The 567500-nt window shown below is 38.5% G+C and overlaps 12 protein-coding genes, 1 long non-coding RNA gene, 1 other non-coding gene and 1 pseudogene across 19 annotated transcripts in view; 12 read left to right on the top strand and 3 right to left on the bottom strand.

Moving 5' to 3' along the window:
- piezo1 (piezo-type mechanosensitive ion channel component 1) overlaps positions 1–43721 on the top strand; it is a 101449-nt gene extending 57728 nt beyond the window's left edge. The window contains 50 exon segments of the mRNA XM_042501901.1: positions 1986–2157; positions 4038–4136; positions 4257–4329; positions 5004–5107; positions 6032–6111; positions 6318–6498; positions 6821–6926; positions 7927–8108; positions 8568–8716; positions 9947–10105; positions 10927–11033; positions 11427–11593; positions 11714–11890; positions 13524–13649; positions 15177–15231; positions 15234–15376; positions 15896–15979; positions 15982–16102; positions 16782–16886; positions 17474–17630; positions 17990–18236; positions 18711–18810; positions 19667–19832; positions 20632–20721; positions 21539–21621; positions 22664–22732; positions 22861–22955; positions 23957–24137; positions 25544–25618; positions 25732–25904; positions 26024–26130; positions 27369–27548; positions 27807–28065; positions 28666–28854; positions 29647–29850; positions 30021–30279; positions 32440–32575; positions 32792–32939; positions 34017–34169; positions 35326–35387; positions 35619–35777; positions 36331–36478; positions 37318–37506; positions 37648–37740; positions 39264–39436; positions 39582–39704; positions 39809–39888; positions 41436–41625; positions 42439–42580; positions 42838–43721. Of these exon segments, the coding sequence (XP_042357835.1) occupies positions 1986–2157; positions 4038–4136; positions 4257–4329; positions 5004–5107; positions 6032–6111; positions 6318–6498; positions 6821–6926; positions 7927–8108; positions 8568–8716; positions 9947–10105; positions 10927–11033; positions 11427–11593; positions 11714–11890; positions 13524–13649; positions 15177–15231; positions 15234–15376; positions 15896–15979; positions 15982–16102; positions 16782–16886; positions 17474–17630; positions 17990–18236; positions 18711–18810; positions 19667–19832; positions 20632–20721; positions 21539–21621; positions 22664–22732; positions 22861–22955; positions 23957–24137; positions 25544–25618; positions 25732–25904; positions 26024–26130; positions 27369–27548; positions 27807–28065; positions 28666–28854; positions 29647–29850; positions 30021–30279; positions 32440–32575; positions 32792–32939; positions 34017–34169; positions 35326–35387; positions 35619–35777; positions 36331–36478; positions 37318–37506; positions 37648–37740; positions 39264–39436; positions 39582–39704; positions 39809–39888; positions 41436–41625; positions 42439–42580; positions 42838–42966 (6949 nt within the window). The 3' untranslated portion in view covers positions 42967–43721.
- A 4216-nt stretch (positions 43722–47937) lies between these two features.
- tm9sf2 (transmembrane 9 superfamily member 2) lies at positions 47938–66149 on the top strand. The gene is made up of 17 exons (XM_042501900.1): positions 47938–48158; positions 49725–49792; positions 50606–50699; positions 53345–53472; positions 54213–54342; positions 55063–55187; positions 56050–56158; positions 57176–57255; positions 58654–58762; positions 59004–59136; positions 59859–59978; positions 60314–60371; positions 60522–60681; positions 61242–61393; positions 62590–62701; positions 63708–63879; positions 65606–66149. The coding sequence occupies exons 1-17, from the start codon at positions 48042–48044 to the stop codon at positions 65671–65673; spliced, it is 1935 nt and encodes a 644-aa protein (XP_042357834.1). The 5' UTR covers positions 47938–48041; the 3' UTR covers positions 65674–66149.
- Positions 66150–68613: 2464 nt separating this feature from the next.
- On the top strand, positions 68614–83153 carry zic2b (zic family member 2 (odd-paired homolog, Drosophila) b). Its single transcript, XM_042502809.1, has 2 exons — positions 68614–69313; positions 79246–83153. The coding sequence occupies exons 1-2, from the start codon at positions 68791–68793 to the stop codon at positions 79875–79877; spliced, it is 1155 nt and encodes a 384-aa protein (XP_042358743.1). The 5' UTR covers positions 68614–68790; the 3' UTR covers positions 79878–83153.
- A 10779-nt stretch (positions 83154–93932) lies between these two features.
- Positions 93933–117148, top strand: pcca (propionyl-CoA carboxylase subunit alpha). The gene is made up of 23 exons (XM_042502659.1): positions 93933–94016; positions 97187–97264; positions 97538–97585; positions 98258–98326; positions 99009–99122; positions 99418–99471; positions 100842–100973; positions 101420–101456; positions 103122–103200; positions 103331–103433; positions 104101–104195; positions 105688–105838; positions 106416–106559; positions 106885–106959; positions 108216–108284; positions 108442–108517; positions 108626–108839; positions 109059–109161; positions 110542–110640; positions 110940–110993; positions 111954–112094; positions 115748–115825; positions 116122–117148. Exons 1-23 carry the CDS (start codon positions 93963–93965, stop codon positions 116188–116190), a joined length of 2136 nt encoding a protein of 711 aa, XP_042358593.1. The 5' UTR covers positions 93933–93962; the 3' UTR covers positions 116191–117148.
- Positions 117149–122632: 5484 nt separating this feature from the next.
- Positions 122633–166865, top strand: vps8 (VPS8 subunit of CORVET complex). The gene is made up of 45 exons (XM_042502641.1): positions 122633–122739; positions 125190–125258; positions 125494–125627; positions 126822–126918; positions 127850–127882; positions 128943–128997; positions 139167–139291; positions 140908–140994; positions 141262–141329; positions 142032–142185; positions 142293–142352; positions 142944–143051; positions 143821–143901; positions 145102–145272; positions 146866–146940; positions 147891–147926; positions 148045–148135; positions 148224–148270; positions 148384–148473; positions 150005–150051; positions 150841–151063; positions 151320–151409; positions 151811–151862; positions 152015–152057; positions 152787–152808; positions 152905–153024; positions 153648–153719; positions 154159–154278; positions 154583–154639; positions 155088–155170; positions 155886–155970; positions 156275–156373; positions 157658–157747; positions 158753–158799; positions 158910–159054; positions 161367–161456; positions 161766–161939; positions 162051–162132; positions 163052–163134; positions 163751–163831; positions 164131–164300; positions 164621–164789; positions 164928–164981; positions 165443–165523; positions 166388–166865. The coding sequence occupies exons 1-45, from the start codon at positions 122668–122670 to the stop codon at positions 166511–166513; spliced, it is 4158 nt and encodes a 1385-aa protein (XP_042358575.1). The 5' UTR covers positions 122633–122667; the 3' UTR covers positions 166514–166865.
- LOC121954284 (bryoporin-like) lies at positions 132309–135396 on the bottom strand. Its single transcript, XM_042501670.1, has 3 exons — positions 135225–135396; positions 134105–134204; positions 132309–133946 (listed from the first exon to the last, which is right to left on the bottom strand). The coding sequence occupies exons 2-3, from the start codon at positions 134170–134172 to the stop codon at positions 133520–133522; spliced, it is 495 nt and encodes a 164-aa protein (XP_042357604.1). The 5' UTR covers positions 134173–134204; positions 135225–135396; the 3' UTR covers positions 132309–133519.
- A 41-nt stretch (positions 166866–166906) lies between the features above and the next one.
- Positions 166907–180929, bottom strand: LOC121954283 (cadherin-1-like). 3 transcript variants are annotated; one of them, XM_042501668.1, is made up of 12 exons: positions 180775–180929; positions 178805–178919; positions 177810–177898; positions 176572–176766; positions 175577–175717; positions 173783–173938; positions 172871–173015; positions 171668–171840; positions 169887–170015; positions 169060–169245; positions 168656–168839; positions 166907–167450 (listed from the first exon to the last, which is right to left on the bottom strand). In XM_042501668.1, the coding sequence occupies exons 1-11, from the start codon at positions 180823–180825 to the stop codon at positions 168660–168662; spliced, it is 1560 nt and encodes a 519-aa protein (XP_042357602.1). In that variant the 5' UTR covers positions 180826–180929; the 3' UTR covers positions 166907–167450; positions 168656–168659. The 3 variants fall into 3 exon arrangements, with proteins under 3 accessions (XP_042357602.1, XP_042357601.1, XP_042357603.1); XM_042501667.1 differs by having other exon boundaries at positions 168664–168839; XM_042501669.1 differs by having other exon boundaries at positions 168704–168839.
- Positions 180930–188630: 7701 nt separating this feature from the next.
- Positions 188631–192968, top strand: LOC121954776 (annotated as a pseudogene).
- Positions 192969–194685: 1717 nt separating this feature from the next.
- LOC121954231 lies at positions 194686–207074 on the top strand. The gene is made up of 8 exons (XR_006106556.1): positions 194686–194768; positions 196435–196521; positions 198194–198280; positions 199951–200037; positions 201713–201799; positions 203472–203558; positions 205232–205318; positions 206989–207074. It is a non-coding gene; the product is annotated as an uncharacterized LOC121954231 (long non-coding RNA).
- Positions 207075–208678: 1604 nt separating this feature from the next.
- si:dkey-187a12.4 lies at positions 208679–212781 on the top strand. Of its 3 annotated transcripts, XM_042502696.1 has the most exons (6): positions 208679–209014; positions 210572–210795; positions 210918–211077; positions 211924–212051; positions 212149–212200; positions 212569–212781. In XM_042502696.1, exons 1-5 carry the CDS (start codon positions 208756–208758, stop codon positions 212185–212187), a joined length of 810 nt encoding a protein of 269 aa, XP_042358630.1. In that variant the 5' UTR covers positions 208679–208755; the 3' UTR covers positions 212188–212200; positions 212569–212781. The 3 variants fall into 3 exon arrangements, 2 of the variants coding, with proteins under 2 accessions (XP_042358630.1, XP_042358629.1); XR_006106582.1 differs by having other exon boundaries at positions 211924–212200; XM_042502695.1 differs by lacking the exon at positions 212569–212781 and having other exon boundaries at positions 211924–212561.
- A 4377-nt stretch (positions 212782–217158) lies between these two features.
- LOC121954550 (ras and Rab interactor 2-like) lies at positions 217159–272476 on the top strand. Its single transcript, XM_042502125.1, has 12 exons — positions 217159–217381; positions 228549–228644; positions 237147–237247; positions 239111–239321; positions 240136–240247; positions 245298–245370; positions 248146–248237; positions 257546–259156; positions 268746–269054; positions 269144–269275; positions 269606–269769; positions 270696–272476. Exons 2-12 carry the CDS (start codon positions 228588–228590, stop codon positions 271164–271166), a joined length of 3333 nt encoding a protein of 1110 aa, XP_042358059.1. The 5' UTR covers positions 217159–217381; positions 228549–228587; the 3' UTR covers positions 271167–272476.
- A 13411-nt stretch (positions 272477–285887) lies between these two features.
- On the bottom strand, positions 285888–392222 carry slc24a3 (solute carrier family 24 member 3). Its single transcript, XM_042502174.1, is given in 18 exon segments — positions 285888–286515; positions 286671–286736; positions 293248–293360; positions 294090–294204; positions 294380–294546; positions 295354–295594; positions 297450–297610; positions 299416–299543; positions 299793–299846; positions 299968–299993; positions 300197–300271; positions 300912–300935; positions 300938–301017; positions 303307–303391; positions 303589–303663; positions 309550–309626; positions 354911–355036; positions 392036–392222. Coding segments are annotated over 18 exon segments (1950 nt in total). The 3' UTR covers positions 285888–286365.
- A 32076-nt stretch (positions 392223–424298) lies between these two features.
- On the top strand, positions 424299–462355 carry LOC121954775 (coiled-coil domain-containing protein 85A-like). Of its 2 annotated transcripts, XM_042502470.1 has the most exons (4): positions 424299–425001; positions 428920–429991; positions 460357–460414; positions 461792–462355. In XM_042502470.1, the coding sequence occupies exons 1-4, from the start codon at positions 424774–424776 to the stop codon at positions 461805–461807; spliced, it is 1374 nt and encodes a 457-aa protein (XP_042358404.1). In that variant the 5' UTR covers positions 424299–424773; the 3' UTR covers positions 461808–462355. The 2 variants fall into 2 exon arrangements, with proteins under 2 accessions (XP_042358404.1, XP_042358405.1); XM_042502471.1 differs by lacking the exon at positions 461792–462355 and having other exon boundaries at positions 428920–430002; positions 460357–460409.
- A 60094-nt stretch (positions 462356–522449) lies between these two features.
- Positions 522450–522560, top strand: trnal-caa. The gene is made up of 2 exons: positions 522450–522487; positions 522515–522560. It is a non-coding gene; the product is annotated as a tRNA-Leu (tRNA).
- Positions 522561–537314: 14754 nt separating this feature from the next.
- Positions 537315–547472, top strand: LOC121954472 (cationic amino acid transporter 2-like). Its single transcript, XM_042501980.1, is given in 14 exon segments — positions 537315–537487; positions 538379–538749; positions 539755–539910; positions 540015–540180; positions 541421–541563; positions 541794–542016; positions 542401–542537; positions 543792–543894; positions 544057–544181; positions 545551–545717; positions 546495–546603; positions 547112–547135; positions 547138–547181; positions 547183–547472. Coding segments are annotated over 14 exon segments (1821 nt in total). The 5' UTR covers positions 537315–537476; the 3' UTR covers positions 547225–547472.
- The last annotated feature ends 20028 nt before the right edge of the window (positions 547473–567500 follow it).

Here is a 567500-nt window from a genome sequence, read left to right as displayed (position 1 = left end):
TCTCTGTTTCTCTCCCATCTATCATCTGGCTCTTGCTAGATCTGTCAGTATACTCAGCTGTCAACACACTGTGTCTGCCTGTCTATATTTCTATAATTAAGATAATTTGTCTTCCTATTTATGACTTATAGAAATAGGAAAACCTTACACAGTGATCATTACGAAGTAATTATAAGTCAAAACAACTAAAGTGATAAAACCCTGAGGTGTGTCATATCTTTTTGTATTTTTTGAGTATTACTCATTGTTTAAACTGTACCATAACATTTACTTTAGGGCTACAAATAGCTGATCATTCCTAAAATTTTGTTTAATTGTATTTACTGTGTTGATTCTACATGTGTATTATTTTTCTAGTAAACAGACAAAATATTAGAACACTTGAAGTAGAAAAAATTAATTGAGACAACTAAAGTATAACCCATATCCCCAAAAAGTTGATACATAGTTGGGATATATCAACAACATCAAGAAACGCTCATCTGAGATGAACATCCACAGAGTGGAAAAAGTATGCTGTGGTCTGATGATTCCACATGTCAGATTGTTTTTGGAAATCTTGGACGCCCTGTCCTCTGGGCTAAAGAGGAAAAGGAACATGTAGATTGTTACCAGTGCAAAGTTTAAAAACAAGCGTCTGTGATAGCATGGGTAACTTGCACATCTTTAAAGGCACCATGAATGCTGAAATGTACATACAGGGTTTGGAGCAACATAGGCTGCCATCCAGATTACGTCTTTTTAAGAGACGTCGCTGCCTTTTCCATCGAAACAACGCCAAGCCAAATTCTGCATGTTACAACAGCGTGGCTTTGTAGTAAAAGAGTGCAACTACTAGACTGACCTGCCCGCAGTCTGGACCTGGTTTTCATTGAACATGTATGGCACATTATAAAGCACAAAATTGGACAACTAAGACCCAGACTGTTGGGCAACTAAAGTCGTATAACAAGCAAGAATGGGAAATAATTTCAGTTTCAAATCCTCAACAATTAGTGTCCTCAGTTCCCAAGTGCTTTCTGAGTGTTGTGAAATGAGACAGTGATGTAACCCAGTGGTAAACATGCCCATGGCCCAACATTTTTGGAATGTGTTGCAAGTGTCATATTTGGATATCCCATGTTTATTTCTATCCAAGATCAGCTAAAAAAAAAAAAAAAGAAAAAAAGGAAAAAAAAAAAGCCTTACCCCTATTTGTTGATTTCCTTAAACATAGACATTCTCTTGGTTGGCTGCAAATCAGTGTCTTGGTTGGTAACTCTCTTTGTAATATTTACAATAATAACAGTTACACTCAATGACTCAATGTAACAATCATTTCTCTTGCTTCAGTGATGATATATTATTTATGTGGTCTGGAAATCTGTAGTTCATTTTTCTATTTAAATTGATGCATTGAATCAATCTCTTTCTCAATGGAGAAGATCCTGGAGTTTTTCTCTGATGCTTTGGCTCATTTCTTGAAACAGAAAAAAACTCTCTGAAAGATCCAGGTGCATTTGCCTAAATAGCCTATATGGTTCAGTACAACACCATAGCTCAACTGCAAAAGGTCATATCTCACCCACAACAGTTAAGTGATGCTTCAGAACGGAATCATTTTCTCATAGTGAAAAGTCAATGCCCCTAAAATGAAAAGTATCTTTTGCTTTGTAAACAATGCTGGTCAATGTCTTTAGATATTTTGTCAGTAAGAGAGTGGATGCTGGAAATATCCCTCACATCCACATTTCACTCTTGGCCCATTTCTTAATTGACACTGAATGGTTTCTCTACCAGATTTTATTTTATTTATTTTTTTTTTATGACTGGACCCTCTAGAATGCAGATTGACAATTCCCCCTCATTCCACTTCCATTAAACCCTCCTAATCCTAAAGTTACAGCTGCTTGCTCAGCATGTCATTTAATAACTATCTCCTTTTGTTTTTATCCCTGCCCCTCCTCTGTCTCTCTAATAATCTCTCTCTCTCTGTCCCTGCACAGACTCTTTGGACTGAAGGACATCATCGTACCAGGAAACTGCTCCTCACCCTATGACCTGAACCTCAATGACAATCATGATTGGCCTGTTTACGTCAACCCAGGAATACTCTTCCTCCTCTATATTACCATAGCAACCGTTCTCAAGACAGGATGTCATGCAACACCTAACCAGGTACCTGATGCTTCTTCTTTATTGGGCCCCACTGAAATATGTCCGTGGCTGAGAGTATCAGAAAGTCATTCAGAAGAAAAAGTTGTCACTGAATGTTTGGATTGCATGATGGGCAAAATGGCACAGATGTATGGCAACATGCTGTGAGATCTTCTCTTCTGGATGGTTGGCTTACTGTGTATCTGTGTGTTCAGCCACTTACGACTACCATCACTTGCTCATGTATTTGATCACAATTCCTGACTGGCATCAAAATTTTGTCAGTTGTCAACTATTTTGGCAAAATATGAGGCGCACCAATCTTCACTTTTTGTTGAAGCCTGCCCAAATCAGACAGAGGGCTTTTTGCAACATGCTGCATCTTTTTTAAATTGCTGACAGGCAACACTGACTCATTTTTCCTGGGCTCAACCGCTATTTTACTGAGGAGCAAACTCATAGATCTTTACAATCTGCATAAAAAAGGGCAGCCAGGGGGCAGTTGCAGACTGGACACAGTCATTGCTACCACAGAAGGCCCGCTAATGTCAATAGAAAAACTACCAATGACCTTAGGTGCTTTTCTGCTCTGAGCTGAAGTTTTTTTCAACTTGTGGATTTCAGGTAAAAATATACAGTGAACAGAGTGGAAAAATGTGAAACTCTCAACAGTGCACAAGCCATGAGCATAAGACTTCACTCTCAGTGGAAATAACTATAAAAAACTGTCATAAGCTGCTAAAACGCACTCTGAATGAGGGTCAATGGCTGCATCTGTTAAGACAGCCTTTTACATCTGAAAATGCTGGCTTTTTTTGCAAAATTTAAAAAATCTCCAAGTGAGGGTGAAAAGATGTACCATTTTTGTCTTGGTACACTAACTTAGATATAGTATTGGCTCTGGTATTGAAAAAATCAAACTATACTTTAAGGTTCACATGTGTAAGTCTACAGAACACGTTAGTGTTTTTCACATAATTAAAAATATTCCTGGTAATAAATGTTTTATGTTGTTTTTTTCCCTTACTTTTACCTATTTATGAGAGGAAGAGACTTGACAAACTTATCAAGAAGGCCAGCTCTGTCCTGGGGTGCCCCTTAGACTCAGTGCAGGTGGTGGGAGAAAGGAGGATGATGGCTAAGCTGTCATCCATGCTGGAGAACAACTCCCACCCCATGCATGACACCCTGACTGCACTGGAAAGCTCCTTCAGTGACAGACTGCTTCACCCCAAGTGTGTGAAGGAGCGTTACCGCAGGTCCTTCCTCCCTGCTGCAGTCAGACTGTACAACCAGCACTGCTCCCAGTAGACCACACACAACAATAACTGACTCCACTTGTACAGCTTAATACCACAAGTGCAATTTCACTTTCACTCATGCAACTGTAAACATTCTTTATTTAACTGTTGAGTTTCTCGGCGTTGTAAATACTGTATATATTGTTTGTTTATGTCGTCCTCTGTGCTTTATTTCCTTCATCTTTATCCTGCACATTCCTTGTTTTTGTACTTATTTATTAATATAGTTTATATAATCTGTCCCTTTGCTGCTGCAATGTTGGAAATTTCTCCATTGTGGGCGTAATAAAGGATTATCTTATCTTATCTTATCTTATCTTATCTTATCTTATCTTATCTTACACCCCTGATTTTCAGTGCAAATGTTTTCTGTTGGGCAGATACAGTGAGCTGTCAGTCCAAATGCAGCTACCTGCTGAGTCCAGTGGTGATGATTGGAACAGATGTGCATTTAATAGTAATGAATGATTAAAAAAAAGCTATGAAGATTCTGCAACCGATCAAAACTTTTACATAATGATTGTAGCATTCATTTCATCTTTAAAAACAGCTGTCAGTAAAGATGTGTTTCCTCTCACACACTGTATTTGGGTTCAGCAGGAGGAGGAGAAGAAGCAGCAAGAGAAAGGAGATGAGGAAGAGATGGTGGCGTTAAAGTCATTGAATCAACCAAAAGAGGACTATGAAGATGACACACAGGTTAATATTCATGTATTTCTGTTCTTCTGAATCAAACTGTGTTCACATAGTCACTATATAATCCAGATGTGTAAGTGTTATATGTGTGTGTGTGTGTGTGTGTGTGTTCTCCTGTTGTAGCTCATGCTGCTGTCTATGGGCACAGAGGGCAGCAGAGGAGGAACTGCAGCTGGAGAGACGGAGCCAGATCTGGGTATCAGTTCTCCATTTTTATCAAAAATAATCTTTGTTACCAAAACAGCATGTGTAACAACATTAAAACAGCAGGAAATATCTTCTGGATTTCAAAATAAATTTGACAATCCGGAGGAAGTCATTTGTGACATAGTAGTCAGAATGACAATGGTTACTATAAATGACCCATTCAGCTCAGACTCACCACTTAATTACATATATCAAAATATGAAAGCGTACATTTCATGTAATTTTACTTGCTCATGTTAATGCACAACAATCAGATTTAGATTGAAAACAACTATTATACACATCCCATGTCTAAAAAGGATCAGGAAGAAGATAAAAACAAATATAAACAAAAGAAATAATCAGTTACTGTAACTTAAGAAGAACTTAGAAAAATCTAGAGCCGTATACCATAAGTCACCCTTAACAATTGGATAGATTCTATACGGTGACTTCATATAGTCTAATTATTTTGTCTTTATACGTCCATTATAATTACCTATCATAGAAATAATGCCCAAAATTATGAAACCAAGAGCCAAACTGTAATAAACTGGTTCATTTCAACAGTCAAAATGACTTGTCAGATATGATGATGTAGGACCCATAACATCTCTTGATGATCTTCCTCGGTTGGTATGTTCTTAATGTTCTGCACACTGACGTGATTGTTGTGTTTGGCAGGTGTCAGTGGCCCCACTGGCCCCCGACAGAGCGAGAGCCCGTTCTTCCTGCTGGGGAAGGTGGTCATGCAGCAGAGCTATGTCTGTGCTCTCATCGCCATGATGGTAATTATCACAATAAACCATGAGTCTGTACATTTCAAAATGACACATTACCATAAAATACTGGCATGTTGGTCAAGCTCCAGCACTTGCACATTAGCTGCAAGAGGAAATTGTACTGTACTTTGCAAACTATGAAATATTTTCATTGCATAGTGGTGAAAAAAAATGTACATTATCAGAAAGACATTTTGTCCCTTTCTCAGCAATTTATTTTAGTTAATGGGAGAAGTATTATGCTAATAATTAAATTACAGCAAAATATTTGTTTCTCTAAGAAATCTACAATAGTTTCACATTCTTTTCTTGGTTAAATCTAAAATCTAAAGATGTCTGATCAAACAATTTCTTCAAACAATTCTATTGTTTATTTATAATGAAATCACAAAAAAAGATTTTACTAACTTGTGAAAATAATTTATTTTCATAAAAAATGAAGGTGACAGGATGCCTAGTCATGTTCATTTATATCTGTACAGCTGCATTTTTTTAATTAGGCAATGCAATCTGTTATATGGGTTTTGTTTTAGTCACAGTTTTAACAGTGAAAAAAAAAAACCCTGTAAAATACCATCATTACCAAAAGGCCTGCTGATTTCTTAAAGGGGCACTTAATGACCGAATGGGGGCAATTTCAGGAACACCTGAACATTTTTTAATATTATTATGAAAATAGAATATGAATGATAAAAATGACTTGTTCTGTCAAAAAATAAGTTGAAAACAAACATTTTTTTTTATTTTGTGTCTTTTAAACACTTATTACACTCAGTAAAGTTAGCAGTCAAAGAAAATGGTATAAAATGAGGAGACTTACTATTGTACTGTTACGTGTGTAAATATTTGGTTAATTTCTAATAAGACCATAGAATCAGATTATTTAGCAGAATCACTCACTCACTCGCTATTATATTTTTCATTTTCCAGGTTTGGAGCATCACGTACCACAGCTGGCTGACCTTTGTGCTGCTGCTGTGGGCGTGTCTCATCTGGATCCTGCGGGCCAGGTATCTGCAGAACAAATAAGGAATCTTTAAATGTCTTCAAATGTTTGACTTGATGCTTTTGAATGTGTTAATTGACTCCTGCTGAAACTGATTGTGTTGGGTCAGTGGTTGCTCTCGTTAAACTAAAGAGTGGATTTTGTAGAAAGTGAAAGTGATGTGTTTTTTAGGGTTTTGACCTGAGTTCAGTTGTATGTCTCTGCTTGCAGGCGGCACGCAGCCACACTGTGCTCTCCGTTCATCCTGCTGTACGGCCTGGCTCTGTGCTGCCTGCAGTACGTCTGGGCCATGGAGCTGCAGCCTGAACTGCCCACCACAGTGGGCACCATGAGCCTCAGACAGCTGGGACTGGACAGAGCCAAGTACCCCTGCCTCAGACTGGGAGCTATGGTAAGATGACACAACAGATACTTGGGTGACTCAATTATGAAGCTGTGACCTATCGTGAGACTCTGTATGATATTTTTCATCACCTGATTTTCCAAGTTCATCAACAGAAAACACTTCTAACACTTACACGGCTCAGCATCAGGTTTTATGTTGTTGTAGCTCATTTAAATCAGCTCAGCTGTGGCTGGATGGGTCATTTTATTGGATCGAGAAGTCTTTCCCAGTCCAGTGAACTGAGTTCCTAATCTCCATGTTTTGTTTTTTTTTTTGGGCGTTTTTCCATCTCTCCCTCTTTTTTTTTTGTCCCCCTCTTTCTCTACAGCTCCTGTTCACTTTAACCTTCTGGCTGTTGGTACGTCAGTCTGTGAAAGAAAACTTTAGCAGGAAAAGGAAAATGGCCACACCACTACAGGAAGTCACTACAGGAGGTCAGATATCTTTAACACAAACACACACACACATACACACACACACAGAGGTTGACATTTGCTATAGTGGCTTTTGTTATGTGGAAGTGCAGAGAGACATGTTGCCAAAGGGGGTGGGGCCCCATCCCAACAAGAGGACCGCTCCTGTCATGCGCCCTTTTTACACAGAGATTGCACTATAGGACTGCTATGAAGTCCTCTAATTAGGCCTCCTTTGGATTTTTACACAGAAGCAAATAATGTGTGATAAAGTGTGTGATTATAGCTAGCATGCTGGCATTACAGAATCAAAAGATGTGTGACAGGCATGACATCTCACACAACAGTGTCAGCGTCTAGTGCAACCTAACATATGCTTCTGCAGCGCTTTTTTTACAATAACTCGGCATAACATGTCAATAACAATCATTAACCTTCTCTGTGCCATTTCTAAGACACTTTTACTACAATGACAGTGTAATCAAACTACGCCTTTTCCATCATATCAAGAGTCACATCAAATGGACCAACATGATAAAGTAATATTTTAGTAGTTAATATTATTTGTAACATTGTGTTAAATGAATAATTTCCTCATTCAACTCAATGGAAAGCTTTTTATTTTTATACTGTATAGTGCAGCCATTTGATTAGATTAAATTGTATAACTGTTCAAATACAGCCCAGTCTAGGTTTCTATTAATTTGTAAGAGGTTAAGCACATTTGGAGCTTCTGATAGGCTTTACAGAGCATCACAAAGGGGCCACTTTACGCACACATGGACACACACACACACACACACACACACACACACACACACACACACACACACACACACAGACAAAACTACATACATGCATTGTAGCCATGCAAACGTGATTCTGTTGACAATAAATCTCACAGCCAGCTTTGTGTGTCCCTGTCGACAGTCCTTCTTACCATGTTCAGTATCCACCTGATGACTTTGTCTTTTACATCCTACCATCACTGTCTGACCCCTCTCCCTCTCCTCCTCCTCAGAAGAGGGAGCAGGTAATGAGTCGGTGCTGAAGGTTTTGGGAGGCATGGTGATGAGCTGTTACGCCAAGTACTGGATCTATGTGTGCGGAGGGATGTTTATCATGGTCTCCTTTGCTGGAAAACTTGTTGGATACAAAATCATCTACATGCTGCTGTTCCTGCTCTGCCTCTGTCTCTATCAGGTAGGAGCAGACCTTGGTCTGTGACCAAATGTTGAGTTGTGACAGTTTTGTTTTAAACACCCAGGCACCTCTTCAAACTGGTGTGACTTAATAAACGTATGTACATACATATGTATATTTAGAAATAGACATTAAAGCTCTGAAACCTGAGCAAAATGGCTTGATACCTTTCAAAAACATGGGAAGAAGGCAATGGGCAACAAAAGAAGAAATGACCCAACAATGATCAGTAAAGAGAACAAGAAAATTACCTGAAAATGTATAATAAAAAGAAAAAAGAAAGAAAAAAACACACAAGGGTATGACCTGGAAAAAGTTCTTTAAAATTTATTTAAAAAATCTGTAACATAATTTTGAATGTAAATTTATGAGAATTATATGTTTCATATTCCCTAGCTTTTTATTATTATTATTTTTTAAAAAATCTGTTACACTGAGTGACTTGTTCTTCTCTTCCAGGTGTATTACTCTCTGTGGAGGCGCCTATTGAAGATCTTCTGGTGGCTGGTTGTGGCCTACACGATGCTGGTGCTCATCTCCATCTACACTTACCAGTTTGAAGACTTCCCTGGATATTGGAGAAACTTTACTGGTTTCACAGAAGAACAGTACGTTCCTGTCTTTCGCTGTCCTGCTGATACATCTGCGTCTCACCTCCAGCTGTCCACTGCTTCTGCTGTCATTAATTTGTAGTATGAGATTCTTAAGTAAATAGAAATTTCTGTTATTTGACCCTTATGGCCCGCTATAACACATCACTCACAAAATGTGTGTTTCAAAATCATGGTTTAAAAAATATTTTACATTCAATATACTTTAAATATACAACATGCTAAGTAGATTATTATTATTTTATTATTACAGCCTGGCATAATTCAGTGATTTGTAGTAGAAGTTTTTTTTTTTTTTTTTTTTTGCAGTGTCAGATACTCACACTCATACTGCTCTGCACACAAAATGCACTTTTCAAAATCAGGCTATAAAAATAGTTACACATTAATATGATTTTTTTACTTTCATTGATTTTTTTTTTGAACCAACATCAGTGCTGATCATAAATATCAAATATTCATTAATTTTCACAATTTTAACCCTTTAAAAAAAACTTTTTTTTTACAATGCCACTATGTTTTTAGATTTTCAAAAGGCCACAAAAAATACATGACTGTTATTATACTACATGCAAAGTAGACTTTTTGTCATCATAGTCTGGGATATGTCAATGATTAACAGCAACATTGATTATGACAGAGCACCTCGTGGAAATAGCATGTAATTTCTTCATATGCCAAATATGGTAAAAATGACATCATCAGGTAGAAAATAGTCAAAATAACAAATTCCAAGGCAAAAGTCCAGAATAACACCCAGAAATAATACAATGCACGTTTTTATGTGTTGGTGGCTTTGGGATCAAAAATGCAAGTTTGAATGGGTTTCAGTGGAACATTTTTTGCACTTCAGTTCTTCATCAGTCTGAATGTAGCAATTTAGTTTCCACAGTGTATTTTAGACTCATTGTAGGAGCTGAACTGGAAATTCCAAGATTAAACAAATATACACAGTCTTGCCAAGATGTATGCCATATGATCAAAAAATGAAGAATGAAAAGTATGGAAAATATGCCAAACAGTCCCTAAGAGTTAAACGTTACAGCTCGCTAAAAGACAGTGTTAGATGCTCATGGCCTATATACCCCAAAATACATCACTACAAAGCAAATGAAGGTAATTTGTTTAGTTCTTATTCTTATTGTTTAGGAATAACAATAGTAGAGGTTTAAAACAGAACTAATGAAGGTGTCATGGTGCCCCTCTGTCGTCCTCTGTCATCTTCAGGCTGGCAGCGATCGGTCTGGAGACGTTTGCTCTGTCCGAACTCTTCAGCAGCATCCTGATCCCCGGCTTCTTCCTGCTGGCCTGTATTCTGCAGCTGCACTACTTCCACAAACCCTTCATGAGAATCACTGACCTGGAGCATGTGACACCCATACACAAGTAACACCACTTGCACACTCTTACTACTCATGTCCTATTGAAAAGAAGATGTTTCGTACTGCTGGCCAGTGTTGTTTTGAGGCACAATGAAAGTGAAGTGTGAGTGTTTTCATTGCATCCTCTGGCATGCGACCCTTTGTCTGTGTGAAGACAAATATTTGGGTGGGGTCTGTACAGAGATATGGAGCATAGAGGACTGTTGGACATCTGTATTATTAGTTCAGGAGAATTGGGAGGACAGCCACATTTTTTTTTAGAAATGTAAATATAGGCCAGCAGAAATCCAAACACACACCCCCTTTTATGATATCACTCTGCTGACCACTACAATTCACAAGCTACTGTTTCAGTTCAATTTTACATCATGTTTAGGGTTAACTCATCAATCCAAGTCGCATTTGATGTACACTATATGGACAAAAGTATTGAGCAACACCTCTTAATCACTGAATTCAGGTGTTTCATTCAGTCCCATTGCCACAGGGGTATAAATCTGGATGAATGGGCAAAAATTCCCACAGACACACTCCAAAAACTTGTAGAAAGCCTTCCCAGAAGAGTTGAAGTTGTTAAAACTGCAAAGAAGGGACCAACTCCATATTAATGCCTGTGGATATAGGATTGGATGTAATAAAAGCTCCTGTAGGTGGCCCAATACTTTTGTCCATATAGTGTATGTATGTATGTGTCCTGTCCTGTATGTCTATCTAACTGTCTGTGTCTATCTATAGTTAGTATATAGCTGTACACACACACACACACACACACACACACATATATATATATTGGATATATGATGTAATTAGAGAATGTTCCTGCAGGAAGAAGAGCATTGAGAGGACAGAGCAGACCGTCTCTGCTGATGAGGGAACCACCTTTGAAGAGGAAGACCTGGGGACCAACATCGATGAGGAGTCTGAGGATGAAGGTGAGAAAAAACAACAACAAAAGTAAAACTTTTTATTATAGTTTATATTAAAGACACATTTTCACAATAACATTGTTTATTGACGAACAAAGTAGTAATTATATTGTTCCCATATGTATGATTTCAAACTACCTACTGACAGCATTCTGAAACTGTGTATTCTGGAGAGTTTTATTTACTGTGTGTACATTCAGGGTGTCATCAGAATAGTCAGCAACTGTACTGTTTTCGTTTTATTGATGGTTTTGGGTTTCTCTGTGAGTACACTCATTTAAACTCACAAAACACAAGTTTCTTAAAATCTCATAAACTGATCTCTGTTTTTCTGTTTCTCCCGCCTCCCCTTCATCCTCTTCCTCTCTGTCCATCTATTGTCTCTCTTCCATGGCTCAGAGGAGCTGGTGCCCAGTAAGTGGGGTCTGGTGATGGACAGGTTACTGGTTCTGTCCAGAAGATTCTCAGACATTCTCACCAAAATCCAAGTGTTTCTCTGGAGGCTTCTGGAGCTCCACATCCTCAAGATGGTGGCCTTCTTCTCTGTGTGGGTTTCACTCCAAGAGGTAAAGATGAGGGGTGTGTGTGTGTGTGTGTACAGCAAATCAGACACCAATATGATCATGAAGCTCTCAAATGTGCTCATTTTGAGTGGGTGCCTTTGACCTAAATGTGTGTGTCTGCAGCCGTCCGTGATGAACCTGTTCCTGGTGGTGCTGTGGTCTCTGGCGATGCCGTACGGCCGCTTCAGGCCCATGGCGTCCTGTCTGTCCACAGTGTGGGTGTGTGCCATCATCGTGTGTAAGATGCTCTACCAGCTCAGTGTGGTCAACCCTGCTGAGTACTCCAGTAACTGTAGCTTGGTAAGACACACACTCACACACAATCTGCATCAATAATGTCTGTGACAACAGGCATGACGTAATATTTCATTTATAACAATATATTGTCTTAGAGGATGAAGGAACTACAAAGACATTAAAAACATTAAAGCCACTAACAGGTGAAGTGAATAATATTGATTATTTTGTTACAGAGAGAGAGGGAGCTAAGCCATCCTGTAATTTAGGCCTCTGTAGTATTTCTAACCATATTCTTGGGCTCTTATAGCTCCATATGAATGAAATGAAAGCCTTATCAATAGATTTGAAAAAAGATTTTGGAATTTGGTCAGTAAATATATATATATATATATATATATATATATACATACAGTGCCCTCCCAGCAGGACAATGCACTACGCCACACCACATAAACTGTTCAGGAATGGCCAGAGGAATGTGACAAAGAGCTCAAGGCATTGACCTGGCCTCCAAATTCCCCAGATCCCAATCTGATGGAACATCCATGGGACGTAGACCAGATGTTCTGTGTCCGTGCCTTGACAGACCAGAACCAAGTCCGATCCAAGGTTAGGATCTGATCTGTTGAGGCATGGACACTGGACCTCCTGGCGTGTCCTGTAGTGTCTGGCACCAGGGCATTGGTGGTGGATCTGGTTCTGGTTCTGTGGGTTGTGAGGTGGGGAAGCTGGAATGTCCCACAGACACCTGATGATTCATTACCAATAATACAAAGTTAGCTTCAGTTTAAGTAAACAATAGTACTGTAAAATCTCTGTGAGTGCACAACTTAGTTGTTGATGGCAAGTGCAGGAAAATAGTGCATCCTCAGAGTGCCATCAGGCCAATGAGACTGATTTTAAAGTGAAATTGTGGAATAGGCTAAAGCACTTCATTCAATTATGCCACCTACTGGTGCAAGATTGCAATAGCCTGTACACAATTTTTATTACTTTAATATAAAGACATTTTTTTAGTTATTTGTCAAGTCATTACATTATTGGGTTTTGCTTTATTTGTGATCTGGTTAAGTGCAAACATTATGACATTTTCAGGAAATTATTAAATTCTTAGGTAAATTTTGACCTTTGCTGCAGCAATGTTTTGCGACTCTGCATGTTGCAACATCTTTGTTGCTAAGCGTAAGAAAATGCAAGTGTGTGTGAGAGAGAGAGAGAGAGAGAGAGGAAAAAAAAAAAAGAGAGAGAGAGAGAGAGAGAGAGAGAGAGAGAGAGAGAGTAATTTTAAGGAAAAAAGTCATATCTGAAACCCAGAGCTCTCAGCATCAGATCCAAGGAATGTTTGTGTCATTGATATCACTCATCACTCAATCATAAGCTATCTATAAGTCTCACACAGTCATATTATACCATCACAAGGATGTGTTTAACACACTGTTTCTACTGTTTGTCCAAGCTGACAGCTCTGCACCAGATATGATAAAATAAAGAACAGAACTGAGGCAGCGGTGCTTTTTCAGTATCCTGACTATTGTTCACCTCTTTCGCTGTTTTTCCCTCCATGAGCAGGGACGGCCGGCGTTGTAGAGTAACACGACTTGAAAGGATGGTGATGTGATCCTGTAGAAGCTGGAGTGATACTTTTTGTGATTGTCCAACTTCTGAATTAGTTCCTGTCTTCTTTTGATCACAGCCACTAACAAATGCAACCAACCTGCTGCCAGAGGAGATGATGAACTCCTCTCTGTATAAGAACCCAGTGGATCCAGCCAAATGGTTTGGCATCAGGAAAGATGCCACTGTACTGGGATACAGCAAGGTAGAGTCAATATACAGCATTTTCCCTCAGCGAATGGTGTGACTCCAATCGGAATATAAGGTTTATGATGATTTGGAAATTAAAGTGCTTCATAAAGACAATGTACTGTTTGTGTAATGTAAAGAAAAAAAGGCCTTTCTGGGTATTTCTTAAGATTATTTTGTGGCTTTTTTTGGCTTTATTAGACATGCAGCTAAAGGGCCCAGGTTGGAATCAAATCCCAGGCTGCTGCTATTTTCTTTGTCTTTTAACGCTTTAAAACCTGGGTCAACATCACCTTACTGTGCTGTGTTTAGATGCCTTCCAGAAGAATTGAAATCTATGGACCCTGCGTATAATGATGTGACTTCTTTTGAAAACATGAGAAAAGCAATTTGAAAACTGAAAAAAACTGAAAAAAAAACTAAAAGGTGACAAGAAAATGACTTGAAAATTAGCTGTGGGGAAATTATTAGATATTATAAAAAAGAAGAAGAAAAAATAAAAAAATGTCCGGAAAACTATATTTTAATTCTTATAATTATATATTTGAAATCATGTTACAGAAAGATTCTTGTTTTATTTTATCTTTTCCCGAGTTAATTTTCATATTTCTTTTTGTTTTGTACTTTTCTTTTTGTGCTTATTTTCAGGTAATGTTTGTAACTAATTTATTGCTAATTTTTGAGGCCATTTCTTTCTAAGTTGCTCATTGCCTTCTTCCCAAATCAAGCCAATTTGCTCAGGTTTCAAAGGGTAATACCTGGGGTGCAGGATGTGTATTTTCTATATATGTAGCAGTGAACTGTAGTGTTTGTAGTAATTATTACTAGAGCAAAGGAGAGAGTCTGGTGATGCAGTATAAAGAGCATGAAGGCCTGTTTACATATGGATGTGTCCAACAAGCACCGGACTTTCATCCAGGAGACCAGTGTTTGTGTCCTGTTTGAAACCAAAAGTCACTTAAAAGTTATTCTGACAAAAACGTGTGACTTGTCACATCAGTCATGTGAGTCATTTCACAACAGTACAGATGAGTCAGAATTTGCACAGTTAAAAAAGAACTGTGCAAATTCTGACTCATCTGTACTGTTTTTGGAGAGAGCTGATGCCGTTTTTGAGCTGTTTTTAAATTTTAAAATGTGAAATAAATGTCATTTTTCAATGCTGTGAGCTGCACAAATGAAATTGAACTCATCTCCACTGCCTTGGTAGAGAGGCAGAAACATGTTTTATTTTTCTAAAACCTTGGTAAATAAAACCAAAAGTAGATGCTGCTACACATAAATGAGAAAATATTTTGTTCTGTATTCTAGGTGTATCAACCCTTCTAAAAACTGAAAAAAAACTCTGAACCACAATTAAGTTCAGCAGTGCCACAGACACAGTCAAGTTAGTACTCTTGAAATAATGAGGTTACGCATCCAGCTCTTAAGTTTTCTTTGCCTTGTTTCGTTGCTGTCTGCTGATCCAGTAAAGGTCTAATAAATTGAACTTATAATTGAATTAGTGTCCTGAATGTTTTTTTTTGTTGTTGTTTTTTTGCAGGACCATTTAATGGTGCTGATGCTGTTGGTGTTTGAGGCAACAGTGTATCGTCACCAGCTCACCACTACCGTCAGCTGCAGCGGTCTCCCCCCACCATCCCTGCTCTGTTTCCCGCCGCCACCAGGGACACTCTGGACCAGGGCCTCCTCCCCTGCTTCAAGTACCTGCTCAACTACACCTTCTACAAGTTTGGATTAGAGGTAACAGAGAGATATCACTTCATCACGCAGCAGGAAGTTAAAAAGGAAAATCTTGTAACTGCAGGAACTGCGATACTATGGGAGCAAATATTGCAATATGAAAAAAGTTTTCTATCGCAATCTTTTACATGTAATTCAAAAGAAGATAACTCAAAATGCATAGGCTGATGAATAGAGAAATTTCATGTTGAGACAGGTAGGAACAAAATAAAGGAAAAAAAACATTCATGTTATGTAATCAATTTCTCCCATCTTTCTTCAAATATATGTATGTGGTTTCTCACATTTCATATATTTCATTCATAAGATTTTTTTTTTCCATTTATGATCTTTTACATTATAATTTTATGACCAATTTCTTGTTATTTGTGTAATTATTGCTACCCTTATCATTAAAAAAAAAAAATCTTCCTTTTCACTTTCTTCAGGTATTTTTCTGAGAAGTAAACACTGGAGTTTTCACAAATAATTTAGATTTTACGTTTGTTTAAAACTCCAAACTGATCTTCTGTTGAAAAGATCTGCTTCCTGATGACGGTGAATGTGATTGGCCAGCGGATGAACTTCTTGGTGATCATCCATGGCTGCTGGTTGGTGGCCATCTCTTGGTGAGGCGGCGGCGAGCAGCTATAGCCAGGATCTGGCCCAAATATTGTCTCTTCCTGTCCATCTTCATGATCTACCAGTATCTCCTGTGTGTGGGCATACCACCCGCTCTCTGCAGAGGTGAGTCCTGATGTGCAGTGACGTTAACCCATGGTGTTAAACACCAGTATTTTTTAGCTGTTTTCAGACACCTCTAACAATCATTTAAACCTCTGAAACCTGAGATAGTTAGATTTCTTTCAAAAATACAGGGAAGAACATAATGACCCAAGAAATCTCCTACAAATGTCATGCACAATTAGTAAAAAATGACAAGTAAATTATCTTAAAATTCGAAATCCATTTTCAGTAGTTCCTAATAATAATAATAATAATAATAATAACATCATAATAATATTATTATTAATATAATAATAATAATAATGTTTCTTGCATGTCCCTTTTGTAGATACAAATGTTTTTAAGCTCCCCACACCCACAATCTCCCAACATACACCCTCATAAACTGCCACAAGCACACCCACTTCATTTGCTTGGACTTCTACAGAAAATACATTTAAAATATTTTATGAAATTAATACAAAGCTGAAACTTGAGTAATTATACTGAGTAAAAAGAAAGAGCAAAAAATGAATTTCACTGTGATGGCATTAATAATACCACAGCGTGTATTTTTTATGCCCCTTGTGGCATCAGATAGAACTCTGCTGAAGGTGAACTACTGTAGAATTGTAGAGAAACTGTGAAATAGAGTAAATACCTCTCTGTCTCTCCTGTATCGTCCTGTATCATCCTGTAGACTATCCGTGGAGGTGGAACACTCCAGTGTTGATGAACTCAGCTCTCATTAAGTGGATCTACCTGCCCGACTTCTACACTGTGCCCAACTCCAAAAACCTTATAGGTCAGTTTGTGTGTGTGTGTGTGTGTGTGTGTGTGTGTGTGTGTGTGTGTGTGTGTGTGTGTGTGTGTGTGCGCACATGCGTGTGGTTGTATATTTTGTGTGTGTGTGTGTTTGTGAATGAGGATGATGATGCTGCTGGTGCTGCTGCTGCTGATGATGATAATGATGCTGATGATAATGATGTTGATAATGATGATGCTGATGATGCTGATGATGATGATGATGATGTTGATGAAGATAATGATGATGTTGATGATGATGATGATGTTGATGATTATAATGATGATGATGATGATGATGATGATGATGCTGTTGCTGCTGCTGCTGATGATGTTGTTGATAATGATGATGATGATGATGATGATGATGATGGTGATGATGATGCTGATAATGTTGATGATGATGATGCTGCTGCTGCTAATAATGATGAGGATGAGGATGATGTTGATGCTGCTGCTGCTGCTGATGATGATGATAATGATGTTGATGATGATGATGCTGCTGCTGCTGATGATGATGATGATGACAGTGATGATGATGACAGTGATGATGATGATGACGTATGGTGTTGTTGTCTGTGTTCACAGCTGACTTCGTGCTGCTGATGTGTGCGTCCCAGCAGTGGAAGGTGTTTGAGTGTGAGCACACAGAGGAGTGGATGGTTCTGGCCGGAGAGAACAAGGACGACCCTGAACCCATGGATGGTCGCCTGTTTAACCCTGCACCCAACTTCATCAACTGCAGGTACATACAGCACATGTCCATCTGTCTGTCCTGCCTTCAGTCTGTCTGTCCTACCATCAGTTTGTCTGTCTGTCCTACCATCAGTTTGTCAGTCTGTCCTGCCATCAGTCTGTCTGTCCTACCATCAGTCTGTCAGTCTGTCCTACCATCAGTCTGGCTGTCTGATTTATCAGCTCCACATTTGAACGTCCTGTTTCCCTGCTGTCTTCATTTATTGAGCTTAAGTTTCTCTGCTTCAGAGAGACACATCAGTTGACTCTTATCAGGGTTCAAAGGGGAAAAAAATTAGGATCCTAAGACAGATTTACAAAATGTATGATATTGGGACCTGAAGTGTCTCTTTTCCTGTCCTCCTGCAGGAGTTACCTGGACATGGCTAAAGTTTTGGTGTTTCGTCACCTCTTCTGGTTCGTGCTGTCGGTGGTCTTCATCACCGGGGCCACAAGGATCTCAGTGTTTGGACTGGGCTACCTGCTGCTGGCCTGCTTTTTTTTCCTGTTGTTTGGGACGCGGCTGTTGGTCAAATCCTCCAGGACCCGCCTCATCCTCTGGGACTGTCTCATCATGTACAATGTGGCAGTTATCATATCTAAAAATATGCTATCAGTAAGTGTAAAGCTCATCATTTGGTGTTGTTTACAGCGTTTGGGGGTTTCTGTCTTCCTCTGACTTATTGTCTTGGTAATCAGTAAAATATGTTCCTAAAATAATAAGAAAATATGGTGCCAGCTACAGGAAACGACATCAGGTATCATCATGTGCTCTGACAAATTAGATATTGGCAGGTGATGAAATTTAGATGCCTTTTTAACTGTGGAGGCACACTGACAAAAATGATTGCACTGGTCTGTGCAGTAGTGATTATTTGAGCCATGAGTACTTTTATTATTTCTGTTGTTTGTGTGGTAACTTCAACCTGAAAGTACTGCAGTACCATTACATTAATGTGGAGAGACTTATGGTTATGGAGTCTGAAGAGAAATCTACTCACGTGCATGCACCTGAAAAAACACTGACCTGACCTGACAAACACTGACTTATGTATTTCTGTGTGTGTGTGTGTGTGTGTGTGTGTTTCAGATCCTGGCGTGTGTGTTTGTGTTTGAGATGCAGAAGGGTTTCTGTTGGGTGATTCAACTCTTCAGCCTGGTTTGCACGGTCAAAGGATACATGACCGTAAGTTAATAATAATAATAATAATAATAATAATAATAATACACCACAGCAATGGCCATATACACATTAGGAATAGCACCTATATACTGTATTTAACTCTTTGAAACCTAAGCAAAGGGTTTCATCCATTTCAAAAGCTGGAAGGAAAGCAATGAGCAACAAAAATTAGCAGGAAATTAGTAAAGAAGTTAAAGAAAATGACCTGAACTTAGCAAAAAAATCCCAAACAAATAAAAACAAAACTAAAACAAATACAAAAGAGAGCTCCTGGACCTGGGTTTTTTTTCTTTTTTTACCTAGACATTTTTCCCTAGCTTTCTTTTCTGTTTTTTTTCTTTGACATTTTCCTAGCTTTGGATTTTTCCCCCCCGAATCTACAAAATTTTGCAGTTCAATACATTTTTTTTTCACAAGATGGTCATTGCCTTTTCCCCATCTTTGTGAAGAAGAAATCTAACAAATTTGGTCAGGTTTCAAAGGGTTAAATACTTCAATTTACATCAATTGTATGTATGCAGAAAAAAAAGAAAAAAAAAACAGATGGCAATCCACATTTTAAAGTGTTAAACAACAGTGTTGTTTTATTACATTGTGTGTCATATTGTATATTTTTGGATGTTTGTTTTTTGAAGGACAAGCCATTCTGTATTATACAGTGCAAGAACTTACAAAGAAAATTAATATTAGATTATTATTACTCAATATTTGGTGGATGGTTTAAATTTGTAACTATAAATGCGCATTCAAGTGCTGATAGTCAGCAGAAGGTCGCACCTGACAGAAGCAGTAACAGTTTGTGTTCTGCAGAAAGCTTTTTATCTTGGTCTGTGTCACTGTGTGTTTCCTTTTTATCCTGACAGCGAAAGCAGTGAGTGACAAAACGTGCAGCCTCCCTGTAGAGGAGGCCGGGATCATCTGGGACGGTATCTGTTTCCTCTTCCTGCTGCTGCAGAGGAGGGTCTTTCTCAGTTACTACTTCCTGCATGTGATTGCCGAGCTGCAGGCTTCTGCCAAACAGGCCTCCAGGTAAGACACAACGAACGTGAACAAAGAGATCTTCATTACAAATATCAGTACAAAATTCATGTTTGCATAAGTGCATATTCACACTCGCATTAGATCTTCTTTGATTTAATCTTAACATTTCAAGAACAGGTACTGGTTGTGTTGATAGATCCCAAATGTATAGACTCATATAATTAACCGTTAGGGCCTGCTTTAATGTTACACACGCTCTGCACACAAAATACTTTTTGCAAAATCAAGCTATGAAAAAATATGAAACATTAGTGTTATGTTTTACTTAAATTTAGTTAATTTTTTAACAAACATCAGTACTAATCATAATTAGTTTTCAGAATTTAAACATCATGCCTTTAAATTCCAGGTTTCTGTCATGATGCCACTGTTGCCATGTTTTTAGAAGAATAAAAAACAAACACAAAAATATGCTTTTTTCAATGTACTTCATGCTAAGTAGACTTTTTTTTCATCATCACAGCCTGGGACATATTAGTGATTAGCAGGAACACTTATTTTTATACAGTATTATTTCTGTGCAGTGTCAAATACTCACATATTTATATACTCACCACTCTGCACACAAAAATGCACTTTTCAAAATTAGGCTAAAAAAATATCATTCATGAATATTATTTTCTACTTTAATGGAGTTAATACATATCAAATATTCATTAATCTTGAAATCTAAAAATTTTAACCCTTTAAATGTTAGGTTTTATCATGATGCCACTATGATTTTAGATTCCCCCCCCCTATTTTGGCTCCTTAGACAGTTGCATTGACAGCTGTTTCTTCCTTCCAGGGGGTTTGAGCTCTTCAGAGCCAGTATCGTGAAGAACATCAAGTTCCACCAACAAGCTGAGAAGAAATCACTGTCACAGCTCAAGAGATCGTAAGTGTTCACAGTATGATATTTGTTTTTGGGAGTAGTTTTGTAAAACTGCATCAGAGAACTAAATAGAAAGGGAAAGCTTGGTGAATTCATAAAAATGCAGTGTTGAACCTCTAGTGGTTCAGTGCAAGGTGATAGCAGGAGAAGGTGCTCAGGATGGAAAGGTTTGTCTGTGGGTCTGTGGGTCCATCCACCTCCTTGCCTTATTTTTTTTGGTTTTTGTACCAACATTTAGGATTCATTACGATGAATCCTCCAGAGCATCATGATGATGATTGCAAGGATTGCAACTACTATTGGATGTTTTGCCATGAAATTTAAAACAAAAGTTTTCACTTATCCAGTGAAATATCTACTTGATTAGACAAAAGTTCACACAGATATTCATGACTCAGATTGTGGATCCTTTTTTTTTTTTTTCACAAATTGCAGATCTTGTTTGAAGTTAACCTTTAGACATTATCTCATTGTGACGCCTAACTTTATACCTGCCTCGCTACATAACAAATACTACTTAAATTTATGAATTTCATGTTACACATGACCTAAATATACCATGGTAAACACCAGATAAATTATTATGTAATTTAAATTACATTAGCCCATTGAAAATATTATACATTAACTCCAAAAGAGTTCAAGTTCTTCTCTACTGTCTCCCCGTGTTTACTGCCCTTTTTTTGTGTTTTAATCTATTTAATTGTATTTAAAGATTTAAACAGTGCAAATACACAATCCATGCCTATTATCATGTAAGAATAAAAGACACATGACATACAATGCCCTAACTTTTTCCTGCCCTGTTGTCTTCTTTCAGGATGCAGAGAATTCGCTCCAAGCAGCAGAAATACAGAGAAGGACACAAATCAAGTGAAGATCCTGATGAGAGTCAGACTGCAGGTAGGACTCACTCCTTTACTGGCTGTGCTGTTAGAGAACTAAATGGTCAGCAAACACTTCTCTGGGCCTGCTGGAATGTCTGTCAAAAGTTTCATTTCTATTTGCTATATTAATAATTTGTATAATAAAAAATATACTTGGCGCCTGTGAACTGATACAGTATTGCCACGTGAAATATTCTGATACTATGTTGTATTGATGTTTTCCCCTACCCCAGCACCTTGTAACTTCGTCTTCGAAAGGTGCTGTATAGACAAAGTTATGTTATCATGTAAGGAGGAAATAGAAAATTATTATAGAAAGAAGCAGACAAAAAAAGTTAAATTTACAGACAATGAAAATCATAAAGCAAAAGAAATGGTCAAACACATGATGAGTTGGTTTACATTATAGGGTTGACCGATATTGGTTATTCGTAGAACTAATACTGATATAGATTATTAGTAGTTAATGAGACCGATAAGCAATATTTGGCACAGATATGCATTTGCAATAAAAATGAAAAGTAAGTCACTGAATTTTAATTAACTAGCTTCCTTTTTATTTTTGACCTATGCTCTAATTAACTAAACATATATGCATGAACCCACATACCCCAAATCAAATATCTACAAATTGTCATTATTATTTACAGAAAATAAAGAGGAAGATAAAGTAGGATAAAATAAATATTAAGTAACCAAATAAATAAACAGTGGCGCCAGTAAACAACTTGTGACTGTGAAACCTCCTCTTCATACCTGCACCTCGTGAAAATCATGTTTTTATACATTATTTTAAACTGGCTAATGTTTGGACATTTTTTTTAGATCCACATTAAAAGTGTTTCATAGTTGAACTCCACAGATTACTTACAATATGCCATATAAACTGCTGGAACAATGATGTTTCCATAAAACTGAACCATTTAATTTCAATGATCACATGGCCTTCACTCCAGTGTCACCCTCAGGTTATATTTCTGTTTCTAAAAATTAACAGAACCATCAGGTTTATCAAATGTAGCATTTCCTCCAATCTAAACCTCCTTTTTCCCTTCCAGAGAGCCAGAAAGACAAGAAAAGCTCCAAGAAGAAAAAGTGGTACCAGCCGTGGTTGGATCATGCTACAGGTAAGATAAGCAGGATGCCGATAGCTGAAACAGATACTGTTGAACTGAAGCAGTCTTTCTGAACTAACTTTACATTGTCTCCATATATTGAGGTAGAAGATATTGTAATGTGTTTCTTGTCCTCACAGTGCTCCACTCAGGAGAGTACTACCTGTTTGAATCAGACAGTGAGGATGAAGAGGAGTCTGAAGAACAGAAGCCTCAGAAACAAACTGCCAGTCAGGTCAGACACAACAATGGACTTACATCTAATACCAGTACATCCATGGACCATCCCTATGAGAGACAGTCTTTTATTGATATTTTGGTCATCAGACATGCCAAGTTACAGTTTACCAAGTCATTGCTGTGTTTACAGCAGCGTCTTAGGTAGCAAATGCAAAGGTTTTGTAGTGACCTTCTGGCTGTTTTTCCAGCAGGGATAGTGCCACGAAAAGTAGTTGTTTTCTACAAGACTTCCCTGTGTTTCCTAATAGGATAGAGGGGAAAAAAAGGCTTTCTTTATACTGAGACATTGCCACGTTTCCTGCCAGAAGAGTGGCACAAAAAGAGGCTATTTTACCTCCACGCCAGCAAAAGTAATGTCTGGAAGCATTATGCTTCTCTTTGTCAGTCCATCCGTTCTTCCCATGCTTGTGTAAGCGATATCTTAAGAGTGCCTTTAGGTAATTTCTTATTTTTAGCACAGACGTCTAATCAGACTCAAGAATGAACTAATTGGAAATTGGTGGCCGGAGGTCAAAGGTCACCTTCACTGTGACCTCACAAAACATGTATATGGCCATAATTCAAGAGTTCATACAGCAATTCTTAGAAAATTTCACATAAATGTCTATTTGGATAAAATGATAAAGTGATGAAATTTTATATTCAAAAGGTCAAAGATCTCTTCCCAGTTATGTAATAATAATCTGAAAAACCACTTTTCTGGCCATTATTGTACATCATAACTAAGGAACAAAAGCTGTACATTCACTACTTCTTAGCAGAAGGTCTCTCCTCTCTCCCCCTTTGTGCCACTGCCTGAGTGTCTGCATCTACCTGTACCAGCAAACAGCAAAATCTGGGGACATTTTGGTCCCCAGATTTTGCTGTACACTGCACAGAAGAAAAAAAGACTGTTGGACATGAAATAATGTCACCGATGACTTGAATCTCTGACTTTCAAGGGATAGTCCTACTAATTTTCATATTTTTTTGAGTTGTATTTGTTTTTCCCCTCAGTTGGCATACCAGGCGTGGGTGACCAGTGTGAAAGCAGCTTTGAGAGAACGTCAGAGACACCAGAGACAGTTGAAGAGGATTGAGAAGAAAGAGAAAGAGAAAGAGAAAGAGAAAGAGAAAGAGAAAGAGAAAGAGAGAGAACAAAGAGTGGATTCACAACAGGAGGCTTTTTCTGTGATAGGTGAGTCATTCTTATGTCCTTTTTTACTATCAGGGATGCTGGAGCAGGTGCTAAGACAGTAACAGAGCAGCAGTCGCTTCATTCTCTGAGTTTGATAAAAATTGTCACTAGGTTTGAATTCCACCAACATGTTTCCTGACAAATTAGAAGAGGCAAGACCTTGGACCATGTTCACACCAATATGGCTGAAAATTCTGCTGTCAGCAAAGGCACAGTCATCCTTGAACTTAAGTTTACATCACGGTACCCACCCAATTCAGCCGACCTGAGGGACCTGGAGGTAGAATAAGGGATTAGGAGGTCTGCGATATAGAAGAGGGGCAGCCCATTGAGGGCTTTATAGACAAACAGCAGAACCTTAAATTCAATTCTGCCTCGGACCAGAAAGCACTGCAGAGGGTGGTGAAATCTGCCCAACACTTCACCAGGACTCCCCAACGCTGAGGCTGTCAAACTCAAGCGATCAGAGTGCAGTGTCGTTGGGGACACCTCTAATCCCAGCCACAAAGTTTTTGCCCCTCTGTCCTCCAGGAAGCACTACAGAACTCTACGATCCAGGTACAGCTTCCTCTCCTCATCAGTCACATTGCTGAGCTCTGCATCACGATGATAGTCCCCCCTGTCATCCTCTACACACCTGGATATGGACCCCTCACAACCCCAGACCCAGTGACAGATCATTTACACTGAAGACTGTCTGTGCCTCACTGGCTGCTGGCTCAAACTTATAACACTGCCACACCACTGCACTGTGTGCTCTTATAGATATTTGCACTACTGTCCATGTTGTATACACTATATCACACCTATAGTGTATATATATTTGTACAGCTGCACTTGTTCTGCACTATATATTTTTCCTGTTTGCTGCACATGTTCATACCATTTTGTTACTGCTACTGTCAAACACCTGAGCAAATTAGTTTGATTTCTTTAAAAATATGGCTATAAAGGCAACAAGTAACTTGGCAAGACATGTCCCGAAAATTGCAAGAAATTGAAATGGATAATTAGACACACAGAGAGAAATTAAAACACACACACACACACACACACACACACACACACACACACACATATATATATATATAACCTTATAACCTTTTTTTAATCTAGATTAAACTAGATTAAAAAATTAGATATTATATTCTTATATTTATATTCTTAAAAGTTTATTACAATTAAAGTTTTTGAAGTTTTTCAAGCCATTTATTGTTTTTATCATTTTTCTTTTTCGGGAACTTTTCTCGTAATTTTCTAATAATTCCTGCTGCTGCAGTCACATTTTGTTGTCTCAGTACTCTGTACAATGACATTGAAGTTCAATCTAATGTGTGTGTGTGTGTGTGTGTGTGTGTGTGTGTGTGTGTGTGTGTTCGTGTGTTCGTGTGTTCGTGCGCATGTAGGTTGTGGAGACAATGACGTGTTTGAGGACCCCGTCCTTCAGGAGGAGGTGGAGGAGCCAGAGGAACAGGAGTCTGGTAGATTCAGATTGTCTTTGCTTCCCACATTTCAACATCAAATCCACAAACAGTCACAGTTTGCTTCTTTTACTGAATCATCTGCTTTTTCTCTCTTGGTCTGTGTGCTGCAGGTCACGGTGAGATGGTTCAAAGGATCTTGGACATCCTGCGCTTCTTATGGGCCATCTTTCTGGCCATGGTGGATGGCCTGACTCAGTGGCTCAACCTGCTGACTAAACAGTACAGAGAAACATCGACTGTTCTGTGCAACGAACGCTACTTCATCATACACAAGATACAGCAGGTGAACACAACACAGATTTTTACTGACCAAACACTAGATCTTTGGAATTGAACATTCAGGACAGGCCAACACAAACACACTCTGACATGTGTGTGTGTGTGTGTCCCTCTGATTGGCAGCAACATCCAACAGCAGACTCCACAGATGACCAGATATCTCAGGACAGTGAGATTCCCACACTGGAGACATGCTTGGATGAGACTGATGCAGACTCCACCAGATACAGGTTAGTGTGGAACAGAGTGTATTAAAGTGTATTAAAGGAGCCACATGTAACATCTGGGCATAATTTAAGTTCTTGAGAACCGTTTATCTGATCTATTTCACGCTTGGCTGGTGTATTGCAGGGGGCCAAAGGGTTGGCAGTGTCAAATTTGGTGCAATTTGGACATGAAATAAGTTCAATATTAATAAACTTTGAATAAACAAGTGAACAGTGCTCTTAAAACCGTGGTGGTCATGTGAAAGTAAGCAACTAATATGCCTATTTTGAGATAAATACCTCCTCTAAGTGTATGTCTCTGGGCTTTCTGGCCAAGTGAAGAGGCAGCTTATACGATACGATACGATACGATACGATACGATACGATACGATACGATACGATACGATATACTTGGGGATTACATAATTAATTAATTGTTTGCAATACCCAATTGAGAATTTTTTTGTGGAGTACATTTTTCAAGTCTGAATCTAGGGATTTGGGTGCCTCAGACAAATGCAGTGTTGCTTTACTTTTCACCCTTTCTCTAACTTTGAATGTTGCTATACTAGGTTATTTGTAGTTATGGAGGAAGTTTTTTCTGAAGTAAGCCTATTAATTGTTAAACTATTCATAAAACTATCATTATAGTAAAAATATTAATTCCACAAAATAAAAGTCCTGCATTTAAATGAAGAGTGAAACAGAGGCATTATCCGCATAATAGACCAACATTTATTCTCTGTTTCTGTGTTTGACATAATGCTGGACAGTTTAATTAACAATAATTCAGATCTTACTCACATTTTAATTAACAACATAACATTAAGATCTGCAACAAAACCAGTCAGAATAGCGACATAATTCAATATTTTCATATGGGACACAGGTGTGTTGCTCAGGACCCAAGGAATCACAATGTGAAGATGTTTGGAAATGTGATTCTTGTTAAAGCTGCTAGCATCAATACAACAGGCAAAGCAATGGGCCTCTTCTGAAAAGGCTTGGTTTGAATGGGCACTCTACTAGCTTCATGAAATGTACTGTGTTTCTAAAGAATGAATCCTCCATATTCTGGATGCATTATTCTCTGGCTATATCATCAGGACAAAATTAACATGTTTAGTGTAACCAATGCTCTTAATGAAAGATAATAGTGTGTCTGTTGTGCCCACCTGTTTCCTAGGCTGGCAGTAATGTGGTCTTTACATCCTCAGATTCTCAGTTTCTATTTGTATGTGTGCTTGAATCCCTCTCTCAGCTGCCTCGAGGTAGATAGCGGAGGTGTGACAGGCCGCTCTACCCCTCGGCCGAGGCTCAACAGCACGGGGAACCTGTTGAGTCCTGAACCCCCATCCAGCAGCATGGAGCTGTTACCAGCACCAAGCTGCAAACAACAACACAGACACTCCAGGACAGCCAGCGAGCTGCTGGGAGACAGGTACATACTGTGGACACTGGTGACTGGAGAGGGACAGTAATCAGTCCAGACAGTGGCTTCTGGTTTCATTTGATCACCTTGTAGTTTGTATCTAGCAACAGTGATACAACAATGTTTGCATCATAAATGTGTTAAAGAAAAACTGTAGTTTATTTCAACTTCTTGGCTCTGGTCATTGGTTCTGTCATAACTGGTGAAGAATATAATGAATGAATACAAATTGACCATTCTGACTTGCCCTTCTCTCTCTCTCTGCAGGCAGTTCTTCATCGAGGAGCTGGAACAGAGCAGAGAGTTCTACAACAACCAGAGCCGCCTGCTGAAGCTGCTGTTTGCCTTGTACAATCTGCTGGCAGCCAACTCCGAGCTAGTCTGCTATTTCATCATCGTGTTAAACAATGTGGTCAGTGCCTCGGTCATATCTCTGGTCCTCCCCATACTGGTGTTCCTGTGGGCTATGCTGTCTGTTCCAAGACCAACCAAGAGGTTCTGGATGACCGCTATAGTCTACACAGAGGTATGAACACTGACAGACACACACACTACAGAAACTTATAGGTTGTCTATAATATAGAGAATTTTGCTTAAAAAACAATATGCAAACTCACACAGAAGTCAGTCATCAGTTATGATTGCATTACAAGTGTATGATGATGCTTTTCTCTGAAATAATGACTCCAAGAGAAGTCCTGCCTGGTCTGATGATGGACACCATGTGTACTAGGGGTCGACAGATCTGTATCAGTGATTTATCGTAATGATCGCTGATAAAATATATTATGAAGTGTGTGTATTACACTCAACCAACACCAGGAAAGTCAGTCTGCAATACACACAAACAAAGTATCAACATAGGAGGAACTTTTACTTTGTAAAACCTAAGGAAGCCATTTTTTAAATTCAGTCATTTAAACAAAGCTTTGTGTTGGAATTTGTTGTTTTCCAAATTCTAAATTTCAACAGAAATGTTTTCATTTTTATTATAAATGCGTGGTTCCAAATATCGGTTATCAGTCTCTTTAAGTGCTAATAATCGGTCGACCCCTAATGTGTACTTTGGCCTTCTGTGTGCTCTTCTCTGCTCTTACTGTGGGCACTGATGTGCTGCTCTCTCCAGGTGATGGTGGTGGTGAAGTACCTTTTCCAGTTTGGATTCTTCCCGTGGAACAGTGTTTATGAGATGACTTTAAATGAAGACAAACCCTTCTTCCCACCTCGCATCCTGGGCCTGGAGAAGACCGACAACTACATCAGATACGACCTCCTTCAGCTGCTGGCTCTGTTCTTCCACAGATCTCTGCTCATGGTTCGTTAGTACTTGCAGTCATTACACAAGGCACATTTACAGGGAGCCGACTAATCTGATTAGAACAGGTTTAAAAGCCCAAACAGATTAGACATGATCCAAATAAACACCTCAGTCAGTGTAAACAGGCCCAAACCAATTTAAATTTCAACTGGGTGCAGAGGGGGCATTTAAAACTTTCCACAAATCGATCAAAAGAAAATTTGTATCATATTCACGATGAAGCTGATTCATCTCTGGCTGCGTTCTTTCTGCACTTGCTCTGTGTGCTTGCCATCTGTCAAGTTGCTATGCTCATAATTCATGATTTTAGATAGAATTTTGAAAATTATGCTTTTCATTCCACTTTATGTTTAATCTTATATCAGCTGTAACTAATGGACTTAATTTAATGAGTTGGTCATTTTTTGTTTTTCCCAATGACTTGTTTTTAAATTTGAAAATCAGTATGAATTTGATGGCCACACACATGATATTGAGCTTTTCAGCTAACAGTTCATTATAGCAAAATTGTGTTCAGACCATTATTCTTAATGTACCCATCTGAATAGCAAAACATAGATGGACATCTCGCAAAACGTTGCACAATCTTACGTATGTTATATAGTTACAAATAACTTGAGAAATGGTTTGGTAGACTTTTCCAAAACTTCCTCAAGGAGCAGGACAGGACTGCCCATGCTGTGAGAGGAGAGGAATGTTGAAGGAATCTCCCTGAAGTAATGCTCCAGTTCACTCAACTTCAGCCTCCCTTGTTTGTAATTTGTGTGTCCACTTTGTGTGTGTGTGCAGCGTTATGGTCTGTGGGACCACGAGGGCCCCCTGGAGGAAGAGAGCCCCTCGCCAGAGAGCGTCAATGATGAAGGAAAAACTAGAGAAGGAGGTGAGGGTGATAGGAAGAAGAAAGGAAGAGGAGAAGAGGAAGAGGAGGGCAGAGTGAGCTCAGCATCCACACTGGAAAACCTGGAAGCGACTGAAGTGGATCCACTTCTAAAGGTTGGTGCAAACACTTGATACTAGTTGCTTTTGATTATCTGACAATTTAATAACCACTTTTAAATAATGTGTTCTTGACCATAAAGCAGTGCTTTACTATCAGAAGACTTATTTTTGAAGATATTGGACTACTTTTTTGCTTGTTTTTATGAATTTTTTTATGGATTTAGGATCATGGGGACTATGTTGAACCAAGTACCAGTTCTGCTGCTGCAACCACACAACCTGCTGCAGCTGAACCAGCACCCACCGGCTCCAAAGATGGACAGGAACCTCCTTCAGAGCTGATGGTCATCTTGAGTCCTCCCAGCAGGCCCGGGGAGGAGAAGATGGAGGGAGACACTGAGCAGGTTATAGAGGAAGTCCCAAAGAAAAGCAGCAGCATCCGCTTCCGCAAGAAATCAAAACCCAAACGGCAGTTCAGCAAAGGTTTGTGGTTTCATTATGTTTGGACTGAGATGGTAGAGAATAATCACACTGGCTGCATTTCATTAAGGTGTACCATATTTAAGAACCTGGTAATGCACAAACAAACATGAAGACAGACTTTTCACTCCACTTTTATCCTTTTTCCACCAAATGAGCTCTGGTTCATGAACTGGTTCTGTTCAGGAGTCTTGGAGCCAGCCTACATTTCCACGAGCTTTGAGCCGACTCATTGCAGTCAAAGATGTGTCGTGAATGAAGGGCGTTGCTCAGTGAACAGCAGTAGTAAACAGCAAAAGCAAAATTGCAGATTACCTGCAGACTTTTGTTCTGTTATTACAGATATTTGCTTTTATCTAAAAAACATGCATAGAGCACCTATAAATGAGACCACCACACACTCTTTTTCTCCTGATGATGTCTCACTTAACTTCTCCATTGTTACCTTCTCCATCTTCTATTTCCAGCCTATAGAATATGACACACATGTCACTTCAGGTCCAGGGAAACCTGCTATTTTTTGGTTCCAGCTAAGAACCAACTTTGCGGGTTCGGAGCCAATTTATTCCTAATCGAAACACTCTAAATAGTTCAAAATTGGAAGCAGGAACCAGAACAGAACCAGTTTGTGTTTAGATTTTTAGATGTTGTTTAAACTGGTTATAATGAAACCTGCTGTTTTTGTTCCTCTTAAAAAGCGAAAAAGTTCCCTTAGAAAAGCTTTTATGTTCATATCTACAGTCTCTCTGTCACTGCCCAGGACTCTAACTGTTTTAACTATTGTCAAATTGTCCTTGAAAGTTCCAAATTAACAAGTTGATGAAGGTGAACTGCTGGTTCAACACAATACCTTTGAGTTGTCTCAAGGCTGCACATTTGCAGGACATGTCTCAAGGTGTCAGCCCAGGAACTGAGACAATATCTTCCCAGGTGAAAGCTCTCATTAGTATCAATAATGGCTGCAGGAAATGACATTATTTTCTTTTGCTCAAAAGTCACTGTGGCTTGAGGTTTTCCAAAGTTAAGACAATTTAGTTGTTAGGAAATTGCATTTTATCTGATGAAAGTTGACCATGGTATGCTGCAATTTACACTGAAATATAGATTTACAACCCTTTTTATGTCTATGACAGTAAAAAAAACACACACACACAGGTCAAGACTATATATATTTTACACTACAAATGCAAATATTCATCTCTGATAAGCTTGTGTGTAAAATAAGTCAGAAGTTATTTAAACTCTGGGATTCCAAGACAATGGTGCATGCACAGCAGTGTTTCTCTCGCATAGGCCTTACTATGGTGCAGCTTAAAATGATGCAAATTCAAGAATGACTTGCGAAATTGTTATTGCTCTGTACAAGTGTGAAACATTCTTTTTTTCTGATCTGCTTTCCTGCAGCTGTGAAGGGACTGTTTAAGTAGTGTTTAGAAACTCCTAATGCAAAGTAAGCATTTCACGCGACTGCTTTCACATTTAATACTGCGGGTGAGGAATGCAACAGAAGCAGCAGCCACAGTGAGCTGATAAAGAGTACGAACATTTCTGTAAACCTCCAACATGTCAAGGTGCCCTTTGTCACACTGACCTGTACAGTCCTGGCTCTGTGTGCACATTTTTCTGTGGTTGTTCACAGCATTGTTCAAAGTGTGCATCCCTTCTGTTATGTTGTTGTACTCACATGGTTGAATGCTCTCATTGTGAGTCACTTCGGATAAAGGCGTCAGCTGAATAAATATCATGCATATAGAAAAAAATAATGAAGGAAGGAAGGAGACAGGAATGAGGGAGCTGCCTGATGTATTTGCTGTTTGAACACAGGCAGGATTCCTGAAGCTAACACTGACAACACGCAAGCTGTTGTTGGTGGCTGCAGGAATCTCCATGACTGAATGTGTTTTCTGTTCCAATACCAATGTTAATTTTGGAAGGTTGAAGGAAAGCCCTGCTTTGAATTAAGGTCAATTCTGTGGTTTCTGGACTCCACTCAGCTGGTGTTTTCTGTTTATCTTGGTCATCTCTGAGCTGATGTGTCAGTTGGTCGACAAAAAACTGACATAGATGTGTAACAGACAATATGTTTTAGAAAAGTTTGTTAACTGGATATGCTGTTTATTCTTCCGTCGTGCTAATTCTTGGTTCTGGTTGCGTCTGTTCCAGTGGAGTCGACAGCTGAGAGTGCAGATCCTGCTGAGGAACCAGTGAAGAAGAAGAAGCAGAAAGGCAGGAGGGCAGAGGCAGCCAGTCAGAGGTTAATTGCTGTGGGAAATAAGATAAAACATGTCTGCATCTCTGGGTGAGTGGGGTATAGAAGCTATAGTGTCACCACAGTCACAGAACATTTATCAAAAATATTTCACGTTAATCACTTAATAATCTAGAATTCAAAAAACGATTTATTTAGTTGCAACCCTACGAGGGCACCAAAAACAGTATTGTATATTTCTGAAATGTCATCACTTTTTCCTAGTAATGCAGTGGTGTGATGAATGGCATTTTGTTTCCTCTGTAGTGTTCAGAGTGTGTATAAGCCGGTGCAGGGGTTCTTTGGGGGCATCCTCCACGCTGAGTATCGGGCTGCCACAGATGTCTACGCCCTCATGTTCCTTACCGATGTCATCGATTTCATCATCATCGTCTTTGGCTTTTGGGCTTTTGGGGTGAGACATGAGTCATTTTGTACTTTTTTTTTTAACTAATAATCAAACTATAATGAAAATGACATATACATATTTTCAAAATTAACACTAAATTCAAGTAAAAAAACATGAAATACTATTAAAAGTGAAAAGGCAGGGGTTGGCTTGGCCAGTCTTATTTAATATGCTGTGTAAAAACAAGACGTGGTATTGCTAACCGACAATTATCATGACAAATATCTCACTGATCCTACAGTCAACACTAATCTTCCAATAAACCGTTTGCAAGACAATAGGAGATCTATAATGTTTTCCTGCCCTTCAAGTAACAGTCGTGTGATATTTGCTTCAGTACACTATAAGAACAGTTATTCCTGGAACCACAACAGAAAATTAAAGATGAACATTTAATATCCAGCAGTTCACGCTGTAACAATTTTGCCTCAATCTGACTGTATACAAGGTGTTGAACTAATCTTGTTTTTTCTCATTATTCCTTTCAAGTAATTCTATTGTCCATATATACATATAACTCAGGTGACACATTGATTATGGTGCACAATAGCATTGTAAAACATTATGCACAAAAAAGCATGACATAACGTGACTGTCAGTATGTCTTGACACATACAGTAAATTTAACTTAATAGCCAAATAATCTGGCTGCTGCTGTGGATTGTGCTGCTGTGGTGGAAACGATACTATTATCTGTCTTGTCAAAGCCTATATTTAGTGGGCCAATTTTATTATGCAGCACTGTTATTTTAAAGGTGTTACATGAGAGATATGACTTGCTGGGAGCATATCAATTAATCAGATTTATATTATACATCACATTCACCTGATTCTTTTGCACATGGCACAGCAGCAGCAACATTAACAAAAACAGCAGATGCGTGAGGAAATAAATTTTTCCTGTAACAGAGATATGATGATGTGGTGGTATTACACTTGTAGTCTTTTTGATTGCAAAGTAAAAGCAAAGTTTTTTTCATTATTTGTTAGCAATATAATTTTTGATCATTAAGTAAATAAATGTGAGATGACATTTTATATTTGAAACTTAATATTCTAATCTGTTGCATCTGCCTCCTTCAGAAACACAGTGCAGCTGCTGACATCGCCTCCACCCTGTCAGAGGACCAGGTTCCTGAGGCCTTCCTGGTGATGCTGCTCATCCAGTTCAGCACCATGATCATCGACAGAGCCTTGTACCTGCGCAAAGCTGTCCTAGGAAAACTCATCTTCCAGGTTCAGTTCATAGTTTCACATAATTAACATCCATGTATCTGTCTTGTTCCGTGTTTCCTCTTAGAAGAAGTCAGGAGGCGGCAGACTGTGGCTCTGTATTTTTTTTTTTCTCTCATTCACTATCACAAACTCGTTTAGAATGAGTGTGACAAGTCGATTTTCATGCCTGTGTTTCAGCAGCCTTTGAAAATGCATTTCCTGAAAAGTTAAATCTGTCACATCATGTAACCTTATTAATGTCCAGATGGTAAACTAATGTTACAGGTGAAAATGAGGTGACTGGGAGAGGCCGAAAGTGTCCTGCAGTATTTGTTAGGATGACATATTTAGAGCTGCCTTACTATTTCCTTTTATAGCGTCTATACTGATGTGCATTTCTGCAAGTATTTGACTTTTTTGTTTTTCTTTCTTTATTTATTTATATAGTTTGTTTAATATGGACAATGAACATAGTACAACTTCCACCTTAACAGTTATAGTAAAAAAATGACAAAAAAGTAAATAGTAAAAGTAAACAATATTAGATGGAATTACAATATACAGTAAAGAAAAAAATAAATTAAACAATTAAAAAAGACATATCAATATTACACACAGTTATAACACTCAACTAAAAGACATTATAAAAGAGTTAAAAATGCTCACACCTCTGATTTTTCTTAAGCCAACCTTTAACACTTTCATTAAAAATCCTAATACTTTGTGTTAATGTTATTTCGGTTGGTAGCATGTTCCACATATCAGAGTCTTTTACAGAAAAGGCTGACAGCTCCATGCAAGTCAGTTTCACAGTTGCCGCTTGCTGTGCCCCTGCTGTTCCTACCACTATTTTGCCTGCTGATAAATTTGCCTAAAATATCTGGTGCTAAATTGTGAAGGCATTGAAAAACCAAGGAGGAGAATTTTGGAAAATTAACAAAACTGAGAAAATTGTACTGCTGTAGTATGTGACAGTAATGCAATCATAGGATTTTTTTTTATCCATTATGATTAACGCTTGGTTATACAAAGATGTAACATGACTAATTATAGTTAAAGAGCCTGGCTCCACACTGTAACACGACGAGAAATATTTGAAAAAAAAAGTCATTGCATGCATGTACAGTTGTGCAGCTTTGATTGTTATTCACCCTTCTTATCCCGCTCTTTCTTCCAGGTGATCCTTGTTTTTGGGATCCACCTGTGGATGTTCTTCATCCTGCCTGCTGTCACTGAAAGGTGAAGTCAGATTATAAGTATATAAGTATTTATTGTATTATTAGAGTATTCACAGTATTCACCAACAAACTAACTCACATAGAGTGACTTGCAATTTGGGCTACTTTGTAATATATAAAGGTGAAAATGTATCATTCTGATTTTATCATATACAATACCAGCTATTAGCTGAGTTTTCAACAAACTGCAAATAACTTTTAACAAGCTTTGTTCTTTCTTCTCTCTGTTCAGGAAGTTCAATCAGAACTTTGTGGCCCAGCTCTGGTACTTTGTCAAGTGTATTTACTTCGGCCTGTCAGCCTATCAGATCCGCTGTGGTTACCCCACTCGTATCCTCGGCAACTTCCTCACCAAGAAATACAACCACCTCAACCTGTTTCTCTTCCAAGGGTACGCACATAAAGCCAGTCTGCAGCTCTCTTTTGAGTAGATGTTCCAAGCTTCAGTCTAAATATGATTTATATTAATCAGTGGAAATAGTATATTTATCTATAGCGACAGAGTTAATAACTAGAAAATTTCCACCAACATTTTGGCTGGTACTTGCTCCAGAGCCAGGTGCTAACCACGTATTGACAGCAGTAAGTACATGTCTACACATTTACTACTAAGTAGTATGATGTTTAGCAGTGTCGAGAGAAATCTAAAAATGATACTGACAGCAGCAACAGAGAGTGACAAAGATGTTTAGGAATATTTCATATATGTGTGGAAGTGCGTGTGTAATATAAAAAATAAAAACAAAGGCCAATTAAGGGCCCCTTCCACCTGCCGTGGAGGCCCAATTGTAGACCTTCCTCCGGAGGGAGTGTGACGTGATAAATAGTAATAGGATTAGGCACCCTAATTATCATTTATTATTACTGAAGGAGAGAGTTTTAAAGCTGTAGTATGCAGTTTTCTGAAATGGCTGAATTTGAATGTTGTATTTGTTTGCGTATAGGTTTCGTCTGGTGCCGTTCCTGGTGGAGCTGCGAGCAGTGATGGACTGGGTTTGGACGGACACCACTCTGTCTCTGTCAAACTGGATGTGTGTGGAGGACATTTATGCCAACATCTTCATCATTAAATGCAGCCGTGAGACAGAGAAGGTATGACATGTATGAGTACTCTGATATGACAGCAGACCGTTTACTAAAGAGGACAAAAGAGCAGCTCCTGATGTGGTTGTTTATGAAAACATATTGTCTGCCAGTGTCTCAAATACAGTTCACCATAAAGCTCTATCGGTAACAAACTTTTGCACATTGTATCTGCTTTGATACTTCAAGGTGTAATGAACATTGCAGCCTCTAGGGACTCACTGATGGCGTTTTAAATTTTTAGTCTTGTTAATTACAAAGTAGTCAGATTTAATACAGATGTAGAGTGCATTTCAGTGTACCAGTGTACTGACATGATCTAAAAATTAGTTTTGGGGGGCTTTTAGATATAAAGTAATGTGTTATATTTATGATTCTCCTAATTATATATCAAAAACTATCTTACAGGAAAAAAAAAGAAAAAATATGTTATTTTGTTTATTTATATATTTTACTTTTTTTTAAAATTATTATTTTCTTCTACATTTTGATTAATTTCTTGTTAATTTTGGGCCACTTCTTGTTACGTTGCCTATCACCCTCTTCCCATGTTTCTGAAAGAAATCAAGCCAATTTGTCCAGGTTTCACAGCGTTAAGTAAGGTATTCCAACTTTTCCCAAATAGGCAGATGAACCCAGCAGAAACACATCATCTGCAATTCTTCACAGGGTCAAAGAAACATAAAAACCCAGTGCTAATTTCCTCTAAGTTATGGTTAGCATAAAAAGAAGAAAATACTCAACATTTAAAGGGAATATCTATATCTATATCTCTATCTATCTATCTATCTATCTATCTATCTATATATATATATATTATGTCTAAAAATAATATTTTCTGCTCACAGAAATACCCCCAGCCTAAAGGACAAAAGAAGAAGAAGATAGTGAAATACGGCATGGGTGGACTCATCATCTTCTTCCTGATCTGCATCATCTGGTTTCCCCTTCTGTTCATTTCACTGGTCAGATCAGTGGTGGGTGTGGTCAATCACCCCATCGATGTCACGGTGACAGTCAAGCTCGGAGGATATGAGGTAATCAACATATCAAATAACACCGTAGTAGATGTTACTCTATGTGTGTGTTTTATGGCAACTGTAGAACACAGTTAACACAGCTTGACACAGTATGTCCATAATCCACTGTTGTATTTGTATTGTATTTTTTCTGCCTAGTCCCTGTTCACCATGAGTGTGCAGCAGCAGTCCATCCAGCCTTTTACAGAGGCTGAATACGACCAGCTCACTAAAGAATTTGGAGACAATGCGGTACGTACTGATTTCACTTTGATTTACATGTCTATTACTATGAACTGCTACTACGATATGTGTTTTCTCGTCAGGCTTTTATGCCATTTTCAAATTTATTTAAACAGCTCTGTCATTCTGGAGTTTAAATAGATAGTGGGAAAGCCTGAAGGAGATGACAAAATATTTTGATGTCATTTGATACTTGTTGAATTCCTGCACTTCTATAAAGTAGCGTAGAACATGGATCTGGTGGTTCTGGAAGTAATAATTCACTCCGTAAATTTGTATTCAAAAGTTCAGTCTTAATGATTATGTCAAGCAAAGGAGGCTCCTGGACAAGCAATTGATACAACAGTGTTATGTTAATAGACATGAGTTCCAAGTTGAATTCCAAGAATCACTTTTGTTCCCATCAATTTAAATGACAATAAATACTAGTCATTGCTGTGGAGAACACACCAGCTAATGACAGACATCAAAGATTTTAGCTTACGTAGTTAACTTAAAATGATAGCCCATGCTTTACCCTATGTGTCTTTACTTTTACTTTGGAGTACCGCAAGGATCACTGCTTGGTCCCCTTTTCTTGTAAATATACACTACCTCCCTTGGTCCCCTTATGTGCTTAGATGGCCTTTCATACTGTCCTGGCACATTCACCCTCTCAGCATCAAAATGGATGGTGCAACACCACCTACAACTCCAAATGTTTCACTCAATTCAGTCAGCTGGATCCCTCTTGTGTCTTCAAAATCTCTTCTATTATACTCTATCTCTCAATTCTTATCTCTCAGATATATGTTGCCTTGTTCTGTCTTATTTATGCACCTGCAGCCTTGTGTCACTTGTGTCACTTGGAACATGAACTGAGTTATGCTGCATTTATGTTTGAAGGCTTTTCCTCAATCAACTGATCAACTGGGGGCTTGGATGCCCCCCCCCCCCCCAAACTATTTGCCAACTGAATAAATGTAATTGTTAATTTCCAATTCCAAGTATTTATAAAGAAGAAGGACAAAAAACCTTTGATCTCCCTTTACCTTGTCTTCAGTCAGCCCAAACATTTTCCAGACACTGATCACCATTTGTAGTTTAAACCTTTGAATCCTGAAACGACCTTGCTTTTCATGTGTTTTTTTTCAGACTTTTTTTTTTTCAGATTTTGCTTTTTTAAAAAATTTCTTGTACTTTCTCCTTATTTCTCACTAATTTTAGTTTCATTTCCTCTTTTGTTGCTCATTGCCCTTTTCCCATGTTTTTTTAAAAAATAAAGTGAATTTGCTCAGGTCTAAAACGTGAAAACATTCAATTATTTGCTTTTGCATTCTCAGCTCTCACATATGTTCAGTTGTAACATACAATAGTTGAAATCCCTGGCTCAAATATTGGGAAAAATTAACACGTGCAAGTGTGTGTGTGTGTGTGTGTGTGTGTGTGTGTGTGTGTGTGTGTGTGTGTGTGTGTGTGTGTGTCCTACCTGAGTTCCTTTCCCTCTGTGTACCTATTTTTTCATGCATAATTTTGTGTGTATGCGCATCTAGGTAGCCATGCAGTTCATCACTCTCTACAGTTATGAGGACATTGTGACGGCCATGATTGAAGGTAGTTCAGGATCAGTTTGGAGGATCAGTCCTCCCAGCAGACAGGAAGTCATTAAAGAGCTGCTTGGGAGTCCTGTAGACCTAACACTACGTCTAGCCTGGACCTTTCAAAGGTAAGGCTTTTGCTATCCCACTCACAAAATGGCATTATGCTATTGTAATATTACTGGGTGTATGTGATATATTTTTAATGTTTTTGACTCTAAAGACTGATTGTGTCTGTCTGTCTTTTTCTCTGAATGTTTGTGTCTCTGACAGGGACCTGGGTAAAGGAGGGACAGTGGAACACACATTTGATAAACACTCTATAGACCTGGAACCTGGGAACCCAGTCAGAGCAGATCTGGCCTCACTGCTGGTCGGCAACCGCACTGAGCCTGTGTAGGTTTTGCCTTCTTAAAGGATCTTTATGTAAATATTATTTATTGTGTTTTATTTAATACATGCAGTTGTATCTTACAGATGCTGTGTTGTCTCTTTCCCAGGCTTGTTCCTCATATGTTTCCTAACTACATCCGTGCCCCCAATGGAGCTGAGGCCAAACCTGTCAGTCAACTGTATAAAGGTCAGAGTTAACGGAGTTACTGTTAAAAAATGTATGCGAATGTCTGTAAGACTTTTCATGACTCCACATTAGTGATAGCTGTGCCTGGAGGCATTATGTTTTCTGGTTGTGCGTCTGTCCACCCGTCCAACCCATCCTGAACACAATATATCAAAGCCCTAAGAGATTTTTTTCAAATCTGGCACAAATGTTCAAATTAGCTCAAGAATGAACTGATCAGAATTTGGTGGTCGAAGGTCATAAGTCATTGTGAGCTCACAAAACATGTTTTTGGCTCCAACTCCAGAATTCATGCACTATTTATGACAACTTTTCACAAAAATGCCTATCAGGATAAAATAATAAACTGATGACATCTTATATCCAAAAAGGCAAAGGTTCACTTCATTGTGACATCATAATCTGGCCTTTTTTTCAACACCATATCAACTTAAGGAGAGACATTTGGTTTGACTTGGTGACACTAATCTTCAAACTGTGCTGATTGTAGAGATCTTCTGTGCTGCCACATGGAAAAATGGAAAAATGTTTTTATATTACTGACTAAAGTTGTTCAGTCCTTGCAATGTCTTTATAATGTTTGAGTCTATCCTCTTACTGATTTTTTTGGACTGAGTCACAGAGCACTTTGTGTCTGACAACAATACCACAATACTAGTATAATAATATATATAGTGCATTTTTAAAGCCATATTTAGATGAGAGCGGCCTTACTAAAAATGGAAATGTCTTTCCTTTGCATTTAAAAAAAAAATCTGCATTCATATGGTAACATTTTAGAACAATCCACCTGTACATGGATCTGAAAAAACAACCAAAAATGCTGTAGTGTGCATGCCGGACCAGTAGTTGGTGGTGTAACTTTGTAATGATACACCATAGAAGAACACCACGTGCATACGCAAGATGCAACGGTGAAGTCATCTTTCTCACAGGATCTGTGCATTGCCAGTTTCCACGGTGACAGAAGGACATGCATTTTCAAAAAAAAATTTTGCACTCTGGAACCTGGTTTCAAAAGTTTGCGTTTTCAGACCCCCAAATGCTGTTGTCATGTGAGCGAAAAGCCAAACAACAACAAAAATTTAAGGTTTCTTTCAAGAATCGTCGCTGTGTAAATAGCCCCTAAGTGTTTGCAGAAAGATAGGGCGTTTTGACTGCAAGTCAAACCATGCTGAAGTGATTTGCATTTTCATTACAAGTTTAAATGTGCCAAATTGTGCCAATTTGTGCCTGAAATAGATCATGTCAGGGTTTGACCAGCGTCAGGGTTAAAGCATGCCTGACCAACCCTGAGTGTGTTACAGTGATGTCATATTGGCTTTATCATCATTTAGGGAATATTCGGTGTCCAATTAATTAGTGATTCAGCTCCATGTTTAGTTTCGGCTGTCTATCGGGTATGCTGCTGCCACGACAAGACTACAGGCAAGCTAAGTCAGCGCATGTGTATGGAAAAAGGGCTAATAACATAGAAGTCAGCAGATATCAGCATTTATTCATCTGTAAGTTGTCTGTTTTAACACAGCTGATTGGTCGTCTTGTAGGTAATGAAGACGGTTACCTGAACATAACCCTGTCACTGATGAGTGACAGGTCACTGAATGGCAGTGGGAACCAGGAATGGTGGGACATTGCCATCGCCGGCTGTGCCTCCTCCTCGTGTGGAGTCCTACCGATGGTCATATTCAACGACAAAGTCAGTCCACCCAGCCTGGGCTTCCTGGCTGGATATGGGTAAGGATACTGATAGTTGATGGGTTACCATTGCGGATTTGTGCAAAACTAAGCAACATTTTTAAAATTTTGATAAAACACAACTGTGAGATGCCTGTGTGATGTCATGCATCTTCTTCTCTGGTGATAAAACTCCAAGAAGCATGGTGATTGATGTTCAAAACATTAGCAGGTTTATTTCTATTGCAGCCACCACACAAGCCGTCATTATTTCCAATCCAAGGCCACGAAGGCTTGTTATGTGAACGATAATGGAAAGACAAGCCCCTTATACGTGGGAGCGGCCACATATGAGGGATCTCTGGAAGGTGATAGTCCATGATTTCACAGAGGAATGGTGGATTCAAAACTTCCAGATGATCCGCTCAACTTTTGAAGAGTTATGTGATGCAATAACATCTCTTCTAGATCCTGCTGCATCATGAGGGACACATAGCGATAGCATGATGTGACCTAGAAAAGCCAAAAAAGGGTTTCCAATGCAGTTTTGCTAAATATGGCTTTTTTCAAATTGCCTGAAATACCACCTGATGCAAGTGTAACATTTTTTTGCGAAAAATGGAATTTTTTTGAAAATTGACACGTTTCCATTAAGCATAATATCTGCAATTTCAATTTGTACAGTTTTAACGTTAATGGAAACCCATCTGAGCTGTGATGTTGACTGCTGATGTTTGTACATTAAATATTTTCAAGCATAACAATTCTTATTTGTGAGTTGTTTTTTCTAGTATTTTTTTAATGTTAATTTTCTTTTCTTTTCTTTTCTTTTCTTTTCTTTTCTTTTCTTTTCTTTTCTTTTTCTCTCTCCAGGATCATGGGTCTGTATGTGTCTGTGGTCTTGGTCATTGGGAAGTTTGTACGAGGCTTCTTCAGTGAGATCTCTCACTCTATCATGTTCGAGGAACTGCCTTGTGTGGACCGCATCCTGAAGCTCTGCACAGACATCTTCCTGGTTCGTGCACATTAACACATACATTCTGTACATGCATTTATTGTACTTATGTAAGCACATATCAGAGATAGAGTCAAATAAATTTTCAAAACAGTTTTTGAACGGAGAATTATGGAATTTTTTTCCTCTGTCAAATTATTAGCATATACTTGTCTCAACAACTTGGAAATACGATTGTTTTCATATTGTTTGTAGTGTACTGAAAATGAATTTATTTGTAATTCCCTTTCACAAACTCATCTTTCTGTGTGTTTCAGGTGCGGGAAACAGGAGAGCTGGAACTGGAAGAGGAACTTTACTCCAAACTGATCTTCCTGTATCGATCTCCAGAGACTATGATCAAATGGACCAGGGACATGCACAGTCAAGACCAGGACAGATACTGACTGACTGACTTTGGTTGTATTAGAACACAGTGATATCTGAAGCACACTTCAAAGGTGTCCAGGGGACAGCATAATGGCCACTCCTCACCTGAGTGGACACTGCCTTAGAGGACACAAAGGAGACACATGAAAGGAGTTGTACACTAAAGAAATTCTGTATAAAACATCTCCTGTTGCATCTTCACAGCTGCCTCAGCACTTTGATCAAACCAGCTGACGCTATAGAATAGTACAGAATATTGGGAGTGCCACTGCAGTCCCACAGCTGGCGGGACGTATGGCAGCTCCATGTCTGGCCGGCAGGATTTAGACACAATATCCCTGGAAAGTAACGGTCAACGTGAATTAATGGTCAGAGGTCAAAGGTCAAACACGAGACGTTATTAACGACCTTTGTGAATTTGAGCCACCTGAGTGACTGTGGCTGACAGCAGGTGGAACCTCCTGCAGTGACTGGATCAGTATGCTGATTGATTTGAAAACACGCCATGCTGTCAATCAGACTTTGAGATGTTTCATTTCTTCTTGTGAAAGTAACGTGCATGTTGCAGCCGCGTTTAATTGACTTGACATCATGACCCGATGTTTCACAAAAAAGGTCTGATTTAGATTTAGGCCATTTTAGCTCATACTTCACTTGTCAGAAGTAGCCAAATTCTGAGTATGGACTTGTCAAAAACTTTCATTCCCACAACATTGGTTAACATTACTGACAAGTTGCAATAATGTTTTAAAGAAAAGATTTTAATCTAATGTTTGAAGAACCTTTTAAGGATGTTTCTCATTTCAAATAATGTTCACAAAAGGGTAAATGCTGACTAAGATGTAACATTATAACTGCAACATTCTGAGGATGTTTTGTTGAGAGGTAACTGATCATAAAACGTTCTTTTATACAAATGTTTGCACAATGTTACATGAGAACAAAGGAAGAATGTTTTCCAAGCAACATTCAGAACATGTTATTTAGGCCAGAGATTACACGGCATTTTTTAATCAAATGTGCCTGTAATGTGATATGTTAACAATGATAATAACATTTTTAACATTTTTATGATGTTATAGAGAATGTTACCCAAACTTTAACTTTAAGTTCTGGGAACTAAAAGAAAACTGAAAACATTGTAGCATTGTCAGAACGTTTTTAGAACCAAAAATCGCTAGCTGGGCTTTCAGCTTACAGTTACTACAAGCAAAGGAGTGGAAATGTACACGGCAGAAACACTAAGCATCCATGTTTAAAAAAGGTGTCACTATTCAGAACAGGTGATCTTAAAAACTCTTGAAGAAATCAAACTCATTGTCATACGAATAGCTGAGGTATACAAATCTACTTTTAGGACCTTTCGTAAAAAAGTGTCTCACATGACTACATTTGTATTGAGGTTTTTCTTTGTCCAAGATCTACAATGCATCCCATGTCTCGTTATTTATACACAAATACTGCTACGGTGTGAGAAGTGTCAAATTCTTTTCCTGGAAAATGCAAATTTGAGACCACGTGCAGGAAGCGGGATTTCTTTGCATTAAAAGACAACCATCTTTACCATTTAACTACTGAGCAAATCAGTTCTTACAGCCCTTAAGTGGACATTTGGGTTAAAATTAGTTTTGGCACAAGTTATCTTACAAATGCTGACTCTTTAACCCTTAGGGCCCCATTTAATATTACACAAACTCGTATCGCTCTGCGCACAAAATGCACGTTTCAAAATCAACCTTTAAACTATACTACACATAATACTATTTTCTACTTTTTATTGAGGTAATTTTTAACCAACATCAGTCCTAATCATGAATATCAAATATTCATTAATTTTTTCAGAATTTTAACTCTTTAAATGCCATGTTTTTGTCATGATGCCACTATGTTTTTAGATTTCAAAAAAAGCCTGGGATATGTGATAATCAATGATTATCAGCAACATTGATTTTTATGCATTATTATTTTTCTGTAGTGTCAAATACTCACACTCATACCGCTTTGCATTCAAAATACACTTTTCAAAATCAGTCTGTAAAAAATATGCATTTATATTTCCTGCTTTCATTGAGTTTATTTTTTAACCAACACCAGTCCTAACTGTTAGAATTGTAATCTTCGATCCAGTAATCTTTAATCGATACCACAAAAAATGAATTCTTTTCAGTATACTACATAGTAAGTAGTTTATAAGTAGAAGTTTGTAAGTAGATTAAACAAAAAACACAGTCTTGCCAAAAGGTATCCCATATGCATGAACAAAGTCAAAAAATGAAGAATGAAAAGCACATAAAATGCACCAAACAGTCGCTAAGAGTTCATCTTATAAAGTGTAGTTTCAGCTGTTTAATGTGTTTTTCTACTGTGTTTCCTTACATTTTCTCATCTTATCTTCGCTGACCATGCCTGCTCTTTTTCAACACTTTCCTGCAAATTCATCTCAGCGTTTTCAGCACCACTCATCACTGACAGCGCTCCCAGAGTACCTCTTCTATGCATTCACCATCTGTCTTTAGAGGCAGTAATGGGAGTTTTCAGACCCTCAGCTGGGATTTGTCTGGTTATTGGTGCTGCCTAACCACTTGTCAAACATCAAACTCAGTATTACTTTTTATAATCTCATGACTGTGTTAGTAACGATTGGCTGTGTGATGTTTGGATTGATTCCTCGTCAGGAAATGGACCACACGCACACCACAGATCGTTCCTTCATAGTGCTGGCATCAAGGTGCTATTTCCTGAATGTAATGATCAGTTTTAACTCCAGTTTCCTGTAATATGAAGCTCACACAGTGTTATACCCCCATGACGAGGTGACCAAGACACAACATGAATTAAACATTTATTTTCCCCAAGTCTCAGGTCGCCACAGAGACAGAACATTGCTGTGCGCACTGAACAAAAAAATAAACACAGCAAATTTATTTGTGCTCCCATTTTTCAAAGGTGTAAGGCTTTTTAATGCACTTAATAGATATATTTTTTGTCAAACTTTGGTTGCAATTTTTTTCAAATTAGTGTTAGTGAGCGCTTCTCCTTTTCCATCCAACTAACAGGTGTGACATATCAAGATGCAGCATCATTACAGGTTAGCCTTGGTCTCAATAAAAATCCGCTCTAAAATGTGCAGTTTGATCACACAACACGATGCCACAGATGCTGCAAGTTTTGAAGGAGGCATGCTAATTGTTAAATGTCCTCCAGAGCTGTTGCCTGCGAAGTGAAGTCAATTCAGTAAGACGTCTCCAATGTGGTTTACGTTGATTTGGCAGTAGATCCAACCAGCCTCTGAACGGGGCTTTGGCTGGGGCCCCTCTGTGTGGTAACTTTTTACTAATTTCTTGACACTTATTTTGTTCCATTGCAGATTTCTTTAAGGTCTCTATAGTGGACAAGTCGACACTCAGATTTCAAACACTAACATGAAGGACGGGAAATATAGTGAATATAGTAATATAGTAATTTTGACACATCTCTTTTGGTACAAAACATGTAAATCACTCTATTACTATGAATTTCAGAGGTATCCAGTCAATGCTCCTTTCATGTAACATACTAAAGTGGCATACATTTCTCAGTAAAATACATGAACGACCCAATACTATTAGAGTTTTTTGGGTGGTTTCATTTTTTTTTATTTTGATGTTGTGAATTTTTTTTTCTTTACCAGTTGTTACTTGCAGCAAAAAAGTATGCATGTGTATGATAACCCCCAAGTGACTAATCATGCACAGAAAATTTTGAAAAGCTTAGTGTGATAGATAGAACATTTTTGGAAACAAAGCAGTCAAAGAACACCATCTTGTGGCCATCAATTGGATGTTTCATCTCCATGTCTGTGTTGCAGTCTCTGGTAGAGAATGATGGAGTTGGTAAAAGGACAACAGATCAATCGGAGAGTAGCTCGTTCATCTTTGGCAGTAATGGCCTCCATGACAGGTCCACAGCACACCACAGATATAAGTAATATTCTGAGAAATCATCATATTCACATCACACCACTTATAAGTGACCTGAAATGATCCAGATGTTCAGGATGAGAATGAGTCATTCTCCTGTAAACACAGAGGCAAGAGAAGAAACTTGAGCAAATTGGTTTGAATATTTTCAAAAACATGGGAAAAAAAGGCAAGGCGGAGTGTGTTGCTCCCTGCCAACAAACTTGCTCAGGTTTCAATGGGTTAAACACCTAAGTTCCTTCATTCTGGGGAATTTTTGCATACATTTTTGTCCTTTAAAAGTCCTCTGTTTCTGTCTGTTTTATTGGGGGTGGATGGGGGAACAAATGCACATAATAGCCACCTTAGGGAAATGTGACCACTGTGTAGATGTCTCTGAAATCTACGCCTATATGCTTGGAGCATATAACAACATGGATACAGCATGTTATTTATTGTCAAATATTTGCATTTTTTGAGGTCTGTTGGCCTCTTGTGCTCAGATTATTAGATTATTATACTTTATCATGATCATTACACACAAAATTAATTACTGGGATTGATTCTTGTACAAATATTTCACAAAAATGATCATTGTCAAAGTCATAAAAATGTGTCTTTCATTTCTATCACTTCCAGAAATGAATTAAGTGCATTTAATTTCTGCAACAATCACACTTAAAACGGATATTTAAGTTATTGTTATTATTATTAAACTATTTCCATCACTTCCAGAAATTAATTTGTTATTTATTTATTATTATTATTTTATTAATTATTAATTATTATTTAATTATAAAAAAATGAGTAAAGCGCATTTAATATTTACAAATATATACTATAAGCTGAAGACGGTGGCCGGTGCGGAGATGTTGCGGTGGCTGCTTGGAGCCGCGCTGCTGGCTCGAGCGGCCGGGTTTTACCTCCCGGGTCTCGCGCCCGTGAGCTTCTGTGAGCCCGGTAATTATTATCCTTGATCCCATAATGCTCCGCTTCACTTACTGCAGGACTTCCGGCATGTGACGTGTCTGCCTGCTGCAGAACCGGATGCTTGTGGCTGTCGGTCTGCTGTGGGTGTCAGATGCGGTGTAAACTGCGAAGAGGAGCCAGTTAACGGTGTCTCATCTTGGCTGAAGACGGTGGCCGGTGCGGAGATGTTGCGGTGGCTGCTTGGAGCCGCGCTGCTGGCTCGAGCGGCCGGGTTTTACCTCCCGGGTCTCGCGCCCGTGAGCTTCTGTGAGCCCGGAAAAGACCAAGTTCCAGACTGTAAGGTAAACACTACATGTCCCACATCACCTGTGTAGTTGCCAGATGTTACAACCAAATAACTGAATAACCAGCATAAAGTACAACTACTACACATTTACACAGGAGGTATTTGAATGCAGCAGGCGGGCTCGTTCTTTGTAAACTGATATTATGTGTGAGTTAGCTAACGTTAGCAAAACAAACAGCACAGCGACGGTAACGGAGGCTGTGATAACAAGATAGCAAGCTAGCTGTAATGTGTTAGCTACTGTTAAATAGCTTTACCTCAAAGTAACTTCGCTAGTCTGGACGTCAAACTAATAACAAATACGAAACAAGATACTTGCCTGGTCTTTGCTATAAATTCAAACGCGTCTACAACAACTTCAAATGCACATAGCCAAAATATAATTGGAAAAATTAAGCTGATTAACTTTCATTTTCTAAGGAGTCTGGAAAGTGGTAGCTTATGTAACGGGATGCTTTTAGGGTCCCATGCTCCCCAGCTTAGTATCCTCATAACTTAGGGACTGTACTCTATTTGCAGAGTAAATATACTGTAGGTTGGCTGGGATGTGACTTCGGTATTTGTCATATCATGATAATATCATATCTAAATATGTAAAATATATACTATATATATGTAAAATCATTACCCTCCCTGGAAAATGCACGACCCTTCCTTCACAATGAATAACTTACTTCAGAGGATCTGGCTATGACAAATGGTGTGATTATGGAGATTTTTTTTCAAAGAAAACATGCCTTTCAAACCCACCTGCAAGTTTTCGGGTTCTGAGGGTATTTAAAATACATACAAAATACAACTATTTAAAATTGGTTGTTCCTCCTCTAAGCCAAAATCAAAAGTATAACCCTTGTTGGTGTTTGATCTAAGTTATCCTCAGCACAATCAGGGCGACATATTTGAATTTCTGCCAGCAAGTCTTTGCTTACTGAGGGGACAGATGGACTGGCACGGAGGGACATTCAAGAATCTTTGTACTCTCACGCTGAGTAGCCAGCCAATGATAACTATAGTGATGTCATGAGAAGATGTGTTGTAGTCAGGGCTTGGTTTGTCATTAATCAACACATACAAAACAAAAATCCTTTTTGTCTCAGAGGCTCCCAGAGAAGAACTCAAACACATTTTCTGTTTTCCCGGGGACGCTGAGACCCTGTTAATATCAAGCTGTGATGCTGATGCTGTAAAAATGAAGTATGCAAATAAACATCTCTTGAAATGCCACATTCACACAAACAAAAGCAAAATAGCCATCATTAACATAGACCTACCTGTTAGTCTTTCTGGCCGAATCAGTTACCTGGCAGTAGTCAGTAGTCAGTTACCTGGCGGTAGTCACATGATTAAAAAAATGTCTTTACTTACCCAAACTTATCCACATTGTTTCTGAAAAAGACACGCTGCTATTGAGTTTTTAAAATGTCATTTTAATATCCACACGTTAAGGTGTAAAAAACAAAAGCAACCAACCAAGAAACAATAACCTCATGAAAATGAATGTCTGATATGAGCATACTTGCAGTCTTCCTGATATGTATCTGTTTGCTTTGTTTCCTTCTAGTCGACCATTGAGCTATTTGTGAACAGGCTGGATTCAGTGGAGTCTGTTCTACCTTACGAATATACTGCGTAAGTGACAACATCCAGTTTCATACCATTTGTTTGCTTTATCTTTTTCGGATTTTTTGTCATTTCATCACTGTTTTTAATTCCTTCAGGCCGCACAGCCTGTTTCTCCATGCTTTATTTTTGTCTGAAAGCATTCAAGAAATAGTTGAAGTTTAAAGCTGATTTTTGAGTAGATGCAGAGTCTTTTTATCCATTAATTGCAAAAAGTGTAGCAGAGAACAGCATCCAATCTGTTGTAAGTAGCTAATTTATGTTTTTATCATGGATTATTCACGCCAGATTTAATGTAAATGAGATATAATAAATTCTGGTGATGAAAAATATTATTTTTCATGAGTAGATGTGAATGAGACCATGGTCCGTTTTTTAAATATAAAATTAAAAAGAAAAAATACACCACTACCTCAAAAGTGAAAGTTATTATGAACCTCCTCCCACCACCCTTTCCCCCCAACAACAAAAAAGATTCAAACACTGTTTTCTTCTGTTAGGTTATAACATGTTGGTTACATTTTATATGCACTATTTTTCTTTTCTAAAATGGTATTAGGATTTACAGAAATGGATGTCTATTTAACAGCAGTTGCTGGAAAACATTTCAGCATGATAAAAAGTTTCAACCCATGGACAAACAGTGCATCAGCAGCTGCCATGTTTCATTCTAGTGGGATGTAATTTCGGAGTTCTCTCCCTCATGAGGACGTGCGGCCCAGATAACAAGTTCCTGAATGCAGTGTGTACTTGGAAATAAAGGTGTTGTGCAGGTTGATACTTCCTCCCCGAACTTTGAATGTTCACCTCCTGTTTGTGCAGGTTTGACTTCTGCTCAGAGAAAACAATGAAACGACCATCAGAGAACCTGGGCCAGGTGCTTTTTGGGGAGAGGATCGAACCCTCACCATACAAGGTAAAACACAGCTACACACACACACACACACAAACTGACTCAGCCACACACTGTTAAGATGCAGTTGAATCAATTTAATAGGTTAATTATTATCATTAAAAAAGGAAAAAAGTACATTTGAGGGAATTTCTTCAAATTTAGCACGAACGTCCACTTAAACTAAGGGGTGAGCTAAATGGATTTTGGTGGTCAGAGGTTGAAGGTCACTGTGACCTGTCTGTCTTATTCTTGGAAATACGATGTCTCAATAACATTTTGAGGGAATAACTTCAAATTTAGTCGACGCAATAATGAGCTGATTAGATTTTAGTGGTCAAAGGTCACCATGACCTTGCATTGATGTCATTATTGTGGAGGTGAGATCTAAAGAACACCTTAAAGGAATTTGTTCAAATTTGACACGAACAATCACTTGGACTCAACAATGACCTGATTAGGTGGAGCAGGTGCCACATGTACAGAGGTTGTGTCCTCGCTGCAGTGTCCGCGGGTTCGAGTCTGGCCTCGGCCCTTTGCTGCATGTCATCCCTTCTCTCTCTCCCCCTTTCATGCTGTGTTTGTCCTATCAAAGAAAGGCAATGGAAAAGCCCTTAAAATATCTAAAAAAACCAAAACAAAACAAAACAATGACTTGATTAGAATTTGGTGCTCAAAGATGGTCAAGGTCACCGCGACCTTGCATCTGTCTCATTTTCATGAATGCAATATCTGACGTTAAGTTGAGTTTCCTCATATTTGGCACAACCGTCCACTTGGACTCAAGAATGAACTGATTGGATTCTGGTGGTCGAAGGTTAAAGGTCAAGGTCATGGTGATCACATACAACATGTTTTTGGCCATAACTCAAGGACCACCTTGAAACTGTGCTGATTGTAGTGATCTTTTGTGAAGCATGCATGTTTTCATAAACATGGATGTAAACTGAAAGTGCAGCGTGACAGGTGTGCAGAGCCTTACAGCCACAGGGCAGTATATCTAGTGTATTATTCTTTTTACTTTTAGTGTTATCAATTTCATATCAGAAAAGTTGCATTTCACTTCTATAGCCTTTTGTAACCTGTTGCCTTTTGGGAAAATGTTTGCTCAGTGTTGATACAGTGTAATACACAAGTATTTATAATAATAATTTTTATTATTATTATATTAATAAAATGTATTTGTATCACACCTTTCAGTCAAGAAATGCAGCCCAACTTGCTTTACAAGATAAAAACATAACATGCACCAAGCGCTTCACATAAAAAGACATGGAAGACATAAGACATAATAAAACCTGCAGGTCAAAATAAAATAAGACCAAAACAGGAAGCATAGAATGCAGCCTCACATAAAACCCACTTGAAAATACTTGTAAAAGTAAGATAAAATAAGCATAAGAATTGAATGCACAGAATGCACAACATAAGACGGAAAATAAAATGAATAAATAAAACCCGTAGACATTAAGATTAAAAATAGATTTAAAATCTTTCTTATTTTAATCATAAAAATAGATAGATAAATTACCAGCAGGCAATATGTAACCTTGGTCCTCAGCAAGAGGATTGTATTTGTCTTTGACACTTACAATACTGTCTGTTCAGAAGAAATGAAAAGAAGCAGATTGTTATGCATTAGTTATTTTCCTCACTGTACTGAACCTACACTGAACTATGACTCTTAAACCCAACCACCGCATCTGGGTACCCTTACACCATAAGTGAAGAAATTAATAATGTGGAAAGGAACTCACGAAAAACATAATGCTTAAAATATATTATTGCAAAACCAAAAGGTGAAGTGAAAAAAATTGCCTGTGCCTAAATTATGGTGCGCCAAAACAAAAAAGTTTAGCGCACAGTCCAGCTAATGCAAGAAGTTAATCTGGAGACCTGTGTTGAAGTTGGAGTTATATTTCAGTGTTCAGACTCTGCTTTTTTCTACATGTCTATAATACACAATAGATTCATGACAGCACAGAGCATTGATGGATGAAGAACCAGTGGAGCAGACACAACAGAGGCAAACATTGTTGGGATGTGTAATTCAGCTGGACAGCTGTGGGTGTGTCACATGCTCTGTATTTACTTTGATGAAGCTGAGAAGCCACAGAATATATAGATTTAATGGGAGTGTACTTAACTGACATTATGCTTGGATCATAATGACATTAACAAACAGTATGATGTTTCCCACTATGAGAAGATTATTGGTAAGCAGCAGGGATTAACAATCCATAAAATTCTGGGTTTAGTATGTTACAGTGGTGTTACAGTTTGGTACATTTTCGATACAGCAGAAAACTATAATAATTTTATTTTATTTTATTGTTTGATTGATTTTATTTTTTTCTCTTTCTTTTTTAATTGTACGAAAGTAACATATTTTCGGCTTGGTTTTTGTATGGTGGTGTGGCAGATGTTGACACGTTTAAGTCGGGCTCAATCAAATTCAGCGATTTCTCTCGAAACACATTTTAAGCAGCTGCCATTATGATGAACATTGCTGAATAAAACAGTGTAGTTGATGTCTATGTGCCATAATTTGTATTTGATTCTATGGGTTTTACAGTCATTGTATATTGTCTCATTGCACAGTGGAGAATGATGAACCCAGCAGTTTTAGAGCCTTAATGCAATCATACGATCTGTGTCCTGTGTGCCAGTTTGAGTTCAAGAAAGCTGCCATGTGTCAGAAGGTGTGCACCAGAACCTACGACACCAAAAACCCTGCAGACAAAGCCAAACTGGACTTCCTCAAGAAAGGCATGCTGCTCAACTACCAGCATCACTGGTATGTATCATTCACTGACATCATCACATAAAGTGAAGGAAAATACAGCCAAATGCACAGCAGCATGCACACACCAAAAACACATCACTGTGTGATGTGGAAATCAATCTTCACTTTGACTTCACTGGCACTTCTTCCAGCTCTAAGAAAGACAAAATATGCAGTTTAGGAACAAGTGACAGAACTAACAAACATTCAGTGTCAGAAACGCAGGACGATGTTGATCCATGTGATCCAGGTTTCGCAGGGGATTTGGTTATGTTTCCTGATTTGTCGCAAAAGATATCCTCAGGGACCGTCACAAATTTGAATATCCAATGCTGATGTCTGTTTTTACAGTTTGTGCTATGATAGATGATGTATTTTAGTTAGAAATCGTGGTTTTCAAACCAGCCCACTTAATATCAGTGCTGTATGGTGTCAGATGTGAGATGAGGAGATGGGCACAAATGTGGAAGTGAGAATCTATGTGGAACAAATAAAGGGATGTGTGTAATCAGATAGGTGTAGATTGCCACTGTGTGAGTAAATATGTCTGTAATGACTTATTTAATTAAAACATCCAGTAAATAAATGAAAAGATTTAAGTCAATGTTTATCCTTTTGTTAGTGGTGCAGAATTGGTCTGCAGTTTGTTTGGATTCAATCTTTCCCTTTGCACTGTGTAGATTGGTGAGCATCACAAGCTTTGTTTCTCTCTCTCTCTCTCTGTGTGTGTGTGTGTGTGTGTGTGTGTTTAGGATTGTGGATAACATGCCAGTCACCTGGTGCTACGACGTGGAAGATAGACAGAAGTTCTGCAATCCTGGTTTCCCCATTGGCTGTTACGTCACAGAAGGAGGTCGACCGAAAGATGCCTGCGTGGTCAATGTGAGTATCTTACACACGGACACACATAAAAACCTCTTTAACTATATACGTTAAGTTTTCATCAATCAGAAATATTCTTAAAAGATGAGTAACTCAACAAGTGCAGATCTGTATAAAATGATCAGTGAGCTCTGATACATCATCATCAGTGGGATGCAGACACTGTCTACTGTCACGTTAGCATTTTAAGGCCAGTATCCTGAGATTTGAGGCACATGGATAAAAAGCAACACTTTGTAATTAACTGAAGAGGTAAAGTAAGAGTACTTAAGAAAATGGGGAACTGAGTAAATGCTACCATACGTGAGAAAAACCAAAGGCAGGATAAAACCTATAGATAAAAGATAAAAATAAATATGTCATTGATAAATTATATAAATAAATAAAATTTTAAAATATTAAAAACAGTAAAATAATATAGCATCAAGTAAAAGAGACTAAAATGTATAACTGAATAGTCAATAGATAAATGAATAGGTACAATTTAAATAAATGCAAACTAAAAAGATAGATCTTGAGTTTTCTTTTAAAAATATCAACCCACTCTGCTGCCCTCAGGTCTTCAGACAGGCTGTTCCACAAACGTGGAGCATAGTAATAAAACAGATGCCTCACCGTGGGTTTTGGTGTTGACTTTTGGGACTTTTAAATAATATAATAACTGTAATAACACTTTGTTACCCTTGAGTTGAACCTTTTTGTCTTGGGTTTGTTTTTCAGTCTAACTTTAATGAAAAAGATGCTTTTTACATCTTTAACCACGTGGACATCACCATCCATTACCACATCGTCGAGCATGAACAGCTGGGAGCACGACTGGTTGCCGCCAAGATCGAACCCAAAAGGTGATAAATGACACTTGAGCTGACATGGAGCTCTCTGTGATAGGAGGCTGTCCTGAACCTGTGACTTTACACATTCTTCATCGACTTGCCATACCCTTCTGTCCTACTGATGCCACCTTTATAATGCATTTATTATTATACACTTCTTTGGTTGCATTTTTCGGCAACTCACACTGATTATAATGTCTCATTTGTTTGGCTGGAGATGTTATTTTTCCGGGTTGTCCATCTGTATGCACATCCATACGTATGCCCATCCCATACTCGTGAATGCATTATCTCAAAAACACCTTGTGGGAATTTCTTAAAATTTAGCACAGATGTCCACCTAGACTCAAGGATGAACTTGTTAGATTTTGGTCGTCAAATGTCAAAGTCAATATCAATCTCATTCTTGTGAATATAACATCTTGAGAATGCTTTGAGGGAATTTCTTCAGAAAACACAGACAATCACTTGGAGTCAAAGATGAACTGATAAGAATTTGTTTTTCAAAGGTCAGTGTCACCGTGACCTTGCTTCCATCTTATTCTCTTAGTATCTGATGAAAGCCTTGAGGAAGTTTACTCAATTTTTGGCTTGACTGGTGCAAACAACCGCATGGCTATAATTCTAGTTTTGGCCTTGTCAGAATGTAGATAGTTTCTTTTTTTTTTGTTGTTTACATTTTGGCCCACTGTAGAACTTCTTTTGGATGCAGACTCTCTGGTGCTGTCCACTGGTATGACAACCATGTAAACTAGTAGAATAGTGTGGTGTTAATTAGCGTTCTTGTAGTTTCTGCCTGTATTGTGATCAAATTAGATAACTGGTAGATTTCACTACTTTAATCAGTTGCTTCTGTCTCTCTTTCTTTGTCCAGCTATGAAAACCCCAAAGATAACCCTGACTGCTCTGGAGGCCCAAAATTCCTGAAAAACAAGCACACAGGAGTGTTTGAGATCCCATACACCTACTCTGTCTTCTTTGAGGTCAGTACAATAATATCGTGTCAGTGTTTTTTTAATGCTGTCCATGTTTTGTGAGACTAATGGAGCCCCAGGCTACAAATTGAAAATTGACTCTGGAATGGCTGGAATTTGTATAAAGAGAAAAATACGATCCAGCGCAAGTAATTATTTTGGTCAAAGACTTTTTACTGGAAGAAAAACATTTTTTTCCAGTGTGGATGCAAAGCGGTGCACAGAGCAGGGCAACTTTCATAGGTAGTTTCAGACTGAAGCACTTTTCACTGTCAGCACTCACGTTGTAGTGAGTACCAAATGTACTTGTGCCCATCTGTGGGCTTGTGGGTGTGTAGGTCTCAAATGAGGTGTTGACAGGTTCATTGTTTGCATATTGCTATTTTGAGGCAGTGTTGCGCCACTGACCAAGAAAAACCTGTTCTTAAGTCAGAATGTTGCAGTATTTTCTTGCCGTTTGAAGGATGCATTACATACGTCAATTTACAACCTGTGTATACTCTGCTTATTACACACACAGGGGCACAGGTATGGGTTGTGAGTTGGTGAAATAATGCATCATTAACCCTTTGAAATTAAAATAAGCTCTGGAAATTTGTCCAGATGTTAATAAATTATTTATTGAAAGTTATGTTATACATTTATTATTGATTTTAACCACTTTTTTAAAGCCACTTTTTAAAGTCTAATTTTCAGGTAATTGTGTTCTTTTTTCTTAATTTCTTGCTAAATATTGGTTAATTTTTCAAGTTGTTATTGCCTTCTTCCCATGCTTTTGAAAGAAACCATGGCTGTTTACTCAGGTATTAAAGGGTTAATGAGGAAAATATTCTCATTCTTTAATATGTAAATATAGCGGAGATCAGAGCAGAGATTCTCCCCATAAGAGAGATTCTGTGCAAATGAATGCAGAACGAGCAGCGTAACATCATTTATCACTTCAGAAAACCTTAAAGCACTGCAACTGCGTAAATCTAGGTGTGTGTGTGTGTGTGTGTGTGTGTGTGTGTGTGTGTGTGCTTGTAGGAAGACAAGAATATTCGCTGGGCATCTAGATGGGACTACATCCTGGAGTCCATGCCTCACACCAACATTCAGTGGTTCAGGTAAGACTCTAATGCACACACACGCGTGCGCACACACACACACACACACACACACACACACACACACATATATTAATATTGTGCCAGAATCTGTATCTTAAATGTAATTTGACCTAAATCATTGTTGACACAAATTTAAGAGGTGATCAGTTTGCTCATTAAGATTTGGGAGCACGCAGGGGCAGATTAAGGCTGGGCAGTGTATCGACTTTTTGAGGTAAATCAATATAATTTTAAACGAGATTTAGGATGAGACAGTAATGTTTGCATCAATATGGTTTGATTTTGTGTTACACAACCTGTTTCCTCTGTGAAACCGTGCCTGTGTTTGCATCTCTTCTTTCTCACACTCTCTGCGCAACCCACCCCCACACGTGCACAACTTCTCTTGTATCATAGAAGGAGACAGAGTGCTCTATGTTAATCGGTCAGTTATTCAGTGTCGATACAATGAATGTAAATACTGCAGCAGCATCAGTGCTGTAGTTTTGCAGGTCTTATATGTGAGTCAGAGATGCTGGTTTGTTTGAGATGAGAGTTTGTGTGTGAGGTGAATCAATAGCATTGCCTCATTCTACCTGGTAGTTGTAGTCTATCATGTGACAGCGAGATGACAGCTGGATGTGGGGATGCAGATGTGTTTATTGAAACAGTGACAATACAGACATTTTTATATATCAGATGTAACGTGGACAGTCTTTCACTCTCTCACTCTCTTTCTATGTTCAACCCACCAGACTACATTTAAATAAACTGTAATTTAATTCATAACTCCAAATGTCCCTCAGGTTCAGTATTAGTATATCCCTAATAATAATAATTGGTGTTTTTTTTTTAATTGTTTTTTATCTTTTTACTTACAGCTTTCAAATGCATGATTGGAAACCTGATTTAGTTATTTGAGCATCTGTTAATAAAAACAAATCATTGTAAAATAAATAAATAAATAAATAAATAATTTATCACTGCAAAACACACTTTATTCAAAGTTGAATGTGCAAAGTAAAACTCAAAAAAGCTGTCTTGGGTCATCTCTGCACTGTTCAAATAAACTCTTAATTCCCCCAGTAAGATGTGAAATGCAGGTGAGTTTAGTGAGTTGATAACGATTTTGGGGCTGTTTCAAGTTAAACAAAAAGGATCTTACTTTTTAACCAAAAGGTCTATCTATATCTGTCGGGATCCTTTCAGTAATGTTGTCAGATGCTGATGGAATGCTGATAACAGATCATTAATTACTCTTCCCATTAATCACTGTTACACAAATAAACATGCAGAAATAGGAACCAGGTTAAAAATGCTGAAGTTACCCTTTATGTAATGAGCCAGAGTGGTTAAGCAGCAATAACTTATTTGGCTGTGCTGTTTTGTTTTATTTTAAATTTTTTAATCACCCAGCATAATGAACTCGTTGGTGATCGTGTTGTTCCTGTCTGGAATGGTGGCCATGATCATGCTGAGGACTCTGCATAAAGATATCGCCAGATACAATCAGATGGACTCTGTGGTGAGTACCTGTCTGCATGGCTCAAAGAAACACTGCTGAGATGGAGCTCACGTCTGACAGTTTTTCAATAAGTTCTCAGTTATAGATGATTGATAGATGATCATTAACATCATATTTACTATCACAGGTAACATGAGCATACAAGGCACTCATGGCACCACTGGAATATGACACAATATCTGGTGCACATTAGGGGTCAAGCTGTGTTCTAATATTATCTGCTCATCTATCTTGTCCTCAGGAGGACGCTCAGGAGGAGTTTGGGTGGAAGTTGGTCCATGGAGATGTTTTCCGACCTCCCAGGAAGGGAATGCTGCTGTCTGTTTTCCTAGGCTCGGGAACCCAGATCTTCATCATGACCTTTGTCACCCTTTGTATGTCTTTTTTTATATCTTTATCTTCATGGTTGTGTAGTAGAATTAGTCAAGATGCAAACTGGTGCCTCCTTGTGGTGACAGTGCCTGATGTTTTGCTCTTGACATGCCACGAGCTGTCCTGTTTTTCTTTGTCCACACTTTATTTCCCTACTAAAAACAGAAGTCTTTCCACGGATCCACAAAAACAACTGAAAAAGCTGTAGTTTTCATGCCAGGCCAGTAGTTGGTGCTGTAACTTTGTAATGACACACCAAAGAAGAACACCGCATGCGAGTACGAAATGTGACCGTGACGTCACTGTTCTCACAGGACCCGTGTATTGCCAGTTTACACAGCAACAGAAGGGGTGCTGTGTACAAAAGATTACATTTTGGAACCTGGTTTCAGAAGTTCGGCCAGGCTGCAACAAAAGTTTAATGTTTCATGCAAAAACTGTTGCCGTGTAAACGGCACCTAAAAGATAAACTCAGTGAGCACTTTAGTTATGCTCTCAGGCTCCCTCTTCTGTTTTATGAAATGTTGTGTTTTGAGTTTCACCCAATTCAGTATTGTTCTGCACTTGAGAGCCATAAAACCCTTTAACATTAGCCAATATTTCAACTGATTTTCTGTATTAGCATAAGCCCAAAAGGTCCAGTATCAGTTTGCTCTATAGCTGCTTTTATTTATTCTAACTTCAAATGTATAAACTGTAATAATGTCATCTCTCTGCTCTCCAGTCTTTGCCTGTCTTGGCTTCCTGTCTCCAGCAAACCGTGGTGCTCTGATGACGTGCGCTGTTGTTCTCTGGGTTCTTCTGGGAACTCCTGCTGGATATGTGGCTGCTCGCCTCTACAAATGTAAGTGAGAAAGGAAACAGAAGTGTTTTTATGTTGGATGGAAAAAAAAGGATGAAAGGTATTGTGATTATTGCCATTCCATCCAACATAAAAACACTTCTGTTTCCTTTCTCACTTACTGCCATAATTTAGCTTTAAGTGTATATATATATAATATATATATATATATATATATATATATATATATATATATATATATATATATATATATATATGATATATATATATATATTATATATATATATAATATATAATATATATATATATATATTATATATATATTATGGGATCTGCAATGCCTTTTCCTTTCTCCTTATGTTTGTTTTAAAAATCAGCTTTCGGAGGAGAGAAGTGGAAGACCAACGTTCTGCTGACAGCCTTCCTCTGTCCCGGGTAAGACTGTTGGACCGGCTAATACACTGAACGTAATAATAAACACAAAGATACAGTGGAAGTTTCCTACATGAGAAAGACACAAACACTTGACTACACTCTCTAAATCTCTTACTTTCCCTCGTCTAACATCCTCTCCTCTCTGCTCAGGGTGGTGTTTGCAGATTTCTTTGTGATGAACTTGATCCTGTGGGGTGAAGGATCTTCAGCAGCCATGCCTTTTGGGACCCTGGTGGCCATATTGGCTCTGTGGTTCTGTATCTCAGTGCCACTTACCTTTATAGGAGCGTACTTTGGCTTCAAGAAGGCAGTAAGTGTATACAAACATCAACCATTCATACCTCATACATTGTGTCATTATTAGCATAAATCTGAAATTGAAATGTATTTTGAACATGTAAAAAAGGGACAGAATGAACATGGAAACATACACAAACATGCAGCCTGTTTTTGGGTGTAACCCTGAACTCTGTGTTCAGTCAGTTCTGAGTATGTTCACTCTGAGTTAAGCTCGTGCATGCTGACTGAAAAAAAGTCACCATCAAGTAATAAAATAACCACATGTGAAAAATAATACAAAACCACAGCAGGACTAATGTAGCTGCTGCAAGAGTCTGTAGCTCGGTCAAGTGTTGTCTGTGTTTTCTTCTGTGTTATCATGATGATCCAATATGTCCTCCCCAAACTTATTTAAGAAATGCAACAAGAAAGTGAAGATGATGTATCATGGTACACATTATGAAATGTAATTAATGTGTCTTTTTAAAATAGTTTTTATGAATGACTGTTTCAGGCGGGGCCTGTCTGAATCTTGTTTGACTCTCTGTCTCTCTCTCTCTCTCTCTCTCTTTCTGTCTCTGACTGTTTCAGGGTATTGAACACCCAGTGCGGACCAATCAGATCCCTCGTCAAGTCCCAGAGCAGTCGTTCTACACAAAGCCTTTCCCTGGTATCGTCATGGGAGGAATTCTGCCTTTTGGATGTATATTTATTCAGCTCTTCTTCATATTAAACTCCATCTGGTGAGAATGCATCCAAAATCATGATTCATAGAAAGTCAGAATGCATCTTGTAAACTCAGATTTTGTCACAAAATTTGCTAAGAATCAGTAAAGTAGCACTCACAGTCAGAGCTGTGGGGAGTCTTAAAATGGTGATCTCATTTGTTTCATACAGTTCTTCTGAAGTGTCTCAATTATTAACATTCGCCTGAAATTGTCGGTTTTTAGGTTATAGTGGGGCTAACTGCTGATACCTTTTTGTTTTTATCTATCTTCATCAAATTTTCCCAAATTGAGTAAATGGGAGGTTTAAGATAATGGACTGTAGTTTTATATTACTGAACAGATACACATTAACCCTTTAAAACCTAGTTAGACATCTTTTTCTGTGCTCACTCAGATGTCTCTCACCTGAGCAAATTAGTTTGATTAAAAAAAAAAAAAAAAACATGGGGGAAAAAGGCAATGACCAACTTGGCAAGAAATGTCCCACAAATTGTAAGAAATTTACAAAATGTGATGATGAAAATGGCCTCAAAATAACTTTAAATAATGGTGGAGGATTATTATAAAAATGACCAAAAACTAGGAAAAAAATGTCCAGAAAACTATTCATCATCTTTCTAATAATATATTTAATGTTATGTTACAGTTATGTTCTTTCTATGGGTCATTTTCTTGTTTGCTATTGTTTCGAACATTACTGGGGGAGGTATGTGCTTATTTTCAGGTAATTTTCTTGTATTTTTTTTGTGATTTCTTTCTAGTTTTCGGGCCATTTGTTGTTAAGTTGCTCATTACACTCTTTCCACTTTTATTAAAGAAATCAAACCAGATTGCTCAGGTTTTAAAGAATTAACAGATTGACTTGACCCCTCCGTCAACTATGACAGAGTGTATGAAAGCCCCACATGAATGATCTAATCTGACAGAACCAGAAATAAACAACATTTCAACAACATGTTCAATTCTTCAACCAGTTCAATTCCAGTCTGGGACCTTTGTTGCATGTCCTCCTCTCTTCTTCCTTTTCACGTCCGCCTCCTCACTGTCAAGCTGTCCAATAACGGCAGAGATGACAAAAGAAAAGAAAAGAAAGATACTGTTTCACAGCCAGTCAACAAATATGAAAACAGGCTGTCCGTGACATGTCTTCCCATGTAATGCACTGTATTTAGTGTCGTTTATCTAAGGACGTGTCTCTGTCTGTCCTCCAGGTCCCATCAGATGTACTACATGTTCGGGTTCCTCTTCCTTGTCTTCATTATCCTGGTCATCACCTGCTCTGAGGCCACCATCCTGCTCTGCTACTTCCACCTGTGTGCCGAGGTGAACAGCACATTCAGTGTTACACCTCAACATTATCAGCTTTATGTTGCAGGGATGATATTCACACTGATCCTTCTGTCATGAAGACCAGCTACGTTTATTTATAACACACATCTCAGCAGCAGGGTGAAAAAGAGACACAAGAAACACATCAGGAGAGGACATTTAAATACAATCAACAACTTAAAGAGCTAAAGAACAGAAAATAAAAACAAGCTTAAGTTAATGACAGGTATAAAATACAAAAATAAAAAGATACAGTGCAGTATAAGAAATGAATGAATGTTTGATTGAATAAAAGGCAGCAGTAAAGAGAAAAGTATTCAGCTTTGATTTAGTGCAATTACCCCCATGTGCATGGGTATATATATGGTGTATATATATTTATGATTATCGTTATTAGATAGTTAAAATCATTTAGCAGAATAATTATCAATTTTAAGATTTTTCAGAGTAGTTTAATTTTTGTTTTTATTTGCCATGCTCTCGTTTTTTTTTAAACAGATTTTCAGGTAATTTATGTGCAGTTTTTCTTTATTTCTTGCCATTTTTTGGGTAATTCCTTCTGAAAATGCTTATTGCCTTTTTTTCCCTTGTTTTTGTAAGAAATCAAGACAAATTGCCCTGGTTTTAAAGGATTAATCATAGTTTCAATAAATGATAATATCAAGAACTAAACTAAACATAAACATCTCTCTATAAATAAAACATATACAGGCCCTGCTACAGATTTAAGATTAACCCCTTTAGGCCCAGGAGCAGGACATTCAGACAGGGAGGTCTGAGACTGATGGGCAACAAACCAAAAGATGTCTTGACATGTTTGTATTAGTTTTTATTTCATTTTGCTCTGACTTCTGTGATCTGTAATTGATTTAACGCTCTCAGCTCACGGCTCTGGAAACCAGGCTCTGTATCGCTCTTTTAACCCCTTCTGTCAGTGCCTCGGTCTACAAAACTGTCTCTCTTCCCTTCCATCCCAACTGACGGTCTGTCCTCCTCACAGGACTACCATTGGCAGTGGCGCTCCTTCCTGACCAGCGGCTTCACTGCGGTCTATTTCCTGATCTACGCCATTCATTACTTCTTCTCTAAGCTGCAAATCACTGGACTGGCCAGCACCATCCTGTACTTTGGATACACCATGATCATGGCTCTCATCTTTTTCTTATTCACTGGTAGGTATTCAAAAATGGGAAGGGTGAGGCTTGATGTAGGTTTCTGGTTTGGATTGTCCTGACATCTTTCTCATGTGCATTGCCACAGATTTAATTATTTCTGGAGAAAAGACAGGAAGGAACCAAGGCACTTGTCTTTAGGAAAAATGTTAAAATGCCTTTATTTCACCAAAAGTTCTAAAAGTAGAACATGATAATAAATAAATAAATTCTTTGACATGTTCCAGCAGCCAGCCCTCTTCAGGAAGACAAAGACAAAACTGTGAAGACACAAACTTATACACAAATGGTAATTCAATCAAACAGTTGTAAGAATTCAGAAATCACTTTTGGGTCCTATAACCTTATACCTTACACTGGTTCGCATACATCAATTGTCCAATAAAGTTTTTGGATACAATTGAACTACCAGCTAACAGGTATTAAAACAAGCGAAGAAGAAATCTGACGGTCAGTTGCTTGTGAGGATGGCTGACATGGCGTACAAAGAGGTCTAAAGTTTAGCTACATTTTACCAAAGCTGAAGATAAGGAGGAAGAGAAATGCAGTTCATGTTGCAAAATAATGTCTTGCAAGGAGGGAACACAACATCCACAGCCAAACACATCAACACTGTGCATCACATTAAACCTGACGGGTTTAAAAAACTTCTTCAGCTCCGCCAGCTATTGCTGCAACTGCACAACCGGCACAGTCTTCATCACCATCATCACAGCAGCAGTGTAAGCACAGGCAAACTTTGTAGCAAGTCCTGTCAGTTAAAATAATCCAGTGTTGATATCTGAGTTGAAATCAGCCGGAGAAGAGCTAGTTAGCTAAATAAATGAGGTAGGTTTCATTATGATGTGTTCAAGGTTGGCTCAGTAAAATGACTGTTAAGCAAAGGTAAATTAAACTCTATCATGATGTGTTCAAATGCAACATTAAGAAAAACAAAATTTAGTTTTTGGGGAGAAAGCTGAATAATACAGTTGCTTTGGTGAGAAATGTGTGTTCCCAGCAATCCAAAAATGGATCGTAGAGATGGAATTATATCATGAGCTCTGATCATCCCGTAATATATCTTTAAAGCTACTGATGCAAAGATTTTTTTGAAGTAAATATTTAAATTAAAGTACAATTATTTATTTAAAAACATGACTGAAAGTGACAGTAGACATTAACCATTACTGATGTGTGAAAATGACAGAATTTCAGTTCTGTTGAAAATGTATTGTTACCTCGTCTCTCTATCAAATAATAAAAAAGTATCAGTAGTGGTTTGAATAAAGACATAAAGGAATCTCGCTAATGTTATCAGTATCAATAAAAATTAACGATCCACATCACTACTCTTTATTTGCTAAATTCTGTTTTTTTTACACAATTTCACATTTTTATTGAATTTAATTTATTTTTTTAACCCTTAATTCAGCATTTAGTGCATACACATAACCAAAAGAAAGCAATACCAATACAAAGTCAACAAAGCTACTTTAAAAAAGGCATTGAAAACAGATAAAGCGCAGATTACTTGGTATTAGTTTGTAGGTTTGGTTTTGTGTTATTAATTCTTTCGGCTTATGCCCACCCACATACTCTTTTTTTAACCCCTTTTTCTCTTTTCCTAAATTCTCTGCTTACCAACAAGTCTTTTTCACTTCATTAAGCAAACAGATGTTTAAATGTGTTTCTACACTTTAATCTAACATAGCTTTAATGAACTGTGTATTTTCTCTGTCCTCAGGCTCAATCGGCTTCTTTGCCTGTTTCTGGTTTGTCACCAAAATCTACAGTGTGGTCAAAGTGGACTGAAGGACCCAAACACACAACAGACTATTTATATGGCTAGAGGGTGTTTTTCTCCCATGAACCTCTGGAACATTGAGCACTGTCAAACTGAACTGAGCGACACAATCTGAACCTTCACCTCCTCTAGCAGAGGACTCTCTGCTTCTGACAGGCGGCTTTTTTCTTTGTTTGTGTGCCTATAAAATGTTTCCGTGTGAGCATGTGTACATTGGGTTGTAATTTTGAACATATGGTATCTATCTGCATATAATCTGAATGACATGAATCATAACTTTACAAAGCCTGCTTCCAGCATCTGACGCGTAGAGAGTCGGTTCATTCAATGCCACCTTACACGGTGCAGCGGCTTTCAGCTGTACCGACTGTCAGCTATCATGTCATTCATTTTAGGTTTCTTTCATGCTCCGTGCACTCTGTTTGCAGATGTAGTTTTGAATTGTAGACATACAAATAAAGCTGAGGGTCTGCTTCTTAACGGTTATATTCTCAAACTGTCATTTTGTGTGCAGCACATTACGTCTTAAAATATGTCCTCACCTTAGAATTATAAGGCTTTATCTGAGTGGTTTTGAGATATTCGTTTTGCAAAGTTTTGCATTCCAAATAGCAATAAATAATATTAACCCGTTTTTGTTTTCTAAATGAAAAGTTAGAAAATGCATAGAACTTAACCCTTTAACTCCCAGCTGAACCTATTTGCTCGAGCACATTTTAAGTCACTGTATCTTGATTAAAATTTTGTTGAATTCAACCTGATTAACCATTTGGTTGAGAAATGTTATGCAAAAAAAAGGTGTAGATGTCAATGTGTCTTTAAAGAGTCTGCCTTTGCTGTTCACCTCCTACAGGAATTTAGGAACAACAAAAAGACTCCAGACATGAAGGATCTGTGTGGTGAGTTTTTAAAGGTAGGCATATTGATTCAACATGTTACAGTTCCAGAGGTCTTAATGAACAGATTTCTGTAACTTAATACAAAATATGACGATCTTATAAGGGTCAAATAATTTTTTCAAAACATGCTCTACCAAACCGTCGATTTGGCCTTCTTTTGTAAAGGTAGAGAAGCTCAGCAAATGAAACTAAAATTGACTATTTGCTAAGATATAAATGAACTTTTGATCATTCATTGTTGTTAAACGATACATTTAATTTTAGCTATTTTATATATGGTGAAAAAATCAAAAGTATGATTTTTTTTTTTTTACTGTCAAAAACCATGTTTTACCAAATGGTTGAGTTGGCCTATTATGGTAAAAGTAGTGACGCTGAGACAAAAAGAATTACATTTAAAATACAAACTGGCAACAAACTGGATTCTGTGGAATTTTCTCACCAAACATGGAATAATATTGAAAAAAGAAACGTGTAATTACAAATATGGCTCCAAAAATACAGCCTATATTTTTTTTTTCATGATGTTGATTTTATGTTGATAATCTGATGTTCTCCATAATGTGACAAAGTGTCCCAGTTAGCAGGGAACGTTATCACAATATTGGTTAAAATTAGTTAAATCATAGAATGTTATTTTATAAAACGTTCCCACAATGTTACATGAGAACAAAGGAAGAGTGTTTTCAAACCAAAAAGCCTGAGATTACAGACCATTTCAATGAAAATGTAATGTGATATGTCAACAACAAATAATAAAAAAAAACATTTTAGAAACATTTTTGATGGTTATTTAGAATGTTTCACTAACTTTAACAAGAACACTCTGGGAAATAAATAAAAACTTGCCACTAAAATCATTTAAGTATTGCATTGGTTATATTAAACCAATCTCTGAACGTTTTAGAACCAAAAATTGCCAGCTGGGGTATCCCAGCTAGCAGGGAATGTTCCTATAACATTGGCTTATGTTATCTACAAGTTGCAAGAAAACATTTTAATCGAATGTTCAGAGAATGTTTAAAAGATGTTTATAATTTCAGTTAATGTCCCTGTAAGGCTTAATGCTGACTGAGATGTAATGTTATTACTGCAACATTCTGAGGATGTTTTGGTGATGTTGAGAGGTAACAGATCATAGAATGTTCTTTTCATAAAACATTCCCACAATGTTACATGAGAACAAAGGAAGAATGTTTTCAAAGCAACATTCAAAACATGTTATTGAACCTGAGATTAGAGACCATTTTTAAAAGAAAATGTAATGTAATGTGATAGCCTATGTTAACAAAAAAAAAAAAAAAAAAAAACATTTTTAACGTGCTTGATGGTTATAGAGAATGTTACACCTACTTTCAGAAGAGCATTCTGGGAACTAAATGAAAACTTGCCACTGAAAATGTAATGTGATAGCCTATTTTAAAAAAATATATCATTTTAAACACATTCACAGAGAATGTTAGCAAGATTTTTAGAGGAATATTCTTGGAACTAAAAGAAAGTTTGCTAAAACATGTATTGGTTGCATTGTACCATTCTCAGAACATTTTCAAAGTATCATTCAAAAACATGTTATTGAAACCTGAGATTACAGACCATTTTTTGTGAAATTGTAATGTAATGTGATAGCCTGTGTTTAAAAAACCAACCAAACAAAAAAAACCCAACATTTTTAACATTTTTGATGGTTATAGAAATGTTAGCCAGACTTTAAGCGGAACATTATTTGAACTAAAAGAAAGCTTGCTAAAACAGTACTAAAACATGTATTGATTGATTGTTGATTGTACCTTTTTCAGAGCGCTTTTGGAACCAAAAATTGATAAAAGGGGTATCACCGAAGGGGCATTTTTTTACTCAGGTTTTGTGTGCCATAACTTTGTGAGTCTGTTGGTTAAAAAATGAGAAAGGCAATGAAGAAAGAAGCGAGTGAGGAAAGGAGACAAGGACGCCCCGCTGCAGTGTTGGATCGCGGCCTGCTGTATTTCTTCGACTCCGTTCACCTCCATTCACACAGTAAATAAAAGCATGGAGGCTGTGACTCTCGGGATCTAACACCGAGCAGCGGGGGGTAAAGACACTGCCGCATGCGCGCTCCCTTTCACCAAAACACACAGGAAGGAAGCGGGACGGCGGAGAACGCTTTGCCAGTTGGATTGAACTCGTTTTCCGCGGCGGAGAGGACCGTAGTTGGAGAGAGGAGCGGGGCAGCCCGCCGCGCCGAGCATGAAGCGGACGGCTGGAGTGGCCAGGCACAATGGCCTCGTCTCTCCGCTGGGGAACAACAACTCCGGGGCTTCGAGCATCGTCTCCCCACCGCCGCCGAGAGCCACCGGTGTCTCCGCTTGTGCCGACAGCGGTGCCGGCGGTGGGATGGACGGCCTGCTGGATTTCTCCAAAGGCCCCGTCGTCAAAACCGAGCTGGTGTGTAAATGGATTGACCGAACTTCTTCGAGACAGAGGCTTGGGCGGACGGCGACATCCGTCTGCGACCAAACTTTCAGCTCCATGCACGAGCTGGTGGACCACGTCACCACCGAGCATGTAGCAGCGGGGCTCGAGACCCTCAGTCATGTCTGCATGTGGGACGAGTGTATGCGCGGCGGGAAGGCGTTCAAAGCCAAATACAAACTCATCAACCACATTCGCGTGCACACCGGGGAGAAGCCTTTTTCCTGCGCATTTCCCAACTGCGGCAAGATGTTCGCACGCTCCGAGAACCTCAAGATCCACACACGCACGCACACTGGTAGGGTTTCATGATTGTGTGAATTCACACACAGCTGTGATCCACTCATTATGGGGTGTACGTTGGTGACAGGGCAGCAGGATCCTCACTGAGAGGGGAATAAAGAGGTTAATAGAGATTGTTCCCAGTCTGCTAGGAATCCCCTCCATGTTTACGTAGGCTCAGTTCAGTACCATGCTCACATCCGGCCTTCGCTGCTCCCTTGTCTCCTAGAGGAGGAATCACGGGTCCAAGCTGCAGCTCAGGAGTCATGCAAGGTGACAGGAAGCAGGACAAAGCAGCTGGATGGGGAGAGAGAGGGGGGAAAGGACGAGTGCACAGTCAGATCGATTCGATGTGCAGAACAGACACGAGTGTGTTGAGACATGCACGTGGCTGTAGATATTTAAATACCCAGACTGCATAAAAACACAGTGAGGCAATCCCATCTGCCTGTTTTATGGCAACGCGTGCACTCCAAAGTAAACTCAGATGCAAGTTGTTTAAAAGTGACACCACATTTATGTCCACGAGACAGAGCTGCTGTCTACTTAGGCACCCTTTATCAAAGGTTCATAAGCTGTAATGGATTTTTTAATGGTTAATTAATAATTTACTAATGATCTATATATCAATTGTAGTCCAGTTTTAACACTCTTGGGTTGCCAGGTTGTGTAAGTTCATAGTTTTAGAAGATGGTGTGAGGAAAGAGAGTGCTGGTGATCTGCAACATCGCTCCCAGAATAGACCTCAACAATGTATTTATAGTGATGATATGCTGAGTATCCAAAACTCTAAAGCAGGGTTCCCTCAGTCATGTAAAACCTGAAAAAGTCATGGTATTAGTGAAAAATCATCAAAAGTGTTGGAAAGTATTATTATTATTACTATTATAGATATTAATAACTATAATATTTATAGCAGCCTTGACATTGGTGGATTAAACTGCTATCATAGTAGATAGGAATGGTTGTCAGAACTTTGAAAATAGAGATTTCAGGTCTATATTGTAGGCCTAGCCCATATTTTTATAGGCTATTTTAAAAAATATTTTTTCTGCAGCTTAATTTTTTAAGTAATGAAAATAATAATAATAATAATAATAATAATAATAATAGCCGGAGAGTAAACTGCTATCAAAGCAGATGGGAATGATTGTCAAAACTATGAAAATAAGACTTCAGGTCTGTATTGTAGGCCTAGCCTACATTTTCAGAGGCTTTCTTTCTTAAATTTGTACTGTAGATTTCTTTTTCTCTCTTTCTTACAAAAAGAAATATCATGGAATTTTTAAAAATCATCAAAAGATTTGGAAAATAATAATAATAATAATAATGATAATAGCCATGAAATTAGTGAGTAAACTGTTATCATAGCAGATAGGAGTGATTGTCAGAACTATGAAAATAAGACTTCAGGTCTATATTGTAGGCCTAGCCTGTATTTTTATAGGCTATAAAAAAAATCTTTAATTTTTGTTATATTTTCTTTTTTTAAAGTTATGAATATAATAACAATAATAATAGAACTAGCTGGCGAGTAAACCACTATCATAGTAGATGATTGTCAAAACTATGAAAATAAAGACTTCGGGTCTATATTGTAGGCCTAGCCTATATTTTTATCGGCTTTTTTTTCTTGTACTGTAATTTTCTTTTTCTCTCTTCTTGAAAAAAAAGAAAAATCATTGAAAGATTTGGAAATAATAATAATATTAATAATAATAATGATAGTAATAATAATAATAATAGTACTAATGGTAGTAATAGCCATGAAGTTGGTGAGTAAACTGTTATCATAACAGATGACAAATGATTGTCAGAACTATGAAACTAAGACTTTAGGTCTATTTTAGGCCTAGCCTTTATTTTTATAGGCATTTTTAAAAAATATTTTTTCTGTAAATTTTCTTATTCTTTCTTTTTTTAAGTTATGAATATAACAACAACAATAATAATAATAGCTGGAGAGTAAACTGCTAGATGGGAATGATTGTCAGAACTATGAAAATAAAGATTTCAGGTATATTTTGTAGGCCTAGCCTATATTTTTTATAGGCTTTATTTTATTTGTACCGTAATTTTATTATTATCTCTCTTTTAAAAAAATCATTGAAAGATTTGGAAAAATTATAATGTTAATAACATTAATAACAATAACAGTAATCATAATAATAGCCATGAAATTGTAAATTGTTATCATAGCAGATAGGACTGATTATCAAAACTATGAAAATAAGCCTTCAGGTCTATATTGTAGGACTAGTCTATATTTTTTATAGTCTATATTTTCATATTTCTACCGCAAGTGTCTTTTTATTTCTTTTTTTGAAAAAAAAAAGTTGTGAAATTAGTTGCCATGAAATTAGTATATATAACCTTTATTTAACCAGATAAAAACCCATTGAGATCAGAATCTCTTTTACAAGGGTGACCTGGCCTACTGAGTAAACTGCTATCATAGCAGATGGGAATGATCTTTAAAACTATGATAATAAGACTTCAGGTCTATATTGCAGGCTTAGCCTATAATTTTTATAGACTTTATTTTATTTGTATGGAAATTTTATTTTTGTCTCTTTCTTTAAAAAAAAAAAAAAAAAAAGAAAAGTCATGGAATTTGTAATAATCGTTGAAAGATATGGAAAATGATGATGTTAATAACAATAATAACAATAACAGTGATAATAATAATAGCCATGAAAGTAACTGAGTAAACTGTTATCATAACAGATGGGAATGATCTTTACAATTATGATATTAAGACTTCAGGTCTATGTTGCAGGCTTAGCCTATATTTTTTATAGACTATTTAATTAATATTATTTAGTGAAATTCAATGAAAGTTTTTGAAAAATTATGGAATTTGGAATTTTTCTTCCATTAATAACCTTCAAAAATAGCAAGTTTATTATCTGAAGCCATCGACCTAACGTAGCACTGATATACGTTGATATGTGTTTTGTTAACGTACGTTTCTTCATTTTGTCCTGGCATTCTGTCTCTCCATCCTTACATGCCAGCGATTATAGATTGATTCTGATATGTCTGAAAAATCCTGGGCTAAAAGAGCAACATCTTTTTGTATTATGGGTTCTTGAAAAGTCATGGAAAAGTTCTAAAATTTTGTCAATGAAAATTTGTGGGCACCCTGCTCAGGTTAACCACACAAAAACTGTGAATTAGCAACCTAACTGAGACTTAATGAATTATTTAAAGAACCCAACTGACCTAATTAACAAAAACTGACTGTAGCTGCTGGCTTATTAGAAAGTGAGAAACCTGATGAATTAAAACTCTGTCTAAAATGACAAAGCAAGTGCAGTGATGGAGGGGTTTAAAAATCAGCCGTGAGGATTTTCCACAACTTGTCAACCCAGAAGTTGTTCTTTTTTAATATGTTAAAGCAAATCTATAAAACAATATGAAATTGTGGTACAGTTACAATTTGAGCCCATTGTAAAGGCTGTCATGTTAGAGAGTGGTACTGTTTAGACTCATTTATATAGGTAATAATAATTTTAAAAAAGACTATTAGAAATACTTTTAAACAGGATAATGTACCTTTCAACAGCACCATCAAACTGCAGCCTCCCAAAATGACCATAAAGTTGATTCAGGTCCTCAATGAAAACAAAAGACAAAAGCTTAACAGTAGAACCTTCATGCAGGGAGGATTACTGAAGAGCTGTTCAGTTAGACTGCAAAGCATTACATTAAATGGAACTAAGAAACTGCCAGTGGAGTGTATGTTAAGGTAAACATATGAGATGTATGCACAAAAAGCTTAATATTTTATGAAACTTTTTTTTTTATAATTACTGTATTATTTTAAAAACAGACAAACAATCCCTATTATACCAACATCATACAGTGACCATTAGAATTAATCCAATGTAGATCCAGAGTGCAAGAATCCTACAGTGTTTATACACTTTACGATTGTACCCAGAGATAACCACACACTCACATAAATGTGATTTGAGATTATAAATGAGAAATTATCTTTACATTGAAATATGTAGAAATACTCCAGTTAAAGTTAAAGTGAAGCAACCAATGAACACCTAGAGAGAAAGAAGGAAAAATAAATTAAACAAGTTAAGTATAATTAAAACTAGAGCCTGACCAATATGGGATTTTTGAGACAGATACGGATTTTATAGTGGAAAAATTCACAATTACTTATATGGTGACTGATATAGTGAATTTTTGAGCTGGAATGAAAATAGATAATTTCTATGTGGATTGTGCACCGATTTTGCACCAATATGACTATGCAAAAATACTCAGAAGGCTGCTTTCTTAAACAAACAACTTTTATTTAACAATTTACTAATTGAACATTACCCACAAAAATAAAGAATAAATAAAAATAAAATAAACTTTAGTACTGTGTGTGTTCAGCATCAGTCTTCAATGAGCATTCAAATAAAGAATATAAAAATAAAATACACATCAGTACTGTATGCTATTTGCTGACCATTTGAATAAAGAATAAATACAATAAAATAAATAGGTAATTAAACATCAGTACTGTTCAGTATCATTCAGTTGCTGAACATTTCTAAACCACCTAAGCATCATTTTCTGCATCACGTGGTCTGTAAAAATAGTTTTCTTATTGGCTCATATCGGAAAAAATCTACGCCGAAGCTGATATGCTCTTATATGTCTGTGAGAGGCTCATATTGGCCCATAAAATCGGTTGACTTATAAATTGGTTGGGCTTTAATTAAAACAATAAGAAAAAAAATGATAAAGACCAGAGAGCTCAGATTTTGCCCCGTAAATGTTCTCTGTAATGTATGCAGATTGGCTTGATTTCTTTGATTTGAACACGAGGAAAAGGCAAAGAGCAACAAAAAAGAAATGACACAAAAAAAGTGGCAAGAAATTAGTACTACCAAATGAAGTAGAAGAAAATGATCTGAAAATAATTCTGAAAACAAAACAACAACAAAACAGGCAAAAACATTTCTGAAACGTTGCACAAACGACACAACTCTGCAAGTTGAGTATCATCGAAATTTCCCAATTTCACACTCGTGATTACGACTTTGAAGGGCCGTTCATGTGCTCAGAACTGGTAAATCCAATACATATGATATTCCTGAGGAGCACTCATCTATCAGCTGTAGCAGGCAAACAAACTTTTAACTCTAAAGCGTGCCGGGCCAGTATACTAACATTAATAACAATGCTACTCTATAACACCATTTTTCTATTAATTCACGTAGTAAATATCAATCTTTGGTCACATGTAAAGTGTAATATGGTATTAATGTTACCTGCTGTCTATGTAGAGTGACCTAGATTAAATATAAAAGTACAAGATATAAAAAACAGAATAATATATTAACAATATATGTAAACAGGAAACAGCTATCAACCTCTTGATTAAATGCTCTTAGCATTAAATTGAAAACCATCCTCTTTGTTCCCACTTTATGGCCTCAGAGCTCATAAACACAACAAAGTCAGAGGAAAGACTTCCCAACTCGGAAACTACGACTTTCTGACGTCACATGAATGCAGCATATGAGGAAAACGCAATAAACCAGGTGTCAGTACCAACAAAGCATCTCACAGATGGAGAGAAAGTGCTAATGGTTTAGCCCTCTGCTAACCTTAGCTAAAGGCTAAGTGCTGCGGTGAATTCAAGCTCATGTTTTACATACTTAGCCAGAGCCTCGAATCGCAGTTTGTCAGCTTTACAGGAGCAGACACTCAGCGAGTGGCTGAAGATGAACAGTGATGGGGGTTTGCAGGTCTCTTGTAAATGTATTTAACCCTTTAAAACCTGAGCAAATTGGTTAATTTCAGAAACATTGGAAAAAGAAAACAAACAACATAACAAACCATGGCCCAAAAGTTAGCAATACATTTGGAAAGTTACGAGAACATTTCCTGAAAATATGACAATAAAAAAAAAACAGTAAAGAAGAAAAATTAACAGAAAGTGGCCTGTAAACATGCATTTATTTTATAAGTTTGTTTTTTTTTTAGTAACATGATTTTAATGATAAAATTATAAATAAAGTTTCTAATTATAAATAAATTTCCCTATTTTTTTTAGAAGATTTTCTCATGATCCTAATCCTTGTGGGGTGTAACTGTCTTGTGACATTCTTACAGTACAGTATTTTTATGTTACATTTTACATTTTTACATTTTCTTACAATTTGTAGGATGTTACTCATGAAGTTGGTCATTGCCTTTTCTTTCCCATGTTATTAAAAAGAAAATTTGCTCAGGTTTCAAAGGGTCAAATAGCCTGTGAGAAGCATTTGAAGACAGCACAAGAAAACTGATGTTGATCCAGGTTTCAAAGGGTTAAGAGAGAGCCAGAGAGCAGCATACTCTGCTCCTGTTTGTAATCCCTCTCCCCTTCATTTTTTGCTTTTTGGGAAGCCAGATACAGATACTTCTCGGGTATGAAAAAGCTGTTTGGGCAAATGTATGGGTAAATTGTTACTTACACTGTATTTACTGCCACAGGACAGCTTTACTGCTAACCTTTGTGCTCTGATCGCAACACCTCTCTGCTCTGAGCGCAGCCGTCCACTGTCACTCTCAGGTGCTCAGCCACACTCTCACGCTGCTCTAATAATATCACAATCCTTTGCAGATAAAATAGATAAAAAGACGGTCGCTTCATGGTACGTGATCTGTCGTTTCTACACTTCCCGTTTAATATGTTCTGATAACGCTGCATAGTGTTACAAGAGACGGGGAGTCTGCTTCTCACGTGCATGAAGTTGAATGCAAATCACGGGCGTGCAGTGCGACTCATCGCCTCTGGCAACTCGCAGAAAACTATTACACTAACCATTGTCAATCTAAATTGAAGATAGATTTATTAAATTGCTTATTTCTTGCCTGAAATGCATTCTGGTGAACTGTTTTTGTTTAGTTTCAAAACAAGTCACCATGTTGGTCTGTTTTAAAATCGAGTGAAAGTGGCGCACCAATCAAGAATTCGATGCTGCAGAGCTGCGAGCCCTCGCGTTCAGCTGCAGCAGCAGGGTTTTTATTTATGTAAAGCATTTTCAAATTCTGCTGTTTTTTTTCTCTTTTTTTCAGAAAACTGTCTACCCCAGCTTTAACTGAGGCCGTCACACATTGCCATATTCCACCCCATGTTACATCATAGCAGTGATATTCTAAAAAGAAATCATTTTTGAAAACCTTTTTATATGCTGTCTTGTATGCAGCTCTCCTTTGTTGCCCTTAGTATTGTTTATATTATATAACTATATCTCCTTTTATAGCTTTTTTTCTTTTTAGATACACTCCCTTTTTTGTTATAGCTTCAGAATAGCACCCCCAATTTCTAAAATGAATTCCATTTCACTCTTTTTTTGTTTTTCAGTGACTTGCCGTTGAGTTTTAAAACGCAATTATACTAATGATGTCATATATATTCCTCTGTAAACAATTAACAACAAAGACAATATAATATAATCGTCATGATGAATACAGTCGCAAGCTGCGATTCTGGGTTTAAACCTGTTATGGTCACCAGAGAAGAAGCAAGTAGTTCTAATGTCCTAAAATTAAAACTGTAAGCAGCAGTGAGGAGGTTTCACAAAGCTGAAAAAAGTCTCTCTAGTGAGCACCAAGAAAGAGAAGGATCAATCACATATTGGTTATATTTCAGTATTTCTTTTACCTGTATTGTAAATATGTACTGTAATTAGGCAACTTTTGTGTGTTCTGTAATTGTCAGATCTTAATGTCATTTGTAAGAAGAAGCTTTAGAAAACTAATTGTGTATTCTTAAAATATTCAAAATATGTTCACCATAATTCATCCAAAAACAAATTGTTGTGACCAATGGACAGCAAGTGTTTTTTTTTGAACAATGCATATAATATAAACCTAAAAATAAAAGCTTTTGTTAGCTACACTCAATGATGGAAAAAACCAACAGTCCTCTCTGGAGAAGTTAGTGCACTTGACTGTAATTTCTGAAGTACACACTTGCATCAATAACACACTCAAAGTTCTGTTATTTGCACCCCTTTATTTGATGTCAACAAAGCTTGGAGTGTGTGTTCAGGACAAAGTGCTGGATGTCTCCTGTAAGTTTATTCAGGACTGCTCAAAGAAAACTTGAGTTATGAGCCAATATGTGATAGACCATGCCCAGATTTCACCAATCAGTATGAAACTTCAGATTTTGGACAACACGTTGCATGAGCACCAAAGTGGGTGAAATGCCATCCACCAGGTTCAGAGGTACAGATCATTGACATTGGTGTTCCCAATGAGTCAGGCTCAAAACGCTTTGGAAAGCCAACAATCAATAAGGATATCAAGATTTATGATTGGACGAGTGGTCAATGAGTTATGTCGACCTTCTGTCCAAGCCCCGCTATATGCAGTATTTTTAATTGACCAATCCATGATTTTCAAGTTATTTTTCCCAGTTATATTAAATTAATTAACCTGTTGTATACATTTGATACAGCCAATAATCCAAAAAGTAGATGACATTTTTAGAAAGCTTATGCAAATTACAAACAAAAAAAAAAGCCACATCATAGCGGCCTTTATTGTCCAAGAAGCTTTCTTATAAAGTAAATTGAGTTGGATATGGTTGTCAGATTTTAATTCAGTTGGACTCGCAGTGTGGGTGTGCCAGCCTTTTCAAAGTTTCTGCTTTTGTCTGTTAATCACAGTGTGACCATCAGGCCAATTGGGGTCATATTTCTATTATTTGCTGATCATTTCCAGTGAGGGGGTAAAGTATCGTGTTTGTAGCTTGTTCCAGCTCACAGCAAATTGAGCAATAGCATAAGATAGCAAATAACTCGAAATTTCACGCCCATTTCCTCTAGAAAATGCGTGTGAATGTTGACAGCTAAAACACATTGATAAAGCAATACTGGAAAACCTGGAAATGTGTGAAATGTAAACTGGCAGAATTGGAAACTGAACTGAAATGAATTAACCAAAAATCTAAGAGCTGAAATACAGATTTCCAAAAAATAATTTAGCAATAATTGTTTTATGTACTACTTACGTACATGGCATCCACTATTACATATCTCCAAATTGCTTGAAAATGTGGCAAACCCCCTTCTCCGCTCTTATTTTCTCCCTACTTTTACATTATTAATAAGTCTAGCTATCACCTCTTGCAAGGTATACCACTGTGTTTATGTTGGAACATGAAACGGTTCTTCATCCATAAGAATATTCCAATATAATCTCTTCATGAACACTCAGTGTGGTTCTCAAAGTGGAGTGCATTTTCTTTCAGTCCCATTCAGTACATCATATTGTTCAATCAGACAGCAATGTCACATTTGTAATTTGGGATTTTTTTATATTTAAAAAGTTGCAATGTACATTAATCAACATTTAAACAAATCTAAATACACCCAAGGTAGCTGGGGAGGTAACTTCCATCGGTAGTCCTTTGCTCTATGTTAAGAGGCATCCTAAAATAATAATACAAATATATACAGTATGTACAGTGGTTAAGACATTTGGCATTAAGATAAAAAGGCACACAATGTAGTTAGACATGTATAGGTCAAGAATATACAACACAATTTAACAATATGAGTGGATAAAATTCAAATAGCAGATGACTGACTTTACTTGGAATATCAACACTGTAAACCCCTTTGCTCTAAAACTGATATCTGAATAGTATTACAGTTCCATGGGTACGATACATTTACAGACAAAAAATTTCAAGAATCCATGAAATTTCCTTTTAGTCTGCTCCCTCCCAAACACTGTCACCTGAACACAGCCCCACATTAAATGAATAAAAGTTTCTTTCGGCTCAACACACACACACCAAGGCAAGCTGTACCCAGTGGCATTAAACAAATAGCAGATGTATGTATGGGAACAAAGTTTGCGTCCTTTCAACTGTACAATTGGGGCCCATTCCATAGTGTGATAATGCTAAGTGTGATGTTTGTGTTGCAGGTGAGAAGCCATTCCAGTGCGAGTTTTGCGAACGCCGCTTTGCCAACAGCAGCGACCGGAAGAAGCACTCGCAGGTCCACACGGCCTCAAAGCCCTACGACTGCAAGGCCCTGGGCTGCACCAAGTCCTACACCCACCCCAGCTCCCTGCGCAAACACATGAAGGTTCACGTCAAGTCGTCACCTACCTCTGAACCCCAGGACGTGTATGACTCCATCGCTCATCAACTCCAACAACCTCATCAGGCTCTCCTCGAGCCCCTCGACCTTAAAATTAACCGCCTCTCTCCGACACTTGCCAATAAAAACACTCATTTTCCTCTTCTGTCCAATCACGAATTGGATATCAGCTCAGCCAGCAAAGTTGACCATAAGCTGCTGCTGCGGAGTTCGTCTCCAATGGCAATGCCTCTGGATCTCTCTCTGTCAGGCTTGAAGAATCAGCTGGCCCAGAAGCAGCAGAGTGGTAGGACCCCGCGGAGGAGCCAGCGCTCAGTCAACCCAGCCTTACCTCAGTTATCTAACATTAAGGAGTGGTATGTCTGTACCAGGAGTACGGCGCCACACTTTCCTCTACTTCACCCAGACCACATCAAATCAGAACCTAGCGATGACGAGGAGTATGTCACGTAGGATGGAGGGACTGGTGAATTTGGACTTGAAGAACATATATTGTCAGACCCAGGTCAGGCCAGAGGATGCTCTGTGGAATCATAGTTGCTGTAAATTTCCAGAACCAGCACTTGTATGGTTCAGTGGCCCTTCTAAGATGGAGTTGGCTGTCTCAGATGGAGACTTTTTTTTACTCTGTCTCTAATTGAAAACTTGGCGATCATCACTATCTGTGGACCAATGGCTCAGTGTTGCCAGAGGGGACAAGACGAATTCCATCGTTATGGTTATCAAACAAAATGTTTGACAAAAAAACTGTTGTCCAATCAGTGTTAGCTAGCTAACCTGAACTAACATGGGGGATGACATTGTACAAATGGACCAGGGGATGTTGGGTACTGCTCTGCTTGCTGTTAAAGAATATGAAGAGAGTGTGTGTACGTGATGACCTCTCTAGGAAGACAGATTATTGACCAATTTATCTAAGAGCTCCACCTAGATAAAGCAATTTCAAGGGCTACATTGACACTTATGGAAAGTGGTTAATGTTAACCTGAGCTCACGATAGCACTGTACACATGGTAACACAGCAGGTCCAAAAATGGCAGGCACACAGGGTGAAGGTGAGTGTGTGTCTCTTCTAGCCTCAGTATGTTTTAAATAAATTAGTTTGTATGTCAGATAGTTGAAAAATTATTGGATGCAGCTGATTGTTAGCCTGGTAACACCACCCTCAACTCATGAGCTCAGCATTCTGTTATGCTGTCTGTATCAGTCTGGACTTGCTGCCGCCCCCAAATGCTTTCACTGGACGGGATTACTCACTTTGACAGATGAACTCCTTCAGCCAGTATCCTGTGGCTATTGCTTTTCCTGAAATTAGCCCTAGCCTCTACAACACAAACACATACATTGTTAAGTTAGATATTAACAGTAGATCTAAAAGTACAATGAACGTGTCAGCGTGTATGTTGTTGATAACAGTGCTCATGAGGTTTTCAGCCTATTTCAGCCTGTTTTCATTCAGCAACCAGCTGCCTCTGCACAGCCGAATACCAGCTTGTTGTATGTCTGAAGAATTTTTAACACCCATCTGCATACCATCTCGGTAGCGAAACATCAATGATGGATGTTGGATTTGTTTCAGGGAGCATCCAGTTGACAAACCATTGACACAGAGTCCGTTGACAAATAAAGCTTTTGCCAAATCCAGTCGGAAGAACAGCAAAACATGTGAATGCATACTCTTGTTGTTGTTTAATTGCAGTTATTGACTGTTTCTGTGTTTCCTCTACTAATGCTAAAGTTAGCGCTTGTTCCTTCGGAGGCCACCATTACCAGCTGCTTTTACACAGAGATGGAGCTATACGGCCGCAACAAAGTCCCCCCTTTATATCGCCCCTGCACTTTTACACAGAACCAACCGATGGTGGCATCAGTCTACCCCTCTGTGTGATTATACAATGCATCACGGCAGCCTGCAATAAATGGAGGCATGACACAAAAATATTTGAGAATCCACCTCTAGCTTGACATAAAACATATGCGTTGGCTGCGCTTTCTAAACAATAACAAAGGCATAACACGTCAATCACAATCATTTACTGTCTCAGTTATATGTCAGCTGATCTCGATCTCTGCTCAGAGGGTAAGGAGCTCTCAAATCTCATTGTTTTCCCAGTTCGTGGACATACACGGACACAAAAAGTGACCAGAAGCTATGCTAACGGCTACTTTTTAAATGTCCTGTGGTGGGTCGCAGGCATTAACATGTCATCAAAACATTACACCCTTGTCGCCCATGGTCAAGTCTTCCCGGCTTTACATTTTATACAGACCTTGTTTCAGGGATGTTGTTACCTCCGGTCGCAGCTGAGAGGCGAGAACCACTCTGTCCCCCCTTTCCACGATCGGACGTTATGTACAGAACAGCGGGGCGGCATAATGGCGTGATATTCCCACCTTGAACAGACAGTGTAAATGTGGCTACTGTTTTGCAAGCAGTGGCCTTTATGTTACGTCATCAACTACAACAAAGTCCCTGATTGGCTGCTTAGATTGTCAACTATGGTGTGGATCCCAGATTGGTCCAGATTGGCCCCGATTGGATATTAAGTTCTGGAAAGTGTTTTGGGTGTCAGCAAGTCCAGACTGATACAGGGAGCGAAACAGAATGTTGAGCTCACGTCATCGGGGGGGTCGTACCAGGCTAGCTGACTATGCTGTTGGAAAGGGGGTTTCTGATGCTGTTAGGTGATTCGACAAGCTTTATTTGAAGCAAACTGAGGCCTTTACTAACAAACCATTGGTAGTAACTTGTTCAAAAGTGTTTTATGTGTTTACAGTCTAATCCAACACAGTAGCCAGCAGTGAAGCTGCAGTCTGAAGACAGTGGGACTGATCCTTCTTTGTACTGATCATCAAGTGTCTCCTTAACCTCTTCAACTCTATGGACCTTTCAGTGGGTTAATCGCCTGCATCTGTTTACACTCCATGTACAATTAAGTCAAGACCCCAAGGTTTCCAAAATTACCATATATGTCATACACATATTCCTTTAACATGAAAATGTGTATTAAACGATACACACGACATCTTGTATTTTCCCTTTGATCAAATGGTGCAGCCATTAAACAGTGGCAAGTGGAAACAAACTGAATGTATTGTGTAAGATTTTGGTACAGCTTTGAAAAATGTCGCATTTATGTCTGAAGTTAAGAATGCATTGAGAACACAAGAAGTGAGTCATAGCAGTGTACATTATCCACCCACAAGTAGGTAATTTCAAGCTGGATTTGAACATGGGATGCAACAAAGCCTACCTGAGGAAGATTGTTTGTCGTACAGGTTTAAATGCTAATCAAAAGAAAATTATAGTCTGTTGCAACCTAGGTTGTACAACCCAAGTAAACCTTCAGTTTTCTCATATAAACTCTGGACAATATCCAGATGTACCTTTAACATGTAGCGCACAACACGAGATTGTCCGTGACGTGTCTGAAACGTTCTCACCTACTGAAAATACTCTATTTCATTTAGATGAAGGGTGGCACCCAGAGCGGGCAGGATGCAGGATGCGATGCGAAAAGTATGCTGCAGAAATTGCAGTGTTTTGTTTATGTAGATGGTTCATAATTTAGTCATAAAAAATCCAATTCGTGTACAAACAACCAAGTGACGTAATTTCTGTTGCCATTCCTTAAATTTGTCTGACAATTTCGCCCTTACAGAAAGAAGTTCTTGAATCTTGTCGTCTCTCTGGTTAGACATTCCTGTTAGAGTATTTGAATAAATGACCCATCGTCTTCACCCTCGGATGTTTTGTTCTTCCGGTTTTGCGCATGTATAATGAACGAATCATCATCAGCATGCCCATTCGCTCACTGGGAATTCTACATAGACATATAGGCTCAGTTGAGCGTTACACAGAACTGTACTTGGGAACTGGTAAAATAATTTAGTATGTCGTCCAACTGATTTGGACATTTGTGTTGTCACGTACAGCTCCTCTGTGTGATGACTAAATAAGTTCAGGGTTGCAGTGCATGTGTTAAAATGGCGTGAAGGTGAGCACATCTGAAATGCACAGGAGAACCGGGTGCACAACTACAGTAAGTACAGAGGGTCAAAGTTTAAGCAGGAAGTGCGTCTGTGAAATGCAAGCCTCCAGGAAGTGTGCCAGGCTCTGAAGCAAATTTTAAATATTGACAAAATTGGAAATACATTGTTCGGGTACGTCACATGATGCCCAAGGGCCTATTTTTGTGAGCATCAAAACCCCATGCGAAATGACTCATTTCACCATCTGGATTTAAGCCATCCAGCTTGATAATACTTGGAAAGTCTAAAAGAGCCACATGGGTATTGTTTTTTTGGCTGCCATTCAAGCTAGCGAAGCACTAAACTGGAAGTCAGTCACTCTGCCAGTGGAAGTTACTTGCTCGGGCACACTCGGCTGTGCTCGGCTGCCAGAAGTCTCTAGTGTACAAGCCTAATGGGCCCAGTAGAGATCTGGGAGATCTGGGTACTTCCATACTGCAAAAATCGAGTTTTATTTCCTTTATGTGCTACTGAGCAGCTCTCACAGGAATGAACAGGGCCCTGCCTCTGCGCTGTATCCAGATCTTCTTAATACATCCATGGTAAAGTGTGATGGACGGTCATAAGGGATAGTTTGGAAAATAATTTGAACGTTCACCTTTGTTTTCTTTTCCAAGTAAGTTCAGCTCACATGGGGGTTTGTTTAAATCCTTTCTTGTCACCTTGTTCCCAAGCTAGCAAATTGTTGTTTCCTCATACGAACTCCAGAAGAATTAGATCCGGACGGCTGCCCTTTCACTCATGTAGCACACAAGAAGAGATACTCCTGGTTAGATGCATTCTTACCTGATAAAAAATAGGTTTAGGTGAGGGATGCAGAAGGCAGGACATGACGCAAAATGTACACTGTGAAAATCAGTGTTCTATTTACATACCAGAGTTTTTTGCCGTTCCTTGAATTTTTTGATGATTTTGGCATTAGTCCTTACTGAGGTGCTGAGGCAAAGGTTCTCTAATATCATTATTTCTCCTGTTAGATATTTTCGTTGGCATCTTTTGTGAATGACCCATCGTAACCCTTTAGAAGTTTGTAGTCTTTAACATGCCAACTCTTCACATACAGGCTCATTTAGACATAACAGACTTTGGAGCTGTTAGGGTACAGTCCATTTACTGTCCAATCCAACAGAATCGAACATTTGTATTCACACATACAGCTCCATTGGGTAATGTCTTGGTAAATTCAGGATTGCAGTGTGACGGGGGGTTTAAGTGTGCACATTGACATCACTGAAAGGAATGGTGGACAAAACCACAAATAACCGTGGAATTTTCCTTTAAATGGTGTGAGTGACTTTAGAAATTTGAGTCTCAATTTCATTCAGGTTTACTAACAGCAAAACTATTGAGCTAGTAATCAATCTGGAAGTTAGGATTGGAGAGGGTACGTGGATATATATAAATGCAGAACAGAATTAAAAAGAAGTGAATAATATTAAAATATTACGAGTATGAGTACCCAGTTTATTAAGTTTGTATTATTCACAAGAATGTCACGGTGAAACCATGATTCGCACTGTCACCTTAGCTAAAGGTCCTGGACTTAAATCCCCCCTGCTGGGGCCTCTCTGTGTTGAGTTTACATGTTCTGTGCGTGTCTTTGTGTTTTTTTTTCTTCCAGCCTAGCACACACAGGTCTGATGAATTGCAAACTTTGAATTATTTGTAGTTGTAAATGTAAGTGTGAATGGTTGTCAGTCCATATTTGTTAGCCCTATGCTAGACTGGTAACCAATGCCTCTCACACAATGTAAACTGGGGTAGACTTCAGCTGTCTGTGACCCTGCACACGATAAGCTGCTACAGATAATGGATAGACGGTTATCCGTGGCATGCAACCGCAACTGAGAGCAATTAATGTGTTATTTAGGGTTAGGCAGGTAGGTCTAGGGGTTAAAAAAGGGTTAGAAAGTAAAGTACGTTAAAGCCTCTTAGAATCTCTCAGCTATTGATAACAAGTAACTGGTGTGTGAATGAAATCAGATTGCCGCTTTGATATTTTTTATCACGGTCTCTGGGTTTGTTTATGTCTTGACCTATAGAGTGATTAACTCATTAAAACCTGGATTGACGTCAGCTTTCCCGTGCTGCGATCAGACACCTCTCACAAGCTTTTAAATCTTTAAACCCAAAGCACATTGGTGTGACTTCTGTCAAAAGCGGAACTTGCAGGGCGTCGGTGGCTGAGTGGATAAAGCAGGCACCCCATTAATGAACACAGTGTCCTTGCTACAGCGGCCTCGGGTTGGACTCCCGCTCAAGGCCCTTTGCTGCATGTCGTCCCCACTCTCTCTCCCCCTTTCACGCTATAGATCTGTCCTCTCTAATAAAGGCTAAAATGCCCAAAAAAAAAATCTTAAAAAAAAAAAAAATGTAACTTGCCTTGAAATGTTTTACGAATTGCTAAAAACTGTTAAAGACAAGAAAATGGCCTTTTAATTATTATAATTATTATTTAATGCTGGGTCAACGAAAAAATAACAAATAAATGAGGAAAAAAATCAAGAAAACAATATTTCTAATTATTTTAATTAGATATTTAAAATAGGTTACAAAAATGAAAATAATTATTTATTTATTTATTTTTGTTTTATTTTATCACTTTTCAAGTCATTTCTTGTTTTTGTTCTTTTACTTTTTTGTGCTAAATTAAGGAAATTTTCTTGTAGATTTTAATTAATTTTTAAACAAATGTTTAAGTAATTTCTTCCCTTTTTTCCATGGTTTTTTGAGAAATCACGTAAATTTGCTCAGGGTTAAATTTGCCATATACTCAATAATTTTACCTCATAATGGGGCCAACATATCAAAGCTAAGAATCACTGAGTAGCACATCTTTGTGCTCTTTCTCTACAGTTTTTTTGAGTAAGGCTGGTCGACGCTGTATCACCTCAGATATCAGGTCCAGTTCAGGCACCCACTGAACCTCTTCAAAAAAAAAATTCATTAATTTAATGTAGCAGATAAAATGTAAGACGCAGTCAGCTACAATGAACTTAAGTCAAACAATCTTATCTTGTCCTCTTTATAATCCCAACTCTCCGATTTAGCAACACTAAGTTACAATTATGTGAGTAAATATGTGAATAAGAAATTGAATTAAAGCCAACCAACCTTCAGTTTCATGCTGCTGCTATTAACTAATGTTTGTGTTTTGAGTTAATACTCCGTTGTATCTTGAGTTGTGTAAATGGCACTCTGGAAACAGGTGAAGCTCACTGGGCTTCAAAAGCAAAAGGTTAAAGTTATTAAGGCCACATTAAGATGAAGAGGCCCTACTAAAAACTAAAAAGTCTTCTCTTTGTGTTTAAAAAAAAATATCTGTGTTCATATGATAACATTGTGAGAACAATCCTCGTGTACACGGATCCTCAAAAACAACCGAAAACGCTGTAGTATTCACGCCAGGCCAGTAGCTGGCGGTGTAACTTTGCAGGGACACACCACAGAAGAACACCACATGTGTGTGCAAAGTGCAGCCATGATGTCGCTGTTCTCACAGGGGTGGTATTTCAGAAGTTTGTGTTTTCAAGCCCCAAAACATGCCATTGTTGTGTGAGCAAAAGGCCAAATCGCAACAAAAGTTTAACATTACATGCAAGAACCATTGCTGTGTAAACAGGTGAAGAGGTCAAGAGACTTGGTGCAAATCAGAACAACTGGAAGGATTCATGTCCAGTGTGCCTGAGGAGCACTGAGCCACCTGAGCATGACAGCCAACCCACTGAAAATACTTTCCAACTGTATTATACAATCTGCGACTGCTCGTACTTACAGGCTTGCTGGAGGCTGATCACAGCTAAATTTTAGTTCGAAGCGGGGAACACCCTGGACAGGTCATCAGATTATCACAAGGATGAAACAGAAGACCCTTCCCCACTGGACAAAAACCTGTTAACATCCACTTTATTTAGTGGAAAAGGTTAAAATCTGCATTAATTCTTGGGAAGGATGTCTCTGCATTAGAAATGTTTACCAGCTTCAGCTCTGATGGGCTCTGTTTAGCAGTGATGTAAATATGACACCTGGTGAGATGCAATGGCCAAAAAATACTGTCTGTCTTTTGCCTAAACAGAATTCGAAAATACTTCAAAATTATTTATCACAGAATTTAAGAGACTGAATAAATAACAGATTTTTTTTTTAAAGAGGAAATAACCACTTTAACATTTTGACTGGCCTCCATGCTGTTTTCTACTGTTTACTCACCTGTTTTCTGGCACATCAAATGGGACACACTAACACAAAAACAAAAAAACAGACAGACATACTTGTCTACAGCAGAGCTGTGTGTATGACTCTGATCTACTAAAAGAGGGAAAGCAGTCTCGACTATTTTAGCAGGTTTTCTGACATTTAAAAAACAGGCATATACACCCAAATTTCAGTGGGAAAAAGGCATTAGAGACACACAACCATTCATGCTCACATTTACACCTGGGCAATTTAGAGTCATCAGTTAACCTCACCTGCGTGTCTTTGGGCTGTAGGAGGAAAAGCCAAAAAACCCAAACTCCACACATAAGGACCCATGTAGCCCCTTACCTTTAACAAAAAAAGGATAAGAACCCCATAGCCACCTTACTGTCTCTTCTGGAGCTTTCAGCTGCATTTACGCTGATTAAGACCATGAGATGTTCTGGGAAAAGCTAGCAAGTGGCCCATGAAATAAGACTTATTTTGTCATTCTACTGCACCACCAGTGAACTGTTGAGGTAATAACAATTAGGCTTGCTAGACAAATGCTTTCCTCAAGTCAAATTGAATTTATTCATATCCAGGTGCTAGGTTTAATGGCTGATTAATGTCAGGGATGAATCAGGTGTTTACTGCCTGCTCAGACTGTTTCTTGTAAAGTTAACATTGACTGATACCCATTTTTCACTAAGGATGCATCTTCAATGTGCACTTGCCAACACAGAACAAATGCATGTGAGATAATTTTTAACATGTGTCCATTTGTTTCACACTTTGAAATCTGAGTAAATTGGCTTGATTTCTTTCAAAAACATAGGAAAAATGCAATGAGCAATGAAAGAAGAAATTACTTAAAAATTAGCAAGAAATTAGTAAAAAGTACAGGAAAATCTGAAAATTAGGTTTAAATAAAAGAAAGAAAATAAAGTTTAAAAAACTTCCTGCAATAGGTGGTTAAACATTTATAATAATTCTGTGGCATCATTTTAAATATTTAATTTAGATAATTATGAATATAGGGGGCCCTTCTGTGTGGAGTTTGTATGTTCTCCCTGTGTCTGCGTAGGTTCTCTCCGGGGTCTCCGGCTTCCTCCCACAGTCCAAAGACATGCAGGTCAGGTTGATTGGTAACTCCAAATTGCCCTTAGGTGACTGTGAGCGTGAAAGGTTGTCTGTCTATGTGTGTCGGCCCTGTGATAGTCTTGCGACCTGTCCAGGGTGTACCCCGCTTTCTGCCCAATGACAGATGGGATTGGCTCCAACCCCTCTCCGACCCTTGCGAGGACAAAGCAGTTACGGGAAATGAATGAATGAATGAATGAATATAATTTCCCTAGCTTTTTTCCCCCTTTTTACCCCTAGATATTTTCCCTAGCTTTTTAAAACGAATTCCCTAAATCTACTAATTTCTTGCAATTCCTGGAACATTCCTTATCCAGTTGCGTTGCCATTTTCACATGTTTTTGAGTGTTCAAGGATTGAAATTCTTGTGAAAGGTGTTGGAGAGCTGCACAAGAAAAGTGATGTCAATCCACGTTTCAAAGGTTTATCAAGACATGAGACACCAGTCGGGCAAAGTGTTTCATAAACTAGCAGTGAGTTTTTGGAAGAGTGTCATGCATTTTGGTGTCAGACTCATAATGAAAAGGACTGACTTTATCCTTGAATTAAAAGACAGTTACAAACTTATTCAAGAGTTAGTATGTATTTTCACAAGTATATTCATTTATTGTTGTTTTTTAAAGTTATTGTTAAAAATGCGTTGTAGCCCACATTACTGGTTAGAGGCACTATAAAGTTTCATAAAGGTTACTTATGCACAGAGAGTAAAGTTGCATTTGTCCATGCAGGTCCACTGGTTTACAGCATGTCACATGCAGTCCTCACAGAGCAATACACAAGATCTATAATGAATTTGTCATTGATTTTTTTTTCTCATGCACATGAACGAGTAATTTATTAAATAAACCATTTAATTATTCATTACTTACTGTTAGTCTTTTATATCTAGCAGTTAGACGACATAAACTGTGTACATCCGCTTCTTTATGTCTATCCTTGTCCAGGCCTCTAGCCAGGACTTTAGAAATAAGTTGTTTATTTTTCTATTTTTTGGTGAATATGAATGTTTCTTGTTAATTTTGTGGCTAAATATCTTATTTATAAAAATGTAAAGGTCACAAAAAATTAAAAAAGCAAGTACAGGAACTGTTGTATTTTGTTACCACAGAAAATGCTGTTTATCTACAAAGAAAAAGGGTCCTCAGCCACAGAGTCCGCTATCTCGACACAGTAGCCCAGAATTGAGAAACCAAACACTTGAAGGTCGAATTATTGTTAGTCTGACAAAAACAGGACTTTTAAAATATAAATGTAAATATATTAGTCGGCTGCGGTTGCGGCTGTGCTGCTAAGTTTAGAAATGGAACCAGAGGGTGTTAAGACAAATTGGTGGAGGTTAAATATATCTCTGTTTCAGGACCCAGAATTTAATAAGTTGATAGATGGGGAACTTGATAATTTCTATCAGGTAAACATTGGGTCAGCAGATAAAATTGGGACAGTCTGGGAGGCCTCTAAGGCTTATATAAGGAGGAAAGTTATAACCTACTCCAGTAAAAAAAAAAGAGAGCGCAAATGCAAAGGGTTAAAAATCTTGAATCACAGCTCAAAGTATAAGAGAAAAAACTGTCTGAGAAGCATACTGATCCAATATTGATTGATTGCGATTTAAAGTTTCAAATTATTGACATATACAACAAGAAAGCTAAATACGCACTATTTAGACCAAAAAGCAATTTCTATGAAAGCGGGGAAAAATCAGGGAAACTTTTGGCAAGACAGTTACATAGGAGGGAAGCTAGCTATATCATTCCTGCTGTCACAAATGAGAAAGGGGAATTGCTGACAAAAACAAATAATATTAACAAGGTATTTGTACATTTTTATGCCCATCTCTATACATTTGAGGCTAATCCAGAAGTGAATGATTATGATTTTTTTTTTTTTCAAAGTTCAGTTTACCTGAAATGTTGATAGTTCAGTGGGATTATTTGGATAGTCCCATAACAGTGGCGGAGGTCAAGAATGCTATTTCTTTAATGAAGACTGGGAAATTGCCTGGTCTGGATGGTTTTCCATCAGAATATTATAAAAGGTATGTTGATAAAATAGCCACTATTTTAACAACTGTGTATGAAGAATCGTTCTCATCAGGAAAGTTACAGGAAGCATTTAACGTAGCTATGATTTCCCTAATTGTTAAAAAAGCTAAAAACCCTATTAAACCAGGAAGTTTTAGGCCAGTTAGCCTGATCAATGTGGACTGTAAGATTCTAACAAAGGTTCTTGCTATGAGGCTAGAAAGTATTTTACCACACTTAATACATTCAGACCAAGTCGGCTTCATAAAGGGAAGGTCATCCATGGATAATGTCAGACACTTATTGCACCTCATAAGGCTAAACTGCAATGAAAGCACCCCAGTAGCTGCCTTTTCATTAAATGCCCAAAAGGCATTTAATAGGGCGGAATGGGGCTTTTTGAGACATACTCTTAAAATATTTGGCTGCGGGTAGGGTTTTATCAACTGGGTAAGCACAATTTATTCAGATCCAAGAGCTGCAGCAGTAACAAATGGACTGATATTCTCTCTCTGCCTATCACATGAAACGAAACAAGGAGACACTTTAAGCCCCCAGCTTTTCACGCTTTTCTTGGAACCTCTGGCTGCTGCTATTAAGGTGGAATGTGATATTAAAGGGGTCTTGCTAAAGGGAAGGGAACACAAAATGTTCCTGTATGCGACATTTTGTCACTGATCAAGGAGCCTTTGATGTCCATCCCCTCTGTCCTATCTACAGTTGAATCCTTTTCAAAATCATCAGGATTTAAAATAAATTGGCAGAAACCTGAATGCATGCCTGTATAAAGGGGGTGCAACCAATTAACAGTAAACACATTTTAGTTTTAGATCCAGATGGGAATGAAGTATCTAGGTATTAGGTTATGTACAGATTTAGAAAATATAATATCTATTACTATGGCTCCTTTAACTCAAAACATTAAGGCAAATCTGGACAAATGGAAATTGCTAAACCTTACTTTGTAGGGAAAAATGAATATGATTAAGATGGATGGCGCTCCACAATTATCTATATTTCGCTGCTGTTAACAGTGACAATACCCAACATCATTTTTAAGCAATATTATTGTCTAATTAGAGAGTTTTGTGGCATGGAAAAATACCCAGGATTGGCTTGAATAAACTTTTGGCCTTAAGACATAGTGGTGGATTAGGTCTTCCAAACATGGAATTGGACAGTATAGCATTCGAAATTAATAAATTAGCAAAATTATGGGCAAATTACGAGTCTAAACTGGGGTGGGTTGAGATGGAGGGGGCGTTTGTGGATCCATTTGGGGTTGTGGAAGTGTTATCACCGAAAAATCTGGCAAAAACGACAGCAGGGGGAACTCAGATTTTATGACATTCTCAGTGGGCATGGGAAAAGGCCCACAAAATTTTGGGGATTTCACAGCACAAACAAAGTTACTCTTGCATGTGGGATAACCCCTCAATTTGCAAAGGAAAAATGCATTTTTGTGGGAGTCATGGTTGGAAAATGGTATACATGTTGTCAATGACCTTTACAGAGATGGCTCATTCATGTCTTTTGAGTTTAAGTTGACGGATAGAGCAGATTTTTGGAAAAATCCTACAGCTGAGGAGTAGTGTCTGTCTTGGGACTGAAAAGCTAAGAGCAATAGGAGAATAAGGTTCAAGAGTTTTTACACTCCCCCCATACTGGGGGCATCGGTGGCACGGTGGATGGAGCACGCGCCCCATATGCAGAGGCTGAGTCCTCGCCACAGTGGTCGTGGGTTTGGCTCCAGCCTCAGCCGTGCTGCATGTCGTCCCCTCTCTCTCCCTCTTTCACACATTCTCTGTCCTATCAAATAAAGGCCAAACAAGCCCAAGAAATATCTTAAAAAAACCTCCCCCCATATTTAACATTCAGCCTAAGTATTCTATAAGAAAATGTCCAACATTAAAACTAAAATGTATGGCAGGATGTGATCTCAGAAGTAGGCTGGGCTACAAGGGATGCGAGAAGTAAATTAATTCACTATAAAACTGTACAAAGTACATAGATATTATTATACACCCCTGAAACTGTTTAAAATGGGCCTTACCCAAGACAATAAATGTTGGAAATGTAATAATGAAGTGGATACTTTTACTCATGCTCAATGGGACTGTCCCTTGGTATTACCTTTTCGGAAGATGGTATGAAAAATCTTGAAGGGTGGCTCCAGCGACTTTTACCAGATTTACCACAATTGTGTCTATTAGGTGACAAATCTCTCAAACCACCGGGTCTCACTAAAGCAGAACCTGGATTGACAGTAACAGGTTTTACCATAGCAGCTCTGCTTATTTTGCACAACCGGAAGAGCCCACACAAGTCTTTGTGGCTCATATCAGAGAAGTTACACCTTAAAGGTGGTGGAGGGTATTGGGGTATACTGTATTGTGTATGCGTATATATGTATATGTGTGTGTGTGTGTGTGGGGGGGGGATTGCGGTGCCGAGCAGGTGTTCTGTAGCTAGCTGTTAAGATTTTTTCCTTTTCTTGTTTTTTGTTTTGTTTTGTTCTGTGGTTGTTTTCTGGTTTAACTTGTCTAAATTGGTCTGATTTTGTTTGATTTTTTGTTGTTTCTTTTGTCTGAGTGTGGATCCGTTTATTTCTATATAATTTATATTTGTGTATAAAGTATAATAGTCATTATGTTTTTAAAAATGCCAAAATAAATAATGCAAAAATAAATGAATAGAGACAAAAACAAAACGTTAGTCCGTTTGAAATTGTGCAAAAGTGCTATTCGTACAGGACTAGTATTACCTGGGAACCTAATGTAATTTAACTCATGTCTGTCTTTCATGCGGCGCATTCACACAGGATAAGCGATGTCTGTATTTTACACAAATTGACTGACATTATTCCCACAGTAAGATCAAAACCCCCGAAACAACCCCAATCACCAGCAAATTACAGAGACATGGCGCACATGGGACTAGTATTATCCTATGACCTCTGTTTTTGCCTGAAAAAAAAAACAAAACACTTTTATAACACTTTTTTAAAGTTGTATATAACTTTTTCAGGCGATAAATGAAGCCTTACAATAAAGTTGGGGGGGAAAAAACGTGCACGGGTGACGCCTCTCTCTCCACCACTCCGGTCTCTTTAAACCTACTACGTCATCACGTCAGCGTGAGTGGCTGACCGTCTCAGTTTGGCAACATGGCGACGCACTGGCTCTCTCCATCACTGAATAGGCTGCTGTTTTCTGTAAAGGTGAGCTGCTATCACAGTGACCGTGCACAGCGCGAGCTCGTTTATCTAACCGACAGCCGTGTGTTTCCTGTCAGCACGCGAACGACACAAACAACACATATAGTCCAAACCATGCTAACGACGAGCAGGACGGTCCTGAACGCTCTTGGTGGAAAAGCTCTAAAAAATAACACAAGAATGAAACTTTCTCTGAAGAGATAACAAGAGACAGAAACTTAGAGATGCGAAATTGTGAGGAAGTTTGTTGCCAGATTCTTGAGGAGTAAATGCTGTTGTTATCGTTTGTTTTATCAGAGAGGGAGTAAATGAAGTGACTTTGAGGTTGAGTCAGACAGACAGGCTGTGCTGCACACGGCTTCATAAAACAGTGTGTTCTGTTTCGATGGATAACCCTTCATGACATATTTATTTGATCCTCCACAAACGATTGTGATATTTGTCTGAGAAAAACATGTCTGGATCGCTTACAATGTACCCAGACTGTAACTGCAAAGTTTCTCTGAGGGGGTCCTCTAAAGGGTCTCATGCTTGACAGCATCAGCCCATTAGGGGGCCCCCGAGTAAACGTGATTGTTGGCCCCCACAGTGCCCACATGTCCTCTGGTTAACCCTTTGAAACTCGAGCAAATTGGTTTGATTTCTTCTGAAAACATGAGAGGGAAGGCGATGAGCAACCTGGCAAGACATGTCACAGAAATTGCAAGAAATTATTAAAGGATGACAAAAAAGACCTGGGAATTAGTTCAGAAGAAAGGGAAAACAAACAAACAAAAACCTGGTGAAAAATGTTATTATTACTATTATTAACTGTTATTATTATTAAAAATACTAATTTATAATAAAGTATACATTCGTGTATACACCTTTTCCAAGTAATTGGTAAGAACCTGTCAAGAAAATATCCCACAAATTTAAGAAATGTGTACATGGTGACAACATGACCTGAACAATAGTTAAAAAAAAAGAAAAGGAAAACAAACAAACAACCAAAAAATAAAACAGGAAAAAAAATGTTCAGGAAACTGTTATTATTATTATTATTATTAAAATATTAATTCAAGATTTTGTTATGTATACATTTGCATATATACATATATATGTATACATATATATGCATTTATGTTTACTTTTTCCAAGTAATTTTCTTGTTTGTGTTTTGTTTTTACTATTTACTATTATCAAAAACATAGCATGGCGTTTTTACTTCTGACACTGTGCCTGAGACGTGAGTCAATGGGTTGGAAATGAACTTTTTGTCCACCTGCCACTGTGGCTGGCAGATCCTAAAATCTACAAGCTCAATAGATTACCATTATTTTTTGGCTGGTGAATGAAAAAAATCTGGAAGCCATTTGCATATTTTACTAGCATTTGGCTGGTGATAATTTCCAGCCCTGGTTTGGGCATTTGATTTTCGGCATGCTAGATCAGAATCAGGGGTCTTTAACATTTTTTGAGGCCAACGACCCCTCGGCTGTCAGAGACAGGGCAGGGACCCCCAGTTACATATACTGTAGAAACCTGAGTAGCATAGCGTGTTAAAGTGGGAGGATGCAGGTTCAGTCTGGACCTCTATTTGCTTTTTCATGAGGTGAGCGAGTAAAATCAGCTTTCACAAGGATAAGTTGTTGGAAAAAGCAAAAGTGTATTTTCACTTTCAAAAAAATGAGCCAAAAGTACTTTGGCAGCCCCACTGCAGTTTCTCTCAAAGCACTACAAATATTTAAAAACAATTTGTTTTTCTGTACAAACCACTCTGCTTCTGTTTGTGTATAATATTTTTCCCTGGAGAAGGATCAGAGGGCCTCACTCACATAGTTGTTGTTTTGTTTACTCTTCCAGAATCTCATATTTCTTTCATTGTCACTTCAACATTATAGTGCGGAAGTGATCAGGTGTCGCAGTGCAACTTTTAGGGCCAGTTTTTGCATCCAATTTAGCTTTTTTCCACAGATTCAGACTTCCTCTTATTCTCTTGAAAAACCATGAAAAACTTTTTCTTGTATTGGGTTTCAGCTCTCCTGCTGGTCCAAACAGCCACTGATTGATATATCATTTATTTATAAAAACCCCAAAAAACAAAAATCAGTTATCATGCCTGCTTTTCTTGTCTAACGTTTTCTGTGATGGATATACGTATAACTGCAAGGAAAGATACAAGGATCTGCTGTCAGATTTCTGTGTAAGACCGTGGAAGTGGAAAAAAGATTGATATCAGTAATAGCAGACAGAATATATCTGAAATCCTAACACATAGTAGTGTGGTTTGTAAAATGATAAATTCTGAAGTTAAAGTCATAGTTCATATTTGTGGGGTTGTATGAGGTATTTTATCCATCGTCAGTATTTTACAGACAGTCGATGTTGGTTGTCTTCCAGCACTGAATGGGATTAAATTCAGACCTCAGATAATTGATCTCATGTGTAATTAATTATTGTAACAATGCATTTACATGTAACAGGGGTCGACCAATCCTGTTTTTTCAGGGCCGATACTGGTTATTAGTACTCAATGAGACCGATAATTGATATTTGGAACCAACATGCATTTACAAATAATAAATCTTACCGAGTTATTCATTGCCTCTTTTCGCCTTTTCAGAATTTGGAATATAGCAAACTCCAACACAAATCTTCATTTAAATGCCTCTAACAAATAAAACATTTTTATAAAGCTCAGTGAAAATTTAAATAAAAATGAAAAAAAAAATAGCTCTATGAGGTTTTACAAAGTAAAAGTTCCACCTGTGCTGACACTTTCTTTGCATGTATTTCAGACTGCCTTCCTTGCTGTTGGTTGAGTGTAATATGCACACTTTAATTAATTAATTTTATTGACGATCATTAAAATAAAATGCCGGCACAGATTATCGGCAAAATGCCAAAATTGGCTCTGATAATCAGTGGGGCCGATAATCTGTCGACCCCTGATATATATATCCATTAAAAATCCCAATCAAGTGTTTGTGACAGATGGGACCTGCAGGAAATAGAGGCAGTTTTTCTTGCAAATATTGTAGTTTAAAAACTCAGAATCAGAAATTAAGAGTTAATTACAGGCAAATGTTTACAACCCCCTAACACATACCACTTACAGCAACTCTTGTTGAATAAAAATGAATTCAACTGATATGGCAGCTTAATGTAGTGGATGTGTGTGTGTTTTGCAGTATGCCTCATTCCAGTCCAGGTGCTGTGCCGTGCACTGCAGAGCTCATTACTCCACCACATACAACTCCAGTGAAAAGGTAATGCATGGCTCCCTGCTCCTCCCTGTTCGACTGTAACCTAAAAGCAGCTGTTCACACTGAAGAAAAAGTCTGAATGTGATTCACAAGATGTGATTCATATTTGACATCAGTGAGAAATGATGTGATTTCTGATGCAGAATGCCTTGCTCAGGAGTTAGGGTGTAAAGAAAGTGTTTTTAAGTCTTCTTACTGGCAAACAGGTGGCGTGAGGAAAGTCCTTGTTGTGTCAATGATAAACACTGCTAATCTGTCTGCTGTTTCCCTCCACAGACCTTTGATAAGATCCTAATAGCCAACAGAGGAGAGATTGCTTGCAGGGTAAGACTGGCTGATACAGATATGTATGTAAATGAAAAACTGAAACTGCTTTTGGTTTACTGTTCAACGCATGAAGACATAAACTCACTGGAGCTTGACCTCAAACCACTGGAGGCCTTTTAACCACAAACTCTGCTTTACTGTATTTTTCCCTGGTTTTCTTAATACTCAATAGTACATATCCACCTGAAAGTTGCAATTTACCCCCAAATTAAAAATACATGTTTTTTTACTCTTACCTGTAGTGCTATTTATCAATTTACATTGTTATGGTGTGAGTTGCTGAGTGTTAGAGATATTTGCTGCAGTGATGTCTGCCTTCTGCCCAATAGAATGGAACTAGAAGGCACTGTGCTTGTGGCTATATATAAAGTGTGTATATAGTGTGTGTGTCTGTGTATATATATATACACACACACATATATAAAAAAATAGAATAGAAAGTTACATCTCTAGAATGAATAACGCATACACTCAGCAACTCACACCAAAACTATCTAGACTGATTAATAGCACTACAGGTAAGGAAAACTATGTGGACCTTTGATTAAAAAGTGAACTGTCCCTCTAAACCCACGGCAACCAGCACCTATCAAAGTAACTAACAGCGTTGTATTTGATGTTGTCCATAGCAGAAGGATTAGTGTTCATGTTGTGTGATTTTTCCATCAGGTGATGAAGACATGTCGCAAAATGGGCATCAAGACAGTAGCTGTTCACAGTGATGTCGACGCCAGCGCTGTGAGTCATCATCATTTTCATATCTTCATACGGGGTTAAAAATTAGGATCAATTACCAGGATTTCTGTGTATCTCCGGAAACTCTTGCTAAAATAAGCGCCTCCTCTTGTCTGGGTTTTTGTAGAGTTAAGATGAATAATCCTACTACAAAAACCTTCTCTAAACCTTATTACAACAAAAAATCATTTAGTTCAGTCTTTTTCTTGTGTAGCATGTATAGCATTTTTATAACATATTCTCGAGTTCCTGATGAAATTGAATGTGTTGTGTCACCTGTGGGGTTAATTATCTATAAGGTGAAGTTTTAGATTTCTTGTTTTGGTGTTTCCAGGATGCACAGACAGCTAGAGTCAGTGGTAACTATCTGCAATATTACTTTTACCTTTAAACATTACAATTAGACACTTTGTCTTTTATTTTCACTTATTTGATGTTCTACTGTTGTATTCTTTTTGCTACTGTATTTTTGGAGCAATCTGGCACAAGAATTTTCTTTGGGATTAGTGAAGTTCAATCGTATCGTATCGTATCGGCTCTTATCTTCTTATCTTATTCTATCTTATCTTATCTCTCGTTGTTGTGTTGTGTCATGTCGTATGGTAACTGTGTATCTGTGTATATCTTACTGTCTGCTGCTGAGGTGACATTTGCATTCACCTCTCCTGTATGTGTGTGTTTCTAGGTTCATGTAAAGATGGCTGATGAAGCAGTATGTGTTGGCCCCGCCCCTACCAGTAAGAGCTACCTGAACATGGACGCCATCATGGATGCCATCAGAACCACTGGAGCACAAGCTGTAAGCATTTCCATGGCTCTCATTACATGGTGGGACTGTGGTAGACGACATGCATGACATTCTGTGTACAAATGCTTTTCAAGATAATATGAAGGTCGTCTAAGCAGTAAATCATGCATGCTAGTACACCAGTATGCTAGAGTGTGTAAACTGGTGACTCTCTGCAGTCAGAGTTGAGATGTTGGTGCTACCAAATGGCTTCTTCATTGATGGAAAACACTCATGATTATAAAAGCTTGGTTTGAAATCTTCCGAAAGCAAATCAAATAAAGATGAACTTTTTTTCTCTGTAAAGGTTCATCCTGGCTACGGGTTTCTCTCTGAAAACAAAGTGTTTGCAAAGCGGCTGGTAAGTAATACATAAAATCAAAAACACCTATTTTCTCTAAACACACACTTATAGGAAATGGATTTTGAGCTATCTATCCATTTTTTTCTTATAATTTAGTGAATAAGCTTGCAGGTACTTTATTTTCTCAACTATTGAAGAGATAAATCATAAAAGCTACTTTATGTATCAGACAGTCTTTGGGTTTGTGTCGATTGTTGTGTGTTTGATTGGTTTCGTAATTTGTTTTGTTGTGTAGTGTGTGTGAATGTTATGGATGTGTATTTATGTAATTTCGTTCATGAAATGTTGTTAATAAAAATAACAGAGACCCCAGCAAGAGTAGCTGCTGTTTAATACAGAAGCTAATGGGGATCTTAGTAAACAAACACTTTATGACCATACATTTAGAATAAATTCCTGACAAACAAATGCTTAGATGGGAATTTACTTTCTTATTGTCAAAGGAGTACTTCACCCTGCAAAAATGCCTTTTGTATGTCAGTTAATCAACCTGTACTATGTTAAATTTGTTAAGAAAACTTTGTTTATCTCGCATACCTCCACGGTGAACAGGGAATCCCAAAAATTGTACTAATTAAAACCAGGAACTGAAGAAATGCAACCAAAAGTGAGGAAACACCAGAGGCAAAATAAAACCAATAAACAGAAAGTCAAAAAAAGAAGAGTAAATAAATAAGTAAGCAGATAAATAGATTAATAAATAACATAGCGATAATAAAATAGATAAATAAATATATAAATTAGTAAACAAGTAAAATACACAAACTGTAAAAAAGAGGTAAATTACAAGATGAAAACAAAGTAAAATAATGAATAAATATGTTAAAAATAACAATGATACAATGATTAAGTTGTAAAACTGTAGAACAGACTAAAATATATGAATAAAAATTCAGTAAATTAATAAAGTTCAATCAAAAGCCAAACTAAAAAGGCAGATCTTGAGTTTGCTTTTTATTATGGTTTAACAGCAGTAAAATTACATCAAAACATCTGTTTACAAAATCTCACACAACTTTTGCAGTGTAATTCAAGTCTCATGAATCCAGTCGTATGCTCAGTGCTTCCCGGCTGCATGCATTTTTGCAAAAACACCACGTAGCGTGCCTGGACAGGTATGTGCTTTCAAGCAGAGCTCATATGCACACACGTCAGACATGCTCAGTGCACGCTACTCATCGACAGAAATGTTTTATATTGTAACATTTTAGTGAAGATGCATGTTAGAGAAGGACTATTTCTAGAAATGACCTGACTCTAATTTTTCTGGCAATTACCATAGTAGATACTAAACCATGGACTGTAAATCACAGTTTTATGTTTCATAATTTTTAGTAACTTTCATGGTGTTGTTGTTTTGTTGCTAGGCAGCAGAGGACGTGGCGTTCATTGGCCCAGACACCCATGCTATCCAGGCTATGGGGGATAAAATTGAAAGCAAGCTGATTGCTAAGGCAGCTAAGGTCAACACTATCCCAGGATTTGATGGAGTCGTCGAGGTACGGCCACACACACGTGAATGGGCCACACACACACACGCACACACACGCACACACACACACACAGCAGTGTGCACAACAGTGCAGCAGAGGAATGTACTCTCTATTAGCCATGTTTTCTATTCATTCAATGATTAAATCAGCATTATTGTTTATGGTCAGTAATTGGCAATACAAAAAGTTATTGTGTCCTGTTCTTACAAATGTTGTCATTCAGATTATACACAAAAGAGTTTCAGAGTTTCGTTTTCACCTGAGTGATTCAATCAAAACACACTACAAAGTGACATTTTGTTCAGGGAGAGAACTGCTTCATATTTGAAAGCAGTCACACAAGCCTCGCCCGCAGTGTGGAGACAGTTCAAAGCTTGCATGAGACAGTTATTGTGTTGTTGTCAGTGACGTCTGGTTGATCATCAGTGACCATAAACTTCTCTCTGTGTCAGAATGTTGAGGACGCTGTGAAGATCGCACAGGAGATTGGTAAGTCATCACTTCTCCACACACTGAAAGTGTTAAGTGTGTGTGTGTGTGTGTGTGTGTGTGTGTGTGTGTGTGTGTGTGTGATCCATCTGACCACATACTCCGTTCTGTCTTTGAGCCAGACGAGGTGTTAAGTCATTATTACATTCATTTATTCATTCATTCAGTCATTATCTGTAACTGCTGTAAAGATTCATTATGTACTGATTTTCTCTTTACATACATTTGCAGTCCAAAATGAATTTTACACTCAGGGGACATAAATGTGAAGGCAGTTTGGGGATTTAACTGATTTTGCAGCTGTTGATATGTGCATCAGCATAATTGGCGAATGTAGCTTTATTACAAAAGAAAAGTTTGGTCTCTTGTATAAAGTTTTTGTGCATCTTCTGAGAACTTGGATTTAACCCTTTGAACCTAAAGCAAATTGTTGTGATAGGAGAAGGCAAAGAGCAACTTGGTAAGAAATGTTCAACAGAAAATTATTTTTTAAATTTATTTCTATTATTATTTTTTAAAAGCAAGAGAAAATGTCTAGGGAAAAAATAAAAACGGGAAATATCTTGGGGGAAAAAAGAGAAAAAAGGTAAAATGTCTAGGGAAAAAAGAAAAAGCTTGGGAAAATGTCAGCAGAAAACAAAAAAGCTAGAGAAGTGATTAAATAATTACATATTTAAAATTATGTTACAAAATCATTATATTTTTTATACACTTTTTCCAGGCCATGTCCGTTTGTGTGTTTGTCTGATTAACTGTATTCTTATTTTTATTAATAACTTTTTTCCTTTTAGTAATTTTCAGGTAATTTTTTTTTTACTTTTCACTTATTTCTTGCCAGTTTTGGGGTCCTTTCTTCATCCATTGTCTTTGCATTATTCTCATGTTTCTGAAAGAAATAAAGCCAGTTTGCTCAGGTTTCAAACCCACCCACGTCTGCACAGCCCTGCAGGGAAGGTGCAACTTTGTGTGAATTCAACTGAAGCACATGCTTTATCCCGTCTTACATTACTGTTTTTGTTCCCTTTTTTTAAAAATTTTTTTAACCATCATATATCCGTAATAGGCATCCTTTTTTTGTGACAAATTCAATGTTTTTGTCTCCTGACGCTTGGTCATTGTCAACTCTTTGGTTGTTTTAGCTGCACCGTTTTTTTTATTTTTTCCCCCTTGTTTTTTGTGGTACAAAAAAAACATAAAATGATGACCACATTGTTTTAATGATTATTTGGGGTCATGAAAAACTTAGTCAAACCTAAAATGAATATTCGGCTTGATTTCCACCTGGTTTATTTGCCATAGATGTTGCTTCTGTGGCCTTCACGCTAACTTTGCACCAGCCTTGTCAAGCTGAAGGACAGACTCCTGTTGTAGCAAAGTGCTCTTATTTTTTGTGATAAAGAAGCACATTTCCCAAACATTCTGTCACTAACAAAGCACATTTCTTATTAAAATTATTAAAATCCCTAAACTGCATTGGAATAAATGGCCCTTGAAAGTGCATGTAAAATGTTGAGTGCATCTGTATCTCTGTACAGACCTCTGTTTGCAGGTAGTGCAGCTGTCTGACAGTGTGGGAAGTATTTGTGGTCAGATGTGTGTGGTTAAATCATGGTGAAAATGTACCTGTACAGTTGCGTAAATGCTTCATCTTTGTGTTGTTGCTAGGTTACCCAGTGATGATCAAAGCATCAGCAGGAGGAGGAGGGAAAGGGATGAGGATTGCTTGGAACGATGAGGAGACAAGGTCTGTTTTTGTCACAACCTCAGTGTACACTGACTGACCATCCACTCGTTTTAACAACATTGTTCATAAAAACAATATGTGTGTGTGTGTGTGTGTGTCTGTGTGTGTGTTTGTGTGTTTACTCGAACAGGGAAGGCTTCCGGTTCTCGTCCCAGGAGGCAGCATCCAGTTTTGGAGACGACAGGCTGCTCATTGAGAAGTTCATAGACAACCCCAGACACATAGAGATCCAGGTATCACACGCAGGGGTCTGATGTCATTTCGTATTGACAATTTGTCAATTTAATTGTGATCGGGACATACAGTGAGAATTATTACAATTTATGATTTTATTATTATTATTATTATTGTTATTATTATTTTCAAAAACATGGGATGAAGGCAACGAGCTTAATATGAAATGACCCAAAAAATAGTGAAAAAAAGTAGTAGTAAAAAAAAAAGTTACAAGGAAATTACTTAAAAACAGCACACAAAGGAAAGTAAAAAACTAATTTAAAAAATAAACAAACAAAAAAGAAAGTAGGATAATTTATTTTTTATTTTTTTTGTCTGAAGTAATTTTAAATATATAATTAAGAGATTTATTAATATACTTTTTTTGGACATCTTTGCCCTGTTTTTTGATAACATCCCCCCCAGCTAAAATGTCCTTGTCACCTTTTACTTAAGAAACTTTAAGAAACCAAACCAATTTTCTCAGATTTTATACGTTTATATGCAAGTTTAAATGCGAGTTAAAGGCGTATTCAAGTGTTAATTGACACGAATGTCAATAATAGGTCATTGTAAAAATCAGTTATTTCAAAAAACTATTGAGCTATTGTGACAAAATAAATCACATAATACATTCCTATTGCATATGTTTAAGCAGAGAACACTTGCTTGTGCTTGTTGCAGGTGCTGGCTGATAAACATGGTAATGCTCTGTGGCTGAATGAGAGGGAGTGCTCCATCCAGAGGAGGAACCAGAAGGTGGTGGAAGAAGCTCCCAGGTTAGTGAGAAACTAAGTCTGTTCTTTGCATTTCTCAATGCGAATGCAGCTTATTCGGTTTTTGCACAAGAACGTGAGAAAAATCAGTGAGCAGCAGGACACATTGTCTACAGAAGCATAACTGCATCAAAGCTGACGCTATACTGTGCATTACTGCTAAACTTAATGCAAAGTATTGATGTTCCCTTACCTCAACAGCTTAGCTCTCATTGCAGACACCTGTAGTTTTTACCACATTTTTGAGTTGATAGTTCTCTTGATTCAGAACACAGTAAACTATAAGCACAGTTTAATTTGTGCAAGATGCAGTCATAAGACTTATTAGATGTGTAGGTGAGGTCAAAATTAAGTTTGAGTTCAAAGTATGGTGTGGTCCGAGCAAGGGGGCTGAAGGTAGGTGGTAGGATTTAGATAAGAGGTTAACAAGTTATTAATGTTTGTTTGTGTTACATTCTAGTGTTCTGGAAGGTATACAGTTCTAGAATGTCAATATTATAATTCAATTCTAGTGTTTTGTTAGTTCCAACTTTATATAGTTCTAGAATTTTATGGTTCTGAAGCAATACTTAGTGTTAAAGTTCTACAGTACGGTGATGCATTTGTAGATGGTTGTTAGTTTTAGAATGTTAGGCTTATAGAATGTTACACTTCTGTTAGGGTTTTAGAATTTAATGGTTGTATGTTATTCTGTAATCTTACAACAATACAGTTCTAGAATGTTACAATGTATTTGTAGAATATTAGTAGTTATAGTTCTAGGATGTTATGATCTAATTGTATAAAATTATAGTTCTAGAATGTAACAGTTCTACATTCTTAAAATCCAGTTGTAGAATGCTGCAGTTCTAGAATGTTGTGATGTAATTTTAGAATGTTACAGTTCTAGGTTGTTGCAATGTAATTATAGAATGTTGAAGTTCTAGAATATTATTATGTAATTGTAGAATATTATAAATTAGTTCTAGAATGTAACTATTGTAGTTCTAGATTGTTACAGCTCTAGATTGTTATGATGTAATTGTAGAATGCTACAGTTCTAGATTGCTATGATGTAATGATAGAACTTTGAAGTTCTAGACTATTGTAATGTAATTGCAGAATATCATAGTTCTAGAATATAACATTCTAGAATGTTACAGTTGTAGAATGTTATCATGAGATTGTAGAATTTTGCAGTTCTAGAATGTTATAGTTCTAGATTTTCATGATGCAGTTGCAGAATGTTGCAATTCTAGAATGTCATGATATAATTGTAGAATGCTACAGTTCTAGAATGAAATGATGAAATTGTAGAATATTGCAGTTCTGGAATGTCCCAATGTAATTTTGTAATTGCAGAATTGTATAGTTCTAGAATGTACCATTATATAATGTTATAGTGAGTTTTTAGTGTGTGTCTTAAAATGATAGATTTGTTGAATGTGTTTCTATTAGAAGCCCCATGTACACCACCAGAGGTGAGTCTGAGTGTCTTGTCTCGTGTCCTTTGCAGTACTTTCCTGGACCCGGCGACACGGCGGGCGATGGGGGAGCAGGCGGTGCAGCTGGCCAAAGCTGTGCAGTACTCTTCTGCTGGCACAGTGGAGTTCCTGGTGGACTCTAAAAAGAACTTCTACTTCCTGGAGATGAACACACGACTACAGGTCAGTGTAGGCTGTGCGTGTGGGTGCGAGCAGGTGGATGCAAGAGAGGGGCATGACTTGAAACAAGGTGGAGCTGGAATTTGGGTTAGGGTGCTCCAGAATAATCAGTTTTATTAGATTGTCGTGAATAACTTTCAGTGGGAAGTAAGCCAGAAAAATTTGCCACGACCCTGATGCTGTTATTCATCATCATTGTTATTCAATGTGTTCAATCTATAATACTCATTTTTTATACAGAATTAGTAAGTAATAGAAAGACAACTAATACTTTTATGTTTTGTGGCATTGTGTGGCTTTTATTGTAGAGACATTAGAGAGATGACAGTAATTGTAGTTAGACAGAGCAGTCCAGCAACATGCAACAAATGTTCCCAGCCGGACAGAGGATTTCAGCTCTCAGCCACATCTCATTGTCTATCAGTGCATCAAGTTTGAATAAACAATCTTTCACCGTCTGCATGACAAATGTGGCAGAAATACCTGGGCCAGTAAGGGTTCCTTAAGTTTCACGCTCAACAAGCACAACACTCATCTGAATATGGAAACTGTATCTCCTCTGTTTAACCTTTGACTCCAGGTCGAGCATCCAATCACAGAGTGCATTACTGGCCTGGACCTGGTGGAGCAGATGATCAGGGTTGCCAAGGGTTACAAGCTGCAGCACAATCAGGAAGATATCCCAATAAACGGCTGGGCCATTGAAAGCCGTGTCTACGCTGAGGTCAGTGTGTGTGTGCGTGCATGCGTGCGTGTTAGGTGTGTATACACAAATAGAAGTGTTTCCATTTTAAATATCAAACCCTTTCTGCTTACCCGACTGTTGTGAGTGAAACTTGATCTTTTTTTCGTATTAACAGTTTTATTAGTTTTTCACAGATTAAGAAGACAAATACAACATGTAACCCACAACAACATGAAAATAGCTGTAGACCATCCATCCAGACATTATTAAAAATAAATGAGTAAATAAATTTTAAGAAGACAGTAGGAAATTTGATCTTAAGTGTTTTCGTTTTCTTTATTTGTTCCTCTGTTTGCTCTGTTAGGACCCTTACAAGTCTTTTGGTCTTCCTTCCATCGGACGGCTATCTCAATACCAAGAGCCACTCAACCTCAGCAATGTAAGTGTGTGTGTGTGTGTGTGTGTGTGTGTGTGTGTGTGTGTGTTTGTGTGTGTGTGTTTGAAAAAGACATAAATCTAAGGCCTCATCCACAATAATACGTTTTCAGTTTTAAACATCTGTGTATACACAGGTGTTTCACCATTTAGAAAATAAACAAATGAACAGTTAAGTTTTTTGTTCTTCGCCACCTCTGCCCTGAGTGTGCTGTAAATAACTGAACAGACATATATTCCAATAGCAGTCCGAGTGAACAATCCAGCTCCAAAAATCTTTGTTGTGGCAGATAACAGAAACAGAACGAAAGTTTGCAGGTAAACAATGTAATTCATTATTTTGCTGCTACTGTTTTTCTGTTGTGCATTGTGCAGCATCCCCCGTTGATGTCACATCCTTGATTTTAAAAGTTTTATACAAAACTGGCAGAAACAAAGGCTTTTAATCACTCTCCTGGTCCAGCAACCTCTCCTCACGGCATGCTTATGACTCATGCCTTAGTGTGAAAGTTGCAAGTGCAATTTTAAAATATAGTTTGTTGTAAATGTATTTTAGTATCTGAATTATAGGGTTCTAGTGTGATACAGTTCTATAAGGTTGTGATGCAATTTTAAAATGTTACAGTATTTGTAATGATTCTGGAATGTAATGGTACAATTTAAGACAGTTAAGTTCTAAGTGTTTGTTTTTATCAGAATGCTAGTGTTCTAGAAGGCTACAGTAGAGTTTCATTAGTTACAGAATGTTACAGTTTTAGAGTTTTAGGGTTATACAATGTCATGATATAATTGTAGAATGTTAAAGTTCTACAGTACTGTGATGTTACGAAGCAATTGTAGAATGTGACAGTTCTAGAATATCATAATGCATCTGCAGAATTGAGTTAGTTCCAGATTGTTATGGTTCTAGAATGATGCAGTTCTAGAATGTTAGGATTCAAGAATGTTGTGATGCAACTGTACAATGTTGTTAGTTATAGAAGGTTAGGGTTCTAGATATTCATGGTTCTGGAATTTTGTAGCTTGAGAATGGAGTTACTTCTACAATGTTGGGGTTCTAGAATCGTATAGTTAAGGAATGTTGCAGAATGTTGTTGGCTCTAGAATTTCAGGGTTTTAGAATCTCTTGGATACTGTCATACATAGTTTCACCAGATTTATTTTTCAAATAATTTTCTTATCACTCTACTCAGTCTCCTGAGTGAATGGCAAGTGCGCTGCCAATATGAGCATTTTCTCGTCTGCTCCTCACTCTGTCAGGTCCGTGTGGACAGCGGCATCCAGGAAGGGAGTGACATCAGCATCTACTATGATCCCATGATCTCTAAGGTCAGTGATATGTTGGATATGCAATTGTTTTGTAGATAGTGTGATTCTTGTTTTTAGGAACAGATGGTCATCACGAAAAAAAAAGTAGATTACAAAACTCCAACATCCCATGAGTGGTTGTGGTTCTGCAGTAATCCCCTCTGGTATCTATTTTAAGTTGGTGACCTATGGAGCTACACGAGCTGAAGCCCTCGCCAGGATGGAGGACGCTCTGGATAACTATGTCATCAGAGGTACAGCGACAGACTTAAACAGTAATGTCAGTGAGGACACATGCTCAAATTTTAAATGGACATTAGCTCGTTTTTTACTATAATGGTGTTTGGGAATCTTCTCTCCAGGTGTGACACACAACATCCCCCTCCTGCGGGAAATCATCACACATCCCCGCTTTATCTCTGGTGACATCAGCACCAACTTCCTGCCAGAGGTTTACCCTGATGGCTTTAAGGGCCACCAGCTGGAGGCAGACGCTCGCAGGGAGCTGCTGGCCTCGGCTGCAGCGCTCTACATCACCGCTCAGCTCCGCTCACAGAAGGTCCTCGGGAACCTGAGGTGAGGAGGGCTCTTGTATGTTTAATGATGCAAGGGTTATTCAGCTGGATTTTACTCAAGAAGAAGATGCTCTGATGCATGGGCCCTGATGATATGCAATGCACGTGTGTGTGTGTGTGTGTGTGTGTGTGTGTGTGTGTGTGTGTGTGTGTGTGTGTGTGTGTGTGTCTGCGTGTCTGCGTGTCTGCGTGTCTGCGTGTCTGCGTGTGTGTTTTGCAGGGTGCCTTCCACTCCTATAGAAAGTAGCCACTGGGAGCTGCATGTGGAGCTGGAGGATGGAAGCCATAATGTGGAGGTCACCAAATCAGGAAATGTTTATATTGTGAGTATTTATGTGCATCCATCAACAAATGAAACATATTAATATCTATGAGTGACTGCAGCATTGTGTGTTACTCTAATTGAAAGATAAGAAAAGCATCAAAACCCAAGCACACATTCCAGAAGATAAAAGGAGATGAGTCAGCAGGAAATGGAATGATGTAACTATACTCCCTGTGTAGACTCACTACGATATGTCATTGGGTGCATTTCCAGCCACTTGCTTTTATTAATTTAACCATTGCAAATAAAAAACGTGAGTGGACATGCCAAACAATAAAAGAAACACAAAAAAAAAAGTAAAATCAAAATCTTACAAAAAAAAAAAATTGACACTTTGGTATCAATAAAAGGTAAATGCAAATAAGTGAAAAAGAAACAGATTCAGTACATTCAGTTATGACATACCATAATTGCACAGGAGATTGCAAATTCTCGCTGTAGTCTCTGGATGGCTTTTAACCCTTTGAAATCTGAGCAAATTGGCTTGATTCCTTTTAAAAACATGGGAAGAGGCCACAGGCAACAAAAGAAGTTATGGCCCAAAAATTATTAACAATAAAAGTGTGAAAATTTGTAAAATAGATAAATAAATAAATAACAAAGTTCTAAAAAAGGAGGCACAAGAAAATTTCCTGGTATAAAAGTGCATAAAAATAAGAATCATTTTTAACATAAATTTAAAAATGTAATTATGATAATGATATATATAGTTTTTCCCTAGCTTTTTCTTTTTTCTGTAGACATTTTCTTCAGCTTTTTGAAACTAATTTTCACAGTCTATTAGTTTCTTGCAATTTGTTATCCAAAAAAAAGTAACTGTAGTAATTTATCAAAAAAATTAGTAACTGTAAAAAAATCTGCATTTAAAAAATGCTTAAATAAATTAATAAATAATTGAATAAATAAATACAAGGGAATGACCCAGAAAAAGTGCTTAAAAATTATAGGAATTTTTTAACATAAATGTATATGTTATTATGATCATTATAAATATAGTTTTTCCCTTGCTTTTTCTTTTTTTTCCCCTTCCCCTAATTTTCCATACCTTTAAAAAAAAAAAAAAAACTTAGGTAGTTTCTTGCAATCTGTGTAAGATTTTTTACCAAGAAATTGAACCATTTTGTTTGGGGTTCAAAGGTTTAAAATACTTGTGAAAGTAACACAAGAAAAGTGATGTTGCTCAAGGTGTCAAAGGGTTAACAAGCTTATGTAGGCAAAAAAGGCTGTTACTGGAACTCTTCTAGTGGGTGGAAAGGCGCATAAATAGCACTTTTTTTTTTACTGCAAGTGTGAAAATTAATTTACATGTTTTGCTAAATTAAGATGGAAATGTTATGAGTGTGAGACACAACAGTATCGTCTGTGTTTGTCTGTGTAGGTGGAGGTGGATGGAGGGAAGGTTGAAGTCAGTGGACAGTGGAACCTAGCCTCCCCTCTGCTACCACTCACCATTAATGGCACAAACAGGATGCTACAGGTAACACACACACACTCACACACACACACAGGATCAGGTTGTTAAATATATCATAATATCATAAACTTTGTCACCTCACACACCTGCTGTTATTTTACAAGGTACAAGGTAGACTTATTTGTCATTTTTTAGATGCAGTTCAAAAAAATGAAATTAAAATGTGTCCCTAAATCCTGTTAGATCTTTTGGCGTGAGTAAGAGGTGAAAATACCAGCAGATTGAAAGTAAAAATCCTCAGTGTTTACAGAGTTGTAGAGACCACAGATGTGCTGCAGATGATATTTTGTCTTTTGTTTCAGTGTCTGTCCAAAGATGCTTCAGGAAGGATCATCCTGCAGTTCCTCGGCACATCGGTAAGGTTGCATATCTTCACTGTATTGTAATTATATAATCACACGCACATTATCACACAGGCTGCTGCCTCTGGGTCCTCATGTTATCTAAGCGGGCTATAGTGAGGAGTGCAATGTTAGCCCCCACACAGAGACCAGGCCACTTTCACCTCAGACAGTGGCTTCAAAGTGTGAAGAGAATCTCATTGCATAATGACTGAATTTGATTTATAAAACGACTTATCAATAGTACAAATACATATATACTTTTTTGATAAAAAAAAATTAAAACGAAGCTTAATTTTTGTTTACATTGAATATTAGATGTCAACTAATTATAACCAAGAAATCTAAAACAGACCTCCAAACAGGCCCATGAAGGCAAATATATGCTTAAAATGAGAATAGCTCCAAAGAAAAACACATGCACTTTGCCTACAGTAGTTTTTTGTTTTTTGTTTTTTTTTTTTTTACATTTTATTAATGTAGAATTAGGCAAATCCTTATTAATATGTAAAAACTGTCCATAAGATCCAGGGTTGTCATTTTATGCGAGAACTGAAATTCAAATTAAATGTTTGATGCCCCACCTGACAGTTACTCAATCAGACTTCACACAGCTTCCGCTATATGCAGATTTTTCACAATAATAGCTTAATAGTAATTTCATATTTTACATACTTGAACGTCAACAAATCTAGCTGAGTAAAGTGTAATGAAGAGAGCAATCACGCACACACAAGTAAAGATGGGCTAATTACAACTTGCACTTACCTGTATTTTCACTGATTTTCTATCTTCTTAATTGCGTTTGTTTTTATTGTGTAAACTGTTTATGGAGAGAACGGGGATAAATTCTGCCTTGCACTCGCCCAGACTTTGCCTTTAAGTAGTGACCATAGTCACTGTCAGAATGATCATATTGCAGTACTTGACATCAGACTCCTTCCTATGTTTTATACACTGTGTGTCTTTCTGCAGTTTAAGGTCCGCGTTCTGTCAAAGTTGGCTGCAGAACTTAATGCCTACATGCCAGAGAAAGTTCCAGAGGACACCAGCAGTATCCTGCGCTCACCCATGCCTGGCACAGTGGTGGCTGTGTCCGTCAAGCCTGGAGATACGGTAACACATCACCATATGTAGAGCGACACAATATACTGCAGACAAGATCTGCAGAAATTCTTACTTTACTGCCTGGTTAATCTTTATCACTTAGTTACATGTTACAGGAGAGACAAAGCAAACTAACACTCCCAGCTGCAGACTATATAACCACACTGTGTAACCTCTGTCCCCATACTTCACTGTGCTTTTGGTGTGGGTCTATTTTTCCTAGTTTAGTCCAGGTCCCTTAGTTCTAACGAAGGAAATAGGAATGCTACAGCAAATATACGGTATATATACGCTAGATATTTTAGTAGAGCTCGACTGATATGGGATTTTTGAGACCGAGACCAATTTTATAGTGGAAAAATTCCCAGATTACCGATATGGCGACCAATATAGTGAATTTTTGAGCTGGAATGAAAATACATCATTTCGGTGTGGATTGTGCGCTGATTTTGCACCGACTTTTGCAACTACTCAGAGTTCTCAAACAAACAACTTTTATTTAACAATTTACTTATTTAACATTGCACACAAACACAAATAAAGAATAACCATTCAAATAAAAAACATAAAAATAAAGTAGACATCTGTACTGCATGCTCTTTGCTGACCATTTAAATAAAGAATAAATACAATAGAATAAATAGCTAAATAAACATCAGTATTGTTCAGTATCAGTCAGTTGCTGAACATTTCTAAACCACCTAAGCATCATTTTCTGCATTATATGATTTGTTAAAATAATTGTCTTATCAGAAAAAAATATATGCCGATGCCAATATGCTCCGATATGTCTGTGAGCTGTAAGCTCTGTAAGCTCATATTGGCCAGTCATATTGGTTGACTGATAAATCGGTCCAGCTTTATATTTTAACCAACAGTGTGTTTCCAACATTAAGTTAACAGTCTGAATTTGACCCTTTTCTGTTTCAACAATAAACAAAGCAAGCTTTATGAAGACAGACCTAATCACTCAACATCAGTCAGTACGTTTACATGATGTTAGAAATAGTTGAATTATTGGTCTGTTGCTTTTGGTCGTTGGTAGTTGGTCTGATTAAAGGCATGAAGCATGAAAAAAATCTAGGCACTACTTGTGTTTTTAATTTTGGCTTAGGTGAGGGACATTCAACTTGACAAGGTAGTAATTTATATTGATTTTAGATATAAAAGTCCCTCTCCAGCCACCCTCCACCCCTGATAAACAAAGTACAGTCCCACAACACCTGCACTAAGCCAGGCCATGTGCTGCTGTGGGCGAGGCTGCAGCAAAACATACTTTAGCTGACTAAAAGGTTTAAGACAGTTTAAGTGAACAGTGTGTTTGAATATTGTCTCCTCTTCAACTTCCATTACAGCTGATGGAGGCAGCAGTAGAGAAGCAGTGGAGTAAAATAACTTTTTTTCTCAATGGAGTCTAGTTGTTTTTGTTTTGTTCTGTTTTTAAAAAAAAAAAAAAAAACGGCTGTTTTGGCAAGGAAAATGTTTATTTATATTTATATAATTTATTTGATTGGGACAATATGAATAAACATAGTACAACTTCCGCCTGTCAGAAACAAGCTGTAGTAAGATAGGATTCTAGCTAGTTTCTGACTCCTGTCCCTAGTTAGGCTTATAGTAAAGACAAAGAAGAAAAAAAGGAGAATATATAGATTTATAAATAATATAAATATAGCGTAGGCCACATTCAAACTGATATTGCCTTTTTTCTTTGGTGGCACGGTGGTTTTCTACTCTGAGGTTATTGTAAATAAACTGTTGTATTCATGATTCGGTCTATATCATAGACTATATGAATAATATGGGTCTATAGCTGAAAGAGGGCATATCTCCACCTGCTGTGGAGGAGTCAGATATACTTCCACAAATAGATGGATTCTCCCCCGCTGCTTGTATACTGGGACAAGCACCGTCATCCAATTAAATGGCCTAATGGAGCTTTAACTGTGGCTCCACTAAACTGTGCATGTAAAAGTACTGAGTAATGCTCTTGTTACTGAATGGGAACAGTTCCCTGCAGCCAGGTTAAAAAATCAGATGGAAGGGGTGCCCGGTGGCTCAGTGGATAGAGCGGATGCCCCATGTACAGGTGCTGTGTCCTCGCCGCAGCAGCCATGGGTTCATTTCCAGCCTCGGCCCTTTGCTGCATGTCACCCCCTCTCTTCTTCCGTCACGCTTACTGTCCTTTAATTAAAGGCATAAAACCACCCAAAAAATAATCTGAAACCAGAAGAGTGTGCTGTTATTGACATGGACATACAGTGTACAGCCTTTTTTCAAACTCAAAAAGCAATGTCCGAAAAAACTGACAATCAGCACACAATAATGTCCTTTTTAGATGCTTTCAATTCTGGGCCTATGACAGCCACACGACAAACGCATTTCAACCAACAGTCTTCAGCGGCGTTGTGAACGATAGGCGGAAACGACCCCTTATATACAGGAAGTGCTCTTACAAAATGAAACATATTCAACAATCAACACCATTTCAAAAACATCTCGCAAGGTGGGGCTCACAACCAGATAGACCATACAATCAATACAAATAAATACTAAAGCAAGGTCGCAAGATATGTATGTCTTTGGTCACTGCAGATTTAACAGGGTGTCACTTCACCGAGTAGACGAATCACACTCTGCCGTAACTTGTACAAGAAATGTATTCCTATAGGGTAAATAAATAAATAAGTATCTAGCTACAGAGTACATACAGTAAAATATATCAAATTACAGCCTAAATGGCAACAACCAGTGGCCGAAGACATACACACATAAAAAACATTTTTATATATAGAGAGACTTTATAATGGTTTCTCTTTTAGACTCCCATTGAGACACATTAAACGTCATACTACAAAAGAGTTTAGGATTCACTCAATTCTTATGATGTGTATGCTGTGGTAAAGATAACTGGGATGCTGTAGAGATTCACCAAACCATATAAACTATGTACAGTTGAGCTTCATCAAAATCAAAGTGTCCCTGCGGGACAAATAAGGTCATATAAAGCTACAGCATACATCCAGTTCAGGATATCAAAATAGTCTTAATGGCGTAATCTAGTGCCCCAAAAAGACATACACATCATAAAGACAAAAAATAGTTATTTAAAAAGATATAATTTTTCTTGCACACACGTGAACAAACAACAAAGTGGAATTTTCTGTATGGGCTTTAAGTCTCCTGTGGGCCTGCTATATGGTATCACAATTGTTTCCAATGTCCATGAGTGTGTATACTCTCAGCCACTGTATAACTGACTGGGGTGAATATCAAACCCAGAAAATGTGATCAGAATCAATAAATGATGCTTTGCTGTAACTCGTGCATATTATGTAGATAAATATAAAGCTACAGACCACATTCAGTTAAATCTTGCTGCTCTACCATGACGACAATGTTGACGCACGATCCAATGAGGCGTCTGTGTTTTTAACATATGTGTTTATTGTAGCATGCCCATGGTTTTTGGAGGGTCATATTTCGCTTTCACATATGAGCGGTATTTTCAGGTTTCAGGTACTTCTGCTCTATGTCGTGCATATGCTGCAATTACATACCTGAGGTGGTCGTAACTGACTTCTTGGTCATTCAACACTATCACACCATGGTTTGTCACACTCTGATTGTGCATGCTTGTGTGTCTGTGTGTGTGTGTGTAGGTTGCAGAGGGTCAAGAGATCTGTGTGATTGAAGCCATGAAGATGCAAAACAGTTTGACCGCCGTCAAGCAAGCAAAGGTAACAAAACAAAGCACTGACTTATTATCATCAGTAACACATGGTGTCAAGTTCATAGATTTTTAATGAGCGTGTTGCTAAGATCAGTGCGTCCTTACCAATGAATATAAAAAAGCAACAGCCAGTCAGTGCACAGAATACAGGCTGCCGCAGTTATTGACTGCAAATAGAGAAATAACATGGAGGTTGATTAGACATAAAACCAGATCAAGTGAAATAATAATGTTCTCTGGGGCCCTAAAATGTTTTCATGTTTTCATTTTTAACTGTGTATGTGCATCCTTCTTGTCCTCCAGGTGAAGAGTGTCCACTGTAAGCCCGGGGAGACGGTGGGAGAGGGAGACTTGTTGGTAGAGCTCGAATAAAACACAACCCATGACGTGTGACACCGTCAGCACGTGGATGAGCTGTGCACAGAGGAAGACTGCACTGGCAAACAGACTGGACAGTAACTGATTGATTTATTTGCCAGTGGTCAGTCCTCAGCAGAGTGTAGCTCCCCTGATGGTGACTGTGCTGAGCTGGGAGCTCAGCAGTGTCACAGCGTCTCCACACGTCACACTCATCCACGTAGCTCGATTAGATGCGGCTAACCTGAAGAACGCCACTTGTGAATCTTTCCGTTCTGCCTCTGTTTTGTGTGTTTTTCTAGAGCTGATTGTTAGTTTTTGTGAAAAGGTCAGTTCACCCACATTACAAAAAAAACTTTTCTCGTTTTGCCCCAATGCTGCCTTTCGGATAGTTTTGGTTTTATGTGCCAAGGTTTTGAGATATCCACATACTAATGTCTACAATGCCTGCTGCCAGTACAACACAGTGGATCTTTGGTTTAGAGGCTGCTAATGAGTTTTTAAAATGTCATTCTGTGAATGTCCATTCACCTTAATTGTATTGGAGGAGGAGGCAGAAATCTCAGACAAATATCCTAAAACCTCATCAGAGAAAACCATGACTACATAGCTCGATACCACTCTAGGAAAATAGGAAAATGTTCAAAAAATTCACAGAAGCACGCACATTCAGATGACAAAAAGGCAAAGTGCTGGACAAGATGTAATACAAGAGAAGAGTAAACAAAGTCCACACACTAGATTATGCTCCCACGAATATTCAGTATAGTTACCACTGAGGCAACATTTTAAACTATGTGCGTCTGATGAAGAGCATAAAACTCCAAACATCATCTCAGTGGTAATTATATGAAATATTCATGACAGTATAATCCTGTGTGCAGACTTTCAAGAAGGAAAATGTAATTTGGTTGAACTGACAGTTTAAAAGACACTCTACAAACAACCAATAAAGTGCTCCTTCTTTTCCACACACAGTGACTCTGACTGAACTGCTGTCTGGCTACAATCAGAAACCACAGATTAAACCGCATGAGATTCTGTCGCACATGGGCTGGACTCGAGCCCTGGACACATTATTGTGCATTGCCACCAGATCTGGCAACTGACAGAGGAGAAGCAGCCGGGTGGTGCATGCTGAGAGTGTTGCAGCGAGTTTAGAGGTGGGGTCGCAGTACATTGGCGGGTCTGTATTTGCATAGTATTGACCAGATTTCATTGAATGCAAATGAGCCTTTTTAGCTCGACGCGGATGACTCATGAAACCTGGAAAAAGCCAGGCAATTTAGTTTGAAAGGAAACAACATATAGCAGTGGCATTGCTTATTTCTTGCCTAAAATGTTTTCATTAATACATTTTGGTCGATTGTTTGAAGAGTAACCAAACCAAAACCCCGTTTTTTCGTTGAAAAGAAATATGTACTGGTATTAAGTTCTGTTATTGATTGATTTGAGTCCAACTTTAGACATCTGAGTGCAAAGTATTAATATTTAAGTATATTCTGATTATGTGTCACATTGTTCATGTGGAGAACCTGTTTATCAACGTAACATTTATGGAAATTTTGTTGAAAAGACAAACATGCTATGAAAAAAATATTTGTGGAGCCATATTTGTCATTACACACATTTATTTTTTCCATGAAGAAGAAGAATACAGTTTATTCCTCTTCTTTGGTGTAGAGCATAAACATAGATGCATACAAATAAGAAAAAAGAAAATAAAAGCAACTATTGCAAAAAGAAAGAAAGAGAACAAAAGAAACTAAAAGATGAAAAAAATATTTAGGCTTATTATTTATATGCATATCACATTAGTTTGACAGCTTCAGAAAATAAAGTGGCCCTTGTTGTCTTACATGGAAGGTTATCCCTGAAAGATTACTGTAACATTTTCATTGCACAAAGGAAAATTTCCAAAACAAATGAATTTTACCAACTTCATGGCATTAAAAAAAGAAAAAGAAAATTACAGTAAAATATAAAAAATAGATTTTTAAAAAAGTGGAATAACAGTATAATCTCCATTTTCCTGGATGCTATTTCTATTATTATTATGCTTCTCTTGTTATTATATTACTATAAACAATTCCTGTTTAGAGATTAAAACCAATTGTCTTTGTATGCAAAGCTGATGTGAAACCTCCCTGCCACAAAAAAAAAACAATGTTGATATACTGGGACATCTTAAAAAATTAGAATATCATGAAAAAGTTCATTTTTCTTTGTAATTTAATTAAAAGGGTAAACTTTCATACATTGTATATTCATTGCATATAAATTGAAATATTTCTAGCCTTTTTTTGTTTTAATTTTGATGATTGAGTTCATGGACTATAGCTCATGAAAATCTGAAATTCAGTATCTCAAAGTATTAGAACATTGTATTAGAATATTGTGTTTTTGGGTCGGGTGTTTCTCATCTTCCTCTTGACAATACCCCATAGATTCTTTATCAGGTTTCAGGTCAGGTGAGTTGGCTGGCCAATCAAGCACAGAAATATCATGGTCAGCAAGCCATTTGGAAGTAGTTTTTGCACTGTGGGCAGACGCCAAGTCCTGCTGGAAAAGAAATCTGCATCTCCATAAAGCCTGTCAGCAGGTGGAAGCATGAAGTGCTCTAAAATCTCTTAATGGACAGCTGCATTGACTTTGGACTTGGTAAAGGACCTTGATTTCCAAATGAAATGCAAACTTTACTTTAATCTGTAAAGAGGACTTTGGACCACTGAGCAGCAGTCCAGTTCTTCTTCTCCTTGGCCCAGGAAAGATGCCTCTGATGTTGTCTCCCGTTCAGGAGTGGCTTGACATTAAGAATGCGACTGTTGTAGCCCCTTTCCCGAAGACGTCTGTGTGTGGTGGCTCTTGATGCACGACACCAGCCTCAGTCCACTCCTTGTGATGCTCTCCCAAGTTCTTGAATCAACTTTTCTTGACAATCACCTCAAGCCTGCGGTCATCTCTGTTGCTTGTACCTTCTCCTACCACACTTTTCCCTTTTTCCCTTCCAGTCATCTTTCCATTAATATGCTTCCCATACAGCACTCTGCGAACAGCCAGCCTTTTCAGCAGTGACCCTCTGGGGCTTACCCCTTTTTGTGAACGGTGTCCATGATCGTCCTCTCGACAAGTGTCAAGTCAGCAGTCTTCCCCATGATTGTGGTTGCGTATACTGAACTAGACTTAGAGATACACAGTATTTTTACTGTTTGAATAGTAATTCACTCAAATCTGAAACGAAATATTCTAATATTTTGAAACATGTCTTCACATTTTTCTAACTGTAGGCCATAATCATCAAAATTAAAACAGAAAAATGCTTGAAGCATTTAAGTTTACATGTAATGAGTCCACAATATATCAAATTTTCACTTTCTTGACTTGACTAACTTTTTTCACACTATTTTTATTTTTTTAGATGCACCTGTATGTGTTCTTCTTGGTCAAAAAAAAAAAAAAAACATCAAAAGACCAAAGTGACACGTCATGAGGAGTTTTTTTTTTCACAAGCATTAAATTGACCTTCCTGTCAAGAAGTGAGCGAGCACTGCTCTTTACACTAAATCACAGATGTTAATGGATGAAAGCAGGAAAATACAAAATAATAAATATGATGAATTGATTCATAATAATGAAAATTCTGTTCTCTGCACGGATGTCTGTTGTTCCTTTTAGTTGCACTTTAACTCAAAGTTATGCAAATGAGCAGTTACAACCTGTAAGCAGAAAGTATGTATTTTAGGACTGTAGGATTAAATAATTGCAAATAAAGTTATAATATGTGAATTAATTTGTTCTATTAAATGAAAAATAAATCATTACATGACTTAATATTTATTAGATGAAAATCATAATGTTATGGAGCTAAAACATATCATTTTGAGAATAAATGTATTGCTATTTGTTCCTAATGTTTTAACATAGCATTTCATGGAAATTTGCATTGAAATTACAAAATGCTATGAATGATTATTTGTTGAGCCTTGTAAGTAATGACACACATTTAATTTTTTTTAGTGTAATTCTATGTTTGGTGAGAAAAATCCAGATTTTTGCCATGAAGAAGATGATTCCAGTTTACTTAAAAGGTTTTCTTAAAAAAAAAAAAAATAAATAAATAAAGCAACTATTGCAAAAAATGAAAAAGGTACAAAAGAAAATAACAATAAAATATGAAAAATACTATTAGCAGTATGTAGGCTTACTATTTATATGCATATTCGTGTTACATTAATTTGACAGCTTCAGAAAATAAACCTGCCCTTATTATATTACATGGAAGGTTATCCATGGAAGATTACTATAACAATTTCACCGCAAAAAACGACATTTCATAACCACTAATACTTCTTCTTCTCCTCCTCCTCCTTCTTCTTCTAAAAAAGGAAATATACGAAAGTATAGACTAGGCCTATAATATATCAACATAACATTTCATGGAAATGATAAAATATGAAATTACAGATGTATTTTTTCAGTATCATTTCATGTTTGGCAAGAGTCAAGCCCATATGTATACACACATATATATATATATATATATATATATATATATATATATATATATATATATATATATATATATATATATATATATATATATATATATATATACACACTGTGTTTCAAATTATTATGCATATACAATTATAATTAAACAAACATTTAATTGTGTAGTTATTCAAATACAGGTTTCAATTGCATTGCATCTCTTGTCAGTTTACATCACTGACATTAATCTCAGACAGGTTTGGTGATTAGTTTGCCAGGTGAGCTTAATTAAAGGGAAACTACTTCAGGAGGAGGTTGTTCTGCAGATAAAAAGCTTGAAGAAGTGCAGTATCTTGCAAAAGACATGAAAACACTGGATATTTCCTGAAAAATTAAGCGAGATCATCGTGCTGTGAAAAGATTTGTGTCTGATTCAGAGCGCAGACGGGTTTGTTCAGATAAAGGCGTAGTAAGGAAAGTATCTGTAAGGCAAATTCATTGTATTAAGAGTAGCAAACAGGTATTTGAAGCTGCTGGTGCCTCTGGAGTCCCAAGAGCCTCTCTATGCAGGATCCTCTCAGAGGCTCAAGGAGAAACGATTGCAGTGGGCTCAGAAATATATGAAGACTAATTTTCAAACTGTTTTATTCACTCACTTCCATGAGCACCCAATACTTGTACTACAATACAATACTTATACTACTTATTTTGTGACCTACATTTGATTGTGATCCACAGAGCAAACCAGTCAGCTCTCTTTTCTTCAATGTTTTATTCACTGATGAATGCCGTGCTACACTGAATGGTCCAGATGGATGGAGTTCTGGATGGTTGGTGGATGGTCACCATGTCCCCACAAAGCTGCACCATCAGCAAGGAGGTGTTGGAGTGATGTTTTGGGCTGGAATCATAGGAAGTGAGTTGGTAGGTCCCTTTAAGGTGCCTGAAGGTGTTAACGTGACCTCAGCAAAATATGTGGGGTTCCTAACTGCCCATTTCCTGCAGTGGTATAAAAAGAGGAACCGTGCCTTCTGGAGTAAAATCAGTTTCATACAAGACAACACACCATCCCATGCCACAAGAAATACCATTGAGGCCTTGGCCTTGGCTGCTATGGGCACAAAGGGAGACAAAATCATGATGTGGCCACAATCATCCCCTGACCTCATGCCCATTGAGAACCTGTGGAACATTCTTAAAAGGAATCTCTATGAGGGTGAATGGCAGTTTACTTCAAAACAGCAGCTCTCGGAGGCAATTCTGGCATCCTCGAAGGAAATACAGGCAGAAACTATCCATGTACTTACAAGTTCAATGGATGAGAGAGTTTTTAAGGTGATATCTACAAAGGGCTCCTATGTTAATATGTAACTTGATCTGCAAAGATCTTTTTGATTGAAATAGCTTTGATCTGAGAAGAATTACCTCCTGATATGAAAAAGTTACAACAGATCTCTGTTTTCAGTCCCTCAGAAACTTTGAAACTCTGTTTCGCTTAATAATTTGGAACACTGAATTTTAAGTTATTTTGCAAAAAAATGCCATTGTCATCATTGGTAACTTTGTTTAATAAAATCCCGATTATAATGTAATTGTTGAGGAATGACAAATCTTATTGACTGCCAATTATATAAACTATTTATGAAAAACGAACAAAACAGTGCATCCGTAATAATATGGAACAGAGTGTGTGTATACACACACACACATACACACACACACACACACACACACACACACACACATATATATATATATATAATATATATATATATATATATATAATATATATATATATACCTGTATCAACCTGTATCATCATATATTTTTGTTTTATTTTATCTGTATTTTTTATTTTGCAAAATTTACGGTATTTTTTCCAGCTACTTTGTACCTTATGTAGGTTTATTTTGAAAAGTTTAACCGGAAGGCGTCGTTAATGCGGTTCCTGTGAGAGGAGCAGAGGGACAGTGGAGCCCCACTGTGCAGGTAAACACAGAGATGTCGGACTCTCCGGATGCACGCAGCCTCCTCTCTGCTTCCTCACAGCTCAACCTGATGGAGGTGGACACGGTGAGAGTCTCTGTCCTTGCTTTTATGCCCCAAAAAACATGAATTAACTCTGCTGCAGCAGTCCGTTGTCCCGTCGTCGGTAAACCTCGGTGGTCTTTTCCTTACATTGTGCTGTGTACTTTCCTCAGCGGCCACAGGAAAACATTAACGGTTCCACTCATAACAAACTCAACATTAGCTCGCGACAGGTCCGAATGAAGCCCAGCTCACGCGGCTGGACTCTCCAGAACACGGTCAGTGTCGCGAGGAAGGCTGCTTGGAATTTTATAGTGAAAATGTTATGCTGTCGTCATATTATTTGTTCATTTTAGGCAGCGAAACACCTTACGGACACCGGCTTCAGCTAATGTTGCTAACAGAATGTGGAGTGTTCTTAATGTAGGTACACATTTCTGAACAGACTGGTCGACTCATGGATGTGTGACAGTGAAGTCGACTACACTGTGCTCAAGTCTTAACATTATCACGTGATGAAGTGTTGCAGCTCGTACTCAGCCTGTCAGCGAAACGTTTATTCTAACAAGAAATGTAAACACTAGCTGTGCCTTAACAATGTACTTAATAACGTGCTCTATGGCCCTTATTTTCAGAGCACTGATGGAAAAGGCAACATTTAACACCAGCTTGCAGTCCGTGGTGCGTTCACGTGCGGTCACTTCCCGTTCTGTTTCACCATACACGCCCAAAAAACAGGAGTAAACTGAATCACACGGCTGTCTGTAAAAAAATTAGAGGAGATTTTATGCCATGCAGGGGACATGATTCATGACATGTGTTAGTTGCAGGTGTGAGAGCATCAAGCTACCTGTAATAAGCAGCCAGACTGCAAGTTGAGGTGCTAACTGACCAACAGCTTTCCCAGCACCCTTTGCACTTAATGGTCCATCACCACAGATGTTTTCTCTCATGACTTGATTCTCTGAGGAGAACACATTCTGAAATATCAATCAATCAATCAATCAATCAAGCAATCAATTAAATAAAATCCACATAGCCTGCTGTGTGACTAGCATAGAGAATGGCCTGTCCTGCAAATGTTGCTTCTGTTATTGCCCTGACTGTGAGATAAAAGATAAGTGCCCTCATTTTTTGGTATTCAGATATAAATCAGATTTTTTTATTTAAATAATTCAAGGTCTGTGCATGGTAAACTTTGGGGACGGTTTGACGAATTGTATACACTTTTAATTTTTTGATAATTTTGGCTGTGTTCATGCATATGGTATACATTTTGGCTAGATCACATGTTTTTGTTAAATCTTCCGGCTCAGCTCCTACAATAAATCTAAAATACACTGTGTAAATAAAGTTGTTCTGTTCATACTGTTAAGTGCAAAAAATGCTTCACTGAAACCCATTCAAACTGCAGTTTTTGATCCAGCAGCCATCAATGCAAAAAAACATGCATTGTTTTATTTCTTGGTGTCATTCTCGGCTTTTGCCTTGGAACATGTCATTTTTGCTCAGTTTTACTACCTGATGATGTCACTTTTACCATATTTGTTATATGGAAAAAATACATGCTATTTCCACTAGGTGCACTGTCATAATCAGTGTTACTGCTAATTATTGACATATCCCAGACTGTCAGCATAAACATTTTTTTTTTGAGTTTTCTTTTTCAACTAAAACACAGTGGCATTGTGACAAAAACCTGGCATTTAAAGGGTTAACACTCTGAAAATTAATTAATATTTGATATTTATTTTTACTGTTCATTGCAAAAAAATAGCCACTGAAACCCATTCAAACTGCAGCTACTTTCACTGAGTTATTTTTTTGACCAACTTCAGTCTTAATCATAAATATCAAATATTCATTAATTTTCAGTGTTAACTCTTCTAAATGCCAGGTTTTTGTCATGATGCCACAGTGTTTTTAGATGAAAAAAACACAAAAAAAGAGAATAATTTCAATAACCTTCATGCAAAGTAGATTATTATTTTTTGATTATCACTGTAATATAGCAACATTGGCTGTGGCAGTGCACTTAGTGGAAATAGCATGTAATTTCTCTGGATGTCAAATATGGTAAAATGGAAATCAGCTGGAAAATAGTAAAAATGACAAATTCCAAGGCAAAAGCCCAGAATGACACCCAATACAATGCATGTTTTTATGCTTTGATTGCTGTGGGATCAAAAATTGTAGGTTGAATGGGTTTCAATCGAGCATTTTTGCACTTAACAGTCTGAATGTTACATTTTTGTTGTTTCCACAGTGTATTTTAGACTTACTGTAGGAGCCGAGCTGGAAATTCCAGAATTAAACAGAAATACACAATCATGACAAAATGTATGCCATATGCATGAAAACAGTCGAAATTATCGAAAAATGAAGAATGTAAAATGCGCCACACAGTCCTTAAGAGTTAAACTACAAAGAAAGCACAAAGAAACCATCTTCTCATTTATAACCCTCCACGTTTTTTGTGATACTTGTGTTCTCAGATCGATGATAAGGAGTTTGACATCCCCCAAGTGGACACACCTCCCACACTGGAGAGCATCCTCAATGAGGTACAAACAGACCTACACTCTGCTGCAGAGTGTCAACAGTGTGACAACAACACATTTTTTTGTGATTTTAATCCGCTGCTCCACATCTCTTTTACAGTATCTCTCAGTCTCTCTCTCTCTATCTCTGTAGTATACTTATGGATGTAGGGGAGCCTTACAGTGGAAGGGTATTTGTTTTGCTGTCCTTTGGGTGCGTTCTAGCTGAGCTTAGCTGTGTTGTTGTCCTGTGTCCCAGCAGCTGGAGGATGAGGAGGAACCATTCGTGCTGGAGGACACCTGCTTGTTAAACACAGACAACATGGATGCTCACTCCTGTGACACCTCCTCTCTGGCCAGCTCTGACAGCGGAGACCCAGCACACCTCAAACGGCAAGAACACACACACACACACACACACACACACACACACACACACACACACACACACACACACAACCACACACACTGGGTCCTTATTCTGTTCTTCTCATAAATGCCTCTCCTTGGATGGATAATAAGTCGTTATAAAGATGATAAACAGGAAATCCAGGCACTCCAAAACTGTAAAAAACGAGGAAGGAATCACATTAAAAAGTCTTGATTATTGTGGCTAAATCATGGAAAAAGTCAATATGTTATAATTTAATGATTTAGCCACTTTTAAAAAGGCTTTTCCCTAAAATAATAGATAGTCTATAGATTCACTTTCCTCCTTTCTACCAACTCCTGCTGTCAGTATGGACCGGGTGCTAACTTTTATGTGAGTGTTTCATTTGTTGCTGTTTGTGTAAAGAAACATGGTGAAGCATTATGAGCTCATTGTGTCTCAAGCTGAGATGGAGATTACTATTTGCAATTTTGTCCTCTCTCAACTATTGTTAGTTCCTCTTCACCTGTTTTAGCAAAACATCCCTGGATTGCTTACAAGTGGCCCAAAAGGCTTCTGCTAAACTTTTAACAAGATCATTGAAATGCTCTCATATGACTCCAATCTTAATTTATTTGAATTATCTCCCAATCAAATTCAAATTCAATTAAATGTTCTTGTGATCATATATAGAGTTGTGCGCGGTCAGACACCTATGTTCAGGAGAGATGCAGTCCTGTGTTGGTTCCTCTCCGCAGCATCAAATCTAAGAAGACTGTGCTTTGAGGCTCTAATGGAGCTCTTATAGAAATTGAATACAATTTAAATGACTTATTAATGTACCTAAAGAAAGAACATGCCAAGTACAAATAGTTTTAATTTGAAACAAAATAGAATCAGCAAGTCATTTTAATGTTAACATGCTGTGATGAAGTTAAAAATATATTTTATTTAGAACCTTTGTTTATGCTTGTGACTCCGTACAGATGCTGCTGCAGCGACCAAAGCAGCACAAGCATCAGCCAATACAAACTGAGTACACTAACACAGTCTTGACCACCCACCAAACAAACACAATCACTTATTATAAAGTACTTCTGATGCACACCACCTTGTCTTTGCACATACAGGATAATAAAATGGAAACTGTCTTCTGTGTGTGTGTGTGTCTCCCTTTGTTGACGTGCGTCTGTGCGTGGACATGAACATGTGTGAAGAAGGAGAAGGACAGTGGATCTAAATGCGACCGTCCATGGGTCTGTTCTTCGACACAGTTTGCTGAAGGGCATCTCTGCACAGATTGTCTCTGCTGCTGTAAGACACACAAACACACAGTGCACACACATGCACACAGTGTCAGGTGTGAAAGGGCCACAGAGGAGACAGCACATACACTGGTATTATTATCTAGGTGAAGCTCCACTTTGTATATACATCTTTGGATTGGATTTATTTTGAACGTGTTAAAAAAAAATAGAGAAATGATTATACAAACAAGCAGACAAACATAAAAAATAATGTTTACAGACAAATAAAAACATAAAGCAAAAGAAATGATCAAACACACGATTACTTGGTTTACATATTTGAAAAGGAGTGAGAAGTGCATACTTATTTAATCCCACCTCTTCTACATAAGTCGTTGGGTTTTAATTAAACCGTTTCCTTATTAATTTAAACCCATACTATAATTAATCGAACATATGCAATCCCACTGACAAATTTTCGTTATTGTTTACACAAAAAAGAGGAAGATGCACTAGGAAAAAAAAAAATGAAGTATCAAAATCAGTGACCCCTGTAAACAGCTGGTGATTGTCAGATTCTTTTCATCCCTGTATTTTGTGAAAATCATGCTTTTACACATTATTTCACACTGGTTTATATTTGGACATTGTTTTAGCTCCACATTAAAACTCTTCCATAGCTTGACTCCACAGATTGATATACAAAAACATACCTGGTCGTATGTGCATCTGTATAATCCACATGTGTGCACAAGTGTGACTCCAAACATATATGTCTGTGTGCACATCCTGTGGCTGCACATGCGTTGTGATTTTGTTTGGAAAGTAATTCTGTTTTCCTGCTTTGCTTGTTTTGTAGGCAGAGCGATTTTATTTTTATGCTTTATTGTTATGGAAGTTTGTCCTTCATGTATAGCGTGGGAATTGCACAACTGTTGCAGTAAACTAATGCATTTATTTATGTAAGTATAATAAAACCATTTGTATGTTTTCCTCAGGACAAAGTGGATGCCGGACTGCCAACAGCTATAGTGAGTATCATTTTATTCAACAATAAATTCATCTGGAAAAAGAGAGATGGTAGTAGTTTTAAGACAATTTATAAGTCACTCTATTACTCTTTTTATGACTTTCTATAGCTGATTATGTTTGATGCATTTTCACCAATTTAATAATTTCAAAGGTGTCCATAGATTAGAGACTTGAAATTGAAAATAAAATCATTACTTATACTTGCCTCTATCAACAGATGATAGCAGGAAAGAAAATACAGGCAGAGAGAGAGAGGTGTGACATGGAATCTTTGCTGGCATCAGTGCACATATGCATATGTTTAAATTGCTATGATGACTTCTATTCACTGCAGACATTATTATTGACCAGTTTCAGAAGGTTTTATACAATAATAATCTTCATTTATATAGCATTTTTCAAGCTTAAACACAAAGTACCTCCCAATTAAACATGCTTACAGAATAAAATAAATGTCAGAAACCATGCAGCCCCTCCCCTGCCCCCAATGACATAGCCAAAATTTAGAACATGAAAACACAAATAGTAAAATATGTACAAAAAACTGCAATTAGTAATTAGTAAATGAAATGTGAAGAAGAGAATCAACCTGATTTAAGCAGATAAAAAGTAAGATAAAAAAACAAAACACATGCAGATAATATGCTAACAAAATAAACAATGTTATATAAAACAGTTTGAATGCCAATAAAAGAATAAACTCTTGAATGTAAAACAGAAACGCAACTGTAGACAGTCTCTAGTGTGGAAACATTGAGAGAAATTTGAGGAGGAACAGGACGAAAATTTTAAGGGGTAAACATTTACGAGAGGATTCATAGTTTATAAAAATGCCATGTAGCTTAGCAAAAGAAAAGTTCATACTTTAGAGCAACCACTGTCAGTTTGAAGTCCACCCACAGGTGGGATTTTATTGCTTGGCCCTTGATTGTGAGTGCTGGTGGAGGCAGGAAGTTTGATATTATTTTATGGTGTTTTTTTTCTTATTTTGTCCATGTCTTGCCATGGTTTTCCTGACTCCTGGCTGTTTATTTCTAAGCTGTTCATTTTTGTGTGCAGACAGTGTCGGGTGTGATTGCTGTAGGAACGTCTCATGGTCTGGCTCTGGTCTTCGGTGAGTCTCAACTTCATCACACTCCTTATACACAAAGTGGTGTGAATGAAATTTAAACATCTGAAACTTTTTAGAATGCAAATACAAACAGTATAGCTACTGTTAGGCTAATTAAATGTACATATGTAGTTATTTTAGTAATAAATTTAGTAATACTTCATCCCCCAAATAATCATTTGTGTATGAATTACTCTTGTGTGACTGGTGAATTCAAACAAACAATTTAACCCTTTGAACCTAAGCACAATTTGCTTGATTTCTTTCAAAATCATGGCAATGAGCAACTTTACAAGAAATGACCCAAAAATTAGCAGCAAATTAGCAAAAAGTTACAAGAAATTACCAGAAAATGAACATATTAAGAAAAGAAAGAAAAAAAAACAAAAACAAAAAAAAAACAAGAAATTACCTGAAAATACTTTCTGGACATTTTTCCCCCTCTCTCTCTTTAAATTAAGTTTCAGCTTGTTTTCCTGTCACCTTATCAGTATCATGTAATTTTCCCATTGCCTTTTCCCATGTTTTTGAAGAAAATGAAACCTTATTGCTCAGGTTCAAAGGTTTTCAAGGAAATAACACCAAAGTCACACAATAACACAAATAAACCAACTGATCGAGGCAAAAGAGCAGCAGCTTCTGTGTTAAGTGAGGTAAAATAACTTTTTTTTGTCAATAAAGTCATTTGAGGGTGAAATATTAATTCAAAACGAGTTTACATGGGCTGCTATCAATTCCTTTAAAATACATTTTAGGGGATGTTCTGGTGCCACATATACAACATTCTGTGACCTCAATGTGTTTCATCATTCCAGCTTGGCACTTCTGCTGCAACTTACAAATCATATATAAATGCATGACATCCCCCAAATAATGAACAATTTCCACGAAAGGGTTCAGTAGATGTTATGTTCCTTTAAAAACATGATCCAACAGGTCAGATCCAATTTTTGTTTCACTTTTCTCTCTTGGAATAAATACATATTCTTCTATTTGTTGAAACCTGCCATGAAATGGTAACTATAACAAAGTTCATTTGCCTGACCAAAGATGAAAATCTTTCTCAAGTCATCATACACACACATTCACTAAGTCATACTGACTGTAGCTTTTGTGAACGCTCTGCTTCCCTCTACTGTCTGTCCATCTCACACACATCTGCAAACAGGCTCGCTGTCTCATTAGTGGATGTTAGGAAATTCATTAAAGTCCCCTCAGTGTTTTCACACCCATAGTTTGTTTGGTTTGGTTTGAGTCAGGGAACAGTTGGTTACAATGCTGCCTCAAGTTTGTTTTGTGTTTACATCGCAGCATTTACCAGCAGACAAATTTTGTGATGTGCAAGAAAACTGTTTCTTATTGGTCAGAATTTCCATGAAGGAAAGCTGCCAACAGTAAAGGAAGGAAGGAAGAACTAAGGAAGAGCAGGCGCTCATTAATCCTGTTAAACTGAGACATGCTTGTCATGTTAAGGAATTTTAGGGGTGTATTTTCTATTTTTTTTTCCTTATAATTTTGGGGTGTTTTAAAAAGAATTTTAATTCTCTTAATAATTTTGAATTTGGGGTGTTTTTTATTTTTTTATTTTTTAAATTATTTCGAGTCTTTTATATGTGTGTTTGTGTGTTTTTTTTATTATCTTAAGATTTTGGTGTATTTTGTTTGTTTTGTTTTGTTTTTTTAATTTTTCTGTATTTGGTACTTTTAGTTTTAATTTATTAAGTATAGTTGTAACTTGTAACAGAGTATTTTCACAGGGTGGTATTAGTGCTTTTACATAAATGACCCCTGAAACAAACTTAGATTGACTCTTCAACAAGGCCTCGGTGCGGTTATTTTGGTCTGCACCTGAGTGCTATCGCTGTGTTCATACCTGCCCAAATGAAATGCACTCAGGGGGTTAACGTTCCAGGGTTCACCCTAACCAAACTAAACTAGACAGGTGTGGAAAAGCCCTGAGAGAGTCCTGTTACATCAATCTGAGAACGAGTAAAAGAAGTGTGTGTCCTCCTGGCCCCCGGGAATGCTGCTCAGCCTCTCTTCCAATTATTTTCAGTGGCCACTCACAGTTTAGCAGCAAAAAATTCTCTTGCGGCCCAAAGGGCGTTTTCCCCACAGACACCGTTCTAAAAGAGACGTTTGTAAAACTGTTGACAGGACACCTCCAGCTGAAAACAAGATCAGTTATGACTCTTTGTATTCTGATTTTGATTCATGGATGTTTTATATTTGTAAAACTTTCCTCAAGCAGAGAAAAGTGATTTAAAAATTTGTGCTGTCATCACAATGTAAAGTCTATGAGCCAAACAAGAACTTGCAGGCAGGGCCCGCGGGAGAATTACTACTGTGCATATTCACTGGGCCGCATGCCTAGTTGGGCTGGGACACACTCTTTGAACCCCTGGGAGCTTTGGAGTATGACACATGCATAATGTATCTGGAGCTGCAGTGTTGGAGGGTTACAGCAGATAGCACTCAAAATAAAAGGATAGTGTCCACATAGAAGTTTTGGGTATGCTTGAATTGAGGGTTGCTGATATACGTTGGATGTTTGCATGTATAGAAAGCATTTGTTAATGGTCTTCTTTTACATATTAATTTATTCTAATATAGTGTGCCAGCTATGGAGCCTTTGGCAGCTGCTGTCCAGATTTCTCTGCGTGACTGTTGTACCTCAGTGCTGTGATGTAATATGAGACCATGGCTTCTCTTCTTTTTAAACCTCCTTGCACCTACAGCAGAAATAAATCTGGAAGCTTGAAACTTTTTTGGTGCAACTCCCTTGAACTGAAAAGTACCATTTTAGGGCCTGGTATGTAGTCATTATTATGCATCTGTGGTTTGCGGGTGCGCCAGTGTCCTGCCTCATTCATATTCAGAGTCATAGAGAGGGCATACAAATCATGTATGAACTTTTTAAATGTAAAACTTTTTAAATGTTGAGGACAGTCTAAATCTTGCTTGGACCTTTTTGCTACAACACGAATTATGTGCTGTCAGTTTTATAAGATGGAGGAAAAGTCATCAAACCTCTGACTGTAGAAAAAATTAGTACTGGATGATAAAATGACTGAGTTTCTGAAAATACCTGCACCACAGTGTTTATAACAAAACTGTCAGGGAGGAGTCATAGGCACCGATTATCAGAAACCTGGATAATGTTAGAATCTTAGACAATATGGCCCCAAAATGTCCAGAAACAGCTGCGTATCAACTAGATATCTATATATGCGCGAGAACTAACCAAATTTGTGATTATCATTTTCTTACAAAAAGGAAATGACTTGATAGACACATGAAAGTCTTGTGTTTTATTTTGAATAAGGCATCAACTTTTTAAAAATAACACCTTAAAATAACCAATATTTAGTATACAATCATATGCACTCCTAATTTAAATATATTGATTAATGAGTGCCACTTTAGGTTGTGACCAACTTTATCAGCTAATTGAAATATTGCATTTAAATGACTGTGATCATCTCATCTGTCTTAGAAGCCATCCACATCAAGCACTTTAACTGTAGCCATAACTACAACGATAACTGTGAGCATCCACACTGATGAACAACAGCGTGCTGTAAATAGCAGGGCCGATCACGCACTACACACTCCATGAAAATGGATGTTGACGAGCTGCTACTACTGTACGCTGCGAGGAGGCTGAGGAGAAACAAACAGAAAGCTAGAAGGATAACAGGAACTGGGAGAATCAAAACAGGAGCTGTCGTCTTTTGCAGACAAGTGTCATTCATCCTTTGGTCTGAGTCAACATCAGTTTGCTGACGTTGTGGCGATGGTAAAAGAGCACATCATTAAAGACAAAACCAACATCAGAGACCCCATCAGTGCCAGAGAGCGTTTGGCTGCATGGCTCAAGAAAAAAAATACTGTTTTGTGAAATCTGAGGCCCAATAATATTTCATATAGCAGGTAATAGCCGTGATTGAGTGATTATACCATTAAAGGTTATTCCTAAATCCTAAATGAGCGAGATAAGCTGCAGTTAAGAAGCCAATATTGTGAGCACTCCTTCAACTTTATTTTGTAAAAAAAAAAAAAAAAAAAAAGTCCCTAAAATTTACTGATGACACCCAAACTGAAGACTTCAGATTCAGAGGATTTGGATCTAAACTCAAAATTTGTTTTCGAGCCGATAAATCATCATATTAAGGTGATGTTTTTTATTTGACATAAGGGACTTTTTTTCTTTTACCTTCTTCTCCTAATAGCAGTCAACAGCACCATCTACTGGCCAGAATCTTCTGCAGTCAGGGAGAGCAATCAATTATTGATGACTATATTCATAGAAATAAAAACAAAAAGAAAACTGATTGGCTTATAGTTTTTCATGAAATTGCCTCTAGGCGTGATCCAAGCAATAGCATTTGCCACTTTCGTTGTCGTTATAGCTGTTGTGTGGACTCCACCATCCACTTGATTTGGAACCATTTTTAAAACGATCTCTTTATAGTTCTAGTTATCGTTCTTGGTGTGGATGGCCTCCACCAACAACAGTAGGATCTCAATACATGCTGTTGTCACTGACATCCACCCTCAGGACAGCTTCACCTGAGTCTGACATGGAGGCACTGACAATAACATAATCACCCTCATATGAAATGCAGGAGCCATCAGCCTTCATTCTCACAAAGTTATCTTGACTGCCATTATACATGATGTCATACAGGTTGTAGTCGCAGTCGTTCCCTCTGTCAAAGATCCCCACAGCAAACCAGTTGGAGTAGAGGTTTCGGTCATAGGGCACCGAGTACATGATGGCCATAATGTGGCTAAAGTCATTCATCTCATTATTGATAAGGTCATAGGTGAAGACGCCGACGGTGCCGGTCGCACTGCCGGTGGTCTTATTGAACAGAGCGGTGGCAGTGGAGCAGGGGCCCACCATGGGTGGCAGAGGGATCTCACAGCAGCCGCTCTCGGTGAACACCCTGAACACAGAGACACATATCGGACAGGGTACTACAAAATTCTTCTTTTTCAAATCATGCCGTAGATTTTACATTAGGATTTCCCATTATTGGATGTAAGAGTTTTGAATGTACTCTCTATACCTTCAGAAAAAGACAAGTACAAAAGCATGCATTACCTTGGGTTGGCGAGAGTGTAGTAGCTGGAGTTGTTGCTAATCTCAACAGAGCAGACGCGATGAGGCATTGTGATGAGGTGTGGAAGAGACTGGCTGTGAGCTAGAGACAAGAAAGAATAATTTCACTTAAACCTTTAGGGACTGTTTGGTGCATTTTAACGTGCTTTTCATTCTTTATTTGATCATTTTGGCTGTGTTCATGCATATGGCATACATTTTTGGCAAGATTGTGTATTTTTGTTTAATCTTGGAATTTCCAGCTCAGCTCCTACAATAAGTCTAAAATACGTTACAGTATTACATTTATACTGTTAAGAGCAAAAAATGCTCTACTGAAACCCATTCAAACTGACATTTTTGATCCAACAGCCATCAAAGCCCAAAAACATGCATTGTATTATTTCTGGGTGTCATTCTGAACTTTTGCCTTCTTTACTGCCTTTTGCCTATTTTGTACATGATGATCTCAATTTTTAACCATATTTGGCATATGGAGAAAATACATGCAATTTCCACTAAGTGCACTGTCACAGTCATTGTTGCTGCAAATCACTGACATATCCCAGACTGTCATTGTGTAAAAAGTTCTTTGTATGTAGAATATTAAAGATAAACCTTATTATTCTGTTTTTTTTTTCATCTATAAACATAGTAGCATCATTACAAAAACTTGGCATTTTAAGGGTTAAAATTCTGAAAATTAATGAATATTTGACAATTATGATTAGGACTGATGCTGGTTTAAAAAAAATAACTCAATGAAAGAAGAAAATTGTATTAATGTATAATATTTTGTAAAGATTGATTTTGAAAAGTGCATTTTGTGTGCAGAGCGATGTGAGTGTGTGTAATAGAAAAGCGGGCCTTAAGGGCCAAATATTGTAGAACTTTCCATTTATTTTAGAAATCTCATTCTCAAATGTTATATGTTAATTGAAATATGTTAACCTGACCAAACAGACAAGTGGTGCAGAAAAATTGCATACGGCTGGGAATAAAACAAAACATCTGCAAATAAATCTCATGAAACTTTAAAGAATATTAGCAGTGTCAGCCTGAACACTGAGATAGAATCAATAATGTCCTCTGTCTAAAAGTCACACATTATTGTAGTACTTACCTTTTTATGATTTTAAGATGATGTGTTAAAAAAGCCAAAGCCAGTTGTTGGAGCAGATGGTGCAGGTTTTAGGCAGGATGTGGGGAAGTCACATTGCACACGAGCTGCACACACACTGGCTTTTATTGACTCTGGTAATCTGGAGCTTTAGGCACCAGTTGACCCTCCTTATCTCCCGTCCAGTATCAGCTCCCCCCTCTGTTCCCGGACCTCGCCAACACCTTATCACCATAAAAGGATTGGATCACAGTGATTACATCAATGTGGGCTTTCATTTGGACCTTTTTTTTTAAAATGCATATCTATAATTTGCACAGGGCGTCCTCAGGAGGGTAAACTAGGTAACACTACAAAACAGCGTATGAGGAGGAGCAATCAGCAAATTAATTCACTGACCATGAAATGAGACTACTACTAAGTCAACAGTAGTTGCCCTAAGATAACAGTGAAAAGCAAGACTCAAGATAACTGCAAAAATATAATTTTATAGTTTAGGGCTTTACACACAGTCAATTTGAAATTTCATTTTCTAAGCCTAAGGAAGTTAAAAAATTGTACACAAAGGGCAGATAAAAGTTAAAATGTATTAAGTGATAATAGTAGCAGTGAGTCATAGTGGTAGCATGCAAAAACAATACCAATTCTTTAGGTAGGAACACCAGTAGCCATGGAGTCATCACTATTTACTTTGGCAGGGCACAGGTACTGAGGACCAATGTGTGTAATCAGGAAAACACACTGCAGGGGTGATAATAATTTTTAAAACAGTGTTTTAATGTTAAAGTACACTCTTAAAGCATTTTCTCTCTCTCTCTCTTTCAGTGTAAAGTCGTGCAGACACACACACACACACACACACACACACACACACACATGCATGCATGCATGCATGCACTACATGTACACTAGTCAGTTTCAGAATGCATACAGTATAAGAAAGACTGTGTTTGTAGTGTTATTTTTTTGATCCATTATGGTTAAGTAACTGTCCATGACAGTAGTAATCTGTACTGGTCTTTGATCAGGGCTCACTGAATGACTAAATATTGATACTAAAGGCCAACTCATAGTTTACGTATTGGTGTGTCCATAACGGGTTCGCTTTAGCCCACGTTACATGAATGTCGTCAGCATTCAGCCCATTTTTTGTTACCGTGAGGACTGTAGGGTAACACTCCATTCCAAAACATTGTGGTCAAGCCAGCTGCAGCTGCATCACCACGATGAAGTAAGTTTTAAGTTGGGTATTTGACAAACAATCACTCTAGATACAGCAGCATCTTCTTTGTTTCAGTTTTACTTGATCTGAGATGGTAAGCTTACCTCCCAGCTCTCCCATTTACTGCTTGAGGCTGACGCTGACCCTCAGTTACACTATGAATAAAACTGCGTGCAAATCCATGTGACTGCAGCTATCCATGGATGTTCAATGCTGAAAGTATGTCCAAGCCGTTACAGTGCAAATAACACCATGCATTAGTTAGCCAATCATGATCAACGACATAATATTTAAACCCTTGACCAATCTTCATAGCAACAATCTGCTGCGTAATAAATTAAAACTTGTTCCTTAAGTAAAAATACAGCCAAAATACTGCTGTGACCTGCAGGTTTGATAGAATCTATAGGCCACTCTCCACTGATAAACCACAGCCTCTTTGGCACACAGTCACAATGATTAAATATCAAGCCACTGCCAAATACATTAAAACTGAGTCACAGGTTTGCCTTAATATGAGAGGAAAACATATCAACGAATAATGCAGACAGTCACCTAGGACTCATAGTGTCCTGAGCAGAGAGTGATGCCATGTATGTTTGTGCATGTGTGTATCCAACTAGTAAGCTCATTAATGCCGCTTTGCATTGCGCTCATACTGTGGTTACTGTTGACCATAATTTAATAGTTATAGTAAGTTTCTCTGTTGTGATAATAAAACATAAAAAAGTCCACCCATCCACCCACCCATCATGAAAACTTTCAAACAATATCTGTGGTTATGAATGGTTCTTTTATTATTTTCAACACTTCATGCCAAAAACATCAAGCACTGGCAAAGTACAGCTCACTGCAGCAGTCACAGAACTCTTTTTACTGATTGACTGCAGGTTTTCTTTGGCTGCAATTTGCTACTAAAACTTAAACTAGCCCATCTTTTACTTTAAGCACAGAATCAAACAGCTGCAGGCTGCATCTCAGCACTTCTTGATGTGCTTTCGGCATTACTGCAGCTCAATATAATACATGGCAAGAGAATCTACAAACAATCTACAAACAATTTACTGCCCACATGAACCAACATGACATTTTTGACAAGTTCTAATCTGAGAAAAACAGCACTGAAACAGCTCTACTTATGGTGACAAATGATCTACTACTTGCTGCTGATGCTGGTGAAGGGTCTGCTCTGGTCCTACTTAACTGCTTTTGATATAGTTGATTGCAGTCCCTCTATCAATCTAAAAGACAATGTTGGAGTTACAGACAGTGCTCTCAAATAGCTCATCTCCTATCTCTCAAACAGACAGTTTATGCTCACTCTTGGTAACTTATCATCATCTACTGACATTATGCACTACGGCGTACCTCAAGGCTCTGTCCTAGGTCCTCTTCTATTCTTGATGTACATGATTCCTCTGAGCAGTTCAATATAAAAAAATTTCTTTCCATTGTTATGCTGATGACACTCACTTCTGTGCATCTATAAAACCAGGATCCCCCAACAGACTTACTGCTTTAGAGATAAAGTTCTAGATGTCACATAAAATCTTCCAACACAATGAAGAAAAATCTGAAATAATATTATTTGAGCCACTAGACACTTTAGTACTCTATGATACAGTTCCTAACTAAGCACATTCTCAAATGCTATGTATTTAGAAGTCACCTTTGATTCCAATTTAGCTTCAAACAATTATGTCAAAAATGTAGTCCCACCCTGTTTTATCATCTTTGAATGGTTTCAAAAGTGAGATCATTTCCATCATTCTCTAACTAGTAGAAAATTATTCATGCTTGTATTTTCTGGAGAATTGAGTACTGTAATTCACCCTTTACTTGCTTAAACTATAAAACACTCTCATGCTTTCTGAATGCACAAAATGCAGCAGTAAAACTGTTACCTGGATTGAACAAAAGAGATCACATTACTCTGATTTTTGAGATCCTGCATTGACTTCCTGTTAACTTATGCATAAATTAACATTTTTTTATTCGCATATTTTGTGAGGCACTTTAACACTGTTTTAAAAGGTGCGATTTGAAAAAAGTTTACAGTAACTGCAGTAACGGGAATGTGAAGAAGTCTGGTACAACCAACAAAACCCTGCCCTGACCTGCTTTCGCTGAAAGCAGAAGTTAGCTAAAAGAAAGCATGAGTAATTTTCAACAAGCATTTTAAACATAAAATATTTATGGCATGTAGGATTGTTAAAAATTCTGGGGATATTGTCAAAAGATGCAAAGAGCTGATGGTGTCCACAGATACAAAGTTGATACTGTGATGATGTTTGGGTTTGATGGGGGTTGAGGTGGGGCTGAGGTCTCAGCAGGGCTGACCCATGTCTCTTTATATTGCTGACATAACGATGCCTGGGCAGGAAAAGGTATGAACATCCCCGTCAGACAGTTCACTATGGATTAATATTCATTTGCATTCAGCCTGACTGACTCTGAGACGTCACCGCTATTGTTTATTTTTGATTTGTCCAATCTGCTTTGGTGCATGCTTTGTTTTTTTTGATTTGCTTGTTTGAAAGTGGCAGTTTTTATTGCATTTCCAGCTCTTCATTTGGTACCAGTGTCTTGTGTTTTGGTATCTGGTAGTGTGTGAAAACCCTGAATTGTGTTCTTTTTTTTTTAAATTCATTTTACCATCCACACATTTTCTAAGTCTGTACCCTTCTTCAGCAGCTAAATGTCCTCTTCATCTCCCTCTCCAGATAACAATCAGGCTCTGCGCCTCTGTCTGGGTACCAAGGCAACTGGAGCAGAGTTTGGAGCTGTCTCTGCCCTCAGCATCAACCACGACTGCTCACGACTTCTCTGCGGGTTCGCCAAAGGACAGGTATATACTGAGGCACACATTTATGTAATGACAGGTTTATTGACAGGGTGTTGTTTAGAGCTTACAATGTTCTAAAGGTTGGACACAGGACACTGAAAGTGCATCAGGCTAGTGTTGGACACAGTGTGGTTGTTTGTTCTTTGGCAGCTGGTCCTGATAAAGCTGAGAGGTGCTCTGAGAGAGTTGATAATTGTGACTGAAAATCTCAGGTCGTTACCCAAATTCCACAGTATGTTTGCATGCACAGTCAAAGGAGCTATGGTTACAGCTAGGCCATACAAGCACCAGGGGAGAATAGATTTAATGATGGAAGTATGTCCCCAAGCAATGCCCAGTATGGGCACTATGGAGCATGATAATTTGCGCTCACATATCAAGACCTGGAGCTGAATCGAACGCCCAAAATACATACCATATTTCATTGGTTTTTAGCTGAAAAAAAATATTTTGGGGGTTTAGTTACTCTATGATACAGTACCTACAACAGCTCTTTCTTTAGCAAAAGATTAGCAATGAAAAGGTCTATACAACTGTGTAGTAGAACTGTAATACAACTGCAGTGGCTACACATGCTGGCATACAATGTCTACTATTGAATGTCTATTAAAGTATATTAAAATGTGTTGATCAGGAAGGCTTGAGCCACATTCCTTTGGACATTTGGTAGAATGCTTGGTCATGAAAATAATTGACAACTGTAAAATCACAAATATTTTGACCCCTGTTTTCTGTAACAGACTCTGTGTCTTAGCTTTATTTCTTGTGTTTTTGTCAGGTGCCGGTTTTTGTCCAAGTGTGTTGCTGCTCATGTTGTGTGTATGTGTATGATATTGGTATCATCTTTGGCCCTGGTCAGACTTTGCAGCTGTAATTTGTAGAGGCACACAGTCTTACAGAATTGCATGAGCCCTTTCAAGTATGCTGAGTTTGCCTTGGATTAAACACAAAAATGCTCTCCTCACAGTTTTTGCAACAGTGGCATAATTGTGTGCATGTTAAGCCAAATATCATGAACTAAATATATCAATAAAGTTTCACTTTCAAGCAAGTAATAGTATATTAAAATTATCTGTGTCTTTAAAATTATTTTTCTGTTTATTTAAGGACTACTCATTTAAGCGCTGTGTGTGGTTTAAAATTTAACAGCAGGATTGTAAGTCATTTATCAATTTGCTTGGCTTTGGTGTAATACAGTTTCTGTCCACTGGGTGTCAGTAACCTACAATGGAACTGCATTGATACATGAAACGTAATTGCAGCCAGATGTGTTGCATGCTTAGAGGGAGCTTACAGTTTTTGACCTTATCAATGGTGTTTGCAGGTAGTGTGACAGGACCTTAAAATGTGATCAGGCTACTGAACTGTGGGACTGATGGATTTTCTACCTGGATGCAAGAAATTGTTAATAGTTGTAGAGTGATAAGTTTGCCAACTTCATAAACAAAAGTGTGTTTACTTTTTGTACTATAAATCCTGAATAATCTTTCTTGCTTTGTGTGTGTCTCTGTGTGTGTGTGTGTGTGTGTGTGTGTGTGTGTGTGGGTGTGGGTGTGGTTGTGGGTGTGGGTGGGTGTGTGTCTTTCTGTCTCTCTCTCTCTCTTTGTCCTCATGATTAGATTACAATGTGGGATCTAGCCAGTGGGAAGCTCCTGAGAACCATTACTGATGCCCACCCTCCAGGGACAGCTATACTGCATGTGAAGGTAGACACACTCACACATGCACGCACATGCGCGCACACACACACACACACACACGCACACATGCACACACACCTAGCCACCCCTTTTTTAGGAAAGCCTGGCTGTGTGTGGCTACAATCAACACTGTTTTTTCACCAAACACAACCATTAAAAAAAATAAACATCTTTAAAACACTGGTCTAAGACTGGTCTTACCCGAGACTGACCCCCGATCAGTTTGATCTGATTTCTAACCCTTGTTTAATGTCCCTGTTTTTGTGTCTCTAGTTCACAGATGACCCGACTCTTGCAGTGTGTAATGACAGCGGAGGATCTGTTTTTGAGCTGGCATTCAGGTGAATGACTGTAAAATAAATCTTTTAGTTTTAACGTGTCGCGCTGGTGACACCTGTGACTGGAGGGGGCTGTGATCCTGTTTCAAGATGGTGTCTAGTTTTCTTCTTGTAATTTTTTGATTAGTATCTCATTTCACTTCTGTCTGTTGCTGTATGGACTTTAACGTAAAGAACATTGGGTTTACCTTTGATAAAGTGTGCTTTAAAAAAATACAAAAATAGCCAAGATTAGTGCATTACTAGGCACAATGATTGTACTATGTTTTATTCAGAACATTTTTATAGTCCCACTTGTTTCTTCCCTTCACTTTGTTTCAGTTTTATGATTAAGTCCCTAACTCAGCAACAGTCCATTGTGACAACAGTCACATAATGATATCCCTATAATAAACAAAACAGTGTAAAGAAAAACGGCCAAATGCTACAAACAACTCGTTTGTTTAGTTCTAAGCACGTAGTTTTTCTGAAATCATGAGACAGTGATTTGCAGCCTAATTATTTATTTTTTTCACTCTACTCTGTCTTGCCTGTTACTAATAAATTCTGCATTTAGTAACAGCTGTGACAGATCCCATTGTGCAGCTTTTTCCCCTTACTTATTTTCTACCCTTGTTATTTCTGTATTCTGACTCTGTTCTTGTTTTGATTTTATTTGCTCCCCTCTTCCTCTCTGTTTCTGTCACTGGTGTCTGATATTTCCAGGAGGGTGATGGGGATGCGGTCCTGTGACTCTCGCTGTCTCTTCAGTGGTTCCAAAGGGGAGGTCTGCTGCATCGAACCATTACATGCTCCTCCAGACTTCAGAGACCATCCCATCACACACTACTCTCTGCTGGCTATGGCCTCTCTCACTAAGGTACATAAACACACACAGTTGTTTTTACTTTGCATCCTCCATCCTTTGCCTATCCACCCAACTGTGTGTAACTTTGTGATGTTTTTGTCTTGGTTTTCTCTCGCCAGATTCTGGTCATTGGACTGAAGCCTTCGCTGAAAGTCTGGATGACTTTTCCCTACAGTAAGGTCTGTGAAAGTGTCTGCTTGTTTATCTTGTTGGTAATATGTATGTCTGCCCAGATTTATTGATACAATGACATGTTTAATTTGGTGTTAACACTTGATTCTGTGCTCAGGTTATCAGTAAGTGTGAGTTCCTAAGCCCCCCTTTAAAGGACTCGTATATTAAACTGAATGGTTGATCTCATCTCTCTTATCAAAGGCTGTGGGTCACGTGCTAGCAATGGAACTGATTAGTAAAATGTGTCCAAGTTCTATTGATGTGCAGTATAAAAAGTAGGAAAGTATAGATAACTCCATAAAAATGTCTTAAACATGCCCTCCCCACCAACATGTCAAGGATAGTTCAACATGTCTGCTTTGAGAAAAGTATGTTGCTGATATTCACAAATCTCTGTGATGCTTATTAAAATGAATGTGAATAAATGCTCCTCTTGTCTTCTGTTTGTGCTGTTGTTTGTGTGTCTGGCTTAGTGGACATTTTCATTAGCACATGGATGCAGTGTTTCGGTCTTATTTTCACACAGCCATAAGCATTAATAACATTACTTTAAAGAGGTTAATTTCTGATGTGTGTGATGTCTTGTCTTTCACCAGTCTGATCCGTCCAGTGTCCCTCAGCTGGCGTGGCAGTTTGTTCCAGTTCAGAAGACGGTGAACCCGATCCTGGCGTTTTGTAAAGGAGACACAGTCCACTTCCTCCTGGTATCTGCTGTGCTACCTCTTAACTTCCAAATAGTAAAATTTGAGATGTACCGATTGATTGGCTGGTGACTGGAATCATGCGACTTCTAGTTTAATAGGGGAAAGAACTGTACACACGTTTGAATTTTTTCAAAAAGATACTGATTCATAAATGGTATTGTACAAAGTAAATAGATGAATAAATGCATAGTTTTTGATAGATAAGAAATAGTTGTCTCTCTATATTAGGCCTGCATATGCAGCATAGACCAAAATCATAGCAATCAATATAGTGCTTTTTATTAACCTACATAGTTTTGGTGTGAGCTGTAGAGATATTCTCTTCAGTGTAATGGAACTAGATGACACTCAGCTTGTGGTGCTCAAAACACCAAAAAAACCTTTAGGAAAATTAAACAGCAGTGTCTGTTTCTAGAAATCATGACATGGTTACTCAGGATAATCCACAGATCTTGGTGTAAGCAAGGTCATATAGAAAACGGTTTTCTGTTCACTGAACTACACGCCCCAAACAAATCACCATGCAGAAGGCAGACTAGTATACACAGCTGCAGTCTCTGTGCTTGTTGCATAGATTGACAAATGCACTGCGTTGTCTGTAGTTAGATTCATACAGAAAGGAGCCCACGTGCCTCCTTGTGTCACCTCTGGAAGATCGGCAGCTGCCCCGTACAATTAACATGCTAAGCTGCTTAAAAAATGTTTTCTGAGTAATGACCAGTGGGTGTCAGTTTGTTAAATATTTCTCTCTGTGCTGCTGTTTATTCAGGTGAAGAAGGAGGAGACGGGCACCATACATGTCATCAAACAAAAACAACTTCACCTCAGCTGTGACATCATAAGCCTGAGTGTAAGTATGTAAGGGGCTTTTTACATGGCAGCGGTTTCTTACGTGACACGTTTTAACTTTTTGTGGGTTGGCCTTTCGTTCACATGACAACAGCGTTTGAAGATGCAAACTTTTGAAACCAGGTTTCAGAGTGTAATCTTAAGAAAACACAGCCCCTTCTGTCACTGTGTAAACTGGCAATGCACAGAACCTGTTAGAACCGTGACGTCACGGCAGCTTTTTCGCTATACTCATGGCGTTCTTCCAGGCTGTGTCATAGATAGATAGATAAACTTCATTGTCTGTCCCAAATGGTGACAGAAATTCTCCTTTTGCAGGCTCAATACAGTTCGCACAGTTTGCATAACATCTTAAAAATGCATTTAAAAATAAATAGATAAACAAAATGAAATAAAATGAAATTAAAAGTCTCTATTTTATGTTGTTCGGAGTGGTTATTGCACAGGGAATTAAAGATTTCTTGTAGATATTCTTCCGGGCTGGTGGGACCTTGTAGCGTCTGACTGATGGCAGTAACTGGAAGGAGTGGTGGAGGGGGTGAGAGGGGGTTACAAAGTTACACCACCAACTACTGGCCTGGCAGGCATACTACAGTGTTTTCTGTTTTTTTTTTTTTATTTCAGATCCGTGTACACGAGGATCGTTCTCACAATGTTATATAACCACAGATTGTTTTAAACACGAAAATGAAAGGCTTTTTTGTTTTTTAGTAGGGCCGTTCTCATCTAAATGTGGCCTGAGACAAGTCATAGGCCACTTCTAATACTGCCCCCCCCCACCCCCCCCCATAAGTCTGCACTATCAGTGCAGTAGAGAGCTTGTGCTTCATCAGGAACATTTGATATTTTGGGCATGTGATTTAAAAGTTTGATTTTGTGCTTTTAAAGACATTGAAAGTCCTGTCACCATGTTCTCAGTCTACTATGATGCATAGTTTTATCTTAAACCGTGCTGGTTGCCTTCATTAAGCAACAAGCTGAATTTGCAAGGGAAGCTGCACTGACGGCGTTACAATAAGTGCACATTTTGTTTTTTGGTCCAACATCGAGTTGAGTTTCCTTTGTTTTCTTTTCCTTGATGCTTACCAGGAAGGGTTTTTTAGGGTTTTTTTTTACCTCAGGCATGCTCAATGTGTGAATAAAGACAGTTATCTCTGTTCACTGCATGACTTGTTCTCCCTCTGTCTCCATGTCTCTGCAGTGGATCAACAGTCGGACGCTGGTCCTGGTAGACAGCCATGAGAAGCTTCAGGTGGTGGACCGGCCCAGTCAGGAGATTTTGGAGACTCTGGACTTGGAACAGGTGCAGCTCGTCTATAACAGCCGACATTTCAAATCGCTGGCAACTGGAGGGAATGTCTCCCAGGCTCTGGTGAGGGATTATATGATGGGGAACAGGGTCAGAGTCAGACTTTGCATGTATTGGGTCAAGTTTAAGATGAGTCTTAACTTTATAACAATAGTGATAATGAATTGGATTCATTAGATGAGAAGTTATTGATCATAAATAAATGGCTCAGGTTTAAAACTCATTTGGGTAATTAGTCGCAGTTTTGAGGTTGTATTTGTTTACTGTTTATCAATTCAGACCATTGAAAAACACATGTACTTGGCATGTTGGGGATCTTTGATTCACTGTTAGAGCAGCTCAGATTATTATAGTGTGGATTCAAATGTAGCAGATTTGTGAGGTGAACATTCATTCTTTGGGCTCCATCATTGCTTCACAAAAATAGGTTTTGAGGGGCAGCCAAGAAACTCTCTTGGTAGCTTGGGCCCGCCATGTACAAGGGCTATGTCCTTGTCCAACCCAAAGTCCTTTGCTGCATCTCATCCCTTCTTTCTCCCCTTTCACGCTGAAGCTGTCCTAACAAGTATAGATATACTTGTTAGGACAGCTGGTTTTTAATTGTTAGATAACATTTTCCAAATTGGGCGTCGGTTGGCTCAGTGGTTAAAGCAGGCACCTCCTATAAATAACCTTTAAAACTTGAGAAAACTTGCTTGATTTCTTTTTAAAACATGGGAAGAAGGCAATGAGCAACTTCAGAAAAAATTCCCAATAGTTTGAAAAAAATTAATGAAAAGTACAAGAAAATTAATTGAAAATTAGCTTGTACACACGCGCACGCACACACACACACACACAGACACACAGAAAGTGAAAACAAATAAACAAAAATGTAAATGACACATATACAAGTGCTGAAAAAGTAATATTAATTCTGATGCATAATTTTAAATATATGATTTTAGATAATTATAGTTTTCTGGACAAATTTTATCAGTGGGTTTTTTTTTTTTACATTTCTAAATCAGCTAATTTCTTTCAATTTGCAGGACAATGTGCTCATTTCCTTTTTTTCTTTTTAAAATAATTCAATTTGAATTTGCTCAGGGCTCATAGGTTTAAATACTAGTGAAAGGCATCTGTAAGCAGCACAAAAAAATCTATCTAATCTAGGTTTCAAAGGGTTAAAACATTTTCGCCTAATGGTCTCTTTGAAGAAGTCATCCAACGTATATATAGACTCATACATAAGTAATCCCTCTCAATCACTCTCAGCGTGGCAGTGTATTCTATAAAACTGTAGCGAGAAGGTGCCAGACCTTTAGGCAGCCCCCCCGAAATGACAGTCAATGTGGGGTTGCTGTGTGGTTACAAACCGTAACCAACAATCTTGCATATCATACCTTTAAAACAACACTCTCATATGAAGTTCAGGTTTGTTTGCATCTATTCTTCCTCTTCATGCTGACCAACCCTTCCCTCCCACAGTTAACAATGGTACATAGAGTTCATAAACTGTTAACGAATGCATTCTGAAGTTCAGATGTGGCTAATAGGACGCTTTGTTAGTCTGAGTTAGTCAGGCTCTGGTGATAATGCTTTTAAAAAAGCATTTGAAATAGAGCTGTGTGTGTGTGTGTGTGTGTGTTATATAACAATGTTTATGTGTTTCAGGCTTTAGTAGGAGAGAAGGCCTGCTACCAATCAGTCTCCAGCTACGCAGGACAGATCATCTATTTGGGCACCAAGGTACTATGTCTGTGTGTGTGTGTGTGTGTGTGTGTGTGTGTGTGTGTGTGTGTGTGTGTGTGTGTGTGTGTGTGTGTGTGTATGTGGAGTACAGTGTGTATATGGAGGTGTTTCTCCAACTGTAATCGTTGGTAACTGCTATGAAAATTAAGTGCTTGCAGCAACTTGCAGTGGCAAAAACAGGTAGAATGCTGAACCCCCCCTGATATTAATGTTTCACTGTGACTTGCTGTATCCAGTAAAAAGACACCAATCTAATGTCTAAGCCCGAGTCAGACGAGGACCTGCTAAGATTCTGTGTGGAATTTAAAAATGTCTCTTGTTTTAGTCTTCAGTTGGGTTTTTAACAATACGTTCAGACCACAGGCCTTAGTGCTCAATTTTTTTCTAGATTGAGTTTTTTAATATAGCCGTGAGTGGCGCTGTCTGTGTTTTCACGCATTTACTCCACAGGCAGAAGAAGAAGCAAATCAGCATTATTTATGAAGTATTTTTATACAAAACAGGTGGTGCGTGAATAAGACAAAGGGCTTTGTCCGTCTCTACCTATGGCAATTCTCAATGCACATGTGCAATTTCAGAATGATTTGACAACCTATTGAAGAGAAAAATGGATGCAGACTGACAGATGAATGGAGTTTTCTATAGTTTATAAAAAGATGTCAATCTAGAGTGACGTAAAAGTTGCACTGAATTCTGATGCAGGTTGCGTGGCTCGTTCAGACTGAGGTCGCATTTTTAAAAAAATTAGATCTGTTTCTAATATAGAACCACATATTAAAGTGGCCCAAATCTGATTTGAAAAGATTCCATGTGATTGGTGTTGTTCACACTGACTTTTAACAACCACATGTGGGTCACATGGGGGGGGGGGGATCAGATTCATATCACTTGAGCCCGCAGTGTGAACGTAGTCTAATTTAACAGCATGTTGTTCTCTTGTCTTACAGTCTGCTCACATTATGACTCTAAGGAACTGGAGAGAGGTATGTGTGTGCATATTCTGCCTTTTTGGTAATTTCTTCTTTGTATTGAAATTATTTAGTTAAGGTTAGTGCTTGCTGTGCACCTGATCCGTGTTCCTCTCTGTGTCTGTGTGTGTAGCGGATCGACTGTCTGCTGAAGCAGGAGCATTTTGTCGAGGCTCTCTCTCTGGCCTGGTCCTTCCATGAGGGGACTGCTAAGGCTGTGGTTGGTGGGTATAAAGATATTTGAATTGAGAATTCTTCAAATAAAAATCAGTGATTACTATATGAGAGGAATGTGACGTGTGTTTATTCCAGGCCTGTTTGGAGATCCAATGAAAAGGAAGGGAGTGGTGAGTGACAAGGTAAGGACAGAGGCTGAATATTGTCTCTTGACTGTAAACATCAACATTTCTTTGCCCATATCTGAACTTGTAACACCTCCTGTGTGTGTGTGTGTGTGTGTGTGTGCACGCAGATGGTGGAGATCCTTTTCCAGTTTGCAGAGCATGCTTTGAAGAAGTGTCCAGAGCAAGGCAAAATCCAAGTGATGGAGCAACATTTCCACGTAAGTTAACACACCTTAAAAAACACACTTAACAGTGTCCAGTCTGCCTCTGTCTGTTGTTGAATCACTGAGTGGGTTTCCATTACAGATTTGGGCAAAATTTAAACAGTGTTTTTAAGATGTTGATAAAACACAACTGTGAGATGACTGCATTTCCACTGAGTGATGTTCTGCAACTTCTCCTCTGGTGAAAACATTCCAAGAAGCATGGTGATAGATATTCAAAACATCAGCAGCTTTATTTATATTGCAGCCACCATGCTAGCTGTCATTATTTCCAGTCCAAGACCACGTAGGGGTGTTATGCAAGTGATAATGGAAAGGCCAGCCTCCTATATGTGGGAGCAGCCACATAGAAGAGTTATGCAATGCAATAACAATAACAACTCTTGAAGTAACTCTTTTTTGTACATCATGTGACCTGTAAAAGCCAAAAAGTGTTTCCATTGCAATTTTGTGAAATATGACTTTTTTGAATTACATAAAATACCACCTCATGTGTGCGTAAAAACAGTTTTGCAATGAATGGAAGTTTAAATTTGCACAATTTTAGGGTAATGAACCCCCCTCCCCCTTCTGTGTCTCTCTCTCTCTTCAAATTCAATTTGGTTCTGTACGGTTCAATTAATTTCTATTTAATTCAATTCAATTCATTCATTTTATGTAAACGCTTGTCCTTGTAAGGGTTGCTGAGGGGCTGGAGACTATCCCAGTTACTGGGCGAGAGTTGGGGGTACACCCTGGACAGGTCGCCAGACTATCGCAGGGCTCAGTTCAGTTTAGTTTAGTTTAGTTTAGTTTAGTTTAGTTTAATTTAGCTCAGTTTAGTTCAATTCAATTCAATTCAAATCAATTCAATTCAGTGTTGCTTCATTGCACTGCAAAAACTGCCGATCTAACCAAGTGTAATAATCTTATATTTGGATTAAAAAATCTAGTTAGTCTTGTTTTAAGTATAAATGGATTATCTAGTGCACACAGTTTTACTGGTTTTAAGACATCTTAACAAGCAAAATTTGCTTACTGCACTGGCAGCCAAATTTGCTTCTTTTAAGTGCAGGTATGCTTAAATCTAGGGTGTTTGGCTTTAAATTTGACAGGCCATTTTTGCAGTGTGGCATGACCATTACAAAAATAGTGTTGCCAAAGCATTACATGTAACATTACACAAAACAGTCAATACATATAGAGATTGATACAGAACAAGCATTTTCATTTAATTGTATCTACATTTGTGACATGCAGAAACATTCTCCTGCCTGCTGTACTGTAGAGCTGTCTTCTCATAAAAGTATTCCAATAAGTGTTTCTTCTGGGAGGGTAAATGGTTTTTTCCAGAATAGTCATCTCTAATTTCTTTGTATTGTGTACATTTGGTAAGAGAATGAATTTCAGTTTGGTGGCCAGTATCAGTAGCCACTTGACAGTCACTCATTCTGTATTTAGTCAGGGTTTGTCTTTTTATGGGGTGTTCATATGAGTTAGATATTGGTTCAAGTAAAATTCTTCTTTGTCTCTGTATTGTGTTTAGGATGTGATTCCAGTCCTGGTAGAGCACTGTCTGCTGCTAAAGAGGCCGTAAGTACATATGCTTTCATAGTCACAGATATGCAAGCAGACTGCTAGAATTTAAAATAAAGGTCAGTGGGTCTGAACAAAGCTCAGCCACACAATGTGAATTTGGATGGATGCACCATTGTTATGACAAGTTTAAGGTCCCCTTTGTACCTGTACTTTTTTATTTTTTTTTTTTATTTTAGTGCAAACTATGACAAAAAAAGCCTGCAGTGTTGATATTTAGATCTCTACCATTTCATGTTTACACTGACCTCTTACACGAAAAACAAGAGGAGTAAACCACAGGGTTACTCATTGATTAGATGGTGTTATCCTTTTCCAGAATTAGATGGTGTTATCCTGCATTTTAAGTGTCATATAGACCCACAGGCTACACTCAGATCATATTTATGGACTTTATTGAACCTCCCTGGTGTCACAAAGAGCTCACCAGAAAAGGACTATTATAAGTGTTATTAGTAAAGACGACCACTCGACCTGCGACTGTGATTTTACTCTGACCCAAGTTTGATTGACAACTTTGACACCAACATAAACAGTGGGTCTCTGTCTCAGTCCACTTCCTAGTGAGCGTTAGTGCTTTTCATTGGTTGTGGGAGAGAGAGCACACCAGTTCAGTAGTTATGTGATTTTAGCATGAAATCAAAACATAAACTACTGTCTAATCTATTTTTGATGATGAACTGTCGAGGAAGTGATCTGTATATTTGTCAGCCCAGAAGAAGAAGCCCAGTATATGAAACCTAATGATAGCTAAGATAAACTGTGTGTTTGCGTGTGTGCACGCAGAGACCTGCTGTTCAACCAGCTCTATGCTCGGCTGGTGGAGAACATGGTTGCTAAGGGAGTCTTTTTGGAGTCCCTGGAGTCGTACATTATTGCTGATCGCCTCGGTCATCTCACCACGCCCATCATGAAGGACCTGCTGGCCCATTACCATGGCAACGGTATGATGGACAGCCTGGAGAGATGCATCGTCCATCTGGATGTGACCAGCCTGGACATACAGCAGGTGTGTGTGTGTGCGTGTTTATGTGTGTGTACAGTGAAGACTATGGAGAGCTAATAAAGCCATCTACAGCGGTCAGCAGCAAGCAGCCAAAATTAGTGACGACTCGCTAGAAAATAATGTAATTATTCACAACATTTCCACTGGTAACATTTTCACTAAAGGTCGTGTGTCTCTGTGTGTGTGCGTGCGTGCGTGCGTGCGTGCGTGCGTGCGTGCGTGCGTGCGTGCGTGCGTGCGTGCGTGCGTGTGTTTGAAGGTGGTTCAAGTTTGTTGGGAGAACCAACTCTATGATGCACTGATCTACGTTTTTAACAGCGGCATGAATGACTACATTACACCTATGGAGGTAAGTCCTTCATCAAAAGGTTTTTTTGTCCAATCAGAGTTGTTGGAGAGCTTTTGATAAATTATTTGTCTTGAAGGTCCAGTGTGTAGGATTTAGGGGGATATATTGGAAGTAATAGAATATATTATTCTATATTTATAACTACATTTTTATTAGTGTCTAGCCAGCTGAAATTAAGAATCGTAATGTTTTCGATACCTTAAAATGAGATGTTTATATATCTACAGAATGACTTATTTATCATTTTGTGTTTATTCTGTTGTAAAGAGGGATCCAGGTCTTTTTTTATGTTTACATTTTGTTAATTATTAAAAACTTTTGGTAAAAATGGTGAATCAGGACCTTGCGACTAATTAATAACATACACCAATATGTTTTTCTACTTCACATTTACATTTCAGAAACTCTTTGCAGTGATTGGCCCACCACTCAGAGCAGGGAGGAGCCTAACAGGTAAAGTCTTGAAAGCACAAATCCCAGAGTTCATAGCACCAACAATTTGAAGCAATAAGTAAGTCAAATAAGAATGTCAAATAAGTCAATAGTATTTCATGTTTGAAAAGCTCATTAAAATCTGTAACTCTGCTCTTTTTCTTCTCGGACAGATGAGGAAGTGGTGATGGGAAATAAACTGCTGGTGTACATAAGGTGAGTTCACACAGTTATTTTATTTAATGTTTGCCTGCAGCTGCCTCTACATGTTCACTGTTAAAGAGGAGTTACACATATAATGTGATAATGAGAGGAGGCAGTTAAGCTGTTCTATGGTGTAGTCAGCAAGCACCTCTGTACTCCAATTAAGACCACACATCTCCTTCCAAATGATTTAACACTTTGGTAGTTAAATAATTTAGTTGAATTGTTTCCAATAATATTAAATACAGTAACCATTCACACCTGTAAAATATTCATGAAGAATTTAGCAGCTGGAGGCTTTGGACATTATGCCGACAGTCTGTCTTCATTCCCAGCAAGAACAAAATACTCAAATTTAACAGCAGATTTGGTGCATTAGCAGAAAGTCACAAAAACTTTGCTCTCATGGCTTTCCTGGTATTATGATGATATTATGTTATGATATTATGTCAGATGAAACGTGTGTCTGCTGTTTAACAAAACTTATCCACTGTGTTTATGGGAAACGGTGGTGTGACAGCTAAAATTTGACCCAAAAAGTTTGGAGGTGAATCAGACTCATATAGCTGATATGATTGTCAGATACTTTTTGAAAATTAATTCCTTTTATCATCTAATATACTCAGTACTTATAAGAAATTTTCATGGCAGAATGTTGCTTGTTGATTTTCCAGTTATCGAAACATATATGTGTGTGTGTGTGTGTGTGTATGTGTGTGTCTTGTTGTTGTAATTGATTAGCCTAATAGCCACTGCTGGTGCCGTGAGTTTGGAGGCTTGTCATCAGGAATTACATCACTGTTTCTGTCATCTGAAGAAACGCAGTGGGCTAATGCTGTCTGTGTGTTGTTTGTGTCAGGTCTTTGACTTCCTTATCCGCCTGCATTCAGCGGATTCGTTAGAGGAGGAAGAGGTTTTCCCGTTTATTCGTACACTTCTCCACTTTGATACACGGGAGTTTCTCAACGTCCTTGCCATGGTGAGATTTCCTCATACATCAGCTCTCATCATGCTGATAAGTGTGTGGTCAGCATGTTGATAAGCTGGATGAATGTATCCATATCTTCATATAGCATGCCATTATTGTGAATCACTGCCATTTTAACACCCCCCTCACACTGAGTGGAAGGGTCACTTACAGTAACTTGACATCTGATATCGGTTTTTCAGGGTCGATACTGATTACTAGTCTTAATGAGACTGATAACTGATATTTGGAACTGATATACATTTACAATAAAAGTTAAAATCTTTCTGTCAACATGTAAAATTTGGAATATAACAAACTCCAACATAAAACTTTGTTTAAATGCTTCAAATTAAAAACTGAGACTATCAACATGATATATAGCAAGTTCCCAGCAACTTTTTTGTTTTTTTATAAAGCTTGAACTCCAAGAGAACGGGTCTACCATTACTACATGCATGATTCACTGCCAACTATTTCTGGCACCCATCTGTAATATATCATACGTCTTGAATTATTTTAATTCATTTTTTCATTTTAATTCTTGGAAAAAGTCACAGTCACCTCAGAAAGGTGATATTTGCTATTGATGGATCTTTTCTGTCATTTTAACTTTGTTTCTTCTTTTCCTGTAGACATTTGAAGATTTTAAGAATGACAAGCAGGCCCTGGAGTATCAGCAGAGGATAGTGGACATCTTACTTCAGGTAAAGTCACAAATATTATTCCATGTTCTGTTGTGTTTGTTTCACGTGAATGTTGATAGAGGAGACAAACACTGAGCATGAAGAGAGGCTTAGTAATCTTAGTCCTTTTTCGAGACAAAGAGATCCTACAGAACAATTTACTGCACAAACCTTCCTCAAAGCAAATCAGACAAAAAATGTCCACTAAATGTGACTTACAGTGACATGATGATGATTAAATTAACAAATATTTTATAAATATATCATGAGTACAAATATTACACAATATCCCAGTATTTTTCAAAGCCAACAACCCAACAGGAAAGCATTTCCTGACTTGAATGGCATACATGTCTGAACAGTAGCAGTCATTATAAAAAAAAGGTGCTATCAATATCTTTGACTACTACCACTACTGTTTCTTTGCTTTGGTCATACATCTGTCTCTCTGATTGTCTAGGTGATGGTGGACAACCCAGACTTTACTCCATCCCAGGTGGGCGGTCTCTTCACATTTCTGGCTCGGCAGTTGGCCAAACCAGACAACACACTTTTTGTGAACAGGAAGCTCTTTGATCAGGTAACCAATAAGATTCTATTCTATTCTATTCTATTCTATTCTATTCTATTCTATTCTATTCTATTCTAGATTATATTCTAGATTTATGTGACTTTTTATGTGTGTTTTGTGTGCTGTGAGGATTCTATTTTAGATTCTATTCTATTCTATTCTGCTCAGTTCTATTGTATACTAGATTCTGTTCTATTCTATTCTTTCTATTCTATTCTATTCTATTCTATTATATTATATTATATTATATTCTCTCTGCTTCATCCTTTGGATATATTTATGAGAAAAGCTGACACCCTCACTGTGTTTGCAGGTTCTTGAGTTCCTGTGTTGCCCGGACGATGACTCCAGACACACTGAGAGGCAGCAGGTGGGTGAAGCAACTTCCTGTTTCTGTGTACTGTGTAGCTGTTTGCTCTGGTGAGCAAGCTCGGTTTTACTGTGTTGCTTTTACTGCTGCTTTCACGTTTGATGATTTTCTTCAAAAGATGCTTGAGATAGCTTGTTGTGGGCCAGATAACGCAGAAGGACGATGCACCATACCACACTGCAAAAACTGCTCGTGAATGTCCCGACGAATGTGACAGGCAGAGCTGTTGTCATTAGGGGGTGTTCTTGGTGTGTAATGGTGTTTGGGTGGGTGAAGCAGGTAAAGTGGCGTCTACATGAATACCAGGACACAAGATTTCCCCTTTATGTATACTGTATGATAAACACACGCACTCTATTTATAAAGACAGACTCATGTCGTACCTTGACACTCGTGTCTGCAGTCTATGATTTGCTAGATGTCATCATATCATGTCACTGGTCTGTAGGTTCTGCTGGAGCTGCTGCAGGTCGGAGGTGTGGTCCAGTTTAATGAAGAACGGCTGTTGGCCCTGGCAGAGAAAGCCAAGTTGTGAGTAGCTGACCAAAGACTAGAACCAAAGACATTTGTGTTTCATAATTGTAAAATGTTTTATATCATCTTGTTCTTTTCCATATTTTCTATACATTTTTTTAAGAAGTTTAGTATTTTGTAACTCTTCAAGGTCATAAGCTCAAATCCTTGGTTCAGGTTATGCAAATCAGAGCTTATATATCCCCCGGCTGGTTTTCACAAAAATGAAAACAACTAAGAAATATGTACGACTCTTAGTGTTTCCCATCAATAACCAAGACTATAGCAGTCCGCCATAGTGTCAGTGGAGCCTGACTGTGAATTAGGATTGGTATTAAAATATATAAACCAGTAAACTATTTACTCTGCTGGGCCTAAAACTCTCTTACACTTACAAAAATCTGAAAATCTTCTCTTATCTATCTTTCTGATCAGCTGTGAAAGTATCAGCAGATCAGTTATCCACCCCGTGAGTGACATTCAGCTCTTATATTTCATTATCGACCCATCACGTCATTCCTTCAAACAGTCTTATCTCAAGTGAGCAGCTGGAGCTCAGTCCAGCAGTGCTGCTACTCGCCAGTTTCTGAGCTCATCTAGACATTTTGAACCTTCGTGTGAAAACATTGAAAACATTGAAACAGTGGAAATCAGTTTCAACTTCTATTGTTATTATTATCCCATTCTGTAGCCTCAGTAGCATATCTTTGTGTCTCCCTGTGTTTCCTTCCAGCTACCAAATCTGTGAATTTCTCTATGAGAAGAAGCATCTGTATGATAAGATCATTGACTGCTACCTGAGAGACCCCCTCAGAAAGGTACCACATATTTCCCATTCATCAAACATGTATTTGGCAGATAAATTTGAAATAGTGCATTTTTATGAATGTTAATTTGTGTGTGTTTGTGATTTTTGTCAGTGGGTTTTGATTGGCAGGCTTGCCAGGAAAGAGCAAGGAAGCTGGTCAAATTTTTGTTCCATTTCAAATGCAACAGGCAGCCTGGCTGTGTTTTCTGTACCTGCAAGTGTTCAGGAGGACCTCTATATATCTGAGTCCTGTTGACTATTGTAGTGTAACTAGCTGATTCAAATAAAGGGTTTAAAATGTGCGTGTGTCACAGGGGGAGATCTTCAGTTACATCCACAATCTGCTGTCCATGCCCGGCTACAGTCCTGAGGAGAAACAAGCCGTCAGCGACAAAGTTCTGCATCACATAAAGGTCAGATTATACTCAGGCGCATATAAAGATACTTATCACTTAAATTCTTGTGAGGGGGTCCTGCTCTTCAGCCATGTCCTGCAGCTCTTGGAGATCCTAAGGTACTCCAAAGCTGGACTGAAAATATAGTCAGGCATTTCAAGGATCCAGGAGGCATTGGGATGTTAAATTGATACTGCACATTAAAGCTGGAGTAGGTAGTTTAACCCTTAGGGACTATTTGTCATGTTTTACGTGCTTTTCATTCCTCATTTTTTTATAACTTTGGCTGTGTTTATGTATGTGGTATACATTTTGGCAAGATTGTGTAATTTTGTTTAATCTTGGAATTTCCAGCTCAGCTCCTATAATAAGTCTAAAATACACTGTTGAAACGAAATTGTTACATTCATAGTGTTAAGTGAAAAAATGCTCCATTGAAAGCTATTCAATCTGACATTTTTGATCCCACACCCATCAAAGCATAAAAACATGCATAGTATTATTTCTGGGTGTCATTCTGGGCTTTTGCCTTGGAATTTATCATTTTTTTCTATTTTTTACCTGTTGATGTCATTTTTACAATATTTGGTATATGGAGAAAATACATGCTATTTCCACTAGGAGCACTGTCACAATCAATGTTGCTGCAAATCACAGTCATATCCCAGGCTGTCATCATTTTTGTTTTTCAATATAAAAACATAGTGGCATCATGAGAAAAAACAGGCATTTAAAGGGTTGATATTCTGAAAATTTATGAATATTTGATATTTATGATTAGAACTGATGTTGGTTAAATAATCAACTCAATGAAAGTATTTTGTGTGCAGTGATACAGGTGTGTGTAATATTAAAGCAGGCCCTAAGAGTTAAAAAATGATATAAAACGTGTTTCAGAGATAGAGAGAAAATTTGTATAGTTTAGCCTGTTGCTAACTGGAGCTGAAAGCACATGCTGTGGCTTAAGTTCATGCACAGGAAGTGAGGCAGTAATTCTAGTTTGCATTTAATGAGTATATTAGTATGTAACTGGCATAGCTGTGTAGCACAGCACAGCCTCAGTGTTGAGCTGGCTGAAGGAGAAAGTGACAGGGCTGATCAGTCACTCATTCTATGAACAATCTCACGTGAGCCTGGATTTGTTTTGTGAAATTTTATTCTCAATGCAGTGATCTGTTTTTTAGATTTATATCAATCACACAGATGCAAGGACAAAGTTGAAAGAAGACATTATCTGGCTAACGACATGTATGTAAGTAATTGTGTTAGCATTAGCACATGAACTCACTAACGTGTTCACAGGAGCTGGTGGCCCTGGACCCCATAAAGTCAGCTGACCTCGTAATGTTTCACTTTGCTCAAGAGGTGCAGCAAATCATCTCTGAGCTTCAGGTAAGGCCAAATTAAATAATAATTTTATTCTCATATCTCCTTATCTGGTGTAATCAGAACTGACAATCTGAGTACCTGCACACACTACCAGCTACAAACTGTTACAGTAATACACACAACACATTTCTGCTGCAGAGGATTGTTTTTACTTTTACTGGAGCTAATATCATGTTTAAACCAACACTATACAGGAGAGGAAGCTATTCAGTGCCAAAAGTGTGAAAAATAATTTGTCAGATGCCTCTGAGAAAGACCATCAAGATTTTTAACCCTTTAACTCTTGTGCTGCGTTCACACACCTTACACACACTATTTGACCATGTGAAACCTGAGCACAATGGCTTGAATTCTTTTAAAAGCATGGAGAGGAAACCAGCAATGACCGACTTGGCAAATTCACAAATTGTAAGACGAGTAAAAGGCAACAAGAAAATTACCCTAAAATTAATTCATTCAAAAATATACTCCTCCAAAATAAGGAATAATGTCCAGTAAGCTATATCATATTTTTATACTTTCAATTATGTTACTGAAAAAATAAAATGCATTTAATAAATGCACTTTTTTGTTTTTGTTAATGTTTTTATTTTCAGCACGTTTTGGGTCATTTTCCTGTTTGTTTTTTAAATTCCCCCTTTTTTTTCTCCTACTTCTTTTTTTCTTGTTTTCTTGTAAATTTTAAACTATATTTTTTTGCTATTTTTTGTGCCATGTCTCACTAAATGGCTCATTGACTTCTCCACATGTTTTTGAAAGAAATCACTTCAGTTTTCTCAGGTTTCTAAAAATGAAAGCCCAGACACACCAAACCGTAATCAAAGAATTAGCTGCGATAAAACTCACGTCGCCCTCGTGTCGGCCAAAAAGTTGAGCATGAACACACTACAAAGAATACGGCCAAAGCGTTCTTCTGCGGTCCAGGAGGCATCTGGTCAACTGTCATGACTCTGGTCCAGTGTTAATGTTTCTCTATGAACCCATTTCTCTCTCTCTCTCTCTCTGTAGGATGACCAGCTGCTCTTTAAGTTCCTCAGCTGCCTCCTGGAGCCACGGTACAGTCTGATAACTCTGCTACTTCACTCCTGCATGTCCTCCCAATAATCCTCCCCCCCTCGTCTCCTCCTTTTCTTTCTCCTCACCTCTCCTCTGATGTGTTATCCAGGGAAGTCCATCACTCAGAAGCCGTCCTGCCTTTGGAACGTGACCTCCACGAGCTTCTGCTGGACTTACTGTGCCGCTTTGCCCCCGAGCAGCTCCTGAGCTTCCTGCAGACCTCCCAACACTACAGACTGGAGGAGGCCATACAAGTACTACCTGTTCTGCTTTCATTATTTTAATTGCATGTCTTTGTGTACAAGAGTTTAATACTTAACACTGAGTCCATACAGCAGGAACAGAAAGAGTAGTTTACCATATCCACCTTTCCATAGTGACAGTGTGAAGGGCCGCCTTGTCTCACTAGATTCCGTGCAGTTTCTGTACATATAGTTTCGTGCACCGTTAGAGAACAGAGGACGCTGTCAGCAGAAGGCTTCTTCACTAATGTCAAAAGACTAAAGAAAAGCTCAAAAGACTCCCAGTAATGGGTAGACAGTGACTAAAAGTATGCTTGACACTTGACATGTGTTTACATTCCATGTTAGCAGGAGTTAAAACACTCATCATGTATACAACTATATTCAATGACATATTTAGATCCTAAAGTCAACTGCTCTAGCAGGGCTGTATTCAGCTCTGACAAAACGTAGTGAAGAAACAGTGGACGTTGAACATTGAGTTATATTACGCAGACACACTGCCTTTTAATATCACCGGGTTTAATTCAGTTTGGTTCAAAGGACCTTTTTGGCATTGGAAACATATGTTTCTAATATCGAAGGCAAGTGTGAAATGTAAACAAATAGTGTAAATATGATATGTAATGGTGTACACATTTATTTATATAAATGTTGTTGCTGATTTGGTAACAAATCTGACGCACTCACCAAATGGGAGGAAACTTACCTCAAAACCCGTTGTATAATATTTCAAAGAAACGACTTTCAATCCAAAAACCAAGGAAAAACAGTGCAAAACGTGAATGTGCCCCAGTTTGACTAGCAGTATGCCCAGGGAACCTTAAAGTGACTTTTCACCCCCAAATTAAAAATGCATGTTTTCCCACCATATTGGTAACAGAAATGTCTGCCAATATAATGGAAGTAGATGGCACTCGGCTTGTGGTGATTAAAGCCCAAAAAAGAAAGAATCATCAGCAATGTGTCTTTCAATTAATCATGACCTGGTTATCCAAGATATTCAGCATTTTCATGTAGGAACTATTTTCTTTCTGCTAAACTATACCCACCAGCTCTAACACCCTGCAGAAGGAAGTGTGCATCTACTACCAGCTCACCTCGCACCTCTGAGCTAGCTAATGTTACAGCTCAGCCGAGGAGGACACCACTAAGCATCTCATGCTGTCAAGAGCCTTTTGTCCACATTAATGCACACTTTCTTCTGACTGGTGATACGGTTGGTGGGTGTACTATATATGTTTGTATTTTTGATTTACAGAGTGTGAGAGTGAACTGTCCCTTTAAAGGTCCAGTGTATAGGATTTCAGGACATCGATCAGCAGAATATGAAATATGTTTTCATTAGTTTATAATCACCTGAAACTAAGAATTGTTGTGTTTTTGTGCTATCTTGAATGAGCTGTTTATATCTATATACAGAGCAGCTCCTCTTGTTGTTTCTACAGTAGCCCACAACAGACAAACCAAACAATGGCTTTAGATAGGGTATTCCAAGTTTTTATGACATCCACCATAGTTCTCCTACACCAGGTGTGTCCAAAGTCGGACCAGACTGACTTTAAAATACCCGCTGCCTGTCTATCAAAATACACTGTATGATAAACACAGTATTGGTTAATCAAGCAAGATGACTTTTACCTGTTGTCCATTTACCTCACAATAGCAGGACTATCATACAGTTTGTAGACAAGCACCACATTGGAATGCAGGCATGACTAATGTCTTTTCATAAACAGACGGTAAACAAGCAAACAAATATTTACCTAAAGGCAGATATTTCCTGCAAGGTAGCAGACATTCGCCACGGCAAAGAAGAGTAAAGTCAACAGCGAGGGCTGGTGCTTTCAGAGTGGTGGGAAGTTGAATACTTTGTCACTTAAAGAGGAAACAGTTGCATTTGTCTCACTCGTATGTGATGTGTTTTTAATAACCCAAATGATGTGAGAAGCAGCTGGTATTTTCACTCTTTAATCTGGCCCCCATTCCAAAAAGTTGGGACACCCCTGTCCTATGCGCCTGGCGCACAGGAGAAGTTTCAGTTCTGCAACATCACTGAGGAAAAAAATATTCACTCAGAAAATTAAATAGCTGACAGATAAAGAAAAGGACTTTCACCATAGCATCAAAATATTTATACAATAAAAGGTGTATTGGTATAATGGAAATGTATCTGTTTAGGGATCTGCATCACACTGCGGATGGCTATTATTTTACTATCTGGACTGTGGTGATATGGCACCAGACGGGACCAGCTCACCTGTTCCTGCTCCTGTGACAGCATATGCTTGTGTCTGTTTTTGTGTCCACGTCTTTATCTGTAGATAACAGAGAAGTACCATCACAATGAGGCCACAGCCTACCTGCTGGAGAAGAAGGGAGATGTTCATGGAGCATTCGCTGTCTTGTTAGAGGTAGATACAAAACACCCACATGCTATGCGAATTTTCCATTAGATTTATAATGAAGCAATAATCCAACATTTACCAATTTTACACATGCATACAAGGGCTCGAACATAGTAGTGTGTAATACTCTTTATATCTGCATACTGGTATATCGGTGTGTGTATGGTGTTGTGAAGAAGGAGCATAAATTCATTTAAAATAAAAATGCTCAAGCACAAACTGTACTGAAACACAGCAATTAAATGTAATTCATTTCCATAATGCTCTTTTATGTTGCTGATATTTTAACAAAAATGTTTTAAACTTATTCTAAAGACACTGAAGGAAAAGCTGAGCATCCTCACTGCTGAGAGTGAGCCAGGAGACAGAGGACAGGGAGAAGAGGAGAGAGACAGAGAATTAACACTGACCAGAGTCAAGAATTCACTGAACGACATCATTGACTTGTGTCATCGGAGCTCTGACAGCCTCAACCAGCAACAAAGAGAGGTAAGAGTATCGTGTGTGTGTGTGCGTGTGCGCGTGCGCGTGCGTGCGTGCGTGCGTGCGTGTGTGGAGGTGTCACACTGTCTGCTCATTCGTTTCTTTTTTCCCCCACAGGTTCTGTGGTTCCCACTTCTGGAGACCATGATGGCTTCTCAAAAACTGGTGAAGGGTCTGAATGCCGAACACACATTTGAAGGTAAACACATACATGTGATTAAGCATGTCCCACATTATTCTGGGTTAAAGTCTTTTGTGTCATGAAACTTCTGTCGGTGCTTTATATTTAATATGTGCAGGTCTGTCTGTGCTTCTGGACAACACTGAAATGCATCCATCTTTTCATTTTGTTTTCTGTGTTAATTGATTTCAGTGTGACACGAAAGGCAAGGCAAGTTTATTAAAGTTGCACCTTTTGACAACAAGGTAGTTCAAAGAGCTTTACATGAATCATCATAAATATCAAGACAAAGTGCAAATAAAGACACTATGAAAGGACTTTTACAATTAAAAAGTATCATTAACATCATCAAAAAGCAAGATAAGAGAAAATAAAAAGCTAAAATAGAGTAAGACAGGTACGAAATACAAGGATAAAAGTGGCAGTGGGGTGAATAAATATTTGATTTAAGCAAAGACAGAAACAGATTTTCTTCTTCAGCCTTGATTTAAGAGAACAGAGGTTGCTGTGGATCAGCAGTTTTTCGGAAGTCTGTGTCAGATATGTGTTGCATAATAACTGAAAGCTGCTTCTCTATGTTTATTTTTTATCCTAGGAACAGAGAGTCTGTCCCAGAGGGAAACATTTTTTTACAATAAACTGCTGAATGTTTTAAAAACCAACAGCAGTATTTTGATATTGATTCTTTGACAGACAGGAAGTGACGTTGTAGTCGAATCCATACTAACCAAGACCAAGACTTGACGAGACCAAGACAAGACCAAAGTGGCCCAAAATCAGTTCATGCATTTGTAAGAATAACTGTGTGATAAGATTGTATTTTATGTATCGGTTATGCACCTTATTTTTTTTTATTTTTTCACCACCTACAACAGTGTGAATGTGATGGTAAAGCTATTGATGGAGATGATAATCAGGTTTGTGTGTGTCTCTGAAGTGCTTAAGGAGCTGACGATGAAGGTTCTCAACTCGATGAGCAGCTTTATTTCTCTGCCTGCCATCATCCAGCGAATACTGCAGGTGTGTATTTGTGTTTTGTGCCACCTTCTTAATCTTGCCTCTTGAGAGGGCTGAAACCCTGTTATTTATACTGATTTATTATTGTAATTTTTCTTCAGTAAATGACAATATTTTCCTAAATTCCTGTGAGGTGGTCCATCTCAGACACACGAAAGTTGCACCAATGATTGATGGTGCAGCTAAATTTTGTGCAAATGCTGCCCGAGAAAGATAATGTCACTTGACCTAATGGGGGCGCTGTAATCAAGGCCCAATAAAATCAGGTTTGCAAAGGCCACGCCCCTCACACCATAAGTGGGATGGAGTTGAAATTTGAAACTGGTCAGACTCAGTGTGGCCTGAAAGCCTCAAGAACCACTAAAGTCCACCTAACTAGGTTTGCCACCAATAGGATTTTTTTTGGAAACATGGAAGCCATATTTCCTCAGAAGGATTTAAGCTCTTTAGTTTTTAACCCAAGAGTCAAAGTGTTAAATATGTGTTCCTTAATTCTGGAGATGGACCATTAATTCTGGACAGAAGGGCAGCAGTTTGTGATAAATGGACGATGCCCTTTTTATTTCTGTATTTATGTGCTCATGATGTGTGAAGCTGTCTGCATGCTTGTGTCTGTCAGGATCCAGTCTACGGTAAAGGAAAGTTGGCAGAGATCCAAGGCCTCATTTTGGGAATGCTGGACACTTTTAACTATGAACAGGTGAAGAACTGTCTATATTATGAGTAAACAATAAAGTAGCACCTGAAGCACAGTTTAAATAATAAGGCTTTAAGATGTTTGACCCCTGATTTCCAATGCACTCCATCTTAGCTGTTAATATTGTCTGAGAATTTGGCTTATATTGTAAAATAAACATTTGTACTTTTGATCTGTGAAGAAAAACACTGTTGTTTGTCTATATTACAAACTCTTCATTCCCATATTTGAATATATTTATAAATGACATGCCACAAAACAAAACACGTTGGCCTATAATAATGCTGCGTTTTCTGTCTTAGACTTTACTTGAAACAACCACCAGTCTGTTGAACCATGACCTCCACTGGTCCCTCGCTCACCTGCGTGCTGCTGTCACAAGGGGACTCCACCCACGACAAGACCATTGTAACATCTGTCTCCAGCAGTACAAGAGAAGGCAGGACTCAGCTGAGGAGATCATTGTGTTCAGGTAACACACATTGTTTGAGCCCTGAGAAACAGTAAAGATACAAATGGGCTTTGGTCTCCTACATCTTTTCTTACATCTGTAGTTTCCTTTTTGACTTAACAACCTGCCAGTGTTCACAAAGTGGACTACAAACACAACACATGTCACATTTCCTCCTTCTGACTGTCTGATATGAAAAGTTTGTTTCTGTTTTAATGTGTCGCCTTGGTGTCTTTATTCGAGGTTATTGCCATTTCTTGAGCTATTTTAGAATTGTTTTGTCTAATTTTAAAAGAATGACATATTTACAGGTGATAATTTGTGTATACGTGTGTTGTCAGCTGCGGCCACCTGTACCACTTCCAGTGCCTGCAGCAGAAGGACTCTGGCTGGGGCCCTGCTTCAGAGCTGCAACAGCTGTGGAGCTGCTACAAGTGTTCATCCAGCCAAGGAGGAAGGGGCGGACCTTCAGCTGAGCAAAAACGAGGCCGCAGCACGTCCCTGGCACAGGTTTGTATTTGTTCCGAAAGATCGAGGCACATGAAGGAATTAATACACTTACTACTTACTTTTACTTATTACAGCAATACTGCTCAGGCTAATCACAGCAGCTAACAACAGATTCCTGTCCTTCTGCTTCACTCTCAGACTCGTGTTACATCAATGCATTATGACGCAGGAGCAGAGGCTCACAGGAAGAAGGTAACTTTTTATATACATCTATAAGTGAGACCACAGTGTAGACAGCTAGTGGCCCGCCATATTTGTCTCTGCTGGAGATTGTTCTTTTTTTTGTCTTCAGACTTCAAAGACTGATTCTGGTAGTTTTCAACTTGGAGAAAAGTTCAAGCAGCGTGCACATCCAGAAGTGATAAAAACTAGGTGCTGGACCAAGCAAAAATAGATAAGAAAGAATAAAAAAAGTCTGCACACTAGTGCATGCTCCCATAAAAATTTATTCCATTACCTCCACAGGTAAACATTAAGGTTCTTTAAACATTAGATTAAAATGTTATACCTATCTATCTATCTATCTATCTATATTTCTATCAATCTATCTACATACATTCGTCTTTGAAAATTGTTAACAAGGACAGAAATAAACTACCATTACCAGTGTTTCTGCTCTGTCTACATTCCTCTGGTTCTTTGTTGTGGTCCAGGTGTTTGTTGAGGCAACGTTGGACCTTCAGCAGGAACAGTCCTGGGATCAGCTACGTTCTTTATACCGAGGACCATCCAGGGTAGGAACTCTATCTGTGGCAGCTGAAGAACCCCCAATTTTTACATCACTTGGCGTAAAGAGAGCTAAACTCACTACAGAAAGCCTTTTTTTAAATGAACGAATAGATCTGTTTGCTTTTCTCAGGATGTCCTCAATGAGTGATACAGGTTCTGAGCTGAGGGAATATAAATGCAATGCCCTATACCTAATCTAGCGAAAAGAGAATATTTCCAACCTCAGATGAGCATTATAGATCAACTACAAAGTCAACAAATGCTGCTTTTTGAGAACCTAATGTGAATCCTCACTCTGTCGTACAGAATGACTTTGACTTATCTGAGATGCTATTTTCAACCAGTTATATAGTGAAGTGCTGACTGCAAAATTACAGCAACAGGCTGTCACAGGTATGCTCGACCCTGTTGATTGACATATGTGCAGGGTGTGTGAAAATGGTAATAATAATAGTTATGATTAAAAAAACAGCATTTCCAAAGTGTTATACAGTTAATGAAATTGCATAGTGGTGCACAACATAAAAGAGAAAGAAAAATGCAGTTTTTAAAAAGGGAACAGAACATCAGCAATATAAGAGATAGAAAAGGAAATAATTAAGTACAAGAAATAACAAACAACAAAATTCTAAAAACGCCAGCTTATATGTGTTATTTAAAAATACATACATATATGTGCTTTTTAAAAATGTGGCACAGACTCAGCTGACCTGACACAGACTGTATATACAATTCTAGCACTTACACTGGTAATTCATGAAATTTATTTAGTGTGTTTGTCTGTTTGTGTTTGAGCTTGTCTGGGAAATGAATAGAGCCTTGTACCACCTTTTCTAATTGTGTAATTTTCTTTTTTTTCTCTCTTCCAGTTGTCCATCCTCTCAGAACTCTCCCACGGCCACAGCAGTGACAAGACAGGGCTCCTAATCTCAGCCCAACCAGGAACAGAGAATTTCCAGCTCAAACTCTCTCCTCCACCTTTACTGGAGGAGTAACACCTTGACTGCATCCACCATGGCTGTAGATCAATGTTTCCTTTATTTTTGCAGACTTGAGTCAAGAGGGACAGGTTAAGGACAGAAGATTTTGGTTTCTTCTGACTCCCTTCATTCCCCTAACTATTCTCCATCAGTGCGTTTTAGTTGTGGGACATATGATTTAATATGATGTCTTTTAAAATCTTTATTTCCAAACAGTTTGATATTGACTTTATATAGTTGCTCTGAAGATAATACTAAATTCAGCTTTAATTTCATGCATTGTTTCTGTACTACAGCTGGCTGAACTCTACTGCTCTGATTTGCACGTTGCAGCTGGGATGTGAAAAGAAAAGAAAAAAATTCAAAATGAACAAAGTGTTTTTAATCAAGTGAAGTAACTACAGAAATGTTTTAACATTGCAATGCAAAATACAAAACAAGCAACAATACTAAACAAAAGCATCGTACCACACATTGCAAGCATTACACAAATGTCACCAGTACAACTGAAAGCATTGAGAAAAATGCTTAATGCAAAGAAAGTTAACCGAAAGCAAAGTTAGTATTTAGCCTACAACTAAAGAGCCATTTGAAATACTCACAGACTGCTTAACTATTCCAATTAAGGAAATAAAAAGCAAACTCATCCTCTGCCTTCTGAGCAGTGGCCACTAATCACACTACACTAAAAATTATAAACCATAATCCCCATGCACAGAAAGAAAATGATCAGTTATCAATTATCAGTTCATGCTTACATCAATCTAACATTCACAGCCATACCACAACCTATCCATGTTATCTGTTCTTTGGCATATTTACAGCACATACTCCCTTCCTCCGTAAATCACGTCAGCCAGTTTCATAATGAAGGTTCCGCAGTCATTGAAGCAGTTTTGGTTCTGCTCTCAGTTGCTAGACATGGGATCCTGTTGGGTTGTTGTCTCAGGTTCTGAGAAAGGAGCATAAAATCTTTTCAATTTACAGAACTTACAAAACAGATTTAAATATACAGCACACTCGAGTTGGAAAAGACAGCCCATTCTCATTCCGAAGATGTCATATACTGCTGCTTTTGCAGCGATTTTTGTGTAAGATCCAGATGCCAAAAGCCACATTTCATGTCAGCATGATACACTGCTAGATGGTGTCAGCTGAGAACAAAGCCAGACCGAACTGTTTGCACTGTTATTTTACGCCACTGGACAGACAGATGGCACCAGCCTCGACAGCATGATGACAAATGAGCATGGTCAGTTGAGAACAGAGCCAGACAAAAACTGTCGCGTTCACATGATACACCGCTGGACAGCATCAGGTTGAAACACTGCCAGTAACAATCAGACAGGAAACAGGAATCCAGGAAAGTACCTGAAGTGAACAAGTTGCCATTACTGCATTGCATTTGCATGCAAGTGTACAATTTTATACCTTTGCGTTACTATGAAATATGTATTTTCTTTAACTAGGGCAACCAAATTACCACAAAGTAAACATAATTTGGTTGGCTTCCTTGGGCTTGTGCTAACATTAGCTAGCACAGTAACTTAAAATAAAGTTACATTGCAGCACTTTATCTCTTGAATATATGTAATATGTAAATCTGAATAATGTTAAGATTGTCATCAATATAAAGTACCTTCATAGTAACTGGGGGTCACTGCCTAACGTTGTCAATCCAGATCCCTGTTGTCACCATAATGTTATAACGTTATTTTTGAATACTGTATTTACCTGCTGTCACTGTCACCAGGAAGCAGTCAGTTGCCACAGCAGTAATGTCGGCGCCGCTAGATGGTGCAGCGCACAAATTGGTCATCGGATTCGTCTGTGGGGTGGGTGGTAGATGGGTCCATCAACCCTGGACTTTAATGCGGGAGTCGCTTCACTTTCCATCTGAATATGATGTTTTTTTTCTGTACCTCACCATGTGATTTTTTTGCCTAAACTAATCATACGTGCCTTTGTTGCCTGATCCTAAGCATGTAGTGTTGATGCCCCAGTTTTGGCAGTGGCATCCCAGGATGTCAACAGCAGACACAAAAAGATACCTGAAGTGTAATACGTTGACGTGGAAGTCCACTAACAAAGCAGCAATATGTGACGACTTGGGATGAGAATGTGGTGTATCACCATACAAAATGTAACTCGGCTTACTGCATTACTTCATTGTCAGCAGCAACGTCATTCCGTTTTTACACGTACATTGGACTGGGTCTGGTGTTTTACTGACGTGCACATTCACCGTGGCAGTGGCAGTGGGTAGTGGAATAGCAAAAGGAATTTCATTCTCCACCGCAACCAACAGTGTGTGCTGTCTGCTCTTCTCAAAGTCAAGACCCTGGTTGCACGGAAGGAAAAGCACAACAGCACAATTTCACCAAAAGTATTACACAACTCGTACTGATGGACAACTAAAACTTCCTCTGTCACTTTTTCCAACTTAGATAATACATTATAGTGAGTGTTATGTAATAAACTGACAAAAACTAACAAAACTGAAAATATCATCTTAACTCTAATATTGTGTCTTATTAGAGAGTTCTTGGTTGACTTCCTACCTTGACAGTAAAAATAGTTCCCTCAGTTTTGTTAATTCCTGTTTTTACGGTGAAAAGTCCTCCAGGATCGCCATCGATTATCGTGAACTTGGCATTCCAGGCTAGGCAATGTGGCTCGTCACCATCGGTCACTGACATCGTAATGACCTCAGCGTTCACTTCATTTTCTGCAACTGTTGCCTCATACTGAGAGAGCGAGAACGATACGTGTTAATGTGAAATTATCAGAGAAAACAAGGACCAGAAAAAAGTTACTCTTGATAAATTTTTTTAACCTCGCCCTAAATTTCATTATCTGCATCATCATGCAGTTTAGTTCATTACTTCCCTGCCTAGCTATGGGATTCTTTGTTCGATGTCATCAGGCCAATTTGGGCAAAAAATTGCCTTCCAACATCAGTCTTTTTAGTGTAAGACTTGTCATGATGTGAAATTTATTGTTAAAGATAAAAGATTATTCAATCATCGTAAACTTCCAGAACCCAAACTGAGATTAAAGGCTACTTAAACTGCTAAATGAAAAGAAAAAGGAGCAGTCTTTATTGCTTACTTCTTACATTACCAAAAATGATTATGCTGTTGTTACATAAATTTGACCCTGGCAGTTGATACATTATTACCTTTTAAAGCCATTACTTAACAAAAAAAAAAAAGACAAAAGCACTGACTATAACTCTTATTACAGCCCCATGGACACTACTTCGAAGCTTGACAGATTTGCTATGTGAAGTTATGGTTGCTAAGCTCTGATTGAAAAACTGCTCTTAAAAAGGAGAAGATAGATTTGTAAAAAATAAGTATGTACTTACTTTGTTATATGTACTTACAAAGGAGTGAGTGAAGGCCGGAGCATTGTCATTGCTGTCTGTGACATTAAGGACTACTGTGGCTTGTCCAGTCAGCCCTTCTCCCGCCATGTCAGATGCTTGTATCACCAGAGTGTACGTTGGGTATTTCTGTCACAAGAGATACACTATGTTTAACTTGCCAGATGCTGTTTTTTTAAAAATGGGTAAACCCACAAAATGACTGTATTACCACTGTCACTTAACTTGGAGCAAGTCTGCCTTTCTGTCAGCTGGTGTGTGTGTGTGTGTGTGTGTGTGTGTATGTGTGTGTGTGTGTGTGTGTGTGTGTGTGTGTGTGTGTGTGTGTGCGCGTTTGCGCGTGTGTGCGTGCGTGTGCGTGTTGGTGTGGTGTGTCCGTGTGATGTCATGGACAGGCAGGAGGACAGGTAAACAGCAGGCAGCAGCAGGAGAAGAGTCTTTGAAAAATTTTCAGTGGTTTCTTTTTGTTAATTATCTCTTACTTATTAAGTTCCCCTTTCAAACACAGTTTAGATGTATTGAAATCAGTGATTTAGCTGCTTAGGAGGAGACGGACACTTATTAGTGACTGCACATCATTGCATCTCGCTGGTTAGGGAACTGAAATTACCACGTTCACCTGGATTTTGTGTTCCCATCAATGCAGATTGGAGCCGGAGGCAATAAAAACCTGTGTCTACTGCAAAGTCATTTGATCCGGGTGTGAATGCCGATTAATCACATTCCCATTGTATTAAAAAGCCAGATGTTAGCGGGTGTTAGTGTTTTTTTTTTCTGCAGTGGGAATGAGGCTTATGTGTAGCTATGTTGAAAGTGAATGTGTATGGGTTATGTTATAAAAAGGTGCTCTGGTCAATAAAAAGGATGTTTAGCTGTATGCAAGACCCTGTCTTCGTAACGCATTAGCAACTAAAAGCCAACTAAATAATAACCTCGCAGTCATTATTTCCAATCCAAGGCAAGGTAGGCCTGGCGAGCCTCTTATATGTGGGAGCAGCCACACATGAGGGATTTCTGGGAGGTTTGTAGTCCACAATTTCACAGAGGAATTGTGGATTCAAAAGTTCCAGATGATCTGCTAAACTTTTTAAGAGTTATGCGGCGCAATAACAGCTCTTATAACCCCTGCTGCGTCATACCAGAGGGAGCCAGCTCCTACCGACAAGCACATGGCCAAAAAAGTGTTTCTATTGCAAATTTGTGAAATATGGCTTTTTCAAATCACCTGAAATACCACCTCATATGAGCGTCAAAACTTATGTGCCCATTTTGGATGAGCCTGGCTTAAAAGAGGAGGGTTCCAGTTCAGTCTTTGCTTTCCTTGCAGAATTAACAGTGTGGTGCCAGTTTGGCTTATTCTCCTTTGCTTGGCAAGTTAGCTTGCAAACTTTGTGTTTGCTGAAGGGGCTAACTTGTCTTTTGTATTCAGTTTTAGAGAATTCAGTTTAGCAGGCCACATGTAGATCAGAGAGCTTAGGTGTGAAAGCAGGGGGATGGGCGTAGCAGCCCAGCTGCTGGCCATGGAGAGAAAGATCAAGACAAGGATCTGGCTGTGTTGACTTGGTGACATATCAGAGGGTCACATAGTGAACTAATCATGTTTGAAGTCAAGTCCTGTCGCTCTAAATACTGCCCTCAACTAAGATCAGTTGGAAGCAAGTGTGCTTTGGAGTTTGCCATCACTGATACAGAAAGAGTTAACACTGTGATACTTGTTTCTTACCCTTTGAGATGATTAATATTATTTAACCTTCTACTGAAATATGTTTCAGATGCTTCACCTCTCTGTCCAGGCCATCAGCATTTACTCTGATGACTCCAGAGACTGGGTTGATGTCAAACAGGAAGTTACTGGGCAACTGTGGCTTCTGGCTTCGTATACGGTAGCGGATATCTGAGTTGTCAGAACCTGGCTGGTCAAGATCTGTAGCCACAACCGTAATCACCTCAAAACCTGGAGAGAGGAAAGTCACAAGAGAAAACGAAGTACAGAGATTTCAGAGCACTTCATTCAAGTGATGATTTACAAAATAAAGCTGAGCCTGACAGGGCTAACAGAATGCTAGTTTTCTTTGCAACCTAAAATGCACCCATTTATGATGCCTAAACCCACCAGGTAAGACCATCCTGATGGCAACATTCTGTTTGACTATCTGTATCAGTCTGGACTGCATTAGGTGGAAATACTTGCTTTGACAGACAAACGTCTTGAGCCAATCCTGACGTTTACGCTGGCTTCTACTGCACAAATATGCTGTCAGTTAGACAGTTATGGTCTAAACAATATAATTTATTCATATTTACTATTCGTATGATCTTCGTTGATAAATCAAGCTTTTGCCAAATCCCGACAGCAAAATGTCAAAAACGTATTTTCCTCAGAGAAATGCTGCGAGTGCATCCTCTTGTTGTTGTTTAATTGTTATTATTGACTCTATTACCGGGTGGCACAGAGGTGTAGTGGTTAGCACTGTCATCTCAAAGCAAGATGGCCCCAAGTTCGAACCCAGGCTGGGTTGGGGTTCAGACCTTGGGTAGGGGAACCCTTCTGTGCAGAGTGTGCATGTTCTTTCAGTGTCAGGTGGGTTTTCTCCTGGTGCTGTGGCTTTCTTTCACATTCCAAAGACATTCAGCTCAGGTGACTATAAACTGCCCAGAGGTGTGAATGTGGGCATGTATGATTACATGACTGTCTGCTGATCTGTCCAAGGTGCACACATGATGTTTGGAACACAGGATCATCAAAGTGAAAAGACTATTTTGTGGGGGTGCAGGTTACATTGGAGAAAGTCCCATTCAGGTCCGGCAAATCTGCTGTGTAGTATTTTCCAAATGTGTTGGAGCAAGTTCTGGACTTGTATATTCTCTATATCAAACTATAAGGTCAAAGTTCTGTGCATCTATTTTGTCTTGTAAAAGTGAACAATATTGTTGAACTCTTAAAAGGCATCTTTTACAGGCTTAATGGAATGCAAGTACAGTACCTTTTGGTGAGGCCTCAGCAACTTCTCCTTGGTAGGTGTCTTGAGTGAAAATAGGTTTGTTGTCATTCAAGTCAATTACTGTCAGCACAATTTCCATTGGCTCCTCGACATTTACTGACCCATCTGCTACAGCATGTGCTACAAACTGCATACAACAAACACATTTGTATTAATACATGCAAAAAAAAAATCAATGTAGGTGCTTTAATGCAATATAACTAGCACTCACAAGGGTGATGGAACACAGTACAGCCACTGAATAGAATAGAATAGAATAGAATAGAATAGAATATTCCTTTATTGATCCCCCATTGGGGGAAATTCCAAATGTTACAGCAGCATGAAAAAAAAGTGAAATGTAACAAAGAAAATAACAATAACAAATAACAATAAATAAGTAATAAAATAAGTATGTACATAGAGGAAATAAGGTATGTATACATAATAATAAGTAAGTAATAGAATAGTATGTACACAAAAGATGGATTAGAGAATAGTACAAAAATTTGTTGTGCAAATTACTCTGGGATGAATTTTGGATGAACTGGTTTCACATTCAAAAATTACATTACAGGTGTTGGTAGTCTACCAAGATTGGCAGTGAAGAAGGCGATGTAAGTAAACAACCACAACCACAGTCACTGTTTTCTGAAGGAGCAAAGCACCAATAGGCTGAATGCTTGGTGTTAAAAGTATATATGTTGGATGAAGTATAACTTTAAAGACATGCTGAAAACTTGGCTAAATGTTCTTAAGAAACATGTGATTGTGCTTGTTGGTACAAAATTAATTGGGAGTAATTTGAAGCTCTTTCATGTTTATTTCTGATTTTAAACAAATTCTAGATAACTCCACCTGATCCTGAGAAGTGAACAAAGACTGTGTGTGTAAAACATAAGAGAGGATGCTTACCGTGTACCTGTCTTGTTCCTCTCTGTCCAGTGAGTCTCTGACATATAGAGAACCGGAATCTCTGTCCATGATGAAGAGGCCAATAGGAGCCTGATCAGCTCCTGGACCAGTGATGCTGTAATAGATCTTCTTTGTTTCATCCTCACTAGAGCGGATCTGGACAAAACACACCAGGCCTCAGTTATTCCTCCCTCGTATTGATTACAACAATAATTACAATATTGCTAAACAATTTTCACTTTAGTAAGGAATTAGTGCAGAGTAGGGATGGGGATTCTTACTTTTTTTTATATTGATACCATTATCAAGACTTTTTAATGATCCAAGTCTTAATCTATTGATACTTTTCTATTATTTGGTGGAAAGAGGAGGCCACAATACATTTTTAACAGAACTGGTTTTGCTTTATTGATTAGTGACACAAATTCAATATCTGATGAAGTATCGCCCCTTCTGACTGATGATGTTGATTAATGGACAGAAAAGTGTTTTTGCAGAACATTACGGTGTCACAGTTGACCTATGATTTCTTGGATATAAAATGTCTGCATCATTGTATCCTATAATGCATTTGTGTGAAATTTGAGTGTATGAATTTTTGAGTTATGGCCAAAACATGTTTTATGAGGTCACAATGATTTTGACATTTGACATTCGACCACCAGATTCTAATCATTTCATTGCTGAATGCAAGTGGATGTTTGTGCCAAATTTGATGAAACTCCCTTAAGGTCATCTTCAGATATTACATTCACAACAATGAGACGGATGCAAGGTCACAGTGACCTTGACCTTTGAACACCAATTTTAATCAGCTCATTGTTGAGTCCAAGTGAATGTTTGTGAGAAATATGAAGAAATTCCCTCAAGGAATTCTTGATATATCGTTTTCATAAGAATAAGGCAAATGCAAGGTCTCAGCAACCTTGACCTTTGACAGCCAAAATCTAATCAGTTAATCCTTAAATCCAATTTGTGCCAAATTTCTAGAAATTCCCTCAAGGTGGTCTTGAGATATCACTTTCACAAAGATGAGACAAATACAAGTTCAATGTGACCTTGACCACTGAACACCAAAATCTAATCAGTTCATTCTTAAGTTCACATGAACATTTGTGCCAAATTTGAAGAAATTACCTCAGCGTCTTCTTCAGATAATGTGTTTACGAGAGTGAGATGGATGCAAGGTCACAGTGAGCTTGACCTTTGCCCTATGGCCACCAAAGTTTAATAATTTAATCCTTGAGTCCATGTGAATGTTTGTGCCAAAATTGAAAAATTTCCTTAAAGGTGTTCTTAAAATGGTGTTTTCCAGAATAAGACAGGTGAGGTCACTGTGACCTTGACCTATGACCTCTAAAATCTAACAAGTTCATTCTTAAGTCCACACCAACATTTGTGCCAAATATGAAGGAATTCCCTCCACGTGTTCTTGAGACAACAAGTTTTCAAACATAAGATGGACGCAATAACCTTGAACCTAGACCTAAAACCACCAAAATCTAGTTATTTCATCCTTGACTCTAAGATGTTTGTTGATCTGAAGAAATTTCTTCAGGATGTCTTATTATGTGAATATTGTGTGAATGGGAATGGGTGGGCTGGCCAGACAGACAGAGGGACAACTTAAAAATTGAATGCCTCCAGCTGCGGCTATCACTGGCGCCACTGCATGAAAAAGTCTTTGCTCAGTGATTACAGTAGGAACCATCAACTTGTCATTTTCAGAAACAAATATATAACATATAGTTCAGTATCAAAGTCTCAGGGACAAGGGGTATAAGGCTCTCTTACTTGAGCTACTTTTTTGGGGTAGGGTCCTCTGTCATTCTCAACCAAAGAGAGGGGAGGAATAACAAAGTCTCTCTTCCTCCTCCTCAGCCCACCACCAGAAGTTGGCAACTCCCAAGTGGGCACCTGTGGCTCAGTCGCACTCTGGAAAAGTATTTGTAGCCAGTTAACAGCGATGAAAAACACTTGAAAAAACAAAACAAGATGGAAGCAGTGAGTCTTGGTGATTCTTACACAGCCAAAGAGGGGCATGGTTTATCAAGAAAAATGGGTCTTAGCCACAACAACTGTGCATTTTTTGAGAAAAGCATTACATTATAACATAGTTGGTGCGTACCATAATGTTTATTTTCAGATGGGGAGAGAAGTCAGATTTGACCTCTGGGGTCCATTAGAGGCTAAATCCAGTCATCACCATCTGATATGCAAACACGTACAACAACATAAAAACAAAGAATTATTATTTAACATTTTTAATTAATGTTTAATTGTTATTAAAAAAATCACAGTATAACAGCTGTCTAATCCAGTGTCCAAACTAAAATAAATGTATTAGCAAGAGGATGTCTAAAATGTGTTTTTAACATATTTTGACCTTGACCTCAACTTTTAAAACCTTTCCTTGAATTCTGGTGATCTTAAAACTGCCACCAAGTGAATGGGCATCCCCAGTTTAGTTGGAAATCTCAGATTTTTTCCACAGTGTCTAATTCCAAAATTAAACACGTTTGAACATCAGATGCTGAGGATTGGTGGCCATCTTGGATTTGACCTTTCACTGTCCTCAGAGGCCAAATCTGACTTCTCTTAACATCTGAAAATAAACATTATGGTATGTGCTATGTTAGAAATGGCATGCTTTTCTCAAAAAGTGCACAGTTGTTACAATATTGGGAGCTTATCCACTGTACTGTCTTTGCATGCAAAGGGTTTTCTTTAAATTACAATGAGGGTTGCAGCTTACCTTCAGACCCCTTTAAAAGTGTCTCTAATCTTACCTCTGTGTTATCACCAGAGTCAGCTTCGGTAAGGTGTTGCTGATGGTTGTGATCATGTGCAACATTTTGGCGGTGGTTCTCAATGTTTTGCCTATAGTACAATACTCTGACAGGGACACTGATTTTGCGACCTTTTGAGTCCCAGGAGGAGATGAGGAATTCCACGTATCCACGAATGTCAACCGGTCTGTTGACCTGGAGGAGCAAAAAACACTCAGAAGCAAAGGCCAACATTCTGGCAACCAATGGGTATTTGAGAAAGCTCTCTACATGACAAAATCCAACTCTGTGTACTTTGTGGCCAACAGGTTTTTGTTTTGAAATGAGAAAATCCAAATCAGTAAACAAGCTGTTTCCAAACTACCATTTATAAAAAGGACAAAAAATGGAAAACGATACATTTTCCATTTTCTGTTTTAATAATAAAAATCTGAAAACAAAATGTGATGTGCTCATAAATGGAAATCGGGAATCAACACACGTACTTATAAATCCTATGTCTCAATTTTGCGATGATTTTTTGTTGTTGTGACCTGGAAGTTCTTGTAAGCAGTGTAGGGCACATAGATGTTAGAAACATAGATATTGACCAGCGTTCTATGCTCACTGTGATGTGTCTGCACGGGGAGGTCAAGATCTGCTAGTAAACAAATACGTCTGTAATGAGAGATGCAGATTTCACCACAAAATTGACCGTAACTCACTAAATTCCTGACCATTTTTCATGACATTTGTTTCTTTGTAAACATTGGACAGTGGACATGATAGTGGTTACTGGTCTGAATTAATTTCAGTTAGACAATCTAAGCAGCTCTATGACAATGAAATGTAGTGTAAGTATAAAGTTAAATTAAAAATGAAGTTCCATGAAATTGAAAGCAGCAGAAAATACTCATGTAAAGTGCCAGTACCTCAAAATTCTACGAAAGTTTTGTATTTGAGTAAATGTGCTATGCTCCATTACTGGATGTTAATTTTTTATATGTTGGAGTCTGCATGTCCTAGTGTTGTGGCTACTCAGAAGTTTACTGTTTTGCATAGACAGACCCATAAACCACCTGAATTGTTGCTGAAAATTTACATTTTAACCCATTATTACGTCGTATTACCCAAGGATAGTTACTCGAATCCCCTAATAATTTTAACCTGTATTGGCTTAAAAGGATGTGTAAAAATTTTGGAGAGATAGGAATTAGAAACTGCAAATATGCCATCAAAGTCTGTTGAACTCGACTGACCTTGAGTATGCCGTCTGTCTGTACTGCGAAATGGCTGTCTTCACTATTGAAAACAAACCGTGTGCGGTCTGTGCAGTCGCTGAAACCAACTGGAATTGGACAGAAAAAATGATCATCCATTATAAATGCAGTACATACAGAGAAATAACTGCCAAGTCTTACGAACATAAAGTAAAGTACACCCTTCTGCAAAATTCATCAGCATTCAATGTAAGTCCTAAAGTATCATTTACTGCCTCTTGACACAGATCAAACCTCCTCCATCTCTTTCATCAGTCATATTTGACAGTCAGACCCTGGTTTGAGAAATCTGTGAACAACCGGCAACAATATAGTTTGCAGGGCATTTCTTGCCAAGATGGTCATTTCCTTTTTTTTCCCCCAAGTTATTGAAAGAGATCAAAGTAATTTGCTCAGGTTTCAAAGGGTCAGGTAGCTTGTGAAAGGTGTGTGAACCCAGCACAAGAAAACTGATGCTGATCCAGGTTTCAAATGGTTAATGTGGGGTTCTGTGGGGATTGACTCTGTTGTAGAGCCAGCCTCCTGTGGCCATTAGACGAACTGCAGTTTTTAGCAGTCTTGAATCAGTTTTGGCTTAATTTTCCAGCCAAAAAGGTTGCCACTTAGTCCATACTAATCTTGATGATTTTAATCAATTTCATTTAATTAATTAATTTTTAAGTAAATACAAATTTCGGTGATTCAGCACCCCCAACACACCGACTTCCCACAATGATATTATCATGGCTGAAATGGACTTACATTATAGTGCAATCTCAAAATAATTAATATATTATGATATTGAATATTTGAAATATTGTAACAATAAAAAGTGGTCTAGACCTGCTCTGTATGAAAAATATCATGGCATAACTGTTGCTGTGATTTAATGAAAATAAAACTAATGTGGTTAAGTTGAATGAATACAATGCAGTTCCCTTTAGGTGTATGTATTAGCATATGTTTCAGACAGCAGCTTTCTGGATTGTTCGTACCATCTCCCAGTCTCATGGAGCGCTTCAGGTGCTGTCTGGATACTGGGAAAATCAATATATCTGATTTGAATCCAGGCACACATGTTGACTCCTCAGCAACCACCAAAGCAGAATCCTAAGAGAGGAAAACAGTTTTTTAAATGAATCATAATCGAGATGTATGGAAAAGGTGCCATCAGTGGACTTAAAAAAAAAAAAAAAGAATCTTTTTTTTTGTTAAGGAAACTTAAAATGGCATTTGGGTGGTTAAAAAAAAGTATTGAACAGAAATCCTCCACTGAAGTGCAAAAAGTTAACCCTGTGCCTCACATGAAAAAGAAATTGAAATACTGCCAAACAAATATTACAGAATCATATTTTCTGCTTTCACTGAGTTTTTCTGCAAATAAAAATCAAACAATGTCATGAAATTATACTCAGTAACAATGATACAGCAGTTTTTCTGCCACACCATCCATATCACCATATCAGCACGCATTAGTGCTGTCCCCGACTAAGAGTGTACATAGCAGTTTCTGATTGGTCAAGTCTTACCTATAAAACAATCTGCCAAGTTCCTCTGCAACTGTGCAGCAGATTTGAAGAGCCCAATCAGTGTCACGGGACACACCAAAGCCTGCTTTGCTCCGTGCACATACAGTAAGAGCAGCAGCAGTCAGTCTCTGGCTGGCAGAACTCTGCACCGCGTCTTTGCTGTCTTTGTTTTTGCAGCACAACACCCCTACAGCACATTTTTGCCGATCCACTCCCTGCACTACTGATTGTAGATATCTCCCTCCTATTTGTGCACTATGTTTAATTACTTGGATAAATAATTTTGATTGATTATTCAATTTTTCCAATTTTACTATGAGTCTGTCTCTTTTTGCCCCTCCTGAGGTTGTGGCACCTATCATTGACTTACTGAATTTTGACATACCTGATAAAAAAAATTGTCTTTTTGACTTTGCATAAGAATCAGTTTTATAATAGGACTCTGTGTGTATAAGGTGTGTGAGTGGGTGCAGACAGACAGACTGGCAGATAGAATATAATGGTCCTGTTTTTTGGCAGTAATGTTCAGGTAACATTCATGCCAATTCATTTATACCATTTCTCCACCTTTTATTCTGTTACACACAGCCAGCTGTGTCTGGATTTGCAGCTGTAGTTTCAGCATTGGATCTGTTGTCTTCTCAGAATGAGGCAAATGTATTTTTTACAGCTCGTTGTATGAGCATTGACAGTGTGTGTGTGTGTGTGTGTATGTGTGCGTGTAAGTGTGCGCATGTTTGTGTTAATCAGAAAATTATTGATTGTGCGCCACTTGTGATTTTTCCTGGGAATGTCGCACAGACCCCGAGCTCATAATGCTGCAAACACAAAGGCTTTCATCAGTGGGTCCTTGGCTCAATCACCGTTATGTTCCAATGCTCACTGACCATTCTGAGAATGGTACAGTGCAACCAATGCAATGTTTTAGTAATGTTTCTCAGCAGCAAGAATGTTCTTAAAGTTAAGGTAAAATTCTCTTTAAACATAAAAAAATATATATTTATTTATTTTTTGTAACATATCAGATTACAATATGTATTGTAATCTCAGGCCTCAATAGCATGCATGTTGCTTGGAAATTATTCTTCCTTTGTTGTCATGTTACATTGTGGGAATGTTTTATTAAAGAACATTCTATGATCTGTCACCTCTCAACATCACCAAAACATCCTTAGAATGTTGCAGTTAGTTAGCATTTAACCTCATAGGAGCATTATTAAAAATGATAAATATCCTTAAAATGTTCTTTTAACACTAGATTAAAGTATTTTCATTAAAACATTATTGCAACTTGTAGGTAATGTTAGCCAGTGTTGTGGGAACATTCCCTGTTAGCCTGGTTACTACTTTTGGCAAGACATAGTAACTTGAACACTTATTTGAATGAAAATCTATGAGATTTTAGCTTTTGTTGCAATGACAGCAGGAAATCTCACCTGGAAAAAGATGATTAAAAGGCTCAAAACCACAAACCAGGCAGTCTCCATTTGTCTGATGTCTTCTCAGTATTTTGCAGAATAATTTCAATATTCCTCACAACAAAAGAAAAAAAAACAATCTGTTATTGCTTCTTGTCTTCTCTCCTGAAGGTAGATTCAGACTGAGCTCAGCTGAACGAGTTGCTGCAAGTACTTTAAGTACTTTCAGTGTGTGACATCAGCGTACAGGTGGATGTGTTTGATATTCCTTATATGTTCATACAGGTCGAACACACTTGAAGAGACAGACATCAGTAGTTTCTGTCACTCCCTATTAATTAATAATCAACAAATATCATCATCAGATCATAATCAATACAATGCCAGTCCTCTTATCAAAACCAGCTATAAGCTGTGTCTGAGCTAAGATATATTGCACAACTTTTTGTCCAGTGTCCACTGACAGTCACACTTCAAGTGCGTCATGAGAAAACACTTGGTGGGTCTTGTATAAGTCTAGACCTTGTTTTTAAGGGAAATCCTGCATTTTGTATCTTTACCTCGCATATAGAGAAAGTAAGGAAATATATTCACACTTGCCATTTCCATACCTATAGCCTAAAAATGCAACTCTGTATGTCCAAACTGTATATTTTCAGTTATTTCATTTTTAGTGTGCAGTTTGCATGTTATGTGGCCCATTACATGCTCAATTAAGTTTGACCGAACCATTCACCAAAGACATTTTGAAATAGATTTTTTTTTAACAAACCAGTGTAAAAACTCTATTTAAAAGTCAGTCATTTTTACTTTTAAGTTAAAATTACATACCAGCAACTTTAGTTAAACTCAAGTAGAATGTCAGCAAAGCATTAGTTACCTAACGGTCATTTTTTCTACCCTTGTTGACTATGTGACATGAGCTAAACTCGCTATTCAGAGATCAAGACTAATCATGTAGTGGGAGTACAGTGAACTTTTATGGTGTCACATTGTGCCTGATAATCATAATAATAATAAAACTAAAGAACAGTTGCCTAGATGGCATGGTGAATGGATGGCCTATTCAATCCAATGGAACTGCTTGCCAATTAACGTTTTGAGCTTCTGGATTTCCTTATGCAATATGTGGATCAATGAATATAAGCAAACTGAAACTTCCCTCACAGTTCAGAACATACATAACATGTGTCATACTTCTTGCGAACAGAATCCTAGGACTCATATATCCAAATGTATTTCGGATATACCCTGACCACAATTTTGAAAAGCAGAGGCAGTCACGCAAAAATGTTTAGTAACGTTTTCAGCGACAAGTTTTCTTTCAGGCCCCAGAATGTTCTAATCAAAGTTAGACTATCATTCTCTATAAACATCAAAAAAGTTAAACATGTTTCTTTTTTTAACATCTTGCTAAAAAACAGATACCAAGATGGCACCTAAAATGTTTTGTATTGTTAACATACAGTATCACATCATTTTTTTTATTGAAAAAAAAAGCTCTGTAATTTTAGGCCTCAGTTACATGTTCTGAATATTGCTTTAAAAAGGTTCTTCCTTCGTTCTCATGTAACATTGTGGGAACATTTTATAAAAGAATATTCTATGATCTGTCACCTCTCAACGTCAGCAAAACACCCTCAGAATGTTGCAGTTAAAATGTTAGTCAGCATTTAACCCTATAGGAACATAATTTGAAATGACAAACATCCTTAAAATGTTTTTTAACATTAGATTAAAATGTTTTCTTTAAAACATTATTGTAACTTGTAGGTAATGCTAGACCAATGTTGTGGGAATGTTTCCTGCTGGGTAGCTATCAAGCAGCCTTCCATCATGGTCCAAGAGAGATTGCCAAAATATGGAATGATACTGATGAGATTTCTCGAATGATGGTTATCTTGGAGTTTCGGTGCAGGATTTTTGTAGTATCACTCTGCGATTTTCTGCTGCAACTGCCAAGCAAACCCACTACGTCTTGAGCCACAGCTGGCCCTATAATAAACCCTAACCCAGAACCCAGATGCACTGCCAAAGTTATGTGCAAGTGAGGACAAGTAGAAGTCAGGTTTGTCTTTTCCAGCAAGTCTGAGACAATTCATCTTGGTGCCAAAAATTCTGCCAGTCTGTCTGATCACTATTATTATATAATTAGCCTCCCTGCTGACATCAGACAATTGTTGCCTTTAAATCTCACTTTGAAACTCATCTATTTGTGTTAACTTTCAGGTATTCCTTAGTAAATAGTTCTGTTTTTGTCTGGTTTTGTCATTGTGCAATCTCTTCCTGTAAAGGGTCATATTCCAAAGAAACTGTCTATGCACCTGCTGCCAGTAACCTTGCTGCGGGTCTTTCATTGTGCAATAATTACCCGTGAGGGGTTAGGGTTAGCGCCAAAGAATTTTCCCAAAACATTGTCAGATTTGATCGATGTTTTAACTGCCTTTCTTTAGTTTTCTCACGCTCAACCTCTACATTTCTGCCACAACAAGACCTGAAGCTATCTTGGCCCACAGCCCATGATGAAGCTCTGTGTTTGTTTTCTTTCTCTTATCAGTGTGGATGATGAGCTTTAGTTTTTCTCCCAGGTTGCTATGTCTGAGAGGAGGTTTAGGTGTGTTTGGAGACACCTGAAAGTGAGTACTTCTTATATGTCTATGTCTTCCTGATTGTCCAGTCTGTGATTTTCACATCTGTCCACATCTTGGGACAAAATGCTGCTGCAAAGCTCCTAACTAAATCCAACAGATGGTCTCGTATTACTCCAATTTCTACCTTGTTTGCATTGGCTTCCTGTTGATTTCAATATCCGTTTCGAAATTTTGTTGTTCACTTATGAAGCCTTACATGGCCAGGCCCCACAGTACGTAAATTACCTCTTATTTCCCTATACAACAACTGAAGTCATTACTGGAAAAGGCACAACACCACCAACAACAATTGTTCATCACGGGGGAGACTGAAGTGAGGTGGCACATACTTTGCCTATGTGAGAAACACTTGTCAGGTGCATCTCAGCTGCTTGTCAGCTGCAGAACATCTAGTGAAACAGTGGCTCGCCAATTTTTTCTGCATACTGCATGTGGCTGTCAGCAGAAAAAGGCCATGAAAATGGTGTTTTGATAATTATACTGACTCTATACCACCTTTCATTATCGTTTCAGTGTCTTTATTAAATATACCTGCTTCCCCGCCTCCGTTTTAAAATAAAAGTCCTCTGACAACGTCTGTTGACGGATCCAATAAGTTGTTGACACAAGGAATTTTATTTTGAAATATTTGTAGGACTGTGTTGTTGATGATGCAGGAGCTGCACAACTTCATAAATGAGTGGAATTTGTGATTATAAATGTTTAAATATAGTATTCATAGCAGCAAAAAACCCTGCAGAAGCGTCACAACAACAGTGCTAACAGCTTGAACACCGTGAGTGTGGAAGACGATGCATTTCGGCGAGGTTACCGTCACACACTGCTCAGGCGTGCAGTGTGTTGCAGGCAGAGATAACGGCTCACACTCTGATGTCAAAAACAAAGGAGGCAAATACTGTACAAATACAAATATAAAAATGTATGTATGGACAAAGTATGTGTGAACTAAGTGTTCCTTGGACACATTTCAAAACTGCTCCTTCCAGTTGGCAGCCCTTAAGCTTTGGAATAGTCTCTCAGCGATTTTGAGAAACAGTTTGTTTTACGTTATAATACTGTGTTTTTATCTCTCTCTACTGTGTTTTAGCTCTCACTATATATTTTATCTGGATTTTATTTCATTCTATTTAATTTTAATTTGTTTGTGAGGCACTTTGTGACTCGTGTCTGTGACACGTACGATAAACCAGAAGTTTGCTCTACCAGAGTTTTCTTCCATTGTTTCCCTGTTAAGTATTTTTTTTGTTTGTTTAAATTTCGGAGTGTTCTTCCAAGCATGTTGTTCTTCCACACCTGGCCGTGTCACAAAATGGATCAACATGTTCACAAGTTGTTGTTCGCTGTATACCTTCCAAACAATTCACAAAAAAACCAATTGTCTGGTTTTGTCATTGTGCAATCTCTTCCTGTAAAGGGTCATATTCCAAAGAAACTGTCTATGCACCTGCTGCCAGTAACCTTGCTGCGGGTCTTTCATTGTGCAATAATTACCCGTGAGGGGTTAGGGTTAGCTCCAAAGAATTTTCCCAAAACATTGTCAGATTTGATCGATGTTTTAACTGCCTTTCTTTAGTTTTCTCACGCTCAACCTCTACATTTCTGCCACAACAAGACCTGAAGCTATCTTGGCCCACAGCCCATGATGAAGCTCTGTGTTTGTTTTCTTTCTCTTATCAGTGTGGATGATGAGCTTTAGTTTTTCTCCCAGGTTGCTATGTCTGAGAGGAGGTTTAGGTGTGTTTGGAGACACCTGAAAGTGAGTACTTCTTATATGTCTATGTCTTCCTGATTGTCCAGTCTGTGATTTTCACATCTGTCCACATCTTGGGACAAAATGCTGCTGCAAAGCTCCTAACTAAATCCAACAGATGGTCTCGTATTACTCCAATTTCTACCTTGTTTGCATTGGCTTCCTGTTGATTTCAATATCCGTTTCGAAATTTTGTTGCTCACTTATGAAGCCCTACATGGCCAGGCCCCACAGTACGTAAATGACCTCTTATTTCCCTATACAACAACTGAAGTCATTACTAGAAAAGGCACAACACCACCAACAACAATTGTTCATCACGGGGGAGACTGAAGTGAGGTGGCACACACTTTGCCAGCTGTGCCAATTTGTGATTGTAAATATAGAAATACAGTATGCATAGCAGCAAACAGCCCTGCAGAAGCGTCACAACAACAGTGCTAACAGCATGAACACCGTGAGTGCGGAAGACGATGCATTTTGGCGAGGTTACCGTCACACGCTGCTCAGGCGTGCAGTGTGTTGCAGGCAGAGATAACGGCTCACACTCTGACGTCAAAAGCAAAGGAGGAGTTCTTCCGCACCTGGCCGTGTCACAAAATGGATCAACATCGGGCGTTCACAAGTTGTTGTTTGCTGTATACCTTCCAAACAATTCACAGAAAGAACAAAGAAAGAATGAAGAACAATCCTTAATGCAGGAGCCAAATCTTTGGCAAAAGCTGCAGTTTTCAATATTCAACTTGTCATTATGGAGATTGTTGTTGTTTCCTGTGGTCGTTTTGAAATTGTGTGCTGTATATAGAACAACCCTAGTTTGGACTTATTTGTTTGCATGCATTTGAACACAAAATATCGACTTAAAGTTATGTTAAGAAAATATTATACATCTAGCTGTAACTAAAATATAGACTAGCTCCATCATCTATAACAGTGAGCTACTGCCATGTGGTGAATCAATATTAAAAATCTAAAAATGCAGTATATGATAATATTGTGTAATTACAAATTTTCTGCAAAACAGATGCCTTTGCTTTGGAAATTAAATTATATTTTGTTTTATTAGTAAACCATGTAATCTCAGTAAAGTAGGAGTTTGAATGCAGGACTTTTGCTTCTAATAAATGTTATCACAGTGTTTTATTGGTAATTTTACTTAAACTGTAACAAACCTTGATGTTGTGGGGGTTTTGTGAGGTTTACAGTGTAATATAGGCTCCAAAAAGCATCACGATTTATGGTATTTTACTGTATTATGGAAAAACTGCACATTACTGGTAGAATTTTGCCATATTTTTACAACAGTTTATTACAGTGTAGCCTACAAACATTAGACAGATTTTTTATTTGATTTCATCGTTACTTGTTTTATACTAATAATGACTATACTTGTTGTAGCATCATTTATGAATAGTGCATGATATAATTTCATGAGTTTGAAGCACATCTTATCATCAGGGTGAAACTCCTTTATATAATACTAATTTCAGAATTGGTCCTTTTTACTATAGGGCTCTTTTTCTGTGGTTCTAATCAGAACCAGTTCTAATGACATTCTGACAGTATGTTCTATTACATCATAGAAAGTGGAACTGTGTCATTCTAACCCTGACAACTGGACGAGAATCACCCTCTAAACTTCTGAACCAAACAAATCCCTTTAAATCCATAAAATCAGTTGAATGTAACGTCTGAGTGATGTTCAGCTGATACAGGTAAAGTCATTTTGGTTTTTTTTTTCTCCAAGTTTCCATGGTCAAGTGAATCTGTAATTTACATCCACAAGTGTAAAGACAGGTAAAATATGTATGTATATATAAGTATTTGAGTGTGTATTTATGATTAAATTCTAAAAGATAAAAGAGGGCGAAGAAATAGGAGGCAGCTTGTAAATGGCCTCTAGGGCTGCAGCTGATGATTGTTTTCACTGCTGATTAACCTGTCAGTTATTTTCATCTTTCTAAACAGTATGGTGAACAGTATTCTGATTCTAACATATGATAATATTAAGTTTGGTCCTAGTTCCTGAATGACCACTGTTTTTTAAATTGAATTTTATTTCCCTAATGCTTTTGTGTCTTTTGATTTACTCCTTGGTTGCAGGGTTGCTTGTGGCTGTCTAATGATTTGATCCTTTTGGTTGCTGCTCATTCGGTTCGTTTCAGGTGTAGGATGTGAACATGGCCATGATCTGCCTTTTTTTTTTTTTTTTTTTAAACTTTTCTGATGTAATATTGAATAAAGTTCAAAATAGAAGAGGAAAAGCAATTCACACTCCATACCAGCTGGAGGCGGTAATGCACCAAAACGTTCTTTGCCAACCGCCCATAAATCTCGGAGAAGAAGACGAGCAAGAAGGCGAAGAAGAAGATGACGGAGGGAAGTTTAAAGTAGAAACCATGGTAGAAACGGATTCTTTCCGTCCTGAAAGCGTCAGCTAATAAAACGGTTGAAGTCGTCTTCAGGGAGAGAGACAGGCTGAGGTTTGTTCTGAAGGAGGGGAACAGATGTTTCTGCGGATCGTTTCTATCCGGACTGAAACAGGTAACACACGGGTAAGGATGTGTGTGTCACAGGCTAACTGTAGCTTCAGTGTTTACCGATATTTAGAGGGAAAAACATCACAAACAGTCCGACTAAAATCAAATAGAAACAAACTGAGCTAACATGAAGTAATATGCCACAGAGCCGTGTCAGTATTTAGTCACTAGAAACTCAGCAACTGAAAGCTAACGACAGCTGATAATTGTCATATTTATGGACATTAACGTTACCACGGTAACTAACCAAACCAACGTTATCTGTGTTCACGCTTTAACACGTTAAAGACTACAGTTAATGAATAAAGTGACTCTCTAACTTGTGCTACCTGTTAACTAACAGACTAAACTGTCAGCAGCTAACTATCATCTGGCCTCAGTTAACCTGTATAGTTTTTACACGTTTCTAACCCGTTTATCTATTTATCTGTTTTTCACAGCCAATACCAAAACCAATTATTAGTGATTAATTAGACCGCCAACTGATATTTGGAACCGATATGCATTTACAATAAAAAATCTTTCTGTCAATATTTAGAATTTGGAATACAACAAACTCCAACACAGAAGTTTGCTTAAATTCCTTCAGCAAATGTTTAATCAAAAGTGAAACGTTCAACATCATATACAGCAAATTCCCTGCAACTTTTTCCAAAAAAAGTCACTGGAAAAAAAAATATAGTTTAGCTATAGCTTAATTTTATCAGCAGTCATTAAAATAAATGCCAAATATCAGCCCTAATAGTCCAATCAATCAAGTCAATACTTTTTAAATTTTTTTTTAAATTTTCATACTTATCTAGTTGTTATAGTTTCATACTTTTCATTTAGGTCTAGGCTGTGGTTTAATGAAATAAACTGTTCTTATGTCACAAATGTTCGATCACAGCATTTTGAAAATCCAATCTTACTCTGTTGTTTCCTGTCAGGATGATGTCTTCTTCCGTCCTCTCCTCCCCCCCGCATCCTCCTCCCCCTGCGCCCCTCCCCCCTCTCATCCTCCCCCTCCCTGACTGGCTGTCCTGAGCTCGACCTTTCTGTCACGCTCAGTCCCGCTCCCAAGACCAGCCACACACACCTGAGGCCCCGCCCAACGATGACCAGTCAGCAAAGTGATAAATCACAGCTGAAGACAAGCCGCCAAGGACAGAGCGGAAGAAAGGGGAACACACAGGTGATGACATATCATATAACCCTGGTGTGTGTGTGTGTGTGTGTCTACAGCTGTTTATAAAGTCGTCTGACAGCTGATCCAGCTGCGATTTTTGTTTTTTGTTCATCTTTTTTTTCCCTTTTCAAATTCTTGTGGGTCATTTCTTCTTCTGTTGCTCATTGTATTCTTCCCATGCTAAGGAAAGAAACTGAGCCAATTTGCTTAGGTTTCAAAGGGTTATGGGTCCTCGAAAAGTCAGGAAAAGTTTTGGAATTTTTTGTCCATGAAATGGTGCCCTCACACCTCTCTCTTGTGTCTCACGCGGGAGGAGCTAAGATGCGAGTGAGGGAATCGCAGATGTGAAATAAAGGTATTGGGATGAATCTCATGTTTGTGGTTTCCTGCAGGTGTGTTCTGACGAGGGGATGGTCGTCACTGTAACACTGGAGCAGAGCAGAGGCGCTCCACCTCAGCAGCCAGTAAAAGGTCAGAGGAGGAGCAGAGGATGTTGCCATGGTAACCAGATGCCAACAGTTAGCAGTAGCTAGCCATATCTGGAAATTACCTCGGATGACGTTACATGATTCTTTAAGCTCTAACACACAATTAATCCGTAGGAACTTTTTGGTGAATTTAAACTTTTCAATTTGATCAATTTGGCTGTGTTTATGCATAAGGCATACATTTCGGCAAGATTGTATATTTTTGTTTCATCTTTGAATTTCCAGCTCAGCTCCTACAATAAGTCTAAAATACACTGTGGAAACTAAATTGTTAAATTCAGAGTGTTAAGTGAAAAAAATGCACCATGGAAAACCCATTCAAACTGCAGCAGTCAGCAAATCAGTGACACATTACAAGCTGTGATAGTCAGCAAAAAAGAACATCTACTTTGTTTGTAGTATATTGAAAATAATTCATGTTTGTGTTTTTTTTTTCATCTAAAAACATAGTGGCATCATGACAAAACCCTAGCATTTAAAGGGTTAAAACTCTGAAAATTAATGAATATTTTATATGTATAATTATGACTGATGTTGGTTAAAAAAAATAACTCAATGCAAGTAGAAAATAATATTAATGTAAAATATTTTTGAATGCTTGATTTTGAAAAGCGCATAAAAGGGTGATTCGAGTGTGTAATATTAAAGTGGGCCCTAAAGGTTCATAAAATGTATTCTGTCTGCAAACTGCCTGCCAACAACAGGACCATGTCTGAGTTTGTTTATTTCATCTGTAAATAATCAAACTTTCCTCTTCATTGAACTAAAGATTCTTGTAGTAAACTCAAAGTCCAAACAGTTTTTTCTCTTCCTCTCTTTCTGTAGGTGGAGGCACCACACAGTCGATGGATCCTCCTGCTGCTGTATCCAATCAGGATCCAGGCTGTTTGGGGAGGGCGGAGCTGAACACCACTCTGGCTCTGAAGGCGGAGCTTCAGTCACTGCAGGTTCACACTTTATCAGTCAGTACATTTACATGCACAGTTAAGTGGAGCTTCAGTTATAACATGATAGAGTGGTGAGGTGATGAAGTATTTTTGTAGGCCAACCAGGAAGTTAGCGTCGCACTGGTTCCCTCATCAAAAACCTTATGGGATTTTTGAATGGGATTTTCGATTATTGCCAAAAATAAACTATAAATAAGTTTGAGACTTACACGTTTTTTAGCATGATAATCTTCACAGATGAACACCACTTTTGTGTGTTTTGAAGCGTGAATGAAATCACCAGAAGCAAAAAGCTATTGTCAGGCTAAAACCCAACTACATCGTGGTCACACAACTACAAACACTGTAAAAACATGTTAAAACACAATTGAAAGATTTTATAAACAAATAAATCTACACGTTTGAGTGCGAGTCTGTACAGCTGTAAAAGTGGGTTTAATGAGTTTTCTTATTTAGCCACTTGTTAGCAACCGCCTTTTTAGAGATGAGTAAAAGTTAAAAAAATCATGTTTTGTTATGTAGGTATGTACCAGGTATGTTGCAGAACAAAATGTCTAAATATCTTTAGCCTGTGTTCACCACAGACCTTATTTAAGGCATTTTACCGAAAACCCATCTAAAAAACTTTGAGACTCTAAGACGAGGGAACCGGAAGAGCAAAAAGGCTGCCGGACTTCTGTGTTTTAGAACTCATTACATCACTCTATTAGGCCATTTAACAGTTTTTAACGGTCCTTGTCCCAGTATACAAGCAGCGGGGGAGAATCCATTTATTGACAGAAGAATGTCTGACTCCTCCACAGCAGGTGGAGATATGCCTCCTTTCAGATAGTTGTTAAAAACCTATATTATGTACTCAGTCTATGATTTAGACTGCATCACAATCATAAGTGTTTCGCAATAACTTCGGGTAGAAAACCGCCACATCATGTAAATATAATCAAACAGCACTGAGCAAACTCTGTCTGACAAAGGTGTTTACATGACCGAATAGCTTAACTTTCACTCACATTATCGAAGTGCGTTTGTCCGATTTTGAGATATTTGATTGAGTATGTTTTCAGTCGTACTAACATGTTTACATGTACAGTATTTTAAAAGTCCAGTTTTAGTCAGACTAACACAATTCACAGCTGAGCGGATTAACAAATGGTTCCCATGGCAACATGTCTGCTTTCCTGCAGGGGGCAGAGTTTAACTCCCAGAAAGCTGTTCGGGAGACTTTACTGAAGTCAGAGAGGACCAAACACCTGATTAACACCAGAGCTACTGAAGGTGACAAAGACACACACATACACACACAAAAGGGGTGATTCAGCTGTGCCATCATCATCAGAAACGGACATCGCTTTAGCTGATAGGTCAGAGGAAAGAGGACGAGTCATTTCTCTAAAAACTTCCTCTGTACCCCTATTCTTCACTCTATCTTCAGTAGGTTGGAGGGGACTAAGATGTAAGGAAAAGACACAAGTGAGGGTAACGAGGACACATTTAACCCTTGGGGACTGTTTTATGCATTGTATGTGCTTTTCTTTGATCGTTTTTTCTTCATTTTGGCTGTGTTCATGCATATGGCATACATTTGGCAAGATTGTTTGATTTTTGAATTTCCAGTTCAGCTCCTACAATAAGTCTAAAATACTCTGTGGAAACTAAATTGTTATATTCATACTGTTAAGGTAAAAATGTGCCATTGACACCCATTCAAACTGCAGTTTTGATTCCACAGCCATCAAAGCATAAAAACATGCATTTTTTTTTAACTACATTTGGCATATGGAAAAATACATGCTATTTCCACTAGGTGACACTTTTACAATCATTTTTACTGCCAATCTCTTTCTCTCTCTCTGTCTGTCTCTCTCTCTCTCTCTGCAGAAGTGAATGTCTCTCGCTCTCAGCTCCTCTTCAGCTCGCTGGTCTGTGTGGACGTGAAGGAGGATCAGCTGATCAGCCAAGTGCAGCAGCACAGGTTGCCGCTGCCCGCCCCGCTTCTTAGCCATGGCTCCAAGGCAGCAGAGGTGCCCTCCTCTCTGTTCTTCATGACCTCTGACCACCTCAGGCAGAAGCCCCTCCCACTGGAGGATGAGCCTGTCAACGAGAAGCCCCGCCCATCACCACGGCCGGCCAACTCCACCTTTGACCTCTACAGAAGAGGGAGATTCTGAGAGGTCACACCCTGACACACACACACACACACACACACACACAGGGACTGTGTGTGAAGTCATTGAATCATAATAATCATCTATTTTTTCAATTATTTATATAAACTGAAATCCCTTTTTATTCTTGTAAAAAGCTACATTTAGTTTTTCCAATAAAGTCTTCGTTAGCACATTAACTTTGTGATAATGTCATGACTGATGCTGAGCTGCAGGTGGTCCAATCAGAATGTTTTTTTGTAAATAAAGGACAAAACTGAGCGTAACTCAGCTGAAGTACAGAGGAATTACTGCTGAGAATCAGAACATGGTAAGAGTGCTGCAAGGATGTCGTTTATTTGTAGGCCGACATGAAAGTCAACATCACCCTGGTTTTAGAGCTTTGATTGGGCTCAAAAAAATCAGGCCCGACCCCAGTTTTTATTCAAGCCCAACTTGAGCCTGACTCACGGCAGCAGTTTGAGCCTGAGCCTGATTAAAAAAAATAATTTGTATTGTAGAAATAGGCCTATAGTATATTACATTTTGCATTTTATAAATATATTTTTTAAAAAAAATAAAATAAAGTATTTCGTCAAAGTAGGCTGCTCTCCTTGGTGTGATTAGTATGCACAGTACTACTCTTTGCTGCATGTTGTTTACATCTCCTCCATTGCTGCCACCCAATTCACCTTGCTCCCCCGTTCTCTCATTTTCCCTCTCTCTCTCTCTTCCTCCTCTTTATTCAGTCCGTTAAAACTCTTCTCAAAAGTGAGAAATAATAACTCGAAGTTGGGCCCAGCCAATCATCAAACTTTTACTCTGTCAAAAAGGCTATGGGATTTTTTTATTACAGTTTGGATAACTGAAAAAAAAAATTCAGCAAGCTAGTCTTTACAGACAAGCACCACTTTAATTATTTTTAAAGCCAAAATGCAAACACTAACTGCAAAATGGTAACATTAGGCCATAAATAAACTATACACCACAGTCGTGTGACTTCAACGTCACCACTATAACAAAATTGTAAAGTGATTTTCAGCGTGATGATGATCTGTAATTTAACTATTATGCTTAATTTATGTTACATCTAATTGTTAAGTTAACTGAAAGTGCAGCTATGTGTACTTAATTTTGTTAAGTTGTTGCAAATTAAAAATGACAAGTTTGTTGAAATCAGTCTTTCCAAGTTTGTTGAAATCAGTCTTTCCAAGTTATAGCAACTTCACTCAATTTAGTAGTCTTATTTAGCCAGCTATTACTAAATGTCTTTTAAGTTACATTAAGGCTTTAAAATTTATGGATGGTGTATTTACTGATGAATTTTGCCATAGAGCAAAATGTGAAAGTCTATCTTTGTCAAACTTCCCTGTATACCACTGCACAACTCACCACCATGGCAATGAGGGCCCCTGTTTTCCATGCAGATGTTATCTCCTCTATTTCTCTCCTCCGGCTGCTTTGGCTCTCCAACCATTTCATTATTGCTTATCTTCTTGGTGGCTGCTGCATGCATCCATCCATTTTCCACTCTGATTTTATTTACTTTAATTAATTGAACTCCTCTTGAACACTTTGCAGACCTGCATGGTGATTTCACTGTGCAGGCACCTTGCTTTGTCCTCTGCATTCCCCCACAATTCAGTTTTCCTTTTTTCATCTTCTACATCTTCTCACTCTTCTGTACACAGACCTCCAAATTCATAATCACGAGTGGGAAATAGGGAAAGTTCATTGAAACCTAAGTTGCAGAGTTGTGATGTTTGCATAATGTTTCAGGGCAGCAGAAATAGTGAAAGCATATGAACAGGCTGAACGATTGAAAGTAAGAAATCCTATGTTTTATTCCAAGTTGCTATCATTTACTTTTATGCAAATTTGCATATTTATATGCAACTGTTAGCTGCAGCAAGCAAGCTTTTAACTATAAAGCATACCATGCCAGTATTCTAACAGCGATAACAATTCTAGCCATTCTGATAGTTTTACCCATCAGAATGACCCACTCCACATGTAACTCTATTTGAACAGGTAGTAGTCCATTCTGATCGATATTTGTCTGTGACAAAATGACCAACTCATCACTGAACTCTAAGAGAGGTGGTTGACAATTTTGATAGGCATTTAGAATTCAAGTCAGTGCATGTGTTTGGGTAATTTTGATGCCAACTTTTTTACATTCATCTTAGAAAGAGGTACAAAAATGGAGTAACACTATTGCTTCTGCACTTTTTCAGTGATACATCTATCGAAGAGAGTACAGACAAGACAACCCCAAAGTGAAGCACTTATGAACACAATAATCATCAGTGTCTCCATTTGAGGTAATCTGGATGCTATTCCAATAACATCTATCTTCATCTACAGCATTTGTCGTGTTAACCCCTACAAAAAAAGTGCACTTACTGAATTCAAAGTCCAGTCCATCCTTGAGGTGGCCCAAAATAAGAGATTTGTAGTGTACGCTTCTTTTTTCATGAGGTTCTTCATAGTTTAGATGTTTCTCTCTGGTGTTGTCTGCGTGAGGTCTCCTGCAGAAGCTAAAGTGATGTCACTTGCACAAATTTGGCTGTCTTAAATACCCAAAGCAGCCAATTCTTCCCAACTCCACCTTCCTTTTAATGTAGTTTCAATGGTCTTGAGAATTGTAAGTAAACAATGGTGCTGTTTGGACTTCATAAGCAGACATTCATCATGGGTACTTAAATCTATGCATACCATTTGCAGTCGTTGAGTGGTCAATTAGACTTCAGAGAGCTTTATTGATGCACGTCATTGCCACCTGGTGGCCTCCAGTTGCTGCTCCATCAGCTGTACTTTGTAGCAATACAAAGAAGGCCACTTAGCACTGCAAATGTCCTCCAAAAAGTAGGCCAACAGGTAGCAGTTACTAGATTTACAGTCAAGTCAGTTCTCAAGTAAGGGAAATACAAACAGGAAAATGTGTCAGTGTTCTTAAACCAATAAAATGCCATCGAGAAGGGCTGACCTGGGAATGAAGCGGTCAGCAACACAACCCCAACAAGTAGCACTTACTGCAGTCAGAACTCAAGTCAGTGCTTGTGTTTGGGTAATGTTGGTGCCAACTTTGTTCATTGAGATACTGGTGTGTCAATGGTGAAACATTGACATTGTCGGCACTTGTGCGTTGTTCTCTCTGTTGAAGACTCATAATAAGACAACCCCAAAGGGAAGCACTTATGAACACAAAAGCCATCAGTGTCTCCATTGCAGTGATCTGAGAGAAAATATAGCTCAACCAGTTGATTTTGTCAATTAAAACTGCCCCAACAAGTAGCACTTACTGATTTGTCATTCAAGTCAATGCTCAAGTTAAGGAAATACTAATGACTCAGTAATGTTACAGTATTGCTCAACACACAATCTAGAATGGTTGTCCTGAGGGTGCCAGGGTCAGCAACACTACCCCAACAAAAAAGCACTTACTGCATTCACAGCTCAAGTCAGTGCTTCTGTTTGGGTAATGTTGATGCCAACTTTTAGCATGGAGACAGTCGTTCAAAAATGGTCGAAAATTGGACCTCATCTGTGTTTTTTTTTTTGAAGAAACCTCACAACTAAGACAACCCCAAAGTGAAGCACTTATGAGCAACAAATCATCAGTGTCTCTATTTGAGGTGATCTGAGGGTGAAAATATGGCTTCCAATTCATTCAGTTGCTTTTGTCACTTAAAACTGCCCCAACAAGTAGCACTTACTGATTTCTCATTCAAGTCAATGCTCGAGTTAGGGTAATACTAATGACTAACTTAAGATTTAACCATCTTTCAAATGGTAAAACATTCTAGAACAGTTTTCTTCTGGAAGAGAATTCTGAGGTCAGCAAAACTACCCCAACAAGTAGCACTTACTGCATTTAGAATTCAAGTCAGTGCATGTGTTTGGGTAATTTTGATGCCAACTTTTTTACATTCATCTTAGAAAGAGGTACAAAAATGGAGTAACACTATTGCTTCTGCACTTTTTCAGTGATACATCTATCGAAGAGAGTACAGACAAGACAACCCCAAAGTGAAGCACTTATGAACACAATAATCATCAGTGTCTCCATTTGAGGTAATCTGGATGCTATTCCAATAACATCTATCTTCATCTACAGCATTTGTCGTGTTAACCCCTACAAAAAAAGTGCACTTACTGAATTCAAAGTCCAGTCCATCCTTGAGGTGGCCCAAAATAAGAGATTTGTAGTGTACGCTTCTTTTTTCATGAGGTTCTTCATAGTTTAGATGTTTCTCTCTGGTGTTGTCTGCGTGAGGTCTCCTGCAGAAGCTAAAGTGATGTCACTTGCACAAATTTGGCTGTCTTAAATACCCAAAGCAGCCAATTCTTCCCAACTCCACCTTCCTTTTAATGTAGTTTCAATGGTCTTGAGAATTTGTAAGTAAACAATGGTGCTGTTTGGACTTCATAAGCAGACATTCATCATGGGTACTTAAATCTATGCATACCATTTGCAGTCGTTGAGTGGTCAATTAGACTTCAGAGAGCTTTATTGATGCACGTCATTGCCACCTGGTGGCCTCCAGTTGCTGCTCCATCAGCTGTACTTTGTAGCAATACAAAGAAGGCCACTTAGCACTGCAAATGTCCTCCAAAAAGTAGGCCAACAGGTAGCAGTTACTAGATTTACAGTCAAGTCAGTTCTCAAGTAAGGGAAATACAAACAGGAAAATGTGTCAGTGTTCTTAAACCAATAAAATGCCATCGAGAAGGGCTGACCTGGGAATGAAGCGGTCAGCAACACAACCCCAACAAGTAGCACTTACTGCAGTCAGAACTCAAGTCAGTGCTTGTGTTTGGGTAATGTTGGTGCCAACTTTGTTCATTGAGATACTGGTGTGTCAATGGTGAAACATTGACATTGTCGGCACTTGTGCGTGTTCTCTCTGTTGAAGACTCATAATAAGACAACCCCAAAGGGAAGCACTTATGAACACAAAAGCCATCAGTGTCTCCATTGCAGTGATCTGAGAGAAAATATAGCTCAACCAGTTGATTTTGTCAATTAAAACTGCCCCAACAAGTAGCACTTACTGATTTGTCATTCAAGTCAATGCTCAAGTTAAGGAAATACTAATGACTCAGTAATGTTACAGTATTGCTCAACACACAATCTAGAATGGTTGTCCTGAGGATGCCAGGGTCAGCAACACTACCCCAACAAAAAAAAGCACTTACTGCATTCACAGCTCAAGTCAGTGCTTCTGTTTGGGTAATGTTGATGCCAACTTTTAGCATGGAGACAGTCGTTCAAAAATGGTCGAAAATTGGACCTCATCTGTGTTTTTTTTTTGTTGAAGAAACCTCACAACTAAGACAACCCCAAAGTGAAGCACTTATGAGCAACAAATCATCAGTGTCTCTATTTGAGGTGATCTGAGGGTGAAAATATGGCTTCCAATTCATTCAGTTGCTTTTGTCACTTAAAACTGCCCCAACAAGTAGCACTTACTGATTTCTCATTCAAGTCAATGCTCGAGTTAGGGTAATACTAATGACTAACTTAAGATTTAACCATCTTTCAAATGGTAAAACATTCTAGAACAGTTTTCTTCTGGAAGAGAATTCTGAGGTCAGCAAAACTACCCCAACAAGTAGCACTTACTGCATTTAGAATTCAAGTCAGTGCATGTGTTTGGGTAATTTTGATGCCAACTTTTTTTTACATTCATCTTAGAAAGAGGTACAAAAATGGAGTAACACTATTGCTTCTGCACTTTTTCAGTGATACATCTATCGAAGAGAGTACAGACAAGACAACCCCAAAGTGAAGCACTTATGAACACAATAATCATCAGTGTCTCCATTTGAGGTAATCTGGATGCTATTCCAATAACATCTATCTTCATCTACAGCATTTGTCGTGTTAACCCCTACAAAAAAAAGTGCACTTACTGAATTCAAAGTCCAGTCCATCCTTGAGGTGGCCCAAAATAAGAGATTTGTAGTGTACGCTTCTTTTTTCATGAGGTTCTTCATAGTTTAGATGTTTCTCTCTGGTGTTGTCTGCGTGAGGTCTCCTGCAGAAGCTAAAGTGATGTCACTTGCACAAATTTGGCTGTCTTAAATACCCAAAGCAGCCAATTCTTCCCAACTCCACCTTCCTTTTAATGTAGTTTCAATGGTCTTGAGAATTGTAAGTAAACAATGGTGCTGTTTGGACTTCATAAGCAGACATTCATCATGGGTACTTAAATCTATGCATACCATTTGCAGTCGTTGAGTGGTCAATTAGACTTCAGAGAGCTTTATTGATGCACGTCATTGCCACCTGGTGGCCTCCAGTTGCTGCTCCATCAGCTGTACTTTGTAGCAATACAAAGAAGGCCACTTAGCACTGCAAATGTCCTCCAAAAAGTAGGCCAACAGGTAGCAGTTACTAGATTTACAGTCAAGTCAGTTCTCAAGTAAGGGAAATACAAACAGGAAAATGTGTCAGTGTTCTTAAACCAATAAAATGCCATCGAGAAGGGCTGACCTGGGAATGAAGCGGTCAGCAACACAACCCCAACAAGTAGCACTTACTGCAGTCAGAACTCAAGTCAGTGCTTGTGTTTGGGTAATGTTGGTGCCAACTTTGTTCATTGAGATACTGGTGTGTCAATGGTGAAACATTGACATTGTCGGCACTTGTGCGTTGTTCTCTCTGTTGAAGACTCATAATAAGACAACCCCAAAAGGGAAGCACTTATGAACACAAAAGCCATCAGTGTCTCCATTGCAGTGATCTGAGAGAAAATATAGCTCAACCAGTTGATTTTGTCAATTAAAACTGCCCCAACAAGTAGCACTTACTGATTTGTCATTCAAGTCAATGCTCAAGTTAAGGAAATACTAATGACTCAGTAATGTTACAGTATTGCTCAACACACAATCTAGAATGGTGTCCTGAGGATGCCAGGGTCAGCAACACTACCCCAACAAAAAAGCACTTACTGCATTCACAGCTCAAGTCAGTGCTTCTGTTTGGGTAATGTTGATGCCAACTTTTAGCATGGAGACAGTCGTTCAAAAATGGTCGAAAATTGGACCTCATCTGTGTTTTTTTTTGTTGAAGAAAAACCTCACAACTAAGACAACCCCAAAGTGAAGCACTTATGAGCAACAAATCATCAGTGTCTCTATTTGAGGTGATCTGAGGGTGAAAATATGGCTTCCAATTCATTCAGTTGCTTTTGTCACTTAAAACTGCCCCAACAAGTAGCACTTACTGATTTCTCATTCAAGTCAATGCTCGAGTTAGGGTAATACTAATGACTAACTTAAGATTTAACCATCTTTCAAATGGTAAAACATTCTAGAACAGTTTTCTTCTGGAAGAGAATTCTGAGGTCAGCAAAACTACCCCAACAAGTAGCACTTACTGCATTTAGAATTCAAGTCAGTGCATGTGTTTGGGTAATTTTGATGCCAACTTTTTTACATTCATCTTAGAAAGAGGTACAAAAATGGAGTAACACTATTGCTTCTGCACTTTTTCAGTGATACATCTATCGAAGAGAGTACAGACAAGACAACCCCAAAGTGAAGCACTTATGAACACAATAATCATCAGTGTCTCCATTTGAGGTAATCTGGATGCTATTCCAATAACATCTATCTTCATCTACAGCATTTGTCGTGTTAACCCCTACAAAAAAAGTGCACTTACTGAATTCAAAGTCCAGTCCATCCTTGAGGTGGCCCAAAATAAGAGATTTGTAGTGTACGCTTCTTTTTTCATGAGGTTCTTCATAGTTTAGATGTTTCTCTCTGGTGTTGTCTGCGTGAGGTCTCCTGCAGAAGCTAAAGTGATGTCACTTGCACAAATTTGGCTGTCTTAAATACCCAAAGCAGCCAATTCTTCCCAACTCCACCTTCCTTTTAATGTAGTTTCAATGGTCTTGAGAATTGTAAGTAAACAATGGTGCTGTTTGGACTTCATAAGCAGACATTCATCATGGGTACTTAAATCTATGCATACCATTTGCAGTCGTTGAGTGGTCAATTAGACTTCAGAGAGCTTTATTGATGCACGTCATTGCCACCTGGTGGCCTCCAGTTGCTGCTCCATCAGCTGTACTTTGTAGCAATACAAAGAAGGCCACTTAGCACTGCAAATGTCCTCCAAAAAGTAGGCCAACAGGTAGCAGTTACTAGATTTACAGTCAAGTCAGTTCTCAAGTAAGGGAAATACAAACAGGAAAATGTGTCAGTGTTCTTAAACCAATAAAATGCCATCGAGAAGGGCTGACCTGGGAATGAAGCGGTCAGCAACACAACCCCAACAAGTAGCACTTACTGCAGTCAGAACTCAAGTCAGTGCTTGTGTTTGGGTAATGTTGGTGCCAACTTTGTTCATTGAGATACTGGTGTGTCAATGGTGAAACATTGACATTGTCGGCACTTGTGCGTTGTTCTCTCTGTTGAAGAAGACTCATAATAAGACAACCCCAAAGGGAAGCACTTATGAACACAAAAGCCATCAGTGTCTCCATTGCAGTGATCTGAGAGAAAATATAGCTCAACCAGTTGATTTTGTCAATTAAAACTGCCCCAACAAGTAGCACTTACTGATTTGTCATTCAAGTCAATGCTCAAGTTAAGGAAATACTAATGACTCAGTAATGTTACAGTATTGCTCAACACACAATCTAGAATGGTTGTCCTGAGGATGCCAGGGTCAGCAACACTACCCCAACAAAAAAGCACTTACTGCATTCACAGCTCAAGTCAGTGCTTCTGTTTGGGTAATGTTGATGCCAACTTTTAGCATGGAGACAGTCGTTCAAAAATGGTCGAAAATTGGACCTCATCTCTGTGTTTTTTTTTGTTGAAGAAAAACCTCACAACTAAGACAACCCCAAAGTGAAGCACTTATGAGCAACAAATCATCAGTGTCTCTATTTGAGGTGATCTGAGGGTGAAAATATGGCTTCCAATTCATTCAGTTGCTTTTGTCACTTAAAACTGCCCCAACAAGTAGCACTTACTGATTTCTCATTCAAGTCAATGCTCGAGTTAGGGTAATACTAATGACTAACTTAAGATTTAACCATCTTTCAAATGGTAAAACATTCTAGAACAGTTTTCTTCTGGAAGAGAATTCTGAGGTCAGCAAAACTACCCCCAACAAGTAGCACTTACTGCATTTAGAATTCAAGTCAGTGCATGTGTTTGGGTAATTTTGATGCCAACTTTTTTACATTCATCTTAGAAAGAGGTACAAAAATGGAGTAACACTATTGCTTCTGCACTTTTTCAGTGATACATCTATCGAAGAGAGTACAGACAAGACAACCCCAAAGTGAAGCACTTATGAACACAATAATCATCAGTGTCTCCATTTGAGGTAATCTGGATGCTATTCCAATAACATCTATCTTCATCTACAGCATTTGTCGTGTTAACCCCTACAAAAAAAGTGCACTTACTGAATTCAAAGTCCAGTCCATCCTTGAGGTGGCCCAAAATAAGAGATTTGTAGTGTACGCTTCTTTTTTCATGAGGTTCTTCATAGTTTAGATGTTTCTCTCTGGTGTTGTCTGCGTGAGGTCTCCTGCAGAAGCTAAAGTGATGTCACTTGCACAAATTTGGCTGTCTTAAATACCCAAAGCAGCCAATTCTTCCACTCCACCTTCCTTTTAATGTAGTTTCAATGGTCTTGAGAATTGTAAGTAAACAATGGTGCTGTTTGGACTTCATAAGCAGACATTCATCATGGGTACTTAAATCTATGCATACCATTTGCAGTCGTTGAGTGGTCAATTAGACTTCAGAGAGCTTTATTGATGCACGTCATTGCCACCTGGTGGCCTCCAGTTGCTGCTCCATCAGCTGTACTTTGTAGCAATACAAAGAAGGCCACTTAGCACTGCAAATGTCCTCCAAAAAGTAGGCCAACAGGTAGCAGTTACTAGATTTACAGTCAAGTCAGTTCTCAAGTAAGGGAAATACAAACAGGAAAATGTGTCAGTGTTCTTAAACCAATAAAATGCCATCGAGAAGGGCTGACCTGGGAATGAAGCGGTCAGCAACACAACCCCAACAAGTAGCACTTACTGCAGTCAGAACTCAAGTCAGTGCTTGTGTTTGGGTAATGTTGGTGCCAACTTTGTTCATTGAGAGATACTGGTGTGTCAATGGTGAAACATTGACATTGTCGGCACTTGTGCGTTGTTCTCTCTGTTGAAGACTCATAATAAGACAACCCCAAAGGGAAGCACTTATGAACACAAAAGCCATCAGTGTCTCCATTGCAGTGATCTGAGAGAAAATATAGCTCAACCAGTTGATTTTGTCAATTAAAACTGCCCCAACAAGTAGCACTTACTGATTTGTCATTCAAGTCAATGCTCAAGTTAAGGAAATACTAATGACTCAGTAATGTTACAGTATTGCTCAACACACAATCTAGAATGGTTGTCCTGAGGATGCCAGGGTCAGCAACACTACCCCAACAAAAAAGCACTTACTGCATTCACAGCTCAAGTCAGTGCTTCTGTTTGGGTAATGTTGATGCCAACTTTTTTAGCATGGAGACAGTCGTTCAAAAATGGTCGAAAATTGGACCTCATCTGTGTTTTTTTTTTTTTGTTGAAGAAACCTCACAACTAAGACAACCCAAAGTGAAGCACTTATGAGCAACAAATCATCAGTGTCTCTATTTGAGGTGATCTGAGGGTGAAAATATGGCTTCCAATTCATTCAGTTGCTTTTGTCACTTAAAACTGCCCCAACAAGTAGCACTTACTGATTTCTCATTCAAGTCAATGCTCGAGTTAGGGTAATACTAATGACTAACTTAAGATTTAACCATCTTTCAAATGGTAAAACATTCTAGAACAGTTTTCTTCTGGAAGAGAATTCTGAGGTCAGCAAAACTACCCCAACAAGTAGCACTTACTGCATTTAGAATTCAAGTCAGTGCATGTGTTTGGGTAATTTTGATGCCAACTTTTTTACATTCATCTTAGAAAGAGGTACAAAAATGGAGTAACACTATTGCTTCTGCACTTTTTCAGTGATACATCTATCGAAGAGAGTACAGACAAGACAACCCCAAAGTGAAGCACTTATGAACACAATAATCATCAGTGTCTCCATTTGAGGTAATCTGGATGCCTATTCCAATAACATCTATCTTCATCTACAGCATTTGTCGTGTTAACCCCTACAAAAAAAGTGCACTTACTGAATTCAAAGTCCAGTCCATCCTTGAGGTGGCCCAAAATAAGAGATTTGTAGTGTACGCTTCTTTTTTCATGAGGTTCTTCATAGTTTAGATGTTTCTCTCTGGTGTTGTCTGCGTGAGGTCTCCTGCAGAAGCTAAAGTGATGTCACTTGCACAAATTTGGCTGTCTTAAATACCCAAAGCAGCCAATTCTTCCCAACTCCACCTTCCTTTTAATGTAGTTTCAATGGTCTTGAGAATTGTAAGTAAACAATGGTGCTGTTTGGACTTCATAAGCAGACATTCATCATGGGTACTTAAATCTATGCATACCATTTGCAGTCGTTGAGTGGTCAATTAGACTTCAGAGAGCTTTATTGATGCACGTCATTGCCACCTGGTGGCCTCCAGTTGCTGCTCCATCAGCTGTACTTTGTAGCAATACAAAGAAGCCACTTAGCACTGCAAATGTCCTCCAAAAAGTAGGCCAACAGGTAGCAGTTACTAGATTTACAGTCAAGTCAGTTCTCAAGTAAGGGAAATACAAACAGGAAAATGTGTCAGTGTTCTTAAACCAATAAAATGCCATCGAGAAGGGCTGACCTGGGAATGAAGCGGTCAGCAACACAACCCCAACAAGTAGCACTTACTGCAGTCAGAACTCAAGTCAGTGCTTGTGTTTGGGTAATGTTGGTGCCAACTTTGTTCATTGAGATACTGGTGTGTCAATGGTGAAACATTGACATTGTCGGCACTTGTGCGTTGTTCTCTCTGTTGAAGACTCATAATAAGACAACCCCAAAGGGAAGCACTTATGAACACAAAAGCCATCAGTGTCTCCATTGCAGTGATCTGAGAGAAAATATAGCTCAACCAGTTGATTTTGTCAATTAAAACTGCCCCAACAAGTAGCACTTACTGATTTGTCATTCAAGTCAATGCTCAAGTTAAGGAAATACTAATGACTCAGTAATGTTACAGTATTGCTCAACACACAATCTAGAATGGTTGTCCTGAGGATGCCAGGGTCAGCAACACTACCCCAACAAAAAAAAAGCACTTACTGCATTCACAGCTCAAGTCAGTGCTTCTGTTTGGGTAATGTTGATGCCAACTTTTTTAGCATGGAGACAGTCGTTCAAAAATGGTCGAAAATTGGACCTCATCTGTGTTTTTTTTTTGTTGAAGAAACCTCACAACTAAGACAACCCCAAAGTGAAGCACTTATGAGCAACAAATCATCAGTGTCTCTATTTGAGGTGATCTGAGGGTGAAAATATGGCTTCCAATTCATTCAGTTGCTTTTGTCACTTAAAACTGCCCCAACAAGTAGCACTTACTGATTTCTCATTCAAGTCAATGCTCGAGTTAGGGTAATACTAATGACTAACTTAAGATTTAACCATCTTTCAAATGGTAAAACATTCTAGAACAGTTTTCTTCTGGAAGAGAATTCTGAGGTCAGCAAAACTACCCCAACAAGTAGCACTTACTGCATTTAGAATTCAAGTCAGTGCATGTGTTTGGGTAATTTTGATGCCAACTTTTTTACATTCATCTTAGAAAGAGGTACAAAAATGGAGTAACACTATTGCTTCTGCACTTTTTCAGTGATACATCTATCGAAGAGAGTACAGACAAGACAACCCCAAAGTGAAGCACTTATGAACACAATAATCATCAGTGTCTCCATTTGAGGTAATCTGGATGCTATTCCAATAACATCTATCTTCATCTACAGCATTTGTCGTGTTAACCCCTACAAAAAAAGTGCACTTACTGAATTCAAAGTCCAGTCCATCCTTGAGGTGGCCCAAAATAAGAGATTTGTAGTGTACGCTTCTTTTTTCATGAGGTTCTTCATAGTTTAGATGTTTCTCTCTGGTGTTGTCTGCGTGAGGTCTCCTGCAGAAGCTAAAGTGATGTCACTTGCACAAATTTGGCTGTCTTAATACCCAAAGCAGCCAATTCTTCCCAACTCCACCTTCCTTTTAATGTAGTTTCAATGGTCTTGAGAATTGTAAGTAAACAATGGTGCTGTTTGGACTTCATAAGCAGACATTCATCATGGGTACTTAAATCTATGCATACCATTTGCAGTCGTTGAGTGGTCAATTAGACTTCAGAGAGCTTTATTGATGCACGTCATTGCCACCTGGTGGCCTCCAGTTGCTGCTCCATCAGCTGTACTTTGTAGCAATACAAAGAAGGCCACTTAGCACTGCAAATGTCCTCCAAAAAGTAGGCCAACAGGTAGCAGTTACTAGATTTACAGTCAAGTCAGTTCTCAAGTAAGGGAAATACAAACAGGAAAATGTGTCAGTGTTCTTAAACCAATAAAATGCCATCGAGAAGGGCTGACCTGGGAATGAAGCGGTCAGCAACACAACCCCAACAAGTAGCACTTACTGCAGTCAGAACTCAAGTCAGTGCTTGTGTTTGGGTAATGTTGGTGCCAACTTTGTTCATTGAGATACTGGTGTGTCAATGGTGAAACATTGACATTGTCGGCACTTGTGCGTTGTTCTCTCTGTTGAAGACTCATAATAAGACAACCCCAAAGGGAAGCACTTATGAACACAAAAGCCATCAGTGTCTCCATTGCAGTGATCTGAGAGAAAATATAGCTCAACCAGTTGATTTTGTCAATTAAAACTGCCCCAACAAGTAGCACTTACTGATTTGTCATTCAAGTCAATGCTCAAGTTAAGGAAATACTAATGACTCAGTAATGTTACAGTATTGCTCAACACACAATCTAGAATGGTTGTCCTGAGGATGCCAGGGTCAGCAACACTACCCCAACAAAAAAGCACTTACTGCATTCACAGCTCAAGTCAGTGCTTCTGTTTGGGTAATGTTGATGCCAACTTTTTTAGCATGGAGACAGTCGTTCAAAAATGGTCGAAAATTGGACCTCATCTGTGTTTTTTTTTTGTTGAAGAAACCTCAACAACTAAGACAACCCCAAAGTGAAGCACTTATGAGCAACAAATCATCAGTGTCTCTATTTGAGGTGATCTGAGGGTGAAAATATGGCTTCCAATTCATTCAGTTGCTTTTGTCACTTAAAACTGCCCCAACAAGTAGCACTTACTGATTTCTCATTCAAGTCAATGCTCGAGTTAGGGTAATACTAATGACTAACTTAAGATTTAACCATCTTTCAAATGGTAAAACATTCTAGAACAGTTTTCTTCTGGAAGAGAATTCTGAGGTCAGCAAAACTACCCCAACAAGTAGCACTTACTGCATTTAGAATTCAAGTCAGTGCATGTGTTTGGGTAATTTTGATGCCAACTTTTTTACATTCATCTTAGAAAGAGGTACAAAAATGGAGTAACACTATTGCTTCTGCACTTTTTCAGTGATACATCTATCGAAGAGAGTACAGACAAGACAACCCCAAAGTGAAGCACTTATGAACACAATAATCATCAGTGTCTCCATTTGAGGTAATCTGGATGCTATTCCAATAACATCTATCTTCATCTACAGCATTTGTCGTGTTAACCCCTACAAAAAAAGTGCACTTACTGAATTCAAAGTCCAGTCCATCCTTGAGGTGGCCCAAAATAAGAGATTTGTAGTGTACGCTTCTTTTTTCATGAGGTTCTTCATAGTTTAGATGTTTCTCTCTGGTGTTGTCTGCGTGAGGTCTCCTGCAGAAGCTAAAGTGATGTCACTTGCACAAATTTGGCTGTCTTAAATACCCAAAGCAGCCAATTCTTCCCAACTCCACCTTCCTTTTAATGTAGTTTCAATGGTCTTGAGAATTGTAAGTAAACAACGGTGCTGTTTGGACTTCATAAGCAGACATTCATCATGAGTACTTAAATCTATGCATACCATTTGCAGTCGTTGAGTGGTCAATTAGACTTCAGAGAGCTTTATTGATGCACGTCATTGCCACCTGGTGGCCTCCAGTTGCAACAGGTAGCAGTTACTAGATTTACAGTGAAGTTAATGGTCACGTAAGGAACCTACTAATGATTTTTAAAAAAAATTGTGTGCCCTTGATGATGTATTGGTTTTCGCTCCACTTTTCCAGTGTTATATCTGTTAAAGAATGTTAAGAACGAATGTTACCAACTACCGCTTTTAATGCTTAGTGGTGCATAGAAGTTGTTTTTATATACACATTTAATATTTGATAATAAACAACTAACACAACCATAACAGCTACACTGTATTTTATTCTAATCCATAATACTTATAGAATGTGGTTATACAAATATCATTTACAAGTATCAAAGTATACAGTGTGTACAATAAATCATTGCTTGTCAATAAGTTTACCCTTTGAAACTGGTCAAATGGGCTTAATTGAAATAAGGATAAATGAGCAATTTAAGAAGAAATGGCAAAAAAAAAAAAATTTAAAAGCAACAATTTAGTAAAAATATCAATATAGTTACTCAAAGAAAAAAATAAAACAAAAGAAGAACAAAACTCAACAAACAAAAAGGCTGGAAGGTAAAAAATAAAATAAAAAAATCAAGGATATGATCTTAAAAGGAACTTTTAAAAATATAAGTAAAATGGTAAACATAATTGTTTAATAAAGCTAGTTTAGTTGTAGATTTTTCATTAGCTATAAAAATAACAATTTTTCAAATTACAAATTCCTTGAAATTTACCAAACTGCTCATTTTCCTATTTGTTATTGTTTTTCTTGTTTTCTTCTTTTTATTTATTTATTTGCTATTTTGAAGGTATATCTCATGTAATTTTATAATAATTTTTGCTAAGTTTGGGGTATTTTCTTCCTAATTTGCTCATTGCCTCCGTCTAATGTTTCTGTAAGCGATAAAACCAAATTGCTCAGGTTTTAGAGGGTTAAAGTAGCCCAATTCTTTCATAAACTTGTTTAAAACAGCGGTCAGCTGCCGTGGATGTGTTGCTGTCTGTGGCCCTGCGCCGCTTGCCTTGTGGGAAATGTGGTTCAGCAGCAGCTCCCAATGTTCTCTTAACATTATGGTGACGTTTGTTCAACGTGATATCGTCCGCTGGAAATTTCGGTTGTATTTTTTTATCAACTTCCGCTGCTTCGAGGAGACAGCCAGGCAGGTTATCAAAGGGTTTAGAAAAGGTTTAGGGAACGTTTCGTCGCTTCACAGTTTGGAAAAACTTCAATGGAGGAAGTTAACGGAGATAACCGCGACGGTGTGCTACAGCGGAGAGTGGAGGATATCGTGAGTCAACATATGGCAGACATTGCTGTGGAAAGCCTCCGGCAGAGGCTGGCAGCTGTGACCGAGGAGGTGAAAAGTCTGGCCGAACATGTCTCCAGACGCTCCGGAGGGGAGGAGATGAAAGAGGAGTCGCAGCGAGGAGCCGTGAGCTTCGGCGTAGAGCCGCCGCTGTCCTCCGCCTGCAGCTCCACATCCACAGGTATACTGTTAGCTGGCAGCCGTTCACCTCCACCACAGCTCCCGCCACACGCGCGCGCGCACACACACACACACACACACACACACACACACACGCACAGAGAGAGCTACATTTGCTGGGACAGTTAAGAGTCTGTCTCTGGTCTATCAGGGAGACGGACGATAAAGTTAAGTAGCCATTAACCCTTTGAAGCTTAAGCAAATTGGTTTGATTTCTTTTTAAAAACATAGGATGAAGGCAGTGAGTAAATAACTCCAGTTTAGTGAGAAATTTGGAAAAAAGTGCAAGAAAATTAACTGAAAATTTGAAAAAAAGGAAAAAGAAATGACCTGTAGAAAAAGTGTTTAAAAATTATAATAATTTTGTAACTTGATTTTAAAGGTTTATTGTCTATTTTATTTTACTTTTTTTTTCACTAGCTTTTTTTAAAATAATTTTTAATTTTTTTTTTTTTTTTTAACTTCCCTTGACTTTTAAAAAACACTTATCTAAATCTGCTAATTTCTCGCAGCACCTGCCTGGAACAGTTTAAATTTGCCTGAATGGTCCACAATGAAGATGAATGATAAAGTTAACATAAGCCATTAACCCTTTGAAACCTGAGCACATTGGTCTGGTTTCTTTTTAAAGCACGAGAAGAGGGAAGTGAGTAACAAAAGAGAAAAAAAAGTCCCTAAAATTAGCAAATAAATTAGGTATGTACAACAAAATTACCTGAAAATTAGGGAAAAAAACATAAAAAAAAACCTACAGAAATGACCCAGAAAAAAGTGTTTAAAAATTATAATAATTTTGTAACGTGATGAACTTTTTCCATGAGCTTTTTTCTTTTACCCTAACATATGAAAAAATAATTTTTAAAAAGTTTTTAAGGCCGATTCCAATATTTAATTTTAAAGCCAATATCTGCCAATACCAAAGATCTGCCAGTATTATCATGCATCTCTAAAAACTTAATGATATTGTAGTAACATTAAACTTCATTCAACTTCTGCTCTTTGTCATGTCCTCAACTTTCCATTCTTCAGGTGACATATCGGTCATGCAAGTTTCACATGACATGGCGTTTTTCTTTCTGTATGCTGTCCATGGCACTAGCCAGATTAAATCACTGAATTTGAACCATAATCTGTCCCCTCATCCCATCCTTTCACACCAGTCAGGTTTCCATTAACCCTCTAATTGCGCAAGTTGAGCGGATCATCCGGAATCTTTGAATCTACAATTCCTCTGTGAAATCATGGATTATCACCTCCCAGAAATCCCTAATACTATAAGGGGCTTGTCTTTCCATTATCGCTCCTATAACACGTCTGTGGTCTTGGATTGGAAATAATGACGGCTAGTGTGGTGGCTGCAATAGATATAAAGCTAGTCATGTTTTGAACATCCATTACCATGGTTACTGGAATGTTATCACCAGAGGAGAAGTCACAGAACATCACTCAGTGCAAACGCACTCATCTCACAATTGTGTTTTATCTACAGTTTTTAGTTTTGTGCAAATCTGTAATGGAAACCTGCCTACTAAACGTCTCTCCGACTCGTTGTCTCTAGAGACGGCTGCTCAGCGGAAGATCATCGCCCTGCTGGTGGAGATCAAAGAGGAGCAGCAGAGGCAGTGGGTGGTGCTGAGGGACCTTCAGGCACAACTCCAGAGTCAGACCAGCTACGAGGAGGAGGATGTGGATGCTCTGGACTTGGATCTCCCCCTGATGACCCTGGAGCAGCTGGAGGAGATGGAGAGACAGCTGGATGATGAAGGAGTACAGAAGAGGATGGTAGTTACAGGAGTGTTTGTGTGTGATGAGATGTTTAAGGCTTCATGAACCTTGAGTTGTCAGCACGTGAATGCTTGGTGTGTGCTGTGAATCTGCTGATACCCTTTTTTTCCAATTTTAAGGTGTCTTATTTGTCGCGGATGGGCGGGGCCACGGTTGACGATGCAGTGAGACGTCTGATGCGGGCTGTGATTTCATTCGCTGTTGGTGCTGAGTTTAACTGGGTGGGCCGCGGGCAGAAGAGGAGCTTCGGGAAGACTCGCCTCCAAGGGGTCCTTTTCCGTAAGTACACCGCTACTTCGATCTACTAAAAGTAAGATGTGATAAACTTAATTGATCCCACACAAAGAGAGGGAAGTGTCACAGCAGCATAAGGAAGGAATATACTGTACATCTGTATAATGATGAGTCTGGCAATGTTCTCGTTCTTTTTTTTTTTTTTTCAAACATGTCCATGCTGCAGTTTTTTAAAAATTGTTTTCAGGTAATTTTTTTTGTCCTTTTTGCTTGCTAAGTTGTGGGTCATTTCTTCTTTTGTAAGAATGACGGTGCCCTGATGATTTTATTGCTGCAATTTTGCACAGAATTGTGACTTATCATGATTAGGTGGGGTGGGATATGATTTATCACGATTTATATCAAAGTCTGTCATTAATAATTTCATAATTTGTTCCATCTACCTGTCCAGAGACTATGGGTAGAAAATAACAATTTTGCTGAAACCTGGTAAAGTGCATCTCTCCTTGCTATAAATGTGTCAATAAAAAAATGAAAATGCAAAAAATGACAATATTTATTTAATTTCCATTTAATTTTACTCATTTTCATATTTATTTCTTTATGATTTTCCACTTTGCATATAAATTCCCCTATTTATTTAATTTAACATTTTCCATATTTATTTGTTCATTTTTAAATGTATTTATTTAATTGTGTATACATTTATTTATGTATTATTTTCCCTGTTTGCCTCCCTCTCCCTTTATTTCCTCAAAAATATTTACCTCTCTTTTTCCTTTTCCACAAGCATTTCCACCTCAGTGAGGAGTGCTGGCCTGTGAGCAATGTGGGTTTCAAAGAAATAACCCCGAGCTGTTTGAATGCTAATCTTCAGCTTCTCTTTTTTAGGTGCTCTGAAGCGAACACCAGTGGGTAAAGAGGCCACGCATCACCAGTTCGCCGGTGTGGTGAAGAAATGGCTGCGGTTTGCTCCGTTCAGACAGGGAGGGACCGGCCGGCGCTGCTACAACCCGCCTGTTGAGTTTTCTCATTCTGTTGAGTTTCGAAATTCTGAGGAAAAAGACAGTTTTGATCAAAGCTGCACACAATGACCCAATTTCTGTCTCTCATTAGGTATCTCCAGATACTGAAACAGGAGCGTTTCCACTCTGAATGATATCCACGGGTAAATATCCACGTGAAAAGAAAACACTGCATGAATAGGCTGCTGTTCTAAAAGCGATATTGGTATTTTTTCAAGACCCCTGCTCACTGTAAATAAACAGAGGGACACTTTCTGTTTCAGTGAGCTGTGTTCTAGAAATCAAGTCTGTCAGTGCTGTGCCTTTCATATAAAAATGTAAATATTTGATGAGAATGCAGGCTCTTTTTTTTTTTTTAGATATTCTCCAGTGCAGTGTTAGTTGTCTGTGAGAGGATATACTGTGTGTTAGGATGAAACCATCCACTGTATGAATCTTCCTTTATGTCAAAGCATTGTTTCACTTTATGTACACAAATAATATTTTCTCCCTTTTTTATTGTCTATTGCAGTTACTCTGTTGTAACTCCTCTGAGGGTTACTTAACCCATTGAAAGCTGGAGTGACATCACTTTTCTCGTGCTGCTTTCAGACGCCTTCCACAAGTATTTAAACCTTTGTGCCCTCCGCAGTTTCTTTCAGAAACATGGAAAAGGTCATTTAGCAACATGGTAAGAAAAGTTCTACAAGCTGCAAGAAATTAGTATATTTAGAAAATTATTTTAAAAAAGCTGTGAAAGACTTTTCTACTTTCTTGCAGATTTTTTGGGTAATTTCTTCTTTTGTTTCTTTTTGCCTTATTTATTTATTTTAAAGGAGTTAGGAAAAAACATTAAATGATGTTACAGATGTTACTTGTTAGTTTCAGTTTTTGTTTTTATGTTGTTTTAAAAATAATAAAATTCTGGTAATTTACTTTTTTTAACATATCTCTTGCCAATTTTTGGGCTATTTCTTCTTTTGTTGCTTGTTGCCTTATTTATTTATTTTTAAAAAGCTAAGGGAAAAACATCTAATTATCAAAATTACATATATAAACTTATGTTACATGATTACTATAATTTTTAAATGTGTTTTTCTAAGGCATGTATTTGTTTACTTTTTGTTTTACTTTTGTTTTCTTTAAAAAAAATACATTTCTACATGACAAACACAGCACTTGCTAATATCAGCACTGGATTGCTGGTTGTAGTATTACATTTTCTTTCTTCTACTTTTTGTATATTTCTTGCTCATTTTTGGGCCATTTATTCTTTTGTTGCTTGTTGCCTTACTTATTATTTTTTTTAAAGCTATGAAAAAAAACTATGTATTTAAATATCAAATTATTATAAATTTATTTTAAATGTATAAATGTGTTGACAGAATTATTATAATTCTAGGGCATTCTTCTTTTTTGTGACTTATTTCTTGCAAATGTTTGGTCTTTGTTGCTCATTGCCTTATTCCCATATTTCTGACAGAAGCTGAGCCCATTTGTTCAGGTTTCAAAGGGTTACACTACAGTACAAGTAATGTACTTTGCTCAGTGGAGGTTCACAGTTTATTCTGTAGGGGGCGACAAATTCAAAGCATTTGTCTAAAGGTGGTTAAGTGTTATTTTCTGTCATCCCTGTCATCTGTTGCCTTGAGATGAAACACTAACATCCGACACTGTTTGTAAATTTTTAATAAACTGAAGATGATATTTTCCAGACAAAATATTTGTTCCAGACAAGACTTTTTCCCCATGTTTTTTTTTTTTTTTTGTCTCAGTTGGATTTATTGGTGATTTTTTTTTTTAGAGAGAGATTTTGCTTCCAACTACACAGGTGAAAAGTGTTTCGAGTCACAACTTGGTTGTAGTATTCTGTTGCATTTTTTTCTAACTTTGATTAGATTATTTTTGTAAAGATTTGAGAAAAGGTAGTTCCTTTTCGAATAGCCTTGTAGCAATAAAGGCAAGTGGAAATATGCTGGAACTATCCCTTTATTCTGTTTTCTGTGAGTGAGTCACTCCTGAAAGACTTTGAGGCATGTTGTGCTGTAAGAAGGATGAGAGCTTATGTTGTGAGCAATTGGATTTAGAAAATTCTTTAAAATGATTTTTTAAAAGCTGGGGGAAACTGTGCAGAAAACTGCATTATAATAATCATACGTTTGTTTTTGTTTTAACTGATTAATTTTTTTTCTTTTTGTCTTTTTACTTTTAACATAATTTTTTGTTGTTTTTTTGGTAACCTTTTACACTTTTCTTGCTAGTTTTGGGGTTATTTCTTAAGTTGCTCATTGCCTTTTTTTAATTGCAAGAAACAAGTATATTTAGAATCTTTTTTTAAGGCTAGGAAAAAAATTCTAGAGCATATTTGGGATCATTATTATTATTAATATTATCATTTTAAAATCTTTTTTTTAAAAAAATGTATCCGTTTGGTGTTTGTTTATTTGTTTGGGTGTTGAATTCTCTTGTGCTCTTCATTGATTTTTTTTGCTAATTATGTCCATTATGGTTTGAGTTGTCCTTCTGTCCCATTCTTGTGAGCTTGATATCTCCCCGCCTGAGGGTTTAAACGGTGACGGCCATTATTGTTTTTTCAGTGTTGCTGATGATGATATTATGGATCGTAGATGGTGAGATCCATAATTTATTTATTTTTTGCTATTGTGCATTGAGAAACTTTCTTAAACTGTTGGACTGTTTATATGTTTGCCAACAAAGTTTTTCATAAAGTGACTATCCAATCGTGAACGACTGACCCTTCTGAGGATCCCTCTTATACTCATCATGACACTATCACCCGTCATCAGTTAACCTGCTGACCTGCAGAATGTTCCAAACAGGTGTTTTATTAACATTCCATAACTCTCTCGGTCTTTTGTTGGTCCTGTCACAACTTTTTGGGAACATTTTGCAGGCATCAAAATCAGAGTGCAGGCCTATTTTACAAAACCCCCCCCAAAAAAAACAAAACAAAAAAAACCCTTTATGGCTTGCTTAAATATTACACACACTCATATTGCTGGGTGCACAAAATGTGCAAAATGTAGATAGATATAATTTTCTACTTTCATTTAGTATTTTTTAACCATCATCAGTCCTAATTAAAAATATCAAATAGTCACTGATTTTTGGAATTTTAACCCCTGAAATGCCAGGTTTTTGTCATGATGCCAGTATGTTTTAAGATAAAAAAAAAACACACACACAAAAAATGATTAGTATTATTTTCAACATGCTAAGTAGATTATTCTTTTATGATGATCACAGACTGGGATATGTCAATGATAAGCTGCAACATTTATTTTTATACATTATTTTTTGGGCTGTGTCAAATACATCTCATAGTGCTCTGAACACAAAATGCGCTTTTCAGTATCAGGCTATTAAAATGTTGTACATTAATGTGATTTCTTTTACTTTTATTGAGTTTATTTTTTGTAACCAGCACTAGTCCTTATCGTAAATATCAAATATAAATAAATCCTCTGACTTTTAACCCTTTAAATGCCAGGTTTTTGTCATGATGCAACTATGTTTTTGGATGAAAAACAAAACAAACAAACTTATTTTCAATATACTACATACTAAGTAGAATTTTTAGTAGTAGATGATTAAGTAGATGATTAGCAGCAACACTGATTGTGACAATGCACCTAGTGGAAATGTATTTTCTTCTTATGCCACATATGGTAAAAATGAAATCATCAGGTGGAAAATAGTAAAAATGAAAAATTCCAAGACAAAAGCCCTGAATGACACCCAGAAATAATACAATGCATGGTTTTATGCTTTGGTGGCTGTGGGATCAAAAATTGCAGTTTGAATGGGTTTCAATTCACAATTTTTGTGCTTAACAATTTGGGTTCCACAGTGTATTTTAGATTTATTGTAGGAGCTGAGCTGGAAATTCCAAAATTAGACAAAAATACACAATCTTAACAAAATTTATGTCATATGCATGAACACAGCCAAAATGATAAAAAAAAATATGAAGAATGAAACACGTGTAAAAATGCTCCAAACAGTCCCTAAGGGTTAAACATCTTGTCTTTGTTCTGTATTCAGTTATATATAAGTCTTAAAAGATTTACAAATCATTGCATTTGTTTTTTAATTTTCATTTTGGGGGTCTTGTAAGAGTGATTCCATCTCTTAAGGCATTTTTGAAAAAGACATCTAAATATTGTTGTTTTGAACTGGAGGTAAACCCTAGAGCTATGTGGAGGGACCTATAACATTTTCCCAGTCGGCACACGTGATGTGAAAGTTAATGCAGTGTGTTTTTGTTGCTTTACAGTGCAGTGGGGGGAAGGAAGACGCAGTCAAACTCACCACAGAGAGAAACAATCCATCCGGAAGTGCTACAACTTCACCTTTAAATTAAAAGCATGGAATTGGACTGCATCACCAGGGTAAATCTGGAAAGTGATTCATTCTAAACTACTGTCAAACCTAGGTGTCAAACTGAAAATCTTTGTAATTTTTTTTTTTTTAATGGAAAAATCTTATAGAACTAAATACATAAAAGCTGTTTACTTAGACCACATTGTTGCCTTATCTCTTTAGGAAGTACTTGTTTCTTTTTCTCAAAAGAAAAAAAAAAAAAAAATCCCTCTCATGTGCTTAAAAATTATCTGAAGAGCACACCCCATTTGCACCCCCCCCCTCCATTTATACTGAACATTCCCTTAAGTAATAAAAAAAAAAACAAACAAAAAAAATCCGTTATTGGTCAATTAAATAAAAAAAATAAACTACAATGATTATATACATAGTCATGATGATAACTATGTTGCACTGGCAACTTTTGAGCAATTTTATTAATAAAATAAAAAGAATATCAGAAAGACAATTGTTGTAAGTAAACCATTATATAAAAAAAGAAATCCAGGTTATGTAAACCATTTTGTCTATAGGTTAGTATAGTTGATATTGTATTAGCTTTTATTTAGATCCAGTGCAGATCCAGTAATGTACTTTAAATTGTATTTACTTTTTTTTTTTTTTTTAACGTGGTGTAAGCTGCTTTACAGGATAACAGTTTTATTTTGGAAAGTAAAAACGGAAATCCGTCCTCCTCGTGCCGTGCTTTACGCAAAGACAACAACTTAGGCAGCAAAAAGCTTCTCGCAAGAGTTTGGGACCATGGAGTCAGCCGGCGCCGGACAGACTCCGTTCACTTGATTTTCCACAGCTAAAATTCTGAAAAATACTTATTAATAATCATAGGTAGCGAAGATAGCATTAGCCGACATGGAGCTATAATGTCTTTTACAGCTCCAGAAACTCGTCGGAGCAGCGGAGTTTTCTTCTGCCGAGCTGGAAGAGCAGTCCTGCTGTAACAGGCAAGTACCGTTCAACTTAGCTCTCCTTTGTGTTGACAGGCTGCTCTGCGATACCGTGTTTTTGTCGTGTGGAGCCAATTTCCAGACTGAAATTTAGCTCAGTGTCGTGAGAAAGCGAAAACTCTCAGCCACAAGGTTACTATTTGTTGTCGTAGTGTCGGTAATAGAGAGGCAGGAATCCTGCGGGACGTGTTGGACAAGTTCTCACCACCTGTTGCACGACGTCACTGTTTAATGGGTGTAATTGTGGCAGCGGCTTTTATCTGGGCTGAATAAACATTTTGCATTAAAATACTACTCCAAACCTGTCTTCGGCATTCAAATAAATGAAATTACATTATCTAAATGAGATGAAAGCATCTAAATTATTAACATACAATTTGCTTTGCTTGGGGGCCACTTTTGCAAATTGACAGGAGGCCAGGGGCCAGTCGCAGCAGCCTTATACATGATTTTTGGATTTTAAAGTACTTACTACAAGGACATGTCTAGCATTTTGGGATGTTTCTCGGATTGTAGGACATTTCTAGGATTTAAGGACGTTTCTAGGATTTTAGGATGTTTCTAGTATTGTTGAACATTTTTAGTTTTTTTTTATGAGATTTATCTTATTTTAAGGACGTTACTATGATTTTAGGACTATTTTTTTTTTTTTTTAAGGATTTTAGGACATTTCTAGCATTTTGCAATGCTTATAGAATTGTAAAACATTTCTGGGATTTTGGGATGGTTCTAGTATTGTTGGACATTTCCAGGATTTTTAGGAGATTTGTCATATTTCAAGCAACCGGGGCTCCCGGGGCACCCGGCCCCCAGCACACTATAGAGGGCCAGATTTAGCCCATGGGCTGTAAGTTGAGTATCACTGATCTAAAAACATCTCTCCACATCTGACATTTCACTAAGCGTTTTGTTCCTGTGCTATGCAGTGTGGCTGGTATCGTTACCAATAACCGTAATTGTATAAGGAACTGTTCTTTATTTATCAGAAGTGGGGGGTCCCTGGGGCGTGACTTGTTTATTGGTGCTGTTTGTTCTTTTACCCTCCCTGGATAAAGAGAGTGCCCCAAGGATGATGTTTTTCTGTTATCATCACTGGTGCTCTTTATTAGTTGTTAGATTTTTAAAACCCACCCTTTTGTGTTTGAAAGTGAAAAATGGAAGACAGAAATCCTGGAGCTGACAAAAGCTCCAAGTTGTTGTGCATGCTGGTTAGTTTGTGCAAACTGTTTTTAAATGACATATGTAGATCGAAGTGATTACATATCACTATTTTAAGCACAGAATTGGATATATAAATATATTTTTTTCTTACAGAAGCACTTGTTCCAAATAATGTGTTCAAGGACCATCGGGAATATGATATATATTGACAATTTTCTCTTTTTCTCACAGTTTTTGGCTATGATAAATATATATGATATATATGATAAATTGTATAATTATATTGGCAATTTTTAAAGAAAACATACCTTCCAAACTCATTTTCGGGGGTAAATACAAAAAAACGTAAATAAAAAAATTCAACTATGTAGAGTCATATGCCCCTTCCCTAAACCAAAATAAAAAAACACACAGTGCTTAATTTTATTTTTTTGCACCCTCTACCCTTGCATAAATAACAAGCAGTTCCTCAAATAGACACATTATTTCATAGGCCTTATTTACTGTGGTGAATGCTGTTTATACATGTCACTACTCAGAGATTTATAACTACTTAGCTGGTTGACATCTTGGTTACAAATCTACACATCACATTTTGACTAGATTAAATATGTACAGTCTTTAATCCAGAAGCATGTTTGGTTTTCAGTGAGAAATGTAAGAAGATTTTGTCAAGAAAACAAATTAGCCAAAGCATTCCCCTAAATTCTCACAGCCTGCAGCATGAGTTGATATATGAGCAGTATTGTCTTCCAGTCCATCCACTTGTCTGCAGGCATGTTTTGTATGTGGTGACCTAGGACTCAGCTTTCTGTGGCCCCTGGAAGTCTCCAGCTCACAGTCTGGTGTGTCATCTATTGTTTGCATGGTAATTGGACTGCTGTTTAGAAGTTGCTGCAAGGCTTTTGCATGGTTCTCAGACTGTAACTTCACTGATTATCACCAGCCACACGTCCTATCATCTCCCTTTCTTTTTCATAAAAAAAAAATCAAAAGTATTTCCTGGTACGGGCTCAACACCCTGGTTTCTCAATCTCCTCAGAAATCTGCTAATGTGCTTAGCGCTCAGTTTCTGGACTTAAGCAGGCTAGCTCTGCTGTCTACCTCAAACCTGAGTCACAGGTCAGGAATTCTAGAGGAGCGCATTTGTCTGGCAGCCTGGTTTGACCACCTGCTTTTGAATCTCAGACTTGCTCTCTTTGTTCAGGTGGGGGTTTCTGGGATTGTTGGACATTTCCAGGATTTTAGGACATTTCTAGGACTTAAGGACACTTGTAGGATTTTAGGACTTTTGTTGGATTTTAGGAAAGTTCTGGGATTTTAGGACATTTCCAGGATTGTGAGACATTTCTAGGATTGTTGGACATTTCTCAAATTTTAGGACCTTATCAGATTTTAGGATGTTTTCTGGGGAGAACTGAAATTATCAGGCTACTTTTAAACATATTTCAGGTCATTTCCTAGTTTGTTTTTAATTTTCTTTTTTTTTTTTCGTTTATACTGATTTTCAAGGTAATCTTCATGGAAATGTTTTCGAAAAAATGCTAATTTTTTGGTCACTTCTTCATTCATTACTCATTGCCTTCTTCCCAGTTTTGTAAATATATCAAGCCAAGTTGCTCAGGTGTTAAATAGTTAAACCTTTGAACCCCAAGAAAAGTGCTCTTATTTGTTGAAAACATGGGAAAAGAAGTAATCAGTAACTTGGCAAGAAATTTCCTGCATATTGCAAAATTTATTAGATTTAGGATTTTTTTTTAAAAGCTAGAGAAAAAGGTACAGAAAACTATATTATAATTATCAAATTAAATATTAGGAATTCCATTATTATTATTATTATTATTATGCACATTTTTCCATGTCATTTCCTTGTTTGTTTGTTTTTTTCTTACATTTTTCCCTTTATAATTTATTTTAAACCTATTTTCAGGTTTTTTTTGTATCTTTTTTTACTAATTTCTTGTTAATATTGGGGTCATTTTGTCTGAAGTTGCTCATTGCCTTCTTCACATGTTTTTTAAAGAAATCAAACTAATATTCTCTGTGCTCAAAGGGTTAAACCTCAGGAGTACGTAAGTGATAGCTAATGTTAAAATTTCAGGATTTTTGAAGTAGGGTTGTAAGAGATACTTTTCTACCGTCCTACACTATCTTACTATGAAGCCTTACTGTTGTGAGATGTGCAACATGTGTCTCATTGTCTTGCTGGAATAAGCAGTTATGTCCCTGAAAAGATGTGGATGGCAGCATATGTTGCTTCAAAACCTGTGTGTAGGGGTAGTAGCATTATGACCAATGATACCAACGAAAACTATTTTTTTCTTTTAAATACATTGTTACCGTGATTATGTTTACAGGAACGTGATATATTAGTGGTAGGACGCTACAGTAGGATGCATTGGAGAACCTAGCTGATCAAAATAAAAAGGAAACTAAGAATAAATAACAAGAACCAAAGAAAAAAAACATCAGATGCTCATGTCTTAACTTATGTCATGCCTGCGGAATGATAAATACCTTAACATAAAGCAGGACTCCTAATTTTCTCTAGTTCCCTTCCCACTAGATGAAAAAAGTTCCACTAATGCTCACTAACATATGGCTTTTGTATTTAGAAGGAATGGTTACAATCAGCATTTTAATGACTCTGCAGCAGTCATGGGTATTTATTAGCTCCAGCTCTGATGGGCAGCATTGGAAATTTGACATCAGGATAGATGAACTACTTTTCACCCTTTTTCCAGTGCAGTGCAATTACACTCCACCGTAGAACACTGTCCATCTCCGTCCATAATGGACTAACATGCATGCATATGAGCATGTCTAGTACAAGGATTATCCAGCAACAGAAAATACCATAAGCCTGACTACAGTATATGTGGCAGATGCATAAATTGCACTATGAGCCTGAGCTGTACATTAGAGGATATAACTCATCTCAGTCCATGATTGCATGATTCAACACACTCCTTAACCCTTATGAACTGTTAGGCGCATTATATGCGGCTTTATTTTTTTGATCATTTTGGCTGTGTTCACGCATATGGCATACATTTTGGCAAGATTGTGTATTTTGGTTTGATCTTGGAATTTCCAGCTCAGCTCTTACAGTAAGTCTAAAGAACACTGTGGAAACAAAATTGTTACATTCAGACTTATGTGCAGAAAATGCTCCATTGAAACCCATTCAAACTGACATTTTTGTTCCCACAGCCATCAAAGCATAAAAACATGCATTGTATGTCATGTGTCCTTCTGGGCTTTTGCCCCCCCAAAAATATTTATATTTATTTTTATTTAGTCAGTCAGTCAGTCATTTTCTGTAACCGCTTGTCCTCGTAAGGCTTGCGGGGGGGCTGGAGCCAATCCCAGCTGTCATCAGGCGGAAGGCGGGGTACACCCTGGATAGGACGCCAGACTATCGTAGGACCGACACATATACACGCTCACAGTCACACCTAAGGACAATTTAGAGTCACCAATCAACCTGAGCTGCATGTCTTTGGACTGTGGGAGGAAGCCGGAGACCCCGGAGAGAACCCACGCAGACACGAGGAGAACATGCAAACTCCGCACAGAAGGGCCCCCGCCCGCGGACCGAGCCCCATTCCAACCGGGTTTCGAACCAGGGACCCTCTTACTGTGAGGCAACAGTGCCTCACAACATATATATATTTATATTTTTTATATTAAAAAATATTTTATTATATATTATTTTCTAAAGCTTAATTTTGAAAAGCACCCTTTATGCACAGAGCAATAGGCTTGTGTGTAATATTAAAGCTAAGGGTTAAAGTTTAAGATTATAAAAGCACAAGTTGCCCTGTTGTTTTGAAGATGCGCACTTGTTAACATCACTTACTTGTTGGGTTTCTACACGCAATGAAAACAAACCACTGTTGCCAAACTCTCAGAATTACTTAACATTTTACTTGTAACTTTAGATAATTATCTCATCAGTGAGGTTTTCTTTACAGTTTAACAAGCAAATAACTTCTGGTAAAATCATGGGAAACCAGATATTGCGCCTGTGGCTGCTTTACTGTGAGAATAGAATGACACACACAGCCATGATTCAGTCTCCCATTTCCCCATTTTGTGCTCTGTTAGTATTTCAACGAGTGACCCACCAGCCTTGTTATGCATCATGAGGGTCATGTAGTGTATGACTCATTGTCACAGTGTGCACATGCAGTATAATCCATTTGTATGTATAGATGGATGACAAATGAAAGGAAAAACCACATGAATGTAACAAAGTCCACCTCAGTCCTGCTTTTGCCACTCTGCCTCTGTCCCTCCTGACACCCCCAGCCCCCCTGCAGTGCCATTTTCCATCCATCCACGTGATGTCCTTAGACCTTCCCACCTGTCCCAGTCACCTGAGACTCCCATTCATTTGCTCCCCTGTTTCTGCTCTCCCTTATTAGCCCCGCTATTTACTGTATAACCTGCCCTTCTCCACTCATTCCCTGCCAGATCATAAATGTTGCTTCATATCCATGTTTTCCAGCCACCTGAATCAGTGACTGTAACCTTGTTAACCTGAAATCTGTAATATTTATCTACTTGTTTTAATGTCTCTGCACTGGCGACAGCCGTGGCCGGAGGCATTATGTCTTTGGGTTATCAATGCAGACGTCCGTCTCTTGCGAATGCAATATTTCAGGAAGGCTGAGGGAATTTGGCACAAATGTCCAAATTGAACTAGAAGATAAACTGGTTAGAATTTGGTGGTCAGAGGTCACTGTGACCTCACAAAACATATTTTGGGGCATAACTCAAGCATTCATACACTAATTATGACAAATTTTCACCTTAATGTCTTATAGGATAACTTGATGAAGTGATTCCATTTTATATGCAAAATGTCAAAGATCATCTTTACTGAGACATCATAATATTCTGCAAAAACACTTATGGTTATTATTGATATCTCAGGAACGGAAGGGGCGACATTTAGCTGGATACCAAATTGGTGACATTAATCTTGGGTGGCACCTTGAAACTGCTGATTGTAAAGATCTTCTGTTAATCCTCATTTTGCCCCAAAAATATACTTAACACTTTAAATGACTTCCTCCAAAGTCTTCTCTGGATGGATATGGATGTAAACTGCACTTAAACAGGTTGGCAGAGGTATACATCCACAAAGTGGTAATTCTAGTTTAGTTTATTATATAGATTACTCTATGCAGACCAAAATTAACTTTTATTCATTGTAACAAGGGGTGGGTGACATATCGAGTATACGTATCGCGGCTTGTTACACGTGTCATATATAAAATGACTATATCATGAACATCGGGTTAAATTGTCACATCATTTTTATAAGCCATTAATGTGTCGCTTCTCATGCTCTCTTCTACAGCTCTCTTCCTCTTTCAGATGAACACAAAAAGCAGGGCTTTTGCAAAGATCTGGACTGTGACTATTTAGTCACATTTTCCGACCATGAAGCACTACTGCGATTTGCAAATACTATTGATATCTGACCTGTTAGTTTGTTTCCAGTTTACAGAGACAAAATCATCAAGTTTAACAGCGCAGTGCGAACAGTCTCTTTTAGTGAGTGTTAGTGGTGGTAGTGTGAGCAGGTGAGGTGTGTGTTTGCATTTGCAGAGCTCTGATCGCAACCATTCAGTCACATTTTGTGACCACAGAGCAACAGTGCAACTTGCAATTATTAGTAATATATGAATCGCAGAGCTGTTAGTTTGTTGCCCACTCACAGTGAATGAATCCTCACGCTTAAAGGCACCGCAGTATCTGTTTCACTGTCTGCTCTTAAACTGCTAACACTACCCTCCAACTGTTGACTGCAAGCTTCAAGTCCTAAACACAATGCCTGAGACAAATCAGGTCCTTCAAAATAAAAGCACTATGGGTCCCACTTTGATTTATTTAATTCTAACAATACTTTTTAAAATTTCATTATTAAGATACTTTTTATTTTATTTCTCTTATAATCCTATTTTATTAAATGTTATTATAACAGTAGATCATTTATTTAACTTTATTGTAACTGCAGTTCATTCAATATTTTTATATTTTAGTTGTTAACATTAGTTAAAAGGACATTTAAAAATATCGACATATATCGTGTATTGCGATATAGCCTTAAATGTTTGTGATATTATTTTAAAGCCATATCGCCAAATCAGAAAGACAAAAGGTTTGACTATTGTGTCTACATTCTCTACAAATTTGAGTATGCAGGGAAGTATGTTTGATTTTTAAATTTTTGGGTAAAGGGACCCTTTAGAAACATATGCCCTTTGTCTGTGGGTCACACAGTATGAACTATGCAGGGCAAATTGTTGGATGTGGCATGTAAAATTGTCAGGCCGTCTCACACTTTGGCATATCAAGAAAAGATACAGCTCTGAAATTTTCCCTGAAATATTTTGAGGTAGGAAATTAGTGGTACAGCTTTCCCTGAGGATCGATCCCTGCGCCCATTCACACGTGACCCCATGCAGGAAGTGTTCCTAACATCTGAGGGACAGACTGCATTTGAGAAAGGGGCTTATGTGTCTCGGGGGCTTTTTGATGTATCACTTGACAACTGGCAGTCTACCGTTTATTTTTCCTTGACTGACAACCACAGGGGCCTTCCTGTTTACCTAGGACTGTGAATTACACACAGGTATGCAGTCACACAAACACAAACACAAACACACACACACACACACACACACACACACACACACACACACACCAAAAATCTTGCTCAAACCAAAACTCCAAAATTCCACTCTACCGCTTTGTTTTGACACAAGAGTTTATCCCAACAAAGCACCACTAGAGATTTGAGGAGAAAAGCAGAGTGAGAGAGATGGAGGTGGAGCTGCATGCTTTCTGTCACTCTGTGGCTCCTGATGCTTTCCAGGAAATACACCTGTTTCCCCTTGTTTCCCAATGTGGCATGCACACACATGCCAGTAAAAAACATGGAAAATTATTCCAGTGTTTTTCCAAATACTTTTTCTTTAGCCCAAAAGCTAAAGACTGTATTAGGTAGATTTCCATTACAGATTTGTGCAAAACTTAAGCGATATTTTTAAAATGTAGATAAAACACAATTGCGAGATGACTGTGTTTCCATTGAGTGACCTTCTGCGACTTCTCGTCTGGTAATAACATTCCTAGAAGCATGGCGATGGATGTTCAAAACATGACCAGCTTTATTTCTATTGCAGCCACCAGTCTAGATGTCATTATTTCCAAACAAAGGCCACATAGGCGTGTTGTGAGAACGACTATGGAAAGGCAAGCCCCTTATACGTGGGAGCGGCCGCGTATGAGGGATTTCTGGGAGGTGATAATCCACGATTTCACAGAGGAACTGTGGAATCAAAACTTCCATATGACCTGCTCAACTTTTCAAGAGTTATGCAATGCAATAACATCTCTTGTAGGTCCTGCTGCATCATGAGGGAGCCAGCTCCTACCGACAAGCACACAGTCATACCATCATGTGACTGGTAAAAGCGAAAAAAGTGTTTTCATTGCAGTTTCGTGAAATATGACATTTTCGAATTGCCTGAAATACCACCTCATGCAACGGTGAAAACTTTTTTGCGATAAATGGTGAAATTGACGTGCTTCCATTAGGCATATTTTTTCTTCACAGTTTCAATTTGTCCAATTTGATGGTTAGTGTAAACCCACCTAGTGTTCCCCTGAGATTTTTTTTACAGCAATATTTTTTTTGCCCTGCCAGAAGATATTTAGGACATCTGCTGACACAAGTAGGGCTTTACAGGGTTTTCCACACATTCCTTTATCTGTGGCAGTCACAGGGCACTATTATGCCTATGTCACCTTTAATGGGAAATAATGATGGCTAGTGCTGTCGCTGTAATAGAAATAAACCTACTAATGTCTGGAACATCATTCGCCATGCTTCTTGGAAAGATGGAGAAGTCGCAGAACATCACTCAGTGGAAATGCCGTCATCTCGCAGTTGTGTTTTATCAACATTTCGAAAATATTACCTAAGTTTTGTGCAAATCTGTGATGGAAACCTGCCTACTGTAATCAGATGCCAAAAACACCTTGAGTGGTTGTGTTTGATGTGAACATAACTGCTGCCGTACTAGAAGTTTCTTTCAAATGGCTGAGCTCCGTCCCCAGACTTGAAGGGATAGCCCAGCCCCTCTTTAAAGGAAACTCATTTTGCTAGATGTCAACCGATATTGTTTTTTCTGGGCCAATACCGATACCGATTATTAGTGGTTAATGAGACCGATAACCAATATTTTAAACCGATGTGCATTTAAATGCTTTTAGCAGATGTTTAATTAAAACTGAGCCTTCAAGTGAAAAAAAAGCTCCCAGAGGTAAAAGTTCTTCCCATGCTGACACTTTCCTTTCACTTTTTTATCGATGGTCATGAAAATAAAACGCAGATACAGATAATAGGCAAAATGCCAGATATTGGCCCCCATAATTGGTTAGGCCGATAATCTGTCGACCACTACATTTGCATGTTCATTCCATCAGTCACAATTTAGAGTTGAGTGTTGGAACTTAGATTGGTAGAGTGGTAAAATGAGAGCATCTCCTTCAGGCTCAGCTCCATCTTTACTCTGACAGCCCCGTACAACACCCACATTGCTGCTGATGCTGCAAAACATTTACCTAAAGCAGTTGGGACGACAGTCAGCAATTGTCTGCTAAAAAAGTGATATACAGTATATTGGATGTCACCCAAAGTGTGTGCGAGCGAGCAAGTGCATATAGAATGATGAACCCAGCTGACTCTGAACAGCAACTGTTTTCTCCAACAGGTTTCCCAAGTCTCTTCAGTGAGTCAGATACCAAACACACCACTCTGTCCAACAGAACCCACAAGAGTTTGCTTTCACAACAACCTTGTGTCAAAACACTGTTGTTGAAGTGTCAGGATATGAATTTGTTGTCAGTAGATGGATGCTGATGGTGTTTTTCTCTTTCATGTGTCTTTCATAAAGGGGGGGTCTGGGAGGTGTTTGCATGCCTTGACACAGCTGGCTCACATCAGCTGTTGTAACAAGATCCACCACAACATCTGGGTCAAGCTTCCCCGTGTGTATGCATGCATGCGATCTGCCTCTGCTCGTGCAAAATCAGTAATGGCACGGTTTTGCAGAAACCACATTGATTAGGGTTTCATTGTTTTGAGCGGGATCTGTCAGCTTTCCATCTCAGAATAACAAAATGAAGAGTCTTGTTGCTGAAAAATGGGCTTCTAGAGTGTTACAAAAAGGCAATGATGAAATGAAAAGGGGCATATGGCCACTTACCGTGGTGGAGTCGGACATACTTTCGTCAATAAATGGATTCTCCCCCGGCGCTTGTATACTGGGACAAGGACAGTAGTCCAATTAAATGACCTAATAGAGCTGTAACTGTAGCTCCAATCTAAATTTTAGCAGCTAAATGCTTCACTATGTTCACCAGGTAGTACTACACCACTGTGTCTCATTTGTGTTCTGATAAACAGAGAGAGAAAATGGCGAGAATGGGCTGAGAAAAACCTTACACATTCACTTTTTCCATGGCAGCCCAACAGGATTACAAAATCCCTTTTTCTGATACTCTGATCTGATTTTCTATTTTTGGAGCTGGACCATCATTAGGAGCACTACTGGAATACATACCAGATATTTATGCACCACACTGTCAGTGTGCAAGCATACTCTGGACACAGATGGAGCAGCATAATGTCATAAACAGTGAAAGTGAATTGGCTTGGCTGAACAGATCAGGAGCTAGTGGTGCTTTGATTGTTGGAGTTTTTTGTCTTTTTTTTCTCTCATTGCACATCAACATTCACTTCTGAGAAAGTGGAAGATGACAGATAAGGAGAGAAACAGATGTGATGCAGCTACAATATCTTTTTCAAACCACTGTTGTTGTAAATCTCCTCTGAGAGTGATGCTAATTGGACAAACCCGAGCTGCCTTGTTTTGTGTTTCATTGTATGCACAGCTCTAATGTCCTTTTTCCCTCACAGAACGTTCAGACAACAGACGGAGACAACTATACAGACAACATGTCCAGCACCATCAGTCAACCCTGCAAGCAGGAGAGGAAAGGCAGTTTCTTTAAGGTACGTACCACTCAAATAATCTAAATCTAAATGTGGGCATAATCAATTTAATGGATGTTAGCATTCACTTGTTTAAACTTATATAAACTGTACAAGAATGTTCTAAGTCCACAGAGGGATATGTGGGTGGGGGACAGCAAACCTTTCAGTTACAGGCTAAAAGCTGAAGATTAAAGAGGAGGGGAGAGGTGGAGCTCGCCTGAGTGCAGCTCTGTGTTTTTTTTCACTGTCAGCTATTTCATATCTGCTCATTCTGGTAAAGCTCAGTTTCTCCTGGATTACTTAACAGAGATGTGTTTTTAACGAAGAGGTAATAGTAGGCAACATATTCATCAGTAAATGAGACCAACTCAGAAAATGACAATACAACCGACTGTATACATCTGACTATACCAGCTGATGATTAGTTATATTGTCAGAACTGCCATGCGCATTAGTTGCGTGCCTTTTTCTTAAACTTTGAGGGGCTGTCATCTGCAGGCTGCATTGCCATCAGTCTTAATTGCTGCCTCTTGTGCATTCATGCTGTGTAAACATGCATACCACTGCACAGCTACATATCATCTCCTCTACTTGATCATAATGGGTAATATGGTCAAAAACATTTTTCCCTCCTCCTATGTCTAAATAAAATAGAATGCCAACCCAGTCAGCAGATTTTTTTGTATCGTACGGTCCTGCAAACCATACCAAACATAGTGGTTACATTCAGACATTACATTTCAACAGTGCTGTGGGTAATGCGTGGTTATGTTTAGGCACACAATTTGGTTATGGGTAGGAAAAGATCATGTTTTTGGTTTAAAATACCTGGTTTGGGGGCACAGTCCCAGCTGGAAAAGGCAGCTTCTTTTGCCTAAAAACCACGGAAAACACAAAAATGACTCAGTAAATTACAACCGTTTATGTTGTTTGTTGGTCTCAAATTGTGAACTGGACCTTGATAGGCATCTCACCTCATGGCATCCACCTCCCCCTCCACCCCCCCGATGACAAATTTAGCCATACAATATATAACTTTAGAAACATAGATATGATATGTATGAAACATACAAACGTTAAATATCCACTTTTACAGAAATGCACAATGCCAACATTTTTTTTTTGTCTTGACTGAACTGAGAATGCAATCTCAACAGCATGACAATCTTCTAATCGCCATGGAGCTGAATTAACTCTTTGCTGACACAATGAGTGTATTTATATGGACATGAATAACCCATTTATGATTAGGTTTTTGGAGTTTTCAGTTTGTGAGTTTGAGCATGGAAACAGCATATTCTTTTTATGATAAACATGAATACATTAGCTGGAGTACTGTCAGTACTCTAATATCCCAAATATGATCATAACCAGGATAAACCTCAGCGGGTAATTCATGTCCATGTACAGCAGTTAGTGTCTACAATAGAAATGATAAGTGTTGCACATGTTTATACATGAACTGGTATCCCTATTTTATTGGGACACTCAGTGTAAAATAGTGTCACTACATCAATATATCCTCTTATTTGCTTAGGGTAACTCCAGGAAAATGTTGTTGCTTGTTGTTGTGGATATTTTTTAACACAATAAGTAACACATTTGGCAATGCATTAAACTGATATATTCTATTTAAAAAGAGCACAAGTAGTAAAGTATTATGGTATTAATTGCAAGCACTGAACAAACACATCACATATGGGAGACAAAAGAGTAAATAATTTAAATATAGTATCACATTGTACTGTATATCTGTAGTTCACTGTCTTAGCTGACGTAGCTTAGATTGCCAGTCTTTAGTGTGAAGAGTGTGTCATTGCTTATCTGCAGCCTGTAATAATTACAGGCCGGCCTTAAACACACATGGCCCTAAAGTGGAACCACACCTCACAGCAAGCGTGCCAAAAAGAGTAAAATAAAGGGAGGAACAGAGCTAATTATAGAAGACAGGGGTGAGTAAGTTCAAGAATCTTCCAGTACAGACCTCTCAAGATATAAAATGCTCCAATGGCACTGTCAGTACAAACTGTCATGAAGATTCTTACCTCATGAGGAATATTCCTAACATACCACAGAACATAAAACTGATAACTACGCTAACGTAAGCTAACACCATATAGAAAAGTTCATTTTGAGTGTACAAGGTGTCTGCAGTACCTTAAAACGTATCAAAATGTCATAGATTCAGTTTATAAATATTAAGCCTTTAATGTCATTCAAATAGTCTTAAATTTGAATTTGACAGCTTTTAATTTTCACAAACTTTCTATATGATTTATTAACCTAATATGTGTTTTACTTTGTAGTTGTACTTACCTTTTGGCAAAATGTAGATTAACTCACTCTGATAACCACATTCCTACCCACAATCCTACCTCTACAGGGGACCATATACTTCATACCTTTATATTTATCTGTAATGCTTGAATATGAAAAAAATGTTTTGTCCAAAAAAACAGTCTTAAATTTGATTAGAAATCATCTCAAAAAGTTCAGAAAGCATTAAATTTAAGTAACTGACACTCGTAGACACTCTGGTGTAGCTATCTAGTAGTTTTTTTTTTCTTTTATGATTGCTATTTAAAGCTTTTTAGAGTGGCCAATTTGCACAGATTGTCAGCAAATATACACAAACAGAAATTACTCATAAATATACAAATGCAGCATGAATATAATTAGTGCAGTTACATAACTAGTTCAGACACTGCTCTTCTCCGTGATTTTTAAAAGTATTAAAAAATAAATAAATGAATAAAAATCAGACAAGCGAAAAAAGGACAAACAAACAAATTAATAAAAAAGCATCAACAAAATGAAACAAAACCAAAACCAAATTCTAAATCAAAGGATCCGACATTTAGTCGATTGCAAAAATCATCAAATCATTACACTGTTACATTACTTATTTCTCCAAACATTGAATAAAAGGCTGCCCGAAGCCATCAAATAATTTCACCTCAACATCTATTAGTTTTTTAAAAAAAACGAGAAGTGTCGCACATTGCCCTTTTCTACCAGCATGGAACTGTGTTGCTCCAGTTCCCGCACCTAATGTTGAACCATCCAGAGCATTACGACCAAAAGCAAATTGTTTCAGAATCTGCAAATTTGGCTCTTAGCTGGAACCATAAAAAGGCAGGTTTTCCTTGAGTTGAAGTACAGAGCGTGACAAAATCAGTGGGTGTGTCGTATTATACAGTTTGGAAAGAGAAAATTGAGAAGCCAAGTGAAAAATCGAAAATAAGAGCTTGCAGTAGTCTCATGAATAGTTAGTCCATGCTTTTTTGGGGTAAAAACAAATATCAGTAATAGAAAAAAAGCTAACAAGTATTGAATGTGATACATGATTTTGCTTCCACTGTTTGCTTATGTCTTGCATTATGCATTGGCCTGTAAACAATTTTAAATTTATAGTACAAAGTGAGGTGCTATAATATCCCGACATTGTAACATATACATCACTGCAGCCATAGCAGTCATGAATATGGAGACAGTGTAACAGTTTTCCAGCTTCTTTCTTAATTCTGCCCTCTTTGGGATTCGGCCAGTCTCAATGCCAAGCACACATACTTTCCTCATGACGCCTGAAGGATGATTTTGTTAGTTAAAGGTGGTTTTATAGCATTCAGTGGGCACTTGACCTTGTGGAATTTTGTGCCACTGTATGCCATTTTGTATCAGTGGCACTCGGTTTTCCACTTAAAGTAACAACTCCGGCTTTTATATACTCACTGCATCTACTTTAATAAACATTTTTGCTCCTACAGCATGTTTTTTTACCCTATAGCTTGCAATCAGGGTTTTTTTTAGAGTTAAGCCTCAAGAACTCACTTTTTAAAATTTTTTTGAGTAGTATTTCAATATTTCCCAGCATAATAACACAATTAAGTACATGCAGTATCTGAGTATGTTTGGGTCAAAAAAAACCTTTAAATTTAGAATAAAATTAAATTAAATCTGACACATTCTCTGAGGAGGAGGGCAAATAAGAAAAAAAATCCAGTGCACAATGCAGACAGGTGTCAGGGGCTTCATTCAGAATGTCATTCTGTCTTTTTAAGTATTTGAAGTTGCAATCCTTAAATGTGCCAAATGTGGCAAATGAAATGAGTCAACATGTGTGATTTCCTTTGAAACAGCTGAGCCGATTGTTTCCTCGCCTTGCTCTTGCCGCTGATGTGATGTTACCCAACCTAGACATTGCCCAACTAGACAGATAACTGGGAAACGAAACAAATGATGGCAGTGTCGCACTGAAAAGAAACAGGGTTAATCCTGATTCCAGGGAAAAAATGCTTACAGTAAGACCACAGAGTAAACGCTGTCTGAACTTGTAAACTTTCTTGTTCTTTCTCGTTCAGCACACTGAGTCTGCTCATTACTCCCTGAAATGTTAAAATGACTGATGTGCTCACAAAAATGACCATGTCTCTGTTTTCAGGGCATTTTGCTTCACAATTGCAGCCAGCTCTAACTTCAGTGTCAAATATTTTGTGCTTCCTGTGGTGGCTTTGTTATAAAGAAATACACCATACATTTCGCCAGTTGGAAACTTTTGTGTTTTTTGTTTTTTTTCCAAATACAAACATGCAGTGGTCAAAACAAAAGGTCACACTGTCAAAATGCTTCACTCACTCTGTGATACACAAGTCTAAGCTGACCAAACTGTGGTTGATTGCTTTTACACAAAATGCATTCACTGACTACATAATTCAAAATCCATGAACTCCATGAACTGCAGGAAACATACTGAAATATATAGAAAACCTTAGCAGAATATTAACATTAAAAAATGATTAGACATTCATTGTATAAATAGTTTTGGTGGTTTAGAGAGTTTTAAAGGTGAGATTAACTGCTTGGCGAAGATTCATGTTCGTAATTCAGACTGTGTGAAAGAGTTTTGCTTTTTTATAGTACCGTAAGTATTGACCATTGCTTGTTAGCTATTGATAAAAAAGAAGAAATGTGTAGCAGCAGCAGTTGGATCTATTGCATTAGCAGTAAATGAATACAGCTCTGACATGGTGTAAAGACAATGAACAGGAAGGCTGATATAATTTCAAATAATACTGGACAACCAGTATGCCTCATTTCCTGTGAATCCCTTGTGCAACTTGAATCCAGAGATAGAACAGTGGACTCTGCCACAGTTAATAATGAAACTACCGCATAGAGAGGTCATTACAGTGTAATTACAGCATAGTTAAACCTGAAAAAATGCAGACTAAATATTATCAAGGATGTTGGGTGATTTTATGAGATTATATAACTTTAGATTATAGAGATTATAACTTTAAATCATTTCAAAGTACAAGAAAATACAAGATGCTGATAACGTAACATTTTGAAACCCTTTTTTCGATCGAGCTGTTAGATGAGGTCAGGGTGGCACACTGGTTGAGGCTGCTTAGTACATCTGTTAAAGCTCATTTCTGTATGCGAGTGACTGACTTCACCGTCATGTCAGAGCGTTCACACTGAGTGACTTGAAGGGCTGAGTAAGGGTCAAACGTGTAGCCGTGTGCGGCCTTTTTTAGAAAAGCTTGCTCAGAGCCTCAGGAGTAGTAAAGGGTAGAAACTTCACTGATTCAGCACAGCTTTAATAGAACTAACAGAGGGGTGAAGAGGAGGCCAGCAGCAGAGTTCATACAACTACAGCTGATGTGTTGTTTGAAATGGAGACCTCTGCTGGAAAGATGTGCTTGAGTTTACACGTGACCAGGAGATGCTGAGACATTTGCTAAATCTATATTTTGGTAGCAGATTCAAAAAAAGAGCAATTGTAATATCTTTCTGATTTTTTTTTTAATGTCTCTTTCTTTAACTCCGAAAGCCTTGCTGTGGCCAAGAAAGGCATCAATAACAGTGAGTTATAGACAACATTGAACTAATAACTCTCCATGGGCCTCATGCAAGAAACGACGAACGAACAAATTGTCTCATATTTTTGCTCCTATCCAGGATTTGAACATAAGAGAAAAACATCTTGTTTTCACAGGTCACAAATTGTTGTCCAATCCAACAAAAGTTTTGTATATTTTTTTTTTTTTTAAAAAAAAGCATGAATATAATTTAATCAAATTTAGAAAATATTTTAGAGTAATTATAATAACTGGATTGTTACATTTAAAAGCTAGGAACTTGGTGCATTGATCCCAATTACTGTAATTTCACTTAGTGTGCATCCCTCTGCTGACCAGAGCTGGAATGTAACTAAGTACATTTACTCGTAACTACTTTATGAATTTGTAGTTTGCATGGTTCCAGCTTCTCAGATATACTAAATGTATGAGGACTTGCTGCTTTTCCTTTATTTTAATTATTTTTGATTTATTAAAACCTTTTTGCGTGTGTACTTTTAATACTTCAGTACATTTCCCTGAAATCACATTTAGTTTGTTTAAGTTTATCCAACAAGTCAAGTCAAGTCAGTTTTATTTATAGAGCCCATTATCACAAAACATGGTTTGCCTCAGAGGGCTTTACAGTGTACGACATCCCTCTGCCCTTAGACCCTCACATCACCCAAGGAAAAACTCCCAAAAAAGAACCCCTGTAACGGGGAAAAAAAAGGAAGAAACCTCAGGAAGAGCGGCAGAGAATGATGAAGGATCCCTCTTCCAGGACGGACAGACGAGCAATAGATGTGGTAAATAGCAGTTAAAATACAATTATGACAAAAAGGAAAGAGAAAGAGAGAGTGGAAGAGAGGGGGAGAGATACATGGCAATAATGGAAACAGATGCGTGTCCTATTACATTAACAATAGGTGTGAAATTACTAAATGCACTCTATGATAATATTATGGGTGATAACAAGGAGCAGACATAATCCAAATGTTTCTTAACTGAAAGCCTGCAACCCAGAAACGCTGTGCAAAAAGACGTGGCTAATAACGTTGAAAACCCTGTTGACCTGCTGCAAGAGGAGAGTCGTGTCATGGTCACTGCATGCACTGTGGTGACGGCATCAGAATGTGGCAACTCCAATTGATCGCATTTTGCACACATTCCCAGGACTGTGACACAGACGCAGTGATAATCCATCGGTGCAGTGAAGAAGACAGAATGATCAGTTTATTATTGAATCATATTATTTTACAACAACAGCTAAATTAACCCTTAGGACCCAAATTAATATTAGACATACTTGCGTCTCTCTGCACACATACAGTATATGCTTTTCAACAAGTTAAGTTTAGTTTTTAACCAACATCAGTCCTAATTATGAGTATCAAATATTCATTACTTTTCAGATTTTTAACCCTTTAAATGCCAGGTTTTTGTCATGATACCACTATGTTTTTAAATTAAGAAAAACACAAAAATTTAATTATTTTCAATATACTTAATGCTAAGTAGATTATTTTGTTGATTATCACAGCCTGGGATATGTCAATGATAAGCAGAAACACTGAATTTTATATGTTATTATTTTTTATACAGTGTCAAATACACTCATGCCGTTCAGCACACAAAATGTACTTTTTAATATCAGGCTATAAAAAAAATATACATTAGTATGATCCAACTTTCATAGAGTTTATCTGTTAATAACCAACATCAGTCCCAATCATAAATATCAAATATTCACTGATTTTCAGAATTTTAACTCTTTAAAAGGTTTTTTTTCATGATGCCAGTATGATTCAAAATTAAATTTACTACATGCAAAGTAGATTTTCTTTTTTGGATTATCACAGCCTGGGATATGTCAATGATTAGCAGCAACACCGAACGTGACAATGCACCTAGTGGAAATAAGATGTATTTTCTCCATATGCCAAATGGAAAAATGACACCGTCAGGTGGAAAATAGTAAAAATTACAAATTCCAAAGCAAAAGCCCAGAATGACATCCATAAATAAGATAATGCATGTTTTAATGCTTTGATGGCTGTGAGATCAAAAATTGCAATTTGAATGGGTTTTAATGGAGCACTTTTGCACTTAACAGTCTGAATGTAACAATTTAGTTTCCACAGTGTATTTTAGACTTCTTACAGGAGCTTAGCTAGAAATTCCAAGATTAAAAGCCATATGCATAGAACAAAGCCAAAATGATAAAAAAAAAGAAAAAAAAGAATGAAAAGCGCATAAAAGGTGCAAAAACGGTCCTTAAGGGTTAAACTGAATGAAATTAATTCTCAGGTTCCATAAACTGTATGAAGTGAATTGTTTTTTATCCAAAAGTTCTAAGGTCAGCTTCACTGTGACATCATTATGTTCTGCAAAAACACTTTTCCAGCTATTAAGTCAGAAGGAGAGACATCTGCGCAGATACTAAATTGGTGACAGTAATCTTGGGTGTCCACCTTGAAACTGTGCCGACTGTAGGGATCTTCAGTGCTGCTGGGGGGAGGATGTGTGTGCAGGATCCATGTTTTTACAGACATGGATGTCAGCTGAAAGTACAACTTGATTGGTTCCCGGAGGCATACAACTATGAGCCGGTTGTATGCCTTTTAAAATCGAAATTTCTTAAAACGCATGTGTTTTTCTGTGTGTCTCTTTGCAGCTAATCGACTCATTTGCCTGGGAAATCGGCACACTGAAAAAGGAGATGGGTAAGAAGACTAAGCCTACAGAAGGAGGCCCAGAGACAGATACACTCCTTGGGTGAGCTCATCGTGTGTCCTTACACTATGTGTGTTAATATGTTTGTGTGTGCGTGTGTGTGTGTGTGTGTGTGTGTGTGTGTGTGTGTGTGTGTGTGTGTGTGTGTGTCAGTACATAGTTACTTATCTTTGTTCTAGCCAGTAGTGCCATTTTATTGAACTTAGTGCAGTTCCCAGTTGCTACCAGCAGAGGACACTCTTAAAAGGTTAATGTTGTGTTATGTGAAATGTGACAGCCACTCACTAACAGAAAGCTGTCAGTAAGCTATGTCAGGAATCAGTAGGTAGCATGACAAACTGATAAGCTGTCTGGAAACTGTTATGTATTGGTTGTCAAACTTAAGTCTCTAAATCCAGATAACGTGTTAAACTTTTAGAAAACTTAGATACCAGGTAATCCTCTGGTAAAAGGGCAACATTAGCTATCACAAAAAAAGAGAAAAAAATGTTTGTGTAAATATTGTCACGTAGATAGTTTCAGACCGGCTCACCTTTGTTGGAATGTTTGCTTTGCATTTCTGGTAACTATTTTCTTTCTGTGAAATTCAAGTAAGTACCTGTTACTTGTTGAGGAAGCGTGAAAGAGGCTGGGAGTATGAAGTCCCAGCGATTAATTCCAGTTAGTTATCAGTCACCAGATCAGTCATAGGCTGTCTGTCACTTGAAACATGATCATATTAGTGCTGACCACACATTTTAAAGTGTGTGCATGCTCGTATAGAGTGTGTGTGTGTGTGTTGTTTCGATTAGTTGATTGTCTAGGCTTAATGCAGATGTTCTATTGAATCACATCTGTATAAGTAGAGAGTATCCACCAACCACTGACTATGTATCAGTTTGGCTTATAATAAATATCATAACAACTTATTTAACATTCAAAGCTCATTCAGAACCTTTTTTCAGAGAAGAAGAGAATGAGAAGATGATTCTGTAGAACATTCTGTCATAGAACAGTGTTCTGTCATAGAGCAGAATGAAGAACTACACAGATACTACACTGAGCTGTGATCACCACTGTGTTCATTATCGTCAGAGAGGGAAGACATCAAGACATACGTTTCCTCAGCCTTGAACTTTTTAATTTTTTGAAGTGAACTTTGAACATTGAAGCTTCAACAGACTCACATCTGTCTGAACTTATTCTCCAACATTTATTTCAAACATTTTGAGGAGAAACTCTTAAGCGATATATGCTTGGTAAGTATCCTTAAGGCTGATTTTTACTCGCATCAAAAGCGTTTTGTGGTGCGTCAAACAGCTCTGCTTTACTGACAATGGGAAAACAGTCTATTGCATATTTTTTGCAAGTTTACCCATGTGCATACGCTAATTTTTGTGGGAAAGGGTGTATGTGTGCCTCTGTAGCCACCATGTCTTTTGGTGAAATAAGTCATTATGTATGGTGTGTCTAATTTTAGTTAGTTCCAGCGATGTTAAGTCTGTCACAAGCTTAAAATAAATACCAAACATTTAGCGCTCTTTCTCAGAGGAATTTCTGTCATCCTGCAAAAAATAAACTCATTATTAATGGAGGTTTTTTAAAATCCTACTGAAGGTAGACATCCTTTCAATGTTTGCTTCAACATTCAGTGGTGATATATGAAATAACATTACAGGGATTTCATATTTCATTCAAGATTCAGGAAGGTTTATCATCATCCCAAAACATGAGGTTCATGAGAGGGAACAAAACTAAGTACTATGGTCCTGGTAAAGCAACAATAAAATAGGACACTAAATTCTAAAACAAGCAGAAACAACAAATGACTACAATTAAATAAAACAATAATTAAGGATTAGCGAGGGTAAAAGTAAACAGTGCAAATGCATTGATGTCATTCATAACTGTTTAATCTGTTTTCAGAATGGGTGAAGAGGTGGGAGGTCTCTTCCTGCAGGCCTCTCCTCGGGCTGGGATCGGATCAGGGCTGTCTGGGGCCAGAGATTCGGGCTACGACTCTCTTCATCGGCGGCTCAGTGTTCTGGACAGACTGGTGCACACACACGCTGTGTGGCTACAGCTGGGCCTAAGCCACCAGGATGCCACACAGATCCTGCAGAGCCAACCCACTGGGGTAAGAGAACATCAGCTACTGTGACTCAAACTGTCCACACTGTTGACTTTAAGCTTCCATTTTGGTTTAAACGTTTAACCTCCAAACAGACAGGCAGACACAATTTCAACACTTCCTCTGTGTAATTCATACAACATCAACTGCTGCCTCCAAAAGAAATGCTCCCAGTCCATTCACCTTTAAAGTGATAGTTTGGGATTTTTGAAGTTGGGCTGTTTGAGATACTTATGTATCGTTATTGTAGTACAGACAATAGCTGGAGGTCGGCCTGCTCCAGGTTTGCAGGTCTAAGTGGACGCTGCATTTAGAGTATTTTCACCACTTTACTTGAAATCACACAGCCCTTTGAGTATTTGATATGAATGATTAAGACTGATGTTGGTTAAAAATTAACTCAACAAAAGACCATAATCTTATAAATGCACATTATTTATTCAAGCTTGATTTTGAAAAGTGCATTTTTTTTGCGCAGAGCTATACAATTGTGTTTAATATGAAAGTGGGCCCTAAGGGTTAAAGCCTTACTTCTTATCAAAGAGTGTAACACTGTAAATAATGTGCTTCATCTGCAGTTTGTGGTTTTAATGACAGTCACAGCTCCACAATTGTGATTCAAAAATTGAGAGACATGATAAAACCTTTTCCCAGCTGAGCCCCACCCTCTCTGAAACAGTGGGAAGTGCACAGAAAAAAACACTGTGACTGTAATCTCTCAGAGGACAGTTAGTAAGGAACACTTCATAAAGACTGACGCAGGTCTTTAGTGAATGGTGAGTATGTGTTTTGATTGGACGTTTCCTCTCCTGGCCTGCAGACATTTGTGGTGAGGAAGTCCACCAGCCTGCAGAGGAAGGTAATATCTCTCCGCATGAACAAAGACTCCGCAGTTCCCGTCAAAGACTTCCCCGTCAAGGAGAGCCAGTACAGTAAGCATCTGAAAACCTTGGTTGTTTATACCTTTTAAATGCATGAAGCTGTCAGTCAGATTTCTCCGCCTCCAGCATTAGAAAGTGGAATGAAATGAATGAGGTTATCACGGGAAATACCACCTCTGCCCAGTGGCAAAATATGCGTGTTTTTTCCAGGGGCTTGTTGGCAACAACAAAAAATGGTCTCAGTTCCTCAGCTGGAATTACCGGGCTGCTGTAGTTATGCAGCCTAGATTTTGCACAGCGCACTTGAGTAGTCCCATTTAGTGTGTGCAAATATCTGCAATTATCACACAGGTCTATATCATCCTGACCTATATTCAATATAAATACAGAATACATGTGTGTAGTTTTTAATGGACTTCAGGTGCAACCCACAGAAGACAATCCACAAGTGTGTTACCATGATCCACAAAACTCACACTATACATGAACATATCTTTTGTTTTGTGTTGTGTCATGTCCATAAAATAACAGAGCAATTTGCTAAATATGCATAACGTCATGTGTGTTTCACCACAACAAATACATACACACTTGTTGGAACATGTTAAACAGGCTTTGCACATTTGTGGATCAATGTGCAAAGCCTATAAATGATTGAATTCCAGATTTGATGGGTTGTATATGTGGAAATTGGATTTACAAAGAAGAATTTTGCAAATAAAATCAATATGTCAAAAAAAGTGTTGTTCTAATTGCTGAAGCTGACAGCAACTAAAACAACCTCATAAGGAATAACTAATGTAGGTTAAAAAATGTAAACTGCAGCAGCTAAGATTTGCTCAAAGTACCTGAAGTTATACCACAGTCAAGCCATTCAGAATGCGAATAGTTTGTAAAAGCATCATAAGCAGTTAGTTCAGGTGTACATTATTGGCACTCTTTGATTTTATTGCATTGATCCTTTGTTGTCTGTACAGTATTTCCCCCAAGGCTTTGTTCCTTAGTAAAAGGGTTATCTCATCAGATTTTTAGACTCTTCAGCATGCTGCATCTCTGTGAGGTCTTTCCTGACATGGAGACTTCTTCCGCTTCCGTCATTCCATCCAAACTAGTACTTTCTCTGTGCTGTTCTATTTTCAGTCACCTGAAAAACAGGGATTTTCCTGAGGCTTTGACCAAACATCCCACTGCTCTGAATGTGTATTGTCTTGTTCTACCTGTGTGTGCTGACACTGCAGCACCACACTGGAATTTCCAAATACTTACCTAATGAAAGTATGCACAGCATATGAAACACCGCCCACTGCAGCCTTTACTCCCCCTTCCCCTTTTTTCTCTGACTAGTGTCAAAAAGTGTAGACTGAAGAGTCTGTAATGTCTCATCACCAGAAGAGAACAATACACAAACACAAAAGAGACAATGATTTCATTGAGAGGTGCTTTATTCAGCACCTGTTAGTTTGTGTAATAAGTCGACGTCACTTTCAACAGAAACAAACAATCATGTAACTGCTTTTTTTGCCTCTGGTCCACGAGCCCATTGCATTGATGCAGCAGACATACCGACAAAGAGGGCTCAAAGAAAGATACAAAGCGCTGGCAAAAAGTTGCACCTGGCTCAGCCTTTGTCAGAAATGAATGCATTGTCTTCTCGCAAGGTACTTTGTTATCAATCACACATGCACACTTGCAAGCCCACATCCTGGTTTACCCCGAATAAAACTATAGTCCCTGTATTATCTTTAAGGAAATGTCAGTACCTCTCAGTATTATTAGCCACTTTGTTCTGTTTTTGTCATCTGATAAACCTTCAGATATTTTGGATCTATTACTTATTATCGATGTTCTTGTAGGCCATCATCTCACTGGCATCTGAAACAACTAATTTCTCAAACACATAACTATTGCTGTTTTTTGTTGTTGTTTTTTGTAAACGACTGCAGTTAATCTAAGGATAATCAGATTACCTTGAAGAAGACTAACGTCCCTGCACATCTACATTTCTTTTTCCAGAATTTCAGACTTTTCAGTTCGATCCAAACCAAAACTACAGCTGTGAAACCGCCAGATTTTGAGCCAAACCAAACAGCCAAACCTAGATCGGCCAAAAAGAGGTGTTCTCAGTCTGGATCAAATTGAACTATAGTTTGGTTCGTTGTTATTTTGAAAACTTTTTTGTGATTGTTCAGACTTTCAGGAAGTTCCTACTATTGTTATAAGAGTAATAGTGTCTGTGTACTGTGTAGAGAGTGTGGTAGAGAGACAAAGACAGATTAGGGTTGGATATGCTCAGGGCAGAAAGATATTACTGATCAGAGCACACGAGAAATTTTAAGTAAATCTAAGGATTTGGTTTCAGTTTGTGCGTGACTAAACACTGCAGCTCCTCAAGACTCAAGTTAAGTTTCAGTGACTTGCTTCTCAACTACTTGGTAAAGTGAAGGAGAGAGAAATGCATAGCAGCATTCATACAATTACAAGTAATAGAAATATGACTAATAATAATAATATTAGCAGCTGACATTAAGTAGGACCAAGGCAGCAAGCACAACAATAATACAAGAGAAACCTGCTAGACGAGAAAGGACAAAAGTTCCAGGGAAGATGCCTAGTTGTTAGTAAACGGATATGAATGTTTGCAAATAAAGAGAGAGGATGAGAAAGGAGCTCAGCTGATCAAGGGAAATACCTAGGGAGTCAAGACCTATAGCAGCATAAGTAGGGGACGGTTCAGAGCCCACCTGAGCCAGCCCTTACAATAAGCGTTATCAAAATTACATTAAAAAGCCTTTATTAAAGTGGCTAAATTATTAATGATTTTCATTTTTTTGGGAGTGCCTGGATTTCTTTCCTATCTATTCTGTTGGTTCCTGTTTTCCATGAGCATCCATAGAAGTTTTAGACCTACGTTTGATTACAACGTACAGAGCAGCCAGTCATCTCTCTATTTTCCTGTGTTCACATTTGTTTAGTATCACCACAGAAGCAAAAACCACATGCCAAACTGTGTGCGACTACACATAGTGTCTAATATGTTGCAATATCAAAACCTTGACACAAGTTTCCTAACAGTAAATTACATCATTGAATTTAAGAGCTGTTGTTGACTGTAAACTGACTTATATCACCTTGTTCATCTTGTATTTGACCGGATATGAAAATACATTACAGAGTACAATACATTCTGAGAATTAAACGTCATTTATAGCACAAGTATTGAAAACTGTCAGTTGACACTTCTCAGATTCTCGTGCAGTATTATTTAGTAGTTTTTTGATTGTATGTTGCCAGATCAAAATAAGAAGAATAAATCTTTCACTTATAAAAGTCAATATTTCAACAAGACTGAGTGTTGTAATTAGAGCTTCGGGGACATCTGAGATACATGAGGACAGTTCGAAGCTGTGGGCCTTCTGCCATCCACACACATGTTTGAATTTAACCCACTTCCTTTTCTTTCCAAAGTGTAAACATGTATTGTTCTCTTGCTCTTTCTGCATTCTTCCTATTAAACCATTTGTTTAGTCCTTTGGATTCTGATATATTCTCAAGACATAACTGCAACAGATTCAGTTTTAGTGAATGATAGTCTCATAAATACTCCTTTACTTTAACAATCTCTCACCATCTTTCTCTTAAACACACAGGCAGTTATGAACATGCACAAATGCCTGTTTTGTATATTTATTCTCAGATTTTATTCAGTTCCGTGCCAGAAGCCTTGACTGTAAGCTGCTGTAAAATTGTGTCAATTTATGAGTGAAGAAAGTTCTCTCTACAGTGTTTTATAGATAGGACACATGCAAAAGTTTTCCTTCTCCCAAGTGTTTGCACTATCTGTTTTCCAGGAAAGTGTTCTCTCACAAATCCCACAGTTTGAGTGGAGAAGGTGGTTACTCCCACAGTCATTCTTGTTGGGATTTGTTGCCATTATTAATATGACACCTGAAATGCCAGTCTTGTTCTTTTATCCTCTGTCAATCCAGGTTAATTAAGGGATTATAAAGAAGTTTTCATTGAATGCACTGGTTTATAACTTGGCTCTCGGTGTTGCACTCATCTTTCAACTTTGTCCTCTTTTCCCTTTGTCATTAAAATAAGTGCAAACATGAAGAATTAGCATGGATTTATATCTTAGGGTTACAGTTTTGATCACAGAATATCTTTGATCCAGATGAAATAAAGTATTAAAGGTTAATGCAGAGTTCCGCTTGACAGTCTGTAGAACTAAACTTTTAGAACACATGGTTAATATTGGAGACGTTTTTGACCAAACATTGTTTTTATGGTTCTGTGCCAGCAGTAGGCCAAGCCCAAGGCATTGTGTTTTCACGTTGTTCATACTTCCATACACACGTCTGTTTACAGACACACCTTGAGGGAATTTCTTCAAATTTGGCACAAATGTTTACTTGGACTAAAGGACGAACTGATTCTATTTTGTCGGTTGAAGGTCAAAGATCAAGGTCACGATAACCTCATCTGTCTTATTCTTGTAAACATGATATCTCAAGAACACCATGAGTGGTTTTTTTTCAGATTTGGAACAAACTTTCATTTGGACTAAGGAAGAACTGATTAGATTTTGTTGGTCAAAGGTCAAGGTCACTACTACCTCATTTGTCTCATTCTTGTAAACATGATTTTTCAAGAACACCTTGAGAGTACTTTGTCACATTTGGCACATACATTCACTTGGACTAAAGGATGCCCTGATTATAGTTTGGTGGTCAAAGGTCAAGGTCACTTTGGCCTTGCATTTGCATAAGGTCAAAGGTCAACTTCACTGTGACATCATAATGATCTGCAAAAACACTTTTCTGGCCATTACTCATCATCTAACTCAGAAACAGAAGGGGAGGCATTTGGCCAAATACTGGATTGGTGATTCTAATCTTGGGTGTCCACCTTGAAACTCTGTTGACTGTAGAGATTTTCTGTGCTGCCGGAGGAAGATGTGTGTGAAGTATCCATGTTTTCACACACGGATGTAAACTGTGAGTGTAATTGAGTGGTGCGCAGAGGCATTGAGGTATGATTTTAGTTTTTAAATGGCTGACAGCTTTCTGTGTCTTGATCATGTTGTTCTGTGCTCCAACAGCTTTCTCTTTGGTGGGATCAGGCCTGAGCTTTGCTGACCTGTTCCGCCTTGTGGCTTTCTGCTGCATCAGCAGGTGAGTTAATCACTCCAAATTACTCATGATTACAAAAAGACATGCAAACCACAGTGATGTAATCAATGTTTCAACTATATGTTCAGCACACATACAGTATATTACACAAACCACTGTGTAGTCGAGATATTCAAACTGGAGTCGTGTGAGTTTAGATCCAGTGTGAACACTCAGACATGATATATACTGATATACATTAGAACAACTCCAGATCTCGCATGACAATTATCACAGTCTTCAGTATAAAAGTATCTTCAGTATAAAAGTAATCCAGTGATAGTTGTGTGTACGTCCATAGCTGCAGTGAAAGCAGGAACTCCTCGTAGCTAATTGAGCGTGCTTTAAATGGTGCTAATTTGCAAAAATGTTGCACTATCAATTTTTTTTACATTATTAAGGCTCAGAATGTCCCATGTATAAATACATCATTTTGTATATTAAAGAGGGCACTAAGTACAACATGTAAAACACATAATGTAAGTATATTGATGTATGAAATAAAATCAACTAAACTTCCATATTCATGCATTCCAAAATACTTACACCTTGTATGTTCATATACAGAATATAGACTTCTACATTTTACAGTGTTCATCCAATAGATTCATCTATTTATATCTATTTTATTTTGTGGTTAAAAATAGTCTAATTTTTGCTTAAATACAACTCAACAAAGCTACAAATCGCAGCAAATGCAAAGGAGGAAGTGTCATGTAAAAAAAATAAATAAAAAACACTCTGAAAATTTCCACCTATAACCTGCATCTAAACAAGGAAGCATAGATGCATTTTTAGATGGATACATGGTTAAAATAGAAATACGTGACTTGTGTATAACTGTTCCATTGCACATTGTGCAGCTTGTGCCAGAGAAGGAAAACTTTTTTTTTTTCCAAATTTGTCATATCTTTACTCATTGTTTTGTAGTTCAAACAGGGCATGAAAATGAGCCCATCTCATCACTGAAAGTAGTATTTGGATTTCATCATTTTAACTGGAGACAGTAGGGTTTGCTCAGTACAGTCAGTGGACAAGCAGCAGATTATTGAAATTATACCTACCAATCAGGGCTTGAAGCTTACTTTTTTTCCTTTTGTTTTTTTGGTTTACTATGGAGCACATGTGCTCCTAAGATCAAAGAATGTAAGAGCACATAAAGAACATTTAAGGTACAATAAGAATGTGTTGAATAATGTGTTCCCTTTATCATGAGAAACAAGAAGACATTTATGCAAATGATTTAACTTATTTTAAAATGATAAACTACACAAGGTGAATTGTTTCTGCTACAAACTTTGTTTATTTAATAATAATTTAATTATTTATTATTTAAACTAATTTAAACTTTTCAAGGGCTAAGGTTCATTTGTTGTCACAGCAAAACAAAGTACAGTTATAGTCCCTTTATGATACATTAGAAAAATTCCCAAATAAACCAACCAAACAAACAAAAAAACAAAAGAAAGCATTTCTGAAAAGAGATGTTAGCAGCAACAAAAGCACTGGTGAATTATCAGGGCAAATACTACGGCTAGCATCTTTCCAGTAAAAAGTCAACATGAAACATGATACAGTTTGCATATGCAGTACACAAGTATTTGTGGTGGTTTACAGAAGTGTAGACATGATACAAAAAAATCTTTGACCATGATGGCCAGTGTTAGTGTATAATTTTCAGTTTTTATTTAAGTGTATGAACTACCCTGCAGACTGGATTCTCTATAAACCTGACAGGGTGACAGCTGACTTGTGTGAATGGGTTCAACGTAGGTTAAAAAAGGATTGGCAGGCTTGGTTATATACACCTCCTGTATGAAATATCTGATACCCCATATAGCTGCGTTTTTCTGAACTATGACATCTGGTCAAGCGTTGCATCTCTAGTCTCACTTCCTCTTACACTCCTTGCAGTTCTCATAGACCTGAAGTTACATATAGTAACTACCTTTTCTATATTTCTTTTATTATTGCGATGGCAGCAAAGATTTTGTTATGACGGCCTGCAACAGCAGAATATAACGAGTGGAAGCACTCTCTGTCATATGCCATCCATGCTCCATTAACAAAGTGCATAAAGATAACAAAACAAAAATGTAGCAAAGTTCATGGGAGTTTCTCAACACATCTACCAGGTGTGAACACACCCTGATGTTCACTTACTGTCATACATGCTCCTAAATACATTTACTGTTCACACATTTCTATCTTTTTGTCCAAAATGCAAGTGAAATGCTCACACTATGAAGCCCTGCAAGTGGTATATAGCACAAGGACGGGTTTAGTGTTAGGAGCTTTTTTAAGATAATTATTATTAATCTTTAGATATGTATTTTGGTGCCCATACATGAGATAAACAGGGACTCACATGTGAAAAAAAAGAAAAAGAAGAGGTCAGAAACATAGCTCAGCATGTTAACTTGCACACTATTTACTTAAAATAGCTGAACAGCTGCAGTCATTTATCACAGGTAAAGTGTGCAAGAGAGATTCTTCCTTTCACAGATTTGTAGGTAAAATGTTCAGCTTTGAACACTCTGATTTGTTTGAGGCCTTTGGAAAGCTTGTAAAAGGCTGACGGGGAGGAGAGCAGCACACATTCCCCTCGGGGCCGTGTGGTTGAATATGTACCACACACTGGGGCCACGCCACGCTCCACTTTTCCAACACAGTGAATCACACACTTGTTGGAATAGGCTTTCGATCCCGCCCTCTTTCACTCAGTTTTCCATTTCTGTGTTGACCAGGTTTTTCACTCGAGCTTTTCTCTTTTCTTAGGGACGTGTTGCCCTTCACTCTGAAGCTTCCAGAAGCCATCGCTTCGGCCAGAACATCTGCTGAACTTGAGGAGGTTGCTAAACTTGGAGCAGGTTTGTTTAGAAATTTGAATACACATTTGGGGAACAGGCATGCAGTTTGGGAAATCTGTGAACTGATGGCAGCAGGCATGTAAATGCACGCCATTAGATGTACATAGAGTAGTAGGACAGAGAGATGTGTTAAAATCACCAGAGAGAAAAGATTACTGTGTAATGCATGAAAAGATTGTGTGCAGACTTTCTCTGTGAGTTGTTTTTATTTTAACCTTTAGGGCCCCCTTTAATATTACGCACACTCATATTGCTCAGAATGGGCTTTTCAAAATCAAGCTTTAAAAAATATTATACGTTAAAATGTTTTCATACTTTTATTAAGTAAATATTTTTAACCAAATCAGTCCCGATCATAAATAACAAATATTTATTTTAACCCTTCGATTGCCAGGATTTTGTCATGATGCCACTATGTTTTTAAATGGAAAAAAAAACACACAAACAAAAAAAGAATATTTTCAATATACTACATGCAAAGTAGTTTTTTTTTATGATGACAGCCTGGGATATGTCATTGATTTGCAGCAATATGACTGTGACATTGAACCTAGTGGAAATAGCATGTATTTTCTCCATATGCCAAATATTGTAAAAAAAAAAAAATTTAAAAAAATCATCAAATGAAAAATAGTAAAAATGACAAATTCCAAGGCGAAAGCCCAGAATGACACCCAGAATTAAAACAATGCATGTTTTTATGCTTTGATGGCTGTGGGATCAAAAATGTCAGTTTGAATGGGTTTCAATTTACATTTTTGCACTTAACAATAGGATGTCACATTTTAGTTTCCTGGGTGTATTTTAGACTTTTTGTAGGAGCTGAACTGGAAATTCCAAGATTAAACAAAAATACACAATCTTATCAAAATGTATGCCATATGCATAAACACAGCCAAAATTATATTAAAAAAAAGAAGAATGAAAAGCGCGTAAAATGCACCAAACAGTCCTTAACGTGTAAATCTCCCTTAATGCATCACTTGAGAGAAACAATCAATTATTAGTGATATTGCATCAGTTATTTGCAGTCAAACTCATTTGTGTATTTCCCGCAGCCTCTTGCTGATTCAGAAAAGTGTTTTCCTCCATCCCACATCTGTTGTGTGTAAAAAAAATAAAAAAAACGTTCCTCAGGCTTGACACTCGTAAAGCTCATCTCCACCACATTCCCCCCTTCTCCGAGGATTAACTGACATGGCAGTGCTAAATGACTCACACCCTCCCTCCCCCAGATCAGTGCTGCTCAGCTGGGCCTGGACTCAGGCGGGAGCTGGAGGCCTCTGGAGCTTTTTCCTCCCTCCCAGCTGTGGATTCTGGCGATTGGGTTGCATTGATCGCATCATGAATTGCACATCCTTTGCAACCACTTTCTGCTCCATCTGAAGGTCCAATTCACTAAAGATGTTGGGCCAGTGATGTTGTTACAGGACAAATACAGCCATAGAGCTTTGCAGCTGAGTACAACTCGCCCTTTTTTGCATCTGATGCAATTTTCCATGCTGCACAGAATAAATGTTGCCTATTATGCCAAGAACACTGAGGGCAGAACCATGGCAGTGAGAGACGAAATTAAATTTCAGACCACACGCTTCAGGACCTGACAAGAAAGTAAAGAGATATTCCTGCGAACTTCAGGCAAGGAATTTAAACATGACAGACACACACCATGTACAGGAGTTAAAATCGCTGTCTGTCAGTGTTGTCAAGAGTTTTCAAGCACTGTAAATGAAGATGCTGGAATTTGCTGTTCTTAGTTACCAACTTTATGTAGACCAGGCATGTCAAACCGGTCCACAGGGGGGCCGGTGTGGCTGCAGGTTTTGTTTCCAACCAAGTAGCAGCACACCAGACTTGACTCATTTAATCAACTGAACCCAGCGTCAGTGAAGGTATTGGTTTTTGCTGTTCTTACTTGCCAACTTTATGTACACCAGGCATGCCAAACCGGCCCCCCTGTGGACCAGTTTGACATGCCTGATGTAGACATTAATCATTTCACTGTAACAGCATTGAGTAATTGCATTCAGTGCTGTTTTTGCAGCAAGGCTCATTTGCATACAAAAGGTCAATTTTGCGCCAGATTTTTGCATATGACCTAATTTAAATAGTTGCAAATAGCACAGGAGCACTGAGATGCTATTTGCCTGGCAGTGCATCCAGAAATGCATTTCACCCTTTGCAGTGAATTTGAGAATCACACCATTGCTTTTCATCTTATTTTTGCAGGTTTAGTGCACAATCCTCGTGTGAATTGGCCCATCAGAATGACCTTTGTGTCCATTAAGGCTCTACTGTGACTCAGCTCTGAGCCATCATGTTGACTGTAGGCTGACTCCCAGTGTCCCTTACCCTGACAGTCTCTGAGAGAGTTCCACATGATATACAATGGTTGGATGAGACTCTCTCTCTCTCTCTCTCTCTCTCTCTCTCTCTCTCTCTCTCTCTCTGTCTCTCTGTCTCTCTCTCTTATTCATTCACAAAAGGCTTCCTGTTTAGTGAGGTGACACAATGGTGGGTTTTGTGTGTCTATGAAGGCGCTTGAATAGTGGAGATAAAAGGTAGTAGCAACGTACATACGAGTGGCATTAATGGCTGGGGAAGGTATACTATTGACTGTGACGTCCTCACAGTGTCATATTACCTATTCTGTGGCTCTCCACCTGGAATAACAGTTTGCTTTAGGAAACAGTCTGTCTTTTGTGATGCCTTTTGAAAGCACATCTGTTCATTATGACGTTAATCTTATAAGCATGAGAAGCTTGACATAGCCGGTTGATGCAAACATGACCTATTAGCCAATCGAGAGGTCCTGTCACACGCCCCCACCAACTCCTTTTTATGACATTTCCAGAAACAAACCAGTATTTCTGCTGTTTTGTCAGGTTGTCATGATTTGATTAAAATATAATATATTTGTATTAATTGTATATAATTGTATTTGTGCTTGTATTTTACAAGCAACGCACAAGCAATCTAATCCTCTGGATAGGTACCAGGGCTGATAATGACCTTATTAAGTGGGTTAGCTGTCAGCCAGATGTGACTGATCTACGTTAAATACAGTTTCTTTGTTGCTGTTGTGTTAGCTTTATGACTTAAATTCATTCAGTGGCTGCAAGCTGCCAACAGTTTTCAGTTGCTGCATTTTGACTGAACAGGTGTGTTAAACATTTTTGCTACTTTAACATTTCTTAGAGCAATATCAGCAACGTAATAATGAAGTAGAAAATATAAAGCAATGTGTAAATTTACAACAGCCTGAACAGTGGAATAACTTTTTTTTCAGGCATTTTTCCCTGTAGTCCTCCACAAAATTAACTAGGAAAATACAAATTACCAGACTTATCATCATTAATGTGCCGTTATTATGGCCACAAGAGTCAAAAGCTCGAGAAGAGGCTAGTGAGTGGACATTTAGATTATCTGTCCAGTGTCAAGTGTCAACTCAACTGCTGCCTATTCAAATACAGATGATACAATAACAATGATAATAATAAAAATAATAAAAATGTCCACTCGCTAGCCTCTTCTCGAGCGTCTGCCTCTTGTAATAGTAATACTGATAATAACAATAACAACAACAACAACAACAACAACAACAATAATAAACTTTATTAATAGAGCACTTTTCACACACTTTTACAGTAAAAAAAGTGCAACACAAAAAAACTAGATAAGACAATCAAAAGACAGCAATTTAAAAAGCAAAATCAACAGCAACAATAATAAACTTTATTAATAGAGCACTTTTCACACACTTTTACAGTAAAAAAAGTGCAACACAAAAAAACTAGATAAGACAATCAAAAGACATCAAGGTAAAAAGTACAATAACAGTAAAAATAAGAGAATTGGTGTAAAATAATGAATACATTATAAGTTACATTAAATAGAAGCCAGACTAAATAAATAGGTGTTCAGTTGTTGTTTAAAAATGTTCAAAATTCCTGGCTCCAGTCTCAATATTTAATACATTTTGATGGAACCGAAACTCACATGAGACAACTAAAAATGACAGATAGGATGAAGTGACATGTTGACAGTGCTGCTTGCAGAGTGAATTTGCAGTTAGGATGCTGTATTTACGGCATCGTTTATGGTGTTTATTGCCAACTGCATGCAATCCATTTACCATATATAGCAACCTCTCAGTTCTTCTCAATCTTAAATTTGAAGAAGATGATGATTTGAAAAAGATGTTTCCTGTTATTATACGATTTAGGGTTGGTTATAATGGAAGGTAAAAAGGTTAGAGAAATGGGTTTGCATTTGAAAAGTCCTGGTTCCAGTCTAATTTTTTTCCGCTGTTGAGAAGAGATTGATAAAACTTCACACTGCTCTGCTGCACCTTTGTCTCATTCCCTGGAAGTCAGAGGTTACAGATGATTCCCAAAATCTACCATAAACAATCTGCACAAACAATTACAAAGATAATCCATCACAAAGCTACACAAATGGAGCCTGTGAGGAACAATGAATTTAACAGTGATCTGTTTATAGTCAATCTGAACAATCTGCTAAGTGAAACTGACAGCCACATATCAGTAAAGATTATTAACCTGTCAAGAGCTGCTACAAGTTCTCCATATCTGACCTTTGAGACAACACTTGTTGCGTTTTATCACTCGACTCAAGTTTTGCCACTTGGTAATCAAAGTCAAGTCTACAGCCCACATCGGCATGTAATTAGTACATGTTTGTTTGATCCACCTATTTTCTGTAATTTCTGCATAGGACCAGTCAGTAATTAAATTTTTGAAATATTCCCAGCTGTATGAGAACAAAGTTCCTGACTTAATGTGCGATCAGTGTGTGTATTTCTGGCTCCAGTTTAGCTGTCATATATCCCTACAAGCTGCCCTTGGCTTAACCTTGAGTTTCCCAGTTTTTACATCAAACACACCAAACCACATTCCTCTAAGCTTCCTTGTGAACAAAGTATGTGGGTGTGTGTGTGTGTGTGTGTGTGTGTGTGTGTGCGTGTGCGTGTGCGTGTGTGTGTGCGTGTGTGCATGCACGTGCATGTGTTTGAACACTGTACAGCACATTTTGCTGTGCTTTGCAAATTCTTGTGTGAACATGCCATGTATGACTGACTTATCAAATTAATTCCACAAAAATAGAAGTGTGAAGAAAAACAGATTTTGAAATGTCATCAAAAGAATGGATATGATGGTTTAATATTGACAACAATAATAAGAATCAGAGCATGGAAGAGAGGAAAAAAAGGGAGAAGATACTAATAAAAGAGAGTAAACAAGAGTAGACTGGGAGGGAAATAGGAAAAACGTGTCTCAGTGTGTTACACAGAGAGAAAAACAGAGACAGAGAAACGGACCACGCAACTTCAATGGAAAGGGAGGGAAGGAGGCGGGAATACTAAGCTAACAGCCCGCCCACACACACACATTAGCAGGAGTGAGTCATAACAGAGTCAGTCGAGTTTCAGCTTGCGCCAACTCAGTGGTGTGTCCTCTGCAAAACTATCAGAACTTTACAGAAACTGAGATCAGCAGCTTGTCTGTGTGTAACTGAGCTTCGGGATCACAGTGAGTATTGTTGCCTTCTCTCGGCTCTGTAGTTGTGTGAAGGAGCTGCTCTGTGTCTGGTACTAGTATTCCTCTTGCGGTATTGTTTCCTCTGGTGTGTGTCTGCTTTGTTTTGCTCTGTCTGGTTCTGTCCAAAGGTTCAACAAATTGGTGTGTTACAGCAGTTTAGTGCAGTTTTTCTGTTTTTGTGAGCTGAAAAAACTCGCTGACAGACTGAGTCTCTATGGACCTGCAGAAGTAAACAGCAGTCATGGAGCACAAAGGAGCATTTAGAGGTTTTTTGAGGTTGTTTGTAATTGCAGGACTTGTATTGAGTCATTGGGAGTGGATGAGTGGAATAATTGAAGTTGGCTTAAGTTAAGTATTTTTCAACACACATATATTTTTTTGCTGCCAAGCGTAAAGGAATTGGACCATATAAGAAAACAAAAGATATAGCCTCTTTTCCTCATAATTTTAAAATCACGAAGCAATTCATAACTTATTTTCTTTTGCTGTTGAAACCAAACACTTGCATATGCTAATTAATTCATCTGAATTATACAGAGCTACTATCAGGTTTCCCATGATTGTAGAAAACCTGGAAAAGTCGTGGATTTCCACAATGTTGTTTTCCTGGCCTGGAAATGTCATGGAAATAAGTACAGTCCTTTAAAGTTTTGGAAAAGTCTGAGAATTTTGTTTTGAGGAATGAAATTTTCAACAGTGATCATCAATTGATTAACTATCATGTAACATAATAGTGAATTTGTTTTCTCCAGCTGTTTCTCTGATATGTTTTGATCCATGATGCTTTATTTACCTTTCAGATACATTTATTCACTTTCTCCAAGCGTTCCGTCTCTCACACGTATGCCAGCTGGAATTACATTTAAATAGTTTAATCTTATACTCTTGACACTGGGCAAGTAAGGGAAGAAAAATAATAATGTGACAGTGTTATTTAACATGTAGGGTTATGAATTCCAAAGTTTCAGTCTCAAGTTTCAGACAGTGTCTCAGGTTACTTTATTTGTACCCTAAGGTAGATTTGGTTTGCAGTATATAGTGCAAGGCAAGCATTCAACACAGTTGTCAGACACCGCAGACAACATAAAGGATAAAAGCATGATAAAAAGATACTAGATAAAGGATAAAAAGATAACATTTAAAAAGGATAAAACAATTTTAAGTGTCCCAGTGCTAATCAAAATGTTAAATATGTAATAAATACCAATAATCACACTACCCAAAAAAACAAACCTTTAAAAAAAACAAAACAATCAGGCAATCTCACTACTGATCTGTAAAAAAACTGCAGTAGTTCAAAGGTATGGAGCATTATTATTATATTTTTTTGTTTGTATGTTTTGTTTTTTAAACAAATCAACCAACATGTCAACCAAGCCATGGAAATGTTGTCATGGGTCCCTGAAAAGTCATGGAAAAGTTTTGATTTTTGTCCATAAAAACGTGTGAGAGCCCTGTACTGTATGCATCAATATTTGTTTGAACCTAAATCCCTAACTGTAACTTGGCAAAATCTGACCATGACAAAAACGGGACAGACTAAAGGTGCCAAGTAATATTTCCCTGTAATATAATAAAGAAGATAAACTTAGAGGTGAATTAAGATGTGAGGTGTGTAAGCAAGTGATATCAGTGGTGTCCATGTGGATGTGTGTGAATAATGCAGTGCAAGCTGTTATGAAGTAAAAAGTTGAACAAAAGGCTGAGTAAAGCAAAAGGGTTTGGCAAGGAGGATAGAGCGAGTCACACTGGGAGCCGGAGCTTTATATCCTGTGAGGTCGATGCAGCACACACAAACCAGCAGAGTAAGCAGGGGCCGGCAGAATATGAGGGAAAATAATTTTGTGGCATTTGCTGTAGCTTTGGCCCAGTCTGAATCTGCAGTAAGAGGCTGCTAGAACGCTACAGGGTGAAAGATTTGAACTCGTCTGTTTCTAGTCGCTGTAATTGACATTCCTAGGTGATGCCATCATATATGAGTAAATGTGGTCATCGGAGCTGGTTTCAGACAAAGCTGTCAACAATAGTGACCCCTTGTTTTGGTGCTGTGAGCCAGACTGGTCTTATTAGCATGATTTAAGAGGATGGAACACGTTTGAATGTAGGTTCTTGCATGCTCTGACGCAGACTGTACATCGGGGCTAATTCACTGTATTAAATGAATTAGGCTATAGTTATGTATTTTACAGTGTTTGCAAAACCAGTAAGACATGTAATCAACTCAGTGATCTATATTTAAGATTAATTTATGACGACGACTGTTGCGCCTCCGATTGTTGGCCCTCAACAGTAATGACAATTCATGCAATGAGAAGTGTTCCATGATGTACTGACCATAGCTGGAGTTGGTGTTTGTTAAAGGGGAACCCTGTTAGTTGTACACATCTATTTTATTTAATTTTTAATTAATTAATTTTTATTTAAGGGGGGTTGGTTGGAGTTAAGATGCAGTATCCTTCAGAATACTAGGGGCATTGACTGGCACAAGGGTTAAAAAAGTGGATTAACTGTTTACAAGCTCCTAAATGAACCAGTTTCCTCCAAATGGTTTATATGGTTAAAAAAAAAGTTTTAAAAACCCCGATTAAAAAAAATTTAAAAACCTCTGATGAGTAACTAAATTAGTAAGTGGGTAAATAACAAAAAATAAAATAAATGAGTGAAAATTAAATTAAAAGTAAATAAAAAGTATTAAGAATTTAAAAAATACAGACATGCTATATAATATGGTTAATAATAAATGCTAGAGAGAGAGAGATAAAAACAATTATCTTAACAATTATCTTTATAAGATAATCTTAATTATCTACATAATTTTCTGTGAATTGTTTGGACATGTATACATCGCTACATGTGCGTCTCAGTTGGGGTTTTTCCTGCAGTTTGTGACACGCTGCCTTTTGCCTGTTTACACATCTACTTTTAAACATTAAAAAGGACTTGCATATCAACAGGTTTTTGTATATATTTATTAAAAAAAAAACGTAATGACGATCTTTGCAAGAAGCTGGTTGAAGGAATGAAAGAGGGAGGCTGTGTTTGCACAGTTGAGCAAGTCTGCCACCAGTGGAAAAGAAATCCTGGCACAAGTAGCTCCAGCCATTTCACTTTTCCATACTTTGGTATGATAAATGACATGTTAGGACACATAAATTGGAGCTTAGTGGTTAATATTGTCTTTTTGGGAATAAGGACAAAACCCAGAATATCTGGTGCATGTAAATGTCAGTGTGGGCATGGGCTGAGGACTACAAGTTTGAAAATGAGGAAAATCTGGGGGTGTAGAGGGAGAAAGAAATGAGTTTACCAGACCTCTGTAGCCCAATCGTCATCCCTGCTGCAGGGTGCAATCTCCTAATGACATTAGCTATACTAGCATAAACACCCGAATCTCTGAACCAACTATTGACAGTCAAGGAAGAAGTAACATAACGGAGAATTCATGGAATAACAAAGATGAATAACAAAGATGTAAACAGCATTTTTCATTTGAATACTCTGAATAAAGCCTTGTTCTGAGCATTTTCTGGTTCATTTGAATTGATACTTTACTTTGACCTGTTCATCATGAGTCCAACACTTTTACGGGAGTGCAATACTAAATCAATAAAATATTCTTCTATTTTTTTTGTCTGAAAGCTGGTGAAGAGGCAGCTGCCAAATCTGTGGTCCAGACATATTAAATTTGTCTCTTAAGTGTTGGATCACACCCTGTCCACATAATAATTCTCTCACTGTCTCACACAGGTTTCTGGGATGCTCAGGCTGGCCTCGGGAGGAAGGACTTCGTTTCCTTGTCTGGAATAGCTGCTCCCGACAGACCACCTCCCCCCGCCCAGAGACCAGTCTCCTTGGCCACCACATCAGGGCGCCCTCGGCTTCGAACTCGCACCCCATCAGAGCTCGAGTGTTGCCAGTCCAACGGAGCGCTTTGCTTTATCAATCCCCTCTTCATAAAGGTGCACCAATCAGATGGCGACCACAGCACAGCTTCAGATCCCTCTGGTACCGCAAAGCAAGGCCTGAGGGAGGAACTAGAAACCAACAACAAGGACAGTCAAGAAAATCCTCCAAACTGTAGCTCAGATCAGACTGACAGCAGCCAGTCAGCTAAAAAAAACCTTCAGAACCTTGGCAAAAACGCAGAGCTACAGGACGATACCAGCCGAACCAGCAGCAACAGTCAGAAGCTAAGCATTGCAGAAAGCGTGCCACGATCACCACCTCCACGTCCACCCCCACCTCGCTTCGCGCCGCAGCACTCAGCCCCTCTCCGACAGCGCAGTATGCCTGAGAAGATCTCCTGGATCAATGTCCCCAAGGAGAAGGCAGAAGAGAGGGAGAGGGGCAGCAGCATCCTTTCTCGTCTGGGCTCCTCGCTAAGCATCAGCCCCTCATCCTCCCCTCCCAAGAGACTCAGCATCAGTTCACCCATATCCATCCCCCGGCCCTCCCTGCCCATCTCTCTATCATCGCTCTCCTCCTCTCCACGGCGGGCCAAGGCCTCGCCATCATCCAGCCAAGAGGATGCCCAGTGCCACTTGGCTCTGGAGGACCAGACGATTGAGCAGGCCCTCATTAGGGCCAGACTGACTCAGCGTAATGCTACCAGAGCCCCCGCCCAAGACGCCAGCAACCCTCCAGACCCTTCACCGATGACAGCAAGCAAGCCGGGAGATGTGACAGAAGAAGAAACAGGCGAGGAATGTAGTGGTGGTGGCCAACGGCTGAGTGACATGAGCCTTTCCACAGATTCTTCCGACTCTCTGGATTTCTCCCAGTCCTCAGCCTTCTTCCTCCCTCCCCTGCATGACCCCAGCCCCCCCACTGTTGCTGACTTTAACACCCATCTCCCCCTGTCCCTCCCACCATCCCACCTGCCTTACTGCAGCATGGAGGAGGACGATGACGACGAGGACGACGACGATGAAGACGAGCCTGACTACGGTGTCAGTCTCGAGAGTGATCAGGACCAAGACCAGGACTTGACCATGGTGCCTCCAGGCTACCGCACCAAGCGTCGTCCAAGCGCCAGTGCTTTAGTCCTGCAGAAGGCTCTGCGAGGGCACCTACGAAAGATGAGTGGTGTCTTCAACTCACTGCTGACGCCCGAGAAGAGGGCGATCCGCAGGGTGGTGGAGCTGTCCAGGGATAAAGGCTCGTACTTTGGTTGCCTGGTGCAGGACTACCTGAGCTACATGGGCGAGGGTGCGGGCACCCAGGCCTGGCAGGGCTATGCTTCAGGACTGGAACTGCTGCAGACTCTCCGCCAGTTTATCACACAAATGAAGAGCTACCTGAGACAGAGCTCTGAGCTGGAGCCGCCAATTGAGAGCCTCATTCCTGAAGACCAGATTGGTGAGTACCAAAAGAGATAGTTCCATCTCTAATTCAAGCTCTATTCTGTCACCCTTTCATTAGTTTTTCCAGTAATTGCTTGCGCACTGCAAATTTAACTGCTGTGGAGAGCGATGTCAGGTTAATGCTTTAATAATGTGTCGGAAAGTCGCGTGCCTTAAACTTTGTTGTTGAAATACTCGTGTTGCTCGATTGCAACATTTCTACCATCTCTAAGCATTATGACCTTGTCCTCAACTCAACATGGAGGGTAGTGGGAGTCATTTCTCTGTGTGCTTGCAATATTTTAGTGATTATTTTTAGGAAGTGTGAATGATGGATGTATTTATGGAGAAATCTTAATGTTTGTGGAAACACTATGTCACTGCTCAATGCAGACACTGCAGTTTCACTTCCATATTTTAGCAGCCAGGCCATTGGAAAACTTATCCTCACGTGTTTGCAGCTGGAAGTATACACGTGTGTAAATGTATATGTATACATTCCGACTGAAGCCACAGCCGTCAGACTAGTGTTTATTGACTGTATGTTGTTCTGTAGGCTTGTAGGTTTTAAAAAGAAAGTAAGGACAGACATGTAGGCAAACCATTTCCACTCAATTGCAAATCTCCTGTAGTTTGATGCTAACATTTGCCCTTCCCTCTTTTTGCCCTTTATTATATCCACCCTTTATTGCATCTTACAATACAATGAGAGCAACATCAAAGGGGGATCAAGCCCAACCACATAGGTGCATAGACACACACACACTCACACACACACACCTGCCGGAAGAGCGGTCTGAATCATTTAGGCCAAGATTCAGTGGCTGCATTAGACCTTGGACAGAGTTGCATGTAAACAGAGAGCACAAAGAGGGTTTTATCTGAGGAGGAAGGGGGCTGTTGAAGCAACCTGTTCCTACTGGCCCCGTTCAAATAGTTCACCACAGGGCTATAATTATCAAGTCATGAAATGGGTGAAAAACTGTTGACTTTTATCAGTATTTAACATGAGTACTACCCTGAATACTGACATTTTACATTTACATCATGTTAATTCTTCAGAAAGTTTTTAGTTGTTATGTTTTTTAATAATATTTCCACTAAGCTCTTTTGAAAATGTTGCTGGTGTCAGCATCTGTTGTGTTTTTTAAAGCACAAAATTTATCAAAGAGGCAGTTCCACAATTACTTACTTAATACTTACTCAATCAGTACGGCTGTACTCGACTCAGAATTATGTCAGTAAAGTCAGATTTGGCGGTTTATTACAAATATTCGACAATTGGTTATGTTTTCCAGTCTGTGAGACATTCAGGGTGTCAGCGGCATTCACACAATAGTAACGGTGCTGAAGATGGGTCAGAAATGTGCAACAACATTTGTTTGCCAACAGTAGATATCAAACAAAAGCCAGCAACTGTATCGTAATAACTTGCTGTGAGCTGCAAATACACCACCTCAAAGCAGAAGAGCAACATCCCTCTCCCTCCGTGCCAAGTATCTCCTCCGTGCAGCATGTCTGCAGCTGCTTCAATCAAAGACTAGCGTGAATGTCAAGAGCGCTCATTCCACAGCAAAATTTGAGAACAAAACGTCTCCAGTTACACTGCACAAGCAAAAAACAACAACAAACAAACACAAAAAGAATGCTCGGCTTGAAGCTATCTTGGTTAAATGAGGGGTCTTCAACTGATGATTCAAATCCTTAAAGTGGCAGCGCTACTAATCAGCCCATGACTGGCAGTTATATAATGCCTTCTGTGGCTCTGGAGAAAGGTTTTCAAAGTCAGAAAAAAAACCAATAACGTCATAGTGATTACATCAAAGTTTTTTTATCCTGTGCTTCAGGTGTAAATTTATCATTTTATAGGCTGTATTACAAATCACAAGTGTGGAGTTTAAAAGATGGTGTGAAATGGACTTGTGTTTACTGTCTTCACCAGAAGAGTCCAGATGAAGTAAGTGAAAATTTTCTGAGAGCTCTGAGTTAACGACTTCATGTATATGACTTACCATTACATAAACACATGTTAATGAGCTCCATGTGAACACAAATGAAAAAAAACACCCAGTTGCATTACAGGAAATGTAGAATGGAGTGATTTTGCAGCTTGACCCATACCAGAGACAATGGCATCAATTTTGATGTGACATGAACAGCAACAGCAGATGTTCGGTTACACGACTTGCTAACTGGTGTAACAGAGGTTTAACATTTTTGGTTGTAAACACCCACTGAGAGCTTCTTTTCAAGGCAAAAGCCATTTTTTGCAAAGGAAGTGATGTCTTTTGTATGGAAATCATCCAGCAATTTTATGAATGTATTTTCTGCATGTTTCAAAGAAAAAAAAGGGACCAGGGCAAACAGATGTTACCTGTTGGCTGTCTAATTAATAACAAGATAATCAGAGATGAAACGCGTTGGGTTTGACAGACGACTACCATAAGTGCAAGTTCTGAAGGAAGGGGGAAAAAAGGAAGGAAAAAAATATTCAAAATGTGTAAGTTGGCTGTTGCGTGTCATGTTTTCTGAATGGCCTGTTTTTCACAGCGATGACACAATGAGAACTGCTGGGGCTTCAGTTCTTGGAATAGTTGCACAACATTTTGTTGTGGCAGCTTCAGAGAATGTTTTCTGTTTAGCTCCAAGGCCGGCTGGCCCAGATGCATCTGGGGGACCGTCTGCCAAGTCGGACAATCTCTGTCTTACTCCAAATCCAGTTCTTTCAAATGAACTCGCCAATCAGAGAGAGAAGATCTGAGGCGAGCCCCCTCCACTCTGTCTCACGCTGTCGTTCTTTGACACTCTTATTTTTTCATGGTTTCTGTCTTTCTTTAGCTCTCTCTCTGTTTCACCTCCTCATCCAGACTCTCTCTCATGCTCTCCTTGCTTTGAAGAAATGTGCCAGTATTTTGGTATGACTGTTGGTTCTTCAATTCAGTATTTATTGTAAATGATGAATGGGCGACTGGGACACATGGGTTTTTCACACACAGTATGTTCACCCATAACACTGCCTTAAATACCAGGAAAAGTAATGCGGCTTTATATAAATTAAGCACATGTGATGTAGGAACAACGATACATCAAATGTGCAGATATTAAAGGGACACAGTCACAGAGTTTCAGACATGGAAAATGTTGTTGTTGTTTCTGTCTAGCGCTCATTCAGCAGCCCAGCCATGTGTGTGTTTGGGTTCAGGATGTTCAGGCGGGGTGAGGGGGAGCACTGGGGGGGGGGCAGAATGGACTTCCTTGTATTCTGCTCATCCCACACTGCAAGGCTCTCCTCCAGCAAATGTCCTGAGATGACACCATGTCATGAAGTTCAGCTTGTGTTTTTTCACAGATATAGGTATTACAGATAATATAAGATAAGAAAAGACTTTATTAACCGCGAAAATTCACATTATAGCAGCTCAAGAGCCAGAAGCAAGAAAATAATATATCCCAATTGGTCAAAATATTGTGATGTGCAGATTTCTCCATATCTTGCATCCCTGTGTGGAAATCATTTAAGCTTGTGGCTAAATCAAAGTGGAATAAATGTTACTGATACAATATTGAAATTACCAAGAGACTTACTGTATATGGAGAGAACTTCTTAATCCTGTCACCTGGGTCCACAGGATCTGACAAGAATGGTGATGCATTTTCCAATGGAGTTGATCAATGAAATTGGCTTTTTATAGCCTGTTTTAATCCAACACTCTGAACCTTATACCTGCTCAAGAGCAGGCCAGGTGGGCAGCAAAGGTTACCATGGTGATCTAGCTAGGTTAAAAGAAAGACACCTTCTTGACATTAAAATTTGTGGCTTTAGGGTCAAAAACCTCACTAACCCACTAATATCTCTTTGTAGTTTAGTCCTCTGCTGCTTTGAGCAGCAGCTTGAATCTCAAAGCATCCCAGTGACAACCCAGAAAAAAATAAATTAGAGTTCTTCATTTCCCATTAAGGCCTTGATAATCACTCCAATCTATCCAATAGATGTAGAGAGAATTCTTTGCTAATTCGCTTGATCTATAAAGGACACTAGACACTTGTGCCTGTTTGTATGACCCAAGCATCAGTCCAAAGGCTATTTTAAAGCTGTACATATCAAAGCAGGAAGTAAGCAATCTCGGTATGTGGAGAGTTGAACGGTTCAGTGACAGGACAGACAGACACACCTCTCCTCCTGATTACACCAGGCTATTTTTACCACAAGGAGATACTGTGATACTGAGATACTTTCTCATTGTCTACTTGTATACATGTGTCTGGGTGTGGGTTTGGTGTGATTTTACTGTGAATCTACGTGCTTTGTGTCACCCAACATTGGATTACAGTGACCTGGTGAATACAACCTTTTATAAAGCTCTGTTCGGCATGCTTGGTGTCTGTTTGCTGTCCGTTTTTATTGTTCATTGTTTTTTCCTTGCAGTATAAAAATACATGTCTAATGATTTGTGTTAACATTTAAGTCATTAGTTAATAAATAAATTGGCATTTTTGATAATCATATAGCTGCTCATCATAATATCCCAACCCCACCCCAAATATCTGTATAAACACAAATTCAGGGGGGGAAAAGATATAAGAGGATTTTTGAAGTCATTGGAAAAGTTAGCACTGAAAGCCACCAAAGCAAAGAAACTCATAATTACAAAAAATAAAATAAAATAAAATTAAATTAAATTAAACAAAATAAAATAAAATAAAACAAAGTCAAAACAAGTACAGTGAAATAATAATAAAATAAAATAAAGGTGAAAACATGACAGCATAAGCATAGCAGTGGTGGAGGAGGGACAAAGTAGTTAATGCTGAAAATCCCCTGGTTCAAGGCTTGAGGACAGACGGGATGTTTATATGAAGCAGGAAGAGGCCCTGTTTAGCTGAAAGAAGTGTGCGTTTGCCTGTTTTGACTGACTCTGTCCTTGACTGATAAGTTGCTCTTATTAAGCAGTTTCCTACCATCAGTCTGTGATAGGAGACAAGGCAGACCATGACTTGGACTGTAACTTAGCTGTAGTCAAGTCACAATGTTCTATAAGATAGGTGCATTAAAATATTTTGAAGCCAGAGTCACACAGAAACACACAAGAGGGGTCAGCATTAGCTCCGATCTTCAGTTTTGGCAGCCTGTCTATAAATCTGAACTTTTCTCTTTTCTCCCCTTTAGAATTCAGACAGAGCCCTTAAATTCTGTGCCCACAGTGAGGAATGTTGGCACCGTGTTCCCTGTTTTTAATTTTTAATCACTGTAACAGACCTGTGGGGAGTCCAGTGATTATTGAGCTCTAGGAGAAGTGGTACAGAGGAAAGAAAAAGCTATAAATAAGAGTCATCTTTGTTGCTAAGCAAAAAAAAAAAAAAAAAAGGTAAACACTGTGCACATCAGATTTAAAATACTAGTTTTTTCCATCATTCAGACGTGTTCTTCTTGTTATCATTTGGTCTGCATCATCATTGAAGTAACTTTCCAAGCCAATGCACCCACGGTTGACTGGCTCCCACTCTAATGTGGCTGTCACTTTTCTCAGTTCTCTATTATAATAAATACATGTTTTTTTTTTTTTGGTTGGCTGGACAAAACAAGACATCATGAGACAAATTCAACTGGCTCTAGAAAATTGCATTTTTTGCTGTTTCTATATTTCTATACATTTTTATGAATCTAATGATCAGTCAGTTAAACAGGAAAATAATTGGCAGATTTAATGAAAATAATTGTTTGTTGCAACTCTTGTCTTGTTGTCTTTTGACACAAGAAAAGTTTGAGAAAAACCTTTTTTTTGTCTTGAACTTTTATTCTGTAACTCTTTTGTCTATTTCTTGATTTTATACTTCTGCAGCAGCGATAGCTATGGCCAGAGATCATGAATGTGATATCTTAAGAATGCCTTGAGGCAATATCTTCTGAATTGGCACAAACATCCACTAGGACTTAATGATGAACTGATTAGATTTTGGTGGTCAAAGGTCAAGGACACATTGACTTAATTTGTCTCATTCTCGATCTTGAAGACGGAAGGTGACTTTGACGTAAAACAACACGATTTTGGCCATAACTCAAGAATTCATACTGTAATTATAACAAAATTTCACACAAATGTCATTACTGAAAAAACACTTTTCTGACCATTAATCAGTGTCATAACTCAGGAGACATTTGGTTAGACACTGAATTGGTGACTCTTATCTTGGGTGTCCACCTTGTCTTCACAGACTTTGATGTAAACTGTAACTGCAACTTGAATGGTTTGCGGAGGCATACAACTGCAGGACATTAATTCTCGTCCATTTAAGTCTTTTGAAGAAGGAAAGAGTTTGAGAGTTTGTTTCTTCCTTGTACATGTTGGCAGGTTGTGCTGGAAATCGTACCATTAAATACTTGCTTTTTGTTTGTTTTATTTTATTTCTCTTTCAAAGCCTGTTCTGTAACATTGTGGAGTATCATGTTTGAGAACTTTGTCCAGCATGACTTGTCATTGCAGCCACAGGTACTTTCACTAACACTTTCATGATGTCAACAGGAACATGAAATTGTAGAAAGATGGTTGTTAACAATTTGCCCGCTTGCCTTCTTCATCCAAAATAATTGGAAACCTTTAAGAAAGTTAGAGAAAGTGTCATCTTGGAACACTAAAATAAGCAGTCAAAGTCCTTTCAGTCTCATAATCCCTGTAAAAGAACAAAAACAACACTAATTGTGCTGATGCCAGTTCAACGTGCTGGGTGCCCTACTTACTGGCAGGCCTCAATCAGCGTGTCGTGGTGGAATGAGGAAGTGAGAATGTGCCTTCTGGTTAGTTCCAGCAAAAGGTATCAGCAGGTAGCTGTAATGTGGGTGTAGTGAAGTTTTCCAGGAAGACCATCAACAACTCATTTTGACTGACAGACTGATTGTTGACACTGGATGCCATCAGGCTGTTGTGGAAAGCCAAATCTACATCTGTAGATGTGCTCAGCCAAAAAAAAACTGCTGACTTCACCCTTTTATGGAGGAAAATCAGCAACACACACACAGACGGCATGCACACATGGTCCTTATTCAGCAGTGCTGTGGTTTGGCCGCCCTCTCTGCATCCATCCTGTCTGTGTTATGATATCACGGTCGGTGTTAGTCGCACTGCACAGCTGAGCTTGTAAAAACTGCTGTTGACGCTGTCTGAATCTGGATTCTTCTGCTCCAGAAACACACACACCAACAACTTCATGGACTTTGATGTATACAGATGGTGAACAATGAGAACTTGGGTTTGACAAATGACAAAATGAATAATACAAAAGTAGTTATCTGACATTGGCAGTGAGTCTCCAGGCTTGTAAGTCCTAACGAGACCAATGAGGAATGGGATGTAAACGTTGACCTGATTTTTGCTCTGAAATGAAATAACCTTACCATAGACCAGGACTTCTCAAGCTTAATATTCAAAGGTCCGAATGTGATCTCTGTTCAAGGCCAAAGGTCCGGAACGATTGGTGACAAGTAGGGCTCAACCAATATTGGTTTTTCAGGGCCAATACTGATACCAAATAGCAGTTAATGAGACCAGTAACCAATATTTGGAACCGATATGCATTTACAATAAAAATGAAAATCTGTCAGTATTTAGAATTTGAAACATAACAAATCCAACACAAAACTTTGTTTAAATGCCTTTAACAAATGTTTAACCAAAACCGAGACTTTCTCAGGGCTGTATTTAGTCAGTTGTTTATTCGGATATCAAATACAAACACAACAGAGCTGTTTTGAATTTTTCAAGAACCTTTGAATGTTGTTGTGAGGAGAAAAACAGTAAGAGGCAGAATTTATCTACCAAACATTACCGAATATCAAAAAATTATTGTGACTAAATAAGTAGAAACTCTTATATTTCACTGCATTTGCTTTGTAACAACTTCTAATCTATTACTTTTGAATACAGTCTTAAGAAGAAGGAGAAGTATTAATTAACAGCATTAATTATTTATGACTAAAAAGGCCAAAATGTCAGTTAAAGTTCTTTAGTTCTGACATTTTAGGAGTGCAACACTCAGGCTACATCCACACTAATATGTTTTTATTTAAAACATTTAACTAAAGCCACGTTTACCCCTAGCATCCTGACTACTCCGGTGTTTTTCAACCCCCAAAAAGAGACAACAGAAAATGTTGCTGACCCTGTTTTAGTTTGAAAGCTGCAGGGCTGCATTTTAGTCTGGATGTGTGGAAACTGAGACTTTTGAAAACAATGACACAGACACCCAAGTTTGCTTCCGGATTGGGTCTTACCATTCACAGTGTGTCAAGCCAAAACATTACATACGTTTTGTGATTTCACTCTTCTTGTGTTGGTTTCCTTTTCCCATCACCAAAGCTTCCTCTGGTGTCAGATAATACTCCAGGTACCGCTCTGATATTTGGCCATGTTTGCTTTTGGAACTACTCACTATCTTTTTTGGGGGAGCTTTTCCTTATCAGCTTTGAGAATCCAAGGACAGAGGGATGTCATTTGTTGTAAACGCTCTTTTGAGGCCAATTATGATTTGTGATATTGGACTTAAAAGATCAAATTGAAATTGAATTGAAATTACTCCTTGTTCAGCCCTTTGGGGCATGCTTTGTGATTGGGCTACAATTAAGTTTGACTTGACTAATCTCTGAAGCACTTTGGGTATGAAATGTTCTAGATAAACATATTTGCCTTTTGTCTTGCTTAAACCCTAAACCCTAACCTGACACCTTGACAACCTTGTACTTGTGTTACTTTGAGTAACAGCTCCACCTTGTTGTCGGTCCAAGCAAAGAGTTCTCTGTTCTTACTTTTTGCCATCTCTGTATTATTTTCTATAACTAAGCAACCAACCACAGAGTAGACAATCTGTTTCCTGTTTGTCGACGTGCATGCCCAGTGTGAGTGAATGGTGCGTGTTAGTATGTACAGAGATGATGTGCTATGACAACACTTACAGCTGCTCCTTGACTGAGATTAAAAATGGTTCTATTGTGCAGCCAACAGAAGAATTATTGATCAGGGGTTGACATATTTTTAACCTGGCCGATAATTGGAGCCGGTATTTGACATTTTGCCGATTATCTGTACCACCGTTTGATTTTAATGATTGCCGATAAAATTAATTAAAGTGCAAAGAAAGTGTCAGCATTGGAGGAACTTTTACTTTTTTAAAACCTCAGGGAACTATTTTTATGTATTATTTTTTAAATTTGAATCTAAACAAAGTTTTGTGTTGGAGTTTGTTGTATTCCAAATTCTAAATATTGAGAGAAAGATTTTCATTTTATTGTAAATGCATGTCTGTTCCAAATATCGGTTATTGGTCTCATTAACTACTAATAATCGGTATTGGCCCTGAAAATCCATTATCGGTTGACCCCTATGAATAACTGATTTGTTTTGAAAAACTGTTTACCATTATTTTCAAAAACTTAAATATAATGGTAATATAAGAGAAGCACAAACTGCTGTTCAAGTTTAAACTCTTTTATCAATGTGAAATTGGTTTTGGAATCAGTAAAAGCCTAATATTGTCCATATAAAGTTGTCTGAAAGCTTTGGCAATGTTACATTTTCATTAAAATGTGTGATGTAACTGTTTCCTCCTTTGCTCAGACCAAGTCCTGGAGAAGGCCATGCACAAGTGCGTCCTGAAGCCCCTCAAACCGGTGGTGAGCGTGGCCCTGCAGGAGTTCCAGGTGCGCAGCGGGGATTGGCAGGAGCTGAAGGAGAACCTGGCATTGGCGAAGGCCCGGCAGCCGCAGGAAATGGGCGTGGCCGACACTCTGCCCCCGGACCCCGTGGCCATAGAGAAGATCAAGCACAAGTTCCACACCATGAGCAAACTGTACTCTCCAGAGAAGAAGGTCACCATGCTGCTGAGGGTCTGCAAGCTCATCTACACCATCATGGAGGACAACTCAGGTACAGATCGGAATATAAAGCCTGTATTAATGAATCACATAATGAAATTCAAAGTGCAGGATCTCACCACCCTGCTCTCTGCCTCTCAGGTCGTCTGTACGGTGCTGATGACTTCCTGCCTATGCTGACCTATGTGTTGGCCCAGTGCGACATGCCCCAGCTGGACAACGAGATCCTTTATATGATGGAGCTGCTGGACCCCTCTCTGCTCCACGGAGAAGGTCTGTTTGTTTCATCAGAGAAGGCAACTCACTAAATACGTATCTCTACGCATCTCTTCACTTTAGCCTTTAACAAGCAGAGACTTAGCTGCTTTACATTCCACTTCACAATTACACACTGCTGCACAATTCTATGCATTATATACACTTTATTTTTATTTCAGTGTATAATGTCAATAGATTTTATTCTATTTATTTTATTGATGTGCATTCTTTGCAATCGGGTTTATCCTTATTGTGTCTTACCTTTACTAGTTTTATCTAAAGGGTTGAAGATGCATCTCAACCTTCTTTGTACAGGCTGTTAACCCTCTGCCTCTGTTTGTGCAGGTGGTTATTACCTGACCAGCGCGTATGGAGCCATGTCCCTGATCAGAAACTTCCAGGAGGAGCAAGCAGCCAGAGTGCTGAGCTCTGAAACCAGGAACACGCTGCACCAGTGGCATCGCCGGCGCACCACGCAGCGTTCTGCACCATCCATCGACGACTTCCAGGTAGAACCACAGTCGCACTTTGCCTTAGTCACATACGGCTAATTCTTAAATAACAAAAGTGATAAGCAGCTAAATTTGGGCTTTTTCATCCCTCTGCGCTGGTGATTGCCATGTCGGGAGGTATCATCTTTTCAGGTTGTCCGTCCATTTCATACTCGTGAACACAGTATCTCAAGAACACCTTGGAGGAATTTCTTTAAATTTGACGCAAAGTTTACTTCGAGTCAACAATGAATTTTGGTGGTCAAAGGTGAAGGCCAAGATCATTGTGACCTTGCATCTGTCTCATTCTCGTGAACATAATATCTCATGAAAACCTTGAGGAGATTTCTTAAAATCTTGCACAAAGTCCACTTGGACTGACTGATTAGAACTTGGGGATTGAAGGTCAAAGGTCAAGGTCACTGTGACCTCATACATGACCTACAACATGTTTTTGGCCATTACTCAAGAATTCAAGCAATAATCATGACAAAATTTCACACACATGTCTAATAGGATATAATGACAAAGGAATGACATTTTATATCCAAAAGGTCAAAGGTAGCAATCACTGTAACATACTGTTCTGCAGAAACATTTCTCTGGCTGTAATGCAGCATTATAACTCAGGAACAGAAGGGAAGACATAGGTCAGATACCGAATTGGTGACTCTAATTTTGGGTGTCCATCTTGAAGCTGTGCAGGTTGTAGAGCTTTTCTGTGCTGCCGGGGTGAAGATGTGTGTGAAGCATCCATGTTTCCACTGACATGGATTTAAATTTTAAGTGCAACTTGACCTGTACAGCTGTGAGACAGTAATTCTACAGTTGTTGCTGTCAGAGTTTGGTCTTCTCAAAGTCTTTTCAAATTCTTCTAGTATATGGGCAGAAATTGTCTTCAGGGCTAGAATTTTTGATTGTGTTTTGTTTTGTTTTTTTCTAAGAACTACCTGCGGGTGGCGCTGCAGGAGCTGGACAGCGGCTGCACGGCCAAAACCCTCCAGGTGCAACCTTACGCCACCGTGGAGGAGGTGTGTCAGCTGTGTGCCCAGAAGTTTAAAGTGTCAGACCCCGAGAACTACAGCCTGTTCCTGGTGATGGAGGGCAGCAGCCAGCAGCTGGCGCCGGACACCCACCCTCAGAAGATCAAGGCCGAGCTCCACAGCCGCTCCCAGGCCACACCCTTCCACTTTGTCTTTCGCCGCGTGGCCAAAGGAAACACCTCGTCGTCAGCTCCCCTCGATCTCACACCCAACCTCAATGACCTCACTGTGACCTCTGACCCCAACCTGAATGACCTGAGCACGGACCTGTCAGCTCCTTCCCCTCAGCCCATTCTCGGCTCCGGCCTCAGCCGCTCTCTGAGCCTCAGCCTGCCGCCCAGCCACCTCAACGGCAACTCTATATCTATATGACTGCAAGAGTCTGAAGGGGGTCTTTGTGTCCCAGCTGTGACAGTATCAGCCATTCTCTCCGACAAACACGCCTCCATACAGGCCTTCAGCGGGGCACGACTCTGTGTCGTGCCAGCCTTTGCAAAAACTTCTCCTTTTGGATGGCACGTCTGTCTCAGTCAACATCCCCTCGCTGGAAAGTTCTGTCAGACAGACACGGTGAAAGAGGAAAAGAAGAAAGGAGGGAAGGAAATGAGAGGATTTTTTTTTTTTTTTTACTTCCTCGGCTCTATATTTGGTATCTGAACAACTCTCAAAGTCTAAGCACAGAGTTAAAGCAGAGGTGATGAGCTGACGCTCCTGGCTTAATTCTGGGGCTTCATGTGCAGATTCAGGGTCAGCTGTTATTGTTACCTTTAGAGGGAAATCGGAGCTCAGATCCATGTGAGACTAATCTTTGATCAGTCACTTTAAATATACAGCAGATTGTTTATTTAGGTGATAGCTATAACTATGGTGTACTTAACAGTTGCTGGTAAACTGTTTTGGTATGTTGTTTGTGTTTTTAACCTGTTAATCCTTTTGATTGTTTATTTGTTTTGTTGGGTTTGGCGACACCCAGTGGTGGCCAGTGAGTATAACAAGAGTTTCATCTAAAACAGAACACTTAAAGCCTCAGGTGGGAAGCGATATTCGATATGGAAAAAAAAGAAACACAGTAGATGTAAAAAAAACAAAAAAAAGTATCTATGTTATATAGTAAAAAGTATCTTTATTGATTTCTATTAGAAGAATCCAGTTCCATTAAATATATGAACCATTTTTCATTTGCATTGAATGGCTACTTGTGGTGGCAAACACACACGTGTGTTCCTAAAGTATACTTTCAGAGTTCTGTTTGAAACAGAATGTTTGGCCTGCAGGTTTTGCATTCGACAACTTTCACAAGCATTAAACCTGAAAAAAAATTCTAGGATTTCTTTAAAAAAAAAAATGTAATAAGCAACTTGGCAAGAAATGTTCTGCAAACTGCAAAATAAAATACTGAAAGATGACAACAAAAAATGATCTGAAATTTAACTTGATGTTATCAAAATATGAGTGAAACATGTCCAGAAAACTATATTAATATTTTTCTTAATGTTATATTGAAATTCTGTTACAGACAAAAAGGAATAAACAGTATAATATATGTATGTATTATTACTCTTTAAATATTTTTCAGCCCTTTCTTCAGGTTTTATACTGGCTATTTCCAAGTAATTTTCCTGTAACTCTCTTTCTTATTTCTGGCTAATTTTTGGGCCATTTCTTGTTAAGTTGTCTGTCGGCCTCTTTCCATGTTTTTGAAAGAATTCCAGCCCATTTCCTTAGGTTTCAAAGGGTTAAAAAAAAAAAAACATAGTGCCAAAAGGAAAAAAGAGAATTTAAGATTTGACCTTTTTCTTTGTTTATTACTTGGAATATCAAAGCCAAGACAGCCTTATCATGTGTTTTCATGTGACATTGGAAGATAATCAAACATTGTGTATTTCTCTTCTTATTAGCCAATGAGCCACAGCCGCTGCAGCACTTCCTGTGCCGTAAGTTACATTATCCAGATACACTCTGACATTATCAATGTAAGGTATAATAAGGCATTTTTATATGATATGGATTAACATTTTAAAAATGTGTAAATAATTATTTTTGCATGTGTTTAAGTGTGATAGAAACAGGCAGGTCTGCCAGTGTTGAAAACATGTAACCTTCATTTTTATCTATTAACTGATTATCCTGGTGATATGAAAGATACTGTATCATAGCTGATATATATTGTTTGTTAAAGGGCATCTTTTCCATTCAGATTGTAATAATGTGTGACGGAGAAATGACTTGCTGCCACCTTACAAGTCTCTGTACTACTGAGGAACGTTAAAGGTTTTTATCCTGGTGAAAAAAACGTGGTCAGTTTTTAAAAGGATGTGTGAAGTTGGTCTGAGAGGAATGTTAGTGAGATGGCTTCACTCTGCAATACAGTCTTCATCAGTTTGTCATAAAAAAAAATAAAAAATACTTGAAATTTTTGTGTGAATTTTAAAGGTTACAGTAGGTGGAAAAATCAAAATGATATGCTGTCTATTTACTGAAAATATCGAACTGTAACACCACATTCATTCCTGTCATACAGCATCAGGAGATCTAAAGTCTGAGGTGGTCAGTGGAGGGTTAACCGCAGAGTTTTTGGACTGGCATTAACGTCATGTATGTACCGTCTAACCTCTACAGAGCTCACCGTGTATATCTCTGGGGGCCAAGTGTTCAAAGTTTGAATCGATTCGTACTGCCATGTTTTTGGTAATCTAACTTTTTTTTGATGAAGCAAAGTGACTATTTATATGTCTCTGTGCGGGGATTTTTCACAGATGGCTTTTCCATGTCTATAATATTCTTTATGGTGTCAAAATGTCATTTGCATCCAGGAGATATTTTCTTGTTTATTACATGTCATTGATTGATATAAAAATATTCTTTTGCACTTAATAAATGTTAGAAATGGAATTCTGTGTCTGACTTTGTTTGTTTGATCCAGGCTCCTCTCATGAGCCCTGTTGTATCAGTTTTTCACCACTAGATGGTGATTAAACTTCACATTTTTACACTGTCATCGGTCCAGAGTGTAGTTTGTTTCATCTCATGATGGTGTCATGATCAAGTATTATATGTCATTTGAAAGAAATCATAAAAGTGTTATATTATACTATGTTTATAATAAATTCAGAAAAATGTGATCGTGCAGTATGTCATTAAAAAAATCAAAGTGTATGATGTGGTTCTAAAGAATCATCAAAACTCATAGTATGTTTTGTTGTTTATAAAATCGCTGCGCTGATTCAAATTATGATATAAAAGACAGTATTATACGTCGTTTAAAAAATCAAAGAAATATAACAGTATACAAATTTACAAATACAAAAGTCATATGTCCCTGACAACCACAAAAATGTCATTGTACAATATGTAGTTTAAAAACTCATAATAAGTCAGAATAGTATATCATTTTTAACAAAGAAGAATGGTGATTTTTTGTCTGACTCATATATCAGTCGAGTTTTCGACAGACATCACCGCTGATACTGATTTTAACGTTTCAGAACCATGACCCTTATATCAGCAAAGCAGACAGATATATCAGCCAATTTTTTTTTTAAATTTATGCAATAAAATATCATTTGGCTATAGATTCATTCAGTTTAGGTAATGGTCGTGATATTGCAGAACAAATTAAGGCTCATAAAATTGAGTGATATATCGTTTTGGATAATAAATGATAATTTTAGGTGAAGTTGTCCCGAAACAGGTCAAACCAGTATCGGCAGATGCGTCTGTCGAAATCAAGGAATATTGGTGAAGAACTGTCAAAGTAAAATTTGAGGACACAAGAAAAATGCCAGACGTGAAATATCAGTCATGCTTTTTGACAGACGTCTTTGCCGATACTGACTTTTCCCTGCCAAGAACTTAGTTGATTATCGGCCTGATTCATATATCAGTCAAGTTTTCGACAGACATCACCTCTGATACTGATTTTTCCATTTCAACGCACCAAATTATGATGTTTTTGGCCCTTTTTTTTGACATTGTATCCTATGGTGTGTCTGTACAAGCTATAATATGTCATTTTCAGCCATCTTTTTAACATGTCAAAATTTATCGTTTTTCCACATACCGTACTGTGGCATTTTTGGCCATTTTTTGACATTCGACATTTTTCAACATGCTAAATTATGACATTTTTGGGTTTTTTTTCGACATTGTATAGTATGACATGTCTCTGTAGGCTGTAGTATGTAGTTTTCAGCCATTTTTTTTTACGTCAAAATTTGACGTTTTTCAACATGCTAAATTATGACATTTTTGACATTTTTTTGACATTGCATAGTATGGGGTGTCTCTACAAGCTATAATATGTTGTTTTCAGCCATTTTTTTTGACACGCAAACTTTTGATGTTTTGGGCCTTTTTTTCAAAATTGTGGCATGTCTGTACAAGCTATAATATGCCGTTTTCAGCCATTTCTCCGACATGTCAAAACCTGTCAATTTTTGAGACACTATGCTATTGCGTTACGGCCATTTTTTTGACATCCTAAATTATGACCTTTTTTGGCCTTTTTTGACATTGTATCCTATGGCATGTCTGTATAAGCTATAATATGTCATCTTCAGCCATCTTTTTAATACGTCAAAATTTGGTGTTTTTCCACATACTGTACTATGGCATTTTTGGCCATTTTTGACATTGTATAGTATCACTTGTCTCTATAGGCTGTAGTATATAGTTCTCAGCCATTTTTTTTGACATGTCAAAATTTGACGTTTTTTGACATGCTAAATTATGACATTTTTGGTATTTTTTTTGACATTGTTTACTATGGGGTGTCTCAACAAGCTATAATATGTCATTTTCAGTGATCTTTTGACGTAAAAATTTGACATTTTTCGACATACTAAACTGTCATTTTCAGACATTTTTTGACATGCTAAATTTTGATGTTTTGGGCCTTTTTTTCGACATTGTATACTATGGCGTGTCTTTACAAGCTATAATATGTCGTTTTCAGCCATTTCTTTGACGTCAAAATCTGATGATTTTCGGGATACTATACTACTGCGTTTGTTTTCAGCCATTTTTTGACATGCTAAATTAAGATGTTTTGGGCTTTTTTTCAACATTGTATTCTGTGGCGTGTCTGTACAACCTTGATATGTTGCTTTTAGGCATTTTTTTCAGCGTATCAAGATAATGATGTTTTTTGCCTAATTTTAACATTCTATACAATGAGGTGTCTCTATAAACTATAATATGTTGTTTTGAAAATATTAATATTTGAAGATTTTCAAAATTCTATACTAAGGAGTTTTTGGACATTTTTTGACATTGTGTACTATGATGTGTCTCTATAAGCTATAATGTCGTTTTTTTGACAGGTCAAAAATTTGACCTGTGGCGCCCTATACTATGGCGTTTTTGGCCATTTTCGACATGCTAAATGATTATGTTTTGGGGTTTTTTTGACATTCACATGTCTCTATAGGCTGTAGTATATATGTAGTATATATATAATATGTCGTTTTCAGCCATTTCTTTGACATGTCAAAATCTGTCGATTTTCGGGATACTACACTATGGTGTTTTTGGCCATTTTTTCGACATGCTAAATTATGACGTTTTTGGTCTTTTTTTCAAAGTTGCATACTATGACTTGTCTGAAGTAATAATATGTGATTTTCAGGCATTTTTTTGACATGCCAAAATTTTTGTTCTTTTTTCAACATTGTTTACTATTGGGTGTCTCTACAATCAATTATAGGCGTTTTCTGACATCTTTTTTGACATGCGAAATTATGAAGCTTTTTGCTTCAACATTGTACACTATGACGTGTCTGTACAAGCTTAAATATGTCATTTTCAGCCTTTTTTTCTCGACATTCGATACTATGGCAATTTAAGAGCAATAGTCGCTTTGAAAGTGCCCCCGTTCATGACAATAATGGCAGTTTTTTTCAGACTCACAAGCACCCCCGTCAGGTCTCTTCTCCACCGCCCCATGCCTAACTGACCAACCTGACAGTCACAGAGGTCCCGCTGCGCCGCATGATTCCAACCATAACCACCATGTGTTAAAATATTTGTCTCACTGAAAAACATTCTCACTGACGTACATAGCCACATGCCCAGGTATGGAATTTTTAAACGGACTCCAACACCATCAGATTGCACAGATCATCATAGCTGCCTGAGCCCTGCCAGTTAACACACACTGCAACATTAAGGTACAGGTAAACTCCAACCATCAGTGCGCCTCAGCCAGCCACTCAAACAGTGAGAAAAAGGTTTCAGGATCTCTCTCATCAAATCTTGCAACAAGCCTCAAATCACTCAAGTCATCTAGCCTTGGGGAACTACATGGAACAGAGGGGTTAACAGGGAGAAGAATATCAGCAGCCACTTTCTATTCTCTAACCAGATTCAATTTCTGCATTTGCAAGTCAATTTTCGCCTTGTCTCCTGCCTCAATTTCTCCACAGATAACAACACTTACCTTCTATTGTCGCTGCTAACTGCCAAGGTCAAAGTAGCAAAAATGGACAAAAAGCGCCTGCAAACCCAAAACACCAAGAAACAAAAACAAAAACATTACAAACTTACCAAACTCAGCTACAAAGCGCGACAAACTCACCACATAAGGCTAACTACGTCACAGCAAACAGCTCACACCTGAGCGTAATCTATCAAAAAAAGGCTTTCACCCATGTGCAACAAACAACAAAGCCTCAACCGGGCTGTCAAACTAAAAGAAACAAACAAACAAAAAAAACAACTAATGATCCAAGAAAAGAAAACAAAAAAAACGGTCTTACCAAGATCCCAATTGGGCTTCAAACTTGGACGAGCCCCCCAACTTGTTATGGCTGGCTCGCAGACCGCAACAAACACAAGAGATACGCTCAAAAGTAAGGCAAACCAACCAATGTTTATTCATATAAATGAAAAAAAAAGTAATGGGGAGTGGACGTGTGCATCAGTGGTGTCTGTAGGTCAGTGGATGCTGGGATAATGTGTGGTGCGTGTTGTAGGTGCGAAGAAAATAAAAGGAAAAAGTGGCAAGGCAGAAGCAACAAATAATCAGAAGCAATGGCCAGGTGTTCCTAATTATGCAGTCGGCTCCACCTGGCCCAGGACCTGGAGACACAAAGCATACACAGGACTCGACACAATACCTTGAAAAAAGACAAAAACGTCAAAATTTAGCATGTCAAAAAACGTCAAAATTTAGCATGTCAAAAAAAAGGCTGAAAACGACAAAGACATCATAGTATATAATGTCGAAAAAAAAGCCAAAAACGTCATAATTTAGCATGTCAAAAAAAGCCAAAAACATCATAATTTAGCATGTCGGAAAAATTGCCAAAAACGCCATAGTAAAGTACACCGAAAAACGGCAAATATTGACGTCAAAAAATGGCTGAAAATGACATAGTATACACAACATAATATACAATTTAAAAAAAGGCCAAAAAACATCAGAATTTAGCATGTCGAAAAAATGGCCAAAAATGCCATATTATAGCATGTACATAATGTACATGGGGAACCCGCTCTACCAGATGAGCTAACGGGCTTGCCAAATTGTACCTTTTTCAATCAGGGGTTTTCAGACGTCAGAAAGATTACATAGCTTAAATAATAGTGATTTGTATTTCTTAGTATTGTATCAAGATGCGTTATTGTATAGTATTCACAAAAAAAGGCCAACAACATTAGAATATAGCATGTCAAATAAATGGTGGAAAACATCATAGTAGTATGTCTAAAAATGTAAAAATATGACATATCAAAAAACAGCTGAAATCCACATAATATAGCATGTCAAGACACGTCATAATAAAGTATGTCGAAATAAACAGACCCAAACATCATAATATAGCATGTCAAAAAAAAAAACCCACTGTAAACATCATAGTATAGAAAGTCAAAAATGTCAAAATATGACATGTCAAATAAAAGGCTGAATATACATATAACATGTTGAGACACGTAATAGTATCTTATGTTGAAAAGCAGCCAATAACATCGGTAACACAATAATATACACAAAAAGTGAGTCGTTACTGAGGAACTAATGAGGAACTAAGCATTAGTTAATGTCAGTTCTTGAGTAACTCCCAATCAAATGAATAAAGTAGCTAATCATTAGTTGATGACTAATTAGTTTAGAAATGAGTGATGTAACTAATGAGGGATGAGTGAGAAGCTAACCAATAGTTAATGATCAGTTTTTGAGTAACTCCTAAAATTAGTTGGGGGAACAAATGATGAACAACCTAATAACCAATCAACAGTCATCCTGTCATAGTGAAATGTAATCCTGCCAGCTCCTGCATATTGTCCAACAAAGATGCCAAATAAGTAACACTTATTAATAATTAACAAATTAGCAACAATGAATGCATGGTTGGAGGGGGTAGTGAACCTATTTGGGATCCCAGTGGTCCGAGAGTAGAAGCTACCCTTGAGCCCCTCAGCACCAGCCCGGTGCACGGAGCAGCATGGCAGAGAAAGATTCCACATTTGGAATCCCAAGAAGATCAATGTGGCCAGAACCACAGTCAGTATTTAGTCCTTCTATGTCCACTTCAGCATATACCCACATGGATGTATGGATGCAGATATGGCCTCGTCCATTCATGTCGTCTGGATCAAAGATGGTGTTGATCCTCTTTACCTACCTACAAACTTCAAAGTTCCACAAAAAGCTAAAAAAGAAACAAAACTACACAACAACTAACAACATGTAACAACATGTAACAACTAAATCATAACTAACAATTTGAACATTGCCCTTTTTGCTCCATGTCTCAGTGGTTATTGAGTGCTCAAACATTACTTTATTATTACCTGACCATTAATTACCCTTTTTGCATCCCCTGAAGTAAAGTGTCGCGTCATACTAAGAGGTTAATGAGTACTAAAGCATTACTTAATTATCAACTGACCATTAGCTACCCATTTTGTGTCCCCTGAAGTAAAGTGTTGCATCATACTGAATAGTTAATAAGTAATGAATGATTACTTAATTTTTACTTGACCATTAGTTACCCCTTTTGGGTCCCCTAAAGTAAAGTGTAGCATAATAATAAGTACTGAATGATTACGTGATTATTACTTGACCATTAGTTACCCATTTTGTGTCCCCTTGAGTAATGAGTACTGAATCATAATGAACTATTACCTTCATTATGTATTCTGTCAGTCTTACACCCTTATTGACTGGTAAATATTATCCTTCTGCAGTAACACATGGTGGGTCCTTCCAGTGATTACAAAATCAATGTAAATTGGATTCTCAAAATTTTAACAATAAATAAATAAGGTTATGGACTAGACAAGCACAGAAGACAGTAGATTCTGTCATTCAAAAATAAGCCAAAAAACAAAACAAAAATATAGGCCTTTGAGTTCCAACAACAAAACAAATAAAAAAAACCCACACTCATTTCATTCTAGCTTCTTCAATTCCTTTTTTTAATGCACACTTGAATTTTTGAAAAGACTTTGAAAGTCATTTTCCAGAGCAATATCAATTTCATGTTTTCATGTCAGCTTGAACTGTACAAAAATATTATCAAAAATAATCTTCTTTTTGAGGTATAGCCAAACTATAAAGTGGAACATTCCCCAAATGTGAGGAAGTACCACAGCTTTAAAACAGTTCCTTAGCAACAGCTTTGTTGCAAACTCTGCATGTTCTGCTTTTTGGGAGTTGGAAGGAATCAAACATCAGATATCAATTTATTCTTTCAACATAACCATGCTGGAAACTCACTAAACCTGAATTCACACCGCGAGCAGCATGTCCTCTCTTCCTGCCTGTCAACCTGTCACTCACACACACACACACACACACACACACACACAGAGCAGGAGGAGAGATGGGGAAAGACGTTTCCATTGTTCCCTGATGATCTGAATAAGACACTAAACGATCTCTTTGTGCTTTTTAAAAATAATGTTGCTCAGAGGGTCTGAAAAGCTGCTGAATAGCGATAAAGTCAGTACTTTAGTAGTTCTCTTTTCCCGTCACCCTGAGACCTTGGATCATCTTGTTCGTTTGTTTTTGGACATGAAAATGTTATTCTATTGAACAACACCCGTAACAGTGTTCCCTATTTTAGAACAGTGAAAACACTGATTGATGGAAAATCTCGTCAATGGCGGGGAAGCATTGTGTTGTAAATGACAGAAAATCTCGTCAATAGCAGGAAGGTGCTGTGTTGAAAATGACGGAAAATCTTGAAAATGGCGGGGAAGCATTCTGTTGTAAAGTTATTATTAAATGATGGAAAATCTCGTCAATGGCGGGGAAAGTGTTAAATGATAAATATAAAGGTACTGGTCAGCCCTTATAGTTTCTGCATGCATGTGTGAGTTTGTAGGTCTGACAAAATCTTATTACAAAAGGAGGCTTGTATTACCTTAAGCAAAGACAACTTTATTAATGCTCAGGTAGCAAAATGATCTCTAAAATGACATTTGAAACACCTAAACACAAAGTAAACCACTCTGTTAAAAAGTTTTTGTATGAAGAGGTAAAGCTTAGATACGTAGAGAAACGCATCGTCTGCAAACAATCTCACTCTCCATCTCTATACTAGCAACAGCATGCAGTCACCTAGGATACCCAGTTCAAACTAAATCCAGTGTCATCTAAAAACTCATTGGACTCTCATCCCAAAGTACATTAAGATTTGCCATAAATAATTTATTATATTGAAATATCTCCATGCAAGTAAACAAAGGACAATAGTTTCAGAGGTCTCAAACACATCAAAGGGGGGTACAAGGGAGACCTAGGATCTATGAAAATATATTCAACAGATATACAGATTGAGACAAAAAATATATAAATACATTTACACCTATCTATATACATATGTACATTAGCAATATCACCCATGTGAATATCACAAATTATTTAGAAATCTCCTCTACAAGACGCCTCTTTTCAAAATGTGAGCGTCTATGTGGTTACGTTTCAAAGACATCGTACCCCATGTTTAGTTGTCAGGTACATGCAGTGAATAGCAGCACAGAATGTATGGAACCAAATAATCTGTAGCATCTATTGTTAAACGGTAAAGTGCATGATACAGATTTTTTTCTGATATATATGATAAACTGAAAAAATGCCCAGGGTTATAATAATACTGATAATACTGATAAACCAGTGATTTTTCTTTAATAGCTAGCATAGTGATACACTGCTTTTTAAATATCTGTATCTCAGTCACTCTACCAAAAATAAGCAGTGGTAAGCTTGTGGCTAGTATTAGATACTATTTTGAACCAGGAATACTACAATAAACATAAGTAGAGATCCACTTCTTAGTTTAATAAAAATGACCAACTGTCGATGTTTTGACTCTCAAAGTATCAACAGTCAGATTTTGGATTTGAGTGATTTTCTTCATTTCACTGGTCCCATTGCTTCCTAAGAATTTCCTAGAAATAATCTGATAAGCGTAAATTCGTAAGAAAGACCTGTGAAATTATTTAAAAAGTGCTCAGTTGGTAAACTTCCAATTATTATATTGGAGGTGTAATGTTATTATCATTATTATTATTATTACATTCCAATTATGAATTGCTACTGAACCTAAACCTAAAGTCTTTGAATCTTTAAGGCCGCACACAACAGTTCAGATGAATATGCAAAAATGTTAAATTTTTCAAAGGCAAGGATAGATTTAATATATGTGATGAATTAAGTTTCAGATTATATCCTTAATGGATCTGTCAGGTTTTCCATTCATTAAGATTTCAGCAGTTCTTTCAGGTAATTTATAGGAGCCCATTATTCTGCCAGAAAAAAAGAGAAATGTTAGGAATAATACAAAATCTAGAATTGTTTTGAATTATTTTATATTATTCCTATGTCAAAATCATGATTAAATCAAAATCAACGTAATATTTTTAATTTAAAAAAAATGTGATTTTACTTCATCAAAAAATGACTGAGATTTGATATATGGAGTGATAGCATTTTGAGATACTAACTCAAAATAAAAGAATGTAAGTCAAAATTGGGTTATTAAAAATCAAAATACAAAAAATCAAAAACAATACAATAAAAAATGTAGAAAAATCTGAGTGTTTTGTTTTTATTTATTCTGTATCTCTTACTGACTTTAACTGCCTTTGTTTTTGTCTCTGTTAAGTGTCTGACAGTCTCGTGAAAAGTGCTTTATAAAGAAAATGTATTATTATTATCATCATCATTATTTATTATATATTATTATTTGGCTTTAAGTCAAAGTTTTGACTTACATTCGAAAAAAATTGACAACCAAATAATTTTGACTGTCTAATGATGTTTACTTGTTAAAGCTCATAATTATGACTTACCAAGTGAAATTTTTGTTTCAGCATCTCATTATTTTAACTAATGATTATTTCTTTTTTGGTAACATTTAAACTATTTTACTTTTTTTTCTGTCAGAAATCGGCCTCTATAGACCTGTCAGAAAATCATAAACTACTTATAAATTTAATGCAACTATGTAACAATTCACTGGTTTTTCAGATAACTGAGTTATGTACTTTGTATATTGTCTCAGAACATTTTCCAAAATTGTTATTTATTTATAAACTGAGAATTACCACCATATTACATAGTTCTTTCAGGGAACCCTTTGAATAGATTGTTAGGAAATAATGGGACTCAATAAATAAACATTTTATAAATGGGGTGCAGTCATATGACATGCCTATCATGAAGAAAATGGTAATGTCAGATTGTAAACATTAAGGCCTCCCTTCAGGCGGAGATTATAACCAAAATCTACAGTATTTGATGACAATTTAAACAGTTCAGCCTACCATTAGTTTGCTTATGCTTAGTGGCAGAAATGACTACGAGAATGTTTCGAGTTGTAGGGCTCAACTTGTTAATAACAGTCCTGTTCTGATTGTGTATATCTATTATTAAATCCTTTTTTATAAAGAATGCTGTTACAGTGTCACATATTGACAGACATCATTGACAATTTGAATACATGTTAAACTCTATTATAAATTTGTCTTTGATCATTAAAGTGGCATATTTACATATATTTGTAAGCTCATAGTTATTGCATTACATAAAATTCAAAAACACATTTAAACCCTGTTTTCCGGTCATAGCACAGAGTACTCTGCCTTTGTCACTGAAATAAATAAATAGTTATGATATGTTCACAAAAAAATAACATTATTTGTACATTCGAAAGACAATGTTTCTCCAATTCGATAGTTTATAACACTGAACAATAAATTAAAAACATACCTGAAACAAGTCAAACTTAGTTGTGTTTTAACAATTGTCTTCTATTAAGAATAAAAAAAAAGTAGAGCACTTGACATTTCAAATGAACCGATATGGAGGAACAGTTGACATTTTCATGGATACTGTCAGAATCGACAGGCTCTGACAGACAAAGTGTTCATTTCTGCAGTGGTGGAAGTCTTTGAGGAATAGTGTGACTTTGCCTCGACTCTTGTAGTGGAATAAAAATCCCCCGTGGGGTTCACGAACCACACTGAACATGCTCTAAAAACTAGTAGGAATATTTATGTACCACAAACCTACCATATCTGGACAAATCTAGACATTAGGATTTATAAAATACAAAGAATTCCTGGATAAAAATAAGCTTAACCCCCAACCTTAAAGTATTAGAGCTGGGATAAAAAGTCCTGATGCTTTATATTGCATCGTTACTCTACTCCTACAACACTACCACGGTATTACCTCACTTCCTCTTTGCGACCACGGAGGAGTGAAGCAGGACATCCATTCACCACAGAGGGAATACCTCGTCTAACATGCTCTGCTGTTAAATAATGCCACCAGTTTTCAGTCTATTTGGTCGGTGTGTTTGAAACAAAAAGCAGCAGCTCATTATTTTTCCGTTCCTAGGTGGCAGCACAGACACCTCTCCACAACCTTCCCCCCAAAAACACGACTTCCTCAAAACCTCAACACGACAATTTCACGCAAACCTGCTTCATTTTACAAGGATGCCATCCTTATAATCAGCATGCATTAGGGAGGAGAAACACTTAAGAGTCTCCCCGTGAAGCTAGTTTTCAGTGCAAGTTTGAATTTCTGTTTTTAACATCCACACACAAACAACAGAACTGAATCAAGTCAAATCAACAAGACAAACGCCTTCAGAGGAAATTGTGCTTGTTTTTACACGTTTGAAAAGATCTTAGGTGTGGATATCAGCAACCCCCGGGTCCAGAAATAAAACCCACCCGGGTGTTTTGTGACCTCCGGAGGAGACATGTGCGTATGACTTGAATAAATAATAAATATGACATCTGGGGGTATTTACAGAGGGGTGCTATTTACAGAAGGAAAAGAAAAACTCTCCATAAACCCAATTCATTTCCAGTAAAAAACATAGAAGCTACAGCCGTGACAATACTGAAGTTAATCTATAAAAAGGTGAGTGGATAATGCCCCGGTTCCATGTAGAACTATTAGCTGTATGTCGGAAAATGTTCTGAACAAACAACAGACTTAATCATGATCACATAATGGAAATCACCCCAAAATAACGATGTTTGGAAAATGTGCTCATCTGCATAACAGATTCTGTTATAAACACGGTCACTCTAACCCTAATTTTGTTTAACCCTTTGAGGCCTGAGCAAATTGTCTTGATTTCTTCCAAAAACATGGAGAGAAGGCAATAAGCAACAAAAGAGGAAATTAATAAATAAGTAAAAAAAAGGTATTCGACAAGAAATGACCTGGCAATTAGTAAAAGCAATAAAATAAATAAAAGGGAAAATGAAGTTCAACTAAACTAACACGGTAAGAAAGACTAATTTTAAATATGTAATTATGATAATTCTAAAAAAAAAAAATTCCCTAGCTTTTATTCCCTAAACAGTTCTCCCTACTTTTTTTCTATCTCTACTTATTTCTTGCAATTTGTGGAAAATTTATTACCAAGTTGCTCATTGCCTTTCTACAATGTTTATTTTTATTTTATTTTATTTTAAGAAATTGCACCAGTTTTCTCAAGGTTCAAAGCAGCACAAAGAAATTATGTCACTCCAGGTTTCAAAGGGTTAAACATTATCATTTACCTCATTGCTTTTAGAATTATTACTGTCTAGTAGATCTAAAAAGACCTGCCTTTCCTCTCTGGAAAGGTTAGCAGCTAGTAAACACTACCACTTTCACACCTAAATACGGGGAATTTCAAAAATAAATCACATCAGAAGTAAGCAGAAGTCCTGTGCTGTCCTCAGTGCTGTCCTGTGCTTGGAACGAGTCAGTCATTACCATCTCTGCTCCTGAAATCAATCCCGTGCTCCTGTCGTGAGCAAACATCAGCTCCATATTGCACGGAGCAGAGACAGGCATCAGAATCAGAGCAGAATCTTCTCACAAAAGAGAATCAAAGCAGGAAACAGAGCGTGAATCAGATGGTATTCGCAGATAATTCTTGCTGTTGTTTGGATTTAGAATGATACTTTCTGCATTCTGTTGTCGGAAACCTCCATCTATCTACTCTAACACTTCAATAGGAATTCCCTGCAACACCGTTTCTAGTGTGTGTTCGTGTGTGTGTGTGTATGCATGTTTATCTGTGTGTGTGCACGTGTTTTTGTGTGTGTTTCAGTCATCCCGGCAGGTCGGCAGGTTGACAAAGGTGAAGATATTGTACTCGATGAGGCAGGAGAAACACAAGAAGACGGAGTAGAGGAGGAGACATGTGAAACCTAAGCGCTTGTCCAGTGTCCACTTGTTTAGGTGAACTCCCAGGACCTGGACAGACAGATTTTTTTTGGGCGGGGTGGGGTGGGGTTGCCAGGTGGGTGGAGAAAACAATATCAATAGGCAGAGTGAAGAAAAAAACCCATGGAGAAAAGTGAGAAAGCTGTCAGAGGAACTTGTGGTAAGACGAGCTGCCATATACTCACCGTCAGGAACACGGATGCCAGCAGGAGCACCACAGAGAAGATCAAACCTTTGCTGTTGAGTTTGATCTGAAAAGAGATCATGTTTGAGACATGAGAACATCACTATGAAGAAAAATATGTGCGTTGACTTAACATCAAATGGTCCACATGCACCTCCACCAGTCCTTCTATAGCTTTGTCGCTAGATGCTAAGAAGGCATTTGACAGGGTGGAGTGGGCATATTTATTCAAGATTATAAATTCCTACAGATTTGGTCCCTTTTTTATTAGATGCATTAAAAGCCTATATTCAAGAAGTAATGCTTCTGATGGCCGAGCATCCCCAGTTTTTAACACCAGGCAGGGATGCCCTCTATCTCCTTTGCTATTTGTTTTGGCCCTTGAACCTTCGGCTATATATATATGGTTTGTTATGATATTTCTGTTCCACCTGCTCTTGGTGCTATGTAGGTGGGGCCACACCTATATTGTATAATGTTTTCAAACCCCTGATGAAGGCAGGCATTGGTCGAAACATGTTGGCTTTTTAAATGATTTAGACACTATCATACAGACTTTTTAAAATGTAATTTCTCCTCGTTTTTGAGGTTTTCCAAGTGTTTTCTAAGATTCAGTTTATTACAATGGAAATGGTAGTATCAGAGGATCAGCTTAAGGAGGCAACTTTAATCTGTGCAAAGGTTTTATGTAGAGTTCAAGTTTTCAGTTCTGGACAACTTGTTTGGAAAATTATCTACTTATCTACCACTACTATTTATCTGTCTATTCTGCTCCAGAACTTCGGACCTTATGTAAAATTCACATGTGGACCTTTAATACAAGTAAGACTCTCACAAAGTAAGCTCCATGCAAAAAATGTGCAACTTTATCACTCTGTTTACAAATGACATCATCCGAGTACCTTATGTCATACACCTCAATGAGCTGTTGTTCAAAAGCTAATAATTATTTTTGAAAAATCAATAAATTACTACAAGTTTAATTTGAATTTTAATTGCTTTGTTCAACAGAATAACACTCATTTATGTTCTTTGTAGTGATAATTTGGTGCCGGCATAAACCAGCTGCTTTCATTATCAAACCAGTAACTCAGCGACTACTTCCTATCTCTCCATACACACAAACACAAACACACACACACACACACACACACATTTATTATAATTACAGTCTCTGTTCATCCTTATCTCTCTTCAGCTAATTTAGGGCCCGAGTACGAACTGTGCTGGGGAAATTTTTTTCATTTTGGTGCTTTTGGAAACGGCCGTGGCAAAATAACTCCACAGTGCCCCCTAACGTGTAGCCCCAATGGCCAGTTTCATTTACAATTACGAAACTTGGTAAAGGCACAAAAGCCTGTTGTACCCACCCCCCAAACCCAACAGGAAGTCGGCCAGTATGATTTCCAGCGATTTCCGGCCTCGTACTTTTGCAAACTTTTCCTACAGGGTTAATCCAATCAACTTCAAATTTGGTGTGTCCAATCTTAACCCCTTTGCAATGATTATTTATCAAAGGTCTGCGAAAAACTTTCATGGTTTTCCTGTGTCGTGGCGTAGAATGTTTATTAATTAATGTTTCACTATAAAACAGGAAATTGTTGTAACTTTAGTGTACATTGTCTGATCTGCCTGAAACTTCATAGGTTTGATAAAGGTCTCACCCTGAACACATCTGTATGACAGTATTCACTATCTGTAATAGCGCCACCTAGTGGTAACTGGAAGTGTATTTTTTTGTACTTTTGCGAATTTGTCCTACACAATTAAACTCATACAGCTGAAATTCTGTCTGTCTGATCTTAAGACCTTTTACGATTGCAAATTATCAAAGGTCCGCACAAAACTTTTACTGTTTGTTTGTGTCTTAGCATCGAATACCGATGTTTTGCTGTAGAGGGGGTAATTATTATAACTTTACTGTACATGCTCAAATCTTCTACAAACATGGCATGGTGGACAACAGTCCAGCCCTTAGCAGGTTTGTATGCTAATTTTCTGTCAGCATGCTAACATGTCTCAGTAGCATCCCCGCGATATTTTAACGAGAAAGCCCTCTCACTGCATTTTACCTGCATGTATGAAATCTGTTACACATCCAAATGTACAAAAAAGCCTCTTGGACCCACGCTCCAAAGCCAACAGTCAGTCATTTTGAATTTTGTGCCCACTTTTGGTGCTTTCCACCTCTTGTACTATTGCAAACTAGTAGCTATTAGCCCAATTGACTTCAAATTTTGGCGATGAAAAGTTATCAAAGAATTAGGATAGAATTTTGATGTTTTGTCATAAAACAGTAAATTGTTAAAACTTTGGTGTACATTGTCCGATCTGCCTGAAACTTAGGTTTGATAAGGGTCTCGTCCTGAACACATCTGTATGACAATATTGACTAGTTGTAATAGTGCCACCTACTGGCAGCAGGAAGCAAGCCTCTCATCTAGTGGTCGATGGAAGCACTACATCATGTGAAATATCTCACTCTAGGGTCCAAACTCTCTGCGTGCATTATTTATCCGACTTTCACAGAAATGAACGACCGCTTTAGCTGGAGTTCACCAGTACCCTGGTATACATTTCATCCCTGATATACATTTCATCCCTGCTTGCAGCTTTAATTATTATCATTATTAGGGCCCAAGCACCGACCGCAGGTGGTCGTGACTTAGTATTGTTTTATGGTGTGTATTGTGTGGCCACTAGATGTTGCTGTTTTTTGGCTGTAATTTGATATCTTGATCTGGATGTACTATGTAGCTTTATATAACTTTTCATACCCTATAGGGATACATTTTAGGTACGAGGCAGAGTGAAATTCACTAATGCCTTCTGATTATGGTGGGTTTACGCCCCAGTAAACTCTGCAATGGCCAACAACATATACATCAGATGTTTTTTGATTACTAGACTACGGTACAAGAGGCTAATAGAAGTCTTGAACCCCTTTTGTAAACGCATTTTAATGATATGACTGTATGCGATAGGGAGAAACTATTCCGATGTCTTTTCATATAAGTATTTATTTCTGATGAAGTGTGTGTTTTCAGCCACTACATGGTGCCGTTTCAGGCTCTACTTGATATCTTTCACTGAATGTACCCTGTAGCTTTATATTTATCTACCCTATAGGGTTACATAATATGTACGAGTTAAAGCAAAGCAAAATTTATTGATTCTAATCATATTTTCAAGGTTCGATTTTCACCCCAGTTAGTTATACAGTGGCCGAGAGTATACACATTTAAGGACATTGGAAATGATAAAAGATTTGTTGTACCATTAAGCAGACCTACAGGAGACTTAAAGCCCTCGAAAGTTACACTTTGATGAAGGCTTTTGTTCATGTGTGTGCAAGAAAAATTCAAATATCTTTTTACTAACAAGTTTTTGGTCTTTATGATTTGTTTGTCTTTTTGTTTTATTTGATAGCTTGTACTGGATGTATGCTGTAGCTTTATTGGACCCTTTTTGTGCCCTACAGGGATACGGTGGAGCTTCATGTATTCGTCGTTTTTATGGTTTTGGGGACCCCAGTTATCTTTACCACAGCATACAGATCATAAGGATTGTGAATCCTAAACTCCTTTGTAGTTGTTTAATGTGTCTTAATGGAAGTCTAAGAGAGAGAGAACATCCTCTTTAAATATAAAAATGTACTGTTTTTTATGTGTGTATGTCTTTGGCCACTGGTTGTTGTCCAGGCTGTAATTTGATATCTTATACTATATGTACTCTGTAGCTTTATACTAATTTATTTACCCTATAGGAATACATTTCTTGTACGAGTTAAGGCAAAGTGTGATTCCTCTACTTCTGTTTTTCTTATTGGTGGAGTGACACCCTGTTAAATCTGCAGGGACCAAAGACATACACATCAGAGGTTTTTAATACGAGCTTGCTTTAACATTTATGGTATGGTCTATCTGGTTGCAACCGCCACTGTGCGAGACATTTTTTAAATGGTATTGACATATTTGTAACTGATGTTATATTTTGTAAGCGTACTTCTTGTATATAAACGGACGCATCTGCTTAGTGTTCACAACGCTGATGAAGACTGTTAGTTGAAGCGCGTTTGTTGTGTGGCTGTCATAGGCCCAGAATTAAAAGCATCTAAAAAGGACATTATTGTGTGCTGATGGTCAGTTTTGTCATACATTGTTTTTGTGTCGTGCACCTGGAAAAGTTTTTCAGTTTTTGTTGGGAGTGTGCTTCTTTTTTTCCTTGTGTTGTGATCAAGCTGCAGCCCCGAACACATCATCATGTCAGTTAACTACAATACAAACTGCGTCACCTACTGGCAACAGGAAGTAAGCCTCATAACAAAAATATCCTTTGATTTACATGAAATTTACAAGCTTTGGTCTAGCAATAATGTAAACCAGGATGACGTAGATTTTGTGTTGCCGCTAGCGCCACCTAGTGCTTACTGGAAGTACAACACACTGAAATATCTCGCTCAAGGGTCCAAACTCTCTGCGTGCATTTTCCGACTTCGCTGAAATGAAAGATCACTTGAGACAGACTCTGGCCAGTACCCCCAGCTTGCGCGGGGGAGTGAGGGCCCATTCATCACTGCTTGCAGCTTTAATTGCTTTTTGTTGTTCTCTTCTGTATCTTGTAGCTCGTATTGTCGTTAAGATCGTGTTATCATGAAGCTGTGTATCACTTTATCATGTTGACTTTTTTGGGATGATTTTTTTAAAACCCAGCTGGATTTTATTATCTCAAGTGTACAGATTACTGCACAGCATCTTTTTCTGTTTTTATCAGATTTTCTCTGTTCATCCATCAGCGACTGTGTTTTATCGCAGCACAAAGAAACTCAATTGTAAACTTGAGAAAATACGATTTGTGTCTTATCTCAGCTGCTAACTTAAAGCAGAGTACAAAGACGCAGTCAGATGCAGCTCGATCTTGTTTACTCCTTTACATTGTGATATGGATTTCACATTAAGAGATAATTGTGTCTGATAGTGCTCATGGTTCCCAGCTCGCCTGCATGTTAAACCATGAAATGACAATTTCTTACTTTGCGAGCACTCACCCAACAAGGTGTAAACCAGTCTAAGCTTCAAAACAAATCTCCAGGACACCACACTTTATTCACCAACTATGGATATTCTGCCATCTTGCTTTTATCAGGGTGCTGTGGTGAACTTATGGACAAGATGATGTCCCTCAAAAAGCTCTGTGTACATCCCTGCAGTCAGCTTTGAACAAAAAAGCTAACTTTCATTTTGTCAACCCTACTACTTTTACATATGTTTAGAATTTTAGCACTACAACTCCCATCATGCTTTGGGTGATACAAACAGAATCTGTATGGAGGACTAAAGTTGCCAAAATTAAAAATCATTTAATCTTTTTTTTTTTCTAGTAGATTGTTGTCTGCACATCCAGGTATAGTATGACTTTCCATGGTGCAACATTACACTTTTCTGGCAGACAGAAGCTTCCCAAACAAAATGATAAATAAGTGACTAAATAAATTAAATAACATGCCATGTACCAAAAATAATATTAAAAATAAATGTTGTATAAAAATAATGCATAATATGTGACAAAACTGGTATTCTATCTTTATTTATATACCTTTGTATGACTTCCATTTTTTATTTGCTATCTTATTAAACTTTCCAATTATATCCTTTTATTCATTCATTTTTCCAACTGTAAAATGTGTCTATTTTTATTGTTTTCAATACATAAATTAATAAAACCATAATTCATATAGTTAATCTATGCACTCTGATGTCCATCAACTGGCAAAAAGTTGGCCCCTGACACAATCTGAATGACAGCTTGCTCATTTGCATAATGAAGAGGAAATACATAAAGAAATGTCAGAAAATAATAGTGAGTTAGACAGGTTTGGCGAAACAAGTAGAGGGAAAAAGTAAAAGGTGAAATCACAGATACATAATTAATAAGTAAATACATACATGAACAAATAAATATATTTTAAAGTGAATAGATTAATTTTATGATGAGAGTTTAATTGCACAATAATTGAATTAAAAAAATGAAATAATGAATAAATAAATGAATACATTTAAAATTCATAAAAATGTTAAAATATGAATTAACAAAAGGGAAACTTATATAGGAAGGTAAATAAATATGCAAAATATTACAAAGATGAATAAATATAGAAGCAATCAATAAAGAAAAGTCAACATATTTCACATTTTATCAATCAGCTATATTTATCTCAACATTATATTAATATTTAAAATATTACTTTAATATTACTTTAATGGCATGTTCATTTATTTTTTGGGTCATTTGTTTATTTATGCACTTTCAACGGCTTCTGTCCTCCATAGCAGTGCTCTCATTCACCATGGATAGGCATGCAGCATTTAAAGCTAGTCGTGGATGTGCGGACATTAATTTATTTGTTTACTGAAACTGAAAAAAACATACTGATTGATGGTTATTTTCTTCTAAGAAGCCTCTCGATTACTACAGTCAATAGAAAGAGTGAGCTGCATTGATTTCAGAACTGTGTATACATCATCTGTGGTTTGTGCTTTGACCCTGAGGTAGCGGGGGTGAAGGAGAGTGGTACTCACGTCAGAGCCGTAGTTGATAGCCAGAGTCTTCAGGGCCCAAGGGAGACCGAGCCCCACCAGGATGTCAAACACGTTACTGCCGATGGAGTTGGACACCGCCATGTCCCCCATTCCTTGGATGAGGATGGAGTTATAAAGCAGAAGAAACAGGAAAATAAAGGTACAGAGAGACAGCATGAAAGAAAAGTGAGTGGGCAACGAGGAGACAGGAAGTTACACAGGACGTGTGTGTGTGTGTGTGTGTGTGTGTGTGTGTGGGAGGGCCTGCGACCGGTTGGGACAGAGGTAGGTTGAAGCAGGCGAGATTACAGAAACTATCTGTCCGCCTGACATCCAACAGAAACAACGAAGCGATGAAGCGACAGCAGCTACAAAGCGAAGGATGGACGCCTTAAACTGCAGTGGCGAGTGCGAGTCTCCCGGAGAGCCCCCCCCCCGCACACTGACAGACACAGCCGTTTAAATATTTGATGACAGGAGCAAGAATAAACACAGATGAAAGGATGGAGGAAGAGACCCTGTCGGGCTGTCTCTCCTCATCACCCCCTCTTCTTCTTTTACAGCCTCACCACAGGGACGGAAAAGGGACAGTGGAAAAAGATGACAGGCCCGCAATCTTTACCCCCCCCCCCTCCCCCCCCCCACCCCCAGCCGTCTCTATCTCTGTCATCTCCTTCCCTCTCCGGCTCTTTGATAGCAGCTTCACTTTGATTCCGTTGTTTGGCCTCCATCGAGCCGTAGGTGTGTGTGTTTGTGTTAAATGACAGCCTGGTAACCTGTCATTGTGTGTGTGTGTGTGTGTGTGTGTGTGTGTGTATGTGTGTGCGTGTGTGTGTGATTACCTTGTCGCGCCACTATGAGGCTGGCCATGCAATCAGGGACACTGGTGCCGGCTGCCAGGAAGGTGATGCCCATGATGACATCTGGGATACCGAGTGTGAAGCCTATCACTGTTACCTGACAGACAGACACACACTATCACTGCATGTATTTTGGCAGCTGTGTGTGAGTGTTTTTTTTTTTAACTACAAACAAGATAGGAAAGAGATGCAAAGCATATCACTGTGATTTTTTTTTCCAGTCAACATCTCTGCCAGTTTGCTTTTTCTCCTATTTTCTCCCAGTCTCTCACCATCCAGACCATGATGTAGGAGAAGCCGGCGATCCACAGGGTGGAGCTGACGAAGGACAGCATGAAGTAGTTGTCCCAGCGTGGCGTGGAGCAGTTGGGGACGGTGAAGTACAGCAACAGGCACAGAGGCCAGGCCAGCAGCCACTTCAGCTTGTTCAGCACACCCGCTGCAAATACACAGGGCAATATACACTGTCAGGACTGTAATAATAATGATAATAATAATACACCTTATGGTTTGTCTGTTGTGGGCTACTGTAGAAAAATGGTGGACCATGGTACAGGACCCACTTATTATGGAGATATAAACAGCTCATTCAAAGGTAACAAAAACACAACGATTCTTAGTTTTGGGTTATTATATACTACAAAAAAACATAAATACTGTTTTCTATTTATGCATACTGGACCATTAATTTAGTTCATTTAAAAACTGAAAAAAAACAACCAAAAACAAAAAAAATAAATCACATTACTTGATAAACTGTTTTTCAACTTCTTTAGATAAAGACATAATTTGATCCAAACGCGCTTGATTTGATAACACCATCTTGTCGATAATCAACAGTGACGACTCTGAAAGATACACAGCAGACTCCTGCTTTTGTTAATCTGCATTTTAATCACATAGTTCATGTCTTCATCTTGATCAGATTAATATTAAAGCAGATTTATCAATTCACTTTATCCTTTCATGAACTTTTTGGGACTAGATTTTTGTGTTTGCCCTTAAAATTATTATTATTTTTTAGTTATGAAAAGCCTTTGGCGTTTCTGAAAGACTTTGTGTCTGGACTGCAGTGATGGAAGACAAACTGATGGAGTTTGCTGTTTAAGTTGAAACTAAAGGACAGGGTATTAAAATAAAACCAAAGATAACCGAGATTTATATTTGGTCGTGATAAATTTCTTGCAGTGACTGTGACTGTGTAGAGTATAAACATATTCCAGTCAGATCCGTCTGCAGCAGCTACCTGGGCACTGGAAGGGTACAAAGGGTCCCTCTCCATCTTCCTCTTCTTCCTCTTCATCATTCTCGTTGTTCTCATTGTCCTCGTTCTCCGTCTCATTTCCCACCTCTCTGTCATCGCGGCGAACACTGACACCCCTCTCTGCACCAGACAGCCCATTTTCTATGCCCCGCCTACTCCCACCTTTCACTTGAACATCGGAGTCACCGTTGGTTAGGGTCCGTGTGTTGATCAGACGCTGCCTCTGTATCACGCACACACACACACACACACACACACAGTTGACATGTTAATATATTTACTGTGAATGTCTTTTGTCTTTTACTGACAGAAAATGATTAGAGAACTGTCATTGCTAGTTTCAGACAGATGTAATTGTCATTTTCACAACCAAAGCCGACGATGTGTATGTAGCACATGTACTTGTGCCAATGGGCAGGTCTTAAAATTAGGTGTGGTCAGGGGGATTATCAGTGTATTGCTATTTTGAGGTAGTAGAGAGCAAAAAAAAAACCTGCTCCAAAGTCAAAAAGGTTTCCTGCTATTTAAACCCTTTGAAACCTGGAAGATTTAGTGAATTATTTTTCAAAAAGCTAGGGAAAAATTTTCACAGAAAGTTGTTATCACAACTAGATATTCAAAATAATTTTACGGATTATTGTAATTCTTAGCGTTGTTTAAGGTCATTTCCTTTTTTTTTCTTTTTCTTTTTTTTGTTTGGCTTGATTTTTTTGTTGCTTTTTTTGTTTGCTAATTTGGTAAATTTCTTTGTTTTCTTTCTTCTTTTTTTTTTTTTTAACTAATCTCCTGCTAATTTTTATTTGTTGGGGGTAATTTCTTCTTGGGTTGCTCATGCCCTTCTTCCTGTGTTTTTGGAATAAATCAAGCCAATTTGCCCAGGTTTCAAAGGGTTAAAGGGCACATTATTCAGATAGTAGGCTAAGATGTACCTGCATAGTTGAGTTTTCATAATACACATACACTCTGCTCGTTACACACTCAGGTACAGATGGGTTGCAGATGGGTAATAAAACATCATTAATGAGGAACATATGAATGGCACTTTGTAAAATGTGAACATAGCAGAGAGCAGAGCAGAGCTGCAGAGCTGAGGTCCCACTCCCCATTTAGTGAGATGCTGCGCACATTTATGAGGAGTTATGACACTATGATTGGCTGAACACATGTTGATGTTGCTATCCTTACATCAGTGGTTTCCACCACAAACCACAGAGGAGCTCTGATTACAACACAAACAGAGGTAGAATTGAGTAGATTAGAATCCCTTTACTGTCATTGAACGGCTGTATAACAACATTTAAGTGCAACTCCACTCAGTGAAACAAAGGGAATACATAAAAATGATTAAAACAATAGAAATAATAAAACAAACATTTTCATCATAAAAATCGTTTTTATTTCTCCTCTAAGTGACTCAGAGGGAATGAATCAAAATGATAAAAAGGAAACTATCATTTTTGTCATTCTCATCATTTTTACTTAAAATTACGTTGTACATGACAATAAAGGCATTCCATTCTATTCTATTCTACATCTTTGTGTGTTGTAATCCAAGCTTCTCTGTGGTTTGTCAGACCGGCTTTCCACAACAAACCTTAACTGTGTCATCAGTCAATATTGAAACATAGTCAGATATGATCGGCATTTACAAACAACTGGTGTAGCATCCAGCTGTGGATGCAGATGGTTAAAGTAAAATTATTTGATTGACTATTTGCAAAAGAGATGAACTGCATTTTGGGTGGTGTTAGCACAGACAGTGTCATTATGAAACCAAGAATACACAATTTTCCTTTAAGGGTACTTTTTTTTTTTTTTTTTTACATCACGTTGACTTCTCCTTGAGTAATGTACAAAAATCCGTAGTGCCCTTAATAATGAATGTTGGAGCTGATTTGTGGGCCGGGGCCTCGGTGCAGCACCAGATTACCTTGTTAAAGAGGCTGTCTGAAACACTTCACCCTCTGAGGAAAACACACTGCAGTCTGCTTCAAATTTGAAATGGCAGCAATCTTTTTTTTCTCTTTTTCTTTTTTCAATCAAAAGCACAGCTGTAGTGTGCTGGTGTGTATCCTGACCTCAGTGATGAGCATTCGTGAAGCCATGGTGAGGCGGGTTCGTGGGGAGAAGTGGCTGGTGATCATGATCCTCATGCCGGCCTCAGAGAAGGACAGCTGGTGGGGGTACGCCGACAACAGTTCGTCCACCATCAACACTGACGGCTTCCTGTGGTGGTTCGCTGTCAGACAAACACACACATGCATGTAATCACGCAGTACACACATGCACTTATGTCCGAAAGAGAATACATCCATCCATCTACGATATTTTACACCATGTGATATCTGTGCTAGAACATATTGTCCAGCAGCACACAATCAAACCCTACATGACTGAGTGGACTGAATGTTTCTCTGTTTGTAACCATAGAAATGATTCCACATAGATAGACAGCGACAGTATATAACACTTTCTCTTTCAATTCTGCCATCAACAATGGAAGCTCAAATAAGAGTTCAACACTTAGGAAAATACACTTTTCAGTACCAAGAATGGAGATGGAGCAGCACACTAACCAGTATCAAATGAAAGCACATTTTTTTCCCGTCCACTGGTTAATTTTGTCCTCTTTCAGACTAATGGAAAGAAAATGCCCAAAATACATACCTAAGTTAACTTTAGTTCAGATTTCTGTTCTGGAATTTTCGGCAAAAAGTGCATATTTAATTAGATAATATATAATTTGCATATTTAAACACAGAATTAAGAAAAACATGAATTGAAGGTTTTTTTTTGTTTGTTTTTTTTTAACATGGGTTAGCCCACTAAAAATAGGTTATAGACTCCTTTTCCATTGCCAGTAAAGCAGAGCCGTGTACACGGCTCTGCAGCAGACGAGTATGCCTTTCTGTGTGCGTGTTTTTTTGTTTGTTTTTTTTTGTGTCAAGTTCGACACCACAGACGGGCCGGAACACAGGTTTGTAAAGAGTAGAAAGCAGCACAAAGGATTGTGAAAACTTTACTTTGGTTACTTTTCTACTACTACTTTTTCTATACCTCTTACTTATTCAGTCACTCTTCCAAACTCCATGCAGACTAATTTGGTTTTATGTTTTAATGATGCTTGGATGGAGACAGATGGTAAACAGTAGCGGTGCGACATCGCATCTTGCCAGTTAAGGGGCTAAAATTAGTGAGTTCATGTGAATATTGCGATCCCATCACTGTTGATCAGAGCTGTTAAACTTTTGACTAGTGCAGAGTCAGTTGACCCGGGTATAAATGCCATTTGTTATCTTACCCATTATATTAAGAAGCCAGATGTTGGCAGTTTTTTTGGGTAGTGGAAAGGGGGCTTCATTTTTCTCTTCTTCTTCTTTTTTTCTCAAAATGAATTTTTGTCATAGTCTGAGCCAGAATTCTCCACTTAAGTGGCACTTGCATACACCAAACTTTCCAGGTTGATTCCTGTCTTTAATCAAAAGATTTTTAAAGAGGGGTTTGTTAATTCAGAACCTAATTATAGAACATTTTATTCCTCAAAATGTGGTGAAAATAGATTTTTTTTGTTGTTGTATTTTCTCATTTATGGATGGATATCAAACATTTACTCTGTAAAAACATTTGACTCTAATATCAGAACAAAATGAAACAAGAATTTTGAAACCTGACTTTTTATCTTTTTTTTTATCTGAAAATGTACGCACATAAGCACATATTTAATAATTATTCAAGTAATATAATCATTTAATTTAAACTATATTTTAAAAGTGTAATAAAAAAACAACACGAACAAACAAAAAACAATTGGCTTAATGTAAGTATTCAATTTGGAAAATTTCATGGTGATATCTATTAGTTAAAAGTTTTACCCTAGTCACCTGTAGTGTCTTTCCTTAAATGGTAAACAAACCAAAATGCAACCATTCGTGGTTTAAGATAAAGATGTTATTGAAACTGTTTCCTGGTAAACAGCAGTTTATCTATCATCTCACTACTGCTGTGCTGTCATCTGTTGAATCCTTGTTACAAATAGAGGTGTACCTTTCTTCAGTAGAACAGAGGTAGCATCACAGCCATCATCTAGCTCGGCATTGTTGGCCGCTCCGTTCCTCAAACTGGACGAGTTCTTCTTCCGCCTCTCCAGAAAGCGAACGACATGAGAGTTCATCCTGAAACAAAGGTCTTATCAAATGCCAGTCACATCTAACATATACATACAGTTAACTGACATGAAATTGCCTTTTGACTTGAAAAATCTATCACAAAATACTTTAAAAATACTTTACTTTATTAAGCTGTTATGGGGCGCTTGCTAAAATGCACAACTAATTTTTTTATGTGTATTTCAATAGTTATCAGCAATTTATATTTTATGTCACTTTCATTTCTTTCTCTATGAATCACGCTTAGTTACTTACTTCATGATCAAAATGTAGACGAAATACATCAGAATCAGTGTGAGAGCTTCCCACCTGTAAAACACAGTTGGATCAATGTGAATTATTTAGTAAAATGAAATTTGAGGCATTCGTCTTATTGTTTTTTGTGTGATTTATTCTAAACAAAATCAGGTCTCATGAAAGTTATACTTACCAGACCACTTTTTCATCATATATGAACTGTAATATGAAAGAGGAAAATGACTTAGATTTGAATATGTGATTCACACAGCTGTTGAAATCACACAATACATTAGGGTGTAATTACATGTGGACAATCATCAATATGCTCAAATCTATTAACATTTCTTCACTTAAAAGATGCCAGGGTGAATTTTAATGTTAATATGACTGTTTTTGGGTTATATAAAGCTCTTTCTTACCACTATAAGAGCAGTGATGGAAATGGTGTAGTACACAGAGTCTCTGAGCAGCGGCCAGCAGGACAGACGTATTGCCTAGAAGAGGGACACAGACAGACAGACAGACAGACAGAGAGACAGAGAGACAGAGAGACAGAGAGACAGACAGAGAGACAGACAGAGAGAAGCAGTGAGATGATGCAAAAACTTGCCGACACTAAACTACATTTTTGTCCTGTTGAGTAACACATCCCACAAGGTACTCACTGCTGTGCACTGCTAACAAGATGAACCAAGCTCTCTCTCTGTGTGTGTGTGTGTGTGTGTGTGTGTGTGTGTATCTGTGTGTGTGCATGAGTGTGTTTTGGTCTTACATAACATGTAATCTAAAAAGGAAAACAATTCTTTCAAGTGTGTTTCGCTTTTTCCTTGTGGGATTACAGTAGTGAACAGGACACGTCATTTTTCCGACATACACTTTTGCGGTAAAATAAATGCATTTTTTTTTTTTTAATGTGAACTGCTATTATTTTACTAAATGCATTAACTTTGGTCTACTGCAGAAAATTTAAAAAACATACAATAAGAATAAATACTGCTGGAAGCCTGGCACAAACAAGTCAGCTCGTGGATGTAGATCTGATGTGTTTAAAATACCTGCTAAAGGTCTGCATTAATATTGGAGGGAAAAAATGAGAGGAAAACATCACTGATGCTGTAGGTGTGAGTGATTTACCTGTACTGCAAATATCCCACACACACTCCGATAATGCAGAGGATGTTGAAGACGGCTGAGCCCACGATGGTTCCGACCCCGACGTCCCCTTTGGTGATGAAAACTCCTGAACAGCAGATACACAAACAATGATTACCACATGGGACAGGACGATCAATTTGTTCACATTCTAGGAATAAATATATTTTGGTTTTGTGTTTCTGGTGAAGTTTACATAGGCTGGGCAATATATTGATATTATATCGATATCATGACATGAGACAAAATATAATCCTAGATTTTGGATATCGTATCGTATCACATTGTATTGTATGGTGTTGTACTGTATTGTTTAGTATCGTATCATGTCATTTTGTGTCATATCTTGTCATATCATGTCATATTGTATTGTATGGTGTTGTATTGTTTTGTTTAGTATTAAATAATATCCTGCCGTGCCATATCGTGTCATATTGTATTATATCGTGTTTTATTACAGCGTGCTATGTCGTATCGTATCATGTCGCACCATGTTGCATCATATCTTATGGTGTCATGTTGTATTGTTTATAATCATTTATAATCATTTATAAATATGATAGTATTGTGTCATATCCTGTTGTATTGTATCGTGCCGTGCAGGGTTGCATCATGTTGTATCATGTCTTAATGTTGTATCATATTGTATTGTATCGTATGGTATTAAGTTGTATCCTATGTTATCGTATCGTATGGTAAGTGTTGTTGTCTTCACGGTTTTAAAGTCTTCATTACAGTAAAACAATATACATTTATGAACTTACCAGATTGTTCTAGCTTAGTCATTATATCCACATTATTGATGATTAATTACAAAAAATCTGAATTCTTAAAGCACAAATAGTTTACCCTACAGTTCTGTCGAAATATTGATGTTGAGGTATTTGGTCAAAAATATTGAGATATTTTATTTTATTTTTTTTCATAATGTCCAGCCCTTTGTTAACATGGCTATGTGGTGTGACTGTAGTCAAAGAGTCAGCTGATCAACAATGCTTTGATTCTTATTCAGCCCTGGTAATGGTTACCGAAATATAACTGAATTTGCATCATCAATAAAAATCCTTTTAAACTGATGATTATTTATGTTTATAGTTTTACAGTCATGTTAAAATAAAAATTGAAGTCTCTAAAGATCTGTTAAAAAAAGACAAATTATTATTATTATTATTATTATACCACTACCAAGTGGACCACGTTCCTTATTATTATTATTATTATTATCATTATTATCCGTGGTTCCACATATTAACCCCATGAACAGCAAGAAAACAAATTTCATCAAGTTAACATGTTTAATATGTGTTCTGAAGGCTGCTTCATCATGAAGTTGTACACCACCTTAAATGTAACATGTAACAAAATCATAAAATGCAGTGTTGACGTTGCACACTCACCCTTCTCTCCTTTTAAACTAATTTTCCCAATTTTAGATAGGGGTCTAAAATGGGGCTGAGGTATTTTACTTCAGAAAGCCTTCTGATAGATTTTCCATTAACCTTTAAATGTAATTTATTCACTCCTGATGATGGCTGACCTCTGGATGAAACATACACTGACACAGCTTTAATGATGTTAACTATTAAACAGGAGGCTTCAAATTCTGCTGCTATGGACAAGTTATTGTGAGCATTATTATATAATGTTACAGAGAATAAAAATAATAAAATAGTAATTTAAAAAATCTACTTTTCATGTAGTATATTGAAAATAATTCATGAATAAGTCTATGACACTGCATAAAAATGATATTGTATACAAATTCTGAAAACTTGGTTGGTTGTGATAATCACAAATTAATTATCTAAATAGCATATAGTATATCGTACATATATATAGTACATCTAAAATCATGGTGAAACATGACAAAAACTACTACTTATTTAAAGGGTTAAAATTCTGAAAAATTAATGAATATTTGATGTCTATGATTAGGACTGACATTGGTAAAAAATAAACTCAGTGAAAGTGGAATGTCATGTTAATCTATAATATTTTTTAAAGCTTAATTTTGAAAAGCGCATTTTGTGTGCAGAGCGATAACAGTGTGTGTAATGCTGAAGCGGGCCCTTAGGGGTAAAAACAGATGTCAGTTGTTGGGTCTTCAGTTTGGTCTTTTTATCTCACTCAGTCTTTTTGCCATGTAATGTATGAGTCAGTGTCTTATTTCTCTAGAGTATATTTAAACAGTTTTAGATGTCTGCATCGTCTCATTTCTATGCATATAGCTAAATTCAAATATGACAAAATAAAGTCTTATCACAGAAAAGAGGACTATTATCTTGTTTTGTGGTTATTCCTTCAAAAGACATATGTATGCAAATAGGATTTGAAAACTGACTCTGTGTGTGTGTGTGTGTGTGATTATGTTTCTCACCAATGACAGAGGTGAACAGTTCAGGAGCTGAACTGCCTGCTGCCATAAAGGTTGCTCCTGCAACATCCTCACTCAGTTGAAGACGCTGAGAGAGAGAGAGGATAAAAGACAAAGAAATGAAAAAGAATGAAAGAAAGAAAAAACAAGAAGAAAAAGAAAAAATGAATAACAGACAAGGAAAACAAGTAAGAAAAAAGAAAGAAAGAAAACACAATGAAAACAGTATGTTGTGCAGTGATGTTAGCTGGGTGCAGCGTAAGAGTAAGTTGCAGTGTTTCTTACCTCACAGATCTTCTCTAGAGAGGGGACAAAGTAGTCGTCACACACTAAGGCCAGGGCATAGAACATGTAGACCGCCTGCAATGGCGCACACACACACACACACACACACACACACACACACGTGTTTTCAAATCTCATAATATATTAAAAATTATGCTATTGATTTTTTTGCAAATTTTCAAGTGACTTTCTTGTAACTATTTACTTATTTCTTTGAAGTTTTGGGGCCACTTTTTGTTAAGTTGCGTGCTTCCCATGTTTTTGAAATAAATCAAGCATATACAGTATATACGGTATATGTGTATGTATATATATATATTCCCCGTCATTTTCTTAGTTTTTGTTTTGCTTATTTTCTTGTAACTTTTAAATACATTCTTTGCTAAGTTTTGGGCCATGTTTTGTTATGTTTTTGAAAGAAATCAGATTTGCTCAGGTTTTAAAGCTTTAAGACTTTTTTTTTTTTTAGATATTTTTTAATGCCATTCAGAACTGACCAATTTTACAGTCACCAAAACTGAAGGAAAAGACATGAACCAACGTAAATTACTCATTACTCACAATTCCACCGTAATATTTATGGTAGCATGTCAATCTGGACATTTTCTAGACAAATGTTAAAAAAATACATATATCAAAACTCTCCTTTTCTAACCTGATTTGCATGATGCTAATGCAAGAGGCATTCAGTAAAATATTTTAAAAATAGATATTACTAATTATTTTAGATTTTACAATGCAACATCAATAAAAAAAAACAACATAATATCCCACTTCCCATGTCTGAGCATTTTTAAGATGTTTAAAAGATTAATTTCAGATATTTAAATGCCAATTAAGGCCTTATTTTTAATAAGTCAATGCCTTTTAAGACTTTTTAAGGATCCATAGGAACCCTGAACTAAGATATTGTTTCTACAAAAACACACAAGGAAAATACAATTTCAAGACAAATCCAATATTTAAACATCTGCAGCAAACATATTGGAGACAGAGGACTGAAAAAGCTTCTGAAAATGCTTTCCGGCTACTATGCAGAAGATGTTGATATGAATCTAGGACTCATCGGTGAACAGAGCAGGCTGCCACAGATAGGACTGTAATTTTAGGGGATGATGTAACCTCAGTTCGGCATGCAGAGCTGCAGTTTTGGTGTCTGAATCTTTAGACAGTCAGGCAGTGTGTCCTCACATAACACATAAGCCTCTGCTCAACATCTGCCAAACACTTCCGCATTACACCACGCTGGCAGCCGGCTCAGTGGGTGGCCGTTCTGTGTGTGTGTGTGTGTGTGTGTGTGTGTGTGTGTGTGTGTGTTGGTATTAGTAAGTACAGTATTAGACACAGCCTTTATTTCTAATTTCCTCAGTTACTGTAAACTCAAAAGTTCCTCTGCTTTTACCTGTCTGGATACACTAAAATGAATTCCATCAGAAGTCATGTCACACTCACTGCTCTGCTGCATCAAATTCTTTCCTTTAACCCTTTGAAACCTGGAGCAACATCACTTTCTTTTCACAAGTTTGTAAACCTTTGAAACCTGAGAAATTTGGTGTGATTTCTTTCAGGACAATGGAGGAAAAGGCCTCGAACAACTTGGCAAGAAATATTCCACAAATTGGAAGAAATTTGTAGATTTAGAAGTTTAATTTCTTTTTTTAAAAAAAGAGAAAAATATCCAGAAAATGACATTCATAATTATCATAATTACACTTTTAAAATGTATTTACAGAATTATTACTTCTAATTTGTTTTTGTCAGATAATTTCCTTGCTTTTGTTTTTTTTTTATGTCTTTTTTTTAATGTTTCTTTTAATGTTTTTTTTTTGTGAGTGTGTGGGTTTGACTTTTTTTTTTTTTTCGTTTTGTTTTTGGCTAACTTTCAGATTATTTACTTGTACTTTTTATTTCTAATTTCTTGCTGATTACTGGATCATCTCTTCTTAAGTTGCTCATTGTCTTCTCCCCATATTTTTGAAAGAAATTAAGTAAATGGTTAAAGTTAATGATCTTGCTCACTAATTAATACTAAATGCTTTTTCACTAACATTTTTTTTGCATTGTTGCTAAGTTACCATCAACAACACTCAAAACTCTGTTGAGTGTGTGTAGAAATGAAAACAATTTAGTAAAACAGAAAGTCAAAGCAGCAGTTGACTATTTTTGACATTAATAGTCTTCAAATCTGAATATTTGTCTTTAAAGGTAGATATAAGGCTGCAGATTTACAACATAATTTTTACTGTAGATACGATTATGTTAAAAACTCTCCATTCCATAATTATAGAACTAGACAGGCTCAGAATCTTCATATTCCATTGTGTAACACTTCCTGTGATCAGTTTTCTGTTAAATATCGTGGCGTCGTCTTATGTAATGAAAATGTTCATTCACTGGATTCTTCTGTTGTTGTCTGTGTACAAAAAGACACTTTGAAAAGCTCTGCTGTCAAAAACATTTTATTTCCGACCAATCCCTCTATGAACTGATGATTACACGTTCAAAATGCTTATTTGCACTTTATTTTTTGACAGTATACGTGAGATTTTAAATTGTATTGATGTGTTGATTGCTTGTTGTTTACTATTCAGATGCTTTCTGTGTGTGGTTTTCATATAAGCCAGTATAGGTTTCTACCCTCTCATGTTCTTTTAAGAAGTTTTATCCCCATCATGCTTTGTATTATGTGAAACAAATAAACAAAACTAAACTATAGTGGTGAGAATGGCATGATTTTGTTATTAACAGTATCAGCGTTTGTATTTATACATTATACTGATTCCATCGCCAGAAAAAACCATAGCATCGCAAGTTTCAGCAAGCCACAAATTCTTCACATTTGCACGTCATTATGTAGCAGATATGTTGAAATTATGTTTGAACAATGCTGACGTGCCTTTGTTTAGGCGCAAAAACCTCTTGGTTAATGTTAGGGAAAGATCATGTTTGGGCTTAAAATAAGTATATAAGTAAATACAATATTGTGAGAGCAAAATGTGACCTACCTTTTTAGTCTGGATTTTAACTTTACCTATTTATTTATTGACTATTTATTAATACATTTTAGTTTTACTAAATGGTATATCATTTTATTATTTTTAACATATTCATCTATTATCAGGGCTTTATTTGTGCCGAACCTGCCAGAACAGGATCCAGGACCTCCCACGTTGGGACCTATTTAATTGGATCCGACACCTCCTGTGTCACTATGAAAATATGTAAATGCATTGTTGTCTAATATTTAATGTTACCTGTCTTGTTATTATTTATTTCCATTTGAAGTTTGCCTGTTTCAGGTGCATTTTAAACAGAATTTTACAGGAGAGGAAAAGACGCACAGAGAGAGAGAAAGAGAGAGGGCAGCACTTCAGGTCATGCAGCTCGCAGAGTTTGGGAATTTTGTGGTCCTCACATGAGCTGATGTTGTCATTTGAAACTGCAGTTTGAATTAAGATAGCCTGTCCTCAGCGGCAAGGAGGAAACTAAAATGGCAAAAGACAATCAAGTTTGTTGAACTTCCTAAAACAGACCAAAGTCATTTCAGCAGATCAACAGTGTGGAGACCCTGATGAGGTCATGGACAGCATGAAGACACAGAGCTGTCCGAGACACGTTGAGTGAAGAAACAAGCAGGTGAAGTCAGGCCGAGGACTCTGTGGATGTTTTATGGGCTGTTTTGGACAAATAAGCCTGATGGGTGGAAGACATTTTTATTGTTACTCTCTGCTGCGTCTGTGCTGATTATTGATTTGGAGGCTGGTGATAATATAATTAATGCAATATCTGCTGTTATGTGGTGTCATGTTTTTTTTTTTGGGTGTCTACATATTTTTGGCATTTGATTACTGTTATGCACAGGCAAGTGGTCATTTTTGCTGCTAGAGGGTTAAATGATGACGCTCGCCTGTGGCTGTTTTAAAGGTGGAGTGTTGGTGCGGTGCTGTCCGTGGTGCTGAAACAGGATGGAGGTACAGTTAGATGGACGTCATTTAGCCTGCTTGTTCTTCGTGGTTCTAAATGAAAATTCTACCTTAATTCCTAATTTTCTCCCATTGTAGAAACGCGGCTGAAGGGACAAGACAAAGTTACGAGAGAAAGCTACAAAACTGTTAACAGCTGTTTCTGTGCATCTCATCCTGCTGGTTTTGAGTAAACAGAATACTCTGATTAACAAATCTATATTCTGTTTGTGAAGACAGTGTTGTTAAGGTTTGTTTAGTTGCAGCAAGCACCCATGCGGTCTAATAGGTTGCATACATTGTGGATTCTGATGCGTTCCGTGACCCAACCCTGATAAATTTGTTTGTTCATGCTGAAAGTTATATGTTTGGTATTTTAATGGAAAAAAAAATTATTCACCTCTGTGTACGATGGTATGAATAAATATGATTATTGTACTAATACTGGAGCCTGCAGATCAGTTTCTGGACGCAACACAACAATGGAAAGCACGTGTCACCCAACAGCAACCGGTGCTTCAGCCAGGGCGCAGTGGGTTAAATAGCTGAGTAGCTGCAGGTAGTAGACTTAGCTCTTACACTCATGTTTGGGCACAATCCCAGCTGGAAAAGCAGCGATGCCTCAGTAAAAAACAACCACTTTTTGTGGCACTATCACTTTTGGAAAAACAGCAGCGGGTCGTTACAAAACAACAAAATTATTTGCCTTAAAAGCCGCTGGAAACACAGCGATAACTCGTAAAAAAAAAATACAAAGGTTTTGCTGTGTTTGGGTCTTGAACAGCAGTCTGCAGCCTGGGTGTCACATCTAAGCAGCTGGCGTTGTTGTTATATTACAACATTGTGCTAATACAAATCTTACAGATGGTTGTGTAAAAGTGTAATTTTTGTTTTTAAGGAAAAGTCAAACCAAGCTTGCGAGAGATATGCTAACCATCAGGCCTGTGTAGACAAATCTCTCTTTTGCGGTTTCCTGTAGTTTCTGGTCTGTCCTGGTTTCAGCAAGTCAGTCAGAATGTGATCAAAATGTGAAGATTTAACAATAGATCTAGTAGTAGCGATTTAGGAAGTCAAATTCAATTTATTCAGTTCAACTTATTATTGTTCAGTTTAACAGAGGTTTGTGGTATTCTCTTTCTGTTTTTCTTCCAAATCTCAGTTGTTGCTGATAACAGTGCAGAAGAACATTTATCTGTCAGTTACTACTGGACTAAATTCAGTTGAAATGGTTATGTTTTATGGATTATAACCTTTATTTTAATACCTTTTTGGTGATTATACTTAAGCATATGACAGGTTTTTCAAGATTTCTTTGCAAAAAAAATCCTAAAACTTGAAATCTTTTCCATACATGACAATGTTCATAAACATTAATAAAAAAAAACAATGAGTGGCTTGGCAAGAACTTTTCCACAAATGGCAAGAAATTAGTCAATTTAGAAAAATGTTTTTAAAAAGCTAGGGGAAAAATGTAGAGGGAAAAACAATAAAGCCAAGGAAAATATTATTTATAATTTTTAGAATCACATATTTCAAATCACGTTACAAAATAATATATACTTTTTTAAGTACTTTTTCTGGCCATTTCTATTTTTATAAACTATTTTTTTTGGCTAATTTTCTTTCATAATTTTTTGTTTTGTTTTGCAAATTTTTGGGTCATTTCTTCGTTTCGTTACTTATTTCCTTTCCTGCCATGTTTTTGAAAGAAATTAAGCCCATTTGATGAGGTTTTAAAGGGTTAAATTACAAATTGCATACTGATTTGCCGCTGCATAAAAGAGTTGCATTTTAGAACCAATGAAGCCCTCGTACGAAATATCAGATGGCCTTTTTTTAAAACACTTTTTGTCTTTTATTTGAGAGCTTTTTTTCCTGCACAGAGGACTTTTCCAGTGTCCAATGGTGTCATTGATTTAAACATAAATACAGTGAAATGCAGTGACTCTTAAGCACTGGCACTCTTTTCTAAGTGTGTGTTGCTGCAGGTAACACTCACACAGAGGACGTGCAGGCCCACTGCGCCATCAATACGCTCCTGGTTGGTGAAGTAATCCCTGGGGAACTCATGGATTGCTGCAGAGAAAAAAATACACGAGCTGAAACACTGAATGGAGGAAAAAAATATAAAAAAATTACATATCAAATGCAGGTGAAAGAGAAAGATATCCTGAGGGACTCATGTGGAATGTCTCATCAACCAAACAAAGCATTACATAGAGCACTAAACACAGAAATAAAATCTGAATAATATTCAATAAATAGTTGTGAGAAGTAGTAGCACTGTAGTGAATAAAAATTAATCCAAAGATAAACGCGATGATTTTTTTCTATCACAATCTGTTTAATCTTTAAGAAAAACTTGCTTCTTTGCTTCTTAGCAATTTTTTTAAGTCTAAATGCAAGTAATGAATAAACATCCCATCGGAGAGAGAAAAACAACATCACAAAAACAAGAACTTACTGTACAGACGACTTTTGTTTATTTTCCATTTTTAAAGTATCTTTTATTATTGTTGTTCCCGATTTTGTTTACTAGTAGGTATAACTCGTATTGATGTTCACGCAAGGAAAGTAGTGCCACAATAAGTAATGGACGGTTGGATTAGATGTATAAATCCCAATATTTTTAAAGCCACAGAACAGAGTCTGGGATGGTAAAATCACGCCAACCATTTTCCTTTTGTAATCCTAATTTCGCTCGTACAAAATGTTTCAAGTTGGATACACAAAACTTGCTTGATGGCACAAACTTGGCTTATACTAATATCCCTATTAATAAGGATGTTAATTTCCCCGCAATGTAAATATTAGCATCATGAATGACTACAGAGAGCTAAATGTTGTGCTCTGTTTGATACCTATGAGTAAAAAAAAAAAGGTCATCACTCAGAGACCATGTTTAAACAGGCTATTCTCACAAAGTGTTCGTATGCTTTCCTATGAAAAGTAATGCACAAAAAATTATACATATCCCATGTTTTTTGTAAGGCTATGATCACATGACCAATGTGCTGACAAGAATATACAATAAAATCAGAACCATGTAAACTCTGAACTTTATTTAGTCATTTTTAAGGTATGCCCTCACCATGTTATTTTTGTTTTTAAACCTTACATCTGTAAATTCACGTTAATAACAGAAATGTATAATAAGGACATCAAATCTGTAATGAAATAAAAATTAAATAAACTACTAATAATTTAATAAGAAAAAAAGATACATTTCTTTTTAAATAAAATGTAATTTGTGGGATGTCAATTCGTTGGATGTCATATAAATATATGCTGAGCATACTTTGATTTAAAAGAATCAGTGGCAGCAAAAATCGTGCTGAAATCCTCCGGCCTGTAAAATTTAGACATAAAAAAACAAAAAAAAACCCCTCAAACCTCATATATATATATATATTGTTTCTTTTTCACATATTTAACTTTTATTTAACTACACATATTTATAACATATTCAACTAAACTATTTTCACTTAAGTTGACCTGATCAGGTCTGGACTTGTGAAAGGACTTGTGAATTCTGGTCGTACCAATTAGAAAACTCTAGGAGAAAGCTGGTATTTGAGAATTCTCTTAAAGCTCTCTTACATGTGCCACTGGGAAAATCTGGTGTTTTTTAACCTGGACCCTATTTTCCAGTGTTTTTGTATATAGTTGACTCTTTGAAACAACGATTTTTGAAACTGGCCTAGTATTAAGAGAGAACACTGAAGCTGGCAGCGGAGAAACAGGCTGCAGTGTAACCACTCTACCAGGCCTTGATCCATAGACTGTATAAAGATGGACAACATGACAGTTCCCTGTGAGTGTAACTGTTCAATCTGGATCGCCCCCTGGTGTCTGACTGCAGTAAAGCTCATAAAGCCCGCCCCTCTATGTTAGTGAATGGGACATAGGCCAAACAGCCAACATACAGCCAATTGCGTATTTGCTTTTAGATGATGTAGTAAAATCTACTTTCATAAAGTTGTTGCAAAAGGCAAGCTATGCAAGATTCCTGATAATGTGTATTTTGACATTTAAATTTTTGAAAAGAAGGGAAAAAAATCAAAATAATTTCTGAAAAGAAGAGAAAAAAACTAAATCTGAAAAAAAAAATCTAAATTATCAAACAATAATTTGGAGGCTACCCTTCAGTAACTCTGAGGATCCCTTGGGAGTCACTGACCCCTGTCATAGACCTAAGTTATAAGATACTCATGATAACAACCTTAGCTAGTCAGTGGCAAAAACCATCCCTTTAAATGGACATAAAAATTAATGGGGCAAACCTGTCCCTAAGAGGTTACAATGCAGCCTGCTGTCGGCTGCAGCGTTCTCTCTCAATACTGGAACAATATAAATAAAAACAGTTATTCCCACGCAGACACAAAACATGGGAAAATAGGGTCCACTATAAAAAATACTAAAGTTCCCCTTTAAGAACAAATCTGATAATTTACGTGATTTTGAAATTAGGTCCATTCTGTTGAAACCGCCACATAAAAACAGAGTTGGAGAATGATATCTCAGTAACCAGAACAGATCCTGATGTTTTCACTGCTACTGAATATCAGCACAGCTTTGATGGAAGGGGAGCTAAAACTGCATATTAAGGAATGCAGGTGCAAATAATTGAAGTCGCTCGGGACAAAATGAACCATGAGAGGAAGCCCCCAAGAGTCTGAATCCAGAGATCACGACACGCTCAATGTGAAGCAGCACTGAGTGAGATATCACTGTGACGCTGCGCTCTCCCTCCATCCTCGACTCAGCAGAGGTGACACCATGAATCAATCATTGCCCGGCCAATCACAACATGCCAAAATATGCCACATATTCTTTCACAGCCATCATGTGCATTTCCTGCTGCATATGAGTCTGCATACGAGTGGCTGGGCTAAAAATAGCCCAGTGTGTGAGTGTGTGAGTGTGTGTGTGTGAGAGTATTTGGGATTTGCTTGCTTTGCTCTGTGTGTGCACTGTCTGTGTGCTGTGAGGATGCGCGTCCTGCTGTATGTTTATTTGCTGTTTGTGTTTGTGCGTGCGTTTGTGTAACATGAAGGCAACCCAATGTGCAGTGACATTCTCTCCCTCAGCAGCCAAGAGCCTGTGAGTCAGGCGGCTTCAGCTTCAGCCTGCCCTGTGCGGCCCAAACACAACACGGGCTGTCTGCTCATAGAAACTGACAGCACGGAGAGAGAGAGAGAGAGAGAGGGAGGAAACAATGACACAGAACCTCATATGATGTGGAGCTGCCAATGAAAACCATATGACAAAAGAGCTTAAATTTAACCAGAAAGCAAAGGGATAAATGAAACTGATAAAACAGACCATTATGTCTTATTCTATGGGCCCAGTGTTACACCAGCAAAACGCAACGACCTCCGTCATGTCTTCAGTAGGTGGATTTCCATTAACCCTCAGATTGCACAAATTGAAATTGCAATTACAAAATATGCCTAATGGAAACGCGCCAATTTCGGGCAAACTCCTGTTTATTGCAAAAAAAAAAATGTTTACGCTTGCATGAGGTGGTATTTCAGGCGATTAGAAATTTGCTTTTATAGCTTATATGATGTGCGACTTTGTGGATGCAAAAAAGTACAACACAGTCACATGACATTCTACAAAACATGACTCGGTATGTGTGGACGGAGGAAGAGACAGAGATCTTCTTGAGTCTTATATGAGACAAAGACATTACAGCGATATTATATTGGCTTTATTGAGTGGCTGCAATAGAAATAAACCCACCAATGTTTTTGACATCCATCGCCATGGTTGCTGAAATGTTATCGCCAGAGGAAAGTTGCATAACATCGTGAGAGAAGTCACATAATATCACTCAATGGAAACGCAGTAAATCTTTACATCAGTCAAACATCAGCTGAACTCTGATGTGAAACATGAGGTTAGTCAAACAAACAAAAAAAAAATTAGAAAGAAAAGAAAAACTTCAGATTCTTTGCAGGGCCATTTCCAGCAGTGGAATGTGTTTCCCACAGAACCTTCACAGCCAGGACGGCCTGTACCAAGAGTAGTGCAACATACACACACACACAAAACATGGGCAAAAACAGACAGCCGCAGCACGCTGACAACGTGCAAAGCACACAACAATTAAGTTCAGTCTCTGTATCGCCTCACATCTGGCACTTATTGTATGCATATTCATACACCCAGAAACAATTATACAAACCCAACTACACACTCACACCACACATAAACACCAGCACACCCGGGCCTCCATACGTATTGATGAGACACCGCTCCAGCCAATTCCACAGCCCCCAAAATAACCACAACAATAGTGTTGGTCTGTTGGCGTGACTGCTTCTTCTGGAGCGTCTATGAGGAGTCTTTGTATTTTCAATTCACAGATTAGAGGCTCACTGAACCTGGCTGATGCAAGCATGAACACAGGCTCACTCTGCCAGAGGTGTGTGTCTCTGCGAGTGTGTGTGTGAGACAAAGCTGTCCTTTCTTTTCCTCAACCTGGCACTGATGCTTGAGAGAAGAACAGGGAATATACTACAAAATATCAGCTATTCATGCACACATGCAAACACTTTAAGTGTTACTTAGTTACAAAGATTTTTTTCGAACAAAATCTACGGAAGTCCTGACAGGCAAGGTGATTTTTTTATTTTTTTGCAGCCAAGGTTGGCCAAAGCTTATCTCCTACATATGAGCTATTATCTCCTGTGTTAAAGATATGATCTCCTCTGTATGGGATAATATCTCCTGCACAATTAATATTATCTCCTGCATGCAGGATGTTGTCTTCTATGTAGGAGACAAACTTTTAGCCTTAATTAGGCTGTTTTGAGAGTGAGGAGGCTGTGCAGAATGAAGCACTTAGTGCACGATACAAAGGGCATTGAAAGTTCAGCCAAACGCAGCATAAACAAAAGGTTTCACCCTCTCAGTTAACTGACTACACATGTACACTATAAAACATAACTGTTCGCGGCTCAAGGGATCAATTTCAAACACACAAGAAACCACAACGTCTACGTTTTTTCTTCGACAAATTATACAGGACATCATCTTTAGTGGAATAATCATATTTAATTTCACTGTAGGTACGTAGCTCTGTTTTACTCCAAATCTCATTTGCCCAATTATGAAACACCATCTCCATTCATGTTATGATATCAATTTTTCCTAGTTTGAAGAATTATTGCTCAAATTCATTTCTGCAACAAATGCCATGCATGTCTTTTGCCCACATACTATTTCATTGTAAATCGAATTTAAATACTTTTTTAAAATGGGATTTTCAACGAAATGGATTGTGGGCAGCTGAAAGGTAATCTCAGTGAGACACCGGGGTCTCATTGTCAAGAGAGACCTGTTTCAGACAGCATACAATATAACAGTTAGTTACGGACAGACAGATTTATGCCATGTTTAGTACATTATTTTAAATAGAACAATCATATAAGTAAGTGTTGGTACCTTAAGTCTACCTGAACACGTGTTACAAACGTGATACAAACATTTTTGTGGTTTGGTTTACATCTTGTGTTTATGTCATAGGGGATTTATGTTGCTGTTGACCACTGCCACTCGGGATGAAAGCCTCTGCTTAAAATGTAAATGTCAAAACGCTTCTTCGTCACATTAAGCACAATCGGCCACATATGAGCATCCATCACGATTTAGGATTAAACAAAGTCATATGGAAGCTGGTGGTCGGACCAGCCCGCCATCAGCACGGCACTGACATCACCCTCTCATAGCGCGCTAATCTTGTTAAATATCCTGTGAAAAATGCATGTCAAACAGTAAGTGAAACAAAAGCATTGCGTAATCTCTGGATTTAGTGAAAGAGAAAAAAATTGATATGATTTGCAGTAGCTGCTGCATTAAAGCTGTTTCTGAAAATGTATAATCTGAGTTATCTGGAATTTTGTTGGTTTAAGTGCAGCCTCTCGGAACGGCTTTATACAGTATAGGATGAAAGTAAAAAGGGATGAGACAGACGGTGTCTAGCATGCATTAGAGCAGTCCAGCCCTTAGTGGCTTCAGCTGAACATTTGGAGAGACCCAGGACAATATTTGGATTTACTCAGAAGGGTAAAAATCAATTTAAAAGCACTCCTTCGACAAACATCTTGAGAGTTATCTTTATAACCTTTCTTTGAGAAGTTGCAAGTTTTCTCACATATTTAACTGAAATATTACATTTTCTGTTCTTTTTTGTAGTCTAAACTCATTCATTCATTTTCCGTAACTGCTTGTCCTCACAAGGGCCACGGGGGGTGGGGGGTGGGGGGAGCACTCAGGCAGAAGGCGAGGTACACCCCTGGACAGGTCGCCAGACTATCGCAGGACTGACATATATAGACAGACAACCTTTCACGCTTAGTCTAAACTGTTTAATGCATTTTTATAACCCAAAAACAAAGTGTATCATTTCTATTTTTAAATGGAAAAAAAGGAACAGGATGCCCCCTCACACCTTCAGCCACTGGCATTTACAGCTTTAGTTTTTATAAGTGGTTTCCATTCTGCTGCTGGGCAACTCCAAAATAAACTGTTAAATGAACTGTTAAGTGTGTGTTTAGCCCTAACCCTAAATGCCTTGGTGCGTTTGTGTAGTGCAGAGAGGAAAGAACACAAGGGATATAAACGGTTTAATCAGTTCAACTAGAAATCTAACTTAAAAAGTGCCCAATTTGAGTCTGTCAGAGGCCTGCCATCCCTCCAGTGTCTGTAATAAAGGCTAAAAGTGCCTCAAAAACACCTAAATTGGCTATAATTGATGTTATTCTAATAATGAATCAAATGACAATGTCAGGATGATTTGACAATGTTAAAGGGGTATCTCACAGTCATTAGGCATTTGTTGCCAAAAGATGTAGCAGAATTTAGGGACAAGTTTTATTTTCAACAAATTTTAGGCTGAGCTGACATACAGCACAAGCACACTTTTCACACTCAAATTCCACTCAACACAGTGTTTTTTGGCAAAAAAAATCTCAACATTGTGCAACATTCTGTAAAGCTGCTATTGCTATTGTGTTTAGCAATTTCCTATACACACCCAACAGACACAGAGCAACATTAGCATTTTATTAAAAATCATGTTTTTGTCACTTTTTTTTTTTTAATCAGACATGAGCAGTTGTGGACGTTCAATCCTCCCTCAAATGACTTTCCTTAACCGAGCTCTCAGGCCGTTAAATACCTCAGTGCTGCAGGGATGTGTGAAAGCTTAAGGCCATCTAATTGAATGTGTGAATGGGAGAGCGAGGTTAATCACACTATCTAACCCAATCCTCTCCTTGTTCTACTTACGACTGACACGTGTGTGTGTTGCTGTGGTGTGTGTACGTCTCTGTTCACTTTATTCCCTCAAAAGTTTTTACCTTTCATTGACCTCTGACTATTGCACGAGTCCTCATAGTTGGGGTTACTCTATGATTCATTGTCTCCTGATAGAAACATGGACATTTGACACATTTAACGTGGGTTTCTTAGCAAGTTTTTCATGCTTTGGAGATGGTTGAGTTTTGGTCTGTGTAGTTGCACATTTATATGCAAATACCAGCTGTGTTGACCAGTTCAGGTGAGCTGGAATCACATGTTTTCTGTTTTCACCAGCTTGACAATTCAATTTTCAGCCCTGGAGATTTCATTCCAGGTCGCTTCAACCAAATTATAAAACATACAGTTTCCTTCTTACCTTAACTCTTTGAAATCTGGGGAAATTGGTTTGATTTCACACTAGCAATAAATTAGTAAAAGTACACACACACACACACACACACACACACACACACACATATATATATATATATATATGTGTGTATGTATACATATGTCTAGCCGGTTGGTCAATTTTTTTTCTCCATTTTTTTTTTTGCAAAAAATCAAACAAATTTGCTCGGGTTTCAGTGGGTAAAGTGGTACCTTGCCATACACATAGTTTGGTTTAAAACATAATAATCAACTGGGACTTTTTTCCTGAAATCGAAACTATATTGCATGACAAAGATTTGATATTTTTCATAATGTGGTTGAATCAGTCCTTTAATGTCTCATGCATCTTTTCCAATCTGCACATGCAGCACTCACTCAAAAGGTGATGAAAGAGTTTTAGCTTGCTGGATTATTAAATGTTTATTGAGGGAAATACTGTAATGTGTCAAGAATCAGTGCTGCAATTTTGGCTGTTTTCTGAGAATGATACAAATGTAAGGCAAAGCTTCAGTCACACACACACACACACACCACACACACACACACACACACACACACACACCACACACACACACACGGTCAGTTGTCAAATCCCCGAGCTGTATGAGATCAATGTGGATTGACCCGAGTGGAGACGGACGGCTCGTTACTCCAGGGGCAGAGGAACAACAGTTGACCCCCCCCCCCCCACAACCCAGGCCACTGCCACCCCCAACACTTACGTAACGAGCATTACATAAGAGCTCTAGAGACACACAGAAAGAGAAAGAGAGAGAGAGAGAGAGAGAATCCTCCAAATCCTATACATCATTAAAGGGATCCGAGGAGGCCGCTGTGTTTTAAGAGCAGCAGAAAAGACGCGGCTTTATGCAGATGACAGATGGCTTTCCGTCCGACTGTGACAAAGCATGGTTAGTGTCTGCAGTGATGGAGAGATAAACAAACACACACATATACATCCATGCAGTGTGTGGAGGGAAAGCGCTGTCAAACAACAACAGTCCCTACTGTCACGTGAAAACCACAGCTCCGAAAAGCATTTTGATTTTGGGGATTTATTAGTGGATTTTACACATTTTCAAATGTAAAACTAAGGATTTATGGGTTTTATCATTATTTTACAGGCAGTGTTTCAGTGTTTTTTGTGTTGGGTTGTTCCCCCTGAAAACTTCTCGTCACTGTCTAGTTTAAGAAGTCACATAGGCCTTATCACTGTTAAAATTTGGTTTCACTATGGATTATTTTTTGACAAACCTATGCATACAGCTAGCCTCACTGCTGTTATAAAACATCATGATTTAAAAAAAAAAAAAAAAAACGTCATTCCCCTCTCTTTTTAATATTACCACAAATACAAACTGTTGGAGCTCAATAGGATTCAATAATGAATGCATAGAAAATGGATAAAACTAAAAATATTTATTAGTAATAAAGGGTTTAACTGAGCAAGTTAAAATCAACAGAATTAGACAAATTGTTTTTCTTTTTTCATTTAACTTTCAGGCCAAAGATATATACGTATATATGTTAATTTCCTTTCAATAAAATCAAATTCTGTTCATTTTCTTCCTTGATTGTTTTTGGGTCTGTTTTTGAGCTTCTAGTCTTTAACCAGTGTGAAATGGCCGACCCTATCTTCCAACATTTTTGTGGCCCAGTATTTCAAGTTATTGCTGAAGTTGGCAGTCACAAAACATGTTGCAATGTAACCACTAGGGCAAAAGTGCAGAGTGCTAAAGTTGTCGTCAATGTGGACAAAAAATCTTGAAGGACTCTTCTCATGTTCTTTATGCAGAATATGAATTATTGCCCTCTGGAAGACGGTTCAGAGCTAGTAGATATAAAAGTAATTGCTACAAGCTCTCCTTCCTCCCTACTTCCATCACTCTACTCAACAAACATTGTGACATTGTTTTTTTACTGTCACATTGGTATTTTATTGTAGTATTGGTAGTTTGTTGTGTCACTGGTATGTCACAGTTTTATTGTGCCCTCTTCAGGCATCTTGCAGCAGGGAAATGTGCTCTATATTTTACAAACTGTTACTCTGTGAAGCCAGTGCAATATTGCAGGGCAGATGCAATACAATTTTCTATCTGTAACTCTCTTTTGTTTTGGGTCATTGTGGACCATTATCTGTCTGTGTGGTTTCTTTTTTTTTTTTCTTTTTCCATGGTGAATGAATGTATTGACTGTGAGCAGCACTGCACTTATGTCCATGACAATTTCCCTCCGGGGACAATAAAGTTTATCTGATCTTATCTTATCTTGTTTTGCTACTCACAAGCTCAGATTGTTATTTTGAATATCTGACATTACAGAGTGGACCCTACAAAAAAATAAAACACTTCTCTTTACCTTTCGCTTGATCCGGTCTGTTTGTTATTGCGTATTTATTTATTTATTTTTTTTTATTTACAATTTTTATTCCATACAAGGTACAGTACACATTTGAAACATCCAGTACACTTGTTAAAGGAAGTAAATGTTTGTCAAAAGAATAAAGTCAAACAGTGGAGTACAGAGTATTGTCAGAACCTCACAGATCAATTTATCACTTTCAAAAGTGGATTTTACTGCTCCACATAAACCACAGCCTCACTATTTCTTTTCCCCTTTTTCCTCTTTTTAAGTTTACCCCCTAAAAAATAGAATATTTAGTTATGACATGGCACAATACCAGCAGTGGAAAATTAGTAATAGGTTTTTTTTTTGTTTTTTTCCCTCTCTTCCTCTCCCTCCCTTCCAGAAGGGGGAAGGGGTGGGTAATAATAGACTTCAAAAGAACAGAAGAAACATAAGAACTGGGATGTATATTAGAAAAACACAAGGTAATTAGAGAGTATCAACACATATGGGAGTTTGAACTAGCAGTAGTAGGCCTGTATTCTTTTTGTGTATTCAGAGATTGTTGTTTAATAAGGATTAGTCTGTTGTGTCCCTTCAGTTAGGTTGTCTTTTTTCAACAAAGGAGATCCACTTTGACCATATTTTATTAAATCTGTCCATCTGTAGGTTAAGTGAGTGTGTAATTTTTTCCATTCGATACATGTCGTCAACCATGTCCATCCATACACTCACTGTAGGAGGTTCGGGGTGCAGCCAGTGTCTGGTGATATTTTTCTTAGCTGCAGTTACCATAATTATCAAAAGATATCTATTGGTGTTTTCGGTAATAAAATCTGATTTGCCTAAGATAAAGGTTTCAAATTGGTTGGGTATCTTTATATGAAATATCTCCTCCATTGTTTTATGGACCCCTGACCAAAAATTCTGCAACCCTGGGCATTTCCAGGACACATGCCAATGATTTGCATCTCGACCTCCACATCCTCTCCAGCATATGGGGTCTTCCCCTGTGTAGTGAATTTTCATCTTTGGAGTAGTGAAAAATCTTATCAAACATTTCCACGCAAATTCCCTTCATGTGTGTGCACTTGTGCATCTCCATAGAATTTCACAGTAGTTAAGCCATTCTTCTTTGGTTATGTCAAGTTGTCCTTCTTTTTCCTATTTATTTTTGATATATTCTGTAGTGTATGGTTTTTTCGTTATTGCGTATTTAACCACGTTTTTTCAAGAGGTCTCATTCTGAAAATCTTGCGAAAAGTGACTTGTTGCAGGAAGAAAATGGTGAAAACGTGTGTGAGAGTTGAAGAGAGGACTGTCAGTAAGAGTTTGTTGTGGTGGAGTAAAGAAAGAAGAACTAAATGTTATCTAGAAGATTTCCAGTGTCATTGCTGAACATTCAGTCGATTTCAACAAAATGAAAAAGTCTGTGACTTCTCCATTTAGAGAATTATCAACATTACAGCATTAGCAAAGGCCATGCCACTTATTACACTGGTCTTTGGACAATCTGACAACAATTGCTAAACATTCTCATTCCAAAGTCGTTGAATACTGCTGCTTTTGTAATGTTTTTTGGTGTTAGACCTCAATGCCATAAGCCGCTTCTGTGTCTGCATGATACGCCACTGGATGGCATCAGCTGAATACACGCCTGGAGAGAACTGTTAATGGTGTTATTATATGCAAGAAGACAGCCTGCTGCATCCTGATAGCACACAGTCAGCATCAGTTAAGATTGAGGCCGCATGCGACCCGGACTGGACTGCGTCAGCTGAGAAAATGGCTAGAGAGAACTGTTCACGCTGATATTACATGCCAGTGGATGGCCGGACAGCGTCTGCCGCATCCTCATAAGACACAGACAGTCAGTGTCAGTTAAGAGTGCAGCCGGACACAACCTGTCATGCCAGCATGATACACTGCTGGACAGTGTCAGGCTGTAATGTGGCTGGTATAAGGAACACAGAGATCCCTATACAGCGCGTGGGATGGGCGATGGATGGATCCAGCAGACCTTAGACTTTTATGAACAAGTCCCATATTTGCTTCACTTCGAAATTCGATGTTCCATGTTACACCTCACCATTTGCCTCTTTTTCCTGAACCTTACCATCCGTGCCAGTGTGTGTGTGTGTCATCCCACCTTGTGCTTTTGTTGACATCACGGTGGCACTGGAATGTCAACTATAGATACAGAAGGACACCTAGACCATAATTTGAAGACGCATAAGTCCACTGCTGGGTGGTGACATGCGACGACTTGGGATGAGAACATGTTGGGAGCAACAGTTTGGTCCATGAAAGCTAAAATTGCAGAACTATTTTTAAAATCAAGAGTCTCACACATGTTATCCTTCTGCACTCCCTACCCACATAGTATACTTAACATATTTGCGAACCTCCCTCCATCCCTCTCTCTCTCTCTCTCTCTCTCACACACACACACACACACAGTATGCTAGTGTGTTGCAGCAGCTGTCCTTTTCCTAAAGATTGAACATTTGCATTTGGAGGTAAGCACAGCACTAAAACTCTGACAAAGTGCCATCCTGACAGTGTCATTAAGGTTCAGTGTTTAATGCAAACTGTCTCTGCCTCGTGTATTTATTTTCTGAACTGAGCAGCTTAAGTCAGCACGCAATGTGCATGGACACAGCAGCGGCTTCGAGGCAGAAATATGATGTAAGTTTAAAATGCTCGACCCTGTGGCCTTACGCCTGCTAACAGTTTAGCGTATAAGAAACCATGCAACTACACATACACAGACACACGCTCACACATCCAAACAGCAGCATGTGGTTGCATTTATTTTCTGCCACAAGTGCTTACAAGTAAGTGGGTGGTATTACCTAACACATCGGACATTCGTCAGCAGGAAAAAAAAAGGGTAAATTAGAGAAAACAAGGGGGAAGCACAAAGAGGGGTTGACTCTCTTTACTACAATTTCCTGTAAATCGCCTGCTAACATTAAGTGTTGAATAAATACAAATAAACATGTCTTTATAGTGGCTGTGAATGTCTGCAGCAACATGCAAAACATGCAAGAAAAGGAATCTATTGAAATGACAAAGGAAAAACAAAATAACAAAAGAAGTAGTTCAGATCGACTGTCCAGGTTGAGCTGTCCTCCGCTTTGTTTCCCAATAAACCGTGCCTTTAAGAGCCTGCAGCCTCGGGCCATGATTAGCACCAGAGGTGGCTCAGAGAGGGAGGCACTGGGTTAATGCTAGTCCTCCCTTGAGCCCCAGTAGCCGGGCAGTTGACCTCAGTACTGCCCTGCTTGTTAGCTCAGAGAAATTTCTTCTCTTTACTGTGGTGCTTCAATAAAGTTCAGCAACCAGGAAATTACAGTCCATTTGCTATCACTAAATAGTGTGTTTTCACCAATAGCCAATCTCCAGCTTAGTGCAGACAACAGCTTGCAAAGAGTACATCAAAATGACAAAAGCCAAATTTCATTTTGGGATTTTAGAAAGTTATGAAAACTTAAGCTGCACTAATCTATAGAAGTCCTGAGAAGCAAGATGAAAAAACATCTTTATTGCCGGCAATGTTGGCCAATACGAAGATTCATCTCCTTCATAGGAGATATAATCTCCTATCTATGAGCTTTTATCTCCTGCGTGGGAGATATAATCGCCTATTTATGAGCTACTATCTCCTATGTAAGAGATAACATCTCCTATATATGAGATATTATCTTCTATGTAGAAGCTAAAAGAAGGTAAAGGGGACATTTATCTGTCATCTTTTTCTTAAACATAGTTTAAGAAAGAAAATGAAAGTGAAATCAGTCCCTAAGTCCTGCTACATCTTTTGACTTCGAAGGAGGAGCTGAAGAGTCTCACAGCCTGGGGAAAGAAGCTGCTCCGTAGTCTGGTGCTTCGGCAGCGGAAACTTGGGTGTCTTTTCCAGATGGCAGCAGAGTGAACAGACTGTGGCTGGGGTGGCTGCTGTCTTTCAGCATGTATGCTCATCTATGTATGAGAAAGTATCTCCTGTGTTTGAGATATTATCTTCTATTTATGAGAAATTATCTCCGACGTAAGACATATTATCTCCTATGTATGAGATATGATCTCCCATTTATGAGATACTATCTCCTGCATGTGAGATAATGGGCCTCATGCAGCAACATTCTCTTAAATGTCTCTTGGAATTTTTTTGGTAAGAGTAAATATAAGAGAAGTCAACTCCAGAAGCACCAAACGTTTTTAACCATCCAAATCTGCTCAGACCAGGCGTGCTCAATGAGGAATCCCACTTTATTACAAGTCTCCTATTTGCATGGGTAGGGTAAATATAAAAATATACAAAAATGTAATATATAACATATAAAATATATATATGCAAAATAATATATAAAAATATGGATGACCTTGAACAGCTATCAACATCTTGTTCAAATGCTCTCAGCATTAAGATGCAACCCATCGTCAGTAGCTTCCATATTGTTCCCACAATACCGCCTCAAAGCACATTAACACAATATAATTGGAAGAATGTCTTCCCAACTCGGAAACTACGACATCACAGGAATGCAGCATAAAATGGGATTGTCTTTGGATAAAGCTTTATTCATTTCACAAAGGGAAATGATGATAAATGAGTGAAACATGACACACTGATCACTCCATCTGGCCCTTGGTCTATTTTTCAACATTGCATCTTTAATCAGTAAAACCCAGCAGATATCACATCACAACATGACTGGGTTTCACAACCCTGACAGGACACATTCCCCATCAACCACACTCCTCTCCACAATGACAACTTCACCACTGTGACAGGCTTTTAATAAGCTCTGACCGATAGGTTTTCTCCTTCTCTCTGTACGCTCTGCGTCAGAAAAGCTCCAGTGTTCACGTCTCCAAGGAGCTTGTTCCACCCGACCCCCAGGGAGACGTCATATTCATGGAAACGTGTCTATTTCTGACTCATACTGCAGAGTGAAGCAACAGCAGGAGTAAAAAGAAAAAAAAAGAATGAGGTTTAAATCATGCCGCACAGGGAGACAGGGTCACCTGTGGCTCAACATGCAATTGTGTAAATGTGAGATAGAGAGAGAGAGAGAGAAAAAGATAATGTAGAAAGAGGGATGGAGGGATGCAGGAAGTAAATCTATGTATGTATGGATCCATCTGAGGGAGATGAATGACAGCAAGAGGGGTTTGTTGCTGCAGATGGAGAAAACTACGCATTGAAAACTTGTGTGTGTGTGTGAGCTACCTCCCAGCTAAAGGTTACATGGTAATACTGGCATTTAATCAGTGAGGCAGCAAACGTGGGCAGCAAGAAATCAGATTATGACCCAGGCTGACCTGGGAGTCATATTATACAGCATTGTAAAATCAATATAATTTTTCTTAAGTATCCCCTCTGGAGTATTATGCATCAAATACATTTTGTTACAGCTATTGGGCTCCTCTTCTGTGGAACCATGTTCCAGTTTTGGTCCAGGAGGCAGACATCGTCCCCACATCTAAATGCAGACTTTAGACTTTCGTCTTTAATAACGCTTATAGTTACGGCTGGCTCAGTCTTGCTTTGAACCAGCCACTAGTTAGGCTGGTATAGGCCTTGTCTGCTAGGGGGCTTCCTATGAAACACTGAGCTCCTCTCTTCCTCTTTCTCTTTTTGCAAACATTCATGTCCAATTATTGTATGTTACAAACTCTGCTTCTTCTCTGGAGCCTTTAGGCCCCCTTCATTAAGATGGACACCACCGGGAAAAGAAGAGCCTCCACGGCCAAAGAACACCTAGTGCAGAACAGCTGAAGGTGAGCTGAGCGAAATGAAACTTACATAGGACGTGGCTCAGAACATAGCAAAAGACCGAGATAAATGGCATTGGATCATCAAAGCCTTATTTGCCACTTGGCTTAAGTAAGTAAGTGTTCCTGCCTGATGCCAACTACTATTGATATTATTATCAGTCATGCTTCTACTGATATTATACATATATGATTAACATTGCAACATAGATATACAATCCAACACGTTCTCGTCCCATGGTGCCGCTCTGTCAGTGACCTTATGTGTCTACTTATGATGTTTTAGGTATCCCTTTGCGTCAACTGTTTACACTGCGGGTTGCCATTACCGTGATGTCGCGAAATGCACATGGTGAGATAAAACTGCATGGTCCTTCTGTTTACACAATGGCGCATGGCAACCAAAGTCAGTTGTTCGTGGGACCCATCGGCCCTTCCTATAAGCACACTTACACTATATTACAGTGTTACCTGCAGTGTTATTACATGACGCTGTCCTTCAGCATTTCATGCCCATGCGTTCTCAAGTGACGCCGCATGTTGCATATGGATGCGCCTGGTGCTGTCCATCTGTCAACCAGCGTATAATAATGTCACTGGTTTTGTCAGAATGCGTTCAAATCTGATGCCGTCCAGTCGTGTTTTGGTTGAACACAGAAGGTTGCTTTTGGCGTCACGCTCATACACCGAAAGCACTGACAGAGCGGACATATTTGACAAGAATGAGAATGGGCTGTCTTATATTATACATGTAATATAGTATATATAGTAATGTATTACTACTACTATTACTACTACTACTACTACTATTATTAACAGCATTATTCATTTTTCCATGATTATTGTTACGGTTGCTGTGCATCTCTCTTTCTCTCCCTCACCCTTTCATATCATTTATCATATGGTTTACTGTAACTTTGTTTTTATGTTTTATTTCATTATGTTTATCCATTCTGTACACACAACATGTATTGCACATCTGTCTGTCCTGGGAGAAGGATCCCTCCTCAGTTGCTCTTCCTAAGGTTTCTACCAATTTTCCCTGTTAAAGGGTTTATTTGGGAGAGGAGTTTTACCTCATCCACAGAGGGATGTCATATGTTATAAATAACAATGCATTGAATTATATCACTGTTGCTTTCACAGCTTTATGCCTTATCCTTACGGGCCCAAAGTAGTTGAATTCACACAGCATGACCCCTTCTGTCAAAAGGACTTAGCTGTTTACATATCATACATACACTCACATACTTGGCCATAAAAGCTGATTCTGATTTCCTCTTTAAACCATCCTTTCTATGGCAGGCCATGTAAATGAGCATTAATGTCTCGACCATAAAGATTACACAATAAAAAATGTTACCCATGTACAGAACTATGACCTTGAGGACCAATCATAGAAAACAATTGGAAGTAATGTGAGACAGTCTGGAGCTGGACTGAGTTGTTCTCCTCTACAGTACCCCGCACCAGTGCTCCGACAGCACATGACTGTGAGCCTGCTGCTTAATTACAAACACATTTATGGAGGTGCTTGTAAAGGAAAAAGGTTGCGAGGCAGTCAGAGAAAACAAAGACGGGGAGGAGAGAAAGAGAATAAAGATGATCCTTTTCATGTTTTTTCTTTCTGCTGCTGAATTAATGTGTTGCAGTCAGTATTCATCTGCAAAAATCCACTGCAAGCTTTGAGAAAGAAAGAAACAAGCTGTGTTCATATCCATACACAGTGAGTGATTCACTCGGTCATTTTGAGCTCATATATTTAACATTTTGAGACCTGAATCGACATCAGTTTTCTTGTGCTGACACTGACGTGGGGCTCTTATTATACTGCATAGTACAATCAATATAATATTTCTTTAGTGTCCCCTCTGGTGTATTATACATCAAATGCATTTTTTATAGCTATCAGGCTCCACTTCTGTGGAACCATTGTCGAGTTTTGGTCCTGGAGGCAGACACCATGTCCACATTTGAGAGTAGACTTAAGACTTTCCTCTTTAATAAAGATCACAATTAGGGCTGGCTCAGGCTTGACTTAAACCAGCCCCTAGTAAGGCTGGTATAGGCCTCGTCTGCCAGAGGACTCCCTATGATAGACTGGGCTCCTCTCTCCCCCACTCTCTCTCTTTGCAACCATTTATGTCTAATTATTGAATGTCAGAGGAAGTCAGTCAGCATTCAGATGCCTTTTACTAGCTGTTTAACCCTCTGAAGCTTGAGCAAATTGGTTTGATGTCAAGCAAAATCATTGTGCAAAAGCCAGCTCAACAAAATGTCACACAAATTGCAAGGAATTAATAAAATATTTTCTTTTTTTTAAGGGGGAAATAAAAAATAAAACACACAATTAGGAAAAATGTCCAGTAAACTTTATCCCTAATTGCAATAATCAAATACTCAAAATAATGTCACAGGGAAAAAAATCGGGAAAAAATCATTTCAATCAATCAATCCGTCTGTCAGTCAGTCAATCATCTATTTGTCACATCAAACTACATATGGCATAACTCCAATGAACCCATCAGCTCCTTTAACTGGTGCTCTGTGATTTCGTCCTTTTTTGCGTTTTCTTAAACTGATTCTCCTTACTCCGACTCTCCTTACCCTCCTGTTTAAATGGAGCTGTCCATCATAAAGCCATGTTTTGGTCAATAAAAGGATATAACAGTTCCGGAGATGTCTTTGGAAGCTGAGCACAGCAAAACAGTGAGGCTCAGTACATGGAGTAACCCAACCAGTATAAGTGTATTTTTTTTGGGCTACAGCAGACAGACTGAATAAAAAAAATCATTTGGTCATTGCAGATGTTACTGATGCATGTCATTTGCATTTATTATTGAATGTTTACAGTTGTGCAATTAATCATAGGTGGTAGCAATTTCAAGAGTGTTTAGTGTGCAGAAATATTCTAATACAATTGGTGAAAATAACACATTTATACAGCATACAAAAAACTGCATGATTTTTGTCCAAAACTGCACGGGACTAGCATAAAGTGGGTTGAAGGATGAGTTGGGTTGAAAGACAGGTTGAAGTGAGAGGAAAAAAAAGAAACATTTTTCCATGCCAAAATTTATCCTAATTTTGGGGCGTTATTTTGCCCCTTCATGGTTGGTCTTGTAGTTTCATAAGATACCGGTTGCTTTAAAACACAGCTCAGTACAGCTTCTAAAAGACAGGAATGTTAGGCAGGATTGCCTGCGATTAACACGTTTTAAATGAAAAGTAAGGTGTTATGTACGGACCTTAGTTCCCAGTGTTACTGCACTGCTGCCATGGAGATTAGCTGAGCCGGCTTCCCTCCGCTGCTGCTCACAGCACTGGGGACAGGACACACCTGTGTGTGTACAAATTTTTGTGTGTGTGTGTGTGTGAGTGAGTGAAAGAGAGAGACACCCTGTACACAATGTGTAGATGTGCAGATGCATGATGCAGGAGAGAGGCAGGGAGATGAGACAATGCAAATGACAAACTGTAAATACAAATAATGTATATACTTAAAATTTACGATTGCTACTATCCTGACGTTACCAATGCGACTAAACGCTAGTACTGTACAGAGACAGAATAAAAAGAGGAAAAGAAAAGAAAAGGCCTGCAGAAAATTAAGTAAATCCATGGGGCTATATGCTAAATTCAGGAAACATGTATTTGTAACTGGTGGGTACTCTTTAATTGCTTCTTCTACCAATCCAGTGTCTGATCAGTTGTCTCCCCTTCTGAAAATTGGGACAGATGTAGGGGCAAACTGACCTTGACCTTTGATCACCACATTTTAATTAGTTCGTTCTTTGGTCCAAGTGGAAATTTGTGTCAAATTTGAGGAATTTCCCTTAAGGTCTTCTTGAGATATTGCATTCACAAGAAGTGAAACACATAAGATCCCAGTGACCTTGACCTATGACCAGTGCACCGAATTGTAATTAGTTCATTATTAAGTCCAAGTGGATGTTTGTGTCAAATTTGAAGAAATTCCCTTAAGGTGTTGGTGAGATATTACATTCATGAAAATGAGATGGATACAAGGTCACTGTAACCTTGACTTTTGACCACCAAAATCTAATTTAATTCATCGTTGAGTCCTAGTGGACCTGAGATGGACCCATACGCAACATCGGATGTAGATATGGAAGGAGGGAAGGACAGACGACCCGAAAATATGATGCCTTCCACCACAGCTGTTGCTAAGGCATAATAAAATACCATTGACTCCAAACACTTGCTCCATCGAATTTGAATATTGAGCCGTTATCAGTCACTTCTCAAAACCTTCTGGCATCTTCTGTACATTCCTACAGTCCGCCTCTCTCTTGATGCTCTGCTCAAGAGTTAATGCCATGAAATCAACAGCACAATCCTCCCTCTGACCAACAGGGAGATTACATGTGCCCTCTCTTTAGCATGTGCCCTCTTGACATGGAATACACTATTGTCTTTACACCATTATCACTCGTAGAGCTCCATAAAGCCCCGGCCATGTCCTACACATGCACAAACACCAAAACCACAACACATACTGTTCATGCACATGTACTATGCAAGAGATAAACACACACGCCACACTGCTGCTATCATATATATGACATTGGTGTTTATATAAACAGATGGGCCTGATATTAATCACATCACACACACGCACACATGCACGCGTGCGCACACACACACACCGCCATGTTACTTTAATGCTCCTTTTATTCTCCGGACTAACATGATCCTGCTTTACATCCAATCTCTGCTGCAAATCATGGCATCACCATGTAGACGCAGCATGGGTCTGCATGTGTGTGTGTGTGTGTGTGTGTGTGTGTGTGTGTGTGTGTGGTATCACTGCACACTGGCTGATCTGTAGCATTATCAGCTTTTTTGCCTCCACCATTTTTCTGTTCACTGATGTATATTTTGAGCACTTCAGTAAACAGCTCTCTTGCTGCAGGGAACACAAACATCAAGCCTGCATATTTTTCAGTGAAAATCAGGGAAAACAAGCCTTTTATCTACAGACTGTGAAGGTTACAGTGAGGATGAGTTACTCAGGAATTACAAGATAGTTATCCAGTGAAGCAGGCATAGATATACGGATGTGTGTGTGGAAAAATAAAGCCTTAAATATTATAATTATCATTTTATAGAAAGTTCTCCAGAAAGATGGAGGTGGAGAAGCCGGTGTTTTGAAGAGGCATGGCGGAAGCAGAGAAAACGTTTCGTACAAAAACTTTAAAAGTTTGGCAGCACTTCGAGTTATGCAAAACAAGGAAGTGTGTTAGCTGCAATATATGCAAAAGTGACATGGCATGGCACAGAAACATGACAGTTATGATGCAGCATTTAAAACAAAAGCGAATGTGCGGAGGAGGAGAGCTTAACGGCAGGGTAAGTCGACAAAAAACGGCATATGTTCAATTTTCAAGTAAGGTAAACGTATGTTGTAAAAGCTGTCAACATTTAGTTTTTAATTGTTTCATGTTTGATTTTGCACTTGTTTTTTATTTATAATTAAATATTATTTTGACAGCTCAAGGATGTTCAAGCAACCGCCTGTTTATACACTGTTTTCAACAATAATTTGTTTTTGAACAAAGTGATGGCAGAAAAAAATGCTTATTTTATTTTTTCTATTTTTATTCATTTTTTAATCCGATTTATCAATTAATTGAAAAAAAATTTGACCAATTAATCGATTATCAAAATAATCGCTAGTTGCAGCTTTAATCTGAAAGCAGCGCAAGAAACGTGATGTCAATCCATGTTTCAAAGTGGAGCTACGGTTCGATGAGACTGTACTCCTGTCTTTGTCCTAGTATACACGTTTCAGGGGAAAATCCATTTATTGACAGAAGTATGTCCGACTCCACCACAGCAGGTGGAGATATGCCCCCTTTCAGCTAGTTGCTAAAAACCTATATAATACTGTATACTATACAGTCTAGGAATAGACCGAATCACAATCACAGCTGTTTAATTACAATAACTTCGGGGTGGCGTCATGTACATATAATCAAACAGCGCTAAGTAAACTCTGCCTTCATTGAGTAGTTCTAAGCCACCTGAAAAAAAAATATATATATATATATATATATATATATATTAAACTATATTAAAAGTCATTTTACTCACTAAACAATAAATAAAAATGTAAACCACAATAACATCTGAATTTTGAGAGGGGATACATAATTATGAAAAGCAGGGCTACTACTTGAAAGTCCCAATTAGAGTCACCAGTCTGAGTCAGTGCTAGTCAGTATGCTGTGCAGTGTGCTCCTGGGAACATTTTGGTCCCTATCTTTTTTTGCTACAGAGTGAGTGCTCTTGACTTTCACACCACTCTTTGATACATGCAGCTGTGTGCACGATGTAGCGGCACAGAAGAGGAAGAGACTCTGCACTATAAGGCTCTCAGATAACGTTATGATTTCTCTACTGTTTAGAAATGGAGAATTTAAAGCTCAAAGCAATTAATACGGCACAGTCTCTGGCTTTTGCTTGAGATCTAGTGTCGGCAAAAAATCTTCTTGCACATATCCAATCAATGGCTAGTGCAATTAGCTTTTATACAAATGAATACCACTGCCACACTGAACATCCCACTGGACCCGCTCAAACTTGAAAACTTTATATGGAATAAAATGAATTGTCAAATATTCATATTGAAGTGCCACATCTGATTCAACTGACACAATTTCTACAGCTCTAAGACAAAGGGCTACACACATGCATAGTAAATATATATAATAAATAATAGTATTAATAAATATATTACCATATTCCTAGTAAAAATGCATTGTATTACTTTGTTACTACTAAAAGTAATTTATTACAGGCCTTAACTAAACCCTTATCATGGAGCTAGTGGATCAGAAACACTCATATGAAGTAGATGATCGCATGAAACCTGGATACAGAAGGGATAACTGTGTGAAAACATTGTCTGTCTTCCCTGCTTCCTTTCACTGTCAGTAAGATGGAGCTGGACAACGAGTCAAACCAATAATGTCTCCTCATTCAAACACTGATGATATCACACGCAGCAATAGCACCCTGTACACAGCCCTGCGCCTGCAGGAGGCAACAAGATCCAAAGCAAATCTCCATGACAAAACTTCTCTATTCTATTCTGTTTTCCAGTGTCCCCGTCTTTTCACTCCTGAACCCTCTGACTCGGCTCTGTCAGCTTTCGGCTCTTTTCCTTTCCTCCACGAGAGTTTTGAAATGTAAACATCCCCTGCGGAGCTGAGGAATGCAGAGCGGCACGCCGAGGCACGAGAGACAGCCAAATATTGCTGCAAGGCCTCTGGTATGCCAACAGCTGGCATCATGCACCGTTACCGGCTATCAGAGAGAGAGAGAGACAGAGAGAGAGAAAGAGAGAGAGAGAGAGAAAGAGAGAGAGAGAGAGAGAGACAGAGAGAGAGAGAGAGAGGTGCGTCCAGGTATGAAACTGACATGCACGGGGAGAGTGATGTGGAAAAGCTGCAATATTGAAAAATGCATTGGACATGGTGTGTGTTCTCTTCCAGCTACTTCTTCCTTTTTGTAAAACACACACCACTGCATGAACACAAACACACACACACACACACATACACACCGAATCCACTGGTAGGTCACACAGTTCACCGGTTGCCATGGCAGCAGGGGGAGGAGGGTCTTTTCCCACCAGCTAAAAATTTGCAGATTTGCCTGAGCTGCAGAATGGTCCTAAAGAGTGTACCTCCATTACACACACACACACTCGCACGCACACACACACACACACACACACAGAGCTATAGCCTGTGCTGCAGTGACTCGAGCCAGGTTATGGGTGCCATGCTGCTGCTCTCCTGAGAGTTTGTTTGTGCTGGCTGCAGATCTGTGGGGCCGCGAGGGCATCTGGTGCGTCTGCAATGCATTCCTGTTGTTAAAGGGGAATTCCACTACGTTTCAGAGTCTGCTACAAATAATTTGGTGTAATTGCAGTGGTGTGTGTCCCCGTTTCAACTTATTTTGGCTAATTGGACCTCCTCTTGGTTTGAGGTTCGGAGGATTCTTTTGAGAGAATTTACAGGGATGTCAAAGTCTGCACTGGAAATTCTCAAATAAGAGATGACATTCAAGTAATGTTCATGCTTCAAAGACTATCCTGGTATGTGGCATGGACAAACAAACAAATACCAGTTGCTAATAAAGGCAGGGTGGGTGGTGGGGATGTGTGCAGACAGTTTGAGGGGCTATTACTCTAACTTTAAAAATGAATCCACAAATCATGGTTTTAAAGATTTTTTGGGGTGGGGGATTTTTTCATTCTATCTTACTGGACAGATACATTAACGTGAAAGGAGGAGAGAGAGGGGATGACATGCGGCAAACGGCTGAGGGTGCAATTGAACACGCGGCTGCTGCGGCAGGGACACAGCCTCCGCACACAAATTATTTAACTTTTAATGATTTGACTTCACACGGTTGTTGTAAGTGTACACCTTTTTTTGTGTTTGAATCCACAATGACGTTACCGCTACGCAAATGACTGCATGATATGGGCTACATTTACACAAAACAGCCCTAAAAATGGAAAAGTCTTTCCTTTGTGTTTCTAAAAACATCTGCGTTCATATGATAACATTGTGAAAATTATCCTTGTGTACACGCCGAGTGAGAAGAAGATAATGGTGAACGCACACATGAGAACCGAAAGCCTTGTATGGACAATAAAGTGGGACCATTACTTTGAGTGACACTGGATTATAAAGCATCCAAATTCCAGGGGAATTGTTATTGGCTATTTTGTCTCATGTGCAAAGTGTGACCGTGACATCATCGTTCTCACAAGATCCGTGCATTGCCAGTTTACACGGCAACAGAAGGGGGAGTATTTTTTTAAAAATTACACTCTGGAACTTGGTTTCAAAAGTCTGCATTTTCAGGCCCCCAAAATAACGTCCTGTGAATGACAGGCCAAATCGCAACAAAAGTTTAACTACAAAGGTGCTATACAAGTGCACGTCCATTTAACATTTACAGAAACCTCGTGAAACTAGTGAAATCTAAATACATGCTACAGTAGGTACAGCAATGAAATACTGAGCATTTCTACTTACGACTGTAGATAATCACTAGCTGTGTCTGAAATCGTCCCCAATCATGAATATAGTGCACTATACAGCGTGTTCGCCATTTTGTACGTAGTGTCCGACGTAGTGTCCGAAATCTCGTTTGGTTTTTCCCTGTATAGTGCATTATCTAATACACACTATATAGTGAATAGTGAGTGAGTGAATGAGGGGACGGTTTCGGACACTGCTACTGTATAACTTAAATGAACAGCCCAGGCTGTCATTTGCTTAAACCACTGAACTAAACAGGCTTATTTTCAGAAACACGTGTCTATATGGGAAGGACTTTTATTTCCTTTCACGCAAAAATTGCTCAGCAAAGATAGAAATACATCAAATTGTATATTTAAACCTCTTCATTGCATCTCTTGTGTACTTTGCCAGTATTACTTCGACTTTGGTGTTCACGGTTTCAGTAAAATGAACTGAATGATTTAACTGTAGAGAATCTTACCAAGCTAACCTCGTGCATATATACATATATATATATATATATAAACACTATAATATAGGCTTATATTTGAAGTTTTACAGTATTACAAATTGTTGACTTAAGTGTTGACTGGAGTGTATAACCAGTTAAATCAATAACAACAATCCCTTTGAGAACAGAGAAATTCTCCTTTAATTACAGTATTAAAGTGATATGCCATCAGCATCACCTACAAGCTGTATTATGTCTTCCTGAATGAAAAACCTGCAGTGCAAAAAAATTACAAAAAAAGTCAAAGGTCATCCTTTAGAGGACTGTGTGTCTATGGTCACTAATAACACATCAGAGTCACAGGGGACATCCAATTGCTCAGTGATTTCCTCAGAGGATTATACACTGACAAGAAAAATCCACCTTCAACAGTTTTAGTAAGTGCATGTTTGGTGTTGAGGAAAGGTCCAGGGGGGAATTCAATTGAGGAGAATAAAGAATGTCCCGCAGGGCTCCGTACTAGGACATTTATCTTTTTCACTCAGTGAGATGTACGCTCAAAGCACAGCTACAGTCAATTAACATTGATTTTTGTCTAAGGAGGACTACTGCGGTGTGTTAGTGTGTACGTGCATACCGTGTGGAGCTGGTGTGTGTGTGAATGGTGGATGATTTATTGGCTTTGTTAATATAAGATCACAAACTGAACTCCCCAGTTGGGTTCGACATCATTGTCATCAGTAACATTTCCATTTCGGTAACCTCAAAGGATTTTCTAAATGCAGCGTCCAATCAGCCCGTGGACATCCATCACTGCTGTCACTCATCAGTCAAAATGGCTGCTCACACTGACCACCAGTCATTCAAGATGATAATTAATAGTGACATGCCGATAAATGTCACAGGGTATAAAATCAACTCAGTCATTCACTTTATTCCATGGCACTGTATGTGTATGCTGTGGAGTTAGGGCTTAGTAAAGTCTATATCACATTCTTACTATATGTAACACTTTTGTTTTTGCTCCCAAGTCTCACAAGCTGGTTTTCCATTAATACTCAAATTGTGCAAATTGAAATTGAAAATATGCCTAATGGAAACATGTCAATGTCATAAAAAGTTTTAACGCTTGCATGAGGTGGTATTTTGGGCAATTCAAAAAAAGCCATATTTCATAAAACTGCAATGGAAACACTTTTTCACCTTTATAATTCACATGATGAACAACGTAAGGCAAAGCGATGTAATACCTCACCAGTATTGTGCATATAGCCTGGCATACACTATACATACACCTGTGGACAATGGTTTTGCTAACACCAAATGTCTCAGCCACTGCCCTTCACTCTGCACAGGTGGTCAACCCCCACAGCCAGTGGGGGTCGACCAATATTGTTTTTTCAGGCCCAATACTGATTTTTAGTAATTCATGAGACCGAATTTATTAGTTTTATAGGCAATCATTAAAATAAAATGCTGGTCTGGATAATCAGCAGTGGCCAATAATCTGTCGACCCCTAGTAGCCTGTTTATAAATAGATATGGCTATACTCGTGTTGGTAGGAATTGGCTCCCTCGGGCATGATGCAGCAGGCGCTACAAGAGGTGTTACAGCATCGCATAACTCTTCAAAAGTTAAGCGGAGAATCAAGAAGTTCTGAATCCACAATTCCTCTGTGAAATTGTGAACTATCACCACTCAAAAATCCCTCATACGTATAAGGGGCTCGCCTTTCCATTATGGCTCCAGGACACACCTACGTGGCCTTGGAGATAATGATGGCTAGTGTGGTGGCTGCAATAGAAATAAAGCTGCTAATGTTTTGAACATCCATCTCAATGCTTCTTGGAATGTTATCACAACCCAAGTACCCAAGTTTATGAGATTCATGTCGCACAGTGTAGTTTGCATCAAACTTTTAAATTGCTAAAATCTCACAGTCTGTAGGAGGTTTTGGGCGTATTCTTATTATATTATATTCATATTATGTCATTGTTATACCATTTTGTACACTTTACTTAGACAAAGTTCAGCTGATTGAATTAAAAGAACAAATGGAAAATTTGTAATCATGCATGAACAAAAATTGGTTTTGTATTGGTAATAAAAACTCGGGTACATTATCAAACCGTTTTAAATAGTTCCATATCGATGAAGTCTGTCTATGTCTCATTTTTAGCCTAATGCTGATTTAAATTTATTCAGGATGTGATCACATGGAAAATGAGAACATTGTTATCTGTTTAATCATAATTGTATCAAGGTTTCTGATCATCTGCATGTAGGTTTAAATTAATTTCTCAGCATATTTGCCTCTCATTTCTGTTCTGAGTTAGCTCAACAAATGATGACAATTTGGTTTCTGAATGTCTGAATTGCTTTAACCACTCTGTTGGATTTAGCTTCTCCATCTGATCTGAGTGTAATGGAACGCAGAATGACAGAACAATTAAAGCTCTGCAATGCCAGTCACTCTCTCTTTCTTTCACTGTGCTGACGTGAAGGAAACAATGAAAAATGGGAACATGTTCATATCATTGCATATTTTACCATCATATTTTCTGATTTACAGACACATTCGACAAGCCCTAATTCAAGACCAAACCGTTCGAAGATCAAGAGCAAATAATCCAAAGTCAAAATCAAACTCAGGAGCAACAAGTCTCAAGTCTGGAATCACATTTTATTTAAATAATCTCTAGCATCTGCACCCAACTGTGTATTTATGGATGGATATGGTGCAGCAGAAATTCTGACTGCTGCATGAGTTATGGGTGAATATTAAATCCTTTATTATGAACCTTTGCTTTCTCTTTTAAGAGCATCTGATACGTTCTACTCCTCTCTGTATGCCTGCTCCCCAAAACTTTGATCTGCGTTTTGGGGTTAGAGCCATTATGAATTAGATTTAAATGGTGATACTGAAGTTAAGATAATAATGTAAAACGAAAACATGATGCTGTGATATTGTCGCACCAAGTTTAGGCACTGACTTTTTAAAGGGAGCAGCTGTATGAATAGAAGAGAAAGATATTTTTATTAATGTTCACACTTTCACAGTTTTATAAATCATAACCTGGCGATCGAATCGCCTATCAGCAATCTTGAGTAAACTCAACTGGACAATATGAAAGTAGCAGAAGTCAGGACAAATACGCAAGTCTCAATTCAAGTTCGAAGTCAAGACCAACAAATTACAAGTCAAGAACAAAATTAAGATCAACAAGTCCAAATTAAGCTAGGATCAACAAGACGCAAGTCTCAAGTTCAGACCGATAAGTTCCAAGTCAAGATCTAAGTCAGAGGAATGCGTCACCAACAAAGTCATGCTGTGTTACCTTGATTTTGTGAAGAAAAGTTTGTTTTTCTAATATGCCTCCAGGGAAAACAGCAAACATTGATTTATTGATTGACTAAGAGGGACACGTGCATTTTCATTAAAACCTAATATTTAAAACTGAACTAAAGTGAAACTTCTCTATGGTCTCTTTAAAGCCTCAATATTAAGGTTGTTATTGAATAAATGCATGTGTTTGGAAGGTACTGAGCATACGACTGGATAAAAGATACTTGTATTATACTGCACAAGTTATGTTAGAGTTTCTAAACACATATTTTGATAAAGTTTTACTGTTGTTAAAGACAATCCCCAATAACTGGAGCCAAGTCCAAACTCAAAACCAACAAGTCCAAAGTCATATCCCAATAAACTACACATTTACAAATTATTTTTTAAGTGTATTCAATAATTTTCAATACACTTTATACTTTATAAGAACACCATGATCAGATGTACCATGGCATGTAATTGCAGTGACTATGCTTTGTCATCAATAGCATTTTGTTGAATCTCACTCCAATTTTAAATCAGATCCTTTTGGTTTGGTTTTTAACATTTTCAACCAAAATATAATGTCATGTGAATAGGGTTAGAGTTAGTCCAGTCCTTCGGTATGTGTACTCTTGCAGCATTTAACAACCATCTCATCACTGTGTGCTTTTGCATGACTTTTTATACATACTCAATGAATCCTCGATATAGTAAAAATAATGTTTTTGTTTTTTGCCTCTTCTGTTACTTCGCAGCCATGGAAAAGAACAGTGCTGACATGATTGTCACTGAAAACTGCAGGCACTGTGAGGTTCAAGAGCAACAAGGTTCGATGGTGTTAGAGGGTAAGCATGTACTGCACAGACTAATTCACACACAAATTCACAGCCACACATAAATGCCCACTTAACGTTTCCCCAACACTTTCACACCTCTTTGTGCTGTGCGGCCTAGCTCAGTGAAAGGTGAAGCACAGAGCGAAGCTCCAAACCAGGTTCTGCTACAATGATAATCCAAGCAAGCAGACTGCTGTAAAACGTACACACACACACAGACACACACCTCCCAGATGCTGATGAAATCTGACACCTCATGTGTAGCTGGCCTCTGAGTAATATGACATTTAAGCCCTCCTCTCCATATGTGTCTGAGGTTGTGTTTGTGTGTTTGAGTGTGTGTGTTTACATGTCCTCATGTGGTGGGAAAGTAAGTGCAGTCAGTGGCAGACTATGCATAATATTACAGCATTATATAGTGTGGCTTGACCTCCGACTGCATACGGGGAAAAGACGCAGCAGTAAGTGGATTCAAGCACACACACACAAACATGGATATCTGCCCAACACTCAGTACATTTACACGATGTTAGAAAAAGTCAAATTATTGTGTTAGTCTGACTAAAACTGGACTTTTAAAATACATGTTAACATGTTACTGCGACCGAAATTGGACTAAATTTAATTTCTTGAAATCAGAGTAACACACCCAAACAAAGCAATTGGAAGCCGAGCTATTCAGTTTCAGTTTTATTTGTAAAGCCCATTAACACAAATCACAATTTGCCACAGAGGGCTGCAGAGCATACGACATCCCTCTGTCCTTAGACCCTCACACTGACCAAGGAAAAACTCCCCCAAAAAACCCTGTAACGGGAAAAAATGGTAGAAACTTCAGAAAGTGCAACTGAGGAGGGATCCCTCTTCCAGGACTGAAGAATGTGCAATAGATGTTTTTAAAAAACAATTAAATTAGATCTATTACGTTATAAAAACACCTCAGCTGGACTTTAACAGGATTCAGCATTCTGCATGTGCTCCTAGTCGCTAGGTCCAGCAACCGGCACAGAAGCTAAGCAATGTTCTGTTGTGGATGAGCCGCAGTAAAACATAATCTAGCCACCTAAAAAAATCAATATCAGTGTAAGTGTTGACTATATCTGAATATTGTCTCCTCTTTACCTTCCACAACAGCTGATGGAGGCAGCAGTAGAGCAGCAGCTCTGCCGCTCAGTGGAGTAAAATTAGTGTTTTTCTCAGTGGAATTCAGAATTAAGCAAGTTACAGTCAGTTTTTTAGTGCAGTCTGCATCTCTCACATACACTCACAGCCAATATCGCATCCGCAACGATGTAGTTTGTCAAAGTATTGTAGCCTTAGCTGGCTGTCAAAGAGGGCAGAACTTTGTGCATATTACGTAAGAATTCACATTAGAATTCACGTTAATAACATGCCACTGTTATTAAGAAAGTGTGCACATGCTTGCATCATATGTCACACTACGTCATGCCTGTCACATCTCTTTTGATTGAGGGATGCCATGGTGCAGTGTGTAACCACACACTGGAGCAGATTGGACCACCGTTGGTCGGTTCTGTGTTAAAGTGCAGGGGCGTAATAAAGGGGGGACTTTGTTGTGGCCCTATAGCGCTATGTCTGTGTAAGCGCAGACATGGATAAGTGCAGAGCTGTGTGCTGACTCTGTAAAATGCAAAAATACATTTCAATCACTCTTCTTTTCTTTTGTCTTTCCCGTCAGTTTCAACACACCGTGTGGAAAAACAACTGTTGTATTTTTTCTGTATACCACAAAATTGGCCAGTTCTGTTCTCCTTGGTAATGTTCTCCTTCCCTGTCTTAGACTTTGGATTATTTTGTGCTGGTGGGATTCCTTAACAGGAAATGATTCGATATGAAGTGACAGAGATAACCCTCCCACGGCCCATCCTCCGCCCCCAAAACACACACACACACACACATAAACACACATACACGCACACATATCCTCCCAGCTGGCCCGCAGTCTCTGACATGCCTAGTGAGCTTTCTTGGAGTGACAGATGGACCGCAGGCAAGGAGGGGTTGGCTTGGTAAACACACTCATATAATCACACACACACTCGCACAGAGGTACAAATACATACACACTGGCATGGGAGCGAACACATGTAATCGTCCCCATGTCAGCGCACAAGCTTCGCTCCCTACATGGCGCTGGCATCGAGCCCTCTCTGCTGCCTTAGTCTAAGTTCAGGACTGGATCCCCAGGGCTACACACACACGGGGATACATGACCTGCCTGCCTTTCACAACCTGTTTGTTCTCCTGCCCTGCCGAGCACCATAGACCACACAACAGCTAGCTTGGACCAGGGATTGGCTACGTGTCTATATTAATCTGATTGGAGAGATTTGTATTGAGGAATGTAGCTGTAGATCTTGCAGCCACATAAATTTGCCATTAGTTACAAATCCAGTTGGCTTTAGTCAGCATTGTCCACCTCTGCCGATGGATATGTTGCAGTATGGCTGATTATAATAGAACTGATCCATTCAATACTGGTTGTCAGGGGTAAATGCCTAAAGACTACACAGTATAATTAGCCTTTGCACTAGTCGCAGACTTAAAGGATGGCAACCATTCAACAGAAAACGATCTTGATAATAGACATCAATGAGCAAGTGAACAATGAAACATCAATGAACAATAAATCTGACCTGCTGAAGGTCACATGTGGGGTTCCTCAAGGTTCAGTGTTGGGCCAAGGTTGTTTATACTGTATATTAATGATATTTGCAAAGTGTCCAAAATGATAAAGTTTGTTTTATATATAGATGATACAAATTTATTTTGTATGTGTTTCAGGTAAAAAATTTGGAGATGGTGGAAATTAAAGCAGTAGTTTGATATTAATATAATATCATTAAATTTAAATACAATTGTTGATACTGAGATATCAAAAAATCAACAATTAACAAACAATCAATTATCCAGTACAAACTTTGATAAATAAAGTTGAAAGAGAAAGTCAGAGAAATTACATTTCTGGGAGTTGTAATAGAACACAAACTGTACTGGAAACTACATAAATAATGCAAACACAAAAAATGTCTAAGTCAATTGCAATATTAACAAAACCAAACACATCCCCTGTCTGAATTCGTTACATATATTGTATCATCTGTTATTACCTACTGTGTGGAGGTTTGGGGGGAAAACATATAAACCAGTCACACATCCACTTCTTGATGCTGTAGAAAAGAGCTATAACAATTGTAAAAGATATCTGATTATCATGAACCAACAAACAAATTATGAATATATTCATATGCTCTCAAATTTAGAGATCTGGTAGACTTTAAAACATATGTATAAAGTAGATACTTTTTACGTAGTAATGTATGTTGTAAACAATAAGATGCTTTCAGACTGTATTGACCACATTAAGGTGGGTCAGTTTGACCAAATAGAAATATGCATGGTTACTAAAACAGAGATGAAAACAAATGCAATAAAGATGTATAACAATCAAGGATTTAAAGCGAATTAAATGTGTAATAAACTATATATATATATATATATATTCATTAATGATTGAAAAAATGTTATCATTATTATTGTAATAACTTTAATTTTTTTGTGTATTTCGGCTTTATAAGTTGGAAAATGACCAAAAAAAAGAGTGAGACGGATAATAATGGTCTATTATTCAACTACAGGGAATAAATTAGGCTAATCCTAATAACTGTAGAAACCCCCTGATGTTTTGTCGAAGCCATAGCCATGCTAACAGTTTATAGTTAATGCTAATATCACCATGATAATATCCTCCCAGTGATAATGGCTGTGTCCTTATCCCCCCCTATTTGTTCATTAACTATGCTATATATTACAAATACTATATAGTTTTCTCTATAGCAACAAATGGAGATTTTTACTCTTTTCAATCAGGTTGTCAACTGTAACTGAAAGGTTTTGAATGCTTTTAAAATCCAGTTTTAACTACTTTGAACAGCCTCCATCCTGCTTTAGCCGTCTCCAAATAGACTCTCTCTCCGCCTTTAAGGTTCATTTTGCCTCAGTGTGCAGTAATGGAAAAAGAGAAAATAGTCCCATTAAGCAGATAATTAGCTGCATGTTAGGAAAACCTGCAGTACACATGCTGTTTATCGTGCTGTGCTGCGAGTCAAGGCAACAGTTTCTCATGTGTTCTTGAAAGAATATACAAAGCATCTGACTTTGAGAAAACTGCGGCAGGACACAGAGCTGACAGAACTCACTGAGAAATAAAGGTCTTAAGTCTAAAGTAAGAAACAACACGCTAAAGCCATTGGTTTAGTCCCTCAAGAGCATAAATGTGCTTAGAAAATGTCCTTGCACTCTATGATGGTTGGATTATCAGATATCTTACATTCTAAGTTGCGAATGTACTTAGAATTTGTGGTATTATGGTTGTCCTAATCTATTTTTGCACATTACCCACAAATTTTGCATGTTATATGTCAAAATTACATGCACCCCACAAAATGTAGTATGATGTTGCTGCAGGGACTTTAATGACAGCTCTTACATTGACTTTTTGGCTTTGGGGTAATGCATGAAGAAAGAAAATGGAGAATATACATTCTCCAACTCAAAGTGAAAGTTTTGGCCTTCTAGTGGTACAACAGAACATGTCAGATTGTCAGCAAAAACATAGGGATTGATCCTCTATGAGTAATGACTTTTTACAGAAAATTTACTGGATATCTGACTGTGAGTTTTTGAGACACCTTATCGTGCACAAAAATGTTGGAGTCTTTGGAATTACACATGGACTGTCCCTGACAGGTAAACCATCTGCCTCTTCCTCCACCCAAGGCTATCTTCTTTTTCAGAAGTTGATCATCAATAATCAATAATCAAATCTGTTGTACCCACTCTATTTGCATTTCACTGGGGTTATATCTCATGCCAGTTATGTTAGCTTACCAGTTCTTGGAGCAAAGAAAGTATGTCTCTATAGTTCCACTAAGTGTTAGGCAAGAGGTGCCAACGTTATAGCTGCTCATCTGTAGCTAAATCCAGACAGTAACAACTATATTAGTAAACAAATGAATGTATAAAACACCATGTAAATGTATTACTGTACAAATCACAGATGATGACACACTTTTGAATGATCACTGTACAAACTAGAGCTACACCAAGATCGACCAATATCAGCTTATTGCAAACTGACACATCAAACAAATTGTAGTAAAGATACACCAAACAGTGTCAGCATTACAAAATCTGTCCATTAGAGAGCATTGTAAAGTTGCTTTTTTTTACTGCAAAATGTCTTACTATTTATTTTGGTCACAATCCTTACATACATTATATCAAAATTGTGTGTTTTGTTGTGTGCTATGTAAAACCAGAGGATGGACCAAGTCAATGTTTTGCAAGACACAGTCTAAGGTTTTTGTGCTGGGTACAGTACTAGGTCAAGTCCCATGTCTTTAAGTTAGACTATCTAAAGAAGTCATAATGCGCACTTGACCAAATGTGATGCCACTTTAAAACAAAGTAATACATCTGGTAAAAGTATTATCTGTCTGTTTTTTTTTTTAAAATGTTTTAATTTGGACGTTTTACATGCTATAACTCATTTTGTTGACGACCATGTAGATTTTTTCACAAACAAATTTTTTTTTGTATCATTTTCTTTTTCGATTAGTGGTCAGTGACATAACTTTAGTTCTTCAGGGTTCTCTCCTGCAACTTAATGGATGATGTCGGATTGGGTCAAACAAAGTGAATGTTGGGAAAGAAGCATCAACTTGCTGAGACTGAATACCATTGTGAAGTCACAAGTCATGGTGATAACATCTGAGTTAAGTTGCAAGTCATTTTTGATTTTCTCAGGTCGAGTCTGAAGTAAACAATTGTGTGACTCAAGTCTTACTTAAGTCCAAGTCATGTGACTCAAGTCCATAGCTCTGGCGAAACAGTTACTATTGGCCAATATATAGTTAGTCTTCTTCCAGTGTAGGTCAGGCTATGCTACCAACCCTTGCTTGTTTTAATTGTTTATTTTTATTTTTTAATAAATGCACCCAGGTCTGTCTAGAGACCAATATTAACACTGAATAGGGCTGTCATGATAATTAAGTTATTGACTCATCAATACTTATCATTTATGGACATGACCTTGATCAGTTTGCCTACTTCAATATTGCACCTGTTGTTTACATGTGAGTTTGTTCACATTTTAACCTACATGATGCAATAATCATAATAAGACCTGGGCACAGCGATTCTCCTTTTCTTTCCCCTCTCCAAACATCATCTTGCGTAAGTCAGAAGAAAAATACACCTCAAAGACGACACAGTGTAGCATACTGATAGCCTGCAGTTGCACTTTTGGAGTGGAAGACACAAAGTCCTTAAAGTGGTTAACTTGGCAAAAAGTCCACTGTTTGTAGTTTTACCCTCAAACAATTTCATCCTTCACTCTGTAAATCCACCAGCAAACTGACCAACCGCTGGGCCCCAGGAGCCGACTGCAGCACATCAGCTGGATTCTGGAGGTAACTGAGGTGTTCCCGGAGCTTCACTATGCTTGTCTAGAAGTCAGAGTAGTATAGACATCACTTGGTTTTGTGTTTGTTGGCCAATTTTTTTGGTTAAGATGCAAAGTGAGTGATTTTGGGCTACTCCAAAAAAGGTACTACCAATTCATATTTGTATATATTAACAGGTATTGATTACTTTTTTAAAAAATATGTCACATACTTTTTCATTTTCCTATTCCAATGTCTGAATATGTTTAAAAATTAAAAGTTCATTGCTCTTTGAAAGGATGTACATGCATTATAATGCAATTATATTACCATGATATAATTTGCAAAAAATAGTCTTAAAATGACAATAATATCATTTATCGCAATTATTTCTGTGACAATATATTGTCCAACAAAAGTGGTTACAGTGGCATTTTTTAAAAATGTGCACAATATTAATCTGACAAAAGACTTGGACCAAAAATAAAAGTAAAATTTAAGTGTCTCTAAGGACCTGAACTGTCTGGAGAACTTGTTTTTAGCTCTTACTCTAATTAATTAAGAGAGCAGATTGAAGAAACAGAGTGAAAGAGCATAACACTTTTAATGATTATTTCATTAGGGTCAATTAAAATTTGATAGAAAGAAATGAGAGCTAAAGTGTTACTGATAAGGCAGGTCAAGAGTCTGCTGGATTATGATCGCTACTGACACCCAAATATATCTCCGCTGTTGTTTATGATGGAGTGAGATTGAATTAGATGAGAACAGATACGAGTCAGGGAGGAAAATGACAGACACAGAGGTCACTGCTACCCTGGCACACAAACACACACATGCACACACACACACACACACACACACACACACACACACACACACACACACACATACACACACACAGACAAATAAATACACACATTTTAATGAGGCAGAGGTTGTAGTTTGCGGTGTGTGAGCAGAGGAAAAAGCCGCCAATTGTAAACACGATTATCTCTAATCCAACACACTCCACTGTTATAATGCGTAATCAGAGCTCAGCGTGTGTGTGTGTGTGTGTGTGTGTGTGTGTGTTGGTGTTTGACCTTAGAAGGATGGAAAATGACAAAAAAAAAGATGCCAGTGTGTGTGTCTGTGTGTGTGTCTGCCAAAGGCTGTCTATGTACATTAGCTCTTTTGTGAGTGTGCGCCGTCTGTACACTGTGTGTGGCGAGATGAGAGGAGGAAGTAAGTGCCATTGATCCAACCAATTACAGCACAAACAGAGTGCTGGAGAGACACTTGCTGCCACAGGAATGCAAAGACGCCTCTCCTCTGACGGATAAGAGGAGACTTTTCTCAGTAGTGCGTCTGCTGCTGCTGCTGCGAGCTCTGAAAGCAGGAGTTTAACCCCTCACACTGACGCCTTCTCAAACGTGTTCGGTGCAGCTGTCAGTGTTACTTGTCACCTGTGCAGGTAGTGGTGACATTTGCTAATCTGCGGTCTTCCATTTTGTTGTTTGTTTTGTTTAGCGCTCGGTGCTGCTCGTGTTTTGTGCCCGTCAGTCAAACACTGCAGGCACCTGTGATGTCTTCTTTCATAGCTGTCTGTTTGTTTGATGCTTTTTTTTCTTTCAGATTAACCATGATGGGTATTAGTGCTAAAACAAGGGTTTAAAGAATTAAACATCAAACACTTGCTGAATCCAGTTTTTAAAATATGAGGATTTTCTCTTTTAAACACATACAATATAACTTGTGAAACTGTGTAGACTGTTATGGCACACTACAAGTCCTTACCACAGTTAATTGTTGATGTGTGTACAGGTGAGTGTAAGTATTTATAATGCCCCAACAGTCAACCTCTGGTTTATAACTAGTCAAGAGCATCCATAAGGCTATGGAGGACTGAAAGTGACAAAAAATTAAAAAAATAAATAAATAAATGTGTCTGAATGGATCAACTATAATGACAGCAGGATGGGTAGATGGATTGACAAAGTGGCCCCCACCATTATTGTGTTGGGTGGAGATGTTGGTGCATCTCTAATAAGATCGATCACAAACATTATCCCTGCACAATCTGATCTCTTTCATTGACTCACTGTCATTTAGTCTTGTTCGTCCTACCTCTCTGACTTCCTGACATTTTCTCCTCTGCTTAAGAAACTCTTCAGCCTCCTAAAAGTCCTCCTCCCTGCTCCAAACACTTTGTTACTTGAGTTGCTCTCTTAAGGTCTAAGATGCTCTGTGAATGACTTTTATCTTAACAAGGACCAAGTCTTCTAGAATTCTTAGTCATAATTCTTAGAACTTTCTTAGAAGTCTGCCACTAGCAGCCACTCCTTGTATTAGGAAGCTTTGGGCCTTGGGAGTTAAGAACAGCAAAGAAATTGACAAAAAGATTATTTTGCATCGTTTGGCAAAAGACAGAGGAACAATGGACATTTGGGTAAATGCTAATCAATCAATCAACTCAAAAGATGGTTTTATGATAGAAATGAACACTGTCTTTACTATAAATATATATATATGGAAAACTCTAGAAAGCTTGTAATTGGATCCTAAACTCAAGAATGAACTTTGAGGCTCAGAACATTTTTACAATTGACCCCAAACACATAATGCAACAAGCTTTTGTCCTTTACATTTGTCAAGTTGCAGACATGATTAAAAAAATGGATCCTGGCATGTTTGTGTGTAATATGTGTATGCTGTTGCACTATATGGTATACAGGACATTATATTTACCTGTAAAATCTCATACAGATCCTATTTTGATGGGGATAACACTATTTCCACAAGAATTTCTTATGTTCATAAAAAATGTCAATAAAATAATCACTTGGAGAACATTATTTTAAGCTGGGTTGCCCACTCCTCCATAAACGGGAGATTTCTTTTTTTTTTGAAGGAGTTGTATTTTTTGTACTCTTGCGAGCTGTACTTCTTTTTGCAATGGACTTTCTTTTGGAAAGGTATGCATGTCTCCCTCTGTGCCTATTTTTGATTATTTTGCACATGTATTTGATGTTAACTTACTTGAAACTAATGTAAGAGCAATGCAATGTCACTGTGGTTATTGAGTTAAAGTGTTTGTTGTCTCTGATGCATAAATTCTTTAACTAAAAAGAGGAAGTGGTTGAAGTTTAGCAGGGCCACCATGTAGCTGCTGGGTAGCATCTATATTGTTAACTAGAGCACATGGTGACTTTGCACATAATGTTACAAAGGAGCAGGCAGCATTACACACAGAGGCAACCCTGTAAAATGTTGTCTTCTCATTACTGCTGCTACAACTGACCACGTGCAACTATAAATTGGTCAAGGCCAACAAAGGCAAGGGCGTCTCATTCTTCATAAAACACAATGCAGAGTGAGATCCACTACATGTGTAAAGACTTTTTTTAACAGCTAGCAACTTAAATTAGATAAAATCTCCCACACATGACTTTTTTTGGCAATGGTAGAGTTTAAAGAAATCGAATTCTGACATAATAAAATAAAATTAAATTAAATTAAAAAACAGTAATGATACATTTAGAAATTATACATAAACTAGATGCCATAATATAATGCAATATAATATTATTATAATATAATAATATTTTTTATATTCCATCTGAGCCATAGTGATGATGATTAACCGTCGGTGTATTCTGTGCAGCGTACCTCATGCTGCACATGGAACGCCCACAAACAACATCACTGCTGTTCAGCTGCATCCAGCTCAGTACAGTTCAATTGATTTGCTCACTTGACGGAGCCGCACAGACCCCAGCTGGCCTGAGCCGACAGCAGAAGGAGCAACGTTATTTTGGGGAATTTGCCGTCACATGTTCGACCTCCATTGTTGCGTATTTGCAGAGAGGGCTGTCAAGCGAACGCCACTAAAAATAGGACCTGGGCTTTTTCCTCCAAACTGTTGCTGTGAAAAGCTCAACAAGATGAGAATTGTATTTTCCCAACAGAGGCTCTTAGACCCGATTCCAGCAAATATCGTACTTCCTTATTCCCCTATAGTACTGTCTTTATCCCTGTTACAAAGGAAAAGACTGAACACTGACAGAACTGTCAGGCTCTCCTTATTAACCCTTTAAAACCTTGGCAGAGAGGATTGATTTCTTTGCAAAACATGGGAAGAGGCAATGAGCAACTTCATAAGGGATAACCCCCCAAATTAGCAAGCAAGTAGGAGAATGTACAAGAAAATCAACAGAAAATTATATTAAATAAATAAAAACCTAAAAAAAAAAACAACAACCAAACCAACCAACAACTAAGAAAGTTAAAAAAATATATATATTATAAAATAAAACAAAAAAATCTAACAAACAAACCAAAAACCAGGAAAGTAAAAACTTCTCCTTACTTACAAAGCTCTAAATGGTCAGGGTCCATCTTATCTGTTCCAGCTCATAGTTCCCTACCAACCCTCAAGATCACTGCACTCTGAAAACACAGGGTTACTTATGGTTCCCAAAGTCTCCAAAAATAGGACGGGAGCCCGAGCTTTCAGTTACCACGCTCCTTTTTTACGGAATTATCTTCCAGTTTCGGTCCAGCAGGCAGACACCGTCTCCACTTTTAAGGGTAGAGTTAAGACCTTCCTCTTTGATAAAGGGCTGGCTCAGGTTGCCTGGACCAGCCCCTAGTCAGGCTGACATAGGTTTTATCTGCCGGCGGACTTTCTAGGATACACTGAGCTCCTTTTACCATCTCTTGCTCGCTCTATCTGCAAATATTCATGTCTGTTTACTGCATTACGCTAACTCTGTTGCCTCTCCATTACCCCAATCCTGGCTGCAATCTTAGCTGTGCCTGATTGTGGTGATGGCTGTGCTGATATTGTGATCCTGCCTTTGGCCGTGCTCGTACTGTGGCTGCACTGATATTGTACCTTCAGCTCGCCTTGATCGGTCTTTGTTTTGCCATTGCTGTGGTGCTGTCTGAAGCTGCGCCTGTGTTGTGGGTCCTGGCTGTGCTGATGCCATGATCCTGCTTGACTCGACCTTCTACTCCCATTATTATGCGTGATGCCTCCACTATCAATATACGCATGGGACATACAAAATATTTGCATGTAACATCACATGCTATCTTAGAGTGCTTTTAGTAATTTTACACCTATCATTATTGTAATGTACCATTATTGCTGTGCATCTCTCCCCCTCCCTCTTTCTCCTTTTTTGTCATTAGTGCAACTTTATTGTTTTTTGACTTCTATTTGCACGTCTGTTCGTCCTTTCTCGTAAAAGGTGGACGTTGTTGGCAACAATACAAGCCGTTCTTCCTGAGGTTTCCTCCATTTTTCACCTATTACAGGGTTTTTTTGGGGGAGTTTTCCTTAGGCAATGTGAGGATCTAAGGACAGAGGGATGTTGTATGCTGTAAAGCTCTTAATATAAATAAATAAATATAAAAATATAAATAAATAATAAAATAACATAAAGATGACCTGAAAAAAAGCCTGAAAATGCTAATAATTCACAGAACCATTTGTAAAATGGTTCTGTAGACATTTTTTCCCCAAGCTTTTTAAAAAATAATTCTGTAAATCTACTTATTTCATAAGACAAGTTTCTCATTGCCTTTTTCCCATGTTTTCAAATCAAAATCCAGGGTACATCCTCCAATTTTAGACTTTATTCTTTGGAAGGAGGGTGACACATTTGATTTGTTTTTACCAGTAATTCAACCTGAAACATGCAAAAACATTCAACAAGGGCTAATCTTCTTTATTTCAAGACAATATCATTTGATTATAAGGCTAATCTTGCAGGAAGTCAAACACATTAAACAAATCCAATTAACCAGCGAAACAAGAACAATGCGGCTTAAGATTCTCTACATGAGATCAGGCATTTGTTTAGATGCATCCACATGTCACCATGTCAGCAGAACATGCTCGTGCATGGATCTCAGTGTGTGTGTGAGCCGTGTTTCCGTGCGTGTGTATACAAGATCTTTTTTTGCATGACAAGAATGCTCCATGACTTGAAATTTAACTGACTGTGTATGTAAAAAAAAGACACCAGAGAGAAAGAGAGAGGAGGAAAAAATACAAAGCAAAAGCAGGAGACAGCGAGTGCTCCGGGGACGACGACAGAGCGAAACAGATGATAATGGAGCGACAGAGAGAGAGAGAGAGAGAGCAAGGCATGAGGAGCACGTTGTGAAGGCCCCTTTTAGTGCAGAAAAGCAGGAATAATCCCTATTAAGATAATTAGTGTTTCAGGAGACAAAGCATAATTAAACAGAAACAGGCTATAAACTATGTGCTGTCTAAATATAACTCGTTTCAGATTCAGTGAGATTGCAGAATCCACCGTTTCTGCTCCCCAAACTGCAGGCGGCGTGTACATGTGTGTTTGGGCACGTGCATGTGCGTACGTGTGCATGTAAGCATTAGACGGGGGCGGTGTGTTTACAATGAGATCAAGAAAATGCTTGGCAGGACGTCAGCCTTGTAAAGCCCCAGGATTCCACATGGAAAACACACACTACACACCATGGGGAAAACACATACACACATACACACACACACACACACACACACACACACAAGTCCAAAGAGAAAACAAACATACGGCATGAGAGCTTTGGGTACACACTGAGGACGAGACGAGCAGACACACAGCGATACAGTGACAGTGTTCAGTCTGAAGCAGCAGCAGCAGAGAGGATTTCTACCTGCGAGAAGTTTGTGTTTTTCATCACCTTTCATCTTAATGTCAACATCCTCGCTCACTTTCTCTCGCTCAGTTTGTCTCCAGCAGCTCATCAGAGGGAGCGCTGTTCATTTTTTATCCGCAGTTCAGCGTCTCTGTAGCCAGCTCTCCTGGGACTGGTGTGTGTGTGTTTGTGTGTGTGTATAAAGGTGAAGAAAAGTGGAGATGGGGCAACACAGTACCATTTTTTTCTGGTATTTCTATCATGATAAAGGAAGCAAACCCTGCCAGTTTAATAACCACTTCATCACCACCAAATGACGGGATGCTTTCACACCTAACCTGTTTGGTTCGGTCAAAACTATGACCACATTTTGATGAGACTGGCCCGCTAAAAACAAAAAAGTCTTTCCTGCCTTCATATGATAACATTGTGAGAATGATTCTGGTGTTCACGGACCACCAAAACACATTCGAAAATGCTATAGTATGCATGCCACGCCAGTATTTGGCGGTGTAACTTTTTGATGGCCACCACAGAGGAACACCACGTGCATATGCGAAATGTGGCCTTGAGGTCAACATTCTCATTGTCAGTTTACAAAAGGAGTTGCATTTCCAAAGATTACACTCTGGAACCCGGTTTAAAAAGTTTGTGTTTTGGGATGCACATTGTACAGTATATCAGGCTGATAAATTATGATAAAGACAATAATGGGAAATTTACATTATTATTATTAGGGCTGTCAGTGATTGCATGTTAATCATAATACAATTAAGGCCCATAATTGAGGCGCTAGTTTTTTTTAACTTTGTTAATTGCCGGCTGACATGCCTGCCTTTAAGAGGCTGCACCAGACTAAGTTTTCAAGCTACGCTGATGATATTGGTATCATATGAAACCAGAAGACCCAAGGAATCCAGTGGTACCATACCACTGAGCTTCTCAGTAAGGGCTAAATTTTGGCCGTGGAAAAACAACATGATCATCTCATTGTGGTCCCTTGATCTCTGACCTCAAGGTATCTAAATGAAAATGGGTTCTATGGGTACCCATGAGCCTCCCCTTTACACTTTATGCTAGTCCCTTATGCTCTTTATGCTGCTGCTTTAGTGATAAAACATTTCAAATAAACAGGACTCGTCTGCTACGGAGTTAACGTTAGCGATCCGTCGAGATCGCTTACATAAATGGAATTGTTTAAAGTCTTGTCAGTATGGACACGCTGCACATCATTAGCTCAGTCAGATTCTCCACATATCAGTTGTTCAGCTCATTTACTGAAACGGTGAGCATATATAATTCATTTACCACCATACAACACCCAACAACAGAGACAAAAAAAGTGGTGATTCCAAACCTCTGAAAAGGTCATAGAGTCCAAAAATATGTCCATTTCTCAAGTAGGCTATATTTTCCTTCACGATGTAAGGATCAAAGCTGTTTTTCCTAAAAAGTAATCCAAGTTGTGATTACTGTTTTATCAGGGAAAGTGTTTTATTGTGGTATGCCGGATGAGTAAAACGACCGACGTAACTATATGTTAACCTTTAAGTCATTTTGTAACTTGACAAGTTATATGACAATGCATCTCAGGCAATGTCACAGAGTAATGCAAAAGTAATGTAACTAATTACTTTTTTCAGGGAGTAATTAAGTAAAACAATATATTATTCTGAAAAAGTAACAAATATACATTACTAAAGTAATGACCCCAATACTGCCTGGGTACACCATGTTGACAGACTATTTATGACAGATTATGTTGAAATATTTCATGTAATTTCTCCACAAAACCAAGCTATGCTTGGAAAATGTTTTGATTTACTGAACAAGAAAAATAATTTAAGTGTCAGAAGTGTTCTTTGTTTTTGTTGTGTTAATGTCAGTTAGAGTTGGTTAAGTCAGTGCTATGGAAATATAGCATGTCAGCAGTATATTCCCTGATTCACAGGTCAAAAGCTGTTCAAAGTGCTGTTTCTCTCTGAGTCTGTGTACATTTTTGCTTCATTAAGTCCATTAAGGAGTGTGTGACTGTGATCCCACAGTAATCAGCTCTGAATCATCACTGTCTCTACTTGTTAGTCATTGTTCATTACATGAAGTAGATTTGCAGTCTAATAATACATAATACTTATAACCAGTTATTTCTGTGTGAGCTCTTTTTGACACCAGAAAACAGAAACATATACATCAAAAGTATTAAAGTGCTATGACTTCATATTAAATCCTCTTGGTGTAAAAAGTCAGTGTGAATAGGATCTGAACCTGAACTAGATGCAACAATGTGTTATTTTGTCGCCCAACACTTGAAAAACTAATTATTTGGCTTATCCAGTGATTGGATTTAAATGACTTGACTTGAGATGTGATGTTACGTTATAAGAACCACGGGTCTCGACTGCAGTATTGATGAGCTCAAACATTGATTTTCGGGTTTTGAAAAAAGTGGAACGGGGTCCTCAATGGAACCGGGTTTCAATCTCTATCTCTTTATGTATCATACAGTAACGGAGACAATAACTTTTTCTAATCAAAGAAAACGCTGAATCCCACATTTATCTTTACATTCTAAAACTCTGAGATGAATTCCTCTACTTGTCTTGCAAAGACACGCGGTTGATTAAACTGCTCAGTCTCTCAGAAACCTCACAACCATCCTGCCTGCTCCTGTGACGTGTTTCTTTGACATTCATCTCACCAAACATCTCAGTGAGTCTTACCTGGTTCTGTGCAGTTTTTCTCCGGCTCGACGTAGAGCTTTGACTCATTGTCGTAGACTTCTTGCAGAAGGTGACGACTCTCCCACCTCGCCTCCTCCTTGACCACGGAGCTGGGAACATGATATCCTGACAGTCAGAAGACAGAAACAAAGAGATGGTAGAAGGGTTAGAGTGATTCATAAACAATGTTTTCACTTCTGCCAGACAAAGCATTAGTGGCAGCTCTATCCCAGGGCAGCTGGCTTGGTGAAAGCAACCGAATGCATCACGTTGTGTTCAAGGAACTTGCTTTTACGTAACAAAACAATTACACTTTCAAAGAGATGCCTAATATTTTTGTGATTTCTACAGAGGAACATGAGTTTTTTATGTGTCCCCTCCTCACTCATGCACAAACAGACTTAATGGCTGCGATGCACAAGCTCTTAGTTCCGCAGTTAATTGACATTCCTGAATACTCCGACCCGTCCCTCTCCCCACAGAACAAAGGCAGATGAGACATGCATCTTGTGTCACCACGTTCCTGCGGGAGCATTAGTACGGCAGCACGCCGAGCGCCGCAGGGCCGATCATTCCAGCTCAGTCATCTGGGTCACAGTATCCTCAAGCGCCCCACCTCCGACCCATCTCCTCTCTCACCACACAACAGGCCCCGACTTCTGCACAGAGCACGCCGGGGCTTCTATAAATAGCACTCGCCTATATTTATCAAAGACAAAATGTTTGCAAACAGCTCTGTCACTGGCAGAAGAGAAGAAGGTAATGAGCAAGAACAGGAGGCTCTGGAGTGATGTCTGTAGCTGCTGTATTATGGAAGTATTATGGTGGATATGTGTTCATAAGTATATGTTTAGCTAATAACTGTGAACATCAACAACTATACTTAAGCTGAACAGCGGAACTGTTACCTCGTTACCACGTACTTTCATTGTTGCATAACCATCATTCCTTAAACATGGCAGTTACTGTTAGGGGCCAATAAATCCCTTATTTTATACTTTTTGGGCAGTCATGTGTGGATAATATAATCTATTATGACGTATTCAAGAGTTCTGCTTTGTTCTGCTTTTACTGCTTTTCTGTTCTGCTTTTCTGCACATATATATATGTGTGTGTGTGTGTGTGTGTGTGTGTGTGTGTGTTAAAAATCAATAAAGGATGTGAGATTCAATTAAATGACATGAAAAATGAACAGCAAAATCAGAGCAAAGGGCGTAATCTACTTTTGACTTTGCTTGCTCAACGTGCCACGTCACTATGTGTTCAATGTCCTACGTTATGTCCGAGACCAGAGACAATGTAAACAAGACAAAGCGAAGGCTCAGTGACAGGCAATATTGAAACAGAAGCTGCACCCTCTAGTTTCAAACCAGAACTGTGGCAGCATTGGAACTTCCTGAAGTCATAAAATAATAAATGAAATAAAAATATAAAAATAAATTTAAAAAATCAGGAGAAAATTATATAGTGAATCCAGTATCATGAATCGTATTGAATCGTGAGTTGAGTGAATCGTTACATCCCATTTTTTAAAAGCTAAATTTCAGGTAATATTCTTGACACCTTTTACTTCAGTCATGCCATATATGGGATATGTCGTTCCAAGTTGCTTATTGCTTTTCCCTCCATATTTTCTAAAGAAATCAAACCAATTTGTACAGCCTTTTCAGGGTTTAAATGCTTTTAAAAAGTGTCTGAATGCAGCAAAAGAAAACTGATGTCAGTGCAAAGTGTTAAATGCTATGGGGCATGTTAGTCAGTGTCATTGTAAACAGTTCAGTTGGACTATCTAATCAGAATGATTTAGAGAGAGGGGTGATGCTGTTAAATTGTCTATTGTACTTTAATTTCGTATCATTACAAACAAAATTCCATTCACTACCATTGACTCTAGAATGTCCGAGACAAACATGGACATATAAACTAAAACCATCTGCATGACTCGAGACAAGGTGCATGAGGAGATCCTTGAATAGCATCCAAAGAAATGTTCATTTTATGTTCAAACACAATGCACAGCTGTGCACTGACACTTGCTTACAGTGTGTATTGTTCTACAAAGAGAACTGAAGGGTAAAATCTGCCAAGCTTCATCAGCACCAACGCTTCTATACAGCTGTGATGCCTTTTGCCCTCTTACTGTATGCTCTTCCCCTGAGCCAGTGCTTGCTTGTGTGCTTGTGTGTGTGAGTGTGTGTGTGACATTAGCAGAAGACATTGAACAACTTTAAAGCTTGAAACACACTCAACATACTCGTCAGGAATCCTCTCTATCCCTTGTCATTACTTAATAACTTGAGCCTGTGCTCCATTAGACAGCACACACAAACACACACACACACACACACACACACACAAAAATCAACAGAGAAAGCACACACACACACACTTATCTGTGTGAGCTGCGTGCAGACACACTTAGGTTTAAACAGACAGACCTTGGTGAGCGTTTTAGACGGCTGGTGGTCCACTGAAGCAGAATGCATCATCACTGCTCAGGTTACTATGGTGATGTGACGTCATAGATAAGATGCAGAGGGTGGGAGGTGTGTGACATAACACTGAGTAACTCACACACATGCACACACGCACACAACAATGACTAACCAAACTACAAGCACATGCTATCAAATGTGCTGTGCAGCAGCGTCACTCACTCAGGTGAACAAACTCTGCAGCCGCCGTCGAGTCTATGCAGCAGCAGCTCCGCACGGGAATGTGAGCCATGTTGATCAGGAGAGAAGTGAATAGCTAAAAATGCATATTTTTCATTTGCATGTTAATATTTATTCATTTCAAAGTCAAATTCAGATTTTCATATTCATATCTACCTGGGAACAGCTACCAAGAATACTAATGCAGGTTTCAGTTTAGATTCCCCCGAGCACTGAATCAGAGAGAGGTAACTTAACAATACTGACCACTTTATAAAGACATCTCATCATTCGTGATCACCAGAGGATAATAACTAATGACTTTTGCAGACTTCATGACCTTTTCTCTAGTGCTTTTGTCAGCCCAAAATTTCCTCTTGACAAATTATTGGGTCCATGTTAAGGTATTTACAAATCTAATGTGCTGATCGAACTAAAATTTGCTTTGGATACTCGTGGTCCCCAGCCAATCAATTTTATCAAGCAGATAAGTATGGAGGACTGGAACTGAAAAAAATCAAAAGTAAATAAATGAATGTATCAATGAATAAATGAAAATGCCCAAAATTTATTTAATTTTCCATTTAATTTTCCATTTTATTTATCAATTTATTCATTGTCTCATTTAATTTTCCATTTTATGTATCGATTTCTTCATTTTCATATTTATTTGCTTATTTATTCATGTAGTATTTTCCACTTTGCGCATAAATGATTTATCTATCATTTTAGTTTAATTTATTTATTTCCTTATTTTTATTTTGTAGGTTTCAGTCCTCCATAGAGAAGGGATTGTAGCACCCGCCAATTTAAGCCCACAAGCGTAATACAAAATCTGCAGCTTTAAATGTAAAATCCCCCAAATTTAATACATTTTCCAACAATTGTAATAGCAGTTGCCTATTACAACTGTACAACATAGTCCATCTTCAACCTACCTGCAATATGTAAGTTTGAAGATGGACTTGTTAATGCAGAGCCTTTTTTGCACACAATGTTTCTGTGAGTTATCTATAACTTGTGTTGAGCTGCTTTAACACATTTTGACCTGCTCTACCGAAACCTGTGAGATGTTCTGAATTGACTCAGAACATCTCACATCCCCATTGGCAGTTGTATAAGTAAATAAACAACAATGACCACAAAGATAATTTTTCATTTGAAAATTAAATTTAGAAGTTATTATAATTTTGAAAGCTGAAGATTTTCACCTTACCACAACCAAAACAAATCTGTGCAAATGTAATAGCTATTATATTTGCAGGAAATTACATATTGCATTTGTTGTAGGCAACTGCTATTACATATAGGAAATGTATTAAGTTTGTGGGATTATTACATTAAAAGCTGCAGATTTGTATTATAGGTAAACAGTTTTATGAGGACGAGGCCACTCTCGAGTCAAATAGTTTAAAAAAAAGTTAAATAAACACAGGACTTTCACTCATGAGACCACTCTGTGTCCCTTGTAAAGTAAAAGTCAACATTGACTGCTTTTAACTTTATGCACATTTGTCCTTTGTGTAGTTATGTCATTTTAAAACGTACTCACCGCATAACAAGCATAACAAACAGTTATTTTAACAGAAACCTATCCAAGTAGTTTTGGTGCCTAAACCTAACCATGCCACCACCATGTAATAAGATGTAAAAGACTCACTAATTTCTCTAGAGATCTTGTTGGTTTAGACACCATTTTGGTGACCCAGCTTTCCTATAGTGCCAAGTTTATTCAAAATTTCCATTTGTGCATTATTATTATTTTTTTATCTAATGAGCAGATGTTCTATTCTCAATAAAAATTTGCTGATGAATGAATGAATGAATAAAAATAGCTTCCTGAGGTTTTAAAAAGTGAAAGTTCCTCCGATGTTGACACTTTCTTCGCACGGATTGCAGACTGCCTTCCCTGCTGTTGCTTGAGTGTAACACGCACACTTTTTCATTTATTAATTTTATCATCAATCATTAAAATAAAACGCCGATACAGATAATCTGCAAAATGCCAAATATGCCAGGCTGATAATCTGTCGACGCCTCATAAAAATATGAAGAAAAAAAGTAAATAAACACTAGATGAATGAATGGATGTGTACATTTCTAAATTTCCCTCCAGATTCCACACAGTATAGAGTCAGCCAAAATGTGCTGTACCTGCAGGAATCACATCACTAATACATCTAGGTCAGCAGTGTATGAAATATGTGTGTATGTGTGTAAAGCAAGAAAACTTCATGGGACTCAACACCAAGGGAGCTGGAGCAAACTACCCATCTATGTCTTGATATATATATATTGATACATCTTTCTCCCCACTCCAGCTCTCTCCCTCTCACTAACACCATGTCCTATATTAGCCAAATATACGTCCAAGCCGACCCCATAACGTCACATAATATGGCCGACCATTGCTCCCCACTGTCATGTTTAATTAGCTCCTTTATCTTCATTAGTGTCCCTTGGCAAGCATGTGTGTGTGTGTATGAGTACAAATGTGTGCGTCCAAGAAGACACATCTGAGACCCTTTGTATCTGTTTGACAGAGTCTCTATATGTAGCATGTGTGGTGTATGTGCTTGTATATTGTGTATTTGTGTGCAGGGCTATTACTAGCCTATCAAGCTGCTGTGTGTATGTATCTGTACATGTGCGTGAGTGTGTGTGTGTACGCGCAATAGTGAGTGCAAGCTACAACCTTGTCCCTGGAGAGAGGAGAATCAGGCCATGAGCACATGGCTCTTACTATATGGTGCTATAACATGCTACACGTGATAGCAACATCCTTGGCTCCTCATCAAAGGGCACACATATCTAGGTTACTGTTTCGTGACTATTATTATACAATATGTACAGTATGCATACAGATATACATAAATATACATACATGATTAGATTTCTACTTACATTAGCATTGGCACCTATGTTGATCAAAGAAATAATTTGTGTTGTATGGGAGGAATTGTACCCATAGTGTCAGTCATACAATGTGACAGTACATGGTGGTTTTGTGTTCTATGATATTTGGCAATTACCACTATCCAAAAAGTGAGAAAATTAACATGTTCGTGTCAAAGCTCTAATGCTGGATGTTTAGACAATGCCACTAACATGCATCTAAAGCAGTAAAGAACTGGCGGCATGGAAGTTTTTTGAGAATGAGATAAATCATTCTGTAGAGCTACTGTACGTATTAGACGGTCTTTGAGTTGTGTTGAATGTTATGTGTTGTATTTGAGTTGTAATGTGTTTAGTCAAATTGTGAGTATGAATGCTATCTTTTGTGTATTTATGTAATTTTGTAAATGAAATATTGTAAATCAAAATAATGGAGATACCCAGGAAATGTAGCTACTGTTTAAAACTGAAGCTGATGGAGATCTTAATAAACAAATAAAAACAAACTGACACCGCGATACCTAGTGGTAGGGAAAAGCCGGCCGCCAGCAAAAGAGAAAGAGACCGTGGGGAATAATGGCATGTTTTCACATCTAACTTGGTGGATTAAAGAATTATTTTCACCGAACTGGAGTGTATTTATTAGTCTGAAAAGCTGAAAGTGAATAGCACAGAGTGTGGGGGTGGAGGGTGGTTAGGTGCTGCACACACTGCTAATATTGTATGCCAGTGAATTTCAGGAAGGTGTAAAGGTGCAAAAAATTAGATACCACCCAAGCCTACTGGACATAATTATCCAAACTGCTGTCCCTGCACCAACCAGTCTACAACCTGAGCTCTTAAGACAGGAACCTGCTCACTGTTCCCACCCATAGAAAGGGTTTACTGGCTGGGGAACATGAATGTGAATGGTATATTCAAAGTTACTATGTCCATAACTGTCAGACTTGTTATCAAACTCCTGAAGAACATCAATATATCCTGGGTTTTATTCTGTTTTGATTTAGCAACAATATGCTTCGACTATTGCACTGTTTTTTGCGTCAATTTCACTATTTTTCCTGTTAAAAATCTGCCAATTTTAGTTCACTTGCCCTTCACTCAGCAGAATAGCTACATCAATATCCATCCACCCTATTACAATAATCATCTAACCAATAAGTCATTGATCATCATCACAATTAAAACTGATCCAAGACCTCAAAGACTGCATGTGACAGTGGAACAAGCTGTGTGTTGTGTCTATTAGAGTGCATGTGAGAAGATGATGCGCCACACTTTGCAACTGTGTGCGAAAACTTCACTGTTACAGATCATAGTTTGACGATCGTGTAGAATGTTGAGCTAATGTGAGAGCTGGGAAAAAGGGTGATACCTTAGCAGAACATCATAGTTACTATCCAAGGGTTATATCTACATTACTTTTTACCGTTAATGCAGTACTGTAACTGTTTATAGTTTGATTTTCTATAAGAAGTTATAATTAGTTCTTAGCTTTAAAATAATTTTGCAGATTGCAAAAGTGAATTGGTGAAATTTTGGAAGAAAAGCACGAGAAGCCAGGCAATTAGTGAGGTTTGGAAAAAAACAACAGGTTCGTCATGCTTATTTGGAAGAGAAAACATTAACAGGTTTATTTCTATTGCAGCCACCACACTTGCCGTCATTATTTCCAATCAAAGGCCATACAGGCGTGTTATGGAGCGATAATGGAAAGGCGAGCCCCTTACATGTGTGAGGGATTTCTCGGGGGTGATAGTCCACAATTTCACAGAGGAATTGTTGATTTATAACATCCGGATGATCTGTTCAACTTTTGAGGTGCAATAACAGCTCTTGTAGCTCCTGCTGCATCATGAGGGAACCAGCTCCTACTGACAAGCACATAGGCATAGCATCATGTGACCTAGAAAAGCCCCAAAAAATGTGTCCATAGCAGTTTTGTGAAATATGGCCTTTTATACTAGCGCCTGAAATACCACCTCATGGGAGCGTCAAGATCAGCTACAGAATGTTTTGTGCTGATGTGAGACATTTTGTCCTCTGAATGAGGTGCTGGCAATCATCATGACAGCATGAGGTTTGGTGTTTGGGCATTTTGCACCACTCTGATTTCAGATTGTCCAGTTATTCATCATTTCAAGGCCCTTTAGGAAACTCATCGCTGTAGTCTTCCTCTATGTACAGCTGAATGAAAGTGATTCAAAATTCTCGCCAACAAAAGAGCACGGCATCAACAGTTCCTGGCGTCAGCGGCGGCACCTTTCCACACAGAATTTACTTTTCCAGATAGTCGAGCAGTCAATGCGCTGTTGCAAATCCCGACTGTCACGCTGCCAACTGGAATTCAGAAACACACTATCTGCGAGCGCTCAGCTACATCCACTCAATATCTCAGAGCAAGAGCTGTGTAAAAATCAGTCGGCACTGCTGCAAACTCAATGTCACACACCTCACTCTCTCTCTCTCTCACACACACACACAAATCGCTAAGCCTCGCCGTGTGATTGCCCATCAATAAATCAATACGACTATGAGTGGTTAGAATGAGACCGCTCCCTTTTGTTTAAAGAAATACTGTATATGTAGAAGGGGTCAAAGGGAATTATTTATATAAATGTTTATAAATGTTTATTCATATATTAATAAACTCATGTATATAGGTACAAAAATGCAGCTACCTAAGCGATTAATGTATGCAAAGCTCGTCAGATGGTTTCTTTAATTGTTGCCTAACGAACGTGACAGCTTGTTAATGGTCTCATTAGCTGACACCGTCAGACGCCACTCCTGCTGTGAGTGTGTGAGCGCGCTGTCATCTCAGACAGTTCCTCTCCTTTCACTCATCTCTCTTTCTGTCTGAGGAGGTGACCCAGGGAGGAGGTTCAGAGGAGCCTCTCTGCCGCCCAGGGAAGAAGGGTCACATGGGGGGCCAGATGTAGAGATTTATCCATGCTCAGCTGACTGCTCTGGTCAACTTCCGGTGACTGTCATTAGTGCAGTGTCCTTGAAAAGGACATTCATACACATACAGAAGGTCTGTCACTTATAACTTATTCAGGCATCTGCCAATATAAACATTTCAAAGCAGGATTATCTTGGCGGTCAGTTAATTTTATTGTGCTTTTGCCTTTGGCCGCCACCCTTGAAATCTAAATTCAGTAGGCGGGTTTCCATTAATCCTCAAATCGCAAAAATTTAAACTGTAAATATATAATACACCTAATGGAAACATGTCAGTTAAAAAAAACCCACATTTATCACAAAAACATTTTTACACTTGCGAGAGGTGGTATTTCAGGCAATTCAAAAAAGCCATATTTCACGAAATTCAGGGATGGCATGTCAATTTACTCTAAATACACGCTTGTCTTTTCAAAATAAACTTACATTTTCACTGAAAATGTATTTTCCTCTTCTTGAATGCATGCAGTCTCTTTTCAAAATAAACTGAGGTTGACTTTTTCAGGTTTAGGGAACAAAACAACCTGGTAAGGTTTAGAAAAACACAAGTAAGTATGCTTCATACGAATGTGACATAACATCACGTGACATACATAACGTCACTGCCAGAGCTTGCTACAGATATTGGCACACTATGTTGTTATAAAAATAACGTTGACTTTTGGTTTCATTCACATAAAATGGGCAGCAGGCTTCTGAGTGAAAGTCCAGAGTTTGTTTGACTCCCCTCCTGCCGGCCAAATGTGGACGGTTCTCTCATTCAGCAGCTGCTCTGAGCGTAAAAAAATGTGCCGACACATTTGGTCTTATACTGCCGCTAAAGGGTGCCTCTGTTGGTTGGTATCTGATACTGAGGGTCACTGACCAGGTGTTGGTATTTCACACTTTGGTAGTGCATTGCTTTGATAGATGCATTTCTTATGTTTTTTTGTTTTTTTATGTATAGCACCTATTCACCTAGTGTAGCTTGTTAAGACATTTAATGGCTGAATAGATTCTGCTCATCTGGAAACTGTAATTCAGACTTAAACTTCTCTAAGTCCTCTCTCCCCATCAATTTGTTTTTTGGAGATTCATTTGAGATATGTCTAGGGCACTGCATGACAAGTTTTTCTAGTCAAAAATCTGTAATAAATATTGTGTTTTGGTTAGGCGCCTTTTCAAACTTTGACAGTTTATAGTGTATAAGGGCTTAGAACATTATAATGGAAGTATATGATGGCCAATCCAATGCTCAATTATGCCTTCTAAGTTGTTGCAGCAAGTTTTGGGTTGATACTGTTACACAGATTTGGTGCTAAATATACACATTTTTTTTACCCCCTGATAAAAATGGTCAAAAATCCCACCAAAAATACCATATTAAGCCACCAAGCCATTGACAGAAAAATCTATGCTGTTATTTATTTTTTTTATTTCTATTTTTTAATGACATTGGAGATTTCTGCAAGAACAGTATTTTTTGGTGATTGAATGAAGAGCACTTCTCATCTGGGAACTGCTGCGAAACCCCCTTACTATTAATATATCTAGATCTGCCATCCATCCTCTGAATGTTTGAGGTCTCTAGTTTGTGGCTGTAAAGTTTTATAAAGCTGTTATTTTTTATTTTCTAAAGGCCACAATAGGTTATTGTATACAGCAAAGTAAAAGATGGTTTTATTACAATATAACGGCTGCTATGGGGACTTACATCACCACACATGGTTATAGTTAGGCTCACTAAATCCACAAGAGTCTCAGCTTTCCACTCATATCCAATTTATGCAAATCAAAGACCACAGTATGCAGAAATATTCCAATACAATAGTTGAAAATAGCACATCTGAGAAAAAAAACATGGTTTTTGCTCAAAACTGCCTGGACTAGCATAGACTGTATTAAGGAGCCTCGTGGGTACCAATAGCATGAATTTTCATTTAGATACCTTGAGGTGAGAGGTCAAAGGACCCCTGTAAAAATGGCCATGCCAGTTTTTCCCTGGCCAAAATTTAATCTAGTCCCTTTCTCAACAAGCATGACATGACATAGAACTAGGGGGCAACAGATAATCGTCCTGGCTGATTAAGCAGTGCATATATTTGGCATTTTGCAGATTATCAGTATCGGCCTCTTGTTTTAATGGTCGCTGATAAAATTAATTAATGAAAATGTGTACATATTACAATCAATCAACACCAGGGAAAGCAGTCTGCAATGCATGCCAAAGAAGCCTCTGCATGTGAGGAACCTTTACTGCAGGGAGCTATTTTAATCATTAATTTTTTATTTAAAATTTCACTGAACTCTATAAAAAAACATTGCTGTGAACTTGCTGTATATAATGTTGACAGTTTCAGTTTTGTTTTAACATTTGCTAAAGGTATTTATACAAAAGTTTGTGTTGGAGTTTATTATATTCCAAATTGTAAATTTTGTCAGAAATATTTTCATTTTCATTGTACAGGAATATCTGTTCCAAAAATTGGTTATCAGTCTCATTAAGTACTAATAATTGGTATTGTTACCTGCCCTGAAAAACCAATATTGGTCAAGCCCCACATAGCACCAAGTGCTTCCTTGATCTTCTACTTTAATATGACACCATATCTACTGCTATTGTCACTCGTGCTTTAAAACTAAAGCCTCTGAAAGATAGTAATGTCAACCATGTCAGCCTTCTTTGTAGAGTGGAAGAGGTTAAACACATTCAGTCATCGTCTCAAAGGATGTTAATTCTAGCAACTTGCTAACCTGAAGATAATGGAGTTGGAAATATCTTTTAAAGTTTTTCAGTACAAACTAAGAGCGAATACCATATGTATCTCGGGCACAAAATATTTTTTATTCTTGTAATAGTTGGTAGAAGGCATGAATGATGACATGAAACAGGCTCATTATGTTGAGCAGAGCCAAGGACAAAATCACCAAAGAAGCATAAAGGATAGAAAAGAGGCAACATTATCACTCCAAGAGTGATGACATTTCAAGGAAAGTCCTGTTTCATATTTAGGAAACACTAAGGGCCTAAAGAAGAATGAGGGCTACAGAATAATTTTCACTCTCAATCTGTTTGATTTTAATTTGACTTTTCTGACCTTTCCTGCAGACAAATCAACTAAATCTGCTCTTTCTTTCTGGCCCACAGCAGATCCGCGTCTCTTCAGATGAGCAACTCATCCAGTATACATGTCACATACAATAACCAACATGATATCACACCATGTCAGATGTGTCACAGTGTGTGAATGCATTACATAAGTGTCATGTTCCCTGTGTCAATCAAACCACACATTATGCAAGAGGCATCCAGGTTCAAAACCTGAAAAGATTTTCACTGCGTCTCTACAAAGACTTGCTGCATCAATCTCCTCCATCCACACTGCAACACAGAGCAAATAATGTATGAGCTCCAGAGCAGCAAAAAGAAAGAGTGCGTGTGTCAAAGAGGGAGATTATCACTGCGGAAATGCTTTATGTGTAGACAGATTGGACAAAACACACACACACACACACAAGCATATTTCAGTATAAATTGTCTATCCAATGCAGAAATGACTTGAGACAAGATAGTTATGTAATCAGGGGTATTTGGTAGATGCTAGAATGTACCCACTGAACGACAATGTGTCACCCAATCTCCAGCCAACATTTGTTTGTGGGTAGTAAATGAACTGGAAAATGGGCTCTATATGGTATTATCCACAAGTTCTAAAATGGCCACAAGCCAATTGCCCACATGAATGGGTGTACCCAAGTGGGCCCCGCATGGGTTATGTTTGTGCTACCCAGGTACCAACTGAGCCCAAAATGGGTATCCCATCTGTGTCCAACTTGGGTTGACCAACCCATGTGAGCACTTGACCTACTGTCAAGCCCCGCCCTAAAAAACCACAAGCCAATCACATTCCGTGCAAATACACATTAGACTTGGACATCCTGCTCACCTCCATAAAAGATCATCAGAAATGTAGATTTTCCTGTGGTTTTATTCAAATTCCTGCAGATATAATGCAGAAAATGGTAAAACGATGTGCATGGGGTAAATGCAACACGGGTACCAGGTTTTTGTTTGTTTGTTTGTTTATTAAGATCCCCATTAGCTTTAGCATAGCAGAAGTTGTTCTTCCTGGGGTCTATACAATTTACTTAATGACTATACAGAGTTATACATTCACACTACTCATCACATCCACTGACATAACACATCATTGCACACATCCACTTTAAATAAAACAAAACAATGTAACTGACACAGTTTAACCCGTTCCCTAAATCTCGCATAAACAGAGCAAAATGTCTCCTTTGGATTAAGCTGTGTGGCAGATCATGCAGTCAGCTTAATGTAAAAAAGATAAACAAGGATGTCTACATTTGTTCTACAGTAAGGCAACATAGTGTTAGCAATATTTGCTGCAAAGTGACAAGATAACCTCATATATCATGTATAACATAACCTTATAGCAGGTTCTTAACCTGCTCATCATGTCATCTGTTCAATTTAGTATTTTTGTTGTTTGACAATCACACATTAGTGTTAACTGTAGCAAAAGGTTGTAGTTAACGCCCACCAAACTGAAAACAATTAAAGTTAACTTAGCTGTAATGTCACAAAGAAAGCAAAGGCTGGCTAATGCTAACACCAAGGCATGGTGAAGACCCTTCTGATGGAAATAAGGAGCTTCTGTCCCCAAATGTTCATCATAGCATCTTTGGATATGTCTTTGACACTGACAACCACCATTGTTAGTTTAGGCAGCGCATGGATTGTTTGTCCAATTAAGCCAAGGAGGCGGGACTTAGTGATAGGTCAACTGGAATGGGGCCTGGTTGGGAACTGGCAATCCCATATAGCGCCCATTTTTCAGCCTATTTACTACCCACATGGAAAAACATACAAATGTTGGCTTGGCTCCGCCCTACTACTAAAAACCCTAACTGTGCCCTATTTGCCCTAACCCTATCCATCTCCGACCTTTACACCCCAATCCCAGCAACTGGTTATAGCACAGGTCAGAACAAGGCTAACACTTTGTTTGGTAGGTAAATTTTGGCACTTAACCATGTTTTTGACTAAATTGCTCAAAATGGCCTGAGGGAAGTGTGTGATGCATTTGCTGTGTGTATCCATAAACATTTTGAAATGAAAAGAAAGCATCTTCGTTGGACACAGTTAAACATGACTAAAAGGCAGTCCCATAGAAACATGTTTTGTGCACATATGAGTGTAAAAAGAAGTTTGTGACCGGCTGACTGACTGAGCGTGATTGATAAACTAACCAGAACACGCTCTCCAAACTGGAGCTAGGCAACCAGATCATTCTTGCCTTTGTGGAACAGTTTATTCTAAAGCAAAGCAGTTATGTAACAGTCGATAATGAAAATGGATAACATGGGAGCATCTTCCACTGAACATTCCAACTCCTCATTTTGTAAAGGGTGGGCACTTTCAGGACCACTGGTTAACACAGTGACAATTTACATGTCAAAGTTCATTAAACTTGCATGAGCACAAAAGATGTGTGTGGATCTGCTTTGCTATGAGTAAATCCTTTTATCACAGCAATTTGACGGAAATGAGCTGCTTTTATCACAAAATGGTGCTTTTTTAAGACAATTTGGACAGCCCAGTCATTTTGATGAACTTCTTAAGACCCCTGTCGGTCTTTCTCCCAAAGTCCTCCTGTCTTTAGAACATATAACAGAATATCTATGCCACTTGGAAACAAACTTATAATCAAACCAGATTTGAATAGAATAGCGTCTGGCAGCCAGACTGCCTATTAAACAGTGAGTTCTTGAATGAAGAGCAGGTTGCAGATAAGGAGACAGTTTCACTCATTATCTTTCCAGTGAGGAGATGAATATCCTCAGCATATTTGTCTTTTCAATAGGAAGGCCTTTTCTAATCTCCACCATAATAAGCTTCTCTCCAACTGTCTCACAACACACATATGCACACAGACACCGACTCATACAAACACTGACACTCAGATTGTTAAATTTCATTCCGAGTCATCTGGGAGTATGATTAATCGGACCAGACTAATTAAAAGCGTAGTGGGTTCCTCTGGCCCTGCTAAGAGCAGGTGAATAGCACTGTGATTGTGTTTGCTTTGGTCAGGGGAACAAGAGGGCCCTGCAGGCTAATCACTGTTGAGGAGCTCAATCACACATCCCACTGTGTCATCAACAAAAGCCACTCAATGAATTCAGAGATTAAACTACACTTGTTGGCCTTTTTTTTTATTGTGTCTATGTTGAAAGTTCACTTGAGGTCCTGGGAGAAAGTGGATCCCACAAAAATGTGGAATTCCACTACAGGCACAGTGTTGTTCAGTATGATGATGAGGGACTGTTTTAATTGACTCATCCCAAAGTCCACTGTCCTCTCCATAGTTTTTGGAGCATTCAGATTAAGGTTGTTCTGACCACACCAGAAGCGCCAGGTGTTCAACCTCCCATCTCTATGCAGACTCACTACCATCTCAGATGAAGCCGATAATCATTGGGGCAACTGCTAATGTCAGGATTTAACAGATGGGTCTTCTCAGTTGAAACCGGGATAGAAAGAGAAGAGTAGTGGGAGGTGCACACATCCCTGGGGTTTGCCAGCACTGCTGGCTCAGGATGTGACTGTACCCAGCCTCATCTGCAGCCTCCTGCCTGTCAAAAAGCTTCTGAACTACTGACAGGTGGAAGCTGGAACAGTGAGCTGGGCGAGTTTGGTGGTGATGTCTAGGGTGATGGAGTTGAGCAAAGAGTTGAAGTCCACAAACAGGATCTTTGGGGTCTGGCAGGAGTCCTGTGATGTCCATCAGGTGGGTCTACATCAATCTCTCGAATGAATGTGATGAAGGGTTTCTTGAAAACCAGGGTTGAGAGTGGAGTCTTAAAAGCAGGACTAGACTTCACACAGCTCCAATGAGCTGAACGAAGTTAGGGCCAGCTGGTCAGTCCAGACTTTTAAGCTGGAGGTCGACACATCGTCTCGGCCTTCTGCTTTCCTTGTCTTCTGTCTGTGAAATAGCTGACACGTCCTCCTCACAGATCGTGAGTGCAGGCGGGCAGAGATATACAAAGTACTTTGCACTTCAGTGCCACTTGCTTCTTGTCTTGGACTGAGTGAAAACAGGCAGTTTGACTCTGTGTGGATAGTTTGTGAGCCCCAATATAATGATTATTTTAAAAAAACATCACTAATGACCAAACACAAACTTGTGACACTGACACCAGCCTCAGATGTACTTTGTGTGACATGCTTATGAACAATAGCTATCATGCAAAGAAAAGGTCTTAATGCCATCTTTCAGATAATGCTGATATGTGTGTACATGTATTTAACTCCAGGCAATGTTCTTTTTATATAAAGATGCTCCCATCTGTCACTGGGCGAGAGGTAAGGTACACCATCGACAGGTCATCTGGTTATCACAGGGTTGACTCATAGAGATGGACAACCATTAATGCTTTCTTTCAAACTTATGGGCAAGTTATACTAGTCATCAGTTAACCTACCCTGCATGTCTTTGGACTGTGGAAGGAAGCCAGAGGACCTGGAGAGAATGGAAACTCCACACAGAAAGGCCCAAGTTGACCACTGAGTTGGAACCTAGAACCCTCTTACCACAGTAATAACCACTTATTGAAATGCAAAATATTATGCTAAAACCAATAAAGTCCTTGGAATGAATTAAATCTGAACCCTGGATAAACCCTGTTAAAGAGGATCATGTGATATAAATGAATGCTCCAGAAGACCTACTACGTTGACCTTGTCATGAGATTATTTTCTCAACTACCAAAAACAAATTGTATATGGCATGTAAAGGACAGCTATCCTGGCTCTCTGAGCAACTGATGCTTTAGAAAACTGCAACCCCAGTTTATGGCATTAAGGTGATTATATTCCATCCTGGCATTTTATAAATGCACTGCAAGTTTCCCATTCAGAAAATTCCATTAATAACAAAACTATTATCTTTTTGGCTTACTGTCTGGGTTAGGTGGGTAAAGCTGTTCAAGTATTTGCTTGAACCTGTTCTACATTACAGCATGAGGATATATGACCTTGATTTAATTTATAGCCACAAGACTACATTTCACTGCAAACTTCTCAGCTGTGAAAATAATGCTGTCAGATGCATGGCCTTTGGGTAAATAGCAGGTCTGTTCCATTTCTAATGTAGAAGAAGAACTCCTATGTATAGAAAGGCAGAATGTAGAGGGCTGCTGAGAGGTATGGCACGTCTTTGTCAGGCTCCACGATCAAATGCTTAATGAGGACTTTTTGTTCTCCTGCTGCACTATTTTATGTCTTTACGTGTTAGATTCTAATTAGATTTTAACTGAGATTTTGTATTTAATTTCATTCTTATTTTTAGATACATATTTGTATTGGCACTAAAGGAAAAGCCTTTACTGTAATTGTGCACGTGACAATAAACTTGACTTTGAAATTAGGGTCCTTTTTCCATATTAAAAAAAAACATAAGAAATTTGACATAAGGGGGACCAAGAAAAACAATGATAGTAAAAGTTAAAGCCACGATAAGAAATTATATACATTTGATGAAATTAAAGAAACCTTTTGACATTTTGGATCTTATTCTTACGAATGTGTTCTCTCTGACTAGGTCTAATGATAAACTTGCGCATGCCACCAATGCTGATTGAGAATGCTGATTGAGTGTAGTAGATGAACATTTCTGTTCAAGTGTTTGATTTTAAAGAGACAAAGGCAAAGACATCCACCCCTGTATACATCAGTGGAGCTGAGGTGGAGCAGGTGAACAGCTAGAGGTTCCTAGGAACTACTATCACTGAGAACCTATCTTTGTCATCACCATCCAGGTAAAAAAAAACACAGAAAAGGCTCTAGTTCCTATAGAAACTTAGGAAGGCTAAATTCCAGAGCAAGATCCTGTTTAACTTCTGCAGAGGAGCAATAGAGAGCATACTCACTGGAAACATCACAAACTGGCCTGGTTCGTGCACGGCCCAGGACAGGAAGGCTCTACAGCGGGTGATTAAAACTGCCCAGAACATCACTGGTTCCCATTTACAGAGCATCAGTGAAGTGAGGTGTCTGCACAGAGCCCAAAGGATACTGAAAGACAGCAGCCACCCCAGCCAGTCTGTTCACCCTGCTGCCATCTGGAATAAGATACAGAAGTAGGGCTGGGGCAACGTTGCATCGATTCAAACAGAGTGCGTCAGCACTGAGCATGTCGTTTTTTGTTTCGGCGATCATGTGTGCGTGCGCACTGCTTGCCCGAGCAGTGCTTGTCAGGCATGTCTGAGCTGCGTGTCAGCTGCAGCACATCTACAGAAAAGGTGCCCTGCCGTTTTTTTTTTACGTGTGACGCTCACGTTTGCTGACTCTATACCACTTTATACTGCAGTTTAAGACTCTCTCTGTCACAGAGATGAGGAAATACGAAGATGTTTGTTTTACCTCAACTGCCTTGCTTCCCTTTCAAAACAAAAGCCCTCTGACTGTGCATCTGGACAGAATGCCATCAGTTGCTGATACAATGCATTTTATTTTGAAACATTTACAGGACGGGGTTGTCAGTTGTGCAGGAGCTTGTATAACTTCATAAATGAGTGGAATATGTGCTTCTAAATATAAAAAATACAGCACTCATATCGCCAGGCAGCGATATGCCTCAAGGCCCAGTTAAGGCTGAACTATTTTGATGCAGGAAGAATGTACTAGTTATAATTATTTCTGTTCGAGAAAAGTTTTAGTGTTATTCAAATTGCACTAATTTTACTGTAATATGTTTGACTGCTAGATTTGAGGTTTGTTACTTTAACAAAGAGTAACTGTTTTGTTACTCCTCCTGAAAGTGACTTGTACTTTACATTGTTTTATTTATTTTGCTTAATGATTGCTAAATGTAGATTGCACTACCTTCCTTTTACTTGAGTGGAACAAGCTCTTGCATTAATTAATTTCATTAATTCTATTTTGGAGAGATTTTATATCAGACTGTAAAAAAAAGATTATCAGTTAAGACTGGGCTATTTTTTGTTGGGGAATAATGCCCTGTAGTGTATGACAAGTTTTAAAATGTTATTTTTGGTAAATATTAATCGAGTAATAAAAAAATCAAGTAATAAAAAAAATAATAGTTAGATCAATTAAAAAAAAAAAGATAGATTAATCGATAAAAAAATAATCATTAGGAGCAGCTCTATACAGAAGTATCTGCTGCAGAGCCACCAGACTACAGAGCAGTTTCTTTCCCCAGGCTGTGAGCCTCCTCAACTCCTCCTTTACTCCAAAAGATGCAGCAGGATTTAAGGACAAATTTTAATTTTATTTTTTAAACTATATATGTATGTTTAAAAAATGACTAGTAAATCTACCTTGTACCCTGAGAAAAAAAAAACAGAAACTTTGCAGCTCTTGATCAGCAGTGTCTTCCTGAAGACATTGATTCACCTCCCCAAAATCAACTAGGAGAAAAGTCAGCAGCCGCTCATCGGACCAAAAAACAGTCACACCCAAACAACAACAACAACATCCCTGAAAGGCAAGCAAGACGCAGAGGCATTTTCAACAGTAACAGGCTGGGGGATGGGAAGGACGAATACAAAATGAGAGGGAACCCAGCCAGAATTTTTTGGTTCTCAAAACACTCTGACAACGTTTAAATGTAACCACTGAATGTTTCAGTAATGTTTCAGTGGCAAGTTTTCTTAATGTTCCAAGAACATTCTTCTTAAACTTCAGGCACAATTTTCTACAAAAATCAATAAATGTTTTTTTGTTGTTGTTGTTGTTGTTGTTGTTGTTGTTGTTGTTTATATGGTTAATATATCACATTACATTACATTTCATCTTATAAAAATGGTCTGTAATCTCAGTCCTCAATCATGTTCACTAAATGTTGCTTTGAAAATGTTCTCCCTGTGTTCTCATGTAAGATTGTGGGAGCATTTTACAAAATTGCATTCTATGATCTGTCACTTCTCAACAAAACCAAAACATCCTCAGAATGTTGCAGTTCAAACGCTATGTCTTCATTTAACCTTACAAGAACTTTATTTGAAATAAAAAAAAAAAAACATCCTTAAAATGCTCTAAATAAGTAGTAAATAAATAATATTTCCAGATATAGATATGTTTGTTTCCAGATGTTGGGTTGGGTGTAGTGTGATGTTGTCGTGTGATGTGTTAAAGTTGGGGCATGTGGTCATGGACATGGCTTTGGTTTTGTGGTGAATTCTGTTTAGAATTTAAATGAGTTAAAAAAAGAAATCAAAGTTTCATTAATGGCCACAGTAAGGGGGAAAAAAATCAGTATATTGTTATACATGGACTGTGTTTTGGAGCATGAAATCCAATCCCCCAAAACTACTGGAAATGTCAACAATGGATGATCGTGCTAAGCCTTAAAGTGAGCCTCGTGTCAATCGTGATTACCAACACACGCTATGACAATGAGCCTAATAGACAATGGGGAGGAACAGAAGATCAGACATGACAACATGAAGTCATTAAAAAAAGGGAAAGACGACAGCAGGTCTACATAATCTTATAGAACGGTCGCACTCCTCCTCAGGGATGGACCCCTCGCTTCAACTCTTCCTCCTTTCATCTGTCTCTCTGAGCCGCGTGAGGATCCCAGAATACACATGGTGGGTGCTAAAATAGGCTTTGGGCTGGGTGATAAATTAGCCAGGGCGTATTTGGGGAGCAGGGGAGCGAAAGAGAGAGAGAAAGATTAGAGAGACAGAGACAGAGAGAGCGATGGTGAGAGAGAGAGTGAGAGACAGAAAATAGCTCCTAATGTTTAATCACAGCTAGATCTAATACAGAGCATGGCCCACAGACAAACCCAGTGACCCTTTCTTACATTTGTTCATCCATCATAACTCAGCTCTCACTGTGTTTATGTGTGTCCATATGATTGGATTATCAACACGTGAGAAAAGACTCCTCAGGGTGAGAGACAGAGCTGTTGTTAACAGATTGGGAACAATCAGGACACAAGGACACACACACACATAAACAAACACACATACACAGAATCTCAGGTTCTTCAGGTGAGGTTAATTTGCAGATGCTGCTTTTCTCATTTTAATGTCATCATATTGATGGATTCTGAACTGTTTGTCAGACAAAACAAGCAATATGAAGATGTCACCTTCGACTAGGGCAACTTCCCATGGGCATTTTCACTATTATTTGGCATTTTGATTGTTACAACCCTAGCTCAGGAAAGCAACATAGAGGAGTTAGAGGCATCAGATTAGTCACAATAATTTTAATTTTACAAGTTAACTAGGTCTAAAATCAAAGGGAATGGTGGCTGAAGCCATTGTGTCTCTGATCCTGGCTGCTGGTTGAGGGGGGGGGGGGGGGGGCTTAGCTCAGCTCTTGTAGACAACCCTCAGGTGCAGGTGATCAGAGGCTGATGACTGTATGGAGGTCAGGCAGTGCCACACAGAAACACACTTGGAGGTATGGAGGTCAGAGAATGCCTCAAAGAAAACAAAACTGGTAGTTCTGTACATAACATTGATATAGTGCAGACTGTACTTTACTATACTAGTCTATACTACTCCATATCATTCTATACTATCCCATTCCATAATATACTATATAAATAATCCTATACTATTCCATAATATAATATACAATTCTTTACTGTTATACCATATTATACTACATACATCTATCCCGTACCATACCAATATTATACCATATGTATTATTCCATACAATGATATTCTATACAATTCCATACTCCACTATCCCATTCTATACTATTCCATACAGTTCTAAACTATTCCCTTCCATACTTAACCATTCTGTACTCCTCCATACCATATCATAAGATACCATATAATTCTACACTGTTCCATATAATACTATACTATGCAAATCTATACTATTCTGTACCATACCATATCATACCAATCTGGACTATTCCATTCTATTCAGTGCTATACTAATCCATACTATTCTATTCATAATATGCAATTCTTTACTACTCCATACCATATCACATTACATGTCTATAGTATTCCGTACCATACCATATTATACCATATCTATCATAGTATCTGTACTATTCCATACAATTCTATTCTATACAATTCCATACCACACTATACCATTGTATACTATTCCATATAATTCTACACTGTTCCATATGATACTCTGCTATACAATTCTATACTATTCCAAACCATACTATATTATACTAATATGTACTATTCCTTACCATTCAATTCTATTCTATTCTATGCTATTTCATTCCATAAAATAATATACAATTCTTTCCTATTCCATTGCATATTATACAACGTACCTCTATAGTATTCTGTACCATACTATATTATACCAATGTTTACTATTCCATTTCTATATAATTACATAACACTTGATACCATACTATAACATACAATTCTACACTGTTCCATACTATACTATACAATTCTAGCGGGCCGATGTTGACCCCAATCCCTCCATCTTTTAATGTAATGTTTTCTGCAAAATTTCCCTCTTTTACGGACTTGCTATGTACAGTGCTACTGGTTTTTTACTAAACTGATCAAAATCAATGTGTAACATGATTGATTTAGACAGATACACCGTGTAAGCATGAAACCCACCACAAAAAAAATATGTTTTGGCATGAGGATCCTTAGTAAGACTGTTTGAAGATATAGCTGCAGGAAGAAATTATTTTCATTAATGATTCATCTACTGTGATTACGAATTGGATACATTGTTTGGCCTATGAAATATCAATACTGAATACTGACCACAGAGAGCCTTGTATAACTTCTCATGATAAAATTAACCAGATAAAGGAGCAAATCTGTTTATTGATAAGCTGAAAAAATGATTTATTTTCTTATTGCTTCGAAAATAACTTGTTGCTGATCATTTTTTAATTAACTGATGAACATTTTATTGCGAAAATCTTACATGACCCTCATTTAATTGCTCGTTGTTTCAGCTGATACTGAATTTTAGTGGTGCATATTTTCAGACACTAATTAATCAAAGAACCAGAAACTATCTGACACACACTAGATGCTGTGGGCAGTTGGTGATCCAGTCTTGACTGAGGTATATAAATTATTATAATGTCATAAGTGTAAAAACAAAAAAAAGATAAAAACATCATCGTATAGTATGTCATTCAAAAAAATCACAAAAATGTCATAGTTTAGTTAGTCATGAAAAATGATAAAAACATTATAATATAGTATGTGGTCAGGAAACTGATAAAAATGTCATAGTATAGTTTTGAAAAAAAAGAAAAATGTCATAAAAAATGTCAATAAAAATAGATTACATAAGTGTGTTCTAATGAGTCTGTCTGAAAGCACACTGAGAATTGGCTGTGGCTTGATGAGCCAAGTGGCCACTTAATAACCAGAATTTTTTTATGTTTTCTACGTGCATGCCTGCGCACTCACATTAACTCGCTCTCTCTATCTCATGCAACATTAATGTACAAACACATTTCTAAACTTAGTGTGACATCATTCTCACTGCGGTTATGAAATAATTACCTTATTCTGTGATTTGAAATGCACGAGGCACCACATCACAGCGTCCCTATGCTCCCTGCAGACTAGTAGAGCAGCATCGCCACATGATCCCACACTTGCTCTCCAGCATGTAATCCACAGTCTTCCCCCCACAGTTCAAAGTGCCATGCAGTCTGTTACATACAAGATCCACTCTGCAGTGGATTCATTATTCATCATTCATTATTCATTCAATTAAACAGAGTCAGTGTCAGGGACTTCCACAGAATCAACAAGAACCTCATAATAATCTCATTAGAAGCCTGTGAGAACATGTGTTTGTATATGTGTGTGGAAAGTGCTCATATTTTTGGCTCAATTTACCTAAAAATATCTGTGAAAATAGCTCTGTTAGATCTAAAGGACATACGTGACAATGTGTGTACATTATGATGAAAAAGCACAACACATCTTGCTAATTAGCTTGCATCTGGTAATTCTCTGTGTGTAACAGAGGAATGCTAATAATGCTAAAAAGCCGTTTTTGGGTGAGCTAAACTCAATCAGCATCATGTTCAAATTAAGACAGCATAGTGTGGCACAGATAATATTTATTCTCTATTTATACAAATGAATTAAAAGTGTGTAAAACATGCCATACAGGATAAACTTTTTAAAGCACTGTTGACTGACATTTCGGGGTGATTTCAACTTTTTGTTCAGATAAAAGTGCAGTGAGTAACTAGCAGAACTTCCATGGATTACCAGAGTGAGTCAGTGAAATAATGACAGTTAACCTCAAAGTTTATAATAAACAGTTTGATAAAATTAAAAAAAAAAACATTCATTAGGTTGAATGAAAAAAAGGATAATTTTGGAACATTGGTTGTTAAGTCTGGGCCAGAGAAAGAGTTAATTTGGAGCCCTGCCATGGTGGCAATTTCTTGTTTCAATGACAGTAATCAAGAACAATCTACATCTGTCAGAGTGTTCTAAGTGAATGTGTGTGAGTGTTCAGGGGCCTCCTGCAGAGATTATGTCTGCTATTCAATGACAAAAGCATGAACCTGTCACCCACACCTTCATACAATGGCAGCAGAATGTAAGCTTTGAGTGACTCACACCTGCAGTTCATTGGTCAGCTGACGTTACAATGCCAGAACAGGAAAAAAGGGAAAGCGCTGACACCTCAGTCAACCCACAGAGACACCTCACAGCCTCTCTGGGCCAACAGACCCCCATCTGACAAGGTGAGATCTGAGGAACACAACCACATTGATGCAATGGTTGATGTTACTGCAACTACTGGTGCTGTACAGCAGTAACTTTGAATAGTAGGGCTGCCTGATTCTAGTCAAAACCAGAAAACTGTGCAAGTAATGTGAGTATCACCAGCTATAAAGGCCACTCTATGCAGGTTTGCATTAACCCTCAAATTGTGCAAATTGAAACTGCGAATATGAAATACACCTAATGGAAACATGTCAGTTTCGAAAAAAATAACAATCTCTCACAAAAGAAGTTTTTTGCACTCGCATGAGGTGGTATTTCAGGCGAATCGAAAAAGCCATATTTCGCAAAACTGGAAACACTTTGGTCATATGATGTACAACAAAGAGTCACATGACATTCTAAGGCATGATGCAGCAGGTGCTACAGGAGGTCTTATCGCTCCACATAACTCTTCAAAAGTTAAGCAGATCATCCAGGAGTTTTGAATTCACAATTCCTCCGAGAAATCGTGGATTTTTTGCACTTAACAGTATGAATGTAACAATTCACTTTCCACGGTGTATTTCGGACTTATTTAAGGAGCTAAGCTGGAAAATACAAGATTAAACAAAAATACACAATATTGCCAAAATTTTTGCCATATGCATGAACACAGCCAAAATGATTTAAAAAAAATGAAGAATGAAAAATGCACCAAACTGTCGCTAGGGGTTAATAGGTATGATATAAAGTAAACCCTGACTAGGAAGAATATGCAGTTAATACTGACCCTCTCTCAATGCACTCTGCTGGCCACCGCCATGGCACTTCTCACATTAAACCCGATGTTGGAGCATTACCACGAATGTTCCACGGTGTCCAACATATTCAGATCATATGAATACTTACAACCGATATATCAGATGAACCTGTATACCATCCAGCACTACGCTTAAACTTACCATCCAGACTGAATAGTGGAACTCCAGACTTGTATGACTATAGCTGCATATATTTGCATGTGGTCCTTGCATTGAATGTGGTTACAGTATTGACACAACTGGACTAAAAAACAGAGATTTATGATCCCTATTCATCATTCAGTCTGAGAAGAGGACAATATGACACCCGGCAAACCAGCCCAGAGAGAAGACGGGGCCCCATCAGGTGCTCAGCTTGTTACAGTAACACAAAGCCATCTATCAAAACCTGGACTTGCTGTCACAAAGCCTGCAAAAAGCAGCTCCTGTAATGAAGTGCTACATGACCATCAGATCAAGAAGAATGTATTACAGAGAACAGGCAGGGTGAGAAAACAGAGAGGAGAAGCATGAAGCAGCAGTAATAAAAAACAAATGAGAGAAAGAGAGAGAGAAAAATCTATATATTGTAGTCCCTGATGAACACCAGCTTGCCATTTGCACCTCTTGTTCCGACCGTTTAATTCATCACACACTTATACACACACGCTTCTTTTGTGTGTGTCATGTAGCCACTGCGCACTCTTCATTTTACAGCTGTTCAGTGCACAGTGGTATCTGTAAATTGAGGAGCATTAACACTGAGAAGGCCGTGTGTTTGTGTGAGTGGATAACCTTGACGTGCATCTATTATATTGTGCAGATGAAGGTCAGTTCATCAATGCTTAGCACAGTCACTTACAGCAAAGTGGAGAGGTTAATCTGCATACCTGATGCACCCCTGTTCATGCATTCACATATACACTTCACACAGATGCATTATTCTTCTCATTAAACACCACTGGCTTGATCTGATCTGACTCAAGTTTTTATAAAGTCGGTTGGAAAAATGTTAAAGCTGCATTGGTTAATATTTTGACAAAAAATCATTTGATGCTGGGTAATGTGAAAGGTGTTGTTCATTGAGAGAAAAATCAACAGAGAATTTGCTCCAAATCTGAGGTTCCCCTTAAGATCTACTGAGCATTTTAGAATCTTTTTTTTGTGTTTTGCTCTTTTTTGACAACACTGTCCACAACCTAACTTCTGTAGTTTTCAGGGAAAAAAACATTTGATAAACCCACTGTATAGTACCTAAATTAGGGGTCAACCAATATTGGTCTTTTAGGGTGGATACAACAGCCAATATTTGGAACTGATATGCATTTACAATACAAATGAAAACATTTGTCAAATTTTAGAATTTGGAATTTAACACCTCCAACACAAAACTTTGTTTAATGCATTTAGCAAATGTTTCATCAAAACTGAAACTTTCAACATCATATACAGTAAGTTCCCTGCAACTTTTTTTTATGAAGTTCAGTGAAAATTAAATTAAAAATTAATTAATTAAAATAGCTCTCTGAGGTTTTACGAAGCAAAGGTTCCTCCTGTGCCGGTACTTTTTTTGCATGTATTGCAGACTGCCTTCCCTGCTGTTAGTTGAGTTTGATACGCACACTTTTTCATTAATTAATTTTATCGGCGATCATTAAAATAAAATGCTGATACAGATAACCAGCAAAATGCCAAATATCGGCCCCAATGATCAGCCAGGCCGATAATCTGTCAACCCTAACCTAAATAGCACCAAACAGCAGACAGACAAAGTTAGCAATTAGCTAGTGACCATAGTTGAACATTAGTAGCCAAAGAGATAGATATTTTGTTGGAGGAGGAGCCCAAAACAGAGCTAACAGGAGAGTGACCTTCCTGACATTTCACCAGGGTGTAAAGTATATGACAATTTTTGTGTAAAAACAAGGTGTCTGTTTTGTTAGTTTGGTCTGCTGCCCCCAAATGGCCAAAAAATCTATGCAGATTTAACATTAGCTACAAAAAAATGATTGTTATGTCCTATTATTATGAGCCTGGCAATCAAACCTCTAAACTTTATAAGGAAAAATAGTGTATGTATGTATGTATGTATGTATGTATGTATGTATAAAAATTAGCAGAAACAATCTGGTAGGCTATAGTAAATAGCAGTACTTAATGTCTAGTCAGATTTGAAATCAGGTTTCATTCTTCTTCAGTAGTATGCTGGATAATATTTTTGTGTAGGCAAACCCAGAGACAAACATCGCCCTGGTTCCCTCAACAAAATTCCTATGAGATTTTTCCATTGGATATTGGATTGCGCCAAAAAATAAGCTCTGTGGCAAACAAAAGCTTTTGATACTTACACATTTTGTTTAGCAAGATCATTTTCACAAGATAACATCACTGTTTGGATTTTTGAGGCCAAAATGCAACTGCCAAAAGTAAAAAGCTACCCTTAAGCTATAAATGAACTACACTATGGTTGTACGACTTATCGTTGCCACCAAAACAAGCCAGTGAGGCTGTGTTTAGCTGTGTGGCAAACAAAAGTTTTTGATACTTAGACATTTGTTCAGCAAGATAAATTTCACAAATGAACAATACTTTCATGATTTTCGGAGTGTAAATGGAATTGCCAGAAGTTAATAGTACGTATAATAGTAACTTAATATTTTGAGTGGGGTATTTACTGATGTAGTTTATGCTGTAGAACAAAACTTGAAAGTCTCTTTTTTAGGCATCTAACCAAAAACCTTTAAAAAAAAAAAAAACAATCGAAATCAAGACAGGGGAACTTGGAAGGCTGAAATGCTAACTCATTTCCAGGTTTAAGGACTCATTCCTGCAAAACTCTTAAATACTTCAGATTGAATCTGATTTTTTTGCCAATTTTAGACTAATATGGGAACATCTGGCTTGTTTTGTTCAATGACTAGACAAGTCTACAGCCACGCTAGTAGCCCTGTGAGGCTACACTTTGCACAGTGGTGATTTGAGGTTAAGCATGCTAACATGCTCAGAATAACAATATCACCATGGTCCTATTGGTACAAGGGATAGCACAAAAACATTTTTTTCACTAAGCTGCATTAAGTTTGCTTGGGCAAACGCAGTAGGTAATTGTATTTGACTGGGAAACAATGACGCAGTTATGGGACGGTGAGGAAAAGCAGCAAATAAATAAGTCAACAAACAGGGGAACTGTGCTTGAGCAAATTCTGCAAACAGGCTTTTGAAGACTGATGATACAGAAGAGAGAGTGAGCAAGGGTAAAAAAAAAAAAGGGGGGGAGAAAAGCAAACTGGAGGTGCTTCATAGCTGGGGTGCTACAAAGGGCACAAGGGTTACAGCTACAGGGAGGTATACCTAAATGATAGCTGAGTGCCACCAAAATGGAGGTAGAGAGGGACAAGATGAGAGCAGAGCGACCGCTAGATGGAGGGGATGATTGAGACAGAGTGGGACAGAGGAGGGAGAAATGGATAGAAAAAAGGAGAGAGGGGTTGTTTGTGTCTGTGTCAGAGCGGGGGAGTGTTGCTCTCTATTCATGCGGGCTGACCCAGATGCAGCTGAATTAGACACAGTCCTGAGTCTGGAGGTGTGTGTGCATCAGGGCGTGTATGTTTGTGACAGTGTAGTGTAGGTGAGAGCTAAAGAGGAGGAAGAGAAAGAGTGACCGTGTCCAAAGCAGAGGTCTCTCTGGTTTTGGGGATCACAAACCCAAAAAGGTGCTACATATCAAGACTTTTACAAATTAATTAGCACACTGGTTTTAAGACTTTAATCAATACTTTTTGGTTCAAAGGCCTCCATAGCACAGCGTATCCAAAAATGCCAAAAATGGTGCTAAAAGCACAGTCAATTTTATGGTCTTCATTTCTAATCCTTTGCAAACACTTTTTTTAATTTAAACCATAATGTCGCTGATTTTAGACTGTGCATACAGAGCAACATTAGCAATCATTAAGAATCATGTTAACTATTTAGTTATTGACTATTTATACATTTTAGTCTGTATTATTGGCATGTTGCTTTATTTTTAACATTTTTATCTGTTTTTATACTTTGTGCTGTTATCCTTTTATTTATCTTTTATCTACTATTTACACTATTTATAGTATTCTATTTATTCATTTACTTGTTACAATATGGGGGGGTCTGGTTTTATTGTATAGAGCAGAGTCCTCATGAAATTAGTTTTGTAGGCGAATACTTAAGAAGTTCTTTAAGCTTTTCCATTAATTTTTTGATCTTCTGTTCTTGTTGCCAGTGGGCTGATTCTGACATTTCCCACTAATGGAAAAGCGCAGTGTATTCTGGCCATAGATGGAGCAGCAGAACGCCAGACACAGCAAATGTGACACCCAACCATTGATTAAGATGGTTCTAAAAGTTTGCACTCTCTCCCCTCTGCAGCAGCTGCTCCTCTTTTGCATTGTTCTAATCTGATTGGTTGTAATCACATCAACGGATCAATTATCCACCATGCAACTCAAACTCCACAAACTGCTGTTGAGGAAAAAAAAAAGATCTCATGAAGTGTTCCACCTTCATCGAATTCATAGACTGGTAGAAAGCTTTAAAACACAAAATGATATGAAGGACACACTCACAAGACGAAATAAAAACACAAAGCTTTACTGTTTGAGAAGTTAGGCTTCTTTTTGCTAAAGACTGGGTTTGTAGAAAATACTTTTATTTTTCAAAATAAGTTATTAAATTATTGAAATAAAATATTTTGAAATATCAATACTAAAACTCAGTTACACAAACACACACACATATAAACTCATTCCCATTGAAACAGTGCTCACATGGGTCCCCTGAAATATGAAAGCCACAGTGGCTTGGAAAATAGCACTATGGGGCAGTGAATCTGATGACTTTACTCTATATCAGGCCCTAAATAAGACAAGAATTAGCTAGGTAACGCACCCTGCGGTCCCTATGCCAGCGACAGTACTTCCTCTACCCTGTGTCATGGCAGCAACAGAAAGTTTACTGATCAATTCATGCAGCTTTAATGACTCCACAAGCACAACCCAGCTAAGGATTGTCTATGGAAACACTCAGAAACAGGGAAATGCAACTTTAAACTTCTCTAAATTGCAATGACTGGTCAAAAATATACACATTTTAAAAGTTGCTGATTTCACTATGAACAAAGGCAGGAGAACTTATCAACCTACTTATCATTTCCTGTTAACGCAAATATTCACTCATGGGACCTTGCAGCCATGAGCTGTACCTATCATATGCATTTCATATACAGTCAAGATCCTTTTTGCTCTTATCAAAGGCCTCGGATATATTTGGATAAAAATGTTTGGATTCAGTCACTGATCAGCCATCTCATCTTGTACACAATGGAACAAAATGTTCCTTGTGTGTACCTCCTCAGTTTTGTCTCTATTCTTTTTAACTAGCTAATTAATGAAGCTGTCAATCACACCTTCAAAGGCACCGCCCAGGGAGGAGCAGCAGCCCATTAGTGGGAAATGTCAGAATCTGCCCACTGGCAACAAGAACAGAAGATCAAAAAATTAATGGAAAAGGTTAAAGAACCTCTTAAGTATTCGCCTACAAAACTAATTTGTTGAAGATATTGAGTATCCAGTGATATAGCAATAATTTATTTTCATTTGATGGTGCTTTTATTTTGTTTCTTTCCCTATGAAATACTCTCATATACTCATGTTCTTCATTCTGTGGTCACTGTAAAAATACTTCAGACCCTGACAGAGTTTTGTATGGAGGATATTTTTGATCATAATTCAAATTAAAATGCCAAATGCAAAGTGCAAATGCAATAAGTATTTTTGTTTTTGTTTAAGCTTTTCCATTTCCCATTTTAAGCTTCATATTTAATGTTTCTCTTTTGTTTCCAGGCCATTTTCAGTTTCATCTTTACAATTTCAGATTTCAGTTTGAGCATTTCCACTGAAGCTTTTGCATCTTAAATTTCACTTTTGTATTGTCACTTTACATTTTCAAATTATCATTTCACATTTTAAATTTGCTTTTTCAATTCCCTTAATTCTTTTTTAAGTTTAATTATAGTCTTATTATCCCTAATAGTGATAATAATCTTTTTAATTGTATAAGCCTTCATTTTCTATTTGGACTTTTAATTTGAATTCTGACTAAAAATAGTTTTGCAGGGACTACGCAGAATTTGAACAGGGCTTATATGATATATTTTGTCACACTTCATGAAGAATTGCTAATATATTTCTATGGGATTAAATATCTTCTAATGTAGAATTCATTTCACCACCAAGGAGGTTATGTTTTGGTTTGTTTGGGGTTTTTTTGTCAGTGGGATTACAGAAAAAACACTTTCTCAATTTTCTGAAAATTTGGGGGAAGGGCACTCTGAATTGCCCAGTTGTTGAAATGTGCTATGCAAATATAAAGCTGTCTTGCTATGCCTAGCTTGCAGTGTTGGTGTATTATTGAGACAATGCTACCCAGCATGGAGCATTTGGCAGCTCTGTTCATGGTGATACAAATTGAGAGCCTTTCCAAAAAAGAGACCTGCAAGTGAATGTTCCTCTACAATTGCAGATATGTGGGATAAAGCCCTGGTATTTTTAAACAAACAGTGTTTCTGAAAGAATGTGTTTTGGTTATCATTTTATAAAAATTCTATTTTTCCATTTTTTTTTCTCTAGCTTGCTTTTTTTTTGGACTTTTCCCTGGAAGCATTTACTCAAGAGACATCCTGAAGATGTTTTTTTTTTTTTCCCTCTATTTCAGGCAAGTTATGCTGATGCAACTCATGAAAAGCTTTGCTCAAAACACTAAATGCCTCAAAGGTGAATCCATTATTAGTTTGTAAGAAAAGGCCTTTGTGCAGTTAATATTTCGAGAGAGAGAAAGTCTGACATTGACAGTGATCAGATAACTTGATCTCTCTCCATCCCGCCACCTCTGCCGCCCCTCGCTCCCTGACTCATTACTACCTTTACTCCCATCCTCACTTCATCCACCTCAACACGGACAAGCTCCCCGCCTCATCTTTCCTCTTCTTCCGCCTGCCTCCCCTTCTCATCCTCTCCATCTCACTTTTACCCCACTTCCCTCCGTCCGGTCTACTCCATCAGCATCCCCCTCCTCTGCCTCTTTCCATCACTGCCACCGCTGTCCTTGCTTGCTCCCACTTTTCCTCTTCACATCACCCCCCTCCTTCCACCTCCTTTTCCTCCACTCTTGTCTCTTTTCCTTTTTGTCTAATTTGGCTCGCTGAGTCCCGAGGCTTTGTCAGCGCAAAGTGCTCCGTCTGTGCTTCTCCCCTCCCGTCCTCTGCTAGCGTGCGAAGAGTAGGGGACCCACCTACAAGAGCTTTTATATTATGTAATGAGATCATCTGCAGACTAATACTGTATAGCAGATATACCAAGCAGCCATTAGTCTTCTCTATAGCATGACCATTTGTCTGGCTGGTGCGCACATCTTTTAGGCTAGTCACAGATGGAGGATGGAGGGACTTTGGCTCAAGCAGCAAAGCTCAATGGTATTAAAACTACCAGATGACAGTAACAGCAACATGTGTTTGCTCATATGGGTAATCCCCCGTCCTATAGTGCTTTTGTCCTCAGTCTGGCTTTTACCTTGTGTTCTCAGGAGGTGAGATGCGGATGGATGCGCTTAGAGGGATAGCGGTGGGAAAAAAAAGGACAGATGGAGGACAAGGAGATATAACAAGAGGTGTGTGTGTCCACGTGTCAGTCCGCAGGGCGATGCAGGCGAGCAAAGATGAGGGAATACACACACCTTAACACGTGTGTGTGGAAGACCTTGAAAGCTTCAGCCCGGCCCGAGGGCAATTATTACCGACATGAGAAGAGGGCCCTGTCCCCCATGTGGGAATTCGTGTGAATACGCTGTCAGTTAGCACCAAATCACAACACATTTCTCAATAAGGAGAGGTCACCATTGATGGCATCGTAGAGTTTGGTGCTGAAATTATGAATCAGTTATAGAGCTAAGGGGTTAGACCTGGTCAGCTTTTACTCACATGGTTGTTAATGTTTTTTTAATTATCATCATGACAAAAGTCACACATTCTCTGAATCCAATATCAGCAATGTGAGGATTTACTGCTGCTTTTCTTTGTTTTTATGTTACTGTAACTTTAGGTTTTTGACTTGGAAAAACAAGCAATCCCAAAAACAAAGTAAACCTACATTTAAAGCTCATTTGGAATGAGACTGAATGCTTTCAATGACAAGAAAGTGCACATTTACCTTGAAAACGGACGTGTATTTTGAGAAGACACGATGCATGTCATGAGCTTAACTTGACATGCCGTCCCTGAGCATCCAAAACTGACGATGGAGGGGTACCAAGAGTATCAAGGTGTGACGTGTACAGCCGCTAACCCATCACCTGTATTTGCCGAGTGTTGCATACAGAAAGCTAATTAAATTGAATCTGATGAGAAAACCGTGAGTTCAGTTAATTTAGTCTGCAAAATATCATAAAATTGTAAAAAAAAAAAAAAAAAAAAAAAGACCATCATAATTAATTTTTCAGAGTGGCATCTTATAATAAAAATAACAACAAACCCTTAGTTTCAGGAGACATAACTACAGGTCCATTGACAATAGATTAAATAATTGCCAATATCATTAGCCATCATGTTGCAATCATAAATTCTTGCCCCCGGTGCCTCATTTATCTGAGGAAACATAACTCATGCATGATGCTACTATCCAACACTATCGCACAAAAAGAGGCATGTTTCCAACAATGTGAAGAGTTACTAACTGGCAGAACCTTTTTAATCAACCTTCACAATAATGGTTGTTGTTAACTGTGTCATTTGTTTGATTTAAAATTGTGTAAATACACAAAATTCAAAGCTCAAACCCAAATTCAAAAATAGTTGTAATTGTTGTGCAATCAACTCATTGCTTAATTAATAATTATTCCCGTACTGCACTGTTTCTTGTATTTCATAGAAGCTGCCTTGGGTGTGTGTATATGTTTAGTTTTTCATTGGTCATTTTGAGCTGAAATAAAGACAACAGATGCACATTACGAAGCTTGAGTGCTGAGCTGAGAACATACAATCAACTGTATTAAAACATTTAAAATCAGGTGCCAAGACCAGAAAAACGTGCCACTCATGATCATTTTTTGCATTGGAGACATCTGGCATTCTCTGTAGCCCCCCAAAACAGAAGCTTCAGCACAGAAAAGTCAGTGAGTCGGCCAGTTGCTAATAAAAATGAACAATAAGCACTTAATGTTGAAAGGCATACCATATGTTATATCCCTCTGGCCGAGTTCATTTTAGGATAACCAAACTCAAACATCTTGAGATAATCAATAAGGGGAAGAGTTTGGAATGGTGGACGAGGAGATGCTGGTCCCCCGGTGTGTTCTTTACACAGCTGCAGCAGTTGTTTTGTTTACATCCTGATGACATCACATGGCTGTGTGGTTCAGGGTGTCTATGGCTATTAGAAATTCACTGCTTTTCTAATACTTTCAAGGTCATCTAAACAAATTTTCATGATTTTCTCACTTAAGCATTGCAGATAAAAAAAATAACAAGAAACTGGTTAAAATGGATAACTTAAATAATAATAAATGGAAAGATCTTGTGAATCAAATATACGAAATGAAGAAGACTACTATGAGAATTAGAAACCAAATAATACATATATTTAATGATAGATGGGAGAAATGCATTAAATATGTAACACAAAGAATGTCTTTTATTCTATTTTTCTCACTGCTAACTATTACTCTATTTATCAACCTATGACTGTTGAATGATTTGTGAACTGTGAATGATTTATGAGCTCTCCTGAGTGGTTTATTATTATGCATATCCATTCATTTATTTTCTTTGTCTTATATATGTGTTAACCATTTTTGTATATTTGGTTTGTTCATTCAACTTAAAAAATGTTCATAAAAAAACTTAAAAAACATTGCAGATAAATATAAAGGTAAGAAGAATATGGTCTGCAGCAGAGGTAGGTTTTATGCAGGAATAAGACCACTGGAGTGAGGAAAGTTACTCACATTTTGCAAACAGGTAAGTGGAAGTATAAAGTAAAGACAGTTTTAGGTTCAATGTTAAGTAACATAACACAAATTTGTTACATCAGACGTGGGCTTCCATGCAGAAGAGCTCCACTTATTTTGACAAAAACCAATTAAAAAATAGATGAATTAAAATTTTGGCAAGCTTTTGTATTTGAGTGTAATCAGTGAATTTCCAGCTCAGCTCCTACAATAAGTCTAAAATACACTGTGGAAATGAAATTGTTACATTCAGACTGTTAAGTGCAAAAAATGCTCCATTGAAACCCATTCAAACTGACATGTTGATCTCACAACCATCAAAACATAAAAACATGCATTGTATTATTTCTGGGTGTCATTCTGAGCTTTTGCCTGGAATTTGTCAATTTTACTATTTTTCACCTGATATTGTCATTTTTACCATATTTGACATATGGAGAAAATACACGCTATTTCCACTAAGTGTACTGTCACAATCAATGTTGCTGTTAATCACTGACATATCCCAGGCTGTCATCTTCAAAAAAAGAAATAATACGTTGCTTATAGTAAACTGAAAATAATTAATTTTGGGGAGTTCTTTTTTCATCTAAAAACATAGTGGCATCATGTCAAAAATCTGGCATTTAAAGGATATAAATTAGTGAAAATTTGATATTTATGATTAGGACTAATGCTATTTTAAATATTAACTCAATGAAAGTAGAAAATAATAGTAATGTATAATATTTTTTAAAGCTTGATTTTTGAAAAGCGCATTTTGTGTGCAGAGTGATAGAAGTGTGTGTTATATAAAAGCGGGCCCTGAGATTTAATGACTGTTAAGGCCTGATATTTACAAAATTCAAGACATTTTAAGAATTTTTAAAAGACCTATAAACATGCTGTGTTTTGGGCAGGGAGCGGGGAATACTCGATAACATTAACTGGGCTGCTGACTTGACCATTAACAAGACCTACTTGGCAAAACACACCAAAACATTGGCTGAGCTCAGAGGTGCTAATCATACAAAGCTGTTCCAAACTCTGGAGCTTGTGTACACTATTTAAACGTTACAACTGACACCACTGATTACATGAATACTGATGATCCAGTCAATATGAAAATCCCTGCTCACGGCCATAAACTTGCACAGTTAAAATTAGATTTCCAGTAAAAAAGAAAAAAATTCTGCCTTTAAGCTTGTCATTGAGACAATGTCACCTGAATAAACTACCAGGTATCTACACCCAATTCCAACCTCACATCAAGCTCATCAGTTGTCTTATCTATTGCCGAAAACAGTCTAAAAAGTGGATTTTCTCTGTGAAGTAATTCAACAGAGCAGCACAGTCACTGCTATCATTTCCAGGGGATTATTAGTTACAGATGTTGTACTACAGGAAGGCATGTTGTTGTTTCCATCTTTACAGTGATTGTAAATGTGCGTGCCAGTACATGAAAAACTGTATACTAGCAAAAATTCAATCTTGGGATCTATAATGTGTTATATCTTTGACAGCCTGATCAGTGATGAGTTCTTTCAGTAACTATTGGAACTCAGTTGCATTTTTATGTCTTTTTTATTGCTTGTAGACTGTGTTTTTTAGTCTATATTGGTTTTTCAGCACATGGACTAATACTTTAAATACCATATGTTACTGTATTTAATTTCCAATTTCAATTGCATTTCATGTCTTTTTTTATTGCTTGTAGATTGTGTTTTTTATTCTGTATTGGTTTTTCTGCACTAGGACTACTTTTTTAAATACCATATTTTAGCCTACAGCACAATTTCAGCAGACACATTTTTTGTATATATTCCTGTCTAACATTCACCACAGTATAGTCTTTGGGATTATCTTGTTATTTTAGTTATTTAAAATGCAACAAAAAAACACACAGAACTGTTAAGACACATAAATAGCCTACCCATGATAGCAGGACAACACAGCATGTTTCTCTAACCGTCGTTTTGCCTCCAAACTGCCTGTTGTTCCTGCTTACCACAAACTCCACATGAACCTTGTCTTCTTCACAAATTCAACATGTATTCATGTGTGTGTGCTGACAGTAAAAAACACTGAGACGTTCACACAGCCCCTCACCTGCTTTCTGAGCTGCCGACTTGAGCCCCACGACGAGCCCCAGCAGTACCCCCGCGAAGCACATCTGGATGGCGAACAACTCCTTTCGCTTTCTCCGCTTAGCTTTGCTCCTCCGTCGGTTCAGCAGCATCACTCCTCCTCCGGCGGCCGCCGTCTCCGGCATCCCTTCAACCACCACGCGGGCCATGGCGCTCTTCTCTCGGCGAGCGTTCCGGCGGAACCCCCGGTGGTGGTGCAAAGGTACGAGAAACTGAGGCGAACAGGAAGAGACAGAGAGATGTGCTGTGTGGGCACTCAACTTACTCGACGGGAGAAGATATGACTGGCTCGTCGGTGGGCTTGTAAAGTTAGCCGGAGGATGAAAGCTATATCTTCCGGTCTCAAATTTCAAAAATAAAAAAAACCCTGAATTGTAAAATATAATAAATTTTTACACATTTAAATTCTCAAACTTGAAGATACACTAAATATTTTAGAAATGTTACAGCAAAAGCCCGTCTAAAAAAAACATAGTGTGAGCTCATAAAACAGTATCCTACTACTAACGAGGGCTAAAATTATAAAAATTAGGGACAGTTGGTTATTTATGAGAGGGGAGGGAGTGGTGGGGGAGGGGCGACACTTTTAAGCATGGGGGGGGGGGGTCTTGATTTAACTGATTTTTGTTTGATTTGGCTTAGGGAAGGGATGTTCAGTTTTTAAATGGTCATATTTTATTTAATTTGAAATGCCATCAGAGCCCCAAAATCTGCAAGTGGATTTGAAAGGTGTGTACTGTATCTCAAAAATCACATTGTTTATCATAGCCAAAACTATAAAATATGGTTATTTACAGTGGAGGGAGGGTCAAACATTTTTCCCCCATCACTTAGGGAAGCTCAAAAAATATTTGTGGCTTCAAGGAGGGTCATGATATCAAAATAAATAAATATATCAAGTCATACCCCAGCTACTCTGAAAAATAAAGTACAATCCCATACCAACATAAAATACTATTTTATTTTTCGTCATTAATTTGATTTTTACAAAGTAATAGCCTACTTGTATATGAGCCATGTGTGTTTTAAACGCAAATAGCCTACCAAACAGTTGGTGTAGACTATATGCTTTTATTTTCAAATAAACATTTCCGGTTATGAGCAGACTCTGGAGAGCTTGATGCAGTTTGAAGTGCCTGGTGATAACTGCCTCCCCCGACTTCTTCCTTCTCCGTGGTGGGAGTCAGAGGGCGGGCTTCATGGCTCACCGATCCGGTACACGAGTGAGCTTTCTCGGCGTGGACAAGCGCTGAAGCTCCTCAGCATGTGAATTTAAGATGTATGGTTTCAGAGCAGGAGGTGTCACAGGGAGAGAGGGAAGCACGAGGGAGGAGGGGCGTGTGCATGTGTGTGTGTGTGTGTGTGTGTGTGTGTGTGTGTGTGTGTGTGTGTGTGTGTTTGTGTGTTTGCGCGCGTGAAAGAGCGAGCAATACTGTGTCGATGAAGCCAACTTTGACTTGAAATTGCGTAAATAAAATTTAAAAATAATAATAATTAATAATAATGTTTTTGTATTTAATCCATATTTAAGGTCTGTTTTTGAAATGTTTTTTTTTACTGTTCACACAATAAAAAAAACAACTTATGTCTAAAATGATGTCTATTAGGATCTTATAATGCTGTTACAGAGGGGTATTTTTCCATAATATTACAGTGAAGTACTGGCAGCTGTAACAAACTACTGTAAAAGTTGGGCACAACCCTAACAGAAGTGCACTGTTTTCCCAAAATATAGTAAAAAAAAAAAAAAAACATACATTTTTGATGCTCTTTAGAGCCACAGTTAACATAAACAGTGGGCTGCTGTATGATTTTACAGCATTATGCAGTATTTTGCATTTTTCCAAAAGTAGGCCTAATGGAGGGACAGAAGCCACAAGCAGGTTAGCTACAGTATTTCACTGTGAATCTGACATTTTACTGTAGAATACTGTAATAAATTTACAACAGCAATATACTATTGAAGTAAATACAGAACTGACACTGTAAAATAATTATTATGCTGGCAACTAAAGCTGGCAGTCATTTATAGTAATTTTACAGGAAATTTGTTACAGTTGTTGCCAGCATATCATTATTCTATGATATCACTATTGTAAATTACCATAAAAAACTGTTACATTATTACAGTTTTCTACAGTAGAATGTGAAGTTTATAGTGTGACATTGGGTGGTTTTCCATTAAAGATTTGCACAAATCCAGTCATTTTCTGAGACTTTTCCTCTGGTGATAACATTTGACAACATCAATGGATGTTCAAAACATTAACAGCTTTATATATATTGCAGCCACCACACTAGCCTTCATCATTTCTGATGTCCGAGGGAGCCAGTTCCTACAGACAAGCGCTTTTGCCATAGTGTCATGTGACCTAGAAAAGCCAAAAAAATTGCAGAATTTGCAGTTTTGTGAACTATGGCTTTTTGAATCACCTAAAATACCACCTCTTACTTTTTATAAATGGAAAGGTTTACAAAATGTTTCAAATAGGCATGTTTTCTATTCAAAATTTCATTTAGTCTCCACAGAAGAATTATCAAGATTTTTTTTTATTTCACATGGCATCACAATAAGATGCAGTAGCTATTATTGACTATAATGGGTCATAAGTCTAAAATTGACTTGCATGTAATCTTTTTCCAAAGCCTTTCAAATGTATTTAATCAGAGTAATTATAGCCAGTTGTCTTTTTCTTTCAGTTAAACTCAGATTTGTTCTAAAAATTGAGTCTCTTGGGAAAAAATTAAGTGCAGGGGTAGAAACTCCTGTTGACACGATGGCTCTGCAAAAGCTCTTTTTGAAGAGGACAGCCACCCTGAGCATTACCATTAAAACCAATGAGATTGATCTCTCAGCTCAAAACACGCACACACTCTCAAAGGCACTCCAGCTGATTGGGGCCAAAGGTCGAGCCCTGTGACCTCTGTACAATGCAAAATCAGACGGATGCTTTTCTTCCAGAAGTGGAGCAGAAAAAGCAACATAAAAGTGAAAGGGGCAGAGAAAATAAACAGTTTGGCACTTGAGATTGAAGCGTTACTGCTGAGCACTATCATCTGACCACATTGATCTTTCAAGTGTTTGTGAAAATCACTCCGCTTCTTCGTGTATTTCCTGCCCTCCCACTGAGGTGTGTAACAGTGTCATCGCAGAGCGGCCAGAAACCGGAGAGCCATAATGCTATGTGAGAGATAGAAGGCAGTGTGGCAGAGCTCCCAGATTACACCCACAGCCCCTTGGCTCATGTTTATACACACACACACGCACAAACACACACACGCACTTCCTTCATGATGGATTGGGCATAATCCTCATCCTGAGCAATAGCGTCTGACAGCCGTGATTCGAGACAATGACAATGACATGGAGTGTGCTGGATTAGGAGGTAGTGAGGGATTTTTAGCCTTCATCCTTCGGGTAAAATCTCCAAACAGAGCTACATGTTTTTTTTTTTTATATCAACTCCTAAAAAAAAAAAAAAAGAGTAGTTTTTTTTGTTTGTTTGTGTCAGTGTAGGATAAGACCAGCTATTTCATGGTTCCTTTAACAGGTAAATAACACGCTGCAAGTCATATTCTGTTGCTACTGACATGGCATTAAAATATGTTGCGTGGGTGAGATCATGTCAGCTACATACTTCCTTGAGACTTTCCACACCAGAAACATAACAAAATTGGGCATCTTTTCAAAAACATTTATAAAAAACAATGTTTATATTTTACATTGAGAAACTTTGTGTGGGTTTTATAAAGAAGGTAAAAGAAGGTAAAAGGTAGATATTTTGGTCATTTTTTTAAACAAAGTTTAAAAAAACTACATTACATTTGTCCTTGATCCTGCTACATCTTTGTAGTTGAAGGTTGAGTTGATTAAAATCAGCAGTTACTATGAAAAGTTACAGCCGGTTGCTTGGGCCTGTTGCTGCTGATGGCATCATTCAATTCCTGCAGTGTATTTTTTGAATTTGCATCGGAGTCTGTCCTTTCAGCTCCCAACAGGGTCCACCCATCGAGTGCAACAGCTTGATCCAGGATGTTAGGGGTTAACCATGTCTCTGTCAAGATGTGCTCAGGGCAGTCTCTGATTTCCTGTTGTTGAGTGAGCCTCAATTGCAACTCATCCACTTTATTCTCCTGCGAGCGGACATTAACCAGAAGAAGGCTTTGTAGAGCATCAGCTCCGAGGCTATCTTTCTTTTTAAAGGAAGGAATCCAGAGCCAAGCAGATGTCACACAAAAGAGATAACTTAATTATACTTAATACTTTTTTGCACTAACATCTCTTTACAAAAGTGAGAGGAATATTGATACCACTCTTATTAGGAGTGGGAATCACCACAGACCACCACATCATCATGGTAGTTAAGTCATAATACAATATTATTGCAACAACTTACGGTGAATCTAATGATGTTTCAGTTCCTGATATCCCGTTGGAGACTTAAGCAGCACGAATGTCATCTGGTTTACATTCTTATGCCTGTGCAATGGCTAACAGCATGGCATTTTAGCTGGTGCCCATTTCTTTGCCATCTTTGGCAGATTTGAGAATCCTAGGACAGCAAAGGAAAGAGGAATGCCCTACACTCCCTGTGATTGGCTAGCACTCTTTGTCTTCATTGGTTGGATCGGTTATGTTTCTGTAAAACAAGTGGGATTGGTTAGGTTAAGGGTTGTCAGGGTAAGCCAGTCAGTAAGGTGATCCATTCCTTTACTGTCCCTGAATTTGCAAATTCACCTACTGGAAATATCTACACGTACAGACAGATGTTTTTGTGTTTTTAAGTTTCAGTGTATATTTTCAAATTTCCTTTATAACATAAGGAATCACCTTAGGAGTCTGTTGTAGATTTTATGCTCTCACCATCGTTGTCTTCCTCTCAAACACTCGCGTCATACTCATTCTCCGTCTAATGCACACGCCACACACTTACACAGGGACACACACACACACATACACGCACACACACACACACACTGCGTTTGTAGTGTGATGTTACACCTGCCTTTGATGTGTTGTTAGTCCAAGCATTGTCCTGTAAATCATTCCAGGATTCCATGTTTATTCCTTTCTGCGTGGACCATTGAAGCTGCTCCTGCCTCTTTTGATCATCAGGGATTTGGTTGGAACAGTTAAAAGGATTTTTTTTTCTCACAGAAGATTGATTAGGTGCGTTTGAAATTCATTACGTCCCACACAGAAGACTGTCCCACCCTCGCTGACTGAGACACTGTTGGTTCGGTCTGTTTTGTGTAGTCCATGCACCACAAAAATATTCATAATAAATTCAAGCTTAAAAGCAAACTCTAAAACATACTTACTCTTCCACTCCAAAGGACATCTGCTGCTTCAATAGGAAGCTGGACTAATGAGCAACAATGGCTGAATGTCTTTTACTTGAATGTCTAGTTGTGCCAGAGGTGAAAAGTAAGTGGTGAATGTCTAATGTACTATTTCCCTCAGGTAGATCATCTTAGGAGTGCAGTTTAGAAATGACAGAATCTTGACATATTCTGATCTGATCTGAACTGTCAATTTAAGAGGATAAATTAAAATGTTACAGATAAAAACAGTTCATTACAGCAGTTCCCAAAGTGGTTTGTGGGAGCCTGTTAAGTATCTTTATAATGTAATTTAGAATAACATTTAGCTTCACATAATGGGATGTAGCCTACATTATTGACAAAGTTATAAAGTTCATGGAGTAATTCATAGCTGAGGATTGTTGTAGACAACAGAACAATAGGACAATATTTGGTGCCTTCATTTGACACTTCATATATAACATGCTGCAATAGCAAATAGCTATGTCACAACAAGTCTGTGGAATCATTCAGTCTATACATTTGTCACATGGAATATGCCTTCACACAACAAGAAACAGGACAAAGAATGTAAAACCATGTTAGAAGCTCTGTGAGGCTATAGACTACTGAGGCACCAACACTCATACCTAAACAACCTGCCTGCTCTCATTCAGAGGTCATCAAATACTGCCGTTTTTTCAGTACTTTCACTGAAAGATCCCAACACCAAAAGCCACCTTTTTGGCTGTATGATAGGCCACTGGACGGATCCAGTTGAGAATGCGGCCAGCTGAGGACATGACCAGAAAAATTTGTGATGGAATTTAATTGTTTTTTACAACATATATTGTACGTCTGTCCATCCTGGAAGAGGAATCCCTCCTCAGTCACTCTTCCTGAGGTTTCTACCTTTTTTTTCCTGTTATAGGGTTTTTTGGGGGGGAGTTTTTCCTTAGTCGCTGTGAGGATCTAAGGACAGAGGGATGTCGTATGCTGTAAAGCTCTCTGAGGCAAATTGTGATTTGAGATGTATTATCCCATATATATATATATTATAAATAAAATTGACTTGACTTAACTTGTTATAGGCCAGCAGACAGCCAGATGTTGGTGCTGTCAGTTGAGAGCTTGTAACGGCTTTGTATGCTATATTGTGGGTGGAAGGGGTGGATAGATTGAAAAAGCCCCAGACTTTCATGCAAAAGCCTGCAGTTTGTTTCCTGTATGAACTTTATGTTTTTTCTACACCCTACCCTGTGTCTCTGTTGCCTAATCCTAACCATCCATTCCAACATGAGCGTTTGTTGACATCTCGGCATTGGTTGTCATATGCTTATGTTGCCTAAACATAACCAGGTGCAGCGTAATCCCACCTTGTGCTTGTGTTGACATCACAGACGCAGCATCCCGGAACATAAATAGCAGACGCAGAAGGATACCTAGAGTATTTAGATTCTTGAGTCCACTGCAAGAAGGAAATATGTGACGGCTTGGAAATTTCCACTGACTTACAAAACAACATATAGTATGACCTTCCCTTAAACAACATATATTACTGGTTGCAGTTTTAAAGTCTTTGCGTTATGAAATTATCCCTGTTATGTTAGTCTATAAAACCTCGTGCTTAGGTTTAGGCAACAAAACTAGGCGGTTACTTTTAGAAAAAAACATAATGGTTTTGCCATAAATTGGTAACTTTGTTACGAATATAATGTTATACATGTAGAGTGACAGACGACACACGTCATGTCACTAGTGTAATATGCTGCACATACTAGTGAACTATGCTATGTTGTTACTAAAAGAAGTCAACTTTGACTTCAGGCCACAAACATCGGTCTCCTGAGTGAAAGTCCTGTGCATGTTTATCCATCCACCACCCCTTCCACTAACACTACAGGGAGCTTTCTCTATCTTTATACAACATTAGACAGACTTTGTCACTTTTTTTACGTCACCTCACTTCCTTCTCTGCTCCCATAATGTTTACTACAGTCACTAGACATTCTGCTTTACAATACAAATAAGTCGGGGTCATAATAAGCTGCTTGGACAGTTGACATATTTTCTTGGTTAGAGAGGCCTACAGGCACAGTGGTGCTCAGAGCTAAATACTAACATCAGCATGCTAACAGGAATGAATATCTGTGCCACATTTCATGGCAGTCCACCCAATTTCGAGAGATTTGATCCAATGTCACATGTAAATCTGCGGGTGGTGCAAGAGAAAACATCAGGGGATCAGTCTTTGGGATTATTGTATGTTCAAAGTTTTATGCCAACCCATCCCACTGAAAAGTGGGAAAGTTTGATCTGATGATAGTGATAGGTCTGATGATAGGTCAGGGGATAATTAAAGTCAGTAGTAGGCAAAGCTTTGAGTTAAATGCTAACATGCTAAAATGCTGATGTTTAGCAGGTATAATGTTCAACATGTTTACCAGCCTGCATTAGTGGGTCAGCATGCTAATATTTGCTACTTAACTCTATAAAAAACAAGTGAGTGAGTGTTGTAATGATTCTTGACATGAAATGGAAGTATTATTGGTATAAATTATGATCTAAAAACAGACCATTGAAAAGATACATTTTCAAATAAAACATTCCAATAATGAACGACTATAACACTGTTATTAAAATAAGAATAGCATTAAAATTCTTTTTTTTAAAATCTCACTTCATTCATGTGTTTTACACAATGTATTTGTGTGATTACTTGTTGCATAACTTTATTTAATGGTGAACATTTGGGAGTTTCATAAGCTTGCCATGAAACTTGATAAGTCTGCTACAGTCAATCTCCCAGGGGGATTGTCCTTTTGGATTTAATGACCCTATGACCTTTAGGCTACTCTAATTCCACCATGTAACAAATTTACTGTAACATTTTTTCGCCCTGTAACTGGGGAACATCCAAGATTTTTTTTTTATTATTATTTTTATTATTATTATTGTTGTTTGCTCTACCGAGTACTACTTTATTATGTTGTATTATGTAAAGAGCATCCCAAATTCTGTGGGTCACTGGTGGGGATTCAAATATTTAATCTTGTTGAAAGAGATGCTGTGTTTGAGCTTTGTGTTGCATTGATGTGTAGTTGACCTCAGGTGAACTATATATGAGAACGCAGTGATGTGTTAGTTAAATATGTGTCGCTATGTGAGTGTGAAGAGGTGTATACAGTTGCTGCAGCTTGTCCAAACAGAAAAGGTTGTATTAAAGAAATCCTTGCTGCCCTCTGCATGAATAATCCTGTCCTCTGTAAGAAGATTATGGAGTGTTTTGTTCAGGTTTCTTGTTCATATTCACACAGATGTGAGCACACATCACATGCACACATGCAGACAAATAGTGCCAACATATTTTCTGTTGGTTGGGTTGATGGTTTAGGTCCAAAGTACTTTCCTGATCAGTACCTTTGTTATGATGCGAGCAGGTGTGCTTACTGTCCCCAGAGACCAAACTAAACATGGATAAGCTGCATTTGGTTTTTATGCACCACATATTTGGAACAAACTCCCATAAGCCTGCAACTCTCATATCATTTTAAATCAAGACTAAAGATTTTTGTGTTTGCCACTGCACTTTATTCCCTTAAATTTTGAATTGCACTGTAGCTGCACTGCATTTTTTCACCTTTTTATTCAGTTTTAATCTATTTCATCTCGTATTAATCTTTTTTTTCCTGTTACCAAATCCCACTTGTGTGGGTGTCTCCACTCCCTGTGTGTACAGTATCTGTGTATGTGCAGGTCTGTGCACAGCTGTTATAGAAACAAACCGTGTGCTGTACAGCATATAAGAAAAGGATGTTCCGCGTGTTTTTTTTCAACATATTGCACTTTAGGAAGACATGCGGCTATCTGTCCCTTTGTGCATGTGTGCAGCAGAGGTGTAATCTGGTCCTCTGTCAGATCAATAGTGTTGGTCGCCGGTCTGCCCTTCTGCAGCCCTGTTCAGCAGCTAGGCTTTCCCTGTGGGGATTCTCTGTAGCACTTATGTCTCTACCCTCTGGGCTATTCCAGTAGTGACGGTTAGACTCCATTCTCTATATTTGGACGAGATCTGTTTGCAAAGTCACTTCACGGACAAAGGGTAAGATGGGATGGAAGAGGAGGGTGTGATAAAGAGAAAAAGGAAGGAGAGAGTACAGAGGAAAAGAGAGGTAAAGGATGAAAAGATTATATGATAAGATTACATTTCTAGGTTAAAATCAAATCAGTTAAGTTCAGTTTAATCAAAATTTAGCTCTGCTTTTTACATATTAACATGTTTTGGGTCATGGTGCATTCCCAGTGTGAAAAGGATGAGACAAACAGTTCAACAAGGTAACTACTGTGGATCAGTTTGTGTTGAGGCATTTACAGCAGCAGAACACAAATGAACACAAAGCACTTTGCATATTTTAGTTGAGAAGATTCAAAGTTGTCCTTTAGTATTCAAGTTATAAAGGAATACTTAACAAAATAGCCATACCATGTTACTTTGATTATTTTAAGAAAATTTTGTTTATCTTGCATACCTTCATTGAAAATGGCAAACATATTAATTTATTGATTGGGGCTGTGTTTAATAACTGCAACCATTTTCCCTCAAACCTTAGTATTTAAAACTAAACTGAAAGTGAAATATTTACTATTTATGCTCTATTCAAAACACTATTCATTCTGAACTCACCAAATACGTCTGCTCTGTCAGTACTTTTGGTGTACAAACGTGACACCAAAAGTGACCTTGTGTGTCCAGCTGGAACGCGAATAGAAAGCATCAGACGAGAATGTGCGTGGACAGAACAGGTAGAGTTGTTATTAAATGCTGGCAGGTGACGGTCTGCATTGATTACCATGTGCTCGTGTTGCGCAAACATAACAATGTACTGCATCATCCCACCATGTGCCATTGTTGACATCACAACAGCTGATGCAGGAGACCTAAAACGTCATAAGTAGATGTGGAAGGTCAATGACAGCGTGGTGTCATGTGATGAGTTGAGATGAGAGCGTGTTGGACATTACGTCATCCTTTATTCATTGTTGAACCCCTTTATCCATACACTCATTTTTTGGCATGCCCACTCAGGATTTTTTGATGAACAAATTAAAAATGCACATGTTTGCAATTCCTGTAGGAATGTTAACACCAACAGAATGGTGGCTGAAACTATGAGTATAAGAACTAAACTGTAATAAACTGTAATTATCCTTTTATTCTGGACCGAATTTGGGACTGTTTTTAAAATTCAGATTGCACGGGACAGCCAACTGAGACCCTCCATCTGGAAAGGACACCTGGACTAAAGGATACAAGGTTGTAGGCAAAACAAAAGCATGGGGATGAGGCTGTTTGTTTGAATAAATGAGCTTATTTACTGTCAGGCCAATCTGTCTGGATGACCCTCATCTCTTCTCCAGTCACACTGCGACACTGGCAGGATGCATAATAGTTCTTGTTAAAAATGAGCCAAATCACAGCAGGAAGACAAACTGTGAGCGACACACTTTTCAAACACAACTCTGCTTGCTCATGACCAGCTTCCAGGGACTCTGACATCTGCACTTTCACAGAAATGTTTGGTGTTATTTGGTGCAAACATGTTTTACTGCGTTTTAGGATGTTCAGGCAGTGTGCGAAGTAGAGGGACGTGGTGCTGCAGGTGGTAGGAGGCAAATCGATGTGAACAGAACAGGCCGTCTTTAGCCTCAGCAATCACACACACACCCCCACACACACATGCACATTAGCATTCATGCAATCTCAACAGAAGTACCGCTAATGCATAACTGCATGCTTTCAGTTGCTAAGAGGAGAGTGTGATGCTATATGGGCAAGTGTGCTCAATGCATTTTAAATTTGGATAAAGTGTGTGTATGCCTTTAGAAATGGACAGAGGGTACATGGATGCTTGGATTTGAATGTCTGTGTGGACATACCTATAATATATGGTTTAACATGCAATTATTCCCTCTGTAACACATACACAAACAGTATTGATCCACCATTGTGAGACCGGCTGATTACAAATCCCATTAAATTGTAATTAGAGCGGAGTTCATGATAAAGAAGAAGCACTTCAGCTGTCTAAGGCCACCTTTAAATGATAACGGCCCTACTAAAAATAGAAAAGTCTTCCTTTGCATTTACACAGATCTGTAAAAACAACCAAAAACACATGTATGCCAGGCCAGTAGTTGGCAGTACAACTTTGTAATGACACACCATGGAAGAACACCACATGCCTGCGCATAAAGGCATTCCTCTACAGAGCAGTGAGTATAAACAAGCAAGAAGATGATGGCAAATGCATTCATGAGAACCGCCAGCATTAATAACCTCAGTCGAGTCAGTGGCACAAACGCAGCTCTTTAGTCCGCCATTATTGTTAATGTTGTCCTCATGCGTTAAATGTGGCTATGACATCACCATTCTCACTGGATCCATCCCACACAGGGGTAGCGTTTTCCAAAAATTACACTCTGGAACCCGATTTCAGACATTTGCGTTTTCAGGCCATCAAAATGCCATTGTCATTAACAAAAGGCTAAACTGCAGCAATTTAAGATTTACCATATTCGCCACAATTTATTAAAATGAACTGTACTGTAGCTTAAATGCACTAATTTTAGTTACAACACTTTTTTTGTGTCAACATGTGGGCATACAGTACAGGGATTAACACAATAACAATCATCCCTGGAAAAGTAGCCTAGATTGTAATGCCATCCAGTATAATTTATGTAAAATATAAGTGACTACTGATACATGTGCCTACATCCAGGTGAAAGATACTGTAAGAGCTACTTCCTTGAAATTTTGTATGGGGTGAAGTTCAATGAGCAGTTTTCCTTTGGACTGTTAGAGACATGTTGGGTTGAATGAGCTGCAAATGTGTTTACCTTATGACCACTCACTGACCCCAAGTGTGCCTTTCTATAAAACTTCTGGTTGTGATCCAACTGGTTTGTTTATTCCAGTATGGAAAGCTCCTTTAACAATTAATCAGCGGGGCTGACAATAGCGATTTAGTTTTTATAGTCTAAAGTATAACTCAGCATGTCAAAATTTTTAATTAAAGATATCTGTAAATATTTGGGGCTACATGTTGTCCTTGGGGCTTTTTACGGTCTACATCTTTAAGCATGAATTAAATACATTTGTCCAAATTAAATTAGAAAGTTCATTGTTTGACTTAATGAAACAGTATGCAAGTTAGTTTACTTTATTCATGCTGTAAAGCAGTGTGTGACAATTGCTGTTGAAAATGGTTTTTAAAACCTAAATGGACACTGGTCTGGAGCTCAAAAAAACACAATTTAAAAAAACGTACATATTGAGAAATGGATAATCTAAATGGATAATGGATGATAAAAAAAAGAAGACATTGGTGAAAATAGAAGAGAATAGAAGTTATGATGGGATGATGTAAAAGCATATAAATAGAGACTTGAACTGATCTGAAGCCATGACTTCCAGAATCATAATCTGTTATTTTGGGAAGGTTGGGAGGCTTGGTGACAGATTATCAAACAGTGGGCTCACACAGAAGAGGAGACGCATTATGTAACTCTCTGATATACTCAAACTCAAGCTGGAGGAAAAGAATTGGTGTTGTGTCGTTCATTAACAAGTCATCCACAAGAATTAACGACGGCAGTGGAGCATGTGATGCAGCTGCTCAAATCCTTGCTACTTTTTTGCTTTTTTTTTCTATATTTTTCCGATTCCATGGCCCCTTCTGCTGAAGCATGACTTTTCTATGATAGAGAAGAACTTATCAGCATCAGGAAAAGTTGAGTGGTGTTTGGAATGAACACAAAGGACTGCATGAGGATCCCCACCTTTGGCATATGGCGAGCGGCCAGTCAGACCAGAGGGGAGAAACGAAATTTTAAACTATGTTTAAAAAATTACCTTGTACCTTATACTGTAAAGAGTCTCCATGTTGACTGGCGCTGTCCAGGATTTGGCCAAGTTTTGATGTTGATGTTGATGTTACAGTTCCTAATATTCTGCTGAAAACTGATGCAGGCACAGACATTTACACAGTTTATCATCCAACTCCTGTATAATGATTAGCATGATGCTAATTTGGCAAGCGCCCTCTTTGCCTTCTTTTTCCCGATTTTTTACAGATTTCTATATTTGAAAACCTTGACCTGGCAAGCCAGTTAAAGTCCTTTCCTTATTGCAAAGCAATGAGCGATTGCAGCCACCCACCACAACCACAACACCGACACCTGACACCAACCACAATAAGCACCACCATCACATGGAAGACATGAAATATTCTAGAAAAAAGAGATTTTGTTTTTAAATTCTTTTTTCAATTTAGTGGGTGTTTAGATTCAATTGAATATGAAATCTTATGTAAACACTACATATTTTAAATCAAAGTTGAAGGGTAGATAACAAATTTCATATGAAAACACATTATCTGCCTCAGAGAGTTTAACAGTATGGCATTAAACTGTTGTCTGGGTGGACCATAGCACGTTTCTTGACCTGTGATTGTAGGATGGGGGAAGGGAGATTTGTGTGTGTGTGTGTGTGTGTGTGTGTGCATTTGACTTACAGTGACAGTGAGATGGACATAGACTGTGAGAGCGAAAATATATGACTGAGAAAATCTGCCTTTGCGCTCAAGTGAGTTGACTAATCCTGCACCAAACTCAGTGTGGGCAAACTAATGCCGTATAATCCATGCAAGTCCACATCAACACTGTATACTTGCAATGGCGCAGCAGTGACATGAACCACATTAGGATAATGCACAGTGCTCTGTGTCCAACGTAAAGCCTTTCCTCTAACACTGTGAAGTCATGTGCCTAACCAAACATCTTTCTAAAAAAGATGACAAAATAAAATGCAAATGACCATGTTTCCACCTGCTAGTATTATGAAAATATAACGTTTCTGTGACGTGATTACATAACTAAGCACCTGTAACTCTGCTGCCGATTCCAAGCTAAGATGGCATTCATGTTATTTTCACCCTTTGAAATCTGAGTAAACTGCCTTGATTTCTTTGAAAAGAAAGAAAAGGGTAAGAAAGCAATGAGCAACAAAAGAGGAAATGACACAAAAATGTATAAGACATTAGCCAGCGGTAAAAGTAAATTACCTGAAAATTGGAAAACACACAAACAAACAAAAAAAAAAAACAAAACAAGAAAATGACCCCCAAAAAGTGCTTAAAAATTATAATAAATCTGTTCATTTTCCTTTCCTTTTTCCCTTAACATTTTTCAATGGCTGTTTGTAAAACAATACTGTAAAGTGTCTTGCAATTTGCAGTTTTTAATTTTTAAAAATTTTTTAAACACAGTTCTTGTCACCTTTAACTAATATCTTGATATTTGCGGGACAGTTCCTATCAAGTTGCTCTTTGCCTTTTTCCATGTTTTTGAAAGAAATCACACTTATTTTTCAGGGTTAAAAGGGAGAATACTTGTGAAAGGCATCTAAAAACAGGACAAGAAAAATGATGTAGCTAAAGGTTTCATAGGGTTAATGAATTAATTTCTCTTGTTTAAGGTGTTTATATCAGTGATGGGTAGTAAAGCCTTACTTTTACTCAGTTACATGTACTTGACTCATTTTTCTGGTAAAGTGTAGTGCTAGGGGTAGTTGTTTTGCAGAGTGCTTTCTACTCTTATGCAATTTTTGGGCTACATAATTCTCACTATGTTGACTGATCCATTTAGCTATAAATCATTTTTTTATTCAGCAGAGCTCACACTCACAACAGTGATTGTCCATCAGCGAGAGATAAGCCTACTAGCCATTTATAGCACTACAGATGAAACAGAGGTTTGGCCCGACCACACAACCACATGCAGCGTCATCACACTATGTGCATTTGTTAACATCACCATGGCACCTTCCCAGAATATCACCAGCAGATGCAGGGGGATACCAAAGTATACTGTAATAAGTAGACATGGAAATCGACTGCAAAGCAGTGATATCGATGACGCTGTTGCCATCACAATTAGTTACATGTTGTAGCTTTGTCACTGGACTTCCATGTCTACATATTACCAGATAAGTATCTTTTTGCGTCTGTTGTTTATGTTCCAAGATGCTACTATTGTGATGTCAACAAATGCAAATGGTGGGATGATGTGATATGTGGTTGTGTTTACGCAACAACAGCACATGGCAACAGATTCCAGAATGCCAACAAATGTACATGCTGGCACGGATGTTTACGTCTAAGAACAAAGTCACGTATAGTTAGGTTTAGGGCAAGGAGGCACATGGGTGGTGGTAGAAAAAAATCATCACATTCAAACAGTAAATGAATGCTAGACTCTTGCATCAAGGCCATGATACTTTGATGTGGGAGTATCAAAGTCTGGGTTTTTGGGACCCATCCACCTCCCCTCCACACTGCCCTATAAGCACCCTCGTGTTCCTTATATTTTGTCGTTAGCGTCCTGTCGCCGTCTTGCTGCATTTCACGCACGTGCGACAGGTGCTCCTTTGGGCTGCATTCTCAAGTGACACTGCCCATACGCATCAAGTAGATGTTGCAGGTGCCGTCCAGCTGTGAGCCAGCATTTTATAACACCGCTATTAGTTCTGTCCCACCGTGTTCTCAGCTGAAACCCTCCAGCGGCATTTTATATGCACGCGAAAGGTGCCTTTTGGCGTTACTCACTTACAACAAGAACTGGCAAAGCAGCATTATTTCTTGCATTTGGAATGAGAGCGGGTTGATATGAGTTGGGATGAGAATGTGTTGTTAGTTTAAGGGTAGGGTCTCCAGGAAATGAATGTATGTCTATGTAATTTGCCCAAAAGTTACCTAAGTAGATGTGTGTGTGCGTGTGTGTGTGTGTGTCTTTATGTCAACAAAATTTGCCCTAAAGTGGAGTAAAAAACTACAGATGGACCTATATTGGAGGACCATTATGAGCTGTGTGTATGAGTGTTTGCACACACACATACACACACACACACACACACACACACACACACACACACACACACACACTCCTCCACAGAGCAAACTCTATTAACAGGCATCTTCCCTCAGGGCTGACACTGACTTCCCCTATCAGACTCCGCTGTCCTCAAGAGGACACACACACACACACTCCTGTGGACGTGACAAACAGACACACATAGTTCAAGCAGGCCTGTGTGTGTTTGTGTCAGAGCGAGAGAGGGAAAGGGATTTATTAAGAAACCACAGAGACGAATATAGGCAGAGGGGACTTTTCAGCAAGTCACATCTCAGATTATTTCTCATACATGTTTCATACGCTGAAGTCACTGTAGGCATTTCCAATGGTTTGATGCTCTGAAATGAGCATGTTGCTTCCAATTTGGGCATCTCCAGCCAAAAACACACAGGATGAGGACAGAATGAAAGAGAATAAGAGACTTTCAACTTAATTTGTACGTATACATACACACACACCGTCTGTCTATATTTAGATTCAGATATACCTTAGCCACATTAGGTACTAACTAAATGAACACAGTTTTACTATCTTTTAGAATTAATATACTCAACGTCACATGTAATAAGCAGTATTGCTAGTTTTAAATTTTCTTGAAGAACAGCAAAAACTGCAAGAGCAGCAGCCCTCTTCCAGGTTTCTGCCACAAAACAATTCCTCAGATTCGCTGCCAAATCCTTCCTGACGGCACATTAAGTAAAATGCGGCGTGGAAGCTTCTAATCCTCTTGGCAATAGAGTTGTTTGTTGATGATAATTAACACAACATCACAAAGTTAATGCGAAAATGATACATTAAAGTTACAGAGCTTCATATAGTCCCTTTAACCACATCAGAGAGCCAAACGGTGAGAGTGAACAGATGGTACAAAACAGTCATACATACTTCCATTGCATACTGCTACCATGTAACTTGTTCACAACCAAACAGGTCAACTCCAACCAGCAGTGAGTACTAAACTGCATATTTCACAAAAATTCAAGTTGATTCACAGTACAGTGCTTTGAAGATGCATTCACCTCGGTAATGTTTATTTCACAATTGTACAAACTGCAAAGTGATCTAAACGAAATGAAAATATAAAATGTATACATATTATCTCTCTCCATGGCAGTTCTTTGTAAAATGCTAGCCACAGACCTGTCATTTTTTTAAAAAATTGGGAGACATTCAAACAGCCCTACCTCTTGCAAGTACACATTTTGATGAGCAAACTTCTTTCATCAACATGGAAGTTGTTTTCCCAGGGAAGCAACTGGTTTATACAGGAGAATCTTGACATGATGGAATAGGCGATCAAAAGTTGGGGTTCCTGCTTTAAAGAAAGGGTTTACCATTTCCAGAAGTCAGATTTGCATCACGAATCTGATGACTTTACACCCAACTTGACAAAGTCTAAACACTTGTTGACTTGGACTTAAACACCAATAGCTTGTGACTTCATTTAGCTGTAACAACTTTGACTTGAAACTTGACACCTTTCCCCCAAACCCAAAGACTAAAAAGTATATTATTTAAAAATCATTAAAGATTTGAGTCATGAATTTGATGACTTCAGACTTGACCAAATCCAAACTCTTGCTACTTGACTTGGACTTTAACACCAATGGCTTGTGACTTCAATTGGACTTGACTTGAGAATATTTGATACTTTCCACCAAGCCAACTATTCACACTGTTCTTTCTCAGCAACTTAGCAGTTAAATTTCCATATGAGCCACTGATGGGGGCTTTTGGCCTCTGAATCGTACGCTGAAATCACAGTCAAAGTTGTGGTATATGGCGACTTCAGAATAAGACTGGGCTGGAAGATTGGTAATTTAAATGTATCTGCATGTCAAATGTATTTGGGCAAGATACAGACTTGGAAAGCGCTCCCGATGGCTTCACCTTTGGTGGGTGAGCAGGTGGCACCTTGCATAGTAGCCTCGACCACCAGTGTATCCATACACTGGAGATCGAGGCTACTTGAGTGGGGATTGCTGTAAGGCACTTTGAGTGGTTGACTAACCCTGGATTTCTGCTGCTTGCATGTGCATTGTTGAATGGCTCAGCTGTGGTTTTGATCTGTGCTCCCACTGGTTGTGGTTTGAGTACAGCACAGCACAGCACTACCGGATCAGAATCACATGCATTATATCAGTACAGAAACTAATTAGTAAAAACTCATCATCCACTCCCATAACTCTTGAAATAGTGTTCCACACCATTTCTTTTCTATGGCTTTCCTTAATAATAATAATTAATGATTTTGTGGTTTTCCTTTTTTAGCTTCTGCTTACCCATGGTGTTGGTGGTGACCTCTGAAGCCTCTGACCTGTTAACTCCAGGCCGTGGACCCGCCCAAGTTTTGTTAATGTAGTTACGTGAAATATGTCAGCACAGAGTGTTTTATTCTGAAAATTAAGTGCATGTTTTAATGTCGCTTTCTGACTTCCTGTCTGTTCTGTGTTAAATTCTGCTGAATTGATGCAAAGTGCTCCGGCATCTGGCAAAAATAAAAGACTTGCATATACTGTCTGCAAGGGTTTGGAGTGCCGGAGCTGGGACGGAGTCAATTCACAATGCAGAGGAAGTAAACACATAGACTAGAGTGTAATCTATTTACTCCATCTGCAGTGGTGGCTCAGAGTAGGAGCGAACATGGATCAAGTGGAAATTAGCCATAAGCAAAGTGCCATATAAATATAGCCCATTAGTAGTACAAAGTAGAACATACTGCAAGTGCCAAGCTTTGATTGTCTGTGTTAAAAAATGAGTCTCCATCGTGAGGTTTGAATTATGTCAAAGAGATGATCAGATTCTAAAGATGTTCCTTTCCTCCACAGAGAGTTAACAGGCATGTAAAAGGGTAGATGGCTGAGTACGTCCTTGTTAGGTATGAGTCATACGGTCACATTCTTCTACCTTTACTCCAGCTTTCCATAAAAAAAGCGTGTGAAGTGTGCCCGGCTTCCTGCTATAGAAACGGTTGCTGTGGTGACTGAACGTGTCCTTTGAGTGGATGACGGTCTTGTGATGAGGAACAGTGATATACCGCTCCGCTCCAAGGCTACTTTTTGTTCCCTTGGTGAAACCTTCTGTGCAGCAGTTGCTGAACAGAGTTACCTGAGTGTTGTACAGATGCTGTGGGTCTATATATCAATGACTCATACTGTACATGATGAGAGAAGACAAGTCAATAGTCAATAACCCCAGCCTGCACTCACACACTCAACAGGTCAACACCGCTGATAGAGCCCTGGATACAGTATGTAGAGTCTGTACTTTCAAAGGAGCCCTCTGTTTGGATTACGCCATTACATACAGATACCTACAGTATTTACCTACTCTAAGGCTGATAGAATTGTTCAATGTAAGCCTAATAATAAATTTAGTTTTCCCCAAGCCTTTATCTTTCATCCCTAAACATTTTTCCCTAGCTTTTTAAAAAAAATTTCTCATTTGACGAATTCATTCATTCACCATTTTTTCTTTCTACCCAGTTACTCATTGCCTTTCCCCCCATGTTTATTTATTAATTATTATTTTTTAAAAATCAGACCACTTTTCTCAAGGTTTAAAGGTGTAAATACTTGTGATTGGCATTTGACAGCAACACAACAAAGGTGATGTTGCTCCAGGATTCAGAGGGCTAATATTATTGTTGTGAAAGAAAATTATAATTACGTGGTTATACTTTTAAATAGATGAGAACTTTTTGTCATTAATTCTCCAAGCAAGGATATCCAAGATATCATCCCAACTTGTCGAATAGGGCTGCTTTGTCAGTGAACCTCGGTATGACACCCCAGCTATTCTAGTGCTTCTATTTTTAACATTTAGGGACAGCTTGTCAATTTATGCTTATAAGATGCTCTGTTTCTTTTCAAAATGCACTTAGAATTTCAGTAAAACGCTTTGTTGTAAGGGTTTATTTCCCTAGGTTTAAGCAACAAAGGTCTGTGATTAGGTTTTGAAAAAGTAGGTCTGCCCCTTAAAAGTCAGAGATTCGACCTACAGTCAACGGAGACTATTTCAAGTTGAGCAGTCCTTTTTTTGTGCAGTGTACTTTTTCACACAAATGTGTGTGTGTGCATGTATGTGTGTTTGTGTGTGTGTGTGTGTTTGTGTGCGTGGTTATTTTTATTTTCCCTGCAACATAAGTTTTAAATATAACATTAGTATATTTCTAACTATATACATAACTATATATAGGGTCATATAGCTTGTAAAAGGCACCTGAACGCAGAACAAGAAAACTGATGGCAATCCAGGTTTAAAGGTTGACCCCCCAAACAACAAATGATGTCATTTCACTTTGGAACAGCTACAAAGGAAATATGTCAATCAAAATCATGTGGAGTGTTATTGTGCTCTATCGGACGCGTCTCTTAAACACACCTACAGCACCATCTAGTGTTACATATCAGCATCACACGCCAGTGATCCAGTTAGTGCTGGAACTGATCAGTGCATTTATAATTATAGTTTTCTTATAGTCATGATCATTCAGTTAACTTAAAAACCCACCATTCTCAAGATCATTTGTACCCCACAAGGTGAGATCTTGCATGGAGCCCCAGGTCGAGGGAGATTGTCAATGATCTTCTCCAATTTTCAAATGATTGCTCCAACAGTTGATGTCTTTGGCTCATCCCAGCCTTGTGCAGGTCTACAATTTTGTCCCTGGTGTTTTTAGACAGCTCTCTGGTCTTGGCCATGGTGGAGGTTGGAGTCTGACTGTCTGAAGGTGTGGACAGGTGTCTTTTATACAGATAACGAGTTCAAACAGGTGCCATTAATACAGGTAAAGAGTGGAGGATAGAAGAGCTTCTTAAAGAAGAAGTGTAAAGTCTGTGAGAGCCAGAATTCTTGCTTGTTTGTAGGAGCCAAATACTTTTTTTGCACAAGACTTTGCAAATAATTTGTTTAAAAATCATACAATGTGATTTCCTGGATTTTTTTTCCACATTCTGTCTCACACAGTTGAAGGGTACCTATGATGAAAATTACAGACCTCTCTCATCTTTTTAAGTGGGACAACTTGCGCAAACAGTGACTGCCAAATACTTTTTTGCCCCACTGTATATTATATGTTACCTGCATGTCTTTGTCTGCAGACATGTAGGAATTTATGACATCTGGGTCTTAGCTAGGAACTTCTGTTGAGGGGGTTGGGGGACAGCACTCTTTTTGATAAACAAACTCTATGTAATGCGGTTTTATACACTATGGCACCTTATGTTTAGTAAGAGTACAAAGATTATTCCCAGTGTGAATCGCAATTTTTATTTTGGATTAGAAAAAGTTTAGCGGGACACCAGGCACCCTATCCTGGGGCAGATTTAAGGGCCTGGGGCCGTAAATTGAGTATCACAGTCTATAGATAATTTCGTCTATCGTTTCATGCACGAACACGCATGCGCAAGCAGGCATACACCTGTCAATAAGTTCTCACAAGCTAAGCTGAACAGTAGAGGAGACCAGGGATGCTTGTGACACTCTGAATTTCTTCAACTAGGAACAAGCAATGAATCACCTGAGTCACACTGCACATGCTCAGAACAGTTGTTACTCCTATGGGAGGAAGCAGCACCCTGTACTCAATAACATTTCAGTGTAATGGGAGATGAGCCTTTGTTTAGTTAGGTAGCTTGTTGTTTTGGAAGGGAGTCCCTGCAGGGCCGACCTGCAGTGAACTCTGTATTCATCAGCGAGAGATGAAGTAATAACTTGTGACATTAACCACACGAGCAAACGAAGATAAATCTGTTAAAAATGTATTGTTAAGAGAAAGAACAGATATATACAGTATATTTTTTGATTATAGCAAAGCAAGAAGCATTATAAGATGCCAAAAATATCATCACTTATCAGTAAAAAGCAGGAAGGACTACTGGTAAATACCATAACATTCCTAAAACCGGTTTCCAGCATGCATCACAAGCATCAAGGCATGTCTGTCTGCTAGCTACCTACAATTTGTCTGCTCATTTCAACAGGACTGCAGAATTTGATCGTGCAAAAGGTGCCTGTGATTGTATTACATATACTTGGCATTCTACCCCAAAAGTGAAACAGTGAATATGCTGATTTAAAGGATAAATAGAGAATAACTGCAGTGATTCAGTTTACTGGGTTTGGGGTTTGTCGATCCAGATCTCATTGTGGTGATAAAAAGAGATATATGGGTCATAACCAGCCCCAGCGTAAGTTTGGTTTTCAGTGCACTTTATCCCAGCTTCAGACAGGTTGCGGCAAAGCTCCATTTCATTTTCGTGACCTGTTGCGATGCTTGGCGTGCCGCCAAAGGTCCTTTTGTATGATGTGAAAACAATGACAGAAAAAATGAATTCAGATTACATCAGATACTTTGTTAAAATCATCATTTACTGTAGAGTTGCTTGGTAGTTTGTTTTCTACATTTACTGTCTCTCTTCTATTTCTGTCTTGTTTTGTATGCATGTCATATTGATATTGCTGGAAAATTATGCAATCACTTAAGCCTGCAGTTGGAAACCTTAATACAAATAACTTTTTGTTATATTTGCTGAAACTGTCACTATATTCACACAGTAGTACATAACACAGTCTGTGAAAAAAAATCTTATTCCTTCTCCTATAATTCTAAACTACATTTGCTAGAATCTACTGCAGTTGAAAGACAACAACCAATCAGATTGAAGCAGTCTCTAATGCAGCTTTCAGTCATGTCAGTAACTATCAAACTAGACAGCACTGATCAAATATGAATCAAGATTTTGTGAATGCATCCCCGATTTCTTACCAGGAGTGTTTCAGGAACATATTCTAGTGTACGGTTTAGCCATAAAAATGAGAACGTTCCAGCTGGGCAGTGCTTGGTTTGGGCTCGAGTGTTTTCAAACTTGTGGCTGGGTCATCAGTGTTCTGTCAGTGGACTTCTACACACTGGGTATCCTCCTGCTTCAGCAGCTGACTTTACACTGCAACCAATGCTATGCTTCAACAAAAGCACATGCTTAGGATAAGCCAACAAAAGCATGTTATTGATTTTTCCTCTATATTCATATGGGAAGTGAACACTGGGCTCCCAGGTAAAAGTCCAGGGTTTGTTGCATGCATCCACTGCCCCTCCAGCTCCTTATATTACTGTCGACAGCGTTTCAACCTGACACCGTCCAATGGCGTAACATACAGCTGTGACAAGTGTTGTCGGGCTGCATTGAACTGATGCTCATTCGCATTTCATACTGCCGTGCCAGGTGCTCTGTGGCTGGTGCTAGCAGCGTATAATAACACAGTAAAAGGCCTATCATGCTGCCACGAAAGGTTGCTTTTTGCGTTGGTGTCTGATGCTGAGATCACTGACAAAGCATTGATATATAACAGCTTTGGGATATGAACTGACTGTATTTCACAGCTAAACAATACACTAAAATATGCTTCTTAAAACATTTAAGGCCAGGAATAGGTAATCAACTTACAGAATCTTGATTTGATCGTTTGACAGTTCAGTTCACAAACTTCTATGATTGACAGCTGCCTCAGAGACTCTTTAACTCTGACTGGTTGTTTTTGTTCATTCTAGCAAATACCATTAGAATCATCAGAATCAGAATCAAGATATTTAGTCTATGGGCCAAGACCAAAATATTTACTAACTGGTACCTGCTGAGGTGGAAAATTCTGGATTGGTAATTTGACAAAGTCTAGAAACAATTACAGCACATGTAACATAAAGTTACTTTAACCCTTTGTAACTTGGACAACATTACATTTCCTTTGCAGATTAGACAGCTTTCATTAGTATTTTAACCTTTGAACACTGAGAAAACTGGCTGAATTTCTTTCAAAAACATGGGCACATAGCAACTTGGTGAAAAAAAATGTACAAATTGCAAGAAATTAGTAGATTTAGAAAATTATTTTTAACAACAATCAAGGAAACAGCTATGTATAAATAACAAAATGAGAGATTTAAATCTATGTTACAAAATTATTCTAATTTTAAAGCACTTTTTCCAGCTCATTTACGTTTTCTTTTGTTTGTTTCTTTTTTTTAATTTTCTGGTACTTTTTAAAATCTAATTTCTAAATAATTTGGGGTAATTTCTTCTTTTGTGGTTCATTGCCTTCTCCCCATATTTTCTTACAGAAATTAAGCCAATTTGCTCAGGTTTCAAAAGGTTAATACTAGTTGCCAACTACAGCTTTAAATTTGCAAATTAGTAGAGTGAAGATCATGAATTTACAGTCACAGTTACAGTAAATCTTGACCCCAGTAAAGCTCAAATCTTGTCTGATATGTGTCCATATTGCCCTTTTGTCTTATTACTATTTAGTAGCTTGGGAACTGTAAAGAAAGGTTATAGTTGTTTAAACACTGAATTTCTGTTAAATAAAAGTCCAAGACAACCATCAACTGAAAGATCAAAATTGGTACTATTCACCTGACATAGACGGTGACTTCAGGCCGACTTTCCAGTCTGACATCTGAATCAGTGATTACGGGCTCGGAGCCAGGAGCAACAAACCAGGATAACCACATTTCATTGTCACTTGTGACGTTGATCAGCGACGGCCAGGAGTCGACATAACCTGGAAATTATAAACAAAATGGTTAGAAGCTTATTTCCAAAACTGTACAGGACTACAGGGATGTTTCTGAGTAAACTACACAGTGGTTTTTCATTTTGTCAACAAAATCAGACACATTTCTAGGAGGCAAAACTCGTACAATTTTTAAGCAAAATTTCTAAGTTTACAATGTATACAAACTCCAACATTACTTCAAGACAAAACTTACACATATTCAACATTTGTTTAAGACATAACAGCTACAAATTTAGACATTTCTTGGAGGAAAATCTGGTATGAATTTTAAAAGTTCTGACATGCAAAGGTTAAAAGACATGAAAACATCCTTCAGAAGACAAACAGTGACATATTTATATTCTTGGATCATATTTATATTCTTCTTTGGTGGGTTTTAGGATGATACACAGCAATAAAGGTAGGTTCAAAGTACCTAAATTTGAAGTGATTCGTAATATGCAACAATTAAGTTACAGGAAGAGGTGTTTTGTTCAGGGTGTGTCAGAAGGTCATTACTAGGTAATTACCCAGCTAGCAATTGTTGGTCCGAAAAACATTCTAAAAATGCTACAATGCAAATTTTCAGTACTGTTTTCAGCAGCAACTTTCTTTCAGTTCACATAATGTTCTTCTAAAAGTAAGGGTAACATTCTCTACAAATATTTTTTTTTGGTTTATTTTGTTAATATATTACAATACAGGAATGTTTCATAAAAAAAATATTACATAATCTCAGGCTTCAAAATCATCCTGAAAACACCTTCTTAATGTTGCTTTGAAAATGTTTCATCCTTTGTTCTCACAAAACATTGTGGAAACATTTGAAAAAAAGAACATTCTATAATCTGTCACCTTTTGACATCATCATTGAGTTGTTTTTTTTTTTTTTTAAAGGACTTCTTTTTGAGCAGAACAGCAGTCTTGCTGTTTGCTCTACTTGCTTTTATGCAGATTTTTTAAAAACTTTAAAATTTGATTTTATGTTGGTTGTTTTATGCCTACGCTTTTACCTTGTAGCAATTTGTTCCAAATGTAAAGTATATTACAAATCTATTATTATTATTATTATTATCACCATCGTTGTTAATAATTAATTAATTTATTTTTATTATTTGTATTTTTTTTATCAAAACATTCTCAGAATATTGCAGTTAAAAACAATAGGTCGCCTTTATCCTTACAGGGACGTTATTTGAAATAACAAACATCCTTTAAAAGTTCTTTGCACGTTAGATTAAAATGTTTTCTTCAAAACATTATTACAACTTGTTTTACTGATGAATAACATGATGACATGATAAAGCTGCGGTTCTCTACAGACTCTTGAAAAACAGCGAAAATGCAGAGAAATACAGAAAAATACAATCCCAGTTTGACTCACAGAATTTCGCCGATATATCAAATTGGTTACTAGCAACTACACAACCAAAACTGTGATGGAAACTTTTGGCTTCACCCTGACGCACCTGTAACACTCTCCAGTTTTTTGCGTGCAGCCATAAAGTCATTATATGTGGCGCTCGCTATCTTGGTCCTGATCCATTTAGAGGGTTTATACTCACGCTCCTCGAACACAATTTCACCAGCCTCACCAGCCTGTAGACAACAGAAACATACAAATGTTGTACATACACTCTTGATGCGTGCATATGTATGTGTGTGTACTGCTCTTAAATTACCTTTTTGTAAGTTTAATCACTTTGTACTCGGGACACGGTTTGTTATGGCAATACGTTTCCCATTCCTCTCCTCTGCAGAGCGACACCAGGAGCAGTGCAAGCAGCGGCAGCTTCATCCTTCCGCAACAAAGTAACTCTGCAGATTCAGCTGCACACAGAGACACACACCTGGTTTTAAGCGACTGATGATGACACATCTCAAGAAACCAGTTTATCAGGTCACACAGGCACGCCCACATTGTTTTCCTCATGTCACCGTCGCCGCCTGTTGGTTTCACAAGCAGGTGTTTTTCTGGAAAAATAAAAAATAAAAAATAATAATAATATTAATAATAATAAACATTTTATTTATAGGCGCCTTTCAAAGCAGGTCGAGGTCATGATATGTGATTTTTGTCTTCTTCTGAATGACCTCTTGTTTTAATGCATCAGTTCTGAGAGTTGTTGCACTGTAGGGTCAATAATCCACTGCTACACTTCAGAGTTTGTCACAGCGTAAACAAAGATTCATTTTAGCCCTGCAAACTGCAAACAAGATTAAGGGCAATATGTTGTTACCAGAGCAGGCGCATGTCCTGTACTGCAGTAAAAACCATTTGTACTCAGGATATGATTTTACATGTGGTATCAGTCTTTTGTGTGTTTTATCTGTTCACAACATTCCACTGAATTTGATACTAAAAGGAATAAGATATCCTTCTCATGTTGGCTGAAAGATCACATTATCTTCAGCTGGACTCAAGGGCATAAGTTTGATTTCAGCATCAGTAGGAGCACATATTAGCAGGGTTTCCATCCAAAGGACATATTTAGCGTTAAACTCTTCTTTTCCTTCATGCCAGTGAAGCTTTATGCACCAGTTTATGGTGGAAATGTTTTTATTTATGCAAAGACAACACAATTCAGGTGATAAGTAAAAGTTTAAAATATAATAAAATACAATAATGGAGTAGTAGGAATGCAGTAAGACTCTCAACATTCTCTATTACTCTGAAATATCAATTCTTTGTTTCATGTAATTTGCTGTGTGCTGAGTCAACACACATGAAGGCATAATTTACTCTTCAGTCTTCCTTTCACCTTTGTCTTTTGTTTTTGGAAATAAAAATAAGTGTACGTGGCATGTATTCATATCAATAATAAATTAATTAATTTTCATTCATAATTCCTAAACATCTGGACTTGAATAACACACAAGATTTCTGCTCATGATCAAAACTTCCCTTGCATTCCCCACACATCTGTATTCTCTGAGATTTTGAGAATAAAGTTTTGATATCTTGCTCTTTTAGAATGAGGATTATGTGAAGGAAGTTGCTCTAATATTGGCAGGGGTGGGGGGGTTAGGGTTAGACACTGTGTATTGATAAATGATCTAGACAAATTAATGATGATGGCATTTTTGCAGTTACAGTAAAATTTGATTTTGACATTCCCTCAACTGTAACGAGAACAAGAGACTCGGCGATGCAGTTGTCAGATCATTACATTTGGTACCAGTTTCTTAAATCAACTTCAAAATTCTTTGCTTTGTCTATAAATCGCTGAATGGTTGAAGTCAAAGATATCAGATCTCGAGAGCTGGTATGAGCCTCCCAGGCCTGTCAGAGTCAGACTTAACATAGCTGCTTCTAAGCTTCAATGCTGCTCAAGTGTGAGACTAATTGGAAGAAGTGCTAAGGCTTGAGATGATGCTGAGTGTAGCATACCCTCCGAAAGATGGTAAGAGACTCGACTGATGGTTTTTAGTGTTTATTCCTTTCCACGAGCTCCACAATAAACCAACGTGAGAACTTGTAAGAAAAACAAAGAAAACAACAAATCACATCTCTGTTACCATTTCCGTATATAATAACTGGTAAACAATCACAGTGCAAGCCTATCTGAATACTCAGCAATACATCGTGAGATCGCTAAACACATGAGCGACAAGCTAGCATAAATTTCCTGCGCACACACATTGTCAAAAATATAGTTACAACCACACACCAACCTTGTGCCTCTTCAGGGGGTTGCTAAAATACACTCTGTTTCCGTCACCGTTTCTGTTTTGCTGCTTCACATGCATTTTCCTTTGTTTACCTTACAGCCAACTTTATCATTTTACCGTCAACTTGTTGATTCCGTGTTCATGGCTGAATTTTTCCCGGCAACACACTATTAACCCGGAATTACGACATAGCGACCTTCAAAATAAAATCTTGCACTCTTAAGATGAACCCTTTTAGCTCTTAAATGAGCAAAATATACACATACATATAAATGAAATTAAATTTTTTAGCAAAACTCTAATCATGAAATATATTTATAAAGGAATCATGTCAAAATACTATTTGTTTCTCCCAAATGAACTTATATACAGTGCAAGCTGCCCTCTGGTGGACAAAACGAGAAACAGCAAGCACAAAACACAAAGTGGGTTTGCTACACTGAGCACTGTCAAATGCAACCTAAAGACTTATAATTGCTTTTAATTTATTTTCCTCAAACCAATTGTATTTGTTTGTTATATTCATTTTTATTCTAAATTTTTCATTGTTTGCTCTATTTTTATTAAAATTTGTTTCTTGTGTTTGCACCTGCGTAATCTGTGAAGGACTTTAGGTTGCCTTCTGGTAGATAAATTTGTCTTGCCTTAACTTTGACTCAAGAGCTAATCAGCAAATGTAAGCATGCTAATAAGCTAGAGTAAGATAATGAGCATGGTAAATGTCAAGAAGTGGCCTAAAGTCAGTGGCAAAAACAAAAGGGAGTGTATGTTGTTGGTATGCTGGCTGGAGGAATGTTACCTGTTGCCTGTGGCCTTTTATAGCGATGATGCTGTTTAATCAGCCTCTTGATACGTCACACCTGTCAGGTGGATGATTCATCTTGGCACAGGTGCAAGTACTCTCTAACACAGCCTGCAACAAATTCATAAACAAAATTTGAGAGAGATAAACCTTTTGTGTCCTAAGAAAACAAAACAAACAAAACAAATATTTTGTATATATATTTTTGTTCAGTGTCTATACTGACATGTGTGGGTGTGATAAAATATATAATAATAATAATAATAATAATACATTTTATTTATAAGCGCCTTTCTCAGCACTTAAGGACACTTTACAGAGATAAAACAATTACAATAAAACAACAGATACACACATTATAAAATGGAAGAATGCAGTTACACAGAGTAGGCAATTTTGAACAGGTGAGTTTTGAGTCTGGATTTGAAGAGAGGAAGAGAGTCAATGTTTTGGATGTGAGTTCCAAAGTTGAGGAGCAGAACGGCTGAAAGCTCTGCTCCCCATGGTGCTGAGGTGGGTGGGAGGCACAGTGCGGTGGATGGAGGAGGAGGATCTAAGGGAGCGGAAGGAGATGGCGATGTGGAGGAGATCTGACAGGTGGGGCGAGGTTGTGGATGGCCTTGAATGCATACAGGAGGATTTTGAATTCTGTTCTGAATTTAATCCGAAGCCAGTGACGTTGCTGTAGGATGGGGGTGGTGGAGTGAAATGAGGGAGTTTTGGTGATGATGTGAGCGGCTGAATTTGGGACCAGTTGAAGCTTATGCAGGGATTTGGGAGGGAGACCGAAGAGGAGAGAGTTACAGTAATCGATACGGGAGATGACGAGGCTGAGAACAAGGACAGACGTAGAATGCAGGGTGAGAGAGGGTTAACATTTATTTTGAGATGATTATGCAAGTTAGGATCATGTGGGTTCAGTTAATGTCATTACTGTAAACAAAGCCAGTAAACTCTGAGCTTTGCTGGAGTGAGAAGCAGCAAAAGTCATTCCAGTTTTTTTTTCTATGTTTTTTAAATATAGTGCCAGGAGACTTTTCATTTTGGAGGTCTAAATGGGACAATATAACATTTTTGTCTCCACCATCCATACCTACTTTAATAACTAACATTGCAGTGTCTTACATTTCTCTTTATACTTTAGTTTAAAAGATAAAAAGACTGACTAATCACAACACAGTAGAGTGACACTACACAAATGTTAAATAAAGCTTCCATACTACATACAAAAGTAAAAAGTACAATAGCAAGTATAAAGTATAAAGTTTATTTGTATGTAAAAATAGTTGGGTTCAACATGACTCTGGCACATCACTGCCTCTCAGGTTAAAGATTGAATTGCACCTGAAATTCATTTTAATCATGAAACGGTTCAAACTGACTGAACAGATAGCCAATCAAAATACAGTGGCATCTTGGAGTGGCCAATCAGAATTCAGGGGTGGCCTGTGTTGTCTCTGTACGCCTCAAAGACACACAGACACAGACACACACACACACACACACACAATAGCACACACAAATCAAGAAAACAAAACTGTGCAGACAAAACAAAACTTTCTTGTCCCCTCCATGACCCCACGCATGACTCAATGTTACAGACAAAATAATATAAAAAGTAAAAAATCAGACATTCCTTCAGAGCATTTCTTTCTAATGATTACAGTGAGCATCAGAGGTGTCAGCTGCTTTCAAAGTGCTGCAGATGACAGGACCCCCACTTCTCTCTTTGATGAAGCATGTGCAGGTTTCAGACTTTTTCTGGTCCTGATCCACCTGAAGCTGCAGCCAGGGCAGGCAAGAAGAAGAACTGTCAAATAAGTCAAATTTATGCATAACATATATAACCAAAAAAAGACTTCCCATTTGAATATCATACTGCCGCTGGTGTCGGCATCTTATGTGTAAATCACTGCAAAAGCAGCAGTATTTGATGATTTAAGAATGAGAGCAGGCTGCTCCTCTACTCACAGACTGACATAAAATGCTTGTTTAGGTGGCAGCATATGAACAGGTATCCTCCTCTCTGCTGGGCATGCATGTGTGTGTGAGAGAGAGATAATATTACTTTGTAGAGAATGTATATTTGTGTTTTCACCTATATATATTTGATTAAATACAGTTTTTCCACATCAGTAGTTTGTATTTAATTTTCGTAAGTAAGTATTTAAAATGTGTAACAAAATACTCTCTAATGTATTTGTGCTCATCTCTTGTGTATCTCTGCTGTACAAGATTAAGAGTAGTAAGCAGCAAACCTCTTCCTCCACTGGCATTTGTGTTTCTTAACCCTTTGAAACCTACGCATTTTTAAAAAATTCTTTAAAAACACAACGGTGAGGCTATAAGACTTGGCCCAAAAAAATTTGCAAAAAATTGAAAAAGAAAAGTTTCAGGAAGATAATGTTAAAATAAACATAAAATAAGCCAATAAAATCAAACAATGAATGAAACATAATTTTGAATATGACATAATACTAATAATTACTATTATTATTATCATCATCATCATTATTATTATTATTATTATTACGGTGCCATTTTTTCCCCTTTTGGGATTATTTTCTGAAAATAAGAAAACCCAAAACAAAACAAACAATCTCTTTCTCTATCTTTTTTTTCTTTCTTTCTCTCAATTTGCTCAGTTTTCAAAGGGTCACATAGCTTGCAAAAGCACTGCAAGAAACGGATGTTGATCCAGGTTTCAAATGGTTAATGAGGATTCACATTCTATGACACGAAATATAGGACTACTGCAGTCTTGTCTGCCAGTTGTCCTCATTAGAAAACTAAACTTAGAAAAGGGAAATCTCACCTTGAGCAGGTAGCGCAGAGATGCTCCGATACCTCACAGCTGCAGCAGATGGCGCAACACGACAGAGAGGCGCGCGGAGAGGGAGCGCGTGGAGGAGCGAGAGCGAAGAGAGTGTGCTCTCCGCACCTTTTCATCCTGGCTCTCCGGCTATGCACCTGCAGCCTCCCCTTGCAGTCCTCCTCTTCCTGTCCTCCTCCCCGGCGGTCGGACAGCGGTAGTGCGCACCGAGCAGCGGGAGTGCGCACGGCGGCCGGCATGCACCTGGAGAGAAACCGCCCCGCCAAGCCGTCCGAGGGCTCAGCCGGAGACTCAGCAGCCTGCAGACTGATGCTCTAACAGTAGGCACATAGCAGCAGAGCACCGGGCGGATATCGGAGCTGCAGCATGGGCGTGGGAGAGAAGCACAGCCAAAACGAAAGCAATGTAATTCCACGGACATAAGAAGGGCGGGTGGGGGGAACCCGAGCAGCGTTGGATCAGAGTTGTCCCGGGTGTATTTTGGGGCTTGGTTTGGTGTCTCATTCTCTGAAATTCACCAAGCACAGTACTTTTTCTTGCTGCCAGCATCCAGTTGTAAAGGATGGAGAAAGGCGCGCAGCAGCAGCTGTCCAAAAGCGCAGAGAGTCCGGCGGAGGACATCTCCAAAATTAACGATGAGGAGCTGCTGAAGTGGGGCAAAGAGGAGCTGGTGCGGCGGCTGCGGAGGGCAGAGGCGGGGAAGAGGAGCGCCATCGTGGAGCACGGCAATCTGATGCGGGAGGTGAACCGGAGGCTCCAGCAGCACCTCAACGAGATACGGAGTTTAAAGGTGAGATGGGTGGGGGACCCCGGGGAGCTCTACCAGGCACCCTGAGGTTTTACACAGGTATGGAGGCTGCAATGAGCCTGCTGATGTGGATCTGTGACTGGAACAGTGAAAAAGGAAAGCTTCTGAGATCTGGATAGATTTACAGATTCTCACCAAGGCCAAAATGTTCAAAATAACCAATCTTTTGAAATCATTAAACCTGTTGCGTAGGAGATAGACAGAATACTGCATGCAATGATGAAATTAACTTCCAATATATTTATTGTATAAAATGTGTTTTGGATGAAATGGCTTTCCAGTAGAATATTAAAATGATGACATTTTGCCAATTTTCCAAAAAACAGTGAAATGCACTGTTAAAACAGACCTATGCAGTCAACTTGATAAATTTCCCCCTTTTTTTGGGTAGATTTTTATCTTATGTCTTTAGTAACAAATACCTCAATTTAACAGCTATGACACACAAAAACTTATTAGGTAAAGAATACCAGCCCATTCTCACTCTTAACTCTTCAAAAATGTCCGCTCTGTCAGTTCTTTCGATGAGAGAAAGCCACCCTCTGTGTCCAAACGGAACGGGGCTGGATGGCGTCAGGTAATAACGCTGCTGGTAACTAGGTATTATAAGGTGTGGGTGGGTCCCACAAACAACTGACTTCTGTGTGGGAGTTTGGAGTTTACTTCCATCGCTTCCATTCATCTGATGGTCTGCATTGGTTACTATGTGCTCCTTATGTAAACATAAGGACCTTGCCCGTAGGGGTGGGGGAAAAAATCGATTCACACAAGGATCTCGATTCTCGTTTTTATTAACGATTCAGAATCGATTAAAAAATCCTAAACATCAATTATTATTATTATTAATTATTATTTACTAAATATAGTCTATCTTAACCCAATTTTTCTCATTTAGAAAAGTCTTAATAATTCTGAGACCGTTTGTAGGATCGCCTTACTTTTTCTTGCCAGTGAAAGCTGCTGACTGTGTTGCTCAGAGGGATGACTCCTATGCTCTTTTAGAAGCCTCAGTATCCAGCCTGGGAATTTGGGTATTTTATCATCGAGATATTGATAAAATATGGATGGAAGACACCCAATATCGCATCTATCATTATGTATTTATTGAACAAGATCCTGTAAAAAGTACATAAGTATCGATGCTAAACACCATATTGGTTTCCCATGGTTCCATGGAGAGGTCAGAGGTGCAGATAATGGGATACACAAACAACTGAAAAAAAAAAACAATGGGACTTTTTTTTGGAAAAGTGTGCTTATTTTTTTTAACTATAATAGTTACAATGTTTATTTTTTCACTCTATGATTCCCAACACTTGGGAGAAAGGTTTTCTACAACAAAAAAGTTTGTACGTAACAAAATCTCCATAATTTCAAACACACTTTCATACATAATATGCCACTGGCAAAACAGACTGGAGTTGATCCTGAAATTGCATATTTTTATATTTTGAATCGGGAATCCATAATCGGAAATCGTTTTGAATCAAGAATCGTGACCCCAAGAATTGAAATCGAATAGAATCAAATTGTGAGATACTGAAAGATTCACACCCTTACATGCAGTGTCGTATGTGCATTTGTTTGCAACAACATTAAACAGCTGATGCAAAAGGATACCTGAAATTGTCATAATTAGAGACGGAATGTCACTGACAGAGTGGCACCATGTGATGAGTTGGATGAGAACATAGGTAAAAAACCCCAACATTTTTCAATACATTACACAAGGAATTGACAGATTAACGGCCCAGTCAATTATTGGGGCTGATATTTGGCATTTTGCCAGTCATCTGTATCAGCATTTAATTTAATGATGGCTGATGAAATTAATTAATGAAAAAGTGCAAAGAAAGTGTCGGCATGGGATGAACTTTCACTTTGTAAAACCTCGGTGAGCTATTTTTGCTTGTTCCTTTTTTATTTTAATTTTCACATGGCTTAATTAAAAAAAGGTGCAGGGAACTTGCTGAATATGATGTCAAACATTTCAGTTTTTATTAAACATCTGCTAGAGACATTTAAACAAAGTTTTGTGTTGGAGTTTGTTACATTCCAAATTCTAAATATTGACAGAAATATTTTCATTTTTACAGTAAATGCATATTGGTTCCAGATATCGGTTATCGGTCCCATTAACTACTAATAATCTGTATCAGTATCTGCCCTGAAAAAACAATATCGGTTGACTCCTACATTACACATCTAATTACTCATAAAAAGTGAGTAGTATGAACTCTTGATTGAACTCTTGGAGTAGGTAATTGTTCATCTACTTTATGGTAATTATTAATAGGTAATCAATATGGCCAGTTAACCAGGCACTTCAGATAAGCTTAGCTTTTTGTGAAAAATTGTCATACACATGAGACAATACTAATAGCGGATCCTGGCATCGTACTGCAGGGAGGGTACTCCTAACTGTGAGGCGACATTGCTAACAAGCACGCTACCATGCTACCCAGAAACAATACTGATCATGCCATTTTTTAAAAACTGACCAAATGTTCAAAGAACAAACAAATGAGGAACAAAAGGACTCTTCACTCTGAATATTCAGCTGAAACAGAACTTTCTTTAACATTTTAAAGTAGATTTCAGTTGGGTTTTTTTTTGTTTGTTTGACACTAAAGTGCAGGAATTACCTAATATCTTGGGACAATAGTATATGAAATTGTTCTTAAGTTGCAGTTGTCACTCAGTAAGTTTACATGATGTTAGAAAAAGTTGAATTAATGTGTTAGTCCAACTAAAACTGGACTTTTAAAATACAAGTAAACATGTTTGTCCGACTGAAATCATAGTAAGTTGAATTTCTCAAAGTTGGACTAATACCCCTAGATAACACAGTCGGGGGCTGATTTACCTTTTCATGTATACACCTTAATCGGACCTGATCTGGAGACTAGAGTCTGTAAGAAATGTACAGCGCCAAAAAGTTGTCCATGTTTTAACTGTTTGACATTCCCTCCCTTGCTGCAGCTTGCTAACTTGTGTGGCATGTAAAGTAACAGGTCAACCGAAAGGTCCAATAGCAGCTAGCTGAAAGAGGGCATATCTCCACCTACCATGGTGGCGTCGGAAATACTTTTGGCAATAAATCAATTCTCCCCTGGTGCTTGTAAACTGGGACAAGGACAGTAGTCCAATTAAATGACCTAATCAAGGTATAACCATAGCTCTGCTTAAGTGTGCATGTAAACATACTGACTGTTATCAGATAGGTAGAGTAGGTCAAACTGACCAACTATTAATTTTTTACACTTGCTAACCAATGTACTTCATTAAAATTGAAATGATATGTATGGGTTTTATTTAACACCCTTCAAAATCCTTTTTACGGTGCATCAGTTAGACAGTAGTTGATGAAACACTGATTATGTAAAGAATAAGAACAACAACAAGAATAAATTACAAATTGTTAATAAAACTCATCATTATTTGCAGACCTGATTTCATTATTGGCTAGTCTGACACTGAACTGATCAATGGATTTGCCTATTAAATGTCAGAAACTGGCAAAAAAAGGCCCATTATAATATCACAGAGCCGAATCTGACATTTTCAAATGGTCTCTTTTGTCCAAAACAAATTAGAAAAGCAACACATCCTCACAATTGTGAAGCTCGAGCCAGAGACTGTTTTTGCTTAACAAGCAACTCAAATGTTTATAAAAATAGCAGCAGATAAATTTCTGTCCACCGGCTGATCATTTCAGCTTGACAAGAAACACCTCACACACAAGCACACACACAGAATTGCAAGATGGGAACTCTTCTCACTCATCATATGATCAGTCCCAGCAGGAATGTGCATGTAATCCCTCATTGTCCTTCTGTGTGTGTATGTGTGTGTGTGTGTGTGTGTGTTTCTGCTCCTGTGTGTGCCTATGTAAACCAGGACGTGAACCAGAAACTGCAGGAGGACAACCAGGAGCTGCGGGACCTGTGCTGCTTCCTGGACGACGACCGGCAGAAGGGGAAGCGGGTGTCGCGGGAGTGGCAGCGTCTAGGCCGCTACAGTGCTGGCCTGATGAGGAAGGAGGTGGCCATCTACCTGCAGAAACTGAAAGAGCTGGAGCAGCGGCAGGTGGAGGTCATCCGGGAGAACCTGGAGCTGAAGGAGGTGTGCCTCATGCTGGAGGAGGAGAGGGCTGCGGCTGTGGCTGGAGGGGGAGGAGGTGGAGGTGTGGGTGGGCACGGAGGGCCGGGACGAAGGAGCTCCATTGACAGTCAGAGCAGCTTGTTGCAGCTGGGTGGAGGTGTCCCAGCACCAGGCCTGCTGCGGGACGTTGGCGACGGGAGCAGCACCTCCAGCGCAGGGAGTACAGACAGCCCAGATAACCCTCACCTCAAACCTCCTCCTCTGGGCTCCAACCACAGCCCTGGATCAAGATGTGTCTCCTCAGACCACAAACCAGGAGAGGTGTGTGAATCCACAGGCAGGAGGCACAGCTCCACCCCAGAGTACCACACCTTCCCCCAGTCCTGTCGACCTCGCGGGGGGTCCCTCACCAACCTGGACCCACGTGGCCTTCGTGGACACAGCCCAGAGAAACATAGCAAGTCTCCCACCAGGCAACCATGTGACTCCCACCCAAAACCCTGCAGCTCTGACCTACTAGCCCAGAAACAGCTATTGATGTCAGAGCAGGCATCGCCAGGCTGTGGAAAGGGAACTGCCAAGTCCAGCCCAGAGCTGAGTCAGAGACACCGGCCGGTTATCATGGCGGGGGCAGGCTGCGGGAGTCCCGAGGCCAAGCCGGTGACGATGGGAACGCCGGAGCACCTGAGGAAAGGGCGGGTGATCGTGGGTAGTCCAGAGTCTATACGACACCACCATCACTTTCAGCACAGCTCCGGGATGGAGCATGACAAGGGGAGGTATAGTGGTGGCTCCCCTGGCAGGGACGGGGGTCAGAGGAGGGCAGCGGGAGAGGAGATGTCCCCCCACCACCAGAGTCTGTACAACGGTAGGCACAGGGTAACTCTTATCTTGTATTTCAATTCATACCTCATTCATGACCCATAAAGAAGACAGTTGTTAAATTTACATTAAGATACATATAGAATATTGATTTGAAATCGTAATGGGCTGATTGAGTCATTGTCATCTGGCTTTGAAATGATGGATATGTGGCTATTTATTATATAACACACACTTTATATATATATATATATACACACATACATATACACACACACACACATATACGTATATGTATATATATACCTCTTAAGCTTTTGATGCACTAAATCAAAAGAGACCTAGGCTGTGTTTGAAACCGTTCATCAGTGTTGCCAGATTGGAAATGTAACTATTATACCACTGGCTCAAAATTATCGTATTTTGAGAAAAATTGTTGTACGCCAGTCACAATCATGAGAATGAATAGATTAAATTTAGATGTACATTGCACAAAAACAATGACTGTTCGACTTGAGGCAATCACAATCAACTGAGGGTCTCTGACTAATTATGATTTGAGTCTGTGACTTTCAAGGGATAGCCCTAATTATAATCCACAAGTTTCACCAACAAAATACTCTTTTACTGAAAAATATATCCCCCACATATACAACCTGCAGTGCTTAAGTTATTGGCATAAGCCAATGACATTTCCCATTGCAGAAGCAAGCGTTTGGGTATGATATTTATATGGAAAGCCTATGGAGGCTGTCTGATTTACTTGTTTTGGCTGGGTTGCGTTTACTGAATCTCTACAACAGAGTTGGTGAGTGCAACTTAGCATTACTCATAATTGCGACCTTGATTCATGATAACTGTTTGTGACATGGTTTTGAAAATTGCAAGGGGTGATTTTTTGTACCTCTTGCAAATGTATATAAATCTCAGAAGAGTCCTTCCCATGGCATGAAATGTTTACAAGAAGAGTTTGACCCCTTATGCAAGTTGAATTTGCATGTTGTGATACCCACTGTAGGTCTGTCACAATGCATTGTTTACCGATTTGAAACCAGCAATAGTTTATATCATGTGCCCCACTGTTTATTCATCCTCCTTAAAACCTGGTTTTCTATTAAGTGTACTTAATGACTGAATTCACACACACACAGACTCAAACTATGTGTTCACATACTCATTGGTAGACTGCTAGTGTAGGGTTAATGTATGGACTGAAAACACAAGGTCTAGTTCATCCACAAAAAGTCACAAGTATTCAACTAAGCTTAGACCCAGTTTAGGGGCCAGACTAACCATAAAACACATACACACACACACACACACACTTATGTGGATTCACTGGCTGTAGCAATAGTTGTCAGAGAGTGAGGGAGATGTGTACTCATCTGTGTGTGTTTGTGAGCTGGGGAACGTGGGTGATGCAACTCTCCAGGGTGTGTGTGGGTTACAAAGGTACGCTAGAAGCGTGTTGAGGGCACACTTACACACACATTGAGAAACTGACGCGAGCGAGAGCATAGAGAAAGTCTTTAAAAACACACAAGATTAACATTGAGAATATTTCTAAATATTAATCTACTCTGTCTCCACATTTACTGTATGTCTTTGTGTCACTTCACATCATGTCCTCTGTCTCTTTTTGTCCACTTGCCTTCACTTGTTCTGTTATCACCACATTTCAAAATAAAGAGAAAAAAAAAACACACGAGAAAGATGGTTTAACACACAACGACAGGTCGACACACATGTAGAGTGTGTGTTGTGCAGCTGACGGCTCATTTTAATTAGCTCACATTCGACAGTTGCTCAACACTTCTTTCAGATTGATTTTTCCCTCATGCACACTATAAAAGAGGGCTTGCTGACAGCAGAGGACACATGTGCTCTGAAATGATAGAGATGTGAAATTCCTTTTTTTGGCTTTAAAACCAGAATTTTTTTTTCCAACTGCCATGAATATTATGTTTTACATAATATTACATATTCCAAAGCACCCCCCTGTAATGTGTCTGGTGTAGTTGTCTTTCTGTTTTTCTAAATGTTTATTTTGAGTGCAACTGAATTAATGTGTTGTGTCCAGAAAGTCAGTGGAGGGTGAAACCACATCACCCATCCTAGGAGCTGTGGAGCAGAATTTGATTTAGGAGAGTTTTCATGCCTCCATGCTGGCAATAGACATGGCCGGAGGCATTATGTTTTTGGGTTGTCCATCCATTTGTACGCTTGTTTGTTCGTCCTTCTCATTTATGTGAACGTGATATCTCAACGCCTTCATGGAACTTCTTTAAATTTGGCACAAACGTCCACTTGGATTTGGCAATTAGCTGATATTGGTGGTCACAAGTCAAATGTCAAGTTCACCATGATTTCGATACACCCTTATTGAATGTCTTCAAATTTGGCACAAACGTCCACGAGTCATGGATGAAGTAACTAGAATTTGGTGGTCAATGGTCAAGGTCACAGTGACCTTACATCTCATTCAAGTCTTTAGGGTGTTACCTAAAACATGATCTCACTAAACATGTTTTTGGTCATTACTAAAGAATTCATTCCCCAATTATGACAAAACGGGACATAATGATAAAGTGATGACATTTAATATCCAAAGGTGATTTTCATTGTGGCATCATAATGTTCTGCAAAAACACTTCTGATCACTTCTCAATATCATAATTTAGGAACAGCAGGAAAGACATAGTCAGATATTGTTGGGTTGTAAAGCTCCAACTTGAGCAACTATAAGTGCAACTTGAGTGGATCATGGAGGCATACAACAGTGATGCAGTAATTCCAGTTTTGCACTGTTATCTCAGGTGGGTTATTTGAAAAGACTGTTACTATAAAAGTTTTTGGGGAGAAGCACTTCCCTCTACAAGAGCCAGGCTAGATGTAATAATTGGTAATGATCAACCACATTGGAGCAGGAAAACACTCTGGGTGGGTGAGCAGAATCCATTGGCCGAAATTAAATTTAGCTATAGCCTGACAACAATTTAGCTTTATATTAGCTTTTTAAAATTTGATCTGCATTCATATGCAGATTTATCTGGAGCCCTTAAAGTCAGGAGACATGATATTTTTTGTTTTCCGTGCAAAAGTTAATTACTTTGTGGGAATGAGATTAATTACTTGTGTGCACAAGGTAATATGTGAACTTTTGGGACTTCAGGGGCTCCATAGGTATTTTTTAAAATAGAAATTAGTGGAAAAGCCAATGCATTCTGTGTCCATGCATTTGTGACTATTGGTTAATCAAGTGAAATAGTTTTTGTAGTATGCAGGAGCTTTTCACATTGTGTGCTGTTTCTGCTGTTCTGTTTCACCTTTCAGACACACCTCTGATTCAGAACTTATTAGTATAAGAATTGATGTAGATCCATGATTTATGAGAAGAATGTTCACAAGCTGTTATTATGCCACAAAAAAATGCATAAAACATACAATATCTTTTGGAAAATGTTCTTTATTAACCTCCCCCCTCCAGCCAAAGCTTTGCATATTCACTGTTGATTACTACTGGAGCTCTGCAGCTTTTTTGCGTAGCATAGCAACTGGTTTGATATGATGTTTTTTGCACCCTTGAAGCAACTGCTTACACTCTAGGCTCCATGTTGGAGGTTGGAGTCTTTCTGTTTCCCGGCTGTATCTGATGCTATTTGTGAATGAAACACAAGCGTGTCGGTGCCATACTACGTTGTCCAGTAGCAGTAACGATTTTTATAGTGCTGTGTGGAAATGCTTTATATTACAGCTCAGGCCATGGGAAATAGCTTTGTACCTTGGGTGGACGCAGGATCCCTGACTCAGCTGTTACCAGGAAACAATAGTGGCTGGATGTACTGTACCGTAAGATTAGATGATGCATACATATACTCACGCCTTAATACTATTTGCAGCAAACTATATGCTTTCAGTAGCAGTGAAAGCTTAGTCAATCTCCAGCTTTCCTCAGTTTTTCTAGCACCCAGTAGGATTCTTAGTAGAAAACACTGTATCCAGTTCAGTAAAAATAGATGCATTAATCAGCACATGACTTAGATTGCAACTGTGAACATTTCAGGTTTAAATGGTTATACTCAGACGTCATAAAGAGCTGAAATGTTGTCTGAAGAGGACAAAATTAACATTTTCTGGAACAGTGTAGATGGCAGAAACACGGAAGTTAATTTAGTTTAATAGGATGTGTCACTCGCCATAACTTCACCCCACTGAGTCCAAATTTAATGACTTTTTATTATTGTAATGAAGCAGCAATGACAAGAAAGCTGTATATAGGCCATTTATCAAATAGAGCATCATTTAAGATCAATATTGTCTGATTGTTAAAGATATTTGTCAGTCCTCCTGGTTATAAACATGCAGAATGCTGAGGATTTAGTGAACTAATGCTCCTTTATGTGGCCTTTCTCCTGGTCATTTATACTGAATAGAAACTCCTCTAATCAAGGTCGTCCTCACTTGTTTCTCCCCTGTGTTCACGGTGTAAAATGGTAGTTTATTAGGAAATAAAGATCTCAGTCAGCTATTCATTTTCCCTCTTCGAGATCAGACAATCATCAGAGACTCCCCAACCTGAGTTAACGCTTGCTCACATTGGTCTTTTTTTTTGTTTTCATCTAACTTAAATGACAGCCCAGCCCAATTGCACACAAACTGCGCTGCCAACTTTAATACTACAGAGAAGTTTCTGATTTGAGTGGCAGCTTTTACCTCTTAATTCTGAGTAAACATGGTTGCCTTGTGTTGTGTTTACTGTAATTGCTGCATTTTAGTGGCCTGACTGTCAAAATATGAAAATTAGTCACTGGAAACTCTTCCATCGGGTGGGTCAGTGACTGGGGCTGAACTGACTTAATAGAAACTAGAGTTTCTCTGCAGCTTGTATCTTTTCACTGCTTCCCCAATCCCATCCTTCTCCTCAGCATCATCCATCTCCTCCACCCTTCATTCATTCCACTTCGATTTTCACCCTGTTCACATCTGTCTGCCCTGTCCCTCTGCACCGCACCACCAGCATGTAATACCTATTCTTTGCAGGTCTCCACCTCTTGTTGCCACCCCACGTAGAGCCAGTGTAAATCTTCATTAAGCTGCCTCCATCAAGGGCCAGCACTTTTACAAATTGAGGTCATTAACTTCAGTGGTCTCGCTGCACTGCTGCCTTAGTGCACTAAATAATTGAAAAGGCCCTGTGTGATTTTCACCTTCTATAGTAGTGCTGGTACTATCGATACATGCCGTTTCTAAAACTAATGTGACCCTCAGGCTGTCTGTCTGAGTGGGCTGGAGCTGAAGGCTGTCTGTTCATGAGATACCTGTGCATCATGATAACAGAGAGGTTGATCAGTGCACTGTGCCATAAGAGTTCCTGAACACAGCAGTCTGTGGTATGTAGTCAACATTTTTAAGAAGTGCTGTGACTGCTGTGTTTTCATGCCAATTGGGAACCAGCAGAGTCTGAAGTCCCTAATCAGCAAGTGCATAGCAGACCTCCAAAGCAGCACTGGTCTGTGAAGTGAGTTTGTTAGCTAGTGATAAAGTTAGTTTGAGTCAAGTGAATTTATGATAAAGGGATACTTTGCCGATATTCAACCAGCCTTGGGTCAAGACAGTGTAGGGTGTATGTAGGTGAACTTTGGTAAACTTTCTTCCATCTAACCAGTGCCTAGATAATCCTCCACGCCATCCTGCTGGCGCAATACCAAATGCCATAATTTGCGTGATTTGATTGGACACAAAGTGTCCACAGCTGGTCAAGAGACAGATCCTCTCACTGTCTTAAACCAGCTTGTTCTCATTTCCAACTTGTCAAATTGTGCCACTCTGTCAGTGCTTTCAGCATACAAATGTGACGCCAAAAGCCAACTTACACAATCATATGCAACACGAACGGATGGCATCAGAAAATGTCATGGTCGGACAGAACTGGTGGCGTTGTAATTGTAAGATGGCGAATGGCTGGAAGGAAGTAGGCATGTCCACATGCAATGTGCACAGACGCCATCACTTAAGAAAGTGGCTGGATGTGGTTGGATAGAGACGGTTGTGTGCCTGAAACGCTGAGAGAGGACGATGGGTGTGGAGGTGAATGGCTCCCACAAACAATTGACTTTCGAGCTGGAGTTAAGAGTTCACTTCCCATTTAGATATGTGTGTGTTTGTGCTACACCTTACCATGTACCTCTTTTGCCTAATCGAACCATCGTCACAGTTTGCGCTGTTCTGTAAACATAGGGACTGCGCTGCTTCATCCCACCATGACATCATCCCACAATGTGCAATTGTTGAAATCATAATAATGGCAACCTGGAACGTAAATTGCTAATGCAAAACCATACCTAAAACGCAATAGGTAGATGCAAAAGCTACTTATACAATGGTACCAGGTAACGAGTTCAAAGTGAGAACATATTGCTCAACTCAGGCTAAAATCAATCAAATGGTAAAACTAGGCATTGATGATCAAATATAAATCAAGATTATGTTACCGCACTGCCTTTTTATTGCTTGAAATGTTTTCAGAAACATATTTTAATGCCCCATTTTGCCGTAATGTCAAGAGTTTGGGAACAGGAAGTGGGCATCATGCTTCCTGCACAGTGAAAACAGCGGCCAAATAACCTGAGATCAAATGGTAAAACTAAACTTATTCACTGCCGCATGATAACTGCCCTGACAACTGCCTGCCTGCAAGATGAATTTCCCAAAAAAATAATGTGTTAAAGCCACGGTCCGCGGCTGTGATGCCACTGGCAGAAGCACAAGCTAGCTTGTAGCTGCATGCTGTTGCAACACAACTAAAACTACTGAAATTACAGCTTTACAGATTTCTACATATTCGGACAATTTAACAGTCATTTAAAGTTTGATGGAAATATTATCCAAGTTTTTCCTCTGTCATCACAAGTTGCTTGCACTTTGTTGAACAACTCTGGGTATACAGACACCAACATTATCAGCCCCTCCATCTTGTCTTGTTTCTGCCTCCATGATGACTGCTATCCTGTTTGACTGGCCATTCCTGAGCGGCAACCGCCAAAAGTTTAATACGGTGAACTCAATGCAGCAGAGCAAAAACTGTCCACGTGCATGTTGGTGGAACCTGCTTCATACGTCAACCATCTTATTCAAAACCTCTTCCCCTCTGCCTCCTTCACCTTACTGAAATGACTGGAGGCGGCTAGTTATCAAGCAGCAGTGTGAAAGCCCCTTAGGCAGCACTGATGTTACTGTGTTGAATATTAATTGCCAAAAAAGTTTTCAGAAACATATTTTAGCTCACCTTTTAACCGTAAAACTTGGAGATTCTGCATGTTTTTTTGCAGAAGCACAACTGACAATTACATTTTTTGCTGTGTACGACACAGGTTTGCAAAAAATATGTGTATTTTCTCCATTATTAGCTTGCTTCTTTTTGTGGTGAAGCTGTTCTCTTGAACCCAGCTGGTGTTGTTGCCAGCCCTGGGTGGATATGTGCTGAATCAGATGGGAAGAATTAGTGTGCAAAACTCATTAGGCTCTGTACATAGAACCCAAAGCAGGCTCCAGTACAGATGAGATTGTCGATTTGGGGTGGAGTCTTTGTTCCCACAGAGGAGGAGAACAGAAGATTCTCCATGCTTCATTAGGAGCCCGACGTCTCTCTTTGATTGAAGCATGCGTGGCAGAGCTAATGACACACACACACACACACACACACACACACATAAATTATTGCACATTATATATGCACACTAGTTTATTTAAACACACACTGATGTATGTATGTACACATCATACAGTCACATACACTCCGTGAGCATTATAAATGTGACACTAATGAACCCCTTGAAACCTGTGCAAATTGGCTTGATTTCTTAAAAAAAAAATGGTGAGAAGGTGTTGAGCAAGGTAAGAAGAAATGACCCTGAAATAAGCAATTGGTAAAAAGAAATTAGTAAAAAGCACAAGAATATAACAAGAAAATTAGCAAAAGAAAAAAAAAATAATAAAAAAGTAAAAAACAAACAAGAAATTGACCTTTAGAATTGGTTAAAATGTATAACACTCTATAAAAATAATTTTAAGATACATAATGATAATTTTAAATGCAGTTCCTTCAATTTTTCTCCCTAGCTTTTTTTTCAAAAATATTTTTCTAAATCCACTTATTATAACATTTATAGCCAAGTTGCTCATTTCCTTTTTTTCCCCAGTGTTTTTGTACTCAGGGTATAAAGGTCTAACTACCTATGACAGGCATCTTAACCCAGCACAAAAAAGTGTTGACTCTATCTGTTGAGTATAAATCTGCTTAGAATTTATGTCAGAATGCTTCTCAGATCTTGCGTCAACATCCAGTTTAGACGGTTTTCTTCAGAATCAGTAGTGGTTCAGTACATACGGTGTCTATGCCAAACGCCTCTGAATAAAGAGTCTAAACATAAGGTTAAGACAATAAAAGCAGCAAGAGACTGTATAAAAAGATCCTTCACCTCAATATCAAGACACCAAATGACACCTTGCTTTTACTCCATTTTGGTGTAAAGGTCTGTCAAATTTGTGCTGTAGCAACCTTACTGCAGAACCTTTTAGAATCTGACGGAAAATGAATCCTGCGTCTGTATCGTCTGTGACCATAACAGCACCAAGGCTGCTCCATAACCAAAGCCATAATGCTGCTATATAAGGTAGCGGGGCCATCTGTATACCAGCAAGTCCTCCAACCCATACAACGTCATACATTGTTTTTACATGTGAGAAAGAGAGGCAGCAGGACACTTTTGGTGTCCCTCAAAACATTGGTGCTTATGGAAGGAAATATCTAAAAAACAGTGGTTCGAAGTCATGGGGCTAGAACATTAAAAACACACCAATGTGTATCAGGTTGCCCCTTCTTCAGGGTGTAGTGAGAGTGTGTCGTGGAAAAAAGGATGCCATTTTACCCTAAGAACATGACAAAGACCTCAAGGCCTTGACTTGGCTCCAAATTTCCCAGATTTCAGCTTGAGATTGATAATATCAATTGTCTATGGGACTTGCTGGGACTCACAATCTACAGGTGTCAAAGGATCCACCGCCAACGCCCCAACCAAAGGACACCCTGCAAAGGTCCTGTGTGCATGCCTAACAGGTCCCAGCCAAGTCCAATCCAAGAGGGCCCCACCACAGATTGGGGGTACCTCTGAGGTCCAGCAAGTCCCATCAAAGCTTGATCAGATTGGGATCTCAAGAATTTGGTAGCAAGGATGACGTCTTAAGCTCTTTGTTACATTCCTCGAACCTTTCCTGAGTAGTTTTTGTGGTGTGGCATGGGGCATTCTTCTGCCGGGGTGGCACTGCCATCAGGGAGTGCTGTTGCCATGAGGAGTACTTGGACTGTAGATGTAGTTTTAATGTTTTGGCAGGTGGGTGTATTTCACATACACATCTGTCTTAAAGGTGAAGGCTTGGCTGTAACAGTAGTCATGGGTTAATTACTTGACATTGCATGTCATGCATGTCATGTGCGTGCAAACTTCTCTACTTAGATGCTGAAATGATACACCTGCAGCCTTACAAACAAGGACAGTCTCCTGTTATTAAACCCTCTGTCAGTCAGTTAGCTGTGGTGTGTAAATAAAATTATTCTCTATTCATGGTTTCCTGTTAGCATTGGAGACTTGAAACACAGCATGCCCTCATGCAAGTTCAGCTTTTGTGGTTTCATGCTTTAAAGCTCTCTCTCTCTCTCTCTCTCTCTCTCTCTCTCTCTCTCTCTCTCACACACACACACACACACACACACACACACACACACACACACACAAGCACAAGGCTTAGGGGCTCCATGTAACAAGCTCGCACTGTTCAGATAAACCTATTTAGGCAGTGCTGGTCTAATTGAATTTGTCTGCTCCAGACTGAAATGAGTGTGATTTGTGGTGTGTGTGTGTGTGTGTGTGTGTGTGTGTGTGTGTGTGTGTGTGTCAGTGCATAACGTGAACCTCAGCTGCTTTGGTGTCAAACTGGAATGTAATTTGTGCCCTCCAGAGATCCTGGCTGTAGGAGGGAGGGATGGAGCTGGCATTGGCTCCGCTGACATTTTCCGTCATCCCTTCTCTCCTTACTCCCCGTCCTTTATATTAATCAGTTTCTTTTACCTTTTTCCTTACCTGTCTTTCTCAGAGGTCCGTCCTCTTTTATCACTTTAGCTATGTAGTTTTCATTTAACATTCACTTTTATGAGCTGTCATTGTGATATATATTCAGTCAATCAATGTGTCACATGAAATCATACAAGGTGCAACTCCAGGGAAATGCGATCCTGTCAGCTCCTACAACCTGTGCATTGCAATTTAGTCCATTTTGCGTCTTCTTACTGCTGCTGATTTATAATTGTTCATGTTTCCAGAAGTGCATCCTGGATGATTCTGATGTTCCATGGCTTCTGGGTGTGGAATGATTTAACTTTAGTCTTGGGTGTTTTTGCTTCTGTTGCTTCATAAAGGAAATCCACCACTGACTCAGTTAGATAGTTGATGTCATATGTGATGTCGATGGAGGAGTCCTGGAGCATGTTCCAGACTCTCCTGCGTCACGGGGGGGATGCCTCATAGTTTGCATGCATTTCATGATCTCAGTAATATGGCATCAGTATATGGTATATGATATAAGCATGCAGCGCTAACTAAACTTTGAATGAACTTTGAGTCATAAAGTACCTCCACTCCATGTTTATTTTACTAAATCTGACCTCCATAACTTTATGTCAATAATGTAACTTAATGTTAAGGATGTAACGTCATTCATGGGGTGCTAATTAGTAGGGTATTACACAAACTATGAAGAACACTGTGCAATGTTAGCAGTGGTTATGACTGCTTCTAACACCACAATGTGTTGCTTTTCACACTTTGATTATGTACAAATAAAGATATAAAGTGTTAGGGAGTGAATTATAGAGGTGCTGGAAGGTTACTATTTCCAACATAGAAGAGGTTTTCCATTACCGTTGGCTGTAACTAAGCACATTTAGGGGCCATTTACTTGCCAATGGTTCTTGCATGAAACAATAAACTTTTGTTGCATTTTAGCTTCCACACGACATCAGCGTTTTGGAGGCCTGGAAATGCAGACTTCTGAAACCAGGTTCCAGAGTGTAATCTTTTGAAAATACACCCCATTTGCCCTTCTGTCGTGAACTGGCAATGCTCAGATCCTGTGAGAACGGTAATGTCATAGCCACACTTTGCGCCTGGTGTTCTTCTATCATGTGTCATTACAAAGTTACACTACCAACTACTGGCCTGGCATCCATACTACAGCATTTTCAGTTTGTGGATCCGTGAACACGAGGATTGTTTTCACAATGTTCATGTAAACACAGATTTTTTTTTTAAATGCAAAAGGGTTTTCCGTTTTTTAGTAGGGTCAGAATGTGGCCTTATTCAGGGAAAGATCCCTTGTTTCGGAAGCCCTGAACTAAACTACTTATGTCACTACAACAGTAAAATGCTGCTTCCTCATTGTTGCCTCATATCCAGTAACATCATGAATTGTCCCCTTATTTTAAAAAACAAAGACTCCTTAATCTAGTATCTGTTGGGTTTCAGTCACCACTGATAACAAAAATGTTGAACAAAAACCTTTTTTTGACCGTTATTTAAGCTTTGTTGTTGGTGTATTTAGAATAAGTTTTTGCTCTGTGAATAAACTTAAACGCAGGCCAGGGCCAGTGGAAGCTTAAATTTGACAACCTCAGTTTTTGTAAATCTCTTATACTCTGGAACATCACTTTAGAGTCACTGACATGTTTTGCAGTGGTATAACCTATTTTTAAATTTGTTATTATAAATTATTATTTAGTTAACTTTTTCTGTTTTCTGTTTTCCGACTATTTTATCATCCGAATTCCCAGCCCTCTTCATCACTCCTTGCATGCCTATCCTTGTCACATACCTTTATCTGATCTCCTTGTTATATTGTCGTCATAATAGTCTCCTGTAAACTGCAACTAGTTTCTCAGAAGTCCCAATTCCAGTGGACATTTGTACAAAAGATTGCACTTATAAAAGCCCACTTCTTACTCATTCTGCCTTGTTTGATTCCTATCTGTTGCCAACAAATGCTATAAAGCAAGACACCTCTCATCCCAGATCAGGAGGTGAAGCCAATCACTGATTTAAAAAGACATTTTATATTCCATTACATCCTCTCCTATCTAAAATTCCAGCAAATGGCTGAGAGGATTTGTGGCTCTTACATCACACTCGGCCCATATCAGTTTGACAGGACGATTTAGGAAATGAGAAAGGCCTCTTTTGTCATCATTCATCTGCTAATGGAGCCAGAGTTAAACAGGCTGAATCCTCTACAATGGCCTATTGATTAGCTTTACTACTGAGTGTAAAGTCCCAAACTGTTCCTATTCAGACACACAGTTTCACTGATGTAGAGCAACAACGTGTGACACGAGACCTTTGCTGCACTCTAACGTTGTGCACGGCTGCAAAATCACCTTCTTTAATTAATTCTCGGCTGTGTGTGTGTGTGTGTGTGTGTGTGTGTGTGGACAGAGGGAAGCAGGTGTGTGTGTGGCACATGTGTGTATAGATTGCATGGATTCTTGGTGTGCTATTGTTTGTTTACAGGGGTCAGGTATGGTGTTGACTGCAACAGATGGCCTGTATGCATGTTTGTGTGTATATTACAGTGTCTGCATGTGTTTCTATGCGTGTGTGTGTGTGTGTGAGTGTGTGTAATATCAGTGCCCTAGGTGAAACTGAAAACACAGCAGTTTTTGTTGGGCTCAGCTGGCCCAAGCTCACATTACTGTGCATAGGCAGAAAGTGTCTTCATGGCGAGCTGAAAGTACACACACACACACACACACACACACACACACACACACGCGCGCGCACACACACACACACACACACACACACACACACACACACACAGTCTTCTAGTTTCTGTCAAGGGAGCACATAATATATTACAGAGCTGCTGCTATTAATAAACATAAGCCACATAGTTTTGGATACCTGCAGCTTTTGGGCTGTCACTAAAATAAACCTGAGCACAAACACATTTGTGACCATTTGAACTACTTAAGAAAAACTTGCTGTGCACTCACGTTTTTAAGATGTCATGTGTAGCATATTAATATTGCTAAGTCATTTTCACACTCAGAGACATTAGCACATACAGTGGGACAGCCATCACTAGGCAGGTTTCCATTACAGATCTGCACAAAAACTGATGCAATATAACACAAAATGGCAAGATGACTGCATTTCCATTGAGTGATGTTATGCGACGTCTCTCGAGTTGTTTTTGGAGAAGTACCCTTGAAGTATTGTTTTAAGTCGATATTAAGTAGTATTGCAGTTGTGCTATCACTGGCTGGAATCTGACATTGAACTATAAATCAGAAATAGTCCTTTGGTCATAATATAACCATTTGAAAGCTGGAGTTTCTTGTGTTTGATCAATGCAACACAAGAAAACCACAGTTACATCTAGATACTGTATATATACAGTATCTAGATGTAAGCTCTGCATACTTGCATTTTCCCCAAAAGATAATGATTAGCTGATTAGCTAATCACACACCTTATTTTTTCACGTCATCAGTGCACACGCTTTTTGTTTTCATTCTAACCATGCAAATGGCTACTACCCAAAACTGGAAGTACCCAGCAAGCTCAGTATCTTTAAACAAATCTGTTTGTTAGATGATGGTACTTTTCTATAGTAATGCCAGTAGGTACAAAATCACCAACATCTCATCTTTTTGCTACAGCTGGAAAAGGTCAGAGAACAAATTATTCTTTCAAGTTTTTCCTCTCTCCACTGTTCTCACATAAAGCCTTGTCAAAGTAGTCACACCTCATTCAAGAATATAAACATCAGTTCCGTGTTCTGGGTATTTAACCCAGGACTAGTAGAAGTGCCCTGTGACTCGTATAGCCCTGAGCTATGAATATGCAGTGTGAAAAGCCCTAATGGAAAAATATGAAAATTAATAAAACTTGTGGCACCCTCGGACAATTCTCAGAGCACCCCAGGGTGCTGCGTCACTCCCTTTGGGAGCCACTGCTCTAGATAATCCACAGACCCTGCTGTGAACAGTTGAAAGCACATTGAGTTTGCTTGTGATGAAGTGTGTTATGTAAATAAAGTTGCCTTGCAGCACTGAATAGTCCCAGTGAAAACTGTTGACAGTGAAGTCTTTAAAATTCATTTTCAATGATATTTGATACATCTTGCAGGAATCAGATGAAACATTCAAAAAAGAGCAATAGAGAGACTGCAAAGCCAAGAACTAAATAAAGAGATGATAAGTAAGAAATCTATCTATCCATTTGGCTTTGAATCCATCAAAAAATGTGTATAAATCTTGAATTAGTAGGGATGGAAATTGTCAACATTTAACCCAAGAACTGTGAGAACGGCTGAATATTTTAACTAAATACACTATAAGCAGTCTTTTGTTCATGTTTGATGGCTTTGTCACAATAAAGTATTAAAGATACTGTATATGTGTTAGCAACAGTTTAGTATAGAAACTGGCTTTTTTTGAGAAAGAGACAATTCACTATTCCTCATGCATTCCTCCCTACATTCCTCCTGAGGGCAGACACACCTCACCAGCCAATGGAATGCATTAGGGTTAATGAAAATTAAATAATAAGAATGCCCTTATTTATCGGCCGCACATTGGAGTCAGACGATATTTTCTCGTTGTCGCCATGTTGTCATCTTTTCTGTCGCTAAGCTGGTGGCTTATTGGCACATCCAGCAGAATCAACCTGTTCTTATTATGAAGTTGTCAAATTTCAACGCTTTTGCAATGCTTACGGTGTAAGATCTTGACACCAAAAGCTACCTTTGATGTGCGCATAACATGCTGCTGAACGGCGTCAGGTCAGACCACGGCTGGAAAGAACTGGTCGCTGTGTTATAATATGCCTGCCGACAACTGGAAGGCACCTGCCATGTCAAAATGATACACCGGCCTGATATGCCGCTAACTACGTAATATTAGAAGCGCGAGGGTGCCTGTAGGGCGGACAGGAATGGTGGCGGGAGTCTGGTGTTCACTTCCTGTCTGTATGTGATGGGTTTTTTTTTCATATCTTAACATTTGCCTCTGTCCCCTAATCCTAACCATCTGTGCCAACATGTGCATTTGTTGACATCCTGGTTGTTTGCCATGTGCTTTTGTTGCTTGAACATAACCACTTGCAGTCTCATCCTACCATGTGCTTGTGCTGACATCAAAGTGACATCACGGAACGTAAATAGCAGACGCAGAAGGATACCTAGAGTGTAATATGTAGACGTGGGAGTCCACTGCAAAGTGGCAGTATGTGATGACTTGGGATGAGAACTTGTTAAAGAAGCTCTTAAGAAGTTGTCTTAGCTAGAAACTAACTTTTGTGAAAGTAAAAAGCAACATATCTATAAACAGGAGGCTCCATCTTTCTTTCTCATTAGTGTCTATCTTTGCCAAGACACTGATACTGAGCCAGATTATTTCTCATCACAGCACAGCAGCGTCTGTCTTTCACCCAGGCAATTTTTTTGTTTTTATACACAGGTTTTACTTTACTGGAAGACTACATAGAGCCATGTAAAGCACGTCATTTATAATCTCAAAATAATTCGACAATTGCTGCCTGGTGCCAAACTTTTGAACCGGTTGAAGAACCACTAAAATATGTCAACCTAATTGCCAATTTAATGATCCAGCTGTGGACCTCCCTCCCATAATGCATTTCTGCCTCCATGGGGTCATGTTTTATGTGTACGATGAGCCCATATCAATAAGGCTGTGATGATGGTCCCAATGAGTCAGAAGCGAAATCCCTCAATAATCAAATGATCCTAATTCCCCAGCGAAGGCAGATTCCTTTAAGTGCCTCAGAGACAGCATGTCCCCCTGCCATCATCAAAACAGTTTCTCTAAATCAAACTGTGAGACAGACAATGATTTTACCCTCCAGACAGCGACGGCAGACAGAGAGATAAGAGGCTATCTTTGAATGTTGCAGCTATGGCCATACATAAAACAACATTGCTGTGTCTCATTCAGGAGCCGGACTCTCTGAAGTCTGAAGTGTCACAAAGGGTTGACAAGACCTGTCTCAACTCAAGGCTTCTCCAGATGTGTCCGAAAATGGAGTCTTGTGTGGCTAAATTTGGAGGACACAACCACTGGGCCTCATGCAGCAACATTCTCTGAAATTTCTTTTACATTTTCTCTTAATTTTTTGGTTAGAGAAAAAAAATAAGTCAAGTCAACTCCTGATGCATCAAACACAGAAATGAATTGTTTTCAATATACTGCATGCAAAGTACATTTTTTGACTATTGCAACCTGCAATATGTCAATGATTGGCAGTAACACTGACTGTGACAGTGCACTTTGTGGAAATAGCATGTATTTTCTACATATGCCAAATATGGTAAAAATTATGCAATCAAGTGGAAAATAGTAAAAATGACAAATTCCAAGCAAAAATCCCAGAATGACACCCAGAAATAATACAATCCATGTTTTTATGCTGATGGCTGTGGGATCAAAAATTGCAGTTAGAATGGCTTTAATGGCGCATTTTTTGCACTTAACAGTATGAATATAACAATTTAGTTTCCACAGTGTATTTCAGACTTATTGTAGGAGCTGAACTGGAAAATCCAAGATTAAACAAAAATACACAATCTTGTTAAAGGTTATGCCATATACATGAACACAGCCAAAGTAATCAAAAAATGAAGAATGAAAAGCACATAAAATGCAACAAACAGTCCTTTAAACTGGACTCATTGGCCAATAAGTCTTGTATATTATGTACCAATGCGCAGGTTCGATGCTGATCTAATATTACACCTACTGACTCTGCTTCTAAACATATCCGATTCTCTGTTGTGTTTTTTTTTTCACTCCTATCCGGTCTCACTTTGTTTGTTTCATATTTTGACTTAAAATCTGTTGCTGCAATGATGAAATTTCCCCACGGGCATCATTAGACTTACATCCCATCTCCACCATGTGGGCGTGTGTTCCCTCATCCAGCAGCGGTCTGTGAGGATGAATGTCCAACAGGGCAGAACGAAGGGAGAGTTGGCTGGCTCTTATCCCAAATTGAATTCCCTGTGGAGGGGGGTTGGAACAGACGTTCGTGACCCTCGATGCCAACTAAGCCCCCACAATCTGTTCCCCCAGCTCCTGACAACTGGACTGCGTGTGTGGTTGATAGAAAACCGGAAATCAGATTTGTTAGTGTGTGTGTCAATATGGTGTGTGTGTGGGCAGAAGTATGAGCCTCCTTGTTTCACACCACCAGAGAGAGAATATGTCGTCTAACTCCATCACTGAGACTTTGGATTGAATCTAACTGAATAGAGGACTGGCACGACTAACAATGTGTGTGACGCATGTTGACAGGCTGACGCATGCTCTGACTGTGTGTGTGTGTGTGTGTGCTTGAAGAACAGTGAGTATTTACCTTGGTGATGTGTCATAACAGCTATGTGCCAAGCTGAAGGTCATTGCGTCTTTCAGGATGACTGTGAGTAACTCTGGGTGAAGCACGCACGTCCCTCCCTCCTTTCTCTCTACCAGATCTGTGCTGTTTTCTTCCCCCTTATTTCTCTCTTTAAACTCCTTTTAAAGTGGAAGCCCTTAGATGTTAGGTGATTTATTTATTTTTTTATTCATTTGCAGATAAAGATGGCCAAAACTTAAGTTTGTCTCATATTATCGCCTAAATTGTGTCATATTATCTCCTACGTGGGAGGTGTTATCTCCTATGTGTGAGATATTATCTTGTATGTATGAGGTAAACTAAGGTTTTGGACAACATTTCAAGACAATATCTCACATGCAGGAGATAATACCTCCTACATAGGAGACAATATAACACAACATAGGAGATAAGGAAAGGTTCAGAGCAATGGCAAAAAACATCACCTTATAACACCCCAGTTAGATGAACCCAGCAATGTTACATATTCCATGTTTATAGCTTCTATATATATTCAGATCGATGATTTGTTCTCCATTATAATGAAACTTAACTGTAAAATCAGACTTGCGCTCACCTCTCACTTCCTGATTAACAACTATGGCACATACAGAGGGCACACACAGTTTAATAATAGATAACTTCAACAGACCAAGAGTCATAAGGTCAGGCCTGCTAGCATTTTCAAAGAGGCGAGTAATGATTCATATATTGTCAGAGGTTTGATGAGATGCATGCTGCCAGGGTGCATTTATTTTTGGGGTTCCTAAATGGCTGAAGAAGTCTAACTGCTAGCACATCAGCCCCAACTGTGACTATCAGCTATTAGTCTGAAAAATCCCGAAAAGCTTTCCTCTGGAAAAACGAAGTCACGAGTAGGTTACTACGTTATAACTGCCCAGACAACATTTGTTTGTGTGGCCCATGTGTGTAACTAGTGAATTTCCCAAGTGGGTCCCAGATAAGATACACATTTTGGGCCCATAACCTCTTGGCACCCAGGTAGCCTGAGTATAACCCACCTCGATAAACCTACCAATGTGGGCAATTGGTATGGGGCCATTATTGGATCATGGACAATCCCATTTAAGGCCCATTTTCCAGCCCATTTATCATTTGCATGGGCCCCACATACAAATATTGGCTGGATACAGAGCTACAATGAGGATATACGCTTTTGCATTTTGTAATTATTTTGAATATGTTTGAATTTAGGCAAACTTGGGGGCAAGTCTTGTAAAATTTCTCTGTAATTTCAGTATCTGTCATGTAGTTTGGCGGATGACAGAGTGTATTCAAAAGGAAATTGCAATGGGATTGTACAGCCCGTTCTCATGCCCACCTTGTAGAATAGTGCCACTTTGACAGTGCTTTTTGTGCATCTTTGGTGTGAACATGAAACACCGCTGGTTTGTATCAGGTGATGGCCAGACAGAATCAGTCTATGTGTTATTATATGCTGACAAACAGCCAGACAGTACCTGTTGTGTCTGCATGATGGATGCCAAAAACCCAGTATCTGTCATGTAGTTTGGCGGATGACAGAGTGTATTCAAAAGGAAATTGCAATGGGATTGTACAGCCCGTTCTCATGCCCACCTTGTAGAATAGTGCCACTTTGACAGTGCTTTTTGTGCATCTTTGGTGTGAACATGAAACACCGCTGGTTTGTATCAGGTGATGGCCAGACAGAATCAGTCTATGTGTTATTATATGCTGACAAACAGCCAGACAGTACCTGTTGTGTCTGCATGATGGATGCCAAAAACCATGGGCTTTCATGTAGGAGTCTGGTGTTTGCTTCCTATCTGAATGTATTTTTCTCTACACCCTACCATGTGCCACCTTCCCCTAAACCTAAACATCTGTGGAAGCATGTGCGTTTGTTAACATCCTGCCGTTGGTTACCATATGCTTGTGTTGTCTAAACATAACCACATGATGCTTATTCCAACCATGTGGATTTGTTGACATCATGGTAGCGGCATCCTGGAACATAAACAGCTGACCCAGATGGATACATAAAACATAATGTGTAAATGTGGAAGTTCACTGCAAAGCAACAACATGTGATGACTCGGTATCAGAGCGTGGTTATATGTGGACTATGTTGTTTAGATGACATGTCTGTGGTGTGATCAGGAACCCTCCTTTGAATATAAATGTTCTAGAACATGATGTAACTGTCCTTCCCCTGATTTCAGGTTAAACACACCTGCATCTGCTCCCTGTGCTGTGTGCAGCCCCCTCAGAGATGGACCACAACCAGAGTTTGTGTCAGAGTGACAGGCTGAGGCAGAGCAAATGTGTGTGTGTGGTTTTTGTGTGGGGGAGCAGGGGAGGGGTCAGGACATATTCCACTTCCTGTTCTCACTGCATTCAAGATGAAATGGAGCCTTTTTTCTTTCATGAAAGCAGATGCAACCATGGGATACACATTGAATGTCATTTTTTTAAGCTGAACTTGCGAAGTCTGTCACCACAAGGAAACATGAACACATCAGGGCCAAATGGAAATGAGAGGCTAAGCCTGGAAGTGTCCTGTATTTTTTGCTAGGCAACTGCAAAGTCAGCCGTCAAACTCAATTTTTACAAGTCCCTGCTTAGACCCTATGTTCCTCCAAGTACCATAATGTTGTTAACCTCACTGAGGAATTACATAACGTGTACATCCAACACATTCCCATTCCAACTCGCCACATGGTGCCACTCAGTCAGTGACCTTCTGCGTCTACTTATGATGTTTTAAGGTATCCTTCTGTGTCAGCTGGTTAGGCACTGGGATGCCGTTACCGTGATGTCAAAAAATGCACATTGTGGGATGACGCAACCCGTTACTGTGATATCACAGCATGCAGAAAGCAGCATGGTCCTTAAGTTTAAATAACAGTGTGGACTCCTATGATAATTGGAATTAGGCAACAAAATCAGTTTTAGGCAAAGATGCACATGGTAAGGTGTAGAAAAAAAACTCACTTCCAAACGGGACATGAACTCTGGCCTTCTGTACAAAAGTCAATTGTTTGTGGTACCATCCACCTCTCCATGCACCCACCCTATTAGTGCACTGGCTCACCTTATATCATGTTGTTACCGACAACGTTATTACAAGTGATGCCACTGGTGCATGTTGCATGTGGATGTGCTTGGTGCCATGTCTGCAGGTGTATTATATGCCACATGTTCTGTCTGAGCGTATTCTCATCCAACACCGTCCGGCCACACTCAGGTTGGACACAGAAAGTGGCTTGGCCTCACCTTTTTACTGAGAAAGCACTGACAGAGTGGTTGTATTTGACGTGTTCGGAGTGAGATTTGGCTGAAACATCCTAAACTTTACTCGGATATAATCATTTCCAATAAACTAAACTATACTGATTATGTACTCCACAGAATAGCATTGCTTTATGGCCTACATCTTTACTGTTCTTCAGATTGGTCTTGTCTCGGAACTGACCGCACTTTCCTGGGTCTTCTCTTGGCCTCAGACAAAGAGGACTTAATGTCAACACCAGTCAAGACCACAACTACAGAGATTTCACTAAATTGCATGTGCAACAAAGGAATGTTGAAATAAGATGGTTTTGCTGACTTCAGCTCCTTAGTGTTTTTTTTTTTTTTTTGCTCTTAACACCACAAGCAAAATTCCCACATAAATTTCACTTTTGCAATGTCATTTGATTACTTTATCAAGACATTTCTGATGGTATGCTACATATACACATATGTACAGCATGGCAGTAACTGAGAAAAAAAATCTGTGGCTGTTTTTATGGGTATGTGGATCTTTGAGATCAGTTTGAGGAGTGCCTATGGTTTCCACGTTTTATCATAAGTGTGTCATGCAGTGTGGAACTTACACTGGTCTGGTCTTGACTCAGTCTCAACCACTCAAAGTCTTGGTCTTGTCTCGGTCTCGACACACTCTGGCCTCAGTCATGACCTGGTCTCAGTTTAGGTGGTGTTGATGGTCTAACACATTATCCATATCAACTTTCGGCCATTAAATGTCAATATTTTGTTTGATGGCTGGTCTGCTGCCCTAAAGTGGCTGAAACAATCAATGAATGAAATGTCACACCAGGTACATTTTTGCTGTGAAATGAATCAATTTTTATAAAATCAGATACATTTATAGAGAAAAAATGCAAATCTTCGGCATCAAATACAACTTACACCATGGAGTCACCTTCACAGAAAGTCTGAAAAGTGCTCAATAAAAAAGATATGTGTTTTAAAAGTTTGGGGTTCAAATATGCCTGTTGAATAAACTATGTGACTGCTTGTTAACTGACAGTCAGCTGGTCTTGGTTACCAGCTAATACCAGCATGTTCCTTGATGGCTTACATATATGCATAACAACTATTGCCCTAACTTGCTGTATGTAGAAGGTACATAAAGTGCATTACCTTTTTTACGAGGACACTTTCTCATGAGATCAGAACTTAACAATCAGGTACATCGGCATATAAAAGTGACACAATCAGCAGTTGTGCATCAAGCACATGCTTTCGCAAAGAAAAGAAAAAACAGCTATTAGTCTTACAAAACAGAAGGAGGAACAGAACAAGAGCTCACCTCTAGTTCTACCTTGCAAATTTACATCCAGCAAGGATGCAGATTTGGGTTTCCTAGGATAGTGCAAGGCTGTTCAAAAGTGCTTCAGTCCAGCTTAAGGAAAAAACACAGCACAACCATTCTGCTTCTAAAGTGGTGAATGATATTATTGATGCACTTGACTGCAAAAAATATTGTGCTGTTCTTTTTCTTGACCTGTCAAAAGCTTTTGACACAGTCAATCATGTCATCCTGGTGGATAGGCTCTGTAATATCAGGCTATCTGGTCATGCTGTAGGTTGGTTCACAAATTGTCTGATAGTGCACAGTGTGTCCAGTTTGCTGGGTCTTCTTCTACCTCCCTCCCTGTATCAAAAGGCATGCCCCAGGGCTCCATTTTAGGTCCATTGTTGTTCATCATATATGTGAATAATCTTTGTATCAGTTTATCAAATGCTGCTTTTCATTTTTATGCAGATGACACCATTATCTACTGCTCGTCTCCCTCGGCAGCTCAAACTCTAACACTGCTGCAGTCTGCCTTTGATGCATGTTGTTCAGTCCCATCTGACTCAACTCAAGCTCATTGTAAATGCAGACAAATCTAAAGTCATGCTCTTTTCAAATGGAAAAAAGCTCCCATCTACTTCTCCTAAGATCCTAACTGCCCAAGGAGTTGAAATTGAAATGGTTAACATCTGTAAGTATCTTGGTATTAATATTGACCAAACTTTGTTGTTCAAACCTCACATTGTTGGATTATGGTGATCTGCTTTTTATGAATGCACCTGATCATTGCCTAAAGAAATTGGACACTTTACCATTGTGCCTGTGGACAATGGTAAACAGTAAACGGTGTCCTGTGTACTGACCTTCGTGCAGGTGTCTGGAGCTCTGTCTCAAATGTGTGTTGGTTTTTCTTTCTACACCTTACCATGTGCCTCTTTTGTCTAAACCTAGCCATTGATGACTTTGTTGCTTAATCCCAATCATTGTGACAGTCCATGCTGTTGTGTAAACATAAGGACCATACTGCTTCATCCCATCATGTGCATATGTTGACATCACGGTCATGGCATCCTGGAGCGTAAACAGCAGACGTACAAGGACACCTTAAACATCATAACTAGATGCATAAGGTGACCGACAGAGGGGGCACCATGTGACGAGTTGGGATGAGAACTGTGAACCAGTGTGTTGTGCCCCAGTGGAGTGACGTCATTGAAGACTTCTCCTCTTTTGATTCTCCTTGGGATAGCGAAGGAATGATCGCCCTTCCGTACTACCACTGATTGGCTAGTACTAGTTGCTTTTGTTGGTTGGGTTTGTTGGGTTTAGGCAAGATAAGTGGGATTGGTATGATTTAGGGTAAGAATGTCAGGGTAAGGCAAGAGTAAGGCAGAGTAGGGTGAGTCATTAGTTTGCTATTCTAGCAAATTTGCTCTCTTGTTAGCAGCGCTGCTAAACCATGTCCATAGATGGATTTGGTGCAATCGCTATTGGATACAAAACTGATGCAGATTTATTTGAAACCTAATTATTGCTCACTATCCGACTGTATCCAGCCTGCTGTACTGTGTATGTGAATGTTTGTCTTTGTGAATACCCTGCAGGAACACAGTTGGTTTGTTGCTAATGGAGGGGAACATTACCAAGGGACAGTTAATTTGACAGTAGCATCAATGAGAGTGAGAGGGAGGGAGAGAGAGATAGAGAGAGAGAGATGCAGTGAAGTATGTGGGTGTATGCTTCGGGCTGAACTAGCAATGACACACTAATTTCCTGCTAGATGCTCACTGTCTTTGTGCGTGTGTGTGTTACATTGTAGGTTATATGCTCCACTGGTATTTTTTTTTTTACCTCAGTGTAACTCAATCCAAACAAGCCTATTTGAAGTACTTAGCACATAAAGGAAAAGAAAGGTATGGAAAAGCAGATTGTCAGTAGCAGTTTACACTCAGGGGAAACAGATTAATAAGAATGAAAGAGAAGACTTGATGTTCAGTGTACTCTGTGGACTCAGACATGCATTTTCTCAAACTCCTGCATGAAATGCACCATTATGCATATGTCAGCAGTTGGATGTTTGAACCACTTCAATCTGCAAGTGTAGTATTGCACTGTCACTCTCGATGCCTCTCTGTGTTACACTGCTGTGGCTGTGCAGTTTGACCTCAATATGACTCCAAACACCAAAGTTCTGCATCATCATCAGTCACCCTCTCCTGCCAGTGTCCATCAGCATATCCTTGTCTGCTCATCTATTGTATGTCACTGTGGTTGCTTACCTAATTGCATCCACAAAGACAGGCAGGCAGCACTTTGTGACAAATCGAAAACACTTTGATGAAACTGAACTATAAAATAATTTGATTTTGTGAAGAATTCCCGGTCAGTCGGGGCAGAAAAAGGTCGTTGACGACAATCTTTACATTTTTACACAAAATTAACAATGGGGGGAAAAAACGGAGCAGCCCTATTAAATGCGAGCGCATGGATTGGCTGTCACAGCTGTCTTCATAGGGGAAAATCATCTTTTTTGTATAATTGAATAACTCATTAAAACAGAACTTATAAAAACAAACACTCGAACAAACATCAGGGTGACAAGAACTACCTTCAGTGACAGAAACTATCTTTGGGAAAAGCGTATTTACCATGTACTTTGATTTTCTAGTTTGGCCTATGCCCCATTCAGTAATATAGAAGGGCGGGCTTTATGACCTGTACTGCAGACAGACACCAGGGGGCGATCAAGACTGTAAAGTTACGCATTGTGGAAACTGTCATGTTGTCCTCTTAATATACAGTCTATGGTCTGAATGAACAATACTAGCCAGCTCCCACCAGACGTGGGTGGTGCACAGTGCAGTACACAGAAAAATATCAAAATTAACCTCAGATTGAAGAGTGTAACCAATCAAAACCAGTGATCAACTGATTAACTGATCTGATTAACCAGCATCCCTAGTTGCTAAGCCACTGTAAGCTAAATGGCTGTCCAAAGACTTCATTACCCAGAAATCACCTCAGGTGGCGGGAAATGTAGTTCAGCCTTTCAGATTTAGCACACTGGTGGTTTTTTTTCTCCATATAAGATTTGACTGTTTTATTTCTATTGAATTTTATTTTTTATCAATTTCTTTTGCACAGTAAAAACAAACCAGCAGAACAACAACAAAATAGAAGCAAATTGTGCAGGTGAGTTGCAGAAAACCCCTCAAAGGTTTATAAGAGAATCTCATCTCAAAATGGATTACAAAAACAAATTCATAATCCTACAGTATCAAGAAAAAAAAGCACATAGGAAAAGTAGACATAGTATTAATAAACTGCAATTAGAAGGCCAATATGAAATAACAAAGACATAGAAAAAAAAAGAAAAAAAATGTCCTGAGGGTGTATGGATCTGTGTACATTTGTGTATTTATGCATGAGCATGAATAAGAGTGTGTACAAGCAAAATGCATAAACATATTTATGACAAATCAACGCTTAACAAAAGAGAGAGGGACAGGAAGTCAGATGTCAGCAGTTCAGAATGTTAAGTTAAATGTCCAATGGGGGGAGTAGCTTTCCTTTTCTCTTTTACAGCCCTTTATTTCATGATGTTGGCTGATGTTTTTCATAAAAATCTGGCCTGCTGCAGGTTAACTGTATATGACATACAGTAATGTGGGTCCTCTTTTTATATGAGCAAGTGAGTCAGAAGGTGGCGGAGCTTCGGAATATTTGGCAAGAAAGTCATTAAGTGTTAACCTGAGGGCCTGGTGGATTATGGGATGCTACAGTTCAGGGAAATCAGGGACACACACACACACACGGGCCCAGATGAACAAATGGAAGTACACTTACATGCATAATAACGCGTTGGGAGGTCAGCAGAGGTCTCAGGCAAAGTTCAGCTGAAGCTGGCAGCTTGTGTGAGCATCCAAAGGCTGTTGGGGGGGGGGGGGGGGGGGGGGGGTGTGGGGGGGGGGGGGGGGGGGGGGATGGACGGATGTGTGTGTGCCTGTGTGATCAGAGGTCCTGTGTTAAGGACAGGCCTGCTAACTAGGCCAACAGCTGCTTCCCTGGCAATTCATCTCTAGTCAGCTTTGAAGTCTTTTTTCCTATTATTTCAAAACAGGAACATTTTGCATATTAATAGAGCCCATATTCTAGTACACTGACCATCACACACACCATTTTTAAATACACATGTGCACACACTAATTTAAAACCCCTTTGTAGGAGGGTACATACACAAAAATACAAGTGTCCAGGTGTGGGCTCCAAGCCTGCTTTATGTGTAAGTTATTCAAATAGATGCAGCATATTCACCTGCCCTATGTGTGTGTGTGTGTGTGTGTGTGTGTGTGTGTGTGTGTGCTCGACCACCTAGTGTGTATGCGTGATTGAGGTGTGTATGAGGCGTGTGTGGGTGTGTGTGTGTGCTCTTTGATGTGGGACAGAAGGCCAGTCCTCTTGTTCAAAGAGATCCTCAGATTCTGTTATCTCCTCTCTAAAATGCTAAAATTGCTAAAGTGCCAATGTCTCTCTTTCTCTTCCTGAACCAGTGGTAATTTTGTTAACAAATGTAAAAATTGTCAACAACCTTTTTTCCCTGACTAAGACGAGATGTTGACCTGAAATAGATCTTGATGATTAACTATTGGAAACTTAGGCAAACTGGACTGATTTTGTTCAAAAACATTGAAGTTTTAGAAGAAGTGACCCAGAAATTAGTGGGAAATTAACAAAAAGTGAAAATAAACTAAATGCCCTGGAAAAGACTGCATGAAAATTTAGATTTTTTTTTTAAATCTTTACTTTTGTAAAAAGGAAAAAGGCAAAATCCAAAAGTAAAAACAAAAAGACCACATAAAAAGTGTAAAAAAATAAAATAAAATTAAACAAAATATTTTTTTTTTTTCTAGCATAATTTTAAGACTTACAAATATAGTTCTCTGGACATTTTTTCCTCTTTTAACAGATTATCGACAGCTAATTTTTAAGTAATTGTCTTGTCACCTACACTGTAATTTTCAGTTTTTATTTATTTATTTATTTTTACTTTTATTTATTTATTTATTTTGCAGTTTTCTAGACATTTCTTGCCAGGTTGCCCATTACCAATTTTCTTAAGTTCTACAGATTTAGAATGCTTGTGAAAGGCATATAAACACAGCACAAGAGAACCAATATCAATCCAGGTTCGAAAGGATTAAGACTAAATCTAAAATAGCTGCCAAAATTCACACTGCCCTGAACGTGCATTCTCCTGTGCCTCCAACCCTTCCTCCCTTTGTCCATCACTCTCTCTGACACACACAGGGAGGCGCATTGAAGCGAAGCAGAGCACACAGCTGTGAAACAACCCAGAGGCGCGTGTGTGTATGTGTATGTGTGTGTGTGTGTTTGTGTGTGTTTGTGTCTGACAGCCTGGACCACTGAGACAAAACCAGAGGCGTAAGCAGGTCAACATGAGAGCGAGTGAGAATGAGGGCAGTGTGAATGTATGAAACAGAGAGAGAGATGGAGTAACACAGGATGATCCAAAGAACTGTCAGCGTTTCCTCTGTAATTAGAATATTCATCAGCATCCTGTATACACACACACACACACACACACACGGACTGGTTAAGCTGTGTTTGTGGGTTGATAAATGACCACAGTCAGTGGTCAGCCTCTCTTCCTCTCCACAGCTGCTCTGCCACATGCTCACTCTGAGTTGTACAACACGTACAGCAGGCATTAGTTCCACCGTGGTAACCGGCAGAAACGGCTGTTACGGCGCAGCAGTGTGTGTTCACTTAAAGTAATCTTCCTGTTGCACTGGTACACACTGCCATGCTAGCTCTGGTCATGCTGATTTTGTTATGTTGGATCATTATATTCCATCTAGGCTATTCAGCTGTGATTGAGTGCAGTAACTGACAGTCTCTTAGTTCTGACATAACATGAGAAAAATGTGATAAACTCACTGTACAGCAGAACATACTGCTATTACCATATGATATGATACATTAAAACTATGATAAAGGTGAGTAAGGGGACAAATAAAAATGGGATGCTGATGATGGAAATGTAAGTTAGCATGTAAAGTATGTTCAGCTCATTGTTGCTTTTGTAAGTCCATATAATGTCATTATTTTGTTATTTATTCCAAAGTTGTCAAATACTTCCACTTTTGCAGGAATTTCATTGTAAGGTCCAGATGCCAAAAGTCACTTTTTTGTGTCCATATGCCATTGGATGAAGCTGAGAAATCAGCTGAACAGAACCAGATGCAGTGTTATTACACACTAGCAGATTAGAACGCAGCTGGGCGGAACTTGTCATGTCCTCATGAAACGCTGCAGGTTGAAACACTGCTGACAAGAATGTAATCTAAGACGGACCATCACGATGGTTGGGATTAGGCAACAAAGTCACTGATAGTTAGGTTTAGGCAAAAGAGGCACATGGTAAGGTGTAGAAAAAAAACTCACATCCACAAAGGAAGTGAATCCTAGACTCCTTATAAGTGCACGTGCACCTTATAGATTTATCATATTACGACTGTTCCATCTGGCCGCGTTCTGAAGTAACGCTGCCCATCGCTGTCTGGCCATCTGGCTGTCCGTTGGCATGTAATAACAATGCTACCACTTCTGTCCGAGTGCATTCTCATTTGACACCATCCAGTTGTGTTTCGTTTGGAGGTGGAAAGTTTCTTTTGGCGTCACGCTCATATGCTGAAAGCACTGACAGAGCGCACATATTTGATATGTTCGGAGTGAGAACGCACTGGGTAATCAGTCCCACATTTCCCCTCCCTATGACGCCCCTGCAAGTCACAAATCACCAACTTTGGTGCATAAAATGCCTCCAGAAAACAACGACTCGCTAAATCGCAACCACTTTTGTTGTTTGTCTTAGACAGCAGTCTGCGGCTTGGCAGGTGTCTTGCCGAGGTGTCACGCTATCCACCATCCCCTCCACCTCCAGGGGACAAAGTCAGCTCATATACTCTGTCACTTAAGAAACATTGATATAATATGTATGAAGCATGCAATGTTAGTAATGTAATGTATGTGTGGTCTTTAGAAACAGACGATGCCAACATTTTTTTCCAGTAGTCAGCCTCTCTTCCAGTTCTGAGTATGTCACTGAAAAAGGATAAGAACCACGTTGACAAACTGCATTAATATCACAATTTTATCCAATCTGTGTATACCCAATCAACATTCATCTTTGGCACATGAGAGAAATGTGTGTGTGATGCGTGAGACGCTGAGCAGTTTGTTTGCGAGATAATGGGAAACTGTCTCGTTGCCTCATCAAATCGAGCTGACATCTTGGTCTCAAACACTCTGTTGCCAAGACAAGAGAGCTGCTTTCAGTGAAACAGAGCAGAATTTGGATTATGGCTTCTTTTTCCATTTATCAGCGTCATTTTGTGTGTGGTGGACAGTGACAGTATTTGGTGTGGCAGCTCTGTTCCGACATACTGCCACATTGTTCAGCTGGAGGGGTCAGAGGAACAGAAAGGGTCACAACAGAAGAAAAGTAGAAAAAACAGCACCCGTTTTTTTCTTGTCAGCAAAGCAGACATACCTTTCTTTCTCTGACAGTTCATTTTCATAATCTTTATTGCAGAGTCGCGTATCAAGGTCTGACTGTGATGCTTTTTTTTTTTTTTTTTTTGCACCAAGAATGGATTCCAGCAGACTGACATACGGTATCTATGGTAACTGTCACTGAAAGAAAGTACAGGAGAGAATGATGGGTAACAGGAAGTGCTGCCAGTGGCTGCCCATCCATGGCGGGAACCAGAGTGGATTGACAGTAAGAGAAAAGTGTGTGTGTCACACAGTCATTGAAGCAATTCAGAGGAGGTACACCTTTCACTGTAGGTGTGTGTGCGTGTTTGGAATAGTAGCAGCAAACTGGCTTAACCCTTTGAAACTTGGAGAGTTGTACTTATTGAAACATGGCTTAAAAAAACAAAACAAAACTAAAATCAGTAAAAATTTTACTAAAATTGTTTTTTTTAACTGTAAAAAGTATCAAGAAAATAACCTTAAAATAAACACACATTTAAAAAAAAGTATAGATTTTCTGTAACATTAATTTATAGTAAATATTAACATATTTTTTAAAACATTTTTCCTAGTTTTTATATTTCTCTAACCACCCCTATATTAATAATATAATATAATAATAATAATAGTATAATTTCTTAGCACATTTCTTGCCAAGTTGGTCATTGTATTTTCCTCCATGGTTTTTTTCTGTGGTTGAAAGACACACACAAACACTCATACCCATGTTTGTCAGTGAGTGCTGAGATTGATTTGATTATTAATGATGTTTTTTTTTTCTTGCAGCTCTGATATCTGCTGGATGCTGCACCAACTCCTGTAGGAGTGTAAAGCTTTGGGACAGGTGAGTCACACACACACACACACACACACACACACACACACACACACACACACACACACACACACACTTTTTTTGGTCTGTTTTGGGCTCCAACTTCTCCTGTCCTTCTCCTTGTCACATAGACATAATTAAACATGGAGAGACAGGAAAACAGAGAAGGGAACACATACACACAAGTTTTAGCAGTACCTTGACATATATTCATCTCATTGGTAACATATTTTTGGTTCAGTTTTATTTTATAGTCATTTTACTATTTTGCTTATATGATGACCTCTAATACTATGTATTACTATATATATGTATATGTATATGTATATGTATTACATATACTATGTAGACCTCTAATTACTATGTATTATTCTGTTTGGGTGATAAGGATAATAATACTGATTCTGGATATAGCAGAATCCACCTTGAAGAGATAGTTCATCCAAAACTGAAATTTCAGTCATTATCTACTCTCCCTCATGCCGATGGAAAAGGCGTTGCACTCATCTCCCAAACAATTGAAGCAGATGGTGACGAGAACTCAAATGAAAAAACATAATAAAATCACAAAATGTCTCCAAATTTGCTTGTAGTTAGTAATCCAAGTGTCCTGAAGCCCCGATGTGCCATGTCTTTAGCCTTGCTATAACTTGTAGCTCCTAGTGTGGGAGCCGTGCTCATGAACGCTCACTCATGTGAGCCCAACCTTCAGCAATGTTTTGTCAACTATGAAACTTAACCTGACTTTCCATTGGCATGAGGGGGAGTAGATAATGACTGACTTAGGAATGCTGCTGGAGAACATATCATTTACATGATTTGTGTAATCATTCAAATGCAAAATGTTAACTCCTCTTCAGGTTGTAAAGACCCCCAAATATCCCTAAAACACAGAGGATGTGACATCACTGTCTATAAAGGTAGCTACGGCTCTGGCTGTTTAAGCAGTTGTTGACTTTTGGTGGAGGTGGCTTGTGGTGTGTGTGTGTGTGTGTGTGTGTGTGTGTGTGTGTGTGTGTGTGTGTGTGCGTGTGTGTGTGTGTGTGTGTGTGTGTGAGAGAGGTCACCCTGGTGTGACCCCTGCTTTAATGCATTGGCCGCAGGGTGAGTGATGGCGCTGGGTTAATATTTAATGATGAAGCAGTTCCTAATGGCTGAATAAATCAGCCTCCATCTTTACCAGGAGAGGACAGACCCCCTGCATTCTGCTGAGCACGGGCTCCACACACACACACACACACACACACACACACACACACACATTTATTTATATATATATATATATATATATATTATATATATATATATATATATATATATATATATATATATATACATACATGCGTGCACATGTAGTAATTGCACGCTTTCCTTCTTGTCTTTCAGCTTTGATGCCTCCTGACCATGACATGCCTCCTGATCAGATGCTGCAGTGACAACACACACCCCAGAGAGACAAGCAGAGGGTTATTAGCAGGCTGGATAGATGGAAGGCAGGACAAGTCGATCGAAGGCATAACTGGATGGAGAAATGATAATGGAATTCAAAAATAAAGCAGTGAGGGCGAGGGAGCAGATGAGTGAAACTAGGCGACAAAACACTGGAAATACTTGAACGCTCTGTCCGCCCTGTCTGCTGCTGCTGCTGCTGCTATGCATTCCCTGTGGACCACCAGAAGAGACTGAATGTCTTTGTTTGGACGGGCAGAGGCTCATCCCTGCATTGCCAAAATAGAGGAAAATATGTCAGACAGCTGAGAATCTTTGTGTTGCCAACAAAATAGTCCTACCTCTTTGGAAAGACAGAGACAGAGTGGTTGAAGGAACCTGTACATGGAGGAGAAACACTGGAGGTTACAGCCCCTTCTTGTCACAATCACAACGCCAGTGATTATTTTTAAACATAATACCTAATGTGATGATGGTAACTACTTTTACAAAGTCTTTGTGGGCCTGGGGTTAAAGCACAAAAAAGTTACTGAGTCATTTAAACTAAAAGAGTTCTCTGAGTTATTTGAAAGATAAATCTGTTTTATTAAAACTTTCTATTATTAATTTTGAAGCCTCATTGGATGTGAAAGCTAAAAGCATATACTAACATTGTACTCACCAAAGGTACGGCTGAAATTTGGGAACATGGTAACATTCAGTATGTTTACACAATGGCAGAAAAAGTAAAATTATTGTGTTAGTCCGACTGAAATTGTATTCAGTCAAATTTCTTGAAGTCGGACTGACACACCTAAATAATGTGGTTCCGGGTCAGATTAATCACTCATGTACACACCTTAATCGGACCATAACTGGCCTAGGTGTTCTGCACACGCACCATAGTCCCCACGCCGGACATTGAGCTGGAAATCGAACAGCATAAATTCCTAGAAGAAAGCCAGGAAAAAACAAAGAAGAAGAAGAAGAAGGTAGAAAACAAAGCAAGACATTATTTGGCCGTTTCACATGCACTCTTTTTCCCGCTTGCTAAATTTTTTGGTATGTAATAGATGAACCGGACGTGTCAGACATACAGTACTTGAATTAATAAATTAATTTTCCCCTGGTGCTTGTATACTGGAACAAGGACAGTAGTCTAATTAAATGGTCTATTGGAGCTATAACCGTTGTGCGCTTCTCTGTGCATGTCAACATACTGACTGACACAACAGTCCATAAGGCAACAAACACAAGTGGTCAGACACCCATAAACAAGCTAGTTTAGTTACATCACCTAAACCACATAATTTGGAGGTTGCACTGACAGTGAGTTCACCACAGATGTTGATCCCTCACTACTGATCCCCCTCATGGAAACTAATAGCCCAGTTGTCCGGAAAAATGTTGGTATTGTACATTTCTGCAAACCACAGTTATATTTCATTTTCACACTTAATACATATTGAGATTTCTCAAGTGAAGTAGTATATGAGCTGACTTTGTTTGCTGATTTTGGAGTTGGAGAGGATGGTGGAAGGCATGCCACTTGGAGAGATGCCTGCCAAACTGCAGACTACTGTTCAAGATTAACAAATAACAAAGCTTCTTTCATGTCAAAGGTTAAACTGTTGAGATGTGTTGCTTAGTAATTTTGTAAAAAAAATGAATTTTCTATGGTAAATGGGCTTTTCTGGTCTAGAAACACAGACTTTACAGCTGTGTAACTTGTTGAAAACTATGCATTTTCTATTGTTTGGCCCCTGATATGTTTCTGTATTTGACCGATTTAAAAAAAGTTATGCCACTACATAATCATGTGCAAATCTACCATATGAGTGGTTTATAGAAATGTGCAATGCCATATTTTTGGGGATTGTGTTGAAAAGTAGCTGCAGCCTTTAATTTGATAAGTACATTGTTATTATTACCATGACTACGAAAAGCAAGGTGGTAATGAAGATAAATTATAGTTTAAAGACCTCCGTCGAGCAAACACATTGTTTTTTCTTTGAACATATAGACAGCAGTTAATTCAAATTATTGGGTCTGACGGCAGTTACCAGCACAGATTGCATTTACCTCCACGTGATGAAAATAAGCTAACAGTGAACCAAACGAGTTCCAGTTGCCATATTTGGAAGTATGCATAGCTTCTGTGTGAAATTTTGTCCCTGTGTAATAATGAGGCATTTATACCCAGGGTGCAGTAACTGAATGGGTTACACAGAGAACTGTAGGGATGTGTGGGGAGGGATTTAAATATGTCGTTGTTTAGGGGAAAAGAAAAGGTTTGCTCACGTTCTGCTCCTTGTTCAGCTTTTGTGTCAAGGTCTGTTCCTATACCGACAGTGTTAGAGTATTCTAAACCTTGTGTCAGCGTTCAGTCATGTATATGGTGCTGTGTGTGTGTGCTTTACATTTTCCACACTCCCAGCTATTTAGACATTGACAACATGTTTTGGGCATCATTTTATCACAGCATGTTAAAGGTGGAGTCAGTGGTTCTGGAGAGAGATTGTTGATATGTAAACCAAACACCCAAACAAAAACACCCTTTCAATAATATCTCTGATATTATAAATAGCCAACACAGGGTTGTAACGCTCAGTCCAAGCCACAATGTTTGCATTTACAGAGGCTTCTTTTTTTCAGCACATACACACACACAGAATGGACAGCAAGTGGACAATTAGGAGATATTCGCTGAATTTGACAAAAAGCATATTGCCACTAACCACTAACTGCATCTTTAAGGAGATATGACATTGATATGAAGGTTTAGCTGCCAGAAGACAAAGATCAGAGAGAGATTTGTGGGCCGTACAGTGGATATTCAGTAGCACTAAAATAAGTGTGTGGCTTTAACGGGAGAGCGAATTATGTTTTGAATATATATTATATATATATATATATATATATATATATATATATATATATGAAAAAGACAGACTAAACATTTGTTCAGGGCAGAACTATTGAAGACAACCTAATTACTTTTTTATTTATAAATATTGCATTTAAATTGCTATTACTTTCTATAAATTATTCCCCAATTTTCAATTAGACATAAACAGTTAGGCAGAAGAATTGATAGAGTCATAAATAAAAGTTGTTGCTTATTGTTGTAGTCCTTTCAGGTACTTTTTTGAATGACTGAAGTAAACATAGTTTGCTTGAGAAAAAATGACCATCCCTACAGAAGCCCTGAGAGGCAAGGAAAAAAAAAGACATTTTATTTCCTATGACCATAATATTATCTCCTATGTACGGAATGCTATCTCTCACAAAAGAGATAATATCTTTTATGTAGGATATGAAAATCACCTTTTTTTTGTTACCAAATGTAACAATTGTGATCAAAAGCACACACCTTATGAGGCCAATTTGCTTTTTTAGGGTTTTAAAGGGTTAAATATGATATTGTCATTTGGCTGCACATAAATTTACACACACCATTGATAATTATAACATTATGGCAAATCATTGGAAAATGAAAATGACACTTTTTTGTATCACAATTTTAATATAAAGATGTTAATCACGGACATTAGTGAACCCGTAAATTCTGTTTTCATGGTTTCTAAATGGTAGAAACATCTTCTGAGTTCATGACGGAACCACAGTTCTATCTGCTGTGGGTGTTTTAGTGAAGGAGTCTTTATTCTCAGAGATTTAATGAAAAGAAATTCTCCCACATACTTCCAGTATGTGCTTTTGTGCTTTTCTTTTACAGAGGAAAAATAGATTTCACTAGAAGCACTGATGCACCAAATCCAAGGTCAAGCTTTAACAAGAAATGACTTTGCAAAACAGAACTTTTGGTTTGTGTCAAGGATGTGTTTAAAATCATCCATTCGAGATTCATCGGGGCCAGTATGTTTCCTGACAGGAAGCTAAGTTTCAGCAGGATTAGTATCAGGGGATGTTTGTCGTCAAACTACGTGAGATGATTTATGCCAGAATGTTAATTACCTCTTGAAAAGCGGAGCATTTTGAGAATTTTTGCCCCCAGGTGAAATTATAAAAACGTGTTGTTTTAATAAAACTGGACGCTTGGACGTGTGGAAAATGTGACATTTGACTTGGCGCACACACTGTGGCTCACAATAGTATACACATACAGACATACACACATATGCGTACATTTATCCTGAATTCATACTGTATAACTTCGTCACCCCCCCCTTTTTTTTAGATTTGGTGACAGATGAAACAAGACAAGAACTATAATATACTATAAAAGACCTTTATGTTTTTAAAAGTCAAGAGTAGTATATCTGCTTAGTTTTATAAATATATAACTACAGTTATTATTTTTGACTTCTTGGTATTATATAACTAATTATTATTATAACCAGAGATGTATGTATACGCTAATAAAGTGTCTTTATGTAAAACCGACTCCTTGGCAGAAAGTATTTATTGTGTCTTTATGCTTTTGATGGATACATACACAAATATATAGAATGTATATATAAACTGTTTATACAACAGTTAGTTCAAACAAAGCAATTTGATTAGATGAGAGGCACTCCATGAGTGCTGATATAGGAGTGCAACATCACTGGGACTGTTAACTTTTAACTCTGCATGTATCACTCCGCTTCATAGCCATTTCAAATCCGTGAATTAGTGTAAGAGTGAAAGTGGGATATGTTTTAAAAGTGGGATATGTTTATAGTATGGTGTAAGCATAGGTTCAAACAGCTAGTTGGCGCTGTCCACGTAGCTGTCAGTTGGTCAGGTTGAGGGAGGAGAGAAAAAGAGGAGAGAGAGGAGTGGGGGGCGAGCAAGAAATAGCGGGAATTTTGAAGTGTGTCTTCAGCTGACTGGACATGTATTAAAGTTACTAAAAGTTGTGAGGAAGCCCGGGAGGGAGCAGCTCTGACAGACGGGTTTTGGTAAACCGCCATTCATTGGGAGTAAACCAGCTGTTACAGATGTTACAAGGATGTGCAGTGAGACAGGGACACACTCGTCAGACGCTTTACCGCAGCCTGAGAGACAGCGACACACACACATGACTCGAGGTGATGGAGATCCAGCAGTGAGGTTTCAGCGACGATCTGTCTGATCGAACTAACTTATCTGAATCACACAGGCCTCCAAAGTGTCTGTTAACAGACTCTAATTTCACTGAAAACACAGAGATAAATGTTCATGATACTAAGCAGCTGGTCAGTGCAGAACATGAAGACCGAGCTAACACAGATTAGCAAGCAGCGTGCAGGAAAATGTTTATACATTGCTTGTCAACAGCTGTCACGTAAAAAAACAAATCATAATCTGTTGTTACTTGTTTCTATTAACAAATAAAATACTCTTGTAGAACTGTTGTATATCATCACAGCCTACGACCGAATCACAGCCGTGATGATATACAGCACAATAAACGACCTCGAGTGTGATATTGCTTAAGAATAATAACGATTTTTGCTTGTTAATTTTTATTCAAAATATTTGCTTACTTTCTGAGACTGAGATGAGAAGCTTCAGATATCTTGAGCTCAAGACAGAACATGGTTAGCCTAGCTTAGCATAAAGCTGAGGGTTAAACAATGAGCCATAGTTCTGTCCAACACGCTCTCATTGAAAATCATGAACATTTTGCCACTTTGCAGTGGACATCCATGTCCACATATAATGCTCTAGGCAGGGCTTAACCCTTTAAAAACCTGGAGCAACATCACTTTTCTTGTGCTGCTTTCATACATCTTTCACAATATTTAATCTCTGAACCCTGAGCACATTGGTTCGATTTCATTCAAAAATGTTGAAAAAAAGGCAATGAGCAATTTGAGAAGATGTGTTTGTCAAATTGCAAAAAAAATATATTTTTTTAAAAGGCAAGGAGAAATGTCCAGGGAAAACTGTTTTCATAATTATCATAATTCCATATTTAAAATGATGTTTCAAAATTTCTATAATTTTCAATAATTTTTTGACAAGTCATGCTTGTCTTATTTGTTTGTTGTTTTAAAATCTTTTTTTTTTTCATTAATATTCAGGTATTTTTCTTGTACTTTTTACTAATATCTTGCTGTTTTTGGGGTAATTTTTCTTTATTGCAAATAGCTTTCCTCTCGTGTTTTTTTGAAAAAAAGGAAAGAAGCCAGTTTTCTTAGGTTTCAAAGACATTTTTATTGTTACTCTCTGCTGCGTCTGTGCTGATTATTGATTTGGAGGCTGGTGATAATATAATTAATGCAATATCTGCTGTTATGTAGTGTCATGTTTTTTTTTTGGGGTGTCTACATATTTTTGGCATTTGATTACTGTTATGCACAGGCAAGTGGTCATTTTTGCTGTTAGAGGGTTAAATGATGACGCTCGCCTGTGGCTGTTTTAAAGGTGGAGTGTTGGTGCGGTGCTGTCCGTGGTGCTGAAACAGGATGGAGGTACAGTTAGACGTTCGTCATTTAGCCTGCTTGCTCTTCTGGTTCTAAATGAAAATTCTACCTTAATTCCTAATTTTCTCCCATTGTAGAAACGCGGCTGAAGGGACAAGACAAAGTTACGAGAGAAAGCTACAATCTGTTAACAGCTGTTTCTGTGCATCTCATCCTTGTTTGTCTACTTGTAAAAGTGAGCAACCATGTTGTATACTCTGTGTGTATGCTGTGTCTGCTGTTGATGTTCTGGGATGCCGCTACTGTGATGTCAACAAACACGCATGACAGCAAGGGTGGTTAAAATTAGGTGAAAGAGGCACATGGTAAGGTGTAAAAAAATAACATCACATCTAAATGAGGAGGCGAACACTGTAATCCATATTTTGACATGACAAACGACATGTTAGGACACATTAATGGGAATATGCACAGCTGCATGTAAACAGGAGTGTAAGTAGAACATTCATTTTCATCAGACATGTAAATATCTTGGTTGGAATTTAGTCTTTTTCAGAACAAGTTTCTGCATTTTAAAGTGCTCGGCGAAAACACATGGTTGTAGATTGCATGTATTTACTCACTGAAACAAGTTATGGTTATGGATACATAATTTGTCGAGAAGCAAATGTTATATATATATACAAGGGGTTATATTGTATATAGATTCAATAATATGCATGCCCTCTGTAAATATAAGAATGTATTTAATGCAGCACATAATATTGCAGCTTAGTTAGTTCCTAATGAAAAGGGCACCATGAGGTAAAAAAGTACAAGCCAATCACAGCACAGAAGGGAAGGATAAAAAATAAATAAAGCTTTCAGCCAACTACAGCGCAATAAAGTCTGCAGTTTTTGCAATCTTCAGTTTCCAACAAACTCTCTCACACGCATCCATACTTTTCTATAAAAGATTATATATTGTTTTCCTCTACTGACATACATACATTTTCTTTTTACATACACACTATATTATATATTATACTATATTAAATGTATAAATTGACTGCATGTACATGAGAATAAAATGTATGAATGTGTTAATTAAAATATATACAAAATGTGAATAACTGTGGGGGGTGAGAATGACAATGAAGAAATATCAGAGTTAAAAATATATATGTATGCGTGACGAAAAAATATGTATGTGAGAGTGCCAGAATGGATTTTGGCTTGTTAAGTCCTTCATGCATTTGGGTGCAGTTTTTGCTCGTATATATGCTTTACCATTCTGACAAAAATATAGAATAGATACTGAACGTTTTATGTATAAAAATGTCAACAAAAAAGATGATTTGTGCAGAATATCATCCTTTTGTAGAGACAGAGATAATCAAAATTACAAATCACACTGAAAAAGGAGAATTGATAACCAAATCAAAATAATCACTCAATCGGTAGCACATGAGGAGTTTTCTTAGCTCATTTTTCAAACAACTGTGTTTATTGAACTTCATAGCTTGTTTTTTTTTAATAATTCATTGATGGGTTACAATTTGAGATAATTATTTTGAGTTTGTTAAAACTGTTAAAAAATGTTTTTTTTCAGTGTAGCTGTGGTGATGGCTCGAGTGTAGCATGCAGGATCTTTACCAACAGTGGCATGAAAACTTGAGATCAATTCAGGAGCCAACTACTGTCATTTACTCTGCTGCTTTAAGATGAAGGCTCTCTGTGCTCCGAGGCGGCACACTTTGCTTATGGTGCACACACACTGCTGCCACATCAATAACATTACTTGCTGTGTGTGTATACTAAGCAGATCAGGTATTTTTTTATTTATTTTATTCAATTATAGCGGCGGTGAGTGTGTGTTTCTCTGTATGTGTATGAGCTCTGTGTACAGTGAACAGATGGCTGGCTGGCTGCCAGCCAGAGGAAATGGTCCCCTATTATTTATTAGCTGGGATGGCAAAGGATCAAACAAATTTGAATATGAGCCACCCACACAGCATGCACACACACTCACACACTTGCAGCATAATATACCAAACCTGCTCTCCTATTCACCCATCGCTCCCTGTGCCTCTTTCTCTCTCTCACACACAGTAGAGGAGGTAACTCACTTATTAAGGTATGTCACTGTAGGCATAAAAACATGCAAACACAAGCGCACACACACACACACACACACACACACACACACACACACACACACACACACACACACACAGTACCCAGGACTTGCAGATTCACTCTGCAATGCAGCACTGTTGGGCTCTCAGTGTCTCTGTCAGTCTGCCAGTATACACGTCTGTCCCAGTTCCTCCGTGACCGTCTGTGCTGGTGAGTCACCCTGTCTGCTTGTCTATCTGTTTCTCTCCTTTTCTCTGACAACACCCGACTGCTCTCACATATTTCGCCATTTCTGGTCACTCAGTTAAAAGGCCTCCCAGAGATCGTCTGAGTCACTGAGAGAGCTGAGAGGACAGACGGCAGCGAGCGTGGCTCTGTTCAAACTGGGACAGCAAACCTGCAGGACTGGACTACAAATAGGAAGCAGGACGTCCAAAAGCTTCGAGAAATTCCTATGAAGTTGGAAGGCGTTAAAGACTGATAGATAAATCACCTCCAACTAGTACTGTTGTAATGATTAACCATGATTGCTGTAAATTTCAAAAATTAAATTTCTGGACACAGATCACCTAATACAGTGATTTTTTTTCGGGGGGGGTTTAAGCCCACCCTAATTGAAGAAAGTAATAATAATAACAACATCAATAATGATAATAACAATTTAACATTCAGGAGTAAAGGACAAAATAAAGCAATTAAAAAAGTAATGGAAAGGAACAAAGAAAGGTTTCAAAGATTTACATGATTTGAGTGACATCGTGATCATAAGGTAGTGTTCTATATTACATCCCAATTTCCTCTAGAGATTGATTCTTTTAGCTAATTCCAGCTTTGACAAATTCCTATAATGTTGGAATTGGTGAAAGATTGATAGATAAATCATCTGGGATATGTTTATTCCCTTCTACACAGGAGAAATCAACCCACCATGTGCATTTGTTGACATCGCAGTAATGGCATCCTGGAGTGTAAACAGGTGATGCAGAAGGATCCCTAAAATGTCGTGGACACTGAAGGTCCTGACAGAGCAGCACTATGTGACGAGTTTGGAATGAGAACATGTTGTATAGTAGCATTCAATACAATAATACACGGAAACACACAGTAAAACTCCATATTGCAACTATCAGATGCAAACCTCTGATTTATCTGTCTATCTGAAGTTTCTGGACATAAGTTAGTGAGTTACATAAGATCTAGGTTTGTAGAGTTGGAGCACAATGTACTGTAGCTGCAAAGGCCTGAGGTAAAAATATAAATATGTCCTAAATACCATGATTACGCACAACATGATGCATTATAACATGCTAAAATGTGGCATGCCAGCTGTCCAACTTTGATTTGAATCCACTTTATTCCGCAGTCCAAGTATGTAAGTCATGAGTTTGCTCGGCCCTCCTACTGCCAGCCCTGAGGCTGAGGGCCTATTTTAGATTTTTGGCATAAAGATCTAGAGAAGTGGGCAGTTTGATGTCATTTTAAAAAAATGCTCTTTTTTTCCTCTTGTTCTTTGTTCTGAATGGGCAGTCAGAAGTGAGCAATGGGCAGTGAGGCAGATAGTCAGACTAAATGTAGGCATATATCCTGTGCACATTAGGCCCTTACATCACTGGCACACACACACACACACACACACACACACACACATTCATTTCTGCCTCATTGACCCTGCTTGTTCTTACATAATTGTCTGCCGAGCCGTGAACAACTGTTGGCTAACATGACCTCGTCATCATGGTAACAGACCTAAACTCTTTTCCCATGCCACAATGTGATTATCAGTGTTTCCGCTGGTTCTGTCTCATTCACCGGGCTCCACTAATCCTGGATTGTAAAAAAAAACTCATTTTCCCAGGAGTCACTGCAAGCGCCCTGCTCCAGGCGCTCACACAGTCAAGTCGACAAAGACGCAGTTTTGTCTGAGAAATGATCCTTTGTCAGGAGGAAGTATCTGCTAAAATACAACTCAATGAAACTCAACATGATTTGCGGTGCCATTTCATTTTGCATCCCTGATATTTGATGATGGGATGCAAAATAGTGACTTCACTTTGCATTATGCAATATGAGACATGGCGTGCTCCTGTCTCTCATCATGTCTTCAGAGGAAGCAGCGAGTTATGATGCAGGACAGCTTCTCAGCTTAAGGCTTTGGTGTGTTGCATGTGTGTGTAAGGGGTTGCTGAGTGGGTGTGTGAGAGACAGCAGCTTGTCAGTTTGTATCAGAAATGTACACTGACAAGCTGCAGTCTTTGCTACCAAAAACACTAAGAAGTTCTTATTTGATACAATGCCAGTTCCCTGGAAGATTACAGGGGCATCAGTACAGGCTCTGTAATTAAAGGTCCAGTGTGTAGGATTTAAAGGAGTGGAATATTATACTCATAACTATGTATTCATTAGTTTATAATTACCTGAAAATAAGAGTCTTTGCATTTTTGTTACCTTAGAATGATCCATATGTCTACACTCTGGGGCCTTCTGGACTGGGCTCTCGAAGTCCACCATGTCGTTTCTAAAGTAGCCCAGAATGGACAAATCAGAAAGGCTATTGATAGGGCCATTCACAATAATCACATTGTCCACCATAGTTCCGACACATTCTTATTCCAACTCGTCACATGGTGCTTCTCTGTCAGTGACCTTCCGCATCTACTTGTGACATTTTATTTATCCTTCTGCGTCGATGGTGGAATGATGCAGCATGGTCCTTATACTTACACATTAGCACATGGCAACCGACACGGACCATCACGATGGTTAGGATTAGGCAACAAAGTCAAAGAGGTTTAGGTTTAGGCAAAAGAGGCACATGGTATGATGTAGCAAAAAAACACATCCACACTGGAAGCAAACTCCGAACTCCCGCTCAAAAGACTGACCTGTTCCGTCTAGCTGTATTGTCAAATGCCACTGCTCGTGTGCCTTGAATGTGGATGTGCCCGGTGTCTACCAATGTATGATAACAACCCCACTGGTTACATCCAGCTGCATTTGCAATTGACGCCGTCTGTGCGCGTTGCATGTGGATGCGCCAGGTCCGGCCATCAGCCAGCATATAATAACAATGCCACTGTTTCTGTCTGACTGCATTCTCATCTGATGCCATCTGTGTGCATTGCATATGGATGCAGAAGGTAGCTTTTAGCGTTACATGCGACGCTGAAAGCACTGACAGACCAGCGCTATTTGATGAGCTCCCAATGAGAACGGGTTGTACTACAGTGTGTCTTACTGACACGCATGATTTATTAGGCTTTAAGAAAAAACACACAAATCCACATGGGAAGCAAACTCTGGACCCTCATGAAAGATGGTTGTTTGTGGGACCCTCCACCCACCCTATAAGTGCATTCATACTCCTTTTATTATAGAATTAATGCCTTATCAGTCACTCCTAATGTGCTCCTAATGAATAACGTTGTTTTTAGAGAGTTATGCAATCCACTCTCACATGTACTTTCTTCTGTCTCCACTCTTGTCTCTGTGGCTTAGCAGCCGAATGTGTCCATGCCTGTTCCTTTCAGCTGTATTGAGATCAGTGTATTCTTGCAGGCCGAATGAAAGCAGCTGTGAGCGACGTTGTCTGTGCGATCACACATTCACTCTGCAGCAGCCTATTGAATCAGTGCTCGTGCTACCAACTGATACTGCCTGCAGACGACTGAATGTGCTTCCAACCTTTCTGCTCATTCTGTGATTGACTACACAGTGACACTGCCACTACGGGATATTCAGGACTGTAGATTTATTCCTCAGTGATATTGAAACATCCTCTAAGTATTACATCCTGAGGGCTGAATCTAAAAACAGTGGTAACTGAAGACTTGCTATTTGTAAGGAATATGATAAATTACTAGATATTTCAACACATTGTCACATCAACTTATCACATGTTGCCGCTTTGCAGTGGACTACACATTACGCTCTAGTTGTCCTTCTGCTATTGTGAAGTCAACAAATGCACATGGTGGCATAAGTTGGCACGTGGTTATGTTCAGGCAACAAAAACACATGGCATCCAACAGAGGGATGTCAACAAACACACATGTTAGAAGAGATAGTTAGGCTTAGCAGAAGGAGGCACATGGTAAGGTTTAGAAAATTTTAGGGTTCTGGAATGTTAGTGTTCTAGAATGACATCATGCTGTTGTAGAATGCTGCGGTTCTAGAATGTAACAGCTCTAGAATATTGTGAAATCATGTAGAATGCTGTTAGCTCTACTATGTCAGGATTCTAGAATGTCAGTTTTAGAATTCTAGGGTTGTAGACTTTTGTTTGACAAGAATGTAGTGATGTAATTGTAGAATTATACAGATCTTAAATGTTATGAGGCAATCATAGAATGTTGTAATGTTAGGCTTCTAGAATGCAACATCTGTGTAATTTTAGAGCTCTTGGATGTTATTGTTCGAGAATGTTATGATTTAACAACACGTTCTAATCCCAAGTTGTCACATGTGGCAGCTTTGTCAGTGGACTTCCGCGTCTACATATTATGTAGGCTGCTTTTTATGTTTAGTGATGAGTCTGCCGTGATGTTGACAAATACACATTGTGAGATAATGCTGCATGTCCTTATGTTTAGGCAACAACAGCACATAGCAACTGATGCCCAACGTCAGCAAAAGCTCATGCTGGCATTCATGGTTAGGTTTAGGCAGCAAGGGTACAGCTGGTTAGGATTATGAGGAAGGACACACATGGTAAGGTGTAGAAAAAAAGACATTTACACATGAAGCAAACACTGAACCCCTGCATGAAAGTCCATTGTTTGTAAGACCCATCCATCAACCACCCAGCCACCAAATGCTCCTTACATTATGTCGTTAACGGCAGCATTTCAACCTGACACCATCCTGCCACATTTAATGCTCACACAAAAGGTTCTCGTGAACAACAACAATGTGAACAGTTTTCTCTTGCCACATTCTCACCTGACTACTTCCAACGGCATTTCATGCACATGCAAAATATGTCTTTTACCATCACATATTTACGCAAAAAGCACTGACAAAGCAGCACTTTTTTATGAGATTGGAATGAGAATGGGCTGTATATTGCTCAAGAACATAATCTTGACTAAGCCTTCATGAATACAATAATGTATTTGTTTTCCAGTTTAACCATCCATGAAGACACTAAGACATTCAAGGACTGGACAATCTGCTGACCCTTAATTGTCACTGGAAGGAGCTCTTTTTTTCTTCCAAAAAGTTCATATTTAAGCAAAAGGGTGTTCTGGGCAGTTATTTAAGCAACCTAATGCATTCTTGCCAAGTGGACATACACCACCCTATGCACACACACACACACACACACACACACACACACACACACAGACACACACACGAGACAAAGGACATCAGCCTCTTACTTAATTAGCTCTCCATTGAGAGATAATTCCTGTTGAAGGCTAATCTTCATTCTAGTAGCTCAGAGCTATAATAAGCACCCCCTGACAATAGTAGGGAGCAACACTTAAGACTTATCAAGAAATGAGTAGAGCAATTACTGGCAACACACACACACGGGGAAATCTGTAACTGGTACGACAATCAAAGACAGTCTGTATTTTAATGTAAACTGAAACTTCCCGAGCTGCTCATCATATATACGGTTTGTGTTTTTAGTCATTTGAGTCAGCCTGTGGTTTGTTAACCCACGTGTGCTGTCTTGTCACTTGTGAATAATGAGTGCTGCTTCTCTAATTAGTTAAAAAATGTAAAGTTTAGCAACTATATCATCTCATACTTTGCTGCATTCAATAGCTGATAATCTTGTTACAGCTCCACATGTGGAGTGCAGTTTCTCTTGCTTAATTTTCCTCAAACCAATATCGCTGTTTTGTAACACAGCAGCATGCAAACACAAACATCTGATTTGTTTCAGACACAGGAGGGTTTCTCTCGTCCTTACGGCTGGTTTTTGTGCTTTCAATTATTGGTTACTCTGCATCACATTAGAAATTAAGGAACTGTATTAACTAACAATGACTGACCATACACTGTTTTGTTGCTGTCAATATAAAGTCCTTATATATTACTTCACACAAAGTGCTCTGACATAAACCGTCCCCAATATGATAATAATTTACTTGATGTGAACAGTAAAGTGTTGACCAGATTGTCAGTCTGTATGCTATCTGAGGTGCAGATAATGGAACATCCTGACTGTTACATTTAGTGTGTTAAAAGCTGATTGAAAAATTTACATGCAGACCCCAGAGAGTTCAAATTGGCTGTCACACCTGCTCTACATTAGTGCTCAACACCGGAGGACCCCAGGGCTATGTGCTCAGCCCCCTCCTGTTTACACTGTACACCCATGACTGCACTCCCTGACATCAGGAGAACTCTATTGTGAAGTATGCGGACAACACCACCATCATTGGCCGTATTACAAACAACGATGACAGTTCATACTGGGAGGAAATCAACAATCTTGCAGAGTGGTGGGAATTTACCATCACTGAGAACCTATCTTGGTCATCACACATCACCACCCAGGTTAACAAAGTCCAGAAAAGGCTCTACTTCCTACAGAAACTTAGGAAGGCTAAATTTCAGAGCAAGATCCTGGTTAACGTCTACAGAGGAGCAATAGAGAGCATACTGACACGAACATCACAAGTTGGCATGGTTTGTACACAGCCCAGGACAGGAAGGCTCTACAGCGGGTGATTAAAACTGCTCAGAACATCACTGGTTCCCATCTACAGAGCATCAGTGACCTTGGTGAAGTGAGGTGTCTGCACAAAGCCCAAAGGATACTAAAAGACAGCAGCCACCTCAGCACCCTGCTGCCAAATGGAAAAAGATACAGAAGTATCTGCTGCAGAACCAGCAGACTACAGAGCAACTTCTTTCCCCAGGCTGTGAGACTCCTCAACTCCTCCTTCGACGCAAAAAAGATGTAGCAGGATTTATGATCAGCTTAAATTTCATTTCTTCTTAAACAATGTTTAAGAAAAATTACAATAAATCTACCTTGTACCTTGTACCTTGTGTTTCAGTTTGAAGGATCAGATTTAGAATCTGCTGCACTGAGACAGTGAGATCTGATCAGATGAAGACCACAGTAGTTGGAACAAGGTTACATCAGATTACATACAGTATGTGTAGAGGATCATGTAACATCATTAAGATCAACAAGGGGGAAACACAATGACCCTGAAAGCTCATCCTGCTAAATACAGCCTGAAATGCATGTAACACAAAGCACCAAATACAAAACACATCAGCATATTAAATACTTGCACACGCCTAATTGCCTGATTGTCTGATTGTTTGATTGCAAACTATTAACATCGGCTTTATTAGCTCAAACCTCACTCTCTGGGCATGGTCATAAAACACAATAAGATATCAACATAAACCCAAGTCTGTGCATATTAATCAGTCTTCTTAGCAGAGTAAACGCTCAAAGATGAGTCCTTGGGAATAAGTAAGATGCAGTTTGAGTCATTATAAAGTCAAACTGAAATTTGAAGTCTCCTCACATTTTGTGTCGGGAAAGTTATAATGATACTACAGTTATTCTGCTCTATAAAGACAAAAGACCTTAACTCAGCAGAGTGTGGAACTGAGAAAAATGACTTTAACATTGTTTTAGTGTCCAGCTGAATGAACTGCGGGCATTATATTGAAAATTTGGCAAATCTTTCTTTTTTAAAATGAAGTTATTTATCTACATTAAAATCTTGAGCTCACACTTTTGACACTTGTTGGGAAGTAAGATACTTTGCATTGTCTGCAAAATAAAAGGGCCCATGCCACAGTGATGGCATCGACTTCCATTTGATCTCTCACTTTGCTGTTAATTATAATATGTAAACTGTATGATAAAACTTATGACCTAGATGGAATCTAGTTATATATCATGACACACTTAAAGATTTAGTGTGTGGGATTTAGTGGCATCTATTGGTGAGGTTGCAGGACTATAAATTTCTTCCTTGCGTCAAGTGTGTGTGAGAAATATGGTGGTCGACCCCAGGACATGAAAGGGCTTATCTGATGATTGGTTTGTCCTTTTTGGGCCACTGTAGAAACAACATGACATACTCTGTTGAAGAGGAACTGATCACGAGTAGATGCAACACATTCTCACTCCAATTTGTCACATACTTAATGACCTTCTACATCAATTTTATGACGTTTTTGGTTGCCCTCCCACGTCAAAATATGACATGCTGGGATGCCGCTGACGCAGCATCAGGAGCAATTTGGGGGTTCAGTATGTTGCCCAAGGATACTTCGAACATGTTGCCCGGAGGAGCTGGGAATTGAACCACTGACCTGATTCCGACGACCCACTCTACCTCTGAGCCACGTGTGGTTGGGATTAGGCACCACAGTCACGGATGTTTAAGTTTAGACAAAAGGGACACATGGTAAGGTGTAAAAAAGACACACATACATGACACAAAGTGGGAACACAAACACACACGTACACACACATCCACACCGATGGGTTAGTTGGTTGGTTGTTTGCCCATCCACCTCCCCACCTGCCCTGCCTTGAGATGCTCTTGTGCGCCATAATATTGTATGGTCACGCAACCTGTTCCTACTCTGACCTCATCAAATGTTGACGTAGAGGTGGTACCAAACACGTTATAAATTGATGTGCACGGTCCCTGGCCGAATGTCACAATGTGATGCCTTAGGAGTGAGACTGGGTTGGTAGATGTGAACAGCTCAATCTCAGGTAACAAAAACACATTTTTATTTTGAGGTGATTATAAACTAATGAAAACATATTGAAGGGTGGGGATGCTCCCTCCTTCACAGCTCCACCCTCTTTTCCAAATTTGGTCACTTCTGGCCTTCTGGTCAGGACTGTATCGTGCACGGTTGCTTATTGTGTGGACAACGTCTGTCCACAGACATAAACACTTGACAAAATACTCAAAATGTCTTCTGATATAATTCCTGCAACAAAACACAAGAACACGATTACATTTTACCCTCATGCCAAACATTCACACTCACAATGTGAAAACAGTGCCAGCCATTGTAACATCGTAATGGCAAAATCAAACTGGCACTAGCTGCTTTCTCATGAAGAAAAAGGTTATTCATTTTTTTTTACAAATATTAAAGTCATGGACCCATTTTGAGATGAAAAATGACGACTTAAACTGAACAAACAGCCACCGGCACTGCACTGATAAAAAAAGCCCCAGAGTGGCCTGGGTTGCAGAGATATGAGTCATCCACGTGGATCCAGACGGCTTGTTGTATTTAAAACGCAGATGATCAATAAAAGTCATCTCTATCCATCTTCACCGCTCTGAAGTTACTCTGAAACATAAACCAGTGTGGGAAAACAGCATTAATCCACTAGCGTGACAATTCCCATTCCAAGTCTATTATCTTAAAATGGGATTGTGAGGGTGCAGTGGATGGAGGAACTGGGAATGCGCTGAGCTGCGGGACGTGCACCCATGGGTCTTCAGTCAGTCTGTTTAAATAGCAGGGAGACTGAGCCCATCCATCACCATGGGAATCTCATTTCCACCGTGTGTCCAATGCAAATGAACAGCTCTCGCAATCAGGGGGCTGTTGTTTTGCCAATAGTGGCAGAGGAGCAGGAGGGACGCTAGCTCATCCGTCTTGGCTCTGAGTAAACAAAGCGTCGTTCAGATGAGGGGCTCGATTCACATTTGCATAGCCAAGCTGGGAACACAGTCACTGTTTGCCATTTACTGGTATTTGTTAGCGGGGTTATTTTTGGTTATGAGTGATTACAGTTCTTTCATTGTAGAAGATAATACAGTATGGCGTGCATTCTGTGTGTTGTGGTTTTATCTCTAACATTTAGAGACAGAGGGAGTCAAGATGGGTGACAGGGAGAGAGAAGAAGACAGATCGCTTTCTATTGTAACTCAAGTTAGCTCTCTGTACTGCGTAACCTTTTCACCAGTGACAGCACACCATTTTACAGCCTTTTTTACCCAATAGTTCCAGAAATAAGAAGCCCCAGGAACTAAACTCAGGAACTAAGATTGCTTTCTTTCATGCCTACCCCCTTTAGTGCAGTTTAATTAAACACTGGTGTGGTTTATTTGGGATCATGTGAAAGCTGTCAGTCAAACTGAACTGAAACTGCTGGACTGACACCACTCAAAACCACAGACTTTATAGAAAGATGGACAACACAACCCCACTTACCCCCACTATGCTCAAGTGAGGTTAAAATATCCAAGATACTGGCGTTGCCATCTTGCGAGGGTGAACACCAGTCTGACCAATGACAATGACAATGACTCCATTGGGAACTCCCCAGATATCGCTACCGCGCAGACTCTGGCTCTCAATGACATCACCATCGCAGGATGGCAATGCCTGTAACTCAGATATTTTAATCTCACTTACGCTTAGCGGAGGTAAGTGGGGGTGTGTCCTCCATCTTTATATGCAGTTTATGGTTGAGTGTCACTTTGGGCTGGTGGTTCGGTCCGACTGAAACCCAAGGTCGCCGTTGTTTAACAACCTTGGAATGAGACTCAACAATCAATTATCTTTCCCCAGAATTACATACTGAATCTGCAAGATATGAAATGTGTCTTTTTTAGGTATTTAGCAGCGATTTGATGGGCAGTTTACTACCTTGCTTCTCTTTCTGAGTGACTTTGGTATGTTTCTGAAATTAGCCTCATGACCTCTGCAGGTTTCTGTTGCAATGATTTTCCTGAGAACAATCTGCAACTTTCTTCACTCAGCCCCTCTGATCTTTCTTTCCTCCTTCAGTCTCCCCATGCCGCAGAGTGGCATTACAGATTGTGATCTGATTTCTTAAACACAGGGCTCCTCATATATCCTCCCTCTCTGTCCTCTCTCTCTCTCTCTCTTGTTCTCTCTCTGTTTCACACACACACATGCACACACACACACACATTTACACACACAGTTTAAAGTGTGCTGCTGAGGGATCTAGACCAGAGAATTGCAAGACAGTGGCGGCCTGGCTGACACTGAGGGATGAGAAAGCAATAAAGCTACTGAGACACTTTTTCATCCACACACACACACACACACACACACACACACACACACTACTGTGTGTGGATAAAAGCGTTGTCTCAGTGCATATTCTGTACCTGGCTAAAATACTTCTCTTTGCATTTATTTGATGGTGTGAAAAACTGTACAGTCAGAGCTGTATAACAATAAAAAGATCTCATCATAAATAACATTTGGTATAGTACAAAGTAATAATCAATTCATATGCATTATCTAATTGGATATCAACTTGGCATTGAGATAATACGTGATGTATGGTGTGTATGGCACACTGTATGTAAAAACATTAAAATGAAAACTGAATATCATTCATCATTATTAGTGCAAATGGAGAGGGATGCTTCATGTAAATTTCATTGTGTCCCAGGAGTGGAACTACTCATTTACTGAAGGCCTAACTGGAGTCACTGTACACTGGATCTGCAGCATTTAAAATTTCTGTTTCTCTTTTCAATACACAGACTGAAGTGCAGAACACAATAAATGATGATACTTTTTTCATTAAAAGTCAAACTGAAATATTTACTCCATATGTCAGTTACTCTGCATCACAATTTGAATCACTGAGGGATGTATGGGATGTTAAGGACAAAAAAACACACTTGCTGTTGTGACATTTTGACAATCTGGTCATTTTTATCACCAAAATGTTCACCACAACACTAACACTGTTTTTACACATGTATTCAATAACTGGTTGATTCTCTTTTGAAAATAATCATGTACATTACCAGCCCATAGCTTGTATATATATATTTATATATTCATAGCTTTATTTATTTATTGGATGTATGATGATATCTGAAATATCATTGTTGCAATGGGCTTACATGTGATGGATTAATGATAATGCAAGCACTATTAAAATCCACTGTTATGATGCAATGACAGGCATACTGACAACCATTCTGTTGTTGGAAGACATCTTTGCCCTTCTTTCACTTTAAACCCTTTCATACACTTTTAATTGGCATTTGTATTGATTGGTGGAGTATCAACATGTCAGTAGGTAATTAAGGGTGCGTTAACATTGATTTATAGAGTGGAAACATGATTAGTGCATTATATAGTGTTTGTCACTAAATGAAACTCAGCGACCTGGTTATCCTCCTGCAAAATAATTTTCCAGCCACAGAATGCAGTTTCTCATTTTCAGCTTAATATAAAGCCTTGTGTTCAGCAGGTTTTCTAATTTGGACAAACAGAACATTTAGACAAACACTATAGCTATCTCTTTTCTTTACAATGCCAATTTAAATGGACCAATTACACCATTCACCCTTCTGAGTGACTCTATGTATGGTGTAAGGTTTTGGCAGTGAGAGAAAGAAGGTCTATATTCCTCAGTGATCCACTGAGTGCTGATTCTGTCATGTTTTGTGCTGACCGCAGGCCTTTCAACCTGGCACACTAGCACCTATTTGTCCCTCTTTGGCTGGTTCTTTTGTATCTCTGACATTAATGTGTTTTTAACAACGCATTACAAGATAAATAGTAGCAGTTACGTTAGCTGTTGTTAATGTAATGGCCTGGTATTGCTGTCAATAGCCCAGTAATGAGGGAATCCATTTCATTCAAACTGTAATCAATAAGAGTGTTGCCTGAATGAGGCCACTGTGGCTGCAGGCCAGATGGATAAATCCCTCTGTATTGAGCCAGCTTACAATGAGTGCATGGGAATAACTGAGTTTTCCTGTGCAAGAGAATGTACCACAGACACCCACATGCCTGGATATTGTGTAAACTCATTTATTTTATTTTCACATTTGTACATGTATTAAGTCACAAAACTTAAAGTCACTACAACCATTTTTGCTCCAACTACACTTTCTTTCTCTTTTGTGGAGCCACCTTCAAGTTTTGGTCCAGGAGGCTTAGCTGTTCCCACATTTAAGAGTGGTCTCGAGAAATCTGGGTTAACTTAGGGTTGCTAGAGCAGGGATACTCAGCTTACTTTGCTTGGGGACCACTTTTGCAAAATGACAGGAGGATAGGGGCCAGTCAAAGCAGCCCCATTCATGTTTCTAAAATTGAAGAAAGAAATTTCTAGGATTAAAGCACCCTTTTTTAGGATTTCAGGATGTTTCTTGGATTTTTTGGACATTTCTAGGATTTAAAGACATTAGGGGCTTAGCTTGGACCTCTGTCGGGGGGATGCGGAAGATCCTCCACTGGCACTTTTTTGGTCAATCAAGCTCTATTTTGATGCTGTTTTATCAACTCTGGCACCTTATGTATACTAAAAATACAAAAATACCATTATAAATCACTTTCTTTTTATTGTGAATTAGAAAATGGTAAGGGGGCCAGATCTGGCCCACAGGCCGTAATTTGAGTATCACTGGGGACTCCAAAAGTAAAATGTGAGCTAGAGCCTTCAGCTACAATGCTACTCTTCTGTGGAACCATCTTCCAGTTTTGGTCTGGGAGATGGATGCCATTTCCACATTTAAGAGTTGACTTAAGACTTTCCTTGTTTATAAAGCTTATAGTAAGGGCTGGCTTAGGCTTTCCTTGAACCAGCCCCTAGTTAGGCTGATATAGGCCTAGTCTCCTGGGGGAATTCCTCTTTCTTTCTCTCTCTCTCTTCATTTACAAACATCCATGTCCTATTACTGCATTTCACTAACTTGGCTTCTTCTCTGAAGCCTTGTGCTCCCTTGTCTCGCAGGACAGCTATTGCATGCCTGTCTGTCCTGGGAGAGGCATCTCTCATCAGTTGCTCTTCCTTAGGTTTCTACCATTTTTTCCTGTTAAAGGGTTTTTTTGGGGAGGAGTTTTTCCTCACCCACTGTGAGGGTCTAAGGACAGAGAGATGTCGAAAACTGTTAAAGCCCTCTTGTGATTTGTGAAAATGGGCTTTATCTTGATACTATAAGACTATAGTTTTAGGATAAAAATAACAGAGTACTACATGAGACATGCATGGCTGGTACACCAACACCTACACAAAGACACACAATCACACACACCAGTCCTGTTTGTTAATGGTGAGCTGCAAGCTGAGGGGTGAGCCGTGGAAGATAATGGCACGGTTCATTTGAGGTAGATAAACACTCGTAATTAGCACTGTACCAATGCACTAGCTGAGATACACAATGTCAGACATGTTATTAAATACAGACACACAAACACACACACACACACACACACAGGCTAATTTCATCTTTGCAAGGTCATACATTAGAAAATTCATACACACATACTCAGTGGGAAGGGCAACACTTTGATGGGTTAATCAGTAACTAAACAATGGATGGTAGTCATAGGAGAGGTAATGACTGTATAGTCAGTTGAGCTTAATGGCATCTAATTGTTTGCATACAGCTGTAACATTAGCCTGTTAATTAGCCTGAATTTTGTTTTACTTTAGTCTGACATTGTGTTTATTACAGATGTCATGTCTTTTTTAAATTCAAATTTAAATCGAAATAAGCTATGCAAAATAATGCTTAAATGCATTGTCATTCTAACAGACTTACTAGTGTCTTGAATCTGTCCTTCTAGTGTCACAGTTTCCCTTTTAGTAGATATTTTATTGTCCCTGTGGGGAAATTGGTTGGCAAAAACAATCATTCGACACTTCCATATATTGACCTAATAAAATAATCACGTCAGTAGACAAACCTCACACTTACATTACACCTTAAGTCCAATTTTAAGAGAGAACAGAGGAGATGTTTTGCTCGACTAGATGGACATACTATGTATTATTTGTGCAAGGTTAAAAATGTAATGGCCTGTGGAACAAAGGACAGTTTGGTTCTGATTTTTATAAAAAGAGGGGGCAATAGCGTCGTCCAGATGGGAGAAGGTAAAATAAGGAGGCCAGTGGATGCCTCTCATCGCCCATGATGATGTTTGCTTTGTTCGTTACTCTATAAATACATTCAATATTTGGCTGTTAACAGTTTACTGGCTGAAGTTACTGCACAGCCTCAGTTGTATTTCCGAACCAGCAGATAATGCAGAATACCAGAACACTCTCAAGAAATGCAGAGTAAAAAATGTGGAGCATTTTTGCATCGACATTAAAGGACAGCAATTTCTTTAAGAAGTAGTTTCTTTCAGTTTTTGAGTGACAAGACAGATAACTACCTCCTGCTGGCAAGGAGAGTCATTTTGATGAACATAGTTGGCCACTGGCTAAAGTCTTTGGGGTGTGTTCTTGTGTAGCTTTTTGTCTGAGGGAAAGGCAACACAACAGTTGGCCTTTGTCACCAGTAGTTCTTGGATGCTGATTTGGCGTGTCTTGGAAAGGCTAGTCTGTGTGAGAACTTCAACTTGACTGGTGAGAGAGACCCGAGAGTACCTGGCAAAAGTGCATTTTCGGCTTTGCAATATTTCTGATATTTGTGTTGTAATGGGGTGTGGTAGGACCCAGTAGCAGCACAACAGAACAGGAGAGTAGTTGGTAATGACCTTTATTCAATCTTTTGGCAGGTTGAATGGAACAAAGTTGAGTATGATCAGGTTGCAGGTAAGCAGAGACAGTGCTGGGGTGGAGTACAGTTCATGGGTCGAGCAGAGTTCGTAGAGAGACTGGGGTGAGCTCACATTAACAGGTAGTTAATGTGAGGTACTCTGATAGTTCAGAGTTTGGGCGGGGAAATTATAAATGTTGAGCGGACTTGGCAGGTGAATGTATCAGGTAAGTTGCAGGGACACAGCAAAGAGCTTGTGGGAAAAGCAGGGACTCCATAGAGGGGCGGGCAGGGCTAGTGGTCGAGGAGGAAGCAGAGTTGGCGTCAGACAGGCAGGCAGGCAGGCAGCGGACCAGACGAATCCAGTAGGAGCAGGAAGCAGGATCAACAAGGACAGGCTGGGAATCAATGTACCATCAACAACCAACAATAGGCACCAGCGGCACTCACACAGAAGAGATATTTCACTCAGCGGAGGCTCTGAAGACAGCCAGAAGAATTGCAATCTCTCTCGAAGGAGCCGAAGCAGTAAAACACAGCACAGCCACAGGCAGACGAGAACCAGGAAGTGCACAGGCAAAACTCATGGTCAGAGACAGAAGGTTGTTAGGTTTACCAGGGCAGAGATGAGGAGGGGTGGTCAGTGGTGAGCCAAGTCAAAATGAGGAAAACAATCTGAGAGTGAGTGCTGGAAGCGGGCTTGGGCTTAATTTTTAAGCCCGTGCAGACCACTAACCCACATTGCTTTCATACAAAGATTGTTTAAATATGCAAAGTATCCCTTTAAGTGAAAGATCTGAGTACCATCTCCACCACCGCTGAGACCACAGTGGCAGCCGAGTAGGACTTTATCAAATGCTAAACAGTGTGTGTGTGTGTGTGTGTGTGTGTGTGTGTGTGTGTGTGTGTGTGTGTGTGTGTTAACTTTACACACCATTGGCTTAAGTCCTAACCAGCATTCAGCTCCTCGGCCGGAGACTCCACAATCAATGCACTTAATCTCGCAGAAATAAATCAGCACACAGGGGAAATGTGATTGGACTGCCAGTGAGTGTGTGCACAGGCATGTGGGATCCCTTTGAGTTTCGTAGTGTATACATGAGACAAAGCACAGTCTCTGCCCTCTGTTTAGTGATTTTCACAAATTTCTTGTGCAATAAACCCAAATTATGTCATATAATTCCCCCATTGCATAAAAACTGACAGGCAGTACAATCAGAGAAAATTTCATCATCTAATACTGCAGAGAAACTGAGATGAGAGCAGCTCTGAGTGACACAGACAGAAAGAAACATGACTCAGCAGTTTCCTTCCTCATTAGGAGTCCTGTGTGTGTGTGTGTGTGTGTGTGTGTGTGTGTGTGTGTGTGTGCAGAGCTGTTAAAATGTTTAGGATGCCTTCCCAATCCGGGGCTCCCTCTCACCTTGGCCAAGGTCATCTTTTAGCATGAGAAGTGATGCAGAGATGCACCTGAGGACACTCCCAAAGTCCCTCACAGTCACAGCTAAAACCTTTTTGGATGCTAATGAATTCATCTTTGGTGAATCAGTAGATTCTCTCAGAATACTTATTATTCTGTAGCCTTGTTTGCCATTTCTTCTCTTTTACCTCCCACTCAGCTCTCACTATACTGTCTAACTGGTTGCTGGAAGTGTTTTTGGAACTTTTTTTTATTTGTAGATGTAAAAATATGTTAGATGATTTTTAACATCTTTATTCTGTATGTGGCATTCATGGCACTAATAAAGCATCCATACATCCTTTTGTTTCATCACGAGGCAGTCAGCAAGGCAAAAAAAAAAAAAACAAAAAAAAAAAACTGTTCAGGGAAATTACACAAGAATCAAAGTCCATAATTACAAGCAAGGTCAAAATGGCCAATGACATGTCTCACGAATTGCTATAAATTAGTAAACTGTGGCAATCATTTTTTTCAGCACTGTATCTAGGTGATTTTCTTGTCTCTTTATGTTCTGTCCTTTTTTTCAGTTTTTTGGGCTATGTTTTTTTTTTAAGTAGATGTGACCTTTCCACATGTTTGAAAGAAACTGAACCATTTTCCCTGTTTTCAAAGGGATTAATACATTTTTTCCACAAACGTCTTTACCGAGTTCTGACTTGAAAGAGATGTATTTAATTTTTTTAAGATTACTATTGCTTCAACATTTCTAATTGAAAAACTTAACCAAACACATCTGTGCATTTTTTTTATGTTTTCTTGTTTGCTACTGTGCAGACCCTTTATCCTTTGTACTAAAGACTGATGAGACACAGCTTGTGAGGCAGGTGAGCTGATCACATGAACTGCAGAGGAGAGAGATTTAATGAGACTGAATTTGACATGAAGAGATTATGAGATTATGACACAGATGAAGAAAACACTCAAATCAGAGAAAAGATTGTCTAAAGGGGAAAATAGTTTGTTAGTTCTATAGTTTATTTGTCTTTTGAAATTTCACTCTGTGCCTGTAGAATTTACCGAGTAAACACAAAAACAAAACGTGTCCATTGGAGCATAGAACCACTTGAGACACTCCCACGTTCTGCACAGTCCAAAACAAGTGGTAAAGTGCTCTGTGCACAAAGGTAAAGTTAACCGAGCTGTAACCTCAACCTGTCATATCACATCCAGGAGAATAGAAGGATAAGAGCAAGATGATGCAGGGGTCACCATGACAACGAGCAGGAACACGCACCAAACTCAACACATAGAAAATGCGGCAGAATGTGTCTCACTGTTTAATTTTGCAGTAAACATCACACTCGGTTTGAAAAGGCAAGCTGTGTGAAAAGGTGGCTTTAATTAAAACAGAGATGGTGAGTAAATTTAAACCTGAGCAAAATGGCTTGGTTTCCTTCAAGAACATGGAAAGAAGGCAGTGAGCAACTCAAAAAAATAGAAAGAAATTATTACAAAGTATGTATAATTGACCTGGAAATTAGCAACAAAAAACAAATAAACATACAAACAAACAAACAAAAAAACCCAAACAAACACACAAGACAGTAAAAAAGGAAATATTAAAAAAGGAAATGACGTGAAAAACTGCTCAAATATTCTAATAATTATATGAAATGTAATTTCAAATGTAGAATTTTAATTATTATAAACACACACACGTATTTCTCTCTCTCTCTCTCTCTCTCTCTCTCTCTCTCTCTCTCTCTCTCTCTCTCTATATATATATAATATATATATATATATATATATATATAAATAACAAATTTTTACATTTTTTTTTCCACAAATGGTATTGTCAAGTTAATAAAACTGCAAATATGTAAATAATGGGCCATAGGCTCAGTCACCTTTGTGTTGACAAAAACAAAAACAAAACAAAAACTGTAAAAAAAAAAAAAAAAAAAAAAAGGATTGACCTGAAAAACTAAACTAAACTAAAAATAGAATTACTCTGTAAAATTATTTTGACTAGTTGATTCTGATAATTATAAATGTATAGTTCTTTGGATATTTCAAATCTACATATCTTTTTTGCAATTTGTGGGGCATTCCTCGCCAAGTTAACAAGTTAAGCAAGCTTCAAAGGTTTACTTAAATGTGCTTTATATATTTATATATACTTACTCATTCAATACTGGTGAAAGGCAGCTGAATGAGCAAAGAATAGTGATGTCGATATAGGTTTTTAAGGGGTTAGAAAATGTAAACTTTATGATAGTGGAATCTTCCTAATATTTTTAGTGGGCTCGCCTTTTGCAATCTCTTCCTATATCAGAAAAAAAGGGTTTTGAAACATTGTACCTCCCTATCAGCTGCTCTCCAGTCAAAGTGTTGGCTGAGGTTGGTGTGATAACACGTGGTGTGTGGGCTCCATGCTGCATTATACTGAGACAGACAGCCAAAGGGTACAGGGACTCTCACTCTGCCGGACTCAGCAGTTTGTGGGCCGCAGCTCTGGGTGCTAATTGACTCAACTCTTCACAGACATCTCCAGGTTGCTAATTAACGGCTCCTGTTAATGACTACCTGCGTTAGATGTAATCACATGAATAAAACATTCAGTTGTGAGGAAAATCCAAGGTCGTACACTGAGTCTTTACAACCTGCTGTTGTCTTTTCTTCTGCTGAAGAAGAATTTTACAGAAAACCAAGATGACAAGCAAAGACCAAAAACTTTTTCTGTCCTATACTCTGCTTCCATAATAACCTCATTCATCAGAATTTTTCATTTCTGCAAGCAGCCCAGCCCCCAAAATATAAGTAACAGATGCATTTATTTGAAATCTCTTAATTATAATTGATTTATTGTGCAGTATTTACTGTAGCATAACTGAGTTTTCATCACGTCCTCAGTTGACAATTTAGCATCGCCTTTGTTCCCTTGTCAAAAAGCCTTTTGGATTTTTACATTGGATTTAGGATTACTGCAGAAAATAAGCTCTGTGGTAAACAGACATTTATGTTACTTACAAGTTTTGTTCAGCAAGATAACCTTCACAAAAGAACATCACATTTAGGATTTTTGAAGCTTAAATGTACTTTTGCTAGATGTTAAAACTAACATAGGGCTATAAATGACCTAAACTGAAGTTGCATAAATTCATGTTGCCAAAACAACAAGGCTAAAACCATGTTTGGCACAAGGAGTGATGTAGTTTGTAGTAGTCTGTAGTCTCATTTAGCAAATTGTCAGCAAACAACTTCCTTTCACAAAGTCAGGTATTAACTGGCATATGATGTAGAACAAAACATGAAATAGGGCTGGGCTACTATAGAACCACATGGTGAACTCCCAAGAAGAGATCCGTGCTATAAGTTTAACATAAATGATATTATAGGGTAACAAAATATGATTTTTAGTTTCAGTTGACTATAAATGGACCTGCAATTGTATAGTGCTTTTCTTATTTATTCATCCATTCACACACAGACTCATACACTAGTGGCTGAGGCTATGATACAAGGTGCAACCTTTTTCTTAGTACTTAAATATTTATACACTCACACACACACCATCCAACACATTTTCATCTCAACTTGTCACATGGTGCCGCTCTGTCAGTGACCCTCTGCATCTACTTATGATGCTTTAGGTTTTTCCTCCTGCGTTTATGCAGCAGGATGCCGTTACGGCGATGTCAACAAATGCACATGGTGGGATAAAGCTGCACAGTCTTCATGTTTACATAACAGCACAGAATGTCACAATGGTTAGGATTAGGCAAATACGTTATGGATGGTTAGGTTCAGAAAAGACACTCTCACACAGACAAGCAGCAAACTGTATGATAGTCATTTGTTTGTGGGACTCATCCACCCTCTCACTCACCCACCCTATAAGCACACACATGCTCCTCATATTACGTGGTTACCAGAGGCATTATTACCTGGGCAGAAGGCAGAAAGTGGCTTTTGGCTTCATGCTTGTACACCTAAAGCACTGACAGAGCTGCGCTACTTGACGAGTTCGTAGTGATAACGGGATGCACCGTCACCTGTTGAATGGAAAGATCAGGGATTAAACTGCCAACCTTTCAATTAGCGGACAACCATTCTACCTCCTGAGCCACTACACTATTAAAAACATAGTCAGGATTAATTTATACCATTTTGGATACTAGATGTCCATCTATCCCAGTGGTTCATAAAGGAATGATTGTGGTTTTGGTCAGTTGTTAATAAATTAACACAGTTTGTCTTGTTTCTCTCAAAACTTAATTGCAGATGCAAATTACTGAGAACTGAGTGTTATGTGTAAAATGGGGAGATGCCCCTTTAAAATGGTTTTACATCATCTGGTAGTGGATGAGAGAGAAACCTAAAGCTTTAAGCCAGGCATGTTTAGATGACTGACAATGACCTTGAGTGTTTTTATCATCAAATCAGTTCACCGTTGATCTGTTTTCACTAAATAGCTAGAAAGACACTTGTAACATCCAACACTTGCACATCAGCTAACAATAGTTACTGTGCATGTTGGACTGCACCGATCTGAAAAGGTTACGACAACATGAGTGTGACTGTTTAATGCCTCGGATGATATTGACATTTTGCCAGCAGGGCCATGGATCACCAATAGTTTGTTCTCTTGAATTGCTATTTAAGATGTATGTGGTGACCTTGGATGAGTCAGAGAGCCCCGTGCTGAATTCCAAACTCAATATTAGGAGGCTGCAAATGAGACCAATCTGACAGAATTGGAAACTAAATCCCAGCGCTGAAGTTAGCATAACTTAGCTGCTGTAATGTAATTTCCCATTTGGCTTATTGTGTCTCAGTGTTTGCAGTCAGGCAGCTGGGGCTCCTGTTGTCGAGGATATTACACGACTGAAGCTGCAGATGTCTCTGGTTAAATCTTCCTTTGTGCCGGCGCTGGTGTCGTCTCTGCAGAGGTGTCTCGTTCACACCTTAATCACCAACACATTATGGCAGCTTGTGTTCTGCAGAATATGAATTTAGAGGAGAGTCATTTCTCTCACCAGGATTGTTGGCAAGCCTGCCACATGTTATTTTTTTCTAACAATAGAACAGTGAAAATTTTAACCCTTAATTGGCTTGATTTCTTTCAAAATATGGGAAGATGGCAATGAACAAACTTGCAACTATAACTAAACAAGAAAACCAGAATATTTTAAAAAATATATAAAAATAGTAATATGCTACAAGAACTACCTGAAATTATGCACAGTGCAAAAAAAAAATAACATAACATTCCGTACCAATATATATTTTTTTCTTTTTGGCAGGCTGCCACATGGGGCAACTACATTGTTTCCATACAGTATCAGTTTAATTTAAGGTTTCTTAACAATAGTTTTTATATATACACACTCCCCGTATACAAACTCACTTAACGTTTACAGGTCATTTAAGGTAGGACCTCTTTCCTCATAGAAACATCTGAACAACATACATATAAAATGATATATTTCATTTTTACCTTCTTTAGCTAACAAACAACAAAACTGCACATCACAGCCACCTGGTGAGGCCGACCGACCTGCTGACCAAATCATTTTATCAACGCTTTAATGAGTGACAAAACCCACACAAATACATTTTAACGACAACAGCCACAGATGTAGTGTGTAACTCAGCCTGTATTCAGTGTCCACCTGCTCTCTGTGGTCCCCTGCTGTGTCTTAATGCAGCTGACATAACCATATAGTTGTTTTCATTTACATATTCTCCTATTTATGCTGTGAGACAACAGAACCAGAATGAAATCACAATTTAACGGCAGCTCATAAACACCACATGTTCAGCAATTCTCAAGCTGCTCATCCTTTTTTTTTTTTTTTATTACGACATCATTGATTATCAACAACAGCTATATTGATGTTTAAAGTCATCAGTCACAGAGAAAGTAAGAGATGACAGATTACTTTTACTGCCACACAGCCCCCCGACCCCCACTAGACTCTACAGACCTCTACAGACTCAAACACCATGATTGGATTCCATGTTTTGCTATTCAAGATCAGCTGATCCTTTTTCATTTGTGCTGTTTTTTCAAACTACAGTGGCCGAGCAGCGCAAACACGCTGTATGTAGAGAAACGTGTTACATATACAGAAACACGCTGCATACACACTTCGAAAACTGAACATTTCTGTATATGCAGCGTGTTTCTGTATATGCAGCATGTTTCTGTATATGCAGCATGTTTCTGTATATGTAGCTTGTGTATATTTAGCGTGTTTTGTCCTTTTTCGGCCACCGTAGAAACAGCATCAGCTTGAATAACCCTGGTCCAGATACAAACTTTTCAAGACAATCAAATCCACATAAATAGAACTTTAAACGTGACTACATATACATGTAGACTACAGGGTAAACAAATGAGTAGGTAGCCTAATGTCTACTTTATATACTTAACCACTGTAACAGTTAAATTAATTAAGTGCAAATGTTGTATTATTTGAGCAATACAAAAATGATTGCATTTTTGTCCTGAAAGCTATTCTGAATTCAACTGTTTTCTTTTGTTCTTTTGTTCAAAAGTTTTGAACAACATATACTGAGGGGTTGATCAAGATCAAAACCAAAAGTGGATTCAATTCAGTTACATTTTTTTTTAGCCCTCAACCTCTGAGGTGGATTATTCCTATGTCCTTTCATTATCCTCAGTTATTCACTTTGAATTACTTTTTAAAATGTGTGTTGTTTTTTATGTATTTATTTATTGCTCTTTTTTTGTAATACTATGTTCACTATTATGTAATTGCAATATTATATATATATGTCCCTTTAATCACATCCCACATTTTCCTCTTCCATTATTTGTGCAGTCCATCTTGTATCTCTTCTGGATATTCCTGCCTTAAGCTTCAACAATGACTGAAAAGATTTTTGCATTTGTAAAGATTAGGTTTAAGATCTCTACTCTTGTCTTAATTAGACAAACAAAGGATTTTGTGCTCAGGTTTGTCCAAAGCTCTGACTCTGATCTCCCAACTGAACCCAGGAAAAAGAAAAGAAAAGATTGACCTGCCCTGATATTGGTTTAGAGTGAAGCCGGAGAAATGCCTCAGCAAATGTCACAGGAGACATCTGAGGCAGCTTATTAACAATGTCACACAACAATTTTACATGACAGGTAAGCCCAAACAGGTGCCATGTATGATGGGATCATGCAAAACACCCCTGAAAAAAATGACAATTTGTCTCCTTAACTCTTTGAAGCCAGGTCTGACATCAGTTTTCTCGTGCTGCGTACAGACATCTTTCACAACTATTTTAACCTTTTAACCCTAAAAACAGGAGGAAAAGGCAATGAGCAACTTGGTAAGAAATGTTCCCCAAAAAGAAATTAGTATATTTAGATTTATTTCTTTTATCTTTTTTTTGTTTTTAAGATAGGGAAAAAAGTCTAGGGGAAAAAAGAAAATAGGTAGGGAAAACAATATTTATAATTATTATAATTACATGTAAATTTAGTTACAGAACTAATATAATTTTGGAGCACCTTTTCCAAGTCTTGATTGCCCTGTTGTTGTTTTTTTTAACTTAATCATCATTTTATTTTTTCAAATTTCAGACAATTTTCTTGTACTTCTTGTTTTTTTCATTTTTTTTTTTTTAATTAATCAAGCTAATGTACTCAGGTTTCAAATGGTTTATTATATTTAAATTGTTGCTTTCAACCATCTGGTGCATCAGGGGACATTTTATCTAAATAAAATCTACACTTTGAGGCTCAGCAAGCACATTTTTTATTCTGTTGAAACAGCAGCAGTCCTACATGCACCCCATTGATTCATGGCAGAATTGAGATACACTTTTGAGTCGTGCTGCACGGGCTGACAATATATCCAATTGATTTTTCTCGTTTGGAAAGGACAAGAGAAGATGTATTGCCTTTGCTTTGGCCATGAGGAGCCGAGCCTCGGGGGAATACTCCCATACATCTTTTTCGGCCGAGGTCCACCTAAAGGCTTGCTCTGGCCGCTTGCCTGCCGGTTGCCATGGCAACCCCATCCCCACATCCCTTCCTAGCACACGCTAGAAGTGAGCAGAGGTAAGTCTATTGAATGTTCTGTGTTCTTTTAATTTTGCTGTGTGTGTATTTTTTTGTGTGTCAGCGGAGGTGTTGTAGCATTGTGTAACCCAGACGGGAGGATGCAATTTTTCAGATACATGCTGAGAGTCTTTTAACTATATAACTTATTGCATAAATGCACAAAATATATCACATAATTTCCTTATTGTTTTATGTAACACACAACAGGAGAGACAGATTGTCTACACAAGTGTTAAGAAGACACCAACAAACTCTGTCCAGATTCCCTACTGAAACCAATGAGGGAGACTCCATGTAATAGAGTAATTGTGTTCAACAGTATTTTCAGCAACAAATTTCCATGACTTCTCCAGGACTTTGACACAAACTTTAAAGACACACTCATCAATAATCTTTATCAGTTAGTTTATTGCTATATACTGTGTGTCAGAACAGGATTAAAACTGACTATTTAAAAAAAACAGTTTTTATTAAGGAAAGGGGGAGGGTGGTGCGAAAAGGAAGAGGCATGTCAAACAATTTTTAGGCACTAGGGAGGGACTTATGTTTTTTTTTTATTTAGGGGAAAGACATAAAACTTTAAATGGCTGTATTTTGTGTTGATTGTCCTGTCCATTTTTAAAAGAAGACATGCCCCGCAGGTTTTTGAAAAAGCATGTTTTATTTAAAAATATCTTTAAAAAGTTTGAAAGGTTGATTTTTAAAGAAAAAAAATTGGCTATTCCTTTTCTTTTCTTTTCTTTTCTTTTCTTTTCTTTTTTTTCCACATGTGATTATGATACTTATAAATAAATAAAAAAATCTGAAACTACTAATTTCTTGCAATTTGTGGAACATTTCTTACTAAGCTTCTCTTTGCCTTCTTCCACGTTTTTAAAAAAAATAATTTTCACCAGTTTGCTCACGATTCAAAGGTTTTACTTATTAAAGGTGTCTTAAAGCAGCACAAGAAAAGTGATGTCCCTCCAGGTTTCAAAAGGTTAAACTCATTGTATGTAGTGCACAGCATGCACCACCAAAGCTCGGTGCCACACATTTATAACGTCATATACCATATACACCAGTGAAGTTTCTGGAAAAATTTAATAATGCCCACGCCTATAGTCACAACATTTAGGAAAGTTTTTCTGCATTTGCAGGTTGCCACTGCAGTGTGCGTGTGCAGCACCTTGACAACTCCCCAAAAACTGAGCTGGGAATTAGTTTAGGAAGGACTTGATCTGATATATAGTTGAGTTTCCTATGAACGAAGCATGCATTGTCATTGTCAGTATTGCAGTCGATCATGTTCATTTAATTGTGGGAAGCCAGAATCATGAAAGAGATTGAGATTTGATTAATTGTGCAGACCTTCCTATGTGCTTCATTTTCTTACACAGCAACAATCACAGTGTATAGTGCCTGTAAGTGTACATATAACCCCAGTTTGGGTGTATATGGGTCCATGAGGGGAAGCATAAAATATGTACTTCAAATATAGAGTTACATTTGAACATGGTAAAAATGCACTTAATAACTGATCCCCTCTGACACTGTTTCAGCACTTTAACGCCTGCAGTGTAAAACCTGAACCCTCAGTAAAAAATATTCACCAAGTCAGTGCTTTGGTTTCACATTGCAGAGCTGATTAACACCTGGAGATTAAAAATGTACCTGATGCTTGGTAACCTGTGACACTGGTTCAGCGCTGTCAAACACCTGTAGTGCAGCACAACAATCACAGACTCCAGTCTTTTTAAATTTTTCTCCTGTGAACACCCAACACTTTCCAGGTGAATCATTAACATCTCAGGAATAAACTTTCTACACATCAGATTCTTGAAAACTTTCTTTAAACAATATTTGATTTTTTCCCCCAACTTTCCAACCTTATAGATAGATACCTTGCTTATGTCCCAGTAGATTTGCCATTTCAAAATCATCAAATAAAATCTGTATTTAATGTTTGGTTTTTTTTTCCAGATTAGAGTGGGTTATTTCAAAAATCCATCCCATCTCATGGTGACACAGAGGGCACCCTTTAACTCTTTAAAACCTGGAGTGACATCAATTTTTCATGCTTTCAGGCATCTTTCAAAAGGATTTAAACCTTTGAACCCGAAGCAAACTGGTGCAATTTCTTTCAAAAATGTGGGGAAAAGGGCAGTAAGCAACTTGATTAGAAATCCTCCACAAATTTCTTGCAATTTGTGGATTAAGAAAATTAGGGAAAAACTACTTTTATAGGTATTTATCACAGACATTTAAAATTATGTCACATAACTGTAAAACATTTAAAGCACTTTTTCCAAGCCATTTTCTTTTCTTCTTTTTTAGAAACAATTTTCTTGTACTTTTTACAAATTTCTTGCTAATTTTTGGGTCATTTCCTTTTCTGCTGCTCATTGCCTTCTTCCTATGTTTTTGAAAGAAATCAAAACAGATTTCTCAGGTTTCAAAGGGTTAATGTGGCTATGTGAAGCTGAAAAAGCTGAAACTGCTGAAAAAAACATTGTAACATGGAGTTAATGATGTAGAACAGTTGCGGTTAGGTTTAGGGTTAGGTAGAAAAACTACTTGATTAGTTTTAGAAAAATGTTTTGGATTACAATTAGTTTGTTTATTACCTAACATACATAAATACCGATGTGAGGGTCTGAGCCCTCTGAGGCAAATTGTGATTTGTGATAATGGGCTTTACCTTACCTTACTCAAAACATTGCCAAAATGCAAAAGTTATTAAAGTTAAAATGGGAGTCGTCAAACCAAAGGGTAATGTAAAGTTGGTTACTTATTTGACATACAGTTTATGTTTCTTACCCACAGAGTTGGTGGAGATAGCTACAGAAATTCTGACGTCTTTGTTGTCATGCTTAAAACTGCAACCGCCATCACTGCACTCTGTTGTGCACTTACCATCCCTCTCCTTCCTCTTACTCTCCTTTTTTTCTCCAGTAGAGCCTATTTTCTCCCCCTTTGTGTCTCCACAGCCTCAGGCCATCACAGCGAGGTGTTGAAAACAACTGGTGTCAACAGAGGTGTCTGACTCCCAGACAGCAGCCCTGCCAGATAAACTCTTGTCAGTGTCAGAGACAACAGCGTGCCAGCACAGCTCCCCCAAATTACTGACAGCAGACAGACATGGACACACACATGGCCACGTTACCATCACTGACATCACAGAGGTCCAGACCACAGTATTTTTTTCAAGGTGTGTAGAATAAATGGGAATTAATCACCTAGATAAACTCTATTTTGGTACGCCAAAGATATTGTATAATGCCAAGGCGACCAATTGGCAGATTATGAGACAATATGGGCCTCAGGGCACAGTTATGCAAAACACCAAACCAACTCTCTGACAACATTTATCATCTTTTTGTAGCAATTATCCATATTATGTGTCTTTTTTGGTTATTTGTTGTTGCTAGCTAGTATTTTGAGTAAATTAACTAAATTAATTAAATCTTATGTAGACTTCGAAGTTTGTTAAAGAAGAGCTGCAGTGGCAGCTCAAGGGGATCACTGTTTAATCCAAAGAAAACTGCAAACAGAACATCACAGGAACAAAACAAGGATCCAACAAAGACTGAAGTGAAAACCAGATCTTAAATACAAACTAGAGTGACAAGGGGATAAAGTGCAGGGGGAGAAAAAGGGCGAAAAAGCTCAGGTGAGGAGAATAAGGTGATGAGGCAGAAGAACAGACAGGGTGCTGACTGGCTGCTTGCAGGACAGGTGTGACAAGAACTTCATCCATTATCCTGCTCAGCTCCTACAATAAGTCTAAAATACACAGTGTATATAAAATTGTTACATTCATACTGTTCAGTGCAAAAATGCACTATTGAAACCCATTCAAACTGCAGTTTTTGCAATTTTTGATCCCACAGCTGCCCGTCTCATTACACGCACCAAATCTTGGCACCAAATCACCCCAGTCTTAAAAACCTTCACTGGCTCCCTGTCTTACATCAGATTATCTTCAAGAACCTGGTCCTCACCTTCAAAGCCCTTCACCACCTGGCCCCCCCCCCACCGCACTGACCTCTTCTCCCCTTACCAACCCCCACGGTCCCTCAGATCTGCCTCTGCCAATCTCCTCTCCATCCATAAATCTATCCTCCACACTTCTGGGGACAGAGCCCTCTCCAGGGCAGCTCCCAGCCTTTTGGAGGCATCCCCCTACAGATCCGTGACTCTGCGTCCCTCGTCGTCTTATAGTCCCACCTCATAACCCGTCTCTTCTCCTATGCCTATTCCTAGCCATATTAGACATATAGAGAAAATACATGCTATCCCATTAGGTGCATTGTCACAATCAATGTTGCTGCTAATTACTGACATATACCAGGCTGCAATAATCAATCAATCAATCAGTCAATCAACTTAGCATGTAGTATATTGAAAATAATTTTTTTTGTGTGTTATTTTTTCTCTCACCTTAAAACATAGTTACACCATGATGAAAACCTGGTATTTAAATGATTAACATTCTAAAGATTAATTTATGTTTTATTTTTTGATTAGGACTGATGTTGTCCAAAAATATTCATTTAATGAAAGTAGAAAATACTTTTTAGAGCTTGATTTTGAAAAGCACATGTTGTGTACAGGGGGATTTGAGCATGTGTAATATTGAAGCGGGCTCTAAGGGTTAATTTACGTAGGTGATGTTCCCCTTTAAAGATAAGTCAGTTGTCTGTTACTCTATAAGTAACACAATAATTGTATCAAATTGTTTTGTTCTGAAACACAAGTGTGTGTGGGTGTGTGTGTGCGTGTGTGTGCGCGCGTGTGTATATACATAAAGTATAAATTCTACGTGGAAGAATGCGTTGCAATGCAATGATTAATGCTGCCATCCCTCATTGCCGAGTTGACCCTCAGACTCTTTCACCTCTAATCTGTCAGGGTGATCGTGGCTCAATGAGCTGTGACACAGCAACAGACTGTATGTTGCGGACCCTCCGCACAAACACTCTTGTCTCTGTCATCTGCAGTGGTAGCCATCAGTCATACACCTGCTCTACGAGGGGAGGTCACAGCACAGTCTGCATAAAGCACTGTCACCTCCTCAGTGCTCAGCTATTTGTTTTCGTCACTCACCTTTTATCTCTGTTTGAACATTTTATTCATCTTTTGCATTTTTCCCTCTTTGTCTTATGTAGATGAATTTCAAGAATTCTACTATGCTGCTGCAGTGTGTCAGCTAGTTGAAAACAATGTCACTATGAGCATTACTGATTCACATACTGATGTATTTATATTTCTTATCATCTGATGTGCAAAGTACATTTAACATTTTGAGTTCCACAACAATCCTGTTGTGTTATGTAGTAGTACTTACTGTGTTATGTATTTGTATTGATTGTTCTTCAAATTATCTTTTTTCCCTTAAATAACAAACATACACACACTGATTAGCCCCTTATAACCTAGATCAGCATTTGTGTTCTCGTGCTGCATTCACAAGCATTTACACCTGTGAAATTTGGCAAGTAACTTGGCAAGAAATGCATTTCTTGCCAAGTTCTTGTTTTCTTTCATTTTCTTGTGCTGCTTTCAGACGCCTTTTACAAGTATTTAAATCATGTTTCGCAAGTTTGAAGAAATTAGTAGATTTAGAATTTTATTTATTTTTTAAAAAATCTGGGGAAATTTCAAGTAAAATAAGTTTGGGAAAAACTATTTCTAATCATCATAATTGATATTCAATATTATGTTACAGAATTATAATTTTTAAACACTTTTTCAGATCATTTCTGTTTTTGTTTGGGTTTTTCTTCTTTTTTATTTGTCCCTAATTTTCAGGTCATTTTCTTGTACTTTTCACTAATTTTTAGGTTTTCTTCTTAAGTTGCTCATTGCTTTCTTCCCATGTTTTGAAATAAGGGTTAATTTATTCTTAGTGTTGAAACCTCAATGGTAGAAACCTCAGGAGGAGTAATCAAGGAGAAATCCCCTTTTTTCGGGACGGACAACCGTGCAATAGATGTAAATAAAGGCATGTACGTAACAGACCATCATTTAAAAAAAAGAAAAAAGAAAGAAATCACAGTCAAACACAACTTTGTGGGTGGCGAGCAGCTTATCAGCCATCTGAGTTGGGGAAAAGCATTTCCACATACTTCTCCAATCCAGGATTGGTCAGTACAGGTGATAAAAAGTATGATAAATGTTGATTTTGTTTCTTTTTTCCAAGTGCCCTGAATCATATCTGCTTCTCCTCCCACTATATTCTGTCATGAGTCCAAATGACTGATATGTTAATCTTCCTTTATTCCAATCCCCCCTGTAGCCCAGTGAGGTTAAAGCAGAGCCCCTGACCCTGACAGCCTCTCCTCCGTACCTCTCACTGCTCCTTTCAGTTTCTCCTCTCTCTGTGTCTCCCCGCAGACTGAAATATCAGCACCACAGACTGGACTGAGTTATGATGTGACATTAACCCTTGAACCCTGACATATGAAAAGTCATGGCGAGGGGATATATAATCCCTCCTGGCGAGGGCCATATTTCAACTCGTGTGGCAAGTGGCCGATACGTCAACGGACCCTCAGGAGGAGCCAGCTGGAGCCTTTTGTACATAGAGGAGATACAGCACTGAGGTAATCCAGTGTACTCCAGAGGAGTCCTTGACTTCACACAGACACAGACAGCGTAGGCTCTTTCTTTGTCTTCAACAGGTGATTTTACCAGCGTCAATGACTATTTTTACATTTATCTAGCTTGCTGACTAACAGAGGTCAGTGTCACGGATGGGCAGTAACTCATTACAAGTAAAGTATATGAGTAAAAAGGGGGGGGGGGATTTGTTTTTTTTTTACTTCAGCATCAATTATGAATCCAACCCATGCCAGTCAGGTAAACTTGCAAGTATTAATGTTAACTTTACCAGTTAGCCAGTGTTAGACTGTTGATGTCATGATTTTACATTAAATGCTAGCGAGTCAGCAGCTGATTTTTGCATTTACAGTGAATGAGCTGATGATAACTCCTCTACTTACTAGCCTTAACCAGCAGCACGTTTTCATCCCAAGTCATTACATATCAGCACTTTGCAGTGGACGTGAGTGTCTACATATTACAATTTAGGTATCCTTTTCGCTCTGCTGTTGATGTTCTGGGGTGCTATAAGTCAAGAGATTGTTGGATCCATCCAATGGCCCTTACATCCATTCTAAAGGGGACCTAATGCTCCTTGTATTACATTGTTATCAGCAATGTTGCAACTAGACGCCATCCAGCAGTGTATTATGCAGATGCAACAGGTTCCTACCAGCTGTGTTTTAAACTGACAGAGACCATCCGCGTTTCATGCTGCCACCTATCATCTGCCAGCATATAATAACACCACAAGTGGTTCTGCCAAGCCACGTTGTCAGCTGATGTCGTCCAGTGGCGTATCATGCAGACGCGAACGGTTGCTTTTGGCATCTGGATCTTACACCAAAAGCAGCGGTATTTGACAACTTTGGAATAAGAACGGGCTTTAACTACTTACTTACTTATCAACGCCTCTTCTTTCCTTTGGGACATGTGGATGATATGAAATAGATCTCTCCATCACATTATTGAAAGGCATACTTTTAGTTCTCACACAAATTCTAAAGGATATCCAAATTCATCTGGAGGCTGAAATTATTGGACTGGACTTGACATAATGAATCACAAATAATAAATGTCTAATGTATTATTAATTAAAGCCTGAAATTTTGTTTTATTCATAAATTTAAATTAATAAAAGTTTCAAGGGGCATGCAGTTGGTTTTTTTTTCTTCTTTTTCTCCTGTCTTTTTCACTGATGCAAGCTTTATAGGTATTTTTTTAGGACAGAACTGACAGCTCCCAATACATCACTCGTCTTCTTCCTGCTGTGAAAACAAACAGCTTGTAAACAACCCAGTCACAATGCAAACATCATCAAATCAATTCTCTACAGCCCTCACTCCTACTTTGTGAGCGCTCAACTGTCGCCTCGTGCTATTTCCCTTATGAGGAACGGGGAAAATTGCAGTAATGAACAAAGCCAAACAGATCTTCCATGTAAATCTGCTCCATTCTCTGTCTGAGAGAGCACCTTAAAGGCAGAATTAAGGCTCCTTAACGACTCACTTGCTTCGTTTCGCAGGGCCCACTAATGAAAGCACAGAGAGTCGCGTATTAGAAAATAATTGAGAACACTGTTATTGATTTGGTGACCTTTGACCTCTCACCTCATTGTTTAATATTGATCATCTCTGATGTTTGAAGAGGTGTTCTTATGGCACTGCCAATAGAGGGAGGAAAATTCATGGTATTCATAAAAACAAAGCACAGCAAGTCCCTTGGGGAAATATTGTAGAAAAAAATGTACATGTAGTTTTTTTTAGGACTCCCTGTGGTCACGGAAGCTCTAAAAGAGTTCACAAGTTCACAATCATGTTTTCCAGGCCTTTTGTTGTGTAATCATTTGACATTGTAACCTTCCATATAATGTAACATAACTGCAATTTTTTTTTTTTTTTTTTATAGCTGTTGGCGTAACGTCTTTCTTATATGTGTTGATTTCTATCATTTTGCTTACCATCACATAGTTTCTTTATTTTTCCATTCAATGTTACTCTACGTATATGCTACCTAGAATAAAAATATATCTATATTGAAAAATGCCAGGTAAGTGGGACAAGAAAAATAAAAACATTTAGGAAAGATCCTTGAAAAAACTATTGAAAAAAATTTAAAGTTTGTCCATGAAAATGTGTAGGTAAAAATGACTTTTAAATGCTGAATGAAAAAGATGTTTTTTGCATATAGGCGACCACTGTTTTTGAACCACGTATTACTAAATAAACGGTGTTCGACTGAGTGTTAGTGTGTGTTTGTGTATGTCAATTATTAAACATCATCAGTTGATTTGAAACAGCTCAGAATAGCACAGATTTTCTGTGGGGATAGAATGCATTTATTTTATGATGCAATTAGAGTAAATGAATTACTTTATAATATATTATTCAGTCTAAGGGAATATTTGATCACACAGGGAAGATAAATTTAAATGAATGTTTTAAAGTGCAATTAAAGCTGTCAGTAACAAACTCCTTGTTATGCAAGATATTGAGGCTGGATTATCAGACAAGACAGATGTATGCCCATCTGTCTGTTTTCCTGACAAAAATAACAATAAATACAGACACCCTTAAGTTCCAGCAAGTGAGATATTTTTTCCTTTAATTCAATTTAATTTTATCTGTAAAGCACTTTACAATGTACTATCAGTGGGCTTTCCAACGTAGGACATCCCTCTGTCCTTGGACCATCACAGCAAATATGGAAAAAAAACTACCCCCAAAAACCCCTTAACAGGGGAAACAATGGTAGAAACTTCAGGAAGAGTAACTGAGGAGGGATCCCTCTTCCAGGATGGACAGATGTACAATAGCCTTTTCTTATTCTCAACTCGTAAAATACGGCCACCTGCTTAGTGCTTGCGGCAAGCCACTGTGGTTGAGCCACTGTTATATGGCGGTAGATTGTCGGATGGCACCTGATACCTGCATGAGCTGCGACACTTGAGAACCCAGTTGGATGGAACTTGTCATGTGTGCATGATATTACACAGAAGTGTTTGTTGTATAAACATAACCACATGCAGCAGTATCCCACCATGTGCTTGTGTTGACATCACAGAAGCGGCAACCTGGTACATACAACGTAATAAAATGTCAAATTTAGATATGGAAGTCCACTGACAAAGCTGCAATATGTTATTACTCTGACTTTTCATAAAAAAATCTTTTTCACCCGATTTAACGTGCTGAAGCTCTTAACTTTGTATGTGTCTGTGATTAACCTGTTTCGGCCGCCAGTTTTATATGAAACTCCAAATATTTTCAGTCACAGCAGGTCAGGTTGCATTTCTTCAGAAAGAAATATTCTTTCATATTTGACAACTGGCAGAGCTGGTAATGGAAAGCCTGGCAACGTTAGCAAGGCAGGTATGAGCCAAAGGTGAGAAGCAAAACATCTTGTGAGAACATACTGTATCTGGCTGTTCAGACTTGATGGAAGCTCGCCTCGCTCTGCAGGCTGTGAAATAGGGAATACTCTGAGCAGAGAGGAGAGGTGAGAAGGAGGGAGGAGTGAGAGAGACAGAGGGAAGCAACCTGAGAGAAAGAGTGAAAAGATGGATGTGAGAAAGCACACCAGTCTCCTTTTAATTATTCTCAAAAACATTTGCTTCTCAAATATTTTGCATCTTGTGGGAAACATAACACAGCCGCTGGTCTATGCTGTACATTCACCAACCCTCCTCCATAAAACTTCTGTGCAGCACGATAACATCATATTTTCTGCATTAGAAAAACTTGCCACCTAACATAATCCATACAGCAATTAGGTAGAACCAATTAGCAATGTATCAACATATTTTATGAAAGACAGGTTTGCATGAGGAGAAGAGGGAAGGCAGAAGTGTGGACAGGGGCCATATGGAGTGTAGGAAGAAGACAGACAAAATGTATCAGGGAGAGATATTCAGACAGAAGTATTGTAGGAGACAAATGGGCAGGGATGGAGAGTGGAAAATGATATTCACCAAAAACTGAATCAAATTTGCAATAATTAACGGTGCTCTGTGGATTTTACTAGAAAACAAGAGTTAGGTTTACATTCAGTGTTTCTCACCCAGTCTAAATGTTTGTCCTAGAGGCCTCACAAACATGTTAATTTTTTCGATATTTAAATATGGCAGAAAAATCACTGTTCTCCAGGAGAAATATGATCTGGTGAGGAGCTACAGCATCTTGACAAATGTTGGAGTGAAGCTCCTTTACAGTGAAAGGGGCCAGTTGAGGGTTCATGCATCTGATCAGGATGCCTCCTGGGCATCCTCTGGGTGTTCCAGAAAAGTCCAACTGGTAGGAGGTCCCAGGGCAGACCCATAACATGCTGGAGGTATGAAATATCTCATCTGGCATGAAACGCTTTGGGATCCCCCAGGAGGAGCCGGAATGCATTGCTGGGGAGAGGGATATCTGGAGTACTTTGCTCAGCCTGCTGGTCCCACGAGTTGGCCCCAGGTATGCAGATAAAACTGGATGGATGGATCTACCTGACTTGTTTGCAAGTGTGACTGTTGTTTCAATATATTGATGTTTGAAAATGTATGTAAACAATATGATATGGTTGTCAACAGTATGTCAGTCGTCGTTAGTGGTGTCTCATAATCATTATCCTTGACAGTTTTACATGTTCCATGCACACCATTTGATACAACTAATAATACATTTGTGCAACTGTAAGTTTAACTTGAGTGTGTTGTGTTAACAATGGTTGAGTAGGCAGGTTTTAATTACAGATTTATGCAAAACTTCAAAATGCACAAAAACACAATTGTGCAATGACTGCGTTTCCACTGAGTGATGTTCTGCAACTTCTCCTCTCACGTTAACATTCCAAGAAGCATGGTGATGGATGTTCAAAACATTTGCATTTTATTTATATTGCAGCCACTGCACTAGCCATCATTATTCAAATTGAAGGCCAGGTAGGTGTGTTATCGAGCCATAATGGCAAGGCAAGCCCCTCATTCATGGGAGCAGCCATGTTTATATTTGAAATTTTAATTTGCGCAAATTGAGGTTTGATAGAAACTAGTTTTGGTTAAGAAACTAGCAATAGTAAAACACTAACAATGGGTTAAAATGAGCCACTTAGTGAAGGGTGAAGTTTACCCAGTATGAAGTCAGTGCTATATTGACATTTAGCTGCAGAGCTTCAGGCTCACCTCAGGCACTGAGATCCATCTCTATCGCTGGGACCCATGGTGGAAAATCATGTTATCATGCTTTATCTATAAATAAGGTTTATAGGCCACTGTATTATAGTTTTATCACACTTATTGGTCATCTACTGTATATAGTTATTACATCCCTACCAGAGGAATAGCCCAGACTGCTAGCAGTTAAATGTGAGATGATTGCATGTAGTGCTGAACAGCAGTTGCATGCTGAGTAAGCTTTGCCTCATCTTTACAGTCCAGAGCAAGCTATAGAGAAAAGAACAAAAAAAGTAATAAAGGGGAGCCGCTGCATGTTTTTGTGTATCTTTCTTTTAGCTGTGATAAAGATTTTACTGCTTTTCCTTTAGTGTGTGTGGAGCATGTTCAGGTTGATGGGTTTGATGTGTGTGTGTGTTTTTTTTTTTATCTATTTAGGTGTAAACCCCATTCCTTCTAACTACCATGTATCATTTTCTATATGCATTCATTGCCTTTGGCATTCTCCATAGAAAAATAAAGAAATGTCTGCTCGGAGTAATTAATCCTGCAGAAACCCAACGAGCAGAACTGAAATCCTGTTAGAATTTAAATTAGTGGAAGTCTCAGCAAAAACAGAAGTGCTGTAAATCTGCAGCTACATGACAGAAACATGCACCACAGGATATCTCGCTGCATAGTTTACCTGTGATTTCATAATAGAAAAATGAAATGGCCCGTGGCTCACTGCATGCTGCACATTACAACCCACCAATGTGACAGATTTAACTATGCAGTTATGAACACTTGCTAGAGGGCAGAGGTTATGATGGGTGAAAATTGTTCAGTTTTTCAGTTTTTTTTACATGTTGGTGTAAGCAGTATTGTTGCAAAGGCCCCTCAGCGTGGCAGAGAGAGAAGCTGTGTACGACCCCCTTCAACCCTCTGCCTTTATAGCCCTGTTTGTGTCAGCAAAGGCACACGCACAATCTCTCAAAGGTCTTTATGACTGCTCCTAGCTTCATACATCTTCATAGATAGGCTAACATAGATCACAGCATGAAGGCCAGCGTGTTCTTGTATTTTGTTCTCCCTGTGTGTGTGTGTGTGTGTGTGTTTGCACTAGAGCTTTATGCTGCACAGAGACATAAAGAGGGATGAAGAAATAGAGACATAAAGAAATAACGAGGAGCTTGAGAACAAGATTGTTCCCATGCTCCAACAGGCAGATGACCAGAGGCCATAACTCCTGCACCGATTAGCCTTTTCTTGTTTTACAGAGGGCTAATCTAGTATTTAAGGGACAGATTTTGAAAACAGTAAATGAAATGTTACCTTCACGAGTCATTCGGAATATGGTGGATGTCACAACCACACTACCGCTACTGGCAAGAAAGGAAATATCCCTTTAATGTCCTGCTTAACCATTTGTTGAAGCATATTCTGAGTCACAATATCTTAATAAGAAAATATGGTGAACTTAACTCAACCTGACTCTTGGTTTAGGTATGTTATGCTAAAAAAGAATCCACTAAATGTCCCATGTGTCTTTAAATAGTCTGCCTTTATAGTTCACCTCCTACAGAAAGTTAGACTCCAGACATGAGGGCTCTGATATAGTTTCAGAGGTCTTGCTGAACAGATTTACGTGAATAAGTTTATACAAGAAAGACAAATCTAATAAGTCCTTGAATGTTGTGATTCAATTGTAAAATGCTCTTTGGTCTAGAATATTAGGGTTCTAGACAGTAACAGTTCTAGAATGTTAGGGTTCTGTAATGTTATTGTTACAGAATGCTATGATGACATTGTAGGATGTTACAGATGTGGAAATGTGATAGTTTGTTATGATGCAATTGTAGAATGTGGTTAGACCTGTAATGTTGAGGTTCTTGAACATTATAGTTTTAGAATGCTGTGATGCAGTTGTAAAATGTTGTTAGATTTAGAGTGTTAGGGTTCTAGAATGTTTCACAAAAAGAAAGAGAAAAGAAAAAATATGCTCAGCTGAAGCTGATTTGGCCTTTTAGGATACATTTACTAAAGCTAAGTCTAAGGGTGTTTTGACACCTACCCTGTTTGGTTCTATTAAAACAAACTTGGGTTCATTTTAAGGGCTGGTACGGTTCATTCTGGCCATTGTGGAAGTTGTCAAATGAACCTAAACAACCAGACCGAGACTGCCTGAAAAGGTGGGTGTCAGGAATATTACCAGCAGTCGAACCCAAGTGCTAAAAACAACAGCAGGGAATAGGAACTTGAATAAAACAGTGTTCATTCACCAGATTCAGAGCAAATACGAAGGCAAAAAACAGAACTGGATGACATGAAACACGAGAAGCAAACTGCAACATAACAGGGACCACTGACAAAAAACCGACCAGGAACAACCGGAAACATATAGGTATATATACACAAGGGTGGAGCAAACAGGACTGAAACAGAACAAGTGTGCAAGGAGGACTCTGAGATCAGGAAAGGACAAACAAGTCTGATATAAGACAGGTGTGTGTGACCAAAACACACAAAGACAGGAAGAACTAAGGACACAGGGAAACCTCAAGGGAAATTAAGATTAGGCGAGAGGACTGTAGGATAAGTGAGGGACAGGTGAAACTAATCAGGGCAGGACAGACAAACACTAAGGCGGGAAAAAACACAAAGACTTCCAAACAGACTCCAGTACTGTTTGTTTGTGGCGTGAAAGACAACCAACCAACCACAGGGTTTTATGACAGAATATGTCATTTTAGCATGATTTCAACAACTGCATCACTCTGAAATTACATTATGAAATTCCAGTACAAGCAACGTTGCGCAATTACATCATAACATTCTAGAACTGTAAAATTTTACCATTGCATAACATTTAGAACAACACCATTCCAGAACCGTAACATTCTACATTTAAAAATAGTAGAGTAGGCTAGAAAGTTGTGACAAATGCTTAAAGGACTACAACCACACTGAAGACAACAGGGATGTGGTTGGGAGCCCAATGTGATATATATACATATATATGCGTCCTTGAGTTCAATGAAGTGCTTACAATATGGACATGGTTCAGTCCATTCAAGTTCAGTTCACTTAGGTTCAATTCATTCGGGTTCAGTTCAGTTAAGTTCAGTTCGCTCAGTTCAGAATGCATCTTCCTACCACACTTTGTGGGAGGAGGGGACTCCAGTGTCAGGTGGTTAGGGTTAGCTCGCCATCTTCAATCTTCAATCCGTCCAAAAAACCTGACCTAGAGAGGTCATGAGGATCAATCAATCAATCATTGTTTGAATTCAACACCAAACACTTACAAAATCAGGATTACAGTCATCAATCAATTAATCATTGTTTCAATTCAACAAAAAAGGCACCTGTAAGGTAAGGCAAACACTAAATTGTGCATAACTGAACACAAAAAATATCCATTCACAGGTTGAAAAGCATCTGCTCTTTGTGCAGCTACCAGTGGCTAATCATTTACATTGCCAAGTGTGTTTCTAGCTGCCTGGCTAACAGTTAAACAACATGAAAATCAGAGACAAACAGCAAACTAAGCAATGGTAGCTGAGGTTACAGACACAGCATGATGCTAATACATGTTTCAATGCTAATGGCTAAGCTAGAGGGACCTAATAGCAAGTTTACACACACTGTACAATGCTAACCACTAAAGGCAGGACACATCAGCACACGAATAAACAATAAACACATCAACTGTATTGGAACCTGGAGATATAACTCACTGCTGGTCGTGGGTGAAAAGGTGTGTGTGTGTGTGTGTGTGTGTGTGTGTGTGGAATGCTGTGTACTCAGGTCAGCCCGCCTCGCCGAAACAGCCAGAGGAGATCAGGAAGAGGAAGTGAACCTGCCTCACCCAGAAATTTGTGACCTTGGGGATGGGACTGGCTACAAGGCTACTGGGGCTGTAACCTAGGCTACATACATCATAACGTTTTAGAACAATACCGTTCCAGAATCCTTAAATTCTAGAACTGTAACATTCGACAATTACATCATAATATTCTAGAACACCACCATTCCAGAACCCTAAAATTCTAGAACTGTAACATTCTGCACTTACATCATAACATTTTTAAACTATACTGTTCCAGAACTGTTGAAATTCTACAGTTACATCATATTGTTCTTAAACCCTTGAAATTTTACAACTGTATTGTTCTAGAACCCTAAGATCCTATAATACCATTCATGTCCCAGTGCATATACTGTACACCGCTAACCAACAGACAGTTGTAGTGCCCTCACTACATGGTTAATGACTCTGCTTGCAATCCCCCAGACCAGACAGGAGTTTTCTTACAACCATCGACACATGTGCACTTGTCCGTGGTAGAGCCCATGAAGACAATGAAGTTGGAAGAACAACTTCCCAATTTGTAAACGCCGACCTTCTGACATCACAGAAAGTAGTATTAGCCCTGAGCATGGAGTGTTGATTCTCTACTAACCAACAAATGCACTGCAGCATTTCTAGCTCCACCTTTTAGTGGCAGATCAGTGTGTGCTAAGTACCCCAAGCAGAGGGGTGATGAAAAATGGGGGCAGTAAGTAAGGGTTCCAAAGGTACCATCAACTTTTAATAGTGGAAACACAAAAGATGCATACCGATCTGAACTGCACTGAAGTGACCTGCTTGGGGGAAACGCAGCTAGAGTTAGAGTCTATGTTGCAGTGTTTGCATGACCATGATGAATACTAATAACTTTTTTTGACATTTGAAAATATCACACAGGTGTGTTTGTAATGTACTCTACACTGAAGGTGACTGAGTTATTTATATTTATATCAATTTAAATAATCAGCCCATATTTTCTGCTCTGTGTATAGATGTCAGCGTGAGTCATCGTACATTCATATCCCTCACTGCCATTTTATGTCAGTGAACAGAATGACAGCACTGGGGCAAATAATTAACCCTTTCAGACCCAGAGCAACGTCACTGGTCTTGTGCCGCTTTCAGATGCCTTTCACAAGTTTTAACCCTTTGACAATGAACCACATTGGTGAGATTTGTTAAAAAAAAAAAAAACATGGTAAAAAGGCAATGAGCAACTTGATGAGAAATGTTCCACACACTGTGGGAAATTGGCAGATATAGAAAAAAGAAAAAAGCCAGGGTAAAGTTATTATAATTGCATATTAAAAACTATGTCACAAAATGTAATTTTTGTACACATTTTTTCTAGGACATTTCCCTGTTTTTTTGTTTGGGTTTTTTTTTTACTCTGTATTTAACTTTTATTTTCCCTTTTTTTAAATCAATGTTCAGGTAAATTGTTTTGTACTCTTGCAAATTTTTGTGTCATTTCTTTTTTCTTCATTGCCCTCTCATCGTGTTTTTTTAAAGAAATCAAGTCAGTTTGCTCGGGTTTCAAAGGGTTAAAGCATTTTGACGTCTGTAACCCCACACAGATAGATACAAGCTGCAAGGGATTGTAGGAGAAAATAAGACCCAGGGATACTTATGAAAAGGTTACAAGTGAGGTGACCAAGGTAAACAGCCTCGGCAGCACATCTGAAGGTTGATCTCGTCATATGTGCATGTACACACACACACACGCACGCCTGTTCACCAGTGTGTGTCGTCTTTGAACACACACTGGGTGGATTACTGTGTGAGAGACTTGTAAGTCATCTGATGCCATTGAGCCAATTAATGCTAACAGAAGTTGACATTGGTGACAGGGTCCAATTCACTGAGCTGGCCCACTGACTGGTGAGGAGGGCCCCGCTATTGATCCATGCTCTCACATGCTGCCTGTTGACAGAGCTTCAATTTCAGTGGAAATTAGCTGGATGACACCTTGGAGATGTTTCAGGCTCTAGGAATTGCTTTGGAGTGTGTAGGCTTATGAGTGAGAGCTGAATACTAAACACAGTCAGGGTCCTCTATAGCCCTTTCAGTCCCTGCATCCATTCATGCAAAGCTCATACACAACTATACTGCTCAGAATAATGAAGGGAACGCTTAAACAACACAGTATTACAGTCTACATACAATCTGGGAAATCTGTCAGTCCAGTTAGGAGGTCTAAGCGATTGTGAAACACCTTCAGCTGCTTTGGTCCAAAGGTGGATACAATGTTACCAGACTGGGAATGTTTAACTGTCGTCTCAGACGCTCAAATTTATTGTATTTTGATTAGGGCTGTCAAAGTTAACGCGTCCTTTTCTCTTCTCTCTCTTTCTCTTTCCTATGTATCATTTTGTCATCCTCTGTAATTTAATTGTTTTTTACAGCATCTATTGCACATCTGTCCATCCTGGAGGAGGGATCCCTCCTCAGTCGCTCTTCCTGAGGTTTCTACAAATTTTTTTCTCCCTGGTGTAGTCGATGTGAGGGTTTAAGGACAGAGGGATGTTGTATGTTGTAAAGCCCTCTGATGTGTGATAAAGGGCCTAATAAATAAAACTGACTTGACTACATGAATGTTTTGTTGCAGCTGAGGCGAATTTGAGGATTTATAATAAAACATTAACATGGACCTTTTGCCAAAAAGTAATGCTTGTGCTTTCATTAAAACGTATCAATACCAGGCCTTTAGCTTGCTGAGATATATCATGAATCATCGTCCCTTATTTACACATTTTTAAACTATTTCTCTTCTGTGTCTATGATGAATTCCAGCTTATGCATCGCTGTTAAAACACTCATATAAAAGTCTTATTGTCGTCTTTTCTACATGAGACTTTCATGACAATAGAGCAGTCAGTGAGCTGGCCCAGTTGGCCCGTGAGATATCGCGGTTATTAAATTTGGGTTTAGTGTTGACAGTGGCCGCAGTTGGTCGGGTGAGCAGAACAGAGTGATAAACAGACGCTCACACTGCCAGAGAGCAAGAAAACAACATGAAGGATTGAAACAGAAGGAAGGGAGAATAAGAAAAAAGACAGAGACAAAGAGATGCTTTCAGTATGCGGAGGACAACACTGATCATTAGTCAGACATCCTGAGACACACGTTTTAGTTTGATCACATCCTTCTTTGGTTTTTAAGAGCTTGTAAGCCTAATGGACCCATATACAATCCTCTATTCTTCTCCATGTGTCAGTTTTATAGATTGGCATTCAAACATAATTCTTCTAGTAAATGGAAGTCCCACTACTGGCTCTGTGTACACATCCATTTAGTTCTGCGCAGAAACAAATGACTGAGTGCGTGTGTGCCTTTCAACAGTAAATTTGTTCTGTCAAACCTATTTATTATCTTTTTTTTACCTCCACTGTGCATTTTTTGTCACACAGATGTTATTTTTCGCAGTACCCTTGAGAAGGGATTTTACAAAAGCCGTCAGTTTACGTCTGTTTATCACACATAAGAATAGTTCTTTTCATGGCTTCATTATCAAAAATTGCAAATTGTACCACCAGAACCATTCCATTCCCTAATGTTTTTTGTTACCCCTCCATGGACAGCCCATTCTAACTCCGAAATCAGCAAATAGCTCAGCTCTATGAGTGTTTTCAGTGTACAAGCTTGACGCCAAAAGTCAGCCCCCACATCCAACTGGTACGCGGCTGCTAAACAGACTCTTGCACAGGAGTCCAGAGCTCAATTCCTGTGTGGATGTGTGTATTGTGTTTTTTTTTCTACATCTTACCATGTGCTTCTTTTGCCCAAAGAGGGTGGACCGTGCTGCTTCATCCCACCATGTGCATTCGTAGACATCACAGTAACGGCATTCTGGAGTGTAAACAGCTGACGCAGAAGGATACCTAAAATGTCATAAGTACATGCGGAAGGTCACCGCAATTAAAAGGTGACGTTAGAAACACTGCAGTCCGTTGACTGGCTAAGAGAAAAATGTCATTCTTCTGCAAGGACCAACACTAACTCATCCCAAGTTGTCCCATATCGCTGCATCATCAGTAGATTTCCATGTCTACAGACTGCATTCTAGGAATCCTTAGGGGTCTGCTGTTAATGTTCCAGCGTGGTGCTAGCAATGCCGGAATGTCAAGAAAAGCACATCATTAGAATTAGGCTAAAAAACTTTTCTTTTTTTTTTAAGGAAAAAAACATCCGGGTTTGGCTCCACTTTCAGACGGGAAATGAAAGCCGACCTCCTGGGAGAAAGTCCTGGGTTTGTCAGACCTATCCAATGCCGCTCCCTTCCACCCTAAAGGAGCCTTGCGCTCCTTGTATTACAACATTACCAGCAGTTTTTCAGCCTTGACAGATTTCGTCTGTCATATGGCCATGCCAGGTGCTGTCAGGACGACCGGTGACATATCATAACACTGCAAAAGGTTCTGTCCGGCCGTGTTACAAATTGACGTTGTCCAGCATCATATTATAGCCTACCACCATGGAAGGTGGTGAGGTGTATTATGCTCTGTTTGCTTATCTTGAGGTCAGAGGTCTAGGAATGATTACGTCTCGGAGTCAGATGAGTAAAATATTGATACTAGGCTCACATGACATGGACTGTGGCCCTTGGGAGTTATTTTTGTGATTAAAATACAATAGGTGAGGAATGTTTACTGATGAATGTATAGATGCTTGTACCTATATAAGAAGATATGCATGAGTTGTAAGAGAGAGATTCACATTGGTCCCGAATCTTCTCCCAGGCAGACCATGGTGCCTGGTGGATGCTGAACTTTGTTGTAATAAATTAATTCTTATGCAACCAAGTCGGTGTCAGCGGCGGTTCCTTCATCAACTACACATCATTGCTACTTAAGAAACAACGACAGTGGCCTTTGGCATTGATATCTTACACCAAAATCACTAAACAAAGCTGCAGTATCTGACAACTTTAGAGTGAGGCTGGAGTAGTTGTTTGCTGCTATATTTAAGCTCTGATTATCATGAAGAGCTCATTTAAGATTTTTTTCTCACTGAATTATAGCACAGTAAATGCATACAATAATGGAAATGCACATAATAGTGTGTACTGTATTTCATTTGATTTCTTTTAGACTTGTTTTTATCCAGGTATTTAGCTTGAGTTCACGTGTTGCAGTGGTTTTTATCCTAATGCAGATTAATTTTTTGATTGTGCAGTATTGGATGCATCAAATTTTTCCATATTTCTATTCGGAATTTTATTGCCAATCACCACTGAGAAGACATCAATATTTCTTCCTGGTAAGCATGCTGTATTGTAGTCATGCAAATGATTCTATGATATATCAATGGCTTGTTGATTAAGTTGAAAATGGGGCTAACCCACATGAAGACAAAAACAACTGAAAAATACAAATAAACAAGAAAAGACAACGACACCATGGGGACTATAAAAGAATGATGTGTGAAAAAAAGAGATCAAGATATGAAGAATGAGAGTGATGGCGAGGGGGGGGGGGGGTTGCTTCCCCATTGCCATCCAAGTAAATTGAGATGAATTGTCTCAACACAGAAGAGCAAAGGCTCGGTAACATTTCAAAGCAATTGTGGTGTCAAGCAGACTGCAAAGTCCCAAACACCATGCCTTGGATCTTTTCTTCTATTTCTTCACTTCAACAGTCCTCTTTCCTCTTTCAGTCAATTTAACTCTCATTCTCTTTCATCTCTTTGCCTGATTTTCTCCCTCCCCCTGTCCTCCATCCTTCTCTCTGATTGGCGCTTTGCTAAGATTCTTCTTTAGTCACATGCTTTTATCTGTGGGAACACTGTGACCAAGGGCAAAGAAGAGGAATCTCTTAGTCCAATACCATTCTTATGCTTGGCCACTGCCTTACATACAACATACACACCAGTCACACTCAACACATTTATATGATGTTGGAAAAAGTCTAATTTATGTCAATCCGACTACAACTGGACTTTTAAAATACATGTAAATATGTAAGTCCAACTGAAATCGTACAAAGTCAAATTTCTTGAAGTTGGAATAACACACTCAAATAATGTGCTTGAGGGTCAATTAACTCCATGTTTATGTAGCATTGGGTATTCTTCTGTGTCAGCTGTTTACGCTCTGGGATGCGGTAATCGGAAGAAGGTCCAATAGCACTAGCTGAAAGGGGGCATATCACCTCCTACTGTGGTGGAGTCAGACATACTTCCATCAAAAAAATCCATTATCACTTGGTGCTTGTGTACTGGGACAAGGACAGTAGTCCGATTAAAGGGACTCAATGAGCTATAACCATATCTTAACTTAACTGTGCTTGTAAACGTACAGACTGACAGAGAGTTATTCTTTCCTCCAATGTAATCTCTTGACTCTCACACACTCATTCTTAAACAGTGAGTTGCTATGCATATGCATCTTCAGTGTCGAGCTGAACAGCTTCCAATCTAAGTATAGACACATAATAAAGATCCCAGGAGCTCACTTGCCAGATGGGGCGGCATCAGATGGCAACTTGGCTCAGAAGAATTAGTGTTGTAGCCCCAAGATTCCCTCTGAGAATGATGCATCATGGGAGAAATCATGTGGCTGAGACAGCTGTGTTGAAACATCTTCTCTGCTATAAATCATTAGTGTCTGAAACTTAAATTGATTCATTACTTCAAATTGTTGTAATTGATTTTGGTCCATCCCCTGCATAGAGTCATATTGTCTTTCAACAACCACCAGTGTTCAATTCAAATGTGGCAATATCCAGATTGGGGATGAAGAAAAATACTCCTAGGTGAAATGCCAGCGTGTTCCCATCCCAAGCCTTCATATGCTGCCACTTTGCCATGGACTTCTATTACACTCTATGCTCTATTGACCTTCCAGGATGCTGCTACCAAGATGTCAACAAATGCACACGGTGGGATGACACTGCATGAGGTCGTGTTGAGGCAACAAAGTTGCATGGCCACCAACGTCTTGACATCAACAAACACACATGGTGGCACAGATGATTAAAATTAAGGGAAGGAGGCACATAATAAGGTGCATAAAAAACAAGTCACATTCAAACGTGAGGCAAACACTGCATTTACGCTTCAAAGTGCGGGTCTGTTTGACCAATCCACCTACCCTCCTGCCCTTTAGGCACACTCACACTCCTTATATTACGTTGTTACCAACAGTGTTTCAACACTATGCCATCCTGTCCTGTCATGCAAAAGGTGCCTTTTGGCATTGCATTCTTACACCAAAAACACTGACAAAGTGGCATCAATTTATGAGTGTGGAATGAGAAAGGGCTGGAAAATTTGATCTGATGATAGCACTAGTGGTAAAGTATGGGGATCAAAAAAGTCTTAAGGATTCATCTTCTGGAGAACATGAATGTCTGTGCAAAATTTTATGCCAATTAGGTGCAGTTACATAAAATGTGCTTCCACTTTGATGCCAGGACCAGAATTACTGATATCGATACAATACCAATACTTTTATCTTATACTTTTATTTTACCAAACATTCTGCATTTTATACTGTTTGGTTACCTATCACATGCATGTGAACTCACAAGACTGTTTTTAATGTCAAATAAGAACATTTATTATGTGATTTCTCTGAACTGATGAGGTGATAACAGTGCACATTCACATTACAGTAGCAGAGAAACAGAGTACAGCACTACAAATAGGGTTTATGTGCCTAGAATGTGAACTTAGTCATATTTTAATGATAAATATCAAAAGAAAAGATTATCTGAGTTTCGATAGTTTTGATGCTATAGGTTCTGATCCACCTAACTTGAATGGTAATGCACTGCTGTAACATTTCAGTTGACAGTGTTGGATGAACCAACCAGCCTGCAGAGCTAGAGCAAGAGGCTGGTCTCTTTGCCTCCGATGTGATGGATTTTTCCTACCCTGTCAAGTGCTGGTGAAATATTGTGACTTTTGAAAAAGGCTCTAGCTCTTTGGTTTTAAAAGAATACCTCCAAAATCAGCTATTTTTTCTGTCTGCTGTCAAAAGCTGCATCTACTGGAAATACCTTGACATGAAATCACCTTATGTACATTGTTTTAGGCCACTAATCACACAAACAACCACAAAATGGGCCTCGAGAGGCAAAGTGCATCAGTATTAACTGCTGAAGGGGATTTTTGTCTTTATTGTCACACAGACAACCCAAACTGTAAATATCCTTCTCTGTGCCAATTGGAAGAATATTCATAAAAAACAAATAAAAGAAATTTATCAGTTTCTACTTCAGCATTTTTTTCTCTCTTTGCCTTTCTGCCTCATGTACAAAGATGTGGTGCAGTACGCAGATATGTAAATGTGATCATCAGTTCAGCCCATTCATCACTCCACCCCTTAGTGTGCAATTGTGTCAGTGTGTGTGCACACGTATCCTCATCCAAGGGTAAAAATCGCAGTGTGTGTGTGTTTGCATGTGAGTAAGAGATGAGACATGAGGCTCACAATATGATCACTGCACTTGTCATCAAACATTGAGTTGTGTAACATGAAATATTGAATATGAAAGAGCATTTTGCTGCTGTTGCATAAAGACCTTGTAACTCCAGTGTGTATCATAAATGCCTCACGCCACACTGCAGCACAAATTCATTAATTAACACCAAAATATGGAATAATAATTACTTAAGGGTTATGCATACTTTTTACAATTAATGTCTGCATACAGCTGTGATCACATGAACATGCGCACGATTCTGTACATAGTACAATTCAGGATCCACATCAGTCCGCAGCTGTAAACGGAGAGCTTGGAGATGGAGTTTCTATCCTATTGCTAACATCGAGTGAAACTGAAACTAAGAAAACACTGCTAGGTCTGTAGTGAAAGTCCAGCCCATTCTCATTACAAAGTCCTCAAATACTGCCGCTTTTGCAGTGCTTTTGGCTTAAGATCTTAATGCCAAAAGCCACCTTTTGCATCCACATGATATCCCGCTGGTCAGTGTCAGCTAAGAAAGCAGTCAAACAGAACTGTTTGTAGTGTTATTATATGCCTGTTGGCCAGATGGCACCTACTGTAGCAGCGTGATACATGGACAATGTCAGTTAAGAACACAGCTGGACGAGCCTGTCTCGTCTGCATGATATAACGTTGGATGACTTCAGGTTGAAATGCTGCCAGTAGCGATTAGGAGCGCACAAAGGTCCATATTTGGTGTGTGGGAGGGACAGACTTTCACGCAGAATTTCAGAGTTAACCTCCCATCTGGATGTAATGGGGTTTTTTTGGGTTTTTTTTGGTGGTTCAATCCCTGGCTCCTCCAGTCACATGTTAAAGTATCCTTGGGCAAGATTTTGAACCCCAAATTGCTCCCGATGCAGTGCCATTGGAGTGTTAGTGTGTGTTTATGATTACTTAGTAGCAGGTAACATCTTGTACGGTAGCCTTGGCCACTAGTGTGTGAAAGTGTGTGTGAATGGGTGAATGTGACATGTGGTACAAAACTGCTGTGAGTGGTAACGGTGGAGTTAATGTGCTGTCTCGTCTGGAGCTCTCAGGCATCCTCTGGCATCCTCTGGCATTCTTGGACATTCTTGGATCTGCTCGATCCAACAGGACAACACAGCTTGAGTTGGACTCATTATGTCTCTCTCAACAGGCAGCTGGATTTTCCCTCATCTAACTTTGGCTGGGGTGATGGTGGCATAATTTTGCAGGTGTGGTTGAATTTGGAGTTTCTCTCTGTCAAAGTCTCTTTTTTTCAGAGCTGACTGGATGCAGGCCTTCAGCACAGTTCAGGGTGGGTCCCGCATTCTGGCAACAGGTCAGAAGAGCAATGAGCTTAACAGCAGTTGAGGAGTAAGGGTAAGAGCAGAGCAAACCAGAAGAGATCCTCTGGCTTTTTCTTATCTCACAGTCTTCAGCCACGTGGGTGCGGGGTCCAGGGCCAAATGGTGCAAACACTTAGCCCTCCCATCAATAATCTGCTGTGTCTGATTCTTTCCTTTTGACTGTCTTATACAGAATGTAATACACCATGCTTTTCAAATCTGATTTTCCCAGCCTCCCAAGTTGCTGAAAGATACCAAGCACTCTAACATCTGTTGAAAATAGACAATATAGTATAGGTCTGCTTATGCATATGTATACCTATATGCAATATGCTATAAGCAAATAAATGGATAAAATAAAATCTTGGTAAAATAAAGTCTCGAATGTGTCCTTTCTTTTGAAGAGGTCCAAACAGGGACGTGATTGGATTACAGCTTGTGTTTTGTCTTTATATAAGCTATGATAAATAAGCTTATACATATATGCATGGAAAGAGCAGGAGAGAAAGAGAGAGAGAGAGAAAGAGAGAAAAAGAGATGTATTTCACCATTAATTTATCTACTAAATTAGGCTAACAAACCCCATCACATGGGGATGAATGACCAGTTCAATGTCGATTTCTCTTATGATAACACTTTCTATGAAGACCACATCTATACTGCATTATGAGGGCATTCATTGTGAACTATAACACATTCATAATACTTTACAACTACGCTCAAACACACACAATGGCTACTGATGCACTACATCAGCAGTCATAAAACATTAATAATGAATTGTTAGTGTCAAGTGTTTTATGGATGCTGTTGACTAGTTTTAAACTAGAGGTTGACTGATGGGGCTTATGCAATATAAATACCTGTACTCACCTATACACACATCAACAGTCAACTGTAGTAAGGACTCATAGTGTGATATAATAGCCCATGCAGTATCATAAGTTATCATTATATCTGTTAAGTAAACTGAGGCACATATTGATGTGTTTATAATAGAGTATGCTTCATCATAATGTGCCATTGTTGGTGTTAGGTAAAGTGTAATTATTTTATACATGTATGAAAGAATCTATCCTGCATCATAAGTGATTAATGCCCACACATGCAACAATACTTTGAAAATACAGTACATTTAAAAGACAGAAATCTGACACCCTCTCACATCCACAGACAATATGTCAGAAGTCAGAGAGTTTTTAAGCACAGGATCAGATTTTAAGTCCCTACTCCACTACTCAAGAGCATCCATAAGACCCTTGAATGTCCTCATAATGCATTATAGATGTAGTCTTTATAGAAAGTGCTACTGATTTTTTTTTTTTAATGAATGGCAGGAGTCTGGAACAAACTTCCCTATGGGGATTTAAACGTGTATCAAGTGTAGTCATCTTACCTTGCCTTACCTTTCCTAAAAGGAGGATTGGTACAAAAAAATTGTGCAGTTCTTAATTAGTGTCCTTCTGTCCTTTGCACTTCCTGTCCCAGATCAGAGTTCTCTTTTGACAATGTAAAGTTTTGATCACCAATATTTGCTGCAAGTGTGTAAAGTAACATTTTGCATTGTCATATAATTACAGGGGTGTTCAATTTCCTGTAAACAGTCTAAGAGGGCAATGCTGCAGTTTGATAAATGTAATTTTCACTAAACAAGGTGATTCACCCGTTGGAATACTGACTTCCCACTCGCATGTGCATCTGTGTTTTTATTGCTCGACTGTGCACAAATTAAACAAAGGTGAACTCTGGATTACACTGAAAAATGATACACAAGCTTGAATTTAAGCGTCATACAGGCTTCAGGCAGGAAGTTAAAGGAAAAGAAAGTGAATATAGCCACGATAGATATGTAATGTAACTGTATCAGCTGCAATGTGTCAGGATGGCCGAGTGGTCTAAGGCGCCAGACTCAAGGTTGACAACCTTCCATTGAAACGGGACTTCTGGTCTCCGAATGGAGGCGTGGGTTCGAATCCCACTTCTGACACATACCTTTACAGAATTTCCCTTGGGATGAATAAAGTATTCTGATTCTGATGATTCTGAATGTCTGAACTCACCATATGGGAACAGGGCCTTTAAAAAGAGCTCTTAGTCAGACTAGTTCTCAGGAAAACAAGTTTGCCAAAAATTTGACAGTCAGATCATTCCACATACCAGTATTTGTAATTAAATCTGGTCGCTATTACTTTTTATAATATATACTGTCAAAGTATCATGCAATATAAGTCAAAAAACAGCTATCAGAGGTCTTGACTAACCTCTACGTTAAAACAGGAAGCTGTAATAGACCCAGGAGGGAACCTCACCCTGTTAGCATTTTATAGCAATCTCCTCCCCTCCCCTGGGGAATCGTTAACACGTTAACGCAGCATTTTTTGCAACCTTAGACCAATTAGGTTTGATTGATATGACTGGGATTACCATCCTAACTGTCGAGATGGGTTAATGAGAGGTGGAGCCCACCCTCCCTAACCAACGAAGTCTGTGGAGCCGCAGGCAAAATAGTATGTAATGGATGATGGCATCTGCCTTCAAAATGGCACCAATGAGAAGTGTGTGTGTGTGTGCGTGTGTATGTCTGTGTGTGTGTGTGAGTGTGTGTGTGTGTAAGAGAGAGAGCGAGACAGAGAAAGTGAACAAGAAATTGCAAGCACGCTATCATCCGAATGTACTTTGTGGAGTAACTCTCAGTGACACGGTGATAATGACACGCCATTGCTTTTTAGTTGCCGCTTTAAAAATAGAAACCAGGCCTGGGATTTACCAGGAATCCAGCTGTCGCAGAATCCCAAAGCTTGTCAATTCAAATGTCTAGTAACAAAAGAAGCAGCTAAATTCACTGTGTGAAGTTCTGTTGCTATTTTTATCAACAACCAGCCCAGTCGCCAGAAACGATCGGCATGACATTTCTGCAAACAGTGAATTCCTTCCATCTGCATCTTTCAAATGTTTCATATCAATATCAAAAAGCTGTATATGAGCTGACTTTGTCATTGGGAGGTGGAAGGGATGCTGGCACGTACATTAATGCCTGCCAAGCTGCAGACCACTGTTTGCAACCGAAATACAACACCAGTTACATTTTAGCGACTTCTTCAATTTCGGACCTAACACATTCAGCAACTTAGTAAAGATTCCTATGCAAGGTGATTGTTATTTACAGAGCCATCACTGCATTTTCAGCACAGATTAAATCGCTAACTAGTTATTTTGGTAACACTTTCTATGAATACCACATTCATAATGCATTATGAAGGCACTCATAGTGTTACATAGTAGTAAATACTTTATTGCATTTATAATGCATTTTCAAAGCACTCACTTATGATGCAGGATAGATTCTTATCAATGCATGAAAATAATGACACTTTATCTAACACCAACAAAGGCACATTATGATGAAGCATACATATTATAAATGCATCAACATGTACCTCACTTTACTTAACACATTGAACAATAGCTGCATGGACTGTTATATCACATTATGAGCCCTTACAACAGTTGATTGTTAATGTGTGTATCCTCGCGAATAGGTATTTATAATGCATTATAAGCCCCATCAGTCAACCTCTGGTTTCTAACTAATCAAGAGCATTCATAAGACACTTGACAACTATAAATCAATCAAAGTCTAATCTATAATGTTTTATGACTGTTAATACATTGCATCGGTAAGCATTATGTTTGTTTGTTTGTGAGAGTAAGTCATAAAGCATTATGAATGCAACATAATTCTCTATGAATGCCTTCCCAATGCATTGTATGTGCGGTCTTTATAGAAAGTGTTACCGATATTTGTACCTGATAGAACGACCTACACCCATTTTTATTCTGGTAGTAATCCATTCTGATAGATAGTTTTCCTTACAGAATGTCCCACACTTGTATTTCAACTGGTTCAATACTTTCTTATGGATATTTGTGCTTGGCATAATGACCTACACCCCTATTTATACTGGTACTAGTCCATTATGACAGATATTTGTACCTATTTTTATTCTGGTACTAATTCATTCTGATAGATATTTTTTTCCTTACAGAATGACCTACAGTTCTATTTATACTGGTTCAGTTCCTTCTGATAGATATTTGTACCTGTCAGAATGACCTAAGCCCGTATTTATACTGGAAGTAGTCCATTCTAATAGATATTTTACCTGTCAGAGTGACATACACCCCTATTTATACTGGTAGTAGTACATTCTGATAAATATTTGTGCCTGTCAGGATGACATATGTCCCTATTCATACTGGTAGTAGTCAATTCTAATGATATTTGTACTTTCAGAATGACCTACTCCCCTATTTACACTGGTACTAGTCAATTCTAAAAGATATTTGTCCCTGACAAAATGACCCATGCCTGCATTTATATAGGTAGTAGTCCATTATCATAGACTTTTGAACCTGTCAGAATGACCCACAGCCTTATATATACTGGCAGTGGTCTATTCGGATAGATATTTGTACTTAGCAACTTCAGTAAACCAGGTTTATTTTGCTATATATCTGTATTCTGCTGGTTGCAAACTGGTCAGTCCTCTTCATGATGATCAAATTAAGTAAGACTAACTTGGTTAACTGAAGTTGTTAACAATTAGAAAGAACATGGTAATTTCACTTGTCTATTTTAAGATTCAACAACTTCACACAATTAAGTAAATACAGTTACAATTTCTGGTAAACCGAAAACTGAGTTATATGTAAACATAAATCAATATTAATAGTTATATTTACTTTACTCTTTTCCGAGACAATCGGTTACCAAGACTATTTTAAGTCAGATCAGCTTATCAGATTTCACAGTGTTGCAGCCCCTCCAGGGATAGAATCACCAAAATAAGAGCTCATATTAGTGGTGGGGAAAATATCAGCCCTCCAAAGCTACGACCTCAAAACGTGTGTCGTTCATTTTAAAAATTACTTTTATAGCATTTCTGCTTCACCTGACAGCAAGGACAGGAGCATGACAGGACACATGTGAAGAGCACGGAGATGAAGTGTGACAAACGCCAGGGGCCAGATCCCATCCTGCAGCTCTCTGCTCTTTTCACAATGAGTGGAAAAGAGTGATGGAGGGAAAGAGGCAGAACAGGGAAGAAGAAAATACAAACTCCAGGCTGAAATTGCAGAAGCATTAGCTGCCACATGATGGGTGGATGGACGTCTTTACAGGTTGATAAATGGACTAAAATGTCCATCTTAAAAGCACCACATTAATGCCTCTATTCTGAATGCGCCATGGCAGATTTTTATGTATAGAAAGTAAAACGTGTCTTCTCTGCTAAATATCATGCATTCTTCCTCTCTGCATGACTGACCCGTGAGCAGCTGCTGCGGATGAACGGCATCGTTTGTCACGATTACCTCCTTTTCAAGTCACTCAGTGCCATGCTTGACTTGGCATCCGAATGTTAAGTGCCCCTCAAGCAAACACACACACATGCGACCCACACATGCACAAAATACACACACGCATACCCACTGATGCGTGGAGACTCACAGTTTCAGTAGGAGTTATGGGTGTAATGATATATGATGTATGATGACAAGGTGTTAAAGTCTTAAATTAACACCATGAGAAAACAGTAACTCGGCAGGTTGCGATGAAAGTATCTGTTTGTATTTATAGAAGTCTGGTGTCATCTATATTCTACATTTTTCTTAACATCAAGGAATCCCTGAATCTATAGTTCTTTGCTCATTTTTTCCCATCCAACTCGTTCTCAAAGTCGTCACATGGTTCTACTCTGTCGGTGACCCTCTGCGTCTACTTATGACGTAGGTATCCTTCTGCATCAGCTGTTTACGCTCCAGGATGCTGTTACCGTGATGTCAACAAATGCACATGGTGGGATGAAGCAACATGATCCTTATGTTTACAGAACAGCACGGACAATCAGGATGGTTAGGTTTAGGTAAAAGAGGCACATGGTGAGGTGTAGAGAAAAAAACAAACACATCTAGACAGGAAGCAAACTCCAGTCTCTTGCATGAAAGTCAGTTGTTTATGGGACCCATACACCTCCTCAGATGCCCGCCCTATTGGTGCACTTGCGCTTTTATTACCGCCAGCATTATTACCTGACGCTTCTCTTCACTGTTCTATGCACACGCAACTGGTTCCGTTAGCTAACTTTTCAAGTCACACCTCCAGTGCGCATTGCATGTGGAAGCATGTCTGTCAATGTGTAACAACAATGCCGCTGATTCTGTCCGAGCACGTTCTCATCTGAAGCCGGACAGCCATGTTCTTGTTGGAAGCGTAAGGTGGCTGTTGGCGTCACACTCATATGCTGAAAGCACTGACAGAGTGGTGCTCTTTGACAAGTGTGACATGAGAACAGGCTGTCGCTTCCAGAGCTAGCAATGCTTTTGCATGGACCAATCACAGGGCAGCACCTGTTTCTCATCACCCTTACACACATACACTCTTGGGGGAATGAGAACAGTGTGTGATGTTGCTGCAAGCTTAACACTGCAGTAACAGGAGAGGGAATTGGGAATTTGAGAAGTGCACTTATAACCAGCGTGGGGATTTCCTGTTATTTGTGTGTGTGTGTGTGTGTGTGTGTGTGTGTGTGTGTGTGTGTTTGTGTGACTGGTTAATACCTTGGTATATTTGGGAGATGAGAAAAGAAATAACAATATATCTGTTAGATACTTCAATTAATTTTTTGTCTGATCTGTAAAAATGATCCTGTGAGTATTTTAATCCTCTCTGTCCAATACAATAACTCAAATGAAAAACCTTCATCCCTTTAAACCAGCCAACACAGTGTTCATTACACCACTGCCCATGTGTGTGTGTGTGTGTGTGTGTGTGCGTGTGTGTGTGTGTGTGTGTGTGTGTGTGTGTGTGTGTGTGAGCACATTGCTGCAGAGTGGTCCTCTGTAGATAACATGCTGTGCTGGCAGCTGTATTTGTAAAGTGCCAGAGCACAGTGTGTCAGAGACAGGAATCACAGAATGATCATGGACCTGCAGAGCGGAGTTTGCGTCTGTGTGCAAATCAATCACTGTGACCCAGGGCCTTGTGATACAAGGTAGACCAAGATCCAGTTTGGTCATTTTGATCTCAATTATAACATCAGTAATCCAAGGGGACATTTACATGGCAATGGTTCTTGCATGAAATATTAAACTTTTGCTGCAGTTTGGGCTTCACACAATGGCATTTTGGGGGCCTGAAAATGCAGAGTTTTGAAAATTGGTTCCAGAGTGTAAATTTTGCCAACTAGGGGGACAATAATGGCTGCTGACTCTACTGAGGTTATTAACAGTCAGGGCATCCTGTGGCTCTGGAGCCACATGTGGCTCTTAAGCCCCTCTCCAGTGGCTCTCTGTTTCTGCTAAAAAAAATTACATGGAAATGATAATGTTTATTTTTGATACATTTTTATTTTTCATTCATCATCCTTGTAGGCTTTAACTGATTCTGACATTCTTTGAATGTAAAAATGTGCAGCCTATACACCAAATAAGAATTTCTTTCCTAAAATTTCGTCAACTTAAATGTGTATCATACTTCGACAGCATGGCAACTTTTCATCTAAATTTTGCCAAAACTCATTGCTAGTCTAAATCTCTCAAACTTAACTAGTTATGGATGCCAAATACAAAGAAGGCAAAGTCTCAAATTTGAGAATTTGAAAGTGCATATGTTGCTCCCACAAATCACAGCAGACTCGGGGTAGATATACATATATATGTATATATATATATATATATATATAGGTAAATATCAATGATTTATTCTGCAAGATTACTTTTTTTTTTTAATTATCGGCTGTCCCTTAGTTGGCTGTGAGAAGCAGAAAGGCAACTGAGGGACAGCTGATAATTGTTTCTATTTATGTAAGCTGACTTGCAGGGGAGCTTGTGCCTTTCTCACTAAAAACAGAAATTCTTCAAATTAATGATTTAAATTGATTTTAACTTTTAAAATATAAACACATATATAACATTACATAAAATCAAGTGTGTAAATAGATAATAAATATCCTGTGTACCACACATGACAGATTTGTTGGCTTTTACCTCCAATGCAGCAAGGTTAGAGTACAAAGTTATCATAAAGTGCTCATTGCAGAGTGTGCTAAAATGTAATAAGGAATGCTCATTTAGACCTATTAGTAATGTCGATTGGCTAATTTAGACTTAATAGGTTTCTACCTTTATGTGTGACTTCAGTATAAGGCTCATATATGTTTTGCGGCTCAAGGCAATTTTTTTAATGTTATTTTGTCCAAAAATGGCTCTTTTTATAGTAAAGGTTGCTGTCCCCTGGTCTAAACAAAGCTGTCAGTTGTCATATGTGTTCACCATTGTCTTCTTTTTGCTTATACTCACTACTCTGTAGAAGAACGCCTTTATGCCCAGGCGCATGGTGGTCTTCTATGGTGTGTCATTACATATTACAACACCAACTGCTGGCCTGGCATGCAGTGTTTTTCTTTTTTTTTGTGTTTGTTTTAGCAGACCTGTGTACACGAGAATCATGTTATCATATGAACGCAGAATTTTTTTTAAAATGCAAATGAAAGACTTTTCCATTTTTAGTAGGGCCTTTTATGTCAAAATGTGGCCTACATTTGGGACATTGGAACATTACACTTGGGACATTCTTAATTATGACCTTTTTTTCCCAACCATGGGCTGTGGCTCCACTTGTATGTTTAGTAGATCATTGCAGTCCCATGAACTCTCACCTCTGTCTTGTGTATTTAATTTATTAGCTGACATGTGAGTGTAGTTTGTTACTTGTCTGGTGCAAACTCTTTATACCTCTACTGTCTGTTTTGGGGAGCCTGAGCTTGTTTATTAAATGCACCAGTATTGCAAATTTCATCTTATCTTTGGAAATGTTATGCATTTCTTACCATTGTTTCAGCAATCACCACATAATCAGTAAGACTATTACAGCTTAGAGTGACTTTATGGAGGTGGATATTATCATCTGCACAGTATTTTTTGAGCATAAAAAAGTAATGAGCTAGAAAAATCATGCCATGATCTGAATTTTAGGAAACCATTAAAAACTGTAGATTTGGATGAGTCAGAAATTTTTTTTGATGAAAAACCCCTAAAACCCCTAATTCCACTTAGTTTGCACTGCAAACATTTCATTTAGGCTATGGGAGACACACTCACACACACACACACACACACACACACACACACACGCACACACACACACACACACACACAACTCCAGTAGGAAACGAAGCAGACAGCAAGACAGACCGATAAAAGAAAGAAATCCTGAGAAAGTTCAGAAGTTCCTGTCATCCTCTCTGTGCTCACAGCACTTTTGTGTTTATTTTTATCACAGTGAGACAAGCCTATAACTTTGGAGGAGGAGTGAGAGTGTCTTTGTGAGGACAGTTAGCTGTTTAGACTTCTGAAGGTGGTGGAACACAAGCAATTTTGGATCCATCCCTAAAAATGACTGTTTTGACCCAGATTGACTCAGATATTTTTAACCTTATCACCACCATCGCCACTTTATAGCCTAGTTATATAGTGGGAGCAGTATACAACAGACCATATGGGTAATAGCATAGGTATTGACAAATCACTCAGTAAGCTTTAACAGTGACATCTCTTGTTAAGTTTTGCATATACCCTTAATTGTCATGACAAAAGAAAGCATAAAAATGTAATGTTGATACTATTTTATGTGTGTATATCTTTTGTGTGTGTTGGGTGGGGACAGTATTGTGTTGTATTTCCCATCTTTGCTGAGCAAGTTTTGTGTTAAAGGAATACCATTTAGGCACCTGTCCCAAATATAAGCCTGCTGAGTTCAGTTTAAGCAATAACAGATTAAGCTATTAAGCCTATTAATCAAAGTTTTACAGTAATGCTGTAGTCACTACAGGTCCACAGAAAAGAAAGGAAATATGTTGCCATTGAATATTTTGCTCATACATTCAGTATCAACATTGCTGCGACTTGCCCAGTATATTATTAGCAACATTTCCTCAGTATGTTAAGAGAAAATATGGTTTGCTCAGCATTATGACATATAACATATTCACCATTTCAAATTGGTTGTATAAAAACAATTTCTATGAGACAGGGCTGAGCATGATTTCTGCATTAGTCACATCAGAAAGTTTTTCACTGGTGTTTAAGAACAAAGAGGGTAATAACTCCATTGATCCCATACAACTTTATGAAATAAAAGTCTTTTCTTACCATTTTAATTAAATGACCCTGAGCTGCAGAAATTACATACTGTGCATTTAACCTTTTTATAAAAATGTTTCTTAGCTTTTTTTTAGTTGAATCTTGATACCACTCACATGTCCTTGTTAAGTACGGAGGTGGAGATGGGACATGGTTAGCTTAACTTGGCACAAAGTCTGCTCTGGCCGAATGTTTACTTGTCCATCTGCTTCAATCAAGCCTCTCCAAGCACCAGAGCCAACCTACCGGACCACCACACTGTGTCTACGTGCATGTATGTTGGTCAACATGCATGGTCTCCCGCTGGCTTCAGGCCCAAAGCAATCACAACATTTGGTCAAATGCTGTGACACCATGTGCTTTATTTGCACATGCGAGTGTGATGTACAGTATATCCATACTGCAGTAGTGTATTCTCACATGAACATTTGCATTTATTGTTCCTTGTGTGTGTATTTGAGGGAAAAGAAGGGTGGAGAATGTGCTGCTTGGCATCAGACACTGTGAGCCTCCACGGTGGCATGATGTCATGAGGCATAAAGCACACAGACACACACACACACACACACACAAATATGTACACACACACACACACACACACACACACAGTCAGTTTAATTCACGGGGCTGGTATAAACCTCAGGAAGAATGACTGAGGTGGGATCCCTCTTCCAGGAAAGACAGACATGCAATAGGTGTCATTAAGAAAATTACAGTAGCATATGAACAATGATATATGTGAAAGAGAGAGAGAGAGAAAGAATGAGGGAGAGAGAGAGAGAGAGAGAGAGAGAAGGAGAGAGATCCCCATGGCAAAAGCTACTTTTCGTGTGTGCATGATTCGTCGCTGGACAACTTAAGCAGAGAACGCAGCTTTACAGAACTGTTTAAATTGTTATTATAAGCTGGCGGCTGGCTGGATGGCATCTGCCGCCATGATAAAACAAACCCTGGACTTTCATGCAGGAGTCTGGCGTTAGCTTTTCGTCTGAATGTGATGGGGTTTCTTTTCACCTTACCATGTGCCCTTTTGCCCAATCTCAACCATCCGTGCCAGCATGTGCTTTTGCTGATGTCCTGACATTGGTTGCCATGTGCTTTAGGTGTCTAAACATAACCATTTGCAGTGTCATCCCATGGTGTACATATGTTGACATCACGGCAGCACCATCCCAGAGTGTAAACAGCAGACACCGTGGGATACATAGAGCATACTATGTAGATGTGATACTCTACTGGAAAGAAGCAATATGCGACAAGTTGGGATGAGAACATGTTGAATTGCACACAGTGACCATGTTTTACAACAGGTTACAATGTAACCACTAGGGGTAGGTGCTGCTTATCAAAACAAAATATTTTTCTTTTTCTTTTGCTTGTTCCATTCTGTTTTGTGTCAAAGTCTCGCTCAGGAAAAGTTTGTTTGCTAAGTATTAGACATTGCTGTGATGTCCTTAATGAACTTACATGCCAGTAGGATAACAATGCTCTCACGTTATGATATTAAGATACATAATTGTTTTGTATAGTTGTGTATCTGTACATTGCTGTGGTGCGTGACAGTGCAAAAGACAAATTTCCATTTAATGCAAATCTAATTGAGAATGAAATAATTTGAAGAAACAGATGATAATCAATATAGTGATGCAGAAAAGACTTTCATCAGTGCCAAGTACATCAATAGTGATTTCAATGAAGAAAGTGTTTGCTATTATTGAATACTCACACCTGCAGCAATGATGACTGCATGATTTACATATACAAAATATTTTCATTTTGTATTTATTTATTTATTTATTTATTATGAGGTAAGTCTCCATATGAAGGCTGTAGTGGGACTCTGCCTGAAGGGCATCAGCCTATGCTGTCATAAATCTACATTAGACAGGCGCCTGCATAATGTCAAAGAGGTTATGATCTCTCCTCCCCTCACAGATGGTTGGAGTCTCCCTGTGTGAGTCCACCAAGCAAAGCCACCTAAAGGCCATCTTACAGACCACTTTTGCCATTTAGTCTGCCTGCTTACCACTTCCATTCAACCCCCCCCCCAATAGCACATTCCCCTCCTACAGGCACCCTCACTCTATGTATTCTAAAGTGTTACTGGCATGAAGGCATCCTGCCAGGTTATGCGCACGAAATAGGTTCTGTCCACCCACGTATGTTCATAATTTATTCTATACATTGGCATCATAATGAGTTATGATTATGTTTATAAAGCATAATAATGAGTGCTTATGACTATGATTACACAGCACTACAGAGGCATTCTAATGTTCATAATGCATTATAATGCATTATAGACATAGGCTTCATAGAATTTGTTACCCATGTGACTTGCTCATAGAAGACAGCAAACAGTCAATCAGTCAAAAGTCAGTCACGGCCTTTTTTCAGTTATAGTTTTGATCGAATTAGATGGATTTTGAGTGTGTTTGTGATAATCCATGAGCTAGATTGGGGTAACAAAGATGTTAGTTTTATGTTTTTTTTGGGCCATTGAAGTCATGCTTTCTCGTAATGCAATAGAAAATGCAATTAAAAATGAATGAGTAAGAGCATTCAGATAATACAAGAGAACGAATAATCTGCTCTCTGTGGCTTTGTTTGGTTACAGCAAGTCTCTAATCTCTTCCTGCCTTTCTCTCTTCCTCACTCTTCTTGTGTGCCCCCTTCCAAATGAAGACAGAGCAGATAATTGGCCCGTGTTGACCGTGTTAATAACAGTGAGACATATCTCACCCTCCCAGTGCATCACACCCCCTTCCCCACATATGTCTCATTTCAGAAATGAGTTTTTAATGGCCTGCACTGGCTCCCACGCCATGGCAAAGGAACGCCTCAACATTTTAACGCCCATCACCTTTTTGTGCCATTACTCAGGGTGCAGGATTAGGGGGAGAGTGGCCTCTGACAGTGTGATGTAGTACACATAAGGGAAGTGAAAGAGCTGTCTTAATTAGAAAGGAGGAGGCGTCCTATCCATAAGCTCCTTGGAGGGTTGGAGGCGCACATTGTGATGTTGCAGTTGATTTGTCAGTGATTAAGGCATATCTAATCACTTAGCCCTTGTGTCTACTCTGAGATAAATCTATACGGCAAACAGTGTTACTGAGCAGTGCAATATCATCAACCCAATCACCAGAAAAAGCCTTTCGGCAAACCACAGATATGTTATGTAATTATGTGGCGGATACATTGAAACTGTCAGCATCAAAGCGTTTATTGTGAAGCGGTTAAGGTCCATTCATGATGCTTTTTTTTTTTTAATTACATTCATGCTTTCAATGCTCCAAAGTTTGCTAAATTCTGGCAGTGGAAAAACAGCATGGTCATTTCACAGGCGCATCCACATACAATGCGCAGGGGTGGTGCCAATTGAAATTGCAGCCAGACAAACCGTACAATGCTGCCGGTAACAACACTGCTGATAACAATGCAGCCGGTTACAACGTGGTTTAAGGTGAGTGAGTGCACTTTTAGAGCGGATGGGACGGAGGGTGGGTTCCAAAAACAACTGATTTTCATGTGGCAGTCTGGAGTTTGTTTCCCTTGTGGATATCAGTATGTTTTTGGGTTTTTTTTTCTTCTTCACCTTACCATGTGCTTCTTTTGCCTATGGACCTATCCATCCATGACTTTGTTGCCTAATCTTAACCATCATGAAGGTAGGAATTGGTTGCCACTTGCTGTTGTGTAAACATAAGGATCGTGCTGTGTCTTCCCACCATGTGCATTTGTTGACATCATGGTAACAGCATCCAGAGCATAAACAGCTGATGCAGAAGGATACCTAAAATGTCATAAGTAGACATAGAGGGTCACTAACAGAGCGGCACCATGTGATGAGCTGGGATGAGATCATGTTGTTGAGCCACCAACAGCCATTATTTTAAAGAAACAAGGTCACACAATGCCATTGATGTAAAGCATCCAGAACAAAGCACACCCAATATGATACAACCACAGAGCACGTGCAGGCGCCAAATCAAGTCAGTTTATTTATAAAGTACAGCTGAATACAATTAAAATGTGTCATTTAAGTTGCATGGCTTATCTGTGAGAAAAGGCCGATGTCAGCAGGTCACGATGTCATCTCTGTTATCACTGGCACACAAAGGAAGAGCCATTATGTGCTTTAAAAAAGGATTTCAGTCTGTTGGGTGAGTGACTGATGCTTCACTTAGGACACTCTTTCATTCTTTTATCAGCATCCTCACTGAGGACCACCCCACCCAGGGAGCCGCTCACCAAATGGGAAATTGTTTCTGGGTAGGGGGTTTCCATGGTGACCAGCCTTAACTTCTGATGTGTCAAGCTTGCACTGCACACACAGATGCAGGCACACACTCACGTGCAAAAGGTGTGACGACGTACGGCGTGGCAAGAGCAATGTCAAACAGCATCGATTTCCCCCCCGCTGCCAAGATGAGGTTAAGGAATTGCTTCAGTACGCTGCTAACAATTACTACTCCATTAGAGCGGATAGATAGTGTAGAGAACAACTTTGCAGCAGCCCAGACACACACACACACACTGCTGGCTTCCTGACATCCACACTATCACCATTACTACTGCTAACACACACACCAATGTGGGAGGTGGGTGTGGCAAAGAGTGATTGTATTTATTTGTAGGCAATTTAACAGTCTCAGCATGAACATTAATTCAGCAGGATGATTAATTAATTGCGGGTGAAAAGCAAGGGCATCTCTCACACACTCCAGAGTAAGAAGCAGAGGAGGGGGAGAAGGAGCCGTTATTGAATTATCCATAATCTTAATCATATGGATTCATATTGGAGATATAGGAGCCAAAGAATGAAATATGGAATTACAATCCAGTAAATGAACACATGATGATCATAAATATCATATGAAAATTGGCAAAGTGGAAAATAACACCACCACTCCTAAAGCTTAAGGAGACGGATTGCTTTCCCTATCTTCTCCATCTTCCTTGATTTCAAACAGAATTCCCTCCTTTTCATTGGAAGAGGGATTATGTCATCGATGGAGACACGAGGGGAGCGAGGCGTCCGCAGACACACACGTTTCTGCTTCATGCTCCTGCTGCCATCTTGTGATATTTTGTGGGTATTACAGGTTAGAAGAAGTTATTTGACTGTCAGTATTCTCATCAATACATTCGCTCAGCATTTTTTATTCATTCAGGTAGAAAATATACTGCCAAGTTTATATTTTCCAGCAATGGAAAGACGTGATGGTAAGTCGGGGACCTTCATTTAATTCTACTCGTTCATACATGCTGAATGAAGTGTTTGTCTAAATGTTCATAATTTATTCAAAATTTGTTAGTGATCCTTCATTCGTGCACCTCCAGTGGTGCAACATGAAAACCTACAGGGGAGGAATCCCTTTTACAATAGATGTCAAAGCACAACATTTCCCAAAACATGACATTCTACAAAACACATAAACATTCTACAAAACCCATCATTTCAGAAAATTACAGCATTTCAGTAAGCACGACATTTTTATAAAACACATTTCACAGAGCATGAAAACAATCCACAAAACCCAACATTTCAGAAAAACACAGCATTTCTATCCCATAATAAAACACTTCACAACATAAATTTCACAAAACATAACATTTTTCAAAACAAATTTTACAAAGAAACAACTTTTAACAAAACATGACATGTAACACTTTTCATATTATACATTTCTCAAAACCTGACAAATGTTACAGATCAAACGTTTTATACTTCAAAAATGTTGGGATGCAACTGTAGAATGTAGGTAGTTTTAGCATTTTAGGGTTCTCGAATTTTTCTATCACTAGACTACGATAATGCAATCCAGTCTTTAGCTCCCTTTCAAAATACTGTTTACAGGTCCAAACTTTTTAGTGTTTACAATGACACACTGCTATGGTTGCCATTTTTTAAACAGATCTGAGTCCCCGGCTGCAGCTGATTATGTGAGTTACAATTCCTAAACAAATGAAGAAAACCAAAGTATAGATTTGGTATTAAATCTGTTGAAACCTGGATCGGCATGCAGCATCCTTCACATGTATTTCACCCTTTGAACCCCGAGGCTTTCAAAAACATGGAAAGAAAATGGCAATCAGCAACTTGGCAAAAAATGTCCACGTATTGCAAAAAAGTGAAAGAATCATTAGAACATTTAATATTAGAAAATATAATGTCAAATTATATATATATATATATATATATATATATCCCAGCTGTCATCAGGCAGAAGGCGGGGTACACCCTGGACAGGTTGCCAGACTATCGCAGGGCCGACACATATAGACAGACAACTTTTCATGCTCACAGTCAAAGGCAATTTCGAGTCACCAGTCAACCTGACCTGCATGTGTTTGGAATGTGGGAGTTAGCCGGAGACCCCGGAGAGAACCCACGCAGACACAGGGAGAACTTGCAAACTCCGCACTGAAGGGCCCCCACCCACAGACAAACTTTAAATTGTGTGTGCAGACACACACTCTCTGACATGTTGAAGCAAATAATGTCACTCAGGGTTCCTCCTCCTCCTAGGTGCACTGATTTCCTTCATTGATTTCAGGTGTGGCCGTGCAGCAGGCAGCAGGGCAGGTGAGTCTGCAGGCTGGAGGGAGAAAGGAGCTTGCATCTCACACCAGCAGCAGCCGTGGACACCAGCTGCTTCTCACCCACAGCTGACTGCAGTCTGAACACTCTGGCTTGGAAATGGCTAGCAGGTAATGTTACTCCACAATACCATCACGTGGCTTTGCTCAGATGTTTGTCTGACAGTGTGTTGAGGCTTTCTTAAACTATGAACTGTTATTTTCATAGTTTTTACAATATTTCTTGATTCCTAAGACCCAATCAATGAAACTGGAATCCTCTTGATCCTCATCTTCGCCTTCTTAGCACACCAGAAGTCTTGAAGTGTTGACACTGTTTCATTGATTTCATTTGTCACGTCCTTTTTCAAAAACATCAATACTAGTCTCACAGGAAGACCCCAAACTCTATGGAGTAACTGTATTAACCCTTAGGGACTGTTTGGTTCATTTTACATGCTTTTCATTTTACTTTTTAATTATTATTATTATTTTGGCTGTGTTCATGCAAATGGCAATACATTTTGGCAAGATTGTGTGTTTTTGTTGAATCTTGTAATTTCCAACTCAGCTCCTACAGTAATTCTAAAATACACTTTGGAAACAAAATTTTACATTCATACTGATAAGTGTGTGGTTAGTTTTTGTTTGTTTTTTGTTTTTTCATCTAAAAACATAATAGCATCATGAGAAAAACCTGCCATTTAAAGGTGTAAATTCTGAAAATTGATTAATATTTAATGTTTATAATTAGCACTTATGTTAGTTAAAAAATTAAGTCAATCAAAGTAGAAAATAATATTCACATATTAGTGTTTATATTTATTAAAGCAGGCCTTAAGGGTTAAAAGTGTTGTTTCACATAGGTTTGGCCACCGTGTGTCATGTAGTGTAATGTATAGGTAAAGCAATGCCTTATGTAACTTACCAAACAATATTTCCTCCATACCATTTTTGCATTTTGCTCCCTTTGCTGTGTCATTATGTTGATACAGTCTAATGTGTCTGATCTGCTGATTTCAGAATCACTTGTGCCAAAGTGTTACGGTTCATCCGGAGCCTGACCCGTAAGAAGCCTCTGGAGCCAGAGGGTGAGGAGTCCAACTTCTGCCGGTGCCTGACCACCTTGGACCTGGTGGGTCTGGGTGTTGGCAGCACATTAGGAGCTGGTGTCTACGTGCTGTCAGGAGAGGTGGCCAGGGAAGTAGCCGGCCCCAGCATCATCATCTCCTTCCTGGTGGCAGCCGTGGCTTCCATCTTTGCAGGGCTGTGTTACGCTGAGTTTGGAGCCCGGGTCCCCAAAACGGGCTCAGCTTACCTCTATAGTTATGTGACTGTAGGAGAGGTGTGGGCGTTTGTGACCGGCTGGAACCTGCTGCTGTCCTACGTTATTGGTGAGTAAAACACACTACTACGTTAAAGTCCAGCAATTGAAACCTTACTTAAGTAAAAGTATGTAAGTAAGTACTTTCACCAAAATGTACTCAAACTATCAAAACATCCTTGTCAGTGTTTTCCTATTTTTTTCTTAGGATTAATATTATTGCTTTAAAGTCCTCACTAAGAAAAGAGCAATGAAAAACAGTTTTCTTTGCATTTCCTTATATTTCCTTTGGGGTTATCATAACAAAAAAAACTTTATTGATTGATTGATTAATTTTTTTTTTTTTTTATTTATTGTTTGTTTTCTTTGTTTTTTTAACAGACCCCATAGTTGTTTTAATCATATAAACCATTTGGGAGAGGCCTATAATGTATAGGCAAATCTTTTATTTTTTATTATTATTATTATTATTTATAATTCTCCCTTGAACGCGAACATTTTTTTTGCGTGAAAATGGAAAATAAATAAATAGATGAATAAAGAAATAAAGGAAAGAAATACAAAAAACAAATAAATATTATATATAACAGAATGAACAAATACATCGCTGGGAAAAAGAAGACAAGATTAAAAAGGATAATTACATAAATAAATTAATGAAATAAAATAAGGGTTGAAAATAAGTAGAGAGACAAACAAAAAATATGTTTCATACACAAGGGTACTGTTAACAAAACATACACATGTAGGCAATGGGTGGCTACTAGTTAAACTGCAATAGTGTCTGATAACTTGTTCACACAAAATTAGGTCTGATACTTGAAACATACACCATTTAGTCCAGTTTTTAATGAAGGTATCCTTCTGGGCTCTCAAATTAAAATTCATTCTCTCTATTACATAAATACTGTATAAGACATCAATCTATTCTTTAACACGGTGTTTCAGCCCTTTCTTGGTTAGGGATTTCGTTCTGGCCACCAATAATATCCTCAACAGGTATTGATCCTTTTTTCTCCATTCAAGATATAAACAGACAAATCTAAATGTGTGTATACTTCTTTGCTCATCTCAGGAACTTCTAGTGTAGCAAAGGCCTGGACTGGAACCTTTGATGACCTCATCCACAACGTTATTGCTGAAACTCTAATAGAACATACACCAATGGACTCACCTGGCTTGGCTCTATACCCAGACTTCTTTGCAGCTGGGCTGATAATGCTCCTCGCTGGTAACAACCTGTAAATTTATGTGAAAGTTTTGGATAGAAAATGCAGGATATTATGCAACCTGAAATTCAGTTAAAGTTTTCCACCTTTTCTCTTTGAATTTCAGGTGTTCTTGCATTTGGTGTGAAGGAGTCGGCGATCGTGAACACAGTTTTTACTGCCGTGAATGTGACCGTGTTGGTTTTTATCATCATCTCTGGCTTCATAAAGGGAAATGTCAAAAACTGGCGCATCAGTGAAGAAACTATCCTGAATGCAATTCTCCAGATGGAGTAAGATCTCTCCTTTTTAGGATAATTTGGGATTAAAATTAGTCATTCTGGTGTGTACTCGTGTGTGTATTTGTAATGGTCCATCCGCAGGTTCACCTACTGAAACCTTAAAACTTCTACTTCCTGTAGATAGTCAAGTCAGCTCACATTTAATAGAACTCCTTCAGGGTCAACACAGTTTGTTGAAACCAAAATGCAATCTGAGTCGTGAGCAGGACCAGGTCCAAGTTCAGCTACATTAGCAGCCAATTGCCTAAATTATCATCAAAAATCATATTCCTTCTAGAGTCATAAAAGTCAAATCTCAACCCAAAGACATGATGAACTGTTTTTAGATTTTAGCTTGACTTATTCTTTCTGTGGCTATGAATAAACATCGATGAATACTCTTAGCAGTTAGTGAAATAAACTGTCCTTGTAACTTCCTTTAGATTCATCAGGTTTTCGTGAGTATCAAGGAGTCCAATTAGTGTTGTATAACATTGCAAACAGAAACTGTTAACAGCCAGTTTGGTAGCATTTTAATTTGCAAAAGTAGGCTCAAGTTGTAGCCCTCAGCTGACATGCTGAACAACTTTTATCTTAACCTATTTATCTCCCAAAATTTGGGAAACTGTAGTTTAAAACCATTAACCCGTCATCAGCCGGAGTTATATCAGTTCTCTTGTGCTGCCAAGAGATGTCTTTAACAAGCATTTAAAACTCCAAACCCTGAGAAAATTTAATTTCTTTCGAAAACACTGGAAAAAGGCAAAAAGGTGCAAGGAATATCCCGCAAATTAAAAAAAAAAAAAAAAAGAAATTAAATTATGTATTTCAAGCATTTTCTTAAAGTATAGTTTTGTTTGTTAATATATATATAAATATATATATATATATATAATATATATATAATATATATATATTAATAACATGGGGAAAAAGACAATCAACACAGAAATGTTCCACAAATTGCAAAAAACAACAGCAGATTTAGAAAATTACTTTTAGAAAAGCTAGGGGAAAAAAAATATTTTTATATCATCATAAATATGTTACACAATTATAGACTTTTTAAGCAAGTCTTGTTAGCTTTTTTTTTTTAATGTTCTTTTTAGTTACAAATTTTCAGTTAATTATCATGCTAATTTTTGGGTAATTTCCTCTTTGTTTATTGCCTTCTTCCCATGTTTTTGAGAGAAATCAAATTCAATCATTCATCTGAATGAAAGCAGTTAATTCTTTTTTTCTCCTTGTACAGGAACTTTACATCGACACAAAATGAAACAACTGACTTCGAGTTTGGTGTTGGTGGCTTCTTCCCCTTTGGCTTCGATGGCACTTTGGCAGGAGCAGCAACTTGTTTCTATGCTTTTGTTGGATTTGACTGCATTGCCACAACAGGTACTGCTGAGAACACATTTTGTTGGGTTTATCTTGACAATAGAATGATGTCGCCGGATAAATAGGTACCTTATTTTACAATACTTAAATAGGTTGTTCTTTTGACTACATCAGACATAAACTATCATTTGTACTTAGTATTTTAAAAATATTACCAAATATTAATATATCTCTAGTAGTATTGACCCAGATAGGTTGTCAGCATTGAACTTGGAGACTTACTCTCTCAGGGGAGGAGGTGCAGAACCCACAGAGGGCTATACCTCTTGGGATCGTGGCGTCCCTGCTCATCTGCTTCTTGGCCTACTTCGGCGTGTCAGCTGCCGTGACACTCATGATGCCGTACTATCTGCTCGACAGCCACAGCCCTCTACCTGTGGCCTTTGAATATGTTGGCTGGGAGCCCGCTAAGTACGTTGTGGCTGTGGGATCCCTCTGTGCACTCTCAACAAGGTAATAATATTTTATATTAATGATTAGGACTGAGGATGGAAAATACTCAGTGAAAGTGGAATATAATATTGATGTATAATATTTTTTAAAGCTTGATTTTGAGAAGTGTAGAGTGATACGAGATAATGCAATATTGAAACTGGCCCACACCAAAATTATTTGGTTGGGCTCATAAAAACATATTGCCAGCTAAAATAACTACGTTTGTCATGTAAGTATTAAAGTATTTATTTTTTCTGTAATACCAGGTTGCACATATACCAGTCTGTGGCTTGATTGAAATAAATTTATTGCATTTGTCATATGGAAGTGATTGTCTAACTTGGTTGGTGTTGACAAGCTCTCCATTAACTCTAGTGAAGTTTTGGAATTGATTTTCCACAGTCTCCTGGGAGTGATGTTCCCAATGCCGAGAGTGCTCTTTGCCATGGCGAGAGACGGCCTGCTCTTCAAGCCTCTTTGTTACATGAGCTCCAGGCAAAGTCCTGTCTTCGCCACACTGTCTTCAGGAGCTGTGGCCGGTAACCTAGTTGCAATTATACCTGGAACTACATGCATTTGAGTCCTAGACAGGGGTTTTGATAATCTTCTTACCATAAGATGTATACAGAGGTTTTAGCCTGCGAGGAATTGTTTCTGTATTGTGCCATTCTAATGGTTTTGCCAATGTATAGTGCAAATGCGGGAAGCAGTGAACCCTCAACATCCCTATCACAATGTGGCTGAAAGACCATGATTGGCGTATTGATGCTCTGTAGTCTCATTTAGCCACATAGAACGTAGCACGTAGCACGTAGAACAAAATGTCAAAAGTCACTTAAGCTTAAACAAGGTCTTGTATACACCTTATTTCAGGCTTGTTAACATATACCATTCAAGAAATCCATTGATTTCAAGACGTGGGAAGCAGGAGTGCTAAAATGCTATTTCATTTCTGGGTTTTAGGATTCATTCCTGGAGCACTCTTTGGTAGCTGAGCACTTTTCCTTTTTTTTTCTGCTTTTTTTTTTTTTAGACTCCAATGTCACTTGCAATGTGTGCTGTTGGCCATTATCATCATTGTCTCTTATTGTCTTTTAAACTTTTTTTTCTGGGAATGCAACACAAACAACTTTATCATTAAAACATACTAAGACCCCCATTTCATCAGACTCAGCATTAGGAAAAAAGGCAATAAACGTATATACCTCATGGTATATACGTTTATTGAAGAGGTTTCAATTCTGCTTGGATCTTCTTCAGGTCAAAATGTCTGAAAAGATGAAACCACATCTATTTCTATAATTAATGCACACCAATCAGCTGATGAGCTCCATGGTGGCTAGTGTGATTAACCAGCACTGGCACCAGATTCTACCAACATTCATTGATGGTTGGATAGATTAATTTTGAATTTTGGTTGGATAGAATTTTGATAAAATCTTTGTTTTGATCAACTAAGATATGTCAGACATTTTGTAATATGCTCTCTAACTGACTGTTTTTTTTTTCCTTTATGTGTTTTTTTTCTATGAAATTTATTGAATTATTGATTGTCGATTGTTTTACCACCCTGAGTGGTTCAGATGGTTAACCAGCCCTGCCACCATGGAGCTCGTGAGCTTACTGGTGTGCAATATGTATAAATATAGGTGTGGTTTCATCTTACCAAACATTTTGACCCAACAAAGATAGAATCAAAACATTGTCTATCCTAATCTTGTGTGGCATGAAGTAAGTCTACCGATGTTACTTTTTTTTCAGATGTTTGTTCACATTTGTGGATCTCTTTGCAGCTTTCATGGTCCTATTATTTGACCTAAAGGCGCTGGTGGACATGAGTTCAATTGGGACCATCTTTGCCTACACTCTTGTTGCAGTGTGTATTCTCATTTTAAGGTATGCACATGTGGAGCAACAAGATTTGAATCTGCTAAGTGAAAAAGTCAAAATTTTAATATTTAAACTCATTTAGGGATAACTTATTCTTGCGTCATGTAACTTGAGTCATGTAAAACATCTAGCTTGTATAAACATGTTGCTTTGTTTTGGTTCTGCCAGGTACAAAGAACACCCTGATTTTGCCCATGTCCGGGACCCATTTACAGTAATGGGGCTATTAAGGCCCCCATGTCGACCCACCCACCGCACCTCTAAAAATGTCAACATAGTCACAATCGTTATTCGTAAGTAATCCATTATTGTTTTCTTAAAAAAAACACTTACCTCATGGCATGATGGAGTTTTCTGCTCACACGCAGGCCAGAGACGGCATGTTTTCTGATTGTCCATCCACCCCAATTTCTTCAAATTTAGCACAACCATTCACTTGGACTCATGGATTAACTAATCAGATTTTGGTGATCAAAAGAAGGTTACGGTGACCTTGCATCCTTCTTATTCTTGTAAATGCATTATCTCATAAACAGCTTAAGGGAATTTTGTTAAATTTGCCACAAAGATTACATTTGGGTGATCACTGGTCAAAGGCAAAGGTCCCTATGACCTCTTCTGTCTCATTCTTGTAAACAAAATATCTCAAGAACACCTTGAGGGAATTTCTTCAAATTTAGCACAAACAGTCAAGTGAACTAAAGGATGAACTGATTAGATTTTGGTGGTCAATGTCATAGTGATCTTACATCCTAGTCATTCTTGTAAATGCATTATCTCATAAGCACCTTGAGGGAATTTCTTTAAATTTGGCACAAACATACACTTGACCCCATAGATGAACTGATTAGATTGTGGTTGTCATTGGTCAAAGGTCAAGGTCATGTGACCGTGCATTTGTGTCATTCATGTGAAAGTAATATCTTGATGGAATTTCTTTTAATTTTGCACAAACTTTCAAGTGGTTCAAGCATGAATAAATCTAATTAGATTTTGGTGCTCACTGTGACCTTGACTCTTCTGATTTATTGTGGTGTATGCAATATCCACAGATCACCTTGAGATCGCCCGCAAATTTGGCACAAATGCCAACATGCAGAATATAGAATGAACTGATTAGAATCTGTTGATCAAAGGTCAAGGTCATGGTGAGCTCTTAAAGCATGTTTTTGGCCATAACTCAAGAATACTCATGCTCAAATTTTACACAAATGTCTAACAGGATATGATGATGAAGTTCTGACAATTTTCCAAAATATCCAAGACGTCAAATATTACATTATGGTGTTCTACAAAACACTTTTCTAGACATTATTCAAAGTCATATCTGAGGAACAGAGGGGGAGAAATTTGGTCAGATACTGAATTGGTGGCATTAATCTTGGGTGTCCACATTGAAACTGTGCTGATTGTAGAGGTCTTCTGTGCTGCTGGGGCAAAATGTGTGTGCAATGTCCATGTTTTCACAGACATGGATGTAAACCGTAAGTGCAACTTGGTGTGCAGCGTTATGGCTGTAACTCTAGTTAAGTACAGTTTGCCAACAGTCTCACTTAATGTTACTGAAACAGAAATCCCCAGACAAATGTTTCCATTAGAAATATCAGCACTAACAAAATTCCAACTGTTCAGTTTTCCCTGACAGCTGTGATTCCTCTCCAGTGTTCCTGGTGATCGTTTTAAGCGTGCTGTTGTCCGAAGCTCTGCAGTCCCTCCGTAGACGAGTGCTGTGGAGCGTGCTGCTCGTCTCTGTCCTCTTGCTGACACTGGTCCTCGCTGTTGTTATCATCTGGAGACAGCCACAGAGCACGACTAAAGCTACTTTCATGGTAAACTGGAGGGGTGCTGGTGGTGGGCAGGATTTCATGCATCCTGAGGAGATCTTTTTAGGTGGGTCAGTTAGTGGGCCTGACTGAGGGGCTGGTGCAGGGCACAGGAAGTTCATGGCAAAGACATGATGTGCCCATTGAAGAAAGGCCAACCCAGGTTAAACCCACACTGAATTACTGCTGTTTGAATTACACAACTTTTGCAAGAACTTTCTCTGAGCTTTTACAGTTTTGAGTCTGAGAAATTTAGAGTTTTACTATAATCATATGTAATCATATATAAAAAGTTTTATAGATGTATATTAGTGATTATTGGAAGTGCTGGTAGGCTCATTAAAGAGTTTCCTCCTTTTTTTGGTTTATATGCTGAGCTAGACTAAGCTGCTGCAAGCTATAGCTGCATATTTAGCATACAGCAGAGGAGGCTGGTCCTACGAGGCAGTGGAGGTTGGAATAAACTATGACTTATTCTCAAACAAACCCAGACTTTCATGGAGGAGATTCAGTGTTCACTCCCTGTCTTAATGGGATGAGTTTTTTTCAACACCTTACCGTGTGCCGTTTTTGCCCAAACCTAACCATTCCTGGCACAAGCTTTTATTGACACCCCTGTGTTGACATCGCTGAGTGCCATCCCAGAACATCTTCCACTGACGCAGAGGGATACCTAGAGCGTAATATGCAGCTGTGGAAGTCCGCTGCAAAGCAGCAATATGTGATGACTTGGGGTGAGAACGTGTTGTGCTAAAGCAGTCATGAGTGTCTATGTTTTTGTAGGTTCCTGGTCTACCTGTAATTCCAGTTTTAAGTATTTTCATCAATACCTACCTGATGGTTCAGTTAGGAGGAGAAACTTGGATCAGCTATGCTGTCTGGATGGCAGTAGGTAAGGACATGCTCCTTTCAAGTGCCTTAACCCTCCAAGACCTGAGCTTGACTGACTTGGTTTGATGTCTTTCAGAAACATGGGACGCAAAAATTCACTAAATAATTAGATAAATAAATAAATAAATAAATAAATAAATAAAATAGTATAAAGTAGAAAAAACAGGAAAATAGTAACCTGAAAAAATTGTTGAATAATAATAAATCTGTAAAAAAAATAATTTTAAATATATGATTAAATGATATAATAATATGATTAAAAAATAGTCTTTTTCCTACATTACAAAAATAAACAACTAATTTCTTGCAAATTACAGAACAGTTCAGCCATGTTACTCTTTGCCTTTTTTCAGATTTTGAAGGTTTAAATACTTGAAGGCGTCTGAATGCAGGAAGTGATGTTAATCCAGGTTTCAAAGGGTTAAATAACCTGATTATTTTTTTTTTTTTTTTTAAGTATATTCTTTTTTTTTAACTCACCACTAAAAAAGTCTCAAATCTTTCCTCAGGCCTGATCATCTACTTCAGCTACGGGTTCGTCATAGTGTCCAAAAACAAAGGCTCCGGGAGGCTCGCACCCAGGCTGCAGATAGTTCCTGTAAATATTGACGTTGCTGCTTGATGTTGAGTTGTATTGTGTGACGTGTTGCTGTCCACTTACATGGAATAAGATGGCCACAGAATGTTTAAGCTAATCGAGGAATTACCTTGAAATCCTTTTTATTATTTTATACAGGACTGACCTCTTCCTCTGAGGTGTTTTTATGCTAACAATTGCATTGGTAAATGTATGTTTATGGTATTATGTCCTACACTCGTAAGTCTTGTCATATTATCCATTATGGCTCTTCAGTCATTCAAGACTTTGCAATCTTGGATATTCTTTAAAGTCTATTTCTGACACAGAGAAAACTTTTAAAAATATTCATCCTTAATATGTTTGTCATTTAAATTAGTAAGAATAAATGTTAATAAATTTGTTGAAAAATAATACATTTCACTTAAGTGGATAAGAGTTGTGATGTCTTTTTCCATGATTTGATACTAATTAAAGCTGCATTTTATTTTTAACCCTTAGAGACAGCAGAAAAAAATAACATTGGCATATTACCTTTCTGATGAAATTAATGACATTTCCGCCATAAATTGATGCAGGAAATTAAGAAATTGGAGCATAAAAATTCACCACAATGCAGGAAATTATGCTCATAATTTCTCATCAGAGGACGCCCAACCCCCTCTGTTTGTTTGAATCACTGTGTTGAAAGAAAACCTATTGTCGCACTTTTGCTTTTACCGTCTAAAAATTACATTTGAAAAAGTAATCTCTCTGACAGTATCCCCTTTGCCCTCAGCAACGAACACACTCATGTTGTTGTATTTGAAACACCGCAGCCGCTGCAGCGAGAGCACAGCCTCTGCACATAGGGTGCTGGTTATCTATTACTTATATATCTTTTTTTTTTGTTGTTCTTTAACCTATTTTTTAATTATAAGAATTATGATTATAGCTTTGTAGACATTTTCCCTAGTTTTTGATAATATTAAATAAAAATTTCATAACTCCTGGCATTGTTTAAGCCTTTCAAACATGGGCAAATTGGTTTAATTTCTTTTAAAAAAAAAATCATGGGTAGAAAGCAATGAGTAACTAGACAAGACGTGGCCCAAAGAAGAAAAGAAGAAGAAGAAAAATTACCTCAAAAAGTGTAAACATTTCTTATTTTTTTTTGTAACAGTTTTTAATACGAAACCATACACATTGCTTAATGGACATTTTTCCCTAGTTTCTTTTTTGTCTTATTTTCTTTTCGAAACACCCCTCCCATTTTTTTCCAGGTTTCTTTAGGTCACTTTTTACTGAGTACTTGAAGGCTGTGGGACCTTTCTTATCAAGTTGGTCACTGCTTTTTTTCCCCATGTTTCTCCAAACAAATCAGACCACTTTACTCCACTTTCAAATAGTTAAATCACTCGTGAAAGGATTCTGAACGCAGCACAAGAAAACTGATGTTGATTCAGGTTCAAAGGGTTAATCTAAATTGCACATCATGAATCAAACTGACTGCTGTTTCACAGCACTGTTCTTCATGATACTGACCCTCTTCTTAGAATATCACTCTCTATACATTACCTCTTTCCACTCTTCCCTCATCACATTTCTCCATTCCTCCTCCATGTGATGCCTAATTCTCTTAATGCTCCATTCTCCGTCTATTCTTCTGTTTGATCCATCCGTACAATGGCCCCGCTCTCCCGCAATCACAGCATTGATCGATGTTGTGATTGCCAGGCGTCAGTCGTTGCAGGCTGAACATACAGAGAGGCTAATTTACGTAGCCAATCTAGTGTTCATTTGTCAAGCATCACTCATCGTTTGTGGAGCCTGCAGGACATGCGGCTGCCCGTCTCTGAGGGCCTGACATATGTTGTTTTGTTGTTTTGATTGCAATTAGAGGATGTGTCTGCGTATTAAAGAAGCAGTGAAACGTGACCACTGCAATATGGCCACACCTTAGTGCTACTGGAGAGACAGAGAGAGAGAGAAAACAACAGAGGGAAGTGTCTTTTTTCTGTTCTCAGTGGCTGTGAGGAATTTTGTAGATAAAGATTCAAGATTGTAATTATAAACTTGCAAACTGAACAAAACAGTGATGTACAACTGATTATTGGTACATTAACAAGATTAATGCTGTATTCATGTGATGTCTGAAGGCCGTAGTTTCCAAGTTGTTGTTGTTAATTCGTTGTGTTCATGTGCTCTGAAGGCGTAAAAGTGGGACAACATGGAAGCTACAAAGGAGATGAGTTGCATTTTAATGCTAAGAGCCTTTAATCAAGAGGTTGATAGCAGTTTGCTGTTTATATTTATATATATATTAATATGTATATATATATATATATATATATATATTTTTTTTTTTTTAATCTAAGTCTACATGTACAGCAGTCATTACATTATTACACCTTCCATCAAAAATTGATATTTAATATTAAATTAATTTAAGAAAAATTTCTTACCATTGACCAAAAATTGACTTTTTGGCCACCATGTTTATGCATTTATGATATCAATTCGGCAGCTCGTATTATAAAATAAAGTTATCAATGTCGGTATACTGGCCTGGCATGTTTAAAAGTTTGTTTGCTTGCTACAGTTATTATTTATATTTAATTTTAATATATTTGCTATGTATACTGCACTTTGTTGGCCAAATATTTCCATAGATCATTTTATCTGTTATGTTACATAAGTCAGTGAAGTTTGTAAAACAAGCATGCCAATAAGCATGCAGTTTTTCTTAAACTTAAACAGGAAAAACATATAATGAGCAACTTGGTAAAAAAAAAAATCCTGCAAAATGAAAAGAAAAAAAAATTGATGAGGAAATTATCTGAAATAATTTGAAATAATAATAAAAAATGGGGAGAAAATTCCAAAGTATAATAGAATAGCATTTAAAAAAAAACACTATGTTTCTCTTCTCTTCTTTTCTTGTATTTTGATTTTTTGTTTTCCATTCTTGTTTTTTTCTTTATTTTTTTTCTTTTTCTTTAAATAAGGTGCCAGAGTGCATAAAACAGCATCAAAATAGAGGTTGTTTGTGAAAAAATAGTGCCAGTGGAGGATCCCCCACACCCCTTCACAAAAGTCCTAGCTAAGACCCTTATGTCCTAAAATCATAGAAATGACAGAAAATCCAAGAAATGTCATAAAATCCCAGAAACATACAAAAATCCAAGAAATGTCCTGAAACCCAAATTATCCTAAAATTCTAGAAAGGTCCTGAAATCCTGGAAATGTCTTAAAATCCTAGAAAGTTCCTAAAATCCAAGAAATACCCTATAATCCTAGAACTGTCCTAAAATTCAAGAAATGTCCTTAAATCCAAGAAACATCCCCAAATCCTAGAAACATCCTAAAATCTGAGAAATGTCCTTGAATCCTATGGGGCCGCTGCTTCTGGCCCCTGCCCCTCTGTCATTTTGCACAAGTGGCCCCTAAGCAAAGCAGATTGAGTGTCACTGGGTTAAAATGTTCATTAAACAAACATATAGGTGGATTTCTGTTTTAAATACACTATGAACATATTATTGCTGATTATGGCACAAGTGGTCCACTTGTGCCATTATCAGCAAGAACTCACTGTGTCTTGTATGTCTTTCCCAGCAGTTGCTGTGTTGTCCTGCACTCTTGTCAGTCTCTGTGGCTCACCTGAGCAGCTGCTACCACCAACACTGAAAATGACTCCATCAGAGACACACACACACACACACACACTTGTGCAAACCCTCCTTATTAGCTGCTCCAGATTGGCCATCCTGAGGCCCAGATGCCTGTGACCTCCCCGCGCCCCCTAAATGCAGAGTTATTGTGATTAAAGCATGATTGGCAGCGCTGGTTATTAATTCTAATCTTGGGCACATATGCGAGGTGGTGGGCAGAGGGCAGGCAGCGGTGTGTGCCAGGCGGACGCCACACGGAGGCTAATTCACTCTGACACGCTATCAGAGCACGGTCACACATACTCCACATTCCCCCCCGACACACAGACACCGCCTATAGGCTACACACGCTCTCCGCCTAATGCACAGGAGAGAGGAGGCGAGCAGAGAAGGTTATCCTTTAACAAGACACACACGCAGATTTCAAAGCACTCCGACACAAAAGTGGCATTTCCTGAAACCCATTAAGGCGCTCTGTACTTCCGAGTACATCATTTGAAAGTAGAAGCATGTTAAGCAAATCATTTCCAACTCAAGACTCATTTAAAGGTCTTACATTTACCACTACTTAGAGGCAAGCGATGGGGTATTTTGAAAATATATTTTCTTCCCTCAAGGTAAAAGCCTTGAAGCAAATGATGTCTCATTCGTCTTAATCAGTCTCGTCTCGGGTTAAGATGTCTCCTCGGCGGCTGGAGTCGTCCTGAAATTACCACAGCAGCGTTAGAAAAGGAATGGACTGAGTGTGATCACTCATCACATTATACAGCCTGCTGAAAATAACAGCCAACACACAGGCAGGCTCAATTATAATGCATCTCTTAGAACGCTTTTAGTAATTTCATAATTTCATAAATAAGTCAAAAAGTGTAATTTGTGAACAAGATTTAGTTAAATTTCTGATCGTCCTGGACACGAAAGGGCAGAGAAGCCAAATTTAAAATAAAGTCAGCTTTACTGATCTTTATCAAATGTCAAAAATCCAATGTTTTCTTCAAATTCAGCCCACAAGCAGACACGCTGTTCAATTTTAGGTAGAGGAAAGCAGAGGTACTCCTCTTCCTCCTGCAGAGGGCATTGCAATATCATGCAAGCGGAGGAGCTCCATGTCTTAGAGATCACACTTTCTGCACATTCACAGTGTGATCCGAGCGAGGCTCAAACAGAGTCAGTCATTCGGTTTATCAGCACATGCATCATATCTCTGAAAGCATTTATGTCCTGCAGTATAGGCTGGACACACACAGTCAAGCTCATAGTCATTTAACTACAACAGTGTTAGAAAAACTTGTTGAAATACAACAGATGTTATCAGCTGTGTCCTGCTTGCTGAAGAATTTGAAAATACAGATGTAGGTATTTAAGTGTTTTTGCCTTGACTGCAGCATGCAAGGCCAGCCCTATAAATGCCAAAGTCTGTCCGTAAGAAGGTGATAAAGTTGCACCATTGGTCAGAGTGACTGATGACATGAGTAATGGTGTTTTTTCATTCTTTCATTGGCTGTTGCTTGTCAGAATAAGTAGGTGCCGTCATGCTGACAGAGCAGTGAGCACTGATAGTCTCAGCCCATTCTCACTTTGAACTTGTTTTTCGTGATGATTCTGCTTTGGTTTTGGTTTGGTTCTATGTTTTTGTGGCCTCTCTATCCATCCCCTTTCTGTCCTCTTTCTTCTGTAGGAGTGTGTGTGACAGGAGGTGTGGCTGGCTCCTCCAGCAGCAGAGGAGGCTCACCTGTCTCCACTCAGCTCATAAACCTGCATATATAAGCCTGCTCTTTACTCCTCCACTCTGCCAGATCCTTCCATTGCTCTGTAGTGCTCTCTTTTTCAGTGTTCCTTCAGTGATTTTTTTTGAGTGGCTCATTTTCTAGTAATGTTTAAGCTTCTATTTTTGCAGTGTTTCTCATTTGCTTGTGATTTTTTTTGTTGCTTTATTCTTTGTTGTCAGGGACTCCTGTGTGCCTCGCTGTGTCTCCAGCCTGAGTGTCTTTAGTGCTTGAGTTTGTCCTTCACAGGAGATCATTCTATGAGTCAGCCAGCATCCTGCCTCCACCGCCTGCTCCTTTGTTTTTCTTGTATACAATAAACTCTTTCTAAACATATCACCACACATTAGTCTCAACTTTGGGGTCCAAACAAAATCAAAACCTAACATTTTTTTTTAACTATAAAATTTGCCCTATCATTTTACTGTTTGCTTATTTTGCTGATCTGTGTTTTCTTTAACGCATTCATAATATATAGCTATGTGGGTTTTTTTTCTGAAGCTTCTTGTTTGTGCTCTCCCCTTTGCTGATGATGCAAATGTCCTCACTATGGGAGTAATGTTATTATTATTGTATTATTATTTGTTAATCCAAACCCCCAACTCAACCAAAGTTACTATTACTATTTATCCACATTTTACTTAGTGATGTATCCTATTACCTCTTCAGACTGACCTCCACTGAAGTTTCCATAACAGATTTGTGCAAAACTTAAGCGATATTTTCTAAATGTCGACAAAACACGATTGCAAGATGACTGTGTTTCCTCTGAGTGAGGTTCTGTGACTTCTCCTCTGGCAATAACGTTCCAAGAAACATTCTGATGGATGTTCAAAACATTAGCAGCTTTATTTCTATTGCAGCCACCACACTAGCGTTTTAGGAGCCATAATGGAAAGGTGAGCCCCTTATACGTGGGAGCGGCCACATATGATGGATATCTGTTGGTGATAGTCCACGATTTCACAGAGGAAATGTGAATTCAAAACTTCCAGATGATTCGCTAAACTTTTGAAGAGTTATTTGTTACAACAACACCTCTTGTAGCTCCTGCTGCATCATGAGGAAGCCAGTTACTACAGACAAGCACATAGCCATCATGTGGCCTAAAAAAGTGAAATAAAGTGTCTCCATTGCAGTTTTGCAAAATATAGCTTTTTTGAGTCACCTGAAATACTACCTCATGTGAGTATAAAAAATGAAAGTTTTTCAGAAACTGATGTGTTTCCATTTGGCGTATTTCATGATCACAATTTTAGTTTGTGCAATTCGAGCATTAATTTAAACCCGCCTACTTACTAAGGTCAACAAAGGTCACAGGTGACTGAAAGCTGCTTCGATTTTCCAGAGTACAATGATCTGCAGGCAACACCTTGAGCAGTAGTACAGTGCAGATAGAAACTAAGAGAGTGACAGAAGTCGGTGAAGTTAGAGAGCGGAGAATGCTGATTGTAATTGGTAGCTGGCGGTGCATTATGGTGCATTTTGGGGGCTGGTCATAAACAGCATGGAGTCGAGGACTGAGGTGAGAACGCTTTAATAGGCTCCCACTATCTGCACGTCAACGCTTAATGACAGAACAGGCCAGGGTGACAGCAGCCCCCCCCCCCCACACACACACACACTACAAACCTTTACAAAAGTTGTCATATTTCTCTCAATAATGATTCCCACTGGCTTAAATTAGAATAAAAGATTTTATTATTAATACTTCCACGTTCTCTATTTTTATTTCCTTCTTTTCTTGTTCTCTCTCTCTGTTCCTCTCATTCTCCACTAATTTCCACCGCCCCTCATCTTTTCTCCTCTCCTTCCTTTCTTTTCACCTCTCCTACCTCCCTCTTCCTTACTTTAATTATTTCGCTTTACTAAAATAAACTCCGCTCGCTCCTCTGCTCCCCCACATCCTCTCTTTCCTCCTCTCCGCAGCACATCTGGAGGTGTCATTTGAAACACCCATCCCTTCAGGACCTGACACACACACACACACACACACACACACACACACACACACACACACGCATACAGTAGATCAGCATGGCCACACATTACCTCCGGTTTCATTACTATAATGTTATTTTTATGCGAATTCAACATGAAAATAGGCGGGGGAGGACAGAAAAGACAGAAAGGAACACCAGGAGAAAAAAAAAGCTCAAAGCCAAAGGGACACACAATGCCCAAGGAGCAGAGAGCAATCTTTCATTTATTCAATTAGCTAACGAGGCGAGGGAGCCAGACGCCGACGGAGGATTGATGGCGGGGAAAAACTTCTCTCAGCAGGCGACGCTTACTCAGGACTTTTACTCCTGTCTCTCTTTGCTTCTTTCTGTCTTCCTCTTTATTCAGGAGGAAAGTTCACCAGGGGGGGAACAAAGGGAACTGAAGGCAGGAGACCTTGAGGGTGACCTTGAGCAGCTGTTTTCTGTCTCGGAAGGGAAAATTAGAACAAATTAAGCTGGGACAGAGAGAAGAAAAACAGAACGTGTTTTAACTTTTCTTTTATACTTTTTTTCTTTTTTGTTTTTTTGGATGAAAATTGGAAAAAATCCTCCGAAAAACACCCATCAGCAGAATAAATGTTGGCATTGTACTTTTCTTTAAACAGCAATTGTAACTTTAATGTAGCAAATATATTTAAACTTTACATTTGTTTACATTTCAACAAGGCCGTGGTTAATGTGTGGCACTATCGCCAAGTGGAAACATAACATTAGGTCACTAAAAAAACATGATATGTATATAGATACAGATACCAGTTAGCCTGTACTGTTGGTGGAATACCACCTAAAAAGCAGCTATCTAACATAAGCAGTGGAGGTTAAGTAGTGGGAGTGGAAAAACAGGGGAGTTTTAGAGTTGTAGAAACACTCAGTGGTCAACAATAAAGCAGCCAAGTGTCTGAAGGTGGACTGGACGCCTTACTGCCTGACGAATGTCAAAAGCAGCTTTTTTTTAGCCACAATCCAGTGCTTTGGGGGTGAAGTCTTGACCCCTGGCCTGAGGTCACGCCATGACATTCAGCTTGATATTTCAGAAGGACTCGGCTTCCACCGCCTGTAAAGGTCAGCACTGCTGTCCTGTCAGCAGGAGGTCACAAACTCTGACCCTCAGGGGACACCAGGATCGAGAGTGGACTAAAGAAAGGGGAAAAAACTGTGTGCTTTCAAACTGTTGATTAAGATTGTAAATAATACACATCTGTGTTGATCAAAACATGCACAACACACACAAATACACACATACACACCAGTGGTCCCAATGACCTTGAGGGGTGCTAGATTTGGGTCAGGATCAGAAAGTCTCTAAAAGCCCATCTGTGCTACTCAGGAACTGACTGAGACCAATAAGGAAGGCCCTGTGACAGTCACATGACATCAGAGGACAGGGTCTCTCAGAATCAGAGAGAAAGACAGACAGATGAGTGGACAGCACATAATTTTTAACCAGAGAGTAAGAGGAAACAGAAAAGATAAATTTAATTATACAGCTGTGTTGTATTAAGTGTGATGGAGAGAACAATGTTACAGTTTAGTGCATCTGTTGAAAAAAAAACCTTTTCCAGACATCCATAGGTGTGTGTGTGTGGGTGTGTGTCAGCAGGCTGATGCTGGAAGGCTTCATTCTCCTATTTCAGCACTTGTAACTTGTGATGGATTCTCCAGGTCGCTTCAAAAGCCCAAAGTTAGTTCCAGATCTGCGAAATAGACCAATTCTTATTCCAAATTCTTATTAGACTTAGAGGACGTTTACATGGCAACGGTTCTTGCATGAAACATCAAACATTTGTTGCGGTTTGGCCTTTCGTGAACACGACAGCCTGAAAACTTTTGTTTATTTATTTTTTATTTTTAATTGCAACACAACATTTACAAAACCACACAAAACAACACAGGAGACATAAATAACAGCGGATATAGAGCCAGGCACTGACAACTTTTGAAAGCTGGTTCCAGAGTGTAATTTTTTCAAAAAAGCAACCTCCTCTGTCTCAGTGCAATGCTCGGATCCTGTGAGAATGGTGACATCACAGCTGCACTTTGTGCATGCGCATTACATTTCAGACAAATAGCCATGCACGACTAGGAGGACAATAATACCGAGCTGCGTTTCTGCTGCTGACTCTAGTGAGGTTATTAACACTCCTCCAGCAAAGTGAATTTTTTTGCACCGCTCCGGTCAGCAAAGACACATGCATTGTTTGCCATAAGGTATGTTTTGGCATACTTTTTGTTGGTTTAGCTGGTCATACCAGCTTGTGATGGTCACTCTAGCTGGATATTTCATTGCACTTTCTGTAAAATTGAAACCAAAGCTATGTCCTTGACTTTAGAGACTTGACTTTAGGATGTAAATCAGTTTACTGTTATATGTTATGCATAAAGATAAAGCTTGAAAGGTTGGTCACACCAGCATGTCAAGCCATCAAAGACCAGCAAGAACTGGGTCAGGACCATCTAAGACCAGCTAAAACCAGTTAAAACCAACTAAAACCAGCACAAGAATAAGCTGAAATTATTTACAAACTTGGCACATTATTTTCTGCACGTGGAGAGCTTAGCTTCAAAGATTAAACTGACCTGATGTAGAGTTGGATAAACTCAAAAAGATTCTGCAGCTGGTTGCCTTGTTTTTTTTTTTTTGGAAGTGTCCTGAAGGTCCTGGAGGAGACAGAATGTTTTTTGGTGTCCAACCATTTGCCCAAATCTCCCAGTCATGGGGTTTAATATCATGTCAGAGACAACAGTTAGCCTACTATTTGCAGGAAAAACTGTTTTAATGAGTGTTTGAACAAATTACCATTGTTGGCAATGTTCAGGTAAAAACACTTTTCATCCTCTTCTTTCTTCTTTCCTTTCCTCCGGCTCCCTCTCTCTTTCTCACCTTTACAGTCTTTCCCTTTTCTTCCTTATCCTTACTCCCACTCCTTCTCCCTTATCCGTCTCCCTCCCTCACCTCTCTCTCTTCATATTTCCTCTTCTGTCTTCCCATTAGTTGTCTGTCTCTCTCATACCTTACTCTTTCTCTCCTTCTCCTCTTGTTCTCTCCCTCCCACCCTCTCCTCCCGGCCTCCTCCTCTGCGATCCCGCTGTGTTTCTTCTTTATTTACCACAGGAGCCGCTGAGTTTTCCAGCAGGCCCTGACACTTTAGGCTCTGATGGATAGTCCTGCCAGTGGACGAGTGTGATAAACGGTGAGGTGATGGATAGATCTGCTGGGGCAGTGGAGACATCGCAAAGCAGTTTCGCAGTTTCACAGCTCCTCGCCAGGCAGCGGGAGGGCCTGAGGGTGGCCATTTTGTGCCAAGCCATGGGCCCTTAATGGAGGAGCCGGGGCCTAATGAGGCCGGATGATTAGACAGCAGAAAGACGGGGGAGGGAGGGGAGGAAGGGGGGTCAGTAATCTGACTCTGACAGAAGTAAAGTGACTTTACTAAAGCAGTGTGATAAGAAATAAAACGTATCCCACCGAAAAACACACTTAGTTTATATATGTAGTTGAATTACATGTTAATAATACAAAATAGTGGAATAAAAATAGGATTAGTATGAGGCTAGGTTTTGTTGTTTTGGTCACCTTTATTTTTTTTATTTTTTTGGACTATGAGGGAAGAGAAGTAAAGTGGATCACAGCAATACACGAGCTCTGTTAGAAATTAAAAATAAATAAATAATTTTTATCAAAGTAGCTGGAAAATTATTTTTTCTGTCAGTTGGCTAATTAATTAATTTTAAGTTTATCTTTTTTTATTTTATAAACCCCTTTTATGTTTTTTTTTTTTAAAAAAAGCAAAAATCTTATCTTTTGTAAAGTTATGAACTAAAGCTGTCAGATGAATGTAGTAAAGTAATAAATAGTGGAGTAAAAGTGGAAAGTGGCATGAAAAGAAAGTACTCAAGTGAAGTACAAGTACTTCAAATTTATACTTAAGTGCAGTACTTGACTTAATGTACTGAGTTACATTCCACCACTGTCTTTAAGTTATATTCTTAATATTTGTTTACATGTTTCATTGTAATGTGGGTTTTCACCCTTATAGGTCTTGGCTTTTCATTGTTTCTTTGTTGCGTCATGTTTCCTGTTTAATCCTGTTATATCCTCCTCATATGTCATATCCTGAGTTTTTTGTTTGTTTTTCCTCATTTCATGTATTCATTTATATTTTATCTGTTTCCTGTTTTATTTTGTAGATTCACACCTCATGTGTCATGTCTGCTTTTATTTCCTGCTTTTGTCTGTTTCCAACCTGCTTTCTGTCATACCTGTCCTGCATCAGTCTCATTAGTCCTTCTTGCTCTTCATTGTCTCTCAGCCAATCAGCTCGCTGCCTCATCACCTTATTCCCCTCATCTGAGCCTCTCTGCCCTTTTTCACACCTGCCCTTATCCCCTCGTCAGTCTAGTAAGTATTTAAGTCCTGGTTTTCATTTCAGTCTGTGTTGGATCCTTGTCTTGGTCTAGTGATGTTCTGTTTTCTCTGTCTTTAATGTAGATGTAACATAAATTTACAACCAATCAAAATGTTAACTACAGTGAATTTATAGAAATAATGCTTTACTTTGTAATTTGTAAAAAAAAAAAAAAAAAAAAATCTCGCAGCCAACACACACACACACACACACACACACACACACATCTATTTCTCACAACAATGCCAGCTTCAGAGGGGAGAAAGGACTGGTGCACACTGATTTACAGGCTTAAATAATGCAAAAACTCTGCAGTGTATCTTCATCAGGCCACCTCATTTTTTTCCCTGTGAAACTTCATACAATATAAGAGTTAAATAATCAGATGTGCAATGTTGAGTTATTCCTGTGACACTAATTTATTAAACACACCTTGCCTTCCTGCTCACACCATGTGATTGGCAGATGTATTCATTTATTCATTCAAAGTTCACCTTTTGTCATGAAAATGAACTTTTGTATACATTTGGACAAAATGTGTCAAATTCAAAGGGCTGCAGTTAAGTCACAAGTCATTTGCGTTAAAGTCAAGTTGCAGGTCTTATTTATTTATCTTTTTATTTTATTTTAAATTGACAATCTAAAGTCATCACTTTTATGATTTCGACCTGACTCAATCACTCTCATGACTATCTTCGAGTCTGTCACCACTGTGGTTAGATTTAGGCTAGTGGTTCCCAACTGGTGGGTAGCGGTCCAAAAGTGGGGTCCATTCTGAATGGACCACAAGTGACTTACATACATTTCAAGTTGGAAAGAAGAAAATTTTGAGGTGCCGTCAATTTCCGGCAGAGCTTTTATTTTGAAATACTATTTCTGTTTATTCTTACTTTTATTTCTTTGAGTTCTAAGCCAACATGTTGTTTACTCTTTGTGAAATAAAACTGAATATGTGATACTTTATCTAATGTGTGGACCTTGAACAGATGACTGAGGAGAAATCTTGACACTGTGATTGGACCAGTTGGGAACCATTGATTTAAAACATTTTTTGTGAGATCAGGGAAACACTGTGGTCATGCTTAAAATACAGCAACACTGACTGTTGGAGACAGTTGGCAAAAGTGGTGCGTCGTTTCAAAGTCACACACTTTTTTTGGCAGATACACTTTGCTGCTGACACAATTCATTCTTCAAAAAGTCATAAGACGTCCTTGTCCTTTTAAGTGTTTTAACCTCTAAGAAATAACTGCCCTGAAACTGCTGTTAGTTTACTTGACATTTTTTCCTCATGCTAACACCTGTATTGGGAACACATAATTTGGATAGTCCGCCTACAGATCATTTTGACAATATTCCAACAACTTCTTAGTGGATATTAAAAATTTCAAGTGTTTCACTTCATTTTGTTGATGTGAAACAGAGTATCTGCAAAATGTACATGACAGTTGACTACATATTTGCAGAATAGTTTAGCTGAACTTGAAATATTCACCCAAGTATTTGTAGGTGGTCTATCCAAGTAAAGTAGTTTTTATTTGGGCAGAAAACTTGTCATATCATATCCTAACTAACTTCACATTTCGACCTATTTACACCTATTTACTGCTGTTTCAAGTTTAGTTTATGTGTATGAGTTTTATCGTTTTTAACATTGTTAATCATTTTATTCACTCTTTTTGTACCACTGAGAGGAGTTGCGCTTAAAATTCATTGTACAGTTGTTCAATGACAATACAGGTATTCTACTCCATTCTATTGTTGTGTAATTAAAATAATTATTAATCTAGTTTTCTTTATATTATTCCCTAGTTTGCTTGTTTTTATTTATTTAATTTCTCTTAATCTAATTTTGAGGTAATTTTCTTGTCACCTTTAAGTAATTTCTTGCAGTTTGTGCGGCATCTCTTGACAAGTTTGCTCATTGCCTTTTCTTTTCGAAAGAAACAGAATCAATCTGCTCATGTTTCAAAGGGTTAAATAACTTCCGAAACACACCACAAGAATGCACCACAAGAAAACTGATGTCAGTCTAGGTTTCAAAGAGTTAAATAACATAGTGTGCGACATTTGTTGAGATTGTAATGGGTTTATTTTCTGCCCTATCTGCGGTGAACTCCTTTTTTCATGGTTGTATTGACACTGATTGTCCAGAAGAGATCGCTCTTGCTCTGCGTTTGGACTGGAACTGTGGACTCCTCGAGGCTATTGGCTGAGAAATCAGTCAGTGCATGTTTGGGCTTTCAGTGTTTTAATTGCACAAGTATGAAGAAGTAGTGAGACTACTGTGACTGAGAAAACAAATGTCACCTTGTGCGGGTGGAGTGACACAACTGTCAATATCTGAATATAGAACCCAAAACTCAGAGCGGTCTTATTGCCTGATCCAGCTCCACCAGCAAGAGGAACTCTATTAATATGAGACTCTCATTGTTTCTAATCACTATGACTGTAGAAGAAAATAGAATTGGCCTGTTCAAATAAGCAATCAAATTATAATCCACCTATTATGATGATCAATAAACAATTAACTTTTTTTTCTGAGCAGAGCCTGACTCAGCTATAAATTAATCTCCACCAATAAAACATCTCCAATCCAGTAACAGATGGCCTAAAATGATCAAATCTTATCAAAAGCTTGAGGAAATATCTTGATGCTCGTGAAACGTTGGACCTCATTTTCATATAAAAGTCACTCCAGGAGAAACATTAGAATAATTTAATGCTCAATAAATTCAGCCGCTTGCATTTGATGTTGTGACAACAAATTCTTAATAAACCTCCTCTACTTTGTGGACACGAGTGTCACTCAACATGCTTTATACATCACCGGCGACTTCGCCTATAAACAGTCACTTTTCCAAACACTATGCTGATATCATTCCTACCTCTATGGATCACTTATGAGATTGAATGCTGGTAATATCTAATAGCACTTCTAACATGTGACTGTCATAAACATGTCAGTCAGTGGATGCTTAATGTGATGATGGCTCGGTGTTGCAAAAGGAAGCTACCATCAGCTTTAGCATTCATGGCCACTTTAGTAAATAAGCTAACCTGTATCTGTTACTGATATATTTTATACTGTGTGACCTTTTTTTTAATGAAGGAACTCTTCAAACACTATGTCATCTCACCTGGGAGCTCTTCAACTAAAGTCGACAATACGGCAGGTTTCTGAGCTGGTGAGTCAGTTGCATAAAGTCCGGTATACGCTGGCTCTAAAATGCTGGTCCTATGTCGCACAGTAAGCTTATTTTTATCAACCCTCAAAATGAAATTGCGATTATAAAAAATAATGGAAACACGACAGTTTAAAAAAAAAAAAAAATACCATTAATCCCAAAAAAGTTTTTACACTCACCTGAGATGGCTGTAATAGAAGTAAACGTGCTAATGTTTTGAACATCAACCATCATGCTTCCTGGAGTGTTATCTGCAAAGGAGAAGTTGCATAACATCATTCAATGGAAATGCAGTCATTTTGTGATTGTGTTTCATCTACATTTTGAAAAAATCCCTAATACCCCTAAGTTTTTTGCAAATCTGTATTAGAAACCCACCTAGTGAGTGAGGTTCAGTGATGGCTGTTGTTACAGTCTTGCAATCAAAGACTTCCCGGGATAAAATTCTGACAGTGTCAGAAATTTGGGATGACCATCTCACTGTGTCACCGCTGTTATGACAATGTCTACTAACCAAGCAATAGAAATACAGCATGAAATGATGCACTATGTGTAATGCTAGTAGATGCTAATACTTACTTTAAGCTCTCATCGCAAGACTTGCATGTCAAGTTGTCCTCTTTCCTCAGCCATGACTGCATCCACGTTCTCCTCCTTCACTTCTTCACACTTTTTTTTCTACACACATAAATGCCACTATAGTGAGGACTTTAGTCCTGTTTGTTTACATTTTGCTCTTACCACTACAGCAGCATAGATGAATGATACATATGGACAACATTTTGTTCCTTTGTATCGATGTCAATGGACATATATGTCATAGCCTATGATCTATGCTGCTCTAGATTCCCCTCCAACATCAGTTTTGGATGCTCAAGGACAGCATGTCAATGTCTACATGTTGTGTCTTTTCAAAATAAACTTTTGCTTTCAAAGGAAATGTACAGTCTCTTTTCAAAACAATCATCCACCACAGCCCTCTCATTCTGAACATGTCTGTTATGGTCCAATCTGGGGATGTTAGAGGGTAACATAAGACGTGAAACAGAGCATATGGATGAAAAAAACAGTGAGTAGTTTATTGCCTATTACAATCAATGTGAATGAAATCAATGAAAAATACTTACAAATAATGAGCTATGCACTGTCAGTATTTAAGTTATTTACTCTATGAAGCGTTGACTTTAGAGTGAACCATGGCTAAAACAAAAAGACAATGCTAGACCTGACTCTGATTCTGGTATCAGAGACTAAAACACAAGAGACTTGTGCTCCAGAAAAGGATAAGCACTCAATGAAGATCCTATCAATGGTCAGCAGTTATGACTTAAATATAAAGGCCAGAGAGCAGTAGAAAAGAAAGAAAAAGGAGGCAGAGTTAGGGTGGCAGGTCTGAACCTCATCAGGTGGGAACCTCCTTTCACCAGTGTTTCACCTAGTTGGTCCCACAACACCTCCAGGAGGCTAGGCAGTTAACTCTGGCGTCCCAAAGCCACTCCCCTAGTGCCAGCCCTCACTGCTCCTATGCAGCCCAGCCCTGCCACCTTCAAGAGACCCAGGCTCGGTTTATGCAAGCTCCAGGTAGTGGCAGTACCACCTGGCTATCACAGATACAGGGTCAAGCTAGACTACTACAAAGTAATCACAGATACAAGCTAAACTACTACAAAGCCATCACAGACACAAGGCTAAGCTACGCTACAACATGGCTATCACAGATACAAGGCTAAGGCTAAGGTACGCTAGCTAGGCTAGTTATCACATGGCTACCACAGCCCAAACAACAATACCATCTTCAACAAACCCAGGCTCCGTTTATGCAAGCTCTCGGTAGTGACCGTTCCAATGCTACCTTCCCTAGCACATGCATCACACTTGCCTTACAGTTTGAGTTTGTGCAAGCTTCAGGTAGTGACAGTACCACATGGCTATCACAGATGCAAGGCTATGCTACTTCTTGGCTACCACAGATAGAAAGCTAATCTCAGCTAACACATGGCTATCCTCCAGGACGCTAAGCTGAGCCACACGGCTATCACAGCCCAAACAGCAATGCTACCTACAACAGACCCAGGCTCCATTTATGCAGACTCCAAGTGACTGTGTCAATGCTACCTTCACAAGTAAATGGTTTGGTTAAGGCAACAAAAGCATGTAATTTGGTTTAGGAAAAAAAAGCATGATGGAACATTCGAGGGAGGCAAACGACACACTCCTGAGTGAAAGTCCAGGATTTGTTGGACCAATCCACTGACCCTCCCTTCTGCTCTATAGGGACTTTCCAGCATGACCGGCAGCATTTCAAACTGGCAGCAACCAGTGGCGTACCATAGTGCCTTGACATGTGCACCCTGGCCGTGTTGTAAACTGACATTATCCACCAGCATATCAAAGATGCCTTGGTACACTGGTCTCCGATGCCAATATCACCGACCAGGTGGAAGTATTGGATGAGTTCGGGAGAACAGATTTGCCATAATGTTCTTGATATTTGATAACATTGTTTACAGTTCAAGGGTGGCACGGCGTCGTGGTTAGCACTGTTGCCTTACAGCAAGAGGGTCCCTGGTTTGAACAGGGTTTGGTCCGTGGGTGGGGGCCTGTCTGTGTGGAGTTTGCATGTTCTTCCTGAGCCTGCATGGGTTCTCTCCGGGGTCTCCGGCTTCCTCCCACAGTCCAAAGACATGCAGGTCAGGTTGATTGGTGACTCTAAATTGCCCTTAGGTGTGACTGTGAGCGTGAAAGGTTGTCTGTCTATATGTGTCGGCCCTGCGATAGTCTGGCGACCTGTGCAGGGTGTACCCCGCCTTCTGCCCAATGACAGCTGGGATTGGCTCCAGCCCCCCTGCGACCCTTGCAAGGACAAGTGGATACGGACAATGAATAAATGAATGAATGTTTACATTTCGCTTTGTTGAATATCACTTTCAATTGTCACTCTAACCGTCTTACCTCGATTCTGGTTTCTGATTATCTGGCTTATAAGAAATGAAAGTGGCATCAATATTCTTATCTCAGCCTTGTAAAAAATATGATTAAGCATATGTCCCAAAATGCTGAACTATCACTTCAACACACAGACATGAGTGGTATCACCTACCTTGGAGTATTTCCCCAAAAGGGTCTATAAAGGTCAGGACAGACACACAGACGTACAGACAGACAGACAGACAGACATGCAGACAGACAGATAGATAGACAGATAGATAGATAGATAGATAGATAGATAGAAAGATGGAGTAAATGATCATTCAAACACCTTTCCTTTATTCTTTTCTCTGTCTTTTCATCAGTTTTCTTTCACCAACCCCTTCCCCCACATGAGCACTTGAGAACTGAGAAGACACACACAAAGAAACGCTGTCACACACACACAGACGCACACACACACACCACACGCACATACACAGTGTGTGTGACGAGGAGGTAACTTTTTGTGGCGGCTAGCTGTGAAGAGAGCCGCCTAATTAAAAAGATCATGAATATTCATGAGACACTTGTACTGCTGCAGCTAATTACATATTCAGAGAGGTTTGGTCGCCCGCGCTGGTGTGAGTGGTCTGATTCAACTCCGACACACTGACAACTCAATAAAACACAAGCAGCTACGGTTCAACCCATTGCAGATGTCATTAGTGTCTGGACATAAATCAGACCTACTGGCCTCTTAGAAATACTGACGTGTCTATGAAGTGTGACAAATTAGACATTTGAAGTAAAAAATAGACATTGATTTTCTATTTGAAAATATTGCATTGTGTTTATTCCCCTTTTCTGAGGGTCTCCTTTTTGGTCCCTTTTGTTGCTTGTAACTTCGACGTTAAAGCATATATACTACATAATTTTAATTGCAAAGATTTTTAGGTAATGGCCAGCTGTGAAAACACAAAATACAAGCTTAACTTAAGAGTGCACAAGAGCCTAGCTCACTGTGGCTGCTGCTATTTGTAATGGTCCTCCCTGTGATATTTCAAACTGATCCAATGACCAAATAGCACAGAACCTAACCTGGTGTCACAGACATGACATGAAGTGACTGACCTCTTAACACAATATTATGTGGTGGTGGTGGCATGTACTGTGCCAAAATTATGTGACGGCACCATGGAAGCAACACCAATGGAAAATTAAGTAGGATTCTTTCTTGTTGTGCACACACAAAATCTGCCGTTCAACAATGATATAAAATGGGTGGTGGTTAAACTTACAACCCCAGATAGTTAGTACAAAGATCAAGTCTGTATAGAAGAAAGTTGGGGTGGTAGATGGGTCAACGCCCATCAGAGTTTTAACCACCGCTGTTCCTCCGACTGTTCCTCTGTTGTTCCACCAGACTTTTACCCAAGATTATCCAAAAAAAAATTTTTTTGTAAATGCTTACAGTTTTTTTTTATATTTTAATAAGGGTTAACCACAAAAGACAATGGAAACTACTCAAGATGTCACCCATTTAACATATTATCAGTCAACCAATGGTTGGAGCCATTTTTAAAGTTTATGAAGCCCTGCTACCCTTTCTCTCAATTTCTGAACCAGTAAGATCTAAACTTCACATATAGGGGAATTCAGATATGGAGACTGATCCAGTACTGTGGAGTGATCTATGTAGCAATGGTGTGACATGTACACTAAATTCCATATTCAATATAATTTTCTTCATCAAATGCATCTAACTCCTTCCAAACTACATGGGTTTAACCCAAATCTCTTACCCCTTTTTCAGATGTGGTCTGGCTGAGGGTAATTTTCTTCATTCCACCTGGCATTGTGGTAAACTACAAGGCTTTTGGCAGGGGATAGTGATGCTCTATCCACAATCCATGGAGTTACTTTCCCTAACGGATTCTGAGGTATGGCCTCTGGACAGCCAACAAGTCTATTGTCAGGCTCAATCAAACTAACAGAAATCCAACTGGCTATTGCCAAAAAATGCATTGCAATGAGATGGAAATCAGATCTCCTATTACCTGTTGGACTGTGGCTCTCAGAAGAGAAAAGTTGTATTCCTCTGGAGAAGATAACTTAAGGAATAAGATACATTTTTTTTCAATAAAAAATAGCAACCCATTATTAACTACATGAAGAATCTTCCATCCCACATGACTGAATAATGACCTGTGTGATGTTCCTATTTATGTTATAATAGATCATGATTTTATGGTTAATCCTATCCTGTTTCTCAAGTCTTTTTCCCTTATTATAATTTATTTTATAATTATTCATTGTTGTGTTTTATTTTATTACATTTTTTAATTATTTATTTAAGTTATTTGTAATGTATTTTTTGTACTGTCAATTTGTGAGTGTT

Source organism: Plectropomus leopardus, chromosome 15, assembly GCF_008729295.1.
Source record: "Plectropomus leopardus isolate mb chromosome 15, YSFRI_Pleo_2.0, whole genome shotgun sequence".
Lineage (NCBI taxonomy): Eukaryota > Metazoa > Chordata > Actinopteri > Perciformes > Serranidae > Plectropomus > Plectropomus leopardus.
This window is presented reverse-complemented; position numbering and strand designations above follow the sequence as displayed.

Coding starts and splice junctions, on each gene's coding strand:
- LOC121954283 (XM_042501667.1), bottom strand. CDS start 180,825: ATGGAGACTGCCTGGTTTGTGGTTTTGAGCCTTTTAATCATCTTTTTC. Junction 173,939..175,576: donor ACCCCAAAAAAGTAGCTCAA/GTAAGAGAGCCT, acceptor TGTTTTGTCCAG/ATCCGCTCTAGTGAGGATGA. Junction 169,246..169,886: donor CGGCCTTCACTCACTCCTTT/GTAAGTACATAT, acceptor TCGCTCTCTCAG/TATGAGGCAACAGTTGCAGA.
- LOC121954775 (XM_042502470.1), top strand. CDS start 424,774: ATGGAGAAAGGCGCGCAGCAGCAGCTGTCCAAAAGCGCAGAGAGTCCG. Junction 425,002..428,919: donor ACGAGATACGGAGTTTAAAG/GTGAGATGGGTG, acceptor TATGTAAACCAG/GACGTGAACCAGAAACTGCA. Junction 429,992..460,356: donor CCACCAGAGTCTGTACAACG/GTAGGCACAGGG, acceptor TTTTTCTTGCAG/CTCTGATATCTGCTGGATGC.
- LOC121954550 (XM_042502125.1), top strand. CDS start 228,588: ATGTCCAGCACCATCAGTCAACCCTGCAAGCAGGAGAGGAAAGGCAGT. Junction 237,248..239,110: donor GAGACAGATACACTCCTTGG/GTGAGCTCATCG, acceptor ATCTGTTTTCAG/AATGGGTGAAGAGGTGGGAG. Junction 248,238..257,545: donor GGTTGCTAAACTTGGAGCAG/GTTTGTTTAGAA, acceptor TGTCTCACACAG/GTTTCTGGGATGCTCAGGCT.
- zic2b (XM_042502809.1), top strand. CDS start 68,791: ATGAAGCGGACGGCTGGAGTGGCCAGGCACAATGGCCTCGTCTCTCCG. Junction 69,314..79,245: donor CCACACACGCACGCACACTG/GTAGGGTTTCAT, acceptor TTTGTGTTGCAG/GTGAGAAGCCATTCCAGTGC.
- si:dkey-187a12.4 (XM_042502695.1), top strand. CDS start 208,756: ATGGAGGAAGTTAACGGAGATAACCGCGACGGTGTGCTACAGCGGAGA. Junction 209,015..210,571: donor CTGCAGCTCCACATCCACAG/GTATACTGTTAG, acceptor CGTTGTCTCTAG/AGACGGCTGCTCAGCGGAAG. Junction 210,796..210,917: donor AAGGAGTACAGAAGAGGATG/GTAGTTACAGGA, acceptor TCCAATTTTAAG/GTGTCTTATTTGTCGCGGAT.
- vps8 (XM_042502641.1), top strand. CDS start 122,668: ATGTCGGACTCTCCGGATGCACGCAGCCTCCTCTCTGCTTCCTCACAG. Junction 141,330..142,031: donor GTTTTTGAGCTGGCATTCAG/GTGAATGACTGT, acceptor TGATATTTCCAG/GAGGGTGATGGGGATGCGGT. Junction 164,301..164,620: donor GAGGAGATCATTGTGTTCAG/GTAACACACATT, acceptor GTGTGTTGTCAG/CTGCGGCCACCTGTACCACT.
- LOC121954284 (XM_042501670.1), bottom strand. CDS start 134,172: ATGCCTCATCGCGTCTGCTCTGTTGAGATTAGCAACAACTCCAGCTAC. Junction 133,947..134,104: donor TACACTCTCGCCAACCCAAG/GTAATGCATGCT, acceptor CTCTGTGTTCAG/GGTGTTCACCGAGAGCGGCT.
- tm9sf2 (XM_042501900.1), top strand. CDS start 48,042: ATGTTGCGGTGGCTGCTTGGAGCCGCGCTGCTGGCTCGAGCGGCCGGG. Junction 49,793..50,605: donor CTACCTTACGAATATACTGC/GTAAGTGACAAC, acceptor CTGTTTGTGCAG/GTTTGACTTCTGCTCAGAGA. Junction 60,682..61,241: donor ACTTTGGCTTCAAGAAGGCA/GTAAGTGTATAC, acceptor TGACTGTTTCAG/GGTATTGAACACCCAGTGCG.
- pcca (XM_042502659.1), top strand. CDS start 93,963: ATGGCGACGCACTGGCTCTCTCCATCACTGAATAGGCTGCTGTTTTCT. Junction 99,472..100,841: donor AAGTGTTTGCAAAGCGGCTG/GTAAGTAATACA, acceptor TTTTGTTGCTAG/GCAGCAGAGGACGTGGCGTT. Junction 108,518..108,625: donor GGATAACTATGTCATCAGAG/GTACAGCGACAG, acceptor TCTTCTCTCCAG/GTGTGACACACAACATCCCC.